Genomic DNA, 495,285 nt, shown 5'->3' on the forward strand with positions numbered 1-495,285 from the left:
GTTGAGATTCCCGGAGGACACGCCCCTATCGGCCCCGCCCCGTGCACCGCCTCCGTCGCCCCGCCCCGTCCCTCCCAGCCCCGCCCCGTCCCTCCCAGCCCCGCCCCTCCAGCGCTTCGAATGCGGACGCGAAGCCTGGCTGAGGCTGCGAAGGACGAGCGGCGCAGGGACCCCGCGGGCGTCTGGGGCTTCCGCGGCGCCCGCCTCTGCTCCCTCCCCTCGGGCGCTGGGTGCCGACCGGCCGGCTGGCCGGCGCCGCCTCCTGGGAAGATGGCGCTGCACTTCCAGGTCAGTGTGCTCTGCGCCGCGGGCCCGCGCTCCGCCACGCTGGGAACCCGGCGGGACGCGTCTGGAGACCGAGGGCCGAGGACAGCGGCGGAGGCCGCAGGGCCGTGGGCCGGTGTCCCCGGAGTCCCAGCCCCTGCCTCTGCCCCTAGCCGGGGACCGGGACACTGGTCTGGGCTGCACACCCCAGGCCCGGGCCGGAGCCCGAGAAAGGGGCGGCCGAGCCTGGGTTGGAGGCGGCGGGTGGAGGGGGCGGGGGACAGGCCCAGGGCTCGTCCCGGGGAAGGTGCGGACGCCGGCAGCACGCTCGCTGACCGCGGCTTTAGTGTTGCCAGGGCAGGTGGGAGTCCCAGCTGGGCCGGCTTTGGCGCGCCTCGCGCGGCTGCCGAGCGGTGGAGCAGCCTTCCCGCCTTCCCGCCGCGTCGCCGGCGCGGCTCTATCGTCAGCCTCCCTCCACACAGTTGAGCCCCAGCCGGAGCGGGGGCTTGGGATCCACCGAAGGAGCGGCGGCAGCGGTTGGACTTTAATTGGCCAGAGGAGACAGGGGCTGCGTCTGGGGGGAGTTGCGAGGGAGGGCTACGCGGCCGCCTCTTCGGAGGAGGAAACCCGGGCCGGGCGCGGGCGCGGGCGCGGACGCGAGGATCGCAGAGGCTACGAAGATGGGACGCGTGCTTGTATATCCTCGGGCTGCTCTGACATCCCCGTTCAGTTATTCAGCAAACATTTATTATCTCCCCACTGTGTCTCAAGCATTGTGGAAAGTTCTGGGGATAAAGGATGACATCTTACTATCCTCGCCCTCATACAGTTAACAGAGAATTACAGTACAAGTGAAAAATGTATGGTAGAAATAGTCACAGTATCATAGCACAGAAAAGGGGGTAGCCAGCCAAATGTGTATGTTGAGAAGGAGTGAAGCAGAGCTGCTATGCTCTTAGCTGAGAGATGCTTTAAGATTCTTTGAGCCTCCATTCTTCCATTTATTAATTATTGAGCGCCTACTATGCTAGGCGCTGAAGATACAACAGCTCTGAACAAAACTATGGTTTCTACTCTCAGGGAACTTGCAGTCTACTGGTCCTTGAAAGAGTCGTAGTTGTTTGCCAGGTGAAGAGGAAGGGAAGGATATGGAGGTAGAAGGACGTGTGAGCCAAGGCAAAGAATTGTGGAAGAACATGGTGTACTGCAGAAAGTTGAGTCTGGTTGGGACAAAGGGATGGGATCAGGGGAGGCAGTGGGTGGCAGGAGATGACCCCAGGGAGGGAAGGGAATTTCATAATATGGTGACAGTGTATCTAAGAATCTCATTCCCCTTGTAGACTCTTTTGAACCCCCTGTGATCACACTGATTTATAACTTGGCTGATTTATTGATTCTTCTAAAGGGTCTTTTTTTTAAAACCAGTTACTGTCTGATAATCGACAGTTCTAGAATGTTATGTAGTAAGCCCGACACATTACCTTTTGACTTCATGCCATTTCTAAGGGTCCTCAGGTCAAAATAATGTATTACCACTTTAGTAAATATGCCCTCTGGGAAATTTTCACAGGAAGAATCTTACAAGGAGGATTTATGGATTGTAAATAGGTAATCAGATGTTCACAGAGCCCGAGTAAATCTTGAGAGTAAATTAAAAGGTATGGTGGAACTTTGGAATTTTTTCATACATGGAAAGGTGATGTACAGTTAAATCACCAAGCCCTGGAAGACTTCTTCATATTTAGGCACAGTGTTGGAAAAGTTAGCTGCTGATGTCAAAACTACCCATATTGGTTTTGCAGGAATGTACTTCACAGTACATTCCAACATAAGTACTTCACAGTACATTCCTGTAGACAGCTTAAAAGCGGAGTTGGACAAATAAAAGATCAGACAGTTTTGTTGACTAGAAAAAAACTGAAATTTCTCCGTTTGAATTCTTTTTAGCATATAGGATCATATTGTTAATCAGTTAACTCAAGGAACATTTGTTAATAGTGATAACCAGTACCTAGCATTTTGAGTTTTCATATCCTCATTATAGAGGTGAGCCCTGCCACTAACTTAAAAAGTGTGCATATATACGTTTCATTCTGAAGACACTGAGTCTTAAAACAGTTGTGACTTGCCCAACGTTACAGAGTTAGAGTAGGCCTCATAACTCATAAGTTCCGTGTTCCCCATTACCTCTGTCTTACTGTCACCTACCCAAAAGGGCAGCTAGGCAAAAATTATACCATCAAGATGATGAGTAAAGAAGCAGATTTGTGTAGGGTGAGGTTAGGGTAGTGGTCAACATCTTTTTCACATCATGACATACATAAAAAATGTTAATTGTGTGTCTCATTAACATAAACCGCTCATTGCCAAAGGCCATCAGTGTGCACTTTCCCCAATGTCTCAAGCTCTGCTCCTAATGCTTGGAGGGCAGAGGGATCAATATCTCAGGCATACCTGTGAATCATTCAAAGCAGTTGCATTCTGGTTAGGAAGCTGTGAATTACGATACCCTGTCCCAAAGGAATTAATGGGTCTGGATTCCCTGACAGGCAATCCAGATAAGGGGGCAGAGTGAGGAAAAAGAATTGAGAAGAAGTAAGAGGTAGGCACTTTAGGTAGAACAGAGGTACCTTGGTAAGAATCGAGAGAATGTTAGGAAAAATTTAAGGGACTCAGTTGATCCAACTTTTTTGCTCAGGACTGTTTAAGAAGCAGGAAATATAGCCATGCTTCTTAATCTCCAGTCAAGCTACCTGATTTGATCTAGATGTGATTGAGAACTATTATTTTTAAATGCAATTATAACATGAGAAAAGGTATGTGGGAATGACCATTCTGGCAGTGTGGACTTGAATGGGAGAAACTATGGAAGATCCGTATGGTCTTTTATATTCACCAGTAACTGGAGAGATTATTTATGATTTATTGTGGATCTTCTGTATGGCAGGCACTGGATTAGGCTTTCCCCATCTTTTCTATCTTCATTCTACAATTAGTTTGGAAGGTAGATATTGCTGTTTGCAGGTTTGTTGTTGTTGTTGTTGTCGTTTGTTTTTTGAGACAGAATCTTGCTCGCCCAGGCTGGAGTGCAGTGGTGGAATCTCGGCTAACTGCAGCCTCTGCCTCCCGGGTTCCAGTGATTCTCTTGCCTCAGCCTCCTGGGTAGCTGGGATTACAGTTGCAAGCCACCATGCCCTGCTAATTTTTGTATTTTTAGTAGAGACAGGGTTTCTCCATGTTGGCCAGGCTGACCTCGAATTCCTGACCTCAGGTGATCCGCCCACTTCGGCCTCCCAAAGTGCTAGGATTACAGGAGTGAGCCACCGCGCCCGGCCCTGTTTGCAGTTTTAACAGCAAGGCTTAGAAAGGTTAAATTATTTGCCCGAGGTCACTTAATAAGTGAGTGGCAGATTCCAAAGGTTGTGTCCACTCTGTTGGACCAGTGGTTTTCAAATCGAACCATGACATTTCTAAGACCCCACTACTCTCTACTCGCATTCCCAGAGCAGCTTGAGAAATCCCTGGCCCTGGCAGCCACAGTTAGAAAATATTGCTTGATCTACTGTCTGTGAATATCAGGGGGAGGTGTTGAGTTGAGTCTTTATAGAAGAATAATTGGGAGGACTTTATGACAAATTAGGTATGTCCCTGGAATTAGCCATACTGAGATTAGAGGGCAGAGTCCACAAGACTGCCCTTTCTTCTCAGACCAAGTGCAAGTTTGGGGGTTTCCCAAAACCACCCTCAGGTTCAGTAGTTGACTCACAGAATTCACCGAAAGTTGTCATACTCAGTTGCAGTTTGTTACAGGGACAGGATACAGATTAAAATTGGTCAAAGGAAGGTGACACAGGGCAACATCTGTGCAGGTTTCAAAACTAAGCTTCTGTTGGCCTCAGGACATGTTGTGCTCCCTGCATCAATATATGGCAATATGCACTAATTATTGCAAACTGGGTGAGCTCACCTAGACTTCATTATACAGGGTTTTTACTGGGGCTTCAGTTCTTAGGTATGATTGATTGATTGTCCACGTGTTTGAAATCAGTCCTAGGTTGACTATTACCTTGTGACCCAAAGTCCTGATCCTAAACATGTAATTGGTGTTTCTGGTGTGGCCAGCCCCCAGCCTACCACTATTGGGTATGGCCAGCCCCTCCCCTAAATAAAAACATTCCTATCAGGTATGATATACATTACCTTTCAGAAGCAAAGGCCAGATGTCTCTTATGGCAAGACCAAATCTGTTACTATACAGGAGGTACAAAGGAGACTAAGGAGAGGGGGAAGCAAAAGATAACATTGAGCTTGTAAATCTACACTCTGGTCTAGAAATCTGAAACTACTGAGAAGAAGGGACACTTAGGCCGGGCATGGTGGCTCACGCCTGTAATCCCAGCACTTTTGGGAGGCTGAGGCAGGTGGGTCACGAGGTCACGAAATCGAGACCATCCTGGCTAACACAGTGAAACCCCATGTCTACTAAAAATACACAAAATTAGCTGGGCGTGGTGGCGGGTGCCTGTATTCCCAGCTAATTGGGAAGCTGAGGCAGAAGAATGGCGTTAACCCGGGAGGCGGAGCTTGCAGTGAGCCGAGATCGCACCACTGCACTCTTGCCTGGGCAACAGAGCGAGACTCCATCTCAACAAAAAAAAAAAAGAAGGGACACTTAAAGTGGAAAGCATGTTCAATTCTGTTTGTCACATTTTTGGGTGATTTTTTTATATCTTTCTAGATTTCCAAGAGAAAGAAATTTGTACACAAATGTAAAGATGGTGAACAGACAGGGCTGAAAGTATGGACTGCCAGGCATGGTGGTGTGTGCCTGTAGTCCCAGCTACTTAGGAGGCTGAGGTAGGGGGATCACTTGAGCTTAGGGGTTCTGGGCTGTATTGTAGTGTGCTCCACCGATCAAGTGTCTCCACTAAGTTCATCAGTAATATTGACCTCCCATCAATATGGGAATGGGGGACCACCAGGTTGCTTAAGGAACGATGAACTGGCCCAGGTCAGAGACAGAGCTGGTCAAAACTCTAGTGCTGATCTGTAGTGGGACCATGCCCTTGCATAGCTATTGCACACCAGCCTGGGCAACATGGCAAGACCCTGTCTCTTGAAGTATAGACTAGGACATCATCTCCAGGTCGATGATGATGGAAATAAAGAGTGGCAATTTGGGCAGGTTGGGGGAGACAACATGTATTTGGGGTCTGTAGACTTGTATTTGACTCAGAATTTGATTATTTATCATTAATCTTGAGGAATTTATGTATATTTGATCTCAGCTTTAGTTTTTTAAATCTGTAGAATAAATATACTGAAAATACATACTTCACAAGAGCCTATTTTTCAGGATTGGTTTGAAAAAAAGGTGGAAATACTTTTGTAAACTATAAAGCACTAAAATAAATATTATCTATTTTATTTTAAGAAGGAAGAATTCCAAGAGATCCAGATAAAAGCCTTCAGGGATACTCAGGAAAAGGTAGTAAGAGGAAGAAAAAAAGAGTTTGTGGGAAATGAGTAACTTCAAAATGAAGGCAGTTTCTGTTTATTGTAATCAAGAAGCTTAATTCCAGAAGGCAGGAAAGATACAGGAAAGTAATTGAAAAGATCTTTAAATTCAATTGAAGAGGATTTTTGTGGCTTATTAATGTTTTACTATTAGGGAACATTTATTTCCTGAAACAAAAACATTTATTCTCTTTTTTCAGCTTTACTGAAGTACAATTGATAATAAAATGTGTGTAAACTGTGCAATTGGATGGGTTTTGCCATATGTATACATCTGTGAAATTGTCACCAAAATCAAGAAAATGAACATATCCATCCCCCCAAAAGTTTCCTTGTGCTCTTGTGCCCCTTTGTAATCTCTGTTTTTCCCCCACTCCTCTGCTGTCTTCCCTCCCAGCCAGGAAATCACTGATTTGCTTTCTGTTAAGAACCATACAATATACACTCTCCAGCATTCACCTGTTGATAGTTGCATGCATGACTATCAACACGTGTGGCTTTTACTCAGCATTCACCTGTTGATAGTTACATGTGTGACTTTTTACTTGCTATATAAAAATAACTCATCATTTAGGGGCCAATTCTGTGTCAGGTACAAAGGCCAGAAATAAGTCCAGAATAATTTGGAAGATCCTTATTTAGACTATGGTCAAGTTTACATCATTGTCTCCTAGGGTATGAAAGTTGGATGCTGTCTGTTTTTGTGTGTGTGTGTGGTTTTTTAGACAGGGTCTTGCTCTGTCACCCAGGCTGGAGTGCAGTGGTGGGATCTTGGCTAGCTGCAACCTCTGCCTCCTGGGCTTAAGAAATCCTCCCACCTCAGCCTCCCAAGTAGCTGGGACTACAGGCATGTGCTACCACACCTGGCTGATTTTGTTGTTGTTGTTGTTGTTGTTGTTGTATTTTTTGAAGAGATGGCATTTTGCCACATTGGCCAGGCTGGTCTCAAACTCCTGAGCTCAAACAGTTCACCCACCTTGGCCCCTCAAAGTGCTGAGATTACAGGTGTGAGCCGCCATGCCTGGCCTGTCTGTTTGTATTTGATAGTTACTCTGTGGGAGGTGAATGATGTCCACTTCTCTTTGTTTTACCTCTTAGTTATTTATATGGGCTTCTAATGTTATCATTAAGACTTGTAGAAGCTTTAAGAACTCAAACCTGATTTGTCAACAAATTGAGAAGGGATCCATTTTTCTGAGACCATTCTCATATTAATCATATTCTCAGATATCAATGCATAAAACTAAGATGAAAATTTATCAGTTTACTATAAAAAATAAAGTTTCCTTAGAAAATGAAGTGCTAAACAGAAGATTGCTTGATTGGTTAGTAACCACCATATTGTGGGCTTAATTGCTTTATACGTCTAGATAATACCTTTCTACCAGGGGAAGGGTCTTTGTGTGTGTATCCCTTTCTCTAAAAAGGTTTTTAGTATACCAGGTATAAGTTTGTTACCTTTACAGTGAAAGAATAACTTGATTTTCCCTTTGAGTCTTTTGTAAAAGAAAATTCAAACCTTTCCCTTTTTATCTTGGATGGCCTTTTTCATTTGTTAATAATTTGAAATATCTTTGGAAAAAAAGAGTGATTGGTAACATTGTTGATTTAAATACTATGTAAATATACCCCAGGTCTGTTCTGTCTTGAGGTTCTTTATATCAGTAAAACAAAACAGACAAATAATTTCCAGACTTTTCCATAATCTTTCCAAATAGGTTTATTTAGGTGCCATTAAATTGATTACTATTCATATTACTTTTCTAGGGCTCACAACACTTTTTTTTTTTTTTTTTTGAGTTGGGAGTCTCGCTATGTTTCCCAGGCTGGCCTTGAACTCCTGGGCTCAAGCCTACTGCCTCAGCCTACTGAGTAGCTGGGATTACAGGCATGTGCCACCGTGCCTTAATACCAATATATTTTCATAGATCTGGTGGCCAGAAATCTGAAACATACACTGGTTTGGTCCCTTCTGGAGGCCCTGAAGGAGAAACCATTTCATGCCTTTCGCCCAGCTGCTTCTGATGGCTGCTGGCAATCTTCGTTGTTTCTTGGCTTGCAGAAACATCACTCTAGTCTCTGCCTACATCTTCATATGGTCTTCCCTGCTATGTCTCTGCATCTCAAATCTCCCTCCTTTCTCTTATAGGAATACCAGTCAGTGGATTTAGGGCGCACTGTAAATCCAGCATGATCTCATACCAAGATTCTTAATTAAGGATTTGTGAAGACCCTATTTCCAAATAAGGTCACATTTATAGGTACTGGAGTTGGGAGATGGACATATATTTTAAGGGGATATAATTAAAATCATTACAATATTATTAGGTAATGTTAAAAACAACTGTGTACCAGAAGTTACATGACACTAACTCTTAATCCTCCAAACCTATGAGATTGGCACTGTTACTAGTCTCATTTTTGCTGCCTTTTGTTAAACAGGTCTATTACTATTTCTTGGCCTAATTCTTTTTGCAGTCAAAGTCTACTTCAAAGAATCTTAGGCCTAGATGAATGCATGCCAGCAGGATCAGTTTATTAATTATACCGAGTATTATCAGTTCTAAAATTCAGTCCTCCAAATTTATTAGATGAAGGAAAAGACTTCTTAGGTTGATCATGAGAGGGAAAAAGGGACCCCTTTTTATTTTCATATATAAATACATATTTAATTTTACTTTAAGTTCTGAGATACACGTGCAGAACGTGCAGGTTTGTTACATAGGTATACATGTGCCGTGGTGGTTTGCCGCACCTGTTGACCCGTCACCTAGGTATTAAGCTCTGCAGGCATTAGCTATTTGTCCTCATGCTCTCTCTCCCTCCCCTCACCCCCACAACAGGCCCCCTGTATGTGTTGTTCCCCTCCCTGTGTCCATGTGTCTTCATTGTTTGGCTTCCACTTATGGGTGAGAACATTTGGTGTTTGGTTTTCTGTTCCTGCATTAGCTTGCTGAGGATAATGGCTTCCAGCTTCATCCATGTCCCAGCAAAGGACATGATCTCATTCCTTTTTAATGGCTGCATAGTATTCCATGGCTTATATGTACCACATTTTCTTTATCCAGTCTACCATCAATGGGCATTTGGGTTGTTTTCATGTCTTTGCTATTGTGAATAGTGCTGCAGTAAACATACATGTGCATGTATCTTTATAATAGAATGATTTATATTCCTTTGAGTATATACCCAGTAATGAGATTGCTTTGTCAAATGATATTTCTGGTTCTAGGTCCTTGAGGAATCACCACACTGTCTTCCACAATGGTTGAACTAATTTACATTCCCACCAACAGTATAAAAGCATTTCTATTTCTCCACAGCTTGGCCAGCATCTGTTGATTCTTGACTTTTTAATAATCACCATTCTGACTGGTGTGAAATGGTATCTGGTTGTGGTTTTGATTTGCATTTTTCTAATGATCAGTGATGCTGAACTTTTTTTCATGTGTTTCTTGGCCACATAAATGTCTTCTTTTGAGAAGTGTCTGTTCATGTCCTTTGCCCACTTTTTTTTCTTATGAGATGGAGTCTTGCACTGTTGTCTAGACTGGAGTGCAATGGCACAATCTTGGCTCATTGCAACCTCTGCCTCCCTGGTTCAAGCGATTCTCCTGCCTCAGCCTCCTGAGTAGCTGGGATTACAGGCGCCTGCCACCATGCCCAGCTAATTTTTGTATTTTTAGTAGAGACAGGGTTTCACTATGTTGGCCAGGATGGTCTCGAACTCCTGACCTCATGATCCGCCTGCCTCTGCCTCCCAAAGTTCTGGGATTACAGGTGTGAGCCACCACACCTGGCCACTACATTTGCCCACTTTTTGATGGGGTTGTTTTTTTCTTTAAATTTGTTTAAGGTTCTATGTAAATTCTGGATATTAGACCTTTGTCACATGGGTTGATTGCAAAAATGTTCTCCCATTCTGTAGATTGCCTGTTCCCTCTGATGATAGTTTATTTTGCTATGTAGAAGCTCTTTAATTAGATCCCATTTGTCAATTTTGGCTTTTGTTGCAACTGCTTTTGGCAATTTCGCCATAAAATCTTTGCCCATGCCTATGTTCTGAATGATATTGTCTAGATTTTCTTCTAGAGCTTTTATGGCTTTGGGTTTTGATTAAGTCTTTAATCCATCTTGAGTTAATTTTTGTATAAAATGTAAGAAAGGGGCCCAGTTACAGTTTTCTGCATATAGCTAACCAGTTTTCCCAGCACCATCTATTAAATAGGGAATTCTCTCCCCATTGCTTGTTTTTGTCAGGTTTGTCGAAGATCAGATGGTTGTAGATGTGTGGTCTTATTTCTGAGGTCTCTATTCTGTTCTATTGGTCTATGTGTTTGTTTTGGTACCAGTACCATACTGTTTTAGTTACTGTAGCCTTGCAGTATAGTCTGAAGTCAGGTAGTGTGATGCCTCCAGCTTTGTTCTTTTTGCTTAGGATTGTCTTGGCTATGTGGGCTCTTTTTTGGTTCCATATGAATTTTAAGGTAGTTTTTTCTAATTCTGTGAAGAATGTCAATGGTAGTTTGATGGGAATAGCATTGAATCTATAAATTACTTTGGGCAGTATATCCATTTTAACAATATTGATTCTCCTTATCCATGAGGATGGAATGTTTTTCCATTTTTTTGTGTCCTCTCATTTCCTCGAGCAGTGGTTTATACTTCTTCTTGAAGAAGTCCCTCACATCCCTTGCTGTATTCCTCAGTATTTTATTTTCTTTGTAGCAATTGTGAATGGGAGTTCATTCATGATTTGGCTGTCTGCTTGTCTATTGTTGGTGTATAGGAATGCTTGTGATTTTGCCCGTTGATTTTGTATTGTGAGACTTGGCTGAAATTGCTTATCAGCTTAAGGAGTTTTTGGGCTGAGATGATGGAGTTTTCTAGATTGTAGGATCATGTTGTCTGCAGAGATGATTTGACTTCGTCTCTTCCTATTTGAATACCCTTTATTTCTTTCTTTTGCCAGATTGCCCTGGCCAGAACTTCCCATACTGTGTTGAATAAGAGTGGTGAGAGAGGGTATCCTTGTCTTGTGCCAGTTTTCAAAGGGAATGCTTCTAGCTTTTGCCTATTCAGTATGACATTGGCTGTGGGTTTGTCATAAATAGCTCTTATTATTTTAAGATATATTCCATCAATACCTAGTTTATTAAGAATTTTTAACATGCAGGGTTGTTGAATTTTCTTGAAGGCATTTTCTGCATCATTCTATTTTTCTGCATCATTCTATTGAGATAATCATGTGATTTTTGTCATTGGCTCTGTTTATGTGATGGATTATGTTTACTGATTTGCATATGTTGAACCAGCTTTGCATCCCAGGGATGAAGTCGACTTGATTGTAGTAGATAAGCTTTTTTTTTCTTTTTTTCTTTTTTTAAGACGGAGTCTTACTCTGTCACCCAGACTGGAGTGCAGTGGTGCAATCTTGGCTCGCTGCAACCTCCACCTCCAGGGTTCATGAGATTCTTCTGCCTTAGCTTCCCAAGTAGCTGAGACTACAGGCACGTGAAACCGTGCCCGGCTGATTTTTGTATTTTAGTAGAGATGGGGTTTTGCCACGTTGGCCAGACTGGTCTTGAACTATTGACCTCAGGTGATCCACCCACCTTGGCCTCTCTAAGGGCTGGGATTACAGGCGTGAGCCATGGCACTGGGCTTGGATAAGCTTTTTGATGTGCTGCTGGATTTGGTTTGCCAGTATTTTATTGAGGATTTTCACATCGATGTTCATCAGGGATACTGGCCTGCAGTTTTCTTTTCTTGTTGTGTCTTTGCCAACTTTTGGTATCAGGTTGATGCTGGCCTCATAAAATGAGTTAGGGAGGAGTCCCTCCTTTTCAGTTGTTTGGAATAGTTTCAGAAAGAATGGTATCAGCTCCTCTTTGTACCTCTGGTAGAATTCGACTGTGAATCTGTCTGATCTTGGACTTTTTTGGTTGGTAGGCTATTTTTTTACTGCTTTAATTTTAGAACTATTGGTCTAATCAAGGATTCTACTTCTTCCTGGTTTAGTGTTGTGAGGGTGTATATGTCCAGGAATTTTTCCATTTCTTCTAGATTTTCTAGTTTATTTGCATAAAAGTGTTTATAGTATTCTCTGATGGTAGTTTGTATTTCTGTGGGGTCAGTAGTGATAATCCTTTATCATTTTTATTGTGTCTATTTGATTCTTCTCTCTTTTCTCCTTTATTAGTCTAGCTAGCAGTCTATCTATTTTATTAAGTTCTTATAAAAACCAGCTCCTGGATTTATTGACTTTTTTTGAAGGATTTTTCGTGTCTCTATCTCCTTCAGTTCTGTTCTGATCTTAGTTATTTCTTGTCTTGTGCTAGCTTTTGGATTTCTTTGCTCTTGCTTCTCTAGTACATTTAGTTGTGATGTTAGGGTGTTGATTTGAGATCTTTCTAACTTTCTGAAGTGGGCATTTAGTGCTATAAATTTCCCTCTTAATGCTGCTATAGGTACATCTCAGAGATTCTGGTATGTTGGCTCTTTGTTCTCATTGGTTTCATAGAATTTCTTGATTTCTGCGTTAATTTCATTATTTACCCAGGAGTCATTCGGGAGCAAGGTTAATTTCTGTGTAGTTGTGTGGTTTTGAGTGAGTTTCTTAATCTTGAGTTCTACTTTGCACTGTGGTCAGTGAGACTGTTATGATTTCAGTTCTTTTGTATTTGCTGAGGAGTGCTTTACTTCCAGTTATGTGTCTGATTTTAGAGTAAGTACCATGTGGCACTAGAAGAATGTATATTCTGTTTTGGGGTGGAGAGTTCTGTAGATATCTATCAGGTCCCCTTGATCCAGAGCTGAATTCAAGTCCTGAATATCTTTGTTAATTTTCTGTCTTGTTGATCTACCTAATTTTGACAGTGGGGTGTTAAATTTTCCCACTATTATTGTGTGGGAGTCTAAGTCCCTTTGTAGGTCTCTCGGAACTCATTTTATGAATCTGGATGCTCCTGCATCGGTTGCATATATATTTAGGATAGCTCATTATGTTGAATTGTTCCCTTTATCATTATGTAATGCCCTTCTTTGTCTTTTTTGATCTTTGTTGGTTTAAAGTCTGTTTTGTCAGAAACTAGGATTTTAACCCCTGCTTTTTTTTTTGCTTTCCATTTGCTTGGTAAATTTTCCTACATCCCTTTATTTTGAGCCTATGTATGTCTTTGCATGTGAGATGGGTCTCTTGAATACAGTACACTGATGGGACTTGACTCTTTGTCCAGTTTGCCAGTCTGTGTCTTTTTATTGGGGCATTTAGCCCATTTACATTTAAAGTTAATATTGTTATGTGTGAATTTGATCCTGTCATCATGATGCTAGCTGGTTATTTTGCCCGTTAGTTGATGCAGCTTCTTCATGGTGTCCTTGGTCTTTGTATTTTGGTGTGTTTTTGCAGTGGCTGGTACCAGTTTTTCCTTTCCATATTTAGTGCTTCCTTCAGGAGCTCTTGGAAGGCAGGCCTGGTGGTGACAAATTCCCTCAGCATTTGCTTGTCTGAAATGGATTTTATTTCTCCTTCTCTTACGAAGCTTAGTTTGGCCAGATATGACATTCTGGGTTGAAAATTCTTGACTTTAAGAATGTTGAATATTGGCCCCCACTCTCTTCTGGCTTGTAGGGTTTCTGCAGAGAGATCTGTTGTTAGTCTGATGGGCTTCCCTTTGTAGGTGACCTGGCCTTTCCCTCCTGCTGCTCTTTATGTTTTTTCCTTCATTTTGACATTGGAGGATCTAATGATTATGTGTCTTGGGGTTGATCGTCTTACTGAGGTTCTCTGTATTTCCTGAATTTGAATGTTGGCCTGTCTTGCTAGGTTGGGGAAGTTTTCCTGGATGATATCCTGAAGTGTGTTTTCCAACTTGGTTCCACTCTCTTTGTCTCTTTCAGGTACTTCAATCAGTCATAGGTTTGGTCTTTTTACGTAGTCCCATAGTTCTCAGAGGTTTGTTCATTTCTTCTCATTCTTTTTTCTCTCCTGCCTTATTTCAGCAAGGTAGTCTTCAAGCTCTGATACTTTTTCTTCTGCTGGATTGATTTGGCTATTGATACTTGTGTATGCTTCACAAAGTTCTCGTGCTGTGTTTTTCAGCTCCATCGGGTTATTTATGTTCCTCTCTCAACTGGTTATTCTAGTTAGCGCTCCTGTAGCCTTTTATTATGGTTCTGAGCTTCTGAAGCCTACTTCTGTCAGTTTGTCCATCTCATCCTCTGTCCAATTCTCTGCCCTTCCTGGAGAGGTGTTGCTATCATTTGGAGAAGAAGCACTCTGGCCTTTTGGGTTTTCAGCATTCTTTCATTGATTCTTTCTCATCTTCATGAGTTTGTCTAGTTTCGATCTTTGAGGCTGCTCACCCTTGGATGAGGTTTTTGTGGGGACTCTTTTTGTTGATGCTGCTGTTGTTGCTTTCTGTTTGTTTTTCTTTCAATAGTCAGGTCCCTCTTCTGTGGGGCTGCTGTGGTTTGCTGAGAGTTCACTTCAGGCCTTGTTAGTCTGGGTCACTCCTGCACCTGGAGATGTCACCTGAGGAGGCTGGAGAACGGCAGAGACAGGTGCCTGTTCCTTTCTCTGGGATCTCTGTCCTCGAGGGGCACCAACCGCTTCACTTGGCTGGGAGTAGGGGCTCCCCTGCCCTGTGTGGCTCTCAGGTGGGCCAATGTACCACCTTGCTCTTCCCTCCTCCCTGTGGGTTACCCCAACTGCCTAGTCAGTCCTGGTGACAGAACCTGGATACCTTGGTTATCAGTGTGGGATTTGCATGTTGTTTTGGTTCTTCTCAGTGGGAGCCTCCGATCGCCACTGCTTCTAGTTGGCCATCTTGACCCCCTATTTTTGTATTTCTTACCTGGATAAAACAATATAATTTTTACGTATTCATGAACTATAAAGATTGTATGCATTTTCCTGTTGTGAACAGTATGTAGTAGTAATCTGGGTTTGTTTGGGCTAATCTAGGTGGGGGAGATGTTTAAAATGTAGTTCATTTGAGGTTCTTTATCTTAATCAGCCTATTTGAAATCTTATTTTTGGACTTCTGTGTTTACTCTAGCAGGAAATTTCCAAATCTGGGATGCTGGGCTCTGATGTAGTTAGGGAAATGGAAAATGCTATAAAAGCGCTAAGAAGGAGAGAGGAAGAGAGAAGTAAAAGGAATAATGGAAGCTAGAGTAGGTCTCATTTTGGTGTTACTTGTGTATTCCTTTAATGAGAAGGTATATGCACATGAGGGAATGTGTGGGCTAGTGTAGCTATAAGGTTACCACATAAAATTCAGGCTAGAAAGGACAAAAAAATTGCATTTTTTTAAAAGGAATATCCCATTGTTTTCATATGCCTACCTGACATTGAAATCTGTGCCAATATTTTTTCTTTCAGAGACTGATTCTCTAATTCAAATTTAAAGTGAGGTAATTTGTTTTCAGAAGACCTCTTTAACAAAAAAATTTTTTGGAGAGGAGTGCTGAACTCATTTTTTAATTCTTTTTTTAGATGGTTTCCATGTGTCCCAGATCGTCATGAGATTAGATTTATATCATCAAGATAGGATGATGAACAGAATGCTTTAGTCTTTATGCTTGTAAAATAGGAGACTTTAACATAACTGGTTATTACATTGCTAGAAATACCATGGGATCAAGTCAAAGTTCCTGAAAATCCTGCAGCACTTTGAGTTGTTGGTTCAGAAGCCCGAAATCAACATATAATAAAAATAATATATATATATTTTTGAGACAGGGTCTTGCTCTGTCACCCGCTGAAGTACAATGATAGTATCAAGGCTCACTGCAGTCTCAAGCTCCAGGGCTCAAGCGATTCTCCCACTTCAGCCCTCTAATAGCTGGGACTACAGGTGTACCCTACTATACCCAGCTACTTTTGTTGTATTTGTAGAGGGGATTTTGCCATGTTGCCTGTGGTGGTCTTGAACTCCTGGGCTCAAGCGATCCTTCCGCCTTGGCCTCTGACAGTGCTGGGATTATAGGTATAAGTCACCATGCCCGGCCTTAAATTCTTAAAATTTGAGAAAGAATATAAATTTGGTTATCTGCAACTTGTGCATGATCATTTCCCCCATCCATCTCCCTAACCTCATCTGGTATCTCCTTGCTGTGTTTATCAGCCGCACTGACCTTTAATGCTTTGAGATGACTAAATTCCACTCTACTGAAGGACCCTGGTAAATGTTCTTTCTTTGCCTGGACTGCCTTCTAGTCTTTTTAAAATCTGATTCACTGTTGTAGGTCTCAGCATAAATATTATTTCTTGAGGCCTACCTTTCCAAATCCTTGTTGTAGACAAGTTCTCCCTTTCTTGTACTTTTCCATTGCAGAACTATCAATTTGTAAGTAAATAATTTGGGGAGTAGGAGATGGGCCTGTTTTGTTTGCAACTGTATCCCCTAGTAAGTAGTTGTATATCGATAAACATGTATTGAATTAATGAATACACATGTGATATTTGTATCCCTTGTTTTTTGTGGTTAAATATTTACCTCATTTTTTTCATTGAAGTAAAATGTTAATTTTTTTTTCTTTGAAGAGTTTGGCTGAATTGGAAGTGTTATGTACTCATCTCTACATAGGGACTGATCTTACACAAAGAATAGAGGCTGAGAAAGCACTCTTGGAACTTATTGACAGTCCAGAATGTCTCAGCAAGTGTCAACTTTTATTAGAACAAGGAACAGTAAGTATTTGGTAACAATGATTAACCATGAAAGATCAGTAGATGTATGTCATTGTTAATGAACTCGTGTGTTAGCAATGGTAACTGATAGATATTGCCACATGGTTTTTTTGTTTTTGTGAAACTATAGTTTCACTGTCAAAGGGGTTAATCAGGAAAAGAATTGGAAAACCTGGAAAGCAAACTTAGGGAAGAGCCAGGAAATGAAATAGGAATGAATTGAGATAGTTTCTTGATTACTATTGGTCTCTTTTTATGTCTCATATTAGTGGGCAAATTTACATTTTTAGGAAGTTGACTAACAACTTAAAAAAATCTAGATAGGGGAGGCAGATTGTAATTACCTCAGAAACATGAAAGGATGATTCGAAAGCATGCTGATTACCTCTTGCCTGCCTCCCATCTAGATATTCATAGTCTAGACATTCATATTCATTTAGTAAAATATTTAAATGTCAAATCAGATGCTGTACTGCTTACTTGATTTATGTACATGAATTAAAGTAGCAGTTTGTTTAGTTGGAGAGGTAGATACCTAAATAGCTATGAAACGATTGCAGTAAGAGACTGTGTGGTCTAGAGCAGAGTTGTCAAACTTTTTCTGTGAAGGGCCAGATAGCAAATATTGTAGACTTTCTGGGCCAGGAGACAAAATGGAAGATATTTTGTAAGAACATCTATAGAAAGAGAAAAAACAAATTTCTACAAAGTTTTATTGATGAGATTCAAAATATAATAATCTAATACAGACTTTTTAATAATACAGGTCTGTTAATGAAGAGAATAGAACTGTTTTTGGGCGGATAACATTTTTCTATTAATAACTGGAGTTCAGAGTTGTTTTCTATCATCATCATTGATTGCAGATGTTCATATGTTAATGCTGATCTATAATGAGATTTTACATATTTTATATTTGAAAGTATCTTTTCACATAGATAGGTACTGCTAAATACTAATATCAGTCCATGAGCATATGATTATAATTAAGCACATTCATCATTTACAAGGCATTTAAAAAATTCTGTTAAATGTTGATATTTGCCTTTTAGCATGTCATTATATGCAGATTGACCACTTCCAATTGAAGATTAAGTGGGAGCTCTTAATTGCACAGTTAAATGGATTTTATAATATGGAAATTTCCTTTACATTTGCATCAAGATCTGAAGCTGGAGCTGTAGTTGAAGCTCAGAAAATATATCTCTGAATAGAGAGCTCACTACTTGTTTTAACTTTTGACAATGTGGGAAGTATATAAAGCTGCCTGACATTACTTGCATTTCAAATGATGTTATCAAAATGGCTTTACTGCAGTATAAGTTCTGCATATAGGTTCTAAGCACTTTTTAGGCAATTTTGTATTTTTGGTTGAATTTATTGAGGAACATTATCAATTTTGCAACAAAAAGTAAGTTCCAAAGCCATTTCGTGTTGAACAATGGTGACTTGGTTGTTCTGAATGAGACATTCAGAAAAATTTTAGCCTTATCCCTGAGCTAAAAAAATAGCAGTAAAAACTTATCACTGATAAGCTATTAAACTATTGTGTGAGGAGACAAGTAAGGATATTGTTTCCAACACAGAATATTCAGATACTGCTTCTCTATCTTACAGAAATTAACAGAGCTAAAGTTCACAAAAGTGAATGAAGTCCACTGTTAACACTACTGATTTATTAACTTACAATAGATTCATATATTTACCACACAGTATCTGCTGATGAATAATATGGTGAATAACCATAGACTTTAAACATCTTACATTTTTCACAAGCTTTGTAAATTTGTTCAGCTAAGCCCTTTTCCGCTCCATATGTTTTACCACTAGTGTGACATATCGTAGCAGATTCTACTTCAGTTTATATTGAATTAATGTGTCCTCAACTTCTTTGGAAATATTCTGTCCTGTAGTTCTCCCACAGTCTTCATAGAGGCCAATTCTTTAGTTGCTTCACACTCAGCATTGACTTCTAGAATAAACAGATAGTAAGTATTGGTAACATTAATGGTATGAGCATTATAAGAAACATCTGTCCACTCATCAAGACTTAAGGAGAACCTTTCCAAATCATTTGTCTTGTTTTCAAATTGACTTTTGATGTTGTTCCAGTGTCTTCAGCTCTTTGAGAATTTGCTCCCACCAGAAACTAGTAATCTTATTTTCTCTGCACATATAACTTTGGCTGCTGTAATAAAACAATGTTGATTTAATTAACTCATCATCGGTAAATGGCTGTGTGATTGGCTAACAAATGAGCCACTTGGAAACTTTGGTTGCAGTCTCATTTTTTATATTTGTAAAGACAGTCTACTATGATGAGATATCCAATTTTCTATTTTTTCTGACTTTTGATTTCCTGAGTTGGGAATATTGTGATGGGAATATTGGGGATATTGCTTGGTCTGATATTGTCAGCATGTATTGTATTCTTTTAGGACAACCATAGTACCATTACATAAAAAGCACATTGTTTTGCTATGTAATCAATGAAAGAATAGTCCATACTCCATTGTGCCTTAAAAATTAGATATTTGAAGTCCATTTTTATCTTTTCTTATTTCGATATGATAGACATGTGCTGGTAATAATAAAAGGTATGTGTCATGTCATGACAACACCCATGGCTCTCTAGGCACTGTAGAGTTGTAGCTACCTCACTGTGGTTTATGATACGCTGAGCAGCAGTAGGAAGCACTGAGCGCCACATGTGGTCTCTGTTTTAGCTATTCAATTCTGCCATCGTGGCATGAAAGCAGCCATAGGCAGTGTGTAAATGAATGAGCATGGCTGTGTTTTAATAAACTTTATGGACACCAAAATACAGATTTCATATATTTTTCTGTCACAAAATATTGTTTTGATTTTTTTGAACAGCTGAAAAGCTGTTTAAAATTGCAAAAAACATTCTTAGGTCACAACCCATGTAAAAACAGGCAGGATTTGGTCAAGGGCCATAGTTTGCCAGCCTCTGGTCTAGAGAAAAAAAGAGGGAGTATCTTTGCAAGAATTTCTAGGAGGTGGAGTGAATACATGAACCAAATTTTCAAGGGTGAGCATGCGTTTAGACAGTTTGAGTATAGTATTAAGATAATTGGGGGCCAGAGAGAATATAGTCAGACATGGGTTTCAAGGAACACGGAGGTCAGGGTGGGGAAGATTTGGAAAGGAACCTAAAGGCTGTCATGGTCAGAGCAAAGTCAAGAATGGAATCAGATGAATTTGAAGAGATAATCAGAGGCCAGATGATGTAGGGCTGTAGACCATGGTAAAAGTACTGTATTTTATTTGAACTTGCTTTATTTCTCCTCTTTGCTTATTGTTATTTGAGATGGCTGTCTACATCTCCCTCAACTAATGATTTCTTTTAAGAGATTGTATGCCTGTGTATGTGTATCCTTTTCTGTATGTATGTATCTCAAGTTGACATATTTTATCTATTGTAAATTTGCCAGTTTGGAAAACCGGAAGAATTTCTGTTATTGCTTAGAAGAACATCTCTATCACAATGCTTTATTTTAATTTCATTTATGATAATAATAAATAAAATTATTCTTTACAGACATCCTATGCTCAGCTCCTTGCAGCAACATGTCTTTCAAAACTTGTCAGCCGAGTCAGTCCTTTACCTGTTGAGCAGAGGATGGACATCAGTAAGTGGCTTATTATGCTTTTTAACCAACTGCGCTTTAAAAATCTTTTTCTTTTAAATATACTAAACTGTTACTAGGATTGCAAATTTTTTATGTCTGTCATTTTTAAAAACATGAGTATCAAGTCTCATTTACTCATCTGTGATGAACAGTGATGTGTTACATAAAGCAACGTCTAATCAAAAAAGCATTTTTTTTCTTTTTTTGAGACAGAGTCTTGCTCTGTCACCAGGCTGGAGTGCAGTGGCGCGATCTCAGCTCACTGCAACCTACGCCTCCTGGCGTAGCAATTCTCCTGCCTCAGCCTCCCGAGTAGCTGGGACTACAGGTGCACGCTACCACACCCAGCTAATTTTTGTATTTTTAGTAGAGACAGGGTTTCACCATGTTGGCCAGGATAGTCTTGATCTCTTGACCTCGTGATCCGCCCTCCTTGGCCTCCCAAAGTGCCAGGATTACAGATGTGAACCATCATGCCCGGCCAAAAAAGCATTTATTTAATGATAAACAATAACTAGCATTTTGTGTACTATTTGTTAAGATTTGTACTATCTCATTTTATCCACCAAATAAGATTTTTGAGTTATCCTCATTTCACAAATGAGGAAGTTAGATTTGCAGACAGGCTCTGTCACGTGCCCGAGATCACACAACTAGAAAGTAGTAGGGTTATGATTCAAAGCTACTCTACCTGTTTAGAGTCCAGGCTTTTAGTCATTATCTTAACTTGGTATGCAACTGAATGACAGGACAGAATTCAGCTCTCTGGTGTTTTTCAGGATGCTATATCAAAATCATTTGGGGTATATGTAAAATAAAAGCAGGTTCTTATTAGGAAGATAATTTATATATGGATAAACAGTCTTGGAACTTTACTTGAAAAAATGATTTTATAAAGTAGCAGTATGTTTTTTGGAGTTAATGTATTTTAAGTTTTTGTGTGTATGTAAGTAGCTTGCATTTCATATGGACAAAATTGTAATAATTGAGGTGTGGGGTTTTTTGGGTCATCTTTGTTCATATTAGAAATAGATTGTTGACTCATTTCTGTTCTTCAGCCTCAAGGTTAACATAATTTATATTTATCAGAAAAGTTAAAATGTATTGTATGTGATGGATCTTTAAGTTTAAATTTGACTGGTCAAAATCTCACAATGATACCTTGTTTTCCTCTATATTGACTGTTATTTTTATAAGCACTCTGAGTCTTAGGTACTGCAGAAAGCCTTGAGAAGGATTTATCCACTGTTGGACTTGCATACTTAAGAAAGCAAAGGAAAGGAGTTTACAGTTTTAAAAATAAGGGTTCAAATAGTGTAAAGCTAAGTCATAAAACTTGTGATTTTGTTTATTATACTTTTCAATACACATCTTTTAAATAGACTTAATTTTTTTAGAGCAGTTTTGGGTTCACAGCAAAATTGAGCACAAAGTACAGAGGACTTCCGTATAGTCCCTTCTGCCACACACGCACAGCTTCCCATCTATCAACATCCTGCACCAAAGTCGTACATTTGTTACAATTGATGAACCTACATTGATACATCATCATTAACCAAAGTCTGTAATTTACATTAGGGTTCACTCTTGGTGTTGTATTTCTATGGATTTTGACAAATGTGTTAATACAATGACATGTATCCACCAATATAGTATTATACAGAATAGTTTTACTGCACTAAAAATTCGCTCTTCTCTGCCTATTCATCCCACCCTCCCCCAACCCTGATCTTTTTACTGTCTCCATAGCTTTGCCTTTTCCAGAATATGATATAGTTGGAATCATACAGCCTGAGGTATCAATCATACATGTAGGCTTTTCACATTGGCTTCTTTCACTTAGTAATATGCATTTAAGGTTCCTCCATGTTTTTTTCATGGCTTGATACCTCATTTCTTTTTAGCGCTGAATAATTCTTTGTTGTCTGGGTATACCGCAGTTTATCCATTCACTTACTGAAGGGCATCTTGGTTGCTTCCAAGTTTTGACAATTATGAATAAAGCTGCTATCAACATACATATGTGGGTTTTTGTGTGCCCAAACATTTTCAGCTCCCTTGGATAAATACCTTGGAGCACAATTGCTGGATTATATGTTAAGAGTGTGTTCAGTTTTGTAAGAAACCACCACACTGTCTTTCAAGGTGGCTGCACCACTTTGCATTCCCACCAGCCATGAGTGAGAGTTCCTGTTGCACCACATCCTTGCCAGCATTTGCCATTTTCTGGATTTTGGCTAGTTTGATAGATGTGTAGTGGTATCTCCTTGTTTTAATTTGTATTTCCCTGAGAACATATGATATACAGCACCTTTTTATGTGCTTATTTGACCTCTGTACAATTGACCCTTGAACAATGCGGATATTAGGGGCATTGACCCCCTGCGCAATCAAAAAGTCACAACTTTTGACTCCCCCAAAACTTAACTGCTTATAGTCTACTGTTGACTAGAAGCCTTACCAATAACATAAAAACAGGCTGATTAATCCATATTTTGTATGTTATATGTGTTATATACTATATTCTGTGAATAAGCTAGAGAAAAGAATATTATTTGGAAAATTAAAAGAAAGATAAAATGTATTTACTATTCATTAATGGAAGTGGATCATCATAAAGATCTTCATCCTCATCATTTTCACATTGAGTAGGCTGAGGAAGAGAAAGAGGAGAGGTTGGTCTTGCGGTCTCGGGGTGGCAGAGGCAGAGGAGGCAGGAAAGGCAGGAGCACTAGGTATAACCTTATGGAAATACATTGTAATTTCTGTCTGACTTTTTTGCTTTTTCATTTCTTTAAAAATGTTTCTATAAAGTACCAATCCTTCTGTGTTCACTTTAAATTCAGTGCCCTGTATCATAGAAAGGTCCATGTCCTGAAAGAAGTCTGGAATAATGGAAACATTTCTGCCAGATTGTCCAATGTTAATTTTTTTTTTTCTGGCACTGCTGTTTCTACTACATCTTCTCCCTCATCATGTGGCACTGGTTCAGAAGCACTCATCTCCATAAAATCATCTGTAAATTCTGATGTTTCTTTTGTTAGATTCCCTAGTAGGTGTAGGTTTCTCCCTTGTGTAAAACTTAGCAATTTGTAGGAAACTTTGATCTTTTTTTTCAAGTGAGTAATGTCTGACAGGCTTAGACCTTTTGTCGCCTTTACTTAGAGTTGACGTTAGTAAATCCTTAAAGGCTTTTTAGTAGCAGACTTCCAAAAGATTCAGGAATTTTAGCATACTTTTAATTTCAGATTTTCAGCTGACTTTAGCTATAGTATACAGTAGGTTAAGACTCATGTCTATGACTTTTACTCGAAGAACAGCAGTAAAGTACAGAAGTTTTCTATATTTAGCCAAGATTTATTTCAGTAGAAGATAATCTTCTCTGACTAATCTTTGAGATTGGAATAAGCCTTTAAAGATAAACCTCAGAATTCTCATTTTGGGGTAATATCATCCATTTCAGTTCCCTAGGTTTGGCATAGGAGATAGTGACTACACTGGTGTGTGACTCTTTTCCTGGAGATTTCTTCCTGAAAAATGCAAGAGCTGTTGGTGAGAGCAGGCTTGCAGTGATAATAGTTGAGTCTGGTCTACAAAGATTTTGTAACTCCTTGGAAAGCCTCTTATAATCATTCTTAACCTCTTTGTAGCTAAAAGTTTAGAGTAGTTGAAATCTGTAGGAATGCACTTCTGAGGGCCAAAAATGTGACTGACTTGGGAACAATTCTTAAACTGATTAACTAGCTGTAATATAGTTTTGTGAATTTATTGCACTGATCCTGTACCTTGTGGTGTATTTGTCCCTATTAAATAAGTGTTGTTTTGTCCTCTTTAATGTTGCTTGTAAACAGTAGTGCCCATTGAAACATATATTTGATTTTTAAAAAATGTTTCATATGAAAACTACCTATTAGGTTTATTAGATCTTGAATTTCTCCAAGATCCATATCTTGAAACCCTTCACTCTCCACCTTTTTTTTTTTTTTTGCCACATCCACAGTCTCTTTCATGATTTCCTTGACTGGCTCTGCTGTTGTATATCCTGTGAAGTCATGCACAACATCTGGACAGAGCTTCCTCCAGCAGGAATTTATTGTTTCAGGCTTGATGGCTCTCATGGCTTTTTCTATAACAACAATGGCATCCTCAGTGGTAAAATCCTTCCAGACTTTCATGAATGTTCTCTCTGTGGGGGTTCTCTTCCATAGTGTTGACAATCCTTTTTATACAGTACCGTGTGTACCGTGTATGACCCCTAATTCAGAGGCTAAATTAGAGATGTGTTTAGGGGCACATAGACCACTTTAATGTCCTCATTGAACTCATGGGGTTCTGAGTGGCCAGGGACATTGTCCAATATGAAAAGAACTTTAAAAGGTATTCCCTTACCGGCAAGGTACTTAGTAACTTCAGGGACAAAGCATCTATGAAACCAATCCAGAAAAAGGTTCTCTTCTAGGCCTTGTTATACAGCCAGAAGACTGGCAGCTGGTATTTATTTTTTCCCTTCAAGGCTAGGAGATTAGCAGCTTTGTAGATAAGGGCAGTCCTGATCATAAACCTGACTACATAAACCTTGACTGTGGTTGGAACATGTACAATCTAAGCGTGTGTGTAAGTTTTGATAAATTTTAACTTTTTATAATAGATTTGTGTATATTTTATGATAGTAAATGATAAAATAGAGTAGTATCTACATTTATACCTTCTTATTTTTAAAAATATTTCAACACTACACCATTCATTTGAGGTGCCTTTTTTTTTTTTTTTTTTTTTTTGAGACATAGAGTCTCACTTTGTCACTGAGGCTGGAGTGCAGTGTGTGATCTTGGCTCACTCCTCCCTTTGCCTCCCGGGCTCAAGTAGTGATCCTCCCACCTCAGCCTCCCAAGTAGTTGGGACTACAGATGTGACTACCATGCCTGGCTAAGTTTTTGTATTTTTTTTCTAGAGATGGGGTTTCACCATGTTGCTCAGGCTGGTCTTGAACTCCTGAGCTCAAGCGATCCGCCTGCCTCAGCCTCCCAAAGTGCTGGGATTATAGGTGTGAGCCACCATGCCCGGCTATGTCCGAGTTTTTAAAAATTGTCATAAGTCTCCAAAAATTTTTCCAATATATTTATTGAAAAAAATCCATGCATAAGTGGTTCTCTACAGTTCAAACTCATGTTGTTCAAGGGTGAACTGTTACCTTCTTTGGAAAGGTGTCTGTTAAGGTCATCGGCCCATATTTTAATCAGATTGTATTCTTATTTTTGAGTTTTAAGAGTTCTTTGTGCAGTTTGGAAAGCGGTTCCTTTGATATGTCTTGTGCAAATATTTTCTCCCGATCTGTGGCTTATCTTTTTATTCTCTTGACATTGTCTTTTGCAGAGCAGAAATTTTTCATTTTCATGACAAAGTTTACCTTATTCATTCTTTCTTTCGTGGATTATGCCTTTGGTGTTGCATCTAAAAAGTCATCACTGAACCAAGGTCACTTAGATTTTCTCTTATTTTATCTTCTAGGAGTTTTATAGCTTTATGTTTTACACTTAGGTCTGTGAACCATTTTAAGTTAATTTTTGTGAAGGGCATGTAGTCTATGTCAAGATTCCTTTTTTCCATGTGGATGTCCAGTTGTTCCAGCACTATTTGCTGAGAAGACTTTTCTCATATTTAAAAGATTCATAACATATTTTGTTACTCCCTTTGCTCCTTTGTCAGAGATCAATTGACTGTATTTATATGGGTCTATTTCTAGGTTTTTTTATTCTGTTCTGTTGATTGGCATCTTAGTTGGTTTTGTGCTGCTGTCACAGAATAGCTGAGACTGGGTAATTTATCAAAAAAGAAATGTATTTCTTACAGTTCTGGAGGATGGAAAGTTCAAGATCAAGGGGCTGGCATCTGGTGAGGGCCGTCTTGGTGCATTATCCCATGGTGGGAGGGCAAAGAGAAGGCAAAAGAGAGTGACAAAAGGGGGCTGAAATCGTCCTTTTTAAAGGACCTACTCCTGAAATAATGACATTAAACCATTCATATGGGCAAAGCACTCTTGGTGTACTCATCTCTTAAAGATCCTGCCTCTTAAGATGTTACAGTGGCAGTTAAGTTTCAGCATGAGTATGGGAGGGGACAGACATTCAAACTGTAGCTGTTGATGTGTCATTTCTTTTGCTGATACCAAACTGTCTTGATTACTGTAGCTTTATGGTATGCCTTGAAGTAGGGTAGTGTCAGTCTTCCAACTTTGTTCTTCTTCGGTATTGTGTTGGCTATTTTGGTATTGTGTTCGGTATGGTGTTCGGTATTGTGTTGGCTTTTGCCTCTCAATATAACTTTTAGAATCAGTTCATTCATATACACAAAATAAATTACTGGGGTTTTCATTGGGATTGCATTGAATCTTTAGATATAGTTGGAAAATACTGATATCTTGACAGTGTTGAGTTTCCTGTCTAGGAACATGTAATATGTATTCATTTATTTAGATCTTCTTTGGTTTATTTTATTATAGTTTTGTAATTTTCCTCATATGGGTCTTGTACCTACATATTTTGTTAGATTTAAATCTAAGTATTAATATTTCATTTTTGAGGGTACTAATGTAAGTTATTTTGTGTTTTATTTCAAGTTCCAGTTGCTGGTAAAGCAGAGTGATTGACTTTGGTATATTAACCCATATTGTGTAACCTTGCTGTAATCATTTATTAGTTCATAATTTTTTGTCAGTTCTTTCATATTTTCTACATATCATGCCATCTGTGAGCAAAGACACTTTTAGTTCTTCTTTCTTAATCTATATGCATTCTATTTCTTTTTCTTATTGCATTTTCTAGGACTTACAGTATTATGTTGCAAAGCAGTGGTGAGAGGGGACATCTTGCTTTTTTCCCAATCTTAGTGAGAAAGCTTCAAGTTTCTCACCATTAAATATGATTTTAGCTGTAGGTTTTTTGTAGATGTACTTTATCAAATTGAGAAAGTTGTCCTCTATTCCTAGTTTGCTGAGAGTTTTCATCTCATTCATCACCATTCAACATCAATGGATGTTGAATTTTGTCAAATACTTTTTCTGCATCTATTTATGTTATCATGTGATTTTTCTTTAGCTTATTGATGTGATGGATTACATTAATTAATTTTTGAATATTGAACTAGCCTCATATATCTTTTTTCTTTCTTTTTTTTTGTAGTTTCTTTTTGTTCCATGTTCTCTTTCTCTCCTTGCTTTCTTTTGCTTGCCCTTTCTTTCTCTCTCTCACACTCTCTCTCCAGATAGTTCATAAGTTAACTCTCTAGACATAGATTATAGTGTATACTTCTCACTATTAGAATTTAGGGTTGTTTCCATCAGAGGATTTTTAGTTAAATTTTGAGGTGTGTATCGTCTCTTTCCTTTCCCAAATGACATACTGGCTTTTGGGGCAGAGGTAGAAATTGAGTGTTTCCCCTTTCTTTTAATTATTTTTATATTTTGATAGCACACTCTAAAAGACTATCTACAAGTTTGGATTTAGAGTTTTGAATTATGAATTATTACTAAAATATATGATTTGTCCAATATTTGGAAACAGGAAGCAAACAAAAAATCGGAATGAACCACAATAACCTGATTCAGAGTCCCAGTCATTTTACATTTTTGACCTTCATATTTTTGGCCTATAAGACAGAATAATAGTAATACATAATAGCAGTATCTTCACATTGCTATGAGAGCCACATCAAGTATTTGATGGGAAGCACTTCACAATTTCTGACATGCTTCATAAACATGAAATATTATTGTTACTGTTATATAGGCTTTTGACACGCAAAGGACCTCTAGTGTGTAGCTTTCCAACTTTCTACTGACTTTTGTCTGGGGTTTTTCCCAGCTGTTTGTTGTGGTTGTTGTTCTCCCATGTATCTTCCCAAACATTTCCATTTCTTCTTAGTATGGCTTTTCTCTATTAATTGTACCAGTGAGGAGGAGATTGCTGATGTTTTAAATGATTGTAATTATTGGTGCTTACTAAATTGGAACATTCTTATAGTTTGTGTAAAAAGCATAACATGAGAATATTTTGTGTAAAACATTCAGCTAAAGTAACAGAAACATATTCTAGTGATTTTTTTTCCCTGCCTTAGATAATGAATTTATTAGCCCTAGGTACCTTTGTTTGGGCAATCTGGGAACATGTCCTTGTTGGTATCTAGCTTTAAATGTGAAACTTGGGTTGTCTCCTATTTGTTTGTTTTATTATTATTTTGAGATTACCCTCCTCCTAGTGGTCACTACTACCCACATAGGGTTTGCCTGTATCCACTGCAAGATGAACATTTTCAGGATATTAAAAATAAAAGTGTAATTGAAGTAAATACACTGGATTTTCTTTTATATTCAGGAAGCAGTGTCATCTTCTTATGTTTTGTTATTGAAATAAAAGATTACATGCAACAAAGCTTAGAACCATATTACTGTGATTCGTAGGAGAAACTTCTCTGATATTTGTCCTAATGCTAAGGAAATTATGCTTTTTTTCAAAATGTATTTTATCTTTTTTATTGTATAACTATTTTAATATTAATAAAAATTAAGGTTGAAGTATAATAGTTACAAGAACTTTTTTAAATATCAAGAATCTTACTACAATTATCAAGAATGCTTGTTGCATACATTCTTGGATTTTGGAGTTGTTTCCATCAAAGCTGTTTTTAATTAAATATTGAGGTATTTACCTTTTCTTTACTATTTTCCCAAATGGCATGCTGGCCTTTCAGGCCAAAGTGGAAATGGAGTTTTTTCTCTTTTAAAAATTCTTCTTGTAGTTTTCCGAGAGACTTCTTGGTGTATTTGTTATCTGACTTCATGAGTCAACTAGAAAGCTCATAACTGAATTTGCTATCCACTTTTAACAGTTTTGGTGTATTAACTTTATTACAAGCTTGACTTTACTATTCTACTTATGCTTTCTTGAATTTATATATTTATTTTATCATATTATACTGTTTATGTTTGTTTTTGGTGGGACGGGATCTCACTCTGTCACCCAGGCTGGAGTGCAGTGGCATAGTCATTCTCAGTGTCCCAAGTAGGTAGGACTGTAGGCGCATGTCACAATACCCAGCTAATGTTTTAACAATTTTTTGTAGAGATGGGGTTTATTTGTATTTTTAATGCTACCTCAAGAAGACAGTGTATAGTCACTTTTGCTATAACATGACATGTTCCTAAAAGTGACTGTGCTATGCAATGCTACATAATAAAAAGCACAGGGCTTATGAGAGAAATCAGATTATGAAAATAAAATTTAAAAGTTTTGTCAGTGACATATTTAGAAAAAGATACAAATCAAATCAAAGGTTAGTAGAGTTTTACACATTAAATGGTTAAGGAAAGCATAGTACAATAAATATGACACTTTACCTTGGGAAAGACCTGAAGTTTGTTCTTAGAAGTGGGACTCAGAAGGGTTGCAGCTTGTGAGTTATTGTAAAGTGGTGAAAGAAAGATGATCTGAAATAGTATGGAAAGATATAATACCAGATAAGGATGGGTGGGGTTGATGATACATAGTAGATGTTTGAGGTATATGCGTTTTGTTCAGTTGGCCTGTATATTAGTTGGTTCTCACACTGCTATAAAGAAATATCTGAGACTGGGTGATTTATAAAGAAAAGAGGTTTAATTGGCTCATGGTTCTGCAGGCTGTACGGTTAGCATGGCTGGGGAGGCCTCAGGAAACTTCCAATTATGGCAGTAGGTGAAGGGGAAGCTGGCATGGCTTACATGGCTGGAGCAGGAGAAAGAGAGAAGGGGGAGGTGCTTCACACTTTAAACAACCAGATCTAGTGAAAATTACTATCATGAGAACATCAAGATGGAAATCTGCACCTATAATCCAATCACCTCCCAACAGGTCCCTCCTCCAACATTGGGGACATGAGACTTGGTCAGGGACACAAATCCAAACCATATCAGCCTGGTTTCGGTTTTCTGCATTCACCTAGCATTTTTTGGTAGATAAAATCATGCAGAAACAAAAGTGACATATTCAACAAAAGTGTTCTATTCACGTTTTTCCCTAATATATCAAATGCATTGGAACAAATTTGCTTTTTCAAAAGAAGCCTAATAAAAGAACTGTATAAATAAACATATGTCTTGAGGAGAGCTATTAACTTTTTGTCACAGCATGTCATTGCCACCTCTTTTTCTGTTTTTTGTAACAAATACTGCAACTTTTTTGTTTAAAGTTCACAAAATTCTTTTTTTTTTTTTTTTTTTACATTAAGTTCTGGGATACATGTGCTGAACATGGAGGTTTGTTACATAGGTATACATGTGCCATGGTGTTTTGCTGTACCTATCAACCCGTCATCTAGGTTTTAAGCCCTGCATGCATTAGGTATTTGTCCTAATGCTCTCCCTCCCCTTCCCCCACCCCCACCTCTCTTTCTTCATATGATTCACACTATGTTGTTTCTGAAAAGTCCAGATGACCCATGGAGTGTTTTCTTTGTAGGAAACTACATTCTGAATTACGTGGCATCACAGCCCAAGCTGGCTCCCTTTGTCATCCAAGCTCTTATTCAAGTCATTGCTAAAATCACTAAGTTGGGGTGGTTTGAGGTTCAGAAAGACCAATTTGTCTTCAGAGAAATTATTGCTGATGTGAAGAAGTTTCTCCAGGTAAGAAGTCATTGCTACATGGTTAGAACATCACTACTTGCTTTTTTTGGTTTAGAATACTGCTCTTCTTAAAGCGATATAGTTTGTTTTGTGACTACCAGTACCATGTTAATTATGATTTATTATTTATCCTCTGGATCCTTTATCATTTATTGTTAGTAAATGAGGATCGTGCTGTTACATAATTTCCAAATCAGAAGAATGTAAATAATCATGTTTTCTAATTTCAAAATGTGTGTACATTTATGACACATATGTCTATGTACTGTATATATAAAACATGTATATAATGCTTTTCATAGATTATGTAATTAAATGTTCATCACAACCTAAAATGAAATAGATTTTATTTTGTAAACAAGAAAACAGGCTTAGAGGGGTTAAATAATTTCTGTAAGATTGCATAGTGACTGATTAACGCATACAGCTAGCATTTAATAAGCCTCCAACTTACGATAAATTTTTTAATTTTTTAATTTTTACACTATACCACATTGACTATATCAGTTTCTCAAGAATGTTTTCAATTTCATCATTACACATTGTATATAGGTATCAAATAGGTACAGCTATTATATATCAATAAAGAATAGTTATTTTAAAAACAATATTTTTAACCTAAGTGATTAAAATAAAGTCATAGTATATGCACATTTAACTTACATAAATTCAGATATATGGACAGCCAAAAAAAAAAACCAAACCAAACCAAAACAAAATAAACAGAGGCAAGAAAACATTAAACTAAATCATGCCAGTGATTCCATGTCCTGGGCTGATTTAGGGAAACCTGAATCTGCTCTTGTTTCCTGTTTACTCTTACTCAGGATGACTGTCATGCCTTGCTCAGTATGATTCAGATATTTGAAGATATATGTATATATTTTTTCATACAAACGTAATTCCCAAGTAGAAGAGAACTATTTTATCTGATGTCCAGCTAAAGAAACATGATCTGGACTGGGCGTGGTGGCTCATGCCTGTAATCCCAGCACTTTGGGAGGCCAAGGCGTGCGGATCATGAGGTCAGGAGATCGAGACCATCCTGGCTAACACGGTGAAACCCTGTCTCTACTAAAAACACAAAAAATTAGCTGGGCGTGGTGGCGGGCGCCTGTAGTCCCAGCTACTCGGGAGGCTGAGGCAGGAGAATGGCGTGAACCCGGTAGACGGAGCTTGCAGTGAGCGGAGATTGCGCCACTGCACTCCAGCCTGGGCAACAGAGCAAGACTCCGTCTCAAAAAAAAAAAAAAGAAAAATCCATGCTCTGTTAGTATTCTTGAGGAAAAATTGGCAGTTTTGATTAATAGATGGTTCAGTTTTGGTTCATGGTTGAGTATGGGCAATTTTGACTTTCGGAGATTTTACTTTTATGCAGTAACTTTAAAATTCAACCCCTGTCTAAGATATAACTTCATCATATAGTGCAGTGCTGGAAACCTCAGAATATGAAATGCTAGGTTATGCTGCTTCTGTCTTATCTATGTTGTTAAAACCTGGTTAACAAATATTTGATCATTTAGAACTCCACAGGAATAAGTGTTCTTAGCTCTGAGGAGATCAGTTTATACTAGGGCAGAAGGATAGTTTATTCAGGACAAGTATGAGCTTCACACTTCAGAGTTGCATTTGTAAGTTTGGCAAGCACAGTAGCATCCCCCTTTTGTCTTTTACTAAGATTGTTCATCAAGATTTATTTGAGTAGACAAGAGGCGACCATGCAGTTCTTTAAAAATAAAGTCAGGGTTGAAATTGAATGAAATTCTTGTTGGCTAACATTTCTCAAGCTCCCTCTTTAGTGGCCAGTAAGCTCAACTTAAGTTGGGATTCAATGTACCTTTACCAGTTCTGGAAGACCAAAAGAAACAACATGTTTTAGCTTGAAAGTTTATTATATAATAGTATCACCATAGAATAGTTAGTACGTGTTTTTTATATATATATATATATATATGGCTTGACCTAACCCTGCATCATGAGAAAGTCAATTTTGGCTTTAGTGTTTTAGTTTTCTAGAATATTATCATATGGTTCCTTTGAGTATTAGCAGCTTTTGTGAATTTTGTCCTAAAAGTTATTTTAAGTTTGTCACATCTTTAACAGCCTGAACTTTTGTGCATTCTCTTTTTTCTATTATTATGGCCCTCTTGCTGCCACACTCCAAACATACTTATGTGTCTCCTTTCTACTGATATACTCAGGAGATCCTACTGTCATTTAGGGCAGTGCTATTCAAATTACCGGTCTTCAGCAAGATAAGGAGCTTATGTAAGACTGTAAATGAACATAGTGCCTTCTTCATTGAGAAAGACTTGCTATGACAAAAAAGCCAGCTGACCTAGTGTACTTTGTGACTTAGCTGTTTTATAATCTGTTACATGCTCTTTATTTTGTCATGGACGAGTAACAAACTATTTTCAAATTAGAATTGAGTTTGTAGGTCATCAATCAGCTGGTTCTAGCAATTGGTCAGGGTACCACACTTTGGGGAACATTAACCTGGTGTACACATAGGATGGATGTTTCAGTGTGTAGGAAATCTGGAGCTCAGTTCAGACACTCAGACTGTCTTGAAAGGCCATAAATAATTAAAATGCAAAAATTGTGAGACCTTTTTTTGTTCTGAGATAATTTGAATTTAATTACATCCAGTGATAATGGAATTCTGTGATAGTTAAAAGGAATGACCAACTATAAAATTAAGATTTGAAAAGTGTATCTATCTTCTGTGTCAGTTTTTAAAAATGATTGCAATGTAATTGGATGCTGCATTTATGATTTTCATAATTCCAGTATGATTTCACACAAGGGTAGTTTGTTAGTAATGTGCATATAAAGTCTGAATTTTAATGATGGAAAATTTGAGATTAAATTGGAAGCTGATTAAATTAAAAACATTATATAGATAGTCATGTATTTATCTCATTGCATTGTGTACTTTACATGCCATCATTATAGGTATGTAACAATTTCATATACATGCACAATTAATGTTAAAAGAGCCTAAGTGATCCTATCTGATATTAGAACAAGAGATTTGAATTAGTGCCTAAGCTACTTATTATTTATTTATTGTTGAGTGTCTCTATCTCAATAGGCTTTAAGCAAATTATAGAGCTAAAAGCATTTTTTGCTTATTCTTATTCTTGGTCTTATAAAAGGTATTAAGCTAAATTCTTGTATTTTGAAACTTAGTTTATTATTTGTCCTATAAGTGCTGGAAACATTTTGTTGAGTATCATGCATTTATAAGGGAGGAGCTTTTTCCCATTTAGCTCTGTGTATCCAAATTTATCTTTCAAAAAATAGGTTTGAAATTCTTTTGTTTATAGAACTCATAGCGATTTTTCTTTATATTTTATAATTTTGTTTCCATTTTATTATTGAGTAAATGTGGTGTTTCAGTCTTTAATTGTTTGTAAATGTTACCTGGTATATACATTAAGAACCAATCACTTGTCTCCACTTAGGCTAAACTTTGTTATTTTCTCCAAAGGGTACTGTGGAACACTGCATAATAGGAGTAATAATCCTTTCTGAATTGACTCAGGAAATGAACCTGGTAAGCGAGCCTTTCCATCTAACAGGAGCCTGAGTTTGCTTAAGTAATGCTGTTTCTTTTCTGCTTTTATTTGTGGCAAAATAGACAGCCTTCATTTTGTGGCATAAAACTCTGAATAATCAAGTTTTTTGTGTGTGTATCTGTTTTATTGATGGGCTAATTAAGTGGTGGAATATTTTCATTGTTATTGAAGATATCTGCAATAGTACAGAGTATTACAAAGAACAGAGAATTAGACATGGTTCTTGCTCCCATGGGCACTTGGAGAATTGTTCTTTTACCTCATATATGTCATAATATGCTAACCATAAGAAATATATGCAAAAGAGAAACAAACCTTTATTCACTTACAAATAAAATATAGGTGGTTTGAGGAATTGATTCTCAACAATGGATACACAGCAGGACTCATAAAAAAACAGGCTTTTTTTTGACTGGGCCAGGTGGCTCACGCCTGTAATGCCAGCACTTTGGGAGACTGAGGCAGGGGGATCACCTGAGGTCAGGAATTCGAGACCAGCCTGGCCAACATGGAGAAACCCCATCTCTACTAAAAATACAACAATTAGATGGGCGTGGTGATGGGCGCCTGTAATCCCAGCTACTGGGGAAGCTGAGGCAGGAGAATTGCTTGAACCCGGGAGGCAGAGATTGCAGTGAGCTGAGATCGTGCCACTGCACTCCACCCTGGGTGACAGAGCAAGACTCTGTCTCAAACAACAATAACAAGAAACAATACAGGCCTTTTGGGTTGCAGGCCCAATGCAGAGGCCGGCGCGGCTCACAAGCGCCCCCAGCTGACTATGCACCAGAATGACCCAGTTGGTGGTCATACTGGTTGGCCAGTGCGAAAACCAGATTGGCTGCTGCTTCTGGGACCTGGCACTAAGGGAGCACGCCGCGGTCAGCCAGAAAGGAATCTATTATGAGGCAATAAGCAGCTTCCTTAGAAATGTGGATACCAGCTGTCTTGATTGACATGGTAGAAGGGATAGTGAATGAAATTCTGCAGGGACCACTGAGAGATGTATTTGATACCAAACAGCTCATCACTGATACTTATGGCTCCGGAAATAATTGGGCTGTGGATCACAAAGTTTTTGGCAGTCTGTATCAAGACCAGGTTTTAGAGAAACTCAGAAAGTTGGCAGAGCACTGTGATTGCTTGCAGTGTTTCTTTATAATACATTCCGTGGGAGGAGAATCAGGATCTGGGCTTGGCACATTTCTTCTTCTTCTTCTTCTTTTTTTTTTTTAAATATTCCATTGCGCGTATGTGTACGTACAACCATATTTTCTTCATTGTTATACTTTAAGTTCTTGGATACATGTGCAGAATGTACAGGTTTGTTACATAGGTATACATGTGCCATGGTGGTTTGCTGCACCCATCAACCAGCCATCTATCTACATTAGGTATTTCCCCTAATGCTATCCCTCCCCTAGCCCCCCAACCCCCAACAGGCCCCGGTGTGTGATGTTTCTCTCCCCGTGTCCATGTGATCTCATTGTTCAGCTCTCACTTATGAGTAAGAACATGCAGTGTTTGGTTTTCTGTTCCTGTGTTAGTTTGCTGAGAATGATGTTTCCAGCTTCATCCATGTCCCTGTGAAGGATATGAACTCGTCCTTTTTTATGGCTGCATCGTATTCCATGGTGTATATGTGGCACATTTTCTTTATCCAGTCTATCATTGATGGGCATTTGGGTTGGTTCCAAATCTTTGCTATTGTGAATAGTGATGCAGTAAACATATGTGTGCATGTGTCTTTATAGTAGAATTATTTATAATCCTTTGGGTATATACCCAGTAATGGGATTGTTGGGTCAAATGGTATTTCTGGTTCTAGATCCTTGAGGAATTGCCACACTGTCTTCCGTAATGGTTAAACTAATTTACACTCCCATCAACAATGTAAAAGCGTTCCTATTTCTCCACATCCTCTCTAGCATCTGTTGTTTCCTGACTTTTTAATGATCGCAATTCTAGCTGGCGTGAGTTGCAGTCTTGCTTTATGAATCTGGGTGCCTCTGTATTAGGTGCATATATATTTAGGATAGTTAGCTCTTCTTGTTGCATTGACCTTTTAACATTATGTAATGCCCTTCTTTGTCTCCTTTGATGGTATCTCATTGAGTTTTGATTTGCATTTCTCTAATGACTAGTGATGATGAGCTTTTTTTCATACGGTTGTTGGCCACATAAGTGTCGTCTTTTCAGAAGTGTCTGTTCATATCCTTTGCCCACTTTGTGATGGGGTTTTTTTTTCTTGTAAATGTGTTTAAGTTCCTTGTAGATTCTGGGTATTAGCCCTTTGTCAGATGGATAGATTGCAAAAATTTTCTCCCATTCTGTAGGTTGCCTGTTCACTCTGATGATAGTTTCTTTTGCTATGCAGAAGCTCTTTAGTTTAATTAGATCCCATTTGTCAATTTTGGCTTTTGTTGCCATTGCTTTTGGTGTTTTAGTCATGAATTCTTTGCCCATGCCTATGTCCTTAGTGGTACTGCCTAGGTTAGGGTTTTTATGATGTTAGGTCTTATATTTAAGTCTTTAATCCATCTTGAGTTAATTTTTGTATAAGGTGTCAGGTAGGGGCCCAGTTTCAGTTTTCTGTATATGGCTAGCCAGTTTTCCCAACACTATTTATTAAATAGGGAATCATTTCCCCATTTCTTGTTTTTGTCAGGTTTGTCAAAAATCAGATGGTTGTAGATGTAGAGCATTATTTCTGAGGCCTCTATTCTGTTCCATTAGTCTATACATCTGTTTTGGTACCAGTACCATGCTGGTTTGGTTACTGTAGCCTTGTAGTATACTCTGAAGTCAGGTAGCATGATGCCTCCAGCTTTGTTCTTTTTGCTTAGGATTGTCTTGGCTATATGGGCTCTTTTTTGGTTCCATATGAAATTTAAAGTAGTTTTTTCTAATTCTGTGAAGAAAGTCAGTGGTAGCTTGATGAGGATAGCTTTGAATCTATAAATTACTTTGGGCAATATGGCCATTTTCACAATATTGATTCTTCCTATCCATGAGCATGGAATGTTTTTCCATTTGTTTGTATCCTCTCTTATTTACTTGAGCAGTGGTTTGTAGTTCTCCTTGAAGAGGTCCTTTACATCCCTTGTAAATTGGATTCCTAGGTATTTTATTCTCTTTGTATCAATTGTGAATGGGAGTTCACTCATGATTTGGCTCTGTTCGTCTGTTATTGGTGTATAGGAATGCTTGTGATTTTTGCACATTGATTTTGTATCTGAGACTTTGCTGAAGTTGCTTATCAGCTTTAAGGAGATTTGGGGCTGAGATAATGGTATTTTCTAAATATACAATCATGTCATCTGCAAACAGAGACAGTTTGACTTCCTATCTTCCTATTTGAATACTCTTTATTTCTTTCTCTTGCCTGATTGTCCTGGCCAGAACTTCCAATACTACATTGAATAGGAGTGGTAAGAGAGAGCATCCTTGTCTTGTGCCGGTTTTCAAAGGGAATGCTTCCAGCTTTTGCCCATCCAGTATGATATTGGCTGTGGGTCTGTCATAAATAGCTCTTATTATTTTGAGATATGTTCCATCAATACCTAGTATATTGAGAGTGTTTAGCCTGAAGGGTTGAATTTTATTGAAGGCCTTTTCTGCCTCTATTGAGATAATCATGTGGTTTTTGTCATTGGTTCTGTTTATGTGATGGATTATGTTTATTGATTTGCATATGTTGAACCAGGTTTGCATCCCAGAGATAAAGCCGACTTGATCATGGTAGATAAGCTCTTTGATGTGCTGCTGGATTTGGCTTGCCAGTATTTTATTGAGGATTTTTGAGTTGATGTTCATCAGGTTTAATGGCCTGAAATTTTCTTTTTTTGTTGTGTCTCTGCCAGGATTTGGTATCAGGATGATGCTGGCCTCATAAAATGAATTAGGGAGGAGTCTCTCTTTTTCTGTTGATTGAAATAGTTTCAGAAGGAATGGTACCAGCTCCTCTTTGTAACTCTGGTAGAATTCAGTCGTGAATCCGTCTGGTCCAGGGCTTTTTTTTTGGTTGGTAGGCTACCAATTACTGCCTTAATTTCAGAACCTGTTATTGCTCTATTCAGGGATTCAACTTGGGTTTAGTCTTGGGAGGTATGTGTGTCCAGGAATTTATCCATTTCTTCTAGATTTTCTAGTTTATTTGCATAGAGGTGTTTATAGTATTCTCTGATGGTAGTTTGTATTTCCGTGGGGTCAGTGGTGATCTCCCCTTTATCGTTTTTTATTGTGTCTATTTGATTCTTCTCTCTTTTTTTCTTTGTTAGTCTGGCTAGTGGTCTATCTGTTTTGTTAATCTTTTCAAAAAACCAGCTCCTGGATTCATTGACTTTTTGAAGGGTTGTTCGTGTCTCTATCTCCTTCAGTTCTGCTCTGATCATAGTTATTTCTTGTCTTCAGCTAGCTTTTGAATTTGTTTGCTTTTGCTTTTCTAGTTCTTTTAATTGTGATGCTAGGGTGTCGATTTGAGGTCTTTCCAGCTTTCTGGTTGTGGGCATTTAGTGCTATAAATTTCCCTCTAAACACTGCTTTAGCTGTGTCCCAGAGATTCTGATACATTGGGTCTTTGTTCTCAATGGATTTAGATAACTTATTTATTTCTGCCTTAATTTTGTTATTTACCCAGTAGTCATTCAGGAGCAGGTTGTTCAGTTTCCATGTAGTTGTGCAGTTTTGAGTGAGTTTCTTAATCCTGAGTTTTAATTTGATTGCACTGTGGTCTGAGAGACTGTTATGATTTTGGTTCTTTTGCATTTGCTGAGGAGTGCTTTACTTCCAATTATGTGTCAATTTTAGAATAAGTGCGATGTGGTTGTGAGAAGAATGTATATTCTGTTGATTTGAGGTGGAGAGTTCTGTAGATGTCTATTAGGTCTGCATGTTCCAGAGCTGAGTTCAAGTCCTGAATATCCTTGTTAATTTTCTTTCTCGTTGATCTCTCTGATATTGACAGTGGGGTGTTAAAGTCTCCCACTATTATTGTGTGGGAGTCTAAGTCTCTTTGTAGGTCTCTAAGAACTTGCTTTATGAATCTGGGTGCTCCTGTATTGGATGCATGTATATTTAGGATAGTTAGCTCTTCTTGTTGTGTTGATCCCTTTAACATTATGTAATGCCCTTCTTTGTCTCCTTCGATCTTTGTTGGTTTAAAGTCTGTTTTATCAGAGACTAGAATTGCAACCCCTGCATTTTTTTGCTTTCCATTTGCTTGGTTAATCTTCCTCCATCCCTTTATTTTGAGCCTATGTGTGTAGGCTATTTACAAAGGCACATGAGATGGGTCTCCTGAATACAGCATACTGATGGGTCTTGACTCTTTATCCAATTTGCCAGTCTGTGTCTTTTAATTGGGGCATTTAGCCCATTTACATTTAAGGTTAGTATTGTTGTATGTGAATTTGATCCTGTCATTATGATTGTAGCTGGTTATTATGCCTGATAGTTGATGCAGTTTCTTCATAGTGTCGATGGTCTTTACAATTTGGTATGTTTTTGCAGTGGCTGGTACCAGTTTTTCCTTTCCATATTTCGTGCTTCCTTCAGGAGCTCTTGTAAGGCAGGCCTGGTGGTGACAAAATCTCTGAGCATTTGCTTGTCCGTAAAGGATTTTATTTCTCCTTCACTTACAAAGCTTAGTTTGGGTGGATATGAAATTCTGGGTTGAAGATTCTTTTCTTTACGAATGTTGAATATTGGCCCCCACTCTCTTCTGGCTTGTAGGGTTTCTGCAGAGAGATCTGCTGTTAGTCTGATGGGCTTCTCTTTGTGGGTAACCCAACCTTTCTCTCTGTCTGCCCTTAACATTTTTTCCTTCATTTCAACCTTGGTGAATCTGACGATTATGTGTCTTGGGGTTGCTCTTCTCTAGGAGTATCTTTGTGATGTTCTGTGTATTTCCTGAATTTGAACGTTAGCCTGTCTTGGCGGGTTGGGGAAGTTCTCCTGGATAATATCCTGAAGTGTGTTTTCCAACTTGGTTCCATTCTCCCCATCACTTTCAGGTACACCAATCAAACATAGGTTTGGCCTTTTCACATAGTCCCATATTTCTTGGAGGCTTTGTTGATTCCTTTTCATTTCTTTTTCTCTAATCTTGTCTTCACACTTTATTTCATTAAGTTGTTATTAATCTCTGATATCCTTTCTTCCTCTTGATTGATTTGGCCGTTGATGTTTGTGTATGCTTCACAAAGTTCTCTTGCTGTGTTTTTCAGCTCCATCAGGTCATTTATGTTCTTCTCTAAACTGGTTATTCTAGTTAGCAATTCCTCTAACCTTATTTCAAGGTTCTTAGCTTCCTTGCATTGGGTTAGAACATGCTCCTTTAGCTCAGAGGAGTTTATTACCCACCTTCTGAAGCCTCCTTCTGTCAGTTCGTCAAACTCATTCTCTGTCCAGTTTTGTTCCCTTGTTGGCGAGGAGTTGTGATCCTTTGGAGGAGAACAGGTGTTCCAGTTTTTGGAATTTTCAGCCTTTTTGCACTGGTTTTTCCTCATCTTCGTGGATTTATTTACCTTTGGTCTTTGATGTTGGTGATCTTCAGGTGGAGTTTTTGTGTGGATGTCCTTTTTGTTGGTGTTGATGCTATTGCTTTCTGTTTGTTAGTTTTCCTTCTAACAGTCAGGCCCCTCTGCTGCAGGTCTGCTGGAGTTTTCTGGAGGTTCACTCCAGACCCTGTTTGCCTCGGTATCACCAGCGGAGGCTGCAGAACAGCAAAGATTGCTGCCTGTTTCCTCTTCTGGAAGCTTTGTTCTAGAGGGGCACCTGCCAGATGCCAGCCAGTGCTCTCCTGTATGAGGTGTCTGTTGACGCCTGCTGGGAGATGTCTCCCGGTCAGGAGGCACGGAGATCTGTGCCTTAGCAGAGCTTGAGCACCATGCTGGGAGATCCCCTGCTCTCTTCAGAGCTGGCAAGGAGGAACATTTACATCTGCTGAAGCTGTGCCCACAGCCGCCCCTTCCCCCAGGTGCTCTGTTCCAGGGAGATGGGAGTTTTATATATAAGCCCCTGACTGGGTCTGCTGCCTTTCTTTCAGAAATGCCTTGCGCAGAGAAGAGGAATCTACAGAGGCAGTCTGGCTACCGTGGTGGGCTCCGCCCATTTTGAACTTCCAAGTGTCTTTGTTTACACTGTGAGGGCAAAACCGCCTACTCAAGCTTCAGTAATGGTGGACGCCCCTCCCCCCACCAAGCTGGAGCATCCAAGGTTGACTTCAGACTGCTGTGCTGGCAGCAAGAGTTTAAAGCCAGTTGATCTTAGCTTGCTGGGCTACGTGGGGGTGGGATCCTCTGCGCTAGACCACTTGGCTCCCTGGCTTAGCCCCCTTTCCAGGGGAGTGAACGCTTACGTCTTGCTGGCTGGCGTTCCAGGTGCCACTCGGCACATTTCTTTTAAAGGTGCTTGAAGATGAATTCCCAGAAGTATGTAGATTTATGACCTCCATTTATCCTTCCGGTGAGGAGGATGTCATAACTTGACCTCATAATGGCATCTTGGCAATGAAGGAACTTAATGAGCAAGCAGACTGTGTGTTGCCCATTGACAGTCTTTATTTGACATCATTAGCAAAGTCGACCTCATAGTGAATTCTGGAAAGTTGGGTACAACTGTAGACGACTTCAAGTGCTGTGGCTTTAAAAAGCAGAATAAGCCCTTTGTTGCAGTCAACAACATTGTGGCAAATTTGCTCAACCTAACAAGCTCCGCAAGATTTGAAGGGTCCCTTAATAAGGACCATAATGAAATCAGCATGAATTTAGTTCCTTTTCCTCAGCTTCATTATCTTGTATCAAGCCTAACACCTCTATACACACTGGCGGATGTTAACATTCCTACTAAAAGATTGGATCAGATGTTTTCAAATGCCTTTAGTAAAGATCACCAGCTGCTTCAGGCAGACCCTAAACATAGTCTTTACCTCACCTGTGTGCTCATGGTTAGAGGAAATGTACAGATTTTACATCTTTGCAGAAATATTGAAAGATTAAAACCATCTCTACAATTTGTCTCCTGAAATCAAGAAGGCTAGACCAGCCTGTCCCTCCTGTGGACCATTTTTATTCATTATTAGCTTTAGCAAATAACACATATGTGAAGCCCACATTCATGGAAATGAAAGAGAGATTCATGAGGCTCTACAAGAAAAAAGCTCACCTTCATCACTGTCTACAAGTTGAAGGCATGGAAGAAAGCTATTTCACAGAAGCTGTGTTGTTTTTATCAGCACTCATACAGGAGTGGCCACCACTGTATGAGTGGATGCCAGAAAAAACATACCTGTGCAAGATTTACCAAGCCTAAGCATAGCCGTGTATAAAAGAAACCCTCCAAAATATTTTCTTAATTTCACGTTTTTTCTCACCTTTCTGTTTCAGTATTTCTTTGAGATTCAGAAAGTCTAGTTTGTTTTTCATATTAGGAAATATTTTTGTCTAAAAGAGTGATTTCTGTTTAATCACAATTTGTCGATAATACCAGTGTGTGAAATTAGTGAAATCCTAGTACCTGAACTTCAGACATTTGTCTTCAGAAAAATCTCCCTTTCTAAAATTGAGAGAATGGAGTTCTTCAGTATTATGTTGTATTTATAACCTCATATTTAGGCATTTATACACTGATAATCATGTCTTCAATAAAAATCTTGTACAGATTTTTATCATTTATATTTTGATATTCTATTTAAATTCTCCTGATTCTGTAAAAGTAGGTACTGGGAATAGAAGAACATAATATAAATATTTCTGTGTAATACCACTAACTATTCAGGGATAGGTTTTATTCCAACCGTTAAGGAGGTTTTGTTTCTTCTTTAGATAAGAACTTGTTTTCTCAAAAGAATTCTAATTTGTACACTTAACATGTATTTGTATTAAATTTTTAAAATAATTGCTTTCTTATCAAACCAATTGATTTTATAATAATAAATGTTTATATTAAAAAACAAAACAGGCCTTTTTTCACTTTATGGCTCCTAGTTTGGATTTTTACCCTGTACAAGGGGAGTTTTCAGAAGCTGTACTTCTCCCCAACAGTGCTTTTATGATCTGAACCTATTATCACCTGTTCCGTTTGCACATAAAATGGTTCTAAACAGAATGAAAGCAGAAGTTGGGTTCTATGTGGAGTAATTTTATAATAAAGAGGAATGTAGTGTTTAAAAACTGTCATCTTGAGTGATATGTGTTTGCGTGTGGGCATGCATGTCCATGCACACATATAGATGTATATATGTAGAAGAGCTTGCATACCCAGGATCACTTGCCAACTCCCTTTGGAGTAACATTATAGCCATGTGCATAAAAAAATACAAAAGAACCATTTTCTACTTGTGTTCAATCAGGAATTAGAAAATATTTTTAGATTTATAGGATGGATTTCTAAAATTTAAAGTGATCTCTTAACTTATCACGGCCATCACCTTCCTGAGTCCTCCACCCCAGAGTATATGCTGTGTGTTTGTGTGTACATAGGTATCTGTTAATAATACTGTGTCAGCAGGGATATTATGACAGGGATAATCTTATTGAACTCTAAATATGTCTAAAGAACTGTAGCTTCCTTCTAAAAAAGTACATTTAAATATTTTCATAAAAGTGAAGAGAATAGTATGATAACCTCATGTACTTATCTTCATTTTACAACTTTTTGCTAATTTTGAAACTAGCAGTTTGATTCATTTCATGCTTCTCAGCATAATAGGAAAATAGTCTGCCCTGGAAATGAGAGTTTGTGCTGTGTTTAGATTATCACTGAAATAAGACTAGTTAATGTGAAGTTCTGGTAAATGTGCAGTTTAGAGAGCAACAGGATAACTTCTTTTTCTTAATTAGCAAACTTACAGAAAAGTTGTAAGTACAGTAAAGAGAAGTTTTTTCTCAACTGACGCTAAGTTGCTAACATAATTCTCCACCACCAGGGAATTTAGTGTATTTCCTACACACAAGGACGTTCTTGTACCTAACCACAATACAACCTTGCAATCAGAAAATGAACACTGGAATTATTCCCACTATCTAATCCTCATACCTCATTCAAGATTCACTGGTTATAAACACTCTTTCTAGCAGAAGAACCAGTTTAGGATTATATATCACATTTAGTTCTTATGTTTTATTAGTTTCCTTCAATCTGGAGAAAAATTTCTCAATCTTTTTCACTTTCATGGCCTTGACGTTTATGAAGATTATAGGCCAGTTTTGTAAAATGTCCCTCAATTTGGGATTGTCTGATATTTCCTCATTATTAGATTCAGCTTATGTGAATTTGTCAGAAATATCACAGAAATGATACTGTGCCCATCTCCTTGCCTCCTATCAGGAAGCATGTGATGATTTGTCACATTACTGATGATGTTCACTTTGATCTCTTAATTAAGATGGACTCCTCTGGGCTCACCCATTGTAGACTTACTCTTTTCCCTGTTGTAATTAATACATATTTTGTGAAAAGGTACTTAAGTCTCTGAAAATATCTTGTTCCTTATCAGACTTTCAGCTTTTTGATTTGTTAATTTATATTACTATGGATTCCTCGTTTCATTCTATTTAATAGGTTATAATTCATTGCTAACATTATTTGTTTTGTTGCTCAGATTTTCCAAGATTTGACCAATAGGACCTTTTTCAAGCTGATTTTTGTGTCCATTTGATATTTCCTCACCATTCTTTGGGTTCTTTCTTACCTTCTGGCACAAGACAGTCTAAGCTTTTCTTGCATTGAACCAAGCACCTTTTAAGAAAAGCTTTAAGGTCTGAAGTGTGATTTTGGCTTTATATGGTGAAAAATATAGATGGCTTCTGTGGAGACAGTTCATTCAGCCTAATTTTATGACATTTACAGTTTCAACTAGCATTTATTAAGCATTTCTGAACCAGGAAGTAGGGAGATCTATAATGCATGAGGGTAATTAAATATTCTAGTTATCAGATGTGAGCCAGATAAATTCATGTAGTATCCATAACAGGATGTGTCTCTTAAGAAAAAGAACTACACTTGAGTTTTCCTAAAAGTTAGGAGGATTATATAAGTTATCCTGCTGTTTTAGAAGCTAGAGTTTCTGTTCCTGGAGTATATTCACTATCCAGTCATTAAGAAGTAAAATATCCTGTGCCTCCAAGGTAGAGGCATATATATGCAATAGAAAATGGATGTGCAATCCTTCGTCTCAAAATATTGGATATCTAAATGAGTAACCCAAGTAAAATAAGCATGCAGTCCTTTAATATAACTCTGGAATAAAACATGGAGTTGTATTTTCGCTCTATTTTTACCTTTTACAAACTTCTTAGCTTCTTTAAAACTTACATATTGTTACCTGTAAAGTGAGAATGACAACTACTTATATGGATCTTAATAAGATTATATTAACTTGCACAGGACTTAGTGTGTAGAAAGTGCTCAGTACACCTAAGTTTCTTTCCATATTATGGATATGATGAGAGTGAGAAGTTAGTCTAAGATAGTGTGCATATAAACTTGAATTTCTCATCTTTTAAAATCATCCTTTATTTCAAAACTCATGTGTTTTAAAAAGATAAAATGTATCTCACAGATTAGTTTTAAGGAATAAGCGAAATAATATATGAAGAATACTTTATAAATTGCAATTATAATGCTGTTTGCTTTTAATTTGTATTAAGGAAAAAATATTTTTATATATTGAGGAAAGTGTTGAGATTTGATTTAAATTAATCAAGAGAGGCATTAAAAATAAGCAAAAGACATGAACAGACACTTCTCAAAAGAAGGCAAGTGGCCAAAAAACATGAAGAAATGTTCCACATTACTCATCATCTTAGAAATGCAAATCAAAACCACAATGAAATACCATTTCACACCAGTCAGAATGGCCATTATTAAATAGTGAAAAAACCACAGATGCTAGCAAGGCTGTGGAGAAAAGGGAACTCTTATATACGTTGGTGGGAATGTAAATTAGTTCAGCCACTGTGGAAAGTAGTTTGGAGATTTCTCAAAGAACTTAAAACAGAACTACTATTCAACCCAGCAATCCTATTACTGAGTATATATCCCCCCAAACCCAAATCTGTCAAAAAGGAACATGCACTTACATGTTCACTGCAGTGCTATTCAGAAAAGCAAAGACGTGGAATCAGCCTTGGTACCCATTGACGGTGGATTGGATAAAGAAAATACACGTATACCACAGAATATTATGCAGCTATAAAAAATAATGAAATCATGTCCTTTGCAGCAACATGGATGCAGCTGGAGGCCCTTATCTGAAGCAAATTAATGCAGGAGCAGAAAACCAAATACCACATGTTCTCACTTCCAGTAGGAGTTAAACACTAGATACTTGTGGACATAAAGATGGCAACAGTAGAAACTGGGGACTACTAGATAGGGGAGAGATAGAAAGGGGTAAAGGTTGAAAAACTGACTTTTGGGTGACAGGATCATTCATACCCCAAACCTCAGCAACAAGCAATATACCCCAGGCAACAAACACACACATGTACCCCCACAAGCTAAAATGAAAGTTGGGAAAAAAAAAAAAAGGAACACTGAAAATGCTAATTTAAATCTTACACATTGGGTATAGGTTCCATAACTACTTTGTGTAATCATTTGGCCTTCTGTTATGTTTCATGTTTTATAAGTAAATATGGCAATCGAGTATAATCTAAATTATATGTTGGAGCTTAGGAAGTATCACATAATCAATTTTAAGCCCATTGCTTCTTTCAGATCTATAAACACTAGCAAGGAAAATGGTTTATTTTCTTCTTCCAAATAGCAATAAGAATAAATAGTAATGCCATAGCAACTGTAGACCATAGTGTTAATGTTAGTATGAGTGTCAGACTTCAGCTTTGCCTGTTCCTATTGATAAATGGAAATACTAATGGTATGAATAGTATAATTTTGAATATACTACATTTTAGGTTAGAGGCCTAAGAGCTAGTCTTAGTTTATTCTTAAAAATTATTTGTCATTAGCTAATAAAATATTCAGAGGGAATATACTATTGCTTATATAAGAAATCAGATTTCTGATTATTTATAATTTCTGCCTTGGTTTCTTTTCGTAGTATCAAAGATATATGAACTAATGACATATATGGTACATATAGGAATATCACTTTCAACTAGAAGAATTTTTCTGTGGCTAATTCAGTTTTCTTATTCATAGACAAAGTTAGAATTTGGAGATTATCTTGGAGATTTCTCATTTTACAGGTGGAATGTGAGGAACAGGGAAGTTGTTACTGCATGATATAAAATATGGTACATGGTTTAGGAGTTAATAGTCTTAGTATCTATTTTTATTTTATAATCTGTGTTGTTTATACTGCCTCTGAAAGTGTGATGAACTTTGGTTTTTAGTATTGGGATCAGTACGGGTTGTAGGAAGAACATTAAATTGAAACAGTCTAGAAACTTGGGTTCTACTCAAGTTTATTTCCTTTTTTTTTTTTTTTTTTTTAGTAAATTTTGGTTTGCTTTTTCATAGGTCTGGTTAAACTAATTTCATCTTTATCTTTTTAGGTTGATTATTCTAGACCTTCAGCAAAACACAGGAAAATAGCTACCTCATTTCGTGATACTTCTCTCAAAGACGTTTTAGTGCTAGCATGCTCTCTTTTAAAAGAGGTAAGTTATTTGATAATTCAACTTCCTAGTTAGAATATTTGGGAAATTTTAAGAGTTTCAAAAGAATTTCAGTTGAATTTTCCCCCCAGTTTTGCCTTTTAAAGAATTATTGTGGACAGACTTAAGTATAGTAAATTTGCATAAGTCTGTAAGCAGTTCCAAAAAATTCACTTTTACTCACTGGGCATATGATAAGGTGAAATCCAAAGGGAATCTAATAACTTATCTTCAGGTAGTAGTTTCATTGCCTTCCCAGTGTAGATTCTTTAATTATAGAAGCTACTTGAGTATTAGTTTCTTTATCTGCTTGCTTATATTTTGATAGGATGCAGATGAAAAATGAAATGACAATATTTTCCTGATTCATCAACTATCAAAATTTATTCATAGTTTAGCCAAGATCGTTGACTTTAACAACTTCTTTGGGAAATAGTATTTCCCCATTTGCTACTTAGTGCCCTATTGAATATTAGTGATAGCATGATTCATAATGATACTGTATTCTCTTGTATAATATAGGGACTCCATCATGCTATTCAAGCCTGATAATTGGTGTAATATAGCATTGCTGAAAGTATGCTTCAATAAGCACTAGTTTCCATTTATTTCAATTCTTTGGTTTAGTAACATGACAACTGCCACACTATGTCAGACCCAAAGACCTTCTATTATCTTAAAATTTTTCTTTTAACACAGAAAATTTTAACATACACAAAAGTAGATAGAATAGTATAACCAGTTAACCTGTCAGCCAGTTAAACAGTAGCAACTCATGGCCAATCTTGTTTTCTCTCTATTCCTGCCTACCCACTTCTTTTTATATTATTCTTCAAGCAGAATCCCAAATTTCATATAATTTCCTCTATAAATATTTCACAATATATCTAAAAGGTATAATTGTTTTTGGTTTGTGTGAGAATGGGCATTATCTTGGAAATAGGATTGTTCTCCAGAAGCTTTGTGAGTGTCCTCCAACATTCAGAGTTCTGATTGCCTTTATTAGCTGAATGTGATTCTTTTATGCATGAAGTTAACCCAGTTTTTCTTGAAGAAGGTAACATTACTTCCTTATATATGGAACAGTATAACTTTGTAAACTCCTTTATTAGTTTTCATTTGACATTGAAAAATTATTTTAATTCATGAAGTGTAAATTTATTGATGTATTTCGCAGTGTTTTCTTTGATTTTGTACTTTTTTCAGGTGTTTGCCAAACCTTTAAATCTTCAGGATCAATGTCAGCAAAATCTGGTAATGCAGGTCTTGAAACTGGTCCTTAACTGCCTTAACTTTGACTTCATTGGCAGTTCAGCAGATGAATCTGCAGATGATCTTTGCACGGTGCAGATTCCAACAACTTGGAGAACAAGTAAGAAAAAACTTTGGTATGAAGGGTCATCAACATAAAGGCACAGTATTAAGCAATATAGTTTCTGTATGTATAGTTATCTTTTTGCCAGGAATTAAAAAAATAGCTCAAATGGATTTGTAACCTGAAGTAGCTGCTGATAGCTAATATTGAAATGTTTTCTGTAATTCATATTATAGTAACTTCTATATTTTGATTTAGGAAAAAAGAAAAAACAAGGACTGCACTAGAGCTAAATGGAGAGCAGATTTGGGAGGAAAGTCAAGAGCTATGATTTGAAACTTTCAGACTTTCAGATAAACAGAGTGGGACAGGATCCCACTCTGTTTATGATCATTTTCAGGTGCTGGTCAAACCTTTAAATCTTCAGGATCAGTGTTAGCAAAATCTGGTAATGAAGGTCTTGAAACTGGTCCTTAACTGCCTTAACTTTGACTTCATTGGCAGTTCAATAGGTGATTCTACAAATGATCTTTGCACAGTGCAGATTTCAACAGCTTGGAGATCAAGTAAGAAAAAAGTTCAGTATGAAGGGTCATCATGAGAAAGAAAAAAGTTTAATATGAAGAGTTGGCAAGAGATGTCAACATATCTTTCAGGGTTATAAAGAGAATGAATTAGATTAAGTGACCTAGAAGAGGAGAGTTGCAACTTGCTTATAGAAAGGGATACCAAGAAAAAGGAAGCTAATTTGTTCTCCCATGTTCCAGAAAAATGGTGGCACCTAAGGTACCTCTGAACTCAGAATTGGGAAATGGGGCTGACGGGGTTTGATAAAAAGTCTGTACTCTGAACAGTTAAACTCTCCAGGATCTTCTCTACCACCTGTGCAGCTAGGTGACTGCCTTTTCCTCCCTTTTCTCTACCTGTGCTACTTCTTTACTTTCCAAGACCAGAGTTTTTTTCCTCAAGAAATAAAATTGGAGAGGCCTCATATTCATGGATACCAGATATAATAGAGGAACAGTATTAATTTTGTGAAAAACTTCTAATATGGAGATCAGAGACTACAACAACAAAGGGGGACTTTGTGTTCTGTATCTTGACTGTGGTGATGGAAACATGAACCAATACATGTAATAAAAAATTTCACAGACTGAAAACACACATCTACACACACATGAGTACATGTAAAACTGGGAAATCTGAATAAGATTGTGGATTTTATCAATGTGAGTTTCCTCGTTGAGATATTATACTGTAGTTTTGCAAGAAATTACCATTGTAGGAAAATGGGTAGGAGTTCACGGGGTCTTTCTGTATTATTTTTTGCAACTGCATGTGAATCTACAATTATCTCAGAAAGTTTAATTTTAAAATGGAGGGTAGTTAATAGCAACAGAGACAAGGTGAAAGTAGAAATAAACTTCAGAAAGATATAAAGAATATGCCCAGAGAGATGTTGAGATAATGCATCCCTGAAACAAGGACAGGATATTGTTCAGAGAATGTTCCAAATTTACAGGACAGTTGTCAAAATAAAACATCCAGTGGAAAAGTTGTAAGACAAAGTTAACCCAATCTCCTAGAATGTAGAACAAAAAAGCAAGGAGATGTTTGATAGGAGGAAAAAAAAACCAAGAAAACTAGAAGATGAAATTAAGGAGGTGTGACGGTTAGGAGTTCTAGAAAGAGAGGATGGAGAAAGAAGGAAATTTGCAAACAGATAGTACCCCAAAATGTTCTGAGTTCTGAAGGGTATGCATTTTTGGATTGAAAGATCCCACCAAGTTCCCAGCATAATGAATGAAAAAAGATATTCACTAAGCTTTATAATCATGACATTTTAGAATAGTAAGGATAAAGAAAAAAATTCTAAAACTTACCAGAAAGAAAAAAGTAAGTCTCCTCCTACAGAGGATTGGGGTCAAGAAGGTATTAGACTTCTCAACAGCAGCACTGAAAGCTAGAAAACAATAGAGAAGTATCTTCAGGCTTCTGAGGGAAAATTGTTTCCAAACTAGACCAAACTTATCAAATCTAAGATAGAATAAAGACATTTTCAGATATGCGAGTCCTTCCAAAATTTATCCCTTATGTACTTGCTCTAAGGAAGCTACTTGATGTACAAGCAAAGAAAGTGGAAGATAATGGAATTTGGGAAATGGGCACTTCAACACAAGATGACAGTGAAAGACATAGAAAGGCTACAGTTGTATAACAAAGTTAAGGAGCAACCAGTTCAAGTTGAAGGCTCTGGGAGGTAGGGGTGGGTGAATGCAAATGATGGGTTATTTGATGCTATTGATGGTGTGGAACATGTTATGAAGAACATTGTGCCAGTCTCTCAGAGCATTTGGAGAGAATTAGTGACAGATACACAACTAAGCACAGAAAAGATGGTATGATTAAGTCCAGCGAGTATTAGAAATGTGATGTAATTACAGCTCAGCCGTTAATATTATTTACATAGTCATAATAAATGTAAACACATAGAATTGATTTAATCACAAATTGTGATAATAGTGGATGGGTTTTTGAGAGGATTGATTGTGGAGAGAGTGGTAGGGGTGGTAGGGTTGTGGCATTCGTGATTAGACAGCTAAAGCGTTACACACTGTAATAGGAATGCAGTTGATGTCTAAAGTAAAACAATCAAATGAAGAAATAGTATACGCTATTATTTGGAAACATGAATGTAACTATAGCTAAGTTGAAAAGCAGTTGGAATGGGATAGGGTACAGTTTTTTTTTTATTGTAAGCTTTTTAGTACTGTTTACTTTTTGATACTGTTTGAATTCTCAATGTTTATATTACTTGAATACAAATGAAAATAGTAAGAAGATTCTCCCAGTTCAAACTGTAGTGCTACATAGAGGAAGTGCTACATGAGGAAGAGCCTGGCTAGTTAATTTCTCTCTGTATTATTTCATCTTTCAAAGGAAAATAGCTAGGAATTAAAAATAGGCCTAACTGGAAGGAATGGCCACATGCAGAGGCCTTGGATTTCTCAGTTTGTGTGATATTGTCTTACTTTGTTAAGATCACTGAATTGAAAGTAATGGTGTTAGAAAATAATTTTTTTTCCCAGTTTTCCTGGAACCAGAAACATTGGATCTTTTCTTCAATTTGTATCATTCACTTCCACCACTACTATCTCAGTTAGTAAGTAAAAGTCATTCGTTATTTCGTTAAAAAATACCTGTGTAAATAAGGGGTGGTATATATTTACTTCAAAAATTCTGTTTATATATTCAATTGAGTTTACTTTTCACAGTAAGTTCTTATATTTTCTGGGATGTATACTGCTTAAACTATTTGTCAAATTTTGTTTGTTTTGTCAACGTTACATTTTATTTCATGGGTGAGCCTAGAACCAGTAACTGTTGATTTAGCTCTTGCCCAGAGCCAGGACAACCTACCAATCCCTAAATACATATTTTTTTCCTACTCAGTTCCCATAGGGCCTAAGTCCAGCAGCTGACCACCACACAAGGACTTTCCCTTCTACTACCCTTCTCTAACTCTTCCTCAACCTTGCCTGGCTCCATGTCTTAGGTTTGACAGGCTGTCCCCTTCAGATCTCTGAATAAGAAATGAAGGGGATCTACTCACTTGAATTGTGTTCATCAAGCCAGTTATTTATTTATTTTTTGAATCAGTGTAAATTCTATTGCATGCTTAAAAAGTTCTTGATACTCTGTAGTTGTATACAACTTTGAGACTCTTAGCTCCATCTTTGCGGAGCCTAAAACAAATCTGTCAAGGTTATTAAAAATTGTAAGTTTAAGTTTAAACTTGTAAAGCTGGGGAGTTCTAATATTGCCATTTTCTGAAAAACATATTGCATATTTAAAGTATATATCAGTGATGTGTTTGTTTAGGTATCTTATTGCCTAAAAGGGAGGAAAGCATTCACAGAAATGTCCTTTTTAAAAAAACATGTCTTCTCTTGAATCTAGAGTTTAAGGTAGTGCTTTTTAAACTGGGTTTCTCAGGGTACCTCATGTTTCCAGTTGGGGCCACAGCCTTCTGTCTTTTAGTCGCAACAGTCTTGCTTTTAGTTGTGTAAAAACCATGGTTTCATGTAATTATGTTTTGGGATAAAACAAAAAAGGTACTAGTGCTTAAAAAATAAAGTAGAAAACAACTGCTTTGAGAGATAGTAATGAACATTTATTGGACATGTCCTATTTATTGTATGATACTTATCTCACTTAATCCTCAAAGTGGCCCTGAAAGGTAAATGATAAAAATCCCTACTATGTAGACCCAGAAAAACAGAAAACAGACCCAGATTGACTAAGTGACTTCCCCCAGGGCAACAAAGAAAATATTGGCATTGAGATTGAAACACAGGTCTTTTTTGCCCCCAACCCCAGGTGTTTTTAGTACGCTAGTGGTTCCTATACTTGTACTTCTGAGTTTCCTAAGGAGTTTTTTGTTTTTGTTTTTGTTTTTAATTTGGGTTTTAGGTTCTCATGGTAGGGGCTGTGGCAAACTGGAGCACATCTAAAAAGGGCGTCATTTGATTTTTGTCTCTTTTCTCACCGTAAAGTACCTACCTTTTCCAGCACCATTTTCAGACCATTTTTTAAGATGCTAATAGATGGTGTAAAATATTCCTTGACCAATTAAATTTGGAATATGCTGGATTACATTACAGGTTCCCCCTGCCCCCCCCAACAGGATACCACGGTACATAATGTGCACTATTTCCCAAACATACTGTACCACAAAACCATATTTTCTTTTTGGTAGAAAACCTGATTCATTAGAAAATGGAACTAGATATCATAAGCAATTGAGAGCCTATTAAATGTATAGCATGTACAGGCCTTGAACTGGCTGATTTTGTTAATGAAAAAACATTAGAGGGGAATACATACAAATAGGAATTTTTATGATGGGGTAGAAGGATTGTGGGTGGTGGGAGTGGTTGATGATATTTAGCTTTTATTAATTTTATGTTCTATAATGCTTTTTATATTGCATTATAATGCATTATATTCTATATTGCATTATCATGCGTTATATTCTATATTGCATTATCATGCGTTATATTCTATATTGCATTATAATGCGTTATATTCTATATTGCATTATAATGCGTTATATTCTATATTGCATTATAATGCGTTATATTCTATATTGCATTATAATGCGTTATATTCTATATTGCATTATAATGCGTTATATTCTATATTGCATTATAATGCGTTATATTCTATATTGCATTATAATGCGTTATATTCTATATTGCATTATAATGCGTTATATTCTATAATGCATTAAAATTAAATTCATTTTAAATGTAAAGACTAGTATTCCTTACATGTGGCCACAGATACTTTGAAAATTGAAATGAAATTTTTTTGGTATTTTTTAGGCACTTTCATGTTTAGTTCAGTTTGCTTCGACAAGAAGGTCCTTATTTAACAGTCCTGAACGTGCCAAGTACCTTGGTAATTTAATTAAGGGAGTAAAAAGGATACTTGAAAACCCTCAGGTATTTATGAAGTAATTTAATACTTAGCATATAGAGATACAGTTTTTCAGCTAAAGGCACATAATAAACTCATCATGAATTTATTATGATTCTGGAAGAAAACATTTAGTATCATATATATCTTCCTTAGAGCTTTTTTTTTTTTTTTTGAGATCAAGTCTTGCTCTGTTGCCCAGGCTGGAGTGCAGTGGTGCAATCTTGGCTCACTGCAACCTCTACCTCCCGGGTTCGAGTGATTCTTCTGCCTCAGCCTCTTGAGTAGCTGGGATTACAGGCTTGCACCCACCACCTCTGCTAATTTTTGTATTTTTAGTGGAGATGGGGTTTCACCATGTTGGGCAGGCTGGTCTCCAACTCCTGACCTCAAATGATCCACCTGCCTCGGCCTCCCAAAGTGCTGGGATTACAGGCATGAGCCACCATGCTCAGCCCTTAGATCTCATTTGTGGTGGAGATGGGTAGTTTTTAAAAATGGATGTTTCCATGGCTGACTTCTGTGTTTCTCTTATTTTTTTCTTTTAGGCAAATATGACTAGAGATTATCTATCTTACTATGCTTCTGTCTTTTACCATTGTATTACATTTCTTTGCTTGCTCTTAAACTACTGAAGTGATTAATTCAGTATGTCCACCTTATGAACTAGAAGACATAATATAAATCTGAATGTTAATATTGGAGCAAGTGGCCTTAAATTATGAAATTATGTTTTCTTGCCCTCTTGTGGACAAGTAAGAGTTTGTAGATTTTAAAATTTTTTCTGCATTAACTTTAGAGCTTCATTGCCAATATTCATTTCAGAGAATTGCAAAGCTGCTATTGAGTAATTTGGGTGCTTACATAAAATATTTTGTTTTACTTTTTATTTTGATTTTGGTTTAAAATATCTGTAAAATACAGATTTTTAAAGGTTAAATGATTTAAGGAGGTTTACCTAATTCTCTTGGTTATTAATAAATTTTGGGGGGTGACATATATCTTCAGTAAGAATGTTCTACAAAAAGCAATTGTTTTTGCATATTCTCAGAAGTGTTTTATGGGTTATGCATTTATTTTATCTTTTCAATGTTAGTATAGTTGTGAAATTTTCTGTTTTGCTGATAAAGAGGATTTTACCAATATACTTTAAAATGTTTAGTTGTTTAACTCACTATCATCAACCAATAGGTGGAAGATAATATGCCGATTCCTGATAATTTCTCTTAAATGATTTTCCAACATCCTTACGTTAATGTTTCATGGCTGTAAAAGTTGGTATGAATATTAGATTGTTTTAGAATCACAAACATGTTTTAAAGATGTATGATTACAAAATTTTTTTGGTTATTTTTCTTTAATAGGTACTATTTTCTATATATTTCATGGAGCTCCTATGAATGAAATTGCTTAGAGACTTTCAGTTTTACAAAGATACTTTTTGAATTCTGTTTCATCCCAGCTACAGTGCATACTAAAACTGTTTTCAAGGAGCTTACAGACAACTGGGCAGACCTTTTTTGTTACTTCCTTTTAATCTATACTCCTCCAAAATTTACCTGGGTGAATTTTGTTTTTGCTCAACTTTAGTTATTTGCTCAACTTTATTCCTTACATTGCAGTAATTTGTTTGAATGACTGTCTAGAGACATGGAGAGACACGGAGTTGCTTGAGGGTACAGTGCCTGTAGATACTCAATAAATATTTGTTTAATTAAGAAAATTTCTGTTATTTGTGTGCTCATACATACCATTTCAGTCTGGTGAGTATTGTTCTTTCCTAGAGTTTACTTTTAATCTTAAGTATTTTCCAGGTCCTTTGTTGACTTCTGTTTAAACCACAGTACACACACACACACACACACACACAACTTTTGTGTACTATAATAGCTTCCCCAAAATTATAATTTAGTCATTGTGATGCAGATCTTCTTCCAAGGCCTCTACTTTGGATTCCTTGTTATTAATCATTGATGACAAAACTAGACCTAGCAAGAATCCCTCTATTTTTTTACATTGTTAACTACCCAATTGACACAGAGTATTTTAAGTACTCATGAAAATTGGGAGACTTAAGATGCTTTGGGGTTTTACTGATTTTATTGTCCATAGGTTGGCTTGTTTTTAAGCCTTTCTTTTTGTCTCATAATTTAGGGTTTGTCTGATCCAGGTAATTATCATGAATTTTGTCGATTTTTGGCTCGTTTAAAGACAAATTATCAGCTGGGAGAATTAGTTATGGTGAAGGAATATCCTGAAGTTATTAGATTGATTGCTAATTTTACCATTACTAGCCTACAGGTAGGTAAAAATATGTAATTATGTTAAACTGTAGCCAGTTTTAAAACAGCTTCTTGGTAAGGGTTGGTGGGGGTATTTGAAAAATATCTATTAATTTGATTACTTTGCTGGAAATGTTCATTACAGGGTTTTAGGTAAAAAAATTCATTGAAATGTATATAATAAAAATTGAGAAGCTATTTAAATATCTAATAATTGAATAATGGCTTGAGAAACTATAATAAAATCTATGTGAAGAAATAAAATTTTTACAGATTATATTATAGAAAAGTTTTTAAAATAATTTTAAGGGAGAGATTATAAAACCATGTTTTTCACAGGATGTCAACTCTGAAAAATATTCATGGAATGATTAGAGGGAAGTAGAGTAATATTTTAATGTTACTCTGGGTGGTAAAATAATAGAGATGTTGGTTTCTTTATACTTTTTTGCATTTATAAATTTGCTATATTATGTGTTCATTAGTTTTATAGTAAGAATAAAAGTTAATTTAAAAATGTATGTTTAGTAATTTTATTCTGTAATTCTTATTGTAGGAAGATGTAATATTTTAAATAACTTCTGCTTTATTTCTTTGTAGCACTGGGAATTTGCTCCTAACAGTGTTCATTATTTATTAACTCTGTGGCAAAGGATGGTAGCATCTGTTCCTTTTGTGAAATCAACTGAACCCCACCTATTAGACACTTATGCACCAGAAATCACGAAGGCCTTTATCACTTCTCGGTTGGACTCTGTTGCCATAGTTGTGAGGTATTCAAAAACTAAATGTTTTTGTTGTATTTCCTTTTGACACTTGGAATTTTTTAAGATAAAGTTATAAATTTAAAATTCACCCCTTTTAGCGTACAGTTGTATGATTTCTGACAAGTGCACACAATTGTATAACTACCATCACAATTGAGATATAGATTAGTTCCATCAATCCAGATAGTTCTTTTGGCTCCTTTTTCAGTCAGCCCCTCTCCTCACCCTCATCTCTGGCAGTTACTGATCTGTTTTGTGTACCTGTAATTTTTTTTTTGTCTTTTCCAGAATGTTGTATAAATGAAATTATACAGTATGCAGCTTTTTAGTCTGATTTTTTTCCACTTAGCATAATGCATTTGAGAGATTCCTCTGTGTTGTGTTAGTACTTTACTTTCATTGCTGAGTAGTATACCATTTTGTGGATATATCAGTTTGTTTACCAATTCACCTGTTGCTGGACTTTTGAGTTGTTTATGTTTTTGGCCATTGTAAATAAAACTGATGCAAATACTCCTGCACAGATTTTGTACAAACATAAGTTTTTGTTTCTCCTGGGTAAATAGCTAGGTGTGGGATTCCTGGGATGCATGTTAAATATAGTATATATTTTACTTCGTAAAAGCTGCCGAACTATTTTCCAAAGTGGCTGTACCATTTTGCATTCCCGCTCACAATGTATGAAAGACTCAATTGCTCTGTGTTCTCACTAGCACTTGATATTGTTAGTTTGAAAAAATTTTACTCATTCTAATAACTATGTAGTGGTACCTCATTGTGGTTTTCCCTTAATGACTAATAATGTTGAGCATATTTTCATGCACTTATTTACCATCTGTATGTATTCATTGCTAGTGTGCTAGTCAAATCCATTTCCCATTTTTTAATTGGGTTGTATATTTTCTTTTTTTTTTTTTATATTGAGATTTGAGCAGTCTGTGTATTTTCTTCACAAGTCTTTCTGTTATGTATTTGCAAATATTTTCTGTGTTGTTTGCCTTTTCATTTTCTTTCTTTTTATTATACTTTAAGTTCTAGGGTACATGTGCACAATGTCTTGCCACGTTGTCTTCTACAATGGTTGAACTAATTTACATTCCCACCAACAGTGTAAAAGCATTCCTGTTTCTCCACATCCTCTCCAGCATCTGTTGTTTCCTGACTTTTTAATGATCACCATTCTAACTGGCATGAGATGGTATCTCATTGTGGTCTTAATTTGCATTTCTCTGACCAGTGATGATGAGCATTTTTTCATATGTCTGTTGGCTGCATAAATGTCTTCTTTTGAGAAGTATCTGTTCATATCCTTTGCCCACTTTTTGATGGGGTTGTTTTTTTCTTGTAAATTTGTTTAAGTTCTTTGTAGATTCTGGGTATTAGCCTTTTGTCAGATGGATAGATTGCAAAGATTTTCTCCCATTCTGTAGGTTGCCTGTTCACTCTGATGATGGTTTCTTTTGCTGTGCAGAAGCTCTTTAGTTTAATTAGATCCCATTTGTCAATTTTGGCTTTGGTTGGCCTTGCTTTTGGTGTTTTAGTCATGAAGTCCTTGCCCATGCCTATGTCCTGAATGGTATTGACTAGGTTTTCTGCTAGGGTTTTTATGGTGTTAGGTCTTACATTTAAGTCTTTAATGTATCTTGAGTTAATTTTTGTGTAAGGTGTAAGGAAGGAATCCAGTTTCAGCTTTCTACATATGGCTAGTCAGTTTTCCCAGCACTGTTTATTAAATAGGAAATAATTTCCCCATTGCTTGTTTTTGTCAGGTTTGACAAAGATCAGATGGTTGTAGATGTGTGTTATTTCTGAGGCCTCTGTTCTGTTCCATTGGTCTATATATCTGTTTTGGTACCAGTACCATGCTGTTTTGGTTACTGTAGCCTTGTAGTATAGTTTGAAGTCAGGTAGCGTGATGCCTCCAGCTTTGTTCTTTTTGCTTAGGATTGTCTTGGCTATACGGGCTCTTTTTTGGTTCCATATGAACTTTAAAGTAGCTTTTTCCAATTCTGCGAAGAAAGTCAGTGGTAGCTTGATGGGGATAGCATTGAATCTATAAATTACCTTGGGCAGTATGGCCATTTTCATGATATTGATTCTTCCTATCCATGAGCATGGAATGTTTTATCAAGGTTCATAGCTTCCTTTCATTGGGTTAGAATATGCTCCTTTAGCTCGGAGAAGTTTGTTATTACCAACCTTCTGAAGCCTACTTCTGTCAACTCATCAAACTCAGTCTCCGTCCAGTTTTGTTCCCTTGCTGGTGAGGGGCTGCAGTCCTTTGGAGGAGAAGAAAGAGGTGCTCTGGTTTTTGGAATTTTCAGCTTTTCTGCTCTGGTTTCTCCCCATCTTTATGGTTTTATCTACCTTTGGTCTTTGATGTTGGTGACCTACAGATGGGGTTTCTGTGTAGATGTCCTTTTTGTTGATGTCGATGCTATTCCTTTCTGTTTGTTAGTTTTCCTTCTAACAGACCCCTCAGCTGCAGGTCTGTTGGAGTTTGCCGGAGGTCCACTCCAGACCCTGTTTGTCTTGGTATTAACAGCAGAGGCTGCATAACAGCAAATATTGCTGCCTGATCCTTCCTCTGGAAGCTTCATCCCAGAGGGTCACCTGCCTGTTTGAGGTGTCTGTCAGCCCCTACTGGGAGGTGTTTCCCAGTCAGGCTACACAGGGGTGAGGGACCCGCTTGAGGAGGTGGTCTGTTCGTTCTCGGAGTTTGAACGCTGTGCTGAGAGAACCACTGCTTTCTTCAGAGCTGTCAGACAGGGACGTTTAAGTCTGCAGAAGCTGTCTGCTGCCTTTTGTTCTGCTATGCCCTGCCCCAAGAGGTGGAATCTACAGAGGCTGAGCTGCGGTGGGCTCTGCCCAGTCTGTGCTTTGTTTACACTGTGAGCTATTCAAGCCTCAGCAATGGCGGACCCCCCTTCCCCCGTCAAGCTGCAGCATCGCAGTTTGATCTCAGACTGCTGCACTAGCAGTGAGTTACGGCTCCGTGGGCGTGGGACCCACTGAGCCAGGCACAGGAGGGTATCTCCTGGTCTGCAGGTTGCTAAGACTGTGGGAAAAGCACAGCATTTGGTCAGAAGTGTACTGTTTCTGCAGATACAGTCTGTCACGGCTTCCCTTGGCTAGGAAAGGGAAATCCCCTGACCCCTTGCGCTTCCTGGGTGAGGCGACGCCCTGCCCTGCTTCAGCTTGCCCTCCGTGGGCTGCACCCACTGTCGAACCAGTCCCAATGAGATGAACCATGTACCTCAGTTAGAAATGCAGAAATCACCCATCTTCTGCATTGATCTCACTGGGGGCTGCAGACCAGAGCTGTTCCTATTTGGCCATCTTGGAAGCCCTCCGCCTTTTCATTTTCTTAGCAGAGTCCTTAGAAGAGCAGAAGTTTTAAATTTTGACTAAGTCCAATGCTTTATTTTTTCTTTTATGTATTATGTTTTTGTTGTTATACCTATGGAAACTAATCCAGGGTCACAGAGATTTTTCTTTTATTTTCCCTTCTAGGAGTTTTATTGTCTTAGAATTTACATTTTAGTCTGTGATCTCTTTCAGGCTAATTTTTGTATATTACCTGGCATAAGGCTAGAGTTCTTCTTTTTGGCATATAGATGACCAGTTATTTCAACATCATTTGTGTAACAGACTATCCTTTCTCCATTGAATTGTTTTTACACTTTTGTCAAAAATTAATTTACTGCATACATGTAGTTCTATTTCTGGACTCTGTCTTCATTAATCTATGTGTCTGTTCTTTCACCAGTACCCTGTCTTGATTAGGTTTATAATAAGCTTTGAAATCAGATAGTATGAGTTCTTTAAGTGGCTTTTCTCTTTCAAAATTGTTTTGGCAATTCTACTTTCTTTGCTTTTCCATGTATATTTTTGAATCAGTTTCTTAGTTTCTACAAAGAAGTTCTGCTGGGATTTTGACTGGGATTGCATTGAAACTATAGATTAACTTGGGGAAAGAATTGACATCTCAACAATATTGAGTCTCTTAGTCTCTGAGCATGTCTATCTTTTAGTTTATTTAGCTCTTCTCTGATTTTTCTTTAATCAAACATTTTATGGTATTTAGCCTTCAGATCTTGCATACATTTAGGTAGATTTAATTGATATTTTATGTTTCCTACTGCCTTTGTATGATACTGTTTTTTAAATTTGAATTTCTAGTTGTTCACTGCCAATATCTACTAATACAGGTCATTTTGTATATTGACCTCGTATGCTATGACCTTAGTTAAACTTACCTATTAGTTTGAGTAGCATTTTTGTGTTTCTAAAAATATTTTCTGTTTACATAATCATGCCATCTTCAGATATAGACAGTTTTATTTTTTACCTTCTAATACATTTCTATTTTATTTTTTATTTCTTTTCTTTTTTCTTTTTTTTTTTAGAGACAGAGTCTCGCCCTGTCACCCCAGCTGGAGTGCAGTGGCGCAATCTTAGCTCACTGCAACCTCCGCCTCCCAAGTTCAAGCAATTCTCATGCCTCAGCCTCTTGCGTAACTGGGATTACAGGTGTGTGCCACCATGCCCAGCTAACTTTTGTATTTTTAGAGTCAGGATTTCGCTATGTTGGCCTGACTGGTCTCAAACTCCTGGCCCCAAGTGAACCTCCTGCCTCTGTCTTTTATTCCTTTATTATAGAATTTTTATTTAACATGAAGTTTATTTGTGGTGAATAAAAGTGCTTCACATTCTAATGTTGTCTGCAAACTTATTCTGTGTTTGCAGAGATCACTTAGATGATCCACTGGATGATACTGCCACTGTGTTTCAGCAGTTGGAGCAGTTGTGCACGGTCAGCAGATGTGAATATGAAAAGACATGTGCTCTTCTTGTGCAGTTATTCGACCAAAATGCACAGAATTACCAAAAACTTCTGCATCCATATTCTGGTGTAACTGTGGACATCACCATTCAGGAAGGTCAGTAAACTTTATATGACTACTGAGTATTATGTTGAATATTAAGTAACATCATTAATCACTTTAATAGTTTTACTGCAAGTTATTTTTATGTATTTTCCCCAATTCCTGGTCCCCTAATAAACCATTAATTTTATTAACCTCCTGGGTATATTGGTAATTTGTTGGTTGATTTTTTTTTTTTTCAGTTTTCCTCTATAAGATTGATAGGATATACTTCTCTCTGGAATCAATATGAAGAAAAATTGATAATGGCCCTTGAGCAGATAGTTTATGAACATAACTATCTTAACTGGTTGTGTTTTCTTCTTTGCTATACTTGATTGCAAACTCAGAACCCAATTTCAGCCAATAAAAAGTATATAATATATCATTGTGATTTTGCTTTTAGGTATTAGCCTTCGTTATGGCTTTACTATTATTTTTATTCCTCAATTTCTTTATTTTGTTTTTAACCCTTTATTGACGGAGGAGGTATTTATTTCTGTATATCCTTTTAGGTCCTTTCAGGAACATAGGGAGTAAAAATAAATGTATTTTTCCAATTTTCTTGTTAAGATGCACTACAGGAATGGAAATTTCTAGTAGAAAGCACTTTATAGTTCTGAAGTTGTTTTGCATATTTGTTTATCTTGTATTGGAAAGTGAGTTTAGTAAGAGATCATAATCAAATTTACTTCCAGTGATTTCCCATTTTAACTTAAAAAAATTTTTAGAAGATTATCCTTTACATTTGAATAATGTTTTTTAAAAATGCGTTTTATTATCTGTCCATCTTGCGTTAAGTCACACAGTACTGATGAGGGGCTAGTGTGAGATAATCTTCTCTACTTCAGTGTTTTTTTTCTTTTATGGGATCTTATTTGTAAATTAAATGGGGACAACTAACACTTTTGCAGCATTTAGTCTCTTCATTATTGATTTATTCTTCTAGAAGAGTTTTGAAAGTTATTAAATATCAAATTCATATAAAAGGATATTTATATATATTGAGACATACAGAATAGCAGTAACCACAAACACTATTACCTTGCTTAAAGAATAGGTCGTTTGCCAATACCTTTGCAGCATCTTTGTTCCTCTTTCCAAATCTGTCCTCTTTCCTATCAACAGAAAATACTTAACAATCTTGAATTTTGTGTTTATCAATTCATGCCTTTTCTTCATTATTACCACATGTGTATGCATTCCGAAAATAATACATGATATTGCATATTTCTCAACGTTATACAAATGGAATCATACTGCATTTATTCTTTGACAACTTTATTATCATTTCTCAGTATTTTATTTATGACAGCTCATACTGATGCATATAGCTATAGTTCCTTCATTTTCAGTACCATGCACTGTTACGTTGTTTGAATGTACCTCAGTTTATTTGTGCATTCTCTTGTTAATAGGTATTTGTTTTCTGTTTTTTGCTAATAAAATCAGTGCTCCTTAACAATTGTTGTGATATCCATTATATATTCAGCTTTAGTAGGTACTGTTAAACTATTTTACAAAGTGTTTGTACTATTTGACATCCTACCAATAGTGTTCAGGTGTTCCCATCAATCTCTATCAGGAAGTGGCAAACTTTTTCTTAAAGTGCCAAATAGTAAATGTTTCAGGTCTCCATCGCAACTACTCAAGTCTGCCTTTAGCCAGGAAGCAGCCGTAGACCATACTCGTGTCTGTGTTTCAGTAAAGTTTTATTTACAAAAACAGGAGGCTGTCTTATAGGCTGTAGTTTGCTGACCTGGACCTAGATTCTTGCCAGCAGCTCGTATTATTATACCTGCATTTTTGATGATCTAGTTGAGAATAATATACCTCCTAGGTATTTTACTTTTCACTCTGCTGATTAATAAGTTTAGTATTATTTCATGTTTATTGATTGTTGTATCATCATCAGTGAAATGTATGTGCATCTCTTTTGTTCATTTCCACCTCACCACTGGATTGCTTTCTTTCACTGATTTGTAGGAGTCTTTTATGTATTTTGACATTAATCATTTAGGTTTTTGAATTGTAAATATCACTCCAAGTTTGCGACCTGTCTGCTGCATATCATTTTAGTGTGTTATTCTTATTTTCATATCAAACTTGATTTTGATTAATTCACAAAAATTTTTTTGAAGAGGTAATGTATTTCATTGTGCAAAAATTAAAAAACTTAAAATGTGTTCTGTTCCAGTGCTATACTCTGTCCTCCCTTTCTTCACTCTAGCAAGTAGTTATTCTTAGTTTTGCATGTCTTTCCAAAGTTTCTATATGCATATACAAAGAGTTATGAATATATAAATTCTTACCTCCCTTATTTGCATAGAATACAGCATACCATACTCACTGCTCTACTTCTTGCTTGTTTTCATTTAGTGTTTTATAGCTATTTTCATAATATAGAGAGAACTCTTATTTTTTGTAGATACATACGTAATATTTTACTTTTTGAATATATCATAATTTAACCATTCCATCCACTGTTGACAATGATTTTAGTGATTTAGTCTTTTCCTGTTAAAAGTATTCCTGTACAGATAAACCTTGTATGTGTCATTTTATGTATATATGAATTTATAAATTTCTCCTAGTGAAATTGCCGTTGAGTGGAAGGTTAATGTATTTGTAATTCTGCAAATGTTGCCCAGTTGTTTTCTGTAAGGACTATACCATTTACTTGTCCACTAGAAATGTATGAGATTGTTTCCATGTATCCTTCATAGGACAATATATATATATTTTTATTATACTTTAAATTCTGGGATACATGTGCAGAATGTGCAGGTTTGTTACATAGGTATACACATGCCATGGTGGTTTGCTGCACCCATCAGCCTGTCATCTACATTAGGTATTTCTTGGAATTCTTGGCAATCCTGTGTGTGAAAAATGGTTTTTCAGTATAATTTAACTTTGCATTTTTCTTATCAGTGAGGTTGTGCATTGTTTAAATTTACATAAGAGCCATTTGGCCTTTTTTTTTGTAAATGAACAATTCATTTCCTTTGCCATTTTTCTATTGGGTTGTTGGTCCTTTTTTTCTCCTTGATTTTTAAGAGCTTTTTACAGTTAGGAAAGTGAGCTCCTTGGGTGTGATCAGAGTTGCAAATATCTTTTTCCTTTTTTTCTTTGCATATGTTTTAGAGATTCAAATATGGTGAGCATATTTTGTTTCTTTTTGTTGTTGCATAGTATTCCATAGTATTGCCTTACCATAGTTTATCCATTCACCAGCTGATGGACATTGAATTACACTTAGAGTTTTTGGCTATTGCAAATAATGATGTTATTAACATTTTTAGACAAGTCTTTGTATGTAGAAGAAATTTTCATTTCTTTTGGATAGGTACCTAAGATGAGTGCTGGGTCATATGGTAAATGTATGTTTAATGTTGTAAGATACTACTAAACAGTTTTATGAAGTGGATGTATCATTTTTCATTCCCATTAACATTGTATAAGAGTTTCACTTACTCTGCATCCCTGCCATCATTTGCCATCTGTTTAGGCACTCTACTGGGTGTCTAGTGTTATCTCACTGTGGTTATAATTTGCATTCCCTAATGATTAATGATGTTAAGCATCTTTTCTATTCTTTTTTGCCACTTGTATTTCTTATTTTGTGAAAAGTCTGTTGCCCATTTTTAAATTGGATTGTTGGCTCTTTTGTATGTGTTAGGGAATTGCAAGAGTGCTTTATATGCTCTGTATTCTGTATACAATCTCTTTTTCACATATATGTTTTACAAATATTTCCTCCCAGTCTGTGGTTTGTCTTAACTATTTTTCAAAGGTGAAAAGTTTTTAATTTTGATGGTCTACTTTTTCACTTTTTTCTTTATGGCTTGAGGTTTTTGTATTTATGAAATCTTTTCTAACCTAATGCTATGAAGAGTTCTATGATTTCTGTAAGTTTAATAGTTTCAGCTATTATATTGAGGCCTGTGATCCATTTGGTGTTCATTTTTGTGAATGTTGTGAGTTAAGGGTCAAGGCTTACAGTTATCCAGTTGTTCTAACACCATTTGTAGAAAAGAATATCTTTCTCCCCCATTGAATCACTATGACACCTTGGTCAAAAATCAGTTGACCATAAAATGCTAGAGTCTATTAGTGGACTTTTTGTTCTGTACCACTGATCTATATATGTTTATCCTTATGCTAATACTATATTGTCTTGATTACTGTAGCATTAATAATTCTTGAAATCAGGTAATACAAATTATTTAACCTTTTTTTTTTTTCAAAACCGTTTGGCTATTCTAGGTCTTTTGGCTTTACTAATTAATTTTAGCATCAGCATCTCAGTTTCTTCAAAGTAGGTGCTAGCATTTTGATAGGGTTTGCCTCAATCTATACATCAGTTTGGGCCAGGTTAACAACATTGAGGCCTGCAGTTCATGAACATTTAGTTTTCTTTGCAATATTTTATTGTTTTCAGTGTACAGTTAGTGAAATTGTTCACTGAGTTTATTCCTATGTATTTTTGATGCTATTGTAAATTTCCTGATTATTCTCTGCTACTCTATTAAACCAGAATTGAATTTTGTCTTTGTGTCTTATAACTTTGCTTAATTTATTAGTTCTAATAACTATTTCATAGATTCTTAGGATTGTCTATGTGATCATGTTGTCTGCAAATAAAGATAGTTTTATGTCATCTTTCCAGTCTCCATGCCTTTTGTTTATTTTTCTTGCCTTATTCTACTGAGGGCTTCCAGTACAGTGTTGAATAAAATGTTAAGAAGGGGACATTCTTGCCTTGTTTCTGTTTGTAAATAGAAAGCATTGAGCATTTTACTGTTGAGTATGATGTTATCTGTACGCTGTTTGAAGACGTTCATGAGTTTGAGGAAGTTCTCTTCAATTCTTCAGGGTGTTTATAATGAATAACGTATTATTTTGGGGTTTTAAAATAGACCTTTTATGCATCTATTCAAATGACTTTTTTCCTTTATTTTACGAATGTAGTGAATTATATTAATTGATTTTTCGATGTTAAACCAGCTTTGCATTCTCAGGATAAATCCTACTTGGTCATAATATAATGTTTCTTTAGAAATTGTTAAATTCAATTTGCAACACTTTTGTTATTTTATATCAGTGTTTATGAAGGATATTGGTTTGTAGTTTTCTTGTGGTGACTTTGCCTGGTTTGGGTAACATGGTAATACTGGCTTCATAAAATGAGTCCGGTAGTGTTTCCTCTTCCTCCTCTATCTTGTGAAAGAATTTGTGTAGTATTGCTATTATTTCTTCTTTAAGAGGGATAGAATTCGTCTGTGAAGCCAGCGGGCCAAGAGGGTTTATAATTGTGAATTCATTTTCTTTAATCAGCATAGAACTATTCAAATTTTCTGTTTCCCTTGGGGTCAAATTTAGTCATTTGTGTCTTTCAAGGAATTTACTCAATGTTTCAATGTATTGGAATAAAACTATTCTTAATATTCCATTGTTATTAATATCTCCAGAAGCTGAAGTTGAGATTGATAATTTTGTCATTTTTTTCTTTTGTTCTGAGTGACCCAACTAGATTTTCATCACTTTTGTTGATCTTTTTAGAGAACTATTTTTAGTTTCATTGATCTTTATTCTTTCTTCATTTTCTATTTCACTGATTTTTTTTCGCCTTTATTATTTTCTGCCTTATACTTACTTTGGATGTTATTTGATATTCCTTTTCTAATTCTGGGTGCAGACTGCAGATCTTTGAGTTTTAGATTTTTGGACTTTTCTAATAAAAACATTTAAAGCTATCAATTTTTCTTTAAACATTACTTTAGTTGTTTAAACATTACTTTAGTTGCATCCCACGAGTTTTGTAGTTTTATTATTACTTTTTTCTAATCTTTTTATTATTTTTTATTTTATTTATTTATTTATTTATTTTACTTTAAGTTCTAGGGTACATGTGCACAATGTTCAGTTTTGTTACATATGTATACATGTGCCATGTTGGTGTGCTGCACCTGTTAACTCGTCATTTACATTAGGTATATCTCCTAATGCTATCCCTCCCCGCTCCCCCCACTCCCCGGCAGGCCCTGATGTGTGATGTTCCCCGCCCTGTGTCCATGTGTTCTTATTGTTCAGTTCCCACCTATGAGTGAGAACATGCCGTGTTTGGTTTTCTGTCCTTGGGATAGTTTGCTCAGAATGATGGTTTCCAGCTTCATCCATGTCCCTATAAAGGACATGAACTTGTCCTTTTTTATGGCTGCATAGTATTCCATGGTGTATGTGTGTCACATTTTCTTAATCCAGTCTACCATCATTGGACATGTGGGTTGGTTCCAAGTCTTTGCTATTGTGAATAGTGCCACAATAAACATACATGTGCATGTGTCCTTATAGCGGTGTGATTTATAATCATTTGGGTATATGCCCAGTAATGGGATGACTGGGTCAAATGTTATTTCTAGTTCTAGATCCTTGAGGAATTGCCACACTGTCTTCCACAATGGTTGAACTAGTTTACAGTCCCACCAACAGTGTAAAAGCGTTCCTATTTCTCCACATCCTCTCCAGCACCTGTTGTTTCCTGACTTCTTAATGATTGCCATTCTAACTGGTGTGATATGGTATCTCATTGTGGTTTTGATTTGCATTTCTCTGATGGCCAGTGATGATGAGCATTTTTTCATATGTCTGTTGGCTGCATAAATGTCTTCTTTTGAGAAGTATCTGTTCATATCCTTTGCCCACTTTTTGATGGGGTTGTTTGATTTTTTCTTGTAAATTTGTTTAAGTTCTTTGTAGATTCTGGATATTAGCCTTTTGTCAGATGGGTAGATTGTAAAAATTTTTCTCCCATTCTGTAGGTTGCCTGTTCACTCTGATGGTAGTTTCTTTTGCTGTGCAGAAGCTCTTTAATTAGATCCAATTTGTCAATTTTGTCTTTTGTTGCCATTGCTTTTGGTGTTTTAGAAATGAAGTCCTTGCCCATGCCTATGTCCTGAATGGTATTGCTTAGGTTTTCTTCTAGGGTTTTTATGGTTTTAGGTCTAACATGTAAGTCTTTAATCCATCTTGAATTGATTTTTGTATAAGGTGTAAGGAAGGGATCCAGTTTCAGCTTTCTATATATGGCTAGCCAGTTTTCCCAGCACCGTTTATTAAGTAGGGAATCTTTCCCCATTTCTTGTTTTTGTCAGGTTATTCAAAGATCAGATGGTTGTAGATGTGTGGTGTTATTTCTGAGGGCTCTATTCTGTTCCATTGGTCTATATCTCTGTTTTGGTACCAGTACCATGCTGTTTTGGTTACTGTAGCCTTGTAGTATAGTTTGAAGTCAGGTAGCATGATGCCTCCAGCTTTGTTCTTTTTGCTTAGGATTGTCTTGGCAATGCGGGCTCTTTTTTGGTTCCATATGAACTTTAAAGTAGTTTTTTCCTATTCTGTGAAGAAAGTCAGTGGTAGCTTGATGGGGATAGCATTGAATCTATAAATTACCTTGGGCAGTATGGCCATTTTCATGATATTGATTCTTCCTATCCATGAGCATGGAATGTTCTTCCATTTGTTTGTATCCTCTTTTATTTCACTGAGCAGTGGTTTGTAGTTCTCCTTGAAGAGGTCCTTCACTTCCCTTGTAAGTTGGATTCCTAGGTATTTTATTCTCTTTGAAGCAATTGTGAATGAGAATTCACTCATGATTTGGCTATCTGTTTGTCTGTTATTGGTGTATAGGAATGCTTGTGATTTTTGCACACTGATTTTGTATCCTGAGACTTTGCTGAAGTTGCTTATCAGCTTAAGGAGATTTTGGGCTGAGACAGTGGGGTTTTCTAAATATACAATCATGTCATCTGCAAACAGGGACAATTTGACTTCCTCTTTTCCTAATTGAATACCCTTTATTTCTTTCTGCTGCCTGATTGCCCTGGTCAGAACATCCAACACTATGTTGAATAGGAGTGGTGAGAGAGGGCATCCCTGTCTTGTGCCAGTTTTCAAAGGGAATGCTACCAGTTTTTGTCCATTCAGTATGATACTGGCTGTGGGTTTGTCATAAATAGCTCTTATTTTTTTTGAGATATGTCCCATCAATACCTAGTTTATTGAGAGTTTTTAGCATGAAGGGCTGTTGAATTTTGTCAAAGGCCTTTTCTGCATCTATTGAGATAATCATGTGGTTTTTGTCTTTGGCTCTGTTTATATGCTGGATTACATTTATTGATTTGCATATGTTGAACCAGCCTTGCATCCCAGGGATGAAGCCAACTTGATCGTGGTGGATAAGCTTTTTGATGTGCTGCTGGATTTGGTTTGCCAGTATTTTATTGAGGATTTTTGCATCGATATTCATCAGGGATGTTGGTCTAAAATTCTCTTTTTTTTTGTTGTGTCTCTACCAGGCTTTGGTATCAGGATGATGTTGGCCTCATAAAATAAATTAGGGAGGATTCCCTCTTTTTCTGTTGATTGGAATAGTTTGAGAAGGAATGGAACCAGCTCCTCTTTGTACCTCTGGTAGAATTCGGCTGTGAATCCATCTGGTCCTGGACTTTTTTTGGTTGGTAGGCTATTAATTATTGCCTCAATTTCAGAACCTGTTATTGGTCTATTCAGGGATTCAGCTTCTTCCTGGTTTAGTCTTGGGAGGGTGTATGTGTCCAGGAATTTATCCATTTCTTCTAGATTTTCTAATTTATTTGTGTAGAGGTGTTTATAGTATTCTCTGATGGTAGTCTGCATTTCTGTGGGATCAGTTGTGATATCCCCTTTATCATTTTTTATTGTGTCTATTTGATTCCTCTCTCTTTTCTTCTTTATTAGTCTTACTAGCGGTCTATCAATTTTGTTGATCTTTTCAAAAAAACCAGCTCCTGGATTCATTGATTTTTTTGAAGGGTTTTTTGTGTCTCTATTTCCTTCAGTTCTGCTCTGATCTTAGTTATTTCTAGCCTTCTGCTAGCCTTTGAATGTGTTTGCTCTTCCTTCTCTAGTTCTTTTAATTGTGATGTTAGGGTGTCAATTTTAGATCTTTCTAGCTTTCTCCTGTGGGCAGTTAGTGCTATAAATTTCCCTCTACACAATGCTTTAAATGTGTCCCAGAGATTCTGATATGTTGTGTCTTTGTTCTCATTGGTTTCAAAGAACATCTTTATTTCTGCCTTGATTTCGTTATGTACCCAGTAGTCATTCAGGAGCAGGTTGTTCAGTTTCCATGTAGTTGAGCGGTTTTGAGTGAGTTTCTTAATCCTGAGTTCTAGTTTGATTGCACTGTGGTCTGAGAGACAGTTTGTTATAATTTCTGTTCTTTTACATTTGCTGAGGAGTGCTTTACTTCCAACTATGTGGTCAATTTTGGAATAAGTGCGATGTGGTGCTGAGAAGAATGTATATTCTGTTGATTTGGGGTGGAGCGTTCTGTAGATGTCTATTAGGTCTGCTTGGTGCAGAGCTGAGTTCAATTCCTGGATATCCTTGTTAACTTTCTGTCTCGTTGATCTGTGTAATGTTGACAGTGGGGTTTTAAAATCTCCCATTATTATTGTACGGGAGTCTAAGTCTCTTTTTAGGTCTCTCAGGACGTGCTTTATGAATCTGGGTGCTCCTGTATTGGGTGCATATATATTTAGGATAGTTAGCTCTTCTTGCTGAATTGATCCCTTTACCATTACGTAATGCCCTTCTTTGTCTCTTTTGATCTTTGTTGGTTTAAAGTCTGTTTTATCAGAGACTAGGATTGCAACCCCTGCTTTTTTTGTTTTCCATTTGCTTGGTAGATCTTCCTCCATCCCTTTATTTTGAGCCTATGTGTGTCTCTGCACATGAGATGGGTCTCCTGAATACAGCACACTGATGGGTCTTGAATTTGATCCTGTTTTTATGATGTTAGCTGGTTATTTTGCTCATTCGTTGTTGCAGTTTCTTCCTAGTATTGGTCTTATTTGGCATGTTTTTGCAGTGGCTGGTACCAGTTGTTCCTTTCCACGTTTAGTGTAAGGCAGGCCTGGTGGTGACAAAATCTCTCAGCTTTTGTTTGTCTGTAAAGGATTTTATTTCTCCATCACTTATGAAGCCTAGTTTGGCTGGATATGAAATTCTGGGTTGAAAATTCTTTTCTTGAAGAATGTTGAATATTGGCCCCCACTCTCTTCTGGCTTGTAGAGTTTCTGCCGAGAGATCTGCTGTTAGTCTCATGGGCTTCCCTTTGTGGGTAACCCGACCTTTCTCTCTAGCTGCCCTTAACATTTTTTCCTTCATTTCAACTTTGGTGAATCTGACAATTATGTGTCTTGGAGTTGCTCTTCTCAAGGAGTATCTTTGTGGCATTCTCTGTATTTCCTGAATCTGAATGTTGGCCTGCCTTGCTAGGTTGGGGAAGTTCTCCTGGATGATATCCTGAAGAGTGGTTTCCAACTTGGTTCCATTCTCCCTGTCACTTTCAGGTATACCAGTCAGACGTAGATTTGGTCTTTTCATGTAGTCCCATATTTCTTGTAGACTTTTGTTCATTTCTTTTTACTCTTTTTTCTCTAAACTTCTCTTCTAACTTCATTTCATTCATTTGATATTCAATCACTGATATCCTTTCTTCCATTTGATCAAATCTACTGAAGCTTGTGCATGCATCACGTAGTTCTCGTGCCATGGTTTTCAGCTCCATCAGGTCATTTAAGGACTTCTCTACACTGTTTATTCTAGTTAGCCATTCGTCTACTCTTTTTGCAAGGGTTTAGCTTCTTTGCAATGGGTTCGAACATCCTCCTTTAGCTTGGTGAAGTTCGTTATTACTGATCGTCTGAAGCCTTCTTCTCTCGAATCGTCAAAGTCATTCTCTGTCCAGCTTTGTTCCGTTGCTGGCGAGGAGCTGCGTTCCTTTGGAGGAGAAGAGACCCTCTGATTTTTAGAATTCTCAGCTTTTCTGCTCTGGTTTCTCCCCATCTTTGTGGTTTTATCTACCTTTGGTCTTTGATGATGGTGACGTATGGATGGGGTTTTGGTGTGGATGTCCTTTCTGTTTGTTAGTTTTCCTTCTAACAGTCAGGACCCTCAGCTGCAGGTCTGTTGGAGTTTGCTGGAGGTCCACTCCAGACCCTGTTTGCCTGGGTATCACCAGCTGAGGCTGCAGAACAGCAGATGTTGCTGCCTAATCCTTCCTCTGGAAGCTTAGTCTCAGAGGGGCACCGGGCCTTATGAGGTGTCAATCGCCCCCCTACTGGGAGGTGCCTCCCAGTTAGGCTACTCGGGACTCAGGGACCCACTTGAGGAGGCAGTCGGTCCGTTCTCAGATCTCACACTCCATGCTGGGAGAACTACTGCTCTCTTCAAAGCTGTCAGACAGGGACGTTTAAGTCTGCAGAAGTTTCTGCTGCCTTTTGTTCAGCTATGCCCTGCCCCTAGAGGTGGAGTCTACAGAGGCAGGCAGGCCTCCTTGAGCTGCCGTGGGCTCCACCCAGTTCGAGCTTTCTGGCTGCTTTGCTTACCTACTCAAGCCGCAGCAATGGCTCAAGCCCCTTCCCCAGCCTCGCTGCCGCCTTGCAGTTCCATCTCAGGCTCTTGTGCTAGCAGTGAGCGAGGCTCCGTGGGCATGGGACCCTCCGAGCTAGGTGCAGGTCATAATCTCCTGGTGTGCCGTCTGCTAAGGCCATTGGAAAAGCGCAGTATTAGGGTGAGAGTGTCCCGATTTTCCAGGTGCCGTCTGTCACAGCTTCCCTTTGCTAGGAAAGGGAATTCCTGGACCTCTTGCGCTTCCAGGGTGAGGCAATGCCCCGCCGTGCTAGGTGGGCTGCACCGACTTGTTTGGCAAGCCCTAGTGAGATGAATCCGGTACCTCAGTTGGAAATGCAGAAATCACCTGTCTTCTGCGTCAGTCTCTCTGGGAGCTGCAGACTGGAGCTGTTCCTATTCGGCCATCTTGGCGCCACCAAGCCGCTGTTTTATTTTTATTTTCATTTAAAGATAATTTCTAATTTAATTATTATTTCTTTGTTCTTTGTGATTTATGGATTATTTAGAAGTGTGCTTTTAAGTTACAAATATTTAGAGTTTTCCTAGTTATTGTTACTGATTTTTAAATTTTACCTACCTTGGTCAAGTATCATTTTGTGTGATTTCAGTCTTTCTAAATTTATTAAGACTTGTCATATGACCCAGAATATTGTCTGTCCTGGCAAACGTAGCATATACACTTGAAAAGAATATGTATTTTGCTATTTTTGGGTGTAATATAAATATAAATTAAGATAATGTTCATATATTCTTTGTCTTTATTGATTTCTTTTGTCTGTGTAATTATATTGTTTGCAGAGAGAGGGGTGTTAAATCTCCAGTTATGATTGTGGAATTGTTTATAATCTAATTCCTTAAATTTTTGTATCATGTAAACATTTGTGATTGTTATGTCTTCCTTATTGACCTTTACTCTTGAAATCTATCTTATCTGATATTACTGTAACCACTCCACTGTCTTCTTATGCTTACTATTTATGTAGTATATCTTTCTCCATCCATTTACTTCCTGCCTGCCTGTGTCTTTATATTTAAAGTGTGTCTTTTGTAGGTGGTAAATAGTTGTTCCCTTTTAAAAAATCCATTCTGACCATCTCTTTTTACTGGAATGTTTAGTTCATTTGCTAGGTGGAGGACACCAACTTAATTCCATTTAAATTATTTCCTTAGAATGGGAGTTTCATATCTCATTTTCATATCACACTGGTAGTCTGTATGTAGTCCACAAACCATGTGAGGTCTGACTTAAAGGTTTTTTCCTCCTCTTCAGTTAGCACTGAGGTCAAGTCAGACAGGTTTCTGTCTTGTCTTTCTGTTTAGGGCAGATTTTTTTTACCCAGTTTGTATTTTCATTTGGGGTGTAACTCTTTGCATCAGCTTTTTTGGACTTCTCACATTGGGCCTGTCCTAGGCTTTTTCCTTTGGCCATTAGAGGAGAAGCTCAAACTCTAGTTGTTTCTGTGCCTGTAACTCTAAATTTCAGCCTTCATATTATTTTTGGACATTGAGGATCATTTTACTCTTCTACCAGCTCAGTAGTACATTTGGTACCTTTGTGCAAATTAGAAAAATGTTCCATTTCATCCAGGCCATTGCAACAACATGCTAGAGTAAATAGATTGGTGGGCAGAATATAGGCTGGATTTCAGTCCTAACTTGTCCTTTCAGTTGAGTATCTTTACAGGTGACCCTGTAAGCTTGTGTTGTAGTGCTGTTTTTGTTTTGACTGATGACACATGACAATCTTTTGTCATTTCAGATTTGTGTTCTGTGTGCAGACATTAATTTGGATTATGTTATTTTATAATTTGGATTGTGTTTAGCCAGCTATCTATAAAATTACATTTAAAAAATATATAGCACAGACAATTAGTGTTTGGTTCTTCAAAAGTAAAGAGTTAGTAATAACTTAAGTGTGGTCAACTACATCCTCTGAAAGGCCTTTTAGCTGCAAAATAATCAGATCCTGGGCTTACAGTAAGTACGTGAAATTTCTTAGGTTTTTATTTTTCTTCCCACTCCTCTGCTCTCTGATTCTGTGTCTCTCCTTTCTCTGACCTCCTCCCTCCCAGCCTCTCCCATCATCCAGATCAAAAAGTGAACTTTAATCGGGGTGGGACGGGTCAAACAGCAAACAAGGGCAAAAAGCAGGGTTGCTCTCAAAGACAGATAATAAATATCAATGATGAAATTCGTGACAAAGCCTTAGGCCGGTAGCAAGATAGGTGTACCAACCTGAGACTCTTGTATTAAGTTGAACCCTCAAAAGGGTATAAAATGGTTTTAAATTGGTAGATACCCTGGCTTCCAGCAGAAGGGAATGAAAACCTCTTCCAAAGGATCAACCATAATTTAGGGCCTTGGAAATCCTGCAGATTAAGTTAAACAAGTGTTCATAGTAAACAAAAACAATAAAAGCCAGCACATAAACAATGAAGTAAGCTGCCATGAATGAGCACTAACAAAAATAAGTTATCTATTTGATTTAGAACCCCTATCTCCTAAAGACTCTTAAGATGTTGGAATTGGATAGGAATATAAAGCAATTATGTGCGAAATAGTTAAAGAAATAAAAAATAGAATCACAAATGAGCACATAACAGGAGTGTGAAAAACAACCAGGAGGATATGAAAAGGACCTGAAAAAACTTTTTTTATTGAAAACTTTGTGATCTAAAATTTCATGGATGTGTTAAACAGTAAATTGGACCCAACTGAGGAAAGAGTTGGCTAACTGGCAGTTAGAACTGAAGAAATTTTCAAGACTGCAGGAAAAAAGGAAAATGAAAATATTAAAAGAGACGTTAAAGGATGGAATGAGGTCAGGTATGTCAAAATGAGTCCCAGAAAGATAGAATAGAGGAAGGAGGAGAGGTGATAACTGAAGAAATTCTGAGAATTTTTTTGACTTAATAGAAGACATGAGTTCATCAATACAGCAAGCCCAACATATACCCATCAGAAACAGAAAAACAAAACTTTAGTCAAACTATATAACCCCAAAGACAAAATGTTAAAAGCAGCTGGAGAAGAAAGATCACTTAGAAAGTAGTGTAAACTGGACTGATAACTCAACTTCTCAACAGTAAAAATGGAAGCCAGAAGGTGTTAGAATATTATTCTCAAATAACTGAGCAAAAATAACTGCCAGGCTGTTATTGTATATCAGCAAAAATATCTTTCGAGAAAAACGATATACAATAGAGATTTCAGACAAGTGAAAGCAGAACGTTTTCTACTAGCCGATCTTTCATTAAAGGTTTTTATTAAACATTTTAAAGGTTATTTTCGAGGAAGAAGGGGCATGGTCCCAGAAGGAAGAAAAGGAGTACATGGAAATTGGTAAACTCAAAAATTTTATTTTATTTATTTATTTATTTATTTATTTATTTATTTATTTATTTAAGATGCAGTCTTGCCCTGTCAACCAGGCTGGAGTGCAGTGGCGTGATCTCAGTTCATTGCAACCTCTGCCTCCCAAATTCAAGCCATTCTCCTGCCTCAGCCTCCAGAGTAGCTGGGACTACAGTCATGCACCATGCCGGGCTAAATTTTTTGTATTGTTTTAGTAGAGACGGAGTTTCGCCATGTTGTCCAGGTTGGTCTCGAACTTCTGATCTCAAGTGATCTGCCCACCTCGGCCTCCCAAAATGCTAGGATTACAGGCATGAGCCACCGCACCTGGCTGTAAACACATTCATTTTAACATTCATAGTCTGTACAAAATAAGGATTATGTGTAATTTGTGGAATTAAGAACAGAATAAAAACATGAAAAGACAGAAGCATGTCAGAGAGAGAGTCGGGGGAGTGATGAGAATTAAAATTATTTTAAGTCCTTGTCTTATTTAGGAAGGGAATTAAAATGGCAGCACTTCAAGGGTAACAACTAAAAGAGTAGAAACTGTATGATTGTCTCCCATAACCCAGCAAAGAGAAAATAATGAAATAGAAAAATAAGCAAATTCAATTTTTTTAAAAGCCAAGAAAGGAAAATAACCAGAGACAATAGGACAATAGACAATAAAAAAATGGTAGGAGTGTTCCAGATATGTTATTAATCCAATAAACATAAATGAGTTAAATTTACAGTTAAACCAGATTATAAATTTGAATATTTTAAAAATAGCCAATTAATTATAAGTTACATACTCAAAACATTAAAACATGGAAAGTTGAAAGTAAAAGGATTTTTTAAAATGTGCTATGCAAATATGAACGTATAGGAGGCTAGGATCATTGTTAATATCAAACAAAAATGACTTGAAGAGAAAAAGCATTATTAAAACTAGAGCTAATAGTTTGTGTACCAGGAAGGTACAGGTTGAGCACACCAAATTCAAAAATCTGGAATCTGAAATGCTCCAAAATTTAAAACTTTTTGAGCACTGACATGATGCTCAGAGGAAATGCTCATTCAAGCATTAAGAATTTCGGATTTTTGGAATTGTCATTGTCACCCAGGCATGCAAATATTCCAAAATCTGAAAAAATTCAGAACTGAGAGCACTTCTGGTCCCAAGTATTTCAGATCAGGGGTACTCAACCTGTATAACAATTTTAGATATCTAGTACTTAGTGAAGTAGTATCAAAACATATCAAGCAAAAATTGATAGTCGTGCAGGGAGAAATGGACAGACTTGCCATCATAATGGAAGGCTGCAGTACACTTCTTAATTGTTGGCATATCAAATAAGTAGCAAGTTAGTAAATTTAGGAGGGATTTGAACAATGTGATTAACAGACTTTAATGAATTGATGTATATAAAACACTGGAACCAACAGTTTGAAAATACCAGTTTTCTCCAGGGCACATGGCGTGTTTTAAAAAAAATTGTCCAAGCATTAGCATATGAAGTGAGTCTCAGCAAATGTCAATGACTCAGTGTCATAGAGACCACTTTTTTTTTTTTGCAGTGTAGTTTTAATTGCTGATTGGTTAAAAAAAAACTAAATTGCAAAACAAAACAAAAACCCCACAAAACCCCATACACTTGGGAATTTAAAACATATACTTGTAAATATGAGGTAAAAGAAATCTTGAGGAAAATTTTAAAATAGAGTTAACACATAATACAGAAATACAACATTTTTGGAATATAGTGAAAGACTTAATTCAAAGGAGATTTATTGACCAAAAAGCTTATTTAGAAAAGAAAAAAGGCCAGAATGTTGGGACCTAAGAATCTAACTTGAGAAGTTAGAATGAGAGGAACAGATTAAACCCTGAGAATGGAGAAAGAAGGAAACGAAGCAGAAATTAATGAACTAAAAAATAAAGATACAGTAGAATTAAAAAATCAGAAGTTAGATCTTTAAAAAGACAAGAGTAACAAACCTCTTGTGATTAGGAAGAAAGAATTCACAAATATATACTATTAGGAACAAATAGAGGAAATTTAATAATGGATACAGCAAAGATTTAAAAGGTAAAATCATTCTTGCTATTTCCAGAGGTCAATAAATGAGGAAATGAATAAATTTCTAGAAAAAATACTAAAATTGACTTAAAAAAGAGACAAGAATTTAGAAGATGTTTGCAACACACACTAAGCAAGAATCACCATCTACAAGAATATGGGAAGAATTCTTACAAATCAGTAAAATAAACAGTTCTTTAGGAAAATGATCAATAGCAAATAGGCATCTGGCAGAAAAACATAAATGGTGCATATACAAAAAACCCAACTTCATTACCAATAAAAGAAGTAGACCACATGAAATATATTTTCCTGTCTACTGGGAATAAATCATAAGAAATCTTACAGAAAAATGTGAGTCAAAAGGAATTCTTATATACTTCTGGTGGGAGTATAAAGTGGAATCAGTTGGAAATGGAATAGAAATGAATTTGGTGTAGTCTTGTAAAGCAGAACATTTGAATACCCATTGACCTGACCCTTGAACCGTCACATGTGTCCTCTAGAACAGGGGTCCCCAAACCCCAGGCCATGAAGCGGTACTGGTTCATGGCTTGCCAGGAACTGGGTTGCACAGCAGGAGGCGAGCGGCAGGTGAACAAGCATTACTGCCTGAGCTCCACCTCCTGTCAGATCAGCAGCGGCATTAGATTCTCTCATAGGAGCGTGAACCCTATTGTGAAGTGCACATGCGAGGGATCTAAGTTGCACACTCCTTTTGAGAATCTAATGTGTATAATGCCTGATGACCCGAGGTGGAACAGTTTCATCCCAAAACCATCACCTCCCCTTCCTCCCCAGTCCGTGGAAAAATTGTATTCCATGCAACCTGTGCCTGGCACCAAAAAGGTAGGGGACTGCTGCTCTAGAAAATCTGTACACAAAATGTACAATAATATTCATAGCATTATTGTTTATAATGTCAAAAAGTGGAAACAGCTCAGATGCTCATCAATATGAAGATGAATAAATAGATCATAATGTAATTATACAATATTATATAAAAAAATGAATGAACTATACCTAGTGAGTGTCAGAGATAAGATGTTTAATGAAAAGCAACTCTCAGGAAGCTACATACAGCATGAAACGTAATAAAGTCTCCAAACAAATGAGACTTGAAGTGTCTTGTTTAGGAATATATGTATATGTGAGGAAGCTTTAAAAAATCAAAAGAATAATAAGCATTAAATATTGACTCATGCTTACTTCTAGGGTGGAAGGTAAGGGGACAAGCTCGGGAATGGTATGGAGGTAGATGTGACAGTATTGCTAATGCATTGATTGTTCTACTGGGTAGGTGTTTGTTTTGTTACACTTCATATGCGTTACATATATGTTTTCATATATATCAATTATTACATTAAAATGTAAACAGATTCAGTTGGAAAAGACCTATTTTCCTTCAAAAGGATATTGAATGAAGATATGAATGTTTTAAAATACATGAATCAGTTAGTTGAAATGTAATAATTTAGTGGTATTACATAGGACTATCTCTTGAATAAAATGCCAGACCTCATTCTTTGTTAATATAAACCGAAGGAGTTTTTATAGTTGGATACACTATGCAGTTTTAGTAAAATAACATTTCAGAGTCTGTAATATAATGCCTAGTACTTAGAAAATTTTTAATAGTATTAGTCAAAAGGTCAGTGGGAAAGAATCTGTCTGCCCTTTTAGAGATATCTGTGGTCTGCTCAAAATGATCATTTTATATTATGAAAAATGCCTAACATGGCCCTAGTTTGTATACACTGTGTGTAGTAGTATTAGTTTTTTTGCGTGTGTGAACACTTCAGTTAGTGTTGAACAAAGAAAATTATATGCTCTTGTTATGTGTGCTTTAATTTAGATGCTTAATGGCTTTTAATGTTACAAAATAAGTTTATTATTATATTATGATCTCATTTGTATTATATTGTCTCGCTCTTCTGTATTTGTGGTGATATGGTCATGGTTTACGAAAACAATAATCCGTAAGAAATAGGTCATTAACAGTAGTTAACGTTTACTTGTGATCTATGGTAATGACTGATTTCTTTGGGATTACTGCAGTTATAAACCATAATTACAGATTATTACAGCAATAATTATTTTGTTAAGGAAAAAATGTTCTATGTTTGAACAGCTGCTAAAACAAGCACCCTGAACATTTCAGGATAAATAGAAAAATGGAAAATTATAATGGAAATTTAGTATTATTATAAAATGAGATTTAAAAAAAATTATAGATATGAAACTTATGTAGCAGATTTTTTTCTCTAAATGCAATTTAGATACGTGTATTTACATGGTTCTTTAAATTTTGTGAATGTAATTATGTTACCAAAATAACATTTTTTGTATATATTTAAGGTGTACGGCATGATGTTTTGATAAATACGTAGCGAAATGACTACTACAGTCAGCCAAATTATCCTATCACCTTCCATAGTTACCATTTTTAAAATTTTTGTGGTAAGAGCACTTAAAATCTAATCTTTTAGCAAATAAAGTATTACTAACTATAGTCCTCATGCTGTACATTAGTAGACTTACTCCTCCTGTACAACTGCAAGTTTGTACCATTTGACCTAATTTCTAATTTCCTCCCTTTCCTTACCTCTAGTAACCACCATTTTACACTCTGTTCCTATGTATTCTACCTTTTTTTAAGGTTCTGCATATGAGTGAGACCGTATAGTATTTTTCTTTCTGTTAGTAGCTAATTTCCGAAAGTAGCTTCTTAACATTTACTGTTTTGAACACTGTGAGTCTAAAATTGTTCAGGGTTAGGAAATAGTTTAACGTTTATGAGAAATACTGTTTCTCTTTCATCTAAATATCAAAATTGTATTTGACAGCTTAATAAGAACGTCTTTTTTTGAGACAGGGTCTCACTGTCACCTAGGCTAGAGTGCAGTGGTGCGATCTCGGCTCACTGCAACCTTTGCCTCCCAGGTTCAAGCTATTCTCCCACCTCAGCCTCCTGAGTTGCTGAGATTACAGGCGCATGCCACCATGCCCAGCTAATTTTGATATTTTTTGGTAGAGACAGGGTTTTGCCATGTTGGCCAGGCTGGTCTCGAGCCCATGACCTGAAGTGATGTGCCTGCCTCAGCCTCCCAAAGTGCTGGTATTACAGGCGTGAGCCACTGCAACCAGCTCCAATAATAATGTCTTTATATTTCACTGTTCATCTCTAACATTAATTCTAACTCATTCAGTACTTGCTCGATTTTTAAGGTTTAAGAAATATCTTCTTTTCATTTCTCATACAATAGAAACCATTGCTTTCTAAAACAGAGTAAATATGTACTCTATTTTTCTCTAAGTAAACTTCCTTTCAAAATTTACTGTAATTTTAGAAGAAAATGCTCATAATTAATCACATGCTATCTTTGCACAGCATTCTTTGATCTAATAAGTTTAATTCCAAGGTCACAGAAATTAGTACAAATTTAAATTTTGAGAAATTCACATTTTATATTTAGATACTTTACTCATTCTGTTTTTAAACAATGGTGCTCATCATACTGCATTGCAAAAATTATTGATTTTTTCCTCTATCTTATCTGTCTCTCACTAGGCTCAGTTCCCTGAGCATGGAGTCTCTCTCTCCCCTGCCCCAGCCTTTCCCATACATTTGTGTATTTAGTTATATCCCTAGCACAGAACATGATACAAAGTAGATACTTACAGCAGATGTTTTTCTGGAATGTCTTTTACTTGGAATTTTTTTTTTTCCTGGTTGGAGGGTGTTTGTTTTACTAACAGCATTAGAAAGTGTATATGGCTAGTCGTAACTAGCTTTAATTGTAATAAGCCTCTTTGGTAGAGAGGAAAGAACTTAAAAATTCTTATTGTGTGACTTCATTTTCTTGAGCAGCATCTGACGTAAGGCACAGAAAGAACATGGATGTTACATATTGGTATGTCTTATGTTTTTTTGTAGGTATGATACAGAACCACGTTAAAAAGGGGATGACAATTTAATAATAGTTACACTAGCCAACATTTACTGAGCACTTATAGCACTTACTCATATATTTTACATGCAAAATACCAGTTGGTGCTTGTCACAACTCTATGGGCCAGGTATTATTATCCTTGTAAGATTAAGTAGCCTAGTGTAAATAAGTACTAGAGGCAGGATTTGAACCTAGGCTGTGTTCTTATTAGCTAAATTGTACTGCTTCCCTTTTTTTAAAACAAATATTTATCTTCCAGTAGAGAAATATAAAAAATTACATGCACGGTGAGGTCTTTGTCTGTTTTCAGGTAGGCATGTTTTATCAAGGGCTAATAGGCAGGTATTTCTATGTTTACATTATTGGTAAGCCCAAAAAATTAAGCTTGCTTATTTTAAATTCAGCTATATCAACAAGTATTCATTTTATGTGTCTTGTTTTGGGAATCAAAAAAAGTGTGAAATGTCTCCTTGGTAATGATCCCCAAAGCATATGCAGTCTCATCTGTGATAAAGACTCAGGAGACAGCTAAAGAACAGTTCAGGGTTAGGACTCATAATGTGTTAAACGCTTAAGAGATTGTTGGATTATAAGATACTGTTGGATCTTGAAGGTCTGTCTAGCTAATTGACAACTGTATTGCTGGAGCATTCCCTTTTACCAATCTTGAGAGGAAGTATAATAGTTTGAGAATGAACTTTTGGAAATTCATTGCCTAGATTTCAGTCACAGCTCTGCACTTTTAAATAGGGACTTGTAATATTAAATGAATATAGATACAGTACTTAGAACAGTGCCTAGTGCAGAGTAACTACTATATAAATGTTTGCTATTATTTTTAATAGTAATAAAGGCTTGTTTTAAGAAACCAGTATCTAAAAATCTAAATTGATAAAACATAACAGGAAGGTAATTATTTACATTTAAGTGTTTTTCATTTTGAGAAATAATTTACAATAGGAGATTTTAAAAAGAATGACTCCTACAGAGAGTCATTACATATGCATTCACCAAAAGTCATGCTTGCAATGTTTTAGATTCACATCCATTACATGAAGTGTATAACATATCCTACACACAATTGGAGCATAGTCTGTTAATAGCGACCTCTGTAAAATTCTAAGAAATACTACTAATTGTCATTGTTTGGTAGTTATGTTATATAAAGTCGCTGTGAACAATAAATTAGCAAATACCGAACCATTGCTCCTGTGGGCCTCTGACCACAACATTTTCATCAGCTAACCAACACATGACCTTTTTTTAAGTATGTTTCTGTAGAAAGACACCTTATTCAGTATATATTGTCGATTTATTGACACTGAACTCATAGCCAGCAGCACTATTTTTCATGCTGGAACAAAGCTTATCTAACATGTGTTTTCTATATAAGACACATAACAAGCTTTTTTTCTTTAGGAACACTGCATAGCATTTCAGCATTATGCTTAGATCATCTTAAACAGTGAAATCACTAACAAAAAACACAAAAATGTGGCAGTAGATAGACCATTAAAAACATACTTGTTTACATTATGAAGCTGAAACAAGAAGGTAGAGTTTCACTTTGTTTGCTCTGAGCTTGAAACATGTGTACTGGACAACTACAGATTTTCACTGCTTTGCACATTAGCAGGTGACTGAGAGTATTGATTTTGGGATTATAAATAAATTTTATCAAGTAGGCAAATTCACAAATAATGGAATCTGTGAATAATGAGGATCAACTATATCATATCTTATATTGAGTATTATTGGAGAAGTTGCTTTAATTTAAGCAATAGAAATATAATTACTATTACCATTCATTATTAATAATGGGTCTACATTTTAATACATTTATTAAATTGGTAATGTTAACCTTTCCTTTCCTTTTTCATGCCATGTTTTCTATATAATGATTTCTTAATTCAGTAACCCATATCTGTTGATAATGTATAATATACCCAGCGTTGTTTTAGGCTCTGGAGATACAATAGAGAACAAAACAGACAAAAATACCTGTTTTCATGCAGTTTACATTCTGTTGGAATACACAGGTAACATAAAAGATAAGTATGTAAAATATGTTAGAAAATGTTAAGTGCTAAGATTTAAAATAATGAAGCAAGGAAAGAAGATAGGAAATGCTGGGGGGGATTGTATTATCTATTACCAGAACTTAATGGCTTATCAGGTAACAATTGCATTATTATCTCTCAGTGTTCTGGGGGTTGATAAGTCTCAGATGGTTCTCTTCAGGGGTCTTTCAGTCATTGTAATCAGATGACAGCTGGGGCTGGAGTTGCCTGAATGCTTCTTTACTCACCTGTCTGGTGTGTGTGCTGGAATGCTTAGAGTGTATACTCTATCTAGTTGGGCATTTCTCTCTCTGTTCAATCTCTCCAGATGGCTAGTTCGGGCCTCCTAATAGTATAATGGTCTCAGGGTATATGGTCTTCTTAAATGGTGGCAGGCTTCCCCAGAGTGAACATTCTCTGAGAGACTGGAGGAATTTGCCAGTTCTTGTAAAGGTTAGGCACAGTACTAGGATGGCGTCACTTTCACCAAATTCTATTGGTCAAAGCAGTTACAAATTTCCAAAGATTGGAAGAATAAACTCCACCTCTTGATGGCATATACATACATGGAAGGAATTGGTGATGAGTATTTGAAGACAGACTACCATGCTAAGTATTGAAAATTGATAGGATATCTTGGTAAGGTCTGAGAAGGTGACATCAAGTAAGACTGGTCAGCATAGTTGTATCTTTCCCCAGTTATATTAAACTGTGTGAGTACTGGCAAAGAGTAGTGGTGTATCGGACATAAACAGTCATGGTTTTGTAAGATGAGTATATCATAGCAAAAGAGGAGCTAAATGTAAGTGCAAGGCAGAGATGATAATGATTGACCATATAATTAAAGCTAAGTACCTAGGATAGATAATATGTGAAGGGTATAAGAGAGAGTGAAAAAATGGCAGATTCCCAAAAACTAATAAAAGAGATCAGCAAACTTGCAGGATACGGGATCAATAAATAAAATCAATGGTATGTCTATTTTTTAACAATCAGCAATTGAATATGAAAGGAAGAAAGGAAGTCCATTTATAGTATTATCAAAAAGGATAAAATACTTAGGCATAAATTTTAAAAAGAAGTGTAAGAATTATATACCGACACTGTAACAGTGTTGAAAGAAATTAAAGATATAAATAAACAGAAAGACTTCTCATCGTCGTGGATCAGAAGACTTAATATTGTTAAGATGGCAGTACTCTTCAGATTGATCTCCAAATCCGGTGCAATCCACTTTAAAATCCCATGGGTTTTTTGCAGGGATTGACAAACTGTTCCTAAAGTTCATATGGAAATCCATGGGACCCAAAATAGCCAAGATAATCTTGTAAAATAATGAAATTGGAAGACTCATATTTTTTTTTATTTCAGAATTTACTAGAAAACAACAGTAATCAAGACTGTTTGGTACCAGCATACAGGTAGACAGACATATAGGACCTGGGTGCGGTGGCTCATGCCTGTAATCCCAGCAGTTTGGGAGGCCAAGGTAGGAGGATCACTTGAGCCCAGGATGTTCAGGAACAGCCTGGTCAACCTAGTGAGACACCTCATCTCTACAAAATATTTTAAAATTAGGTAGCTATGTTGATGTGGGCCTGTGATCCCAGCTGTTCGGGAGGATCACTTTTGCCTGGGATTTAGAGGCTGCAGTGAGCTATGATTTTGTCACTGCCCTCCAGCCTGGGTGACCGAGTAAATCTTAAGTGACTTTGGGTTGGGCAGCTATTTCTTAGATATGACACCTGAAGCAGACAACAGAAAACAAATTAGATAGACCAGAGTTTATCTAATTAATTAGACAAATTAGATAAAACAGAGTTGCAAATTTTGTGCATCAAAGCATGCCATCAAGAAAGTACAGCCCACAGAATGGGAGAAAATATTTGCATATCATATGACTGATAAGAGATTAGCATCTAGAATACATAAATAATTATTACAACCCAGTAATGAAAAAGACAACCCTTAAAAATGGGCAATGGATTTGAATAGACATTTCTCCAAAGAAGACACACAAATGACCACTAAACATATGAAAGGATGCTCAACATCCTTAGTTATTAAGGAAAGGCGTATCAAAATTATAATGAAATACCTCCTCACACCAACTAGGATGGATATAATAAAAAAGAAAACTACAAGTGTTGGCAAAGATTTGGATAAATTTGATCTTCATACATTGCTGGTGGGAATGTAGAATGGTGCAGCCGCTTTTGCAAACATTATGGCAGTTCCTCAAAATGTGAAAAGTAGAGGTGCCATGTAACTCAGCAATTCCACTTCTAAGTATACTCAAGAGAAATGAAAACATACATCCACATAAAATCTTGTACACAAATGTTCATAGCAGCATTATTTATAATAGTCAAAAGATGGAAACAATCCAAGCTTCCATCAACTGAATGGGTAAATGAAATGTGATATATCCATAGTAACCAAAACAGCATGGTATTGGTATAAAAACAGACACATAGACCAATGGAACAGAATAGAAAACCCATAAGTCGTATGTTTACAGCCAATTGGTTTTTGACAAAGGTGTCAAGAACATACATTGGGGAAAGGATACCCTCTTTAATAAAATGGTGCTGGGAAAATTGTATATCCAGATGTGGAAGAATAAAACTGGACTTCTACCTCTTACCGTATACAAAAATGAAATCTAGATGGATTAGACTTAAGACCTGAAACTATAAAACTACTAGAAGAAAACATGGGGAGACACTTCAGGACATTAATCTATGCAAATATTTTATGGCTAAGACCTCAAAAGCACAGGCAACAAACATAAAAATAGACAAATGGGATTATATTAAGCTAAAAAGCCCCTTCACAGCAAAGGAAACAGTCAACAGAGTGAAGAGAGCCTGTTGAATGGGAGAAAATATTTGCAAACTGACCAGGGAGGAATAGAATATGCAAGGATCACAAATAACAGTAAAAAAAACAAAAACAAAAAAAAAATAACTCAAATAAGTGGCAGTCAAATGACATGAATAGACATTTCTCAAAAGGAGAACATACAAATGGCCAATAGGTATATGAAGAAATACTTAACATCACTAATCATCAGGGAAATGCAAATCAAAACCGCAGTGAGATGCCATCTTACCCCAGTCAGAATGATTATTATTAAACAGAAAAAATAACAGAAGCTGGCAAAGATGTGGATAAAAGGGAACTCTTACACACTGGTGGTGGGAATGTAAATTAAAACAGCCATTATGGAAAATAGGGAGATTTCTCAAAAATGAAAAATAGAACTACCGTATTGTCCAGCAATCCCAATACTGGGCATTTATCCAAAGGGAAAGAGTTCAGTATGTTAAAAGAATACCTGTACTTCCATGTTTATTGCAGCACTGTTCACAATAGCAAAGATATGGAATCAACCTACATTCCCGTTGATGGATGGATAAAATAATGTGGTATATATACATAGTAGAATACCGTTAGGCCATAAGAAAGAATGAAATCGTGTCATTTGCAGCAACATAGGTGGAACTGGAGGTTAAGTGAAATAAGCCTGGCACGGAAAGACAAATACCATGTGTTCTTATACATATGTGGGACCTAAAAAATTCATTTCATTGAGGTAAAGAACAGAATGATAGGAGAAGCTGAGAATGGTGTGTGGGTGGACTGGGGAGTGGGGCAGGATGAAGAGAGGTTGGCTAATGAGTACAAACATACAGTTAGATAAAAGGTATAAGTTCTAATGTTTGATAGAGTAGGGTAACTATAACTATAGTTAACAGTGTATTCCATATTTCAAAATAGAAGGCAGGATTTGAATTATTCTCAACACAGAAATGGTGAATACTCGAGGCAATAGATATGCCAAATACCCTGACATGATCATTAAACATTCTTTGCATGTAACAAAGTATCACATGTACCCCACAAGTATGAACAAATATGGTGTATCAATAAAAATAAATAAGATCTATACAAACAATGGAATGTTATTCAGCTATAAAGAAAAATAAGTATTGATATGTGCTAAAACATGGGTGGTCCTTGAAAACATTATGCTGACTTGAAAGGAGATAGTCACAACACTCACTTATTGTATGATTCCATTTATATGAATTGCCCAGAATGGGAAAATCTAATGAGACATAAAGTAGCTTAGTGGTTGTTTAGAAGCTAGGGGCATGGGGGTAGGATGCAGAATGACAGCTAGTATGAAAATGTTCTAAAATTAGATTGTGGTGATGCTTGCATAACCCTGTTAATTTACTAAAAAACATTGAATTATATCCTTTAAGTGGGTTACTTGTATGGTATGTGAATTATATTTCAGTGAAGCTGTTCAAAAAGTGATAGGCTCATGGATTGAAGATTCCCAGTAAAACAAAGGATTATGGAGTTGTGAGATTCATCTTTGTAGATATTGAAATCACTAGTGATTATGATATAAATATTGTTGGAAAGACTGACAGCCAAGAACCAATACTTTCAAAAAACAGGGGGAAATAATCTGCAGGAGAGTAGATAATTGCAATAAGAAGGGATATTTGTTAGTGTTGTTGATGATGTAAGATGTAAAGGTGAATGCTTTCATGATGAAGAAAGAGAAAATATTAAGTAGAAATGAGGAACGTGAAGATCACCTACTCCATATTCAAGGCCCAAGATACACGAGAAGTGGAAGAAAAAGCAGCTACCACTTGATAGAGCCTACAGAGAAAGCAGGGTCATCAGAGTAGAGCTTCTATGATAGACTTTTATATTGACCCTAAAACACTGAAATTCATAAGGTAACTTTCTGGATACTTTCAGCTTCCTACATGAAGTTTTTGATCTGTTACGTTTTTCATGAATTGTATGTCATGAAACTTGAGTCTGTTTTTCAGTGGATTACTTGATCAAATTAGTGTTCTTACTCTCCTACTTAATCTATTTCACATTCCTAATGTATAAGGCTGTATAATTGGTCAGTTCTGGTTTATTTTTGTTTTGTGAGAGAATAAAGGATGTGAATACTTGCCAGGTTAGATTTCTAATTTACAGGAATCTTGTCACCCTAATAGGTTGATATGTCTCACCAAAAATTATAAAAGAGTTGTTGATTAATTGTAGTATAATAATGACTGCTAGTATCCATGGGAGAACAGAAAGAATTTGTTCTTTTTCTAACTTTTATTTGTCCTTTCTGAGTCTTCTAACAAGCAGATAGCCTCTTTTCTTCATTATTCAGTTCCATACCTTTTAAAAAAACATTTTTACTTGAAAGCGTTTCTTAATCAGAAACAATTGATTTCAGTATTATGAAATAGCCCTCTCATCTTTGAAAAATCAGTCTCCAAGAATAGCATAAAATTTGTTTTTAGCAAGATAATTTTATGTTGTTAATTATTTGTAAAGGTCTCAAAAGTACTGAAGGATCACCTAGATCAATGAATCCAGAGATATAAAATAATATACCTTAAGCAAAAATCATTGAATAAATACCTCCATTTCTAAATTAGTCAATTTCAGCTGCCCCCAAAGTAAGATTTATGAAAACTGTAGATGTTGCCATTTGTGCCACTGCCTTAAATCTATTTAATCCTCTACTACTATCAGCTGTGAAGTTAACTCTACCATCAAACAATGTGAAATCTTGGATTTTTTAATACATCATGCATAAAAATACAGAAGGAACAAATTTATTACTATCTATTATGTTCCAAGCAGGGGAAATATTTAAAATGATCACACTGGTACTATCATGACATTGACCATTCAGAAAAGATGCTGGTCCTTGGATCATGAGAGTACATCCTGACTGAATAACAGATCTGGTCCTAGACAGTTTAGTGTTTTGTACTCAAATTTATTTTCAGTCATGTCTTCATGGTAGACATTGTTTTTTCCATTTTACAAATGAAAACCCTAAGACTTAAAGAGATAAGTAACTTATGCAAGATCACATAGCAAATTAGTAGAGCTGGGATTCAAATTAGTTTTATTTGGCTCTAAATTCTATGCCATTTTCAGTGTTCTACTGCCTTGATAAACTTAAAACCGATCTGCTTTCTATCCAGAACTGAGTTCACAATAATTTATCACTCATTTGGAAGAACAGATCATTGTGCTGATTTTGGAATTTCCCCCAAGATAAGCTACGTTTCTATGAATACTTACTAAACTTTTTTCTTCCTTATTCTATATTAGGACGTCTTGCATGGCTGGTATACTTAGTTGGGACAGTTGTAGGAGGAAGATTAACATATACCAGTACAGATGAGCATGATGCTATGGATGGAGAATTATCCTGTCGGTAAGTAAGAGCTATGTAATTTACTGAAATTCACTAAATAGTTAAAAAAAATTAGTTATTGAACTAGTATTATGAGTGAAGACATTTTGTATGTGGCCTTTTGAGGAAGGTATTATTTCCCTTTTTATTGGTGAGAAAACCAAGGCTCAAAGGTTAAATGATTTGTAGAAGTCAAATCTCTAATAAGTGATAGACTCAAAATATTTTGTACATGTTTGTGCAAATAATGTGATAAAGATTTAGGTTGCTTTTTATTACTTAGGATGTGAGCAAGCACATACAGTTGGTGTGTATTGGAAAGGTGGCAAAATTGGGTGACATACATCCAATCAGAAAGTATTAGGTAGTCAGTTACCCATCGCAGGTTTTGTCACCTATTGGCCACAGTCTTAGGAAAAAGCAGTTGAATTATTCTCTTCAAGTTTCTATTCTAACCTGAGGAAAATTTCTATATATGAATAATACAAGTGAATTGATTTTCCATATATTTTAATTTATTTTTAATAACAAATCTCCTTATAACAGCGTCATACATGTTTTTATTGAAGACTTAAACATTCAAATGAAAATAAAAATTATATACTAATTTGGAGATAACCACTACTGTTATTTTGTAAAGTCCGTTTGAGTCTTTTTAATTAACGTGTATGGGTGTATGTTTACTGCATGTGTGTTTTTCAACTTTTCTTAAACATTACAAAACAATGTAAGATGGAGCTAATAATAATACCTAACTTATTTTGGGCTATTATAAGGAATTTATTTTTTTAAATGCTTAGAACAGTGCCTGGCAATTAGTGGTATATTTTACACACACACACACACACACACACACACACACACCCCAACCCCACCCACCCACCTCAACACCACTTTTTAAAATCAAATGCAATATCAACATTTTACCTGGACATTAAATTTTCTAAATTTAGAAAATTCCTTGTTTTTGGAATTTTAGGTTGTTCCTCAATTTTTTTTATTATAAATTACTTTTAGATATACTAAATTGTTTTTAGTTATATCTTTATGTAGACTGAAATAATTTCATTAGAGTTCGTTCCTAAATGCAGAATAGCTGGTCAAAAGTTATGTAGCATTTTAAAGACTTTCAATACTCAATACCACACGGTGTTCTGAAAAAGGACCAATGTATCCTCTGAACCAAGGGTCCCCAACCCCTGTACTGGTCCACAGCCTGTTAGGAACTGGGCTGCATAGCAGGAGGTGAGCTGCAGGTGAGCAAGGATTACTGCCTGAGCTCCGCCTCCTGTCAGATCAGCAGGGACATAGATTCTCATAGGAGGGTGAACCCTAAACTACACATGTGAGGGATCTAGGTTGCATGCTCCTTACGGGAATCTAATGCCTGGTGATCTGAGGTGGAACAGTTTCATCCTGAGACCGTCACCCCACACCACCCCAAACCCCATCCATGGAAACATTGTCTTCCAGGAAACTGGTCCCTGGTGCCAAAAAGGTTGGGGACCACTGTGCTGAACCCAAATTGTATGATAGTTAACATTTGTTAGTGGTTGAACTGCCAGATAGTAGGGTTCATATTGTTGCCAGTTTATAGGTAACAAATGTATTATTTCAATTGGTATTTATTTGGTTACTAGTAGAATCAAACATTCTTTTCCACTCCTAGCTTTGCCATTTTTTCTTTGTGATTTTTATATCTATATTGATTATATTATTTACCTGCTTTTCTTTTGTGATGATCTCTTCTAACTTATTTGAAAGAGCTCAGTATATATATATATCTATATATATATATATATATGCTCAGTGTGTATATATATATATGTATATATATGCTCAGTCTGTGTATATATATATATGCTCAGTCTGTGTATATATATATATGCTCAGTCTGTGTGTATATATATATATATATATATATATATGCTCAGTGTATATATATATATATATATATATGCTCAGTGTATATATATATATATATATATATATATATATATACACTGAATGAACTCTGTAGAGGAACGAACTCTAATGAAATTATTTCAATCTACATAAAGATATAATTAAAAATAATTTAGTTATATCTAAAAGTAATTTATAATAACAAAAATTGAGGAACAACCTAAAATTCCTGTATATATATATATATATATCTCAGAGATCTTAATATTTTGCTCCTCATTTTGAAAATGTTTTCTCTGTATTTTTACTTCAGAAATTTCTTCTTTACTGGCTTTAAATATTATGTATTCAGATCTATGGACTTTTTCCTTCATATTTCTCTGCTGCTTATATTTAGAAAGATTTTTTTTCCACTTCTGATTAATGAAAATATCCACCTGTATTTTCTCCCAGCTGTCTTTGGTATTAATAGCTTTTTATATTTATTTTTAATATATCTTGATATTTGGTTTCATATGTTTTTTCCAAATTTTCCAATTAATGCCAATCCTACCCTCTACTGATTTGAAGTGGCACTTATATCTTACACAAAATTATTTCATCTTTTTTCAGGCCTTTCATACTTTTCCATTGATCTTAGAAGTATATTGTTATATATTTTTACCCTATTAAAGACCTTAAAATTGTTATACCTACTTGTGATATTCTCCTTCATTTTTATTATTAAATATATTTCTAAGTGCTTAATGAATTTATTGTACTTTTGGATAAAAAATTTCATTTTGTTCCATTTCCTTTTCAACCTTTAAACTATTTCTTCAATAAAATGTGAATCTTCATGGACCATGAATATTTTTAGTTTTTCTAAGACTTATTATTTTCTATATCAAATTGAATTACTTGAAAATATGAATAACAGGTGTTTGGGGCCTCCTTAAAGTGCTTTAGTTACTTTTCAACCAAACAAAAAATTTGCTACTCAATCTCTCGAGTAGCTGGGATTATAGGCATATGCCACCACGCCTGGCTAATTTTGTATTTTTAGCAGAGATGGGGTTTCTCCATGTTGGTCAGGCTGGTCTCGAACTCTTGACCTCGGGTGATCTGCCTGCCTTGGCCTCCCAAAGTGCTGGGATTACAGGCGTGAGCAACTGTGCCCAGCTGATTTTTTTTTAAGTTTAATCATCAAGCAGGGAAATAAACGACTGGGCGCAGTGGCTCATGCCTGTAATCCCAGCACTTTGGGAGGCCAAGGTGGGCGGATCACGAGGTCAGGAGATCGAGACCATCCTGGCTAACACGGTGAAACCCCGTCTCTACTAAAAATACAAAAATTAGCCAGGTGTGGTGGCGGGCATCTGTAGTCCCAGCTACTCTGGAGGCTGAGGCGGGAGAATGGCGTGAACCCCGGAGGCAGAGCTTGCAGTGAGCCGAGATCGTGCCACTGCACCCCAGCCTGGGCAACAGAGCGAGACTCTGTCTCAAAACACACACACACACACACACACACACACACACACACGCGCACACTGCCACTATCTCGTGAGAAAACGTATATTAGGAAATAAAGTAGGTATATATTTGCCAATGAGAAACAAATATTAGTTTTTTATTTAAGCAGCAAACGTATTGAACATGTTGAACTAAGATTTGTGTTTTGGCCTGCATTCCCTGGAAAACAGAGCCTTGGGTGAAGTTCATGGGCCAATATTTTTCTGGAGGTTAGGGAGAAGAGTACATTTTTAGAGAAGAAAGAATAAGAGGAAAGGGAAAGTAAGTGAGACAATAAGAGAAAACAAATACAGTCAATCTTTATTATTCCTGGATTCCATTTTTTGTGAATTTGCCTACTTCATAAAATGTGTTTCTAATCCCAAAATCAGTACTCATGGTGCTTTTGTGGTCATTTGCAGACATGTGCTTAGGGATGAAAAAATTTGAGTTTTGTGTTGCACTTTCCCAACTGAGGTTGAACAAGGTGATACTCTGCCTTGTTTCAGCTCTTGTACTGCAAATAATTGCCCTTTTTATATTCTGTTTAGAGCCACATTTTTCATACTGTTGTGCTTTTTGTTGGTGCTTTCAGTGTTTAAAATCGCCCAGCTGTATTGTTAAAGTGCTATTTAGTGTTCTTAAATACAAGAAGGCTGTCATGTGCCATACATGGGTTAGATTAGCTTTGTTTGGGTACCAGTGGGAGTACTGTGAATACTGCAGTAGTCTGTGAGTTCAGTGTTAACAAGTCAACAACATATTTGAAAAAGCCTCTCTAAACAGAAATACACATGAAACAAGATTGCAATCCATTGACCAAAATGTTGTCACCAGAGGCTTGCAGGAACCTAATCCTGTATTTTACCTAGGAGCAATGGTTCATTATTCACTAATTCAGTGTTCACAGTGACTACAGAATATAACTACCATGAATAATGAGAACCAACTATGTAAGGTGGTGTATTACTGAGAAAATACAACTGGTTGCTTGCTTTTATAGGAATTTTCCCTGGAGGCCACACGAAACCACTTGTGCCTCAGAACAACTCATGACTGGGGGAGTAAGGACAAGCAGTATATCCATTGGCTTCTTTCTGTGTCTCGTTTCTTACTGGTTAATGTCTACTCCTGGGGTATTTCACTTTTCCACACTTCTTAGTTATGTTTCCTGGCCTCTTTGAGGAGCTGCTGGGAAGACAGAGCTTTAATTGGTCCTGTTAGAGTTATGAACAGGAATGGTGGTTTGTCTCTCTTTTCTGGGAAGATACATAACTCCAGAAACTGTGAGAGTCTTTTCTGGGGCTACAAGACAAGTGGCTGAAGCCAGGGGTGAGGTGAGAGGTGATAGTGTGGTTGGTGGGTGTGCAAGCAGGGCCAAGCAAATTCAAGGTGGGGCATATTCTAGGACTTACACAACAGTCTGGAAATAAATATGTATTTTAGAATATTGAGATTCTAAACTAAGAATGATGTCTTACGTAAAATTACAAAAAAAATCACTTTCATATGAAGATGTTCCAAATAATTGGAACTACAGTACTGTGACTTTCTATAAGTTATATATAATAGCATTCCAACTCCTCAGAGAACACTACCAAATTAGAAGATCATGAAGCTCCTGCCAAAACTTCATGTGCTATTTTGGCATGAAAAGTTGAAGAGTCATAAAAGCTCCTAACATTGTGATGATTTATAATTATGACTGAAACATGCTACTTTAAACATAGCAAATAAATATATTTACACTCAGGCCACATAATTCTAATTAAATAAAGACATTTATAGTCATTTTAGTTTCATTCATCATGACTAAAATGAAAACCTCTTGAGAGATTCTCCAGGGATTTTGTCTTATTCATCATGCATCCTGTTAACTCATTTATGTATGCAGTTGCAATTTTTAAAATTTTTGCTATCAGACCTTGGCGATGACCTTGAGCAGTAGGATATAAATAACTCCCACATGCTTAGCGTTCCAATAATGGAACACTAGGCATAAATGTAATCCACTAGTGCTAGTAGATTGAGTGCTAGCTTCTTTCAGACCTATTCTACTTAGCTGTGCCACCCTGTGTCTCTCATTGCTCTCACCTACCCATCTCCCAGTCATCCCTCATTATCAAGACTTTAATAACTAGCTCAGAGTTTTCCTCTCTCTCCCAAACCCTGCTATTATATAAATAACTTCAGCTGCTTTCTGATCAGATAATATTTCTCCCATTTTCTTACCCATAAGCCTCCAGTGGCTTCCTATCACACTTGAGACAAATTTCAAGGCCCTTGTGATGGCCCAGAGTATCCTGTGCTACTTCTGACCTCATTTCCTACCCTTTCCCATTTAACACTGGCCTCCTTGCTGTCCTTTGAGTATTACCAGTGTGTTTTCACTTTAGGGCCTTTGCACTTCTCTTTCTTCTGCTAAGAATACTTTCTTCCAGATGTTTGTATAGTACATTTGGCCCTTGAACAATGTGGGAGTTAGGGGCACCAACCTTCCACACAGTTGAAAATCTGCCTGTAACTTTAGACTCCCCCCAAATTTAACTACTAATAGCCCACTGCTGACTGTAAACCTTATTGATAACATAAACAGTCAATTAAAACATATTTTGTATGTTATATGTATTCTATGCTGTATTCTAACAAAGGAAGCTAGAGAAAAGAAAATGTTACTAAGAAAACCATAAGGAAGAAAAAGTAAATTTTCTGTTCATTAAGTGGATCTTCATAAAGGTCTTTATCCTCTTCATCTTAAACATTGGGTAGGCTTAAAAGCTGAGAAGGCGAAGTTGGTCTTACTCTCTCAGGGATGGCAGAGGCGCAAGAAAATTTGCATATAAGTGGACCTGCACAGTTCAAACCTGTCTTGTTCAAGGGCAAACTATTCTTCCTCACTTCAGTCAGGTCTGTACTCAGATGTCTTTTTCAAAGAGGGCTCCTCTGACCTCCCTATCCAAAATAGCATCCTTACCCCACTTTATTTTTCTTGATAGTACTTATTACCTCTTGATGTTGTTTGTTCTACTAGAGTAAGGGAAGGAGTAAGCTTTGTTTTGCTTACTGCTGTATTTTATCTCCTCTGTGTAGCAAAACCTTAACCCTGAGGGAATTTAGGGTTTTCTCTAATTTGTTGAGTGATAGTAACAGAAATTGCACACTTCTGTGGATAGGACCCATTGTCACTTGTTGTTTTTAACCTCAACTAGGCCCTCAGCATTGCTCAGTGATTCTATTTTGTTTCAGTAATTCTTGTCTTCTGACTTCTAAACACCTATTGGGCTGTTTCACTGGGATGTTGTATCCCACATGCACCTCTAATTCAGTGACTAAAATTAAACTCATCTTTTCCATCACCTAACCCTGGCTCTCTTCACATGTCTCTTCATCATACACTCAGTTTCCCAAGCCTGAATCGTGAGAGTTATCCTTAACTTTTTCCCTTTTTCTCTCTAGCATTCATATAGTCATCAAGTCCTGTCAGTTCTATCTTTTAGTTACCTCAGTTAGTCCACCTATCCTATCTCCTCTGCCAGTTTAGCTACTATCATCTTTCACCTGGATTAGTAGTAAGTTTTTAAACGGACTTCTTGCTTCCTTTTGCAGCCAGAGTAATCTTTCTAAAGTACAGATCTGATTATGTCAATGCTTGGCTTGAACTATGCAATGACGTCATTGTTTTTAAGATGAACAACATGGCTTATCAGGCTGTTCATTATCTGGCTCCTGCCTGTCCCATTAGCCTCATTTTCTGCCATTCACTACATTATAGCCATGTTGAACATTATACAGCTGAGTAGCTGGGATACAGGCTCCTGCCACCACACCTGGCTAATTTTTTTATTTTTAGTAGAGACAGGGTTTCACCGTGTTGGCCAGGATGATCTCAAACTCCTGACCTCAAGGGATCTGCCTGCCTTGGGCTCCCAAAGTGCTGGGATTACAGGCGTGAGCCACTGCACCCGGCCCCCTGCCCCTTTAGATGGCTACACATGCTTTCCTTTTTGTCGCAACACTATGGCTTTGCCTTGTTCGTCCTAGAATATTAGGAAATAGCATTTGTTATAGGACTTGTCATTCTTTATTCCAGCTGCTTCTTTTATCTTCCTCTTGATAGATTATAGATTTCTAGAGGACTGGGGATATATAGGTCTTGTACTTTGTTGTATTTTGAATGCCTGACACATATCTGACGTATAGTGGGCCCTCAAATTTGTTGACTGAATAAATGCTTATTTAGTTGGATACCTAGGAAAATTCAGCACAGTTATCCAAAATTCATTTCATTGTGTTTGAAATGGCATGCTTATACTTGGATCAAAAATTATTTATCTTTTTATTCTGTGCTTTTTACCAGAAATAATTTAAGATAAACGAATAATACATGTAGGACAATAAATTGAAACTGGGAATGGATATTATATACACATTGAACATCCCTAATCCAAAAATCTGAAATTTGAAATGCTTCAAAATCTGAAACAGTTTGAGCATCAACATGAATCTCAAAGGTCATGCTTAAAGGAAATGCTCATTGAAGCATTTCAGATTATGGATTTTTGGATTCGAGATGCTCAGATGGTAAGTATAATGCAGATATTCCAAATTTCAAAAAAATTAAAAATCTGAAACACTTCTGATCTGAAGCATTTCACAAAAGGAATACTTAACCTGTATATATTGGTATGTATAGGCATTAGTCTTATACACTTGTTAGAGGTGGCAGCACATCTTCAGAGGGCACTGTGGTAGAGACTGTCAATTGTCTTTCATCTCTTCTTCCTTTCCCTTCCCATAATAAAGTGCTTGATTGTTTTCTTGAGCAAATGGCCACTCTGAATAAAGACCAGATTTTCTAGGTTGTTTTGCAGCTAGGTATGGCAAAGTGATTATGTTCTTAGTGTAAATGAACGTGTTATGTGTAATATATGTAGATGTAATGGGTGGAGCTGAAAAAGCTACCTCAGACCACAGAGTGCTTGTGGAGGCAAGTGTAACAACAAGATGGAAGGAACCTGAGCCCCTGATACATCTTGGAGCACCAACTAGCTTTAGGGAACTACCCTGGATTTTTGCTTGAGAGAGAAATAAACATCTATATTATGTAAGCCATTGTTATTTTGGATTTCATACACTTGCAGCTGAACCAGTACAACTGCTAAAACTTCTTTGACAAATGGATTGTGTACCCTGCTGGGAACTCATTCCTACTCTCTTGCTGGTGGGGATGTCATTGCCTCTTAGGCAAATGCAGATCACCAGCTTAAAATGAGTTGTAAAGGCACCCCAACAAATTTTTGTTCCACATCTTCTTTGAATTTGGGAATGTGTGCTATAAAAAGGAAATAAAAGTAAACAAGAGAAAGTGCATAAAATCAACACAGAACTTGAGTAGGAGAAGGGAGATCCTATGCAATGAAGAATTTAAAAACAAGATACACCTTATTTAAGTCACTTGACAAATCACTTGGCTCCAGAGATGAAATTTGATGTATATATCTATTTATTTAACTAAAACTTACTCCAGTAATCTGCTAATTCACCAGTACACAGATTTTAAAATTTAGCTTTACTCCTCATCTCAAAATTAGAAGATAAACGTATCACACATCCTATTAGGAAAAAAACCTCAAAACCTGTTTATAATAATCTAATTCTTAAATCTAATTCCTCAGCAAGTTCTCCATAAATCTTAGCAGTACTGAGAATATTTGGTATGCAAAGGGTACTTTTAAATAAGTAGCTTTATTTATAAATATAGGAAATAATCACTATAAAAACGCTTGTCAAAATATTTTTTCTTAACATGTTGGCAATACGTAGCAAGTTTTTAAAAATTTTCGTATGCTGTGACCTAGACGTTTTGTTTCGAGAAGTCATTGAGGGTAAAGGAGGGGAAAGTAGTTATGTTTTACTTAGAAATATGAATTTTTATCCAAAATAAGATGATTAAATTTTGATGTAGCCTTAATTTTATGCAACCATTAAAAACAGTGCTTTGGAAAATTATTTAATAACATGGTAAAAATAATTGGTCAAGATATATTTAGTGTGATGGATTGTAGAAAAGAATAAAAGGTTCAGTAAGTGTTCTGAATGCATAAGTGAATCCTAGTATATATGATAAATACTTCATAATGGTGAACAAAAGATAGTCTGTACAGGAAATAAATGGTTTTGAAGCAACTGGGTAGGCATCTTTAAAAAATAATGTTAGCTCCTTGTCTCACACTGTATAATCAAGATGAATCTCAGTGTATCATAGAGGTAAATGTAGAAAACAAGAATCACAAAAATACCTGATTCAGGTAAGACCTTGCTATTATGCAAAATCCATGAAAGAAAAAATTGAACAAATTTTCTGCATGAGAAAAACAATAACAAAAACTTCTGCATGGCATTAAACATTATAAAGCAGTAGGCCCCAGGGACTGGTTTAGTAGAAGATGGTTTTTCCATGGACCGGGGCAGGGGATGGTTTCAGGATGAAACTGTTCCACCTCAGATCACCAGGCATTAGATTGTCATAAAGAGCACACAACCTAGATCCCTCGCATGCACAGTTCACAGTAGGGTTTGCACTCCTGTGAGAATCTAGTGCTGCAGCTGATCTGACAGGAGGCGGAGCTCAGGCGATAATGCTTGCTTGCTCATTGCCCACCTCCTGCTGTGCAGCCTGGTTCCTAACAGGCCACAGACTAGTACCGGTCTGCAGCCCAGGGTTTGGGGACCCTTGTCATAAAGTCAAGAGACAAATGAAACACAAAATTGTTTACAGTTCAATTATAGACAAAGGGGTCAACCCTCTGATATATAAATAATTTGTAAAACTCAGTAATTAAAAGACAGCCAAATAGAAAAAAAATCAGGAAAGGATATGAGCAAACGGGTCACAGAAAATGACATGGAAAATTTTTAACCTCGCCTAAATAAGAGGTGTACAAATTAAAATACACCGAGATGCCGTTTTTCAACTTTCCAGAAATTCTAATTTTCTGTCATCCTGAATTATCTTGTCTGTGTGTATATAGACACTCTTATGGAGTGATGGTAAGAGTATAAATTATTTCAATTTTTATGGAGTGCACTTTGGTAATAGCTATCAAAATTATAATAATTTATGCTGTTCGAGTGAGTAGCTTGACTTTTTGAAATGTGTGTTATAGATGGACATGTGTGAAATGACATATGCAAGATTGTTAATTGCAGCATTTTGTAACAGCAAAAAATTATAAACAACCTTAGTGTCCATCAATAGGGGAATGTTTGAAAATATTATGGTGTATTCATATAATGGAATGTTTTTTTGTTGTTGTTGTTAATTTTATTATTATTATACTTTAAGTTTTAGGGTACATGTGCACAATGTGCAGGTTAGTTACATATGTATACATGTACCATGCTGGTGTGCTGCACCCATCAACTCGTCATTTAGCATTAGGTGTATCTCCTAATGCTATCCCTTCCACCTCCCCCCACCCCACAACAGTCCACAGAGTGTGATGTTCCCCTTCCTGTGTCCATGTGTTCCCATTGTTCAATTCCCACCTATGAGTGAGAACATGCAGTGTTTGGTTTTTTGTCCTTGCGATAGTTTACTGAGAATGATGATTTCCAATTTCATCCATGTCCCTACAAAGGACATGAACTCATCATTTTTTAAGGCTGCCTAGTATACCATGGTGTATATGTGCCACATTTTCTTAATCCAGTCTATCATTGTTGGACATTTGGGTTGGTTCCAAGTCTTTGCTATTGTGAATAGTGCCACAATAAACATACGTGTGCATGTGTCTTTATAACAGCATGATTTATAGTCCTTTGGGTATATACCCAGTAATGGGATGGCTGGGTCAAATGGTATTTCTAGTTCTAGATCCCTGAGGAATCGCCACACTGACTTCCACAATGGTTGAACTAGTTTACAGTCCCACCAACTGTGTGAAAGTGTTCCTATTTCTCCACATCCTCTCCAGCACCTGTTGTTTCCTGACTTTTTAATGACTGCCATTCTAACTGGTGTGAGATGGTATCTCATTGTGGTTTTGATTTGCATTTCTCTGATGGCCAGTGATGGTGAGCATTTTTTCATGTGTCTTTTGGCTGCATAAATGTCTTCTTTTGAGAAGTATCTGTTCATGTCTTTTGCCCACTTTTTGATGGGGTTGTTTTTTTTTTTCTTGTAAATTTGTTTGAGTTCATTGTAGATTCTGGATATTAGCCCTTTGTCAGATGAGTAGGTTGCGAAAATTTTCTCCCATTTTGTAGGTTGCCTGTTCACTCTGATGGTGGTTTCTTTTGCTGTGCAGAAGCTCTTTAGTTTAATTAGATCCCATTTGTCAATTTTGGCTTTTGTTGCCATTGCTTTTGGTGTTTTAGAAATGAAGTCCTTGCCCATGCCTATGTTCTGAATGGTAATGCCTAGGTTTTCTTCTAGGGTTTTTATGGTTTTAGGTCTAACATGTAAGTCTTTAATCCATCTTGAATTAATTTTTGTATAAGGTGTAAGGAAGGGATCCAGTTTCAGCTTTCTATATATGGCTAGCCAGTTTTCCCAGCACCATTTATTAAATAGGGAATCCTTTCCCCATTTCTTGTTTTTCTCAGGTTTGTCAAAGATCAGATAGTTGTAGATATGCAGCGTTATTTCTGAGGGCTCTGTTCTGTTCCGTTGGTCTGTATCTCTGTTTTGGTACCAGTACCATGCTGTTTTGGTTACTGTAGCCTTGTAGTATAGTTTGAAGTCAGGTAGCATGATGCCTCCAGCTTTGTTCTTTTGGCTTAGGATTGACTTGGTGACACAGGCTCTTTTTTGGTTCCATATGAACTTTAAAGTAGTTTTTTCCAATTCTGTGAAGAAAGTCATTGGTAGCTTGATGGGGATGGCATTGAATCTATAAATTACCTTGGGCAGTATGGCCATTTTATCTCTGAATAGACCAATAACAGGCTCTGAAATTGTGGCAATAATCAATAGCTTACCAACCAAAAAGAGTCCAGGACCAGATGGATTCACAGCCGAATTCTACCAGAGGTACAAGGAGGAACTGGTACCATTCCTTCTGAAACTATTCCAATCAGTAGAAAAAGAGGGAATCCTCCCTAACTCATTTTATGAGGCCAGCATCATCCTGATACCAAAGCCGGGCAGAGACACAACCAAAAAAGAGAATTTTAGACCAATATCCTTGATGAACATTGATGCAAAAATCCTCAATAAAATACTGGCAAACGAAATCCAGTACCACATCAAAAAGCTTATCCACCATGATCAAGTGGGCTTCATCCCTGGAATGCAAGGCTGGTTCAATATACGCAAATCAATAAATGTAATCCAGCATATAAACAGAACCAAAGACAAAAACCACATGATTATCTCAATAGATGCAGAAAAGACCTTTGACAAAATTCAACAACCCTTCAAGCTAAAAACTCTCAATAAATTAGGTATTGATGGGACGTATCTCAAAATGATAAGAGCTATCTATGACAAACCCACAGCCAATATCATACTGAATGGGCAAAAACTGGAAGCATTCCCTTTGAAAACTGGCACAAGACAGGGATGCCCTCTCTCACCACTCCTATTCAACATAGTGTTGGAAGTTCTGGCCAGGGCAATTAGGCAGGAGAAGGAAGTAATGGGTATTCAATTAGGAAAAGAGGAAGTCAAATTGTCCCTGTTTGCAGATGACATGATTGTATATCTAGAAAACCCCATTGTCTCAGCCCAAAATCTCCTTAAGCTGATAAGCAACTTCAGCAAAGTCTCAGGATACAAAATCAATGTACAAAAATCACAAGCATTCTTACACACCAATAACAGACAAACAGAGATCCAAATCATGAGTGAACTCCCATTCACAATTGCTTCAAAGATAATAAAATACCTAGGGATCCAACTTACAAGGGACGTGAAGGACCTCTTCAAGGAGAACTACAAACCACTGCTCAATGAAATAAAAGAGGATACAAAGAAATGGAAGAACATTCCATGCTCATATAATGGAATGTTAAGCAGCTTCAGAAGAGAATGAGGAACCTCCTTATGTCTGATGTGTAAAGAGCTCTAAGATTCATTGTTCAATGGAAAAAGCTAAGCTTAGAACCATGTGGATAATATGTTCTATGTGTTCAGAAGGGTTGGGAGGAGAATCTGTAGTCATATTTGCCTGTACATACATAAAACATTCTCTGGAAGACATATAAACTATTAATAATGTGTGTATATATGTTCATGTGTGCATATATGGAAGAAACTGGGTGGGTCAGGCCTAGACAGAGCTTCCTTTGTGCAAATTAGAAAAGGATACTGCTTCCTCAACAACCTCTACTTCTGTCTCAAAAAATTATTATATTATATTCATTTTGTTAGCACAAGGTACTTGGCGGTCATCCACCAGAAAATTTTAATGAAAATAGATAATATTGAAGGATTTTTTTTGAGGTTCTGCACTAAGTTTTTCATTATATTGAATTAAGCTTTTTCTGTAGGAAATTTAACATAATCTTCAGTTCATTTATAATTTTCTAATAATAATAGTTTTGAATAATAATAGAAAAGTTGTGATTTTCTCTTAATAATAGTTTAACTGCTGTTAGGAATATTTGATTTTGTAAAGATCACCTTGTAGTTTATTTAAGGTAAAATTTTATTATTCATTAAGGGCAGGATATAACTTTTGTTAGATGTACCTCTTGATATTTTTTTGAACTTTGAGTCATGACCTCAAAATATTTAATTATTTAGAAATACAAGATTAAGTAAAAAGGTGAAATACAAGACTACATACTTAATATCCTTCTTCTTTTACTAAAAATTTATAGTAAATTTTTACTGTAGTATAGGGTTTTTTATGTGTATGCCATGCATTTATTTTATCAGTTTTTAGTAAAATAATATCTGTATATACATACAGAGTTTTGCATCTATATGCATGTATGTGTATGTCTTAGGAAAAAAAGGCTAGAATGAATTAGACCAAGTAGTAATATCTCTCAGTAGTAGGATTTCAGATGATTCAAAAAATATTTTCTTTATATTTTTTTATTTTCCCACTTTTTACAGTGATTATATGTTATATTACATTTATGGTAAATGTTTTAATGTTGTTTCTCTAAGGTTTTGTACTGAAGGTTTTTTTTTTATTTTCCCTTCATGAAGAGTTTTTCAGCTTATATCTTTAATGGATACCGGATTGCCTCGATGTTGTAATGAGAAAATAGAGCTTGCAATTCTGTGGTTCTTGGATCAGTTTCGTAAAACATATGTTGGTGATCAACTTCAAAGAACCTCAAAGGTAGGTTTCTACTAGAGAGTTTAAAACATGTTATTGGGGATGAAGAAAGATGTACATATATAACTGAATGATATATTTGGGAAATTTCTACATAAGACGTGTAATTGATTAATGAATTGATGAATTGGTGATGAAGTGCAATGTAAAATTAAGTTGCTTGTTTTATACCTAGTTTACCATTTTCTTTAAAGATTGAGTGGCAGAGAGGTAATGAATATGTTTTACATGGATGGTCATTAAACAGTTGAGATTATTTTAAACACTAATCAATTTTGCCTTATTGTATTTCAAGACTGAAAGCATAAGATTTGCTTTTTTAGTAGTTCCAGGGTTTTTTGGACACTTATTTATTTATGTGGCTTCTAGTATATTTCACTAATTTCTTGGCATTTGTACATGATTAAATAATGAGGACTAGGAAAATTAGATGTGTCCTTAGGAGACTGCATATAACCTTAATGTTAGGAATACTCATAGTATGATAATTGAATGTTTAGCATCAGTAAGTTAAGATGACTTGATCTTAAAGTATAATGAAAGATTATTAAGGGCATTTATGTGAAACCTAAGCAGATATTTAGTAGCATTAGATACTGACACTGAGTAAAATCTTCGCCATAAGAAGTTCTAAGGATATTCTCATTTCATTTGAACTTAGTTTGTTTTAGTGATGTTGTAGGATTTTTTATTTGAAAATTCTAAAATAAACTTTTTATACTCATTTTAGCTGTTTTATCTTAGGAAATGTAACCTTCAGTTTACTTAGGATTTTCTGATAATAATAATTGTGTAGTAGTGTGAAAAAATTTTTTGTTTGATTTTAAGATTATCCTTTAGTTTATTTCAGGTAAAATATTCTTTTTTAAGGAAATGATGCCATTTTATAATTTCTTTCTCAAATATATTATGATATTATCATTTAGGATTAATATCAATAAAATTCTCTTAGAATTTAGCTGCCACCAAATGAGACCATTTGGAAGAAAAAGAGTAGCTAGAAATAAATGTTTTAGGTTGTCAGTAAGACAACTTAGAATCAGACAATAATTACATACTATAAAATTTATATAACAGAGTGCCTTTTTAATAATCCCAGATGTGATACTTGAAGATTGAATATAAATCAAATGATGATAAATTTTCTTGTTTAATATGTCCAGAGAGTATCTTTGCTTTTGCAAAAGGGTTACTCTCAAAATATTGCTAATACAGTATCCATTTGGTGTAGGTCTTAAATCAAAACAGTATAATATGGAGTAGAAAATCCTTCTAAGTGTTGTTTTGAAGGCACCTGGAAGGAACTATGTAAAATGAGACTAGTTGTTTTAGGGCTATGGGATTTCGGATTTTGTTTCAAAACTTTTAATATAAGGTAATTGTGAAAAAAAGCGAATTACAGATTAGTTTTTCGTTTTTGAAAAAGCTTGCACTTTAGGAAAAAGTAAACACATCACCAGAATGGTATTGACTCCTTTATTGTAACTTTAACATTGTTGGTGTGTGTATCTTACCCTATTAAAGGAAGTTAGTCCTAAGGTGACAAAATTTCTAAGGCATTTCTATTGCATAACCCCAGAGTGAAACTAAATCTTCCTACTTTTTGGTTTCTCTGACTTACCTGCCAATCTGTCTTAATAGAAATCATTTTCAGAAGTCCTTAATTATGTGTCCCGTCACTCTCCTAGGTACTCTTCATGCTAGCTTTATTCCTTACAGTAGGCTTGCAAGGTTGGTATTAATGTCCTCATTTTACTAATGAAAGAACAGACTCTCTAAGACATTTCGTAAGTACTATATATACAATTTTTTTAGCAACCAACTACGTAAGGAAGAGTGAGTGGAACATATTTCTTGGTGGGTGTATTGTCTGATTCCAAATTGTGGCAAAAAGTGGGAGAATACTAGATAATAGCAAATGAATGTTTAACAATTAATGCGTGCTTATTTTGTACCAGGAACTGTGCTAAGCACTTTTGAGCAGTCTCATTTAATTGTATCATGTAGAGTATGACTTCAAGGTTCTTCCCAATCTCTTTTCGGCATATGTCACCAGCTTCATACTTCAGTACACCATACTTGCACTGCATACTTTATATGTGGTAAACTTATTTCAGGTTCTTCAGCAGTCTGTGCTCTCTGTTAATTCCAGGTATTAGAAGAAAATGTTTCCCCTGCTTAATTATGCCTAGTGTTCCATTATTGGAACGCTAAGCATGTGGGAGTTATTTATATCCTACTGCTCAAGGTCATCATCAAGGTCTGATTGCAAAAATTTAAAAAATTCCAACCTCAGGCATGAATGGGTTAAGACACTATTTTTTTTAAATCCATCTTTTACTTCTCTGCCTTATTCTGCCAACTACTTATTGTTATCAGAGACCCCATCCTTTAGTATCCCCTTTTTAACTCTCAAATTCTGAGAGTGTTCGTTTTGTCTGTGTTCTGTAGCACCCATTTGTTCCCTGTTTTAATATTTATTACACTGCTTTGTAATTACTTGTTAGTGAATAGACTGTAATTTTGGTTAGTACTATTTCTGCCTTGTTTATTGTTATCTGAAAGAGCCTGGCATGTATGTATTGTTTGTATGCTTTCAACTTACTGTTGAATGTGTGTATTTAATAGAATTCTATAGGAATTCGGCCTAGATCTCATGTATAATACTTTCAGGTAATAAAGGATATATTCTTGAGTTGGAAAATGATGCTGACTTGAGTGAAATTATTCAGCAGTTATAAATAAGGTGTAATATTAAGCATCTTGAACATTTTATAAAAGCCTGTATAGACAACAGAATATAATTTATAGAAGTAAGTTCTTCAGGAACCAAGGTGGAATTACTAAAGTGTCCTAAGTGATGTATGTGATAGAAGTCCTATATGTGAGAAAGAATGTTGTAAATAGTAGCCATAGGCATTTATTGAGCAACAAGTCTGTGTCAAATACTTTGCTCAGAACTTGAAAGGCATTATATAATTTCATTGTCACAAAAATGCTATGAAAATAGCGATTTTGTTAAAATCCTTCCTTTCTGTAGACATGGAAATTGAGGTTTAGAGGGGTTAACCAATGTGTTTAAGTGGTTCAACCTGGATTTGAACCCTAGGCACCTGACTGCAGAGCCTGAGCTGCTGACCACTTTGGTATATTGCCTCCTTTTTATTGGATCTTTCCACTGGGATGTTGAATGGGCCCTTGAAACTTATTTCCAAAAAGGAACTCACTATCTTTTAGAACTCTGTCTTCCTACTTCCCATATTTTAAAGAAGAATGACATTGAATTTCCCTTTTGTACCTCTTGTATCCAATCTGTCACCTAATCCTGTGAATTTTACTTTTGGAGTATCTCTCAGGTGTACTCCTTTCTTCTGCCCCTTTCTTTTTAGCCTCACTTTCACTGCTTGTTATTTCCTATGGAATTTCAAAAGTATTCTACTTGCCCTCTTTGTTTCCATTTTGCTTCTCCCCACTCCACTCTATTTTCCATACTGCCACTGGAGTATTTTTTTATTAGAAAACCAAAGAATAATGTAATAAACACTCATATGCCCATCATTCAGTTTTGTCAAGTCTTAATGCTTTGCTATATTTGCTTCAGATCTGTATATTTTTGAGTTAAACATGAATAATCCTGTTGCTGCTCTGATTTCACTTCTCTAGCTTCTTGCCCCACTGTCCTAAATTTAGTATTATTCTCATCCATGATTTTGTACTTTTTCTACATTTCTGTGTATATATAAACAAAACACAGCACTGTTAACTTTATATAAAAGTATTATGCAGTTTGGATCTTTAGGATTTTTTTTTTTTTTTTTTTTTTTGAGGTGGAGTTTCGCTCTTGCTGTCCAGGCTGGAGTGCAATGGCGCCATCTTGACTCACTGCAACCTCCGCTTCCCAGGTTCAAGTGATTTTCCTGCCTCAGCCTCCCAAGTAGCTGGGATTACAGGCATGCACCACCGCGCCTGGCTAATTTTTTTGTATTTTTAGTAGAGACGAGGTTTCACCATGTTGGCCAGGCTGGTTTCGAACTCCTGACCTCAGGTGATCCACCCACCTTAGCCTCCCTGAGTGTTGCAATTACAGGCGTGAGCCACCACATCTGACCAGAATTCATCTTTTTTTATTACCATTTTTGAGATTTATTCATAATGACACATATAGTTCTAATTATTTTAATTATTGAGTGGTATTAGAGTGTATCACTATGCCATTATACATTGATTTTATTATTGATATGTTAGATTGTTTCCAGATTTTCAATTTTTACAAACAATACTGCAGTAAATATTCTCATGTCTGCATCCTCATGCATATGTAAGAGTTTTGTGAAGATAAATAGTAGAATTGCTGGGCTGTAAAATGTACATATCTTAAGCTTTACTAGATATTATTAGGTTGCCTTCCTAAGTGTTATAACAGCTTATTTCCTCTCCCCCAGCCAGGGTAGGTGTCTGTTTCTATTGTCATTATATGTGCTTTTGTCAGACTTTAAGTTTTGCCAGTCTTTCAGAAAAATTTTTCCTGTGCAATTTTTCTGCTTAAATTTTTTTATTGGTTTCTCGTTACTTATAAAATGAATTCTTGCTTATGATGAAACTTTGCCTACCTTTGAAATCATTTCTTTTCATTCCACTTTATGACATGATTCATATGTGCTGCTGTCTTTTTTCCTTTGGTTTATTCCTGTTCATTACTCAGTGACTATTGATAAGTAACCACTATGTATTAATGCCAGGGATGCAAAAGTGAATAGGATCATCCATCTCCCCTGTAAGTTTTTAGTTAAAGGGAACATGGACAAGTAAGGAAAAAAAATTATAAAATTGATTCATATATGCATTTAAACAGCATATGATGAAATGAAGACCAGACAAACTATTAAATACATACTGCTGGGATTTTTGGTTATCTGTATGTGAAAATTTGGATTAAGACTTCATATCATGCAAAAATCAATTTCTAGTAGAAGACAGACTCTAAATATGAAAAGCAGAATACTATGATTTAGGGATAGGGAAGAATTTTTTAAGACATAAAAAAGCTAAGCTCTAAACTCAGAAGTTGGTAACTTCTACCTATATTAAAAGTAAAAACTCCTGTGAATCAGAAAACACAATAGACAAAGTAATAAAGAAAAGCTGTAGGAATACATTCATAATACATGTAACTTATAGAGAATCAACATTCGGTTATATAATTTCTGTGAATAAATAAGAGAAAAGCTACCTACTAGTAAAATGGCCAAAATACATGAATAAACACTTCACAGAAGAAGAAATCACAATGGCCAGTAAACATGGTCTTAGTCCTCTGGGCTGCTGTTAACAAATACCATAAACAACAAACATTTGTTTCTCACAGTTTGAGAGCCTGAGAAGTTCAAGATCAAGGCTAGCAGATTTTGTGTGTGGTAGGAGCCCTTTTCTGTTTTCATAGTTGGTGCCGTCTCTCTGTGTGTTCACATAGTGGAAAGGGCACACAAACTCTCTCAGACCACTTATGAGGACACTAGTCTCATCCATGAGAGCTCTGCCCTCATGACCTAATTGTCTCCAAAGGCCCTACCTCTTAATATCATCATGCTGGGAATTAGATTTCAACATACGATTTTGTCAGGGACACAAACATTCAGACCATAGCATTTCACATTTGCCCCACAAAGTGCATGTCCTTCTCATATGCAAAACACGCCATTCCATTCTAGTTTAGTCCCCAAAGTCTTAGTTTATCCTACAATCAGCTCCAAAGTCTGAAGCCTAGAGTCTCATGTAAATATCATCTAAATGAGATGTGGTTGAGACTCCACAGTGATTCATTCTGAGCCAAATTACCCCTCTAGCTGTCAGCCTGTTAAATCAGATAACATCATATGCTTCCAAAATACAATGGTGGGACAGACACAGGGTAGTCCTTGCCATTCCACAAGGGAGAAACAGGAATGAAGGAAGAAATGACAGGTCTTGAACACGTCCAAAACTTAATAAGGCAGCATTAAATCTTCAGGCTCCAGAATAATCTTCTTTGACTTAATGTCCTACTTTCTGAACACACTGGGGTAGGGATTAGGCTCCCAAGGCTCTAGGTGGTAGAGTTCTCATATACTGGAGTTGGGTGCTTGCTGCTCTCCCAGGATGGAATCACATGCCAGTGGCTCTTTTAGTCTAGAGTTCCAGAGATGAATGACTCTGCCCCCATGACTCCACTAGGCATTGCCATAGTGGGGACTTTCTCTGGTGGCCCTGTCCTTCCAGCAACCCTCTGAGTTGTACAGCTGAAGCTCCAGGCAGCTCTATTTTTGGAACTGGAGGTGGCCACACCCCCATGGCTTGAGCATTTTGCAAGCTGGAGGAAGTGGTACTGCATGTATGCCACCAGTGTTTACTCTCTATGCCCTCTGAAGGGGTAATCACTTTAGCCTAGGCTGCACTTGGGCCTATGGAACTGTACCTGGGGCAGCCAAGGAGCACTGCATGAGAATGTGGGGAGTGGAGTATTAAGGCAGGGCCAGGCAGCAAGTGCTAGGGTCCTGTGAGTACCCATGGCCCTTCCTTTGAAATCATTTTTTCTTCCAGGCCCTTGCGCTCTGGGCCTGGGAGACAGAATGAGAGACAGCCCCAAGGATCTGTGATACACTTTCAGGGTCATTTTTTCCTTGTCCCTGCCAGTCCAGGCACACCTTTTGTGTTCTCTCCTGAACATACTTTCTCATTTTTCACAATATGGAAAGGCTGATAATTTTTCAAACCTTTAAGTTCTCTTTCCTTTTGATTGACCATTTTGTCTTTAAATCATTTTTCTTCTCACATTTTATTATTATAAACATTCAAGGGAAACCAAGCCATTATTTTGCTTAGAAATTTATTCAGCCAGCTGGGCGTGGTGGCTCACACCTGTAATCCCAGCACTTTGGGAGGCCGAGGTGGGTAGATCACCTGAGGTCAGGAGTTCGAGACCAGCCTGACCAATATGGTGAAACACTGTCTCTACTAAAAATACAAAATTTAGCCAGGCGTGGTGGCACGTGCCTGTAATCTCAACTACTCTGGAGGCTGAGACAGAATTGCATGAACCTGGGAGGCAGAGGTTGCAGTGAGCCGAGATTGCGCCACTGCACTCCAGCCTGGGTGACAGAGTGAGACTCCTGTCTCAAAAAATAAAAGAAAGAAATGTATTCAGCCAAATATTCTATATCATTCCTTACAAATTCTTTTTTACAAAACAGTAGGACACAAACAATTCTTCTAGGTTCTTTGCCACTTTTATAAGGGCACCTTTTATAAGGGCACTAATCCCCCTTATAATTCTCTCCCAAAGGCCCTCTCTCTTAAAACCATCACATTGGAAATTAGATTTTAACATACGAATTTCCCGCATTTTTTCTGCAGCTCTGTTTGTTTTTTATTCTTTTTCTCTCTGTCCTTTGAATAGTACTAGGGTCTTAATATAGATGTAAAAGCTAAAAAACAAAAAAACAAACAAACAGAAACACCAAAATGGATTCCAGCATCTTATAAGTGCTTTCTCTTATGATCGAGAGTAAGACAAGCATGGCTACTCCCTTCTCTTCTATTAAATATTGTACTAGGGGTTCTATTGAGATAAATAGGCAAAAAACAAAACAAAACAAAACAAAAAGGCATCCAGATTTAAAAAAAAAAGGAATCTAGGAATAAAGGGATTACATCTCTACTTGCAGATGACATGATCTTATGTATAGGAAATCCTAAGGATCCACTGAAAAACTGTTAGAACTAATAACATCAGTAAGTTTGCAGGATTATAAGATTAATACAAAAACTCGACTGAATTTCTGTGCACTTGCAATAAACAACCCAAAAACAAAAGGAACAAAACATTCCATTATAATAGAATCAGAAAGAATTAAATAGGAATAAATTTAACAAAAGTGTAAAACTTATAATCTGAAAATCATAAAACATTGTTGAAACAAATTAAAGGGGATGTAATAACTGGAAAGATATCTTATGGTCATGGATTACAAGACTTAATATTGTTAAGATAGCAGTGCTCTTCAAATTGATCTACAGGTTTAACACAATCTCTACCAAAATCTTAGCTGTTGTCTTTGCAGGAATTGACAAGCTTATCCTTAAATTTGTGTGAAATTAAAAGAACGCAGAATAGCCAAAACAATCTTGGCCAAGAACAAAGTTGGAATACTCACACTTTCTAATTTCAAAACTTGCTACAAAGCAGCAATAAGTTGTTACTTACAATAATATTAAGTTATAGTAATTATAGTAAGACAGTGTGGTAAGCATATACATATAAACGAATGAAATAGAATGGAGAGTCCAGGTAAAAACCTTCACATTTGTAGTCAGGTGATTTTTTGACAAGGGCATCAACATAACTCAGTAGTGGAAGAATAGTTTTCAACAAATGATGCTGGTACAACTGGATATTCACATTCAAAAGAATGAAGTTAGTCCTCTCTCTCACACCATATGCAAAAGTTAACTCAAAATGAATCAGATCTAAATGTGAGAAAAATATAAAATGCTTAAAACATAGAAGTAAGTCTTTATGACTTTGGACAATGGTTTCTTAGCTATGACATCAAAAGCTCAAGCAGCTAAAGAAAAAGATACATTGGACTTCATCATTTAAAAACTTTTGTACTTCAGAGGACATCATCAAGAAATTGAAAGCGCAACCTACAAAAATGGGAGAAGATATTTGCATATCATATATTTCATAAAGGTCTCGCATCTAGAATCTATAAAGAATTCTTATAACTCAATAATAAAAAGATAAATAACCCAGTTTTTTAAATGGGCAAAAGATCTAAACAGACATTTCTCCAAAGAAAATCTATGAATGGCCAACAAGGACATGGAAAGATCTTCAGCATCATTATTTATGGTAGAAATTCATGTCAGTGCCAGAAATAGATACCACTTTACACTCACTAGGATGAATATGATTAAAAAAAAAAGATAATAACAATTGTGAGTGAGAATGTGGAGAAATAGGAATCTTCATACACTGTTGCAAGGAACGTAAAATATTGCAACCAATTTGAAAAACAGTCTGGCAGTTCTTCAAAAGGTTAAACATAGAGTTACCATGATTCAGTATTTCTACTCTTATGTATATATCCAAGAAAATGGAAACTACACTCTACATAAACATTTGCACACATGTTCACAGAAGCATTATTTCCAATAGCCACAAAGTGGAAAAAAATTTGCATGTCTATTAGCTGATGAATGGATAGATAAAATTTGGTATTTCCCCAAGTGGAATGTTATTCAGCCATAAAAAGGAATGAAGTACTGATAGATGCCGTAACAAGTATGATAATTGAAAACATTACGCTAAGTCAAATAAGCCAGCCACAAAAAAACAAATACCACATGATTCCAGTGGTTTGAAATGTCTGGAATAGGCAAATCTATAGAAATAGAAAGTAGATTATTGGGTGCCTAGGGCTGGGGTTATTGGAGATTGGGTAGTCATGGACAAAAGGTATGAAATACCTTTGTGGTGTTGAAATATTCTGAAATTGATTGTGGTGATGGCTGCACATATCCATAGAAAAAAACACTGAATTGTGCACGTTAAGTGTGTGAATTATATAGTAGGTGAATATGTCAACTTGTTACCAAAAAACAGACCAAAAAACTCACTTTTAAAATGGGCAGAAGATTTCAACAAGCACTGAAAAAAGGTATCTAAATGGCCAATATGCATATAAAAAGGTGTTCAGTATTATTAGTCATCATCAGAGAAATACTAATTAATACCTAAGTGAAATATCACTGCTCATCTGACAAAATGGCTAAAAATTTTAAAAACTGATCAAACCTTGATGATGGAGTGGAACACATGATAACATTTGTTGCTGGTGGCAGTGTAAATTAATAAAATCATTTTGGAAAACTATTTGGCGATGTACTAAAACTGGATATAGTCTACCTTATGACTCATCAGCTCTACTCTTATTTACCCAGAAGAAATGAATTTATATGTTTGCCAAATGCAGTGTACAAGAATATTTATAGCAACTTTATTTATAATATCCAAGAACTGGGAACAACCCAAGTGTCTGTCAGCAGTCAAATGGATAAATAAATTAATGTATACTCATACACTGTAATACTATACAACGATTTAAAAAAAGAAAAACTACATGCAAAAATTTGGATGAATTTATGATGATTTTACAATAATCACTTCAGCTATGATGAAGAATGAAAAAGATCAAAAGTGTACATATTTTATTATTCCACTTACCAATTTCTATAACAGTCAAAACTAATTTATGGTGATGGAAGTCAGAATGGTGGTTACCTTTGGGTAGGGAGAATATTTTGACTGGGAAAGTGAACTAAGGGAGCCTTCTGGGGACCTTGAAATGTTTTATTTTGATGGGGCTTAAATGAGTGTATACATATATAAAGACACTGAGCTCATATTATGATTTGTGCACTTCATATTTTGCCTCAATTAATTTTTTTTACAAAAGATTCATGGAAGCCTGGTGTGTAATTGTGTAAAAAAGTGGAAACTTGCCTATCAGTAGAAGAATGGATGAATTACGGTATTGTTACACAGTGGGATTATGTATAACAGTGAAAATGAATGATCTAAAACTACGTTTATTTTTGGGTAACTCTATAAAACCATCCACAATATGGTATGAAAAAAAGTCATACAAGGACACAAATGACATTCCTATGTCAAATATGTTAAGAAAATTGTATGCTCATGAATTCTACCTATGGTAAAAATAATATGTGCATGGGATTAGTAAACACTAAATTCAGGATAATGGTTATCTCTGGTTGAGAAGAGGAATGGATTAGAGCAAAAGGCATAGTTCAACCATATCTGTAATATTTTCTTAGTCTGCATGGTGGGTGTGCATGGGTGTTTATTAAATTTTATGCCTTTCTCTATATTTGAAATATTTAATTTGCAAAAGAAATAATTATAAGAACTCTAGTTAAATATAGCAAATTAAAATTTCACATTTACCCTCCTGTCCCCTTGCAACTGTATCATAATGAGAGTAGAGGAATAAAAAATACATTTGCAAGGAAGAAATTAGAGAATGATATGGTCTGGCTGTGTCCCCACCCAAATCTCACCTTGATTTCCCATGTGTTGTGGGAGGGACCCAGTGAGAGGTAATTGAATCATGGGACAGGTCTTTCCTATGCTGTTCTCATGGTAGTGACTAAATCTCACAAAATCTGATGGTTACTATAAAGGGGAGTTGTCCTGCATAAGCTATCTTAATTTGCCTGCTGCCATCCATGTAAGATGTGACTTGCTGCTCCTTGCCTTCTGCCATGATTGTGAGGCCTCCCCAACCATATGGAACTGTAAGTCCAGTAAACATCTTTCTTTTGTAAATTGCCCAGTTTCAGGTATGTCTTTATCAGCAGCATGAAAATGGACTAATAAAGTAAATTGGTACTGGGAGTGGGACATTGCTGAAAAGATAGCAGAAAATGTGGAAGCAACTTTGGAACTGGGTAACAGGCAGAGGTTGGAACAGTTTGGAGAGCTCAGAAGAAGACAGGAAAATGTGGGAAAGTTTGGATCTTCCAAGAGACTTATTGATTGGCTTTGACCAAAATGCTGATAATTATATGGACAGTGAAATCCAGGCTGATGTGATCTCAGATGGAGATGAGGAACTGGAGCAAAGGTGACTCTTACTATGTTTTAACAACAAAACTGGCGGAATTTTGACCCTACCCTAGAGATCTGTGGAACTTTGAACTTGAGGGAGATAATTTAGGGTATCTGGTGGAAGACATTTCTAAGCAGCAAAACATTCAAGAGGTGACTTGGGTGCTGTTAAAGGCATTCAGTTTTAAAAGGGAAACAGCATAAAAGTTTGGAAAATTTGTAGCCTGACAATGTGATAGAAAAGAAAATCTCATTTTCTGAGGAGAAATGCAAGCTGGCTGCAGAAATTTGTATAAGTAATGAGAAGCTGAATATTAATCCCCAAGACAATGGAGAAAATGTCCCCAGGGCATGTCAGAGACCTTTGTGGGAGCCCCTCCCATCACAGGCTCAGAGGCCTAGGAAGAAAAAATGGTTTCATGAGCTGGGCCCAGGGTCCCCATGCTGTGTGCAGCCTAGGAACTTGGTGCCCTGTGTCGCAGCTGCTCCAGCTGTGGCTGAAAGGGGCCAATGTAGAGCTCAGGCCACGGCTTCAGAGGGTGCAAGCCCCAAGCCTTGGCACCTTCCATGTGGTGTTGAGCCTGCAAATGCACAGAAGTCAAGAATTATAGTTGGGAACCTCCACCCAGATTTCAGAGGATGTATAGAAATGCTTGGATGTCCAGGCAGAAGTTTGCTACAGGAGCGGGGCCCTCATGGAGAACCTCTGCTAAGGCAGTGCGGAAGGGAAATGTGGGGTTGGAGCCCCCACACAGAGTCCCTACTGGGGCATCGTCTAGTGGAGCTGTGAGAAGAGGGCCACTGTTCTCCAGACCCCAGAATGGTAGATCCACTGACAGCTTGCACTGTTCACCTGGAAAAGCCATCGCCAGCCTGTGAAAGCAGTAGAGGGGAGTCTACCCTGCAGAGCCACAGGAGCGGAGCTACCCAAGACCATGGGAACCCACCTCTTGTATCATCATGACCTGGATGTGAGACATGGAGGCAAAGGAGATCATTTTGGAGCTTTAAGATTTGACTGCCCTGCTGGATTTCAAACTTGCATGGGGCATGTATCCCCCTTTGTTTTGGCCAATGTCTCCCATTTGGAATGGCTGTATTTATCCAATGCCTATACCCCCATTTTGTGTAGGAAATAACTAACTTGCTTTTGATTTTACAGGCTCATAGGCAGAAGGAACTTGCCTTATCTCAGATGAGACTATGGACTGTGGACTTTGAGTTAATGCTGAAATGAGTTAAGACTTTGAGGGACTGTTGGGAAGGCATGATTGGTTTTGAAATATAAGGACATGAGATTTGGAAGGGGCCAGGAGTGGAATGATAGGGTTTGGCTGTGTCCCCACCCAAATCTCATCTTGAATTCTCGTGTGTTGTGGGAGGGATCTGGTGGGAGGTAATTGAATTCTCACGTGTTGTGGGAGGGAAGCAGGTCTTTCCCCTGCTGTTCTTGTGATAGGAAGTCTCATGAGATCTGATGGTTATTAAAAGGGGGAGTTTTCCTGCACAGGCTCTCATTTTTTTTTTTGCCTGCCACTATCCATGTAAGACGTGACTTGCTGCTCCTTGCCTTGTGCCAGGATTGTGAAGCCTCCCCAGACATGTGAAACTGTAAGTCCGTAAACCTCTTTCATAAATTACCCAGTCTCAGGTATGTCTTTATCAGCAACATGAAAACGGACTAATACAGTATGTTAGGAGACTTGAAACTAGCAACCAGATGTATAAGCGGTATCTGTCTTAATGTACCTGAGAGATTCTAACCTTAAATTCCTGCAGTGAAGAAAGCTAGTAGTTAGGTGATTTGCACTAAGAACCCTGGAAAAGCCCAGAACTTGGAGACTCTAGATACCTTTGAATGCTGCAGTTCGGGGTGTGGCTAAAAATAGGATAACTGATTTAATTAGGATTAATTATATTCCCAGAACGCTTACCTGTCCCAGCACAACTGGAGATTGTCTCTCCGAAATTCTTGCAAGAGATAGGAAGTTTTTTATGGAAGTTTGAACAGGAGGTTCTAGGGGATAAGAATAAGACACTGGACTGAAAAATATTCCTAGACACTTTACAACTCTTAGTTGTCATGAACTGTTAGCCAGGGTTAAAACCCCAAAGCAGGAAATTAGTGAAATGCTTTTGTGATGAAGAAGCTTATTCAAGAGAGAGACCTACAGATATAGATATAGATATATAGGATCCTCAATTTTAAAATCAGCCTGCTTATGACCCTACAGTGAGGTTTACTGGATGAGAAGCCCTGTTGTGAACATAAAGCTCCTATTCTTTTTTGAGTAACTCATTCTGATAATACAATTGACAATAGCTAGCCTCTTGAAGAAAACCTCATATGAAAACCAAAGAGAAAAACAGAAAATAGGAAATTGGAGGAAAACAGAATTAATATTAAAACCATTAAAAGGATTTTGTTAAAAGATGATTCAGAGAAGAGCTCTTTGGAATTAAGACATGATAGAAGAAATTAAAACTTAGTAGGTTTGGAAGATAAAGTAGCCAATATCACCTAGAATGCAGAACAGAAAGTTAAAATAAAACTGGATAATAGGAGAGAAAATAGAGAATCCAGGAGGTCCAACATTGGATTAATGGGAGTTCCAGTAAGAGAAAAAGAAAGAATACTAGAAATTCTCCTGTAGTGAAAGATAACAGGTTCCATACTGAAAAGGACTATGCAGAGTTCCAGCAAAGTGAGTGAAAGAAGATCCATATTAAGGTATAGTATTGGAAATTCACAGCATCAGGATTGGAAAAAGAGGAGATCCTTAAAGCTTCCAGAGAGAAGAGGGGTTACATTCAAAGGACTAAGAATGAAAATTACATTGGTCTTCTCAATTGCAATACTAAAATAGAAGACAGTGAAACATTGTCTTGCCAATTTTGAGAAAGAAAATGAATTTCAACTTAAAATTGTATATCCAGTAAAACTTAAGTATGAAAATAGAATAAAGACCTTTTCACTCAGACAAAGCCTCAACTTTACTTCTCTTATATCTTTTACCAGGAAGTTGCTGGAGACTGTATACTACTCAATTAAAAAAGTAAACCAAGAAAAGAGGAAGAAGGGAGAGATGGGATCTGAGAATCAGAGGATCAAACACAGGAGAGAGGCTAAGGGAAGCTCTCGGATAACAGCTGTGCCTCAGGCCTTGAGAGCAACCAGTTCAAACTGGAGCAGATGGAAGGTCATAGGTGTTTTGTTTTGTTATTTTTCTTTAAAGAACTGATAGATTACTTGCTGTCTTGGACCAGGTTGAGAGGAATTGAGTTTTACAGATCTGGAATAGTGTTTGAGGGTCAACTAGTAATAAATAGAATCACATAAAACTTAGGTAAATGAAAAGGAAGTCAAACTAAACATTTGTGCACAAAAGGGAATTGAATCATAGTACCATGGAACTTAGTTATGAATGATGAATACAGTATCATAAATATGTTAGGGAGTCAAAAGATAATGTGAAAAATTCTTATATCAGGAAATAGCTCTGTCTGCCTGTTTATTTAGAAGAATGAATGAAAATAGTAAAAGAAATAGCCGAAAGAGTTGAAAATGGGTTGACTTGAGTATTGGAATCAGATATGGAGAGGAGTATGTCAGAGGATGGCAGTTTTTTATTACTGTTTTACTTTTTAAATCATGTATGTGTATAATTTTAGTAGAAATACAAATTTGGACAATTACAACATAGTTTTATGCATGAAAAAATAATGGTAAGCGTTTGGTGCCCTGAAAACACAGGGGACAGTGTATTTAACCCAGATTTTGGGAATCAGAAAGGCTTCTGGGAGAGAAGATTCCTGAATGAAATCCAGAAGAATTAGTTGAAGCTGCTGAAGAGGAAGGAAAATGGGATGCTTGTTCTAGGAGGTAGAAGCAGAATGTGCAAAGCCTTAAAGCTCTACATTGGAAGAAATCCAGATAGGTTAGTATAGCTAAGGCTTGTGGTATTCCCAGTGAGCATTACAGAGCCTAACATTAGATTTTCAGCAAATACTGAATAAATAAATAAATAACTGATGTAAGGGAAGGAGTTTTTTAAGAGTAGGAAGTCTGGGAAAGCAGACACATAGCAGTCACATGCAGCCTACCTTGTGTCTAGAGCACCAGAATTCTAGTCAAGAAGGTACAGCAAATTCAGGTCTCTACAGACTGACCAGTTTGTCATCCGGGTGTATGGTTTCTTTCTGAGGTACATAGATAACCCACCCAGGAGTTTAGTAACATATAATTAAAGTACTCCAGAATGTTCATGGAATAAAATATTCTAACCAAAAGTGTGTTTAGGCCAGGCACAGTGGCTCACCCCTGTAATCCTAGTGCTTTGGGAGATAAGGCGGGAGGATCACTTAAGGCCAGAAGTTTGAGACCAGCCTGTGCAATATAGCGAGACCCTGTCTCTACAAAAAATTCTAAAAATTAGCTGGGCATGGTGACACACGGCTGTAGTCCCAGATACTCATGAGGGTGAAATGGAAGATCACTTGAGTCCAGGAGTTTCAGGCTGCAGTGAGCTGTGATCACACCAGTGCATTCCAGCTTGGATGAGGCAGCAAGACCCTGTCTCAAAAAACAAAAACAAAAAAAAAGTGTAGCTAATAGTTAAATACATATGTAAATGATCACCTATTTATTAGGGTATAATTTAAAACGTTAAAACTCTTAGAATATTTCTTAGACTGTATCAGAATTTTACAGTATTTCCTGTTTATTTTTGTATCCATTAGTTGTTACCTGGTGTGTCACCATTTACTCTAATTATAAATTATCTTAGTTTATTGATAACAATTTTAAGTATTATTTTTTATATTAAATGTCTATTAGAAAAGGTCCATTTTAATTTTTAATCCAATTAAAATGTGATTTTTAAGTTTTAAAAATGGATAAGGAAGAGTCCTTTTAAAATACAGACACACACACAAAGACACACACATATACACAGACACACAGACACATACACATATACACACACAGACACACAGGCACACACAGACACACACAGACACATATACACACACAGGCACACACACACGCAGAACCACACATATACACACAAACACATACATACACAAACACAGACACACACAAATGCACACACAGACACACACACACACATCTTAGCTTCTGAATATCTACCAAAAGTTAGAAGTTTTGAACTTTGTTCTTAAATCCCTTTATTCAAGCTTACCCTACCATAAACATCAGTTTTGTCTTGGTTGGTTATGAAACCTTATCAGTGAGTGAAATTCCAAAAATTAATAAATACGTGTTGTTAAGGTCCTGGAATGTATTTTCCTTTAAAAATAGACCCATAAACAGTGATACTGATCAAGCATAGTATAATAGAATTTGCCTGAATTCTGTCCTCCCAAAACAGGATACCAGAAATTGAGCAAGAAGTAATTCCCTTTCTCTCTTCCATTTAAATTTTGAAATAGACAAGTTAATCTTCAAAATTTTTGCTCTCATTCTTCATTCCTTGTTTTGATATCCTATTCAATCTTTCACCACCAAAGGGTGAAATCCCTTGTATCTCTTTTGTTCATCACCATCTAGGTATACAGGAAAACACACACGTGTGTGCACTTGTGCAAATCTGCTTTCTTTCCAGTACCTTTCATCTGCCAGATGTCAACTGGAAAACATTCCAATTGAAGGATGTCATGCTATTGTATAAATGAATTCTCCTGGAAAGGATTGCCTTTCCTAAAGAAAATATTTATTAGTGCCAAATAATTCAAATGGTATAACAAAGTGAAGTGAAAAAATCAGTATGTGTTGTGGTAGCTGCTTGGATAGGGGTACCATCTTGTCTGGGAGTGTATACCTATGCTAGTTTCCTCCTTTTTATTTTTTGCCTTCATTCTTCTGAATTTACATATTTCCTAAAAATTTCCAAATTGCTTTTCAGGAAGATTTTCAAGGCATTGGGAAGGTTATGAAGCCAGAGGGAGTGAAAACAGAATAGTAATTTATAAATAAAGTTACCATACATCCAGATTTGCCTGAGATTTCCCCAGCTCACGCTTGTTGTCTTGGCAGATTGTTAGTTAATAGCTTCATCTTTCATTCTCAAAAATGTCTCTGTTTGGATGATAAATTATATGATCTCCTTGCATATAAACCACAAGTTTCTAAAGAGGATAATATAGTAATTCATAAATAAGTTTGTAAAGGCCAGGAAGTGAACCTTTCCTTTTGACTCTGTGGCTCTCAGTACCTGAGTAAAAGCCTTGTTTATAAGTGTCATGAACTAGTGATATATAAGCATGTTTAGATCTTTTTTGTGGAATAACTTGAAATTTGCATTAAGCCGATAAGTGCTCCAGTAGTGTAACTATAGTGAACAATAATTTATTGTATATTTTAAAATCACTAAACAAGTAGAATTGGAATGCTCCTAACACAAATGGCAAATGCTTGAGGTAATGGATACCCCAATTACCCTGATGTTTATTACACACTGTATGCCTTTATCAAAACATCAAATGAACCCCATAAACATATATATATATATACCTGTGATGTACCCATAATAATTGCAAATCTAGAAATTTTTTAAAAGATAAGTTCTCATTGATGTATTTTCAAATTGTCCAAAATAAAAACGGGGAATTATCTAAACTTTCAAGCTTTATCTGTGTATATGGATTTCTAAATTGTTTTGTGTAATTACTTATTATTCAACCTTTTTCCTACTGTTGAGTACACATATGAAGCAGCAGATGGCATTCTTTCCCTGCAATTGTTATGTCTTCCTGTATGGTATGTTACTGTAATAACAGTTACTGTTAAATTGAGTAGGAAAACACTTGAATAAGGAAATAGAAAAACATTTCATGATAGTATCTTCAATGGACTACTACAACTTTAAGTGCAATCCAATGTTAAAATAATGTACTAGCTGCTGTTTCATGGTACTTGGATATATTCTGATTACTGGCAACTTGTATGTTTGTATTTGATACACAATTTGGGGGAAAAGTGTTTAGAAAGTTCATCCTAAACAAATTGTTTCATACATAGAATTTTCACTTTGGTGAAAAATAGGTAGCAGCTTTAATACCTTTTAAACACTAAACATTGAAACATTTTAAATATTTCAGCATGCCAAATATATCATGTAGATTATAGGGGAAAGGCACCTGTGACCTTTAAGATTATATGTTGAAGCTTGATTGTTACAGAATAATGCTTAGTGACTTTAGGGATTTTTTTCTGTTAAGTGTTTTAAAGCTTTTCAGACTATTTCTGGGCTGCTTTTTGACTACCATATACTGAATAAATATATCATAATCAGTTTTTGTAATAGATAACAATTTGACCTAGTTAGGTTTTCCTTCTTGGTGAGTGGTTAGTGCTTATATTTCAAGTTAATGTACATACTGCTAGATAGTTTTATTGTTCAGGGATTTGTTATTTTAATAGTCATGTCATATGCTCAATACATATATAATACATTAGTATTCAGATAGGCCTTTTTAAAAAAAAAATAATTTCTCTATACCGCTTCCCACTTTTTTATCCTACATGGTAATATATATTAACTGTTTTTAAAAACACACATTTTATACCTGCTTAACAGAAAGTTGAGCAAATAATTAGACTAAAGGCCTAATTATTTTATTTAAAAACGTCTTTGCTGTATAAATAGATTTGCCAAATTCTACTTTTGAGAATGAATTCCATAAGTGCATTTAAGTGTTGGTGCAAGAGCATTAAGCACTAGACGAGGATGTTTGGGGCAGAAAAATCTAGTTAAAATCTTTGCAGCCACTGGTAATTAAAATTATGGTGTAAGTTAGAGAAATACAGGAAGTAAATTGGAAAAATATGGGCTTAGTTTTTTTTTAATAAGCTGACTTTTACTATTTATTTATCATACCAAATATACCATTATTTGACATCAAATCTTGTGAGAATTATATTTTGTTATGTAATTATATATACATTAAACACTTACTCTCTCCCTTGTGCTATGCTAGATCCTGGAAGAATTCAAAGATGATGATTTTTTGTGATTACTTAATAAAATATATGCTTACCCACAGAATATTTTTACTCTATTTTTTCCTCTCTTTTTTTCTACTTACTTTTAATGATTATAAATTCTCAATCATTATAAAATTCGGTATCTGTGGATAAATGCACAAAGTAAAACTCCACGTGCATTCTGATGTGAATGGCACTTTTTGGATTGTTCTCGAGTAATTATAGTTTGATGATTGATTTTTTTTTTTTAAGTAAGGGAGAGGGTGATAATTTCATCTGGTAGAGAAAAGTTTTCTGTATTCCACCTATCTTTTAGTGTTTGATTTTTTTTTTTGGTGATTCTAGGAATAAGAATAATAAATGAAATACCATGTAGTATGTGACTAAATACCCAAATACCAAGTAGATGTACTTTGAAGAGTTGTCAGCACTAAAGAAGACTTTCAATTTGAAAGAGGTTTTAGTTACTAAATTTTACGACTTGAAAACCCAGTCCCTCCATCAGTCTGTAATTTTTTTTAATAGTCATTGGATCTTGTGGAAATCATCAACAAGGCAATCTTCGTCCACAAATCAGAAGGCTAGGGCCACAAATATGCATATTTTCCCTGATAAAAGATTTTCATAATTAAAATTTTATGTCTACAGTTCATTATATATGTATTATACATACATGATCTTTGCACTTATGTGATAGTTCTTGCTTCTGGAATAAGGATGGATGTTGTTGAACATTCAGAGACTCTGCCAGATACCTCTTACTGTTTATTATTTTTGTACCAAATTAAATATGCCATTATTTGACTGGAAAAAAATTAGCCAGGCATGGTGGCAATGCACCTATAGTCCTAGCTACTGGCAACCAGTTTGTAAGATGAAGATGGGAAGCCTTCCTTACCGGAGTCTTGGGTAGAATTTGCTATCTTAAAAATATTCAAGTTGCTTAAAGTAAGATCATGTGTGAATACACGTCAGTAACTTTGGTATTTCAGTAATAAAGTCATAGGCAAACCCTCTACTAAGTTTTTACTAGAAATATGTTCACCTGTAATGGTGGTGCTAAAATTATTATTTGTCAAAAATAGTTGTCAGTGAGAATCTCATACTACATACTTGGAAGTATTTTCTAATGCTTATAATTGACTTAAGTATCTTGCTTGAAGGGAATCAGGATGAGATATAATCTATCCTACTTGTGCTGCAGAAACGCTGAAGCTATTCAGTCTGTGTAAATAATCCATCCCACATCTTTGCTTCCTCTTCAGTGAATGCTTAACATCCATATATTATGATGGCTTGAGTATCATTTGGAAACATAAGTCATAATAGCTACAAGTTTGTAATCGAAATATTGCGAAAAGAATTTTAGGTTTCAAGATAGTGATCCTTTAATGTCAAATGTTTCCTGCAAAACTGAATGAGGAATATTGTGGATTATTTAATTTTTAATCATTTATTTCATGATTATTTAAAAGTTCCCTATATTAATTAATCACTTCTATACTAATATGTTATACTGTTTTGGTAGGATAAGTGTAAGAAGATAATCATTGGATATTATTCCCAAGGCAAATTAGTATTTGGAGAATAGATACGTTTAGCCTGAGAGCTTGGTATTAAGTAGTTTAAACATCTTAATAATGTATTGGAGTATGTGTGTTTTTATATTTTTTCCTCAGATGTATACTGGTCTTTGCTAACTCATGTTCTTATCTAATATCCAGGAAGGAAAGTTAAGAAGTTAGGCTTACTGAAAAATATATATGACTGTTAAGCCAGAATTTCAGACTATCAACTTTCATGTATACAGTATGATTACAAAGATGTAAAACAAACAATGAAAGCTAAAGTATTAGCAAAAGGACAGAGGAAATATGACAAAATATTTATTGTCTTTAGTACTAAAACAATGAGCATGTATTTTCTTGTTTTTTATATTTTCACATTTTCCCTACTTGTTATATACATTTGGGAAAATCAGCAAAGTCCAAGTTAAAGTGCTTAACTATAATTGTCTAAGTTTGAATGGTATTGCCATTGTTCAGATGATACTTTTAAGCAACAATTTAATTCATAGCATAGTTTGCAATTTATTGAATAAAAATTTAAAAATATGGTATCAATAATTATTCTCCAATTATACTATATTGTCTTATAACTTTAGATTCTACTACACATAAATGAATGCAATGTGTATTTATTAGATTCCCACTGATTTCAGCGAAAGTTGTGGCTTACTATATTTCTGCTTATTTTATCAAAGTAGCTACCTCTTGGTTATGTAATGTTAAGCGTCTTGCCAGCATGTGACAGTAAACCAGATAAATATAAACTTTAGTAGTGTGGAATATAATAGTTTATTTTTATATTCCATCTGGTACATTTATTTTTTTCCTTCCTCTGAAAAGGCCAACAAATTTTTTCAGTTTAAACAAAGGATAAATGAGCATTCTGAATAAGGCTTCTTTAGTGTCCTAATGATTAATGATCACTGAACACTTTTGAAAGATTAGCATTTTTCAGGGCTGGTAAAAAAATATACTGTTTTATTTAATTATAAGAAAGTAAAGGCGCTTCACACTGACAGGTGGTGGAAATTAGCAGGCAGTTTTGAAATTGTGCTGTGCACGAGAAATTAGATCTCATTTTAATTCTGCTTTTCTCAACTAGCAAATGAGGTTAATGCCATACATATTCAGCTGATATGGATGAAGAAATTGATATAAAGTAGATCAACATAGCTACAGGGCTAGATTAATTTATAGGTAAAGAGGCAGTGATAAATGAAAGTAATGTAGTAGTGGTCACTAAACTCCTCTGCCATGAGGGATACAATAGCGTTAGTTGCTCATTAAAGGCATTGTCGGGGTGCATCAAATAGGAATTTGAAAAGGAATAGCCAACTAACCCCTAATTATCAAAATACAGAAAATACTAATTATGCCTTAATTAGCTTTTCTTTTAATGTACTGAAATTTGTTACTTTTTGTGTGGCACAAATGGATAGTTATATCAACAATAAATAGGTTGTTTTAATAACTTTCTTTTACCTCTGGGAAAACTACACTCCAATTTTTAATATGCAATAATGCTTCTCTCTAGCCTGTAGGAGATGAAAATTATTAAGTAGCTTTATTTTTTTGAAGATTTTACAGCAGCTTTGGGAAGAATTATTTCACCATGCATCAATTATTTTTAATTGAACTGAATATTTTTCAGATTGTACCAAATGCCTCTCATTTAAGTTTATCAGTTAGGATTTAAGAAAACATCATAATGAGAACTGCATATAGTCTCTGTTATTTGTTATAATAAGACAATGATGATTATTTATTTTGAATTTTTAAAAAGCAACCCAATTGTTGCTTGTAAAGGTAGTCACCGTATTCGGGTAGTCAGGATGGAGAATTAGAGGCTATATATTCTAGAAACTTGGCTTGTGATTCCTTTTCTTTCCTCAAATAAGGTAGTTATCAACAATCCAGTTAAGAAAGGGTTCATCTGTTCAGAATAAAGATGCGGGAAGCAGCTTGGCCTTTTCATCAGATAGATCTCCAGCCAGCTCTGGGCTTCAACTAGCTCTCACTACCCCTGGGAAATCTCATTACTTTTTCTGCGTATCAGTTTCCTAACCTGTCAACAGAAGTGATACCTTTTACAGAAATTTGGGATGATTAAGTAAAATATGGCAAATACCAAGCACAGAATTTAGTACAGTACAGATGTTCAAAAAAACATAGCTGCTGTTATTGGTAAGAATAAGAAGAACTATTTTTAAAATTTTACCACTATTTAAATTTAATGGGAAAATTCTCTTTGAAAGAATTATGTGTAATCTTTAGAACATCTAATGTAATTCTAAATTTGTGTTGGAAACCAACCAATTTATCACAGATTGATTTTTGGAGAAGAATTTGGAAACAGTTGGTCTTTGGGGCATGTATTTATGGTGATTATACATGTTGTTTCCTAATACCAGGCAGAACTTGGAATTAAAACCAGACAGTTTGATTCTAAAGTCAAGACTCTAGAAAAAGACAAAAGTGTGACTTCTGGCCTGATGAAATCTGTAATGAGTTCAAAAGCTCTGCTTCTCCCCTCAGTTGCTTTTGATGCTTGTGTTGCATTTGTGTTTCCATCCATTCCTCCTCTTTTGCTCTCCTCTGCTATCCTTTTCGGGGGTAGTAGTCATGAAATAAACTGGCTATTAACTCTATCTGTGACACTAATTCTCTCTTTTGTTTTCCTTGCCAGTAAAATAAAATAATAATATTCATTGCTCTTTTTGGTAATTGAATCAGTGTAATCAGTGTGTTATGCCAACATCCCTTCATTAGTTATGTTGCCTCTTTTGTCAGAAAATAATTTGAATAGGAAAGAGGAGAGAGCAGGAAAGACATTTCATAATTAATCAAGATATGAATACTGTACTACCTTAAAAAATAAGCATTGCCCAGTCTACTTAACAGAATTATGAATGCTAAATAAATATACTGTATGTGAAAGTAAGTTGTAAACTATAAAGCATTGTGCATATCTCCATGGTACATGTCAAATCAGCATACTACCTTTCACCTGCTTACAAACTGACCAAAAAGAAAATTAAAGTGGTGATTCTGAAGAGAAGGAAAATGAATGGGTTTGTTTCTGTGGAGGGTATAGGAGAGTGGGAGAGAATGTCAGAGAGGAAGAAAGGAGGTAAGATTTTTATGTATATCAAAGGGGATGGGGTTTTAAAAGGTTAGAAATGTTGAATTAGAGTAGTGGCCTCAAACTGAGGTCCCAGATTAGCAGTGTCAGTCCACCTGGAAACGTTAAAAATGCAAATTCTCGAGCCCTGCTCCACATCTTCTGAATTAGAAGCTCTGAGGTAGGCCCAGCAAGCCCTTCACGTAATTCTGATGCTCACAAAAATTTGAGAACTACTGAATTGTTATTTGAAGGCAGATGCTCTGCCTTGTTTCTTTTTTATCATCACAAGGAACTAGGTTTGTTTGTTTGGTAATATCCCCTGCCCCTTTTTAACCTGACTGCCAGATCCTTTCTTTTATCTTACTTAACCTGTGATCTAGAGAAGGGAAGGGGGAAAAAGCCACTTGTCCATTATATGTTAAACATTGTGCTAAAATACTCTAGGGGAAGTTATAAGTCAATAGGATCTGTGTTCTCCTGTTCCAATAACTAAAATTTGTATGGTTATACACAGTTTTTATTTAAATTGTTTTAAATTTTCTCCTAATGACTTTTCAGAAAACTGCAATCAGACCAATGCCTTAGTTCTCAAATGTAACTATTCCCTGTTCCTGGCATTTTACATGTATTATATTGCTGGTTATCTGTAGACTGTAACTTTCTAAAATACATATTTTTAAAGAAAAGTACTTGAGACACTGTACCAAGATTAGGTCAGCAGTCACACTTTGTTTCTAGGATTTTGGCTTCAGAATCAGATTGTTTGGATTTAACTGCCAGTTCTGTCTTAGACAAATATGTAATATCTCTAAGCCATTCTTTCTTCATCTAGACAATGAGAATAATGGTACCTATGTTTTAGGAAAGTTTTGACATTAAATGAGAGTGTATATGAAATAGTTGGCACAGTGCCTGACATGTAAGTGCTTAATAAATATTAACTGTTGTAATGATGATGATAATGATGACCATTGCATGGCTGTCACTTTTCTGGTTCAATTTAACCAATATACACTGTTTTTAGAGTTACAAAATGTTAGAGCCCTGAAGAGGCTACAGATGTAGTTTAAATGAGCACTCTCCCAGCTGTTTTCTACATATCACAAGACTCTTGCAAACAGAATTTAACAAGTTAACAGCAATTATTTTAAAAAAGGATTTTTTTTCCAAAATAAACTTGGAAAAGCCAGTCTATTGTATCTCTCTTGGAAATTTATAATGCATATTGGCATGTTAAACGCTTTAAGGAGCTCCTACCTTAAACGATCCTTAGCAGCTATCAAAATTACTTAACCATAGAAACCTTTTCTGTGGGAAATACCTACTTATGTTTTGCAAAATACAGTCTGGGAAATGCTATCTAGACCAGGCACTTTCTTTTATTAAGAAGCATCTCCCCCACCCCACTCCATAGAAATTGATGACTTGCCTTAGGTCATACAGCTGTAGACTCAGTTTGGAACTCAAAGCTTTTCCTAGTCTTGTTTCACCTGTTTATCTAATCAAGTTCGGATATAGAAAGGAAAATTATTTGAATTGGTAGAAAATTAGAGGTGGTTCTATTATGTAGAAGGAAAGAGGAATGAAAGATAATTCTAATATAGTGCTGCTTATTTTTGCCTGATTGTAGGAGAATCCAAGATACTTGTTTAAAACACAGATTCTTAGACTTCTGTAAATTTTAATTTGTAGGGATGAGGTAAGATTATCATTGCTGGATCATACGTGAAAAGGTCCAAGATTTTCAGAGTTTGATCTTTATAAATTGTGTCTTATGATTCTGAGTAACTAGATAATTGGTGTTAACTTTCTGTATTGGGAGAAAGATGATTAAATATGGACCAGATTCTATCCCAAGAAATGCTGATAAACCTCATTTCATGTACATTTAGATCTTAAAGAATTTGGTTTACTTGCTTATTTGTTGTCTTTCTTTTCAATACCCTCTAGTAGATAGTGCCTAATGCAATTATAGAAATCTGTCTATTAAGGTAGCTGTAAGGTCATTTAGAGCTATACATTTTAATCAGCCTAACAAATTATCAACGAGTTTAAGCTCTCTTTTCATAAATGACTCATTATATTCACTTTTTACTTTTTGACCATGACGTTGTTGGATTTATTCTAAAGGGATAGTATACCTATAATTTAAACTTAAATCTAGATCTTATGTCAGAAAACATCTAAGAATTTGTAACTGGTAAATGTTGATAATATTTAGAATAATAACATTGCCTTTATAACTGATACCTATTCAAGGCCTATAAAGACAGTAAGAATTCCCTATGAAATGAGAATTAGTTCTGGTGTATATTCAGATGTCTGCTTTCAAATATTCCTAGTTAAATCAGCCAGTTGAAGAAAGTCAAACTGTATATTGCATTAATTAAATTATTAAGATTTTTATGATCTTACGTGGTGATTTTATGTGTTACAGTTGAAACATTTCCGAGACATGTTGTATGCATATCTTTTCTTTAAGATCTTGACATTTATGGCCAAGCTACGTACCCATTTTTGCATTTACCATGTTGTCTTTTACAAGGTGTCAATTAGCATGTATTTTCTATGTATTAGGTTAAAGATGGGTTTGTGTGGTTTTTACTTTCAAAGTAAATTGTTCTCCAATTTATTTTGTAACCTACTTTTATTTTGTAACCTACTTTTCTTTCCTGTTTTGACTTCAGAGAAACCAAACCAAATAAAATTATAGTATGAAGGTCCTTAAAAATATTCCTATCTGTTGACACAGTGTTTCATGTCTGGAAGTGCAGTCTGAATAAATAATTTGAAATACAGACAAAGCTTTGTATACCAAGGTATTAATCCCAGTGATATTTGATAGAGTCGATGGTTGATTAAATAGGTTGTACAGCCATATGATGAAATATGAGGCAGATAATGAAACTTGTTTACTGAATGTAAAAAGTTTTGTTCTTTACCCCATTGTACTCCCTCTTTCTAGGCATAACCACTGTATCACTCTAGACATTTTCCTTTATGAAAAATGTTTTACATGATTGATGTTTTGCATATAATCTTACATTTAAAAGGGAGGGGGTGAACAAATTATAAACATATAAATGTTTTTAAACATCACTAAAACGATTGGAAGAAAATACATTTAAATGTTAATGCTGTTCACAGTAGCATGTGCCTTGTAGTTCCAGATACTTGGGGAACTGATGCAGGAGGATCCCATGGGGCCAGGATTTTCAGGCTGCAGTGTGCTATGATCACACCTGAGAATAGCCACTGCACTTCAGCCTGGCAACATAGGAGAAATTGTCTCTTAAAAAAAAAAAGTTATTGCTCATCTCAGGGCCTGTTATATACCTTCAGTTACCCTCCATAGCCCCTCAAATAATTTTATTTTTAAGAAAAGCTCATGGAAAAATGATAATCTTTCTACATCAAAAGGGCTAGAAATCTAAAAGTCTGAGAAAGAGAATGCTTGAGGGACCCTCTCCTTCCTCACGGTTATTAAGTGTTAGTTAAAGCTGTTTTTTTCCCTAAAAAGCAAGGCAATGAATGAAAAGATAAGGATAATAGTAGACAATAATGTCAATGAAATAAAATGAGGAATGGAAAATTTTTTAATGGAAATTTGACTTGGAGTGATTGTCATAATACCTGTAATGGAGTTCAGAGGAAGCAAAAATAGTCTTCATGAGATTGGTTGTCTTGATCATTTGAAATTGGGATTTGTTTTATCCGTACTGTGTAAAATAGCTTTTCAGCCACTATACTAGGTGAATATGAAGAAAGTTTTCTGTTCTGGAGCATTCTGATTTCATAGTTATGCCAAAAAGTTTTTGCAGATAAAAAGTCATGAAGACAGCATTCAGACCTAGGATGGTTGTACTCAAAAGCACTTGCCGTAGGTGTACATAATGTTTAGCATTTTACTTTCTGGGTAAGATGTACTGCTTCAGTTTGGAAATAAAAAATGTATCTTAGGTTACATTGTCATCATTACTACTTTTCCTTTTAGAAAAGAATAATTTATCTTTCTCAACTATATGAAAGGGATGAACATTTCTCTGTGTTCCTACTCATTTTGCATTAGTTTCTATAAAATTGAAGTGGATTGCTAGCAAAAGGGGGGGAACCCAATTACAGTTAAGTCCCCAAAACTGCATTTTGACTCCAAATCTTCAGTGTGATGTGTCTAGAAAGGTGATTAAACACATAAGAATCCTGAATGATACGGTTAAGCTTTGTGTCCCCACCCAAATCTCATTTTGAATCATAATCGTCATGTGTCAAAAGAGAGACCAGATGGAGGTAATTGGATCATGGGGGCAGTTTCCCCCCATGCTGTTCTCGTGATAGTGAGTGAGTTCTCACGAGATCTGATGGTTTTATGTGTTTGGTAGTTCCTGCTGCATTCATTCTCCCTCCTGCCGCCTTGTGAAGAACTTGCATTGTTTCCCCTTCGCCTTCTGCCGTGATTGTAAGTTTCTTGAGGCTTCCCCAGCCATGCAGAACTGGGAGTCAATTAAACCTCTCTCCTTTCTAAATTACCCAGTCTTGGGCTGTTCTTTATAGCAGTGTAAGAATGGACTAATACACGGAGTGGAGGGCGGAGAGTTTGTTCAATCCAGCGTCCTGTATCCCTCAGAGATTCATATGCAGTAAATCTGAGGTAGGACCCAGAAATCTGTATTTTAACAAGCACTTCTGGTAATTTTGAGATAGATGATCCCTCAACTACTCTTGAAGAAACTGGTCCAAAAGTTCTTCCTCCCAGTCCACATAGTAAATGTACTACCAAGGTTTGAGAGATTTCTTTATAAGTCCTCTCAGAAAGTCTTTCTAGCATGCTTGACATAGGTTGCTGTTTGCCTATTTGGCTTAGTTAAATACTACATACCCATTCTTGTGTAATTCCAAACTGTTAGAAAAGCGTATACTAATCCAGTATTTCTGTTTAAATTCAGTATGAACAGACTCACATCTATCATTAGGGAAATTCTGAAATCACTTGAGAAAAAAGTTTCCTTTATGTTGTGAATGGAAAACAATACACAGTATTAAATAATATAATAAGATCTCAACTGTATGACAATAGGAGGAACAAAAGCACCATAAGGAAATGAACCAAAATGTTCATTTTCTTTAGTTCTCATGACACAGAGAATTTATTTTCCTCTGCTTTTCTGTATTTTCCAGTATTATTTCTTATAAAAAGAAACATATTAATTTTAAAAATGCCCTTCTTTGGCCTGGTGCAGTGGCTCACACCTGTAATCCCAGCACTTTGGGAGGCTGAGGCGGGCGGATCACATGAGGCCAGGGATTTGAGACCAGCCTGGCTAACATGGAGAAACCCCATCTCTACTGGAGAAAAAAAAAAAAAACCCTTTTTCTGTCTTCACAGTTAACTTGATTATATAGATGAAAGTCTAACAATTTCATATTACTTTTCTTTTATACTTAGTTGCACAGTATGCTATGAGGTCTGTGAAATGCATGTACATTTCTCATTGGAATATTTTATTGTTATGTGTGTAGATTTTTGAATATAGCATTTTGAACATAATGGTCACGTTGGAGCAATTGCCATTTCAAATCATTAGGAACACTCAGGTCACTTTGGCATGGAGCTATTTTGTAAAAGACGTAGAAGCCATTTATAAACTTTGGTTTGCTTTTTAAAAATTTATTTCATTCTGAGGCTTATCCGTGTAAAATTACCAAAATGATTGTGGTTAGACTCTACATTGTCACAGTATTTAAATGTGCACAATATTCCACTTAGAAATAATGTCAGTACTAAAAGTAGTAGAGGGCTTTGATAGCAATATTAATACATCGTTAAGCCCTTCTCATTAAACAGTGTAATAGTCTTGTTGAAGTTTGTTAGGCATTTTAACCACTACTAATTAAAAATAGACCTACTGACTAGTCTGTTTTACTGTGCTTTATTGTGTCTTGGATGTTCATTCAGATACTTTTGCTGTTGAGAAATCAAATCGTCTCTTATGGTTTTAATTACAAAATACATATTAGAGGGATACAGTTCTTAGGGCTGTGATTTTTAATTTGTGTAACCTTTTTTTATTTTGGAAAGGAAATTTCAGATTTTTTCTAGTAATTTTTCATTTGTGAGTGTTGTTTTCTAGATACAGAAAATGTACCTAGATAGATGATCACATTTTAGGATATTTTGCTTACGTGTTATTTTATATTTATATACTATAATACCATTGTATAGTTCAGAACAAGAAAATATCTTGATAAATCATCTGCTACTGTGAGGCAGTTAAAAAAATTTGAGGCTCACTGAAAATGTGTGACTTGCCCACTGTCTCATATTGCTAGTATTGGAGAGAAAACTAGAATCTAGGCCTTTATTTTCCTGATGTAATGATTTTAGCTAATTATTATTTATTTTCTTAAATCATTGCATTAATTGATTTTTCACAAGTAGAGCCTATATCAGTGTTTGCAATAATTAAATTTTAAGTATATTTCTATAATTGTAAATAAAATCCTGACATTTGTTACAGGATGGGGTTTTCTTTCATCATATTTTTATAATAAAAATTAAGCAGTTATAAAAATAAATAGCCTAGTTTTTCAATTGGTATAAGCTGGCTTTATTTTATACTGCTAATAAAGGCACATTATGTTCAAGCATTGCAATTATCGCTGAAATGCATGTCCATTAACTGAAACATTAGGCTGAGTATATAATTACTGTCTAGAGCCAATATCTTTGTGAAGCTGTACCTATAATGCTATTAAACTATAAACAATATTTGTAAACTAATATTTAAATAATTCAGAATTGATATAATCTTTTTGTAAACTTAAAAATGAATGCTATATACATTTAGTTTGATTGTTTTTACGTGCTTAGAAAAATATGGGAATTCTCAAAGATAATTGAAATATGTGTCTTGAGATAGATGAATTTTTAATATAGTTGCTATAACCTAATACCTATTATTCTTTCTGAAGTCTTTTGTTCCATATTTTTTATTGTGGTAAGAAATATACAACATAAAATTTACTATCTTAACCATTTTAAAGTATGCAGTTCAGTGATATTAAATACATTCATATTGTTGTGCAACCATCACCACCATTCATCTCCAGAAGTCTTTTCATCTGCACAACTGAAACACTATACCCATTAAACAATAATTTGCATCCTCCCACCAGTCCTTGGCAACTACCATTCTAGTTATTGTCTCAGTGATTGTGACAACCCTAGGTACTTCATGTAAGTGGAATCACATGGTATTAGTGTGCTTGTGACTGGCTTATTTTACTTCACATAATGTCCTTAAGGGTAGCTTATATTGTAGCAGACATCAGAATTTTTTTCTATTTTAAGACTATTATTCCCTTGTATATGTATATCACATTTTGCTTATCCATTCATTCATCAGTAGACACTTGGGTTGCTTCCATGTTTTAGCTATCATGAATAATGCTGCTATGAATATGGATATACAAATATCTCTTCGAGACCCTGCTTTCAATTCTTTTGGAGTAGAATTGCTGCATCATGGGTAATTTTGTGTTTATTTTTTTGAGGAACCTCCATGCTCTTTTCTACAGCAGTTGTACCACTTAATATTTCCACCAGCATTGCACAAGGATTCGAGTTTCTCCACATCCTCACCAACACTTATTTTCTACTTTGTTTTACTGAAGTCTTTTATTCATACAAAATATGTATAAATTCTGTTTACAAAAAAAATGATGTAGCTATAGTCAAGCTTTTTAACTTGAAAGGTCTTTTGGGGCCTATCAATGCAAAATTGCTTTTAAATCTGAATATATTGACTATTGAAATCTACTGTGTCACACGCATCCGTGTCATGCGCGTCCGTGTGAAGAGACCACCAAACAGCCTTTGTGTGAGCAACAAGTCTGTTTATTTCATCTGGGTGCAGGCGGGCTGAGTCTGAAAAGAGAGTCAGCAAAGCTTGGTGGGATTATCATTAGTTCTTATAGGTTTTGGGATAGGCAGTGAGTTAGGAGCAATGTTTTACGGGCAGGGGGTGGATCTCACAAAGTACATTCTCAAGGGTGGGGAGAATTACAAAGAACCTTCTTAAGGATGGGGAGAATTACAAAGAACCTTTTTAAGGGTGGGGAAGATTACAAAGTACATTCATCAGTTAGGGTGGGGCAGAAACAAATCAGTGGTGGAATGTCATCAGTTAAGGCTGTTTTCACTTCTTTTGTGGATCTTCAGTTGCTTCAGGCCGTCCGGATGTATATGTGCAGGTCACGGGATATGATGGCTTAGCTTGGGCTCAGAGGCCTGACATTCCTGTCTTCTTATATTAATAAGAAAAGCAAAGCAAAATAGTGGTGAAGTGTTGGAGCAGTGAAATATTTTGGGGGTGGTATGGAGAGAGAATGGGCAATGTTTCTCAGGGCTGCTTCGAGGGGATTAGGGGCAGCATGAGAACCTGCAATGGGAGAGATTCAACTGAAGAAAGATTTTGGGGTAAGGGGTGATATTGTGGGGTTGTTAGAAGGAGCGTTTGTCATATCGAATTATTGGTGTTGGCCTGAATGCGGTTTTGTATGAATTGAGAAACTAAATGAAAGACACAAGGTCCGAATAAAAGAAGGAGAAAAATAGGTGTTAAAGGACTAAGAATTGGGAGTACCCAGGACGTCCAATTAGAGAGCGTCCAAGGGGGTTCAATGTTATTGTTTGCTTGGTTGGCGACTTTCAAGGCTCTATCCAAGTTTTTGGGGTACACTTCAAGTTGGGCTGGTGTCTGGAATGAGACTGGAGCCTAATAAAAAGGAGTGTCCATGCAGGAGCTTAAATGGGCTGTACTCTGTAGCATCTCGAGGACAGGATCTAATTCTGAGAAGGGCAAGAGGTAAAAGTACTGTCCAGTCCTTTTTAAGTTGGAGGCTGAGCTTGGTGAGGTGTGTCTTTAAAAGACCATTAGCCCATTTTACCTTTCCTGAAGATTGAGGATGGTAAGGGGTACAAAGTTTCCACTGAATACCAAGAGCCTGAGAAACTGCTTGGGTGATTTGACTAATCATGGCCAGTCCGTTATTGGACTGTATAGAGGTGGGAAGGCAAAACCGAGGAATTACGTCTGACAAAAGGGAAGAAATGACCGCAGTGACCTTCTCAGACCCTATGGGAAAGGCCTCTACCCATCCAGTGAAAGCATCTACCGAGACCAAGAGGTATTTTAGTTTCCTGACTCGAGCCATGTGAGTAAAGTCAATTTGCTGGTCCTGGGCAGGGGCAAATCCCCGAGTTTGACGTGTAGGGAAGGGAGGGGGCCTGAACAATCCCTGAGGAGTAGTAGAATAGCAGATGGAACACTGAGAAGTGATTTCCTTAGGGATAGACCTCCACAATGGAAAGGAAATGAGAGGTTCTAAGAGGCGGGCTAGTGGCTTGTAACCTACATGGAAGAGGTTATGAAATGACGATAGAATAGAATGGGCCTGTGAGGCTGGAAGGAGATATTTTCCTTGGTCCAAGAACCATTTGCCTTGTGTGGGAAGAGATTGATAGGTGGAGGTTTCGGTGGGAGAGTAGGTGGGAGTGACTGATGAGAAGGAGGAAAACTGGCCGTGAGGGACAGAAGTTGGAATGCTAGCTGCTTCTTTAGCTACCTTATCAGCATAAGCGTTGCCCTGAGTGATGGGATCTGATGCCTTTTGATGGCCCTTGCAGTGTATGACTCCAGCTTCCTTTGGAAGTAAAGCGGCCTTGAGAAGAGTTTTTATTAAAGAGGCATTAATGTTGGAGGACCCTTGTGTAGTGAGGAAACCTTTTTCAGCCTATATAACAGCATGGTGGTGCAGGATATGGAAGGCATATTTAGAGTCAGTATAAATATTGACACATAGTCCCTTTGCAAGAGTGAAGGCCTGAGTTAAGGCAATGAGTTTGGCTTGCTGAGAGGTAGTGGAAGGGGGCAGAATGGTAGCCTCAGTGATAGATGTGGAAGATACTATAGCATAGCCTGCCTTTGCTGGTGAGTGGCGATTAGGCCTGGTAGAACTATCATCAGTAAACCAAGTGTGATCAGATTGAGGAACAGGAAAGAAGGAAATATGGGGAAATGGAGTGAATGTCAGGTGTATCAGAGATACAGTCATGGGGGTCAGGTGTGGTTTCGGGAATAATGTGGGAGGCCGGATTGAAGTCTGGGTCAGGAACAATGGTAACTGTGGGAGACTCAACAAAGAGTGAGTACAACTGAAGGAGCCAGGGAGCAGAAAGTATATGTGTCATGTGTGAGGCAGAAAATAGATTTTGGAAGTTATGAGAACTGTAGAGAGTGAGTTGAGCATAGTTTGTGATTTTGAGGGCCTCTGAAAGTATTAGGGCAATGGCGGCCGCTGCACGGAGACATGATGGCCAGCCTAAAACAGTAAGGTCAATTGTTTGGTTAAAAAGGCTACAGAGTGCGGTCCTGGTCCTTGTGTAAGAATTCCAAATGCACAGCCCTGCAATTCAGCTGTATGTAATGAAAACAGTTAGGATGAGTCAGGGAAAGCTATTGTGGGAGCAGTCTCTACAGCTGTCTTCAAGGAACAGAAAGAGGAGTGGGGAAAGGATTTAGGATCTATAGGGTCAGCTAGGTTTCCTTTTGTGAGTTTATGTATTGGTTTTGTTAGGATGGCAAAACCAGGTATCCAAAGGCAAAAGTATCCAACCATGCCCAGGAAGGAAAGGAGTTGTTGTTTTGTAGAAGGGGTTGGGGTTTGAGAGATCAGTCAGACACTATCGGCAGGGAGAGCACGTGTGTTTTTATGAAGAATTATGCCGAGGTAGGTAACGGATGGAGAAGAAATTTGAGCTTTGGAGGGGGATACCCCATATCCCTTGGAGAATTAGTGTTGAAGGAGCAGGAGGGTGTCCTGTTGAGAAGATTGAAAGGAGGGGCTACAAAGTAGAAGGTCATCAGTATATTGAATAAGGTGAGAAGTGGAGGGGTGGAAAGAAAGTAAATCATGAGAAAGAGCTTGGCTGAAGTAATGAGGGCTGTCCCTGAAGCCTTGCGGCAGTACAGCCCAGGTAAGCTACTGGGACTGATGGGTGTCAGCGTCAGGCCAGGTAAAAGCAAAGAGAGGCTGGGACGAGGGGTGTAGGGGAATAGTGCAAAAAGCATCTTTAAGATCAAGAATGGAATAGTGAGTTGTGGAGGAAGATATTGAGGACAAAAGAGTGTATGGGTTGGGCACCACAGGGTGGATAGGCAAAACAATTTGGTTGATAAGGCACAGATATTGAACTAACCTGTAAGAGTTGTCCGGTTTTTGAATAGGTAAAATGGCAGAATTGTAAGGAGAGTTTATAGGTTTTAGAAGCCCATGCTGTAGCAGGCAAGTGATAACAGGCTTTAATCCCCTTAAAGCCTGTTGTGGGATGGGATACTGGCATTGTGTGGGGTAAGGGTGATTAGGTTTCAATGGGATAGTAATGGGCGTGTGATCGGTTGCCAGGGAGGGAGTGGAGATGTCCCATACTTGCGGGTTAAGGTAGGAGGATATGAGAGGAAGACACGAAGGAGGCTTTGGGTTGGGAAGAAGGGTGGCAATGAGATGTGGCTGCAGTCCAGGAATAATCAGGGAAGCAGATAATTCGGTTAAAATGTCTCAGTCTAATAAGGGAACTGGGCAGGTGGGGATAAAAAAGAGTGCATAAAAGAATGTTGTCCAAGATGGCACCAGACTGGGGGAGTTTTAAGGGGTTTTGAAGCTTGGCCATCAATACCCACAACAGTTATGGGGGCAAGGGAAACAGGCCCTTGAAAAGAAGGTAATGTGGAGTGGGTAGCCCCCGTATCGATTAAACAGGGGACGGACTTACTCTTCTCTGTAAGAGTTACCTGAAGCTCAGCATCCATGATAGTCCAGGGGGCTTCCAAGGCGATGGGCAGCATCAGTCTTCAGCTGCTAAGCCAAGGAGATCTGGGAAGGAGTCAGTCAAGGAATGTTGGGTTTGGGCTTCAGGGGTTTTAGGAGCAGCAGTGATGTGAGTCGGACAGTCTGACCTCCAGCGGGGGCCCACACAGACAGGGCACGGCTTAGGAGGAATCCCAGGCTGAGGACATTCTGAGGCCCAGTGGCCAGGCTTTTGGCATTTGAAGCAAGGTCCATGAGGATGTTTTGAAGGAGCCCCTGCGAGCTGTGGCTTGGATGTTCTAAAGTTCTTGCATGCTAGAGATGTGGTTGTGGGTTTTCCTACAGCGGAGGCAAGTAGCTGTAACTCAGAAATACGTTGCTGTCTGGCTACCCCCTCTCTATTATTGTGTACCTTGAAGGTGAGGTTGATTAATTCCTATTGTGGGGTTTGAGGGCCGGATTCCAATTTTTGAAGCTTTTTTCTAATGTCAGGAGCTGACTGGGTGATAAAATGCATATTAAGAATAAGGCGGCCTTTATCGTGAAAATGGCCATACTGCCCAAGGTAATTTATAGATTCAATGCCATCCCCATGAAGCTGCCAGTGACTTTCTTCACAGAATTGGAAAAAACTACTTTAAAGTTCATATGGAACCAAAAAAGAGCCTGCATTGCCAAGTCAATCCTAAGCCAAAAGAACAAAGCTGGAGGCATCATGGTACCTGACTTCAAACTGTACTACAAGGCTACAGTAACCAAAACAGCATGGTACTGGTATCAAAACAGAGATATAGACCAATGGAACAGAACAGAGCCCTCAGAAATAATGCCGCATATCTACAACTATCTGATCTTTGACAAACCTGACAAAAACAAGAAATGGGAAAAGGATTCTCTATTTAATAAATGGTGCTGGGAAAACTGGCTAGCCATATGTAGAAAGCTGAAACTGGATCCCTTCCTTACACCTTATACAAAAATTAATTCAAGATGGATTAAAGACTTACATGTTAGACCTAAAACCATAAAAACCCTAGAAGAAAACCTAGGAAATACCATTCAGGATATAGGCATGGGCAAGGACTTCATGTCTAAAACACCAAAAGCAATGGCAACAAAAGCCAGAATTGACAAATGGGATCTAATTAAACTAAAGAGCTTCTGCACAGCAAAAGAAACTACCATCAGAGTGAACAGGCAACCTACAGAATGGGGGAAAATTTTTGCAATCTACTCATCTGACAAAGGGCTAATATCCAGAATCTACAATGAACTCAAACAAATTTACAAGAAAAAAAACAAACAACCCCATCAAAAAGTAGGCAAAGGATATGAACAGACACTTGTCAGAAGAAGACATTTATGCAGCCAAAAGACACATGAAAAAATGCTCATCATCACTGGCCATCAGAGAAATGCAAATCAAAACCACAATGAGATACCATCTCACACCAGTTAGAATGGCAATCATTAAAAAGTCAGGAAACAACAGGTGCTGGAGAGGATGTGGAGAAATAGGAACAGTTTTACACTGTTGGTGGGACTGTAAATTAGTTCAACCATTGTGGAAGTCAGTATGGCGATTCCTTCGGGATCTAGAACTAGAAATACCATTTGACCCAGCCATCCCATTACTGGGTATATACCCAAAGAATTATAAAACATGCTGCTATAAAAACACATGCACACGTATGTTCATTGTGGCACTATTCACAATAGCAAAGACTTGGAACCAAGCCAAATGTCCAGCAATGATAGACTGGATTAAGAAAATGTGGCACATATACACCATGGAATACTATGCAGCCATAAAAAATTATGAGTTGATGTCCTTTGTAGGGATATGGATGAAGCTGGAAACCATCATTCTCAGCAAACTATCGCAAGGACAAAAAACCAAACACTCCACGTTCTCACTCATAGGTGGGAATTGAACAATGAGAACACATGGACACAGGAAGGGGAACATCACACACCGGGGCCTATTGTGGGGTGGGGGAAGCGGGAGGGATAGTATTAGGAGATATACCTAATGTTACATGACGAGTTAATGGGTGCAGCACACCAACATGGCACATGTATACATATGTAACAAATCTGCACATTGTGCACATGTACTCTAAAACTTAAAGTATTAAAAAAAAAAAAAAAGAATAGGTCGGCCTTCTGGCCCCTCTGGGTCTAGGGTGGTAAAGCATCTAAGGGTTGCTGCTAAGCGGGCCATGAACTGGGCTGGGTTTTCGTCTTTACGTTGGGTATTTTCTTTAAGTTTGTCATAATTAACAGCTTTGTAAGCTGCCGTTTTAAGCCCTTCAACTAGGCAGGAAACCACGTAATCTCGCTTAGCTATACCTGGGGAATCTGCCTGATAGTTCCATTGGGGATCTTCTCGGGGAACTGCTCTCATGCCTTCCGGGAGGTCTGGCTCATGAAGCCGGTGGTTATCAGTGTGAGATTGGGCTAGAGAAAAAAGTCTTTCCCGTTCATCTGGGGAAAGGGTAGAAGTTAGGATGACATTTAAGTCACTCCAGGTTGAATTGTAGGACAGAGTTAGATATCAGAATTCCTGTGTATATTTAGTGGGGTCTGATGAGAAAGAGCCTAAACGCTGGCTGATTTGGGAAAGGTCTGATAGAGAAAAAGGCACACGTACCCTGACTGTTCCTTCAGCTCCAGCCAACTCTCTAAGAGGAAATTGTCGGGCAGTGGGGGAGAGCTAGTTGCAGAAAGAAACTGTAAACCAGACCAGGTGTGGAGAGGGAGGTAATAGAAGGGTTATAGGGTAGGGGAGCAGAGGCTGAAGAAGAGTTGGAGCCTGATTCAGCCTGGCAGGGAGCGACTTGAGGAGGAGCAGTCTGGGAAGGAAGTGAGAGGTCAGATGGGTCAGTAGAAAAGGAAGATTCACAAGACTCAGCGATGCTTGGGGTTGGGACTGAAGGGACAGGTGGGAGGGAAAGAAGGAGGATTTGGGACAAGTTGCATTGGGAACAGAGACTAGGGAGGGAACGAAGTGTGAAAAATGCCTGGACGTAGGGCATCTCAGACTATTTGCCCATTTTTCGACAAAAATTATCTAGGTCTCGTAGGATGGAGAAATCAAAAGTGCCGTTTTCTGGCCATTTAGAACCATTGTCGAGTTTGTACTGGGGCCAAGCAGTGATGCAGAAGAAAATAAGATGCTTAGATTTTAGGTCAGGCAAGAGTTGAAGAGGTTTTAAGTTCTTGAGAACACAGGCTAAGGAGAAGAAGGAGGAATGGAGGGTGGAAGTTTGCCCATAGTGAAGGAGGCAAGTTTAAAGAGAAGGGTAGATATGGCGAAGCCGGTGGGGAGCAACCCTGGGCTGCAATGTGGGTGAGCAGCCAAAGCAGGCATCCCTGCAATTGACTTGCCACCAAGGGAATATGGGTAAATGACCAAGGCAGGAGTCCCTGTGGTGATCAGACACCAGTGGAATATGGGTGAATAATCAGGCAGGCATCCCTGCAATGATTAAACACCAAGGGAAGACTGTCTTCCTGAATCTGTGACCGGTGCCGGAGTTTTGGGTACACAGATAAAATGTGTCTCCTTTGTCTGTACTAGAGAGGGAAAAGATCTGGAATTGGAAGGACAGGGAGATTGAAGGGTAGCGAGAGAGGCTGGAGAAGAGAGTGAAAAGACCGCTTACTCGAAATTGGTGAGATGTTCCTTGGGCTGGTTGGTCTGAGGACCCGAGGTCATAGGTGGATCTCTTCACGGAGTGAGGGTGAGGACAGGGGACTGGTCTCCCAAAGGAGTCCCTCTGACCCGGGTCTTTGGCACCAAATGTCACGGACGTCCGTGTGAAGAGATCACCAAACAGGCTTTGTGTGAGCAACAAGACTGTTTATTTCACCTGGGTGCAGGCAGGCTGAGTCTGAAAAGAGAGTCAGCAAAGCATGGTGGGATTATCATTAGTTCTTACAGGTTTTGGGATAGGCAGTGGAGTTAGGAGCAATGTTTTGCGGGTAGGGGGTGAATCTCACAAAGTACATTCTCAAGGGTGGGGAGAATTACAAAGAACCTTCTTAAGGGTGGGGAAGATTACAAAGTACATTCATCAGTTACGGTGGGGCAAAAACAAATCACAAGGGTGGAATGTCATCAGTTAAGGCTATTTTCATTTCTTTTGTGGATCTTCAGTTGCTTCAGGCCATCTGGATGTATACAGGCAGGTCACAGGGGATATGATGGCTTAGATTGGGCTCAGAGGCCTGACATACTGACCTTATGTTTTCAATTAAATGTACCACCTTTCTTTACTGTTACCACATTTGTAAGCGTGTTTTGATGACTATTAAATATAGATGCTTCCCAATTTTCTATAGTGCTCCTTTTCAATTTGTATAATTTACAGGTTATTAAATGGCATTACTTATTTATTTGGCACTGCTAAATGTTCATTTCAATGCCATGGCTTGGGCATGTTATCTCCAAGCTATTTAATGAGGAAGACAGAGTCAAGAGACTTCCTGCCTCATTTTGTCCCTGCCACTAAGGCTGCACCTTGTAGTGGAAATCATTTTGGCTTTGAAATCTGAACTTGATTTCAGTGCCAATCTTTATCACTTAGTAGGTTTGTGACAGTTAAGCAATTTACCTAACTTTTCTGCATGTCAGTTTCCCTAAATAAAACACTGCTGGACTGTTTGAGGGTTAGAGATAATAAATATAAAGAGTGTCAAACAAGATTGGTGTTCTCTAAATCATAGCTATTAACATTGCTTTACTTGTAACTTTGGGTAAGTTGCTTATAATCTAAATCTTAGATTTACTTCATGTAAAATGAAAGGATTGAATTGGATTGGTATAAATGGGTCTTAGGACCCTTGAGGTAATATACAGATATTTTTATTTTGTACACTTTTGTGAGGTTTGTAGTGTTCATCAGATTCATAAAGTGATTTGTAAATCCCCTGAATAAAAGGGTAAATTCTAAACTAGGTGATCTCCAAGTTCTTTTCTTATGATAAAATTTTCTACCTATAGGCTACATAGTCAACTTCAGTGTGACTGAGGTTAGGGAAATTATTTTTGAAAAATTTTTTGAATCAGGACCTCAGAATGTAAATGTTTGTTGCTGTTAAAAGTAATTATTATAGTCTTCTAGCTTTTGGTAACTGATGGAAACACTTGTATCAAGTAACCATCTTGCTGATAACAATTATAACCTCTGGACAAAACATTAAAGAAAAAGAAACACTGTTTGAAGGCACTGGAGAGTGATCAAAAGTAGGTAGGAATTGGAGGTAAGATGCACCTTTATGGAAAGGAACCAAACTGGTTGAGGTCTACATTTATCTGACTTATTCTTTAAATAAATGCACAAGTTTATGCAGTATATGGGAATACAGCTCAAGCAGAAATCAGCCCTCTTTTTGATGAGTTAGAGGATGATATTTAGGGCAATGAAAGCAGGTGAAAAATTGAGAGTGATCCCAGAAAGGAAGGAGCCACAAAGTGAGGGAACCCCCAAATTTGTATGCAGGTTTCCCCCACAACCATGCGGGACAAGATTCCAGGAAACCCAGAGGCAATGAAGGAACAATAGGCAGAAAGCTTAAAGAATTAAAGAGAGATCTTAGCAGTTGCTGGAGATGGACTTTAGAGTTCCCACCCTGCTAAAATAGAGGAACTTGGTAAATGCCTCAGGCTTGCTACGGAAAACCTGAAATGGCCACACACAGTATGGATCTTATCCTATGATTAAGATCTTCACGATAAAACCAAAGCCAAACTGAAATAGCTATCAATATGTTCTAACCTTTAAGCAAGCCCTTACAGGTTAAGGTGATCCTCCATTAATTCAGTTGTCTGTAAGAATAAAATTCATTATTTTCTGGAGGAAGCTAATACAATACAGAGTTCCAAGATTATATGAAGTGCCCAGCCAGAAATTAATAGACAAGTGAGGAAATAAGGAAAGGCAACTCATTGGAAAAAAATCTGCAGAAAGAGACCAGCAGTTCACTCAGATGCTGGATTACTAGACAGGTACCTTAACTATAATAAATATGCTAAAAAATCTAAGGGGGAAAAATGAGGAAATTCCCCTATCCCCCACAAAAAACCAGTATCAGGAATGAAAGAGGGTACATCAGTATAGATCCTATAGATGTTAAAAGGATTATTAGGGAGTCTTATGAATAAGTTTATACCAGTAAATTTGACAACTTAGAGAAAAATGACAAAATCTTTTAAAAACAGAACTTATCAAAACTAGTAAGAGAAGAAATGGAAACTTGTAAGTGGGTTTACATTTTAATAAAAGGAATTGTAATACGTAATTTAAAATCTTCATACAAAGGAAATTGCAGGCCCACAGGATTTCACTGACGAATTCTATCAAACATTGGAGGAAAAAATAATACCACTCTTACATAAACATTCAGAAAAAAGAGGAAGAGAAGAACTTCCCAGTTTCTTTTATGAGTCTAATCTAACTAATACAAAAACCTGACAAGGGCATTTCCAAAAAAGATTGCAGACTAACATCTCTCATGAGCACAAATACAAAAATTCCCAATAATTTTAAACTTTACCCAAATTACTAGGTTTCAAAAAGAATTCATTAGTTTTTAAGATTAATTCAACTAACAGTAGATATTGTACTGCTTGTATTTGCTTAGTTTGCCATCACATAAGAATGTGAATAAATATTGATGTTATTATCCAATTTATTATCAGAAATGACCAGGTATCATATGAGGATAACCAACTAGTATGTTTTTTGGCCTATATAGTCTCCCTTAGTACTTGTATAATGGGTAGTTATTCGTTCTGTTCTTTTTTTTAATATGTGTTTAAAAGGAATTGAATTTTAACCCATTTTTCATGATAATTATGGAAAATTATTTTTTCCAATGACATATTTTGGAAACTTTCAAACCCACAGAAAACTTAATAATTTAACAAATGCCTTCATACTGTGCATTTTGCCACATTTGTTTTACCTCTCTCTTTCTACATCTATATATACATTTATGCATACATATGATATATAACCTTTTTTTGGTAAACCATTTGAAAATAAGTTACATAACATCATGAGAGTTAACCCCTAGTATTTTTTATATACCTCCTGAGAACAAGAATATTCTCATACACAAACGCAATACTATGATTACACTCAAATGTTGTAATGATATAGGAATATTATTTAATACATAGTTCCTAGTTGTTTCTCGTTTGTCCCAGTAATGTCCTATATAACTTTAAAAAAAATATCTGAACCGGACATGCATTGGATTTAATGTCTCTTTAATCTAACATCGTTTTGCTACCTTTTATGTTTTTTCATGATTTTAACATTTTTGAAAAGTCCAAGCCACTGTTTTGTAGAAAGTCGTACTATTTGAGCTATTCTGGTTATTGCCTCAGTAATATATTTGTTTAAACAAATAATATATTTGTTTAAACAAATTATATTATTTGTTTAAACGAATATATTGTTTGTTTATTTGTTTAAACAAATAATACATTTGTTTAAACAAATAATATAATTTGTTTAAACAAATATATTTGCCAAGAATACTGTGTGGCTGAGGAAAGATAATTCTTAATAAATTGTTTTGCAAAAAGAGCACTTCAGAGCAATGAACTATGGAGCAAAAGGCAAAATGACGGAAACAGCAACCTTAAGTTCATATGGTTATCCTGGAGATACTGATTCTGCATTGCATTGTCGTTGCTTGCTTTTCATTTAGCTGGTCTTACATGAAGGAAATGAACTGATATTTAGTATTTATCCAAGGTAAAATTCTATAGCTGTTTTTGAATTGCCAGTCTTTTTGGTTTACATAAGCCCTTGCTGAAAACGAAAAATCTGCTGCCTGGAATCTATATATTATAGTTATTGTACATTTCCTAGGATTCTTTTGAGAAAACTAATTTTGATCAAGATTCTCACTCTTTACTGAGAAGAATCATTGGGCAAAGTATCTCTTCATCTTTTAAGAAGTTTGCTTCTCATAAGTTAAAGTAGAAATTGTTAAATAGTCAATTGAAACATTTTCAGTGGTCATACCCAAAGAGAAAGTAATAACAGTATTATTTCTTGTTTAAGTCATTATTTGCTGTTCCTTTTTCAGTTACCTCATAATTTTCATGACAGTTTTAATAGGTAGAAATAATTACTTTCTAACTTGGACTTTTTCTACAAGTTGAATATTTTCTTTTAGTTGAGAAGTTTAAAGTATACTTTTAAAAACAAATGTATATGGTTGCTTGCAGATACGATCAAATCACAGAATAGTTACATTTTAATTCCTTCTATCATACATTTTAATTTCTCCTGTCGTGTTAAGATAGTCTGTATAGCTTCATTGTTCATCTGTCAGCTTTTCAGTTAACCCAAATGAGGAAACAGTCACTTTTTGAAAGATATTTAGAAGCTTTGAATGTCTAGTTTGACTTTAGAGTTAAATCTCAGAAGACATATTGCATTGAGTGTATGTGTACGTTCAGCTTAGAACTGCCTTACACTGCTGCAATAATACTGATGCACATTTAGTTGATACTGCTTACAGTTCCTTATGAACTTGTTCAGAGCAGTTCCCAGAACTCAAGGATAATCTCAACATTCATCACCCACCATATGGCCCAAACTGCTGCTTTCAGCCCAACTTCCAGCCTTCGTGGAGCATCAGACTGAAGCAGAGCTCTCAACTATTGGACTTCTAACTGTGATCCAGCCGACTTTCCTATTGAGAAACCACATAGCCCCTTTATTGGTTACTACCTCATCTTTTTTTCTTGTTCATAACCAGTCTTCTTAGAAATGTTGTCTGTACCACTTGTCTCCATGCCCTCATCAACTGCTCATTTCTCAGCCTGTTCTAGATATTTTTTTAACATACTAGTATCAGGTTGTTGCAGCACTATTAGTTGAAAAGGCTATCCTTTCTTCCATTTAATTATCTTGGCCTTTTTTGAGGAAATCAATTAACTATATATGTGTAGATCTTTTTCTGAACTCTCTATTTTGTCCCATTGATCTTTAAGCCTATCCTATCCCAATATTTGGATTACTGTAGCTTCTAATAAGTCTTGAAGTCAGATAGTGTTTAAACCTCCAAATTCGATATTCTTTTTTAAAAATGGCTTTGGCTATTTTAGTTTTGTGCCTCTCCATGCAAATTTTAGAATTAACACATGCATTTCTACAAAAAATAGAAGAGTATGGTGTTTATTGGAATTGCACTGAAGTTACAGATCAATTTGTCTTAAAATTTGACATTTTAAGAATATTGAGGGTTTTTGTATTCTTCCTGATTCTCTTTGTACTTGGTTCTCTCAGTTGTTGAGGGAGAAGTCTTAAAGTGTCTCTTACTATGGATTTATCTTCTCACACTTCTATACAGTTTCACTTTATATATTTTGAAACTCTGTTGTTAAGTCCACAAATTTTTATATCCTTGATGAATTGACCTCTTTATTATTTTGAAAAGACCCTCTTTATTCATGCTAATATTCTTTGCTCCAAAATCTACTTTGTTTGATATTAATATAGCAACTTCTATTTTCTTTTGATTAATGTTGGCATGGTATATCTTTTTTTCATTTTTTTATCTTTAACCTATCTATGTCTTTATATAAATAGGGTGGTAGGCAGCATATGATTCAGCCTTCTTTCTTTCTTTATCCTAGATGAAAATCTCTACCTTTTAATTGAGCTGTATAGACCATTTACATGTACTGCAATTATTAGTATGCTTGGATTTAATCTACTGTTTTCCCTTTTTATCTGTTTTATTCAATGGATTTTTGCCTTTCTTTGGATCGAACATTTAGTATTTATCTCCCTTTTTGAACTTACTAGCTATAACTATTTTATTATTTTGTTAGTTATGCTTTAGGGTTTATAGTATACATCCTTAATTATCACTGTCCCCTTTAAAATGATATTATACCATTTTACTTATCAAAAAAGAACTTTCCAGCAGAGTACTTCCATTTCCTCCCTGGCTGACCTTGTTCTATTGTTGTCATATATTTTACTTATATATACATTATAAGCCTCATAATACTGTGGTATTACTTTTGCTTTAAGAAGTTAATTATCTTCTGAAGAGATTTAAATAATAAGAAAATCAGTATTTTACTCAGATAGTTACCATTTCCAGTTTTCATTCCTTTTGTGCAGATCCAGAGTTTCATGTGGTATCATTTTCTTTCTTTCTGAAGGGTTTCTTGTAAAATTTCATGTATTAGAGAAATCTTAATGACAGATTCTTTCAGCTTTCATATGTCTGGAAAAACATTTATTTTTGCCTACTGTTTTGGAAGATGTTAACAATGGTATATAATTCTAGGTTGATAGTTTTTTTCCCCTTTCAATACATTAAAGAAGTTGTGTCATTGTCTTCTCACTTGTATTTTTTATGATGAGAAATCTGCTGTAATCCTTTTCTCCATTTCACTGTATGTAATTTGCCTTTTTACTCTGTCTGCTTTCAAAATTTTTTCCTTCTTACTGGATTTAAGCAATTTGATTATTGTGTGCCTTGGTTGTTTTCTTATATTTCTTGTGCTTGGAGTTGAGCTTCTTGAATCTGTAAATTTTGAGTTTCATTTGTAAAATTTGGAAAACTTTTAGCTTTTATTTCTTCAAATATTTTTTCTGTTCCTCCCCCTTCACTTTCTTGAAGACTGCAGTTACGCATTTATTAGACCACTTGATGTTGCCCAACAGCTTGCTGATGTCTTTGTTTCTGTATGTACTTTACTTTGGATAATTTCTGTTGCTGTTGATAAGTTTACTAATACCTTCCTCCACAATGTCTGATCTCTTATTAATCATATCCAGTCTATTTTTTAAAATCTCAGACATTGTGTTTTCTTCTCAGGCAGTCTGGTTTGGGCTGTTTTTATATTTTCTATGTCTCTAAATATATTTTCTAACTTTTTGAACATATGAAATACATATTATATTGGTTTTAATGTCTTTGTCTAATAATTTAATAATCTGTAAATTTTTCTTCTCTTTGCATGCCTAGTAATTTTTATATTGGATTGCAGACATATTTTTTTGTATTCCTATAAATATTTTTGAGATTTGTTCTGGGAAACAAATTACTTGGAAACAGTGTGTTTCTTTCAGATCTTGCTTTTAAACTTTATTATGCGAAACTAGAAAAGCACGTAGTCTAGGACTAATTTTTCTCCTATGCTGAAACAAAATCTTTCTTAGTACTTGATGCACCATGAATTAGAAGGTTTTCTGTATCTGTTGATATAGAGATTATTTCTGGCCTTGTATGAACCCTAGATACTATTCTGTCTAATCCTTCTGATGGTTTTCTTTCCCTCTGTAACATTGGATGCATGATATCTCACATGCATGTGTTGATTGATCCCCTTCACATCTCTAGACTTCTCATTGGAGTTCTCTCCTCTCCAGGACTTTTGCAAACTCTAGCTACTTTGACCTCTGGATTTCGCTTTCCATCTCCTCAACTTAAAAAGAGTCTGCTGGATTCCACTAAGGTTCTGCTTTTCTGGGGCAATCCCAGGGCTCACCCTTGTGTCCTGTTTCTTAGGGATCACTGCTTTTTTTTTTTTTTTTTGCTTGACTCCAATGTCTTGAAGGTTGTTGTTTCATATATTTAAAGTGTCTAGGTTTTTTTAGTTGTTTTAGGCAAGAGGGTCAATACTCCCTGTTACTCTATATTGGCACAAGTTTTAAATTTTTTTGGAAAATTTTTCAAAATTTCTATAAGTGACAAAGCTATTCTTAGCTTACATACCATAAAGACATAAGTGAGAGGCTGAGTTTTGCCTGTAATCTGTAGTTTGCTGACTTCTCTTTAGACCATTTTTCTTTAATATGATTATCAATATGGCTACCACCTTGCCATTTGTTTTCTATTTATCCCATCTGGTTTTTGTTCTTTTTTCCTTTATATATATTTTTGTTGTTGTTATACTTTAAGTTCTAGGGTACATGTGCACAATGTGCAGGTTTTTTACATATGTATACGTGTGCCATGTTGGTGTGCTGCACCCATTAACTCGTCATTTACATTAGGTATTGTTTTTTGTTCTTTTTGAGTATTTTTTACTATTCCATTTTATCTTCACTATTGACTTATTAGTTGTACCTCTGTTTTATTTGTTATTTGTTTCCCTGTGATTTATAATATGCATTTTTTTATGTCTTCTTTAAAAAAAAAAGCGGGATACACGTGCAGAACGTGCAGTTTTGTTACATAGGTATACATGTGCCATGGTGGTTTGCTGCACCTATTGACCCGTCCTCTTAAGTTCCCTCCCCTTGCCCCCCCACCCCCCAACAGGCCCTGGCATGTGTTGTTCCCCTCTATGTGTCCATGTTTTCTCATTGTTCAACTCCCACTTACGTGTGAGAGCATTCGGTGTTTGGTTTTCTGTTCCTGTGTTAGTTTGCTGGAGGATGATGGCTTCCAGCTTCATCCCATGTCCCAGAAAAGGACATTATCTCATTCCTTATTATGTCTGCATAGTATTCCATGGTATATATGTACCACATTTTCTTTATCCAGTCTATCATTGATGGGCATTTAAGTTGGTTCTATGTCTTTGCTATTGTAAATAGTGCTGCAATAAACATGTGTGCATGTGTCTTTATAGTAGAATGATTTATATTCCTTTGGATATATACCCAGTAATGGGATTGCTGGGTTAAATGGTATTTCTGGTTCTAGATCCTTGAGAAATTGCCATACTGTCTTCCACAACGGTTAAACTCATTTACATTCCCACCAACAGCGTAAAAGCATTCCTGTTTCTCCACACCCTCGCCAGCATCTATTGTTTCTTGACTTTTTAATAATCACCATTCTGGCTGGTGTGTTATGGTATCTCATTGTAGATTTGATGTGCATTTCTCTGATGATCAGTGATGTTAAGTTTTTTTCCATATGTTTGCTGGCTGGATAAATGTCTTCTTTTGAGAAGTGTCTGTTCATATCCTATGCCTACTTTTTGATGGGGTTGTATGTTGTTTTCTTGTAAATTTGTTTAAGTTCCTTATAAATTCTGAATATTAGACCTTTGTTAGATGGATAGAACACAAAAATTTTCTCCCATCTATAGGTTGCCTGTTGACTCTGATGATCGTTTCTTTTGCTGTGCAGAAGCTCTTTAGTTTAATTAGATCCCATTTGTCAATTTTGGTTTTTGTTGCAATTGCTTTTGGCGTTTTCATCATGAAGTCTTTGCCCATGCCTATATCCTGAATGGTGTTGGTTAGGTTTTCTTCTAGGGGTTTTATGGTTCTGGTTTTTACATTTAAGTCTTTAATCCATCTTGAGTTAATTTTTGTATAAGGTGTAAGGAAGGGGTCCGATTTCAGTTTTCTGCATATGGCTAGCCAGTTTTCCCAGCACCATTTATTGAATAGGAGATCCTTTCCCCATTGCTTGTTTTTTTTCAGGTTTGTTGAAGATCAGATGGTTGTAGATTTATGGTGGTATTTCTGAGGTCTCTTTTCTGTTCCATTGGTCTGTATGTCTGTTTTGGTACCAGTACCATGTTGTTTTGGTTACTGTAGCCGTGTAGTGTAGTTTGAAGTCAGGTCGTGTGATGCCTCCAGCTTTGTTCTTTTTGCTTAAGATTGTCTTGGCTATATGGGCTCTTTTTTGGTTCTATATGAAATTTAAAGTAGTTTTTTTTCTAATTCTGTGAAAAATGTCAATGGTAGTTTGATGGGAATAGCATTGAATCTATGAATTACTTTGAGCAGTATGGCCATTTTCACAATATTGATTCTTCCTATCCGTGAGGATGGAATGTTTTTCCATTTGTTTGTGTCCTTTCTTATTTCCTTGAGCAGTTGTTTGTAGTTCTCCTTGGAGAGGTCCTTACATCCCTTGTTAGCTGTATTCGTAGGTATTTTATTTTCTTTGTAGCAGTTGTGAATGGGAGTTCATTCATGATTTGGCTCTCTGCTAGTCTATTGTAGGTGTAAAGGAATGCCTGTGATTTTTGCACATTGATTTTGTATTGTGAGACTTTGCTGAAGTTCCTTATCAGTTTAAGGAGTTTCGGGGCTGAGATGATGGGGTTTTCTAAATATAAAATCATGTCATCTGCAAACAGAGACAATTTGACTTCCTTTCTTCCTATTTGAATACCCTTTATTTCTTTCCCTTGCCTGGTTGCCCTGGCCAGAACTTCCAATACTACATTGAATAGGAGTGGTGAGAGAGGATATCCTTGTCTTGTGCCAGTCTTCAAAGGGAATGCTTCCAGCTTTTGCCCATTCAGTATGACATCGACTGTGGGTTTGTCATAAATAGCTCTTATTATTTTGAGATATGTTCCATCAGTGCCTAGTTTATTGAGAGTTTTTAACATGAAGGGATGTTGAATTTTATCAAAGTTCTTTTCTGCATCTATTGAGATAATCCTGTGGTTTTTGTCTTTGTTTCTGTTTATGTGGTAGATTACATTTATTGATTTGTATATGTGGAACCAGCCTTGTATCCGAGGGATGAAGCTGACTTGATCGTGGTGGATAAGTTTTTTGATGTGCTGCTGGATTCAGTTTGCCAGTAATTAATTGAGAATTTTCACATCAATGTTCATCAGAGATATTGGCCTGAAATTTTCTTTTTATGTCATGTGTCTTCCCGGCTTTGGTATCAGGATGGTGCTGGCTGTATAAAATAAGTTAGGAAGGAGTCCCTCCTTTTCAATTGTTTGGAATAGTTTCAGAAGGAATGGTGCCAACTCCTTTTTGTACCTCTGGTAGAATTCAACTGTGAATCCGTCTGGTTCTGGGCTTTTTTTTTGTTGGTAGGCTATGAATTACTGCCTAAATTTTGGAGCTTGTTATTGGTCTATTCAGGGATTGGAGTTATTCCTGGTTTAGTCTTGGGAGGGTGTATGTGTCCAGGAATTTATCCATTTCTTCTAGATTTTCTAGTTTATTTGCATAGCGGTGTTTATAGTATTCTCTGATGGTAGTTTGAATTTCTGTGAGGTCAGTGGTGATATCCCCTTTATCATTTTTTATTGTGTCTATTTGATTCTTCTCTCTTTTCTTCTTTATTAGTCTAGCTAGAGGCATATCTATTTTGTTAATTTTTTTTTTTAAACCAGGTCCTGGATTCATTGATTTTTTTGGAGGGGTTTCCATGTCTTGATCTCCTTAAGTTCTTCAATTCAGTTCTTCTCTGGTCTTAGTTATTTCTTGTCTTCTGCTAGCTTTCAGATTAGTTTGCTCTTTCCTCTCTAGCTGTTTTAATTATGATGTTAGGATACTGATTTGAGATATTTCTAGCTTTCTGATATGGGCATTTAGTGCTATAAATTTCCCTCTCAACATTGCTTTAGCTGCGTCCCAGAGATTCTAGTACGTTGTCTCTTTGTTCTCATTGGTTTCAAAGAACTTGATTCCTGCCTTCATTTCACTGTTTACTGAGGAGTTATTCAGGAGCAGGTTGTTCAGTTTCCATGTAATTGTGTGGTTTTGAGGGAATTTCATAATCCTGAATTCTAATTTGATTGCACTGTGGCCTGAGAGACTGTTATGATTTCCGTTCTTTTGCATTTGCTGAGGAGTGTTTCACTTCCAATTATGTGATTGATTTCAGAGTAAGTGCCTTGTGTCACTGAGAAGAATGTATATCCTGTTGATTTGGGGTGGAGAGTTCTGTGGATGTCTATTAGGTCCACTTGATCCTGAGCTGAGTTCAAGTCCTGAATATCCCTGTTAATTTTCTGTCTTGTTGATCTGTCTAAAATTGACAGTGGGGTGTTAAAGTCTCCCATTATTATTGTGTGGGAGTCTAAGTCTCTTTGTAGGTCTCTAAGAACTCATTTTGTGAATCTCAGTGCTCCTGTTTGGATGCATATATGTTTAGAATAGTTAGCTCTTCTTGTTGAATTGTTCCCTTTGCCATTACGTAATGCCCTTCCTTGTCTCTTTTTGGTCTTTGTTGTTTTAAAACCTGTTTTGTCTGAGACTAGGATTGTAACCCCTGCTTTTTTTTTTTTCTTGCTTTCCATTTGCTTGGTAAATTTTCCTCCATCCCTTTATCTTGAGCCTATGTGTGTCTTTGCATGTGAGACGGGTCTCCTGAATACAGCACACCAGTGGGTCTTGACTCTATCCAGTTTGCCGGTCTGTGTCTTTTAATTGGGGCATTTAGCCCATTTACATTTAAGGTTAATATTGTTATGTGTGAATTTGATCCTGTCATAATAATCCTAGCTGGTTATTTTGCACATTAGTTGATGCAGTTTCTTCATAGTGTCATTGGTCTTTATATGTTGGTGTGTTTTTGCAGTGGCTGGTACCAGTTTTTCCTTTCCATATTTAGTGCTTCCTTCAAGAGCTCTTGTAAGGCAGGCCTGGTGGTGACAAAATCCCTCAGTATTTGCTTGTCTGAAATGGATTTTATTTCTCCTTCACTTATGAAGCTTAGTTTGGCTGGATATGAAATTCTGGGTTGAAAATTCTTTTCTTGAAGAATGTTGAATATTGGCCCCCACTCTTCTGGCTTATAGGGTTTCTGCAGAGAGATTCGCTGTTGGTTTGGTGGGCTTCCCTTTGTAAGTAACGTGACCTTTCTCTCTGGCTGCCCTTAACATTTTTTTCTGCATTTCAACCTTGGAGGATGTGACAATTATGTGTCTTGGGGCTGCTCTTCTCAAGGAGTGTGTTAGTGGTGTTCTCTGTATTTCCTGAATTTGAATATTGGCCTTTCTTGCTAGATTGGGGGAGTTCTCCTGGATAATATCCTGAAGTGTGTTTTCCAACTTGGTTCCATTCTCTCTGTCACTTTCAGGTACACCAATCAAACGTAGGTTTGGTCTTTTCTCATAGTCCCATATTTCTTGGAGGCTTTGTTCATTCCTTTTCATTCTTTTTTCTCTACTCTTGTCTTTGTGACTTATTTCAGTAAGTTGATCTTCAATCTCTGATATCTTTTCTTCCACCTGATCCATTCAGCTATTGATTGTATATGCTTCACGAAGTTCTCCTGCTGTGTTATTCAGCTCCATCAGGTCATTTATGTTCCTGTCTAAACTGGTTATTCTAGTTAGCAGCTCCTCTAACCTTTTATCATGTTTCTTAACTTCTTTGCATTGAGTTGGAACATGCTCTTTTAGCTCAGCATAGTTTTCTGTTACCCATCTTTTGAAGGCTACTTCTGTCAATTCATCCATGTCATCCTTCATCCAGTTCTGCACCCTTGCTGGTGAGATGTTGCGATAATTTGGAGAAGAGTCACTCTGGCCTTTTAGATTTTCAGTGTTTTTTCATTGATTCTGTCTCATCTTCGTGAGTTTGTCTACTTTTGATCTTTGAGGCTGCTAACCCTTGAATGGGGTTTTTCTGTGGACTTTTTTGTTGTTGTTGTTGATGCTCCTGTTGTTGCATTGTTTGTTTGTTTGTTTCAATATTCAGGTCCCTCCTCTGTAGGGTTTGCTGGGGCTTCTGTAAGGTTTGCTGGGTTTGCTGGGGGTTCACTTCAGGCCCTCTTCATCCGGTTCACTCCCATACCTGGAGATGTCACTCAACAAGGCTGGAGAACAGGAAAGATGGGTCCCTGCTCCTTCTCAGATCTTTGACTTTGAGGGGCGCCAACCTGATGCCCGTAGGATTGTTCCTGTATTGGGTATCTGCCAACCCCTGTTGGAGGGACTCACCCAGTTGGGTGGCACAGGGATGTGGACCCATTTAATGAAGCACTTTGTCCCTTGGTGGTGGGGTGTGCTTCACTGGGGGAAACCCGCTCATCTGGGCTGCCTGGATTCCTCAGAACTACGAGGAGGAAAGGCTAAGTCTGCTGGTCCGCAAAGACTGTGGCCATCCTTCCCGCTAGGGGCTCAGGCCCAGGGAGATCTAGGTTCTGTCCCTGACCCTCTGGCTGGAGTTACAGAGTTCCTGCAGGGGAACCCCACCCAGTGAGGAAGGATGGGTCAGAGTCAAGCCTGAAAAGGCACTCTGACCACAGTCTGCCACAGCCGGTGTGTTGGGCTGTGGGAGACATGTCTTCGTACCAAGCCTTCCAGCCTCCCTGGTCCCAGGAGGGGAAAAGTGCAGCCTGGAGCTATACAGAGGGATGCTGCCTTCTCCTGCCCAGGGAACTTAGCGTGTTAGGCAGTTGTGAGTCCCAGTGTTGTTTCATACGCCTCCCACAAGGAGCTCAAATGGCTTAGACAGCAGGCAACCGCAGCTATGGTGCTGGTTGCCCCTCCCCCTGGGAGCTTGGTAGGCTTAAGCAGATTCCAGCTGAGAGGCGGTTGACAATCTGTAGGGCTCTGGGGTTGGGATGCTAGCCCCAGTGGTGTGGTTTTGTGAGTGAGATCATCCAATCCATGGGTTGCACAGTTCTGTGGAAAAAGCACAGTTTCCCTTGCTGGGTAGCATGCTCATTCACTGCCTCCCTTCACTGGTGGGAGGGGGCTCCCCTGCCCCATGTGGCTCAGATGGGCCACTACACCACATTGTTCTTCCTTCCTCTCTGGATCACACTAGTCTCCTAGTCAGTTCTGATGAGAGAACCTGGATACCTTGGTTGCCAGTGAAGGATTCACATGCCTATTATAGTTCTTTTTAATGGGACCCTCTGAACGCCGCTGTTCTGTTTCTAGTCGGCCATCTTGGCCCTGCCCCCAATATGCATCTTTATCTACTTCCTCAATGGTATTACAGTACTTCACTTCTAATGTAAGACTTTTATAACTTTTATATTTCTGTCCTTTGTACTATTGTTCTTATAGATTTTACATCTACATCAAACCTGTCAAAACATTATTATTTTTTAATTGCCTATTAAGAAATTGAACAGTGAGAGGAAAATTTTTGTCACATGTGTGCTATTTACACTTCTTTTCTTTGTATAGATCTAAATTTTGATGTGATATCCTTTTTATTTTCTATTTGAAAAACTCTTTAACATATAGTACAGATTTGATGAAAATGGATTCTCTCATCTACTTTTTTTCTAGGTGAAAAATTTATTTTCTCCTTAATTTTGAAAGACATTTTCACTGGGTATAAAATTCCAGTTTGGCATTTTGTTTTTCTTTCAGCTATTTAAAAGTGTATTCCACTGTCATCTGGCTTTCATAGTTTCTGACAAGAAGTCTGTGACAATTCCAGAACTCTACCCTGAAAGAACAAGTTACCTTAGACTCTGAACTCTTATCTCTGTCTTCTCAACTCAGTGAAATTTCTGTACTTTACTTAGGATCCTGCCTTTTTCTCTGTAGTTTGGAATGCTCACCTTATTTTCTGTCTCATACATTCTAGTCCTTCACTGGCTGTTTGCTCTTGGATCAAAAGTGTTACTTCATATATTTAATCCAGTTTTTTGTTGTTGCAAAAATCAAGAGAGTAAATCTGGACCCTGTTACTGTATCATAGCTAGAATAACATGTTCTTTATTTCAGAAAGTTAAAAAATAAATATTCATTGAATCCACTAGGAACGACATTCCTTCTTTAGATGCTAGAATTATAAAAACATTAACTGTATAGGCTTGGTCTCTAGTGTCATGAAATTTGCATTCCATTGGAATCAGAAACATTTAATAACTGCAAATCAAAAAGGTAATTTAAGATAATAGAGAATCTGTGAAGACAGTACTGCAGGGTGGTATGATAGAGTAATGGGGGAAAGAGTATACTTTAAATAGGAAAAACATGAAATTGCTGAGGTGGTAATATTTGACTTTAGCCTTGTAATAAAAAACAGGAATTGACAGACTGTGGTCTGAGGGCCAGTGTCTGTTTTGTAAATAAGGTTTTATGGGAATACAGCCACAGTCATTCTTTTACATATTGTCTATAGCTGCTTTGTAACAATAATGGGAAAGTTGAGTAGTTGGACCATAAGCCTAAAATATTTACTATCTGGTCTTTTCAGAAAAAAATTGCCAATCCTTAACATAAAAGAAGCACACCACTTGCTGATTGAGCTGAGATCACCACTGACTACATTACTTATAAACCTGGTATATACTTTCTATCCTTATTCAACATAATCAACCACTTACTCCTTCTAGAAATCGTTTCTTCTTTTTCTTAGCTTGTCTGATACCATGTTCTTTTGTTTTATTTTCTAATCTCTGTAGCAACTTCTTCCTCAGCTTCTTTAGTCTAATAATTTTCCTGAATCTGATCTTTAGTGTTACAGTATATTAGGGCTAGGTTTCATGTCTGTCTTCTCCCTTTTTTTTTTCTTAAATAGCATCATGCACTCCTGTGTCTTCAATTACTGTCTATTTCCTCATGACTTCCAAATACATATCTCTAGCTAGGCCTGTCTTCTGAATTTTAAACCTATGTCTCCAACTATCTACATGACATTCATCAATCTAAATTCAATAGGTTATAAACAGAATTCATGATATCCTCTGAAAAAGCTGCTTTACCTTTATATTTCTCTCTTTCAGTAAATGGCATCTATTGCTTATGTCAGTACTCTGGAATTCATCAGTGTAACCAATCAGTCATTAAGACCTTTCAAAATTCCCCCTTCTATGTATTTGATTGTTTATAGTTCTTTCTGTGCTTCTATATTCCTAGTCCAAGCTGCCTTTCCATGACCTCTGTGGTAACTTCCTGTTTGTCTCCACATATCCATTCTCAAAGTGGTTCATTGGACACCATAGCCAGAGTTACTGTAAATGAAAATCAGTGGCTTCCCAGTGTTTTTAGGATAAAGATCAAAGTCTTTTCCATGGTTTATAGAGTCCACTGAAGAAACTGTCCTCCCTAGCTTTATGCTATACCATTTTCCTTTTTCTAGGTAATCTGGCATTCTTTTACTTCCTCAATTCTCCAAATGTTTTATTAGGGTCTTTGCATGTATTGTTTCTTTCTTGCATGGAATGGCTGTTTTCTTTCTTCTTTGCTTACTTAATTCCTGTTTTCTCTAGGCAGCCTTCCCTCACCCTCACTCCCTCCTCTTAGGTTCTCATATTATTTTGTCCTTAGTCCTTTTTTTTTTCTTTTTTTCTTTTTTTTTTGAGACAGAATATCACTGTTACCCAGGCTGGAGTGCAGTGATGTGATCGTAGCTCACTGCAGCCCTGAATTCCTGAGTTTAAGCAATTCTCTGTGCCAAAGCCTCCCAAGTAGCTGGGACTACAGGTACATGCCCAAGTAATTGTTGTTGTTGTTGTTTTCAGTACATTTTTTTGTAAAGACAAGATCTTGCTATGTTGTCCAGCCATGTCTTGAACTCCTAGCCTCAAGTGATCCTCCTGCCTCGGTCTCCCAATGTTCTGGGATTGCAGACATGAGCCACTGTGCCCAGCCTATCCTTAGTCTTAAGTGCACTTATTACATCTGTGATTAATCACAACTATAATTAATGTAATTATTTGTCTTCCTCACAAAACTGTAAACTCCATAACAGAAGGCTTTGTGTCTGTGTTGTTCGCCATTGCATCGACAGCACCAAGCACATTTTCTGATACTAAATATTTGTGAAATGAAATAATAAAGGAGTATATTATGTCTTTTAATTATCACAAAACCCCTGTAATTTATTATTTCTCTTTGGGAGGCTTTTAAATTGCTTGGGAGAAATTTGGTAAAGAATAATTGTAATAGCTGCCATTTATTGAGAAACTCCCATGTGCTTGCTGTTCACTAGGCTACATACACAATCTTATTTTAACCCTTACAACACCCTTACAATGTAGTTAATTTTATTCCCATTTTTATGTGGGGAAACAGGCTCAGAGAAGGTATTTCACTTGCTCAGTGTACACAGTTAGTGACAGAGCCGTGATTCAAACCTAATTGATCTTTCTCTATATGCTCTTATACTCTACCACTGTATGTTGCGCCTTCTAACCAGATAGTTACTGCGAAAACTCCTGCAATTTCTAATTTTATCACAAGGCTCCCACTATATTTTCCCCCTTTTCATTCCTTTAACAGAAGAGTTTAAAGTTAGTATCTAGACATACCAGCTTATATATTCATTAATTAATAATTTATATTCACACAATGATTGTAGAAATGTGAGTGTTTCTTAGATTACCAAACATCTGTGAAATCGTGAAGGAGTATTGAAATTTAGTAATTTGGTTTGGATCTTTGAAGATATTCTGTAGAATTGTTTTCCAAAAGTTACAACTGGTTTACAATTTTTTTCTTAATTGCCATTAACAAGTTTTGACCCTGAGATGAGAAATTATTCACAAATTTCAATTAAATACTGGAATGCTTCATATTTTCTGTACTTTAGGACAGGGATCCCCAACCCCCAGGCCACAGGTTGGTACTGGTTTGTGACCTGTTAGGACCTGGACTACATGGCAGGAGGTGAGCGGTGCGTGAGAAACATTACTGCCTGAGCTCCACCTCCTGTCAGCGACAGCATTAGATTCTCATAGGAGGACGGACCTTATTGGGAACACACACAAGAGATCTAGGTTGCGGACTCCTCATGAGACTCTAATGCCTATGATCTGAGGTGGGACAGTTTTATCCTGAAGCTCCCCCACTATCCGTCCAGGGAAAAATTTGGTCCCTTGTGCCAAAAACACTGGGGACCTCTGCTTTAGAACATGCAGTAAAACTTGAATGGATTGTTTAACAGATTGTTTCTTTAATGAATTTATCACATAAAATCAGGCATTGCTTTGAAAAAGTGCAGTTTATTTCACTCTGTTATTACTGCGTGGTTCCAGATTGTTAAAGATTCAGCTACTTTAAAGCAGTGTCTTAAAGAATTAATTTTTGTCCTTTCAGCATTGGCAGATTCATTTTTGTCATGGAACATCTTATCTCCTTATGATGCTTTTGAAGTATTAATATAGGTGGAATTACCTATGATAGTTTGGTGGAACTAAACTCTTTGTCACTTTTTCTATTTGTGAGATTTGCATATAGTATTGTAGCTTTTTTCTGAAATTTTTTGTTTTGCAACGTGCCTTCATAAGAAACTCATCGATTTGTATATTTAAAAAGAGGCTGTAAAGCATTTGAACTAGCCCCAGTAGGATCATATTATAATTAATAATAATAATAATATTAATGTCACCAGGGCTTGCATAACAATTCATAATAATTGTCTTTACACTTAAGTTTAACTACTAAACTTTGTAGCCTAATATAGTGATTTTTATCACAATGATAAACTTTTTTATTTACCTCTTGAACTGTATGTAAGAACAGAGACCAGTAGACCTAGTTTTTCCTGGTTATTTTGTAGAACGGGAATTGGGAACTGGAATTGAGGAAGTGATTTCAATTTCATGTAAATTTTTCTGCTATTAATTAGTTGGCCTATTAAATTTTTAGAGTAGCTATTGAACTTTTGCAACCAGTTTTATTTTGAGTACTTTATTAAAGTATCATCTGTTAGCTTTTCATATCATCTCACCATATTATCTTACTGAGGTAAAATGGAATTTTTTGCTTACTGATTTTTTACATAAGAATTAAGTGATACCCATACATACCAATAACATTGAAATTCCAGGCTTTCCCATGAAGGAAAACAGTTAAATTAATGCTAGATTTATAAGGCACTACAAAAAAAAGCACTAAATAAATTTTTAATTTAAAAATAAAAAATTAATAGTGTTGATGGGGGGTGGAATAGACATTGTAGAATCCTAATACTATTTAATGTTGTTCATATGTGTAAGAAAGACACATTATATTTTAAAATATAGATTCTAATATTGAAAGAAAAAAATCATCAGTTTTGGAGATGAAACGCATTTTTAGGAATCTTATATGGAAACTTCAATAAGGACATTTTTATACCAGTGGAAAACCTGATTGGAACACCTTAGAGACATATTAGGCACTGTTGTTTGGAATGCCAGATAAGTTAACCTCTGTAAGATATATATTCTTATAAATCACTGCTAGCATAGCTGTAATATGTGAAGATAATTTATTAATTTGGACTGATGCTGAATGTAGACATCTTCCATATCTAACCTTAAGCATTTAAAAAAATATTTTAGGACTAATTATTTTGTCCAAAAAAGCAATCTTTTGATTATTGATCTTCACAGAATTGATTTGTAAGATGTCATGATCAATTGTGGTTAGCATCTTTATTATTATATCCATTCCAAGATAATTTTAGGCTTTTGATACCTTGATACCTTTGTCTCTTCCAACTTTTGCAGAGACTTTCCTTGCTTGCATACAGAGAAGAGCTAGTAGCTAATGAAGAATGTGCAAACCTGCCTTTTTTCCCTCTCCTAAGAAAGGAGAATTCATCCACTGCCACTGTACCTTTTTTTTCTTTTCTTTTTTGTCTTGCACAGAAGACAGACATCTTCCTGTGAAGGGCTTGTGGCAAACCTATCCAACTCGGGTTTCTTCTTCCTTGAGAACGATCTGATTCATCATCATCTGAACCAGGGATCACAGTCTAAGGTCCAGGTGAGGGCAAGTCAGTCTATATGTTAAGCCAGTTCTTTTCTGGTCAGGTAAGTCATACTCAGGCATGAACTCACTCAGCATCAGTCAGCCTTAGTTTTTTAAAAGTTTCCTAGTCCCCAGAGAGATAATACAATTTATCTATTCATTTATTCTAGGATGCACCTAAACTATTGATGATTAATCACCTTATTAAATGATTCCATTCTGTGTATAATGTGATCATTTTCAACACACTTGTTCATCTTAAATTCCAGAACTCTTAAAAGGAGTATATGTGTGGGGTGAGAGGGAGAAAAATACTGAAACAGATAGGTATTTCTAGCTGCAATTTTAATACTTATCCTTATCTTCATTTTTATTTTATGCGTAAGAGTTTAGAACAACTTAAAATCAGCCTAGAATATATGATCTTATACCTTCGTAATTTTAATAACGTTTGATTATGTTTGTAGATGGCTTGGAACCAGAAGCTGATTGAGAATATTAGAGCTAACATTTGCACTCATGGTCATCACGGAGGTCTTTGTTGGCTTGCCATGAATTCTTTCCTTTAATGTCAAAATGACTAAGACAGAGACAAGAATTTTCCTGTTCTGTATCCCACTTCTATATGCTAGTAATAAGAAACTTCTGATTGTGCCTCAGGCAAGTGGTCATAGCTAATTGAAATCCAGTTTTGTACCTTGATGCTATCTTACAACTTGGGAAGTAAATTAGGTCTGTGGCTATGAGGCTATTTTCTGGACAAAATAGCCTCTTATTTTTCAAAAAAATTTTTTTATTTGAGGAAAAAAATCTACATGTATTCTGACATTTATAATCCTTCAAAATGCACTTGGGCATTATGTGAAATTTGTTTTATAGGTGGACATTTTAAGTAAATTAGTTTAAGTCTTACAAAACATTAATTTGTTTCATCATGATAATGACATTGTGTGCATTTGGTTGTGAAAAAAACAGAAGTAGTACTTTAATATACCTTGTCTCTGACTTTCACCCACACATAGCAGATATGAATAAATTGGGCATTTATTTCTCCTATTGGCTAATTTTCCAAGTGACTCTTAAGTTATGAACTGAAGTTAATATACTTCAGTGAGTTTGCTACAGTAATGACTCCTGGTCACTAGGAAGAAGAGAGATTGTCTTCCTCTGAAATTTTTCCAACCATTAAGGTAAATGGGTTGTAAGAATACTGTTGGCTTCTTGAGATACATTGTTTTGTGTTTATTATTCAAAAACATCTATACTAGTTTTGAGCAAGAGAACATTTCTTTGGCTGGAAAGGCAACTTTTTAAAGCATTCATTATTTGGAACCATGTTACTGTTGGAACCTAAATAAAGTAGTTATTTACTTGAGTCTATATTAGGACAACTAAGTTAGTATGGACTTAGAAATTGTTGGGTACAAACCCTGTGTTTCTATCTCGTTATGTTTGTGTAATATGTGCAGAAGAATCAAAATATTTATTGGGTGTTTTAAAATGTCTCCAGTGGTATCTCTCTTGAACAGAAAAGCCATTTATTTAATTCTGCTTCAGATTCTAGTAGAAAATTATTTCCCACTAGATCATAAGTGTTTTAAGATGATTAGGTTCCTGTATGTGCATTGTATGAGTATGTGAACATATCCTAACCCAATTTTATAAATATATAAAGTAATTTAAATATTTAGAAATCTCAACATTAAACCAAGAATGTCATCCACATTAAAGTGTGTATTAAATATTTGAATCTGTATTGTAATGAACTCAGTAGGCATGTTTCAAAGACTTAGGAAGTAGCACAGATTTCCATTATGCTCTTGGGCTGGGCAAGTCAATTACATCCTCAAAGGGTTGTAATTTTGTAGAAATTAGCAGACTACAAAGGATGCTTGATGGTTGTATCTGACTGGCTTTGGAAATGCTTACATTTCTAAGACTGTGAATTTTTAAATAATCTTTCCTACTTTTTTTCCTACTTTTATCCTTCTTGTATGTTTTTGTAACCAGTAGTTTTTTAGGTAGACACATATGTGAACTTTAAACATTTCCATATTTATAGTTAGTGTAATTATTACAACATCTGTTTCAATATATGAATGAACTAAAATTTGGAAACTTAAAAGATCAGTTTTTAGTCTTTAAAACATTAGAGCAGGATGAGCTCTTAATCATCTACACAAAGATTTACAGGCTTTAAATATGTAGATTTAGATTATCTGTGATAGCATTTTCATTCTATACCAGTTAATGCATTTCAGAGACATGTGGTGTGTGTATTAAGGGACATGCTAGCTGATTGTACCTTACTGTAAGCAAAACAAAATTATAAAAGCAGATTTGTTATGAAAAATAAGAAATCGATGATTTCCAAAATCAAAAATGTGACTTTCGGACTATTCTATGTGTTGTTGGATTGATCTGCCTTTTCTTACACAAGAGCATACTGCTGACCCCACCACAAGCTTTACCTGTTAAGTAAAATATGTTGTGTTTGGAATATAGCATAGCCTAGAGCCAGGCATTATGGAGATGATATGCTGAAATTGGGGTTTCTTTTCTTCATTCTCCCTTTCCAGTTAGGATTTGATTGCATTACTGTAATAAACATTAACATTGAAATCATGTTTTAAATTTCTTCATGTTCATTTTCTGGCCTCTGTAGGACACACACAGAAAAGACCAGTGAATGCCATTTCATCTAAGAAGCTCTTTAAATGCATCCAAGATGCCAGAAATAACCCTTTCATACCTCCTGAGTAGTAGCAACATGTAATGGTATAGGAAGAAATATTCCACCTAGCTTTTCTTTTGGTGGTGTCTTGCCATTAACTCATAAAAACGTATATCCTACTATTATCTCTACCATACCTTCATGTCATTGGTTAGATTGCCTGATGGCTACTAATGTCTCAAGTTAATAGCCACAGAATATTTCAGAAAGGTGGCGTCCACTTTATAAAATGTGTCTATGATTGCCAAAGTCTTATTTGGCTAGAAACAACTAAATTTAGTTGACCGAGTAAAATTGTATATTCTTAGAATATGTCACTTAAAACAAACAAATAGTGATTTACTTTCAGTTCTGAAAATATTTAGAAGGATTTGTTATCTCTTGCAGACCTTCCTGCAGACTACTAATGGGATGAACACAATATATCACTTTTATAATAGTGAGCTATTAAAGGCAAGCATAAAGCAGTCTGAAGCCCATAAGTGCTGCCAACAGCTCCTGCTTTAATGAATTCCCTTTTAGATGTCCATTAAATGCTCATGGCAAATGTACTCATAATGGAAATGGCAAATCTAAATGGGTAGATATGAATAATCCATGGAGTTTAAATTCTGTTTATGATCATCTTCACATTTAGTTTTCAAGACAACGCAGTTTAGTTTTCATTACAGTTTGGAATAAAGAGGACAGGGAGTAATTGATTGCTTCAAGCAGATTAAAATCAATGGTTTTCTTTTCAAAGAACCAGTTCAATGCAGTAATTCCAACTTTAAACATTGATTTAGAGGACTCAACACAAAATGTTTTGTGCTGTGTGAACTTTTATATAGGAAGACTAATATTAATTTTATTCCCCTGTATATCTGTATAGTGAAATATAGAGGTTGTTAGTAACATGTGCATGACTTAATAGTGATCTATATTAAGTCATTTTGATATTATTGCAGTCATATAATGAATCAGTGAGATTCCCGTCATCACTGTAATACTGTTTGTAACCCATTAGCACAGAGAAATTACAGCCCATCATACATCATTACTGTGATTGAGGCTTTATTACCATATTCTCAAATTGCTTGCTTGCTATAAAACTAAATAGACACAAGACAACTATAGGTAGAGTAGAGACTGCGCATTATTGTGCTACAGTAATGAGGGATTATTGTACCATAATGGGTTGAAACTTATGAGGAAAATAAACTTGGCAGTAATAGAAAACTGGAGACTCTTTTTACATTTGTTTTTATTACTTTAAAGGTCAAATATATTTGTTATGCTCAGGTTATTGTTTATGTATTACATGAATCATAGCCTTTTAATATTTTCTAAAGATTTTTTTCACCCCCACCCCCACCCCCAATTGTATCCTTTCAAAGTCTGTGGCCTGATGCACTTTGAATGCTTAGGACTGGACTTGGAATCTGTGTTTTTCCTGTTGTGAGATGAGACGTTTTACTGCTACTAAGCCTACCATTTCTGAGGGTAGGTAGAAAGCTTTAAACTTTAGGCTATTTTCAGCATACTATACATTTTGTTTACAGTGTGGATAGGCCAGTGGTCTTCACGCTCTTCAGTTGAAATAAATGTATTAATGCAGCAATATTCTAAGCAATGAATACAGATTTAAAATATGGAACTGTCTAGGGCCTGATTGTAAAAGACTTTTGATGTTTCAAAGATGAAAATAGAAAAAATATACTGCGTCCATATTAAAGAAGAAAATCCTACGACAGTAGAACTTACTGTAGTTATAACCTGGGACCATGCTGTCCTCTTTGGAAGAATATGTTGCCTATGTTGCCTTTTCTAACTTTAGAGGTTATTGTTGCTTTGGCTAAAAATTTATATGTAAAGTGTTTTATAATCATGAACATATGCTAATTTCTGGGTTTTGTTTTATATTATTATTTTTATTTATTTATTTAGTGTTATTTTTTAGAGACAGATCTCACTGTTGCCCAGGCTGGAGGGTAGTGGCACTATAATTAGAACTTATTAAATTGTGCATATGTTCATTCACTCTCTGTTGAGTCTTGTTTATGAGTTATAACATTGAGAGCATAATATGAACAGTGTAAAGCCCAGGGTACTGACTTTGGAGATAAGATTGCATGGATTTAAAGTTCTCAGTGCAGAGTGGTTTTCTGATCTCAATCTCATTGTGATTTGATACCACGACAATTTAAATATCAAACAATGACCCATCTGGGCAACATAGTGAGGCTCTGTCTCTGCTAAAAATAAAAATAAAATAAGAGCTGGGCATGGTGGCGCATTCCTGTAGTCTCAGCTTCTCAGGAGACTGAAACAGGAGGATCATTTGAGCCCAGGAGTTTGAGGCTCTAGTGAACCCTGATGGGGCCACTGCAGCCCAGCCTGGGCAAGAGTGAGACCTGTCTCTAAAAAATAATAATAAATGAATGAATAAATATCAAATAATATAAAATGAAAGCCAGAAATTAGCATATGTTCATGATTATGAAACACTTTATGTATAAATACTTTGCCAAAGCAATAGTAACCTCTTGTTAACTTAGAAAAGGCAACATATTCTTCCAAAGAGGACAGCTTGGTCCCAGGTTGTAATTACAAGCCACTTACACATTACTCTTAGGGTTATCATATGTAATTACCACCCCCTTTGTAAAGCATATATTTTATTTATAACACATACTGTAGTTGTAGTGGTATAAAACCTGAATGCTTGCTTACCAAAGAACTGCAATGAGACATGCTGCATAAAAGGAAAGCTTAGAATTGGCTGAGGGGACTATGCCTAAATGATGCCCCAGCCAACTCTACCTGGTATATTCTTCAATGAAGAAAACTGTAAAACATCCTAATCAACCAACTTCTTTCCATGCTTGCCAGAGTATATAGCCACTTTGAATTACATGAATGTTTTTGTGACTCGGTTCATTTCATCACTTCATGGGAGCACCTTCCATGTTAAAAACAGATGCAGTGCAAAAGCAGAAAGCCAGAAATAATAGTGAGAGGCAAAGTTAGAGAAATGTGCATATTAAATCTTTAAAATACTCTATGACTTTTTCCTGCCCAGCATCTTTTGGGGGAAAAAGAGAGAAGATGAATAAATTAAAGGTTTTTTTCTTTCTTTGTTTTTTTGAGACAAGGTCTCACTCTGTTTCCCAGGCTGGAGTGCAGTGTTGCCATCATGGCTCACGGCTCCTGGCAGCTTCAACCTCCAGGCTCAAGTGACCCTCCTGCCTCAGCCTCCTGAGAACTGGGACCATAGGCATGAGCCACCACAGGTTTGGTTTTTTTTTCTTAATAGGTTGGACATATGGCTATAAATAAAAAATAAGAAAATTAAAAAAGAGTAAGTGCTAAGAAGAAAAATAAAATGAAATTATAAGTATAAGAAATGCTAGATGGGGTTGTTATATATATGATTTTTTGTAGAAGGCCTTTCTGATAAGATGGCATTTAAGGAAAAATCTAAATAAAGTGCAGGACAAGCCAAGATATTTATCTATGGTAAAAAAATATCCCAGGAACAGTGAATGTAAGTGTTCTGAGAGAGAAGCATATTTGATATGTATGCAGAACAGCAAGACTGCTATGGCTCAGCAGATAAAGGGGGAAACATAAGAAATTAAACATGATACCTTAGTAATTTTTTAAATGAATTTAATAACATTAAAGTCTTTCTGTGTAGTTAGGTTTTTGCTATTAGAGAGGTGGTTCTAAGTCAAATGATGCTTCTAATATCTTTCTTAATATATTGGATATGACCTTGTTTTTTAAGTATTTAAATATGCTTGAACATGTTAACCCGATCATGTATCTTTTGTGGAGGTCTAGAGTTTTTTTTTGTTTTGTTTTTTAGGGTTTTTTTTTTTAATGATACAGGCTTTATTATCTTCCCCATTTTGCAGATGAGAACACTGAGGCATTTACCCAGTGGCTTATAAGCTGATAGGTGCTAAAGCCAGGAATCAAATTCAGAAAGTGTAGCCCAGATTCTGAACTTTTAGCCATTGTTTGCACTGTTTGTTTCTTTTTTTGTTTTTTTTTTTTTTTTTTTAAGTAATTTCAACTTTTATTTTAGATTCAGGATATGTGTGCAGGTTTGTTCCATGGGTATACTGTATAATGCTGAGGTTTGGGATACACTACAACCCGTTACCAAGGTAGAGAGCATAGTACCCAGTAGGTTTTCTTTTCTTTCTTTCTTTCTTTGAGACAGAGTCTTGCCCTCTTGCCAAGGCTGAAGTGCAGTGTTGTGATCTCAGCTTACTAAATCTCCACCTCCCAGTCTTAAGCAGTTCTTGTGCCTCAGCCTCCCAAGTAGCTGGGACTGTAGGTGTGTTCTTCCATGCCCAGCTAATTTTTGTATTTTTACAAAATACAACAAAATATTCAAGCTATTTTATTGGCCAAGCTGGTGTCGAACTCCTGGCCTCAAGTGGTCCAGCCACCTTGGCCTCCCAAAGTGCTAGGATTACAGGTGTGAGCCACCTCTGTGCCTCTCCCCAGTGTCTCTTGTTGCTGTCTTTATGTCCATGAGTACTCAATTTTTAGCTCCCACTTATAAGTGATAACATGCGATATTTGGTTTTCTTTTCCTGTGTTAATTCACTTAAGATAATGGCCTCCATCTGCATCCATGTTGCTGCAGAGGTCACAATTTCCTTCTTTTTTATGGTTGCATAGTAGTCTATGGTGTATATATGCTACTTTTTCCTTTTGTTCTTACAATTTTCTATCTTTTTCTTTATAATTTCAGCATTTATTTTTAGATGTCAGGGGTACATATGCAGGTTTATTACATGGGTATATTGCATGATGCTGAGGTTTGGAGTATGACTGAACCCATCACCCTGGAAGTGAGCATACTACCCATAGTTAGTTTTTCAACCCTTTCTCCCTCTAGCAGTCCGCTGTGTCTCTTGTTGCCATCTGTATGTCCGTGGGTACCCACTATTTAGCTACCACTTGCAAGTAATAACATGTGGTATTTGTTTTTCTGTTCCTGTGTTGATTTGTTTAGGATAATGGCCTCCAGCTGCATCCATGTTACTGCAGAGGACATGATTTCATTCTTTTTTATGGCTGTGTGGTATTCCATGGTGTATATGTACTATATTTTCTTTACCCAGTCCATCATTGATGAACATCTAGATTGATTCCACATCATTGCTATTGTGGATAGTGCTGCAGTGAACATATGAGTACATGTGTTTTTTTGATAGAACAATTCATTTTCTTTTGGATATATGCCCAGTAATAGGATTGCTGGGCCAAATGGTAGTTCTATTTCAAGTTCTTTGAGAAATCCCAAGGTACTTTCCACAGTAGCTGAATTAATACATGTTCCCCCCCAACAGTGTATAAGCGTTCCCTTATCTCTGCAGCTTTGCCAGCATCTATTGTTTTTTTTTCTTTTTTGACTTTTTAATAATAGCCATCCTGACTGGTATGCAATGGTATCTTACTGTAATTTTGATTTTCATTTCTCTGATGGTTAGTGATGTGGAGTATTGTTTCATGTGTTTGTTGGCTGCTTATATGTCTTCTTTTGAGAAGTGTTGATTCATGTCCTTTGCCCGCATTTTAATGGAGCTGTTTTTTGCTTGCTGAATTGTTTACATTTGTCATAAAGTTTGGATATTAGACTTCTGTTGTATGTATAGGTTTTTCTCTCATTCTGTAGATTGTCTATTTATTCTGTTGATAGTTTCTTTTGCTGTGCAGAAGCTCTATAGTTTCATTAGGTTCCATTTGTCAGTTGTTGTTTCTGTTACAATTGCTTATGAGGACATAAACATAAATTCTTTCCCATGACTGATGTCCAGAATGATGTTTCCTAGGTTTTCTTCTAGGATTCTTATAGTTTGAGGTCTTATATTAAAATCTGTTAATCGGTCGAGTTAATTTTTGTATATGGTATATACAGCTACATATAGCTAGCCAACTATCCCAGAACCACTTATTCAATAGGAAGTCCTTTCCCGATTGCTTAGTTTTGTTGACCTTGTTGAAGATCAGATGTCTGTAGGTGTGTAGCTTTACTTCTGGCTCCTCTATTCTGTTCCATTGGTCTATGCATCTGTTTTTGTACCATTAACATGCTGTTTTGGTTACTGTAGCCTTATAGTGTAGTTTGAAGTTGGGTAATGTGATGAATGCCTCCAGATTTGTTCTTTTTGTTCAGGATTGCTTTGGCTATTCAGGCTCTTTCTGTTCTGTATGAATTTTAGAATAGTTTTTTTTTACTTCTGTGAAAAAATGGCATGGTAGTTTGATAGGAATAGTGTTGAATCTATAGATTGCTTTGGACAGTGTGGCCATTTTAACAATATTGATTCCTCCAATCCATGAGCATGCAATGTTTCTCCATTTGTTTGTGTCATCTGATTTCTTTCAACAGTGTTTTGGAATTCTCCTTGTAGAAATCTTTACCTTTTTGTTTAGATGTATTCTTAGGTATTGTGTGTGTGTGTGTGTGTGTGTGTGTGTGTGTGCACGTGCACAGCAATTATAAATGTGATTTTATTCTTGATTTGTCTCTCAGCTTCAATATTATTGGTATATAGAAATGCTAGTAACTTTTTGTACATTAATTTTTGTATCCTGAAACTTTACTGAAGTTGTTTATCAGTTCTAGGAGCCTTTTGACAGACTTAAGGGTTTTTTTCAGGTATACAATCATATTGTTGGCCAAGAGAGATAGTTTGACTTCTTTTCCTATTTGCATGCCTTTTATTTCATTCTCTTGCCTGAATGCTGTGGCGAGGGCTTCCAGTACTATGTTGAATAGGGTGGTGAAAGTGGGCATCCTTGTCTTGTTCCAGTTCTCAAGGGGAATGCTTCCAGCTTTTGCCCATTCTGTATCATGTCGGGTATGGGTTTGTCATAGATGGCTTTTATTATTTTGAGGTATGATCCTTTGATGCCTAGTTTATTGAGGGTTTTTATCATAATGGTAAGTTGGATTTTATTGAAAGTTTTTTCCACATCTATTGAGATGGTTTTATTGAAAGTTTTTTCCACATCTATTGAGATGATTTGTTTACATGGTGAATCATATTTATTGATTTGCATATGTTGAACCAACTTTGCTTCCCAGGAATGAAGCTTACTTGTTCCTGGTGAATTAATTGTTGATGTGCTGCTGGATTCAGTTTGCTTGTATATTGTCGAGGATTTTTGTGTCTATGTTCATCATGGGTATTGACTTGTAGTTTTCTTTTTTCATTGTGTCTTTGCCAGGATGTACCACATTTTCTTTATCCATTCCACCATTTATGGGCACCTAGATTAATTCTATGTCTTTGCTTTTGTGAATAGTGCTGTGATGAACATGCAAGTGTATGTGTCTTTTTAGTAAAATGATTTCTTTTCTTTTGGTTATATACCCAGTAATGGGATTGCTAGGTCCAATGGTAGTTCTGATTTAAGTTCCTTGAGAAATCTCCAGACTGTGGAGACAGTGCCTGAACTAATTTATCTTCCTACCAACAGTGTGTAAGAGTTCCTTTTTCTCTATAGCCTTGCTAGCTTCTGTTGTTGGTTTTTTTTTTTTTTTTTTGCTTTTTAATAATAACTATTCTGACTGGTGTGACATGGTTTTGATTTGCTTCTCTCTGATGATTAGTGATGTTGAACATTTTTTTCATATCCTTGTTGCCACCTGTATGTCTTCTTCTGAAAAGTGTCTGTTCATGTCTTTTGTCTATTTTTTTTAATGAGATGTATTTGTTTTTGTTTTTTTGCTTATTGAATTAAGTTCCTAATAGATTCTGGATATTAGACCTTTGTTGGATGCATAGTTTACAAATATTTCCTCCCGGTTTATAGATTGTCTGTTTGTTGATGGTTACTTTTGCTGTGTAGAAACTCTTTAATTAGTTCCCATTTGTCAATATTTGTTTTGTTGATTTGATAGACTGCTAGCTAGACTAAGAAAGAAAAAAGAGAGAAGATCCAAATAAGTACAATCAGAAATGACAAAGGTGACATTACATCTGATCCCGGAAAAATACAAAGGATTCTCAGAGACTATTATGAACACCCCTGTTCACACAAACTTAGAAAATCTAGAGGAAATGGACTAATTCCTGGAAACAAAACCTTCCAAGTTTGAATCAGGAAGAAATTGAAGCCCCGAACAGACCAATATTGACATTTGAAATTGAATCAGTAATAAAAACCTACCAACCAATAAAAGCCGCAGATCAGATGGATTCACAGCCAAATTCTACCACATGTACATAGAAGAGCTGGTACAAACTCTACCGAAACTATTCCAAAAAATCGAGGAGGAAGTGCTCCTCCCTAACTCATTCCGTGAAGCCAGCATCAGCCTGGTACCAAAATCTGGCAAGGACACGACAAAAAAAACTACAGGCCAGTATCTCTGATGAACGTGGACAAAAAAAATCCCCCCAAAAATACTAGCAATCCACATCTAGCATCATATCAAAACGTTAGTTCACCATAATCAAGTAGACTTCATTCCTGGGATGCAAGGTTGTTTCAACATAATGCAAATCAATAAATGTGATTCACCACTTAAACAGAATGAAAAACCATATAATCATTTCAATAGATGGGGAAAAAGCTTTTGATTTTTGTTCTTGATAAGATATGACAGAAAGTCTCAGAGTCAGAGCCAGGGACTTTCTTAAATAATTTTAGAGCTTTTAGTTGCAAAATGTCTTTGTTTTTACTGCTGGCATAAATAGGTTTTCCATTTATTTCTAGCACTCAGTAAAAACATATTATTTAATTTACTGGCTCTTCCAATGTAGTATATGAGTCTGCTAAAGTTTGTGAAGTCTTGTTCGTTTATTTATTTAGGTTGCTGACAAGTGGAAATAGGTGAGATATGAAGTTTTGGGGATTTTAATCCTGTAGAAGGGGTCCTTGAATTGAAAAAAAGTTTTGAGAACCAGTTGCCTTCTTCCCAGGGAGAAGATGGAGCAGAGGTCCCAAACATGGTAAAACTGAGGTAGAAAAGAAGACCTTAGGAGAAGCTTGAGGTTCAAAGAGAGGGAATAAGTTAAAAATGTAAAAAGTTAACTTTTGAAACAGAGAAGAGGAAACTAGTGAAGAAGGAATTCTTCCTCGCTGCATTCTGCATTAGTTATCTATTGCCGCAGAACAAATTACCCCTAAACTTAGAAGTTTTAGGAAAAATCATATTCTATTTCACAGACTTCCTGAGGCACAGGAATTTCGGAATGGCTTAGCTGAGTAATTCTCACTTAAGGTCTTTTATGAGGTTTCAGTCGAAATGTTGATCCAGGGCTGAAAATTCTGAAAACTTGACTGGGGTTGGAAGGTCAGCTTGCAGAATGGCTTGCTCACGTAACTGTTAACAGAAGGCCTCATCAGTTCTAGCCTGTTGTTGACAGGAGGCCTCACCTCCTTGCCACATGAAGCCCTCCATAGGGCTGCTTGATTGTCCCCATGATATGGCAGCTAATTTCCCCAAAGTGAGTGATGCAAGAGAGAGGGTGGGAAAGCTACTGTAAAAATTGGGGGTCATGTTATTAATTATTTGTTATTTATTTATTATTACTATTAAGCAGTAATTGATAGCACTCATTTTCTTCATTTATATTGTGATTCCTCATTGTTTTTGATCATCTCAGGGCACAAAATAACAATCTCCCAAAACAAAGAAACCAAGCTACCACCACCAACTTGTGATAAATACAAAATATACATAATTTATGTATTTTGAAGGAAGTCCTGTAATATCCTAGTTGAAATTATTTCTTGAAGTACAGTCACACATCACTTAACAACAAGAGTATGTTCTAAGAAATGTCCTTTTAGGCAATTTTGTTGTTGTGGAAACGTCAGGAACTGTTCTTACACAAACCTGGATGGTATAGCCTACTACACACCTAGGCTGCGTGGTATAGCCTATTGCTCCTAGGCTACAAACCTGTACAGCATGTTACTATACTGAATACTGTAAACAATTGTAACACAATGGTAAGTACTTATGTATCTAATCATAGAAAAGGCACAGTAAAAAATACACTTTTTTTTAAATTTAATATTATTTTAAGTTCTGGGATACATGTGCAAGATGTACAGGTTTGTTACAGAGGTAAATGTGTGCGATGGTGGTTTGCTGCACCTATCAACCCATCACCTAGGTATTAAGTCCCACATGCATTAGCTATTTATCCTGATGCTCTCCCTCCCACTGCACCCCCGACAGGCCCTGGTATGCATCGTTCTCCTCCCTGTGTCCATGTGTTCTCATTATTCTGCTCCCACTTATAAGTGAGAATATGTGGTGTTTAGTCTTCTGTACCTGTGTTAGTTTGCTGAGGATAATGGCTTCCAGCTCTATCCATGTCCCTGCAAAGGACATGATCTCATTCTTTTTCATGGCTACATAGTATTCTATGATATATATGTACCACATTTTCTTTATCCAGTCTATCATTGATGGGCATTAGGGTTGATTCCATGTCTTTGCTATTGAAAAATACACTTATATTTTTCATAGATCCTAGGCCTATACAGGGTCAGGATCAGCAAGACACAACTAACTATAAAAATTCCTATCATGTAGTTAGGATAGGACCTAACTATATAGTTATATATAGTTAACTATATAGGAACTAACAATATAATTAGGTCCTATCCTAACCATATGATAGGAATTTTTCAACTCCATGTAATCCTAAGGGATCACCATCTTAGATGCAGCCAATTGTTGACCAACATGTCATTATATAGTGCATGGCTTTTGTACGTCATGGCTACATTTAAATATGCTTGTTTTCAGTGTTAGGGAAATATATGTGGTGAAAGAGATGATTAATTAATGCTGGTGTGTTGTTTGCATCAAAGAGGAAATTTTCCTTTTACTTATATTTTGAGGATGATTGGGAACATCAAGAATAGATTTATATTACAGTAGCACTCACATTTGAATCATCTTTGGATTAAAAGGTTCTAACTAGTGTCCTTTTTGCATTGCTTTTCTTAATTATAACTATAAATCAAAAACATGTAAAACTATAGTGTGCCAAATGTTTTCTAAGACCCATTTAATGATTGTAATAACCCACTCTAGGGGGGGTCATCATCTTTTTGTCAGGACAATCAGGTTTACGGATAGGCTCCTACTCTTAAATTTGTGCTTTGTACAGAGGGAGTATATATTACAGACACTTGGATAAATCATTTCATAAAGTATTTTCTGCAGTATCTTCTAAAATATAAAGTAATTTGATTAAAAATAAATAAGATTGTACTTAGTGGGCACAAAAGTGGATGAATATGGGATAACTTCAGAAAAAAGAGATATAGCTGATGGTGTGTATTGATTGATGACTACTTTCCTGTACTTAAACAGTTTATACTGTGCAAATATTGACCTGTATCAAGTGACTGACTACAGTATTTTCATGCAGATATTCCTTGAATTACTTTTGTAATCAGTAATTCTTTTTGAGACAAATATGTAAAATGAAGTATTCTTCTTTAAGAAAACCTAGGATCTTTTTATTTTTATTTAAAATATTTTATTCCGAAGATTCCAGGAACATACATAGGATAAAATAGTGGTTTCAAACTGGTTTACAATCAGTGGAACTGTTTCTTCAAATGAAATTTTACATAGAAGCAAATGGCTCAGACTGAAATGAGGATGTGGGGTTGCAAGAAGCCAGATGTTCCAATGGTTCAGTTCTTACTCTCTCTGTGGTGCCCTTGGGGTGTCTCTCTGGCATCCTAAGCCTCTAAGGAGTGCATTTTGAGAACTGTGGACATATGTAGGAATTTGTAATTCATAGGCCATATGCCATTCATTTGGGTGTTAGATGACACTGCCTCAGTGTCATTGTTAGATCACATAGGCTAGCCAACAGTAAACAGGAATATATTTATTGCATATAAAAGTTATTATTAGTGAACATGTTTGTCTAATTGACACTGATAATTAGATGTGTGATGTGGGGTCAGACACTTCCAATTCTCAATTTCTTTATATGTATGTAACTAGAGGGAGTTGGACTAGGGTAAGCAGAAGCTCCTGGCACCTGCCATTCTATGGTTCTGATAATATTTATTGACCTTCAATGAAGAGTCTAGAACTTTTCTGCTATGAGATAAAGAAAAAGTCTTAAGCCATGGTTTGGAACTCTAAGAGATTTAAACTCAGATTGGTGAGATAAAACTAGCCAACATGAAACTATTAGAGACAATCTATCAAAGTATTAATAAATTGTTTTGCACTATAAGATCTAAACTTATACAGAGGCAAATAGAAAGGATCTATTTTAAAATCCTTACATTTAAAATAAAAGTGCCTGTTTGACATTTCATCTAATTTGGTGAACTGGCAAATTACACACACATGTATTTCCTACTAAGAACTAGAAATCAATCCTGTTGCACTATTATGATCTTAAATATGATCTCCTAAACGTGTAGAAAGGTATTAGTTGCTTTCTTTCCCCTGGTGCCTATGAGTATTAATATATATTACATTTTAATTTTAATGCCCCCGGTGAAATCTGTATTCTTAAAGAACTAGAAATCTGAATTTTTCAGCTTTAACAGATTGTATTGTTTATGAGTACAAATTAATTTTTTTTCACAAGGCTTTTCTTAAAATGAATTTTAATATAACATTAAAGTCATATATATTTCAGCATATTAAAGAATAAGGAAGAATTTTTTATGTTGGAAACTTATTTTACCTTATTAGCAATTTTAATTCATTAAGCCTTATTTTTGCTTTTGTAATAATAACATTTTTTCAAACCATCTTAAATTTTGTAGAGAATTTTAATTTATTTGATCTTTGACTATAATATTCAAATTGGTTTTGCTTTGCTCACAAAGGTAAAGAGAATTCCAAATTTACTCATAATAAAAATATTAGAGAAACTGTCAATAAATTTACTGTTATAATTGAATCACATGATATCTAAATTGTTGATAATATGATCTGCTCGTTAAACAATAGTGTCTGGAGAAAATGATGGATTAATTGACTGATGGCTAAAGTTTCCCTCAAATATAATGGTTTACCCAGTTTGATTTGATTTGTGTAAAATAACTTTCTCTAATAAACAATTTGCTCAGAGGCAATAGAAGAAATGAATGGTTATCAAACCAAACTTAATTAGTCTATCCTAGATTGATATTACTTGGGGAGTCTTTGTTTTAATTGTGGAGTGCTGGATACAAAGAGTTTGGTTCATTATTTTTTCCTGTATAAACACTATTGTGTAACTACCTATGGAATAATAACATGTGAATTCATTTTAATAAATGCTTGTAAAGTGAATTAGCTAATTATACCAGGCTAAAAATGATTCCTTTAATTATTTTGGATATTTAACTGGTACTTCAGTTTTATTATTGTTTGTCTGTAAATGTGATTTGTATTAGCTCTGCCAAACTAATTATAATGTATAACTTAACAAACAATTTGAGCAGTTTTGTAATGCTTATATTGTTCTCTTCTCTTATGCAAAAGAAAACATTATTTCTAGTTTGCATGAAAATAAAGGTTTGATACAAATTCACATGGAAATATATGTGTAAATAGAGAAGAAAAACCTCTCAATATGCAAGGTAGTACTTGATATAACTATATGAATGAGAAGAATGAACAGATTTCCTTCAGGAGAAGATAAGCCAGTGACTCATTAGTTTAACTTAAAATATGATATAGCATAAGAGATTTGATTGTTATTTTAAAGCTGGAAAGATGAGTTTTCTTCATGCCCTATCTAGAGAGTGAAAAACTCGATCCTCATTCTCAAAAAGAAAGATTTATAGTAATAATGTATTGTGGATGTCAAAAACAATATGCTTCTTAATCACTTTTACTTAACAGACTAATTGTCTTTAAATCAGAAATAAATGAGAACAAAGGCTTTAGTAATAAAAAATACAGATTCCAAGTTTAGGCTTTCTAGGGGAAAAGCAAAATAGCCTCTAAAACAGTATGCAATGTAAATCATTCTTCTTTTAAAAATTAATATACAGTAAAATTCACATTTCCATCTTTTCTGGTGTACAGTTCTGTTTTAACCCAAGTATATATTCATGTAACCACTATCACAGTCAGGATACAGAGTAGTTCTGTCCCCTGAGATAAATAAATAAACAAACAAATAAATAAATAAAGCCTCCCTCATGGTGTCACATCTTCCCTCTGTCCCTAACACTTGGGATCCACTGATCTGTTCCCATTCACTACTGTTTTGCCTTATTCCAGAATGTTATGTAAATGGAATCCTATAAAACTTGACCTTTTAAAACTGGTTTCTTTCACTCAGCACAATTCCTTTGAGAATCCTCCATGTTTTTACAATACAGTTTGTTTTCTGTCTCCTTCTTCCCAAATTATAGCAACACTAATATCAGTTTTTGAAGTAAATATAAATTATCTGCCCCATATGGAAACTTATTTTCTCCATCATAGGATCCCTAAAAGAACTGGAACTTGATTTTTTACCCTATTCATGCCTATAGTTCTGCCTTTTTTTTTTTTTTTTTTGAGCTGGAGTCTCACTCTGTCACCAGGCTGGAATGAGTGCAGTGGCATGATCTCGGCTGACTGCAACCTCTGCCTCCTGGGTTCAAGCGATTCTCCTGCCTCAGCCTCCCGAGTAGCTGGGACTACAGGCACGCTCCACCACGTCCAGCTAATTTTTTGTGTTTTTAGTAGAGACACGGTTTCACCATGTTGGGCAGGATGGTCTTGATGTCTTGACCTCGTGATCTGCCTGCCTCAGCCTCCCAAAGTGCTGGGATTACAGGATGAGCCACCGTGCCCGGCCAGTTCTGCCTTTTTAATGGCTGCATTGTAATTTTATGAATGTACCATACTTGGTTTAAGCTGTCTCCAACATAGATACTTAGATATATTTTTTTAAATTATCTTCAGTGCTACAGTAAACATGCTTATACAGCATATGATATGTAAGAATAGCTGCCTTCAATTTCTAGAAAAGCAGTTGCTGGATGAAAAAAAAATACACAAAATTATATGGTTGGATGGATTGCAATTTGCCTTCCAAGAAGATTGAAGCAGTTTGAACCTCACTCCATTATCTTGCCATCAATGTCATTTGTAATCTTTGCAAGTCTAGTAGATAGAAACTGTCTTACTCTAATTTATATTTCATTAAATATTAGGACATTTAAACTCAGTATTCTGAATATATTATTTCTGTCCAATTTGAGCAGTTTCAGCACAATCTTAATTTTTATAAATCTCAAGTTTGTCATTTTATTTTTGCCATTTTAATGGGATTGTAGGGCATCTCATTGTAGTTTTATTTTGCCTTTTTTTTTTTTTTTTTTTTGAGATGGAGTTTTGCTCTTGTTGCCCAGGCTGGAGTGCAATGGCACAGTCTCAACTCACTGCATCCTCTGCCTCCAGGGTTCAGGTGATTCTCCTGCTTCACTTCCCGAGTAGCTGGAATTACAGGTGCCCACCACCACACCCAGCTAATTATTTGTATTTTTAGTAAAGATGGGGTTTCACCATGTTGGCCAGACTGGTCTTGAACTCCTGACCTCATGTGATCCACCCACCTCGGCACCCCAAAGTGTTGGGATTACAGGTGTGAGCCACTGCACTTGGCCTTATTTTGCATTTTCTTAATGGGTAATGATGTTGAACGGTTTTTTTTTCCACAAACTTAATTGCCTCCATATATCCTCTTTGGAAAAGTATCTTTTCAAGTCTTAACCCTTTTTTTTTTGTTTTGTTTTTTTTTTTTGAGATGGAGTCTCACTCTGTCGCCCAGGCTGGAGTGCAGTGGTGCGATCTCAGCTCACTGCAACCTCCCTCCACCTCCCGGGTTCAAGAGATTGTTCTGCCTCAGCCTCCTGAGTAGCTGGGATTACAGGCGCATGCCACCACATCAGCTAATTTTTGTATTTTTAGTAGAGACAGGGTTTCACCATGTTGGGCAGGCTGGTCTTCAACTCCTGACCTCATGATCCGCCTGCCTCAGCCTCCCAAGTCTTACCCATTTTTTAAGTTAGCTCATTTGTTTTCTTGCTATTGAGTTTTGAGAATACTTTATATATAGATTTTGACTACAAGTTCTTTGTTGGATATGTGATTTGCACATTTTTTTCCTCTAAGTATGTAGCTTGTTTTTTTCATTCTGAAGTATCCATTAAATAGCAAAAGTTTTTATTTTGGCAGAGTCTAATTATTACATTTTTATGGATCACGCTTTTGATATCATATCTGAGAAATCTTTGACTAATTCTGGTTCACAAATATTTTCTCCTAAAAGTGATAGAATTTTATACAAGTCTTTTGGGCTATCTTTTTTCCTTTTGCTTTAACTGACTTGCATCTTTACATTTAATGTGAGTTTCTGATAGATTTTTTTGTTTTTTAATTGAGATAGAGTCTCATCCTGGAGTGCGATGACACAATCATGGTTCACTGCAGCCTTGATCTCTTGGGTTCAAGTGATCTTCTCACCTCAGCTTCCCACGTAGCTGGGACCACAGGTGCACTACACACCCAACTAACTTTTTTATTTTTTGTAGAGACATCTTCTTTCTCTGTTGCCCTGGCTGGTCTCAAACTCCTGGACTCAAGTGATCCTCCTATCTCAGTCTTTCAAAGTGCTGGAATTATAGGTGTGACCCAGGATGCCTAGCCCAAAAGCATATCTTTAGGTCTTGTTTTTAATCTGTTCACACAATCTGTCTTTCAACTGCTGTGTTTATATCATTTGCAGTTAATTATTACTGATGCTTGGATGTAGATCTACCCTTTTCTTTTTTTTTTAACTTTTAGGTTCAGGGGTACATGTGCAGGTTTGTTACATAGGTAAATTGTGTGTCACATGGGTTTGGTGTACAGATTATTTTGTCACCCAGGTAATAACCATAGTACTCGATAGGTAGTCTTTCAGTCCTCTCCTTTCTCCCATCCCCTACCCTCCAGTAGACTGTGCTGTCTGTTGTTCTCTTCTCTCTGTCCCTGTGTACTCAATGTTTAGCTTCCACTTATAAGTGAGAACATGTGGCATTTGATTTTCTGTTCCTGTGTTAGTTTGCTTAGGATAATGGCCTCAAGATCCATTCATGTTGCTGCAGAGGGCATAATCTCATTTTTTTAATGGCTGCATAGTAGTGCACAGTGTGTATGTGCCACATTTTTTTATCCAGTCTACCATTGGTGGGCATTTAGGTTGATATGCTTGTCTTTGTTACTGTGAATATTGCTGCAGTGAACATACTTGTGCATGTGTCTTTATGGTAGAACACTTTATATTCCTTTGGGTGTGTATCCAATAATGGGATTGCTGGGTGGAATGGTAATTCTATTTTAAGTTCTTCGAGAAATCGCCACACTGCTTTCCACAATGGCTGAACTAATTTACATTCCCAAGAGCAGTTTATAAGCATTCCCTTTTCTCTGCAACTTCACCAGCATGTATTATTTTTTGACTTTTTAATAATAGTTACTCTGACTGGTGTGAGGAGGTATCCCATTGTAATTTTGATTTGCATTTCTCTAATGATTAGTGATGCTGAATATTTTTTATATGCTTGTTGGCTGCATGTATGTCTTCTTTTGAAAAGTGTCAGTTCATGTCATTTGCCCACTTTTCAGTGAGGTTCTTGTAAATTTGTTTAAGTTCCTTATAGATGCTGGATATTAGACCTTTGTTGGATGCATAGTTTGCATATGTGTTCTCCCATTCTGTAGGTTGTCTGTTTACTCTGTTGATGGTTTATTTTTGCTGTGCAGAAGCTCTTTAGTTTAATTAGGTCTCATTTGACAATTTTTGATTTTGTTGCATTTGCTTTTGATATCTTTGTCATGAAATCTTTGCCAAGGCCTATGTACAGAATGGCATTTTCTAGGTTAGTTTCCAGGGTTTTTATAATTTTAGGTTTTACATTTAAGCTTTAATCAATCTTGAATTGATTTTTGTATATGGTGAAGGCTAGGGGTCCAGTTTCAATCCTCTGCATGTGACTAGCTAGTGATCCCAACACCATTTATTGAATATGAAGTTTTTTCCTCATTGCTTGTTTTTGTTCACTTTGTCAAAGAGCACATGGCTGTAGGCATGCAGAATTATTTCTGCACACTCTTTTTTGTTCCATTGGTGTATGTGTCTGTTTTTGTACCAGTACCATGCTGTTTCAGTTACTGTAGCCTTGTATTATAGTTTGAAGTCTGGTAATGTGATGCCTCCAGCTTTGTTTCTTTTGCTTAGGATTGCTTTGGGTATTTGGGCTCATTTTTGTTCCATGTGAGTTTTAGAATAGTTTTTTCTAATTCTGTGAAGAATCACATTGGTAGTTGATAGGAATAGCATTGAATCTGTAAGTTGCTTTGGGCAGTATGGCCATTTTAACAATATTAATTCTTCCTATCCGTGAACATGGAATGTTTTTCCTTTGTGTCACTCTGATTTCTCTGAGCAGTTCCCTCTCTGATTTTTCCTTCTTGCTACCTTTAGATTACTTAACATTTTAGTTTTCCATTTTATCTATTGAGTTTATTACTATAAACTATAAACTACTATTAGTATCTTCAAATGGATTTTTCATGATTGTTCTAGAAATTATACATATTCAACTTTTCACAATCTACTTAGAATTAATATTTTACCATTTAAAGTAGAATGTAAGTCCCCTTATTCTTCACTCTTTGTATATAACATATTACATACATTGAAAACCTACCAGATAATGTTGTAACTTTTGCTTTTAACTGTAATACATATGTTATGTGGCTCACATCTTTAATCCCAGCACTTTGGAGACCAGTGCGGGCAGATGGCTTGAGCTCAGGAGTTCAAGACCAGCAAAGCCCCGTCTCTACAAAAAATTCAAAAATTAGCTAGGCATTGTGACGTGTGCCTGTGGTCCCAGCTCTTCAGGAGGCTGAGGCAGAAGGATGGCTTGATTGCAGGAGTGAGATCGTGCCACTGCACTTCAGCCTGAGTGACAGAGTGAGACCCTATCTTAAAAAAAAAATGTAAGAAGAAAGTAATATTGTTACATTTATTTAAATATCTACCCTTTCTGTTTTCTTTCACTCCAGATAGTCCAAGTTTTCCCCTCACATACTTTCCCTTTTGTCTGAAGAAATTCCCTTACTTCTTATAGAGCAGATCCACAGACAATGAATTTTCTTAGTTTTCTTTTATCTGAGAATGTCATTATTTCATCTTTATTCATGAAGGATGTATTCTCTAATAGAATTAGAATTAGAGAATGTAATTCTGTAATAGAATTTTGATTTGATGGTTCTTTCCCTTTCAGCATTTTAAAAATGTTCTACTTATATCTGACTGGGTGGTTTCTGATAAAAATTCCATGTTCATTTGGATTGTTATTCCCCTCTATGTTATGTGCTGTTTTTCTTGGGCTGCTTTCAGGATTTCTTTTTTCTTGGCCTTAGTTTTCAGCAATATGTCAAAATTGTCTGGGTTTGGATTTCTTTGTGTTTATCTTTCATGAGACTGTAAGTTTATGTATTTTGCTGAACTTGAGAATTTATTATTCCTTTTTTCTTTATTTATTGTTGTGAAATTCACATGCTATATTGAGTGTTTTTGAATATACACATTCAGTGACCTTTAGTGCATTCGCCACCTCTCTCTAGTTTTAAAACTTTTCACCACTCCAGAGAAATACTTTGTACCTATTAAGTAATCACTCTCTATTCTTTATTTCCCCTGCCCCTTGAAGATAATACTAATCTACTTTCTGTCTGTATAGATTTGCCAATTCTGTATATTTTATATTAAATAAATCATACAATATTTGAGCTTTTCTGTCTTGCTGTTTTTACCTAGCATTATGTTTTCAAGGTTCATCCAAATTGTAACATTCACTTAACTTCTTTTTATGGCTGAATACTATTTAATATTTCACTTTATGGCTATTACACATTTTGATCATCTTTTCATCAGCTGGTTTGGATTTGAGATGATTTCACCTTTTGGCTCTTACAAGTAATGTTGCTGTAAACATTTTTTTACAAGTTACCATGTGGACATATATTTTCATTTCTCTTGGGTATATACATAAAAGTAGAGTTGCTAAATCATATGGTAATTCTTTAACTGAATTGCTGTCAAACTATTTTCCATGATGGCCACACCATTTTACATTCCCACCAGCAATGTAAAAGAGTTTATCTTTCTCCACATCCTTGTTAACATTTGTTATTTTTAGGGTCGCTTTCTTGTTGTTGTTTTATGTTATTGTAGCCATCTTGGTAGGTGTGAGATTATAGCTTATTGTGGTTTTGATTTGCATTTTCCTAACGTCAGCTGAGGTTTAGCATCATTTGTTTGTTGGCTATTTGTATATATTCTTTGAAGGAGGATCTGGATTTTTAAATCCTTTGCTTATTTTTAAATTGGGTCGTTTGACTTTTTCTTGTTGAATTGTTAGTGTTGTTTATACATTCTGGATATGAAATCCCTTATCAAATACATGATTTGCAAATATGTTCTCCCTTTTTGTAGGTTATCTTTTCACTTTTTTGACGATATTCTTTGAAGCTCAAGATTCTTTAATTTTGAGGATGTCTAATTTATCTATTCTTTGGTTGCTTGTGGTTTTTGAGTCAAATCTAAGAATTTAATAACAGTTACAAGGTCATGAAGATTCATCCCTATGTTTTTTTCTAATATTTTATACTTTTAGCTCTTGTATTTTGTATAGGGTGTGAGATTATAGGATCCAACTTCATTCCTTTGCATGTGGTCATCCAGTTGTCCCAGCACCATTTGTTGAAGATACTATTCTTTCCCCATAAAAGTATCTTAGCACCATAGTCAAAAAATCATTTATCCATAGATTATAGGGTTTACTTCTGGATTCTCAATTTTGTTCCTTTGTTCTGTATGTCTGTTCTTACGCTATTATCACACGGTTTTGGTTACTGTAGCTTTGCAGTAAGTTGTAAAATCAGGAAGTATGAGATCTCCAACTTTGTTTTTCAGTATTGTTTTGGCTATTCAGGACTCTTTCCAATTGCAAATGAATTTGAACATCAGATTTTCTGTTTCTACAAAAATGCCATTGAATTTTGATAGGTATTGTGTTTAATCTGTAGATTATTTTCATAAGTATTGCCATCTTAATAATATTAAGTCTTCTAACCCATGAACATGAAATGTCTTTCTTTTTTTGAGATGGAGTTTCACTGTTGTTGCCCAGGCTGGGGTACAATGGCACGATCTCAGCTCACAGCAACCTCTGCCTCCTGGGTTCAAGCGATTATCCTGCCTCAGCCTCCCAAGTAGCTACTTTCATATTTTTATTAGAGATGGGGTTTCATCCTGTTGGCCAGGCTGGTCTCAAAATCTTAACCTCAGGTGATCCACCTGCCTCAGCATCCCAAAGTCCTGGGATTACAGGCGTGAGCCACCGTGCCCGGCCATGTCTTTCTATTTAGTTAAGCCTTCTTTAATTTCTTTCAACAATGCCTTAGAATTTTTTTTTTTTAATTAGGCAAGTTCTCTTTTTTCTCAACTTTTATTTTAGGTTCAGGTAGTACATGTGCAGATTCGTTACATGGGTAAATTGTGTGTTGCTGAGGTTCAGTGTACGAATGATCCCATCACTCAGGTACTGAACATAAAATCTAAGAGATAGCTTTTCAACTCTTGCTCCCTTACTTCCCTTCTAATAGTCCCCAGTGTGTCTTGTTTTCATTTTTCTGCCCATGTAGAATTTTCATTGTACAAATCTTTCACCTCCCTTGTTAAATTCATTCCTAGATATTGTATCCTTTTGAATGCTATTATAAATGGAATTTTTAAAATTTTCCTTTTGGATTGTTGATTGCTAGTATATAGGAACTTAACAGAATTTTTGTTTGTTGATCATGTTCCCTGCAACTTTGCTGAATTCATTTATTAGCTGTAGTAGATTTTTTGTAGACTTTTGTAGATTTTCTATATATAGAATTATGTCATCTGTAAAGAGGTAGTTTTGTTTTTTTTCCCCACTCTGCAATTTGTAAGCCATTTATTTATTTGGCCTAATTGCTCTAGCCAGGACTTCCAGTACAATGTTGAATAGCAGTGGTGAAAGTGGTCATCCTCTTGTTACTCATCTTGGGGGAAAGCTTTCAGTCTTTCACCATTGAATGTGATGTTAGCTTTTTTTCCTTCAAATCCTGTCAGTGTTTAGTTCATATATATATATATATATATATATATATATATATATATATATATATAATTGCTGTATTTGATGCATATATGCTTATCATTGTTATATATTCTTACTGAAATGACTATTTTATCAATATGTCTTTCTTTGTCTCATGATAATTCTCTACTTAAAATCTATGTATTCTGATATTTGAATAGCCATTCTAGCTATCTTTTAGTTACTGTTTGCATAGAATATCCTTTTTTATCCTTTCACTTTCAATTTGTTTGTGTCTTTGGATCTAAAGTGAGTCTCCTGTAAGCAGCATATAGTTGACTGGTGTGGTTTGGTTTTGTTTTCGGGGGTTTTTTGTTCACTTGTTCATTTTTAAAGTGAAAGCAAGTTTATTAAGAAAGTAAAGGAATAAAGAATGACTACTCCATTGGCAGAGCCAGTGTCTTGGGCTGCTCACTGCGATTACACTTATAGTTATTTCTTTATTATATGCTAAACAAGGGATTGATTATTCATTAGTTTTCTGGAAAAGGGGTGGGCAGTTCTTGGAACTGAGGGTTCCTCCCCCATTTTAGACCATATAGGGTATCTTGCTAACATTGCCATGGCATTTGTAAATTGTCATGGCACTAGTGGGAGTGTTTTTTAGCATGCTAGTGCATTATAATTAGCATATAAAGAGCAGTGAGGATAAGCAGGGGTCACTTTTATCACCATCTTGGTTTTGGTGCATTTTGGCCAGCTTCTTTACCACATCCTTTTGTCAGCAAGGACTTTGTGACCTGTACCTTTTGCCGACCTTCTGTCTCATCCTGTGACTTAGAATGCCTAGCCTCCTGGGAATGCAGCCCAGTAGGCCTCAACCTTATTTTACCCAGCCCCTATTCAAGATGGAATTGCTCTGGTTCAGACACCTGTGACGTGTTTCCCCCCTCCCTTTTACAAGGGAATCCTTAATCTTAAGGGTTGTAGAGGGACAATGATGCATCTTCTATAACTTCTTCAGGCTGAAAACAGGTGATGATATACATGTCTAACTATTAGGGTCTCTTGTATTCAGGGTGGAGAGGCGCACATTTAGAAAGCATCCATATGCTGAGGGCCATTCATAACTCTTGAGATCCGACAGAAGGTGGTATCTGGAAGACTAATAAGTGTTCAACTTAAGAAAACATTGAGTGAGTTTATCCTGCATATCTACACAAAGAGTACAATATCAGTGTATTCCACAACAGTAAAGAAAAATAAGCAAAATTATCCCAAGTAAAGAGAGCTTTCCATGAACTGGGCCACTGTCGGAACCAAACTGATATGGGGTTGCTAGCTGATTCCTGTTTGTCCAGAATTAGAATACTGATCCAGATTTTTACATTACTCATCCCTCTTGTTTCTTGTGAGCAGCAGCTAGAAATCACTGGTTGGTTTACAGGAATAGACAGGGTTAGTCTGAATTGCAGGAAAAAAACATCAGAAACAACTGATGAAACTAGCATGTACTAACAGGTGTACCATATTTCTTGAAACATAATTTTTCTCTCTCCAGTCTCCCATTTTTATTAAAGACAAATCATGGTACGAATGATTTGTTCTCAAAATAAGATGTATTCTTATACTTGGCCTGATTATTTGTATAAAGTTCAGCAAGAATAATTAATTTTCACATATGCTTTTTAAATTGGCTTTGATGGAACTTTGTTCCAAAAAGGAATCTCAAACAAGACTTTTTTTCATAAAGCTGAGCCTAACCATGGGTTTGTACCATCAAATACCTATGAGTTGAGCAAATTCCTCTTATCTTGAGGTTCCAAGATAACTTGGGGCTTCTGGACCTGTTAGAAAGTGACATTCTGTACTTAGCACAGATCAGGAACCCTCTATAGGGACAGTATAGACAAGGTATGAGGCCAGTTTTCCCAAGGGGCTTTTATTGGCTCTGTAAGTCAAGTTTGATACCTTTAAGAAAAGCATGCTATTCGAGTCAAAGCCTTGGCAAAACAACCAGTTTCTCCAGTTGTGTCCTGTTGCCAAAAAAAAAAAAAAAACAAAAAAAAAAACATTCTTATTACACTTGTGCAAGTAAAACTATGTTGCCGTAAATTAAGATTACTCACAAATAGTTTCGAAATTCTGGAGAAATCAGCTAGAGAGAAACAAATATGTTCCAAATTTTGTTTACAGGAAAATACTTTATTCAATTGTTTAAAGTTGTAAATAGCTCAAAAGAAAATCTTCTTAACTCTGAAAACCAAAACAAAGAATTGGTAACATTTTAAGCAAAAAGCCAAAAAAGATTACTTCAGTTTTCTATTAGTTCAGTCCATGCAGTTAACTCCTGTCCTGACTTATCATCACCAACATTTCAGCTCTCCATGAGTCCTGAAAGTTTTTTCCTGTATTCTAATGCCACAGTCTCCAAAGTTACCAGAAACCTGCATTCAGGAGCACCTGTCAAAGTTCTATAGCTGACTTATAAACCACCTTTTAAAGAGGATCAAAACAAGATAACAATCGTTTGTGAATGACAACATGTCTTAGGGCAGCCACAGTCAAAAACATGATTGACAAAGAAATTTTGTTATCTTGGTGGCATATAATGATTTTATGTAACAATTATAATTATTACTGATAACATGCACTAAATCATATCAGAATTACAGGAGTTTCCCGTAATTTTGGAACAGATACCAATAACACCAATAACATATTCAAACAAATACATCCCCAGGAAAGCCAAACACCATTTTATATTTGACAGTGTTTCTTGTGATTTTTATACCAGATAAGCCCTATATGTCACTTTTGGACTTTAGGGGACCTAATATCTAAAAGATGAATTAGGTTAGAAAAGACATCATTTATAATTTTACTTTGGAAAGTTTGTCATATATTAAAGGTTTAAAACACTTGATATTGTAAAATCAAATCCCAGGTCACCAGAAGTCATTGATTTAGCCAAATTATACCTCAAAAATTTTTTAAAGCCAAAAACCTTTACTCATTAAGGGGAAGACAGCTTTCCAACCAATCGGTCTCTTTTCTTTTCCTCCTTTTTCCTACAGTTTATTCAGAAGGCAAACAAAAATATTTCATTTTTTAATATAACATGAAAATCTTGTTCAAGAAAGGAAGCTAACTTTCACCTTTGCGTTAGTGCACTATTGATGTCAAACCTTAACAAAACCCTATAGACAAATCCATCTAGTCTCAATCAGTATGACCTTAAGGTAAGATTCATATAAACCTTTTATAGCCTTTTACAGCTTTTGTGAAAGAGCAGATCCATGCTCTAAGAAAATTCTGGTGTGCTTTTATTCTAATGTTCAATTTATGGAAAAACTGAGTACCACTTTAACTTTAGCCAATATGTTCACACACAGAATTTCTTTTACAAGATTATTTTTTCACAAATCCTCCACAACTTGATTGTTTTCTGGTTTGTGGTTCCTGTGTTCCTTTTTATAGTGACAAACCATTTTATATATTTTAAATGTTTTCATTTTGTACAATAAAGTTAGCATATTTTATACATATTTATATAATTATGTTTATATATGTGTTTATTGCATTTTGCTTTTTTCACTTAATTATATCTCCTGGAAATCATTCCATTTCAATACATAGAGTTCCTCTTCATTCTGTCTTATAGCTTCATAGTACTCCATTTTGTGTGGATATCATAGGGTATTTTACCCCCCAGTCTCCATTGCTTTACAATCACAAATGATACTGTACGAATAACTTTGTGATTATGTATTTATTAGTCTGTTCTCAACTGTGAAGAAATACCCAAGACTTGATAATTTATAAAGCTTCATTGATTTACAGTTTTCTGTTGCTGGGGAGGCCTCAGGAAACTTACAGTCATAGCAGAAAGGAAAAGAGAAGGCACCTTCTTCATAGGGTAGCATGATGGAGGGAGTGCAAGCAGGGGTAATGCCAGATGCTTACAAAACCATCAGATCTTCTGAGAACTCACTATCACAAGAACAGCATGGGGGAAACTGCCCCCATGATCCAATTACCTACACCTGGTCTCGGCCTTGACACATGGAGATTATGGGGATTACAATTGGAGGTGAGATTTGGGTGGGGACACAGAGCCAAACCATATCATATATTTTCATATTGTTGGAGATACATATTTTAGATAAATTCATACAGGGATTTCTAGCTTGAGATTTGGTTATATGTAGCTGGTTAGATATTGACAAATTCTCCTTCATAGGGATTATGACATTTTCTGTATCCATCAAAAATATATGGCATTACCTATTTCTCTCTTACCTCACTAATAAAATGTATTTTTTTATTTTATTATTATTATACTTTAAGTTTTAGGGTACATGTGCACAATTTGCAGGTTAGTTACATATGTATACATATGCCATGCTGGTGTGCTGCACCCATTAACTCATCATTTAGCATTAGGTATATCTCCTAATGCTATCCCTCCCCCCTCCCCCCACCCCACAACAGTCCCCAGAGTGTGATGTTCCTCTTCCTGTGTCCATGTGTTCTCATTGTTCAATTCCCGCCCATGAGTGAGAACATGCGGTGTTTGGTTTTTTGTCCTTGTGATAGTTTGCTGAGAATGATGATTTCCAATTTCATCCATGTCCCTACAAAGGACATGAACTCATCATTTTTTATGGCTGCATAGTATTCCACAGTGTATATGTGCCACATTTTCTTAATCCAGTCTATCATTGTTGGACATTTGGGTTGGTTCCAAGTCTTTGCTATTTTGAATAGTGCCACAATAAACATATGTGTGCATGTGTCTTTATAGCAGCATGATTTATAGTCCTTTGGGTATATACCCAGTAATGGGATGGCTGGGTCAAATGATATTTCTAGTTCTAGATCCCTGAGGAATCGCCACACTGACTTGCACAATGGTTGAACTAGTTCACAGTCCCACCAACAGTGTAAAAGTGTTCCTATTTCTCCACATCCTCTCCAGCACCTGTTGTTTCCTGACTTTTTAATGATTGCCATTCTAACTGGTGTGAGATGGTATCTCATTGTGGTTTTGATTTGCATTTCTCTGATGGCCAGTGATGATGAGCATTTTTTCATGTGTCTTTTGGCTGCATAAATGTCTTCTTTTGAGAAGTGTCTGTTCATGTCCTTCACCCACTTTTTGATGGAGTTGTTTTTTTTTTTTCTTGTAAATTTGTTTGAGTTCATTGTAGATTCTGGATATTAGCCCTTTGTCAGATGAGTAGGTTGCGAAAATTTTCTCCCATTTTGTAGGTTGCCTGTTCACTCTGATGGTAGTTTCTTTCACTGTGCAGAAGCTCTTTAGTTTAATTAGATCCCATTTGTCAATTTTTGCTTTTGTTGCCATTGCTTTTGGTGTTTTAGACATGAAGTCCTTGCCCATGCCTATGTCCTGAATGGTAATGCCTAGGTTTTCTTCTAGGGTTTTTATGGTTTTAGGTCTAACATTTAAGTCTTGAATCCATCTTGAATTAATTTTTGTTTAAGGTATAAGGAAGGGATCCAGTTTCAGCTTTCTACATATGGCTAGCCAGTTTTCCCAGCACCATTTATTAAACAGGAAATCCTTTCCCCATTGCTTGTTTTTCTCAGGTTTGTCAAAGATCAGATAGTTGTAGATATGCAGCGTTATTTCTGAGGGCTCTGTTCTGTTCCATTGATCTATATCTCTGTTTTGGTACCAGTACCATGCTGTTTTGGTTACTGTAGCCTTGTAGTGTAGTTTGAAGTCAGGTAGCGTGATGCCTCCAGCTTTGTTCTTTTGGCTTAGGATTGACTTGGCAATGCGGGCTCTTTTTTGGTTCCATATGAACTTTAAAGTAGTTTTTTCCAATTCTGTGAAGAAAGTCATTGGTAGCTTGATGGGGATGGCATTGAATCTGTAAATTACCTTGGGCAGTATGGCCATTTTCACGATATTGATTCTTCCTACCCATGAGCATGGAATGTTCTTCCATTTGTTTGTATCCTCTTTTATTTCATTGAGCAGTGGTTTGTAGTTCTCCTTGAAGAGGTCCTTCACGTCCCTTGTAAGTTGGATTCCTAGGTATTTTATTCTCTTTGAAGCAATTGTGAATGGGAGTTCACTCATGATTTGGCTCTCTGTTTGTCTGTTATTGGTGTATAAGAATGCTTGTGATTTTTGTACATTGATTTTGTATCCTGAGACTTTGCTGAAGTTGCTTATCAGCTTAAGGAGATTTTGGGCTGAGACAATGGGGTTTTCTAGATATACAATCATGTCATCTGCAAACAGGGACAATTTGACTTCCTCTTTTCCTAATTGAATACCCTTTATTTCCTTCTCCTGCCTAATTGCCCTGGCCAGAACTTCCAACACTATGTTGAATAGGAGTGGTGAGAGAGGGCATCCCTGTCTTGTGCCAGTTTTCAAAGGGAATGCTCCCAGTTTTTGCCCATTCAGTATGATATTGGCTGTGGGTTTGTCATAGATAGCTCTTATTATTTTGAGATACGTCCCATCAATACCTAATTTATTGAGAGTTTTTAGCATGAAGGTGTTGAATTTTGTCAAAGGCCTTTTTTGCATCTATTGAGATAATCATGTGGTTTTTGTCTTTGGTTCTGTTTATATGCTGGATTACATTTATTGATTTGCATATATTGAACCAGCCTTGCATCCCAGGGATGAAGCCCACTTGATCATGGTGGATAAGCTTTTTGATGTGGTGCTGGATTCGGTTTGTCAGTATTTTATTGAGGATTTTTGTATCAATGTTCATCAAGGATATTGGTCTAAAATTCTCTTTTTTGGTTGTGTCTCTGCCAGGCTTTGGTATCAGGATGATGCTGGCCTCATAAAATGAGTTAGGGAGGATTCCCTCTTTTTCTATTGATTGGAATAGTTTCAGGAGGAATGGTACCAGTTCCTCCTTGTACCTCTGGTAGAATTCGGCTGTGAATCCATCTGGTCCTGGACTCTTTTTGGTTGGTAAGCTATTGATTATTGCCACAATTTCAGAGCCTGTTATTAGTCTATTCAGAGATTCAGCTTCTTCCTGGTTTAGTCTTGGGAGGGTGTATGTGTCGAGGAATTTATCCATTTCTTCTAGATTTTCTAGTTTATTTGCGTAGAGGTGTTTAGTATTCTCTGATGGTAGTTTGTATTTCTGTGGGATCGGTGGTGATATCCCCTTTATCATTTTTTATTGTGTCTATTTGATTCTTCTCTCTTTTTTTCTTCATTAGTCTTGCTAGCGGTCTATCAATTTTGTTGATCCTTTCAAAAAACCAGCTCCTGGATTCATTGATTTTTGGAAGGGTTTTTTGTGTCTCTGTTTCCTTCAGTTCTGCTCTGATTTTAGTTATTTCTTGCCTTCTGCTAGCTTTTGAATGTGTTTGCTCTTGCTTTTCTAGTTCTTTTAATTGTGATGTTAGGGTGTCAATTTTGGATCTTTCCTGCTTTCTCTTGTGGGCATTTAGTACTATAAATTTCCCTCTACACACTGCTTTGAATGTGTCCCAGAGATTCTGGTATGTTGTGTCTTTGTTCTCATTGGTTTCAAAGAACATCTTTATTTCTGCCTTCATTTCGTTATGTACCCAGTAGTCATTCAGGAGCAGGTTGTTCAGTTTCCATGTAGTTGAGCGGTTTTGAGTGAGTTTCTTAATCCTGAGTTCTAGTTTGATTGCACTGTGGTCTGAGAGACAGTTTGTTATAATTTCTGATCTTTTACATTTGCTGAGGAGAGCTTTACTTCCAACTATGTGGTGAATTTTGGAATAGGTGTGGTGTGGTGCTGAAAAAAAATGTATATTCTGTTGATTTGGGGTGGAGAGTTCTGTAGGTGTCTATTAGGTCCGCTTGGTGCAGAGCTCAGTTCAAATCCTGGGTTTCCTTGTTAACTTTCTCTCTCATTGATCTGTCTAATGTTGACAGTGGGGTGTTAAAATCTCCCATTATTAATGTGTGGGAGTCTAAGTCTCTTTGTAGGTCACTCAGGACTTGCTTTATGAATCTGGGTGCTCCTGTATTGGGTGCATATATATTTAGGATAGCTCTTCTTTTTGAATTGATCCCTTTACCATTATGTAATGGCCTTCTTTGTCTCTTTTGATCTTTGTTGGTTTAACGTCTGTTTTATCAGAGACTAGGATTGCAACCCCTGCCTTTTTTTGTTTTCCATTTGCTTGGTAGATCTTCCTCCATCCTTTTATTTTGAGCCTATGTGTGTCTCTGCATGTGAGATGGGTTTCCTGAATACAGCACACTGATGGGTCTTGACTCTTTATCCAATTTGCCAGTCTGTGTCTTTTAATTGGAGCATTTAGTCCATTTACATTTAAAGTTAATATTGTTATGTGTGAATTTGATCCTGTCATTATGATGTTAGCTGGTGATTTTGCTCGTTAGTTGATGGAGTTTCTTCCTAGCCTTGATGGTCTTTACAATTTGGCATAATTTTGCGGCGGCTGGTACCGGTTGTTCCTTTCCATGTTTAGTGCTTCCTTCAGGAGCTCTTGTAGGGCAGGCCTAGTGGTGACAAAATCTCTCAGCATTTGCTTGTCTGTAAAGTATTTTATTTCTCCTTCACTTATGAAGCTTAGTTTGGCTGGATATGAAATTCTGGGTTGAAAATTTGTTTCTTTAATATGGTTGAATATTGGCCCCCACTCTCTTCTGGCTTGTAGAGTTTCTGCCGAGAGATCCGCTGTTAGTCTGATGGGCTTCCCTTTGAGGGTAACCCAACCTTTCTCTCTGGCTGCCCTTAAAATTTTTTCCTTCATTTCAACTTTGGTGAATCTGACAATTATGTGTCTTGGAGTTGCTCTTCTCGAGGGGTATCTTTGTAGCGTTCTCTGTATTTCCTGAATCTGAATGTTGGCCTGCCTTTCTAGATTGGGGAAGTTCTCCTGGATAATATCCTGCAGAGTGTTTTCCAACTTGTTTCCATTCTCCCCGTCACTTTCAGGTACACCAATCAGACGTAGATTTGGTCTTTTCACATAGTCCCATATTTCTTGGAGGCTTTGTTCGTTTCTTTTTATTCTTTTTTCTCTAAACTTCCCTTCTCACTTCATTTCATTCATTTCATCTTCCATCACTGATACCCTTTCTTCCAGTTGATCGCATCGGCTCCTGAGGCTTCTGCATTCTTCACGTAGTTCTCGAGCCTTGGCTTTCAGCTCCATCAGCTCCTTTAAGCACTTCTCTGTATTGGTTATTCTAGTTATACATTCATCTAAATTTTTTTCAAAGTTTTTAACTTCTTTGCCTTTGGTTTGAATTTCCTCTTATAGCTCGGAGTAGTTTGATCGTCTGAAGCCTTCTTCTCTCAACTCGTCAAACTCATTCTCTGTCCAGCTTTGTTCTGTTGCTGGTGAGGAACTGCTTTCCTTTGGAGGAGGAGAGGCGCTCTGCTTTTTAGAGTTTCCAGTTTTTCTGCTCTGTTTTTTCCCCATCTTTGTGGTTTTATCTACTTTTGGTCTTTGATGATGGTAATGTACAGATGGGTTTTTGGTGTGGATGTCCTTTCTGTTTGTTAGCTTTCCTTCTAACAGACAGGACCCTCAGCTGCAGGTCTGTTGGAGTTTGCAAGAGGTCCACTCTGGACCCTGCTTGCCTGGGTATCAGCAGCAGTGGCTGCAGAACAGCAGATTTTCGTGAACCGCGAATGCTGCTGTCTGATCGTTCCTCTGGAATTTTTGTCTCAGAGGAGTACCCAGCCGTGTGAGGTGTCAGTCTGCCCCTACTAGGGGGTGCCTCCCAGTTAGGCTGCTCGGGGGTCAGGGGTCAGGGACCGACTTGAGGAGGCAGTCTGCCCGTTCTCAGATCTCAAACTGCATGCTGGGAGAACCACTGCTCTCTTCAAAGCTCTCAGACAGGGACATTTAAGTCTGCAGAGGTTACTGCTGTCTTTTTGTTTGTCTGTGCCCTGCCCCCAGAGGTGGAGCCTACAGAGGCAGGCAGGCTTCCTTGAGCTGTGGTGGGCTCCACCCAGTTCGAGCTTCCCGGCTGCTTTGTTTACCTAGCGAGCCTGGGCAATGGCGGGCGCCCCTCCCCCAGCCTCGCTGCTGCCTTGCAGTTTGATCTCAGACTGCTGTGCTAGCAGTCAGCGAGACTCCGTGGGCGTAGGACCCTCCAAGCCAGGTGCGGGATATAATCTCCTGGTGCACTGTTTGTTAAGCCCATCGGAAAAGCGCAGTATTAGTGTGGGAGTGACCCGATTTTCCAGGTGCTGTTTGTCACCCCTTTCTTTGACTAGGAAAGGGAACTCCCTGACCCCTTGCACTTCTGGAGTGAGGCAATGCCTCGCCCTGCTTCGGCTCACACACGGTGCGCTGCACCCACTGTCCTGCGCCCACTGTCTGGCACTCCTTAGTGAGATGAACCCAGTACCTCAGATGGAAATGCAGAAATCACCCGTCTTCTGCGTCACTCACGCTGGGAGCTGTAGATGGGAGCTGTTCCTATTCGGCCATCTTGGCTGCCAGTCCTAGAATGTATTTTTAAGCTTTTGAATTTGTTGCTAATTTGATGGGTGAAAAAATTGACTTTTATTGTAATTTTAATTTGCATTTCTCTTTTATATGAATGAAATTACATATGTTTTTACATAATTAACAAGCATTTTTATATCTCCTTTGAGTTGTTTATTCAAATCTTTGCCCATTTGTTTGTTTTTTTGTTTGTTTTCAGACAGGGTTTCACTCTGTTGCCCAGGCTGTAGTACAGTGGCATGATCTTGGCTCACTGCAACCTTCTCCTTCCAGGCTCAAGTGATCCTCCCACTTTAGCCTTCCAAGGAGCTGGGACTACAGACACATGCCACTGTGCCCAGGCACATGCCACCATGCCCAGCTAATTTTTGTATTTTTTTTTCATAGACATGGGGTTTCTCCATGTTGCGTAGGCTGGTGTCGAACTCTTGAGCTCACATGATCTGCCTGCTTCTGCCTCCCAAAGTACTGGGATTACAGACATGAGTGACCATGCCCAGCCTCCCTGCCCATTTTTCTATAGGATTTCTATAGGTTGATTTTCCTCAATTTAAAAAAAAAAAATCCTTGATTTATTAAGAATGTAACTATTTATCTGCGATATATGCTGTGAATGTTTTTCCCAATTTTGTCAGTTACCTTTGATTTTGTTAATGAGTTTTCTTTGGCTATGCACATTTTCCAACGTATCATCTTATTTTGTTTTTAATTGCATCTAGGATTTTAGTCATAGTTAGGAACCCTTTCCTTACAGATGGGTTTTAGAGGAATTCACTGATTATTTCTTTTGGTGCATATATAGATTTACTTTTTATATTTATATCTCTGATCCATTTGGAGTTTATTCTTGGGTGTAGTGGAAGGAATGAATCTACTTTTACCTTTTTTCAAATGGCTATCCGGTATTCCCTACACCAACCATCCTCAACCTTTTTGGCACTAGGGACCAGGTTCATGGAAGACAGATTTTCCACAGAATGGGGGGGTGGGGTGAAGGGGACGGTTTTGGCATGAAACTGTTCCACCTCAGACCATCAGGCATCACTTAGATTCTCATAAGGAGCACACAACCTAGATCCCTCCCATGCACAGTTTACAGTAGGTTTCCTGCTCCTGTGATAATCTAATGCTGCTGCTGACCTGAGAGGAGACGGAGCTGTCAGGTGATAATGCTGGCTTGCCCTCCGCTCATCTCCTGCTTTGTGACTCCCAGTTCCTAACAGGCTATGGACTGGTACCAGTCCATGGCCCAGGGCTTTGGGATCCCTCCCCGCCCTACACTGTGTATTAACCAGAGCATCTTTGACCCAATGATTTGAGATACCAGTTTTATCATATACTAGATGTTTATATGTAATTGGATCTAATTCTAGAAATTATATTTTATTCCATTGATTTGATAGCTTATTCTTGTGCCAGTACCATACTGTTTAATGAAAGAGGTTTGTAGCATGTTTTTATACCTTGGAGTAGTTCTACCCTGCCTCCTTTCCCACCTTTCACAGATCTTTATATTCATTAATTTCCTAGCTATTCTTGTGTTTATTTTTATTATTTTTTGAGACGGAGTCTCACTCTGTCGCCCAGATTGAAGTGCAGTGGTATGGTCTCGGTGCACTGCAGCCTCTGCCTCCCGGGTTCAAGTGATTTTCCTGCCCCAGCCTCCTAAGTAGCTGAGATTACAGACGCCCACCACCATGCCCAGCTAATTTTTTGTATTTTTAGTAGAGACAGGATTTCACCATGTTGATCAGTCTGGTCTCAGACTCCTGACCTCAAGTGATCTGCCCACCTCGGCCTCCCAAGGTGCTGGGATTACAGTCATGAGCAACTGCACCCGGCTGTGTTTATTTTTTATTTTCAGTTTGAAATAAAACTAAATTTGTTCCAAGCATGCAATACATGGTTATTAATCATAGTTACCATATTGTACAATAGTCTTCTTGAACTTATTTCTCCTATCCCACTGGAATTTTGTATCCTTTGACCAATCTGTCCCCAACTTCACCTTCCTCCAGTCCCTGGTAACCACTATTCTGCTCTCTACTTTTATGAGGAGTTCAGGTTTTTTTGATTCCACATATAAGTTAGATTATGCAATATTTACCTTTCTGTGGATAGCTTATTTCACTTAACATAATGTCTTCCAAGTTCACTCATGTTGTTGCAAATGACGGGATATCCTTCTTTTTTAAGGCTGAATAGCATTCCACTGTATGTATATACCACATTTTCTTTATCCATTCATCTGTTGTTGGACACTTAGGTTGATTCCATATCTTGTCTGTTCCAAATAATGCTGCAGTGAACGTGGGAGTGGAGATATTTCTTCAACATACCTATTTCATTTCCTTTGGATTTATACCCAGTAGTGAAATTGCTTGATCATATGGTAATTCTGTTTTTAACTTTTTGAGGAGCCTCCATATTGTTTTCCATAATGGCTGTACTAAGTTACATTCCCACCAACAGTGTGCAAACGTTCCCAGATCTTTTTTAAAAAAAGTTCAAAAGAGAGAAGTTAAGGGTGTCCATCACTAGTAGACCTGTCTGACAACAAATGCTAATGGAAGTCCTTCAGACTGAAATGAAAGAACCCTACACTGTAATTCAAAGCCATATGAAGAAAGTTTTTTGTTTTCCCCATTGCCTTTTAATTGGTGAGTTTAATCTATTTACATTAAAAATATAGGTTATTTTAAGTTATTATCAATAATGAACCACTTAGTTGTGCTATTTTGCTGTTTTTCTATATGCTTTTGTTCCTCAGTTCCTCCTATACTGCCTTCTTCTTTGATTGATATTTTTTCTAGTGCCAGTTTTAATTCCTTCTCCAATTCATTTTGTATAATTTTAAAATTATTTTCTTAGTGGTGTCCATGGGGTTTACACTAAACATCCTGAATTTACTTTGACTTGATATTAAGATTACTTGAATAGCATACATTAACTCTCCTCATATCTAGCTCTGTCCCCTCCCCTTTGCATTATTATTATTGCCACAAATTACATCTGTATACATTGTGTTCTTGTTAACATATATTTACAGTTAATGCCTTTTAAATCATATTGGAAGCAGAAAGAAGGGTTACAAACCAAAAATACAATAATATTGGCATTTATTTATCTGTGTACTTACTTTTATCAGAGATCTCTATTTCTCTGTACGCCTTCGAGTTACAGTATAATGTTTTCTTTCATTTCAACCTGAAGATCTTCCTTCAGCATTTCTTAATGGGGCTAGTCTGTTAGTAATGGGCTTCTTTAGCTTCTTAAAAATTTTTTTAAATCTAGGAACGTCTTAATTTTTCCTTTATTTTTGAAGGAGAGTGTTACTAGATATCAAATGCTTAGTCAACAGTTTTTTTCTTCTTTCAGCAGTTAGATGATCCCACTGCCTTCTGACCTCCATGTTTTCTGATGAGAAACCTGCTGTTAGTCTTATTGAGAATCTTTGTATGTGATAACTCAATTCTTACTCACTACTTTGAAGATTTTCTTTTTATTTCAGCAGTTTCTTTATAATGTGTCTTTGTGTGGATCTCTTTTAATTTATTCTGCTTCAATTCACTGAGCTTCTGGGATTTATAGAGTCATATCTTTCAGCAAATTTGGTGTGTTTTTCATTTCGTTATTTCTTCTCTTCCTTACTGCTCCTTTCTCCCTCTCTTTTCCTTCTTTAATTCTCATAATGTGTAAGTTGGTATGCTTGATCATTTCTCCCAAGTTCCTTCTGGACTGTTTATTTTTCTTCATCCTTTTTCTTTCTGATACTCAGACTGAGTAAATTTCCCTGTTTCCAAGTTCACTGATTCTTTCTTCTGGATGCTGAGATGTGCTCTTGAACTCCTATATTGATTTTTTTAATTTCAGCTCTTATAATTTTATTTTCTTTCAGCTATTGTGCTTTTCAACTCCAGAATTCCTGCTTGGTTAATTTTATAACTTCTATTTTTTGTTAATATTACCTACTTGTTCACACATTGTTCTCCTGGTTTCCTTTCATTCCTGTTCCATGCTTTTCTTTAGCTCTTTGAACATATTTAAAGTCTTTGTCTAGTAAATCCAATGTATGGGCTTCCCTCAGAAATTGTTTTTGTCAATTTTCTTCCTGTGCATAGCTTATACTTTCCTGGTTTCTCTGTATGCTTTGTCATTTCTAGTTGAGAAGTAGACATTTTGAGTATTGTAATGTGGTAACTCTGAAAATTATATTTTTCCTCCCCAGGGAACACTGCTGTTACTTTCCTTTTGTTGTTGTTGTTGTTGTTGTTGTTGTTGTTGTTGAGACAGAGTCTCACTCTGTTGCCCAGGTTGGAGTGCAGGGATGTGATCTCAGCTCATTGCAACTTCTGCCTCCCATATTCAAGTGATTGTCCTGCCTCAGCCACCCAAGTAGCTGGGATTACAGGCATACACCACCACGCCCGGCTAATTTTTGTTTGTATTTTTAGTAGAGACAGGATTTCACCATGTCGGCCAAGGTCAAACTCTTGACCTCAAGTGATCTACTCGCCTCGGCCTCCCAAACTCCTGGGATTATAGGCAGTGAGCCACCACACCCAGCTGGTGCTGATACTTCTCAAAGGCTGCAGTTACTCGTTTATTTAGTAACTTTCCAAACTATTTTTGCGAAAACTATCCTTGTCATGTTTTTGCGATATTTTGCGAAAACTATCCTTGTCATGTGTGGTCACTGAGGTCTCTATTTCATATTCTCTACAGCCAGCTGGTGACCTGACAGCAGTTTACCTGAATGCCTGGAACCAATAAGTAAAGGAGAAAAAAAATAGGTGTTCTGTTTCTTTAAATTATTTCAACAGAGGCCTCCAGGAAATCTACTTCTACTTGAGGGGATTGAAACATTGCTGGCCAGTCATTGAACCACTAGGCAGATTCAAATATACAACTCTGATTTTTGTTAGACAGGGTCCTTATTTTCTGCCCTAGCAGCAGGAAGCTGCACCAGGAACTTGGGCCTTTCTCCCCTCACTGCCTTCTGCAGGTCTGGAAGTGATAGTTGCTGTGCAAAATGCTGAAATTTACCAGCTTCTTTATTCATCAAGCAGTCACCTGGATGCCACAAGTCTTCAGCTAGAGTCTAGAGTTCTGAAATCATTGATTCTGAGAGTTCTTGCTAGCTCAATGGTTTCAGTGGAGGAATTGATTACTAGAGTTTCTTACCCTGCCATTGTTGTGTCATCATTTAGCCATTATTTCTGAAAATACTATTTCTGCATCATAAATTAAAACCATACTTAGTATCCACATTCTGTTTTTCATTTTCAGTACAGTGTTCAATAAATTAATGAGGTATTCAACACTGTGTTATAAAATAGAGTTTGTGTTAGGTGCTTTTGCCCAACTTTAGACTAATTTAAGTGTTCTGATCACATTTAAGGTAGGCTAGGCTAAGCTATGACGTTTAGTAGTAGATATTTTCAACTCATGATGGGTTTGTCAGGATGTAACCCCATCATAAGTCAAAGAGCATCTGTAAAGACAAAGTACTTTAGAAAAAAATACAGTGATAGGATGACAAGATCAGAAAAGAGATTAAGCATAGGTAGGTTTGCTGTAGTGCTGTTGAAATCTAACCTTCTAAAAACGGTCTGCCAAACCTGCATCTGCTCCTCCTTGTAAAAGAAGTGAAAGGTAATATAATATTATCAAGAATATAAAATTAAACAGACGGGAACTCTTGTAACTCAGTACACAAAATTTCTAAAACATGGCCTTAAAGGCTAAGCATGTCTGTATTTTTCCTTTCTGTCTTGACAGAAAAAAATCTAACCTTTCTATAGGTCAGACTAAGCAAGTTCTATTAATTAGCCCAAACTTCAATAGGACAGATTATCTGAGAATGTTCTTACTTGTAGGGCACTTTAATTGAAATAAGACTAATTCTGACTCCTGATTTTACGGGTGAGAAAGTTGAGATCCAACAAAATTAATTACCATAAAGAACAAAAATCTGATTGCCATTTTTGTTCCTTTTTCAATATACTTAGTAGCCCTTCCTCAAAGAAAGTTTTAGCACAAAATGTATTCTCTTACTTGGAATTACTTCTGCTGTTTGTTTCTGTATATAATCTGAATAAATATAATGTTAACACTGGAAAAGTTCCTAGAAATTAGCTGTTCTTCATCTTTTTTGGATCAAAGATCATTTTGAGAATTGGATAAAATGTGTTTGCTATGCCCTGTCCATAGACTACTGACTTAGATATGTAATAATTTCTGACATAGATGGAAAAACCCAAGACCAGGAGATGGTAATTGTTTGAAGATTCAAAAGCAGGTCAATGTTAGAAGAAATTAGAATGGTCTACTCATGCATTACCCATAATAGTTAAGTTCTTCATATTATAATAATGAGATAGTTTTCTTTCCTGTTTGCCTTCCCCTCCTCTACACTTTACAATACTAGTATCAGTTTTCTGAGTTAATCTGCATGTTCTCTGCTATATGGAGACTTCTTCAGTGTATCCTCATCATAGTTAGAACTTGATTTTTACTCTTATTTACACATTTAGTTTTGCCTTAATGACTGCATTGTTTTCCATTTTATGAAAGTCCCATTTGTTTAACCTGTCTCCAATATAGAAGCTTAAATTTAAAATATATATGTATGTTACATTCAGTACTATGGTAAACATTCTGGTACATAACTGTTCTGCAAGTATATGTGCCAGAAATTCCTAGAAATAAAATTGCTGGGTGAAAGAGGAAGCACAAAAAAAAATTTGTATGAATTACTGTTTGCCTTCCAAAAAGATTGAACCAATTTGTACCTAACCAGCAAAACATACAGTTCATGTTTCTGTGTAACCTCGCCATTTTTAACCCTTCTTTTGTGATCTTTGCAAGTCTGGTAACTGGAGGTATCTTACTTTTATTTAATGTGTATGTCATTAAGTATTAGTGCAATTGAGCTCAATATTGTTAAGATGTCAGTTTGCCCCAGTGTGACATATATATTCAGTGTAATCATGATCAAAATCCCAGCATATTTTTTGTAGATATTGACAAGCTAATTCTAAAACTTATGTGGAAAGGCAAGTGAACTAGAAGAGCCCCCAAAATTTGAAATGGAAAAAGAGGAACAAAGTTGAGAATTCACACTACCCAATTTTAATATAAGGCTACATAAGTCAAGCCAGTGGGGTCCTGGCCAAAGGATAAACATATAATTCAGTGAGACAGAATAGAGAGCTCAGAAATAGACCCACACAAATATTATCAACTGACTGTTGGCAGAAGCTAAAAAGAAATTCCACAGGAAAAGGGTAGTTTTTTCAATAAATGGTACTGGAACAATGAACAGCTTTATGCAAAAAAAAAAAAAAAAAAAAAGACCCTCAATACGTCAACATGTACCACACAACTTGTACAAAAATTAACTCAGAATGCATCATAGAACTAAAATGTATAACATAAAACTATAAAACTTCTAGAAGAAAACATTTAAGAAAATCTCCATAATTTTGACTTAGGTGATGAGTACTTAAAATTGACACCAAAAACACAACTCATTAAAACTTTTTTGAGAAATTGGACTTTATTATCAAAAGTTTAAACTTTTAAACTTTCACTCTAAGAAAGGCACTGTTAACAAGAATGAAAAGTCAAGTGCTGAATGGGAGAAAACATTTGGAAATTCCAAGTCCAGCAAGTGACTTGGATTATCCAAAATATACAAAGGACTCTGAAGAACTTGCCAGTAAGTGTGATAGGAAGAATAATGCCCCCACACCCCCATCACCCAAAGATGCCTACATCCTAATCCAAAAGGGAGTGATGATGTAGAAGAGGAAGTCAGAGATACGATGTGAAAAAGACTCAATCCAATGATGTTGGCTTGGAAAATGAAGAAAGAGAAATATGAGCCAAGGGGCAGGCGTGATTTCTAGAAGCTAGAAAAAGCATGGAAATGGACTTTCCCCTAGAACCTCAAGAAAGGAACACAGTCCTACTGACACCTTAATTTTAGGCCAGGGAGATGTCTGACAAATTTCTAACATGCAGAACTGTAAGATAGTAAATTTGTATTGTTTTAAGACACCATATTTGTGACAATTTGTTACAGCAGTAATAAGAAACTAATATAGGAAGAAAACAAAAAAGCTAATTGAAAAAAAAAAAGACAAAAGATCTGAATAGGTACTTCTCCAAAGAAGATATATGGATGGCAAACAAGGATATGAAAAGATACTTAACATCATTTATCATTACAGAATGGAAATTAAAATCACAATTAGATGCTATGTCATAGTTGTTAGAATTGTTACAAACAGACAATAAATAAATAATGGCAAGGATCTGGAGCAGCAGGCATTCTCATTTATTGCCAGTGGGAATGCAGAATGGCATAGCCACTTTGGAAGTCAGTTTGATAGTTTCTTAAATATCACTTCTGGGTATTTACCTAAATGTATTGAAAACTTTTGTTCACACAGAAACCTATATGCAAATGTTTATAGCAGCTTTATTTATAAATTGACAAAAACTAGGAACAACCAAGATGTCTTTCAGTAAGTGGTACAGTGGAATACTACTCAACCATGAAGTGGAGTGAGTTGGTTATTCCTGCAACAACATGAATAAATATCACATGCATTTTGCTGAGCAAAGCTAGAACTAAAAGGCAGTGTATAGTATTATTCCATTTACATGACATACCGGAAAAGGCAGCTAATAAGAACAGAAAACAGATAGGTGGTTACCAGGAGGTGGGGGAGGGGTCAGCTGCAAAAGGGGTGTGATAGAACTGTTGTTCTGTGTGGTAATGGGATGGTAGATGGATTCTATCCATTCATTTGTAGAATGAACTTTCCTGGTGTAAATTAAAAAATCAACCAAAATGTCAGGGGATCCCAGGATGAAATGGAAACTATAACTGATGAATCTAACTATATTATAAATGCATGACATATCTTAATGAAAGTGGTAGGGGGGAAAGGAACTGACCTAAGTAACTTTGGAAAACAGGTAATGTTTTGACTGGATAATGTAAGACTAAAGACAAAAACATTGAACTCTAGTTGGTAAATTTGTTTCTTACAGGTACAGATTAGCAGTCCTAAAACTACTCTACCTCTATTCTAGGAATGAACAATAAGTGAACATATTGTGGGTGTTTAGAGCCAAGTTTCTCTCTGTCAGAGTAAGAAGTTACAAGTAAACAACAGGGAAACTAGAATGAACTCTGGCTCTGGAGAGATGTATGAGCAGAGATTCATGTTTATTTTAATATGTATATGGATAAATATATATAGAACTAACCTCAGATATGAGTGGATACATGGCTTAGTGTACATGTGTGTAAAGGCCTAGAAGCAGTGTCACCCCGGTAGCTACAGACTCATTCAGCGTCTACCCTAATCTTGGTTTCTGCATACCATTTTTCAATAAAAGGAAGCAGGGCTTCCTGGAGAAATGGCTAATGCTGCATCTGGGACAGGTAAAATACAAGATGAGCCTGGAGTATCTTATGGGGTCAGAAAGTAAGGAGGTACTTTTTTTTTTTTTTTAAAGCACGGAACAGTTTCAGCAACAAAATGGGATGTTATATTTTACTCAGAAAACATCCTTCAATCCATACTGATATAAACAAATGAATTGATGAATTCTTCGGAGAAAACAGACAAATCTTCCTTAAGGAATAATTTTTAATAATTATATAAATACTATCCCCTTCTGGAGGTGAGCTTTTCTCTCTCCTTGTGGACTGGACTTAGTGATTTGTTTCCAAAGAGGACAATATGGAAAAGAAAAAAGGAATAACTTTATAGTTAGGAAATCAGTCAGACTCCACCTTAGTCAAGTGTTAAGTGTTAAAATCACCAGTGATAACTCATGTGGTAGCACATCTGTGGTATTAGTCCCATAACCCACAATCCCAGCCTGATCATGAGAACATATTAAAACTCAGATTGAAGGAAATTTTACAAAATATGAAATACCTGATTACTACTCTTCACAAGTGTCAAAGCCATAAAAAACAAGGAAAAGTCTGAAAAGCTATCAGATTGGAGAGACCAAGGAAACACGACGATTAAATGCAAATGGAATCCTAGATTGGATCTTAGAATCAAAAAAAGATATTAGTGGGAAAACTGGTGAAATACACATAAAGTCTGTAATTCAGTTAATAATATTATTGTACCAGTATTAATCATTTAATTTTGACAAATGTACCTTGATTATGGAAGATGCTAACGTTAGGAGAAGCTCAATAGAGGATATCTGGGAACTCTCTGTACTCTCTTTGCAACTTTCCCGTAACTTTAAAATTGTTTCAAGACAAAATGTTTATTTAATAAAGGTACATTCTGTCAACAAATATTTATGCAAATGAATGAGCATCTCTTCGTTGATCATCCTTTTATTAATTGCCTATTATAATCTTTGTCCATTTTTTAGGTTAAGTGCACTATTACATGTTATTGCTATCTGTGGCTTGTTTTGGGCTCTTTATAAATTATATCAATACCTGAAAAAGCTTGTTTATATTATTTACACACTATTTTTGAGACTTTGTGTTCTAAAAGGAAGGCTTATTTTAAAAGTTGGTTGTTGTCTTCTCTGCTTTAGATGCTGGGAGCTTTTGCACATGCTGTCTCAATCCATGTTAGGTATGTGATGTTTACCCACTTTGCAGATAAGAAAACTGAAACTCGGGGGTTAACCCATTTATGCCGGCGGCTGCAAAATTTTTTTTTGTGAAAAATCAGACCTTGGCGATGACCTTGAGCAGCAGGATATAAATAACTCCCACAAGCTTAGCGTTCCAATAATGGAACATTGGGCATAAATGTTAATAACTTGCCAAAAATGAAATTTAGCAGGGACAGGATTTAAATGCAGTTCTTGCTTTAGTCTCCTTTCTTTCTAATATGATAATTTGCCTTTCCTGCAATATAATAGGAAAAACTCAGAGAAATTATTTTAGATGATTTAGAATTAAATGACATAGATTTACAAAATGTAATATAAAAGACCATATCTTCTTTTCTGCTTGTAAGTGTGCCAACTTGATTAAAGAAATGATAAAAGTAAAGTATTGGCACATGCTACAACATGGGTGAAACTTCAAAAAATGATAAATGAAATAAGTCACAATAACCCATGTGTTATATAGATTTCATTTATATGAAATGTCCAGAGTAGGCAATTCTAAGGAACAGAAAGTACATTATTGATTGCCAAGGGCTGGATACAGGGAGGCTTGGAGAATGATGGCTAAGGAGAGTGGTGTTTCTTTTGGGGGTGAAAACTGTTCTAAAATTGATTGTGGTGACAGTTGCACAACTCTGTGAATATACTAAAAGTCACTGAATAAACACTTTAGGCCAGGCGTGGTGGCTCAAGCCTGTAATCCCAGCACTTTGGGAGGCCAAGGTGGGCAGATTGCTTGAGTCCAGCAGTTTGAGACCAGACTGGCCACGATGGCGAAACCCTGTCTCTGCTAAAAATACAAAAATTAGCTGGGCATGGTGACACACACCTGTAATCCCAGCTACTTGGGAGGCTGAGGCATGAGAATCGCTTGAACCTAGGAGGCGGAGGTTGCAGTGAGCCGAGATCATGCCACTGCACTGCAGCCTGGGCGTCAGAGTGAGACTTGTGAAAAAAAAGAAAAAATTAAAAAAACACACTTTAAATGGGGACTTATATGGTATGTGGATTATATCTCAATAAGTTGTTAAAAAATAATTAAATTGCATCAGAAGACAAAAAGATGTACATATGACTATATTTACTGCAGCACTGCTTGTAATGACAAAATACTTGAAACAGTTAATTTGACTCTTGTGTGATATGTAACCTAAGGATGAAAACAACCTTTAAAACTGTAAACTGCTTTCTGTAGTGACACTGTGGATAGTAAAAAAGCTGACTTATTCTAAGATTACAAGATTTGTGTTTTGTGATAAGATAATAAGTAATTTTGTTGGTATAGCAAAACTGGGATTTTGGGTTCTGGAGAAAGAAGAAACAATGAAAGATATCTGAGTTTCAGTCAATATCCTGAAGCGCTAAATTTCTACTGGAAATATCACTATAATCTTATGTTGACTTTGCCTTCAAAACAAGTGCATATATCCTAGCTCCATCCACTGAATAGGCCTAGAAATAAGAACCACTTCAGCAATAATGAAATGTGACTACAAAAGTATTTATTTTCCACTTAAATGAACAAGGGCTCCTGGGAGAAATGTCTGATTCAAGATCTATGGCAGGAAATAGATAAGTCTGGAATACCTTGTTATACCAAATAGCAAAAAAGATGTCGAAAACTACTAGGTTTGGGTCAAAAAGATTCAGGATAAGCTGAATCCAACTTGAAGAGACTTCCAAAGGCCAAAGAGGGGGATGCAGATGATATCATCTTGTATGTAGAAAAGTCTCTGTTGATATTAGAGAGTATCAGTACTAATATCAAACATGTTTAAATCCATGTGTTCATGATCTTACTAAAGAAAAACTCCCTTGAAAGATATTAGGGAAAAAAATCCAACATTTATATCCAATTTGACTATACCAGTTGTAACTTGAGGTAAGCAAGTAATTGAGTAGAGGAATGTTTTCTCTATGGACATATCTAACAAATAAATGAAGGAGGAAGGAATGAGAATTAGAGTATTACCATTTTTGTAATCTTTAATGAAATAATGATCATTGGCAATGTAGAGACAACCAGCCATTATATGGCTCCTAAAAAAGGTGTACAACATGCCGGGCGCATTGACTCACCCCTGTAATCCCAGCACTTTGGGAGGCCGAGGCAGGTGGATCATGAGGTCAGAAGATAGAGACCATCCTGGCAAACACGGTGAAACCCCGTCTCTACTAAAACTACAAAAAAATTAGCCGGGTGTGGTGGCGGGCGCCTGTAGTCCCAGCTACTCGGGAAGCTGAGGCAGGAGAATGGCGTGAACCCGGTAGGCCGAGCTTGAAGTGAGCCGAGATCACGCCACTGCACTCCAGCCTGAGCAACAGAGCGAGACTCCATCTCAAAAAAAAAAAGAAGTGTACAAGGTAAGTTATGAAGTAATCTTGCCATAAAACAAAAAGGCAAGCCTGAAGTCTCTGTCTTACTAATAAAATACAGGAAATACAGTGCCAAAGGAACGTGTTTAAATTTACAGAACAAGACAGGTTGTTCAATATATACAAATTTAAAATCGCCCTAAAAGAGAAGACACCATAAGCTAAGTTAGAGACAACATGAACATGCATAGAACAGTTCTATAAAAAAACACAACAAACTAATAACTGTGGTTTCTAAGGGTTAGAATTTGAGGCTGATGGGCAGAAAGGAAAGGGTAATTGCTTTTTAATACACATTTCTCTCTGCATTTTGCATTTTGTGCTGTATTACTTTTTTAAAAAACATGAATTTTTAAGTCACAGGAAAAGCACCAAGATATTAAAAGTGCTACTTCAGTGAACATACAAATGATAAGTGAAGTAGCCTTATTGCTGGTATGGAGAAAATTGTACTTGTCTGGATAGAAGATCAAACCAGCCATAACATTCCCTCAAGACAAAGCCTAATCCAGAGCAAAATCCTAACTCTATTCACTTCTATGAAGACTGAGAGAGGTGAGGAAGCTACAGAAGAAAAGTTGGAAGCTAGCAGAGGTTGGTTCATGAGGTTTAAGGAAAGAAGCCATCTCCGTAACATAAAGGTGCAAGGTGGAGCAGCAAGTGCTGGTGGAGAAGTTGCGGCAGGTTGTCCAAAAGAGCTAGCTAAGATGATTGGTGAATGTGGCTTCACTAAACAACAGATTTTCTTTTCTTTTCTTTCTTTTTTTTTTTTTTTTTGAGACTGAGTCTCACTGTACCGCACAGGCTAGAGTGAAGTGACACAATCTGGTTCACTGCAACCTCTGCCTCCTGGGTTCAAGTGATTTTCGAGTCTCACTCAGCCTCCCAAGTGATTCTCATGCCTCAGCCACCTGAGTAGCTGGGATTACAGGCACCTGCCACCACGCCCAGCTAATTTTTTGGTAGAGACGGAGTTTCACCATGTTGGCAAGGCTGGTCTCAAACTCCTGACATCAAGTAATCCACCTGCCTTGGCCTCCCAAAGTGCTGGGATTACGGGCATGAGCCACCATGCCTGACTCAAAACAACAGATTTTCAATGTAGATGAAACAGTCTTCTGTTGAAGAAAATGCCATCTAGAACTTTCCTAGCTAGAGAAGAGAAGTCAATGCCTGGCTTGAAAGCTTCAAAAGACAGGCTGATTCTCTTAGTACAGGCTAATCCAGCTGGTGGCTTTAAGTTGAAGCCAGTGCTCACTTACCACCTGAAAATCCTAGAGCCATTAAGAATTATGCTAAATCTATCAGTGCTCTAGAAATGGAACAGCAAAGTCTGGATGACAGGACATCTTTTTACAGCATTGAACGTTTTAAGCCCACTGTTGAGACCTACTGGTAAGAAAAAAAGATTAATTTTCAAAAGATTATTGCTCATTGACCACACACTTGGTCATGCAAGAGCTCTGGTGGAGATGTACAAGAATATTGTTGTTTTCATGTCTGCTAACAACATCCATTCTGCAGTTTGTGGATCAAGGAGTGGTTTTGACTTTCAGGTCTTATCATTTGATAAATACATTTCATAAGACTGCAGCTGCCATAGATAGTGATTTCTCTGATGGATCTGGGCAAAGTAAATTGAAAACCTTCTGGAAAGGTTTCACCATTCTGGATACCACTAAGAACATTTGTGATTCATGGAAGTAGGTCAGTATATTAACATTAATATATTGACTCTGAAAGGAGTTGATTCTAACCCTCATGGATGACTCTGAGGGGTTCAAGACTTCAGGATCGGAAATAACTGCAGATGTGGTTGAAACAGCAAGAGACCTGTGAGATTAGAAGTGGAGCCTGAAGATGTGACTGAATTACTTTAATCTCATGATAAAAATCAAACAGATGAGTTTCTTCTTATGAATAAACAAATAAAATGGTATCTTGAGATGGAATCTACTTGTGGTGAAGATGCCGTGAACGTTGTTGAAATGACAAAAGATTTAGAAAATTACATAACATTAGTTGATAAAGTGATGGCAAGGTTTGAGAGCATTGACTCCAGTTTTGAAAGTCGTTCTCCTGTGGGTCAAATGCTATCAAACAGCATTGTATGTTGCAGAGGAATTTTTTGTGAAAAGAAGTCAATCAGTGCAGCAAATTTCAATGTTGTTTTATTTTAAGAAATTGCCATAAGCCAACTAACCTTCAGCCACTACCACCCTTATCGGTCAGAAGACACCAACATCGAGGCCAGACCCTCTGCCAGCAAAAAAATTACAGTTCACTGAAGGCTCAGGTGATTGTTAGCATTTTTTTAGCAATAAAGTATGTTTTAATTAAGGTGTATACATTATTTTTTAGACATAGTGTGATTGCACAGGTAATAGACTATAGTATCATGTAAACATGTAAATGCAACAATTTTTTTTGCAGACACAAGTATTTGTATGACTTGCTTGATTGCAGTGGTGTGGAACAGAAACTGCATTATCTTTAAGGTGTGTCGGTATTTGGGAAGAGAAGTTCTCATTTCACTGAATTTGTAGCTTGGAAAATATAAGTCTTGACTGGTATTTAGGGGCTACCATATTCAAATAGCTAGCTTGAGAGTGAATGAAAAAGGTCAAAAGAAACACTGAGAGATGGAGATAAACTGATCCTGATAACATTTTTTTTACCCTTCGGATCCACTCATGCCTGGAAGAAAACCTGTCAGTGTTTTGTTTTGTTTTCTTTTTAAGCAAATACTCCCTCTGCCCACACACTTTATGCTTTAAAACAAAAGGCCATGTTGAACTTGTAGAACCAAATGATTGCTAATTACTTGGGGCGATACTAGTGATATATTATCTTACATACACACACACAAAACACACACACACACACACACACACACACACACGGCTTGAGTCCAGCATGGCCTACTGATTTTAAAATAGGAAATGACAGTGTAAATGCCAGGATAAAGGACAAAGTGCTCTGACCTGTTGCCAAACCTTTTTTTCCACAGCTACAGTGCACCTATATTCTATAATAGTCAGTGCAACTCTTTTTTGTGAATTGTTTACATGTCTGACTTCTTGTTTGGATTTTACTTGGTGATTTGATATGAATTTTTAATGTGAAAGCACTTAGCGTTAGGAGTTTGACATTTTGTCTGACCTGAATCACCAAGAGGATCATGTGAGGTTTATTCAGTGGGAAGAGAACTGTTACAGCTCTGACAGAAATGATGGGAAATAAGTAAACAGCCTTTTAAATCTTCACCAGAAATCAATAGGGTTTAAAGATGATGGACGTTGGTGTTTTTTGCTGCTTAAGGACTTCAACCTTTTACGGGAAAATATCTTCTCTACGTGTCAGCAGTTTTTTCCATGCACACAATGAATCGCTGCTGCAAATAGAACATTCTGCATAGAACACTCTTCATCATTATTATAAGAAAGAAGCTGTGTAAGACTGGCCTTGGTAATGTAGAGCCTTTTGGGGCATTTTTGTATGAAAAGAGAGGACCATATCTTACAATTTTGTTTTCATCATAAGTGTAATTTATGTGCCAAACTTTTTCCTCAACTAAATAATAACAGTTTTTATATACTGAGAACCTCCTTTGTACTGGGCATTGACTGTGTGATGTTTTAAGGTAGATTATTTGACCCCACTTTATAGATGACAAAATTGGAGCCCAGAGGCTCTAAGTTCGTCTGACTAGTGATAGAACTGATACTTAAAACCCTAGTCCATCTGAGTTTAAAGCTTATCCTTTTACTACTTTCCAGCTGTGTCTCTGAGGACAGGCACTCAATAGGTGTTCTTGCCCTTGGTTCTATTTCTTCGGTAGTGGTATCTCTTATTTTCTTTCTCCTTTTCCCCCTAGTCAGTAAAACTAATATAAGTGATGGCCTTCACATCATTTAATAAGAGGATAAGAGCTACATCATGGTCATTGAATAAAAGAATATGGGTTAAGAACTGCTTCCCAGTATACTCTGCAGATTTGATTTATTATGAATGATTTATGAGATATTAGATTGCTGTATAGTAGTTAGCAGTGTATTCACAATCAGCTGCACTCTAATGCCAAGTGTTGAAATATTAACTGAACGTATCATGTAGTGTCCTTTGTTTATAACATAATAATCTTGACTTTACAAAATAGTTAACTTTCCAGCTGTTTAATTTGTACATATCATTGTACAACTGTTATCTTTGAGAAAGCAGCTTATTTATTTTGTGATTTGGAAATAGTCTTTGTAATTCAAACTAAGAAAATCAACTTAGTTTTGTAATAATAAATATCATGGAACATACACTGCTAAATAAAAATTTTCACATAAAACCTCCTGATTTGATGTTATTTTACATTTAAAGGCACATTACTTAATTGGAATTTTTATAAAGGAAATAAGATAGCTTCTTACCAGTTTATTGTAATACATGTAATATGTTAGATATGTCGAATGCAATTACTATCAGATGAACAGTTCTTTTCCTACTCTTTCATGAATCTGTTTTAGAGCAGTCACTTAATGTTTGTCGTTTTTCATTTCCTTATTAAAACTGAAATAAATGAAATGACCTGAGAATCCTTCTAACTCTAAAATTGTGTAACTTTTTAGGCTTAGAATTTTGACTTGAAGTCATTTTTTCCTTCACATACTTCTAATTAATAAAACCTTAAAAATAATTTTTGTTACAGCATTTCTAAATGTTCTTCTTCCTAGCCCTTAAAGCAGATATTTTTCTAATATCCAGTTGCCTTCTTTGAATTGGCAATACTGTGTTACACACCTGACTTGCGCTCATCTCAAATAGAATATCTTACCTTTGTTTTTCATTAAAATACACACACACATATAGAATATATGTGGCATTGTGACTCCAGGCACCTTCAGGTGTCAGTAAAGGAATGATGATTAATCAGCCATTTTCTTGTGTTTCTGGGAGCCTGAAGTTTTCAGGTACATGAGGATTAATTCTATATTTGATAAAAGAGCCAGTTGATCAGTTCGAATAGGTAATTAACTGCTAAGCTTGTAAGAAACATTTCAACTTGTGATGAGAGGATGATCCTTAGGCAATCTCAGTGTGGCAGAAGCTATAATCAATGTATGCATCTCAGATAAAATTATAGTCTCATCTACCCTTTGCTCAACATTTTTACACTGACCCAGTACCTCTAAAAAGAGAATGTAGTAGAAATCAGGAATCCTCTGTTCTAGTGTGACTCTGCCCCTAATTTTCTGGTCACATAAATTGGAAGGTCACATAACCTTTTAAGGCCTGAGCTTTCTTGTCTGCAAAATGAGGGTGATAGAACCTATTAAACAGTTATTGTGGGAATTATTTTAGTTAACATATGTGAAAGAATTTGAATTCTTAAATAACTTCTGCTTTGCCAGACAATTTAGGTATCTTATTTGCTAGTACAAGTTTTTGTAACCTGGATTTGGTGTGTAACCTTAGATAGACTGTAGCATTTTGGGTATGATCAGATGTAACCTCTTTAAAGAAAAAAAAAAAAGGAACAGCTGAATTTATTTACTTCTTGTTTCAAGGAAGAAAATCGTAGTTGCCTCTCCTATCAAGTAAACATGTCCATTTTTAAAAGACAGTCAGCTCCCCAACAGGGATTATAAATTGAACAAATGAAAGACGGCTTTTCAGAATAAAGTATTCAATTTAATTCATTTTCTTTTCTTGTTTGACTTTGAACTTTTAATCTTCTTGGTAAATATCAAAGGAATTCCCTAGTTACTTTGCATTTACATTTTGCATTGGTTACTGTCATGGACTGCATATTTGTGTGCCCTCAACATTCATATGTTGAAATCTAATCCCAATATGATGGTATTTGGAGGTGGGACCTTTAAGAGGTAATTAAGACATGAGAGTGGAACCTTCATGAAAGACATAAGTGCCCTTATAAAAAGATGCCAAAAAGCTAGCCCACTCCTTCCACCATGTAAGGAGAGAATGAAAAATTGGTAGTCTGCAACCCAGAAGAGGGCCCTCACCAGACCTGACTATGCTGGCATCCTTATATTGGACTTCCAATCTTCAGAGCTGTGAGAAATAAATTTCTGTTGTTTCTAAGCCACCTGGTCTATGGTATTCTGTTACAGCAGCCTGAACTAAGACAATTACAGTTGACCCTTGAACAACACAAGTTTGAACTGTGCATGTCAACTTCTACATTATTTTTTCTCTGTTCAGTCAAGGATGGAAAAATACATTATTAATGTAATGCAAAACCTATATATGTGGAGGGCCAGCTGATATGGTGTGGCTGTGTCCCCATCCAAATCTCATCTTGAATTCCCACATGTTGTGGGAGGAACCCAGTGGGAGGTAAGTGAATCATGGGGCAGGTCTTTCCCATGCTGTTCTCATGATAGCAAATAAGTCTCACAACATCTGATGATATTATAAGGGGGAGTTTCCTTACATAAGCTCCTCTCTTGCCTGCTGCCATGTGAGACGTGCCTTTCACCTTTTGCCATGATCGTAAGGCCTCCCCAGCCACTTGGAACTGTAAGTCCAATAAACCTCATTCTTTTGTAAATTGCCCAGTTGTGGTTATGTCTTTTTTTTTTTTAATTATACTTTAAGTTTTAGGGTACATGTGCACATTGTGCAGGTTAGTTACATATGTATACATGTGCCATGCTGGTGCGCTGCACCCACTAACTCGTCATCTAGCATTAGGTATATCTCCCAATGCTATCCCTCCCCCCTCCCCCGACCCCACCACAGTCCCCAGAGTGTGATATTCCCCTTCCTGTGTCCATGTGTTCTCATAGTTCAATTCCCACCTATGAGTGAGAATATGCAGTGTTTGTTTTTTTGTTCTTGCGATAGTTTACTGAGAATGATGATTTCCAATTCCATCCATGTCCCTACAAAGGACATGAACTCATCATTTTTTATGGCTGCATAGTATTCCATGGTGTATATGTGCCACATTTTCTTAATCCAGTCTATCATTGTTGGACATTTGGGTTGGTTCCAAGTCTTTGCTATTTTGAATAGTGCCACAATAAACATATGTGTGCATGTGTCTTTATAGCAGCATGATTTATAGTCCTTTGGGTATATACCCAGTAATGGGATGGCTGGGTCAAATGATATTTCTAGTTCTAGATCCCTGAGGAATCGCCACACTGACTTGCACAATGGTTGAACTAGTTCACAGTCCCACCAACAGTGTAAAAGTGTTCCTATTTCTCCACATCCTCTCCAGCACCTGTTGTTTCCTGACTTTTTAATGATTGCCATTCTAACTGGTGTGAGATGGTATCTCATTGTGGTTTTGATTTGCATTTCTCTGATGGCCAGTGATGATGAGCATTTTTTCATGTGTTTTTTGGCTGCATAAATGTCTTCTTTTGAGAAGTGTCTGTTCATGTCCTTCGCCCACTTTTTGATGGGGTTGTTTGTTTTTTTCTTGTAAATTTGTTTGAGTTCATTGTAGATTCTGGATATTAGCCCTTTGTCAGATGAGTAGGTTGCGAAAATTTTCTCCCATTTTGTAGGTTGCCTGTTCACTCTGATGGTGGTTTCTTTTGCTGTGCAGAAGCTCTTTAGTTTAATTAGATCCCATTTGTCAATTTTGGCTTTTGTTGCCATTGCTTTTGGTGTTTTGGACATGAAGTCCTTGCCCATGCCTATGTCCTGAATGGTAATGCCTAGGTTTTCTTCTAGGGTTTTTATGGTTTTAGGTCTAACGTTTAAATCTTTAATCCATCTTGAATTGATTTTTGTATAAGGTGTAAGGAAGGGATCCAGTTTCAGCTTCCTACATATGGCTAGCCAGTTTTCCCAGCACCATTTATTAAATAGGGAATCCTTTCCCCATTTCTTGTTTTTCTCAGGTTTGTCAAAGATCAGATAGTTGTAGATATGCAGCGTTATTTCTGAGGGCTCTGTTCTGTTCCATTGATCTATATCTCTGTTTTGGTACCAGTACCATGCTGTTTTGGTTACTGTAGCCTTGTAGTGTAGTTTGAAGTCAGGGAGTGTGATGCCTCTAGCTTTGTTCTTTTGGCTTAGGATTGACTTGGCAATGCAGGCTCTTTTTTGGTTCCATATGAACTTTAAAGTAGTTTTTTCCAATTCTGTGAAGAAAGTCATTGGTAGCTTGATGGGGATGGCATTGAATCTGTAAATTACCTTGGGCAGTATGGCCATTTTCACGATATTGATTCTTCCTACCCATGAGCATGGAATGTTCTTCCATTTGTTTGTATCCTCTTTTATTTCCTTGAGCAGTGGTTTGTAGTTCTCCTTGAAGAGGTCCTTCACATCCCTTGTAAGTTGGATTCCTAGGTATTTTATTCTCTTTGAAGCAATTGTGAATGGGAGTTCACTCATGATTTGGCTCTCTGTTTGTCTGTTGTTGGTGTATAAGAATGCTTGTGATTTTTGTACATTGATTTTGTATCCTGAGACTTTGCTGAAGTTGCTTATCAGCTTAAGGAGATTTTGGGCTGAGACAATGGGGTTTTCTAGATATACAATCATGTCATCTGCAAACAGGGACAATTTGACTTCCTCTTTTCCTAATTGAATACCCTTTATTTCCTTCTCCTGCCTAATTGCCCTGGCCAGAACTTCCAACACTATGTTGAATAGGAGTGGTGAGAGAGGGCATCCCTGTCTTGTGCCAGTTTTCAAAGGGAATGCTTCCAGTTTTTGCCCATTCAGTATGATATTGGCTGTGGGTTTGTCATAGATAGCTCTTACTATTTTGAGATACGTCCCATCAATACCTAATTTATTGAGAGTTTTTAGCATGAAGGGTTGTTGAATTTTGTCAAAGGCTTTTTCTACATCTGTTGAGATAATCATGTGGTTTTTGTCTTTGGCTCTGTTTATATGCTGGATTACATTTATTGATTTGCGTATATTGAACCAGCCTTGCATCCCAGGGATGAAGCCCACTTGATCATGGTGGATAAGCGTTTTGATGTGCTGCTGGATTCGGTTTGCCAGTATTTTATTGAGGATTTTTGTATCAATGTTCATCAAGGATATTGGTCTAAAATTCTCTTTTTGGTTGTGTCTCTGCCAGGCTTTGGTATCAGAATGATGCTGGCCTCATAAAATGAGTTAGGGAGGATTCCCTCTTTTTCTATTGATTGGAATAGTTTCAGAAGGAATGGTACCAGTTCCTCCTTGTACCTCTGGTAGAATTCGGCTGTGAATCCATCTGGTCCTGGACTCTTTTTGGTTGGTAAACTATTGATTATTGCCACAATTTCAGCTCCTGTTATTGGTCTATTCACAGATTCAACTTCTTCCTGGTTTAGTCTTGGGAGAGTGTATGTGTCGAGGAATTTATCCATTTCTTCTAGATTTTCTAGTTTATTTGCGTAGAGGTGTTTGTAGTATTCCCTGATGGTAGTTTGTATTTCTGTGGGATCGGTGGTGATATCCCCTTTATCATTTTTTATTGTGTCTATTTGATTCTTCTCTCTTTTTTTCTTCATTAGTCTTGCTAGCGGTCTATCAATTTTGTTGATCCTTTCAAAAAACCAGCTCCTGGATTCATTGATTTTTTGAAGGGTTTTTTGTGTCTCTATTTCCTTCAGTTCTGCTCTGATTTTAGTTATTTCTTGCCTTCTGCTAGCTTTTGAATGTGTTTGCTCTTGCTTTTCTAGTTCTTTTAATTGTGATGTTAGGGTGTCAATTTTGGATCTTTCCTGCTTTCTCTTGTGGGCATTTAGTGCTATAAATTTCCCTCTACACACTGCTTTGAATGCGTCCCAGAGATTCTGGTATGTTGTGTCTTTGTTCTCATTGGTTTCAAAGAACATCTTTATTTCTGCCTTCATTTCGTTATGTACCCAGTAGTCATTCAGGAGCAGGTTGTTCAGTTTCCATGTAGTTGTGCAGCTTTGAGTGGGATTCTTAATCCTGAGTTCTAGTTTGATTGCACTGTGGTCTGAGAGATAGTTTGTTATAATTTCTGTTCTTTTACATTTGCTGAGGAGAGCTTTACTTCCAGCTATGTGGTCAATTTTGGAATAGGTGTGGTGTGGTGCTGAAAAAAATGTATATTCTGTTGATTTGGGGTGGAGAGTAGTGTAGATGTCTATTAGGTCTGCTTGGTGCAGAGCTGAGTTCAATTCCTGGATATCCTTGTTGACTTTCTGTCTTGTTGATCTGTCTAATGTTGACAGTGGGGTGTTAAAGTCTCCCATTATTAATGTGTGGGAGTCTAAGTCTCTTTGTAGGTCACTCAGGACTTGCTTTATGAATCTGGGTGCTCCCGTATTGGGTGCATATATATTTAGGATAGTTAGCTCTTCTTGTTGAATTGATCCCTTTACCATTATGTAATGGCCTTCTTTGTCTCTTTTGATCTTTGTTGGTTTAAAGTCTGTTTTATCAGAGACTAGGATTGCAACCCCTGCCTTTTTTTGTTTTCCATTTGCTTGGTAGATCTTCCTCCATCCTTTTATTTTGAGCCTATGTGTGTCTCTGCATGTGAGATGGGTTTCCTGAATACAGCACACTGATGGATCTTGACTCTTTATCCAATTTGCCAGTCTGTGTCTTTTAATTGGAGAATTTAGTCCATTTATATTTAAAGTTAATATTGTTATGTGTGAATTTGATCCTGTCATTATGATGTTAGCTGGTGATTTTGCTCGTTAGTTGATGCAGTTTCTTCCTAGTCTCGATGGTCTTGACATTTTGGCATGATTTTGCAGCGGCTGGTACCGGTTGTTCCTTTCCATGTTTAGTGCTTCCTTCAGGAGCTCTTTTAGGGCAGGCCTGGTGGTGACAAAATCGGTCAGCATTTGCTTGTCTGTAAAGTATTTTATTTCTCCTTCACTTATGAAGCTTAGTTTGGCTGGATATGAAATTCTGGGTTGAAAATTCTTTTCTTTAAGAATGTTGAATATTGGCCCCCACTCTTCTGGCTTATAGGGTTTCTGCAGAGAGATTCGCTGTTGGTTTGGTGGGCTTCCCTTTGTAAGTAACATGACCTTTCTCTCTGGCTGCCCTTAACATTTTTTTCTGCATTTCAACCTTGGAGGATGTGACAATTATGTGTCTTGGAGTTGCTCTTCTCGAGGAGTATCTTTGTGGCATTCTCTGTATTTCCTGAATCTGAATGTTGGCCTGCCTTGCTAGATTGGGGAAGTTCTCCTGGATAATATCCTGCAGAGTGTTTTCCAACTTGTTTCCATTCTCCCCGTCACTTTCAGGTACACCAATCAGACGTAGATTTGGTCTTTTCACATAGTCCCATATTTCTTGGAGGCTTTGCTCCTTTCTTTTTATTCTTTTTTCTCTAAACTTCCCTTCTCGCTTGATTTCGTTCATTTCATCTTCCATCACTGATACCCTTTCTTCCAGTTGATCGCATCGGCTCCTGAGGCTTCTGCATTCTTCACGTAGTTCTCGAGCCTTGGTTTTCAGCTCCATCAGCTCCTTTAAGTACTTCTCTTTATTGGTTATTCTAGTTATACATTCATCTAAATTTTTTTCAAAGTTTTCAACTTCTTTGCCTTTGGTTTGAATGTCCTCCTGTAGCTCAGAGTAATTTGATCGTCTGAAGCCTTCTTCTCTCAGCTCGTCAAAGTCATTCTCCATCCAGCTTTGTTCCGTTGCTGGTGAGGAACTGCGTTCCTTTGGAGGAGGAGAGGTGCTCTGCGTTTTAGAGTTTCCAGTTTTTCTGCTCTGTTTTTTCCCCATCTTTGTGGTTTTATCTACTTTTGGTCTTTGATGATGGTGATGTACAGATGGGTTTTCGGTGTGGATGTCCTTTCTGTTTGTTTTCCTTCTAACAGACAGGACCCTCAGCTGCAGGTCTGTTGGAATACCCTGCAGTGTGAGGTGTCAGTGTGCCCCTGCTGGGGGGGGCCTCCCAGTTAGGCTGCTCGGGGGTCACGGGTCAGGGACCCACTTGAGGAGGCAGTCTGCCCGTTCTCAGATCTCCAGCTGCGTGCTGGGAGAACCACTGCTCTCTTCAAAGCTGTCAGACAGGGACATTTAAGTTTGCAGAGGTTACTGCTGTCTTTTTGTTTGTCTGTGCCCTGCCCCCAGAGGTGGAGCCTACAGAGGCAGGCAGGCCTCCTTGAGCTGTGGTGGGCTCCACCCAGCTCGAGCTTCCCGGCTGCTTTGTTTACCTAAGCAAGCCTGGGCAATGGCGGGCGCCCCTCCCCCGGCCTCGCTGCTGCCTTGCAGTTTGATCTCAGACTGCTGTGCTAGCAATCAGTGAGATTCCGTGGGCGTAGGACCCTCCGAGCCAGGTGTGGGATATAATCTCGTGGTGCGCCGTTTTTTAAGCCGGTCTGAAAAGCGCAATATTCGGGTGGGAGTGACCCGATTTTCCAGGTGCGTTCGTCACCCCTTTCTTTGACTCGGAAAGGGAACTCCCTGACCCCTTGCACTTCCCAGGTGAGGCAATGCCTCGCCCTGCTTAGGCTCGCGCACGGTGCGTGCACCCACTGGCCTGCGCCCACTGTCTGGCACTCCCTAGTGAGATGCACCCGGTACCTCAGATGGAAATGCAGAAATCACCCGTCTTCTGCGTCGCTCACACTGGGAGCTGTAGACCGGAGCTGTTCCTGTTCGGCCATCTTCGTGGTTATGTCTTTATCAGCAATGTGAAAATGGACCAGTATAGTAAATGGGTACCAGGAGAGTGGGGCACTGCTGAAAAGAGACCCGAAAATATGGAAGCAACTTTGCAACTGGGTAACAGGCAGAGACTGAAACAGTTTTGAGGGCTCAGAAGAAGATAGGAAAATGTGGAAGAGTTTGGAACTCCCTAGAGACTTGTTGAATGGCTTTGACCAAAATGCTGATAATGATATGGACAGTGAAATCCAGGCTGAGGTGGTCTCAGATGGAGATGAGGAACTTGTTGGGAACTGGAGCAAAGGTGACTCTTGTTATGTTTTAGCAAAGAGACTGCCAGCATTTTGACCCTGCCCTAGAGATTTGTGGAATTTGAATTCGAGAGAGATGATTTAGGCTATCTGGCAGAATAAATTTCTAAACAGCAAAGCATTCAAGAGGTGACTTGGGTGCTGTTAAAGGCATTCAGTTTTAAAAGGGAAACAGAGCATAAAAGTTTGGAAAATTTGCAGCCTGACAATGTGTTAGAAAAGAATATCCCATTTTCTGAGAAGAAATTCAAGCTGGCTGCAGAAGTAAGGAGGAGCCGAATGTTAACCACTAAGACAATGGGGAAAATGTCTCCAGGTCATGTCAGAGAACTTTGCAGCAGCTGCTCTCATCAAGCCCAGAGGTTTAGGAGAAAAAAAAAAATGGTTTCATGGGCAGGGCCCAGGGTCCCTCTGCTCTGTGCAGTCTAGGGACTTGGTGCCCTGTGTCCCAGTCACTCCAGCTGTGATTAAAAGGGCCCAAGGTACAGCCCGGGCTGTTGCTTCAGAGGGTGGAAGCCCCAAGCCTTGGCGACTTCCACATAGTGTTGAGCCTGCGGGTGCACAGAAGTCAAGAATTGAAGTTTGAGTACCTCTGCCTAGACCTCAAAAGATGTACGGAAACATCTGGATGCCCAGGTAAAATTTTGCTGCAGGGGCGAGGCCCTCATGGAGAACCTCTGCTAGGGCAGTGCAGAAGGGAAATGTGGGGTCAGAGCTCCCTCACAGAGTCCCTTCTGGAACATTGCCTAGTGGAGCTGTGAGAAGAGGGCCACCATCCTCCATACCCTAGAATGGTAGAACCACCAACAGCTTGCACTGTGCATCTGGAAAATCTGCAGACATTCAATGCCAGCCCATGAAAGCAGCCAGGAGGGAGTCTGTACCCTGCAAAGCCACAGAGGTGGAGCTGCCCGAGACCATGGGAACCCACTTCTTGCATCATCATGGCCTGGATGTGAGACATGAAGTCAAAGGAGATCATTTTGGAGCTCTAAGATTTTACTTCCTCACTGGATTTCAGATTTGCATGGGGCGTTTAGCCCGTTTGTTTTGTCCAGTTTCCCCCATTTGGAACGGCTGTATTTATCCAATGCCTGTACCCCCATTGTGTCTAGGAAATAACTAACTTGCTTTTGATTTTACAGGCTCATAGGCAGAAGGGTCTTGTCTCCTCTTGGATGAGACTTTGGACTGTGGGCTTTTGAGTTAATGTTGAAATGAGTTAAGACTTTGGGGGACTGTTGGGAAGGCATGATTGGTTTTGAAATGTAAGGACATGAGATTTGGGAGGGGCCAGGAGTGGAATGATATGGTTTGGCTGTGTCCCCACCCAAATCTCATCTTGAATTCCCATGTGTTGTGGGAGGGACCTGGTGGGAGGTAACTGAATCATTGGGCAGATCTTTCCCATGCTGTTCTCATGATAGCGAATAAGTCTCATGAGATCTGATGGTATTATAAGGGGAGTTTCCTTACACAAGTTCCTCTCTTGCCTGCTACCATGTGAGGCTTGCCTTTCACCTTTCACCATGATTGTGAGGCCTCCTCAGCCACATGGAACTGTAAGTCCAGTAAACTTCTTTCTTTTGTAAATCGCCCAGTCTTGGGTATGTCTTTATCAATAGCATGAAAACAGACTAATACACCAGCTTTTCATATATGCAGGTTCCACAGGGCCAACTGCAGGACTGGAATATGCACGGATTTTGGTATATGTGAGGGATCCTGGAACCAATCCCCAGAATACACTGAGGGACAACTGTACTATAGGTTTTTATGTTTAAATATTTTATTTTGATGAAGTGATCTTTAATGGTTCATTCTAGTAACCCAAGGATATGCTTTAAATTTATTGAAGTCAATAGGAAAATGTGATTTAATACTTAAGAAATTGCAGTAAAACAAAGGAAAAAAATTTCCTTTCTGAGAATTCTTATTTGCCTTTGATATCTAATTCTTATGGTTACCATTTGGCATTTAGTGAACCCCTAATAATATATTGAATGATACTTCAAGTTATGTTACAGATCTAAGAATACTTGGCCAAACTGATCTATGACTACAAAAAGAAATTCTGTTGCAGTGACTCATACAACAAAAATGTTCCCAGTTTGTGAGTGACGCTCTGTGTTATATTTACTTCCCTAATATATAGTCACCTTTCATAATAGTGTCAGCATAATATACTAAGACAAAGAGGATCTACTGAAACTTCTCTTGCAACCATTAGGACAAACCCGGTATAAGACTATGCCTCCAGTTACCTGGGTGACCTTACCCTGTTAAAGTCTTATTTATAAAATGAGGGCTGACACTGGATTATTGCTAAGGTTCTATCTATCTGGAGAAATTATCAACCAGGAGAGCTTAATGGTATTTGTCACCTATTCTTATTTTTCCTAAGAGATCTTTTTCATATGATAGTGACATGATCATTCTGATGAAGTCCTTCCAGCTTCTAATAAAATCTAGGAAACACAGTTGTTATTCACCCCATAGTAATGAAGAAACCTGTCCTGTGCACTACAAGGAGCTTCTTATGTTCTGAGAAGAATTGTTATTCACCTTTGATCTCTAGTCCTTAAACTCTGTAGTCGGCATTTAATGGATGTCCACTAATATTTAGTTTGGTTTGTGTTGCATATTATGGAAAGCACTCATCTATATTTAATGTCTATGCCACTGCCTGTGAATTTGTGGGAAGACAAGTGTATTGTAAAGTCAAATTCCTGCCACTCCAATTTTCTACCAGCATCTAAGTCCTCACAGCTGTGCTTTAGTGCCCCAAATTTGTTATTAAGCCCATAATCCCAGCTACTTGGGAGGCTAAGGCCGGAGAATTGCTTGAACCCAGGAGGTAGAGGTTCCAGTGAGCCAGGATCACACCGTTGCACTCCAGACTGGACAATAGCAGTGGAACTCAGTCTCCCCCCAAAAAAAAAAAATAGACATTTTTATACATATCACGGACAGGTTTTATATATGATCTTGTTTCTTGTGGACTGTAAGCTACTTGAGGTTAAAAGCTCTACTTTATTTATTTATGTCCCTCCACTGTTTACTACTACTTAGCACATATACGACAATCAGTTACATTTACTAAGTTGATGATTATAAGGAATCACACACGATATAATAGCTGAGTTGTTAATGAAAAAAAAATCAGTTTCTTTGTAATGATTCCTCTCTACCAGAAAAACAATCAAGAACCCGTTGTATGTGGTAGCTTATGTAAGAGGGAAGCTTCTGGAAAAGCACCTGCCAATTGTCACTGTTATATTTTCAGAGACAAAAGACAAATATAGTCACAATCACTGGTATAATTTTCATGACCTCTAAACAGTTCTGTATTTTTTAATGACTACAGAAATTTATTGGTTATTTTCAGTTTAGTTTTATGCAGTCTGGCAAAGTAATCAGATTAAGTATGTATGTATCACACACTTTTTCACTTATAGCAGTAATCCTTTATCTGCATCAGTCTAATTTAGTGCTTTGGGCAATAGAGTAATGCAGACTAAATCAAAGCTGGATATGAGCCAAGATGATGAGTTGGAAAGATCCCTGGCTTTGTAATTAGATAGACCTGGATTCCCATTAATTGAGGTAATGAATGTAAAATACTGAACACAGTGCCTGGCTCCTGGTAAGTTGCCCCATAAATGGTAGCTAATGTTATTTTACTTTAAAGAGTGCATAGTTTTTAAAATAATCATTAGGTAGGAAGAGCTGTGGTAAAGGAGTGAAGTTTGTTTCCTTGAAAGTACAGTTTACCAGCATGCAGTATATCTTGTTATTTGTTAGCTCTGTGGAAACATGCCTACCTAAAAAGGAGACTCAGGTTCTGAAACAGACCAAGAATGAAAGCACCAACTAACTCTTTTGTGAGGCCTTGTGCTTTTTTATTCAATGGAAGATAACAGTCATCAGATTGGGGTAGGGTCTAATGGTGGCAGCCAACTAGTGTGTGTTTTAATTGTGTGTGTTGCATGATGAGAGGTTTAATGCCTTAGGCAAGTCACTAGATGAGCTCAACTCTAAGAGTACATTTTCTTTAGTAAAAATAAGGCCAATACTATTTGTGTTGCAAAGTTATGAAGATTGATGATTATGTCAGTAAAATGCCCAGTGCCTGGCATTTTGAAAATGCTCCTATAAATTGAACCTTAATTTTTCTCATTATTATCATTGTTATTTTTATATAATGATCTGTGTATTTAAGGTGGGTTTGTCCTTTGAGGATCCTCTTCGCAATATTTTCCTGTTGCTTAGAAACACATCCTTTAAATAACAATAGAAGCTCTCTATGCATCTGAAAGTAGAAATGCTCTTAACTTTTTACTATTCCCACCTAAGCTTGTCTTCTAACATTACTTCTGATCTTTCAGAAGTACGTTCTCTTCGTGTAAAGGAATTATGGAAGAGTTTGCTGTCTGGCTAATCTTGCTATATGGTAGTATCTGCAGTTTTCCCAAGAGGAATGCGTTCATTTTGTGCTATCTAATTGCCAGTCTTAATGTATTCATATTGGCAAGTTTTCAGTATTCTGTCCCTACTTTTTTCCTTTTCCCTGTTGGCTGTGGTTTGACTTTGTTCCCCCAAAGTTTGTGTGTTTGAAACTTCATCCCAATGCAATAGTGTTAGGAGGTGGGATCTAATAAGAGGTGATTGGGTTGAATAAAGTAAGTCCAATCCCTGGTGCCTCTCTCTTGGTCCCTCTGTGTTTGCTTGCTATTCCAACATGTTATAACATAGCACAGAGGCCCTTGTCAGATGCTGGTACCATATTCTTGGACTTGCCAGCCTCCAGAACTGTGAGCCAAATAAATTTCTTTTCTTTATAACTTAACTAGTCTGTGATATTCTGTTATAGCAACAGAAAACGGACTAAGAGACTTGTGATGATTTGATTTAATTTTACTTTTTCCTGATAGTTTTAAGATTTTATTCTAAATACACTCTCACTGAAGAGTTCGTAATGCCATCTTATATTATTTTACTCTATATTTTTGTCTTTACTCTCTATCCTTTGATGTACTTGTTGTGACAACTTTAATCATGTTTAGACTGGTTTGTGGAGAAGAGAGGATCACAACAGGTACAGAAATAGGCTATAGACTTTATATGGCTGTTGTCAGTCTTTTCTATTTTATTATCTTGGAGTTGAACTTATGTAGGACATTACTGGCTACGGTAAAGAAATCAAATAAAAAGAAAGGACAGTTCTTTCAATCTTGTATTAGATTTATAGCCTACCAAAGGAACTCCATTGTTGATGCTGATAAACAAATGAATGGAAATTCAGAATGGTTATAGTAGTCCAGTGAGCTTTGGAAGGTTGTAAGCTTTCTGGGCCTTAGTTTTCTTCAGTACAAAATGGACATATTAACTGAGCTTTCTATTTCCGTGGATTGTATAAAGATCAGATGAAATATAGTTCACCCTTGAACAACACAGGAGTTAGGGGAACTGACACCCCCCCGACACACCCACACAGTCAAAAATCTGAGCGTAACTTTAGACTCCCCAAAAACTTACCTGCTAATAACCTACTGTTGACTGAAAGCCTTACCAGTAAAATGAACAATTAACACACATTTTAGTGTTGTATGTATTTGTACTATGTATGCCCTTAAAATAAAGGAAGGTAGGGGAAAAATCATGAAGAGAAAATATATTTACTATTCATTTAGAGGAAGTGGGTCATCACAAAGGTCTTTATTCTCATCATCTTCATGTCAAGGATGCTGGAGGAGGGGAAGGGGCTGGTCTTAGTGTCTCAGAGGTGACAGAGGCAGAAGGAGTAAGCCGAGAAGGTGGAAGGGGAGGAAGAAGTGGCAGGCACATTTGATGTAACTTTTATTGACAAATATCTGCATATAAGTGGACCCGCACAGTTCAAACCTGCATTATTGAAAGGTCAACTGTAATGTGAAACACATATAAAAATAATGTGTCTATCATCAAAGCATTATATACTTCATGATTTTAAAGTGTTAGTGACCAAGTAATCCTTTAAGGAAAGAGACTGTGTTGCCATATCATACTTATTAACTTATTGTTGTCTGTCTTCCAAAAAGGATTTGAAGCAAAAGTCACTAATGAAGTCATTGAATTGAATATGTTATTGGTGATAGAAGTGAAGTGAGAGGAAATCCGAGGAGAAATGCTTTGTAAGAATGTTGAATTCATTTGCTACATAGGCAGTAAATATTTAGGTAGCACATCTTCATAGAAGGAATAAAATGTGCAAATTTGATTGTTGTTGGCAAAGACTGATTTTTAAAACAACTGTAATACACAGTAGATCTAAAGAGATACTGCCTACCAAAGGGTAAGAGAAAAAGATTAGGATAATAAATTACAAATTAGCTTGACTTTGAGAATTTGGGGGAAATGTTGAAACTTACAGAGAAAGAATAAATTTAGGGAAATAATAATGTAACCAGGATAGGGCCTGAATTTTTTATATCTGTATGTAAAGAAGGAGCTGGTTCTTATTAACTTTTCTGAAGATCTGGTATGTACTTTAAAGCCTACTTTATCAACAACAACAACAAAACTCTGTGAAGAAGGGGTGGAGGGATGTTTCTAAGATCTTAGAGAAAATTGTAAGTATATGGTAGAACTTTAAGAAAATCATCTTTAGTACAAGAAGGATTATAATGGTTTTGGTTGAAGTTATTCAGTGTTGATTGTGACCATGTAACTAAAGTTTGTGATTCTTGAATTTGTGTTTTTTATACTTATGTTTTACAAAAAGATTTTATTTCTTCTTCAAGGAGGTTGTAAGAATTTTCCCTCGATTTTCTAAATCTAATGCAGAAATTGTTCCAGGCTATGAGTAAGTAGTGGAGGGAAGAAATTTGAGTCATGTTACCTCCATTTTTAGTGTCTCTCTTTAGCTTGTCCCTTCCTTTAGTCAAGGTATCTGTTAGATTTATAAAAATTTAGAATACCATATCCCTATAATTTTTCATCTAATAATCTCATTGAGAAAACACAGGAGAAGTTGGAAAGCAAATAGTGGTCACTGAGTGCTTCTTATGTATCAAATTCTAGATGTTAATATGTAATTTAATCTTCAGAAAGGGCTGTTAGACCATAAGCTCCTTGGAGCACAGCTTTGGGTCTTCATCTATGTAATCTCTCTAATTAACTGTACGTTTAATAAGTGTATACAGTTAGATACACAGTGAATGAGTAAACAAGTCTGTAAATTATTGTCCTCATTTTAGAGAAAATGAAATGGGTGTCTAAGAAATTAAGTCTATCAATAGTCCCATAGCTACTAAGCGGCAAAACCTTAACCTGTATGTAGTCTTTTTATTATTATTATTATTATTATTATTATTATTATTATTATTATTATACTTTAAGTTCTGGGATACATGTGCAGAACATGTAGGTTTATTACATAGGTATACATGTGCCATGGTGGTTTGCTGCACCCATCAACCAGTCATCTACATTAGGTATTTCTTCTAATGCTATCCCTCCCCTTGCCCCACACTCCCCAACAGGCCCCAGTGTGTGATGTTCCCCTCCCTGTGTCCATGTGTTCTCATTTTTCACCTCCCACTTATGAGTGAGAACATGTGGTGTTTGGTTTTCTGTTTCTGTGTTAGTTTGCTGAGAATGATGGTTTCCAGCTTCATCCATGTCCCTGCAAAGGATATGAACTCATCCTTTTTTATGGCTGAATAGTATTCCATGGTGTATATGTGCCACATTTGCTTTATCCAGTCTATCATTGATGGGCATTTGGGTTGGTTCCAAGTCTCTGCTATTGTGAATAGTGCTGCAATAAACATACGTATGCATGTGTCCTTATACTAGAATGATTTATAATCCTTTGGGTATATACCCAGTAATAGGATTGCTGGGTCAAATGGTATTTCTGATTCTAGATCCTTGAGGAATTGCCACACTGTCTTCCACAATGGTTGAATTAATTTACACTCTCACTAACATTATAAAAGCGTTTCTATTTTTTCACATCCTCTCCAGCATCTGTTGTTTCATGACTTTGTAATGATGGCCATTCTAACTGGCATGAGATGGTATCTCATTGTGGTTTTGATTTGAATTTCTCTAATGACCAGCAATGATGAGCTGTTTTTCATATATTTGTTGGCCACATAAATTTCTTCTTTTGAGAAGTGTCTGTTCATATCCTTTGCCCATTTTTTGATAGCGTTGTTCATTTTTTTCTTGTAAATTTGTTTAAGTTCTTTGTAGATTCTGGATATTAGCCCTTTGTCAGATGGATAGATTGCAAAAATTTTCTCCCATTCTGTAGGTTGCCTGTTCACTCTGATGATAGTTTCTTTTGCTGTGCAGAAGCTCTTTAGTTTAATTAAATCCCATTTGTCAATTTTGGCTTTTGTTGCAATTGCTTTTGGTGTTTTAGTCATGAAGTTATCACCCATGCCTGTGTCCTGAATGGTATTGCCTAGGTTTTCTTCTAGGGTTTTTATGCTTTTAGGTCTTATGTTTAAATCTTTAATCCATCTTGAGTTAATTTTTGTATAAGGTGTAAGGAAGGGGTCCAGTTTCAGTTTTCTGCAACCCCGTTTCTTAAATAGGGAATTCTTTCCCCATTGCTTGTTTTTGGCAGGTTTGTTAAAAATCAGATGGTTGTAGATGTGTTATTTCTGAGGGCTCTGTTCTGTTCCATTTGGTCTATATATCTGTTTTGGTACCAGTACCATCCTGTTTTGGTTACAGTAGCCTTGCAGTATAGTTTGAAGTCAGGTAGCATGATGCCTCCAGCTTTGTTCTTTTTGCTTAGGATTGTCATGGCTATACGGGCTCTTTTTTGGTTCCATATGAAATTTAAAGTAGTTGTTTCCTAATTCTGTGAAGAAAGTCAATGGTAGTTTGATGGGAATAACATTGAATCTATAAATTACTTTGGGCAGTATGGTCATTTTCACAATATTGGTTCTTCCTATCCATGAGCATGGGATGTTTTTCCATTTTTTTGTGTTGTCTCTTATTTCCTTGAGCAGTGGTTTGTAGTTCTCCTTGAAGAGGTCCTTCACATCCCTTGTAAGTTGTATTCCTAGGTATTTTATTCTCTTTGGAGCAATTGTGAATGGGAGTTTGCTCATGATTTGGCTGATATTGGTGTATAGGAATGCTCGTGATTTTCGCACGTTGATTTTATATCCTGAGACTTTGTTGACGTTGCTTTTTGGCTTAAGGAGATTTTGGGCTGAGATGTTGGGGTTTTCTAAATATACAATCATGTCATCTGCAAACAAAGATAATTTAACTTCCTCTCTTCCTATTTGAATACCCCTTATTTCTTTCTCTTGCCTGGTTGCCCTGGCCAGAACTTCCAACACTGTGTTGAGTAGGAGTGGTGAGAGAGGGCATCCTTTTCTTGTGCCAGTTTTCAAAGGGAATGCTTCCAGTTTTTGCCCATTCAGTATGATATTGGCTGTGGGTTTGTCATAAATAGCTCTTACTATTTTGAGATATGTTCCGTCAGTTCCTAATTTATTGAGTGTTTTTAGCATGAAGGGGTGTTGAATTTTATCAAAGGCTTTTTCTGCGTCTATTGAGATAATCATGTGGTTTTTGTCATTGGTTCTGTTTATGTGATGGATTACGTTTACTGATTTGCATATGTTGAACCAGCCTTGCTTCCCATGGATGAAGCTGACTTGATCGTGGTAGATAAGCTTTTTAATGTTTTGCTGGATTCAGTTTGCCAGTATTCTATTGAGGATTTTTCGCATCGATGTTCATCAGGGTTATTGGCCTGAAATTTTATTTTTTTGTTGTGTCTCTGCCAGGTTTTGGTATCAGGATGATGCTGGCCTCATAAAATGAGTTAGGGAGCAGTCCCTCTTTTTCTATTGTTTGGAATCGTTTCAGAAGGAATGGTACCAGCTCCTTTTTGTACCTCTGGTAGAATTTGGCTGTGAATTTGTCTGGTCCTGGGCTTTTTTTGGTTGATAGGCTATTACTGCCTCAATTTCAGAACTTGTTACTGGTCTATTCAGGGATTTGACTTATTCCTGGTTTAGTCTTGGGAAGTTGTATGTGTCCAGGAATTTATCCATTTCTTCTAGATTTTCTAGTTTATTTGCATACAGGTGTTTATAGTATTATCTGATGGTTGATTGTATTTCTGTGGGATCAGTGGTGATATCCCCTTTATCATTTTTTATTGTGTCTATTTGATTCTTCTTTCTTTTCTTCATTAATCTGGCTAGCAGTCTATCTATTTTGTCAATCTTTTCCAAAAACCAGCTCCTGGATTCATTGATTTCTTTTGAAGTGTTTTTTGTGTCTCTATCTCCTTCAGTTCTGCTCTGATCTTAGTTATTTCTTGTCTTCTGCTAGCTTTTGAATTTGTTTGCTCTTGCTTCTCTAGTTCTTTTAATTGTGATGTTAGGGTATCAATTTTAGATCTTTCTAGGTTTCTCCTGTGGGCATTTAGTGCTATAAATTTCCCTCTAAACACTGCGTTAGCTGTGTCCCAGAGATTCTGGGACGTTGCGTCTTTGTTCTCACTGGTTTCAAAGAACTTACTTATTTCTGCCTTAATTTCGTTATTTACCCAGTAGTCATTCAGGAGCAGGTTGTTCAGTTTCCATGTAGTTGTGCAGTTTTGAGTGAGTTTCTTAATCCTGAGTTTTAATTTGATTGCACTGTGTTCAGAGAGACCATTTGTTATGATTTCTGTTCTTTTGCATTTGCTGAGGAGTGTTTTACTTCCAATTATGTGATCAATTTTAGAATAAGTGTGATGTGATGCTGAGAAGAATGTATATTCTGTTGATTTGGGGTGGAGAGTTCTGTAGCTATCTATTAGGTCTGCATGGTCCAGAGCTGAGTTCAAGTCCTGAATATCCTTGCTAATTTTCTGTCTCGATCTGTCTAATATTGACAGTGGAGTGTTAAAGTCTCCCATTATTATTGTGTGGGAGTCTAAGTCTCTTTTTAGGCCTTTCAGAACTTGCTTTATGAATCTGGGTGCTCCTGTATTGGGTGCATATATATTTAAGATAGTTAGCTCTCCTTGTTGCATTGATGCCTTTATTATTATGTGATGCACTTCTTTGTCTTTGTTGATCTTTGTTGATTTAAAGTCTGTTTTATCAAGGGCGAAGATTGCAACCCCTGCTCTTTTTTTGCTTTCCATTTGCTTGGTAAAGCTTCTCCCATCCCTTTATTTTGAGCCTATGTGTGTCTTTGCATGTGAGATGGGTCTCCTGAATACAGCACACTGATGGGTCTTGACTCTATCCAGTTTTCCGTCTGTGACTTTTAATTTGGGCATTTAACCCATTTACATTTAAGGTTAATATTGTTATGTGTGAATATGATCCTGTCATTATGATGCTAGCTGGTTATTTTGCCCATTAGTTGATGCAGTTTCTTCAATGTCAGTGGTCTTTACATTTTGATTTGTTTTTGCAGTGGCTAGTACTGGTTGTTCCTTTCCATATTTAGTGTTTCCTTCAGGAGTTCTTGTAAGGCAGGCCTAGTGGTGACAGAATCCCTCAATATTTGCTTGTCTGTAAAGAATTTTATTTCTCCTTTACTTATGAAGCTTAGTTTGGCTGGATATGAAATTCTGGCTTGAAAATTCTTTTCTTGAAGAATGTTGAATGTTGGCCCCCACTCTCTTCTGGCTTGTAGGGTTTCTGCAGAGATCCACTGTTAGCCTGATGGGCTTCCCTTTGTGGGTAACCCAACCTTTCTCTCTGTCTGCCCTTAACATTTTTTCCTTCATTTCAACCTTGGAGAATCTGATGATTATGTGTCTTGGGGTTGCTCTTCTCAAGGAGTATCTTTGTGGTTTTCTCTGTATTTTCTGAACTTGAACGTTGGCCTGTCTTGCTAGGTTGGGGAAGTTCTCCTGGATAATATCCTGAAGTGTGTTTTCCAACTTGGTTCCATTCTTCCCGTCACTTTCCAGTACCCCAAGCAAATGTAGGTTTGGTCTTTTCACATAGTCCCATATTTCTTGGAGGCTTTGTTCATTCTTTTTCATTCTGTTTTCTCTAATCTTGTCTTTACACTTTACTTGATTAAGTTGATCTTCAGTCTCTGATATCCTTTCTTCCGCTTGATTGATTTGGCTATTGATACTTGTGTATGCTTCACAAACTTCTCGTGCTGTTTTTTTCAGCTCCATCAGGTCATTTATGTTCTTCTCTAATCTAGTTATTCTAGTTAGCAATTCCTCTAACCTTTTATTGAAGTTCTTAGCTTCCTTGCATTGGGTTAGAACATGCTTCTTGAGCTCAGAGGAGTTTGTTATTACGCACTTTCTGAAGCCTCCTTCTATCAATTCGTCAAACTAATTCTCTGTCCAATTTAGTTCCTTTGCTGGCAAGGAGTTGTGATCCTTTGGAAGAGAAGAGGCATTCAGGTTTTTGGCATTTTCAGCCTTTTTGTGCTGTTTTTTTCCTCATCTTCGTGGATTTGTCTACCTTTGGTCTTCGATGTTGGTGACCTTCGGATGGAGTTTTTGCTTCGTTGTCCTTTTTTTTTTATGTTGATGCTATTGCTTTCTGTTTGTTAGTTTTCCTTCTAACAGTCAGACCCCTCTGCTGCAGGTCTGCTGGAGTTTGCTGGGGGCCCACACCAGACCCTGTTTGCCTGGGTATCACCAGCAGAGGCTACACAACAGCAAAGATTGCTGCCTGTTTGTTCCTCTGGAAGCTTCATCCCAGAGGGGTACCGGCCAGATGCGAGCCGGAGCTCTCCTGCATGAGGTGTCTGTCGACCCCTGCTGGGAGGTGTCTCTCAGTCTGGAGGCTCAGGGGTCAGGGACCCACTTGAGGAGACAGTCTGTCCCTTATCAGAGCTCTAGCGCTGTGCTGAGAGATCTGCTGCTCTCTTCCAAGCCGGCAGGCGGGCACATTTAAGTCTGCTGAAGCTGCACCCACAGCCACCCCTTCCCCCAGGTGCTCTGTCCCAGGGAGATGGGAACTTTATCTATAAGCCCCTGACTGGGGCTGCTGCCCTTCTTTTAGAGATGCCCTGCCCAGAGAGGAGGAATCTGGAGAGGCAGTCTGGCTACAGCGACTTTGCCTAGCTGCAGTGGATTCCACCCAGTTCAAAATTCCTGGCAGCTTTGTTTACACTGTAAGGGGAAAACTGCCTACTCAAGCCTTGGTAATGGTGGATTCCCCTCCCCCCACAAAGCTCAAGCATCCCAGGTCGACTTCAGACTGCTGTGCTGGCAGCGAGATTTTCAAGCCAGGGGATCTTAGCTTGCTAGGCTCCGTGGGGGTGAGATCTGCTAAGCTACACTACTTGGCTCTCTCACTTCAGCCCCCTTTCCAGGGGAGTGAATGATTCTGTCTCACTGGCGTTCCAGGTGCCAGTGGGGTATGAAAAAAAAAACCCTGCAGCTAGCTAGGTGTCTGCTCAAATGGCCACCCAGTTTTGTGCTTGAAACGCAGGGCCCTGGTGGTGTAGGCACCCGAGAGAATCTCCTGGTCTGTGGGTTGCAAAGACTGGAAAATCGTAGTATCTGGGCTGGAGTGCACCGTTCCTCAAGGCACAGTTCCTCAGGGCTTCCCTTGGCTAGGCGACGGAGGTCCCCAACCCCTTGCACTTCCTGGGTGAGGTGGTGCCCCACCCACCCTTCTTCGGCTCGCCCTCTGTGGACTGTACCCACTGTCTAACCAGTCCCAATGAGATGAGCCAGGTACCTCAGCCGGAAATGCAGAAATCACCTGCATTCTGTGTTGGCCTCGCTGGGAGCTTTTTGTTTGTTTGTTTGTTGTGTTCTTAATGAGTTGGAGTTTTGCTGTTTTTGCCCAGGCTGAAGTGCAATGGCACAATCTCGGCTCACTGAAACCTCCACCTCCTGGGTTCAAGTGATTCTGCTGCCTCAGCCTTTCGAGTAGCTGGGGTTACAGGCATGCACCACCAGGCCCGGCTAATTTTGTATTTTCAGTAGAGACAGGATTTCTCCATGTTGGTCAGGCTGGTCTCGAACACCCAACCTCAGGTGATCCGCCCGCCTCAGCTTCCCAAAGTGCTGGGATTACAGGGGTGAGCCACCGCGCCTGGCCTGTCCTCTTTAATTATCTTACATATGTCAGTTATGAACTTGATTTTTCAGCACCCTGCAATTCATTCACTCAGAAAGAGAACATAAATGCAATAGTCAAAATAGTTTTCATGTAGAGGGTGAAATATAAGACTATCCAGAATGTTGCCTTTTTACTTCTGCTTCATTGCCACATTACATCAATGGTTGAGTAACAGTTATACCTCTGAACTATTTTCCACAGAACAGAAATGACCTGTTAGGAGCATTATCTTTGCTTTTGAATAATGATAGTGGTCAAGAGCTTGAACTAAGTAGTTAGACAAACTTAGTCTCAGTCATGCTACTAACTGGCTCTTTTTCTTTAGGCAAATTTCTTTTGTCTAAAGAACCTCTCTAAGCTTCACTTTTGCCATAAAATGGGAATAATAATACTTACCTTATAGGTCTAATGTGAGGATAGAGATAATATGCTTAGCTCAATAACTCGCATATAGAAGATGCTTGTTAAGAGTTAGTTAAAATTGGATGTTTCTGTTGATGATGTTGTCATTGCTATTACAAATATTATTATCAACTTTGAATATAGTGATTTAATTTTTCCATTGGTCCCCTACACCAAGGAAAAGTCATTGGGAAATAATCACAGGGAGTGTATTTATATAAATGATGGCCTTTATTACATATTGTACGTTGATAAAATTTGCTTCTTAGCATGTTGTGAGTACCTTTAAATTAAAACTTTTGGAGAGGATAAAACAATTTTCTTTATTTAAAAAATTTTCCAGCCGGGCGCGGTGGCTCACGCCTGTAATCCCAGCACTTTGGGAGGCCAAGGCGGGCAGATCACGAGGTCAGGAGATCGAGACCATCCCGGCTAAAACGGTGAAACCCCGTCTCTACTAAAAATACAAAAAATTAGCCGGGCGTAGTGGCGGGCGCCTGTAGTCCCAGCTACTTGGGAGGCTGAGGCAGGAGAATGGCGTGAACCCGGGAGGCGGAGCTTGCAGTGAGCCGAGATCCCGCCACTGCACTCCAGCCTGGGCGACAGAGCGAGACTCCGTCTCAAAAAAAAAAAAAAAAAAAAAAAAATTTTCCTGGGACTGGCATGGTGGCTCACACCTGTAATCCCCAACACTTTGGGAGGCTGTGGCAGGAGGATCACTTAAGCCCAGAGTTCAAGACCAGCCCAGGGAACATAGCAAAAACCTGTCTTTACAAAAATATATATACATATATTTTTAAAAGATTAGCTGAGTGGGTATGGTGGCACACACCCTGTAGTACTGGCTACTTAAGAGGCTGAAATAAGAGAATCACTTGAGCCCAGGAGTTTGAAGTTCCAGTGAACTGTGATCACACCACTGTACTCCAGCCTGGGTGACAGAGTGAGAACTTGTCTCAAAAAGAAAAAAAAAAATTTATTCTATCTTATATCTTTGACTTGCAAAAGCCTATATTTTTAGAATCAGTTTTTTTAGACATTAGTCTGATACAGAAACCAAGGTTCTCTGCAGCAGACCATTCTGAGGTTGTGGGGATATTGTTGGAAAAAAATATGATTAGGATTTATTATACATTCTTACCTTTATTTGTTTTTTGTCAGAGAAGCAGTCACCCCTGATTGTTGCTTTAGGCCATCAATTGATGTGCACTGCAAGGGGTAAATTGTTCTACACATTAGTAAGCTGGGTAAGCAAATTGTTGTGCAAACCTAATTTGTTTCCTAGAGAAAGTGACTGACATACAATTTTGAAAATGGAAATATTCATAAATTGGGTGACCATGGTGGAATAGATCCATTGTGAAATAACCACTACGTTTAAGAATCCTGTACTCATTGGTGAGACTGACAAAAAACAGTACTGTGACTGAGGTAAACACAAGGTTACAGCAGCCCTTAAGAGGAGTACTTTCCTCAGGCTTGGGGAAGGTAGGACAGACAGGAGAGAGGAATCAGAAGTCTTCACAATATTGATATCTATTCTGGGCCTTGAAGATGAAGTGGGAGTTGGCTAGGTAGATGGAAGGTAGGAGGGGAAGGGGGTAAATTTTTCCAGGTTGTGAGAGCAACATGTTTGAGGAACTATAAGATAGGGGAATAGAATGAGAATACTGGGTGTTAGAGAAGAATGAGATTTTTCTAGATGTAACTTTTTTGCACTATATAGCCCACCAGTTAGAGGGTCTGTTTTGTGAAGAAACTAGTCAGTTCAGAGGAGGAAAATGATGGAAGTAGTATTCATTAAACTAAATATTTTATTCTGTTGACTTGGTCAATCAAGTCAGACTTGGAGCCTGATAATCCATTTGGGCATCGATTTGTCTTTATTGTTAACTTTGTAACTTGGAAAAATTTTTTCAAAATCTTCACATGGTTCTCAATACTGGTTTTACAATATAATCACACGAGGAAGTTTTGTAAAAATAACACTGTGGATTTGCTGTAAAATGTCCCAATGGAAATTTTTTTTAATGTTTGGGGGTGGGGAAATAGATGATGTAAGATTTGCAAAATATTGCTAATCACTGACACTTGGTAATATATTTCCATTATGTTTGTATATGTTTGAGCATTTACATAACTAAAAGTTTAAAAAGTAAAATTAGAATTTTTTCTGAACAGCCATCAAAAGATACTCATACTTGGGCCCCATCCTAAACCAATTAGGTCAAAATTTCTTGGGGTTTAGGACCCACGTATCTTTTGTTTGTTTGTTGTTGTTGTTGTTGTTTTGGAGTTCAACATGTTTATGGTGTGTAGCCATGGTTGAAAGCTTTTATTTTATAAGATAGACAAAGCAGGAATTATTATTCTCATTTTACAGGAGAAAAACAGAAGGGCTATGTGGTTTGTTAAAAGGCCACACAGACAGTAAAGAACACAGCCTTTACATGGTCAGCCTCACATTCTAGTACTCATTTTATTACACTGCTCTTCTTCTCTGTTGCCTGGTATCAAAGGAATTAGTTTGTTGCTAGTTAGTATCACATGATATGTTCAGAACTATACTATATTGAAGATCTTAGTCCCTACGACTCTGTTCTAGAGCATCCCTAGTTCCTGTTCTTCCTCAGACTGGCAGTGAGTATTGAGTGCAAGCAACAAAGTTTGTTAAATTGCTCTTATTTGTGAGTGGATGCTTATAGTTCAGCCTGCCATTTTTTTTTTCTTGGCCTGTGAGTAAGAAAGCAAGCAGTGTAAGTGCCTCTAAGAAGGAAAAGATGCTGATACTTTTCTCATGCCCTCTGTGCTAGGGCAGTAAATCTACATGCAAATTAAAGATTTTGGTGACAAATGAGAACACCCATCATGACTCTAGTCTCTTCTTAACTTTCCTGGGTGTTGTTAATTCATAACATAGTTTGAATTCACTTACTATTATTGATTTCTATATTTATTAGAATGAAAAGGGAAATCTTGCCTTACAAGGGAAATATGGTTATCAGACGCTTTCTTTGTCATGGAATAAAAAGACCTTCTAGGATATAAACTGTGAGAATGACAGTTAAATTGATATGGTGAAGGTTAATGCGTGCTTGCTGCATTGATGTTGGAGGTCCCAATCATTTACCACTATGCTCCTATAATACATGCCGTACATCTTCATTAGGAAGGCACAGAGCAATCAGTTTCAGGTTTCTGGATGAGCCTGTGGCCAGGCCATAATTAACCTTTTGAACTTGGAATTGTAGCAGAATGTTCTATTGGCTTAGGTTATCAATTATGGTTAGAGTCGATTGATATTCAAAGAAGGCTTATTGGTGATAGATATTATAATTTACTCATCTGCCTGTTGTGTGCTTGACAAATAGAAATGTCATAACAAATAATTTTGTTTTTTGCTTTTGGAAAGAGATTATTTGCCAAACAGTTCTATAAGCAACAGCTGTTGTTCAGGTTTTTTCTTGAGGTGGGGGAGGGTCTTAATTTTCAGTATTGTTTTTCAGTTTCCTATGTATGAAGCAGTGCAACTAATAAGGGGACTTTTAGAGTTACATATGTCAAATTTTACTAGAAAAAAACTCACACATAGCATATCAACATACTTTAAAAATAAGTCTAAAAAATTAAAGTTCAAGTGAAATCATGTATTTTATTTATTTATTTATTTTGAGACGAGGTCTCACTCTGTCACCCAGGCTGGAGTGCAGTGGTACAAACACAGCTCACTGCAGCCTCAAACTCCTCGGTTCAAGCCGTCCTCCTACCTTACCCTCCCAAACAGCTGGGACCACAGCCGTGCATCACCACGCCCTGATGATTTTTTTATATTTTGTAAAGATGGAGACTCCGTATGATGTCCAGCTGGTCTCAAACTCCTGAACTCAAGTGATCCACCCACCTCTGCTTCCAAAAATGCTGGAATTACATGCATGAGCCACCACCCCCAGATGTTAAAATTTTTGTGTCTTCTTTTTCTATACAGTATTTCACTCAAATAAAATAGTATCAGAAAAATGGCTGACTGAATTTTGCTTTTTTGGAAAAACTTGCTAGAATGTTTGTTAATCAGGTAAAACTGAAAATATTAATTGCCAGTCCAAATGAAGGGAAGTTTGCCTTTTTTGTTGTTGTTGTTCTGGCAAACTTTATTAAAAAACAAAAACAATATACCAATGGACAGAATTTTCTCTGCCACTTGAGGAGCCCCTATCCCAAACCAAAACTACTGAAGCTGATCACACAGGTATACACATCACTGGTAACTCTATAAGAAATAAAAGGAAAAATGAATATGTCTGGTTACCACAAGCCCATGTGATAATGCATGGCTGTGTGACACAGAAAACGGTATACAGGTCAAAAATGCCTTGGAAAAATACAAATTTTTAAAATATGGAATATGTAGACCTTAATCCACTCGGCCACATTTTTATATTAACACATCAATGTATTATATTTGCGGTTAAGTAGGAAATTTGCCTTTTTTATGAATTTCAAATTATCTATTATAGTTTAAAGATAACTGCTCAAACTAAGCAGCTGTTTGTTTTTAAGCTATAGTTGTTTATTCTGTTAACTTACCCTATTAGTTTTAGAAATAATGTTTTATTAAAATCAAATATGCCTTAGAAGTTATTTCTAGAAAAAAGTTGCACTGAGGTTTTATTTATTGAAGTTTTAATTGTAATTTGACTATGCATATTGTTTTGAAATGACAGTCGTCCCTCAGTATCTGTGTAGGATTGGTTCCAAGACACCCCACAGATACCAAAATCCATGGATGCTTTGGTCACTTATATAGAATGGTGTAGTATTTACATTTAACTAGTGCACATCCTCTCACATACTTTAAATCATCTCTAAATTATTTATAATAACTAATACAATGTAAATGCTACGTAAATACTTGTTATACTATATTGTTTAGGGAATCATGACAAAGAGAAAGTCCATATATGTTCAGTACGGTTGCAACCATCCATTTTTCCCCATATTTTCAATCTGCGATTGGTTGAATCTATAGAAGGTCCAACTGTATAGTGAGAAATTGAGAACATGAATATCCAACACTAAGGCATTGGTTGAGTATATTGTGTACATCACTTTGAAGAAATATTATAGGTATTAACATGATGATAGGATAGAGTTTTAATAACTTGGGAAACTGTTACCTTAAAAGTTAAAAAGCAGGTTAGAAAATTGCATATTTAGGGGTGAGATGAGGGTTATTGAGAAAGACTGGAAGGAAGTATACTAAAATGTAAACAGTGGTCACTTAGAAGTGGTAGTATTATGTCTTTTTTCTTATTTATATATTTTATCATATAAAATTTTTTTTTCTGATATGTTTATCAGTATCATCATAGCATAGTGTGTAAGGCCTGACTGCCTGGTTCAGATTCCAACTCTGTTACTTCCTGGCTCTGTGGCTCTGTGACATTGGACAAATATTTATACTCTTAGGCTTCGGTTTCCTCATTTGTAGAATGGGTACAAGAACCTATCTTATAGGATTGATATGAAGATTAATTATATATTAATAATAATATATTTGGAGTTTAAGTAAACACATAATCACATAATGCTGTGAGTGCTGTAACCTTGTCCGCTCTCTTCTGAGCATAGCCCTTCTAGTGTTGTAGCATAGTGCACAGCCTGTTGGTTTACTGCTCACCGTTCACTAGCCCTTTAGCCGTCATATCTATCTTCCTTCTCTGTGTCTCCATCTGTATGTCTCATGAGCTTTATAGGGGAGGCAAAAACTTTTCCCTCTACTCCTTCTACATTTTCCAACTGTGGCCCTGTACATTATACTACCAAAAGACAGATTACCAAGGGAAAAGCATACAAATTTTACTTAATAACTTTTACATGTATACAGGAGCCTTGACAAGAAAAATGAAGATCAAAAAGAACAGGGCCAAAAGGTTATATACTAGGTTAGATATAGAGTATTAAATTGTAGAAACGTGATGAGACAGGGAAGTTCATTTTGGAAAAGTCACTAGGAAGATAAAGGTTAGTTTAACAGAGTCTCTTTATAGATTTTTCTCTACCTGGACTCCCCTCTCTGGTAATAAGAATGTCTTTTTTTTTTTTAATTTTTTTTTTATTATACTTTAAGTTTTAGGGTACATGTGCACATTGTGCAGGTTAGTTACATATGTATACATGTGCCATGCTGGTGCACTGCACCCACTAACTCGTCATCTAGCATTAGGTATATCTCCCAATGCTATCCCTCCCCTCTCCCCCCACCCCACCACAGTCCCCAGAGTGTGATATTCCCCTTCCTTTGTCCATGTGTTTTCTTCCTACTGGTACAGGGAGAGTTTCTTTCACTTGAGAGTTTGATCTGCTTTCAGGAAGAAAAAGAAAGGTCAGAGTATTCTTCTTGTATCTGCTGTTTTTTCAGTGCCGTTAACTCAAAATATTCTTTATGCCAAAGTAGCATATTTTGGAGTAGCATATTCTGCTACTCATCTTTCTTACTCAGTCATTTCTAAGATATAACCATTCAGCTTCTCCCCAGACTTCTCTCCCTTTTGCTAAGTGAATGTCATTCTTACCTCAGTCACAAAATGAAAGATGTGGAAGTCATCTGGATGCTTTATCTTCCTATGTTCTTTTGAAAACCTTTGCTTTTTTCTTTTCCCTTCTGCCACAATTCAGACCTTTATTTCCCATCTACCTCTTAATGGGTTCCCCTAATTCTAGTCTTGGCTTTCCCCTTCCCAGACATCCTAGACAGAGCTGTTAGTGCAGTCTCTCTGAAGTGTCAGTCTTTCAGTGAGCCCCATTTCTTTCAAAGTGAAACCCAGACCTCCAAGACCTAGCCCAAAACAGGGGTTCTGAGCTATATTCATTCCACCTCTCACTGGCTTTGCTGAATTATTTGTAACTCTTTGATGTGCTCCTTCACTACTTTTGGGCCCTCCTACATGCTCTTCCTTTTCTCTGGAATGCTCTCTAACTTTCTGTGATTTCTTCTCTGCATTAGGTATTCCTCCAAATTGGCTTAACACATAGAACAAAGCAATCAAAGAATTTATCATACTTTATGGTAATTGTCTATTTCCTTGTCTCTGGTCCCCTTTAGGTTATGAGCCACTTATACTTAGGGATCATGCCTTATTTATCTCTGTGCCTCTAGTGCCCAGAAAAATGGCAGACACCCAGGAAACACTGAATGAAAAAGTAAACTTGATGGAAAAATAGCAAATTACAGGTGATGGGTAATGTTTTTATAAAATAATATGTATGGCTAGTTATTCTTCTGTTCTTATTATACATAGCAAAGTCATCTTGTCCTCACCATCACAACTATCATTATTCTCCTAATAACTTGTTTTTTTATTTATTGTTCTTACTTCTGTTCATGATTGTGAGCCATGGTGGATACATGGAGTCAGAAGAGTTAGTTAATGCTTGGTGAGCAGGGATAACAGTTGTCCTCAATATAACTTTGCTTGTGGGCATAGAGTTAATACTTGACAAAGCCAAGAAGGGCCTGGATTTTTCCTACTTTGTTTCTTGCACTATCTGTAAAATTTTTTTCAGTGTAAAATTTTACACTATCTGTAAAATATTGTTTAATTCCTTGAAAATTTTATATCTTCAATAAATGTTTGTAGGATAAAAATGGCATATTGTGTCCAAACAAACAAAAAAAAGGTAAATACTTGAAAGTAAGATTATACCATGGAAACAAAGGATATTATGCAGCAAGCAGGTCATTGTCACCACAGACAGACAATACTATTTTGGCTATATGAACTCTTTAAAAGGAGGTTTATAGACTGTCACCAGACTCATGAAAAAGGAAACACTGATTGACGGATCTGGTAAAGGAACAGCAGAACAAGAGGTGATTTTGTCTTAACTTCTCTTAAAGAGTTCTTATAACCAAATAGTATTGTCTGCTTGTGGTAACAATGACCTGCTTGCAGCATAATATCCTTTGTTTCCATGGTATAATCTTACTTTCCTTTTAAGTATCTGCCTTTTTTGTTGGGACACAATCTGCCATTTTTATCCTGTAAACATTTATTAAGATATATAATTTGTGAGGAATTAAACAAAGCTCTATAAAAAAATTTTAGAGATAGTGCAAGAAACAAAGTAGGAAAAATCCAGGGCCTTCTTGGCTTTGTCAAGTATTAGCTCTATGCCCACAAGCAAAGTTATATAAGTTGCCAGAGTCTTGGCTTCCCCTTTAAAACTTGGGGATAAAAATCCCTACTTCAGAATCATGTCTGGCATAGAGTAGATACTTAATAAAAGCTGGTTTTCTTTCTTTCTTCCTGCTTCCCCATATAGCATGTGTACAGCATAATTGTAATCAGGGAACCCACCCAAACTGCAGGTTGCAAATCTATCTGAAGATGTATCACTAAACAATCTCCTGCTGAAATAGTCACTGTCACATCATCTGCCCTTCATGTGATCACACATCTTTTCCCTGCCTACTAAACTACCAATGGTTAATTTGTTTAGATTTGAGCATTCTTGGCAATTATTACCCGTGCTACTACAACTTACAAATAGAGAAAAATTATATTACTCTTGGGATGGGAATGCAGTCATTGTGTGTGAACAGCCATTCATCCATTAACTCATTCATTTACTGACAAAAATTTTAGTACCTCCTATGTTCCAGACATGGAACAGACATGCTCCAGACAAATACCATTAACTCTTATAATGTAATAGATATTTTAATCTTAGCTGTCGTATTATTATCCAATATCATTATATACCAAGCCAAGCTCTTGAAATAAATTATTTAATTTATACAGTGGTTCCTCCAAGGTAGGTGCTATAATTAACCCTCATTTTACAGATAAGGAAATTGAGTCCTAGAGAAGTTAAGTGATATCCTGAAGTTCACATAGCTAATAAAAAAAGGAGCTAGGATTCAGACCTAGGCACTTTGAGTCTAGAATGTGTGATTTTAACTTCTGTGCCAGGAGGTCTCAAAGTGAGTTTCAGGGACTTATTAGAGATCCCCAAGACCCTTTCAGGGAGTCAGTGAGATCAAAACTACTTTTAAAATAATGCTAGAATAATATTTACCTTTTTCACTCTCATGAATGTACAGTGAAGTTTTCTAGAAGCTCTATGTCATTATATCACAACAGATTGAATGCAGAAGCAGATATGAAAGAAACTTATAAAATGTAAAACAGCACCACTCTAATTTAAAAAGGCTTTGTTTCAGAAAATACAGCTTTTTCACAAAAATGTATTATTTATATTAACATGCCATACATTTATTATTTTAAAATAAATTAATATTTTTTAATTCTCAGTTTTAATTTCTAATATGGTAAATATCAATTGATAGAACTTACATAAATAAAAGCTTCCTGGGTTCTTCAGGAATTTTTTTAAATTACCAAAGCGTCCATGTACAAAAAGTTTGAGAACTGCTACTCTACAGTGTTAGAACCTTCCTCATATTTCAGAACCTCATATTTCAGAACCTTTCTTTTGGCATACATTTTGTATTTTTTAAGTTAACCTCCCAATTTCAGACAGTCCAGCCATTCTGTTAAGAAAAGCCTTCCTTACAAGTTGTCAGAATTGTTAGCAGTAATACTTGAGACCTTTGTATATTCTTTGACCCTGTTTACCTGCTCCAGGAGCTTACAGTACATACCAGAATATCATGATTCTGGTGTACTTGAGTCACTTTTAAAGTTAATTTTTATGAAATACATAGAATGATTTTATAATTAAAGCAGATTGGGTATAAATGTTTATATTTCAGTATATCACTGGTATGACAACTGGTATATCACTACCTCCAAAAGTTTATCCAGCCACAAAGAGGGAATATTCTGTTTTCTTTCTTAGATAATGAAAAGGCTGAATGTTTTAATACAGTTTATTGAATAATATATTTGCCAGCATTTTAGAAGCATTATAGAGTATGGCACACTAGATGGTTTCTAACAGAACTGTTTATTTCATTTAACAAACAGTTGTTAATCATATGCCAGACCCTTTGCTTAAGTACTAGGGACACAGACTAAATGTGGTCTTGGTTCTTAAAAATCTTATGAGTGGCCAAGTATGGTAGCTCAAGCCTGTAATCCTATCGCTTTGGGAAGCCAAGGCAGGAGGATCACTTGAAGCCAGGAGTTTGAAACCAGCCATGGCAATTTAGTGAAACCCTGTCTCTACAAAAAATTTAAAAAATGGTTGGACATGGTGGTGTGCGCCTATAGGCCCAACTGCTTGGGAGGATGATTGCAGCCCGGGAGTTCAAGAATGCAGTTAGCTGTGATTATGCCACTGCACTCCAACCTCGGTGACAGAGCAAGACCCTGTCTCTAAAACAAAAAAAAACAAAAACTTTATGTTAGGGGAGATAAAAAAAGAAAACAAATGAAAGAGATTTTTGCCAAGCTACTACTAAACTTCTTAAAAATAGCATCTTTTTTGTTCTTGATGAATGATGATTATCATTGATTCTACGTGAATAAAAGGTAGCCTATTTGATATGAGTATAGTATATTAGCAAATTCTACTCCCATTATGAAATGGAAATTATTGAGATCTAATACAATGATAAAGTATTTCATAAAACAATGACTATTCTATTTCTAATCTCTCTCAAGATAAAAGATAATATTGTCTATGTATATAGTGGACACAGAGACTGTTCACTCTAAGATAAAGTTAATTGCCATGAGTTTGTACATGTGATCATCAAAAAGAACAGTATCCTAAATTTCCCAGAAAGTTGTGAAACATGTAGGTATAGATTTTAAATAACTAGACTACATATCCAAATATTACAGTGGATGTATACCCCTTTTTATGCCGAATGAACTGATCGCAGTTTAAATTTTTGCAGCTAGGAATGCTTTGTAGGTCTGCCTTACTTATATACTTAGTGCACAATCTAACGGGATTCCAACAAGTATCACATTACTGGTATTTCACAGGAAAGGGGAAGTGGGACTCCCGTGTGGTAAATATCGTTAGCTTAGAATTCATAGATGACAGTTTGTCCAGAAACAAAGTTAAAAATCTAAAACTTGCTAGCAAAATTTTTACTACTAAAAGTTTTATTCTAATGAAGTATGAACTTGGTATTACCTAAAACTTAATAACATCTTTTGAGATGCACAGTGTCATGCTAACCTAGAACGGTATCTGAGTCCTAGCCCAGCCATTTAGATTATGTGGAGTTTCTAGGGCCCAGTAAAAATGGACATGAATAAAGAGGTACATTTTAATGAAATTGTGACTTTGTTTTGAATTTATAAATGTTGTATAGAATAATGATGAGTTTTACTAACTTCTTGTAGAGAGAATTAAAGACAGGTAAATTTAAGATTTCTTGGCTTGGTATTACTTCCTGTTAGAGGAGGAGGGAGTTGTAGTTAGAAAAGTATACAATGTATTGCTAATTTTTGGAAAATAAAAAATGTATTTTTATAACACCAGCTATTACTGAAATAAAACTCAATGAAATATTCCTGACTGGTAAAGATACTGTGATTTTTTTTTTTTCTGGGGAAGGGGCAAGTTGCCCCTGCCCTCCCATCTTCTACAAAGAGGGACTCAGAATCTCTGGGGTGATTTGAAAACTTTATGTTTATCAAAATGATGATGGATGGTGGAAGGACGGGGAGAAGTATTCAAAGAATGGGAATTAAAATATTAATAACACTGGTGTAATGGCCAGAGTCCTGAGCACTGTCTTACTAGCCTGTTGATTTCTTTTTTTAAAATTCGTTTTTCTCATTTTAATGTTTTAAAACATTTTCTAATTGACACATAATAATTGTGCATATTTATGGGGCACATAGAGATGTTGTGATACATATAATGTGTAGTGATCAGATCAGGATTATTAGCATATCCATCATCTCAAACATTTATCATTTCTTGGTAATATACAATATCTTCTATTTAAAATTGTATAATATATTATTGTTAACTATAGCCATTCTACTATAGTTAGAATTTATTCCTCCTATCTAGCTGTAATTTTGCGTGTGTGTGTTTTTAAACAAATCTCTCCTTATCTTCCTATTCTCCCTAGCCTTTCCCAGACTTTAATATTCTCTATTCTACTTTTTACTTCTATGAGACCAACTCTTTCTTAGCCTCCACATGTGAGTGAGAACATGCAGTGTTTCACTTTCTGTTTGGGCTTATTCCACTTAACATAATGCCTGCAGTTGCATCCATGATTCTGTGAATGATAGGATTTCCTTCTGTTTTATGGATGAATAGTGTTCCCTTGTGTATGTGTACCACATTTTCTTTATCCATTTATCCACGAATGGACATATAGGCTGATTCCATATCTTGGCTATTATGAATAGTGCTGCAACAAACATGGCAGCGGGGGTGGTGGTACAGATGTCCCTTTGATATACTGATATCTTTCCTTTGGATAAAGTACCAGTAATAGGACTGTCAAATCATAAGGTAGTTCTATTTGTAGTATTTTGAGGAACCTCCGTATTTTCTCCATAGTGGCTATACTGTCACATTCCCACCAACAGTATATAAACAGTATTTTGTCCACATTCCCACCAGCATTTTTTTTGCTCTTTTTGATAATAGCCATCCTAATGGGATGAAATGATGATATTTCATTGTGGTTTTGATTTGCATTTCCCTGATGATTAGTGATTAAATATGTTTGTTGGCCATTTCTATGTCTTCTTTTGAGAAATGTCTGTTCAGATTATTTGCTCATTTTCTTTTTTTATTATTATTATTTTTGGAGGATGGAGTCTTGCTCTGTCGCCCAGGCTGGAGTGCAATGGTTTGGCTTACTGCAGCCTCCGCCTCCCAGGTTCAAGCGATTCTCTTGCCTCAGCCTCCCGAGTAGCTAGGATTACAGATGCACGCCATGACGTCCAGCTAATTTTTGTATTTTTAGTAGAGATGGGGTTTCACCATGTTGACCATGCTAGTCTCGAACTCCTGACCTTGTTGATCCACCCGCCTCAGCCTCCCAGAGTGCTGGGATTACAGACGTGAGCCACTGCACCTGGCCTCTTTGCCCATTTTCTAATTGGATTATATGTGGGGTTTTGTTGTTGTTGTTGTTGTTGTTGTTGTTGTTGTTTTGCTGTTGTGACGTTAGAGTTCCTTGTATATTCTAGATATTAATCCCTTGCCAATTAATAGTTTGCCAGTATTTTCTCCCATCCTGTAGGTTGTTCACTCTGATGATTGTTTCCTTTGCTGTGCAGAAGGTATTTAATTTGATATAATCCCATTTATTTACTTTTGTTTCTGTTGCCTGTGATTTTGAGGTCTTATGCATAAAATATTTTCCAGACCAATGTCCTGAAGTGTTTTCTTCTGGTAGTTTTATTGTTTTAGGTCTTACATTTAGGTCTTTGATCTATTTTGAGTTGATTGTCATATAAAGTGAGAGTTGGAGGTCTAGTTTCGTACTTCAGCATTAATTTGGATTAATTTGGGAGTTCTCTATTCAGTTTTATTGGTCCATCTTTCTGTTTGTATGCCAGTACCATACCGTTTAGCTTACTACAGCTTTGTATTACATTTTGAAGTCTAGTAGTCTAATGCCTGCAGCTTTATTCTTTTTACTCGATGTCATTTTGGCTATATTTGGGGTCTTTGTGCTTCTATACGACTTTTAGGATTTTTTTTTCTATTTCTGTGAAGAATGTCATTGGCATTTTCATAAAGAGTGCACTGACTATAAATTGCTTTGGGTACTATTGTCAGTTTTACAATATTAAGTCTTCTGATCCATGAGCATAGGATGTTTTTTTCTTTGTATGTATCCTCTTCAGTTTCTTTCATTTGTGTTTTGTAGTTTTCCTTGTAGAGGATTTTCAACTCCTTGGTTAAATTTATTTCTTGGTATTTTTGTAGCTAGTATTGTAAATTTGCATTGTAAATATTATAAATAGTAGCTACAAAAAATGGATTGCCTTCTTGATTTCTTTTTCAGCTATTTCATTGTGTATAGAAATGCTACTGATTTTTGTATGTTGAGGGTGTATCCTGCAACTTTACTGAATTCATTGATCAGTTCTAAATGTTTTTTGGTAGAGTCTTTAGGTTTATCTGTATATAGGATCATGTCATCTGCAAACAGGGACAATTTGGCTTTCTCCTTTCCAATTTATATGCCCTTTATTTCTCTCTCTTGTCTAATTGCTCTGGATACGACTTCAGTGCTATGTTGAATAAGAGTGAGAGTGGAAACCCTTGTCTTGTTCCAGTTTATAAAGGAAAAGCTTTGAGATTTTCTTCACTCAGTATAATGTTAGCTGTGAGTTTGACATATATGGCCTTTATTGTGTTAAGGTAGTTTCCTTCTATACCAGATTTATTGAGAATTTTTATCATGAAGGGATGCTGAATTTTTTTATCCTTCATTCTATTGATGTGACATATCTCATTTGTTGATTTACATATGTTGAACTATCCTTGCATACCTGTGATAAATCCCACTTGATTATGGTGTATTATCTTTTTCATGTGCTATTTGATTCAGTTTGCTAGCATTTGTTGGTTTTTGCATCTGTGTCCATGAGGGATATTGGCCTGTAGCTTTGATTTTTTGTTGTCCTGATTTTGATATCGGGGTTATACTGACCTTATAAAATGAGTTGGGAAAAATTTCCTTCACATCATTTTTTTAATAGCTTGAGAAGACTTGGTATTCATTCTTCCTTAAAGATTTGGTAGAATTAAGCAGTGAAGCCATCTGCTCCTGGACTTTTCTTTGTTGGGACTTCAGTACTATTTTGAATAACAGTGGTGAAAGTGAACATCCTTGTCATGGCTCAGATCTTAGAGGAAAGTCTTTTGATTTTTCCCCATTCCAGATGATACTAGCTGTGGGTCTGTCATATATGGCTTTTATTATGTTGAGGTATGTTCTCCTTGGTAAGGCTTTTTAGGTATTCAAAGGGACTTGGAGCACAAGCCCAGTAATGCTGTGGTTTTTGCAGATGCTTAAAAAGAGGTGCCACCTGGCTGGGCATGGTGGCTTACACCTGTAATCCCAGCACTGTGGGAGGCCAAGACAGGAGGATCACCTGAGGTCAGGAGTTCGAGACCAGCCTGACCAACATGGAGAAACCCCGTCTCTACTAAAAATACAAAATTAGCCGGGCATGGTGACACATGCCTGTAATCCCAGCTACTCGGGAGGCTGAGACGGGAATTGCTTGAACCCAGGAGGTGGAGGTTGCGGTGAGCCGAGATCGAGCCATTGCACTCTGGCCTGGGCAACAAGAGCGAAACTTAGTCTCAAAAAAAAAAAAAAAAAAAATGAGAGAGAGGTACCACCTTGATGGTCTTGGATAAGATCCCAAAGAATTTTCTGTTTATCAGACAGAGCGGCTCCTGTTCTTTTCCCTTACTTTCTTCCAAACAAATGGAGTCTCTCTCTCTACGTGCTGAGCCACCTGGAACTGGGAGTGTGGTGATTCAAGGCCCTCTTGGTCACCACCACTGGAACTGCTCTGGGTCAGACTTGAAGCCAGCACAGCATTGTGCCTTGCCCAAGGCCCTTCTTTTCAGGGCAGAGAGTTTCCCTGCACATGTCCAGAGATGCTGTCTGGGAGCCAGGAATTGGAGTAAAAAACCTTAGCAGTTTACCTGCTATTCTATTCTACTGTGGCTAAGCTGGCACTCAAGTCATGATACAAAGTCCTTCCCTCTCTTTGCCTGTCTCCAAGTTTAGAAATTCTTTCTTCTCCTTGGTCTAGACTGTGAAGCTGTCAATTGTATTTTTCATTTCACTCATTGACTTCTTTAGCTGTAGTCTGTTCTTTTTATGCTCTCTGTCTCTTAATTGCATTTCTCATTCAAATTGGGAATTGTTTTCTTGATTTTCTTGAATTGTCTAGCTGTATTCTCTTGTATCTCACTGAGTTTTCTTAGGAATATTGCTGTGAATTATTTTTCTGGCATTTCATATATTTCCTTGTGATTGGAGTCTGTTACTGGTGAATTATTGTATTCCTTTAGACATGTTATGTTTCCTTACTTTTTCATGTTTGGTGTGTCCCTAGGTTGATTTCTATACATCTGGTTTCAAAATTGCCTCTTCCAATTTTATTAAGTCGGTTTGACAGACAATGATTTACTTGTATGAATTAGTTTTTCATTGATAGACAAAGATTTATTCATATGAATGGGTTTGTTATGGTTTGGTGGCTTTGGTTTTATGTGGATGCAGCAGTGAATTCTGTGTAGCTTCTTTAGCTGTAATCCACGCTAGTCGTGTATGCAAGTGTCTCAATGGCCTAGAATGAGAGACTTTATGGTGGCGGTGGTCCAGCTTTGCTGAGGGTGGGCTCACAAGGCTGTTTCTTATGTTAGGAGCATATGTGTGCCACAGTGGGTCTGCCAACTTGGAGCTGGTGTTGGGGCTATGGGTTGTTACTCTGACCAGGAGCATGTGTACGCAGTTGCTCGGCTGTCCTGGGGGTGTGCTTGCCAGGGGTGGCCCTTGGGGCTATTTCTCAGGCTTGGGACATGGGTGCATAACTGCTCCACCAGTCTGAGGGCATGTGTGCCAGGGGCAGCCTGTGGGGCTGCTATTCAGGCCTGGAACGCAAGTGCGAGGCTGCTCTGCCAGACAGGGTTGTATCTTCCAAGAGCGCCTGCGGAGCTGTTTCTCAGGACCTGTTGCAGGCACAGGGCCGTCGCGCAGGTCAGGAACTTATCTGCAGAGCTTGGGGTGCTACAGGGCTGCTTCTCAGGTTCTGAGTTGGCTGATTCGCTGTTCTGCTGGCCCAGTAGCATGTTGGCTGTTCAGAGGCTTGAGATCTCCCACTCAGGGCAGAACATGCAGCAGTTTGTTAGGCTGAAGGGCGGGTTCACACCGGGTGAGACTGCCAGACTGTTGTTCTGGGTAGAAGTGAGGACAGTGGGAGGTGGTTTTCCTACTGCGCAGGACCAGAGTCACTGCCACTCCTGGGACCAGGCTCCATGCAACTAGGTTTGTGGTGTTCAGCCACCGGTGTGGGCTTGCTGAAATGAAGATGGGAGCTGCAGTGCTGGATAAGTGCAATAGTTACTCACCCCCACCACACCCCCACCCCTGCCAAGAAGGGCACACTCCAGAGGTGCCTCTGATCTCAAGATGGCACTGTGCTACAGCAGCGTGGGGTGAGTAGAGGGTGGGAGAGTTGTATTCCTTACTCAGGGCAGTGCAGCTGCATGAATTTCCAGCAATACTTTAAACTGGGCTCAGGGATTGAGAGGACTGTTGCATTCTCCTGTAGTAAGGACTGCCATTGTTTTTGGTGGCATTGGGGGCTGGTGGGGTTCTTCTGCTTACTTTTTCCCTGCAATAGGACCTCCCTCATGGCTCTACGCAGATCCAGTCCACACAGGGACAATAGAGTGCGGAGGTCACTGGTGCCTCAATGCTGCCCTCCTGGACTTCCAGTCACCACAGGTCTGTCTGCACTCCCCTGCTGTACTCTAGTGCTCTCCTTTCATCACTCCAGTCAAATCATATCTGTTTATTTGTTGCCTTGTTTTTTTTCTTTTGGAGTCAACGAGCATCAGGTGTCTCTAGTCAGCTATCTTGCTGACATCTTGCCTGTGTATTTCAAGGAAGTTTGAAAGTGTGCTTTGGGTGTGACTTCAAGATGGCTGACTACAGGTGCCCTACACTCGCCTCCTCCACAAATAAGAGACCAAAATAGTAAAGTATAAATACACATTGAATAGAGCTTCTAGGAAAAAACACTGGAATTTAGCACAGAAGTGACAGGGAACCTCTGAGGCACAGCAGGAGGAAGTGAAGCAGCCAGCCTGGCCAGGATTGGCTCAGAGCCAGGAGGAGCACCACACTGCAAATAAAAGGCAAGCAAGAGATCCCTAACAGTCCATGTTCCCACTGCAGACTCCTGCAGTCCTAGCCATTGGAGTGCCCCTTGGCCTTTGGAGGCCCTGAGAGTAGTATAGGAAGCTACTTGTAGTCCACGCAGTGGCATTGTTCTAGAGAGGGAGTTTGTACTGTTTCTCACACCCCTCCCTGCAAACAGCTGCAGCATAGTGCCATTTTGGGAGCCCAGCCACTGCCAGATTACATTCTGCCCTGGAGCCCAGCAGCCTTTGTATCCCCACATACCTGGAGCCCTACTGGCATCCTCCCATGTCCACTCAGAGGGCTTCAGTGCTGTGATGCTGACTGGACCCAGTGGTGCAGCCAGGTTCCCAAAACTCTAGCTAATGCAGTCCTCTGCACCATATGAAACAGGCAGTGCAGCACACCAGGAGTAGGAGAGTGGCCCTGGGACAAAGGGAGCCAAAGCATGCACTCCCCAGAGCCTGAGAACTGCCTCCCTGGTGTTGCTGCCATATACAGTAACCCTGACCCTTCCACTGGTAGGGTTGCTGACATACCTGCATGTGCCTTCAGAGGCCCTGGAGATTGACCCACCAGAGCTAGCACCCATGTGCACCACCAAGGTACCTGAATACAGGCACATGCCACCTGCTGGTACCCACACATGTCATCCAGGGACCCAAGGACGTACCTGCCCTGCTCACCATCACTGCTTCCTATGTGTACCATCCAGGGATTGGCCTCACTTGTACACCAGATGCCAGCACCCACACACAGCTACCAAGACCCAGCTCACCCAAACTGCCAATGCCAATGCTGGCACACATGTATGTCATTTGGGGGGTCAAGGGTTTAAGTTAGGTGGTTGCCCTTCCACTGCTACTGCCACTGCTCATGTCATAGACATTGCCTAGAGGGTTGATAAACTGCCCACCCCACTGCCACTGCCACTTCTAAACACACCACCTGGAGGCCCAAGGACTGGCCTGTCAGTACCTGCCCACCATTGGCACCCACGTGCATTCCCTGGGGGCTCAAGGACTGGCGAACATGGCCTGCTACTGCATGGTTGCCTAAGGACCAACCCACCTGGTGTCCCCATCTTAAGCAAAGCCTCACCACAGCCTCCGCTAACAACTGTGGCCTAAACCATGGAGGAACTTACAGGCACCACTGTAAGGAACAGCCAAAGGAATTGGCTACTGCACCCACGCAGGGAGCACATTACTGCACCTCCCCAGAATCAAAAGCCAAAGCACTCTACTTAACCAACACTACAGAAACTATTTCCCTGTGGAAGGTAGTCTATATAATTAAAAGAAGCAACTTACCAAGATGCAGAGATATCAACATAAGGACATGAGAAACATGAAAAAGCAGGGAAACATGGCAATTCCAAAGGAGCACATTAATTCTCTAAAGTAACAGATCCCCAAAAAAAGAAAATCTGTAAAATGCCTTAAAAAGAGTTCAAAATAATGATAAGATACAAGAAAACACAGGTAAACAATAACAAGAAATCAGGAAAACAATTCATGATCTCAATGAGAAATTTATCAAAAAGATAGATGGCACAACATCGTGAAACCAAAGAATTCAGTGAATGAAATTTAAAAAAATGCAGTCAAGAGCTTCAGCAATACACTAGATCAAGCAGAAGAAAGAATATCTGAACTTGAAGACAGGTTGCTTGAAATTATACAGGCAGAGAAAGAAAAGATAAAAGAATAAAAATTAATGAAGAAACCCAGTATACCATATGAGATGCCATAAAGTAACCAGATACCCTAATTTTGTTAATTTTTAGAAGGGGAAGAGATGGAAAAGTCATAGAAAACCTATTTAACGAAATACTAGCTGAAAACTAATCTTGCAAAATATATAGTCTTGCAAAAGATACAGACTTCCAGATACAGGAAACTCAAAGATCCCCTAATATATTCAACCCAAAAGGTCTTCTCCAGATCACATCATAGTCAAACTGTCAAAAGTCAAAAATGTAAAGATAATTACAAAAAACAACAAAAGTGTTCAGTTAACATATAAGGGAATGTTTATATGGGACAGTATCTACTGTTATGAAAACACATGAAAGTATAAAACTCACTGGTAGAGCAGATACACGCAAAAAAGAAGGGAGTCAAACATCATCACAACAAAAAAAAACCACCAAATCATAAATGTAAACAACAAAAGAGGAAGACCAGAACAAACGATATACAAAACAATCAGAAACTAATAAAGTGGCAGGAGGAAGTCATCACCTGTCAGTTACAACCTTGAATGTAAACTGTTTAAATTCCTCCAATTAAAAGATATAGATTGGCTGAATGGACATAAAAAGTAGGACCCAACTATATGCTGCCTACAAGTAACTCACTTTGCCTGTAGACACGTAGATTGAAAGTAAAGGGATGGGCTGGGGGCGGTGGCTCACGCCTGTAATCCCAACACTTTGGGAGGCCGAGGCGGGCAGATCACCTGAGGTCAGGAGTTCAAAACCAGCCTGGTCAACATGGCAAAACCCCATCTCTATTGAAAAAATACAAAAATTAGCCAGGCGTGGTGGCAGATGCCTATAATCCCACCTACTCGGGAGGCTGAGGCATGAGAATCACTTGAACCCAGTAGGTGGAGGTTGCAGTGAGCTGAGATCACACCAATGTGCTCCAGCGTGGGTGACAGAGTGAGACTATGTATCAAAAAAAAAAAAAAAAAAAGAAAGTGAAGGGATGGAAAAAGATATTCCACACACACAGTAACCAAAAGCTGCCAGAAGGAACTGTATATCAAACAAAGGGTAAAAAAAAAAAAAAGAGAGACAAAGAAGGTCATTATAAAATGATAAAGAGATGAGTGCAACAAAAGGATATAATAGTTGTAAATATATATGCACTCAACAGTGGAGCACTGAGATATATACAGCAAATACCATTAAGGCTAAAGAGAATGATGAAGTCCCCAGCTATTATTGTATTGGTGTTTAACGCTGTGCTTTCAGCATTCAACAGATCATTTAGGCAAAAAATCCACAAAGAAACATTGGACTTGATCTGCACTGTAGACCAAATGGACCTAACAGACATTTACAGAACATTTAGCCCAATACCTGCAAAGTATATGTTCTTTTTATCAGCACTTGGAACACTCTCCCAGGATTGCCACATGTTAAGACACACAAAAACAATCTCAGTAAATTTTTTTTTTTTTTTTGAGACGGAGTCTTGCTCTGTCGCCCAGGCTAGAGTGCAATGGCACAATCTCGGCTCAGTGCAACCTCTGCCTCCTGGGTTCAAGCAATTCTGCCTCAGCCTCCAGAGTAGCTAGGGTTACAGGCGCGCACCACCACACCTGGCTATTTTTTGTATTTTTAGTAGAGATGGAGTTTCACCATGTTGGCCAGGCTGGTCTCAAACTCCTGACCTCGTGATCCGCCCGCCTTGGCCTCCCAAAGTGCTGGGATTGCAGGTGTGAGCCACTACGCCCAGCCGTAAATTTTTAAAAATTGAAATTATGCCACATATTATATCTGACCACAATGGGATAAAACTAGAAATTAGTAATGAGAAGAACTTTGCAAACTGTACAAATACATGCAGTGTAAACATTATGCTCCTGAATAACCACTGGGTCAGTGGATAAATAAAGAAGGAAATTTTTAAAAACTCTTGAGACGAGTGAAAATGGAAACAAAACATACCAAAACCTATGTGATACTATAGCAGCAGTCTGAGAAGGAATTTTATAGCAATAACCTCCTACATCAAAAAAGTAGAAAGATTTCAAATAAACAACCAAATGATGCACATCAAGGAACTAGAAAAATAAGAACAAACCAAACCCCAAATTAGTTGAAGGACAGAAATAATTCAGATCAGAGCAGAATTAAACATAATAGAAACTAAAATAAAAATACAAAATATCAATGAAATAAAAAGTTGGTTTTCTGAAAATATAAATAAAATTGATAAGCTGCTAGCTAAACTAACCAGGGACCAAAGAGAGAAAACCCAAATAAATAAATCCAGAAACAAAAGAGGAGACATTACACTGATAGCACAGAAATACCAAGGATCATTTGAGACCATTATGAACAAAAATACGCTAACAAAATTGGAAAGCCTAGACAAAATTGGATAAATTTCTGTACACATACAACTTACCAAAATTGACCCAAGAAAAAGTAGAAAACCTGAACAGACCAATAACAAGTAACAAGACTGAATCAGTAATAAAAAGTCTCCCAAAAAAGAAGAGCCCAGGACTGCATGGCTTTAGTACTGAATTTTACCAAACTTATAAAGATGATCTAATATCTCACACCAATGCTTTTCAGACTATTTCAGAAAATTGAAATGGAGAGAATTCTTTCTAAGACATTCTATAAGGTCGGCAATACCTTGATACCAAAACCAGACAAGAACACAAGAAAACATAAAAACTATAGGCCAATATTTCTGATGAACATAGATGCAAAAACCCTCAACAAAATACTTGCAAACCAAATAGCACATCAGAAGATAATAGACCATAATCAAGCAGGATTTATCCCAGGGATGCAAGGATGGTTCATCATATGTAAATAAATGAACGTGATACATCACATCAACAGAATGAAGGGCAAAAGCCATATGAACCTCTCAATAGATGCAGAAAAACATTTGATAAAATTCAACATGCCTTCATGATAAAAATTCTCAATAAATTTGTTACAGAAGGAATATATCTCAACATAAGAAAAGCTATGTATGACAAACCCACAGCTAACAAACTGAACTGGGAAAAGTTGAATGTCTTTTCTCTAATAACTGGAACAAGACAAAGAAGAGACGACCTGCAGAATGGGAGAAAATATTTGCAAACTATTCATCTGACAAGTTACTTATATCCAGAATATGCAAGGAATGTAAACAACAGGAAAAAAAATAGTTTTATTAAAACATGGGCAAAGGATTTGAATAGACATTTCTCAAAGAAGACATACAAATAGCCAAAAAGTATATGAAAAAAATCTTCACTATTACTAATCATCCATGAAATGCAAATCAAAACCACAATGAAGTGTCTTCTCATCGCAGTTAGAATGGTTATTATCAAAAAGACAATAAATAACAAATGCTGAAAAAGATGAGGTGAAAAGGGAACTGTCATACACTCTGGGGATGTTAATTAGTACAACCATTGTAGAAAAATAGTATAGAGGTTTCTTGATAAACAAAAATAGAACTACCATGTGATTCAGCAATCTCATTACTGGGAATTTATCTAAAGGAAAGAATATCAGGCCGGGCACGGTGGCTCACGCCTGTAATCCCAGCACTTTGGGAGGCCGAGGCGGGCAGATCATGAGCAGGAGATTGAGACCATCCTGGCTAGCACGGTGAAACCCCGTCTCTACTAAAAATACAAAAAATTAGCCAGTTGTGGTGGCGGGCACCTGTAGTCCCAGCTACTTGGGAGGCTGAGGCAGGAGAATGGTGGGAACCTGGGAGGCAGAGCTTGCAGTGAGCCGAGATCACACCACTGCACTCCAGCCTGGGTGACAGAGTGAGACTCCGTCTCAAAAAAAAAGAATATCAGTATATCAAAGAGACATCTGTACATTCATGTTTACTGCGGCACTATTAGCAATAGCCAAGATATGGAATCAACCTAAGTATCCATCAATGAATGAATGGATAAAGAAAATGTTGTATATATACACAATGGAATGCCATTCAGCTATGAAAAAAAGCGTGAAATCATGTCATCGAAGCATCCATTCATTCCATTAGATGAAACTGGAGGTCATTATATTAAGTCAAACAAGCAGGCACAGAAAGACAGTTATCTCATGTTCTTTCTCATATGAGAGAGCTAAAAAAAATGATCTCATGGAGATCTAAAGTAGAATGATGGCTACCAGAGGCTGCAAAGGGAAGGGATGGGATGAACCCTCAGAGGGGTTAATGGGTACAAACTTAGTTATATAAAGGCATAAGTTCTAGTGTTTGATAGTACAGTAAGGTGACTATAACTACCAACAATGTGTCATATATTTCAAGATAGCTACAGGAGAGGATTTGAAATATTCCCATCACAAAGAAGTGACAAGTGTTTGAGGTGCTGGATATCCTAAACATCTTGATTTTATCATTACACATTTTATTCATGTATCAAAATATCATGTGTACCTCATAAATATATACAATGATTATTTATTAATAAAAAAATAAAATAGTCAAGACCCCCCCCAAAAAAAATTTGGACATGAATTGCAATAATGAAAACTCTGCCCTCTACACTTACATAAATGGCAACTAATATATTTGCCTATTTATTCTTTCAATAGATATTAATGAGTGCTTATAAAGAATACCAGTATAAATAAATTAGTTCTGGCCCTGCCCTTAATGAGCATATAATACAGTTGAAGAGATTAAGTTCCTACTTTAGTTGTGAACTCCTCAAGGATAGGCACTCTATCCTGTCTCTCTCCCCAACCCCCATCACCATTCTCTATTACAGAGCCTGCCTGGTGTCTTAAAGGTTTTTAAAATCCTTAACCTCAACGTTGAAAGGGAAAGAGGGAAGAATGGGTAGAGAGACATGAAGCAACAAGTCTAGCTGTCATTGTTTCTGAAAATTAATCAAAATGAAAATACAGTTGTATCAGTTCATGAAATTACAGTGTAGATCAGTAGGAAACAATTTATAGCAATTCTTTTACCACACATTTGTTGCAAAAATGCAATCTGTTTCTACTACCTGACTCGGGTGATATTTCAGATAGCTAAGTTATAATTAATTAAAGCTGTGTGGACTTTTAGCTTAGAAAACGGCTTCCTCTTCCTTCTGCTCACCCCGTGACCCAACCCATCCCTGTATTGCCACCACTCGCTTCAATCTGGCACTGTAGTCAAGCCCAGAGCAACTTCTGTGGGTCAGGGGAGGTGACAGGCATTCTGTGCCTAGCTGTTTGGCTAGGCATTGCAGCTTCAGAACTCTTCTCTCCATTTCTAAATCATGTCTAATGGGACTGTTAACCAGTGGCCACCAAAGCTACCATTTCCAATGAGCAATTCTGCGAAATTATGTCACAGAAATAAATTAGTATGAAATTTATAGAGAATTTTCTCTTCATGACAATCTAAGAAATCACAGTCACACCTTACCATGCATAGTTATCATACTGACTTTGTCCTAGACTGACCCAGGTCCAGTTCCACCCTCTGGGCTTGTAGAGTTTCTCTGTTACGATGTGCAGAATGCTTAGAACAGGATAGGCCCCCAGAAGTGAGTCCTGTTGTTATCTTTCACAATCATATGAATAGTATTAGATGGAGCCAGAAAACAATAAAAATTCTACAAAAATAATGAAACTAATTTGTGCAACGTGAGAAAAGAAAATGGACATTTTGCAAATCTATTTGGTGTCAGGGCTCTACTTTTTAAAAGGAAAATCAATCATGGTCTGTGGTGTACATGTTAAGGGAAGGACTTAAATTCACAGTAATAGGTATTCTGGTTACAGCATGGAAGAACTATATCATTGTTGAAGTAAAACTCACCGAGGCTTCAGCATACAACTAAATTGTACTTTGCATAAGAACATTAAAACAATTCTTGGAACACTCTCCTCCCCCATCACTAACCACCCACCGAAATACAAGAAATTATAGTAAGAAATATCACTCTCTTGGAATAAGCACAGGAGAAGAAATTGCAAACAGATTATTAGAAAATGTCATTCATCATTTTCATTTTCTTTGGAAATTTAGCTTTTCTCCCTGAATATAATGTTTTCTTTTTTCTCACATTTTTAAAATATGCTCAATCAGAATACTTTAAAAAGACTTTTTTTTTTTTTTTTTTTTTTGAGACGGAGTTTCGCTCTTCTTGCTCAGGCTGGAGTGCAATGGCATGATCTCGGCTCACTACAACCTCCTCCTCTGGGGTTCAGGCGATTCTCCTGCCTCAGCCTCCCAAGTAGCTGGGACTACAGGCATGCGCCACCATGCCTGGCTAATTTTGTATTTTTAGTAGAGACGGGGTTTCTGCATGTTGGCCAGACTGGCCTCAAAATCCCGACCTCAGGTGATCGGCCCCACACCCAACCAAAAAAATACTTTTTTATATATATGTAGAAACACCGTTTTATTTGTAAAATATGTCAGGTGCTTTTTATTAAGAAGTATTTTGAGAATACAGATACATCATCAAATTGACTGTTATCTTTGTATAATTGTATTACAAGTTATGTTGTGAAGATGAAAAGCTAGTTTCCCTTCTAGCTACTTTTGGTGAATAGAAATTAGGAGTGTTACAGCATTTTATTTATAATAAAACTATAGTATACATGTTTATGATTATTTAAAGAAATTTGTTATGTTTCACATGTTCAGAGACTTTTGTCTTTGGAATTCCTTTGCTAACTCTAGCAATAATAAGGGCATGAACTTTTCAGTTACACAGAATTGGGTTCACATATGGTTCTGTCACTTAGTAGCCTTTGGGCGAATTTTTCAAACTCAGATCCTCAGCTTTCTTGTCTACAAATTTACAATAGTAATATTTAACTCACAAGGCTGTTATAAGGATTAGAGGAGATTACCTGTAGTAAGCTCTCAAAATATTAGTTCTTTTTCCATATAAAATATAAAATTCTCCTTAAAAATATTAAGATTATGTCATAAAGGTTTCTAAGCATTGCAAGTGGTTCCTATTTATATCTGCTACTATTGCTTTCCAGATCCAGAAATAGCTTGCAAATAATGGGATTCCTGTAGATGGAATAATGTTAATTTACCTAGCTCACTGCTACTGTATTGTACAGCTTGGGAAAATGTGCTGTTTTTGCAGTCTGTTCATTCAGATGGCTTATGAATTAAAAGCAGAGGCCCATCATGTTCTAAGATCCAGTAGTTCATTATTGCAAAATAAAATATCCATTTATTAGGCAAGGATTGTCTACAGTGCAAGTGTAAAGAGACCCACTCATAAGAATAAGTGTTGCCTTCAAATTTGTACTGAAGTATGCTGAAAAACATGTATACTATAGCTGTGATAATGAGCAGTACAGTAGAAAGAGGTGATTTATGATACCTGTTTCTGACAGCTATAGTGCAGAGATTCCCAGGGTAGCTGATCATGGCATTAGCATGCTGACAGCTCAGCATTTAGAACATTATGGTAATTTATCCTGCCTATGCTGTCACCTGCACTGTCAGAGTTTCTTTTTAATGATGGTATAACTATTTTGTTTGTTTGTACTGCATTCTTTTCATTTGGCTAATGCTTTCTCATTAGATTGAACCTAGTAAATGAGAGTAATTAAGTGCTTCCTATAGCTCAGATGCAATGATTAAGTTGCAGAGCTGCTACTGATTATGTTTTGTCATTTATCTCTATTAATCTGAGAATAATCCAGATGATAAACACATGTAATTTTTTGCTAATGTTCAATAGATGAAATTTATAGTTTCTCCATGGAGCCAAGCAGTAAATGTATATTTATATATAAATAATAGATTCTTACATGTGAACTTGCTTTAAATAAACATGTAAGTTACAACTAAAGTTTTTATAAAGGGAAAGACACTTTTAATTGTCCTACTAAATTTATTCTATCCTGAAATAGCCTTCTTTACTCTTCCAAGCCCTACCCCCCACCCAAGGGAAGGAAGGAGGGAAGGAAGGAAAGAAAGGAGAGAAAAGAAGGAAGGAGGTAAGGGAAGGAACAAAGGAAGGAAGGCTGGCTTAAATTATTATTATGGAGCAAGTTGTTTTTCTGACTTTAGTTGTTTTTTTTTTTTTAATTGTCTGCAGGGACAAGACTAAAATTTGTTTTGATAATAGTTTATTTGGGCTGAGCAGGGTAGCTCATGCATGTAATCCAAACACTTTGGGAGGCCGAGATGGGAGGATCACTCAAGCCCAGGAGTTCAAGACCAGTCTAGGGACATAGGGGGACCCCATCTCTACAAAAAATTTAAAAATTAACCAGGTATGGTGGTGCATGCCTGTCGTCCCAGCTATTCAGGAGGCTGAGGCAGGAGAATCCTTTTAGCCTTAGAGTTTGAGGCTACAGTGAACCCTGATCACACCACTGCACTCTAGCCTGGGCAACAGAGCAAGACCCTATCTCAAGAAAAAAAAAAGACTTCATTTGAAGTCCTTTCATTCACTCTGTACTGACAGTTTTTCAACTCTTTTCGTTTACTCTGATTTTCTAAGCTATAGTAATTTATTATTCCAGAAGAAAATGTGTTTCAACTAAACTGTTAAATAATTCTTGAGATTAGTCAGAATGTTTGTCTTTTTTTTTTGAGACGGAGTTTCGCTCTTGTTGCCCAGGCTGGAGTGCAGTGGCGCGATCTCAGCTCACTGCAACCTCCGCCTTCTGGTTTCAAGTGATTCTTCTGCCTCAGCCTCCCGAGTAGCTGGGACTACAGGGGCCCGCCATCACGCTTGGCTAATTTTTGTATTTTTAGTAGAGACAGGGTTTCACCTTTTTGGCCAGGCTGGTCTCGAACTCCTGACCTTTTGATCCACCCACCTCAGCCTCCCAAAGTGCTGGGATTACAGGCTTGAGCCACCGCGCCCGGCTGAATGTTTGTCTTTTAATAAATTAAGCTAACATGTTAAAATAATGTGGAGTTATGTTTTTTGAAAAATAATACATTTACACATATTATTTGCTTATATCTGACATAATTTGCTGTAAGGAGATACACAGTTTTCAGAACTCTGATGTGACTATTATAGTTAATAGTTAATTAGCTTTTTAAAGTTTCTATAAAAAATGCCAAATAACTTGATACATTTTGTTTGCAATTAGTGACAAGACAGTATTTGCCAACTTCATGCATTTCAAGTATCATTATGTAAAGATTGTTTCCTAATTCTTTATGTGTAAAGATTTATTCCTAATTCTTTATAATTTATTTATAAAATTATAGTTTCAACAATCTTTCATATATACTAAGAGAAAATAAAAGATTGTTTTTAGGAAATTACATTTTTGCAGAATTTTCATAAATGCTTGAAAAGATCATAGAATTGCTAAACCCATGTGGGCATAGGCTACCCGGAATTTTCAGCTCATATTTAGATGGTAGGAAAATTGACAGAAACTTAGTTACTGTATTTCTTTGTGCTTAAATGTATGACCAGGAGTCTGGTGAATGTGATTTCCCAAACATTGGAGTAGGAACACTAGCAGTTCTTATTTTGAAAAAGAACATTGTACTTGAGCTTTCAGGTTGTGGCTGTGCATTGTAATGCATCAGGAGCTGCTTTTACATTTTATTTAAGAGAAAGGTCTTTTAAGTATCTATACATGTACTGCCTTTATTTGCACATTTGGATCATTTAATGAATTTTGTTCTATGAACAAATGGTACCATCTAAGATAAATACTTGAAACATTGATGTTAACCCTACCTCAGTTAATTTTCATGAAATATTATTTTTTGAAAATGAATACTTATTGCATAAGTCCTAAAGTCCTAAATGGAATATGCTGTTTTTAATGGTTATTCATATATTCTTTGGATTCCTTTCTAAAATAAGCCATTGTTAAAAGATGGATATACATTACCCAGTGGGCTCTTCTTCCCCTTTAGGTGTAGAAATGCCTTCCATGAAGACTAACTGGGAATTGAGATGATCATAAATATTGGGATTTTATTAAGTTTGCTAGTAGTTTGTTCACATTGTTTTTCCAGCAATTTTAGAAGATACAATATTTAGCCTAATAAGGATTATCATCTTTCAGAGGGATCAAATATCTATCCTGTACTTATGGCTAGATTGAAGAAATTTTTCATTGAAATAATCAGATTATATATGAAGTGATGATTTGTTAATGGTTGGCATAGTCAAAGAATCTGTTTTTGAAGTTGTGGGAAATGTCTCTGACAGGCATTATCAGTTAAGTAAGGGACTAAAAGTAGAAAGCCCTAAGTTCTAACCCAAACATTTTTCCCTAATAGTTATTTTGTCAAATAAATATTGCTCTTGCACACTGAGGTATTAGGGTGAGTAATAGTGAGCATTAGGCCAGTGTAATACTCTTTTGAATATTAAATTATAAAATAAGCCCAGGTCGAGGCAGGTGGATTGCTTTGAGCTCAGGAGTTCAAGACCAGCCTGGGCAACATGGCAAAACCCTATCTCTACAAAAAATACAAAAATTGACTGGGCGTTGGTGGCTCACGCCTGTAGTCCCGGCTACAGGGGAGGCTGAGGCTGGAGAACCATTTGACCCTGGGAAGCAGAGGTTATAGTGAGCTGAGATTGTGCCACTGCACTCCAGCCAGGGTGACGGGGTGAGATCCTGTCTCAAATAAAATAAAAATAAATTAAATTCCCAAAACAGAAAAGTAAGTAAGTAAAGAGAAAAGTTTAAGGCTGGGCATGGTGGCTCACGCCTGTAATCCCAGCACTTTGGGAGGCTGAGATGGGTGGATAACTTGAGATGAGGAGTTCAAGACCAGCCTGGCCAACATGGTGAAATCTGTCTCTACTAAAAATAAAAAAAAAATAATAATAATTAGCCAGGCATGGTGGTTCACACCTGTAATCCCAGCTACCCGGGAGGCTGAGGTAGGAGAATCAGTTGAACCCAGGAGGTGCAGGTTGCAGTGAGCTGAGATCAAGCCACTGCACTCCAGCCTGGGCAACAGAGTGAGACTCCATCTCAAAAAAAAAAAAAAAAAAGAATAATTTTAAAAAGTTATGATTTCTTATCATTGTTTACTGACTTTTTTAAAAAGCAAAAATTGGATAATGCTTTAGGATGGAATATTCACTAATCTAGAAAATATTTCTTCCGTATTTTAAAAGGTGGAGACAATGGTTTTAATTAACTGGAGCACTTTGGTACCTGAACCTATGGGAATATTTTCAGTATGGAATATTTATTTGCTATTTCTGTATTCCTGCGTAGTCAATTCCTAAATACGCTTTCTTAAGATAGCAGTTTTAAAAATTATAATTACTCTCCACCCTGACCCCTTGCCCCACAACAAACAAAAATCACTTTGAGTTGTTAATGTTGAAATCACAAGTTACAAGTCTTCCTTTGTCCTTGGTTAAAAAATAATTATAAAAATAGAGTAAAGAGAAAATTCTTTTTCTCTTTACTGGTCAGTTCTATAGAAGTAATTTAAAATACCGTATATTGAATTCTTTGATCATTTCTCCTGGGTGGATTGGGAAAGAAGTCCTAGCTGAGGCAATTGCTTCTGGGCTCTCTTTCTGTGTGCCTGGTAAATGAAACACAAGGAACCTCACCAAACTACATGACTAATGGCAACCTCCAGTGCCGCCTGCAATCAAAGATTAATTTGCTTTATCAAGTTTAAAGAATACTGGGTGATAAATCATGTCAAAAAGAAATAATCAGTCAAAGGCTGATGTTCTTTTCTACATGTGAGGACAGGTGCTATGAGGCATGCACTTGTCATATACAGTTAATTTTCTTTTCATGCATTTATGTTCATCTTAATTACTATTTAGTTGATGCTTGAATCAAATAATTTCTCTCATTAAGATCAACCAGCATCCCAACTGCAAGGCTGCAGTATTATAGATTCAAAATAACATTTTTTTCCTTTTAATTTGTATAAGGGTATTTTCACATGAGTATTAATCACAAATTTTTTTATTCAAACATGAGAATGCCAAGTGGGAAGCGAAATTATTTTCTCCATTTCAAGATACCCAAGAATATCAACTGGATGTTCATGTTTATAATATATGTCTGTGTGTGTGTTATATCTACGTATTTTATATAAAATTTTCATTTTACTCGGATTTTCTCACCTTTTTTTTTCTTTTCTTTTCTTTTCTTGAAAGAGAGAAAGCTAGAGTCTCTAATTCTGTCTCCTGGGTTCATAATGCAGGACTCACTTTAGGTAAGATTATATTATAAAGAGGTCATCTTTCAGGACTTTTAGCAGCAAACACATTTGAGCAGGATCAAAAATGAATCTTGTGTCTTTTCAGACACCGTGCTATCAGGACTCTTTAAAAGCAAGACTCAGATTATTGTCTTAGGAGAGTCTCTTATTTCTAATTATAGTCTTATGAACTGGAGCCTCTTTAAATGTTTTTGGTATATGTAGATATGTATTACTTCCTAGCTTAGGTCTTTTCTAGCTCACTCTGCCTTTGGTGGCTAATTAGAGATTTAGAAATTAATTTTCCGCTTGATGTACACAATTAAATAAAAATTCATCATAGACTTGAAACTTGGAACTGTGAAGCTGTATCGTTTGAGTGGTTGTAGGAAATCTTATCCCTAGAGTAACTCTTCATTTTCTTTTTCTTCATGGTTTCTCTCAGTTTTTGTCTAGATCTTGACCTTTTTCACTCCAGTAAATTGTCAGTAGTGCAGGAAGACTTGTGGCTGGCTTTTGTTTACCTTTTATTCTGCTTCTGATTCCTGAGAATTATTTTAAAATATTTATAAAGTTCTATTTTTGACATCAGTAGCATCCTAAAGAGAGAATATCTTATATTGGCTGGGTTTTAAGACTTCTTTTTAAACTGGATAGGAATTTAACTTGCCTATACTTAATATATATTTTTCCACATGAAAGTATTTATTGTGTTCTATTTCATTTCCAAAATGAGATGATGGGACAAGTTGATGAGGTCTCTTACAATTTGAAAGTTTTGTAACTCCAGACATACCTATTTTGATAGTAACTGAGTCACCAGTGCTCATTAGCAGTTTGCATAATAGACATCTATTCTAGGGAATTGCTGTAGTATAGACTGCATGGTGGGGTAAATAGATTTAGATTTGAAGACTGAACACTTCCATCCAGGGTCTAACTCCAGCATTTGTATAAACTTGGACAATACTTTTGCTACAGGGTTGTCATTGAAAGTATTGCCTCATTATATTTCTTAGTGGTCCCTGTATGAAGCCATATAAGAGAAACTTCTTAATTTAGCACTAGGAAATGCTTCTGTTGACTTGAGATGTGTGTGTGTGTGTGTGTGTGTGTGTGTGTGTCTGTGTGTGTGTGTGTGTGTCTGTGTGTGTGTGTATTCCCCTAATTGATAAACTATAAAATAATCTTTCTCTTTTCACTTTGGCCATCTGGAAATTTGCCACCAATTTATGGTTCAACTGTATAATTGCATGTAACATTTATAATCTGCTTTCATGAATTTTTATCCTTGTATTCCTCCCACTCTGATTCAATTTTATATTATAACTGGTCCTTGTGTCTCATTTTATTTTATCTCTACTTTTTTAATGTCCGGGATTTCCTATATGTCACCCCAAATACTGAGTCACTGTGTAAATAAGTAAATATATATCTACTCTATATCTATAAGTAGTGTGATATATGAGATATATATATATATATATATACACACACACTGAATCACTTTGTAAATAAGTAGAATTGCCCTGACTCCATCACTAAGTATTCAAAAGTCAGTTATTTCTTTTAGAGCTTTAGTATTCTCACTTGTAAAATAAAGAATGAACTAGATTGCCCTTGAGAACTTTTTAGACCCAAATTCTAGGATTAAAAACAACATAGGACTTCCAGTTTCCATTTGGAGCCTAGAAAGCTGGAAAGAGCATCACTTTCACCTCTGAAACAACAATAAAGCTGGGAAAACTGCAAGCTTATGACTTTTCTTGAATCTGCCAGAGAACTGAAGTGGAAAGACAACCAAATAGCCAGAAATGTAAGCAGAGATAGATGCTTGCTAGGAAAAAAGGAACATGAGCACTTGCTTACATAAGGTTGACTCATGAATGCCATAAGAATAACTGGGCTAGATAGTTAATAAGTTGGTAGAGGCTGAGTGTGGGCTGGCAAGAGAAAGTGAAGCCCCAGATGGCCTTAGATATATGGAGATTTTATACCCTCTTGCAGGCTCTTTTATCACAGTCCCACCAGGCAGTTTCTCCTACCCTTCCCTACTGCAAAAAAAAAAAAAAAAAGTCCTGAGAAAGCATCCTTCATAGTGCAGGCTTAGAGAACGAAAGCAACAGTGAAAGGGACACAAAACTCCACCTGAATGCTTCTTCCTATTTCCCCAACTGGAAATATTTTGATTTTTGACAAATATGCCATGGTTATATAGGATGTTAACCTTAGGGAAAACTAAATGGATGGTATATAGGAATTCTTTGTACTATATTTGCAACTTTTCTGTATATCTAAAATTATGCCAGGCCAGGTGCAATGGTTCACACTAGTAATCCCAACACTTCGGAAGGCTGAGGCACTCAGGAGGATCACTTGAGGCCAGGAATTCAAGACTATCCCGGACAACATAATGAGTCGTCATCTCTGCAAAAAATGGAAAAATTGGCTGAGAAATGGTGGCATGCACCTGTAGTGCCAGCTACTTGAGAGACTGAAACAGGAGAATCACTCGAGCCCAAGAGTTCACAGCTACGATGAGCTGTGATCATGCCACTTGCACTTCAGCCTGGGCAACATACTGAGACCCTGTCTCTTTAAAACAAAAAAAGAAAAAAGAAAAATAATAAATTTTAAATTTAAAAAAATTGTAAATAACAATTTACAAGTAAAATTATTTCAAATGCAAAGTTTAAAAAAATAGGCAGCAACTGTAGCCCCACCCGCTTTTCGGGTAGCATTCCTTTGAAGTAGAGATAGTTCCCTCATTTGGCAGATTAGAATTCTTTTCTTATTAAAATAATTTTATATAGTTAGAAAATCCTGAAAGTCTTCTCCATCCATCTCTTCCCTACTCTACCCCATTGTTGGCATGAGCATCTTTTCTTTCAGTGCTTAACCTTGTTATGGTTTTTATCCCATTATATGAGACTTATCTACATACTTATCTTTCTTTCAGAATCCTCAGTGCTTGGCCCATGGTAGGCATTCAGTGGTATTTATTGTAATAAACCTGGTCTTCTTTAATTGTCACTTGTCTTGATGAATGGCACCATTCTAGTATAAACCAGAAACCTAGGAATCATTTTTATTTCATTTCTTCCTTACTCTCTACCAAGTTCTACTATATATTTTTTGCCTCATAAATATGTCACCAATCTATCTGTTTCTGTCTCCTCTATAGCCCAACTCCAAGCGACCGTCTCTTTTACTTGGGATATTACATTATACTCCTAACTTGAATCCTGACTCTTTTCTCACCTTCGCCCACTTTCAGCCTACTATTGTGCATTGTACAATTGTAGCCAGGGTAGTCTTCAAAAATATAAACCTGATTTTGCCTTTCTGCCTGTTTAAATAACTTTCTATTGTTTTTAGGATAAAACCCAACTTTACATAGGTATGTGGCCCTTACTGGCCTAGCCTCAATTTTCCCCTTTAACTTACATGTAAACCCCACTCGTCTAGCCAGCCCACTGGTCTTCTTTAAGACCCTCAGCAGCATAAACTCTCTTATAACTCCAGGACTTTACATACATCACTTCTTCAGTCAGGAACATTCTCTTCTGTTTCTCCCAACCTTCCCCTTTCACCGTTATTTCCTGCTTACCCCTCAGCTCTCTGCTTAAATTTCATCTCCTCATGGAAGCCCTCCCTGATCTCCCAGGCTAGGTTATGTTATCTTTTTCTATACTTTCACAGCACCCTCTACTTTTCCATTATAGCAACTCGCACAGTTTGTAATAATGTTTGTGTGATTATTAAATTAATATCTGTCTCTTTCACTAGAACTGTAACTTCCATGAGGATAGGGATCATGTTTGATTTTGTCCATTCCAGCATCTGGCACAGTACTCAACACATATTGGAATATTTATCAAGCTCACATTAATCAAATTCAGTTCAATGTTTATTAAAGGAATAAAAGAATAAGCTATACTGTGCTAAGTGATGGAGCTGGAACTACAACTGAGTACATATACCCAACACTAGATTAGCCACCTCTTCTGTTAGCAGAGTTTGGGCTATAAAGAGCAGATATCATGTCATACTCCAGTTTATAAAACCTCACCCCAAGTCCTTTTGATGCTCAGTCTTTTTCTGTTTGAGAACAGGTCCTGCCAAACTTAAGAATCCCTGAGTACAGGGATGGGAGTGGGCTGAGAGATTTGTACAAGGCACAATGGAGCATTTTGCAGTAATGGAAACTTTTATTGTGGTGGTAGTTACACATCCATATGCATTTGTCAAAACTCATAAACCTCTATGCTTTTGAGAAGGTTGAATTAAAAAATTCCTATTTTGAGGTAGACATCTGCTTTGTATCCAAGGACCTCTTCATCCTACTCTTACATTACTGTGAAGGGTAGATCCATGTGTCATGAAGACATGAAAAGCTATTCCAAGTCCAGAATATTCCACACTACCTGTGTCTTACTCCCACCCTTTAATCTAATCAAGTTTTATGAAAATTGAATGAATTAATGAAAAGCAGAAACTATCTTTGGCTGTTTGATCATATCAGGACAGCTCTGAGGCCATTCTGTTCCCATGATAGGCTGTACTTACTCATCTCTACCTGATTCTTCCTCACAACATTCATTTAAGAAACATTTGCAGAATCCCTAAAAATGTTTCTTTTTTCCTTTCCCTACTCTTTACTAAAAATAAATGTGTCAGAGAGGACCTTTCACTATAACATGATTTCCTAAATCCAGGCCAAGATAAGATCTCTTTCTCAGTGGAAACAAAGTATACTCAGACTTACAAGTTCAATTGAGTTAGTATTTAAAGTTGGTTTATTAAGGATGGGAAGTTAAAAATGTAAAGATAGGCTGGGCGCAGTGCCTCACACCTGTAATCCCAGCACTTTGGGAGGCCGAGGTGGGCGGATCACAAGGTCAGGAGATCAAGACCATCCTGGCTAGCATGGTGAAACCCCATCTCTACTAAAAAAAAAAAAAAAATACAAAAAATTAGCCAGGCGTGGTGGTGGGCACCTGTAGCGCCAGCTTCTGGGGAGGCGGAGGGAGGAGAATGGCGTGAACCTGGGAGGTGGAGTTTGCAGTGAGCCGAGATCTCACCACTACACTCCAGCCTGGGATGGAGTGTAGACTGAGATGGAGCGAGACTCCATCTCAAAAAAAAAAAAAAAAAAAAAGTGAAGATATATACTTTGATCAAGCAAAAAGCCTAAACTGGAGAATTGGTTAAATTAATTAAGAGGAGGCTGAAATCACAGTGCTTATTTGACGGGAGTGTCTATTCTGACTTTTGCTACTGCCAACATTCAACTAAGTCACTCAATTTTTTTATGATTGCATCCTTATTCAAGAGTTCATTTTAAACATTATGGTTGATGACCTAACGCTGAATAATACCTGTAGCACAGAATACCTGGCATATCCATCTTGGGTTTTATATACTTTCATTTTTTGGTTAACTCTTTGTTTTCTTTTATACCTATTTAGTATGTCATATAAAATGCGTAATTTGCATGCCTTCAAAGTAAAATCAAGACTAAGAAATTCAAACTTATTGGTGAAATACCAGCAGATACAGATTGCTTGAAATATACAAGGTCCTATCATTAGTTTCAAATCTTTTTCATATGCTGTATTGGAAATAGAGGTGTTAAATTTCTACCTGTTACGGGCATGAGTTTACTTTTGGTTTTTAATGATAATAGAGCTTCCATTTTTTTGTCTTCTGTGCTCTATATTTTTAGTAGAATGTTTGTGGAGCCCCTCTCTCAAGATGATAGGTGATTCTTAAAAGTAAGACTGGTCTCTTTTTCATAGAATTTTCTGCCAAAATGTAGTTTCAAATATTTAAACAGTAATTGAAGAAAAAAATATTGTTAGAGTACAACTATACAGCTCTAGATCCCTAACTGGATGTTCAGTAAATAAATGCTCTTGTTAGACAGTGAGGCCTTGGAACCCAGGCTATTATTGCTGTTGGTGATACAGTCTGAACCAAGTGTTCTGCCCTATCCTTTATAGATAAGATTTTATACCCATCACAAATATTAATTATTGCAAATTTGCTTTTTCAGTTATAATTCAAGTTTGGGATATATTCAAGCATGGTCTTCTCATCTTAGTAAATTGCCAGTAGTAAGATGGCTAGTTGTGAATGCTATCTGTCCAAAACATGACTTTTTTTCCTTAGAAGAAGAAGCCTGTCTCTGTATTTGTTAGCATTCAATAAGGAATGAAGTATAGACTGTCTCAAAGGCCTACCATGTACCAGTATGCTGGATACTTTATTTACTTTGGTCATTATAACAACTACATAAAGCAAGTATCATACCAGTTTTAGGGATGAGGAAATGAAACCTCAGAATAAATGACTGTCAATAATAGCTAATGAATTATAGACCAGTGTTTCAGACCTTGAGCTCTTAAGTACAGAGGCACATGAAAATTGAATTATAGGCATTTACATTATTTTTCTAGGCATAAGTAATAAAGACCTGGTTTCTTAAAAGATTAATAAACAGTTTGTTTTTTATTTTTAAAATCTATTTTATCCATTGCAGTATTTTGTACCTAAAATTAATGATTGTCACAAATCACCTGCTCTTATCTGGTAAGCTAGTGGGATAAACAGCTCCATGATCACTCACTGTTGTGTAGCACAGCTAGTCCAGATTTGATACCTCCACAAAATAATCCACTGTGGGAAAACAGAGTTCCAAATGGAAGTTTTTGTTCCTAAAGGATGACAGAACAAAGGAATTTTCCACTTAATAATTCTTGTATGTGTTGCTATGAAACACTATTGAATAACATCATGGAATCAGAATACTTGAACTGGAAGAGATCATATAATATATAGTCTAGTAGTTTTTCTGTTTGCTCCGTGGTTGGGGCAGGGAGGGGAGGAGGAGGAGCTTGGCAAGTTATCTTCTCCTTCCGTGAAACAGAGCACTTTAAAGTGCTTACTTTCTTTATCACTTACTTTCTCATATTGGCCTTCCAGGTAAGCCCTTATTTAAAGAAATGGTTCCACATCTTTAAAAAAATTTTTTTCACCATTTCCTGATTTTACAGATGGCAGTTTAAGGCCTAGAGATACGAATTACCTTTCCAAGGTCATTCCACTTGCTGGAGTAGGTCTCTCAGTGTTGTAGTTTATTCATTTCTTCGGTAAACATCTATTGAATATCTGCTGTATCCCAGTCCCTATGCTTAGAGCTCACAGATGAGTGGAAGAGACAGATGGATGAACAAATAATTGACAGCACAGAATGACAATGGAAATGTATGAAGTTCCATATGAAAGAGGTCAAGAGAAGCATCCTAAGAGAAATTATATTTGAACGAGGTCTTAAAGATGGAGATGATTTTGCCAGGTTGAAAAGGAGAGGATAATTATTCTCAGCTGAGGGAACAGTAGACAGAAAGCCATGCGAGTATTACAGAGCATGACATGATTAGTCCCTGTCAGAGGGACTGGGGGTGTAAAATACTGGGAAGATAAAACAGCAATTAGGGGAAGGGTTATTACTATAGTTGGGAAGGGCCAGAACAGGAAAGATCCTCCACAGCAAGCTAAGGAAGGAAGGTTTTACCCTGTAAGAAATAGGCTGCCGTCTGGGCGTGGTGGCTCATACCTGTAATTTCAACACTTCGGGAGGCCAAAGCAGGTGAATCACTTGAGCGCAGGTGTTTGAGACCAGCCTGGGCAACATGATGAAACCCTGTCTCTACCAAAAATACAAAAAATTAGCTAGGAATGGTGGTGTGCACTACTCCCAGTTACTCAGGAGGCCGAGGTGAGGTAAGAGGATCGCTTGAGCCCAGGAGGTGGAGGTTACAGTGAACCAAAATCATGCCGCTGCCCTTACAGCCTGGGTGACAGAGCAAGACCCTATCTCAAAAAAAAAGAAAGAAAGAAAAAGAAATAAGGTAAGAAATAGGGTGCCATTGAATATTTTTAACTAGGTAAGAGATGTGATTGATCATTTATTTATTTCAAAAAAAGAATTATTCTGGTGGCAGTGGCCTAGTCCTAGAGGGAAAAAAATACAAACTGCAGGTTGCCCTTCAGCCATCTTGCCTCTTTCACTTATTGATGGCTGCGAATGGTGCCCCCATTGCCTTCCCCAATGGCAATAAGTGTTCATTATGTCTTGTTTTGTTAAAGGTGTTTTGTCCTTTATGGTCTCTGCCTGCCACAACAGCATAGATCAGATTTGGAGGACCTTTTAAAACTGAGTGTTTGACTATCTGTGAAATCCCTTTTTGTGTTTTCTTCACTTGAAATGACATTATGACTTACTGTGAGACAGGATAATTTGTAGTTTCTTTTGTCATGATCTTCTTTGGATGTCATAGACCATGGAGCGCTCTGCATTGGTTCAGAGGAACTGAGAATGGGAAGGACACAAGATTTTTATATTACTATTTCTCTTGAGTATTCTCGCTTGTGATGGATTTTGGCTCCAGGCATAAAGATATATGGAGAAGCAGCCTGTTGGGAGAGAATTTTATATTTCGCTTGGCTATTTTGTGACTAAATACAGTGTTAAATTATTTGTGTGATGCTTGCATGATATTAAATTGAAAGAGCTATTGTTTTATCAAAAAGTGCTTTAGCATATACTATGAAGGCTAGATATTAAATACCAGGGCTTCTGTATATAAAGAAAAGTCAAGCCAGATTTCTTATCTTAAATTACTTTAGTAAGTAAGCTTAGCAGTGGTTCCTAAGAAACCTAAAGCTCTCTTTCTCATCAAAAGCCCCAAACAGTTGGTCTTTGGGGGCCATTTTTCTTGACATTATGCTCCAGACTCAATCAGAATTCTGGGTAAGCTAGTATCTTAGCATTCTCTGTCTCCAAACCTTAGATCACCTGTGCTTTAAAATAAAATCTGTATTACACTTTCTCCTAAGCAAGATTTGTCTTTTTTTTTAAATGAAATACAGAAGAGAAGCAGAAACTTTTCTTTAGTATAAATTCTTAGAAACAATGCATATTCTAAAGGCCATAGGAGTAGACTTGCCCTTACTTCGTTCCAAGGTTCCTCTGCTCCCTGGTCCTCCATACTTTTATCAACAGCTGTTTTGGAGATTTCTGAATGTTTTGATACTAGCAAAAATAATGAAATATTTTTATCAGCGCAATAGAGAAAGATTGCATAACAAGCGAGAACCAATTACACAACTTCAAGAAGGCTCAAACCAAAAGTTGCTCATAACAGTAATGAAATTGTTAATTGAAATAGGCCCAAAGTATATGTCATGTCTCGTCTCCTGGAAGCCGCATAATGGGATCCATATTTCATTCCCAAAAAATAGTGTTTCTATGAAGTCGTGTAGTGGATTAACTCTTCTTTAAAAACTAATCCCCCCAAAAGTAAGGGAAAACATATTACTTTAATTAATAATGTGGGTTTTTAGATACTCAAAGGATAACATCTTAGAGGAAACTCCATATTGTGTGTAATAGGCCCCAGGAAGAAGAAAAAACATTTGTTAATCACCTGTAATAGGCAATCTCAAACATTTTACATAAATTTTTTCTATTCCTTGCAACAATCCCATAAAATTCTACTTCTAACATTGGTAAGGAAACACAGCCAAGGAGGAATGCCTTCTTTTCCTTCTTTTTTACCTTAAGCCTTGGGCATTGGGGTGAGGTGACCAAATAATATCCTCTAAGGTAACAAATAAGGATAAAGACCTAATTTATCTTCTATGCGTATAAGAGTTGAAGGAAGACATGGATGATAAGCAGTGTGCCCAAAAATCTCGGAGCATATTGAAAAGTGGATAAGGCTTTCTTTGTAGAAAGGGCAGAACAAGAAAATGTAATTATCAAGAGGAGGAATGCTGTTTATTGTGTGACTTCTACGTGCCAGTATTCTGCTAGGTGTTTCACACATGTAATCATTTTAAGCTTCACAACAATCATGTAGGGTAAATGCACTTTTCTTCATTTCACAGAGGAGACCTTAGGGGTCAACATAGTTAAGTAACTTTTTCAAAGTCATACAGTTGGTAATTGTTGGGACAGAAATTAAACTCAGGTTCTGCAGGTAATATCCTCTAAGACCAAAAAAAAACGGTATGTAATGTGTTGTATATTTTTCTGGGAGAGGGTAAATATCTTTGATCATATTCACAAAGAAGTTCTTAACCCCCCAAAATAGAACAACTTCTATATTATGCCATCTTAAGATAAGCAGTACAGAGCAGGGAACTTGGAGCTATGTGAGCTCAGTCTTTATATCCCCCTTAACTTCTACCCAGGTAATAGTAGCAAGTTAAACCAGAAAATATATACATATATCCTTCATAATCCTTTAGGGCTAAGAAGTCTACTTTTTATTTTGTTGGAGAAGAGGTATAGTGTGCTAGGTGAATGTACAGTTGCTAGAGTTGAATTGCTTAAATTTAAATTCTAACTCTACCACTTATTCTCTTACATCAAATTGTACTATCACAGTTTCCTCATTTATAAAAGTAGAATAGTAATAGTACTATCTTATGGTATATGTGAGCGTTAAATTAGTAAATATGTGTAAATTACTTAGTGCAGACAGCAGTTTCCAAAGGACATTTGATGATATTTAAAGATATTTTTGGTTGTCACAATTTGGGAGAGGGGTGCCACTGTCATCTAGTGATAGAATCCAGGTGCATTTTGCAGTGCACAAGACAGCCCCACAACAAAGAATTATCTGACCTTCAGTGTCAGTAGTATTGAAGTTGAGAAGCCCCTGGTTAGCACAATGAGTGGCATATACATTTTTATAAACATTTGCTATTATTTTGTGCTGAAGTCTAAAAAAAAACATGGAAGAAAAAGTAGAATTATTATGTAATCATCTTTTCTTGGTTGTTTTGTGTGTGTGTGTGTGTGTGTGTGTGTGTGTGTGTGTGTGTGGTTGTTTGTTTTTTTGTGTGTTTTTTTTTTTTTTGGTTTTGTTTTTTGTTTTGAGACAGAGTCTTGCTCTGTCACCCAGGCTGGAGTGCAGTGGCGGTATCTCTGCTCACTGCAACCTCCACCTCCCAGGTTCAAGCAATTCTCCTGCCTCAGCCTTCCGAGTAGCTGGGATTACAGGCACCCGCCACCAAGCCCAGCTAATTTTTGTATTTTTGGTAGAGATGGGGTTTCACCATTTTGGCCAGGCTAGTCTTGAACTCCTGACTTCATGATCCACCCACTTCAGCCTCCCAAAGTACTGAGATTACAGGCATGAGCCACCGCACCTGGCCATAATCATCTTTTCTAAGCAGCTAAAGAAAGGTAAAATTTTTAATCTCAGGTGGGGGGGTCAGCCCCCCGCCCGGCCAGCCGCCCCGTCCGGGACGTGAGGGGTGCCTCTGCCCGGCCGCCCTTACTGGGAAGTGAGGAGCCCCTCTGCCCGGCCACCACCCCGTCTGGGAGGTGTGCCCAACAGCTCATTGAGAACGGGCCATGATGACAATGGCGGTTTTGTGGAATAGAAAGGCGGGAAAGGTGGGCAAAAGATTGAGAAATCGGATGGTTGCCGTGTCTGTGTAGAAAGAAGTAGACATGGGAGACTTTTCATTTTGTTCTGCACTAAGAAAAATTCTTCTGCCTTGGGATCCTGTTGATCTGTGACCTTACCCCCAACCCTGTGCTCTCTGAAACATGTGCTGTGTCCACTCAGGGTTAAATGGATTAAGGGCGGTGCAAGATGTGCTTTGTTAAACAGATGCTTGAAGGCAGCATGCTCGTTAAGAGTCATCACCAATCCCTAATCTCAAGTAATCAGGACACAAACACTGCGGAAGGCCGCAGGTTCCTCTGCCTAGGAAAACCAGAGACCTTTGTTCACTTGTTTGTCTGCTGACCTTCCCTCCACTATTGTCCCATGACCCTGCCAAATCCCCCTCTGTGAGAAACACCCAAGAATTATCAATAAAAAAATAAATTTAAAAAAAAAATTTTTAATCTCAGATATTAAATGACTTTAATTAATAGAACCTCAATATTATATGGAAAACCCCATTTAAAGTACGAATTTTTGATAGTATAAATGAATATGAAACCACATTTGATGCTATCAGATACTTGTAAATAGTGTATAGTTTAATCCTGTCTAGTATTGAGGTACTTGTCTATATATCTGTATTGATATATATATATATATAGAGAGAGAGAGAGAACATTTCATGATCATATATATAAAGTAATTGGTTAAGAGTATGGGCTTTGACATTATTCTGACTTGGGTTTAAGTCCCAGCCCTGTCACGTACAGATATGTGACTCAATAGACACATAACTTCTCTGGGTCTCAATTTCTTTTGTGGTAAATTGTGATGTTAATGTGATTGGTGTGATATTAATGTGATTTCTTCAGTGGTAAAATTGTGATATTAATGTCTACCTGCTTCATAGACTTACCATGTTGATTAAATGAGATAAAGTATATAAAGTGCTTAGCATAGTGCTTGCCCATAATGAGCACTCAGTAAACGATAGCTGTTCATATTATCGTCATCATCCCTGTCCCTGAAACTTCAGTACAAGTGATGTGGTAAAAACTAGAATAGTCAACCAAGAGGCTGATTGCTGGTAAAGTAAACCTAACCATAGGTTCTGTAGCTACCACGTACAAGCTATCTAACTTTACCTACTGTCTTCACCCATTCTATAAAATCACCTCAACTTCCCTGGCCACTGTACAAAGGCCCCTTTCCTCATTTGATATCTACCAACATCCACTGTTAGCATCCCTAACCTCTTTTGGAGATACCATGGATCTTTTTTACTGTTCCATTTTTTACTGAGCTCTGAGCTATGCTCATTTTTCATGTGTCCACTGAAGTCCACATAGTTATATATATTTTCTCCCCAAAATCCCATATCACACAAATAAAAATATCTAAACAGGAGAACTGTTTCCTATCTTGGGTTCTCTCAACACATGACTGTTAATTTTATTCTTTTCACTTACCGTATTTCACTTACTGTATCAGCCTCCTTCTAAATTATATCATAATCTCCCTTAAGTCCCTAGATTAGTTTGTTCAGAGGCAAAACAAAAGTGAAAGATTTTGTGAGAAATGCATAGTTTCATTACACATCTGGTAAAGACACGCTATGATTGCTTTCTTACAGTGTCCAGAAGCTAATTTATGGTACTTTCTTTGTTTATTGTACTTGAGCAATATAGAGTATACTCTGCAGACATGGTTTACACTTTGAATTAGTTTGCATCTATCTATATTAATGTGTTTTGTAAGCCAGGCCTTAATATCTCTTTATTGTGCTCTTTTGAAAATAATTCTCTTAAATCTATGGAACGTGTCTTACTTGTGAAGAAAGACACATTTTTCCACCTTTCTAAGATTAAAATAGTGAGAGAAACCTCAAAGAAGAGGAAATCCTATTTTAAAATAACAGCGATCTCCTCTGTAGACTCTTGGTTTGCAGGTTGTTAGTCTTCATCCTCTGTGTCAATTTAATGTATCACGTAAGTACTAGTGAACAGATGTGGGGGTAGGGGGAGGCAAGCAGAGTGTTGAAGCAGGAACCAGCAGCATTGGCAAACTGGCAAATGCTTCTGTTTTGCTAAACACCTGCTTTTCTTGTATTCAGATTGTCTGAACCATCTGTTTTTATATTCTGTTTACCTACTGTCAGCCATTTTGGAGTTGTTAAAATCTTTGAAAGTAGTTGGGAATTTTTCACAGTAAGCTGGGAATCTATACCACTCTTTAAAAACTTTGTGTTTTTAGGGTATTCCCATTTAATCCTCCAGAGAATAATTACTTTTTAATTTAGGTGCAATGTGTTAAATATTATATAATTAAAATGTTTTTCTCCCTTCCCAATTACTTATTCTTAGAAATCAAAGTTTAAATTGTCTAAATAGGTACTTGGCCATAGTGTGATAACACTAATAACAGATTCGTAATGATAGAATGTAAATATTAATTTATATGTCCCCTCTCATTAAAAAAAGAAAGAAAAAAGCATTACACAATTTGATGAAAGGTACTAATTTTTTATAAGCTTACCTACTAGATGATATGCAAGTGATATTCTCAATAAAAATATATAGTATTTATAAATACCTTTTTGCACCAGATACTATGCTAGGCATTTTGTCCACATTATCACAACTCTTCTCTACAGCCTTGCAAGGTAGATATTATTGTCCTCATTTTATAGATGAAGAAAATGATTCTTTAAGAAGTTGAGGAAATTGTTCATGCTCACATTTGTGACTGGAGATTTGAACTCTGGTTTTTACATTGCTTTTCAAAAATTCTGTCATACCCAAGAGATGATTCTGTGATCCAAAGTTTCTGCATAAGGAGTCAGAGGTGGTGCATTTTGTTTAGTTAGAAGTGAACACACTTCATTTGGTTTGTTAAATTCCTAGCTCTTTTCTAATTGTCTGCAGACGTTTTGTTCCTTTTGTCATTGAGGAACACTGTTGGAACTTGGTCCGCTGCTTTTGTGTTTTGCAAGGTTTTTCAAAAATGCTTTTACTTTAAAAAGAAAATGAACTAGTTGAGGTCTCTGTAAAAAATTCCAGCAGAGAATTTGCTTTTTCCTTAAAGTTTATATCTGTCTACTGGGGCCTCTAGTAACCTTTCAAGATAATAGTCAGAATAGAATGGCTATGTTAACATTTTTTTGACCTTTGTCACTACCCAGAAATGTGATCTGTGCAAAATAGACCTTAAAGATGCTATAAGTGGAGGTTCAGTTCAAATGATTTAAAGGCATGGTGTTAATAGATATAATCCATATTTATATTTCACTTTTCTAGAGCAAAGCTCACATAAAGACCACCGAAATCAATATTATGAAAGAGTCAGGCCTCTTTGGCCTAGGAATTTAAACACTTGAAAGGCAAGATCAGGTTTTTGGTTTTTTAGTTAGGATATTGGCAGGACTTGAAAATTTCTGAAATATTTAAATTCAAGAGTCGCCTTAAATATATGTTAATTTCAGGGAAAATAAGAAGCAATTCCACTTTCTCTGGTCAATAATAAAATTTACAGAACTTCTCCCAAGCAATGGCACAAATTAAAAATATAAATAGGCTTAATAAGTTCATGAATTAAAGATTCTCAACAAGTTATTATGAAAAGATATAAATATCTGGGCTACATTTCTAACCCTGTGAGGTTAATGGTCATTGGTGGAAGGTAGTTCATTGAAGCCTTAATGAGAGACAGTTATGAACTAGGTGAGCCATTGAGCTGATGGATGGCATTCTTATATAATTAACCTAGCAGTGGTAATCGCCTCCTTCAAGTTCCTAGCCTTTCTCGAACCAAGGAAAAAGAGCCAAAATTGTTGCCATTTTGCCACCTTGACATTTCTTTTCAATTGCCAAACCTAACTACCTTTCTTCAGTAATACAACTAAACCAGAGAGGGCTGGTTTTTCTGCATTCAGAACTGTGGATTTAGGGTCATTTTGGTATATATTTAATTGAACTCTTGGGAGCAGATGAACTCCCCCAAGGAACTGGGTATATGAGGGCGGAGGGCAGTTTCAATTCAAGAATGTGAAGAATAGAAATTTCTAACTGAAAATAAATAATTAGAAAGTGAGAAACCAGAGTAAGATGTCCATGAAACTCAGAATATCGAGGAGAAAGAACACATGGTAACAGAGGCAATAAAGGGCCCCAGAAGCTGGGCACAGTAGCTCACTCACGCCTGTAATCCCAGCACTTTGGGAGTCCGAGGCAGGAGGATCACTTGAGGTCAGGAGTTCGAGACCAGCCTGGCCAACATGGTGAAACTTCATCTCTACTAAAAAAAAAAAAGTAAAAAATTAGCCAGGCATGGTGGCACATGCCTGCAATCCCAGCTACTCGGGAGGCTGAGGTAGAGAATCGCTTGAACCCGGGAGGCGGAGGTTGCAGTGAGCTGAGATCGCTATTGCACTCCAGTCTGGGCGACAGAACGAGACTCTATCTCAAAAAAAAAAAAAAGGGCCCCAAAAAGATACAAGCTTTACCCCTCTGACTCTGAACTATCATGCACAATGTAGTCAGACAAATCTTAAACGTCACTCTTGTCCTAGGGTTCTTCCCACTTAGAAATCTCCCTGTTGCTCATGACATCAAGCCAGTACTCTGGCTTTTAAGGTTCTCCATAATCTAGCTCCATCTACTGTCCAGTTTTTGGTTTCCACAGCTCCCTTCTGTCATGCTGACTCCCATTTTTAACTTGGATCATACTGTTCTCTTCCTCCTTCTGCCCACACTCATACAAACTCATACCTGGATCATATTTGCTGTTAAAACTTAATAATGGCAATGCTCGCACTCATTTATTGTTTATTATACACCAGTCACTATGATGATAAACCTTCTATGTGCATTATATCTTAATAAGTCTCAAAATAATCTTATGACGAAGGTGTCATTAACCTCATTTCTATAGTAGAGTAACTCAACTAAGAGTACATAGGTAGGAAGTGGCATTCACAAGATTTGACCTTAGGTCCTTCTAACTCTAAATCCATTAAATGATGAAGTGTAATTCCTGATCTTGCTCCTAAAGCATTTTATGCTCTGTGTCCTTATTTTCTTAGCAAGGTTTGAGATTCTTGAGGAAAGGGGCAGTGTCTATACATATCTTGTATCTGTCATACAACTAGGACAGTGCTAGATTATCACCTATTTTCTCATTGATTGATTGGATATTGATTAGAGTGAGATGGTCAGACTTTATGGTGACAGAAGGAGAGAAATTTTATTCTGATCCTAGTCATATTTCTGAAGTAGGTGTTGTTAATTAGAGCAGCATCTTATTAAGAAACAGTGGGTTGGAACCAGCCAGTGTTTAGTTTTCAAGAATTGTACATTAGAAAAAGATTTATACAGAGTCTGTAAGAATGTTATTTTTGGCTAGATTAGTGGCACTCTTTTTTTTGTTTCATTTATTATACAAATACTTATCATTACAAATCTGTTTATTATATGCTAAACAGTGGGACACACTATTGCCTAGGGAAAGATATTCCTGCCATCACAGACTGGTGGAGAACACAAAGTTAATAGGTAATCATTGTTCAATGTAATGAGGCCCATGACTGATATGCAGAATACTGGGAACATATTGGAAGATAACTGATGAAATCTTGGGGAAGACAGGGGAAGACTGACACCCAGGGGGTGCTTGGGTTTCTTTTAGTGTCATTCACTTCTGCATATAACATACACAGGGAAGTAAGATAGGACCAAGAGTTGCATATTAGTGCAAAAAGAGAACAGAAGTGTTCAGCTTCATGTTTTCCACTTTTCCATTCAAGATTGCAAACAGGCTGAGTGCAGTGGCTCATGCCTGTAATCTTCAGGCGGATCACCTGAGGTCGGGAGTTCAAGACCAGCCTGACCAACTTGGAGAAACCCCATCTCTACTAAAAATACAAAATTAGCCAGGCATGGTGGCACATACCTGTAATCCCAGCTACTCGGGAGGGTGAGGCAGGAGAATCTCTTGAACCAAGGAGGCGGAGGTTGCAGTGAGCCAAGATCACGCCACTGCACTCCAGCCTGGGCAACAAGAGCAAAACTCCATCTCAAAAAAATAAATAAATAAATAAATAAAAATTGCAAACAAGACCAAGAAATCTAAATAACAGTTCACTTTAGTTTTTTTTTTTTTTTTTTTTTAACCAAATTAAGGGGGTTGAGGACAAAGTGAATATTCCATCTTTTCTAAGAAGATAATTAGTAAAACAAATGAATTTAACCTACTCCTCTTAGTTGGCACCAAGAACTACCTGCTATTTCCACTGTCTGATAGGTGCCAAGATTATTTTATGTGCAAGTCAAGGTGTTTTTTTCTGAGACGGAGTCTTGCTTTGTCACCCAGGCTGGAGTGCGGTGGCACGATCTCGGCTCACTGCAAGCTCCGCCTCCCGAGTCCACACCATTCTCCTGCGTCAGCCTCCTGAGTAGCTGAGATTACAGGCATGCGCCACCATGCCCAGCTAATTTTTTTTGTATTTTTAGCAGAGACGGGGTTTCCCCATGTTGGCCAAGCTGGTCTTGAACTCCTGACCTCAAATGATCTGCCCACCTTGGCCTCCCAAAATGCTGGGATTACAGGTGTGAGCTACTATGCCCAGCCAAGATTATTTTATGTATATTGAATGAAATAGCATTTAATATAGTGTTTACTTTGGATTTACTAGAACAAATGTCAGTGAATACATATTTTTCCCTAGCAGCTAAGAAACAGCATTGTCAAACAGTGAAAACAGGAAGTTGGGGAAACCATTTAACTGTATAACCTCAAGAAATCTAACCACTATTTGATTTTGCCATCTAAAGTATTGTGTTAGGCTGGGCTCAGTGGCTCACGCCTGTAATCCCTACACTTTGGGAGGCCGAGGCACGTGGAGCACCTGAGGTCAGGCGTTTTGAGACTAGCCTGGCCAACATAATGAAACCCTGTCTCTACTAAAAATACGAAAAATTAGCCGGGCATGGTGGCGGGGCACCTGTAATCCCAGCTACTCGGGAGGCTGAGACAGGAGAATGGCTTGAACCCGGGAGGCAGAGGTTGCAGTGAGCTGAAATCACGCCACTGCACTCCAGCCTGGGCGACAGAGTGATACTCCATCTAGAAAAAAAAAAAAAAAAATATATATATATATATATATATATATGTACACACACACACACACACATATACACATATATGTATATATATGGAGTTAATGATACCTAGCTGTGCCTATTTTGATTGTACATTCTTAGCGATGCAAGAGGGAGAATACAATTAGCCTTCCCCCAGCCAAAAAGAGGATAATCCAAGTAATTAAAGATTTAAAATAAAATTTTATGAATGAGATGTAGGAGGTAGAGAAAGTAGCCATAGAGAAAGTGGATATTTTGTCAGTTATTTTTCTTGATCACTATTTGAGAATAATATCATTTAATATCAACTACAGTGTGGGAAAAGGCAATGATGATTTCAGCAAATGAGCATTTACTATTAAAAAAGAAGCAAAAATAAGTTATGAAATATAGCAGAGTTCTCCACATACATTGATGTTATACAATTATGATTTATGATGATAATAATTCCCCTAATTCCATAATCTGTGAAAATGAAATAAACTTATTTCCGTGAACCCTTCAAAAAAGATAACTCCCACAAATTCCTAATCAAACTGATTTTAAAAGAAAAGAGAAAAAGTAGATTTGAATGGAGAAATCGAGTGCTACAGAATATAAAATTTTCATTCATTTGTATAGTGGATTGTCATCTTGAAGTAAAGATGAAATGAAACAAAGTTGTTTGTGCTTTGAACATTGAAGCATTGTTCATCATGCATAATTAACAAAGTTGAAATTTTGTAAGTATGAATCATGCACAAAAGAGCCACAGCTATGATAGCTATTACAGGAAATGGAGGAAATTAATAATAAAAGGCAATACACTACCTCATAAATACATTCTCATCATAAGATTGGAGCATGAAAGCATTAAGAAAATGCCCTGATTAATTTAACAACTTAATCCTGTAAATTGGAGTATAGTTATTTCAGAATTCATTTGTACATAGACAAAGCAGAGACACAAAATAGCTTACTTTCATTAAGATTTTAAAAGCAATTCTTATGGATATGTGAAGATAATATTCTTTCAAAAGAAAGATTATAAGCGGATGTTCCTTAATGTTTCCGAAATTACCTAGTTTCTATATCTTTCTACAAGTACTATATTATATTCATTAAGAATCAGAATTGGCACATTCTGGGTTACATTCCAGTGATCTTACCTTCTATATAATTTATTTTAAGTAACTGCTAAAATTATGATTTTTAAAAGACTATGTGATACTAGGAACATAAATTAGAAGAAAAAGGTACTTTCTTAGTTCTCAGTAATTGAGTAAAGTTTAATCCTGATTAGAAGATCCTTGAGTACCATTTTGATGTGTGAAATAATTTATTTAGATGTTTTTAAAATAAATTTTGGAGTATTTTTGTAAAGTGCAAATACATGAGTAGTTTTCTAGAACGGCTTTTATGTCATGTGAACATGTGTGGATCACTATATTTTTTTTCCTATTAGCTATTTGGTAAAAGTCCACAATTTGCCAAGATGGTTAATAGGACACAAATATAGACATTTCATATGATGTACCATGTAAATGTAAACCTTTGTAGTTACATGTTTTTGTAGCAAGAGAATTGTTTTAAAAGGCATGTAATTTATTAGCTATCGGTAGCTTCTTTATTGCCTTGCCGCACTGCAGTAATAAATAAAAGAAAGTGAACTGATTTTACAAATGGCACACAAGGTGCACATTTTGTGGGAAAAAAAGTCTTTTTTTAAAGAATTGGCATTAAATCCTTTTTTTGTGATGACAAAGAGGCTAAGAGTGCAAACTGTATTTTCTGTTTATCGAAAACAGTCTTTTTTTCTCCGGGGCATTTTTCCCTATGATCATCAAGGGATTTCAAAAGCAATAAAGTGTGGAATCATTGTTCGACTTGAACAGTATTAAAACTTAGGTTTTAATTTCAGTGAAGTAATAAGATTTGAACCTGTCTCACATTACAGCACTGTAAGGCATTTAGCAATTGTATTTTAAAGGAGGTTTTTAAAATGCAGCTCACTTGTAAGCTAACTGTCTGTCAGTAATTAATAGTTTTTCTTCAGCATTGGCTGTTGTGATCAGACCAAGAAATATCTGGGTTTTTAGTAACACATTATGATAATTGTGAATGTTTATTCCTAATTAGTCTAAATGTCTAATAATTTTCAGCTTGCTTCTCTGGCTGTTTAAAAGAAAACAGAGGGTGATGTTTAAAGCTACAGTGTGTCTTATAAAAAATATGAATGTACATCTGCATGTATATTTCAGTAAGTTTTACACCCGGCAAGATTATGTCAGTTGACTCATTCATTAACTAAGTATTTTATTCTTCAGTACCATTTCCTAGTTTTTGATATTACATCATTTATATAGGGATTGCCAAATAAGGTACTGTATGTAAAGCTAAACCCACACTGATGATCTGGACTCTTCAGTGATGAACATTGAAACTTGTCTTTACTTCTTAAAAAGGGCTTTAAAATATGAGCATTTCTACTAAAACAATGTGGCAACATATTTGCTGATGAAAGATTGTATTTACCATATTGAATTGCCTTAGAAAATAATTGCCTCTACAAAAGGAAACATCTGTATGATAGCGCATGGTTAAAGCTGCCATCAATTTTTAACATTTGAGGGTTGAGCTATGACCTTTTATGATGACTGTGAACAGTAACTGCATCCATTAGCCATAAGTTTTGTTTCTTTATTTTAGTAGATGGTCTAGACTGTAAATATTAGAGAATCTAAAATAAATCAACATATTATCCTAAGGATACAAAATGTAAGAGCTATTTGTGGTTGGGAACCTTTGACAGATAGTTTGGATGAAGCAGATGATTGCCTGCCTAGCGTATCTGGTCTCCATTGCTATGCCTGCAGGCAGTTTAGTGCTATGGTTGTATATTGATGTCAGGGTTAGTACTGAGTGGCTAGCAGTGACAGATGTCTATAATTACAGGCAATGCTTCCAGTATTTCTGAAAAGCCAGCCTATGTTGAACAATTATCTTATTTCTGCCTTGCCAAAGAGCATGTTCCAATTGCTAGTATTAGCAATGGTGAATATAGTGCTTTATCTGCTGCCTTGGGACAAATGTGAGAAAAGCACTTGGTTATAAAACATAAATGCAAAATATTTTTTCAACATTTTAAATTAGTTAAGTTCAGTGTTTTCCTAATTTTTATCTCCCCATAATGTTTCTTTTGAAGGAGTCTTGAAATATAAAAGCACATTTGGCATACTTATTGGAATTTTGTTTTCCCCTAGGCCTTGCGTGGCTCCCCAGCGCCAGTATCCCTTGCTTTACTGAATAGATGTGTTTAAGCAAGTTGGCTTTGAAACAAGTTTCTCCTATGTGAATTGCATTTTCTGGTTGACACCCATTACAAAATTGGAAATGCATTTCCATGGAAAATCTCCTATGCCCAGTAAGTTTAGTTGGAAACTTTTAACAAGAAAAATTATAACATAATAGAAAATTTTGAAATGTGCTAAACACCTTAGTACTGGTGGCTTTCCATTTGCTGAGAATTGCAATTCTCAAGTTTTGTTGTAACCTTTTTTTTTTTTCTTAAGCCTTTGACCATTTATTGTCCATTTCTGTCTCTCAATTTTCATGGTCACTTCCTTCCTTGCTCCCTCTTGGCCCACTTTTCTGACTCATTAGAAATGTTTTCATGCTTGTTGGTGCCAGTTCTCACCTGCCCTTTTTATCTGGTCATTTGCATTCATGAGCTATGGGCTGTCATACCACACTTTCCAGCAGGTGCGGCTGCCTAACACATGATACTCTCTAACCTTCCTAAAGATTAAGGTGTTGGGGGTTAAAACATTATCCATGTTGTAAGTTATGAATCCTGTATTTTCAGGTAATGTAGAATGAGAAATATCTAGGAAATATCACTTGAGAATGCAGTTTATCTTCAACCTTAATCTAACCTGCAATGGGTTTCTGCTTTGCATTTAACCACTTTGCTGAATTATTCATTACATTTTCTCATTTAGTCTTCTCAACAATGTTCTGTTTAATATACATGAATATCATTTTGCAGAAATATGAAACAATTTCAGAATTAAAAGCTTGTTTAGTGGCAGGCCCTTGGTTTCAACCAGATCATCTTACTCTGAACCCAGTTTGCTTTTCGCTGTATCACATTGGCTATGTATGTATTTAGGCATGAGTCCAGGAATGATCAGTTTCAGAGTGTGTTGACTGATAATGCCAATATCATAAGTTTCATCTCCATACTAGCTGTTTTACTTCCCAAGGAAAAGACTCATTTCTTTAACTGAAGATTGGATGTCTAGTCCTGGCTCGCCATCAGTCACAAAAGAACTAAGCTAGATCCTTGATATTTTATGTCCTACAATAGGAGAAGCAACCTAGAACCAATAGTCTAGTGTCAGAGATCAGTAATATTATATTTATTTCTGAAAGGTAGCCCCTTTCTGTTCCCACTGTGAGAGAATGCCCCTTGGGAGCCCATCACCTAAAAACTCTTAATAATTTTAAACTAATGATAGTGTTCTGGACCCCCGTGTCTGTGTACATTAATTTAGTAAAGAAAATTTGGGCCGGGCACAGTGGCTCACGCCTATAATCCCAGCACTTTGGGAGGCTGAGGCAGGTGGATCACGAGGTCAGGAGATCAAGACCATCCTGGCTAACACGGTGAATCCTCGTCTCTACTAAAAAAATACAAAAACTTAGCTGGGCGTGGTGGCAGTCGCCTGTGGTCCCAGCTACTCGGGAGGCTGAGGCGGGAGAATGATGTGAACCCGGGAGGCAGAGCTTGCGGTGAGCCAGGATCATGCCACTCCAGCCTGGGCGACAGAGTGAGACTCCATCTCAAAAAAAAAAAAAAAAAAAAAAAAGAAAAAAGAAGAAAATTTGGACAATTGGATGGACCTATTGATCTGAATGGGGAAAACTTTGATAACTTATTGGACACAGTGATCATCTACTTACTCAGTGAGTTGAAAACTTACCTTGGAGATAGGAAGCAGGAACTTGTATTGACTCAAAAAATGAGGATGAAAGCTTTGAATCTGGCAATATAGGTGATGCAGATAAGTTCTTGAGATAAAATAACACCAAATACCACAGATCATTCTGTTTTTCTCCTGACTTTTTTTCTATCACTTTTCTTACTACTTTATTTCTTTGCAAGACTCAAAGACTAGACCCATTATTTAATATTAGAAGTTATGTTACCTTTCATTAAGACCCTCTCCCCTCTAACTACTACTAAAGCTACTCACATACCCACTTAGAACATATATCTGTTTTCTAGTATCTAGTCCAGATAAAGCACAAAGAAAAGAGACATTCCAATAAAAATAATAGGTAATACTTATGAAAATTTTACTGTATACCAGGACTGTTATAGGTCCTTCACATAAATTAACCATTTTAATCTCAAAAATTCCACAGATTAGGTACTACTCTCATCCTTTTTATATTTGAGGAAACTAAGGTTTAAAGGGTAAGCAACTTGCTCAAAATTACTTAGTAAGTGGCAGAATCTCACTAGTCTTGGGCTTCAGAATCTATTCCTAACCACTTCACTAGATTACCTCCTATTTTGTGATATTATACTTTGTAACCCTAGTTAAAAGATGTACTTTTGCCAATCAGAAGGTTACTTTGCCTGCTTAAGTCATTAGCCTCAGTTGCCACACTTCTATAATGAAAGTGCTTCATGGGAAACAGTACTAAGAGATTCTTTTTGGTTTTTTTTTTGAGATGAAGTCTCACTCTTGTCGCCCAGGCTAGAATGCAATGGAGCAGTCTCAGCTCACTGCAACCTCTGCCTCCTGGGTTCAAGTGATTCTCCTGCCTCAGCCTCCCAAGTTGCTGAGATTACAGGCGCGTGCCACCACGCCCTGCTAATTTTTTGTATTTTTAGTAGAAGTAGAAGCAGGGTTTCACCTTGTTGGCCAGGCTAGTCTGGAACTCAGGTGATCCACCCATCTCGGCCTCCTAAAGTGCTGGGATTACAGGCGTGAGCCACCGCGCCCGGCTGAGATTCTTAAAAATCATTCTGTCAAATATTATTTATGATTTATTCTTTTTTAGGGCTAGCTTTTAGTAACTGGTTTCTGGAATTATCTCACTGAAGCAATCCCATTGTCATTCATATAACCACATCCAGAATTTGAACAGGACTTCACCATGTCTCTGCTCATGGGCTCCAGAATAAAATCAAAGTCCCAAGAATATCATAAGTAACAACCACAAAGATTGTCAGCCACTTTCTCCTTTTATTTGAGATTGGGGAGGCCTTTTGCTCTTATTTCTGGTGCCAGGTGGCAGGTCCCTAAACTTTGTGCTTTTTAGGTTGTACGCCTGAGGAGTGATGTACCCAGAGTTCCAGAGAAGGCTTGGAAAATAGTTAAGGTGAGTTGGGTTGCTGGTTATGATGGTGGACCAGCAATCTTTATGCTTGTCTCACTACAGCCTCAGATTCTAATTAGTAAAACAGGCATATGCATACAATGATTAAGTGTAGGCATGCATTGTCTTCATTCCCTTTTTATGCATTATATAATTCTACAATGTTCATATTTTATAGCCAAAGGTTTAGTAGTCCACTAATAAGCAGTATTAGCTGCAAAGCCTATATTTAATGTGGTTGCATAGTACAAAAGCATCCTAGATTTCTTGATGCTAACATTGCTGAGTAACCAATTATAATCAGTTATTAATACTTAAGAAAGTTTTATTTGGCTACATTGAATAGCATCTGTTATTGAACAGTGTCTAGAGCACATGTATCCCTTGTGTCAGAATGTGTTTCTGGCTGACACCTTTAGGAGGTACGGGGGATTAAACAAAATATTTTACTTCCCAGTTCCCCACCTCTGCTATCACCCTCTCACAAACTTCATCCAGCATCAGCTTCTTTGCCCTAAAATTTAATCGTCATCTTATAAACTTGCTATTGCAAAGAATTATAAATATTCCTTTAACTGTCTGAAATGCTCTTTCAAACCATGGTCCCAAAATCCTCTACTAAAATTAAGCCTTCTTCCCAAGCATCTGGTGCCATAGCCATAGTTAGCTTCTTTTTGAATGGGCTTGGGGAGATAATATATTTACCCAGGGCTTTACCATGGCTTTATCCATAGAAGACTAGTTTAACAGAAGCTTGGCCCCAGACATGGAGTGAATTGGCAGCCAACAGGAGCAAAGCTGTGTCAGGACAAATGTACACTCTCCATTTTCTCTGGTTGGCTTTCAGCTGGTTGCACCACAGGAGTCTTTCTGTGGACTGCATATCCTGTGACCAGTAACTGGTGCACTCAACCCAGGTCCCTCTTGGCTAGGGAAGGCCTGTCGGGAGGCATTAGGTTCATGCTGGTGGAGATCCTTAGTCAGTGGCTCCCTGAAGGAAAGTAAGGCAAACAGCCAGCTTCTGTTGAACAGGTGGTAGTTAGACCCTAGATCTGCTTGGGGGTGGGAGGAAAAGAATCTCTCCAAAATTACCAGCCTTGCTGGTTTTCACATTATACCTGTACTCTTTCTAATAAATTATTGTTTAGAAACTGACTCAGAAATATCTCTGACAGCATCTGGAGCTTTCTGACTTTTCCACCTTCCTTAGCAGTCTGGATTTGGGCCCAAGTTAGAAATGGAAACCCCACTGGGGTGCAAGCAAAAGAGGAAGCATGTTCTTAGCCATGCATCAGTGGAGGCCCCTACTGGGAGAGGGGATTATCACAAGGCAGCAGGCAGCCCTGCACCCCAGCCTGCTGAGTTCATGCTTTGTGCCACAGGATGTGGAGCGAAGGAAATGTGAGGCCAAAGTGGTCACTCCAAGTTTTCTTATACAATAGCTTATTCAAGCAGACTGGGAATGCCTCTTAAGAGATTTGTTAGGTACATGTGCCCTTAGCAAGATGGCCACCACAGATGGTGGGTTCAGATATTCTAATTGAAATAAATGTTTAACATTCAGATGTATTTTATACTTCCATAACCAGTTTTTCTTTATCAGATGCTGTTCCTTATTCAACTGAATGAGGCAAGCAGGATTATTCACCTTTTACCACTTGATTTCCAACATAAATTATGGTTTTAAAATCAAATTCTGGCAAAAGATTTTTCTGTCTAATTTCAGGCTTATATTTAGTGATGTTATTTGAAACGATATGGAAAAATTAGTCACCCAGGATTAATGTGGATCTATTCAGTGTCACTAAGTTTGTGTATTTAATATACAGCAATGATGTTTGTACCATTAATTCTCTTGTTATGGTGATAAGTTAATTGTGATTATCATATTTTATCCTGCTTCAAATGTTAATGAAAGAGCTAAGTACCTTTAGTTCCAAATGGTTTAGATCCAAGTCATTAAATGCTCTATTCTTTCTTACACCTCTCCTCCTCCCTCCTCTACTAATGCCTTTCACATTGATGAGGTCTTTCTTATAGAAAGCACTGAATTGACCTCAAAGGCACTTGAAGCCTAAAACAAAAATATGAAAATTGATTTCTTATTCATAGTAAGTGATTTCATACTGTGTTCCTAAATTCTCTTCCTAAGGAACACTAATGCTTTCATTATATTGGATCCTTTCCAGTGACAGGTTTTGTTTTACCAATTTAGAACCAGTTAAAAACCTTCATTAATAAGTCATTCCAATAGATTGAAACAATACTTGAAAATTCACAGTAATATTTGGGGGATCTTTTGTGGTATCACTTTTGTATTACCTGATATGTTTTTGAGAATAAATTGGTTCAGAGAAGGTTTGTCATCCAATGGCAAAATACTTTGTTGTTGACTTCTACTGCACTGTTAATTTTCTGCATTGAGCCTGCTTAAACAATGCACTAAAGCTCTTTGAGAAGTTATAGCATCTTAAACACTTATAGAAGGCCTAAGGGTATTAACTTACTATAATTTTCTGAAGATTCATTATCCAAAATCTTAATTCATTATAAAAACTCTTTTGAAAACCTATAGAACCAGTGTTTTCTCTTATTTTCTTATTTGCACAGAATGAGAGATTCGTTGTTCTTTTTAATTTGTTTCATGTGGTGCTTTTGAGTACATTTCATAAAGGACTGTTATTGAATTTCTGTGACTGTCATTATATATCCATACAATCTTTAGGAACTAATATTCTGGGTTTCCCAGTTCTGTAATCTACTCCAAATTTAAAGATTGACATAATTAGTTTCCTCAGAGTTATAACCAGAATGTTAGAGACAGTGCTCCAGATACCTAAGACTAAGGATTAGGATTGGTAAAAGAAATTTTAAAAATTATTTCGGCACATGCTTTTTTTATTCTTTATTAAATGTACAACTCAAAATTATGTTGCTATTTGTAGTTTATGTCCGCATCTGTTTTTCTTACCTAGTTCCCTTTTTAAAACCATATGTAACATCTTTTAAGCTACTTGCAAATTCTACAGGCAATATTTGTCATTTGATGAGTTGAGAATTTGGAGAATGTATTGGCTCATTGAAGCATTATGTACTATCCAAATGCTCTTTTCTTAAATTTATAAGAACCTTTGCAGTAAAATAAATACGGCTAAGAAAACAAATATATTAAAACAGTTTTTTAAGAGCATGCCTTCTCAAATCTGTAATAATGATAATTCCTTACATTTCTAATCACTTTCCATATTTCAGGAGCAAGAGAGATGGGTAACTGGTTAAAATGGGTAATTTTTCTAGTTTCTAAGACAATACACATTGAGAAGTAGAAAGAATTTGATTTTGTATCATGAAATTTTGAAGCAGTTCCTTTATGCCTTTAACAAATGCAATTTCTGAGTGTTACTAGAAGGTGTTAATTGAACATATTTGTAAAGATTTAAGAGTTATGGATACAGATTATAAGATTTTGTTTATTTGTTTTAACCGTCTTTATGCTGTGTGAAAATCTTCAAAGCACCTTCTGATTTTTTCTGTTATTTTTCATGTGAAGAGCCTTCTCTTCAAAAGGTGTTACCTGACCACTTCAGCACCTACTGTGCAGAAGGGTCAATGAAAGGTTGTACAGGGAAACAGCATTTGTTGAGTAACTATTAAATGTCAAGCTCTGAGTTCGGGATCATCATTTAATCTAATCAAAAGCCCATAAAGTAGGTTTTTTTGTTTTTTTGTTTTTTTTGAGATGGAGTCTCGCTCTGTCACCCAGGCTGGAGTGCAATGGCACAATCTTGGCTCACTGCAACCTCCGCCTTCTAGGTTCAAACAATTCTCCTGTCTCAGCCTCCCAAGTAGCTGGGATTACAGGTACACGCCACGACGCTCGGCTAATTTTTTGTATTTTAGTTTGGGGTTTCACCGTGTTGCCCAGGCTGGTCTCGAACTCCTGAGCTCAAGCAATCCTCCCACCTCGGCCTCCCAAAGTGCTGGGATTATAGGCATGAGCCACCGCGCCCAGCCTAAAGTAGGTATTATTATTATTATTACTATTTTATGGGTAAGAAACCAAGATTCAGAGACCTTAAGAAACACCTAGTTAGTGGCAGATATAGAATTCAAATGCAGTATCTTTGGGACCAAAGTCTGTGCTTTTTCTACTTGCTAAGTTTATCACGACAGTGTTCTAAGACAATATACCACTGGAGATGTAAAGAGAAATAGACATTTCCCCTGCATTCCAGGAGTACATGCTGAAAATAGTGGAGGAAACGTATTCGTGTGGAAATTAATACTACAAAAATATCATATTCTATTATATGTTTTGAGAAGTGCCCGTAACAGGCTGGCAAGGTTTCAAATTAAGACTCTTCTTACTGAATTTATAGGGAGAGCTTCTTCCAGAAATATTATTTAAGCATTAAAACCACACCTTTTAAAATGACAACATTTTACCAGTGTTCATCCCAGATGGGTAGGATTTGGGGTATATTATTTCACAGGGGGAAGAATACATGCCTTTTATGCGTTTTCCTTTGTTAAAGAATCATATATGAAATGGGATTGACCAAAATGTACATTTTAACCATATATTCTTTTTATTCATTTAAGAAACATTATTGAGTAGTAGGCACGTGAGATTTTAAAAAAACAGAGCATCATTTCTGCTCTCAGGGAGCTTACAGTCTATTATGCAGGCATATTATGAAATGCAGAAGAAGGAAAGAAGGGAGGAGGGCTCAGACAGGCAAAACCTTGGTTACAGAATGTGCATCTCTGACTATATAAAACTCATAACCAAAGGCATAACCATATATTCAGTGTCATTGTATTGGCCATCCTTCTCTGAAGGATGACCACACAGATAGGTTTAGTCTCTTATTTCTTAGATTTTGACTCATTTTTCATTGTGATGAGATTATCTTAATACATTCTGAAATAAGAGACAAGGAATCTGTGGACTGAAAGTGAGTTTTTTTTTTTTCCTTTTCTTGCATTCCTATGTAACTCCTATATACTTCCTTAAAATAGATACTGCAATATGGTTTCTTCTTGGTGTCATAAAAATTATTTCGGTTGAAATAATACAAGTTGTAGAAAGTGTTAAAAACTCTAAATACTGTGTTAGAAGATTTTTCTGTAGAAGACTTTCATTGACCTGTGCTTGATGATAAACGATTTTGTAGGTATTTCCTAACTGAACAAATTACTTCTCACTCCCAAATTATCCATGTTTAAAAGGGATAATTAAATTTCAAATGTTTGGAGACATTTTCATGTTTTCTGCATGTTATCTGAATGATAAGGTACCTTGAAAAATGAGAAACAGTCTTTTAAAAGAAACACTGTAATCATACATTGATTTTAAATGACCCTGTCACACATGAAAACAAATCAGATTGTTGCTCTTAATGAGCTTTTCAATTTACTATTCAGTAGATCAGATAAGTGGATTTAAGAGGTAATGATCCTGTTTAGTACTCAAGCTTGACTGTCAGATCCTAGTAGTGGAGAGAAATCCCCAAGGACAAAAGCATTGACACAGTTCTAGATGGGATAATGGGAATCAAAGCTAATGGATGATAAAAGGAATGGTGCAAGTTACAAGGATAATTGTGGATTAAAGCACTGCCATGTGTCAATGTTGACTGTTTTTCTAGTATATTATTGGGTCAGATCTGATGCTTTGAGAAACTGTTTTGACAGCAGAACACAACAGACCTGCCTGCCTAGCTTCCTCCTCTTTTGAATGCCAGGGACACGGTAGGAAAACTTCCTTGTAGGACCCATTGAATTAGAAAGCACATTTTTTAATGTTAAAATGTTTGAAATGTTTAAAATCACATTTTAAAATGCATAATAAAATGATTAAAACAAAAATTATGTCTGAGTTTTGCCATAAAAAAGGCATTTATAATGTCTTGAAAATGTAAAATTTGATTTTACGAAAGTCCACTGTAGTTATTTATCGAAAACAAGAAAATTAACCAGTAAAGATGTAAATACAATAAGAAGAAAATAAGTAATTTGAGATAATGCCATGGACACATCCTTTCCAAAACCAGGATGTCATGGAATTTATTATTAATTTCATTTATCTATATAAATGATCCTGTGTACCATCAAAGAATTTGTGCTTTGAGTTGTGGTAAAGCTAGTTTAAACATACTCATTCATATTTTCATCTTTGTTAAACAAACGTGCCTTTTAAATTCCAGTCAGAGTTAAGGGCACACAGTCTCTGGCCCTGGAACTGAGCAAGTGGGTAAAGCAGGGCACACAGTAGGGTGTCTGATCCCTACTGTTAGTTGATTTTATAAAACTGGGCTTATTTTAAGGATCTCTTGACAGGGGTGCCACTAAAATAAAATTAAAGACAATTGCTATAATCAGTTACTAAATATTCAAGCTGTTCTCTCTAGCTACTTTTCTTTTTCTGTTGTAATTTACGATTCTATGTATTTTGTCTGTAGAATCCAATATGTGCTTAATGGGAAAAGTCGTTTCTCTCTCTTTGTGTAAAAACTATTCACATTATAATATAGTCCTAGTAGATCCAGACCGTGTCCTTCCACTGCACATTAAAGCCACGTAGTATTCACTTGACACATATTGCCCTAGGTGCAATAGTAGGGACACAAAGAATAAGGCATAGTGTCACCCCTCAAGAAGCACTCAGTGTCATGAGGGAGATTCACATCCAAACAGTTACAGTGTGAAAAGCGCCATGACAGAGGAATGGACTGGACGTTGTGGGAACATAAAGGAGAGTTCAACTCACTGTGCCTAGGAAGCCTTCAGAGGAGATGACTTTTGAATGAGTATGAGGGGAAAAAGAGGAAGAAGACTGATTGAGGCAAAATGACCAGCACATGAACACATAAAAATCTGAAATTGCATGAGATGTCTCAGTGATCCATCAGCATTTTATTGTGGCTTGAGGTTGAGGGAAATGTGGAAGTTGAGGTAGGCTGAGGCCAAGTTGTGAAATGCTTTGTGTGCCATTAATCATGTCGATGCTAGGTTTTCCAAGGGACCCAATTTGTATACTTCTATATACGAGAGAGGTTTGGCATCATGGTGAGCTTAGGGAAACTTTCTGTTCTACATATCATTCTTCATTAGAGCCCTCTTTGTGCTTAAAGGTTTGTGATTATTGAGGATTGTTGGTAACTGACTTCTTTAGATTCTCTCTCCTCCTTAGCTCCCTCTTTCCCCCAAACATCTTACAAGCAACAATGGTCACTTTAATCTTGTTAGAGATGAAGGCCTACTCTCATGGGCAAAGTCACAGATATATAATCACTGAAATGCTTTTCTGTAGGGCTCAGAAGTTAGTAGGTAAGGCAGCAGGAATTTGAATCTCAGTCTTCCTTTCTCTCTCTCTGTTTCTCTCTCTCTCTCTCTCTTTCTTCCCCAGCTTCTGCTCTCCACCGTTCAGCCCTTCCTGCCTTCTGTCACCCTCTACACCTAACCCTTCCTCCTCTCCCTCTTTTTCTCTCCCTCTGATTCACTCCATCAGCCTGAGGAGAAGGCTTCCAGACACAGGACTCAGGTTGAAAGCCTGGAACACAACCTGCTGGTTCAAATGGTATTTAAAATCCAGAAAAGAAATTTCTACAATGGCAGCTTTCCTCCCCTCTATGACCCTATACCTCTGGGTGATTTGTGTTGCCCCTGTGATACCTTCATGACCTATGGTGGTGTATCAAGCTCGTGTTCAGATATAAAAAACAAAAGACAGAGGGAATAGAAGCTATGTTGCTGTACATAAGAAATAGGCAGATTAGGAGAAAGTGAGAGAACACAATCACAGAGGATCAAATCACAGAAGAGAAATCCCATACAGCTGGTGACTGGCAGGGATAACCTGGAATCACACCAGAGCATCAGGGAGTATGGAGGTGTCAACCCACCTCTCAGCTTTGCCAGGCTAGTAAGGGGTATAAGTGGCATTTTCCCACTTGAAGTGGGATATGTGTTTATAAGCTTAATGTGGCTTGGATTGAGACTGAAATGTTGCACCCCAAACTCTGCAACCAACACTCCCTAATTGGAAGCTTAGTGGATTCCCAGGCCCTGATGTTTTCAACAGGGAATCCCTGAGCTTGGGATTTCAGTGTCAACATGAAAAGTAAGACGTACCTGTATATTTGGGGAAGCTTAATTAGGTAATATTTGAGGAGAATTTCTATAAGTTAACTTCCTTTGATTTTTTTAAATCCTTATTTTTATAACTGCCTTAAATAATCCTGAAATGGTTAATATTTTGCTGAAATCTAGAATAGGTGGAAAATTTTTAAGTGTTGGAACCTTTTGTTGAAGTACTCTACTTTCCAGCCCTTTGCATACCTACTCCCGTCTTCCAGAAAGGGGTGGTCTACCACTTTGAGAAAAAAAAAAAATGTGTGTGGTGTGGTGGGAGTAAAATGGATATATGAGTGTGTTTGTGTGTAAGCGTTTATATATTTCAAAATAGGAGCGATCTGGAGGAAAAAGTTAGCAAATTTTAAAATTATAAGATTCTTTTTAAAAAATTCCTTTGCTCTCCCACCCACTCCCTACTTCAGTGTGGATACCACAGTGCATTAAATCTTATGTTTGTTCAATTCGAATAGTCTTTTGAAAATATATGTTAATAGTAAAACTTTTAACAATGAAATGTTTTAATGCAGGTATATGCTCGTATGTCAGAAGTCTTAGGAATAACAGATGACAACCACGTTCTAGAGACGTTCATGACAAAAATGTGAGTTCTTGTTTTGGTCTTTAATTTTTCTTTTGTTGTTGTTTTAAATGTAATAGATCTTTTTATTGTATTTAAACCTTTTTATATATTAATTTTTAAATAAAAGACTTAAAATTATGCTTTGTTAGAATGTTAGCATTGTTCTTAATTGAAACTTAATTTCACATATTGAAAAGTCACCATCCAAAGGACATTGTAATTTGTCAAGTTTCCATACAACGGCAGCGTGCAGCATCAGATGATGATTTTAAAAGATTTACAGACCTTGACTCTTCAGATCAATTGGGCAGCATTTTTTTTTATTTAAAAAGAAAAGCACGCGATTTGAAAGACCACGTGAAGAGATTATTGCAAATTGAAATCATTGAGAGAGGTCTGATAGGGCATTCATTAGTTCTAAGAGAAACCTATGGCTGGCAGAGACATATTCATGGAAACTGTCCTTATATTGGACTTATAACATTAGCAGAATAAACTAGTTTCTAGTCATAACTTTGTACACGTAGCCAAACTTGTATGCCTCCACCTGGCACCCCGCTTTATCTGTGTAACAGACAAACAACACTGTCTTGATTGCAGACAGCAAAGTTAGATAAACAGTCGTGATCATAAGAAGTGAGTTTTGGAGCCACAGATTGATGGTTCATTATTTGGCAGTAACAGTGAGCCTCTATTTGGCTTTCTTTGTAACTCCTGCTTCTCCTCCCTAATATGTTTTGGGTACAAACTTGATGTTTTCCAGTGAAACACTTAGACAACTTTTTAATTTACAAAACTAAATATGTAGAATTATACACCATTTGGAGAGCAATATTCATTGCAGATTGCATATAATTTTGAATATGCTATTGAAAGAATAGACAATGTTTTTGAGCCTGTTTTTCACTTTCAAAATATTTGTGATTTAGGTCATCAAACTTACATAAATTTATGTGTATTCTCTGGTTCTCCTTAGACAAGCAAATATCTTACTTATAATTAAAGACTTTTTTTCATATTTAGTGTTACAAACCTTAAATACTGGGGAAGATATGAGCCTGTAATTTCAAGGACTCTTCAGTTCCTAAATGACCTTTCTGTTGGATATCCTTTTCACTGTATATCTGACATTATGTGTAAACAACCTAGCAGATGCATTTAATTAACCAGGTATTCTCCTTGTTTATAATTTTTGCAATTTTTTAAAAAAATAAAAAGACCTTTCATTTAGCCTTATCTGTAAATGCATGTTTTTGAAAGGTTTTAATTAGCTGTATACTATGAAGCATTTAGTCGGAATCACTGTTGAATTTATATGGACATATAGATTCCTAAGTAGTTACAGTTATATTTATACTCACCCAGGCTAATAAATGGTTATATAAGAAAGTCCACATGTATTTTAGTTCATGCTTTTTTGTAATTGTCAGAAATTCGTGTCCTAAAAGAAAGTATGTAACTTAATTTTAAGGAGGTCAAAATGTTCTAAAAATATTACCTTATAAAAACTGCATTCCTGTGAGTAAATATATCTCTAATATTCTTCAGTTGAAAAGAACATCATTTTCATTAGTTGAAAGGCACAATGGAGTAATACAAAGAAAATAAGTTTTTTGACCATTTCTTTGATTATTGCCCCCACCAAATCAACATCTAATCTAATCTAAAATAAGATTCCCCATTATACATTAAATGTTTAGATTTCTCTGTCTAGCAGATTTTTAAAATTCTAAAACCAAGAATCTTCTTACTAAAGTCTAGTTGACAGTATTGTCATATTTCTAACAACTAGAGAGAATCATGTAGATTTTCTTTTCTACATTAGCTATCAAATATATAGGACTTGTGAAAGATAAGTGTTGGATTAATCACTAAGATTAGCTGATCTTTTAATATGAGGACAAATTCTGAAAATGGTGGCATTGAATGGAAACCTTTAATGTAGGTTCATTCCAGGAATATGTTTATGTTAGTTAAGTTTAAAATTGTATTCCTTGGTAAACCATAAAAGATTTCCAAAGTATTAGACACCCACTTTTGTGCTGGAATTTAATATGCAACTTTTTATTGGAAAATAATCGTCCTTGTCTGGCAAAATCCACCATGCAATATTTCTGTTAGTAGGTATAATGCAATAAAGCCAGGGAGGGCTATTTATCACTACAAATTTTGAGGATTTCAGGATTCTTTTTATTATTTTAATATATTTCTTTGATATTAAATCAGAAAAATGATAAATTACACCTGTCTAGGCTGTTTTTCCTTTTTACTGGAAAGTGATGTACAACCCAATTCCAATGGTCATTTGGCTTTTTAAGATATGTATTTTTTCTTATTAAAAAAAAAACTCAACCCATATTTTTTTCTAATAATAATGCTGAAATACTCTTTATTTCTAACATATGAAGTGGTTTATAAGTACTTCCTAGTATTGCAAACTCTGGCCTTTTCACAATGAATTACTTTGAAAGCATATTATCTGCAAAGAAGCCTCAGTTATTTTATAGCATATATCTATTGTTTAGATTTACCCTATTTTTTTAGGTTGAAATTGATATTTAGTATAAAATTAATTTGATTTGTATTCTTTTAGTATAATTTGCATAATGCCTAATTTATTTGTATCTGCTATTTAAGATCTTTTTCTATCCTATTAAGCCTATTATATATTCTTTAATTCAAATATTATAGCCTTTTATTTTACATGCTGTTTATTGCTTTTGAGTACTTCTCAAAGTGAATTAAAAAATCATATTTTCAGAAAACTTACTAGATAAAAGTTTAAAAGCTATAATATTTTAAGCCAGGGGATAGGAATGATTTCAACATGGGTACATTGATTTATATTTTTTAGCAATTATTTCAGGTTTGCATATTTAGAAATATATATTAGTTCAATTTGATTTCAGTGCTCAGTTATTTGAATTATAAATCATTATGTCCCTTCTAGCTGATCAGTCATGAAATATCTTTGAATTCATTTACATAATGGAATATGTGAGTGGTGTATCTGTTTTAGTGCAGTTACTGGTTACCTAATGCATGTTTTGTTTTTCCAATGGATTTCTTTATTATAATGTGTTTTTCAGTCTTGATTTTAAAGCAATACATTATTTCTATATTAGGAATAAGATGACATTCTTCAGCAATAGAAACACGCAAGATCAAAACCATCACCTATAGGCCCTTGTTATTGGAAATCTGTTTATATATTAATATTCAAAATATTTTTATTTAAAATATTAGAAGTAAATGAAAAGCATGTTTCTCACTATGAAGTTTTTTAATGTTCTTTATTTATAGTACATGTCTTCAGATACTTTCTGTTTTATTTTTTCTATTTTATCTGCTTCAGATGAACCTTACTCAGTGTTTATGGTGCTCAAAGCCAGTCTCTGAACTTTGGTGGTCTTTTATCTGACCACTTGTTAGAAATTGAAATCACACAAGACCCCCATTTTTAGGAAGTATTAAAAAGCCTTTGGTTGCCTTAAAGCAGTAGTCTCAGACTTTAGTGAGCATCGGAATGTGAGTGCTTTTTAAAACACAAATTGTTAGGCCCCACTCCCCAGAGTTTCTCTTTCAGGAGGTGTTAGGCCTAGGCCTGAGAATTGCAGTTTTCACAAGCCTCATGTTAAGTTGGTGGCTCCAGGACCATACTTTGAGAACTTCTGTCTTTAGGTAGTTAGAAAATAGAGCTGCATTGTATGTCCTGAGCAGAAAAGTCTGGTACTTCCCTCACAGACACTTTTTCATAGGACTTCATAAAACTCACTAGACTTACAGTTTTAGAGATAGTCTAGTTCCTAAATAATGATGTGGGGACGTAAGTCCCCAGATTGTAACTGGATGACTGTTGCATTTTACCCCAGAATTGCTGTTTGCCAAATTTGAAACTTTTCAAATTGGTAAGATTATTGTTATTTTAAAATCCAGTGACCTTTTTGACAGAAAGTTAATGTTTTCCCATCAGATTCATTACATGGGTATTTATAATAAATTTAGCAAATACATTTGAGTAACTGTTTAACATACTCTTTATATTTTCAAGACCAAATTCCAAGAATTTCTGAAGTAGCTTTTTTGAACAGGCACAGAGCTGAAATGACTCTGTACAGAGCCAGCCCGCTGTGTTCAAGTTCAGTACTTGGGGATCTTTCCCTTCTTTGAAATGTTTCCTGGTCAGAAATTTTAGTTTCTGTCTAAATGGGAAAAGGAGAGATTGTTCAAATGATTGAATCAAGGAAGCTCCTGGGAAAACTGGAGAGAGAATAAGGGTCATACAGAGCAATCAAGTAAACTTACTTATTTTAAATGCTGAAAACGGAGAAGAGTATCACATTTTATCCAAAATTCTGTTTGTTCGGTAATCATTATTTCAAGTTTTTATTCTTTTGAAAGATAATTGATCAGTATTTCTACTGCAATTTATTCTTTACTCAAATTTGTAGCAGTTAACATGCTCCACTTGGGTTTCAGAAAGGAAATTTCATTCTCTATCAGGCCCTCTGTTGGTGGTTGGCCTTTATTACATAATCATCAAACATGAGAAAACTAAAAATATCTAGAGTGTGTGTGTGTGTGTGTGTGTGTGTGTGTGTGTGTGTGTGTATTTTGAGGTCCTTTTTTTAAATATACTTTAAGTTCTGGGATACATGTGCAGAACGTGGAGGTTTGTTACATAGGTACACGCGTGCCATGGTGGTTTGCTGCACCCATCAACCCATCATCTACATCAGGTATTTCTCCTAATGCTATCCCTCCCCTAGCCCTTCACCCCCCTACAGGCCCTGGTGTGTGATATTCCCCTCCCTGTGTCCATGTGTTGTCATTGTTCACCTCCCACTTATGAGTGAGAACATGTGGTGTTTGGTTTTCTGTCCCGTGTTAGTTTGCTGAGAATGATGGTTTCCTGCTTCATCCATGTCCCTGCAAAGAACATGAACTCATCCTTTTTTATGGCTGCATAGTATTCCATGGTGTATATGTGGCACATTTTCTTTATCCAGTCTATCATTGATGGGCATTTGGGTTGGTTCCAAGTCTTCACCATTGTGAATAGTGCTGCAGTAAACATACGTGTGCATGTGTCTTTACAGTAGAATGATTTATCATCCTTTGGGTATATACCCAGTAATGGGATTTGCTGGGTCAAATGGTATTTCTGGTTCTAGATCCTTGAGGAATTGCCACAGTGGTTGAACTAACTTATGCTCCCACCAACAGTGTAAAAGCGTTCCTGTTTCTCCACATCCTCTCCAGCATCTGTTGTTTCCTGTCTTTTTAATGATCACCGATCATCAGAGTGAACAGGCAGCCTACAGAATGGGAGAAAATTTTTTTAATCTCTCCATCTGACAAGGCTAATATCCAGAATCTACAAGGAACTTAAACAAATTTACAAGAAAAAAACAACCCCATCAAAAAGTGGGCGAAGGATAGGAACAGACACTTCTCAAAAGAAGACATTTATCTAGCCAACAAACATATGAAAAAAAGCTCATCATCACTGGTCATTAGAGAAATGCAAATCAGAACCACAATGAGATACCAATATCTAGCTTTTTAAAATCAGACTCTATAAGAGAGTTCCACATTCGTTTTTGAGTTTATCCAAACTTTTTTTTTTTTTTACCTTATGGATACTGTTAACCGCAACAGTTCTCAAGATTAATGACTTCTCCATGTTATTGCAAGGCTAGCTACATAATTTGCAGGGCCCACCTCAAAAAGAAGAATGTGGAGTTACTTGGTCAAAAAATGTTAAGAATTTCAAGACCTCAACAGCAAAGCATTAAACCATGAAGAGGCTCTTCTAGGCACAGGGTCCACTATGCAAGTATACAGCCCGCATGCCTGTGGAGCTGGCTCTGGTTTGGTTTGATATAAAGAAATAATTCCTTCCATTTGGCCTCAGACTGACTCTCTAAGATTATCCCCTTAAGTTCCTGTACACCTGAATTTGGTGAATGTAAGTCCCATCCATATGCATGATAAATCTATTTATCTACTAGTTTATTTCAGTCATTTTCGTTTCTACAAGCCAAAGAATCTATTTTCTATCAAAGTCACTTGATGACCATGAAAATTTTATTTTTTACCCCTACCTTTCCCAGCTCCATTTGTCTTTCTTTTGCTTGCTTGTTTTAAGTACAATAATTAGAACTTCATCCTTATCTAGAGTTAACATTTAGTAAGACTAAAATAGTGATTTTTAAATTTAATTCCATACTCATCTTGAATCTTATTGACCTCTTTCAATTCAGCAAATATTTATTAAGCATTTGCTAAGTACACGGCAAAAGAACAAATAAAACACAGACCCTGCCCTCGTGGATTTTAAATTCTAACAGAATTGACACTGATTGCAAACTTCCTTTTCTATATTTCTCCAAAGAGCTTAAAGTCAGTTGTTTTATTAATATAGTTTCTATTTCTTCTGTTTAAATTTAACTCAGATAAATTACATACGAATTTTCTGAAAATCTACACATTAAAAATAATGTGGGTATGTGACATTGTGATATGGCTGATTTGAGGGAGCCCCTTTTATTCGAGGTCATTTAGACATAAGCTTATAGATAAACCATTAAGTATGCAGCTTTTAAACTTACCAAGTAATGTGCAAACCAGACATCCTCACATCTGTTTCTGACCTTCCCACCATTTGGGTGTGAATCCTGAATGTGGTAGGTGTCAGGAAAGAGTAGAGGATGAGAGATGAAGCAAAGGGCAAGAATGAAACAAGGGTGATGGATGAAATTAAAATTGTTTATGTCTGTTACAGGAACTATTTAGCAATAAACAGTAATATTTCTGCTTTTGTGAAACAGTATTAAAATGCATTGCTTTATTTTACTGAATACCACCATCTCCAGATGGTTTGTGAGAATGTTAAATAAAACTAGTTTCAGCTTACATCCCTCAGGCATACTTCTATTAGCATTTTTTATCAGAGGAAATGTTGATTTATTTCATTGTTTTCTGTCTTTATCAGCTACAGAAAAGTCATCCCATAATTTATCTCCTCTGTTTGTTTGAATACTAGAATCAGGTGTAGAATCCTCCCTATTCCTCTTCTGTAGCCCCCTTATTTAGACCTTCACCAAGTTCTTTAGATTTTTGTTTCACAAAATTACGTACCTTGAGTATTGTTTTGATCTGATCATTTCTCTTCCCAAAAGCCCACAATCTCTTCCACCTGCTTCTTAGGTCAAGCAAAAGTATTGACTTAAATTTGAGTCCTTTGACCGTACTTGACTTACTGAGTTCCCATAGCTAACTTCCTGATACTCCATTAGACCACAATTTGTACTTTATACTTGGGCCAAGGAAATTTATTTTACCTACCCCTTGATAACCTTCATTATCTTTCACTGAATCACCACATTTGCCACTCTCCCTCATTTGACACACTGTAACTCAACTAGGTTTATTCAATTTTTCAGTCTTGGCTAAAGACTTAGTAAAGCCATCATGAAATAGCTTAATCCTTAGTCCTTTAATACTAAATGTTAATTCCCTTCATTTTCTTTCAAGTCGTGGTTTATTTTTCTTAATGTTTGTGAACACCTTGTTTTCAATCTACATATCTGGGTATGAATGTAATATAGTTTAGTATTTGCTGGTCCTGTCTCCTATTAGATTGTAAATTATTAGAGATTAAGACTTGTTTTCCCTTCCTTTATAGTTTCAAAACTTCATACAGTGGGCATTTAGAACTTACTGTTGCCCCTTCTGTTGAGTGATTATGACTTAACTCCTGTTCCTTGTAAATAATTATTAGTATCCCTTAAGATGCTTCATCGTTGTTATACCTATTTGGATTTTTTATGTGGTTTTTTTTTTTTTGTTATACTTTAAGTTCTGGGATACATGTGCAGAATATGGAGGTTTGTTACATAGGTATACACATGCCATGGTGGTTTGCTGCACCCATCAATGCATCGTCTACATTAGGTATTTCTCCTAATGCTATCCCTCCCCTACCCCCCCACCCCCCGACAGGCCCCTGACGTGTGATGTTCCCCTCCCTGTGTCCATGTGTTGTCATTGTTCACCTCCCACTTATGAGTGAGAACATGTGGTGTTTGGTTTTCTGTTCCTGTGTTAGTTCGCAGAGAATGATGGTTTCCAGCTTCATCCATGTCCCTGCAAAGAACATGAACTCATCCTTTTTTATGGCTGCATAGTATTCCATGGTGTATATGTGCACATTTTCTTTATCCGGTCTATCATTGATGGGCATTTGGGTTGGTTCCAAGTCTTTGCTATTGTGAATAGTGCTGCAATAAACATACGCGTGCATGTGTCTTCATAGTAGAATGATTTATCATCCTTTGGGTTTATACCCAGTAATGGGATTGCTGGGTCAAATGGTATTTCTGGTTCTAGATCCTTGAGGAATTGCCACACTGTCTTCCACAATGGTTGAACTAGTTTACACTCCCACCAACAGTGTAAAGGCATTCCTATTTCTCCACAGCCTTGCCAGCATCTGTTGTTTCCTGACTTTTTAATGATCACCATTCTAACTGGCATGAGATGGTATCTCATTGTGGTTTTGATTTGCATTTCTCTAATGACCAGTAATGATAAGCTTTTTTTCATATGGTTGTTGGCCACATAAATGTCTTCTTTTGAGAAGTGTCTGTTCCTATCCGTCGCCCACTTTTTGATGGGGTTGTTTGTTTTTTTCTTGTAAATTTGTTTAAGTTCCTTGTAGATTCTGGATATTAGCCCTTCATCAGATGGATAGATTGCAAACATTTTTCTCTCATTCTGTAGGTTGCCTGTTCACTCTGATGATAGTTTCTTTGGCTGTGCAGAAGCTCTTTCATTTAGTTAGATCCCATTTGTCAATTTTGGCTTTTGTTGCCATTACTTTTGATGTTTTAGTCATGAAGTCTTTGCCCATGCCTATGTCCTGAATGGTATTGCCTAGGTTTTCTTCTAGGGTTTTTATGGTTTTAGGTCTTATGTTTAAGTCTTTAGTCCATCTTGTGAATAAATATTGATGTTATTACCCAAATTATCAGAAATGGCCAGGTATCATATGAGGATAACTAATTAGTATAGTTTTTGGCCTATATAGTCTCCCTTAGTACTTTTATAATGGGTAGTTCTTCCTCCTATTCTTTTCTTTATATTTGCTTAAAAGGAATTTTGTCTGTTTGTGTGTGTGTATATGTGTGTCTGTGTGTGTGTCTAGTAGGGTTCATGAGCAAAATTCCACTTTTGAGATAACTAAACTTACATTTCAGTTACTCTACTTTGTGCATATAACCTAAGTACAGCAATTTCTGACATGTAATATTGTCATCTGTGAACTTTCTTCTTTCATCAGGATCTAACTCTGTCTGCAAAAAGTGTCTATGAACATGTATGACTTTTAAATATTTGCCCAGATTCAGTATGATTACCCACTCTCTTGTACTTAGTGAATATCATGTATCTAGTACACTAATATAATTCTAAATGAAATTTTTTCACGTCTTTACACTTTTGTAAATAGGATATATCTTATAATTGATGGTATTTTTAAGTACTTTTTCTTAGTAGTACATATTATAGTGGTTTTTTTGTTTTACAATCAGTGGTGTTTTAGATTTGATTAAATGGGGTAAATACTCAGAAAAGGCCTGGTACTGTGAATTGAAGTCATACTTGGTGTTACTGTGTCAAGCAGCTACTGAATTGTGTAGTACTCCTGTAACCTAAGAAAGCAGTTCATTCTCAATTTAGTATCCTCCTTTTCAAAAGATATAGATTTTCAGAATTTTCAGCCATCTATGAGATTCTTTTCTTGTTTTTCTTCATGTGTCATCCTAGCTATCAATAAGACTGTCTTCACCCTCTTCGATGTTTTCATAACCACATGGCTAGAGACAGGGATTTTCTGAGAATTTAGTTTAATGGGTTACTGCCAGCCAGACTATAGAGTTTGCTCAATCCTGGATGTGATGCTGGCTCGTTAATGAATTGGTCCCTCCTAAAATAAAATGTTTCCCTGTCCCTTCTGGGACCTGATTCCGATTTCAATTGTATTTCAAGAAGCAAATGATCTCTGGAGGAGAACTAGCCTCTTTAAAATCAAATGGATCTGATATAGCCTAGTGAAAAGACCCTATGTTTTAGAGTCAGACAGATCTGGATTTGAATCGTGACTCTTCTGTTGACATGTTCCATGTGTGACATTTCCTATATTAATGTTACTCTCAAGACTTCTAGTACTGTTGCTACTGTTACTGTTACCACCATTACCAGATTTACTGCTAAGAGGTGTTTTGAATAGACCTCTGAAGTCTAACCTAGTGTTGCCATAATTTATCTAGTGCTCCACCCAGCCAAAATGGCACAACTCAGAAGAACCCTAGTCTCTTAGAGAAGAATAAGATCAGAGTGTAAAGATCATAAAGATGATGGGTTCATTTGCCTTTTTTAACATTACAGACCCACTTAAGAGCCAGAACTAGCTTTGAATTGGATTTCTATAAGATAACATAAATATTCAGATGAACTCTCATTTTTTTCTTTATTGAAAAATATAAAAATTCTTAATCATTTTTTTCTTTAGAATGTAATTAAAAGGCAGTGAGGCTGGCCTTGGTACAAAGTGCACAGATGCCGTTCTGCAGAAAATGTGTCTTTGACAGATGAGATTCTTCCTGTGAATGTTCTGTTTATTGCTTTCATAAATATTCTATTGTCAAAACATGACTTGCTGTTTATTAACAGCACTGACAGGAAGATTCCTATTAATGGCAGCATTCTTATTACCCATAGACCCTGTCACTTTTAACTTCGCAATTTTAAGAGAATTCTATTTGGTAATTACTTAAGATATTTCTAAGTTTATTGATCCCACCCCAGTTTAACTGAGTGAAGTTTGAGTGGCAGGTCTTCAGCCCAGTGACTGACACTAGGAATAATCATCAAATCTGCATCTTTGGAGGCAAGGAAAAACTTGCTACCTGACAGCCTTGATCTTGTTGCCCTGCAGCCTGCCAGAAAAACCCAGTGCTTTGTGGCCAGGCACGGTGGATCACTTGAGGTCAGGAGTTCAAGACCAGCATGACCAACGTAGTGAAACCCCATCCCTACTAAAAATACAAAAAATTAGCCGGGCGTGGTGGCCCATGATTGTAGTCCTGGCTACTCGGGAGGCTGAGGCAGGAGAATCACTTGAACCTGGGCGGGAAGAGGTTGCAGTGAGCTGAGATCACGCCACTGCACTCCAGCCTGGGCGACAGAGCGAAGAGTCTGTCTCAGAAAAAAAAAAAAAGAAAAACACAGTGCACTGAGCACCTGCTGAGAGCAGTGCAATAGGGAAAATCCATGGATGTAGTCCCTGCCCTTAGAAAGTTTACTGTCTAATACAGATACATGCTGAAATGTAGATGTATATTTTAAATAAGCAGGTATATGGCTAAGCCAAACATACATGCTTCATATGCAACTGGAATGGTTGCTTTGGAATCAGAGGAACTTGAGTATAAATCATACTAATTGTTTATCTTTTGAAAAATTATTTAATTTTTTTTAGTTTATTTCCTTACCTGAAAAATATAAGTGATGTGCTACCTATCTCATGGAATTGTGAAAATTAGCCTTGCAAGTTGCACACGTTGTGTGAATTCTCTGCATCTTTCTTTTTCCGTGATTGATAATTGGCAAAGACATTTGCATTATCTGATCCTCAAAACAATCCTGTAAGGTAGCTTGGGCATAGGTTTCATCCTCATTTCTTGGAGAGGGAAACTAAGGCTGAGACAGGCTAGGTTTATTACTTGGATTCATTGACTGGTATAGTCAAGCCTAGGTCTCCTGACTCATGTTCCAATGTGTTTTCCACTCTTTGATACCCATGCCTGAGTGACTAACATTTAGAATTATGCTTTTCAGTGCCCCTGTGCAGAGGCAATAGACTGAGGCATGTATTTGGAGATGATGTGAAGGAAAAAGAAAGCCAGTATTTTCCTTGTAACATCAATGGAGCCATATAAGATTATTACAGCCTTCAAGAAAGGCGTGAGTAGGTATTAGGGAATGGCCGAGAGATGCTCTAGCTGTGGTAGAAAACACATGACTATGGTAGAGTAAGAGAAGAGGGTATTTGCATACTGACTAGATGTGTTTAGAATCCACATCATACCTGAAATTATTTAGTCCTTGTATTCATGTTTCCGATTTCTTAACTTTATGCTCCTTCTAAGTTGAACTGTTCAGATGATAATGTGGTACAGCAGAAAGAACATGGCCTTTGGAACCAAACTACAGTTCAAATCTCAGCACTGTCAATCCATGGCTGTATAATCTTGGGCAAGCAACTTAATTTCTCTTAGCTCCTGTTTCATTATTTATGGACTAAAAATAATAAATAATACTTAACAGTGTAATTGTGAAGATTAGGTGAATTAACATATGGAAATGCCTTTTACGTACTAGGCACTTGAGAAATATTAGTTCCTTTAAGCTGTCCTTCTATACTTGATGACATGCAGTCTGCTATATCCTCCTAATTATATTCTGATCTTAGGTTTCTACCAAGAGAGCTCACTATTTCTTAGAATTGAATAATTTTCTCTTTTTTGATAGCCTATTATGGGTCTTTTATAAAATTATTTCATTATGAAATAACATTAAGTAAGTAGAAGTTCGTAAGTTACACCCAAAATATAAAAAGGGATCAGTTTTAATTTTCCACTATCAAGACTTTAATAGTAAAGGAGTTCTTGTCTTAATTATAAAATTCATTCTTTCTTTCCATAACTAGAATATGTATAAGATAGAAAAAGTAATTGCATTGGTTAATAATAGATTATCATTCTTAACAGAAGGAAAGACGTTTCTATAGGAATGCTCTTTAGAAATTATATTTTTTTATAAGTAGAAATTGATGCCACTACAGTTCACTGTTACTTTGTGATTTATTACATACTGATATTACAAATATATTTCCTTAGATTCCTTAACTTCTATTACTTATATCCTTTTAAAAAAACTTGTGAAGATAGATGCTGTGAAATTCATGCTAAAAAACCACACGGTAAGTCTTATTTCTTTAATTAATGAATAACATTTTACGAATAGTTGAGGTAAAGTGTTAGTAACTTGGATTACTCTTTTGCTTTCATTAGAGTGAACACTTCCCTTTTCTTGGCATCAGTGACAATCATAGTCTCAGCGACTTCAGGTGTCGAACAACCTTCTACACAGCGCTCACTCGCCTTCTGATGGTAGATCTGGGTAAGGTTAAGAATTTAAACTCAATTAATAAGGGATCAGCAATACACTTGTGTGAATAAAGAAGTGGAGTACTAGTGGGTACAACATTTAACTTATTAGAATTAGCGTCTTCTGACAGTTTTCTACAACCTTCTAAGATTTGAGTGTTCACTTGTTAGCATTAGAGCCAAAAGACAAATATTTGTACTTAAGGTGGCATTTTTCACTTCACATAACACTTGCACTGATTTTTTACCTCACAGCTTACTTTCTGCCTATCCTTTGACACATTAATTTTACTGCTATGAATCTAGGAATAATCTTAAACAGAGAAAAACTTTACACACAAAGATTTTCGTCATAGTGATGTCTAAACTAGAGAAAAAGTAGAAATGATGTAACTGTCCAACAGTAGGGAATTGTAAAATTATGGCACGCCTACTTACTTGTAGAATGATTGGCACGCAATAAAAATGAAGATTTAAAGACAAGGCAATACATGAAATTTTATATTATAACATTAAGTGAAAAGGCAAAGTGTTACACTGGTGCAAATGGTATGATCATGTATGTTGGGGATGGGGGGACAATACTTCAGAAAAGGCTTAAGTGAAATTCTTCAAAAATGGTTAGTACAGCCATTGTGAATAACAGTGTAGAGGATCCTCAGAAAATTCAAAATAAAATGACTGTACAATCCAGCAATCCTACTACTGGGTGTATAGGTATCCAAAGGAAATGAAATGAGTATATCAAATAGTTGCATTCCCATATGTTTATTGCATCGTTATTCACAATAGCCAGGATATACGGAATCAACCTAAGTGTCCATCCACAGATGAATGGATAAAGAAAATGTGGTATATATACACAGTGGGATACTATTCAGCCATAAAAAAGGAAAAATGTCTGCCATTTGCCACAGTGTGGATGAACCTGGAGGGTACTATGTTAAGTGAAATAAGCCAGGCACAGAGGACAAATACTATATGATATCACTCATATGTGAAATCTAAAAAAGTTGATCTCATAGAACTAGAGAGTAGAATGGTGGTTACTAAGAGCTGAGGACTTTGAGGTGATGCTGGTCAAAAGATACAAAGTTTCAGGTAGAAAGAATAAGAGATCTGTTGTACGTAGATGGTGACTATAGTTAATAACAATATATTGTATTCTTGAAAAATGCTAAGAGAATGGATGTTAAGGGTTCTCACCACAAAAATGGTAACTATAGAGGTAATGCATTTGTCAATTAGTTAGATTTAGTTACTCTACATCATACATATGTACCTCAAATATATTGCAGGTTTAGTTCCAGACCATCATGATAAAGTGATACAGTAAAGCAAGTCACACCGTTTTTGTTTTCTAGTGTATATAAAAGTTAAACTTACTGTACTGTAGTCTATTAAGTGTGTAATGTCATGATGTAGATACAATGTACATATCTTAATTTAAAATACTTTATTGCGGCCAGGTGCGGTGGCTCACACCTGTAATCCCAGCACTTTGGGAGGCTGAGGCGGGTGGATCACCTGAGGTCAGGAGTTCGAGACCAGCCTGACCAACATGGTGAAACCCTGTCTCTACGAAAAATACAAAATTAGCCAGGCATGGTGGCAAATACCTTGTAATCCCAGCTACTTGGGAGGCTAAGGCAGGAGAATTGCTTGAACCCAGGAGGTAGAGGTTGCAGTGAGTCGACATCGTGCCACTGCACTCCAGCCTGGGCAACAAGAACAGAACTCCATCTCAAAAAACAATAAAAATAAATAAAATATTTTATTGCTAAAAAATTCTAGCAAACATCTGAGCTTTCAGTGTGTTGTAATCTTTTTCCTGGTGGAAGGTCTGGCCTCGATATTGATGGCTGCTGACTGATCAAAGTAGTTGCCAAAGGTTGAGGTGGCTGTGGCAATTTCTTAAAAGAAGACGACAATGAAATTTGCTGCATCAATTGACTTCCTTTCACAAAAGATTTTTCTGTAGCATACAATGCTGTTTGTTAGCATTTGACCCACAGGAGAACTTCTTTAAAAACTGGAGTCAATCCTCTCAAACTCTGCTGCCACTTTATCAACTAAGGTTATGTCATATTCTAAATCTTTTGTTACTTCAACAATGTTCACAGCGTCTTTACCACAAGTAGATTCCATCTGAAGACACCACTTTTGGTCATCCAGAAGAAGCAACTCCTCATCCATTCAAGTTTTTTCATGAGACTGGAGCAATTCAGTCACATCTTCAGGCTCCACTTCTAATTATAGGTCTCTTGCTATTTAAATCACATCTGCAGTTACTTCCTGCCCTGAAGTCTTGAACCCCTCAGAGTCGTCCATGAGAGTTGGAATCAACTTCTTCCAAATTCCTGTTAATGTTGATATTATGACCTCCCCACTGAATAACAAATGTTCTTAGTGGTATCCAGAATGGTGAGTCCTTTCCAGAAGGTTTTCAATTTACTTTTCTCAGATTCATCAGAGGAATCACTATCTGTGGCAGCCTAGAGCCTTACAAAATCTTTTTTTCTGAGCAGTAGGCTTCAACAGTGGGCTTAAAATTTTCAGTAAACCATGCTGTAAACAGATGTGCTGTCATCCAGGCTTTGTTGCTCTATTTCTAGAGCACAGGCAGAGTAGATTTTAGCATAATTCTTAAGGACCCTAGGATTTTCAAAATGGCAAATGGGCACTGGCATCAACTTCAAGTCACCATCAGCATTAGCCCCTAATGAGAGAGTCAGCCTGGTGTTTGAAGCTTTGAAGCCAGACATTGACCTCTCCTCTGTAGCTATGAAAGTCCTAGATGGCATCTTCTTCCAATGAAAGGCTGTTTCATCTACATTGAAAATCTGTTTAGTGCAGCCACTTTCATCAATGGTCTTAGCTAGATCTTCAGTATAACTCACTGCAGCTTCTCCATCAGCACTTGGCTGCTTCACCTTGCACTCTTAGGTTATGGAGGCATCATCTTTCCTTAAACCTCATGAACCAACCTCTGCTAGCTTCCAACTTTTCTTCTGCAACTTCCTCACCTCTCAGCTTTCATAGAATAGAGTTAGGGCCTTGCTTCACATTAGGCTTTGGCTTAGGAAATGTTATCACTGGTATGATTTTCTTTTTTTTTTTTTTTTTTTTTTTTTTTTGAGACGGAGTCTCGCTCTGTCGCCCAGGCTGGAGTGCAGTGGTGCGATCTCGGCTCACTGCAAGCTCCGCCTCCCGGGTTCACGCCATTCTCCTGCCTCAGCCTCCCAAGTAGCTGGGACTACAGGCGCCCGCCACTACGCCCGGCTAATTTTTTGTATTTTTAGTAGAGACGGGGTTTCACCGTTTTAGCCGGGATGGTCTCGATCTCCTGACCTCGTGATCCGCCCGCCTCGGCCTCCCAACACTGGTATGATTTTCTATACAGACCAGTGAAACTTTCTTTATATCAGCAATAGGGTTGTTTCACTTTCTCATTGTGTGTTTTTGCTGGCATTTTAATTTAATCGCTTTAATTTTCTTCAATAATTTTTCCTTTGCATTCATCACCTGGCTAACTGGTGCAGGAGACCCAGCGTTTGACCTATTAAAGCTTTTGACATGTCTTTCTCACTAAGGTTAATCATTTCCAGCTTTTGATTTAAAGTGAGAGACGTGTAACTCTTCCTTTCACGTGAATACTTGGAGGCCATCACAGGGTTATTAATTGGCCTAATATCAATATTGTTGTGTCTCAGAAAATAGAGAGGCCTGAGAAGATGGAGAGATACAAAGGAATGGCCGGTTTGTGGAGCAGTCAGCATACATAATATTTATCAATTAAGTTGGCTACCCTGTAAGGGCACAATTTGTGGTGCCCCACAACAGTTACAATAATAACATCAAAGGGCACAGATTACCATAACAGATATAATAATAATGAAAAAAGTTTGAAATATTAGGAAAATTATCAAAATGTGGCCCAGAAACACGAAGTAGGTTCATGATGTTGGCAGAATGATGCCAATAGAATTGTTCGACTCAGGTTTGCCACAAATCTTTAATTTGTTTAAAAAAAAAAAAAGTGTGGTATCTGTGAAGCACAATAAAACAAGGTATGCCTGTCTATATACTTCAAAACATGTTGTATACAATAAATAACATAAAATTTTATCTGTAAATTTAAAAAATAATTAAAAATGCTAAATGTCGACTTTGGGTTGTAGCATGTAGGTAATTTTTTCTATTTCTGATCATTTGAATTTTTTTAGTGTATTACTTTTATAATGGTAAAAATTAACTTATTTTTAAAATTTGTTACTAAAAAGCTAAAGTTAGTGAGAAGTATTTACAGATAGGCAGTACCTTAGGATGGGTACTTAAGCTTCTTTGTAGTGACCATGTTACTCTAGACTCCCATTTCTCATATTTGAATACTGCAGGTTAGACCAGTTATACATGAGAGGGTTCAGTCAGTGGCAATATCATCCTTAGACAATACCAATAATACTTTTTTCTTTGTTTCTCTTGAAGTCTATTACTACATCAACTTAAATATGAATTTTTAAAAATGTGTTCATACAAACAGAAGAAAAATAATTTTTTTGCCCATAAAAGGCATTGAATTTTTAAATGGAAAGGGGACTACACCCCTCTATGTTTCTTGCTTTTTTTTCATGCTTTTCCACAGACTAAATCACCAGAAAGACAAACTGCCAAAAAGTTGAGAGACATGCAACTAGAATGATTAAAGAGCTTAGTGGGATTGATTTCTAAGGAAAGATTAAAAGAACCATGTATGTATAACTTGGCTAAGTGACAACTAGGGCTGGAGGCAAAGAGAACTATCTATAAATATTTGAAGAGCGTAAACCAGGCATGCAAAACCCAATCATCTGCTACCTTAGGCAAGTCGGAGATGTAACTGAGTGACAGCTTTTCGTACTGCATCCTGGCCTATTTTACCTCTTGGCTGCTGTGTTGGTGAGAAGAGGCGCAGCCCCAGACTGTGTCATTGCCCTTGACAATCATTTAGAAAGCACAGTGTGCTAAACTCTGAGGGCAAGACAAAGATGAATCAGGCATACTGGGTCCTGGCCTCAAGGAGCTTGTCTTCTTGCTTTCCCAGTTGTCCAAGCATTAAAGAGACCTTGAAACATTTGTCTGGACTTAATTTATTTCCCAGGCCTTAAAAATGCTCTTTTAATAACACGGTCACACAGAGTGAAAGAAGTGGGGAGACCAAAAAGAGAAGTATCTGGAGGAGAGTTTTTAAAACTAGGTCCGTGTCACTCACATTTTCAGAACCTGGAAATGGAATGGGTTAACATTTCCTTTTTGATATGGTCATCACAGATAGGGAACCCACTATGTATCTGTGGTAGGTTAAACAACAGGATAGCACTATCGGAGCCTGCACACAGCCCCAACTCTGTATTCTCAGTACTACTGTACTTATTACTGCATTGATAATTGATATTCATGATGATGCCCAGAAAGACATTGCACACTTTTTGGAAAGCAAATTTGCTCTTATTTAGTATTGCTTAATGTAAACTATGAGGTATGAGAAACTGAAATAAACACATATAATTTGAATAATTGGATTTTATTAGTTTACCCAGGATTCTATTCCTTTGAAATACTTAACCCATAACAGTATAAAGAATAAATTCACATTTTTAGTTCAAAGTTTTTTTTTAAATGTAAATATCTGTTGCATTACAAGCACTTTTTAGACACCTTGAGAGAAACAGAAAGAGGCTATGGTGGAAGTGCTTGGTGCATGGTAGGTGCTCAATATAAGTCAGTTGAATCTGGATATAAATAAAATTTAAAATCATAGTAGCTACCCTCATAGAACTTCCACATGTTTGAAAAGAAACTCCTTCCTTATTTATCAGTAATTTTTACTTTTTAAAATAATGAAATGTATGTGATAAGCATCAAGTTATGATTAAAAGCATCAAGTATGATTTGTTGTGTAAACTACCAGAGCTGCTTTCTGTTGTTAAAAACTGGAGTTATTCTTCTTCCCAAAATTATGTTGGGCACCTTCAAGGTATGGACTATCTTTTTTATATTTTTCTAGCACCAGTCAGGGTCTTTACATTGCAGATGCTCAGTAAATGCTTGTTGAATGAATGACAAACAAGTATACAGTAACCAAGACACCGTCATTGTGGCTCCTGGAATCAGCTCTGGCTGCCAGGTTCTTTCTGGAAGTAGCTCTGATCATTGGCCTCTCCCAAGACAAAACAAATCAAGTGGCTGATTACTTTCACAAGTGATTAGCTACACTTGGCCACTCTTGTGCCCGATTAGTCTCTTGTTGCTCTCTGTTCAGAGTGTTATTACTTTATAGACGATGATTTGTTGAGCGTTGTTGAACACAGTTTTTATTATTTGAAGCCTTGTCTCACAAACTAGGTTGACTGGAACATGGCTGTCAGAATTTCTGTATATATGGCTTGATAGTTTTCTATTGTGTGTTCATTGTCATGGAAACAAGGAAGAAAAAGATAGTGCTGTTGTCAAGAGCAGCATAGATTCATATATTAAATGAAAAAAATAAAAACATTAGATAATGAGGATCCTCCTCAAATTAAAAAAAAAAGACAAACTTTTTATATCACTGATTTTGGAGAGTGGGAGTGGGGATAAGAATCACAGAAAAAAAAACACCTACTTTCTTGCAAAAGTGTTGGATGTGATTCTTGGATGGAAATACAAAACATTCTAATTGAATCCTACAAAAATAAATTGAAAATGTCTTGTGTATAAGCCATGCACATTGGAGTGATTAGAAAGGGGGAAAGAAATTGGGTGTCACATTAATTGGTATTTACTTTGAAATGCATTTTGGTTTCTACTCAGTGATTTGCACTTTGTATGAATTTAATTAGATGCTATGTGCCCCAGGTTGTATTTCAGATGAAAATGGCGGCGGGGCAGGGGGTGGTTGGCAATAAACAGTTGTACCATTTTATCGGATTGCTTTAGCTAAACTAGACAAAATGTTCACTTGCATAAAGAACAGAATTGAAAGCATTTCATCATTAGAATAGTGGTGTTTCAAAACATGTGAGAGATGTTGGCAGGTTTTTTTGGTGTTCGAAGAAATGATCAAAATGAATGCAGAAAATCCCTTCACGTGCAGAAAAAAATGGATGACCAACCAGATGTGCATGTGTGTTAGCCCTTCCAAGAATCACTTCAAGTTCCCTAGGTTATTTAAAATTAACTTGGTCGATCTAATAAACTAAAGGAAAGATAGTATTACCCGAGCCAGTAAATGGAGACCCTCCAGGGAGCTATTCAGTATAAAATACTTGAATAAATAAAAATCTTCTATTTTGTTTCATTTGAATGCAGGTGAATTTAGTTGACAAATACTGAAGAGGGTAGGTGTGGCAAGGCACTATAACAACGCTTTTCATTTGGTGAAGAACCAAAATTATTATTTGCAAATTAAGTTTTTACCAGCCACAAATTTGGAAGTGCTCAGTGTCACCAATGGTTGATTTTTCCTTGGACATTTCATGATTGCATCTTATGTTGTACTACTTAGATGAGAAGCACGTGGATAGGATTTGAGTGAGCAATGCATTCCTCGGGTATTTAAACTCTAAGAAACAGTCATATTTTTAATTACTAGGGGGATACTAATATTAAAATGATGTTTATGGATGTAAAGAGATAGTTCTATCTTTAGGGGTGAGGGTAGCACAGTATCCATATACTTTGGCTTATAAGAGGTAATTGGCATCTGAAGATATCACTAGCTTAAATTTAAGAAATCTTGAATGACGAATGACTTGAATAACAAGGGAAGAGTATTCTAGAAATAGCTACTAAAGATAGAAATAAAAACACAGAGGAAGGAATTTTTTTCTTTATTAATAATAGTTAACATTTGTTTAAAAATATATAGTTTATAAACCACTTTCATAGGCATTTATCCTTTTTGATCCGCCTGCCCACATTAAATAGGTATTATTCCATTGTTTATCTGTTAGAAAACTGAGGTTCAGAGGCCGGGCGCAGTGGCTCACGCCTGTAATCCCAGGACTTTGGGAGGCCGAGGCAGGCGGATCACGAGGTAGGAGATCGAGACCATCCTGGCTAACATGGTGAAACCCTGTCTCTACTAAAAATACAAAAAATTAGCCAGGCGTCATGGCGGGTCTCTGTAGTCCCAGCTACTCGGGAGGCTGAGGCAGGAGAATGGCGTGAACCCCGGAGGCGGAGCTTGCAGTGAGCCGAGGTCGCGTCACTGCACTCCAACCTGGGCAACAGAGCGAGACTCCGTCTCAAAAAAAAAAAAAGAAAAGAAAACTGAGGTTCATAGAGATTAAATGACCTGCCCAAGGTCAGCCATGTATGTAGTGGCCCTCTGACCACATATTTTCATCCACTTTTACTAAACTATTACTTCATCTTTCACCTTATCAACCAGTGGAGAAATACAACTTTTTTCCTTCATTTTTATTTGAACTATTTGGTCCAAATGATTGATTTGGGGCTTGGGGGCAGTGAAAGAAAATGAGAAATGATTACTTTCTAAGCGTCTATGAAATAAACAGATAGATGCATGTTTATTGTTTGTTCTGTATAGGTATATTATAGTTTGATGGTGAGTGAAAGTCAAATGTAGTTTTTAAAATTTGTTCTTATGCCTAATAATTGGCCAAAGCGTATTTCTTCTCATGGATAAAGGAACACAGAGGTGGATATCTCAGGAAGGTTTAGCAAGTGAGGGGCTTGATCAGAAATAGCTGATAGATAGGAAGAATACATCAATGTATCAACTGTGTCCATGACTTGGCAGAGATTATCTGAAAAATAGACATGGGGGGATGGGGGAGTGGGCAGTAAGGGGTAAAGAAGCAGCTGGAAATACTTAAAATCTGTAATGAGATAATTAAGACTAATTAGCTGGCCCTGTAGGCAGAAAGCAGCCCATTAAGTCCAGATCCAGTTTTAATAACTTACCTGGTTTTGAGGCTAGACAGTCCAGAGCACCCCAGGGAATGAGATGTTTCATGGATGAGACTTTTAGGGTGGGATTCTTTGAAAATGGGTAGCTATAGTCTGCAGTGGGCAGTGTATTTTTTTTCCGGGAACTAAAATAAACACTCTGGTTCCCTAGGGAGAAGAATTAAAGGGCACCTCAGTTTTCTCTTCTGTTAAATGGAGAAAACTACGTAGAAGAGTTGTCATGTGGTTTAAATAAGATAAAGATACATAAAAAGGCCTAGAGCAATTCCTATCACAAAGCAAGTTCTTAGAAAATATTAAGAAACGTTTATTGAGTGCACTATTAGAAGAAGCATTGACTACTGCTGGGACCTCAAAATGAGGCAAGTTTGGCTCTCTTAATGCCATCTACTCTGCCTTCAATATTTAGGGCTATTATTTTCCTGTGGAAGTAAGATCTGATGACACTTCCCAACACATACTAAAATATCCTGACCTGCCTGAAGCCACAGGTCATTTCAAAACTAGCTAGCACTCCTAAGCAATTTAGAGGGAAACTGAAATGAAAAACAAATTGTGGCCCAAGTTTCAGGGGCCAGTTAAGCACATTTCTCAAAGTTTTACTGTAATATAACTTAGAAGTGGTATCTTAATGAAGCATTGGGAAATAGCAGATGATCTGGGCCTAGACCTGCAGAAGTCATCAGCTCTTCTGAGATTGCCCATTGTTACTTGGTTTTGAATGGTTTATTTTCTTCGCCCAGTGCCTATGTCTCCTTGTTTATCTCTCCTCTTAATTTTCCTTAGTTTGGACCAGAGCTTCATTACACCTACTTTCTTGCAAAAGTGTTGGATGTGATTCTTGGATGGAAATATAAAACATTCTAATTGCATCCTACAGAAATAAATTGAATATGTCTTGTATATAAGCCATGCACATTGCAGTGATTAGAAAGGGGGAAAGAAATTGGGTGTCACATTAATTGGTATTTACTTTGAAATGCATTTTGGTTTCTACTCAGTGATTTGCACTTTGTATGAATTTAATTAGATGCCATGTGCCCCAGGTTGTATTTCAGATGAAAATGGGGGGTGGGGGTGGTTGGCAATAAAGCTGACCTTTACTGACTATATTGGTTTTCTGTTATTATTGCTGTAACAAATTACCACAAGGTAGTAGCTTAAACGATACTAATGTATTATTTTATAATCCTGGAGGTCAGATGTCCAAATGGGTCTCAGGGAGCTAAAATCAAGGTGTCAGCAGGGCTCTAAGGAAGAATCTGTTCCTTTGCCTTTTGCGGCTTCTAGAGACCACCTGCTTTCCTTGGCTCATGGCCTCCCTTTCTCCAGCAGCGTCAGGCCAAATCCTTCCCATGCTGCCATCTTTGTGGTTCTTTGACTTCTGCTTCCCTCTTGCACTTTTAAGGACCCTTGTGATTACATTGGACCCACCTGGATAATCCAGAATACTTTTCTGTTTTAAAGTCAGTTGATTAGCAACTTTAATTTCCCTTTATCACATAACCTAATATACTTACAGGTTCCAAGAATTAGAACGGATATCTTTGAGAGGGTAATTATTCGTATTCTACCTGCCATATTGATTTATCACAATTGCCAAAGTGTTTCACACAGTACTTATACAGTAAATCCTCAGTAACTGTTGGCTACCATCATTTACAGTTATCATATCATTTCTATTACTTGCTTCTCCTTGCCCACTTCCCCCAACTCCCCAGTAATCCAGCTGCTATTTGCATTCAAATTTAAGGAAATTAGAAGTTTCACTGTTTTGTGTACATTTCGGAGGGGGAGCAAACCCAGATTTTTGTTGTTGGTATTATTGTTTTAGATTCACATGCCATAAAATTCACTTTTGTAAAGTACGTAATTCATTGGTATTTAGTATATTCAGAATATTCATAAAATTGTGCAGCCATCACCATTATCTAATTCTATAACATTTTCATCACCCCCCTCAAAAACCCTGTACCATTAAGTAATTGCTTCTCTTCTCCCCTCCCCCAAACCCTGGAAACCACTAATCTGTTTTCTGTCTGTATGGATTTGTCTATTCTGGACATTAATATAAATGGAATCATACAATTTGTGGCCTCTGTATCTGGCCTCTTCCACTTAGCATGTTTTCAAGGCACATTCATGTTTTGGCATGTATTAATACTTTGTTCCTTTTTATGGCTGAATAATATTCCGTAGTTTGGATGTGCCATATTTTGTTTAGCCATTCATTAGTTGATGAACATTTGAGTTTTTTCTACCTTTGGTTATTATGAAATAATACAGCTGTGAGCATTTGCATACAACTTTTTGTGTGGACAAATATTTACAGTTTTCTTGGGTAGATACCTAGGAGTAAAATTGTTGGGTCAACTGGCAACTCTAATTTTTTAAGCAACTGCCAAACTGTTTTCCACAGTGACTACACCATATTAACAATGGTTGTAGCATTTTACATTTCCACCCCTGGAGGTTTTAAATTGTACAAAATAATAAATGAAATGTCCTACAAACAAAATATCTGCCAGCCAACATACTAAAACAGTTACTCTTATATTTTAATGTGATGTCTCTGAAGGAAAAAAAATGTTTAGAACTTACAAAATGAATAACTTTCTGTTTAAACATATTCTCAGAGACACAGCGGAGGTGATTAGCTTTGGGTTTTACCTAAAAGCTAAGGAATTTATAATTTTTATCTATACATGACTGAGAACTTACAATGTTATGTTCACATTTACTTTTCCTGATGGCAATGAAAATATTAGTCTATAAATTGGCACTTTACCTTCAAATCATATTGGTTTCTGTACCTTTGTCTTATTAAGAAAAAAACTAACAGCTTCAATTATTATTCATAAAATAATCATATATACATTTGGAACACTAAATATATGACTACATACTTGAATATGAAGTTGTAAGAAAGTGAGCTCATGTTTTCTCCTTTTGCACCAGAAATAGTAAATGATACCTGTATGGTAATACAGATTAGAAAAATCTCTAATAGTAATGTTGTAAAAGTTGTTTGCATGATATAAACAACAATATCCAGTTCTCCAGCTTTGGTGGCACAACATTTCACGTTGCAATCACAGGAACAGTGCTGACTAAAAACGTAAACATTTCTATAGTATAATGCACCAATGTCTTATATTTGCCTACTTTAAACCCAAGTGATTGTCTAGGAATTCCATTTTCCTCACCAGAACCAAGCTGGCTGATCTTCACTCTCTTCTGACTTCATGCAGCTCCAAATTTAGGATTCTGTGACAATAACATTAGTCCCCATCTCTGATGCCTTCCACCTTATCAGAGACCTGGAAAAGCATGAGCTTGGGAGTAAAGCAGACCTGATTGGGAATCCTGGCTCGCTGACATTTACCAGCTGGAGGATGTTGGGCAGGCTATCTAATTCCTTTGAGTCTCTCTGCTCACATGTAAAATGAAGAAAATCGTACAACTTCATGAGATTGTTCTGAACAGTAATGACTTGCAACAGTACTTTGAAAACAGTAAGAGCCACATAAGTGTTTTTTAAGCAAATAAAGTACCAAATCCATTGCCTGCGTAAGCACTCAAGGAATAACAGCTGTTATTTAGTCAATCCACAAACATTTCTTGAGTGTCAGACCTTATTCAAGGCACTGGGGATACTCTGTGATGGAAATAGAACAATTTCCTTCCCAGGGAACTTACGTCCTAATAGGATAAACAACAAATGAATAAATATGTCAATGAATGGCCAGTATAGTAAGTCCCATAAGAAAAGTAAAGCAGGTTATGGGGTTGGAAAGTGATGTGGCGGGAGGGGAACTGTGATTACCATTTTAGATAGAGTGGTCAGGGAAGGCCTCTCTGAGGAAGTGACAGTTAAGTAGAATTGCTGTTCACATTACTGTATTTATAGTATTTGCTCCTTGACTTCTCCCTGCACATTTTGGTGGCTTGTCTCTTGTGCTCCTGCTATCCTTGTTTGCCTTAAAATTTGAATGGAGAAAGAGACGGAATCAGAAAGTTTTTTTATCTGTCGCTCAGAATATTAAGTTAGGAGTTGAAATGTTAAAAGTCTGAATTTGTCTTTGTTCTGAACAAGCATCCTTACCTTGGAAAACTTTGTTCCCAAAGGAAGGGCACTGGGCTGGCAATCTTGCAGTTATACTTTTTTTGATCACCGTAATCACCTCTCTAAGTCCATGTTAGACTCAAGACAACAATAGTGCTAATGGCTGTCATTTATTAAGTACCAGACACTGAGCAGGGGGATGGGGCGAGGGGGTGGTTACAGATGTTTTGTCATTTACTTAATTCTCATGGCTAACTTTATGAAGTAAATATTATGTCTCTTAATTACAGGTGAGCACACTAAGGCTTTGATGACTAAAGTGACTTTATCCAAAACCAGACAGCTAACAGTGGCAGAGCCAGGATTCAAGCATAGATAAACTTTTTTTTCTTTTTTTTAAGAGACGAGATCTCACTATGTTGCCCAGGTTGGTCTCAAACTCCTGGGCCCAGGGGATCCTCCTACCCCAGCTTCCAAGTAGGTAGGATTATAAGCATTCACCACTGCTCCCAGCTAAGCTTAGATAAACTTTGTAATTTCAAAGCATCCATTCTTTCTAGCACCATTACATGCCTGCAGTGGTAGTTACCACTGTTCTCATTAATAATTCCACATTTAGAAAATACTTTATCTTAGAAGAGTAAGATTACATGGCTTAAGTATAATGAGCATATATTTTATGTATTTAGGATTTGATAATGTATATTTCAATTATTTATTGTATTATTCTATGTCAAGTGTTAAGAAAATAAAGATGTTCTAAAATTCACCTTAATTGAGAAATTACTTTTTATCTAAACACAGTATTTCCCTAATAATGCCAGGCTCTATTCTGTGCTAATACTATAGTGCTAGTATCACCACTAATATTTATTGAGCATCTTCTGTTTTCCATGTATTATAACATTTAATCTTCACAGTGACCCTCAATGATAAGTATTTTTATACTTATTTTATAGATGAGGAAACTGAGACTCAGAGTAATTAGTAAAATATCCAAAGGTAAATAATATACGGTAAAGTCAGACACCTGGACCTGTTTACTGCCGAGCCCTACATAATTCTCCTTCACTGAGAAACTCAAAGATACACAGTCTCAGTGCCATAGAAGCTAATCCGAAGATACTATCAGCGTAAGCTAGTAGAGCTAGTAATTTACATGTATACTTTATAAATTTTATCTCATTTAGTTCCCGCAGTAACCCTGATCAGATGGTAGTTGTGGTATAATGTAAGTGGTATTATTGTTGCTATTATTAGATGTATGCTTAAATATCTGCAATTCAAGGCAGACCGGTACAATAGTTAAGAGCCAGGCGGCCGGGCGCTGTGGCTCACATCTGTAATCCCAGCAATTTGGGAGGCCGAGGCGGGCGGATCACGAGGTCAGGAGATCAAGACCATCCTGGCTAACACGGTGAAACCCCATCTCTACTAAAAATACAAAAAAATTAGCCGGGCGTTGTGGCAGGCGCCTGTAGTCCTAGCAACTCAGGAGGCTGAGGCAGGAGAATGGCGTGAACCTGAGAGGCAGAGCTTGCAGTGAGCCAAGATCGTGCCACTGCACTCCAGCCTGGATGACAGAGCAAGACTCCGTCTCAAAACAAGCCAGGCAAAATGCTATGGGAATCCAAAGGGAGAAGGGAGATAACTTGATTGGGATTTAGGAAAGCTTAGCTTAGACATTGGGAAAGATATTATTTCACCTGGGCCTTGAAAAATAACATCTGTATAGGTCTATGTTATCACCAGTTAACAGAGAAGAGTGTATCTAAGAGGAGTCACTTGGTCACACAGCCAGTTGACAGAGAAGAGATTATAATTTGGTCTGCCTTACTCTTTACTCAGGATACTGACCTTCGTTTAGAACGGCACACCAGTAAAGATTTGTTGGCCCTTTGGCATCTGTTTGTAACAAAGCTAAGTCCCCAATTCTGTTGTACTCCTGAAACAATGTGAAATTGAAGGAAAGAGATAAATCACAGAAGATTAGAGTCAGCCAGATCAGCCACTCCTTAAGAGTCAAAAGATCTTGATCCTGCCAGGACCTCCGTTACTTTGTCTGAAAAATGACTATAGATGCCAGTGTTTTTCGAACATTCACAGGCATCTGAATCATCTGGAGGGCCTATTAAAACAAAATTGCTGGGACCCACCCCCAGAGTTTCTGATTCAATAGATATGGGATGGAACCTGGGCATTTACATCTCACAAGTTCACAAGTGATGTTGATGCTCCCAGGTCAAGGACCAAACTTTGAGGACCTTCTCTGAGCTCATTTCCTCTCTAATACTCTATTGAAAAACTCTACTGTTAGAATAGAAATTAGGAGGTCTGAACCATGTCGTTCCACCTCCAACTAAGTATTCCACCTTAAGCAAGACACTTAACCTTTCTCTGCCTGTTTCTTCAGTAGAGTGCAGCTCGTAGCTCCCTGTGACTTAGGATGAATGAGTGAATTCAATCTCTCATTTAAAAGAAACCCCTTTTGAAAAAGAATACTATATAAATTATCAATTGTGCATATCCATGTGTGAAGTGAAGATTCTGCTTTGACAGAATCCTTGAGGAAACTGCAGTCTACCTTTAAAGTAAAAAGTTAATAGGAAATGTCTCTTTTCCCTCTTCTCTATTTAAAAAAAAAGAGAAAAAAAAGGAAGCTTAGTGTAAGAAGTGTACCCATGGAGAATGTATTTAAAATCCAAATGACCCATAAGGGACCCCATCCTTTTTGGCAGATAAAAGTTTCCCTGCCATTTATTTGATAAATTAATTAAAAAGAACATAAATAAAAGAGAATAATAACTTAGAGCTATCTGGGCACCTGAGTCTTTGAGCCCTTTAGGGCCTTGGCACCCAAAGAGAAGGGGGAAAAAAAAAACACTGCGTCTCTGAGGCTTTGAAAGTGGTCTTCCTTGAGGCATTAGAGAAGCTCTAGGGGCCCTAGGAGCTAAAGGACTGAGATGCCTGGGGCATGAGTCTATTAGATCCACTAAAGAACCAGGAAAAAAAAAATGGCTGGTAAGTAATTTTGCTATTTCATTTGATGCAAAAGAGAAGGCACAACACCAGAATATTCAGTGAGCAAAAGTACAAAATGTGGCATGGATGTGAATGCAGGCTGACCCCTTCTCGGGAATATTTCTAAGCCTAAATGAAGCACTCAATGCTGAGGACAATGTACAATTCTATGCATTTTAAACCGTAGTGACCCTTTTGTTTCTCTGATAGGTGAAGATGAGGATGAATTTGAGAATTTCATGCTGCCTCTTACAGTTGCTTTTGAAACAGTATTACAAATATTCAACAACAACTTTAAACAAGAAGATGTAAAGGTGGGTTTGTTTCCAAATATGAGGAATGACAGTTTTGTTTTTTCTAGGATATCTAGATCCAGAAAAGGGCTTTGCATATCTGTGTGTACTCTTTGCCTCCTCAGACCTGCTTTCCCAATTGCATGTCTTTAATTTTTACTTTTATTTAAGCATTTTTCTAGTTTCTTAGACAAATGGACTTTGAGGTCAGCAAATAGTTTTGGACAGTCAGTTCATGATAAGATGACATAGATTTGTTTCCTCTGGCAGTTACTATCTTTAATAGGATATTTCTTGTGGGTACACCACTTTAAACACCCCTATTCCCTCATCTATCCTGCACTGTTATGTTACAACAGATCTATATGGAGGAATGCACAAACATACACATACTAAAACACTACATCTCTAAATATTTTTTTAAACAAGAATTTATATAAATCAAGACTTTATTAAATGGCTAGGCATATATGTATAAATAGGAACTGGTCTTGAAGTATTGCATTCTTAAACGGAACAAAGTGATTAGGATAACTGATAGCTAAATAAGGTTTTTATGTGCCTGTGGGAGCCATATTAGGATTGATTTGACAAGTCAGTTCAGCTGTGGCAACAGTCATAATATCTAAGACAACATTATGTTTTATTAGTAAAATCCTTAAGTGTAGCAAGCTGTCTGTGACAAAACAGCCCCGTATTTTAAGGAGGGGGATGGGAAGCACAAGCACTGCTAAATAGAAATAGTATCTTCTGAAATTATAATGTATCAGGGAAATATTAAATAAATTGACACTGATTATTATTTTTAACAGACTAATAAATGCACTCCAGAGAATGTAGACACCTTTGTTGGTGATAATTGAGTCATATATTTCATAGTTATTTGAAGTATGTTGGAAATATTAACCATCTTTTGCATAGTGTCTCTTCACCAAAAAAAAGAAAACAAAAACAAAAAAACTAACAGTAAGAAGCCAAATAGAAAAATGACACCCTTTGATAATTATCTTTATGTAATTCTTCTACCAAAAAATAATCAGCCAAATGCTATACCTCTTAATTTAAAAGAATTTTTGAAATTAATGTTTATCAGCATGCTATAGTTATAGAATTTTAAAACCAAAAGAAGGATCTTACAGATTCTGTTTGTGTTTATAGTCTTCCTGAAATTCTTCACCAGAGTTTCCACTCAGGTTAGCTGTATCTTTTAGATGTCTTCCAAATATTTTCAGTGACCAACAAAATCTTTGCAGCTTTTAGGTTGCTATTTCTGCCCTTTATCAAAAAGGAGCAGTGAAGTTGAAAAACATCATCTTTATGAAAATTACATCTGTCTCATCTGAAGATTTCATTATATTCCAAGACCATTTTGTTGTAATCCCATCTAGTTTGATAGAAACCATCTTCCTAGAGTCATTTTTAATGGAGTTCCAGTGATATATCCCTAAACCAGCAAGTTCTTAACGACCCTGGAAAGTGACTGCTTGATTACACTTTAACGGTATTTGCAAATAAAATCACAAGTAATTAAGGGGAAATCTCCAGGCTTTTGAGCAAGTTTGATGCATGATAACTGCCTGATTCAGCTTCATCTAGAGTAATGCTGTGTAGGCAACAGCTACTGAGATCAATAGCAACGTAATGATAGTGGCAGAATTAAGTGAGTAACCTGAGAACTGTGCCTCAGAATGCATGCAGCTGCCACGAACCAAGGCCACACAGTGCACTCCGTGCTTCCGTCCTAAATGTTCATCAAAAGACGCCCTGCAGGAAAATGGAGTTAGATGCTCTTTATTGCTGATCGTGTCTCTTGCCACATTTATCAGGGAAATTGGATTAGCAGTTGGCAGCTGCAGGTAGACAAGATTCTGCAGTGATTAAATATGCAGCTTGGCTGCATTTGTTGTGACAGACCTTTAGTAAATTCTACTGTAAGCACCATCTGTCTAATTTGTATAAAGAAAACTTGGTGCTTTAAGCTACCGATAAAAAACTAAATCTGTTGCTTTATCATAAACAAAACTTTTGCACTAAATGCTTTTAAATGTAATTTATTAGGTTAAGGCTATTTTTCTATCACGATGAATAAATAATACATGCAAAAGTGCTTTCAGGTACTTCATTTTGCAAGTACTAGAGATAAAAACATTTCTGTTTTGTTCTTCAATAAAGTATTTAGTATTCCAATCCACAGGAGGTGATGCTGTTAAAATATCTCTATGAAAATGCCGCAGGACTGCCAAATTCATTTAATTTGCACCTCTTACCAGCATTTTCTAACTCCCTATTTATAGATAGTTTCAAATGCAGATTTCAGGATAAACTTAAACATTAAGGACCTGTGTTGCCAAATTGAAATACAGTTGTTAGAGGAGGAAATGCAGCAAAAGTGTTAAATTTATAGCTTTATTTTCTTACTTATTCTTAATAAAATTGAAGAAAACATTGAAATTTTGTCTTGGGTTTTTCTCTTCAAAGTAAAGGGGAAAAGGAAAAAATACTCTGACAAATCCTAGCTTTAGAGTACTCTTTCAAAACGTATGTTTCCCCCTATAATTATGTCCATGGTAAAATATAGTCCAGTACTCCCCTGACTCGTGCATCGTTTTTGATTTGGTCATGACATCATCAGTTTCAAGGAAAATGAATGAAAACTTCTCAGAGAAAGAGAAGCAGTTAAATAGGAACCTGCTATCTTTAGTCCTTTTGTAAAAACTCCACAATGTTAAATTATTTAAAATCCTTGATTTTCAGCATGCGCACATTAAAAGTTTTCGCACTAAGTGCCAAATGTTGCAAACAGCACTTTAACAGAATGATTTTGCTTTGATCCCTGTAGCAGTTCCTGAATAATTTATCACAGGTTATTGCCTTAATTCTGGAGAGGGATAGAGCAATAAAGGCAGATGAAAACACTCCAGTTGAAACACCTTGGGGCCTGCTCATTCCTCTGACACGGCTCTTTTGTTGGAACTATTTAGAGGTTATTAAGATGTGTCTTCAGAATTAAGAGTATGCTGTAAGGATGAAGACAGCCATCTTAATTCTAAAGACAAAGCACAATGACCCTTCACCTTCTTTTTCTTTGTTGTTATTATATAGTAGAATTATGAGGATAATATTATAGCTGCCCCCAGTAGTGCCACTACAGTAAAGGGTCTGTGAGACTTTCCATTAGAAACCCTGTTTTGGGGGTCAGGGTGGAAGGAGCCTCGTTTCAGCTGTTTCCCAGCCCATTCGTCTCACACTTGGCACACAGACAACTGTTCACCATGCAGCAGACTGAAGAACTCAGCAGTTTCTCCCTAACTACCCAAAAAGGAATCCATAGGGTTAGATCTCCAGACATATCCCACTCCCCAAAACAGCCTCACTAAAAATACAAGAGCCTGTCACTCTTCAGACCAATCTTGTGTTGACCAACTATAGGAGAGAGGCAACTTTTAAAATAAAACTCTTTGCACTATTTTAAATGAGATGGTAAACTGTAGCTCCTCCTTTCCTCAAATTCAATAAGATCACCTCTTACGCTCAAATTACTTAGTAGGCTGGTTGAGCTCTTAGTTAACAGCTTTCCTTTTTCATATGGGGGCTGGATATGTTTTGGCTATTGAGAAAACACTCTCTTTAGTGTTGTTTGTGTATCCATGTAGATTATTGCAGTATTATCTGCTGCTTTGAGATAAAAGATATTGTTTGAGCATAAGAAATCTATTTCTTATTCACATTAACACTGAATTTTTCTGTTCAGTTGAATTCATTTAAAACATTATTATATGCTTCCTCTGTAGTAACATTTTCTAGAATGAAACATTGATATAATTTCATAGCCACATTTTGCCACTTTAAAAAAAAAGCCAATAGATTTGAGTCCTATAGACCACTTCTATTAATTTGATATCGTTTAAGGAATGAAAAAATTGTGATAAAATAAAAATTAATATTTTTGTATAACGAGGATAGTCTAAAATATTTTTAGAGCCCTTTGTACTAGACACAAAGAAAGTAAAACTCATGGTTCTTGTTGACTAATTTAGACTTAAATGGTAGATATCTCATGTGTATGTGGAAGCTTAAAATTATTTGAAGCATAGCCTGAAACTTGTAAGTGTACCTAATAAAAATAGAACAAAAAGCCTACTTTAATAGAAACACTGCAAAGCCAAGGAGTCAGAATAGAATAGTTTGAAGAAGGCTTCTTAGAAGATGTATTTTGTTCTGGAGGCTTCCAGGAGTGTGAAAAGCTGAGAAAGAGAGGAACAGGCTTCAGGTGGTGAAAAAAGGCTATATAAAAAGGCAAAATGTTTAAAAACAAGCAGCAGGTTACATGAGGGAACTACAAGGAGGCCAGCTGGTTATAGAAAAATAAGAACTGGTGAGAGTATGAGAAAAAAAGGAGTAAGTAATTTAAAGGAGCAGAAACAAAAATTCAGAGTTTTCAAGATTCAGAAATTCAGATAACCATCATTCTGTGAACTGTTAGACAGTGCAGAAACTGAATATTCCTATAAATAACATCCAGTTATATTGAGTCATCTCTTAGGCAGAAAGAATGGAGAAGATGAGAAATTCTAGATACTTCTGAGAGTTAAACTATTATTTGCTACTTTGAAATTAAATTAATTGAATCAGCCATTAAGAGGAGGGTCAGGATTCACTGTTTGCTTAATAATAATTTGAACTCCTTCCTAAAGAGGTTTTCATTTATTACCAAAGTGTGAGAAAGGAGAAAATCTGGTAGAAAAAAAAGTTCAGAGACCATTTTCTAGCTGAGTATTTGCAATGAAACAGTATCTTTAGAAGTCACAGTTGTATATCTCAATTATCGCACCCCCTTGTTTTGTAATTATGTTTATTTGTGCTCTTTGTTCCGACATTCTAGCATCTGTTCATGGGTTTTCTTTTTCTCTTCCCAAGCATCAACCTAAGGACAGCTTAATTAAGAGTCCAGAGTACAAGTCAGATCTCTTCTATTCAAGAGTCAAGTTTTTGTTTTTTTTCTCTAAAACTAAATACTTATGGAACATTTACTGTGTATCAAGCTCTGCTAGGCATTTTCACATAAATTTATCACATTTATTTGGCACAGTGCCTCTGTGAGAAATGCATTATTAGCCCCTTTTATAGATGACAAAAGTAAGCCTGATAAATTGCCTTGCCTTAAGTTTTAAAGCTGGGATTCAAATTCGAGTCTTATGACATCAAATATAGAACTCTTTTCCTTACATCTTCCTCACTTGGGGAATGTGACTGCCATTCTGCGTATATCATAGTACATGTAGGTCACTTGGCCAGTTTTATTTTGTCCTGAAGTTATTAAGGATATTCATTAGGAATTTTTAAATGCCAGTGCCTTTCTAGGATAGACTCTAAATTATGTTGTGGGGCCGCTTGCATGCAAGCCGATGTTCAAGATTTGCTGTTATTAAATAATGTCTAGACCCTGTACATATCTGTTTTGTGTAATTATCAATCCTCATCTTTTTTTTCAGATTTGGCATTATTCAGAAACAAAGTATATTAAGACTCTAAATGCTTAGCTACACTACTGGAATTATGACTTAGCTAAATTTATAAGAAGTAAAGTGGAGTTGATCAGCAGATTTGATGGTCTGTTTAAAGAGTCTGTGCTTTTCTGTAGAAAGAGGTCTGAACGAGACATTTTAGCTAATGAATCAAAATCAGATATGTGGTCATTATTGCCTGATTATTACTCCATCTGCTCTGCGCTAACGTGAAAATCAATTACTGTGTCTCTTTCCCACTGACAGCGTATGTTGATCGGGCTGGCAAGAGATCTTCGAGGGATTGCCTTTGCACTGAACACAAAGACCAGCTACACCATGCTGTTTGACTGGATGTATCCTTATTACACTGTGACAATACCAGCTCTGTGCACAGAGGGATGCCAGGCCCCTCGCTTTCGTTTAATAGTATGGCACAGTAGGGAAGAGGAAACAAAGCTAAATGAACTAATGTGTAATCAGCTAAAAATTACAGCACAGTGGCAGCAGAGCAGATAACTGAGCACAGTATTTGGAGACCCAGCTCAGAGAAGTCACTTTTTTGGTGCCGTTAAATATTGATAACTTAAAAATGACTTCCCCCAAATGATTGTTTATGTTGGAGTTGAAGGGATAATCTGGCTAACATCTTTAGGGATCAATGAATCCTACCATTTGACATTTTTGAGGGGAGATTTGAATCTCCATCTCAATTAGCAAGGCTGGGAAGATCATTTTATCTCTTCAAGGCCTAACCCATCATGCCACAGTTTTTCATTATCATGAAGATAATGAATGGACATGGAAAGGGAAAAATAAATAAGTCAAGGTTTGTCATTTGGTGTAAAATTTGAATTGACCTTTGCCAAGGGTTAGTACAGACAGGAAAAAAAAAAAAAACCCCCCACAGAAATGCCTTATCATGTAAGAGTTAAAAGAGCATAGACTTTGGTGATAGACAGACCCGGCTTAAAATCCCAGCTCTTCATTTACTGTGTTGTGAACCTTGGCAAGTCATTTCACCTGTCTGAGTCTTGGTTTTCTCATTTGAAAACAGATACAATTCAGTATCATGGTATATTGTAACCATTAAAATAGGTAAAGTGTACTCTGTATAATGTCTGGCACATTTTTGGTAGTTGTAAATGGTCGTTAATATTGTTCTAATAGTGTTGTATGACTTATGTTTGATCCCAGCAGGAAGTGATATTGTATGCAAGTCATCTAAGTGTTATATAATGCTTTCATGTCTTTTATGCATGAAACCATCAGAGCATGTGAAAAAAATTATATAATCTGAAAGCTAATTTACTTTTTAATCTAAACTATTTCTCAGTTACTTTTTTTAAACCCTCCTTATCCAAAGTTTCCTGTAAATTAAATTGCAATAGAAACTTCTTAAAGGTAACTGTCAACTACTATGCCACAGTTATGGCCAAAAATATAACTAATAGGGGATCTAGGCATGTTTTAGGGAGAACTCTACATATTATAAAAATTTTTAAACATTAATTTGATACTGACATATCTTTAATTATTATTAAAATATACTTCATCAGATTTATGTACCCAGAGAAGGGTTACAGATAAAATTTTTATGTCATTGAGTAATCATGCACATGGTTTTTATCTACATATAATATGTACAGAGATTATGAAATTTCAACATGGAAAGTCTTAAAATTCTCTTAACAGTGACAGTTAAACTGGAATTATATATGACCCTTTTATTTCTGCCTTTTTTTTAATTTTTAAGATACGGGGTCTTGTATGTTGCTCAGGCTGGACTCAAACTCCTGGGCTCAAGCGATCCTCCCACCTCAGCCTCCTGACTAGCTGGGACTGTGGTGCTACAGGTGTGCTCCACTGCACCCAGCTTGACTCTTTTATTTCTCTAAACATAAAGAGCAACTCTCAAAATCAAAATTTTCATTATTTGAAAAATAATAAAAGTCTACTTTGGGCACTGTAATATCGATGGTGATCTTGAAACCAGTCTACAACTCTAGGCTATCTAGTGATTAACATTTCATGTTTTTCTCTTCAACAGTTTCAACCAAGAGTCAAGGTCAGAAACCTTCCCCTCAGTGTCAAAGAAGAACTATCTGCCGTAATTGATACTGCCCAAAATTTAGAGAAGATACTGTATTGTTTTCCATTTCCTTATTTAGCTCCTTTGGGGGTAGCGGGGGAACCTTTCTGAAATGAAACTTTTGTCCAGCAGATGGCAGAAAATAGCAAACGGAAAATCTTGGGACTTAATGTTTTCTTGTGAACTAGAAACCTTTGTCTCCTCCATTTGACCATAGATGTTGAAGTTATCAGGGTCAGGGGCGGAGAGAAGTGTCAGTTATGCCAGAAGCTGTGTTAGATTGCCAAATGGGGTGGTTTGGTACTGGCGTTGCTTATAATAATTGAGTTTCAGTAGCAAATCAGCTTCCTTGGGAAAAGGCCAAGGGCTTTTCATAATTGTATTGACAACAAAATGAATATGATAAATGGTGTTCATTCAGTTGAGACAAGATTTATAGTTTTCCTTTGGGCGAGGGATGAAGAGCAAATATTTATAATAATAGTAAAATTTGTTTAAAAGTTATATTATTTGATAATTCAAAAAGCTTTATTAAAATATTTTGAAATACTTTAAGCAGTTTCAGGTGATAAAGTACAGATTCTTTTCAAAGTATTCAAGTAATGCAAAAATGAATAAGTATGATAAAAAAATGCCATGGATATGAAAGTCATTTATTTTTCCTGAAATATTGATATGTCAAACCGTCAGTGATGATTTCCACATTACTGCTGGGGAAAGTTTATTTGCCTTTTATCCACATAAATGTGTGTTCTTTAATTTGTTATACAATCCTTAGCATGCAGAAGAAACATCCTGTAAGAGCACATGTCATCTTAAAGTCAAAATGCATTTTATTTATGGCGATTATTTGATAAAATGCTATTTTAGTGGTTAGCTATTTAATTCAAAAACATTTCTATAAACACTGACTGCATTAACTGCCACACAAACTACATTGCTTTTCACTCTGTCCTTCCAAAACTAAATTGCCTGAAACTACACAGCAACCATCTTGATAAATGGTTTCCAGGGCTGGAGAATTGAAGGAAGATCATTGACATACTTCTTTGCCCCTATGATGGGAATGCAACAATAAGAAAACACCTTAGCTTGCAGTGCATCTGATCTCCTTGTTTAAAATTTTCCTAGATCATACTTAAACTGAAGTATCAAAAATCCAGAGGGAAGTTGGGAAAAAAATTAAGAATTTGTATGACATTATTTCCTCATATGCAGTCTTTTAACTGTTAAAATCTGATCATTGAACTCACTGATTTTTAATCAGGAAGTCAGTGCTGTTATACAGTGGCAAGGCAAGATAACAAGATACATAGAGGAGCACAAACTTTGGAATAGGACAGTCCTAGATTCCAGTCCTGGATTCACCACTTAAACTGTGGGTCTTGAGTAAGCTACTTAATATCCCAGAATCACAATTTCGCTTTCCATAAAACAAGACTAATAAAACCTATCTCACAGGTATGTTGTAAGAAGTGTCATGATTCTGTGATTATGTAAAGGGCCCAGTACAGTGGCTGACATAAAGTAAATACTCTACAGCTGTTGTTAGTTCTGTTCCCTGATACATAATGAGACAAAGGAATCCCATTTGCTCACTTATTCAGCAAAGTGGGCTAAGGGCTGTGCTAGGTTCATGAGGAGTATAGATACTACCCCAAACAAAGTCAGTTTCTTATTTACATAAATTACTATAATCAAATATAGAAAGTGCTAAGAACCATAACAAAGATACAAACAGGACAGTGAGTGCATTTAGCTGGGGAATCAGGAAGGGCTCTCTGGAAAGGTGAAGGTGTTTCCTTGGGTCTTAACCAAATAAGTAGGATTGGACCATATGGAAATAGGAAGAAATACAGGTTTTCGGTTGGCCTAGGCATCAGGTTTAGGGAGTCAGTAGTGAAGATGTTTTGTTACATATACCACTCATTTCATGGTTGGAAATGTAGTTTGTTTGGGACTCTTGAATATCAGTCTAAGGAATTTAGACCCTTATTCCATAGGTAGTATAAAGAAACTAATGGTTTTGATTGACTAAGAAAATCAGAATTGTTTTCAAGAAGAAAGTAATTGGCAGTATCATTTTGGGCAAACTGAAATAGAGAAGAAAGTAAAGCTGAAAATTCACTGTTCAGCAAGCTATTTTTTTTTAGTTTTATTTCTGTGCCAGACAAAAGGAATGAAAGAATGAATAAAATGATTGCTCTTTAGAAGCCCACTCTCTAGTTGATCACACATGACTAATAAACAATAAAATGTCAGTGCGTTATAACAGAGATGCATGCAAAGGGCTATATGAGCATGTATGGGAAAAAGAGCAGTGCTTTTTGCAAGATATAGAAAGCTTCTCAAGAGAAGTGAAAGTTGAGCAAAGCCTTGAAAGATGGATAGGCATTTGCCAGACATAAGAGGAAAGGCTTCCAGCAGCAGTCCCCTTGTGAACAAAGGTCCAGATGTTTACATATTCATGGAGTACCTTTAAGCTCTGAACTGGCAAGCTATTTCTATTCTGGAACCACATCCCCAAACCCTTGTCTCCTAACACTTTTAATGAAAATTCTTTTGCCTTCTGGTATTAACAACTGATGAATAGATGGACGGACGGACAGACGGACGGATGGATGGATGGATAGATATTGTAAAGAAGCAAACTTGATACTTTTCACATTTTCATATTTGGTATCCTGTAAGGCAGTGTCACATCATTAATGCCTTTGATTTTTAATTTATCTGATGTGGACCTTAGAAATTCATAGAGAAGATCTCAGTGAAAGCAATTAGATCTGTGCTTCTTCTACCTAAGGGCTCCCATTCTCTTCTTCCTACTCATATGTACATAGTCCTCACAAGGCCATTGGAAAATTAAACTCCTAGAGTGGGTTCTGGTTCTCACCCTGTAATTGAGCCTGGCACTCTCACTCTGCAGCCCTTTTAACCTCTCTATTGTGCTTTCCAATAATCCCTCATTTTCTCTGTGGCAGTCACCTCTGTCAGAAGCATATTAGAATTGGCACCACTCTCATTCCACACAGAAAAAGGAGCATCCCCTTATATCTCCCTGCCTTATCCCGTAGTGAATACTGTGTGCTCTGAAAAATATCCTGGTCCTAATGCCATTATAGGATGCCTTGCAGAGGCCTATGTGTGCCTCTGATATTCTTAGGTTCTGAGATTTGGGTTGAATCCATTTTCTCATGAGCCTTCCAGATGCATTCCCACTAATGAGTTTGTGCTCAGGAGGTCCCTTGGTGGAATATTTTCTCACCTGTACCCCTGTGGCATTGGTTCAGAATTTCTGTACTCAAAGCATCCCTATTATATGTTGGTCACCCTAATTTGAGCATGTGTTCCCCAAGATTAAAAGCTATATCTTCCTGGCCGGGCATGGTGGCTCATGCTTGTAATCCCAGCACTTTGGGAGGCCAAGGTGGGTGGATCATGAGGTCAAGAGATCGAGACCATCCTGGCCAACATGGTGAAACCCCGTCTCTACTAAAAATAGAAATATTAGCCGGGCATGGTGGTGCTCACCTGTAGTCTCAGCTACTTGGGAGGCTGAGGCAGGAAAATCGCTTGAACCCAGGAGGCAGAAGTTGCAATGAGCCAAGATTGCGCCACTGCACCCCAGCCTGGCAACAGAACAAGACCCCGTCAAAAAAAAAAAAAAAAAAGGCTATACCTTTCTTAACTCTGGATCCCCAGCCCTTAGCATAGTACATAGCACATGGTATCTACATCTATCAAAAATAACAGCTTTTCTGGTCCATAGAAACAAAACAGTAAGTTGTCTGATAACAGTCAAAATAAAGTTAATCAAGTGGATTGACTTTATTTTTGTTATTTTCATCCAACTGAAACCTTATTCTCACATATACACTCTCTTCTTATCCCCCTTCCCTGCCTTATTTTCCTTTGTAGTACTTTTTTTTTTGAGACAGAGTCTCACTCTGTCACTCAGGCTGGAGTGCAGTGGTGCAGTCTTGGCTCACTGCAACCTCCGCCTCCCGGGTTCAAGCAATTCTTGTGCCTCAGCCTCCCAAGTAGCTGGGATTACAGGCGAGCGCCACTATGCCTGGCTAATTTTTGTGTTTTTAGTAGAGACAGGGTTTCACCATGTTGCCCAGGCTGGTCTCGAACCCTTGGCCTCAAGTGATCCACCCACCTCAGCCTCCCAAAGTGCTAGGATTATAGGTGTGAGCCACCATGCCCGACTTTCTTTGAAGTACTTTCTAATGTGTATTTATTTTGTTTACTAGAATATAAATTCCATGAGGGCAGGGTTTTTTTTTTTTTTTTTTTTTTACTGGTGTCTCTGGAAAGTGTCAAACAATGCTTGTTATAGAATAGGACTTCAGAAAATAGTTGATAAGAAAACTGTTTCAGTATATACAAATGCAGCCTTAACATGGTATGTCTGTCTAATAGGAGAAAGTGTTGCTTTTTGCACTTTTAGGAAGCATACCACTCTTAAAGTTATAGATGCCTTATTTTCATTGAACATCATGTGAACTGTTTTCTAAAGCTCCCAAGTGAAATACACAATTAAATAGTTCTAATCAAATAAGCTACACTTCATTTTTAGGTTGCAAGTTTATAGCAACAAGTATGTATTGAAATCTATTTTGTGTCAGGCCATGCATTCAATAAGTACTTAGTATATGCCCTCAAAAAGCTTATAATAGGAGAGATATACAAGTACTATGATTGTGCTAGCACCGGGTTCCACCACCATACACAGGAGACACTCCTAACCCATTAGGGAGAGGTAGGAGGCAAGTGCATGTGATGTCAGAGAAGGCCTCCTGGGATAATTGACACCTATATTGAAATCTGACATTCAAATAGAAATTAGCAGGAAGATGATAGGGTCTCTGCTCTTTAGAAATGCACTATCTAATGGGGCAGACAAATAACACAAGCAACCAACCCTAACATACTGTGTTGTAAGAGAGATATGGTCATGAGTGCTCATTGAACATAGATGAGGAAGAGACTGATGCCTTTGGATAAAATAGAGAAAACATCCCATGGGAGGTAAAACTTGAGCTAGGTATTGAAAGACAGGGATATGTTAGAGAGAAGAAGTGGTTTATAAGGGAATGGAGATAAGAGCTGGCATTAGTGGTTTTGCAGGGAGTTATGAAAAGCTAAATCATAGAGCAGAAATGCTAAGAGATGAAGCTGGAGGTAGCCAAGAACCAAATCTTAAAGGACCTTGAACACCGTGCTACGGAGTTTGAAATTTATTCTAAGAGCAAGGAAGAAAATTGTGATGACCTCACCATGGAGATTTCTACCCGGACCACACTGAAAAGAAACACCATTAAGTGATTTAGTTGAGCATTTTGATCTGAAACAAAAGACAAGTATGTTGGAAAACATCGGAAAGAGACTTGAGGATTGGGAAAAGAAAAGAGAAATTAAGGCAGTGACATAGAGTTTTTCTGCTACAGTTTGGGACCTTAATCCTATATTCATATGTCTACTTGGCAAGGAGATACCCAGTGTAAATTAAAGGGCCAGTGGAGCTGGGTCAGTTTTCCAGGTTCTGATGGCCTTCAGCATAGATTTATCAGAGGCATATACTCCTTAGCATTAATAAGGATGTTAGAGAATGTCTCCTTGTGTGTACATGGGACTATCTTTAGTGACACTGATGTTGAGTAGATTAATAGTTACTCAAAGCTTTTCGTCAAGCCAACATCCCAGATATTCCTTGGAGCTACAGTGAGACCAAAAAGAGCAATTCAACAATATTTTTTTAAAAAGAATAATGTAATTTTGAAACTGAGAGATATGTGAGGTTTATTACTAGTTCCTTCTACTTTTACATATTTATTAATTTCATAATAAAAATATTTTTCTAAGTAGTATAGTACCCAAGAAACTGATAATAATAACTCAAATATATTTTTATCCTCATTCACTAAATTTATTTTCCTTTCCTACAACATTAGGCATAAATCTTTAAATGTACTGCTTATATGATACTTTAAAAATGTGTATTTTATTTATACAGTATTCTAAGAACAAAGTAATATAACGTGTAGGACATGTTACAAATAAGAACAAATTGCCAGCAACCCCAAAAATGTATGTATATCTGTGCAGGTTAGGGAGCGCAATTTATAAAATGCCATTGTATAGTATAGACATAGAACAAATTAGTATAAATATAGAACAAATGTGGATTCCCTTTTGTGTGTGTGTATGTGTGTGGCACTAATTTTCAGAAACAGTATTTCTTTAGACCCTTAAATTCTTTAACAGGCTTTATAAAAGGTACCCAACGTACCTTCCCCTTCTTCAGAATGCTGTTGAACGGTGGTATGGAGAGCCAACATGTACAACTCCCATCTTGAAACTTATGGCAGAACTTATGCAAAACAGGTAAGCAGTGTGACAGGCAGTGAGAAAAACAGTCTACTATTAGCGGAAATCTCCAACAGTCAGACTTTCTTTTTTGGTTTGTGTCTTTCCAAGGTAGTTAGCAAGAGCCCAGGAACCAAGACTTAAGATGATTAGTGAAAACAGAATTAGAGACATACGATTGAGGCCTTTTGAGAGAAAAAAGTACAGTATACTTGGCTGTCTATGGGGACTAGGGAAATGGAAAATAAATTGGAAGACTGCAGCCACCATTATTTAAAAATTCAAAGGTACGAAATGAAGGGAGGGCAGCTATTTTAACTATTTCAGTGCTTAAATGCAATTCTATAGAATTTTAAAGCAGGAAAGAAGTTTAGAGGTCTCTGAGTTGAGATGCTTTATTTGATGGATAAGGAAACTGGTTCTCACAGCAATTCAATTCATGGGAACATAGTTTGCCTCAGAAGCTCTGGGAATTATTCCTGCTTTCACTTCTAAGCTATACTTCTTCCTTTATGCCAAGATGCATGTATTTGGATGATTTATACACTCACAGTTTTCATTGAGAGAGCAACTATAATACTTCTCTGAAATTGCCCAGTTGACCTTATAATTTGCATAGACTGGCAGAAATTCAAATATTCTCCATATAAATATTAACAAAGATGTAGCTAAAAGAGAAAATCTGGCAATAAGCTAATTGGGCTTAAAATATGTCATTGTGGATATGGCTTAGCACCAAATTACATGTCACTTAGCCATCCTGTTTCATGAGTTGCCCTTTGTAAACTATGTGTTTAGAAGGGAGGTATCCAGACAGGGAAGGGTATGGGTTGCAGCTCTAATGTTATCTCTGGTGCTGAGTTTTTCACAGCAATAATTTAAAGTTTTTACCCTAAAACAAGAGATGAAGAAAGACCTTGCAAATAAAGAAATGTGTGTATCATTTTTTTTAAAGCTTTTCATTTTTAAAAGCCACTCTCATAGGTGCCTTAAAGGAAGGGTGGCTTTGTATTTTATATTAAAAATTTAGTTTGCTTTTTAATTATATTTCCATTTTTTTAACCAGAAAATTAATATTATGTATTACTGATAGAACATTTAATACTAAAGGGAAAAAATCATTGCATTGTATATTATAAAGTATTTTATGTCAGCCACAGGCAGATGATTTTTTTTTTAAATTTAAGTTCTGGGATACATGTGCAGAACATGCAGGTTTGTTACATAGGTATACATGTGCCATGGTGGTTTGCTGCACCTATCAACCCAACCCATCACCTAGGTTTTAAGCCCCACATGCATTAGGTATTTGTCCTAATGCTTTCCATCCCCTTGCCCCCCATCCCCCAACAGGCCCCGGTGTGTGATGTTCCCCTACCTGTGTCCATGTGATCTCATTGTTCAACTACCACTTATGAGTGAGAACATGTGGTGTTTGGTTTTATGTTCCTGTGTTAGTTTGCTGAGAATGATGGCTTCCAGCTTCATCCATGTCCCTGCAAAGGACATGAACTCATTCTTTTTTTATGGCTGCATAGTGTTCCGTGGTGTATATGTGCCACATTTTCTTTATCCAGTCTATCATTGATGGGCATTTGGGTTGGTTCCAATCTTCGCTATTGCAAATAGTGCTGCAGTAAACATACATGTGCATGTATGTTTACAGTAGAATGATTTATAATCCTTTGGTATATACCCAGTAATGGGATTGCTGGGTCAAATGATATTTCTGGTTCTAGATCCTTGAGGAATCACCACACTGTCTTCCACAATGGTTGAACTAGTTTACACTCCCACCAACAGTGTAAAAGCATTCCTGTTTCTCCACAGCCTGACCAGCATCTGTTGTTTCCTGACTCTTTAATGATCGCCATTCTAATGGGCATGAGATGGTATCTCATTGTGGTTTTGATTTGCATTTCTCTAATGACTAGTGATGATGAGCTTTTTTTTCACATACTTGTTGGCCACATAAATATCTTCTTTTGAGAAGTGTCTGTTTATATCCTGTGCCCACTTTTTGATGGAGTTGTTTGTTTTTTTCTTGTAAATTTGTTTAAGTTCCTTGTAGATTCTGGATATTAGACCATTGTCAGATGAGTAGCTTGCAAAAATTTTCTCCCATTCTGTAGGTTGCCTGTTCACTCTGATGATAGTTTCTTTTGCTGTGCAGAAGCTCTTTAGTTTGATTAGATCCCGTTTGTCAATGTTGGCTTTTGTTGCAATTGCTTTTGGTGTTTTCATCATGAAGTCTTTGCCCATGCCTATGTCCTGAATGGTATTGCCTAGGTTTTCTTCTAGGATTTTTATGGTTTTGGTTTTTACGTTTAAGTCTTTTATCCATCTTGAGTTAATTTTTGCATAAGGTGTAAGGGGTCCAGTTTCAGTTTTCTTCATATGGCTAGCCAGTTTTCCCAGCACCATTTATTAAATAGGAGATTTTTTCTCCATTGGTTGTTATTGTCAGGTTTGTCAAAGATCAGATGGTTGTAGATGTGTGGTGTTATTTCTGAGGCCTCTATTCTGTTCCATTGGTCTGTATATCTGTTTTGGTACCAGTATCATGCTATTTTGGTTACTGTAGCCTTGTAGTATAGTATGAAGCCAGGTAGCATGATCCCTCCAGCTTTGTTCTTTTTGCTAAGGATTGTCTTGGCTATACGTGCCCTTTTTTGGTTCCATATGAAATTTAAAGTAGTTTTTTCTAGTTCTGCGAAGAAAGATACTGGTAGCTTGATGGGAATAGCATTTAATCTATAATCTATAAATTACTTTGAGCAGGATGGCCATTTTCATGATACTGATTTCTTCCTATCCATGAACATCAAATGTTTTTCCATTTGTTTGTGTCCTCTCTTATTTCCTTGAGTACTGGTTTGTAGTTCTCCTTAAAGAGGTCCTTCACATCCCTTATAAGTTCTGTTCCTAAGTATTGTATTCTCTTTGTAGCAATTACAAATGGGAGTTCACTCATGATTTGGCTCTCTGCCTGTCTATTGTTGGTATATAGGAATGCTTGTGATTTTTGCACATTGATTTTGTATCCTGAGACTTTGCTGAAATTGCTTATCAGTTTAAGGAGTTTTTGGGCTGAGACGATGAGGTTTTCTAAATATACAATCATGTCATCGGCAAACAGAGACAATTTGACTTCCTGTCTTCCTATCTGAATAACCTTTATTTCTTTCTCTTGCCTGATTGCCCTGGTCAGAACTTCCAGTACTTCATTGAATAGGAGTAGTAAGAGAAGGCATCGTTGTCTTGTGCTGGTTTTCAAAGGGAATGCTTCCAGTTTTTGCCCATTCAGTATGATATTGGCTGTGGGTTTGTCATTAATAGCTCTTATTATTTTGAGATATGTTCCGTCAATACCTAGTTTATTGAGAGTTTTTAGCATGGAGGGATGTTGAATTTTATCGAAGGCCTTTTATGCGTCTGTTGAGATAATCATGTGACTTTGTTATTGGTTCTGTTTATGTGATGGATTATGTTTATTGATTTGCATATGTTGAACCAGCTTTGCATCCCAGGGATAAAGCCAACTTCATCGTAGTGGATAAGCTTTTTAATGTGCTGCTGGATTCTGTTTGCCAGTATTTTATTGAGGATTTTCACGTCGATGTTCATCAGGGATATTGGCCTGAAATTTTATTTTTTTGTTGTGTCTCTGCCAGGTTTTGGTATCAGGATGATGGTGGCCTCATAAAATGAGTTAAGGAGGGGTCTGTCTTTTTCTATTGTTTGGAATAGCTTCAGAAGGAATGGTACCAGCTCCTCTTTGTACCTCTGGTAGAATTTGGCTGTGAATCTGTCTGGGCTTTTTTTGGTTGATAGGCTATTAATTACTGCCTCAATTTCAGAACTTGTTATTGGTCTTTTCAGGGATTTGACTTGCTCCTGGTTTAGTCTTGGGAAGGTGTATGTATCCAGGAGTTTATCCATTTCTTCTAGATTTTCTAGTTTATTTGTGTAGAGGTGTTTATAGTATTCTCTGATGGTATTTGTATTTCTGTGGGATCAGTGGTGATATCCCCTTTATCATTTTTATTGCATCTATTTGATTCTTCTTCTTTATTAGTCTAGCTAGTGGTCCATCTATTTTGTTAATTTTTTCAAAAAAACAGCTCCTGGATTCATTGATTTTTCAAAGGGTTTTTCATGTATCTCCTTCAGTTCTGCTCTGATCTTAGTTATTTCTTGTCTTCAGCTAGCTTTTGAATTTGTTTGCTTTTGGTTTTCTATTTCTTTTAATTGTGATATTAGGGTGTCTATTTTAGAGCTTTCCAGCTTTCTCTTGTGGGCATTTAGTGCTATAAATTTCCCACCTAACACTGCTTTAGCTGTGTCCCAGAGATTCTAGTACGTTGTCTCTTTGTTCTCATTGGTTTTAAGGAACTAATTTTTTTCTGCCTTAATTTTGTTATTTACCCAGTAGTCATTCAGGAGCAGGTTGTTCAGTTTCCATGTAGTTGTGTGGTTTTGAGTGAGTCTCTTAATCCTGAGTTCTAATTTGATTGCACTGTGGTCTGAGAGACAGTTTGTTATGATTTCTGTTCATTTGCATTTGCTGAGGAGTGTTTTACTTCCAATTATGTGGTCGATTTTAGAATACATGCTTTGTGACACTGAGAAGAATGTATATTCTGTCGATTTGGGGTGGAGAGTTCTGTAGATGTCTATTAGGTTTACTTGGTCCAGAGCTGAGTTCAAGTCCTAAATCTCCTTGCTAATTTTCTGTCTCATCAATCTGTCTAATATTGACAGTGGGCTGTTGAAGTCTCCCACTATTAGTGTGTGGGAGTCTAAATCTCTTTATATGTCTCTAAGAACTTGTTTCATGAATCTAGGTGCTCCTGTATTGGGTGCTCCTGTATTGGGTGCATGTATATTTACGTTAGCTCTTCACGTTGCATTGATCCCTTTAGCATTATATAACGCCCTTCGTTGTCTTTTTTGATCTTTGTGGGTTTAAAGTCTGTTTTATCAGAGACTAGATTGCCACCCTTTTTTTTTTTTCCTTTCCATTTGCTTGGTAAGTATTCCTCCATCCCTTTATTTCGAGCCTGTCTGTGTTTTTGCATGTGAGATGGGTCTCCTGAATACAGCACACCGATGGGTCTTGACTCTTTATCCAAGTTGCCTTCTGTGTCCTTTAATTGGGGCATTCAGCTCATTTACATTTAAGGTTAATATTATGTTTCAATTTGATCATGTCATCATGATGCTAGCTGGTTATTTTGCACATTAGTTGATGCAGTTTCTTCATAGTGTCATTGGTCTTTGTATTTTGGTGCGTTTTTGCAGTGGCTGGTTTTTCCTTTCCATATTTAGCACTTACTTTAGGAGCTCTTGTAAGGCAGACCTGGTGGTGACAAAATCCCTCAGCATTTGCTTGTCTGTAAAAGATTTTATTTCTTCTTTGCTTATGAAGCTTAGTTTGGCTGGATATGAAATTCTGGGTTGAGAATTCTTTTCTTTAAGAATGTTGAATATTGGCCCCCACTCTCTTCTGGCGTATACAGTTTCTGCAGAGAGATTTGCCATTAGTCTGATGCACTTCCCTTTGTAGGTAACCTGACCTCTCTCTCTGGCTGCCCTTAACATTTTTTCCTTCGTTTCAACCTTGGAGAATCTGACGATTATGTGTCTCAGGTTGCTCTTCTCAAGGAGTGTGTTAGTGGTGTTCTCTGTATTTCCTGAATTTGAATGTTGGCCTGTCTTGCTAGGTTGGGGAAGTTCTTTTGGATAATATCCTGAAATGTGTTTTCCAACTTGGTTCCATTCTCCTCATCACTTTCAGGTACAGCAGTCAATGGCAGGTTTGGTCTTTTCACATAGTCCCATTTTTCTTGGAGGCTTTGTTCTTTCCTTTTCATTCTTTTTTCTCCAATCTTGTCTTCATACTTTATTTCATTAAGTTGATCTTCAGTCTCTGATATCCTTTCTTCTGCTTGATCGATTTGGCTATTGATACTTGTGTATGCTTCACAAAGTTCTCATGCTGTGTTTTTCAGCTCCATCAGGTCATTTATGTTCTTCTCTAAACAGATTATTCTAGTTAGCAGCTCCTCTAACCTTTTATCAGTGTTCATAGCTTCCTTGCATTGGGTTAGAACATGCTCCTTTAGCTTGGAGGAGTTTGTTATTACCCACCTTCTGAAGCCTACTTCTGTCAATTCATCAAACTCATTCTCCGTCCAGTTTTGTGCCCTTGCTGGAGAGGAGCTGTGATCATTTGGAGGAGAAGAGGCATTCTGGTTTTTGGAATTTTCAGTGTTTTTTGTGCTGGTTTTTCCTCATCTTCGTGTATTTATCTACCTTCAATCTTTGAGGCTGATGACCTTTAAATGGAGTTTTTGTATGGGGGTCCTTTATGTTGATGTTGATGTTGTTGCTTTCTGTTTGTTAGTTTTTCTTCTAACAGGCCCTTCTGCAGGTCTGCTGCAGTTTGCTGGAGGTCCACTCCAGATCCTGTTTGCCTGGGTATCACCAGTGGAGGCTGCAGAACAGCAAATGTTGCTGCCTAATCTTTCCTCTGGGAAGCTTTGTCTCAGAGGGGCACCCGGCCTTATGAGGTGTCAGTCACCCCCCTACTGGGAGGTGCCTCCCGGTTAGGCTACTCGGGAGTCAGAGACCCACCCGCCTTCTGCATTGGTCTCGCTGGGAGCTGCAGACCGTAGCTGTTCCTATTTGGCCATCTTGGTCCCTCCCCAGATGATTCTTTTTTTTTTTTTTTTTTTTTTTTTGAGACAGAGTCTCACCTTGTTGCCCAGGCTGGAGCGCAGTGGCCCTATCTCGACTCATTGCAACCTCCACCTCCCAGGTTCAAGTGATTCTCCTGCCTCAGCCTCCTGAATAACTGGGATACAGGCACATGCCACCACACCTGGCTAATTTTTGTGTTTTCAGGAGAGACAGGGTTTCGCCATATTGGCCAGGCTGGTCTTGAACTCCTGACCTCAGGTGATCCACCCATCTCGGCTTCCCAAAGTGCTGGGATTACAAACATGAGCCACCGCGCCTGGTCCAAATGATTCTTATCTAGCACAATTGTCCTAAGAATTACCTTGTGAAATTTTGTTATTTTGGAAAATGTTATCTTTTCTATATTTCTCTAGAATTTAATGCAAATTATGTATATGCATTTCTTTAATCAGAACTTGTATGCCAGCAATCATGTTCATAATAATATTTCTAATAGGTAATCATTGTACTTAATACTAAAGCATTTTTAAAAAGCATGGAAAAGCAAAAATTTGTTTTATTCTTGGTAAACAGGTCTTTAGCAATGTCTTGCTTTTTGGTAGTTTTTGTTTTGCTAATCCTTTTTTCAAAATGCCACTTCTTCTTAAAAGCCAAAGCAATTGTTTAAAAATCAAATATGTCAGGAGGTCATGTTAGTTCTTTACCCTGTTCACACTTGCCCAACCCCAGTAGGAACCAGGAAAGTAGAATTGCTACTCATAGGTGAACTTATGAGATTTGTTTCTCTTTACTGAAGTTGTATGCAGTGGAAACTGTAATGTGTTTGAAATATGCCTGAAGTGTCAGGTAATTCTTTACACATATGTGCAGTATTTTAAAAGTACCAGATTTCCTACTCATCACTTTAGAATTTGTTTTAAAAATGTGTATCAGGCACTGTAGGAAATCTCAAATGGAAATATATATCATTATCCAAGTATTTGTCTAAACTTAGACACCTGGGGTGTTTTATTATTATCCATCATCCAGTTGGCATGAAAGAAGGGGCAAGAAATCTGTGATAAAGAATGTCAGGATATTGTTTTGACAGATAAAAAATGAACTCTTTGAATTAGCAAATAAATGAAAATAATTCTTCTTAATTGTCCTACTATCTTTAGAGTGAAGAAATTAGCATACGTATTTTATCAACAGTTGTTTATAAAATGGAGTGGAACTTTAAGAGACAATTGTACTGCTGCTACTTCTTATAAATGAAAATCCTAGGCATTTTAAATCTGTGTTTGGTTTCTTTATCTTCACATATAGGCAATTTTTTTCTATATTTCTTAGATCCCAGCGTTTGAATTTTGATGTATCATCTCCTAATGGAATTCTTCTCTTCAGAGAAGCTAGTAAAATGGTTTGCACTTATGGTGAGTGTCCTTTTCCATATGTGCCTCTGCAATATAGTTTTATCTCTTTAGAGGAAAGAAAGATGTTAGTTATTTTGTTCTTTTGAACTTTCATATCTTTATGAATTTGTGAAGTCGGTAATACAAGTGCAAAAAGCCAGTTAGCTATCATATTGGCATCAGGAGAAGTAAGCAGCATGCCTTTGACTAAATCATGCCTGACCAACTTGATGAATTTCTTTTGGATAAAATTGCAGTGTCAGTAGATGAGGGAATACACTAGGTAGAATATTGAAAAGTTACAGCATATTCAAAATTGCTCAAAGTTACATCAGGGAGTTTGCTATGTTGAACCAAGGAATGCTTAAAGCAGAATGTCACTGAATTGTGGGAAAATATCCTTGTAAAGAGCAGTAAATATTTCATTATGAAGAACTTTTGGGTACTGCGCCTCTAGAAGCAGAGTTCTACAGGAAAGATTGTCCTATTCAATTAAAGTCCAAAATAGTATTTGGTTAGCAGTTTGGGCCTTAAAACTATAATAAACTCTAATAATTGCCAATTCTGACACTGTCATCAATGAAATTCTCTACTCTCTGAGACCTTTATGTAGATAAGGAATGGAGATGGGATGGATAAAAATCCTCTGTAATCTAATTTGGCACACAGTGACTGAATGGCAACTGAGCTGGGCTCTGTGCAATGCACTTCTCCTTGAGGAATGTTTCCCTGTGTCCTTTTTTTCCCTCTCTGTTCTTTCCCAAATCTACAGCAAACTGTTAAGTAAATTTAGTCTGTAAAGTTGCCTGTTATTCTTTTTTTTTTGAGACGGAGTCTCACTCTGACACCCAGACTGGACAGTGCAGTGGCACGATCTCAGAGCTCACTGCAACATCCACATCCCAGGCTCAGGTGATCCTCCCACCTCAGCTTCCCGAGTAGCTGTGGTTATAGGCACGCCACCACGCCTGGCTAATTGTTGTATTTTTAGTAGAGATGGGGTTTCACCTTGTTGGCCAGGCTGGTCTTGAACTCCTGACCTCAAGTGATCCACCCACCTCAGCCTCCCAAAGTAATGGGATTACAGGCATGAGCCACTGCACCCAGCCGTGATTCTAATATTTGGGTACCCAGAAACAAATTGTACAAAATTTTGTAAAATCTCTTTATTTTAATTCTGTATGTGTTTGTGTATGTATGTAAGAACAACCAATAGAAGCCTTGTCACTTTTTTTAAAGTAAAAGCCTATTTTAAAAAGAAAAAAATGGGTGTTTTAAGTTGTTTTTACCTCATTTCAGAACACATTCTGGGGATCTGAGCTGTATACATTGTAGGCCTCCATTAAAAATACTTCATTTTAATTGCACATCTGATTTGTAGAATTTGAGATTTTTTCATGTGTAAAAACTAGAGAAAGCACCTGTATAGGACAGTAAACTTGTACTCTCTTATTTTCATCTGTACCAGTAACTACATTGCCACAACTTTTGTATCCTGTTTGAAAATAGACACATTAAAATCATATAAAGTGGGCTGGGCACAGTGGTTTATGCCTGTAATCCCAGCACTTTGGGAGGCCAGGGCGGGCGGATCACTTGAGGCCAGGAGTTCGAGACCATCCTGGCTAACATGGTGAAACCCCGTCTCTACCAAAAATACAAAAAATTAGCCAGGCGTGGTGGCGGGCACCTGTAATCCCAGCTACTCAGGAGGCTGAGGCAGGAGGATCGTTTGAACCCGGGAGGCAGAGGTTGCAGTGAGCCAATATTGCACCATTGCACTCCAGCCTGGGCAACAAGAGTGAAACTCTGTCTCAAAAAATAAAATAAAAATAAAATCATATAAAGTGGAAATGCTTTGCCTCCTAGAGGTAAAAATGAACCCCTTTAAAAAATTTTCTAAATACAATTTGCCATACTTTTTGTATATATCTAATTCCATTCTATGTTTTATCATATAAGATGTGTGTCTGGACCTTTTTTCAAAAACAGCATGGTATATTAGAAAAAGCACAGTTTTCAGATTTGCAAGATCTCAGTACTAATCCTGTTACCAATACTTACCGACTTCATGACCTTCAGCTAAAATACTATATATACCTCTTTGTGGCTAGTTTTCTTTTGTATAAAATTAGGACTACTAAATACCTACTGACTTATCTGCCTAGTTGGGATTAAGAAGGCTAATTGAGCTATTCTGGTAAAAGGCCTGGCACAGGAGGTAACATGGAAGAGTTACTCGCTGTTTATGCCTCTCCTTCCAAAGCCTTTCTCTTATACTCACCAACCCAGCCTTCTTTGGACAGGGGTTCAACAACCCACATCATTGTTTTGCTCAGCAGTGTTTCCTGTTTGGACCACACTGCCCTGCTTCCTCTGCCTGTAGCCAGTGATTAGTTTTTATTTCCTCTCTTATTTAAAGGAAATAAACAGCATATATGTATAAGAATCTCTTAGTAATCAGTAGAACTTTAACTATGCATATGTTAGATTCCTGTTACCAGTCACAGTTGTGTCATTCCTACCCCTTTTTCTGGATCTTTCTTTTCACTAAATATATTTTTTCCTTTAGGGTTTATTTACTGTTGCACTAGGGCTGTTAAGGGAAGTGAGCTTCCTCTTCCAGTGTCACTGACTTTCTAGGACAGAATGTATGTCCAGTAAGTGACACCAAAAGGATTCTCACAGAATAATGCCAAATCTATGGGCTTCAAAGGTTGTTCTGTTCTCTGTTGGGTTGTCTGACATAGAAAAAGGCATTGCAGCAAAAGTTGAGAAAAATAACTATGTGAGGATTATGTCGGAGGAGGAGGAAGAGGAGACAGAAGAGAAAGGAAATGAAGGGATAGGAGAAGTGAAGTGGAGTGGGGGAAGAGACAAAACGTCCAGAGCATTCTTGCAAAGAAAAGCCAGTAAGGAGTTTTCTTACACGGAAGAAAGATGAGATTAGAGTAAGGCTCTGCTCCTCAATTTAGACTAATAGTATTGGTAGCTTTCACTTTGTTATAAGCTTTTATAGTCCTATATTAGACCATTTACCATACATTACCCTGTTGAATCCTCAAGGTAGGTATTATATGCTACTCACTAGTTAATATGACCTTGGTTAAGTTGTAAGCCTCTCTTGCTTCAGTTTCTTGTTAGAGAAAATACTTCATGCCTCAAAGACATGGTTGTGAGAATTCAGTTAGGTAATGTATGGAAAGCCCTTAGACTAGTTAACGACTGTGATTACTGTTGTGAAGAAATTGAAGCTCACAGAGGTTAAAAAAAATTGCCAAATATTACATAGCTAGCAAGTAGCTGAATTGGAATTTCATTCAGTCATACTGACAGTGGTCTTTTCATATTCTTTACTGCCTCTTGGGAGTTGCCAAAGTAAGATTTTACCATGGATATTTATGATGAAGCACTGTTCTTTAAAGTATGGTGATTTCTATCTCAAAACTTAAAGGAAATCAAAGTTTCAATGAAAAAAATGTCCTTCAACTGGGTCACCAGTGACTTTGACAGTGACTTTGATACATGCACTTTACATAGAATAATAGAAAAATGTTTCTTAACCTCTACTGATTCTCTTGCTGGTCCACATCAGCCATCTGATTTGTCTGTCTTTACCTTCTGTAATGTTTTATTACCCAGGCTTTTACCTCTGGAAATTCTAATATACACATTGGAGGAAGATCATGTAGTTGCCATTCAGGAGTCTAGAAGATGAGGGAAAGAGTGACTGGGAGGGCACAGAAGAGCCAGCACTGTTTATCTCTTTGGTAAGCCCAGGTGAAGGAAAGGGAAGCCAGTGGAGGAAAGAGGCCAGAACATTCTGTGATCCCTTCTGTTTCCATCCTCACTGGGTTCTTCTCTGATCACCTCTCCTGAGCAGTTTTTGGTTATGATCAGGGCGGTGCAGAGAGGGAAGGAAGCATTTCCAAATGCAACTGACTTGTTATGTATTTTGTGAAATACCTCCGCCTCACTGCTCTGTGAGACTGGCAGAAAAATAATACTTTTGATATGCTGTTTTATTTATCTACAGTCTGTCATGATATACTTTGATGTAAGTTTTTAATTTTGCTTCAGCTCTCAGCTCCTCTTGCCGTTACAGCTCAGGGTCAGCAATGAGGTTAGCCACAGTAGCACAAAACAATTTCCTGTTTGTACAGCCCAGGTAACATTTGGATGAGGATTAAATTTTACCACATTTTCTACTAGCCCAAGCCTATTATTTCTAATGAGTTTTAAATTGCTTCAAGAACATGTATTTCAAAACTTAGTGCTACGATCCGTTCAGCCTGAGCAACTTAATAAAAGAAATTTCTTTCTTAAATTTTTGGTTAAAATGTTGCATGCAGTGTAATAAATGTTATTACTTTGGAAACCTACTTCTCAGTTTTAAGAACTGGATGATTTTTATGTTCAATTTCCATTTGTCTAATCTTTCCTTCTCTTTGCCTCTGGGTCCTGGTATCTTTAGTGACATCTGTTGGTTGAAGAGTGCACAGAAGGGAGAAATAATGATTGTTTTCATAAGACTGGCCAAAATAGAACTGCCTTCATTCTTTCCTTAGGTACCTGATTTAAGAACGCAATATATAAAGATTCTAAACTTTAAAAATGGATAGTACAAGCTATGATTATTCACTGTCATAAGAATTTACATCAGGATCCTTTTAAGCAGTGTATGCTCTGGGTGTATGTAAGGTATAACTTAATATGCATAAATTGAATTTGTAAAGTGTTATACAAGCCACTGTTATTCGTCACCACCTAGATAATAGGCCATTGGTTTTCACCCTTGGTTTTGCAGAGCTGTAGAGGCCTGTGAAAGTGCCACAGCAGCCCTCCAGAAAAAGGGGGAAAGAGGACCACTTTGCCACCTTGACCAGAACCACCCAGCTATGTAGTTACACTAGACTTGTTCGTAAAAGCTATCACCTGTTAGGACTTTTTTTAAAAAAGAGGCTGAAAATCACTTGCATGTACTATTAGAAGTGTTGTAAGAATGGAAGATTAAGATTGTATACAGGCATACTTCTTTTTGTTGTACTTTGCAGATACTGTGTTTTTTATAAATTGAAGGTTTGGAGCAACCCTGCATGGAGCAAGTATATCAGTGCCAGCATATGATTTCTTTGTGTCTCTGAGTCATATTAATAAATGTGTATTCTGACTGCTCTGCTTTGGCCATTCCCCATCTCTTCCCTTCTCCTCCCCACTCCCTATTCTCTGACACAGCAATATTGAAATCAGGCCAATGAATAACCCTACAATGGCCTACAAGTATTCAAGTGAAAGTAAGAGTTGTACATGTCTCACTTTAAATCAAAAGCTAGAAATGATTAAGCTTAGCGAAGAAGGCATGTCAAATGCTGAGACAGGTCAAAAGCTAGGCCTCTTGCACCAAACAGCCAAGTGGTGAATGCAAAGGAAAAGCTCTTGAAAGAAATTAAAAATTCTACACTAGCAAACACACAAATGATAAAAAAGTGAAACAACCTTATTGCTGACATGGAGAAGGTTTTAGTAGTCTGAGATCAAACCAGTCATAATATTCCCTTAAGGCAAAGCCTAATCCAGAGCAAGGCTCTAACTCTCTTCACTTCTGTGAAGGCTAAGAGAGGTGAGGAGGCTACAGAAGAAAAGTTGGAAGCTAGCAGAGGTTGGTTCATGAGGTTTACAGAAAAAGGCCACCTCCATAACATCAAAGTGCAAGGTGAAGCAGCAAGTGCTGATGGAGAAGCTGCAGCGAGTTATCATGAAGATCTAGCTAAGATTCATTTTGATGAAGGTGGCTACACTAAACAACATTTTTCACGGAGACAAAATGCTATTGGAAGAAGATGCCATCTAGGACTTTCACAGCTAGCGAGGTGTAAAGTCAATGCTTGGCTTCAAAGGACAGACTGAGTCTCTTGTTAGGGGTTAATGCTGACGGTGACTTGAAGTTGAAGCCAATGCTCAATTTACCATTTTGAAAATCCTAGGGCCCTTAAGAATTATGCTAAATCTACTCTGCATGTGCTCTAGAAGTATAGCAACAAAGACTGGATGACGGCACATCTGTTTACAGCATGCTTTACTGACCACTTTAAGCCCACTGTTGAAGCCTACTGCTCAGAAAAAGATCCCTTTCAAAAGGTTACTGCTCACTGACAGTGCACCTCGTCACCCAGGAGCTCTGATGGAGATGTACAAGGAGATTAATGTTGTTTTCATGTCTGCTAACACAACATGCATTCTGCAGCCCATGGATCAAGGAGTAATTTTGACTTTCAAGTCGTATTATATCAGAAATACATTCTGTAAGGCTGTAGCTGCCATAGATAGTGATTCCTCTGATGGATCTGGGCAAAGTAAATTGAAAGCCTTCCAGAAAGGATTCACTATTCTAGATGCCATCAAGAACATTTGTGATTCACAGGAGGAGGTGAAAATCAATATTTAGCGGGAGTTTGGAAGAAGTTGATTCCAACCCTCATGGGTGACTTTGAAGAGTTCAAGACTTCAGGGGAGAAATTAACTGCAGATGTGGTTGAAACAGCAAGAGACCTATAATTAGAAGTGGAGACTGAAGATGTGACTGAACTGCTGCAGTCTCATGATAAAACTTGAATGGATGAGGAGTTGCTTCTTCTGGATGACCAAAGAAAGTGGTGTCTTGAGATGGAATCTACTTGTGGCAAAAAGCTTTAAAATATGACATAACCTTAGTTGATAAAGTGGCAGCAGAGTTTGAGAGGATTGACTCCAATTTTTAAAGAAGTTCTCCTGTGGGTCAAATGCTAACAAACAGCATTGTATGCTACAGAGAAATCTTTTGTGAAAGGAAGTCAATTGATGCAGCAGATTTCATTGTTGTCTTATTTTAAGAAATTGCCACAGCCACCTCAACCTTTGGCCACTACCCTGATCAGTCAGCAGCTATCAACATCAAGACCAGCCTTCCACCAGGAAAACGATTACAACTCACTGAAGGCTCAGATGATTGCTAGCAATTTTTAGCAATAAAACATTTTTAATTATGATATATACATTATTATTTTAGAAACAAGGTTGTTGCACACTTAACAGACTACAGTACAGTGTAAACTTTTATATGCACTGAGAAACCAGAAAAAAAAAAGTGTGACTAACTTTATTGGGATATTTGCTTTATTGTAGTGGTCTGGAACTGAACTCACAATATTTCCAAAGTGTGCCTATAGTTATGTATAAATGATACTTATGTATAAATGATTACAAGAAGATAGCTAAATAATTCATTGGTCTTGAAATAACTAGAGAGTTAATAAAATATCACCAAAAAATAACAGTTCTCGAGAGAATAGATTGTCCAGGAACTATGGATATGGTCTTCGATCTTGTCAGTTGGTTAAGGCATATAATAACAAAGTAGCAGAGTAAGGTTCACAGAAGTCTTGTGGACACAGTGGAATGATCAACACCTTGGGATCCCAAAATCAGGATCAGGTGGCTTACAAAGCAAGGCCTTCAGGATGATAGCTGAACACATGCTTAGATTTCAGTGGATTCCTTCATCCATGCACCTAACATTTGTTGAGCATTTACTTTTTTGTTGTTTTTTTTGTTTGTTTTTTTCAGTCTTGCTCTGTCGCCCAGGCTGGAGTGCAATGGCACGATCTTAGCTCATTGCAACCTCTGCCTCCTGGGTTCAAGCAATTCTCCTGCCTCAGCCTCCCGAGTAACTGGGATTATAGGTGCCCGCCACCATGCCTTGCTAATTTTTGTATTTTTAGTAGAGATGGGGTTTCACCATGTTGGCCAGGCTGGTCTCAAACTCCTGACCTCAAGTGATCTGCCCACCTCGGCCTCCCAAAGTGCCAGGATTACAGGCGTGAGCCACTGCGCCTGGCTGAGCATTTGCTGTTAATACGTTTCTGATGCTGTGAGAGATAGGAAGATAAATAAGATGCAAAAGGAAAAAAAAAAAAAAAAAAGAATCCACCTGGGCGCAGTGGCTCACACCTGTAATCCCAGCACTTTGGGAGGCCAGGGCGAGTGGGTCACCTGAGGTTGGGAGTTCAAGACCAGCCTGACCAACATGGAGAAACCCCATCTCTACTAAAAATACAAAATTAGCCGGGCGTGGTGGTGCATGCCTATAACCCCAGCTACTCAGGAGGCTGAGGCAGGAGAATCGCTTGAACCCGGAAGGCAAAGGTTGCAGTGAGCCGAGATCGTGCCATTGCACTCCAGCCTGGGCAACAACAGCGAAACTCCGTCTCAAAAAAAAGAAAAAAAAGAATCTTATAGATTCTTCCCTTAAGGAACTTAAGTCCAGCAGGGGAGTCGGACAAATCAAGAAAGAATTATGATGTGTTGTGCTATGTGTTATCCTTGAGAAGTATTTAGAGTGCCATAGGAGCCCAGAAGAGATTTCTAGCTGAAACTGGGGGTTTAGAGAAGGCAATATTTCTTGAAGGGAAAAGAATAAGGCTCAGAAGTTTTAGAAGGGCATTTAAAGAAGAGAATAGATTTTACAAAGCACATAAATATAGAACAGCCTGGTTGGTTAGGAAACTTAAGGAATTTCAAAATTGCTGAAGACTAAAGCTAATGTTAAGGAGCTTTAGGCAGTGAGAGACGCCCAGTTAGTTATGTAGTAACTTTTGGGTCAAAGTAAAGAATTACAACTTTAGGCTGGGCACAGTGACTCATGCCTGTAATCCCAGCACTTTGGAAGGCCGAGGCGTGTGGATCACCTGAGGTCAGGAGTTCGAGACCAGCCTGGCCAACATGGCGAAACCCCATCTCTACTGAAAATACAAAAAATTAGTCAGGTGTGGTGGCGGGCACCTGTAATCCCAGCTACCTGGAAGGCTGAGGCAGGAGAATTGCTTGAACCTGGGAGGCAGAGGTTGCAGTGAGCTGAGATCGCACCTTTGCATTCCAGCCTGGGCGACAGAGCAAGACTCTGTTAAAAAATATATATATATATTACAACTTTATCCTTAAAGATATACATTCTTTAAGGAAAATACTGGATGGTATGACCATATTTACATTTTTGAGAAACCACTTTGATAGCGTTGTGGTAGGTGAATTATTTGGTGTAAAGCTAGAAGAGAGAGGAACAGAATTAGGCTTTTTTTGGTTTTGTTTTGTTTTTTTGTTGAGACAAGATCTCACTCTGTCACCCAGGCTGGAGTGCAGTGTCATGATCATAATTCACTGAACCCTCGAAGTCCTGGGCTCAGGTTATCCTCCTGCCTCAACTTCCTGAGTAGCTGGGACTACAGGCACGTACCACCATGCCTGGCTTTTTTTTTTTTTTTTTTGTAATTTTAAGTCGAGATAGGGCCTCACTATGTTGCCCAGGCTTTTCTCAAAACTCCTTACCTCAAGCAATCCTCCGCACTCAGCCTCCCAAAGTCCTTGGATCACAGGCTTGAGCCACCACGCCTGGCCAGAATTGTTATTTAAATTAGCATACAATCTTAGTAGACATAAAATTATGTCTACCTTTCCTATCTCAACATGATTCCCTCCTATATGATAATGTGATTTTACAAAATTTATATTATCACACAAAGAAAAGTATACCAGTTCTTGGGAATTTATAGAATCTTGTGTACTGTTTTGTACCAAATACTACTCTAAGACTATACGTAGGATCCTTGCCATCTTCAATATAGTTTTCTTTTTGTTAATATTCAGTCTAGGACAAGACATTCCCCAATACCTAATTCTATTGTTTGCACATGAGATCACTCAAGAAGTGGTTGCATCTGACTGAGAGACTAGAAGTAGGTTTTGCTGGTAGCTACCAGTTAACAATTGTGCGTCTAGTTGAAATTCCTTTCAACAAATAAGAAAAAATACATAATTATTTCAAAATAAACTCTGTAAGCTTTAAATACGGGGAATTTATTTTTTTTCTTTTTCGGTTACTTGGTATGGCTCCATGGAAAAGCAAGAATTATAAAAATGTCCCTAACCTTTATAAACTCATTTCTATTTTTCTTCTAATGTTGGAAATGATCTAATAATGGAAATAATCTAATGATAGAGGACAGCTAACTACAGCTAAAGATCCTTGATGTTACATTATTCATAATAGTGAAAAATGGGAAAACAAACAAAATGCTACAAATAGCAAAATGCTTGAAATAACATAGAAGGATATATCAGTTCAATGGAATAAATTGCAACCATTAAAAATTATCTTTTAAGATTACCTAGCTTATGGGAAATACAAATAATACCATGTAAAGGTAGAATTCAAATTTCACCTATGCTCTAGGTAATGTTAGACTTCTATATATGTGGCAACAGTTGAAAGAAAACAGAAACTTCAAAATAGTTTGAAATATTGAGGTTAAAAGTTAATGTTTTTAAGATTTTTATATCTACTAATATGCTTATAAAATAACCTATACAAAATCTTTTATTCAAAAAAGGTAGTGAATCATACTTAAATTTGTAATTAAATTATTGGACAACATTACTCTTGAGAGTTCAGAAACAAAATTACATCAGTGCTGAAATTCCATCTTCTATGTCAGCAACTTATGCTGTAAAGTTAAGGAAGGTATGGAACCACCATAAGCATACAGCCTGGGGTCCACTTGTACTACCATGTCTTTTTCTATCATGTTTTTCTGTACCTATCACTTTCTTTCTCATCTTTTTTCATGCAAAATAATTTCTTTTCTTTTTTTTCTTTTCTCTAACTATAAAATAATATACCCATGGGGGGGAAAAATCCAGCAATGTTATTTCAAAATAAATTCTGTAAGCTTTAAATTTTCCATTTTTCACTTGGTACAGGAAAAGAAAACCCCCCCATTCATCACCCAAAGTTAACCATTATTAACAGTTTAGTGTATGTGCCCTTCTATGCTTTTTATGTGTACATATACACATATTTTCCCAAAAGTGATATCATAATATACTTGCTAGTCTGTAATTTGTTGGTTTTTATTTATATTATGGTCATTGTTCTATGTTAACATATATAAATCTACCTCATCTTTTTAAATAGCTGCAAAATATTCCATTTTATAGTCATACTATAATTTATTAATCGCCTTTAGCTGAACATCTGCTTTTCCATTATCATACATAGTGCTTCAGTCAATAACTTTGTACATTCAGCTTTGTGAGTTTCAGTCATTCATTCAACAAATGTGTAATAAGAACAGCAGTTGCTGTTCCAGGTTCTTTGGATACCTCAGTGGGCAAACCAAAAAAGAAATTAACTAGTAATTAGAAGGTAGACTGGGCGCAGCTGCTCATGCCTGTAGTCCTAGCACTTTGGGAGGCTGATGCAGGATTGCTTGAGCCCAGGAGTTTGAGACTAACCTGGGCATCACTGTGAGACCCCGTCTCTATAAAAAAAATTAGAAAAGTAAAAGAAGGTAATAAGTGCTATTAAAAAAGAAAGAAAGAAAATAGATTAGGATAAGGGGGCATCTAAGTCCCAGAGAGTGAAACAACAGAAACTCTTAATTCACTGCTGGTAGAATGCAGAATGGCGCAGCCACTTTAGAAGACAGTTTGGCAGCTTCTTATGAAACTAAACACAGTCATTGTACGATCCAGTAATCATGCCCCTTGGTATTTATCCAAAGGCATCGAAAACTTACGGTCACACAAAAACATGCACACTGATACTTATAGCAGCTTTATTCTCAATTGCTAAAACTGATTTTTTTCAATAGGTGAGTGGATAAATAAACAACAGTACACCCAGACAATGGAATGTTATTCAGCACTAAAAAAAAATAAATAAAGCTAGAAAACTACAAAAAGATATGTAGGAACTGCAGTCCTCTTACTGAGTGAAAGAAGCCAATCTGAAAAGCCTTACATACTGTATAATCCCAACTACGTGACATTCTGGAAAAGGGAAAACTATGAAGACAGTAAAAGCTCAGTGGCTGCCAGTGGTTAGGGGACAGTGAAGGATGAATAGGCAGAGCAGAGGATTTGGAGGCATTGAAACTCTGTGTGATACTATAATGGTGGATGCATATTCATTATACATTTGTCCAAACCCATAAAAGGTACACCACCAACAGTGAACGCTGATGTAAACTATGACATTGACTGATAATGATATGTCAATATAGGTCCAGATTGTAACAAATGCACCACTCTAGTGGGGGATGTTGATAGTAGGGAAGCTGTGCATGTGTGGGGGCAGGAGATGTATGGTAATCGCTGTACCTCTCTCTCAGCTTTGCTGTGATCCTTAAACTCCTTATTGTAAAAAAAAAAAAAAAATACACACACACATCTTAAGTACCAGGGATTTAGGGACATGTTGCATTATTAGAGTGGTCAAGGTAGGTCTCATTGAAAATATGACATTTGAGTAAAGACTTCCAGTAAATGAGGGAGTTAGTCACGTGGATTCCTTGAAGACCAGTCTAGGCTGAGGAAACAGCAAGTGGTAGAGTCTTAAGGCGGGAGTGTATCTAGCTTGTCTGAAGGGCAGCAAGGAGGTCAGTAGCTGAAGCAGATTGAACAAAAGGGAGAGTAGTAACAAGAACAGTATCATATAAGGCCTGTAGCCCACTAACATCACTTTGACTTTAACTCTAAATAAAATAGAGGGCCTCTAGAACATATTGAGCACAGGAATGACATGACCTGACCTAAGTTTTTAAAAAATTACTCACGCTGCTATATTAAGGATAGACTATAGAGGATTAAAGTTATAAGCAGGGAAGTCAGATAGGACAATATTGCAGTAATTCAGGCAAAGTTTGATACTGGCTTTGAACAAAGTAATAGCAGTGGGAGTGGTCAGATTCTGGATATATTATGAAAGTAAGACAAATCAAATTTCTTGATTCATTGGGCAAATGGTAGGACAGAAAAAATGTAGTCAAGAGATTTGAGCACAAGCAACTAGAAAGAAGTAGTTGCCATCAACTGAGATGGAGAAGGCTAAGATGGGTGTGGGGGACCAAAGTTCCCTTTTGGTTATGTTGAATTTGAGATGTCCATTAATACCCAAGTAGAGATGTTGAATGCCAATATGGATTTTTGATTCTGGAGTTTGGAAAATAGGTCTAGGGAGTCCTTTGACTCATAGATGATATTTAAAGCGCAGAACTAGGTAAGAACTAGGAATGAGTGTGCATGCTTCAGCACACCTACTACAACTAGGGGTGAGTGTAAATATAGAGGAAGACTTAGGTTTGAGCTCTGGTGCACTCCAATGTTGGAAGGTAAGAAAGAAGGAACTGGCAAAGAAGAGTGAGAAGGAGCAAACACTGAAGAAAATCGAGAGAATGTGTCTTGGAAGACGAGGTAGTCACCTATGACCTATCGAAAGCTGCCAGTCAATCAAGTAAGATGAAGGCTAAGAGTCAGCCATTACATTTAGCAACCAGAAGTCACTAGTAACCTTGAAAAGAGCACTTTGAGTGGAGCGGGCATAAAAGAGAATGAGAAGAGAAGAAATGGAAACAATGAATTGAGCAATATCTAGCAGGGGAAGTAAGGCCAAGAGAAGTTTTTGCATGTGTCTTTTTTTTTTTTTTTTCATGGAAGAGACAGTAGTGTGACTTGTATGCTGATGAGAATGAGCCAATAGCAAACAAACAAACAAACAAGATTGCATATAGAGAAGGGCAAAAATTGTTGGTGCCTTGTCTTTAAGCACATAAGAGAGAGGAGATGGGAACTAGTTGGACATGTTGAGGGATTGACTTTTACTAAAGACAGTATATGTGAGTGCAAATGCTAGTAGAAAGGTATAAATGGTAGGGAATATTAGTATTAGAAAATAGAAATTGATGTACACACACACACACATATATTTTTTCAAGATGGGGTCTCACTCTCATCCAGGCTGGAGTGCAGTGGTGTGATCATGGCTCACTGCAGCTTCAGCCTCCTGGGCTCAAGTGATCCTCCCACCTCGGCCTCCCAAGTAGCTGGGACTGATGATGCATGCCACTACACCTGGCTAATTTTTTGTAGAGATGGAATTTTGCCATGTTGCCCAGGCTGATCTCAAGCTACTGGACTCAAGTGATCCATCCGCTTCAGCCTCCCAAAGTGCTGGGATTACAGATGCAAGCCATTTCACCCAGCCTTTTTAAAATATTTTTAATAAGTGTCACCAAATTGCCTTCTAGAATAGTTATACTAATTTTATATTCCCAACAATTTTTTATTTTTCTAAATCCTTATCAACACTGCATTGTGTTATCTTTTTTAATCTGAAAGGGAAATATTATATTCCCTCCAGTCTTTGCAGCTTCAATTCTGTCCCACACCATTTATGTCCAGAGACCTTGCTGGTTTGCAGAGAGACAAGAGTGGGTTGAGTGGCCTGAAGTAAAGGAATGTCAGCAAGTTGCAGTTCTCTTCGCATAACTGCTCCTTCCAATGATAAGTGAAGACATTCAGCCTGTACAGTTGTCAGCTAGCTATCAAATTCACTTTAAAATTTTAGAGATTAAAAGAGAAAAAGAAAAGGTAAATCAATGTGATTGATTGCTTTGTAAGCCAAGAAATAACATTGTTTATACTGTTAGTTTCTCCTGGTATAAGATACTACGGTGGTATATCTTATCCCTTGCATCACTTTTCTAAGTATTTTGAGGCGTAGCAAATTGGTGGAATGGGAAGCAAATAGCAAAACTGTAATCCCCTGCAGCTAATTCTCTATTGAAGAAACACAAGAGGCTGTCAAATGATAGAGTATTGACCTTACTTTGAATTGTGTAAATGAAAAGGACTAGAGGGAAGTGACATTATTTTATACCGCACACACTCAGCTTCACCTCCTCCTCTTTTTGAGGCTATAGTTCCTCCAAATGTGAACTTACAGGAAAAAAAAAACTGAGCCCCAAGTACTGTGTATTGTCATAGTTTACATTTATAGAGCACTGTGCCAGCTACTTTACATATGCTGTCTCCTTTACTCCACGTAAGAGCCTTGTGAATTATAGGTGTTATTATCCTCATTTTGTAGATGAGGAAACTGTGAAGTACACAAGTTAATAATCTGCTCAGATACCTAGATAGTAAGGAAAGATCTAGGATTCAGGCCAGGTCAGTATGAGTCAAAAGCCCACACTGTAAATCAGTACCTTCTGTACTATATGTTTATCTTCTGTTACAATATTATCTTATTATGTAGTTCTCCAGCTGAGGCCTGTGAAAGAAAGCCATTCTTCTTTGGGTAATGGGAGTCTCTTCTGAAGAGGAAGACATCCTGGAGTCAGTCACTCAGCAAAAAGGATGGGTCTCAGGAGAAAAAATAATTTTAAAAAAATACACCTGAGAGTCGGTCGCAGATGAGCAGGAGATGTGACATCTTCCTATGTGTATCCCTCTTTAAAAGTACATCTTGCAAGTTGTCTAGAAGGGTACTTCTGAGTGTTGGAAGCTAATAACAACAACAAAGTCCTCTCCATGAAGGACAGAGAGTGGAGGTGAAGAAGGAGAACCCCAAGCAGTTCTCTTAAGCTATTAATGAGGAAAATATTTCTAATAAGCCAAATTATGTAGATCAGGAATTATCTGTGCTCATTTCCTAGTTGTTTTCCCTCATTATTTAATGAGATTTCTTATACTGCTACAGCAAGTACAAGAGTAAGAATGGGAATTCCATAGTACTTGTGCCTCCATTCCCCGTTATTGCCTTTGGCCAGGTTAATCATTCAATTCACAGTATTCTTTTCCCCTGAGCCCCAACATAGCCTCAGCATCTATCTTACCCAGCTTACGGATGTTACAGTATCTTTTTCCCCTCCCCAAATTATGGCAAATGTACTCAGTGGGAAACAATTAGAGTTTTTCCTTTTAGTTCTAGCCTTTGAAAGTCTGTTTTATTTCAGTAAAGTATGATTTATTTGTGTGCTGCTACAGTAGTACCAAAGTAGCAGCTGTTACTGGTTTTAGTAGCTGCTAACCTGGCAATGCCATCATCTCCTAGCTGTCCATCAGTGCAATGTAGATCTCCCTCTTAGGAAGGAAATGCTGACAAGGAAGGAATAGAACTTTCTAGGTGTGGAGTGGAGCAGGGAGGACAAGGAGGGATATCATACCTAGAGAGGAAGATCAAAAGCAAACCTAAGCCCTGTCACTTTTGTTTATACTAATGTGAGTCTAACTCCTAGATTTTCAGCTTTTTGAGGGCAGGATCAACAATTTCAGTAAGTATTGCTGAATAATACATATTGAATAAAGCTGCATTCCAGTAAATAAATGGATAACATGGCCAAGCCTTCTTTTCCATGGTCTTTTATTATCGCCATGGAATGCTGAGGCACTTGAGCAAAATGAGGTAGTTTCCTATTTCAGAAGTATTCATCATTCTGTTGCAAGGTCAAAATAGTATATTAATTACTGTCTTAACCCATTTATGCCTAGTCTTCCATTATTAAGACGCTAAGCTTGTGGGAGTTATTTGTATCCTACTGCTCAAGGTCATCACCAAGGTCTGATTTTTCACACAAAAAAATTTGCAACCTTCGGCATAAATGGGTTAATACAGATGTATCTGACATAGTCCAAAAGGCAGGACATATATGCCAAATTGCAATATTAACATAGAGATAACAGTTATGATTCTAAATATTTCTTGATGATAGATTATGCAGTCCTTTACAGATTTTTTTTCCCAATCAGGCAGTTCTTGGCCTGCCTATTTCATCTGTTGCTACAGAATATAGGACCTTTCCTTTCCCTCTAAGGATATCAACATAAAAAGGCCCCAAAAGTTTTCTCACTTTTACCCTGGCCTTCCCAACAAACACAAAACCAGTGAAAATTACCAAAATTACCCTAGCTCTTTTCATCACATGGGTATACAGTGCTGTTCTTTCTTGGGAAGGGGAAGGAGGGAAAATGTCTAACCTTGGTTTAAATTGAATTTGAGGCAAAGGTAGAAAAACAGTGGTGTAGAACTGTTCTTTTCTGAAGTACCTGGCTTTCTTAGACCTTCATGCCTTTGCACTTCATCTACCCAGAGTACAGTCCTCTGTTTACAAGTCCATGTGGCAACTTCAATTATCCTTCAAACTTAGCCTGTTCTGTGAAGCCTTTCCCCCTGCCCTCCTGCCAAAGGAAAGTTAGTCTCTTTTTCTGTTCACATAACATCTTGACATACCTCTCTGATGGCATTTGTCACATTGTATGGAATTATTTATTTACAGATCGATTTCCCCCAACGGACTGAACTCCCTCAGGGCAGAGATTTTATTTTATTCATTTGTTTATACTAACACCTCACACATAGTAGCTGTTAAATAAATGCTGTCATATTGAGTTGAATCTTTATGCAACTATTGTTATCTCTCTAAGGTAAGTTACATTGAGATCATGAAAGAGGGTACAGAATTTGGTATTGAGTAAATTACCAGATATGCTTCAGCCTTCTAGACAGTGGTTTTGTCATTCAGATATATAAATTATAAGCAAAGTTATATGGACTTCTAAGGCTACACAGAAGAGAATATGCATATGGAAATGCTCCACATACATGGAACAGATCAAGGCAGATCAAGAAGAGGGAACCTTTACCCTGTGCTGGTCCTGTGTTTCATGCTCTGCTAGAAGTATTGGTCCTTCTTAACCTCTTAGTACACATGTGATTACCATAATATATATATGTCAGTCAAGCTTCAAACCAGGAAAAACAAGCATGATAATACTTTTGGAATGGATAACTTATTTTAGAAATTAGACCTTATACAATCTTAGGCAAAGATGGGGAAATAGGGCCAAAGTGGGGAGTTGGAGGTTCAGGGGAAAAATATCACTGATCAGCCCTCCTGAAATAATGGCATAGACAAGTTGGAATTTGCAGGGAAATCTAGAAACCAGGCACATTTAGGTGCTAGAGTGGAACTATGAAAGGATTAGGGGTGAGAAGGTAGCTGGTGTTATGGTATAGAAGTCAGTAGAAGGCTGTTGCGTCTGCATAGCTATTGCTTCTGTAAGTGTGCTACCACCTGTTTGGTGGTGGGCTTGGAGATATTGGTCAGCAGGGCTGGTAGTTCTAGACACAAACAGGACAAGGAAGAACAAGGACAAAGTGAAACCGAGCAGCATTTCTACCTGTTACTCTTACCACCTCTAACCACAGCAACCTTTAAAAAGTCATGGCAGCTACTCCACTCCCAGCATCCAAATCTCACACAAATGTCTCTTTTGGCCAATTCTAGCCCACAACCATAAAGGGAAGTGGATTCTAAGAAACTTAATTCTTGTTAGCTAAGTTGACACAGTGTAAGCCACTATATTATACTTCTAAATTTTGTAAATTGAATTTAGTTTCAATTTTAGAAGCAATACTCATTTGACCAGGAAAAAGCAGAGGTAAGAAACATATATTACTTTATATTTTTTTAAAACATTATCAAGTATTGCCTAGTAACATACTTACTAGCACACATTTCAGAAACAGAAATCATTGATTGTAAATGCTAACTGTACTACAGAAGATTTTAGGGTGATCATACAAACATTTCTTTGTCTTCTGATGGTCAACGCAGAATTTAAGTACAATTTTTAAAACAATCATCTCTTGAGATCTTCTGAAGAAGGATCTAAGAAGAAAAAGGAAGTAATATTTACTGTACACTGCACCAAGAACTTCTGTGTGTGTTATTTCATTGAATTCGTATACCAAACCTGTGAGGCTCCTAAAAATGAAGTAACTCAAGATCAAATTCATATAAAAGGTCAAAAATTTGCCGAGAATTTAGGGTAATTTACATCTCAGTCAGGTTATCTTTTTCTCTTGACTTAGTTTTATCCTACTTTTTAAAATTTTTTACTGACAGGATAACACATAGAGTAAAATGAATAGTCTTAAGAGTACAACTTAATGAAATTTTACATATCTATGTATACATCTGTGTAATCACCATGCAGATAAAAATATAGAGCTTTTCCAATATAAGGATATTGATTTTTCCTTGGGCCTTTTGTACTTCCAGGTAAACTGCCATATGTATTTATATTTTTTATTACAATGAATAAAAAAAAATTCTTAAAAATATGCTGGGAGGAAGTGAACATTAGCAGTAAAGTAAAAATGTTAAATAGTGTGTCCCATAACTACTTTGAATGACATCTACTTATGTCACTTTCTGCTTTTATCCTGAAACAGGTAATCAGATCCTGTCCCTTGGGAGCCTCTCAAAAGATCAGATTTATCCAATGAAACTCAAGGGCATCTCCATCTGCTATTCAGCTCTCAAGTCTGCCTTGTGTGGAAATTATGTCAGCTTTGGCGTCTTCAAGTTGTATGGGGACAACCATTTTGACAATGTACTCCAGGCTTTTGTCAAAATGCTGCTGTCAGTGTCCCACAGTGACTTGCTAGTAAGCAATCATGCATCATGGGAGTGTTTGTATGAAATGTGAAGTAACACCACCACAGGCCTGGAAGTGTTATAATGAAGCCCAGGGAGTTAGCCTAGAACATTTTATGTTTTAAGACAGCATACTTGATCTAACTTACAGAATTTGGAAAACTATAGTGGCTTTTTTTTTTTTTTAGCATCTCTGCCTGATTATATAGAAACCAATATGTGCCCAATGTAGTAGCAGTAATTACTTGAGTAACATAGCCAAATCATGCTTAGGCTTAGTTCAGGCTTTCCCACCTGCTCCCACTCAAGGTTACAAGTAAAATCTGGAAGGCCTTTGTTAGTCAACCTGTGTAAGAAATGCTTCTTGATCTCCTAGTGGACTAGTGCATCATCTTCCACCTTTATAAACTAATCTTGGAATGGCTGCATCTCAAGCCAAAGAGAGGACTTCCTTGTAGTAGAATGGAATGATCATTGAAGGATATGTCTGTTAGACAGAAATTACAAAGTAGAAACTTGAGTCAAATCAGCCATATGTTAAAATCACCTCATCAAAGAGTTACTTCACTACAGTTAAAGTCCACCAAGACAACTGGTATGGTTCCAAGAATTTTTCTCTAATTTTTTTATTCTAATAGTCAAACAAACCTTCAACTCAGTAATTCTCCAACTTGAAGGTGCATAAGACTCTCTTAACGTGTGTTAAAAATATACATTTCAGAGCCTACACTAGAGCTTGTCATTTAGCGAGTCTGAAGTGGGGATCAGGAAACTGCGTTTTTAACAAGCACCCCAAGTGATTCCTATTGAGTTGGTCTTAACATCACTTTAAGAAATGCTCCTCTGGTTTCTCTTTTTTTCTTTTTTTTTTTTTAGAGGCAGGGTCTTGCTGTGTTGCCCAGCCTGTTCTTAGACTCCTGGGCTTAAGCAATTCTCCTGCCTCAGCCTCCCAAGTAGCTGGAATTACCAGCATGAACCTCCATGCCCAGCTTCTCTAATTTATCTTACAAGTGTGTTTCTTTGATACTGGTTTGGATTGCATTTGAGATTTTTCAGGTATCTTTCTCATGCACTTATCTTTTGCCTGTAGTGTATGGTAAATATTAAGCCCTTTACCAAATTATTATTTAGTTAGATGGATTAGCATTATATTAATACAACAGACTATGGTGCCAAATCCCATTATAACAGCAAATGTCTTTGTGTTTAAAAAACCAACAAAAAAAAGGTTTCCTAGCGACTGTTAAGCACTGTTCAGTGTTACAGTATTCCAATCCAGAAAAATAATTCACACAGTCTTCTAAATATCGTACTGCAGGGATTTTACTTTTAAGTGCTAACCATATAAGGTAAAGAGATCAAGCGATTCCTATCAGAACCCCTTTAAATGCTGGATTGGGACTCATTATGTCATTTGCTCTATATATTTATTGACCTTGTGTTTAAATAAGTTTACAATTTCCAGTATTATAAATGACAATTTTCACTGGACTGTAACATGTATTTTTCTTCTCTGTGGCTTGACATTTAGTATATCTCTGTGTTGTAGCAATACCGGAAACTGAGCCAGTCTTATTATCCACTCCTGGAATGTCTCACTCAGGACCATATGAGCTTCATCATCAACTTAGAGCCTCCTGTACTCATGTATGTTCTCACATCTATCTCAGAGGGACTCACTACTCTTGGTAAGGATCATAGAGGACATTGTTTCCATAGGAAAAACTTGATTATGGGCTTTTAATGTATGTGATTATTGAGACTATCATCCTACAAAGGGGGAAAAGATATTGTGAACCCAAACTGAAAGATTATAATTATTACTTGCAAGTGGGAAAAATGTATTTCTTCATATTTTGATACATAGTCAGTTATGTTTTAATCAGCTTTACTGAGGTATAATTTACATACAATAAAATTCAGTGACTTTAAGTGGATAGTTCAGTGAGTCCTTGTACAAATGTGTACATGTACACAAACATAACCACCACGACCAATATGTAGCACATTTTTATCACCACAAAAAGCTCCTTTTTTTCCTCCTTCTAATCAATCCCTTCCCCCTACCTCTCACCCCAGGAAACTAATGCTTTCTCTCACAATAGTTTTCTTTTCCAGAATTACATTCAAGTGGAATTGTATAATATGAAGTTATTTGCATCTGGCTTCTTTCATTTAGCATAGTGACTTTGAGATTCATTCATGTTATTTTGAAAATCAATTAGTTTATTCCTTTCTATTGCTGAGTATTATTCCATTGTATGTATTATTAGTTTGTTTATTCACCAGCTGATGGACATTTGGGTTACTTTCATTATTTGACTATTTTGAATACAGCTATTATGAACATTCCTATACAAGTATTTATGTAGGTAAATTTTTTTTATTTCTCTTGGGTACATACCTAGAAGTGGGATTTCTAGGTTATATGCTAAGTGTATTTTTAACATTATAAGAAACTAACAAACTGTTTCCCAGAGTGACAGTGACAGCATTTTGCTGTCACCAACAGTATATGAGGATTCCAGTTGCTCTGTATACTCACTAACATTATTAACATCTTTTTCATCTTAGCCATGATAGTGGGTGTGAAGTAGAATCTTCAAGTTGACTAATCTTTTCTTCTGTGATACCTAATATTCTATTAATACTGTATTTGGGGCTGGGCGCGGTGGCTCAGCCTGTAATCCCAGCACTTTGGGAGGCTGAGGCGGGTGGATCACCTGAGATCAGGAGTTCAAGACCAGCCTGGCCAACATGGTGAAGCCCCATCTCTATTAAAAATACAAAAAAAAATTAGCCAGGCATGATGGTGGGCGCATATAATCCCAACTACTCAGGAGGCTGAGGCAGGAGAATCACATGCACCCAGATGCACCCAGGAGGCAGAGGTTGCAGTGAGCCGAGACTGCACCATTGCACTCAGCCTGGGCAACAAGAATGAAATTCTGTCTCAAAAAAAATATTAAAAGATTTTAGCTGGGCACGGTGGCTCATGCCTGTAATTCTAGCATTTGGGGAGGCCAAGGCAGGTGGATCACCTGAGGTCAGGAGTTCAAGCCTAGGTTGGCCAACATGGTGAAACCCTGTCTCTACTGAAAATACAAAAAATTAGCCAGGTGTGGTGGTGTGCGCCTGTAGTCCCAGCTACTCGGGAGGCCAAGGCAGGAGAATCACTGAGGATGCAATAAGCCAAGATCGCACCACTGCACTCCAGCCTGGGCAACGAACGAAACTCCATCTCAAAAACAAAAAAAGGAACTGTATTTGTTTTCATTTTAGACATTATATTTTTATTCTCTAGAATTATTTTTTATTTATTTATTTATTTTTAGACAGAGTCTGACTCTGTTGCCCAGGCTGGAGTGCAGTGATGCAATCTCATCTTACTGCAACCTCCACCTCCCAGGTTCAAGCAATTATTGTGCCTCAGCCTCCCAAGTAGCTGAGATTACAGGCTTGCGCCATCATACCCAGCTAATTTTTATATTTTTAGTAGAGATAGGGTTTTGCCATGTTGGCCAGGCTGGTCTTGAACTCCTGACCTCAAGCGATACACCCACCTCGGCCTCCCAAATCACTGGGATTACAAGCATGAACCCCCATGCCTGGACTTCAATATTTTAATATTGAATTTTTAAATATTTTCCATTTTCCCCTCATCAGGTTTATGTTTTTTTAACATTGATCATATGTATAAGATTTATAATAGGCCAGGCGCGGTGGCTCACGCCTGTAATCCCAGCACTTTGGGAGGCCGAGCTGGGCGGATCACGAGGTCAGGAGATTGAGACCATCCTGGCTAACACAGTGAAACCCCGTCTGTACTAAAAATACAAAAACAAAATTAGCCGGGCTTGGTAGCGGGCACCTGTAGTCCCAGCTACCCAGGAGGCTGAAGCAGGAGAATGGCGTGCACCTGGGAGGCGGAGCTTGCAGTGAGTCAAGATCATGCCACTGCACTCCAGCCTGGGCAACAGAGCAAGACTCTGTCTCCAAAAAAAAAAGATTTTTAATAGCTGTTTTAAGGTCCTTGTCTACTGATGTGATTTCTGGATCTGTTCCTATGGATTTTTCTCCTTATGGGTCATGTTTTTTTCATTCTTAATATAACTTGTTATTTTTGAATGTGTGCCAGACATCATGAATTTTACATGTTGAATTTTATTTCTGTGCTAGATTTTGGTTTTTATTTTTTGGAGACAGAGCTTCGCTCTTGTTGCCCAGGCTGGAGTGCAACAGCACAATCTCAGCCCACTGCAACCTCCGTCTCCCGGGTTCAAGTGTTTCTCCTGCCTCAGCCTCCTGAGTAGCTGGGATTACAGGCATGCACCACCACACCCAGCTAATTTTGTTTTTTTAGTAGAGACGGGGTTTCTCCATGTTGGTCAGGCTGGTCTCGAACTCCCGACCTTGGATGATCCTCTTGCCTCAGCCTCCCAAAGTGCTGGGATTATAGGCATGAGCCACTGCACCCAGCCAATTTTGATTTTTTTAATGTGGATTTTATTCTATCCTGCAGTTGAATAACTTTTGGATCAGTTTGACTCATTTGAGATCGGATGGCAACTCTTATTTTGGAGTAACTGGGCCCCACCACTAAAGTGTTAACCTTATGACATTCCAGTGCTCCATGTGTTATGAAGTTCCTCCACAAATGACTTCCAGCTTGTAATCTTCAGGAATTATTTGGCCTATTGCTTTTCAGTGGTTCTTTACCCAGCCTTGGGAGTTTCTTCTCATACTTTTTTTTTTTTTTTTTTTGAGATGGAGTCTCGCTCCATCGCCCAGGCTGGAGTGCAGTGGCATGATCTCGGCTCACTGCAACCTCCGCCTCCTGGGTTCAAACAATTCTTCTACCTCAGCCTCCCAAGTACCTGGGATTACAGGCATGTGCCACCACGCCTAGCTAATTTTTTTGTATTTTTAGTAGAGACAGGGTTTCACCTTGTTGGTCAGGCTGGTCTCAAACTCCTGACCTCAAGTGATCCACCCACCTCAGCCTCCGAAAGTGCTGGGATTACAGGTGTGAGCCACCGCACCCGGCCTTTTCTCATACTTTTATAAGTCACTGTTCAGACAAACACTGGAGAGGACTCCCTTGGAGAGCTGTAGAACTCTCTTACGTAGGTCCCACACTCTGGTACTCTGTACTACAAGTTTTAGCTGCTTTAGCCTTCCCAGATTTCAACCTTTTATTCTCCAACTCAGTGAGCCTGTTTGGCTTTGTTTGGGTTTTCCCTTTACTAGCCTGCAATCTGGAAACTGCTCTGGGCAGTAAACTTGAGCAATTGTTTTCCTCCTCTCTGGTTTAATGATCCTGTACTGCTTGTTGTACAATAATTGAAAACCATTGTTTCGTATAATTTGTCCTGTTTTCTAGTTGTTTGGCAGGAGGGCAAATTCTCATAGCAGTTAATTCTTCATGGAATAAGAAGAAATTCTGTCTTCTATTATTACAGTTTGGCTGGACATTCTTTTATCTTACATCATAGTAATACTTGAAGATTTTGAATTAGTTTCAGTTAGCTATGTTATTTTCAACATGTGATCTTGTTAAGACTTAGAATCTGCATTTTAACAGACTTTCAAGGGCATCTTGACAAAGTGGCATTACGAAGGGAATACTGAACTTGGATTTAAGTCCCAGCACTACCACTTACTACTTGTGTGACCATGGGCACATGTGGTGTGCCTGCTGCTGTCATAGGTGTTTCATGTGGATACTTGACTCTCTTCATTCTCAGAACCATTTGTATACCAAAAGCAGGTTAGGTACTCTAAGAGCACTCTTTATTCTTATATTCTACTTGGTTGTAAGCTTCTGAAGGGCAGAAACAGTGTCTTACTCACTATTTCCAGCTCCTAGCATTATAGTAAGTGTTCGATAAATATTTACTGAATGCATTAATTAGATAATATTATTTTCATTATACAGATGAGGTAAGCTGTGGCTCAGAGAGGTGAAACAATTTGCCTAAGATCATAAAACTAATAAGTGAATGACCTAGGAATCATTCAAACTCTAAAACCCCTTCTTCCTCACCACACTACCCTGCTAGATCTACCTGATAAAGGTCACAGCTTTGACAGCTAGAGGCCTGGTAGAGATTATTTTCTTTGTACATATTGGTGGTTTATCTTCAGCCTCTTGTATTGTTGCAGATTCACATTGTAACCACTGGATAACTCTAGCAGGTGAATTTGGGCCCTGTGTCATCAAGAAAGGGGACTATTTAGAATGTTGAAAGTAACTACTTGAATTTTTCCTTTCCCAACAATGATATATTTTAAAAAGAGGAATTTATTGGTATTGTTTGGACTACAGGCAGGTTTAATTTCTATTGTTGCCTTGATGGAAAAAATAAGGAGGTACAGAAAAGTTGAATCAGTGATAGAGTGATGACTTGCCGAATATTCCAAAAATGATACAAAAAATTTTAGTTAATTTCATTCATTAGCATTTTTAATTTCATGCTATCTTTTTAATCATCCATCCATTCTCTGCCCACCCCAACCCGCAACTCTTATGCACAGACACCAAGCACAGTGTCTTCAAAAAGCTGCTCTTACTAATGGCTCTGAACTCCTTCATTCAGTAATTATCAGTTGTGCATATACTATGTACCAAGTACCTTTCTAAACCTTGGCAGTACTGAAGGGAACAAGACAGATAAGATTCCTGCCCACATGAAAGCTTGCATTCTAGTGGGAAGAGATAAGCAATAATTGAACAAACAAATACACATGCCAAAAAAATCAAATCATTATATGCGCTAAACAAAGAATTAAAATGGGGTGGTGGAAAAAGAATAAGTCAAGATGGCTGACTGAAGACATCAGACATCTGCCCTCTCCCAAAAGAAGAACCAAAATTATGAATAGATAATCTTATACCTCGAATAGAACATCTAGAAGAGAAGACTAGAGTCCTATAAAGAACTCACAGGAAGGCTGGGCGCGTTGGCTAACGCCTGTAATCTCAGCACTTTGGGAGGCAGAGGCGGGCAGATCACGAGGTCAGGAGATTGAGACCATCCTGGCTAACACGGTGAAACCTCGTCTCTACTAAAAATACAAAAAAATTAGCTGGGCGTGGTGGCGGGCGCCTGTAGTCTCAGCTACTCGGGAGACTGAGGCAGGAGAATGGCATGAACCCGGGAGGTGGAGCTTGCAGTGAGCCGAGATCATGCCACTGCACTCCAGCCTGGGCAACAGAGCGAGACTCCATCTCAAAAAAAAAAAAAAAAAGAACTCACAGGAAACATTTAAGGCACAGAAAGAGAAGGAAGCAAGCAGCCAGCTCGGCCAAGATTGGCCAGAAAGCCCAGAGGGGCTCAGTATTGCAGAGAAAAGGGTAAATGAGAGAACTTAGGCAGTCCACGTGCCTGCCACAGACTACTGCAATCTAAACCACATGAAAGCTTTTCTACCCTTATGAACTCAACATTAACATGAGCAGTGATTTGAAGACCCTGTAAAGGCATTGCACCAGCCAGGGAACTGGTGCTGGGTCACTCACCCTTCCAGACCTGAAAAGGTGCAGCAGGGTACCATTTGAAGAGTGCAGCCATCACAGGACTGCATCTGCCCCTGGAAACCACAGCCCTTGTATCTCCACATCCTGAGAATTCCTGCTGACATTCCCCAGTGTCCACCCAGAGAGCTGCACTCACCCAGCCTGCACCACTCAAGACCCAAAGGGTCATCCTACCACTGCTACTTCCATCACCCATGCCACGTGGGCCACCCAAGGACCCTAGAATCTGCTCGCCCACCCAGCCCACCGCTGCTACTACCAGCATATGTGCAAGCCACCTGGAGGCCCAAGAATCAGCTTGCCCATAACTGCCAACACAAGTGCCAGCCTATACTACCCTGGGGCACAAAGACAGGCACGTTCATCCCACCATTGCCACCACTGGGCCTGAAGACTGAGACCTGCCTGGTTTCCCAGCTCCCAGCACAAAATTTGCCACAGCTTCCACTAATAACTGCACCCTAACCCTCCAAGAAAGTTACAGAAAGCACTAATGCTACTTACAACCAAAGAAATAATACTACACTACTATACTACTGCATACATCCACAATCAAAGCCAAAGTGCCCTACCCAACCAATACCACAGATACTTCTTCAGGAAAAATGCCTCCCCTATGAAAGTAAATTCAAAAACAAGAAAAAGTGACTGTTAAACTGGATGTACAGATATCAACATAAGGCCACAGGAAACATGAAAACAAGAAAATATGACACCTCCCAAGGAACACAGTAATTCTCCAGCAATAGATCTTACTCAAAAAGAAATTTTCAAAATCCCAGATAAAGAATTCAAAATACTGATTTTAAAGCAGCTCAGTGTGTTATAAGAGAAATCTGAAAAACAATACAAATACAATTCAGGATATGAATGGGAACATTACCAAAGAGATTTAAATAAATAAATAAATAGAAATTCTGGAACTGAAGAATTCATTGAGGGAAATACAAAATACATTTGAAAGCTTCAATAGTTGGCTAGATCAGGCAGAAGAAAGAATCTCAGAACTTGAAGACAGGACTTTTTCAAATAATCCAGTCAGACAAAAAAAATTTGAAAGAAAAAGAATGAACCAAGCCTTCATGACATATGAAACAACATAAAGTGATTGAATATTCAAATTGCCAGCATCCATGAGAACAGAGACAAAGGATTAGAAAGCCCATTTACAGAAATAATAGATGAAAATTTCCCATTTATTACAAGAAATGTAGACATTCACATACAGGAAACTCAGTGATCCCTAGGAAGATACAATGCAGAAGGGTCTTTTCCATGGTACATTATAGTCAGAATATCTATAGTAAAACTTAAAGAGCAAATCCTTAAAACTGCAAAAGAAAAGCATCTAGTTACCTATAAAAGGAACCCCATCAGGCTAACAGTGGATTTCTCAGGAGAAGCTTTACAGGCCAGAAGACAATGGAATGATACATTCAAAGTACAGAAAGAAAAACTGGCCAAGAATACTACATCCAGTAAAATTAACCTTTGTAAATGAAGGAGATATAAAGTCTTTCCAAGAGAAGCAAATGCTAAGGGAATTTGTTTGTTACCACTAGACTGCAGCCACAAGAAATGCTCAAGGGAGTCCTAAACCTGAAAACAAAGGATGACATTTACCATCATGAAAACACACAAGAGTTTAAAATTCACTAGTAAAGCAATCACACAAAGAGAAGAAAGGACTAAAATGGTACCACGACAGAAATTCACCAAACCACAATTAGTAAGAGAAAAAGATGGGAAAAAAGAATATGTAAAACAACCAGAAAACAATTAACAATATGACAGGAACAAACCTTCACATATCAGTAATAGCCTTGAACATAAATGGATTTAAATTATCCAGTTAAAAAGATATAGAATGGCTGAACTGATTTAAAAAAAAAATTTGATCCAACTATATACTGCTTACAAGAAACTCACCTTGGCAGTAAACACATATAGAGTGAAAGTAAAGAGAAGGAAAAAGATAATCCACACAAACAAAAAACAAAAGCGAACAGGAATAGCTACCCTTGTATCAGATAAAACCGACTTTATATCAAGAAAAGGGGAAAAAAGACAAAGAAGGTCATTATATAATGATAAAGGGATCAATCCAGCAAGAGACTATAGCAGTTCTAAATATGTATGTACCCAACACTGGAACACCTGGATTCCTAAAATGACTAAATTTGAAGAGACACACTACAATATAATAATAGTGGAGGACTTCAACATGCCACTGTCAGCATTAAACAGATCATCTAGACAGGAAGTCAACAAAGACACTTTGCATTTAAACTGGACTTTAGACCACATGGAATTAACAGAGCTACAGAATCTACTCAACTACAGAATATACATTCTTTTCATCGGAACATGGAACATTCTCTAGGATAGACCATATGTTAAGCCACAAAACAGGTCTCAACAAAAATTTTTTTTAGAGACAGGGTCTCACTCTGTCACCCAGGCTGGAGCACAGTGGCGTGGTCATGGCTCAGTGCAGCCTTGTGTTCCCAAGCTCAAGCAATTCTCCTGCCTTAGCCTCCCAAGTAGCTGGGACTACAGGCATGTGCCACCATGCCCAGCTTTTTTTTTTAGAGACAGGTTTTTGCTATGTTGTCCAGGCTGGTCTCAAACTCCTGGGCTCAAGCAATCTGCTCACCTTGGCCTCCTAAAGTGCTGGAATTACAGGCATGAGCCACCGCACCTGGCCCAACAAATTTTTAAAAATTGAAATCATATCAGGTATCTTCTCAGACCACAGTGGAATAAAACCAGAAATCAATACCAAGAGGAACTTGGAAACTATACAAATAAATGGAAATTAAAGAACACGCTCCCGGATAATCATTGGGTCAATGTAAAATTATAGTGGAAAAAAAAAAAAAAAACTTCTTGAAACAAATGAGAATGGAAACACAACATACCAAAACCTGTGGGATATAGTAAAAGCAGTGCTAAGAAGGAAGTTTATAGGCTTGAGCGCCGGTGGCGACGAAGGCAGTGGCGGCCCAGCGGGCTCAGTGTGTGGGTCCGTGGCGGCTCGGGGTCCACCCGCGGGCTGCGGTGCGAGCAGGTGGCCCCGTTCCCCTCCTCCCGCGCCCGCCCCCGCCTCTGTGATTGGGTGGAAGATGGTGCTGGCCGGATGTAAATCCTAATGACAGTCTCCAAATTCGCTTCCATCTGTACCATGAGTGCCAATGCTTCGGCATTAGAGAAGGAGATTGGTCCAGAACAGTTTCCAGTGAATGAGCACTATTTTGGATTAGTCAGTTTTGGGAATACCTGCTACTGCAATTCAGTTCTTCAAGCACTTTATTTTTGTCGTCCATTTCGGGAAACAGTTCTTGCATAGAAGAGTCAACCTAGGAAAAAGGAGAGCCTTCTTACATGCTTAGCAGATCTCTTCCATAGCATAGCCACTCAGAAGAAAAAGTTGGAGTAATACCTCCCAAGAAGTTCATCACAAGATTACAGAAAGAAGATGAGCTTTTTGACAACTACATGCAACAAGATCCCCCATGAATTCTTAAATTACCTACTAAATACAATTGCTGATATTTTACAAGAAGAGAGAAAGCAAGAAAAACAAAATGGCCGCTTACCTAATGGTAATATTAATAATGAAAATAATAACAGCACCCCAGACCCAATGCGGGTTCATGAGATTTTTCAGGGAACATTAACTAATGAAACCAGATGTCTTACTTGTGAAACTATGAGCAGCAAAGATGAAGATTTTTTAGACCTGTCTGTTGACGTGGAACAAAATACATCAATTACTCACTGCTTAAGGGCTTTCAGCAACACAGAAACCCTATGCAGTGAGTACAAGTATTACTGTGAAGAGTGTCGCAGCAAACAGGAAGCACACAAACGGAGGAAAGTTTAAAAACTGCCCATGATTCTAGCTCCACACCTGAAGAGATTTAAATATAAGGATCAACTTCATCGATTTACAAAACTCTCTTACCAGGTAGTTTTTCCTTTAAAACTTAGTCTATTTAACACTTCAGGTGATGCCACCAATCCAGACAGAATGTACAGCCTTGTTGCTGTTGTGGTTCACTGTGGAAGACTTATTTGTAGACTTGCTTCATATGAAAGTGTGGAGGGTGTGTGCAGCCTCATTGTCAGCATTGGTCCCAGTCGAGGCCATTGTATTGTAATAGTTAAGAGTCATGATTTTTGGTTGTTGTTTGATGACGACATTGTAGAAAAAATAGATGCACAAGCTATTGAAGAAGTCTACGGGCTGACATCAGATATCTCAAAGAACTCTGAGTCTGGTTACATCCTTTTCTATCAGTCTCGGGATTGAGGGGGAACCGTGATGAAGAGATACTTTCTGCCGCATTTCTTCTCTGGTTATTTTGGAAAGGATCAAGCACTGATTTTTCAAGAAAAGAGAAAATGCAGGAAGCTCTGGGGGCAGTAGCACACTTTGCACACGATAAAGCAAAGACGATGGATTGACAAGCCCTTCCGATCACAGTAGTTGATTTATTTGCTCAGGTATCATGCTGTCTGTACAGTTCCATTCAACAAGGAGGTGAAATCAGAGATACCAGTTCCTCTTGTAAAACAGCCTTCCAGTATTAACATGCATTTTCTCTTTATTAATTGCACCAATAATGCCATGAATTCCTTGGGGGTGCAGTAGAAAGAATCGGAATCTGTGCTGTACTGATAAGGAGATGATGTTGAACACACTGCATAAATTTGCCTGGTTCAGTATGTATAGAAGCATATTCAGTGGTCTTTTCAAGAGTAAACCAGAAACACTTTTGGGCCCAACACTTGCAGTTGCCTTCCTGATGTAAAAACTAACATGCTAGATAATCCAGTGTCAGGAAGACAAAGATGTTTTGGTTCTCTGAAGAAGCTTATAATAATACATGTAGGGAGCAATTGGTCAAAAGTGGCTTTTTGTTTCCCCAAGGGGAAAGACTGGCTTTGTAATCATAATTTTTTCCTTATTTATTTTACTTAAAACTGGTAGAGTCTAAGTATTGTATGAAGTGCCCATGATTCTGTCAGTAAATTTGAGCATATTTTTATTAGTTAATGTCAGTTTAAGTAGTCCTTTTGTTTGTTTCTATTTTTAAGGTGAATTTTAAATTATATCTGAAATCAGTAAGATACCTTGAGAAAAACTGCAATGAGAGGAGGTAAATATCCTTTTTCAGGAGGAACTGATATCTCTGGCCAAATATTTGTCCTTTTATTATGGTTTCTAAATCAGTTATTTTCTTCAGCTTTAATTTCATAAAATTAAAAAACTATAAAAAATATTCCTGGCTAGGCGCGGTGGCTCACGCCTATAATCCCAACACTTTAGGAGGCCGAGGCGGGTGGATCACGAGGTCAGGAGATCGAGACCATCCTGGCTAACACGGTGAAACCCAGTCTCTACTAAAAATACAAAAAATTAGCCGGGTGTGGTGGCATGCGCCTGTAGTCCCAGCTACTTGGGAGGCTGAGGCAGGAGAATCACTGGAACCTGGGGGGCGGAGGTTGCAGTGAGACGAGATCATGTCACTGAACTCCAGCCTGGGCAACAGAGCGAGACTCTGTCTCAAAAAAAAAAAAAAAAAAATTCCTGTAGTTGTTGGAATAATTAAAAATTCTAGTGCAGTGGTGGTATACCAATCTTTAGAATTCTTAAGTATTCTAATGTTCCAAGTTGAGGTCATGCTTGGGAAAATCATGTCATAGCATTTATGTTATTTTCAGATGTCATTTTTTTACCCTGGAAAGAAGTAATAATGTTCATCATAACCCTAGCAGCCTGGATAGTGAGCTAAACAAACCCTTTGAAGATTACATTTTAATCAAGTAGACTAGGAATACAAAAAATAAGTCTTTACTCCCCTTCCACCCACCTTTACAAATCTTACTGGAAGGGTGTTCAGAAATTAAAATTTGTGTTTGCTAAGACTTTATTCTGTTGGGGGTTTTAAGAAGTAATATATGTACATAATATATGTAAACCATTGCAGTTTTTTTGGACACTTTTCCATGCATTAGTAAGTTGTCTGACAGTAGCCGAATGTAACTTGCAGAAAATTATTGAAAGTTATATTCAGGATAATAGCAATCAGGCGTTGGATGTTCTTTATTAAACTCTTTTCAGGCAGTAAATTTTTAAAAAAATCTGTCATTTTCTAAAATTCTTTTGCTAAAACTGTTGACTATGGAAAAACAAACAACAAAAAGGAATGTTTTTAGTCTGCTGCTATTATTAACATTTATTATCTGTATCTTTTGGCTCAGTAAATGACTTCACCTATTTCTTCCATAAGCAGATCTTTAACAGGGTCACTTAGGTAATTGGGCTGCTTAAACAGATGTGCTGGAAGAAAATTATAATATTTAGTATTTGTACTAAATATCAAAAGTATTTTGACAAGTTTCTCTTTAAGATAGTTTCTAAAGCCTTACCCTGGCTAGAGATGTTTTGTACAAATTATATATAGCCTGCCTGATCTACCAACATGCCACAGAGAATCACAGTCAACAATGTGGGGAAAGTCAGGGCAGTGGAAGTGGATGCACACTTTGTATTTTGAGGGCTTAAATCAAATTGTCTTGAAATTAAAGCTGTATTTCTGCAGCTTTCAGTACAGAGAAAAAGAGGAAAGTGAAGCTGTGTCAGTTTTAACATTAGCTATATCACAACATGTTTAAGAAAGATAGATGAAGTCATTTGCATTAAAGTACAGCATTGAAATACTACATTGTGTTTATTTTTACATTTTTGCATTAAAAAAAAACATGCAGTAAAAGCCAAGTTAAATTTCATATTAAAGCAAGTTCTAGTATATGTATTGAGTTCCTGGTAGTCACATACCTTGTTCACATCTACACCATACTTCATAGTATGATTTGTAAGGGGAGGGACTGTGGGGTGACAGTTTTACATTTACTTTTTCTTCTTAATGCAGCTGGATCTAAGTAAAATGTTTTGAAGTTTATCAAAAATTCAATATACTTTTAAAACATATAGGGTCAGGGTTGGGGGAGAAAATACAGGTATAGTAAGTAAGAAGTGACCTATGAAGAAAGCGTTGTGAGGTTATATGTTGGTTGACTGTGATTAAAATGTGGGGCTGGTTTAAGTTGTAAATGGTGGCTGATTGCTGTGTAACTATGTACATGATTGTTAGGATGGCTGTCCTATATTTTGTATATTGGAATAAAAATTTCTATAAATTATTGTAACTAAAAAAGTAAATATTCTAAATTAAATCCCACTTCTTAAATCACATGGCTTCTGTCTTGGAAATTTTACCTTTAAAAGATTATTTAAGACAGGAACCAGGAGGCTTGGGAATAGGGAAAAAAGGAAATGTTGTATTATATGGGTCTTGTGGTAACCATCGGTATAGGGTTTTTTCTTTCCTTGATGGCAGTAGAAAGACCACATTTTCATAACATAACTACTCTTGATACTTTCTTTAAAAACACTTTTTATCAAAGATTCTATCATGAGGTATTTGACTGGGAGCTGAGAGGCTAAAGCGCTCATGTCCTGGCTCTTCAGTGAATTTAACTGTGTGACCTTGGGCAAGTCACTTAACCTCTCTGTGCTTCAGTCTCACTGTCTTTTAAAATGGGAGTAATACCTACCTTACAGGGTTGTTGTGGGGATTAATTAGAGATAATGTCTGTAAAGCATTTAAGGTTCTTGAAGAAGGCGCTATATAGATACAAAATAATATCTATTAAAGTTGGTTTATTTGTGGAAAAAAAGAAGGAAGTTTATAGCAATAAATGCTAATATCCAAAAAAGTGGAAAGATTACAAATTAACAATCTGACAGTGCACCTCAGGGAGCTAGAAAAGCAAGGAAAAACCAAACCCAAAATTAGCAGTAGAAAAGAAATAGTAAGGATCAGAGCAGAGCTAAATGAAGTAGAGACTAAGAAATAAAAAATACAAAGGATCAACAAAACAAAAAGTTGGTTCTTCTTCAAAAAGGTAAACAAAATAGGTAAACCACTAGCTAGACTAACCAAGAAAAGACCCAAATAAAACCAGAAATGAAAAAGGAGGTGTTACAACTGATCACAGAAATATGAAAGATCATCAGAGACTATTATGAACAATGATATGCCCACCAACTAGAAAGCCTAGAAAAAAATGGATAAGTTCCTGGAAACATACAAGGTTCTGAGATTGAACCAGGAAGAAATAGAAGTCCTGAACAGACCAATAACAACTAGTGAGATCAAATCAGTAATTTAAAAAAAAAAAATCCCAGCAAAAAAACTCAAGACCAGATGGATTCAAATCCAGACGTACAAACATACAAAACCAAATATACAAAGAAGAGCTAATACCAGTCCTCCTGAAACTGTTCCAAAAAATTGAGGAGGAGGGAACTCTCCCTAACCCATTCTATGAGGTCACTATCACCCTGGTACCAATATCAGACAAGGACACAACAAAAAAACTACAGGCCATTATGAACATAGGTGCAGAAATCCTTAACAAATGCTAGCAAATCAAATCCAACAGCATATCCGAAAGATAGTACACGATGATCAATTGGGATTTATCCCAGGAATGCAGCGTTAATTCAGTGTACACAAATCATTAAATGTGATACATCACATCAACAAAATTAAGGACAAAAACCCATATCGTCATCTGAATAGATGCAGAAAAACCATTTGATAAAATCCAGCATCCTTCCTGACAAAAACCCTCAACAAACTAGGCTTAGAAGGAACATACCTCAAAGCAATAAAGGCACGTATGACAAACCCACAGCCAAAATCATACTGAATGGGGAAAAGTTGAAAGCATTCCCTCTAAGAACTAAAACAAGACAAGGATTCCCATTTCCACCACTCTTATTCTACACAGTACGAAAAGTCCTAGCCAGAGCAGTGAGGCAAGAGAAGAAATAAAAGGCATCCAGATCGGAAAAGTGAAAGTCAAATTGTCCTTCTTTGCTGATGATAGATCTTATATCCAGAAAAACCTAAAAATTTCAAAAAACTGAGATTTGATAAATAAATGCACTAAAGTTGCAGGATAGAAAATCATTGTACAAAAATCAATAGTATTTCTATATACCAATAATGATCTATCCGAGAATGAAATCAAGTAGGCAGTGCCATTTATAATAGCTATAAAATACCTAGGAAGCCAGGCACGGTGGCTCACGCCTGTAATCCCAGCATTTTGGGAGGCTGAGGTGGGCGGATCACCTGAGGTCGGGAGTTCAAGACCAGCCTGACCAACATGGAGAAACCCCGCCTCTACTAAAAATACAAAATTAGCCGGAGATGGTGGCACATGCCTGTTAATCCCAGCTACTCAGGAGGCTGAGGCAGGAGAATCGCTTGAACCCAGGAGACAGAGGTTGCAGTGAGCCGAGATCGCTTCATTGCACTCCAGCCTTGGCAACAAGAGCAAAACTCCATCTAAAAAAAAAAAATACACACACACACACACACACACACACACACACACACACACACCCCTAGGAATGCATTTAACCAAGAAGGTGAAAGATCTCTACAAGGAAAACTGCAAAACACTGATGAAAGAAGTTGAAGATGACACAAATAAATGGAAAAACATCCTATGCTCATGGATCGGAAGAATATTGTTAAAATGTCCATATTGCCCAGAGTAATGTATAGATTCAGTGTAATCCCTATCAAAATACCATCCTTCTTCACAGAATTTTTTTTTAAATCCTAAAATTCATGTGGAACCATAAAAGAGCCTGAATAGCCAAAGTAATCTTGACCAACCAGAACTCAGCTGTAGGCATTGCATTACCTGACTTCAAAATATATTACAAGGCTATAGTAACCAAAGCAAAATGATATTGGTATGAAAACAGACACATAAACCAATGGAACAGAATAGAGAGCCCAGAAATAAAGTCACATACTTACAGCCAACCGATCTTCAACAAAGCTGACAAGAATACACAATGGGGAAAGGACAGTCTCTCCAATAAAATGGTGCTGGAAAAATTGGGCAGCCACATGCAGAAGAATGAAACTGGACCCCTATCTCACCATGTAAAAAAATCAACTCAAAATGGATTAAAGACTTAAAGCCCAAAACTGTTAAAAAAATACTAGAAGAAAACCTAGGGAAAACTCTTCTGAACATTGATCTAGGCAAAAAAATTATGACAAAGACCTCCAAAACACAGCAACAAAAACAAAAATTAGACAAATGGGGCTTAATTAAACTAAAAACTGAATCACAAAAGAAATAACCAACAGAGTAAACAGACAACCTGTTGAATGGGAGAGAATATTTATAAACTATTCATCTAACAGGAGACCAATATCCAGAATATATAAGGAACTCAATTAATAGGAAAAAACAAATAATTCCCTTTAAAACTGGGCAAATGACATGAATAGACATTTCTCAAAAGAAGATATACAAACAGCCAAGATGTATGTGAAAAAATGTTCAACATCACTAATCATCAGAGAAATGCAAATCAAAACCACAGTGAGATACCATCTTACCCCTGTCAGAATGGCTATTATTAAAAAGGCAAAAAAGAGCAGATGTTGTCAAGGATGCAGAGAAAAGGAAACTCGTACACTGTTGGTGGGAATGTAAACTAATACAGCCACTATGGAAAACAGTATGGAGATTTCTCAAAAAACTAAAAATAGAATTACTGTTCAATCCAGCAGTCCTACTACTGGGAGTATATCCAAAAGAAAATAAGATAGTATATCACAGGACTGCCTCACTCAAATGTTTATTACATCAGTATTCACAGTAGCAAAGACATAGAATCAATCTAAGTATCTTATCAACAGATGAATGGATAAAGAAAATGTGGTATACATACACAATGGAATACTGTTCAGCCATAAAAAAAGAATGAAATAATGTCTTCTGTAGCGACATGGATGGAACTGGAGAAGTGAAATAAACCAGGCAAAGAAAGACAGATACCACATGTTCTCATTCATATGTGGGAGCTCAAAAATTTAATCACGTGGAGGTAGAGAATGGAAAGATAGATAACAAGGGTCAGACATGGTGGCTCACGCCCGTAATCCCAGCACTTTGGGAGGCTGAGGTCAGTGGATCACTTGAGGTCAGGAGTTTGAGACCAGCCTGGCCAACATGGTGAAACCCCATCTCTACTAAAAGTACAGAAATTAACTGGGTGTGATGGCAGGCGCCTGTAATCCCAGCTACTCAGGAGGCTGCAGCAGGAGAATGGCTTGAACCTGGGAGGTAGAGGTTGCGACAAACCGAGATTGCGCCACTGCACTGCAACCTGGGCAACAGAGCGAGACTGTCTCAAAAATCAATAAATAAATATAAAATAAAAATAAAAATTAGGTCGGGCGCAGTGGCTCACACCTGTAATCCCAGCACTTTGGAAGGCCCAAGTGGGCAGATCACTTGAGGTCAGGAGTTTGAGACCAGCCTGGCCAACATACTGAAACCCTGTCTCTACTAAAAATACAAAAATTAGCCGGGCGTGGTGGCAGGCACCTGTAATCCCAGCTAGTCGGGGAGGCTGAGGCAGGAGAATCGCTTGAACCCGGGAGGTAGAGGTTGCAGTGAGCCGAGATCACGCCACTGCGCTCCAGCCTGGGTGACAGAGTGAGACTCCATCTCAAAAAAAAAAAAAAAAAATTATCTGGGCATGGTGGCACACACACCTGTGGTGGCGGCTACTCAGGAGGCTGAAGTAAGAATAGCTTGAACCCAGGAGGCGGAGATTGCAGTGAGCCGAGATCACTGCACTTCACCCTGGGCAACAGAGCAAGACTCCGTCTCAAAAAAAAAAAAAAAAAAGAGATAGATAACAGAGACGAAAAGGTGAGTGGGGGCAAGGGAGAGGATGAAGAGAAGTAGGTTAAAAGGTACAAACATGGTAAGATGGAAGGAAAAAATTGAATGTTTGATAGCAGAGTAGGGTGACTATAGTTAACAAAAAGGTATTGTAGTCAGGTGACAGAAACCCTAAGTATCATATATTGATCAGAAAGCATTATATACTTATAACAAAACTTCACATGTACACTATAAATTTGTACAAATTTAAAAAACAAAGTGGGGTGTTGGATAGAGAGTGTCTAAATGTAGGCTGATGGAGGAAGGCCTCTAAGATTAGTCATAGCAGGGATGGATGCATTTCAAGCAGAAATGAAGGGTAGCCTAAAAGCCTAAACAAGGAAAGGTAAGAGCAAGCAAAAAGTTGAACCAACTAGGAACTACTAGATCATTTCCCATGAAGTTCATTATTAATAAAACGTATATAAAGAACAAAAGAGGATATGTTGTTATTTTGGACACATTATTGAATTGGATGTCATGTGGTATGAATGTAATATGCGAGTGACACATTTAGGAAATATTTAGAACTTAGAGATTTTACACATTAGCTTCACCCCCCACCCCCCCCAAAAAAAAAAACCAAAAGAAAAAAAAAAAACCCTAAAGAGAGAAGAATGCTTTGGTGTTTAATGGATTGAAACAGCCAGGAAAACAAATGGGAAGGGAAAACCTTGTATGTGTTGGGTGCTGTATTACAGTTTTTGCCCACTTAATCTTAATGCCAAACCTTACAAAGCAGGTAATATTAATCACATTTTACAGAGGTGCACCTGAACCTCAAGAAGTCAAGCATCTAGGAAATAATAGATTCAAACCTAGACTCACCTATTTCCAAAACCACTGCCCCACCCAAATAGGCCTTTTGTCTCTGGAATTGCCCTTCAGACTATATTTTTCTAAGACCTTCATTCTCCTTTGTGTTGTGGTGACAAGTTTTGAGCTTAAGGCAGATTTCGGTTCAGCCTCATTCTTCCTGATTCTCAGTTAAGCAATTCTTTCCTATACAGTTAACTTTTCAGCACAGCTTTCAATGATGGGTCTTAGTGAGCAGTAGGCTATTAATGATGCATGTGCTTCCTGTGGAGACTGGTTCCAGAAGAGAAGCACTTGATTGTTTTCAATGCCAAACAACAAGTTGCTACAGAGGACAAAATGCCTATTAGGCTTAAAAATTATTTCCAAAATTGCAGATGTAATCCCTTTTAAAATATTTTAAACACCAAGAACTAGGACAAAATATGAAAATTCATGACCTCTGCCTGTGTTTTATGTCTGGAAAATATCATGATTTGAATCTCACATAGTAGCTTGAGCTGCAAATAAAGAAAACCAATAGTTAACACATAGTCTTCAGCACCATTCATTCTGTTTTTGACCAAATGCCCTGTGATCCTTATGATTCCACACTTTAAAATCTACCTTGAAAATAACATTTATCTTTTTCAAAGTCCTCAACCATAAATCAACCATAATGGAAGCTCTTCTTGCTTTTATTGCGAGGATATATGCTCCAATCTTCGTGGCTAAAGTGTTTACCTGGCTTTTTCACAGCTGACTCAGTAGATGGGAACCTTTTAATGCAACCTGCATGGCATGTGGTCACCAAATCTATGTGAAGTCTTTATAATTTTTATATGATTGATAGCATATTGCTTTTCACTGGTGAGGGGAACCATATCTGCTTCCTGCTTATCTTTGTAGATGTCGAGTTACATAATCCATTTACTTTCGTGACTGGGACTTGAAATGTAGAAATATGAAGGAAAAGAGAAAAGCAACCAGGCTCAACAAGTCTGTATTTGACTTTTAGGCCTAGACATTTTCCATTTATACTATGCTACATCCCAGAGTTGTAAAACCAAAGCTCCCTTTTCTACAAAGTAACCCAGTTAATACGGAGAGATGCAGAAGAAATTAACTAATTAATCAGTTATTGATTAATCAATCAAATGCCATGTCTTTAGGAGGGAAAGCTCTATTTTTGGCTTTTATTATTTTTAATTGACACTTGATAATTTTTTATATTTATGGAGTACCATGTGATATTTGATATAGGTATACACTGTGTAATGACCATTTAGGGTATCCATCACTGCAAACATTTATCATTTGTTTGTGTTGGGAACATTCAAAATCTGCTCTTTTAGCTACTCAAAAATATATAACAAATTGCTCATTATAGTCACCTTATTAGTGCTACAGAACACTGCAACTTATTCCTCTTATCTGGCTATACTTTTGTATCCATTAACCAACCTTTGGAAAAGCTCCTTTCTTAAAAGCTTTGTAGTTCCACAGTTTTCCAAAACTATGGTCCACGGCTGTCTTCTAGACCTCCATTCAACCCCTCATCCCTCATGATCCTGTATTAGCTACCATTTTCCTCTGTGTTAAATGCATACGACTGTATTTCAAAACTTGCCCCAAAACTTCCCTCTTTCTGTTTTCCATGACATTTCTCTCTAAAATGATAAATGTGAGCTTTTAAACTGTAGTGTTTTATCAATGCTGGGTTTTACTACTAAACACAACTTAAGACTTCTAAGAAAACTTTCTGGGGTTAGCTTTAGCTACTCATTCTTTAATTAATTCTGCTGATATTTCACCTGTAATCTACGTCAGGCATACATATGTCTCAGAACCTCAGAGATGAATAAGATGAATGAGAAACTACTCCCTTAGGAAGTTTATAATCTGCTTCCCAACCCTACTCTTTTAGTCTCCTTCTCCTCTTCTGAGTCTACCTGCTCACCATTTTAACTGTTGCTCTTGTTAACTGTTTCTCTTACTAATCATAAACTCCCAGGGATCATGTGCAAATGTTGTCAGCCAAAAAATGTGGGTGGTGTCATGCTGATTCAAAACCATGGACTTCTGATAAGCAACTTAATCTCTAAGCTTCAGTTTTCTCATTTAAAATGCAAATTATACTTACTATACCAAGTAGTTGTTAGAAGTAAATGAGATAATAATTTTAGTGTACAAAGGAGATAATAAATGGTTGCTCTATCACTTACTTGTCAGTAACACCTCCATTAACCTTTCATATTAAATGTAAATGTCGCACTCCACTATTGGATGCCCTCAAGTAAGATCCTCAACCTGCTCTGTTGGCCTTCTCTTACATCTCCTCTACACATTCACTCTCTGAAACCAAAAGTTCTACTTCTTGAATATACCCTTCTCTTTTTACCATGAGGCAAACCAGTAGTTACTGCCATGTTTTGAGTGCCCATTGTGATTCAAGAAGGTGTTTTAGCCTGGGCATGGTAGCACACATCTATAATCCCAGCACTTTGGGAGGCTGAGGCTGGCAGATCGCTTGAGCTCAGGAGTTCAAGGCCAGCCTGAGCAACATGCAAAACCCTGTCTCTACAAAAAATACAAAAAGTAGCCAGGCATGGTAGTGCACAGCTACAGTCCTAGCTACTTGGGAGGCTGAGGTGGGAGGATCACTTGAGCTCAGGAGGTCAAGGCTGCAGTGAGCCAAGATCACACCACTGCACTTCAGCCTTGGTGACAGAGTGAGAACCTATCTCAACAACAACAAAAAGGTGTTTGGTGCTTACATATATTTTTGCTTATTACCTAGTTTTAATGTAGTGGTTAAGAATACAGATCCAGAAAAAACAAATGTCGTATGTTCCCATTGATAAGTGGGAGCTAAGCTATGAGGACGCAAAGGCATGAGAATGATACAGTGGACTCTGGGGACTCAGGTAGAAGGAAGGTAGGTGGGGTGAAGGATAAAAGACTACACAATGGGTAGAGTGTACACTGCTTGGGTGATGGGTGCACCAGAATCTCAGAAACTGCCACTAAGGAACTTATTCATGTAACCAAAAACCACCTATTCCCCAAAAATTATTGGAAAAAAAAATACAATAAAATTTTCAAAAAGAGTACAGATCCAGAGTTCAACTCCTTGTTTATTTTCATACCTTGGCTGTGCAGTCTTCTAGCTGTGTGACAATGGACAAGTCACCTAAGCTCCCTAAAACTCAGTGTCCTCACCTGTAAATGGAGATAATAACAGTAACTATTATAGTGCTGTATGAGAATTAAAAATAATAACATGTAAAGCAGTTAACACAGTAACTCATAGTAAGCTCTTAATAAATGTCAGCTTTTTTATTACCAATGAACTTCTTGTCATTTTCTTCTCATTCAACTCTGCAAGGTCTTTTATAAATGGTGAAAAAACGTGAAGTAGCTCTTTCAGATCAGCAACTCAGAAAGTAATTGGCAAAGATAGGACTTGAAACCAGAACTGTCTGGCTCCAAAATCCATATCTTTCCCACCACACTGTTGCCTTGTGCTAATCCCTCTACCTGAAAAGTGTCCTTCCTTATGTCTAATTGGAATAATCTTTTGAAACCCTATCAGGTGCTGCCTCCTTCACCAAACTCTCCTTGATCCCCATCTAAATGTGATCCGTCCCTCAAAATCCTCAATTTGTCATTTTTACACAGCATTATGCTACAGTGACTTGCACACTAAACCATGAGTTCTTTGACACCAGGATGAGGTTAGACCACTGTTTCCTGTAAAACAGAGCACTTTGCACTAAGTAGATACTTAATAAACAGTCACTTGAACTGAAAAGAGGTTGTTAAGGTCGCAGATGGAAAAATCTGCCTAATCTATCCAGGAATTATTTATTTATGTGTCTCTAGGCCAGGACCTATAATAGACACTGGGTTCAAAGAGTTATATAAGACAAATTCCTGGCTGGATACGGTGGCTCATGCCTATAATCCCAGCACCTTGGGAGGCCAAGGCGGGTGAATCACCTCAGGTCAGGAGTTTGTGATCAGCCTGACCAACATGGAGAAACCCCATCTCTACTAGAAATACAAAAATTACCCAGGTGTGGTGGCAGGCACCTGTTAGCTACTCAGGAGGCTGAAGCAGGAGAATCGCTTGAACCCAGGAGGCAGAGGTTGCAGTGAGCCAAGATCACGCCATTGCACTCTAGCCTGGGTGACAATAATGAAACTCTGTCTCAAAAAAACAAATTCCTGCCCTCAAAGAACTTGCAATTTGATAAAAGCACTTTGAAACCAGAAAGTAATTATTTTTAATGGAGCCGTTAGAAAATCAAATGGAGCAAAAACTTAAGTAATGCAAATGAATTCTTATTTACTATTTGTACAGATACAGTTGTCTCCTCCAGCTGCTGTACCAGTTTAGACTACATCGTCACCTACCTCTTCAAGCACATAGCAAAAGAGGGCAAGAAGCCACTTCGATGCAGAGAGGCTACCCAGGCTGGTCAGAGACTATTACATTTTATGCAGCAAAACCCAGATGTCCTGCAGCAGGTAACTGGTGGTTGATCACCTGGCTTAAGAAACAAGTGTTCCCAGAAGCCATACCTGGCCCCGAATTTATCTTAGAGCAGCTGGTCTTGCCAAGACTTTTTATACTGGTAAAAAATATATATATATATTGTCTGGGAGTATTTTCCCTGAACGTGGAGGGAAAACACAGGCCTTAGGATTACCCACCCTCAAGAAATACCTGGGTTGTTCATCTCACCTCAGTGGAGCTAGAATTCAAAAAGAGGATAGTTTTTCCAGAGGCCTGAGAAAAATTAGACAAAACCGGAACTGGAAACAGTCAGCCTCTGATTTCTCTCCTGGTGACTCTGATAATGTCATCTTAAGTTTGCCTTATGAATACTCCGGTATATTGGGAAACTACAATTTGCTGGGCTCCTAGTGTATGCCAGGCAGCTTGCTAGGAATTTCTCATTCATCATATCATAGTTGCTATTTTTCCCATTTTAAAATGAGAAATCTTGGTTCAGATAGGTTAGGTAATATGTTCAATAACATCTAACTAATAAGTAATAAAACCACTATTTGTTTATTTTCTAGTGTATGTTCTAACTAGCTAATGGGTTAGGTCCAAGTTTAATACCATTTTTTAAAAACTCACTTGTGCAAATAATAGTAACGGCATGCATAAGAAATGAATATTGCAAGGTGCAGTACCTGTAGTACCAGCTGCTCCAGAGGCAGAGGCAGGAGGATTGCTTGAGCCCAGAAGTTCAAGACCAGCCTGGGCAACATAGCAAGACCCCATCTCTAAAAAAGAAGATTTAGGCCAGGCACGGTGGTCATGCCTGTAATCCCAGCACTTTGGGAGGCCAAGGCAGGCAGATCACCAGGTCAGGAGTTCAAGACCAGCCTGACCAATATGGTCAAACCCCATCTCTACTAAAAATACAAAAATTAGCCAGGCGTGGTGGTGCTCACCTGTAGTCCCAGCTAGTCGGGATGCTGAGGCAGAAGAATCGTGTGAACCTGGGGAGGCAGAGGTTGCAGTGAGCTGAGATCACACCACTGCACTACAGCCTGGATGACAGAGCAAGACTCCATCTCAAAAAAAAAGAAAAAAGAAAATTTAAAAATTTTTAAAAAAACATACATGCCAAAAATATTTCAAAAAGAACAATACCATTTTTTATGGCTATACCATCACTATATTTTCTTTTCTTTTTTTTTTTTTTTTTTTTGAGACAGGGTCTCACTCTGTTGCCTTTGCTGTAGTGCAGTGGCACAATCTGGGCTCACTGCAACCTCTGTCTCTCAAGGTCTCAAGCGATCCTCACACTTCAGCCTCTTCCTGAGTAGCTGGGACTACAGGTGCACACCACCACATCCAGCTAATTTTTTTTTTTTTTTTTGGAGAGAAGGAGTTTTGCCACGTTGCCAGGCTAGTAGGCTAGTTTTGAACTCCTGAGCACAAACAGTCCTCCCACCTCAGCCTCCCAAGGTGCTGGGATTACAGGTGTGAGCCACTGCACCTAGCCCTATCACTGTGTTTTCTAATTCCACTAAATTTGGAAAGTATCTTCATCCTGTTTTCAGTTGTTTTCTTTTGCCAAATTACATCCATAATAGTTTGTAATTTGCAAATGTAAACACATCAATAGTGTGTTGCTATATGACCGTTAGGGAGCAAATAAGTTGCCTGCAATCATCAGAAAATGTTGGCCGGGCGCAGTGACTCACGCCTGTAATCTCAGCACCTTTGGGAGGCCAAGGCAGGTGGATCATGAGGTCAGGAGTTCGAGACCAGCCTGGCCAATATGGCGAAACCCTGTCTCTACTAAAAATACAAAAATTAGCTGGGCATGGTGGTGTGTGCCTGTATTCCCAGCTATGTGGGAGGCTGAGGCAGGAGAATTGCTTGAACCTGGGAAGCAGAGGTTGCAGTGAGCGAGATCACACCACTGCACTCCAGCTTGGCGACAGAGCTCCATCTCAAAAAAAAAAGAAAAAGAAAAAGAAAATGTCACTCTATATCAGTAAATGATGAAAATAGAATGAGACAGCTATGAAAGAAGGTTCCTTCCTGGCTGCCATTTTTTGCTAATATTTAAATGAAATTATGTAAACTTTATTTGTGGTAATGTTTCAGTTAACCAATTATTTTCCAGGGATAATGGATGTCATTCATATTTTGTGTAACTAGGCAAAGGGCTGTAGACTTATAATTATTTGGTGTGACCCTGGAACTGTTACAACATGTTGGTAATATAAAGGAAAAAGGAAGGTATCTCACATTTAGTGAGAACTTATTATGTGTCAGGTGCAAGAGCTATTAAGATTCACGAGATATAATTTCTCTCCTTACAAAATTTCTTGCCATGGGACAAAGAGACAAGTAACTCACCAGTTATTTGATCATTTCATTAATATAGTGATGACAAAGAAAGTAAAATTCAAGGGGAGGGAGTATTGTCAAAGAGTTCTCCTCATTTAGACCCCACAACAACCCTGAAAAATGGATATCAGCATCCCCATTTTACAGATGAATAAATTGAGGTACAGAGAGATCAACTGGAAAGTGGTAGAGTTGGAATTTGAAGCAAGGTCTGTTTGACTGAAAAGCGCAAGTTCTTACTACTCACACCATTGGTATTCAAGGTGAGGATAATATCTCAGCTTCACCTGGAATGGCTTTTCAAAATATACATGCTATCAAAATGTCAGCGCGTCTCTCCTCCCTCCCCACCCCACCCAAATGCAGTAACCACTGGTACTGGTGGGAGTGTGTCACAGCCCTCATGTGTTTTGCATGAAGAAGGTTGAGGATCACTGACTTAAAGCATGTCCACACTGAAGAAAAAAAAAAAATTCATGGATTGGCTAGGAATCAGACCCAGCCTTTACCCCACCATGGCAAGGGACAAGTCTGCCACCAAATCACTCCTTCCAGCACTCAACCATAATCACAGTATTGTCCCATAAACTTTGGCAGAAACTTTTAAGTTGGTAGAAAATTTTAGCACAAATCAACAGGCTATGGCCCTAGACAAAATACCATATCATGTTTTGCAAAGGAAGTAATGTGGTTGGGCAGGAGACAAATCAAGTTTGTCTTTACTCAGAATTAGCGTGCATTTGTTGGTTTAAGTAATTTCTGTGTGTTAATAATACTTGTTAATCCTTCACTTTATAGCATATGACTAAGTAGTGATATATCTTTATTAACAGTGGAATACTTTCTATTTATTTGGAATGTAGGCTTTCAGATAGCATTTTAAATATTAATGACTGGGCTCTGGTAGTCAGCATAAATATGATTTGCATTAGCACTAGGTTATATCATCTTGAGTGCCTCTGATGTCAGCTATTAGGTATAGTAATATCTGACATCATCTCCTTAGGTTACTGACAACTTTGACCTCTATTCTTATGCACAGTTTCTGTCGTCTCAAAAGCTCTTTTGAATTGATTTGAAATTTTGACTCTTCCCTTTATGAGGCAGTAAAATTGATAATTATTCAGATGGGAACAGAGTGCTGAGTGAAAAATCAATTCCACCCGCTCTCTGCTGCGTATAAAATTACTTCTGAGTCGGCTGGACTGAACGGATGGCCAGAGTAAAAGCGGCAGGCAGGAGTAGTGGGAAGAATTAGCTGGACAGAACTAATAGCCTGAAGGGATGGACTTGAAAAAGAGGGAGTGGGCCAGTTGGGGGTTATTATTAGCAGGGATGGGTCCCATTGATCATCTGTTTACATCAGCTTTCCAAGACCTTATAAATCAGCCCTGAAGAGGAGCAGAACCCAAGATTCAGCCTGTTACCAGTGGGATTTTGTATTGGATTATTTTCATTTTCACACTCAGATGAAAAGTGAGCCATTGATTATTCATTGGTTGCCCATTAAATGCTGTTTTTAATAGATGATTTGCCTATTGCAGAAGGTAATGAACAAGGTTGCTGCTTTATAACTTGAGGTTTCAGTTTTCAAGGCATCTGTGTCGGTTAAGTAATGCCTAACCCTATTAAAAGGAATGGATTACAAATTGCTTAACAGTGCTGAAAAACTAGACCCTAATGACTAATTGTGCTTGGAGTTTAGAGAGGGTTTGTCAGCTCTTTAAACTAAACTGATGCAATGATACTGCAATTATTTACTAGTTTGAACTGTTTTTCCCCCCAACCTGGTCCTATTTTGCTGGAAGCATAATTGCATGAGGAATGTTAATTCCAAATTGCAAAAGTTATCTCCTCAAGCTTCCGTAGTAAAGGAAGCATGAACCCCCACATAAAGGTTTTCCAACATCCTTACAGGCCTTTCCATTTGTGTATAGCAGCCTGGGAAAGATATTTTATGTGCCTCCCACCTGGAATTGTGTTTATTATTCTCTTCTATGTGGCTTTAGAGCTTCAAAATTTTTAAAAATGTTCTCCAAATAATCCATTTTTCATATTTTGCAAACAACTCTAACTTTGCAAGCATTAAAATTTAGTCCATATGAAGATCCATTGTAAGTAAGTGAATCTATTTGAAGTAAAAACAATTGCGTCACCAGCGTTGCTTTGACCTAACAGTTGAGAAAAACCCAGTTTACAGAAATGAAGGTGGAAAATTCTCCAAGCATTTTTATGTTATTAGAAGGATAAACTAAAAATTTAAGGAGAGCCCAACCGTAACAGTGATCAGATTACTAATTACTACTGATTAGTAGCAGATAAGACACTGATCTGCTACAATAATTCGGAAGACAACATTTCTATGTGAAATTTTTTCAGTTTCGTCACTGATCAGTAAGTATTTGTATCTATAATACATAGTTATAGATACATAGCATTCATTTCGTTATATCACAGTGAAAGATTTTGCCCAAATTAGGTAATGAAAGGGTGTGTTTTATAGAATTAGAGGGGCATCTCAGAGATATGAGTAATTCCTTATAAGATTATTAGAATAAGACACTGATCCTGAAAGCTTCTCTAAATCAGAATTCCAGTTAAAACTAATTGCTCTAGAAAGAGTAACACCTTCCACAGAAATTAGCAAGAACTATTACGCAATTAATTTGTTAAGAGTGTATTTTTAGCAATTATCGTCTTGAAAACCTTAATATATTGCATAGAGGAATTAGAGCAGTTAGGGTTGAATTCATCTTACTCTTGTCTATTTATCTATTTTGCTCAAATCAACTGTACTGAAATCCAAAAGAAATTCTAATTGTGATTTTCTTTCTCTCCCTTTTCTCCCTTTTCTCCCTCCTTTTTATGTTATTTCTTTTTTTTTTTTTTTTTTTTTTTTTTTTTTTTTTTTTTTTTTTGCTAACATGGCATTTAACTACAAATTGTGAAGAGCTGTCAGGAGCTATAAAAATCATACTTCAGTAGGGACTTAAGCTGAAAGAACATTCACCCTTTTCCTCAATCAGTCAGTCAGTCAATGAAAATTGCTTTTGTATAGTGCTCTTCATGACATGCATCCCAAAGTGAATTACAGCAAAAGGGAAATCATCTGCTCTTTTTTCATTTCTGTGTTTAGACTGAAATGATATTGCTCAACATTTTGACATACTAACCAAGACATCTTTCATACTTAAGATTCCATTCCATAATACTGAGTAGGAGAAAATGCAGTCGCATATTTAACTGATGTTGAGATTTTGGCCTACAGGAACCTTAGCAAGACTATTACAGTCAAAAACACTTAAGCAGATGAAATACAGTCATATCTCTTGTCCTCTTAAAAAGAATAGTCAGATTTTCTAATGTTAATAAAGACATTTCCAGTGATCCTTAAATAAAAAATATGCTCTTTATGTAACCCATTAGCTCTCTCTGGTTGATTTACAACTTTATTCTCAATAATACAGTAGTATATTGATATCAAAAACAAACTGAAAGAACATTCACAACTGGATCAGGTAATAACGGATTTAAAAAGTTTAAAGGAAGCCAGGGATATGTCATTAGACACTGAAATTGGAAAATAGGAACTCAAATTTCATAACAGAATTTTTGCACATGGTGCTACAATCTTGGTTTTAACAGCAATCAATGCATATATTATGCATATACATAGTGGGAAGAAAAATAATATTGGCAAAATGTAAGTGCTTCTATTCACAATAGCACATGGAATCAACCTAAATGCCCATCAGTGGTTGATGGGATAGAAAATGTGGTACATATATACACCATGGAGTACTACACAGCCATCAAAAAGAAAGAGATCATGTCCTTTGCAGCAACATGGATGGAGCTGGAGGCTATTATCCTAAGCGAACTAACGCAGAAGCAGAAAACTAAATACAGCATGTTCTCACTTACAAGTGGGAGCTAAACATTGAGTACACATGGACATGAAGGGAACAACAGATACCGGGGCCTACTTGAGAGTGGAGAGTTGGAGGAGGGTGAAGATCAAACAACTACCTATTGGGGGTACTGTGCTTATTACCTGCGTGACAAAGTAATCTGTACACCAGACCCCTGTGACATGTGGTTTACCTATATAACAAACCTGTACATGTACCCCGAACCTAAAATAAAAGCTTTAAAATTTAGAAATTTAAGAAATAAAATTTTTCAAATGTAAGTGCTTACTATCTGCAAGCACTAGCTTAACTTACTTACATATGCATTATCTGGTTTAATCATGACAGTATCTTTGTGAAGGTGTAGTATTATCATTACCATTTTACAGATATAGAAACTGAGGCACAAAAAAAAATAGGAAACATTCCCAAGGTCACAAAGTCAGTAACTGGAAGAACTAAAATTTTAGCTGAAATCTGTTTAACTGTGGGGTTCACATGCTTAAACACAAAGCTATCTCTGTTCCTTTGTTTAGTGGCTTCTAATCTAAAGTATGTATGTTTTGAGCACATAAAATGAGGCAAGTTGAGCTTCCAGTAAGTCCCACTGGGGCCATCCTTAAGGTAGAATGGTTTAAAGCAGTCATTCTATACCCCAGCATTATACTACAGCCAGGACAAAACAGATGGGCAGTGACCCAAAGAGGCAGCGGGCAAGAGAGAAGGAAGTGGCTTTGCAGTTGCTGCAGAAAAAGCCCTGTGGCTCCCACCACCACCAAGACAGACCTAACCAAGCTTCCACTTTCTTACGCTACACCCACACCCATTCATTAATTTTATAGCCAGATGTTGAAGGTATATAATTTAGTAGGACACGTAGTCTTGAGAAGGTCAGAATCTAGTTGTACAGCTGTGTTATAATGCCCTTTGTGACTTTTCTTTAATGCCTCCGAGGTAGCTCTTGAGGTTTAACCTGATTTTTCCAGGACAGAATCAATATGGCAGCTGTGAAATGATGATAGGGAAGCACCATGTGCTTTGCATCTCTCTCCCGTATCCAGCACATCTCTCTTCATTGTCCTGACTTTCACCACTGATTCATCAGCATAGAATGCCATTTTTAACCTCTTTCTGGTTGTAAACTGCTTCTGTTTTCTAAAGGAAATTTCTGCTGTTGAGTACCATTAACTCTATCAGTGGTCATTCTTAAGGTCTGAATCTACACCTGAGTTCCTTTGACCCTCCTTCTCACTTTCCTACCCATTATAACTATACCAGGTGTCACAAACTAAGATGCCTGTAGGGCCAAGAAGCAGAAAACCTGAATGAGGTAGACATGAAGGAATCCTCAAGTTGAGTGCACATCTCTGTCTAAAGGGGGCAGCCTCAGCACACCTCCAGCTAATTGTTGCCTTATAAGAAGGTCAGACCCAGTGTTGCCAGATACATTGAAATTTCTCCCTTGAAAAACAGCCAGAAATTCAGATTTTAAATGTAGCCACTGATTGAAAATTAAAAAACAAAAAATTGAAACATTTGGCAGGCCAACACTGTATGCCTGGATACCAGCTTTCCACTTCTGTAGTATACAATCTTAAGGAATTTCAGAACTAAGATCTCCCAGTGCATGTTACCTTGTATTTCTCACAGCCAACCCAAACAGCACTGCTACAGTGATATTTTTATTTCCATCTGGTTCTTTTTAAACTTCTGAAGCATACTTTTTTGGTTAGTTTTAAAAGGATGTAGTTATTTTGATTTTACTTAATCTGGGGCTTTGGGGGTTATTTCTTAATTTATTTTGCTCTTGCTTTTACTTTTACTATACTTGTCTACTGGAACTTAAAGGGGCCATTTTATCACTTTTGGGTTACATCTTTGCACACAAGGAATACAATAAACAGGCGATGAAGTGAAACTGACCTAATACTTTTCAAACTTTCTTTTTCTTCAAAATAGCCAGGTTTGTTTGAGATAAAAATAAAGTTTAGTTTGATCAAGTGTGTGTGTGTGTGTGTGTGTGTGTGTGTGTGTGTGTGCGCGCGCGCGCGCGTGCGCAAAATCTAACTACTGAGGATCAAAATAAAATAAGAGGTCTGGGACTGGACAAAAGTATCTAGGTAACAACCAGGTAATAAAAGTCCAAAAGAGAGTAAACCTCTTAAGAATGAAAAATTTGTGACCATTGCCTCAAGAGATCCGTTTAGAAAGTTAATGCTTATAATTTAAAAATAGAGAAACACTAGTTTTTTTAATATTAAGATGACATTTTACCTATGATGTTATGAAAGTACTTATCTATCTTTTCAAGAATGATCTAGTCCAGATCCTTTGTTATTAACCATATCTTTGCTATTTTAATTTAATTTTTATTATAGAAATATTTGATGAATGACTATTTCAATGGTAACAAAATTGGTATTTTAAAACAGAAAAAGCAATTAAAAAATATATTTGTTATTGATTTATAAGTCATCAAATTAACATTGTAGCCATAAGAATACATATTTATAGAGTGATTTTTTTCTCCCTCAGAGATCACCTACATCCTGATACTTGTCCCAGCACCTACCAGAGCCTGACACTTCATGATAGTCAATAAGTGTTTGCAAAGTAAACCCCCAAAATATTAGTTTTCAGAAGTATGATCTGCAGGCAATGATTTTAAGTATCAAACCTAGTGTAGTCATAGACTGCTACATAATAAACCAAATGGAAATGCTAAGAGAAGATTATATCATAATATACTATAGAATAACCCTGCTGAACTTCTACAAGAAAATTTTATTCTAAACATGGGTGAAGAAAGAAAAAAGTACTTCAAATATTGTTCCAAATGGTTAACAGAACAGAGAGGAACCCCCTTCCCAACCCCCACTAGGACATGTGTTTTTCTACCTCTAAGCACAGTTTAAGGATGTAACCCATTGATAGCATAACTTGCCTTATTAATTGAAAGGGATGGAATCCACCAGATGTACCCAAACCAGCAGAGAGTTGGGTGACTAAGCAACAGCAAAGACACCATATTGAGTGAGCCAGAATCCAGTCTCCAAGTCATTTATTTCAGCCAGTGACAATACATTTAAACTCCTGTGCCTCAGCAGTGATTGATGGTTTAATATCATATATAATTTTTTTAATGAAGGAAAACCATTTAAATATGTTACCATTTGCACTGGTATTCTCCTATGTACATAACTGCATTTAATCATTATGGGGATTGTTTTTATACTTGTGTAATTTGTATCCAAGAAATAACTGTCAAAGTCATCTCATGCTGTTGCTGGAAATGGTACAGTGTGCTTCATACTTGAATAGATTCATTCTTCCTGTACATAATTAAGAGTATTGGAGCTTTCACTATTACCACATAGGAATTCCATGTTTACATTTCGGAGAATGAAAAATTAGCCACAATGTGCTTTTTCAGGTTCCCATTTTCTGAGGCTATGATATTTAAGCACCTTAGTTTTGTGCCAGTGTATGATTTGAAGAGTTTGATTTTAAGACTTTTAATATTAAAATACATAATAAAATTTTATTGTCTAATTACAAGAGGGTTTAGCCTCTTATTAAAGTTGCTAAATCAGGCCTAGATTAGCATTATAATGGCACAGTTTGACATGGAATACTCAAAAGTCAAGTTCGAGGGAGCAGAGGGTTTTTTTGTTGTTGTTTTTGGTGGGGAGGTTCCCCTACCCCCACCCCTCACACAAAATAACATGGATGAAATGCACGTATGGAAACAAACAAGGAGCAATTTGGAACGCTGAAGAAGGAGTGGAGGTGTCAGTCTAGGATGGTACCCTTAGGCAAGGCAGCTGGTATATGTAGCCTTTTGTTTATCTGCTACTGGTTTATGTAGCCTTTAGGCCGGCACCAGAAACAATCACTCCTACAGGGTCAGCTGCTGGTCAGAAGCAAAGTAAGAAAAGATTTTGCGTCCAAACACAGCAGCCATAATTTCTGTACAGCTGGCACCTGCTACTGGTGCACAGCATGAAGGTGAAAGGTCAAAGAGGCAGTTGTTCAAAACTCAAGAATGGCTTAAAGGGACTTGTAGATTAATCTGCTTTATTAACTTCTGTATATTAGATAACTATTGCTGTGAATGACAGTACATCTTTTTGAATAAGTCACATCTCTTTCTCTTTTAAATTAGCTTTTGAGTAATGAATATTAAATAGAAAGCATTTCAGGGGTAATTAAATGAAAACAGAATGATGTCATTTTACAATTATATTTGTATGTTTATAGAATAGGGGAATTATAATGTTTTACAAGGAGCTAAAAGAAAAAAAGAAGCCAGCTCTTTGTGAAGAAGAATTTGGAATACATAAGCCACGTATCCATTTGGCTTTGTCTTTAAACTAAAAAATATGATGTGGTTTGGAACTTAGTGTGAAGTCATTGGGTGCCAGTGGCCTGATTTGGTATTCTCAGGGGCTCCAAATGCTTTCCTTATAAATTAAAGGGGACTGTAATCTGTCATCTCTCTTTTATCTACAGTTTAGCTATTAGTCTGCAACAAATGTTCTCAGGATAGCAAAGGAGTGGTAAAAAAATAAACAACAGCCATACCTTTTTGCTCACATTCATGTAAAGCAGATAGAGAATATTTCATAAGGGAAGAAAGGACAGCTACACAGGGTTAGCCCAATAATAATTAGGCATGCTTTATAACAGTCACTCACAAGTATGGCAAATGGCAACCAAAATGGTTTTTAACCTCTTCATTAATAGTGGTTGGCATAATTGCTATTATTTTAAATCAAGAATAAAAAGAATTCACTAAATGTATCTTAAAAAAAAAAAAAAAAAAAAAAAAAACCTCTGCAAGGAAAATTTCTAACCCATAGATTAAATACTAACCCCAACTCTGGGAAGCGTTTTAACAATATGTATTCAAAAGGAATTGCTTTTATCTGTTGACATTCAGTGATTTTTGGTTTGTCTTTTTTTTTTTTTCTTAAGAATTCTCAGAAAAAGAAGCACTGCAGAGAACATCTGTGTCTTTATGCTAACATAACACAGATAGCAGCATTTATGTCTATTTCACACATAGAAGTTATTTAGGATTTCACTTGCACTCCCAAGTTTTGATACAAGTGCAGCCTTTCTACTCTTATTGTTTTTATGACATAAGAAAATGACACCTAGGATCGTCTCCCTGCATCACACGAAGCTAGCCTAAGACTTACCAGACAGATCCTAAATCTGTATGACTACCACAAAAAGGATGGCTACCTTGGCCAGAAAATAATGATTCAGTAATGTTTTCTTACCATACTATTCCAAAGAACCTTCATACATCCTTCTTGAAGACCTAAGCATTTCCTTCATTCTGTAACAGAAGCCTTATTTCCTGCAGGGTTTCTGGGACATAAGATGTCGCTATAGAAGGAAAACCTCAGGCTCGAACAGAGAATTTTAATAAGAATGATTATGATGAAAAAAAAAACCACTAGAATCAATTATATGCTAGGCTGTGTGCTAAGTGCCTTACGTATACATATATGTATGTATATATATATATATATATATATATATATATTTATGTCTTACAGCTCTGTGAGGTAGGTATTTTATCTCCATTTTGTAATCAAAATATTGTAATTATAGCTCTGAGAAGTTAAAAAACTCACCCAGTATCATACAGCTAATAAGTAGCAGAACCTGTGCTCTTAACCACTGTACAGTACTATTAACTAACTGGCCTAGAAACAGGATTGGCAGTGATGGAAGAGTGGCAGGAAGAGCCATACAGCATTCTTCAATCAAGAACTGAATTGAGTCTTCAGTCCTTGAGCCTAGGACTTCTTTCTTTTTTTTTTTTTTTTTTTTTTTTTTTTTTTGATTTTTTAGAACTGATTGGACAGGAGGTAGACATTTGACCCAAGCTGGCTCAGTTTGAGTCGTTCCTCCCTAGATTTAGAAACTGGCACTTAACAGATGCTGGTTGCCAGGCACAGTGGCTCATGCCTGTAATCTCAGCAATTTGAGAAGCTGAAGCTATTTAGGATTTCACTAAAAGCTGAAGCAGGAGGATTGCTTGAGGCCAAGGGTTCCTGACCAGCCTGGGCAACATAGCAAGACTCTGTCTCTACAAAAAAAATTAAATTGGCCGGGTGTGGTGGCTCACGCCTGTAATCTCAGCACTTTGGGAGGCCAAAGCGGGTGGATCATGAGGTCAGGAGTTCGAGACCAGCCAGACCAACATGGTGAAACCCCGTCTCTACTAAAAATATTCAAAAATTAGCTGGGTGTGATGGGGCATGCCTGTAATCCCAGCTACTTGGGAGGCTGAGGCAGGAGAATTGCTTGAACCCAGGAGGCAGAGGTTGCAGTGAGGCGCCATTGCACTCCAGCCTGAGACTCCATCTCAAAAAAAAAATTTATAAAGATGCTGGTCAGCCACTAGTCCTCACCTAAATTGAAGACGTGAAAACTCAAGAGCCATGAGGCAGCCATTCCCTGCCATATGCTCAGAGAAATAGCCAGTCCTAGAGGAGAGAAAAAAGAAGCAGACATGCCGAGGATCTCAAATGAGAGGCCAAGCAGCCCCAGAGAAAGAAAAAGACTGAGAAATACCCTGCCAGCTGCCTTGTCCATGGTTCCAAGCCCTTGAGAGACTTAACTGCACTGCCTTGTCTGGGGGTGAAACTACCCCTTATAGACTTAAGTTTTATCAGAGACCACTCTTGACTCGGGAGAGTTGTGAGGACAAAATGAACCAATGAGTATAGACTTACCTAACACAAAGAAAGTATTCGATAAACACGTAAAATTCGCCTTCACTTTGAAAAACGATATGCAGGTACCACTTTTTTGTGTCCTTGAGGGGAAAATATCCCTGCTATTTATACTATAAATGTGAAAAATACCCTTTCAGGAGATTCCAAGCCCAAGACTTCTTTTCAAAGATAATTTGATTTTGAAGCCATATCACTGAGATCTTTCCTGGTCCCATCCCTGTGTTTTGCCTTTCTTAATGTTCTTTCTGTGATAAGCATTCTCAAAATCACACTCACTGGACTGGGTGAGGGCATGGTGTGGTGTGAGTTTGAAATTCTTGGCCCCAAACTGACTTTTTTCTTACCTGTTCCTCCTGCATACTTCAGGCATTGCCTTGCAGTGGCCAAAATGAAATAAATCTAATTTCTTAGTCCATTATGTGCTATTATAGCAGAATACCGTAGATTGAGTAATATGTAATGAACAGAAATGTATTTGCCTCACAGTCTTGGAGACTAGGAAACCCAACGTCAAGGGTCTGCATCTGGCAAGGGCCTTCTTGCTGTGTCATCTAATGGAGGTGGGTGGAAGGGCAAGAAAGAGCACCAGGAGGCCAAACTCAACCTTTTTATAAAGAACCAATCCCAGAATAATGGCATTAATCCAAGCATGAAGGCAGAGCCCTCATGCCTAATCACCTCTTAACGCTGTTGCATTGGGGATTAGTTTCTAACATATTCTTTTTGGGGGACACATTCAAACCATAGTACCTCATAATTCTTCCCATTCATATAATGTCTTCATACCTAATGTCTCTGATTCTCACAATAACCCTAACAGGGAGATAAGGCCAACACGGATTTTTTTTTTCTAACTGAGGAGTCTAGGTACATCAACAAATTTAATCCTGCAGTGACTGTATGAGAGACCTATGCAGAGATTCAGAGATGTGTGAAAGAACTTGCCCAAGTCACACAGCTAGGAAATAGTAGCATCTAGATTATAATTAAGGCTTCTTATCACTAGATCTCACACAGTTTTTATAATACCACACTAAGTTTTCGCAGGGCCTTAACCTACTATTTCTCTGTGGCATTTCTTCTTACCTTTTCATCCCTGTCTAAGAGAGACAGCAGAGTAAATGAGAAGGTTTCCCCTGCCTTCATTTCTCTGCATGGAATTGTGAGTGGTGTGAGAAGCTCTTTGAATTTCTTCAAAGAATGGCACAGTATAAAGTAAGAGTGGGCTTAATAAATCACATGACTTATTTATTTTACAGTTATTACTGGTTTTTCACATACTTGCAGGTTAGATTATGTGATTCCCAAAGTGTAGTGTGCTGTAGTGTGCTGGAAATGTGAATCCAACCTTTACATTCATTTCTCTCTTAACTCATGGAAAGTTGTTTTTTGGGCTTTTTGGGGGTTTTGTTTTTGTTTTTGTTTTTAAATAGGATATCACCTTGTCGCCCAGGCTGGAGTGCAGTGGCACAATCTCAGCTCACTGTGACCTCTGCCTCCCAGGCTCAAACGATCCTCTCACCTCAGCCTCGCAAGTAGCTGGGATTACAGTTGTGCATCACCACACCCAGCTAATTTTTTTGTATTTTTGGTGGAGACGGGGTTTCACCATAGTGCCCAGGCTGGTCCCAAACTCCTGAGCTGAAGTGATCCACCCACCTCCCAAAGTGCTGAAATTACAGGTGTGCACCACCATACCTGGCCTTAACTCATGGAAAGTTTAACCAGCAGTAGCCACTGATGGAGCTGTGAGTTTATATAGTGTGTTGAGGAAGACTCCTTGTTTGTCTGTAATCTTATCACTATTTGAAGAACAAGGTAAAAAGAGGTTCCCTCATCCTCTGGCCTTTCATGAATTAATGCTGCCTCTTATGCTTTGCAACCTAGAAGAGTTCTTGCTTATTCTCTGTCCCTTGGCACGCTTAGAAGAATATAGACTGAGTGCTTTCAAATGACTGAAATTTCATCCTCCTTTCTAAGTTTTTAAATTGCAAATTCTCCATATTTGTTGGGACTTTCTATTTTACAGCAATCAGGGCAGACAGGTTTTACAGTCGGTATACCTGGTTTTGAATACCAGTTATACTATTTGCTAACTGTATGTCCTTGGAATAGTTACTCCACCTCTTGGAGGATAACACCACCTCACCCAAGGGAATTCTATAGCTTACCTGAACTGGCCTCCAGGATCAGATAACTGAACCACTCCCTCCTGTGGTGTCATTCCCAGACTTTAGTTAAGACTCACTGTCTTAGATTCTCTCCCAGTCCATCACTCCCTCAGCCTAGTCTGTAGTCTGGAACATTGGTACCATGGAAAAGGAGAACATTTGAGTATATGCTTCGTTGAGATCCTGTAAACAAAAAATGTCAAGTAAACTCCCAAGAAAGACAGTGATGGAAAGTGCAAGGTCTGAAGAGAAATCTCTTAGGCACCAAGGCAACCTACCAGAAAGAAAACCCTAAAAAAGAGCTCAGTGTGCATGCCCATATTTAATGTGGCTTCTTATTTTACATGGGGCAAACAAGTTCCACTAAGGTCAGGGAACTAAAAGCATCAATTAGAGATAAGTGCATTTAGGGATCTCTCTGAACCCCTTAAGACTGGAAGGAAACAACTTGATGGGTGGGCAGTAGAAGATTAATAAATACTAAGGCTACATGAGCCCTGAAGGCCGCAGAGACCACACTTGATCCAATTCCGTACCAATGGTGCTTGACACACAGTAGGAGGTCAGAAATTCCTTGAGCAGTGAGTAAGTGTGAGAAATGAAGAGGGAGGGGAAAAGACAGAAGGAAAAGTCCCTAGCACAGTACCAGACACACTGTAGGTCCTCAATAAGTATGAAGTTACATGTGTGCACCTAGCACATAAAAAGAGCTAATAATAGAATATTATTGACTTGAAATATACACAGGTGAAAGAAACCTTGTAGATAACGAGAGGCATTCATAGTCCCTCCTGAGGCTTAGCCTGTTTTGGAGACTGCACCTTAAGGGCAGAAGTTCCACGCTAGGCCATTTAGTACACTTACCCCTCAAGAGAGTAAGCCCTCCCTCCCCAACTTCATCTTTTTCCTTGGCCCCTTGCATTGCAGAGAGCCTGAAAACAAATTGACAGAAATCTGGAGGAAAGAAACTCAAGTGATTTAGGAGAATGGAAGGGCTGGCTTATCGGGGCAGATTAAAGAAGCTAAATATGTATAGCTTACCTAAGTGACAACTAAATGGGGCATTTGATAAGTCTATAAATACTTGGAAGTTGTAAATGCCAAGAAGGAAAGGGAATTACTTAGCATGGCACGATGGACTATTGGCATAATGGAATAATATTAAGAAAGGGAAAATGAAGGTTGAACATCAATAAAAAGCTTCCTGACAAACAGAACTATTCCTGACAGGGTACACTATTAAGTTATGTGCTATAGGCCAAGGGAAGTAATGTCAGTGCCATTTCTCAGAGTACTGGCAACAGAGCCAGTAAGATAGGACCCAAGAAGTGTCCTCTTGACGAAGGCACAGGAGCCAAGCAGGAAACCTTCTGTGTCTGTGGCTTCCCAATCCTAGAAAAGGAAGAAAGCTGCATGTTGTTGTTGTTGTTGTTGTTGTTGTTGTTGTTGTTGTTGTTGTTAGATGGAGTTTTCTGTCGCCCAGGCTGGAGTGCAGTCACATGATCTCAGCTCACTGCAGCCTCTGCCTCCCTGGTTCAAGCAATTCTCCAGTCTCAGCCTCCCAAGTAGCTGGGATTACAGGTGCGCACCACCACTCCAGGCTAATTTTTTGTATTTTTAGTAGAGACGGGGTTTCACGATGTTGGCCAGGCTGGTCTTGAACTCCTGACCTCAGGTGACCCACCTGCCTCGGCCTCCCAAAGTGCTGGGATTACAGGCGTGAGCCACCGCACCTGGCTGAAAGCTGCATCTTCTTGGGAAAAATCAGATGGCCCAGACCTCCTAAAGGCTCAGACCCTGTGGAGAATGGTTAAACCAGCAGTTCACTACCACATCACTGCCAGAAAGATTTATTCAGCTTTAATGGCACCCCATTTCCTGCACACAAGATCTGCGCCCAACCTATGTAATCACCCTCATCTGCCACCAGTACTCCCCATCCACCCTTTCCATTCCCACAGAACTGCTCCTCATTCCCCCAGACTCCTCTCCAAACCTTTGCACCTGCTTGCCCTTCTTCCTACCTGACTGTCAAACTTCTCTTATTCTCAACAACAGATCCAAATGTCACCTTCTCTATGAAGCCATCCCTGGCTGCTTCCAGCCCTAGGCAGGGTTAGCCTCCTCTGGTTTCTAAAAGCCCCTTGTGTAAGCTTCTGTTTATGGCCACTTAAACTGTATCTTCTGCCATTGTTTCTATACTGTGTATCTCCTCCCCTACTCAACTGTAAGCTCTTTGAGGGCTGGGACTGTGACTTGTTCATCTGTATATTCCCAGGGTTTGACACAGAGCCTTGCCCAAATTAGGTGGTCAGTAAATGTTTAAATGAGGAATGAGGTTCTATTCCCAACGCTTTCAGTCACTAGCATTCCTTGGGCTATGTAATTATTAGGGAAAAAGAGCTTCCAAATCTCAGTAGCGTCTTTGAATCATCTCCCTGGCCTCTTGGCCAGCACTTTCTGTGCCATTAGATAACTATAAATAAAAACTCTCAAATCTGAAAATTCTGCATGGTTTAAATATAAACTCTAATACTTAATGGAAAATATTTCTGAAGGGTCCCATGAATTGTCCACAAGAATAATTTTCCCCCATATGAAAAATGAAAACATTTTGGATCCTTTCGTAGTTCATGAGCATGATGATTGGGTGTTCACGTGCATATGTGAACCCTAAGCAGTGTGCATATCCATGACAGAGATAACTATAAGCACATGTTTGTATTATTCAGTAATAAACTCTAACTGAGGCCATTCAAAAGAAAGAGACTGGGGAAACACTGTCTCTTACTCACAGCTCTTTCTCCGCATCTCTGTTTTTATGTCTGACTCTGTCTCTGAGAGTTTCTGTTTCTTGGTCTCTCTCACAGTCTCTTTCTTCTTGGTACATTACAATATTCATTGCACTCTCCTTTGATGACTGCATGAGACGCCCTCGTGCCATTATGCTTATGCTGTTCTGTTGTGAAGTACGATAATAATTGGGAAATGTTTGGTGACTGTTTAGTAACGTGGAGTGCTGTTTCCCCGCTCCCTTCCTTGCTTTTGAATGGCCTCAGTTAGAGTTTACTTTCTCACTGAATATTTACTATAAACGTGTGCTTGTAGCCATCTCTGTGATGCATATGCACGCTGCTTAGGGTTCCATTCATTGCCATAGCCACCTAAACAGCAGCCACCTCTACACTACCTGTAGCATTTCTGGAACAGTCTGGCATCCTTCTCTTCATTGGAAGTCTTGACTTTGAGGCCATGTTCTTTTTATTTCATTTTATTTTATTTTATTTTGTTTATTTATTTTGGAGACAGAGTTTCACTCAGTCACCCAGGCTGGAGTGCAGTGGCATGATCATGGCTCACTGCAGCCTTAGCCTCCAGGGGTCAAGCAATCCTCCCACCTCAGCCTCCTAAGTAGCTAGGACTACAGGCACACACCACCACACCTGGCTAATTTTTGTATTTTTTTGTAAAGGTGGAGTTTCACCATGTTTCCCAGGCTGGTCTCGAACTCCTGAACTCAAGCAATCTGCCCACCTTGGCCTCCAAAGTGCTGGGATTACAGACGTGAGCCACGCGCCCAGCCTGAGGCCATGTTCCTAAAGCTCTGAATTTATCCACAGCTTCAGTATGTTTCTAAGGTTATGCTTCTTAGAAGTATTTCACTGGGAAGAAAATGGGGTATGCAGTCAAGGATTCTGGCCATTTCTGTCTGTCTCTGCTACCCTACCCCTCAACTCCCCTCATTTTGAATTTCTTGCAGTATCTAAACTTCTTACCTTGCCTCTGGTACTTACCCGTAATTGCTGTTCTCCAGAACCTAATCAGTATTGTTCTAAATGGCAGACCTCATCATGTCACCTTCTCCTGGAAAATTCTTTGAAGGCTACCCTTCATGTATTAGCCCAAACTCGTTTCTATATTCAGCATGGCATAAAAGCCCTTTTATAGCCTGGACCAAGCCCAGTCTTCTACTCCTTGCCCCTTAAATCTACTCCCTGCCACTCAAAAGGTCTTTTTCAAAAACCTCCTGTGCATGGGCTGTTCGTTCCTCAAACATGCCAAGCTCTGTCTCCAGTGTCTTTTCTCATTTTATTTCCTCTTCCAAATATATACTTCTTCCCAGGTAATGCTATATGCATCTTTTAAGATTCAACTTAAAATCACCTATCCTATGAAGATAGGCTGGTCTTTTTAGATAGAATCAGAGCACATGTGCCTGTGTTAGTCTCTCTTAAGCTTGCACACATTGTTTGCTAGTTGGGGGACCCCCAGAGGCTGGTATAGGCCATTAGAGGTTCTAGAACCTATGTGGTAGTCATTCAGGAAGTACCATGAACCAAAAATAAGTGTCACTTGAATAAAAATTAGGGGAAAGTGGCTTTGGAGTTGAAAGTTGTTCCTCAAAAATACAGATCTTCCCTCATTCCTACCCAGAGGAAATTTAGATGGTATTTTTGACAAGTAATCCTTAATTTTTACATCAAATCGAAAAGTGTTCTGTTTGATATTGGCAAGAGTGAGAGTTTCCCAAATAGTGCTGAGTGGCAAACCCTGCAGCCTTCCAATGCCCCAGGTTTTCTGGTTTTATTTTAATGCAGCAAGCTGCTTTATGAGATCTGCAGCCACTTGAAATATGATTTACTACTCGTAAAAAGTTTCAAATGGATAATGAAGATTCAGGAATGAGACTCACAGTGGTGTAGTGTAGTCAATTTTGTTGCTGTTGCTCCACAGTACATCTCTGCCATTGAAATGAATTATTTATCATAATTTATTTCAACCATGGAAAATAAAACTGCTTTCATTGTGATGTGTGCAGTAACATTCAGAATAGACACATTACATGCAGTACTCTCAATTAATTAATCCTGAAGTTTCATTCTAACTTTATCTTCTTTCTTACAAGCTAGGAGACTGACAGGTAATTCTTTCCCCAGTAAACTGTGATTAAAATGGATGTTTTGAGAACTAGGGGTAATGTTGGTAATAGAGTAAATTGAAACAGCAAAACTAGGTTGTGTTTTTCCTTAGATGTAACAATGGTTGGAAGAGTTTCTTAATTTTTGAAGCAATTAATCACTTTGAGCAAAAGCATCCCTTAGCTTTCCGTAAGGAGGGGATGGCAGAGTGGGGGATGCTTTTAGTTGAGATGTGGAAGCATGCAGTGCTAATATATGACCAAAACCAGCTGAGTTTCCTGGTCCTGAGGTGCTTTTGAGGTAAAAAGCTTCTTTTTTTAACAGCAAGACTAGCATTGTGCAAAGAACAAGTTGGCAGGGATCCCCAGTGATTCCAGGGGAGAGCAGGTCATCTGTAATTGATTGCAGTCTTGTTTTTTTAAAAGAGAGGTGCACCTCATCCTGCATTTCATTTGACTTTTTTTTAATTTAAAATGCTAAATACTTTTATTATAAGGCTACAAAAACACTATAAGCAGTTAGTAATGTTATTTTTATATATAGATAATTTTAAAATTTAATGTAACTTAGATGGTAGAACTTAGTTAATCCAGGCAGGAAAATATAACTAATTATATGCTTATTTATCCATTATGTTCATTTTTCATAGCATTCCACTAATATCACATAGGCGAATAGCAGACAGAGAGAACAATTGATTTCTTTTCCCTAAAGATAACTATTATCTAATTTGAGCAGGATCACATTTCAATATCCGCTGTACACATGGCCTCAGGAACAGCATTTCAAAATGACAGAAACCCCCTTACTTCCACAAACCCTGAAAATCTGGAAGCTTTTTCTCTTTCAGTAGCACTCAGATTTTGCCTAATCCTGGGTCTCCAACCAGGGCATGGGGCTTAGGTGAAATTGCTGTGGAGATGGGTAGGTTTCTCTGCTTTTTCAAATCCTACTCTACTGTAAGCAATCATGTTTTTTGTTTGTTTGTTTTTGTTTTATTGTTTTTGTTGGGGCCAGCCTTCCCCTTCTCTTTTACTGACCTTCTGAAAGGCCAATGACAAGTGCCAGAAAATTCCTGAGACTCAGAAGCAGCTCTTGAAACTTAGATGCATTTATTATTGGTTGTTCCTCAAAACATGACCAACTTACTGAATCAGAATGAAGGACAATCTAGCTTGGTCAGAAGTACAGATAATTTTGTATCCTATTCCTCTTCCCATTAAGGCTGACAAATTAAGATTAACAGATTGGCCGGGTGCAGTGGCTCACGCCTGTAATCCCAGCACTTTGGGAGGCCAAGGTGGGCGAGTCACCTGAGGTCAGGAGTTCAAGACCAGCCTGGCCAACATGGTGAAACCCCATGTATACTAAAAATAGAAAAAAAGCTGGGTGTGGTGGCCCGTGCCTATAGCCCCAGCTGTTTGGGAGGCTGAGGCAGGAGAATTGCTTGAACCCCGGAGGCGGAGGTTGCAGCAAGCCGAGATCACAACATTGCACTCCAGCCTGGGCGACAGGAGCGAAACTCCATCTCAAAAAAAAAAAAAAAATGATTAACAGATTAAGTTATCCTATTCTATGGTGCATACCCTATTGGGCACAGCTCTGATCATCCTTTTTTTTTTTTGTCCTCTGCCCTCCCCAGTCCCCACCCCCTATCCAGGTCCAGATACAGGGATGCTTTGTCATTGGTCTCTCACCTTTTCTTTGGTCTGTCTTTTTGGTCTGTCCTTCCTTCGCCTAAACCAGAGCCTTCTTTTTTGTTGTTGCTGTTGTTTTTTGTTTTTTGAGATGGAGTCTCACTCTGTCACGCAGACTGGAGTACAGTGGCATGATCTCAGCTCACTGCAACCTCCACCTCCTGGGTTCAGCCAGGCTGGACCAGGGTTCATATCATCACTTTAGCTTCAGTTTTGTCTTTATGGTACCAATGGGGAGCAGGAGGGAATAGTCTGAATTTTTTTCTCCTGTTTCTTAGAACTTTATGGAATTTTTTTTAGTTATATTATTCAGTATGCTTAACATTAACAATAAAAAGTGTTCATTTTACTCAAGGGAAATTGGCTTAATTTACTAATGCTTCCTATTTTGTTAATTTAAATTGCTGTGTACATTACTTTTGGTGGGAGGAAAGTCATTATTTTTATCAAAATGTTCAGTGGACCATTTTCCAGAGACAGCCTGTTAAGGCTGCCATTGTTCATCATGAGAGTCTGAAAATGTTGACCAACTCTGCTATAAAAGCCTTAGGTGGGAGGCAGGAAGGTCTGCTGAGAACTCTCCAGGAATCACTACCCTGGATTCTAACCACAAGAATTTCAGTGGTGGCCTCACTCATCAGTAGGCGCCAAGGGTGTCTGAATGGAGGAGGTACACATGGACCACATACCTAAGAGATTCACTGAAGGTGGAAGAATGAGCCATGGCCAGAAATGAGCCTTTTTTGTCACACCATCAGTCCTCCAGATGTGTAAAGTAGGTCGTACAGCCTCAGCCACTATGCTGGTGGTCTTGGTCCTCACTCAGACAACAAGACAGTGGCAGCCAGCAGACTGGCATGATGGACTTAGGCAGACCTATGCACATATCCCGGTTCAGCTTCACATCCTGGTAGCTGCAGTACCTTGAACAAGTTATTTATTTGCCCAGAACCTCAGATCCTTAGTCTATAAAACGGGAATAATATCTACTTCCCATGGTTAGTTGAGAATTAGAGATGATGTATGCAAGTGCCCAGCAGAGCACTGAGCACCCAGAAGATGCTCCATAAATGAGGGCTATTATTGTTGTTGGATGGTGGGAATACTTGTCAGGCACAGCCTACTGTTAGGTGAAAGTTCTTGTCATTAGAAATGATGGTGCCCTGGCCTTTGACCTTTGCAACCTGCAAGCCCCTACAAAGGCACTCTCTGGAGCTGGCTATAGGACAGCAGTGGCATGGAAGAGTTCTCAGGCTGTACACACAAAAACAAGATCCTTGCAAATGAACAATGTATTAATTCCAGTATGTAACCATTTTAAGTTTTAGTCATAGATTAAGACAAGAACTTCCCTGTTTTCTGTACAGTGCCCTTTCAACTCTTTAGCTCTTTATACTTTACCTTATGATACTTCATTCATCCTTTTGCATTTATTCATTTATGTATTTACTCTTTCAGTTGCTCTTTCCTAAATCTCTGATGTGTGCCAGTGCCTAACCCTAGGCCCTGGGGATACAGTACCACAGGAGTTTGCAATCCAGTCTCCTCACCCCACTGCCATTGCAATCATCACCCTGTACTCATTCAAGTTGGCTTTTTCCATTTTCTCAGCCTTTGCTCCTATTTCTCCAACCATCCTGCTCTTTGATAAGGTCCAGCCATCAGATTCTAGACCCACTGAGCCTTCAACTTTCTTAGAAAAAAATACAGTTCACTCTCTAGCAGTAAAGCATCCAACACAAACCACATCTTTGTCTATTCTATTTCAGCAGGAGACAGAACAGACGGGGTTTAAATTGGGCATTTCGGCCAGGCACAGTGGCTCACTCCCAGCACTTCGGGAGGCTGAGGGGGGAGGATTGCTTGAGGCCAAGAATTGGAGACCAGCCTGGGCAACAAAAAGAGATCTGGTCTCTACAAAAAAATCAAACCATTAGCCAAGTATGGTGGCACCTGCCTGTAGTCCCAGCCACACAGGAGGCTGAGGTGGAGTTGCTTGAGACCAGGAGTTCGAGGCTGCAGTGAGCCATGATCACACCACTGCACTCCAGCATGAGCATCAGAGTAAGACCCCATCTCTAAAAATGAACAGGCTAGGTGCAGTGGCTCACGCCTGTAATCCCAGCACCTCGGGAGGCCAAGGCAGGCAGATCACTTGAGGTTAGGAGTTTGAGACCAGCCAGGCCAACATGGTGAAACCCCATCTCTACTAAAAATACAAAAATTAGCCAGGTGTGGTGGCACATGCCTATAGTCCCAGTTACTTGGGAGGCTGAGAGAGTAGGATCACTTGAGCCCAGGAGGCAGAGGTTGTAGTGAGCTGAGAGCGTACCACTGCACTCTAGCCTTGGTGATAGTGACAGGTGAAATCCTGTCTCAATAAATAGTGAGCATTTAGTTACCGCCTTGCCATAGAGAAAGTATGACTCGGGCCAGACGCAGTGGCTCATGCCTGTAATCCCAGCACTTTGGGAGGCGGAGGCAGGTGGATCACGAGGTCAGGAGTTCGAGACCAGCCTGACCAACATGGTGAAACCCTGTCTCTACTAAAAAAATACAAAAATTAGCCGGGCGTGGTGGCACGTGCCTGTAATCCCAGCTACTCAGGAGGCTGATGCAGGAGACTCACTTGAACCCGGGAGGCGGAGGTGCAGTGAGCTGAGATTGTGCTATTGCACTCCAGCCTGGGCAACAGAGTAAGACTCCGTCTCAAAAAAAAAAAAAAGAAAGAAAGAAAAAGAAAGTATGACACAGCGTATTTGGGTAGGAAAGTCCAATTTGCTTTATGCTTGTGCTTTACATCCCATGTTAGGGTAGAAGAATAAGAGAAGAGTTGGGGAATGAACAGAGATACAGATCACACAACATTGCTTTGTTTTACTTTTCCAGGTCAGATATTTGTAGAGTAATTTTGTGTTTTATTTAGAATTACAGGTTTTCAGAACAACAGAAACATTGTCATTCAAAATCCTTACAAATAACATGTGCCAGATCAAATAAGGATGCTTTCTGAACTGTTTCCTATTTTGGTTGTATATGTGTCTGTGTTTTACCTTAACCCTCAACAAAGTTAGATAGTTGTGAAGAGACTATAATCTCATTTATCTGTATCTAATCAGGACATGAATTGGGGCCCTTCATTGAGCGATGAAATTCCACTGGGCTAGACCTGAGAGAGTAGCTGCAGTAGCAGTGAAGGAGCAGTAGATTGAATGCCTACTATGTGGCAAGCACAGTATCAAATGCTTGATATATATCAGAGAAGTTATTCCTCACAGCAGCCCTTTGAAGTAGCTGTTATTGTCCTCCATTTTATATGTAAAGAAAGAAAGGCTCAAATAAGTGAAATGACTCGCCCAATGTCTCAAGTTAAGTGGCAGGGCCAGATTGGGGCTCCATTCTGATTGGCTCCAAAGCCTGGCTTTACCATACCACGTTGGTTTCTCTTCATTGAGAGAAATTTCCTAAAACTCCTGCCAAATCCTGTGGGAAGAATGGAGGAGAATGAGGAAGCAGCTGAGGCGGTGTGGGGCATGCTTTTCCTAAGTGGACCAAGTCATACAACTCTGCCTCAGAAATGGGCCCTTTCCTGGTATGGCAGAATAGCTGCTCAGGGTAATGCAGTAGATATCGTATGTGTTTTCAGACATAGGCCCTAGAAAATGTAGCCTAGGTTGGGCACATTTGTTTAATTTTATTTTATTTAGATATAGACCTCCAGAAGCTGGGCAGATTTGAAACAGCCATTCCAGCCATCCCTGTAGCAGTATTGGAAGTGAGCAGAAGTTGAAGGATTGGAGCCCCAGCTCACGCAGCCATTCCTTGTACCAAATACTGATGGTACCTTGTGACTCACCGTGGGCCGGGTGGTGCAGAATTGCCAAGAGCTGTCTCCTTTTAGTATTCCTGTATTTGTGTCGTTAACCACAGAAAGCCTCCCACCAGAGATTTCATATGACCTGGGAAGTGATTCTGTGCTTAAGCATTTCATCCAGTATTCTTCCACATGCCCCTTCTCCAGAGGAATTTGCCCCCATTGGTTGGCTGTTTCCCCCATACCCTACTGTAAGATATTACAAAAAATAATTCTGGATATGGGTTGCCATGTCAGTACCATTTAAGCTGATTTGCTCACTAATTTTCGTATTTCCAAAAGAATAAAAAAGAAAAAAAAATCACCCATTTTAGCACAGTTTATTTTTAGAAAAGTGTTTTATTCAAACATATCCTTACTTATTACAGACATAAATACATGCATTCAGACAAATGAATACACAGGAGAACCATATAAAGTAATTGGCACATCACTTCAAGATGCTTTTTCAGTTACTGGAGGAATTTGATGCCTCTAACTTTAATCTTTTCCATTAAAATATCCGTTCTGCCTTCAGATTGTGAAGCCCATAATATTTTAGACTGTCTAGATGGATCTGTTAGTTTTGCTTGTCAGTTTAATTTGTGGCTCTATGACTTTGGGTGGCTTGTTAGATTGTACATGGAAACTCGTGATCTGCAAATGATGTTCAACATCCCAAGCTTAAGTCCTCTCCCCAGAGAGACTGGACATACCATAAATATGCAATTGGCAGATTTCATTTGCAACCAGCCTAATTGATATGATGATGTATAGAATGGCAGACGTTTAGAACGGCAAAGAAGCTCATTGCTGTTACTATATCCCTTAAATGTTTATAGCACTTTTTACTCTTTGCAATGCATTTTATGTACACTATCTCATTTGATTCTCAGAGCTTCCTTGTGCTGGATTATTATTTCCCTCCTTATAGTTAATGAAACTGAGACACAGAGAGAAGTTCAGTAACTTGCCTGAGATCACAGGATAAATTGGATTTCAAAAAATACCAGAGGACAAAACCAACTGTGTTCCAAACAAGCCAGGCCACCAAAGCCCAGTAAGGGATGGTGTGTGCAGTGGTCTTTGCCACGTAATTGCCGTTTCCCCTGCCCTCTTTTGGGGAAAGGAGTTCTGGAGCTGTGGGAACAGAAGAGCTTAGAGGTAGGAGGTAAAGAGTCCAAGAAGCAGAAACTATCATCAGCTCCACATGAATGACAGAAACCTGTTTCACAGCCACTTGCCTGGACTATCGCAGCAGCCTCATCCCTGGTCTTTCTCCTTTAGTTTCACCTGCACAGTACACATTCTACATGTCCCCAAAGAGATCTTTCTTAAATGCAAATCAGAGCATGTCTCATCTGTGCTGCAAACATATCACTAGCTCCCCACTACCATCAGGATGAAATCCAGATTCCTCAGCAGGGTCTTCCAGTCTGGCACTGGCGTCTCACCTCTGGCCCACCTCTCTTCTCTCCTGTCATGCTAAGTTTCTTACCATGGCAGAACCCTTTGTGTGCATCCCCACCCTCCTTTTTTGATGCCTTCTTTGCTTAGAACACATTTATAATGAACTCTTTAAATGTTACCTTCTCCGTGCAGTCTTCCCTGACTTCTCCTCAAGGACCCAGAGTCATCCCTGCCTCCTCGCATGCCCACTGCACTTTGCCCAGCCCTATTTCCTGTTATTTCTCTCCTAAGTAGTCTCCCCCAGGAGGTTTCAAACTACTTAATGTCAGAGGTTGTGGTAAATGCCTGTATAATCTTATCTCCCCTATGGATCTTACAGGCTGAATTTAAGAGAACGGATGAGTAATGTACATGTAGGAATGAATGAGTGAGTGAGGGAATTAGTGAACGAAGAGTGAAGAGAAACCTCGAACAGCCTAAGCCAGCAGGAAACATGATGTTCCAGGATCACATGGAATGTGTCCCATTCCCCTCCCTCTCTCCAAGAGGGGCCATGGAGAGATTTCATCTCTCTATAACATAACCTCTTAGGTGAAATAGGAGGCAGACAGGAAGGTGAGCTGAGCTTTTGCCTGGTGCCCTAGCATAGAGGAAAGCATATCAGGGTTGAGAGGCAGGGACTGATCATCTTGGCCCAGTGACCTCTTGACTTATGCCCATCTGGAATGTTCTCACCAAGGCTTTCAGAGGTAGAAGCTCTTCCACAGGGAGCTAGCTGGGGGTCTTTGCCAACAGTTTCTACAGGCAGCCTTATAAGCTTCCAGAGTCTAGTCCGTTTGTCCAGAAAGAGCTTTCATAGCTGTTAGCAAGATGGAGGGGTGGAATCTGAGCACATGAAAGGCCTGGGATTAGGGGGAACTCTGAGACAAGGCATCTCAATCTTTATGTGATTCTATCTTCTAGATGATGTCTGTCCTCATGAACACCATTGTCTTTGAAGACTGTCGGAACCAGTGGTCAGTATCCAGGCCTCTCCTGGGGCTCATCCTGCTCAATGAGAAGGTGAGTGTGATTGCAGGAAGTCACGGGAGGTGGTCCCTGGGAGAAGAGAGCAGCTATAAGCTAGGGTGAGCTGTGATGACGAAGGACAGAGGAGCAGAGCCAATTGAATTTGAACTGGGACCTTGCGAACTCTGTGAGGCTGTATTCCCCTACAAGGCCCTTCCCCAAAGGCCTCAGATCTTCTTCAGGTAAGCAGAGGCCTCAAAACGAGTGCTTCTGGAGCCCAGAGCCCCCACTCACCAGGTGGGTGGTTTGCTCAGTAGTATTTCCAGCTTGCCCTCACTCCACTCCCCTGATTCCAGGAGAATTCTGAGCAACAACCCTTTTTGCCTTCCTTGGCCACCCTTTATATCTGAGATCCCCACTGCCCTAGGTGGTGACAGCAGCAGCCCATCAGGCATTCCTCACAGAACCAGCACCCTTCATCTGGGGAGCACACATCTCCAGCTTCTTTGGAGGACTCACCACCTGGGCTACCTCCCAAGCCTCTCCAGCTTCCTCTTGAACCCACACATCTCCCTAGTAGTAGGAACAGTGCATTACAGCTTGGGAGAATGAATTGTCTATACAATAAGATAGTACTGGGGAAAAAGACAGTGAGATTAGAGGCAGGTGCATGCATTAAAATTCAAACTAAAATCCCAGCCTTGGAAGGAAACTAATAGAAGAAGAAAATATATCAAAAAGAGAAGAGCTGTCTCATCATTCACCTGTGCTGAAGTATCCAATTTTAGCCACATTCAGTAGCACTGTCATTCATCTTCCCTCGGTGTTATTGTGATTTAAATCCAAGCTCTATAAAAGAGAGCAGTTCTTTTAAAATGATTGAGAGGGAATAAGGGCAAATTCAGTGTTTAGAAAAAGCTTATGACATCACAATATTATACTTTACTGATGGAGGCAATATTTCACAGTTTAGGATGAAAAACTAATAATTTTCTATTTGGTGTGAGTCACTGCATCATTATAAAAGGGAAAAATAAGTAGTTTTGTGCATTCCCAATCTTGTTCAGTAAGACATTGTGGTTTAAGTATAATGCCTCTGATATATAGTATTTAAGTATTAGTCTGACTACATATTAATTATGTGTGTTTTTTGATGTAAGCTGTTTTAATGTATGATGGAAATTAAATATCATGCTTTTGGGGCTGGGAAGAATAAATGCATGACTGGCAAAATGTTGTCTTTGTGCTGAAATTAGGCTGTTTCCAATGATTAGGAGCTGTGTTTAGTATCAGAACTTGTGTGTGTATAAAAGCCCACAGTCCTCAGCAGAGAAGAAAAGGCTGTGCAGGTGTTTGTGAGCAGGCCTGACAGACATTTTCCTTAGTGCCACAAAGCTCTCCCCAAACTAAAGCACGCCCCTCTAGTACCCCACCTCAGAGGAGTAAACCCATTCTAACCCCCAAGGACAGAGACTTGGAAAAAAGCCCAAAGTCATTTAAGGAGTGACTCACTGAAGCCAGGAAAGATGATAAGGCCTGAGGAAAGACCCTTGGCCTTGCCTTCAGTCACTTAAAATGCTCCCTGGGCATTTTTAGTTATTTTCTTCAGTCTGGGGGCCCCTCCCATTTCAGTCTTTCTGTGGTTAGTAGAGATGAGAGTCAGGAAAAGCATGCATTCAGTCCCCCACAGAGGAGGCAAGGACTTCATCAGCCTAAGCAGTGACACTAGAACAATTACAGCAAGACATTTTATGGAAGGCATCATAGAATTGATAACTAGGAGTGTCTCTATGGCATGGATTTTCTCTAAGGGCTTAAAGTTCAAAGTGGACCTAGACAAAAACTCCTCTGAGCATTAGTGAGCCCTGAGTAGATGAGAGCTGCTCTATCCATCCCCTGCCAGCTGTCTTCAGGCGGGACTTGGAGTCGGAGCTCTGACACTATTCTGTCTCCCATCAGTATTTCAGTGAACTGAGAGCAAGTTTGATAAACAGCCAGCCCCTCCCCAAGCAGGAGGTCCTTGCCCAGTGCTTCAGAAACCTAATGGAAGGAGTGGAGCAGAACCTGTCCGTCAAGAACAGAGACAGGTGAGCATTGCCCAGTAGTGTGTCACTGGGGGAAGTAGACATTCCAGGTTTGTTGAAAATAACTCTCTCGTGCTTGACACAGCTCACACATGGATGTCCCTTTTCTGTTACACCTTGTGATCCTAGACTCAGTTCCATTCCATTCAGTAAATATTGTTGGTTATTTGCTTTCCTCCAGGCGTCATACTAGGCATTATACAGGGATGCAGAGATTAATAAAATGTAGTCTCTGCCCTTAAGCAGTTTACAATTCAACAGGAGAGATATGAAAAAATAACTGTAATTGAAAGATCAAAAGAAGGAAAGTGCAAATCCACTATGGAAAATGAAGAAAGACTTCTTGGCATTTGAACAAACATAGGCCTTGAGGTCAGACAGACCCGAGATACAGCTGAGTTAGGATCCTGACTATAGCTAACAATAATGTATTGTATATTTCAAAATAGCTAAAAGAGAGGATTTGAAATGTCCCCAGCATATAGAAATGATAAATACTCCAGGTGATGGATACCCTAAATCCTCTGACTTGATCATTACACATTCTGTGCATATAACAAAATATTGCATGTACCCCATAATGATGTAAAAATATTATGTATCAATTAAAAAACAAATTGGCTGGGCACAGTGGCTCACGCCTGTAATCTCAGCACTTTGGGAAGCCGAGGTGGGTGGATCACCTGAGGTCAGGAGTTTGAGACCAGCCTGGCCAACAGGGTGAAACCCTGTCTCTACTAAAAACACAAAAATTAGCTGGGCATGGTGGCACGTGCCTGTAGTCCCAGCTACTCAGGAGGCTGAGCTAGGAGAATCACTTGAACCTGGGAGGCAGAAATTGCAGTGAGCTGAGATCACACCACTGCACTCCAGCCTGGGCAACAGAGTGAGACTCTGTCTCAAAAATAATAAAATTAAATTAAAATTAAAAGTTTTTAAAGATATTTTATATCTGGCCTTTTTAGGTTGTGTGGCAGTAGGCAGTTAACTTCTCTACTCCTCAGGTTCTTTACCAGTAAAATGGAGATGATGATAATCAGTTGTGATGTTTAAATGACAGAACGCAGTGAAACATGGCACCTGGGACCTATGACCTACAGTATTAGTTTCTCCCTCTGCCTGTTCTTTAAGAATGGCTGGTATCTCAGTTGCCAATGAGATCTAAATGAAAGGAGATAGGTTCAGGCTTATCAGCTAGGTCTGACTTCATTCATTCATTCATTTAGTTCACAAAACTTTATTCAGAATCTACTGTGTAGGCATTGGGGTTACCAGTGGTAAACCAATTATTTAAGGTTCCTCCCCCTCATGGATCTTACATTCTAGTAGAAAAGACAGACAGTAATGAATGATGGAGAAAAAGCATGTGTTCAGGGGGCGAAAAAAAAGGCCTGCACCATCCTTTTATAAATGTGGTAGCATTCAAATGCTGCTCCATTTGAAATGCAAATCATCAGTCATCCCAGTAGCCACAGTGTATTCTGGAGTTACCAGCCTGGGCTTTGGTAATACATGACCAAGTCAGTTGGGGTATGCAGACATATTCCCTTGACTGCTCACTTCAAGATCCTCTATCACGCAGAAAGGGACAACCTCAGAAGCCAGCAGATGAGAGTTGAATGGGGAAGCCCTAGGTGTCTCGGTGGAAATTACTTCACCTAAGGCTTGGAAATTTGTGTACTGCGTCCTGAGCTGCTCTGTGAAATGATGGCAGGTGGCCCTCGTAGTTTAATGAGAGTAATAGGCAGTGAAGACTGACTTTTTTCCGTGTACCAGGCACTGTGTTGAGTACTTACAGGCATACAGGCATTGCCTCAAACTGACCCAATAAATTCTTTTTTTTTTTTTTTTTTTTTTTTTTTGAGACAGAGTCTCGCTCTGTTTCCCAGGCTGGAGTGCAGTGGCGTGATCTCAGCTCACTGCAACCTCCACCTCCCAGATTCAAGTGATTCTTCCCACCTCAGCCTCCTGAGTGGCTGGGATTACAGGTGCCCACCACCACACCTGGCTAATTTTTTATATTTTTAGTAGAGACGGGGTTTCACAATGTTGGCCAGGCTGGTGTCAAACTCCTGACGTCAGGTGATCCACCCGCCTTGGCCTCACAACGTGCTGGAATTACAGGCATGAGCCACCGCACCCAGCCTAAATTCTCACTTTCTGCAATCCCTTGAGGTAACTACTCATATTAGGTACCAAGACAAGAGGTTAAGTATTCATCCAATATCACCGGACTCATAAGTGGTAGAGCTAGGATTTGAACCCAGGTAGTCTAACCCAGTGCCCCCTCTTTTTCAGCTACTAAATTCAGTTTTCTCTCTGTAAAATGAGGATACTCATACCTACCTCAGGGAAGACTTGTGATGACTAAATGAGTTGATCAGTAAACTCAATCCAATGCCTGGCATATAAACTTTTGTTCTTTTTTTTATAATCCTTACTATCTATGTGTAATTTAACTTTTCTAAAATTGTTTTTTAAAAGTAGAACCACAAAATGTACACCTCAAGATGGTCAGAGTGAATTTAGTGGCAACCCTGTTTTCCAGGAAGAGATGAGGGGTTGGCAGTACTGGTGGCAGAACAGCAATGGCGGTGAAAGTGGAGAGAAAGGAGCTCAGCTGAAATCTAGAGCCGTCCTCCAGGAGGGGGCTCCCCAAAGTCCTGAACTCCAAAATGGCCTTATCGTCCAGAAATTCATGGAGGCTTTGCCTCATTACTACCCTTGACCCTTTCTTCCTCTTTCTGCAGGTTCACCCAAAATCTGTCTGTATTCAGAAGAGATGTGGCAGAGGCGTTGCGCAGTGATGGCAACACTGAACCATGCAGTCTCGACATGATGAGCTGACCCGACTTTTCTGACCATGTGCGGAGCAGCCTTTATCAAGAGACTCCTGAAGGTCTGGGTCTCAGGACAGTGATGTTGGCTAGCCCAGGGGAATGTATTTTTCAAAACATACAAGCAACAGCAAAAGCCCTAACTTCTTATACGTCTAGCCTAATTATAAGAATTTCTAACAGTACCAGTGTAAATTCAGTCTTTTCTCTGAAAAGCAAAGGATGTGTTTTCAGTCTTTCTATCAAATATTATCTTTGTTCTCCTAATGCTCTGAAAGGATGTAGAAACAATATTTAACCAAAGAACGTAATAAACCAGGTTTGCACCTAAGTGTGTACTAGTTTATGGTTCTGCAGTCAAGGTTGTCAATTTGTTGGAGATGCAGCCTTCACCATGGATCCTGGATTGAGACGAATGCCATTGGAACCTGTTAAATGAGTAGTTTGTTATGTGTCTGGAAGAAGCAGCGTTAGGGACTTTGGGCTGTGAGCATTTAGAACGAGCCTGGAAGCACTACAGAGCATCCCACAGGACCACACGCAGGCCTCCCTGCCTCAGCTGCATCTGATAAAGTTGAGAGACAGTAACACAATTAAATGACTTAGAAACAATGTTTGCTTTTCACTGGCATAAATCTGAAGTGGTTCAGTCTAGAAGAATTAAGCTGTGCAATTACTGCCTGCAGAGATATTTCTTCAGGAGGAGTCATGTAGCCCCAGTCAGAAGTTCTGGGTGGTGCCAGCACCCAGTCCTCTGCCTCCATTTAATTTTTAAGAGAAGGTGAAGGTAACTATTAGAATATAATATTTGAAGCAGCTCTGCCTTCTTAGGGCTACCCAAAACAGTTCTAGGTGCTAAAATTCAGATTTTCAGAGGATGAGAAATAGCTGGTTTCCAACTCTCCACAAAAACTCTTATTACTGTTGGGACTTGGGATTCTGACTCACCCCAAACCCAGAACATGAAGAAGACCTTTACAGTTTGTGCTCTACTGTTACTAGGCTATTAATTTGAGATCGTCCACTGTCAAGTGTTTTACTATCTCACTGCTGTTTTTATGATTCAGGCTTATAACAAATATTGTATCCTTTATTTCTGATAAGACATGAAAGGTTGGCCTTACTGTTGAACAATAAGTAAATCCACAGGCTCCTGTTGTAATCTCATTTCTCAGACTCATGTTTCTTGAAACCTTTCTTGAGAGTTGAGTTTTGCAATAGGCTTGTCATATAAGAGCAGAGTCATCAAGCTTATCTCAAAATGCTTGTCTTCTGTGTATGAAGGAACTCAGGGGAAAATACGTTACCTATGGGGTTACTTCTAGTATTTAATGGATAAATAAGCTTGGGCCTTACACTGTGTTTCATTAGAAATGGGAAATATAATTTTCCTTGAGAAGGCAAATTCTGAATTCTGTAAAAACATCAGCTGTTCAGAGAAGTTTGACATGAATTTCTGTTTCTTGAAGGCTTATAACTGCACACTCACCTCACAGAAATGTGTTAAGGCAAGTTTGTCCCATTCTGGCACTGTTTTCTTTACAAATGTCTAGTATCTAAAAGCACCATATTGTTTGCATTAAAGTGTTCACCAGAAAATGACCATGGGCACTCGCTTCTGCTTGCCACACTGCCAGAGGTCACCTGGTGGTTTCATAGCAGACAAGAATGGCTCCATCAGAGTTGGCCTTGGAGAGCTAGCTGTTCTCAGAGGACCGGTCAGGCCTGCCCCACTGCTGACGTCTACAGGACCTGCTAGTAGAGCTGGCCTCGCAGAGCACACTGCAGGCAGCATGCGTCAGCTGGAGAAGACTCGGCAGACGGTTACTGAACATCTCTCTTGCCCTTTACATACATGATCTCTTCCAGTCCTCACAACAGCCCTCTAAAGTTTAGACAGCATTAGCTCCACTTTGCAGATAAGGAAACCGAGGCCCAAAGATGGTGTCTATAGCTTACATGGGTCACACAGGCAAGATTTGAACCCAGATCTGTTTCACCTCAAAGGAATTCCTGGCCCCTTGTAAGGAAGACCTGTATTTCAGAATGGTGAGTTGAAACCAGTTAATATTTAGGTCCATTATCATCTGTTTCTCAGAACTCTATTGTTACATAACACATTACCCCAAAACTTAGTGCCTTACAGCAACATTTATTAACTGACAATTCCTGTAGGTCAGGAATTTGCAGCTGGGTTTCAGGCTGTCTCTCTCTCACAGGCTGTGATCATCTCAAGGCTTGACTGGGTAAGGCTCTGCATCCAGACTCACTCGTGATGGTTAGCAGGAGTCAGTTTCTCACTGGTTGTTACCTCAGTTTCTTCCCAAATGGGCCTCTTCACAGGACAGACAGCCCACAGCATGGAACCTTGTTTCATCAGAGAAGAGCCAGAGAGATTGCAGCAATCTGGAAGTCACTGTCTTTTATAACCTAATCTCAGAAGAGCCATCCCATCACTTTTGCTGTATTCTGTTCATTAGAAGTAAATCACTAAGGCGGGGATCATTGGGAGCCATTTTCTTTTTTTTTTTTTTTTTTTTGAAACGGAGTCTCACTCTGTCGCCCAGGCTGGAGTGCAGTAGCACGATCTCCGCTCACTGCAAGCTCTGCCTCCCGGGTTCAAGCCATTCTCCTGCCTCAGCCTCCCAAGTAGCTGGGACTACAGGCGCCCACCACACCTGGCTAATTTTTTGTATTTTTAGTAGAGACGGGGTTTCACCGTGTTAGCCAGGATGGTCTCGATCTCCTGGCCTCGTGATCCGCCCGCCTCGGCCTCCCAAAGTGCTGGGATTACCGGCGTGAGCCACTGCGCCCGGCCACTGGGAGCCATTTTCAAAGCTGTCTGCCACAACTCTTGTCTGGCCATTGCTAGAGAGGTTGAGTTTTAGCTGTAAATTTCTTTCTTAGAACCTGGAAAGGAACCCTTCTTTTCCTTTAGAGGGTCAGGTTCCATTCTGAGCCCTTACTGAGGGAGGAAGAGGAAGTGGGGAAGCTGGGATGTTTAAGGATCACACATACTGCACACTCATCCCACAGTGGATGAGAACCAGATTTGGGACTCTGCCTCCAAGACTGCCGGAGTCTGCCTTGGTGAGGGACAGTGGGATTCTTGAGAACAGACCTGGAGTTCCACGTGGGAGTGGACCCTGTAGGGACATCCTGTCTCAAGGAGAAAGCATGCACAGACACACAAACCTATGGAGGCCATGTGAAAGACGACTAATGGGGCTGCTGGGTCTAATCAGATCACACGTGGATCCAACTTAACTCAGAGTGAACAGCAGGAAAAAATAGTGCTGGCAGTTCCAAGGGGCCTACCACTTCACAAATGTGCTCCAAGAGGATGAGATGGGCTGCTGTTTGCACACCCGCCCTTCTGATGGGATTCTAGTGTACAGATAGATGGATGGTTCATGCAATGTGGGTGCCAAGTCAAGCCAGCTGCTTCAGGGATGCTCAAGCAAGAAACAGTCGGAAGGGATTTTTACTTTGCTCAATTTTTGCCTTCCACACTGACTTCAGAACCTGGCCCCTGAGAAAGATGTATTCTGCCTGTATTCCGGATGTTTCTGTTATTCTGTTTTCCAATCAGGCTTCTTTAGGATGGGGGACAAAGGAGTGTAGAGTCCCTGCACTGAGTGTGATTATCCGAACTGCGCAGAAAAACCCTCCTAGCCTTCTGGACTCCCTTCTATTGGCCCTGACAACCTAGAAGTACCTACGGATTATGGTAGTGGGGGCCCCTTTCAAAATGCAAAAGTGGCTTGCCATGTAGCTGTTAGCTGAGATTAGTGACCAGATTAGCTGACTACCAACAGCTGCACATGAGAACCAAAAACAGAGTGGATTTGGTGAGAAAAATTGAAGAAACTGAAAGATCTGGCATATGGGAAACCCGATCTAGATGTTCAGCAGTTTTGGGGAAGTCCTATTTGAGAGAACTCAGCTCCTTATGATGAGGAGGGAAAGGAGTGCCTGAAGAGAAAAGCAGGGCAGAGTAAAAAGGGAGAAAGTAAATGTTTGTTTTTTTTGTTTTTTTTTTTTTGTTTTAAGACAGGATCTCACTCTTGTCTAGGATGGAATGCAGTAGCATGCTCACAGCTCACTGCCGCCTCAACCTCCTGGGCTCAAACAGTCCTCCCACCTCTGCCTCCTGAGTAGCTGAGACTACAGGCCCATGCCACTGCACCCAGCTAATTTTTGTATTTTTTGTAAAGACGGTTTTGCCATGTTGGCCAGGCTGGTCTTGAACTTCTGGGCTCAAGCGATCCACCTGCCACAGCCTCCCAAAGTGCTGCGATTACAGATGTGAGCCACCACTCCTGGTCTTAAAAGTTTTAAGATGAACATAAAATAATTAGAACAGCTATAATTTACTGAGCACCCACTAAGCATTGCAAATTGCTATCTCATTTTATGCTTCCCAGGAAGAATGTGAAGAATTATTCTCCCCATGTTAGAGATGAGAAAACTGAGACTAAAAGACTGACCCAAAGCCACATAGCTAGAAAATGGACAAGCCAGGATTCAAAGTCAGATTTGCCTGACCTCAAAATTCATGTTTCTTTTTCACTATAATTCCTTGAACTAGGTCCTTCACAGCTGGGCCTAGGGGACAGTTGGGTGGGAAAGCTCGATGTGAACCACTTTGACACCCACAGTGGGACTAGGCACTCCCAGAGAAAGGCCAGTCCAGGACCTGGGCCCGTTGTGTGCTGTGTCTGTGGGTCCTGCCACCGATTCATCCTCCTCCCTGAACTTTCTAAAATCATTCTTGAGACTTTTAAATGTTTTATTGAGGTGCAAGTTTACAATGACAGCAAACCTTTCAAACCACAGCAAGAGTAACCTGCCTCCTTGGCATATTAAAAAATAATGTTAGTGTCGGTTTTTACATCCCATAGTTTGGATTGCTGATAAGAGTGCTTCCTTGACAAGATTCTTTTTGAGGTTTACAGAAAGCGTAATAAAATATGTAAGTTACATTTCCACAAACAAAAGCTATAACATAAGTTATTTATAAGCGTGAGATACAAACAGTATCATAATAAATAAACCATAAAGGGTACCTGCAACATTCATCTTAATGTAATTTGCCCAACGAAAGTGTTGAAACGAAGTCAAATTTAGTAGAGAAATCTGTCAGGAAAGGAGGAAAGTTGCGGAGCACAAATGGGAAAAATGGCTAAGGTGTAGGGGAAGGAAACAAGGGCATGAGATCAGGTTTGGAGGTCCCTGAGAAGGCCACCCCATGTATTTGCCCACCCTGCCTGCCCTTGCTCCCCCGAGTCTGCGCACACTGACCGATTCCTGCCACCCTGCGCATGCTGCCATCTGCACAGTCCCTGTTCACATGCCCTTTATAACCTCCACCAGCCCCCCACCCCATGGAGAAAGGAATCTCGCCCTGCTTCCCTCTCCTCTAACCTCCAGCCCTAGGGTCAGCTTCCTCAGGCTGCTGCCAGCCTCCCCGCCAGGTCCTGGGTCTGACACAGCCCAAGCGCCTTGGAAATCATTCTTTCCCTCATTCATTCACCTGCCACAGATAAAGCTAGTGAGCAGGATAAGTAAGATCGGTTCCGAGGGGAATGACGAAAATCAATGGGTAGAGAGGATGATGGGGTGAGGGTGCTGCTCTGGAGGATGGGCAGAGAGGTGAGGGCTGGCCTGGGTTGTAAAGGATGCAAGGAACCAGCCATAAGCAGGGCTGGGGGAGGTGAATGACGAACTGAGTGCACGCAAATGCCTGCGCCCAATTCTGACCCCTTTTTCTTATCCCTTTGCCTGACCTTGCTTTGTGCTATTGAGTTTAATACCACAAACTCTTGATAATGTCCTCCAGTCCTCCACGCCCTGGACCCAGCCCTGGGACATGGGATCAAATGCCACTAACAGCATTTTGCCCAAAAGGAACTCCCAAGCCAGTAGGGGAGACAAGTGAGCCCCACTATGGCCAGCCCTCACCGCCACTCTTGGGCTCATTCACCCGGACCCTGCACTGCTTCCCCTCCCCACTCAGTCCTGTGACTTAAGAGTCTTTACCACCTACCCCCAAAGAGGGGTGTGAGGTAAAGGGGAATATGTGGGCTTTGTAGTCTAAACAGTCCTGGGTTCAAATCCCAGCTCCACCCCTGTCTACTACATGCCCTTGGACAAGAGACTGTTTCCCTAAGTCAACTGTCCTTGAAGCCTCGTGACCTGCAGTGGGGGGTCCCAAGCAACAGCCGACATCTGAAGGCCTTTTCCTTCCACTGGCTGGCAGAGTCTTGAGACTGATCAGACCTCCTCAGGAAGGTTCTTCCCTAGGTCCTGCCCACTGGGGGAAGCAGTGATGAAGAGCTCAGACTGCTTTGTGCCCACTGTTAGATGGGGAAAGCAAGCCCCTGCACTGGGGAATGGTCCAGGAAATGTGAGTAGGTGCTCAGTAAATATTCGTTGAATAAATAAATGAATGGGCGAATAAATTTCGGCAAGTGTCTTTAGAGCCTCCCATCAGGAAAACTGGAAGGGCCCCTAGGGACTCCTAACTAGGGTGTGTAAGCCAAGAACAGCATGGCAGGTCAGCAACCTGTGACATGGTGTGTGTGCCAAATTATGTGTTTCTGTCTTTTTCTATGGAAGCAGACCACAATATTTTCATCCGTGTTTCAAATAGGGTAGCTGACCCAAATACATTTAAAGTCCTGATTCAGTCTCTACCCCATTTCACAGACAGGGAAATGGAGTCTCATTTCCCTCAGGAAGTCAATGGCAGAATGATCCTGGAGGAACCTGGCCTCCCACAGCTGGGCTCATGGGCCAGCTGGAAATCCCAGCATCTTGCCTGTCATCCCTGAAGCCCCACCCTCTTCTAGATGACTCTCGGCAAAGCCTCCACCAGCTGTACCCCTTTCTTCCAGCTTCTTCTTGGGGAAGAGGAGAGGATGTGCTCCATTCTGAAAGTCTCTCTAGCCCCGGGAATCCTCATCCCCAGTTCTTACAATTCTCATTTCCTAATCTCTTTCAGTGTGTATGCCTCACTGATCAAGTGACAGCAGGTAAATTACAAGGGCAGCAAGAAATTACAACCTCAGGAACACCAAATACATATCAGAACATACCTGGCCAAAACAGTGCTTAGAGGAAAACGTATGCCCTTGAGTGCATTTATTTAAAAAGAAAGAAAATTGACAAATTAAATTTTCAACTCAGCAAAGAAGGAATAAATCTTTTTTTAAACCGCAACATTCACGAAAGAGGTGGCATCTTAAAAGGGGATAATGACATCAAAGGCTTTTTTAAAAACCAACAAAATAACAAACCTTTGGCAAGTATGATCAGGAGAAGGCATGAATGAGCGACACGGGGAATGAGAAGTGGAAGGCATTAGTACAGATTCGTATGAGAGTTGCAAATTCTGAGAGAATCTTCCCACAATGTTACAACAACACATTTGAAAACTCAGATGGAATGGACCATATTCTGGGCACTGGCTTCCAGAGTTGAGCAGGCATCAGAATCACCTGGAGGGCTTGTTAAGCACAGACTGCCGAGTCCTACCCCAGAGTGTCTGATGCCGTAGGTCTGGCGAGGGTCCAATAATTTGCATTTCTAACAAATTCTCCAGTGATGCTGATGCTGCTGCTCTGGAAACACACTCTGAGAACCACTGTCCTAGGGACTAACCAAGTTCCCCCCATTCCTGAGCTGCCTAAGAGCTATCTGGATAGGAAGTGAAAGGAGGCTTATAATTAGTGGCCCAAAGCTCCTTCATCTGTATGACAGGGCTGGACGATGAGGGACCGTGGATCTCAGGAAGCCGGAAGCCAAGCAGTGAAGCAGAGCCCTGACCCGTGCCAGGCTTTACCTGGGGCGCTTATTTAATCCCATGAGGTTTATTTACCAGATGAGAAAACTGAGGCATAAAGAGGATGAATAATTCCCTGAGTCCACAGCTGGTAAACTGAGGTGGGAATCCCATTCTTAAGCACACAAGCTGGGAGCAGCGCTGTGCCACCCACGCCTTAATTCTGTGCCACAAACCTCTGTGCGGTGGGCCTTGTTGTCCTGATTTAACAGTGTCTGAAGTGACAAGGGCAGCCCTGAGTCCCGGGCACTGGAAGCCAGAAGGGAAGTGGAGCTGGTGAGGTGCCAACTCCAGCCCCCAAGTGGGGAGCTGTGCTTCCCTTGAACTCTCAAAGCCTCAATTCCCTCATTAGTGAGAAATTGGGGCCACTAACAGCCCTTTCCTCACAGGGTCATTGTGAAGAATAAATAAGTGTCCACCTCCCTGCCTGGCACAGGCTAGGGTCTCAGCTACAGTAGCTTTATAGTTGTCATTAAAGTTATTATGATATAACCGCCAGAGTTTCACACAGGCACTGCCACAGATGTTATCTCATTTTGTTCTCACAGCCACCCTGGGGGTAGCTGGTGCCCTTTTTGTTTTACAAATAAGGAAAATGCGGTTCTGGGAGGGGCGGTTAGGGACCCACACTGCCAGTGGCAGAGCCTGAATTAGAAGCAGGAGGCCCCCTGGAGCCAGGGCAATGGCATCTACCCCATCTGAGGGTCGTTGTCGCTGGAAGGGAGTGAGGGAGCACTTGCCCAGACCCCAGACATCCTGCAGCTCTCACTCCTCACTGTTGGGCCTCCCTCTCCACACCCACCAGGAAGGCTTAGCAAGGGCCAGGAATTTGCCCAAGGTCACACAGCGGGCAAGTGACCTAACTCCAGACCCAGGCCTGGAGGCCCTGCAAATCCTGACGCCTTTGGATTGTTGGGAGAAGAGAGAAAGAATCCCCAACCTGCACCTCCTGTCTTTCCCCGTCCTCTGAAACTGACCCTACTGGTAGACAAATACACCTTTCTCTCCAACGTACTGAGCCCCTGCAAATAAAATTAAACTGCCAACAAAATAAACAAGAGTCACAACAATAATACATCAGCCATTACTCTGGGGGGATAGAGTGGGAGGTGAGCCACGCTGCCCAGTGCCTACTACGTGCCAGGCCCAGTGCTCTGCGCTCCCTCAATATCTCACTCGCGGCTCACGAACAACCCGCATGCATGCATTATTTTCCTTTTTTGCAAACGAGAAAACCGAAATCTAAATATATAGAGTCAATTTCTCAAGGTCACTCAGCGAGGAAATGGCCAGTCCAAATTTGAACACACTTCTGGCCAACAACAGCACATCCGAGCTCTCACCACTGTCCACACCACAAGGAGCGGGAGGAAGAACCCAGGCCAGGGGTGCGACACTCAAAGAGTTTGCACCTAACGATTTTAGAATTCGCTGGAAGAAAATGATTCCGCTTGTCTCCCCAAAGCTGCAGCGGAAGGTGACTACTTCGTGTGCGGTCCTGTCCACGGTGCCCTGGGCCGGGTAGACAGTCACTGAGGCGCGAGCAGAACGGGGAGTGGTTCCAGCGCCCAAAGTGGACTGGAGCCGGGAAGGGCTCACCAGTCGCGTTTCCCAAAGAAATCCCGCAATTTGCTCTAGGAGCTGCCCGCGCCTTTGACATTCAGGAACCCGAAGTCCCTAGACCCGCCGAGCCGCGAGCGGGTTCCCACGCGCGACCACAGCCCCCTTCCATCCTGCAACGAATTACGAGAGTCAGGTCCCCGCTCCCCACCGGGCGACCCCGCGTCCCTAGCCCAGCCGCAGCTGGCACGCGTGGGCACCTGCGAGTCACGCCTCGGTCCGCCTGGCCGGAGCCAGGGAGTGTCTCCAAAGTGGCCGCGAGGCCGCGGCCGAAACCCGGGCGGGGGCGAATTCTCCCCACGCGGGTCGGCGTCATCCGGGGCGCGGAGAACGCTACGGTGCTCCCCTCGCCCCGCGCGCAGGCAGCGCGAAGCCTGCCCCGGGTAGTGCGCCCCTTTCGTTCCTCCGGCGGCGGTAGCGTCCAAGGGGCTTCTGCGGATTCCGCCGGGTCGTCCCGGGGTTGCAACTCCATTGTACCTGAAAGGATGCATTTGGTTTGGCTTTTGCTCAGATGAAAAAAAAAAAAAATTGGAAGAAAACGAAAACCCACTCAGCAAAAGACAATTTCACAAGCGGAGCGCTCTACCCACCCAGCGCGGTGTCTGGGAAGCGGCCCGGCCCGGAGGAGCGGGGAGCGTCTGCTAATTGCAGCTTCGTTAGATTTCGGGTTTGGGAGGCTGTGGTTCGGGCTCTAATATCCGCCGCCCATTATCCCTGCTAATAAATTTGACCTATTGTTCGTTTGTTAAAATGATGTCACCTTGGAACAGTCCCTAAGCTCCTATTTCCATGAATTAGGCCTTTATTGAAAGCCGGGAGCCAATGAGAGGAGAGAGGCTTGTTGATCGCAGCCAATGGCTGCGGCAGGAGAGGAATTAGCAGCGGAAACTCCAGGTTCGGTTCAAGAAAGATGACACAGAGCCTGTCGGGCCCGCGCACTCTTGGCAAAGTTTCAGTGCGACGAGAGGCGCCGGGCGCTCCATGGCCGCGCCGTAACGGGGACCCAGCCGCCTCCCCGCCCAGCCCAGCCCAGCCCTTCCGCCCGCCCAGGATGGAGGCGCCCGCCAGCGCGCAGACCCCGCACCCGCACGAGCCCATCAGCTTCGGCATCGACCAGATCCTTAACAGCCCGGACCAGGACAGCGCACCCGCCCCGCGGGGCCCCGACGGCGCCAGCTACCTGGGAGGGCCCCCCGGGGGCCGTCCGGGCGCCACATACCCGTCTCTGCCCGCCTCCTTTGCGGGCCTCGGCGCGCCCTTCGAGGACGCGGGATCTTACAGTGTGAACCTGAGCCTAGCGCCCGCAGGCGTGATCCGGGTGCCGGCGCACAGGCCGCTGCCCGGGGCCGTGCCACCGCCTCTGCCAAGCGCGCTACCCGCCATGCCCTCCGTGCCCACGGTCTCCAGCCTTGGCGGTCTCAATTTCCCCTGGATGGAGAGCAGCCGCCGCTTCGTGAAAGACCGCTTCACAGGTGAGCAGAGCTGGCGACCAGGCTCCAGGCCTCCGCCCTCTCGGGGCCAGAGGCGCCGCGCCCTGTGCGCTCCACTCCCGGAAACCATTTCAGAGGCCCAAGCGCGGCGGAGGCCTCGGCCCCAGGGCCCCGGGCAGCCGTGGTGGGGAGGGTAATCGGAGAGTTGCAGGAAAATAAGCCCGTGCCCGGGGGAAGGGACAGGGGGCGAGGGGGTCTCCCGACCGGCTTGGTGTCTCTGGAAACGCGCGCGACCAGCGAAATAGCGGAGCTCTCCGTGTCCCACGGGGCGCCACGGGGTCCGCATGGGGCCTGAACGGTGGCGGAGCCGGGCTGGGCTTCAGGGGCCCTCCTGTGTCTCCGCAGCGGCGGCCGCACTCACGCCCTTCACCGTGACCCGGCGCATCGGCCACCCCTACCAGAACCGGACGCCGCCCAAGCGTAAGAAGCCGCGCACGTCCTTTTCCCGGGTGCAGATCTGCGAGCTGGAAAAGCGCTTCCATCGCCAGAAGTACCTGGCCTCTGCCGAGAGGGCGGCGCTCGCCAAGTCCCTCAAAATGACGGACGCGCAGGTCAAGACCTGGTTCCAAAACCGGAGGACCAAGTGGCGGTGAGAGAGGCCTGACCCGGCCCACCTTACACCTGCCCTTCACCTGTCCCGCCCCGAGCCGCAGCCTCGCACTAGCCCTATTTTAAGGCTATCCACTACCCCCGCCCCCCTCTGCCTCCCCCAAACACACCCCCACCCCGCCTTCGCAGATTGTACCTCTTCCTTTCACCCTTCTCGCTGGCCTGTGCTTCTCTCTCCATCGTGGTCTCCCACGCCTTGGTTTCTCCTCCATCCCCATCCCCATCTTTCGTGAGCCCCTCCAACTCTCTCCCCGTGTTTTGTACGGTCTCCTGCGTTCACTTGATTTCCTCTCACCCACCCCCGCCCCAAACACACAGGCACACACACACACACACACACGCGCACACACACGGGCCTCTCGCACTCTCCTTCTCCTCCTTCTTCCAGCCCGCCCTCTCGGATTTTCAACAATCCTCGTGGACGCCGGTTTCCTCTCCCCCCATCTCCGCGTCTCCATTCCAGCCGCGTTTTTATCCGATCTCTGTTTTGATTCAACCCGTAAACGGCGAAGCGATCGCGTCTGGAAAGGGGTTCAAGACAGGCCCTGGGCGAACTGGATGAGACTGACCCAGCCCCCGGGCGTCGTGCGGGTGGTGCAGAGCCAGCCTGCTCACCCGCGGACCCCAGCGACCCCGGTTCCCGCAGGGCCAAGTCAGTTACACATAGGCCCTGCCCTTGCTATCTGGCGAAAGGAACAATCTTTATTGTTGGTGAAGCCACAATACCCGGGCGTGCAGGTGGGCGGCGGGCAGAGTCCCCTCCTGGAGACCCTCTGGCACACAACAAAAACAAATGATCCTAACCGGCTCCCTGGATATAAGAGCCTCGGGCGTAAAGCGCGGGCTGGGAGGCAGACGGGTTCTGCGCCTCGAGGCTCCCGGATGGCCTCGGCTCCCGGGAGGGCCGGGGCCCCGCCGGCGGCCCCGCGGTGCCGGGTGCATGACGGTACTGTCCCTCTCCCTCCCCCGGTGCAGGCGGCAGACGGCGGAGGAGCGGGAGGCGGAGCGGCAGCAGGCGAGCCGGCTCATGCTGCAGCTGCAACACGACGCCTTCCAAAAGAGCCTCAACGACTCCATCCAGCCTGACCCGCTCTGTCTGCACAACTCGTCACTCTTTGCTCTGCAGAATCTGCAGCCCTGGGAGGAGGATAGTTCCAAGGTTCCCGCTGTCACCTCCCTGGTGTGAGCCCACCAGCGCGCACCGTCGCCACGGATCGCCGCCCCCACCCAGCCGGGCGCCCCGGACCCCCCAGGCGGGCTGCGGGGGAACCGGCGCCGAGAGGGGAAGGGGCCGCCTAGCCCGAGTAGGCCCCAGGGCGCGGCCACAGACTGGCGGGCCGCGGAAGGGGGTAGGGCCCGAGCTCCGCGCGGCCGCACAATCCGAGCCCCCGCCCCGCGCCCCGTCCCGCCCCAGGCCCGGGCCTGACAAGAAAGCGCCTTACGTTTCTCCGCCCCCCGCCCGCACCCCCCGGGCCGGGCGCCTGTATTATACTTTGTACTTTTGCCCAAACGTGTAAATAATAAAAAAGTTTTGGCTTTTTTCTTTAGAAACCGGCCACCTGCTTCCCCCGCGGGGGCCGCTGGAGGAAGGGCAGCCGACCCGGCCGCTGGGGGAAGTGCCAGGGGCCCGGGGCACCCTGCGTTTAGGCTGGGTCCACTCTTCTTCTTTTCCGTTCCTTTTATTTAAGTCTTTTTATTTAATAAAAAAGTTAGCTATTTCACTTAACGCCGCTTTTATTTCGTTTTCGTTCCAATAATGCTCGGCGACCCCCGGCCCTGCGCCCCACCCCTGCGGCGGTAGAAGCCGAGCGGCGGCGCGCAGGGCGCGTCCACTTCCGCAACGTTCGTCTGCATTCGCCTCGGCTGCAACCCCGGCCCGGGCCCCCGAGGAGGATGCGCGGTGCAGGTCAGTTGGTGCCGGCCACCCGCAGCCTGGGTGCGCACGGGATGGGGACTGGACATGGGAAAGGTGCTCCAGGCCCGAAGGCCGCGGGCCAGCGCCGGGGCGGGCTGGGGAGTGAAAGGCTGGGCCTGGGCAGATGCCTAGGCCGTCCCCAGGTCAAATCCACCTGGGGGGTGGGAGGCAGGGTGGCCTCGAACTTCTTAGAGCTCAAGTCGGAACTCGGAGCCCCACTTCACCCCGCAACTCGCTTTCCGCCCTCTTTTTCCCGCGGAGCCTCAGAGAGGACCTGGCTCTGGCCAGTCTGCGCGCGCTGTGGGCAGGCTTTGCGCGCAGAGCCGCTGCAAATCCTCGGTCTCCAAACGCCTGGGGAGCAAATGCAGCGCACAACCCTAGGGGCCCTCTCCTTGTCGGGTTTGCGTGGGACCCCAGGTGGAGCGTGACGTCATGTGACGTCACCGCAGCCCCCGCGGTGTCACTGGGCTGGAGTGGGCGGGGCGCCCGGAACTCAGAACTCTAAGCGCTGGTGTGGTAGCGTCGTGGCCGGGGTCCACCCAGCTCCACCGTGGCTCAAGAGCTGGAAGTTTCAGAATTGCGAGGTTTGGAGCGGCTGACCCCTTCCAGTCACATCTAACACACAAAGCCCGTGAACACTTCCTCTAGTTCTTTGATTTTTCCCCCTCTTTTATCATTCTCGCTTTCAGTCTTCTGAAAACTTACTTTCTGGCCTCTCCGTTTCTTTCTCTACAATGTTCCCTGTTTTCTCCTCTGTATGTTACTCTGGGTCTCTGTTTTACTATATCTTTCTCCTTTTCTTTACAGATTTATGATGTTTCCCAGTATAGTTCGTCCTCTATTGCTTTTCATTGCCCTCAGCCTTTTCTTGTTCCGTCGTCTCCTCCTTCTTCTCTCCCCAGTTCTGACTCTTGGCCTCTGTGTGTCTCTGGGTTTCTTTGTCTCCCTCCTCTCCACGGTCCTCTTGTCCTTTTGTCTTCCCTTTCTTGTTTCTTGAATCTCTTTGCCTTTATGTATCTGTCTTTCTCTCTCTCTCTCTCTCTCTCTCTCTCTCTCTCTCTCTTCTTTCCTTTCTCCCTGACTCCCTCTCTCCCTCTTCCAGGCCCAGCTCCCAGTAGCTCCTAAGGCAAAACACTTTCGGGGCCGCGTCCCAGAGCACCCCTCCCACTCCACGAGCACCCCCACCCGCCTCATCCCACTGCCTCCCTCGGAGCCGGAGCCGTGCGCCACCCTGCAGGTTCCCGTGCTCCGAGCCTTCGTTCTATGCGGGCTGCGGGACTGTATTCACCTGCAGGGCTGGAGGAAGGGGAGGGCGCCTGAGAAACACCTTGAACCCCCAGCGCTCCCGCCGTCACCTCCACCTCCAAGCCCAGCTAGCCTGGGATCTGCGCCTTTCAGGACATAAAGACACCCAGGGAGGGACTAGGGTGACTCAGAACTTCGGGTCTCTTCCGTGAGTGTTTTCCTGAAATGCTTTTATTTTCTCCAATAAAAAGCCTGATGAACGCCGTCATCGGGTTGGGAAAGGTTGGCCCTTCGGCTGAGGACTAGAGGGACCCTTGACTTTGCTGGCGGAGAAGCGCTTTCCTCAGAGACGGGTGTCGCGGTCCAGCTCCCTTCCGTTCCGTTTTATTCTGTTGCTCCATAATAAGGCCTAGCGGGGTTTTTTTTCTTAATTGTTTTTATTTCAACGCGCTTTTGGGGAACAGATGGTCAGGTGGCGTTTGGTTACATGAATAAGTTCTTTAGTGGTGATTTCTGAGATTTTGGGGCGTCCATCACCCGAGCAGTGTACACTCTACTCAATGTGTAGTCTTTTATCCCTCGCCCCTCCACCCTCCCCCACAGGCCCCAAAATCCAACGTATCATTCTTTCTTTCTTTTTTTCTGAGACGGAGTCTCCCTTTGTCGCCAGGCTAGAGTGCAGTGGCGCGATCTCGGCTCACTGCAACCTCCGCCTCCTGGGTTCAAGCGATTCTCCTGCCTCAGCCTCCGGAGTACCTGGGACTACAGGCGCGAGTCACCACGCCTGGCTAATTTTTTATATTTTTAGTAGAGACGGGGTTTCACCATGTTGGCCAAGATGGTCTCCATCTCTTGACCTCGTGATCCGCTCGCCTCGGCCTCCCAAAGTGCTGGGATTACAGGCGTGAGCCCCCGCCCCCGGCCCAACGTATCATTCTTATAAGGCCTAGTATTTTTGTTTTTCAAAATTACTTCTGTTGTTTTGCCAGGGTGACACTCAATTCTTTGGGCCTCTTTGGAGACACACGCACGTTGTTTTTTTTTCTTTCTGTTGGGCGCCTCGCTTTGCGCAGAAGGCCTCTGGCCCGGAGGCCCGTCCGGGGTAGGCGTCCAGGCAGGCCGGGGGTGGGGGGCCGGTCTGGCTTCGGCCCTCGGGGGGCGCCTGGCTTTCCCGCACCTAGTGCCTTCGCGGCGTTTGGCGTCTTCCAGCGCTTTGCCCTCACCCAGCCTTGCCCAGCCAGAGACGGGCTACGGGTCTTTTCCTGTTACAGAGCTGAGCCCACTCATGTGGTGCCAAGTAGCGACTATCTCTCGGCCACCTCCACCCAGAGCAATGTGGGCGCCCCCAGCGGGTGGGAGCGATTGCCGAGCGGCGCAAGGGCGTTTAACGCCTAACCCCCTCCTCCTGGGTTGCCAAGCCGCTAGGTCGCCGTTTCCAACGTGGCTGCGCGGGACTGAAGTCCGACGACTCCTCGTCCTCAGTAGGAGACACACCTCCCACTGCCCCCAGCCACGCGAGCTATGGGCAGAATCGGGGCAACGGTAATATCTGGATGGGGCAGGCTCCCCTGAGGCTGTGCTTAAGAAAAAAGGAATCTGGAGTAGCCTGAGGGGCCCCACGAGGGGGCCTCCTTTGCGATCGTCTCCCAGCCTTAGGCCAAGGCTACGGAGGCAGGCGGCCGAGTGTTGGCGCCCAGCCCGGCCGAGGACTGGATGGAGGACGAGAAGCAGCCTGCCTCTGGGCGACAGCTGCGGACGCAGCCTCGCCGCCTCGCCGCCTCAGCCTCGGTCCCAGCGTCTCTAAAGCCGCGCCCATTTTACAGATGCAGGGCAGGGAGACAAGAGGCATCTCCGGGGGCCGAGTAGAATGATGGCGCGGGTTCTCCCGGCGCCCTGATTTCGAGGCTGCGCCCGGGGCCCTACATGCAGGCGGGGAGGCCTGGGCCGAAGGCGTCTGCAAGGAGGGGCGAGTCTGCCCGGTCCGGGCAGGGAGTGAGGCCACAGTCAGTTCTCCCTAGGAGGCCGCGCAGCGGGTAGGGTATGGGACTGGGGGACGCAACGGGGACCTGGCCGAATCAGAGCCCTCAGCAGAGAACGCCGAAAACTCTGGGGCCGGCCGCTCGCTTCCCGCTAGTGGGAATGGTTTCCGGTCATCCGTTCCCAGTCCAGCCCCGGGTAGGGAGCTCTGATTTGCAATGCACAGCACTTGCGAGGTTCGAATGCCCCCGCAATTTGCAGATGGAAATACTAAGCCTAGGCCGGGCGTGGTGGCTCAAGCCTATCATCTCAGCCCTTTGGGAGGCCAAGCCGGGAGGATTGTTTGAGCCCAAGAATTCAAAACCAGCCTGAGCAACATAGCGACCCCGTCTCTACAAAATAAAATAAAATAAATTATCCGGGCGTGGTGGCACGCGCCTGTGGTTCCAGCTACTCCGGAGGCTGAGGTGGGAGGATCGCTTGAGTCCGGGAGGTCGAGGCTACAGTGAGCCGTGATCGCACCACTGCACTCCAGCCTGGGCGACAGAGTGAGACCTTGTCTCAAAAAAGGAAAAAAAGAAAAAGAAAGTAAGCTTCAAAGAAGCTCTGATAATAGTTCTGGGTCGTGCAGCGGTGGCGGCCCCGCGCTCTCGCCCCTAAAGCAAGCGCTCTTTGTACTGGGTGGAGGAGCTTTGAGTAGTGAGGGTGGAGATGCAGCTTCGGGGTGGCGCAGCCACCCTGACACTAGGCCCGGGGTCGCAGTGGGACAGAAGAGTCTGCCGCTCTGACTTGGGCTCTGAGTTCCAAGGGCGCCCGGCACTTCTAGCCTCCCAGGCTTGCGCGCTGGCGCCTTTGCCATCCGTGCCGAAGTGGGGAGACCTAGCCGCGACCACCACGAGCGCAGCGGTGACACCCAGAGGTCCCACCGGGCCCCTGGGCAGGGTAACCTTAGCCTGTCCGCTTCGGCAGCTTTGCGAAGAGTGGCGCGCAGCTAGGGCTGAGGCTCTTGCGGACCTGCGGTCGAAGCAGGCGGCTGAGCCAGTTCGATCGCCAAGGCCTGGGCTGCCGACAGTGGTGCGCGCTCTGTTCCGCCGCGGCCGGGCCAGGCGCTCTGGAATAGCGATGGGGGGACACGGCCTCCAACTTTCTGCAGAGACCATCGGGCAGCTCCGGGCCTAAGCAGCGACCTCACCGAAGGTTCCTGGGAACCTTTGCCAAAATCCCAGCCTCTGCCTCGGTCCAGCTAAACCGTGTGTAAACAAGTGCACCAAGGCCGCAGAGCGGCTGGTGTGGTGCAGGCGCCTGCGTTCTGGAGTAGTGAAGGTTCCTCCACAGGGAAGGCGGTTTTCCTTCCGTGAAATTCGAAATTCAGCCCCCCAGTTCCAAGCGCCTGCTCCGTTAATAGCATCTACTCTCAGCGACGCCCAGACCCAGGCTGTGCACTGTCTTGGCTCAGACACTGGCAAAGTCCTCGAGAAATTGCCTTGGTGATCGGTGCCTTCCCTCGGGCCACCCAGCCGCCGGTGGCACGGAGTCTTCCGCGCAGTTGTGCGGACCCTCGCTGTGTGGCCCTGAGCAAATGGTTTCGATTATCTGCAGCTTGGTTTCTGAAACTGTAAAAATAGTCATTAAAGACTCTTCTAGAAAAAGCAAAAAAACAAAAACCATGGCATATGGTACAGCTGATGATCAGTTTTTTATGAAAACAAAAGTATTTTAGAAGTATTTTTCGGATCAAAATCTAAGTGCGGGGTTTAATCAGAGGTGTTGCTATTTTGGAGGAAAAGACAGGAATGGAACAGCGTCCTCCACTGCCATGAATTGTCCTCTGGTCACCGGTAGTAGAGACAGTCGCACAGTCATCTGGGAAACTTGGCCTGGCTCCATCTGCCTAGACTTATCAGTGTCCTGGTATTACCCTGAGGTTAGTGGCCATCACACCAGTTGAAACGAATGTCGTTGCTCTGTCAGACCCGCTGCCAATTAATGAGTTCGTTATTCAACCCCTTTACTATGCTCTCACTTTGTGTAGGACAGGTGGGATGGGAGAAGAAAAAACGTGCGAACAGAATATTTGAGCAGGTTTTCTCCTACACCTTCCACCATCCCATTGATCCCCTAAAACAGTTCTGTGTTCCCATTAAGTAGGAAGTTGAGAAGCAGAGAAGGCAGGCGACCCACCCAAGTTCACCCCCAGGTGCCTTAACCACCTCTGGCCTCAAAGGCCCTGGGGTGCCTGGCTGGCTGGCTGCGAGGCCCAAGCCAGGCCATGTCCCCACTGGACCACGGATCACAGCCTGGAAAAGCCCCATTGGCCGCAGGTTCATTAGAGAGATTTGTGCTGACCCAGGCTCCGTGATTTTAAGAAGCCAAATCTTTGAGTGGAGTGAGAGTCCTAGATTGTCTTTAAAAGCCTCCAGACCTCGCACAGCCCATGCGCTGGCTGCTACCGGGGATGTACTGGCTTTACTATCAAGCACTGTTGGTCGATGGATTTATCCCAGCTGTGCTGAAACTCTCCAGGGCTGAGAGCCTGCGATGGCAGAGCACCCTTTGCCTCCGTCCCCCATCCAGGAAAAATCCACTTCTTCCTCCAGCCAGCAGAGACTCAGCCAACAAGAGGAATGCAGAGCACTCCAGAGAAGAACAGAGAACTGCCCTTCCCCCCGCCCCCACCACCCCCAGTCAGGGAGGTAGCCCTCCATTGGTCCTAGGGGGCGAGGTCCGCCCTGAGGCAGGAGAAGTTGGTGTTGAGCTCAGGGGCCGATGGTGATTATCCAGCATGCGAAGCTGCCTTGCATTTGCATCCACTGTTCAGGTGCTACAGCTGGGGCACTTTTGTTCCTGGGACGTAGTGAGACTAAGAAGAAGGGGAGGGGAGAGCAGAGAGGGAACGCAACCCCGGGGAAGACGCCAAGAGAGGGTGCTGGGCCGGGGTGAACTTTATTAATGCCTGCCGTTTCCAGCTCGTTTGTTGGAGGGGGCGGGCAGGGCTCCTCTGGGCAGGGATGGGGCCATGCCTTTATTAATAGTTCCCAGCTCCCCGAGGCCCTCAGAGCTGTGGCCACCTGTATCCTCCTGAGCCCAGGCTTCCAGCACCCAGCTACCATTTGGTGAGGGCATCTGCACCACCCCATGTAATCCTCAAAGGACCCCAAGAGATAGATACTATTGTAATCTCCACTTTAGAGATGAGTAAACTGAGGCTCTGAGGAGTGACACCACATTCCCAAGGCTCCTCTGGTGCCAGGACTTTAAGGGAAGCCGCCTGAATCCAGCTCGTTGGTTTTCTCCAGTGAGGCACCTCAAACCTTCTTGTTACTAAAGCCAAGGTCTTTATGTGACTGCCGAAGGGTTGAATATTACCATCCCCAAACAACACCACGTATAAACCAGAAAGTCCTGGGTGGGTTTTTGTTTGTTTTGTTTTGTTTTGTTTTTTGAGATGGAGTCTCACTCTCACCCAGGCTGGAGCGCAGTGGCACAATCTCGGCTCACTGCAACCTCCACTTCCCAGGTTCAAGCAATTCTTCTGCCTCAGCCTCCCAAATAGCTGGGATTACAGGCACCTGCTACCACGCCTGGCTAATTTTTGTATTTGTGATAGAAACGGGGTTTCACCATATTGGCCAGGCTGGTCTCAAACTCAGACCTCAAATGATCTCCTGGTCTCAGCCTCCGAAAATGCTGGGGTTACAGGCATGAGCCACTGCACCCAGCCTTGTTTTTTGTTTTTGTTTTTAGCATTGTGATTGCTGCTGCTACCATTAGAATCCCTTGTTATTTCTCTTTTGTTCCTCCTGAAGATGGTTGGAAGCTAATAGCTCTTGTGCTTTATCTAAGGGATTCAGGAAGGCTCTACTGCCCACCCGCACACCTCTGACTCCCAGCTCAGGCAGAAGAACAGGCTCTGGTGAACCCCTGTGGCGGTGAGGCGCCCTGGTGTAGCCCACAGCTGCTGGGGCTGAGGACTTTCAGCCCTAGGGAAGGAAGATGACAGGCACATTAATGCATTCTGCCTCCTGCACCAAAATGCCCACAACTTATATGAAGCTTTAACAGGCCTGGGTTAAAATCTCAGCTTTGTCACTCACAAGCTGTGTGGTCCTAGACAAGTCAGTTTGCATCTCTGTGCCTCAGTGTGTTCATCTGGATATTGCAAAAAATAGATCTTCCTCATGGGGTGGTTTGAAAGATTAAACCTGGAGCCCAGTGCACAGTAAACACTACAATGTTATTATAAATAGTAGGTGAATTTCCACATGGTAAATATTGTTCTTGTTTTCCTCATAGAGAGAAGGAAGCAAACCTAGTAACTCAAGTAGTGAGTAACTTGATCACCGGCAGACATTTAAGTAACGGAGCTGGAATTCAAACCTAGTTACGCCTGAGTTTATAGCCCTGACTTGCCTCAGTCTGCACCATGTCTCCCCTGAAGAAGACCTTCAGAAAAGGTTGTTGATTGATTGTTGAAAATCCAGATTATTCTAAGTAAGAGTAACCAGGGACTCTGCTGCCTTCTGGGGCTTCAGTTTCCTTTGGTTGCTGATGTTTGGCACATTGCAGGTGCTCAGTACATGTTCATAAAATAATCATACTAACGGGTAAGTAGCAATTCTAGAACCGCTACTGTGGGCCAGGCAGTGAACTGGGCATTTATGCAAGCATCTTACACATTTACCCTTAAAGTAAGCCTAGGAAGTACAGTTGCTTTTAAACCACGTGGGTTTAAACTGCTTAGGTCCATGTATATGCAGATTCTCTTGTGCCTCTGCCACCCCTGAGACAGCAATACCAACCCCCACCTCGCCCACTTCCTCCTCCTTAGCCTACGCAACATGAAGTCGATGAAGATGAAGACCGTTATGATGATCCACTTTCACTTAATGTACAGTAAATATATTTTTTCTCCTCTCTATGATTTTTGGTAGTATTTTCTTTTGCCTAGCTTTATTATAGGAATACAGTACATAATACATATAACATACTAAATATACGTTCAGCAACTGTTTGTCAGTAAGGCTTCCAGTCAACAGTAGGCTATGAGTAGTTAAGTTTGGGGGAGTCAAAAATTACACATAGGCTGAGCACAGTGGCTCACACCTGCAATCCCAGCACTACGGGGGGCCAGGGTGGGCAGATCACGAGGTCAGGAGTTCGAGACCAGCTTGGCCAATATGGTGAAAGCCCGTCTCTACTAAAAATACAAAAATTAGCCGGACATGGTGGTGCACGCCTGTAGTCCCAGCTACTCAGGGGGCTGAGGCAGAAGAATCGCTTGAACATGGGAGGCGGAGGTTGCAGTGAGCTGAGATTGCACCACTGCACTCCAGCCTGGGCAACAGAGCAAGACTTCCTCCCCCCACCAAAAAATAATAATAATAATTGCACATGGATTTTTGACTGCACAGAGGTTGGTTCTCCTAACCCCCACATTGTTCAAGGGTCAACTATGGATAGTGATATTCCATCTTGAAGATAAGAAAGTTGAGATTTGGGGATGTTAAGTAACTTATCAATGTCCCATAGAGTATGAAATGGGATGCAGGTGTTCTGACTCAAGAGAGAGAAGAAACCTGATAAATGCCGGGTGTCTACTATGTGTCGAGCACTGTATTCTGGGTCATGATGTGCATTTTCTCACTCAGTCCTCACAATCACTTTAGAAAACAGTTTTGAAGCCCTATTTTACAGATGAGAAAACTTAAGGCTCAGCAACTTGAAAGTGTATTTGCCCATAGCTAAATACAACAGTTCTCTACCTACTAGCTCAGGATGCTTCAATCCATTTCAAAAGTTGACCTCAAAGTCTTCAACCAAAGCTGAGGTGCTCTCTGCAGGTGGAGCAGACACTGTTATGGGAGGGATCATTCTCACATAAAACGCAGCCTCTCCCGTGAGGGGGCTAGGCAAATGATATTCCTTGGGCTCTCAGGGAAGGAATGTCACTGACAGGGACCAGACAATGATGAAGTGTCCAGAAGCAAGAGGAACGCAGAGTGTTCCATCAGCGGCGAGGTGGGCAGAGGGCTTGAAGGCCTGTTCTCTGGCTGCATTGCTAGGAGCCGCCCCTCCTTGTTGACTTCTTCCCCTCCCCCGGCCTCCCTCTCCCTGCACCACTGACTCTGTTCCTACAGCCTCCAGAAGGAGCTGCCTTGGACAAAGGCCCCAGGCCTTTTGCACAGTTCCTGTTGAAAAGCATAGGAGGGAAGGGCATCTGTGTCTCTCAATTGCGTCTAAGATTTAAAGATCAAGAAAGGTGAATTGTTTGGTTTGTCCTTAAATTCACGTGGGGGGAAAGCAAAAGACCTTGAACCTGGAGTAACTAAGTCCTGAAGAGCAGGGTCCAGACTGACAATTCTTGGATCTGTTTCTTCCACATAAGCCAGGTTTTGCCAACACAGCCATGCACTGTTCTATACAAGCTTCTCCTGAGGCCTCATGATGCTCAGCAGAGCACTGAGCGCTTAGTAGGTGGCTCATTGAGTCCAGGCAGCTGCCTGACCCACAGTCTGAGCTCTGCACTTGAGCTGCAAGGCTGTCTCTGCTTGGTGAGAAGAGGTCAGGGTCTGAGGCTTCCTGCCAGAAGGTTGCTTGGGTGCCCTGAAGACAAAATTGAACCTGCCCTTTATGTATTTTAAAAACAATTTGTCAATGGCAACAATTTACAAAAATATATTCCTGTTGCAGTATCTCCCAATAGCTGGGATTTATGGCTTCATCTCCTGGATCTGAAAGTATACCGGCATGCTCTAGCAAATGGGAAAATGTATGAACAATTTGTTGGCTTTTTTTTTTAATCAAGTTTTCCCAAATATGTAAACTCTGAGAGTGCCTTATTCTTTTTAAATGATCATTCATTTGTCTCCAGACTCTATCTTTTGGCACAATTTATTATTCTCTATTTCAAAAAACTTAAATGCATTTTGCATATTAGCACGTAACTCTTGTTCCTGTCTCCTCAGTTGTGGAAAGGGCTGGATTGCTTTTATAAAGAAAAAAATGGCTAATAAAATCAGCCTCAGCACCATTGCTCTGCAATTCTTATGAACAGTAAAGTGGTACTTACCGTCATTGATGTTAAAAGCTATTTCTAAATTATGGTGCCATTTATTATCTCTAGTGTCCAAAGTAAGTTTAAATGAAGCTTATAATTCATGTTTTACCAAATTTCCTTTTCCCCCCGAGGATACCTCTGATTAACTTACGCACATTAAAGCGCTCTTTAAATTCTTCTTTTATTGCCATTATGCTCTGAAAATCTCAGCGATTCTCAAAAATGGGTAATAAACTTGAGATAAAATGCTGCAGTTTTAGATCAATGCTGACATATCACTGTGGTGATTTCTACAGAGCTAAAGTGATAATGCTTCATATTTACGGAATATATACTAGGTTATTACTACAGTATTACCATTTTGTTCTAAGATGAAATGAGTAATTTACCAATTTATTAAACAGTTACATTTAAGTATTGCTTAGGACATTACCACCCCAATCTGTTTACTTAGCTTGAAGAGTTACCATTAAGATACCCTGTTTATTTAGGTAAAATTTGTAATCATCAAGCCTTCCATTAACCAACTTATTTTTCTGCAAGGCTAATTGTCTGGAAATGACTTTCTTCTTATTTACTGTGCTATATTCTGCTTAGCTGGCTAAAAACGCCACCCCAGCAAACAGTGCTAGGGAAATTAATAATACATACAGAGAACAGTTTTAATTAGTATAATACCAAATGTTAATAAAAGATTTATGACACCGTTAGAAAGTTCTAATGGAAGAGATCTTTACAGCTTCAGGCTCAATTTGTCAGCACAGCCACGGCTGCCTTTCATGGGAGGCCAGATTTGGCTGATTTTGAGAGGCTGCTGGGGTGCAGAGGCCAGACCGGGGACCTCTACCTTTAAAAGAGGTTCGCTTGGAGCTACATAGAGAGTTCACACTAGAGGAGGGGAATTTGAGGCATGGATAGGAATGCTAATTTTAACTTGAACGAAGCCAAGTTATCTGCAAAGAGGAAGGCAGGCCAGCCTGAGTCCCTCTGGAGACATTTTCTGGGGTACCAGTGGTTTTTTGTCCGAACTAGAACAGGACTTTGAGAAGCTGGGCTGCTATTAATTCAAAAGCCATGGGAAACCGTATGCAGCGAACCCAGGAAAAGGACACGCGTAATATTTATTATCTCTTTTGCGTCATTTGCTTACACACATCTACAGTATTTAAATCTTCACAGCAGAAAGGTAGCATTAGCCTCGCTTTGCGGGTAAGCAAGTAAAGCTCTGGAGGGTAAGATCCTGGCCTGAGGTTTTATAGCTCGTGCATGGAGCAGGATTTGAACCCAGGTGTGAGAAAACCTCAGTGCCCTGACTCCTGCAAGGCAGCCCCAACGTGAGGAGCGGCTGACCCCATTCTTCCGCCGCGTGTTTTGTCCACATGATGTCAGCCACATGAGGGTCCAGACTGCAGGGGGCGCATCCAGGCAAGCAACTGGGGGCTTGCATTTTCACGTGGGTGGGCTGGCGCATTTCCACCTCTTACTGTCCTTGCCCCTTTATATGTCCACCTTCCCTACTGTGGTATGAGCTCACAAGAGCAGGGGCTGTTTCTTACCTCCTGGGGGTTCTCAGTGCCTGGTACATAGTAGGCATTAAAAAAAAAAAAAAAAAAGAATAAGTCCAAGGAAAAAAAGGAAGTGAAAAGGAGAATCAAATACAGCTTCAGTTTTCGGTGTTAACGGGAGAAATACTGACCTTGCATAAATATATTGTGTTGTGTTGCAGAAACTCACCCGCCTCCCGGCCACCAAGCCCATGCAACACTGGCTCAAGTATAAGGGGTTATTATTGTTGCCATTTTTTCCAGCCCCCAAGGGTCAGGTCTTGGGAGCAGCGGGAATCCTTCCTACGGTAAGCTGATTCTTTCTTAGCTCCCGTAATAAAAACTGACCAAACCAGTTACTTTCCTAACATTCTCTCCAATTTGAGAAGCTCCGTATCATGAGGCACTTGAGGGCTGATGGCTCATTTATCCAGCCCTGGATTAAAAGAGAAAAAAAACAAAAACAGCGAAAGTTCTTGGACAGAAATTTTCCAGGATATGTGGTAAAATAGCATGGGCTGTTTCTAGAAAAAGAAGCACAGTGTCTGAGACCCGGCCCGCCCTGGGAGGGACCCGAGAGGCTAGTCAGAGCACATTGCTCTGCAGAGCTGTTCCCTCTGAGAAGGAATCTTAGTCCTTCAGTGGGTGAAGGGTTAAACAGATTGTGGAATTTTTTTTTTTTTTTTTTTTTTTTTGAGACGGAGTCTTGCTCTGTCACCCAGGCTGGAGTGTAGTGGCACGATCTTGGCTCACTGCAAGCTCTGCCTCCCGGGTTCACACCATTCTCCTGCCTCAGCCTCCCAAGTAGCTGGGACCACAGGGGCCCGCCACCATGCCTGGCTAATTTTTTGTAGTTTTAGTAGAGACGGGGTTTCACCGTGTTAGCCAGGATGGTCTCGATCTCCTGACCTTGTGATCCGCCTGCCTCAGCCTCCCAAAGTGCTGGGATTACAGGCGTGAGCCACCGTGCCCAGCCCAAATTGTGGAATATTACTCAGCCATAAAGAGGAAGGAAATATTGATACATGCTGCAATGTGAATGTGGATGAACCTCAAAACCACGTTGCTATGTGAAAGAAGTCAGACTCACACTTGTACTCCCAGCACTTTGGGAGGCTGAGGCAGGGGGATTACTTGAGGTCAGGAGTTCGAGACCAACCTGGCCAACATGGTGAAACCCCATCTCTACTAAAAATACAACAAAATTAGCTGGGCGTGGTGACGGGTGCCAGTAATCCCAGCTACTCAGGAGTCTGAGGCAGGAGAGTTGCTTGAACCCGAGAGGCTGAGGTTGCAGTGAGCCGAGAACGTGCCATTGCACTCCAGCCTGGGCAACAAGAGTGAAACTCCGTCTCAAAAAAAAAAAAAAAGAAATCAGATACAAAAGCCACAGATTGTATGACTTCATTGATATGAATTGTTCTGTCCTGGAACAGGTAATTCCATAGAGATAGAAAGGAGATTAGTGTTTACCAGATGACAGGGGAACTGGGAGTGATTACTTAATGGGGCGATGAAAAAGTTTTGAAACTTAGATAAAAGTGGTGATTGCCTAACTTTGCAAGTGTACTAAATGTCACTGACTTGTACTCCTTAAAACGATTATATGTTATGTGAATTTAATCTAATTTTTAGAAGTCATTTAAAGAATATTAGCATTAAGTGTCCAGAGATACATTTTCCTGGGTGTTCATCACAGCAGTGGCTGTAAGAGGGGGAATTTGGAAATAACCATACGTCCATCATTTAAAAGTTAGCCACATAAAATCAATTGTGCTATGGAATAAGAAGAGGTAGCCATCAAAAAATGTGGGAAGTGGGGGTGAATTGGTAGGTACCAACATGGAAATAATATCCACAATGCATTATAAAGTGAAAGAACTTAATTTCAAAATAATATGTATATCATACCACCTTAAAACACATACACAGGGCTGGGCGTGGTGGCTCACAGCTGTAGTCAAGCACTTTGGGAGGCTGAGGCAGGTGGATTGCTTGAGCCGAGGAGTTCAAGATCAGCCTACTCAATATGGCAAAACCCCATCTCTATAAAATACACAAAAACTAGCTGGGCATGGTGGCTCATGCCTGTAGTCCCAGCTACTTGGGAGGCTGAGGTGGGAGACTCACTTGAGCCTGGGGAGGTAAAGGCTGAAGTCAGCCATGATCATGCCACTGCACTCCAGCCTGGGTGACAGAGTGAGCCCATGTCTCAAACACAACAACAACAAAAATGCATACACTGGCCAGGCATGTTGGCTCACACTGGTAATCCCAAAACTTGGGGAGGCTGAGGTGGGAGGATCGCTTGAGGCCATGAGTTCAAGACCAGCCTGGACCACAAAGTGAGATCTGGTTTCTATTTAGGTATATAAAACACACACACACTCACACACGCACACACACGTGTCCCTCAGATAGGCATAGGACAAAATCTGGAAGGACAGACAGAAAACTAATGATTTCCCAAGTTACTGCTAAGGAGAGAAGGCTGGAGGGAATGAGAGGGGACTCCTACTTTAATGTGTCACATTGTGATTTGCAGAAAATTAAAGACTTTTTGAAAATAAAAACATATTTTGAATTAAGTCAAAGGATTTACTAATGTATCAACTGCAGAAGCGTGGTGAGGAAAAAAGAAAACGGCTCATCATCTAGCCACCCAAACACTTTTTTAGTGTGTATGGCTCCAGCATTTTGTGGGTTTGTTTTTTTTTTAACACATAGGACACAAACTTTTGTTTTTTTTCAGTATCACTAAAAAAATCCTATAAGATATCAAAAGAGGCTGGGCGAGCTGGCTCACACCTGTAATCCCAGCACTTTGAGAGGCCAAGGCAGGTGGATCTCCTGAGGTCAGGAGTTTGAGACCAGCCTGACTAGCCTGGCCAACATGGTGAAACCCTGTCTCTATTAAAAATACAAAAATTAGCCAGATGTGTGGCTGTGCCTGTCATCCCAGCTGCTTGGGAGGCAGAGGCAGGAGAATTGCTTGAACTCAGGAGGTGGAGGTTGCAGTGAGCTGCACTCCAGCCTGGGCGACAGAGCAGACAATATCTCAAAAAAGAAGAAAAAAAAAAGAATCAAAAGAAACTTTTGACTAAGCAGGGCCTTCCTTATCCTGCCTGACTGCATTGTGCTTCAAAGCACCATGCATCAAGAATCATAGGAGCTCATGAGGGCCTCAACCCCCCAATTTTTAAAAGATTTTTAAAGTATTGCATTTTCCTACAATTTTCAGGATCCAGAATAAAGACATTGAACATAAAATGTTTATGAGACAAAGTGGCTGTGCTCCGTGTGTAAAGTGCAAGAGGAAGACTTGGCTAAGCAGCTCTAGACCACGACTACCCAGGGAAACATTTTTATCTTCGTTATTGGAAGGCTTCAGAAGGGATTTTTACTCAGAATGATTTGGATAATTATCTCAATCTTTGACTTTGTTTTGACTAGCTCTGCAGACTGATTTGAGTTCAGGAAGGGTATCAGTTACTCAACTAAATATTCTTTCAGATTCATGATGCCAAGTTGTAAAATTTTTATTTGTTTTTCAGTGTCTTTTCTCAAACACAGCCAACATTTTAAAGTATGCTGTCTTATCTCTTTTCAAAAGGTAGCATTTTTTAAATCTGCAAGAATTGAATCAAAATGATGTGTGGACTTTGGTGTTTCTGTGTGTGCATATGCGCACGTGTGTACATGTACCGTGGCGACCCCATGTCAGATATTCCAGGCAGAAGAGAGAGCTAACTTTCTCTTGTATTTCCAGTGTATTCTTTTCTATGGGTTGTAAATAATTGATAAGGAGGTCCCTTTCCATAATTAAAATGGATGTCCCTACATGTCAACACCGATAGCTTTTCCGGTAATGAGTGAATTTAGATCCATGTTAAGTACAGGCTATATTTACTCACCCTGGATGGGCTGCAATGCAGAATGTGCTGGCTGAGGACTGGGGGTGGGGGGACACAAGGCTGATTTCAGTGGAGATGACAAGAGAACAGAAAGGACATAAGCCTGGGAGATCACTTGGAGAAAAGACTCACCTGGTCCCAAGACCTACTTTGGACTAGCTGGTGAGCCAGGCACAAAAAGGCAGTATAGGAGAAGGAGGTTTGAGGACTTGGTTCCATTTGGAATCTGTTGAGTTTTCTTTGTCTTTTCTTCCAACCCCTAATGTCTTTCTAGTCAACGTCTTAATGACAGCTCCTGATTGCCCCCTTCCTTCATGGAAACCTGCTATCTAAACCTTTCCCTACAAGGAGAGGGGCATCAGTTGGAAGCCTCCCAGTGATCATGCCACTGCACTCCAGCCTGAGTGACAGAGTGAGACTCTGTCTCACCCATCTCTGGATTCAACAAACCCTTCCTCATCTCCACCATGTGCCCTACTCAGTGGCTGGTGCTGGAGACGCTGCAGTGAAAAAGCCTATGTTCATCACAACATTGTTCACAATAGCCAAGATACGGAAGCCACCTAAGTGTCCACCGGTGGATGAATGGATGAAGAAAATGTGGTACATATACACAATGGAATACTGTTTGGCCTTTAAAAAGAAGGAAATCCTATCATTTGCAACAACATGGATGAACCTGGAGGACATGATGCTAATTCAAATAAGCGAGGCATGAAAAGACAAATGCTGCATGATCTCACCCATATATGGAATCTAAAAATGTCCAACTCAAAGAAGCAGAGAATACAATGGTGGTTACCAAGGGCTCAAGGGTGGAGAGATAGGGAAAGAGGGGATGTTGGGCAAAGGGTACAACGTTTGGTTATGCGGAGGAATAAGATTCGGTGATCTATTGCCCAGCACATTGTTAATAGATGACTATAGGTAATAATAATGTACTGCGTATTTTAAAGTTGCTAAAGGAGTAGATTTTAAATGTTCTCACCAGAAAAAAAAATGTTAAGTGAGGTGATAGATATGTTAATTCGCCTAATTTAATCATTCCGTAATGTATACATGTATCAAAACTTCACATTGTACTCCATACCATAATTATATACAATTATTATTTGTTAATTTAAAAGAAAAGCAGCTGGGTACAGTGGCTCACACTTGTAATCCCAGCCACTTGGGAGGCTGAGGCAGGAGACTCGCTTGAACCCAGGAGGTGGAGGTTGCAGTAAGCCGAGATCATGCCACTGTACTCCACCCTGGGCAACAGAGTGAGACTCTGTCTCAAAAAAAAAAAAAAAAAAAGAAAAAAATCTCCCCACCCTGGAGGGACCCACAGTAGGGGGTTGGACAGAGAGATGTTTATCATCAGGGCGCTATGTGCAGTGATTGGGTGCAGAGGAAACAGGAACCAGAGAAGGGTCATCTCAGCTGCCTGGCCAATGGCGCAGGTAACACCAAGCATAGGGAGTGGGACAGGCACTCAGGGTTGGGGCTGGGGGGATAGCATCCAAAAGACAGAGATGGCAGAGTAATTTGGTGGGTGAGGGAGGGCTTACTCATTGGGAGTTGAATTCTATGTCTGGGAGCTGGGACGTCACCTTGCACATGATGCTGGTTACACAAGGGTTTTATATGGGTGGGGAGGTGTTAAATTCTAGAGAAGTCTTTCTGGTGGCCTTGAGGGGGCAGGGTCTAGAAGTGAGACTGGAAGCAGGACTAAAGCGTTCGGGCTGTAAAAGAAAGTTCCCAAAAACGTGAGGGAGAAGAGCGCAGGCTCCAGAAACCTTCTCCAAAGTGAGGCAGCTCCATGGAGTGAGTGGGAGGTGTTGAGGCCCAAGTGACAGACACAAGGGACCTTGAAGAGGGCGATTTGCAACCCAGACCTCCCTGAACACTCAAGTCACCTGAGACAGGGAGGCAGAGATGAGAATGAGACAGGAAGGTTCATATCTCGGTGCCACCACGTGGTAGCTCTGTGACCTTGGGCAAGTTACTTTCCCTCTCTGAAGTATGCTCTTCTCCCCTGTCATTTGTGCATAATGACACCTGCTTTGCTTGTGTCTGTCAGCACATCCCAACTGCTCAATAGATAGTAGGGATGATTATGATGTCACGGTGGAATTGGCCATTCCACAAACACACTTACAGAGGAACTGACACGGAGGCCTGCACTTGGGAGCTGACGACAGCTGTGGCCCGGGGGAGCGAATCACGGAAGCCTTCCTGAATGAGGAAACCTTTGAACAAGGGAAAGAGAGAGCTGCAGACTAGTCCAGATGCATTTCCAAGCAGACTGTTGTCAAAGGAAAAAAAAAAAAAAGGTGGCAGCGTGTCAGTTCTGGCAGAAATACTGGAGACCACAGATGCATTTTCCCGCCTGCCCCCGCTGTTCTCTCTGTCTCCCTCCCTCTGGCCTCCTTCATAGGGTCTTGGCTTTGATAACACCAGCTGACTCCAGAGAGAGGGCAGGCAGCTCAGAGTCGGTGGACATCAAGGAAAGAGCCGGAGGATAACTTTAGAAAATGGTGCCCATTCTCGAATAGTACCAAGTCCTTCAGCTCCTAAGAACAAACTGCGCCGACACTGATCTAGACTTTTAGCAGTTTTTTAAAAGCAGCCTTGCCAACATGCTAAAGGTCCATATTTATTTATTTTCTTTACAGTATTTTTAAAGTGTTCAATGCTCAAAGACCCCCCAGGAACTTTTTTTTTTCTCTTGAGACGGAGTCTTACTCTGTTGCCCAGGCTGGAGTGCAGTGGCGCAATCTCACCTCGCTGTAACCTCTGCTTCCCAGGTTCAAGCAATTCTCCTCCCTCTGCCTCCCGAGCAGCTGGGATTACAGGAGTGTGCCACCATGCCAAGCTAATTTTTTTGTATTTTTAGTAGAGACAGGGTTTCACCATGTTGGCCAGGTTGGTCGCAAACTCGTGGTCTCAAGGTATCCACCCGCCTCGGCCTCACAGAGTGCTGGGATTATAGGCGTGAGCCACCATGCCCAGCCCCCAGGAACATTTTTTCCAATTAAAAAAAAAATCATTAGAAGAAGCCTGATATCAGGCCAGGCATGGTGGCTCACACACCATTGCACTCCAGCCTGGGCAACAAGAGCGGGTCCTGTGGAGGGGATGGATGAAAAAGTCGTTATTACAGACTGATTACACATGGAGAAGCCCATTGGCTAACTCAGAGATGGGTGCTTTGAGGTAGTAGGACACTACCAGTGTTTTGTCTCATCAGAGAAACTATAATAGAGGGGAAATCCTGGTGGCTGCGCCCCCAAAGTTGTATGACCTGCTTGCAAAATATTGTAGGAGAAATCTGGCAAGGACTCCTGGATCTCCCAAGTCCTCAAGCCACTCCATCCCTCCTGAATGCAGGCTCCCCTGGCATGGGTGTCTGCTGTCAGCCCAGCAGGTGCACATTCCATGAGTCCTCCATTCTTAGGTGGGGTGCCTGCCACATTTACCACAAAACTCAGCTTTGGGAGCAAAACAAGCTACAGGACATTTATTCCCATGATTTGTGATACTGCAGTTCTGTCCCTGTTCAGTGCTAAAGCAGGTGCTGCTGTCTGTGTGAGCTTATTTGTACCCGTTGTGGCTGACCCTTTCTTTTTCTTTTTTTTTTATTTTGAGACAGAGAGTCTTGAACTGTCGCCCAGGCTGGAGTGTAGTGGCACGATCTCCACTCACTGCAACCTCCTCCTCCTGGGTTCAAGCAATTCTCCTGCTTCAGCCTCCCGAGTAGTTGGGATTACAGGTGCCCGCCACCAAGCCCAGCTAATTTTTTCTTTTTTTAGTGGAGACGTGGTTTCACTATGTTGGCCAGGCTGGTCTTGAACTCCTGATCTCGTGATCTGCCCACCTCGGCCTCCCAAAATGCTGTGATTACAGGTGTGAGCCACCACACCTGGCTGTGGCTGACCCTTTCAAGTGACCACAGTGTGGACTCAGGGAGATGAGTTCCAAGAGGGCTGGACATGGGCTTAAGTGGGATGCCACGGCTCTGACACAACAAACTCCTCCTTAGGGTCCATCCCTGTGCCTCTCAGGCCCTCAGGTCTTCTTTCCTGGTCATGGAGCACATGATCTCTTGCCCTACAAGCAGGGCATACTGGAAGGGCCAGAAAGTTGCTGCTTACAGCTCTCAACCAATAATGGTCAAGGAGTTGATGGATTCATGTCCCAGCAACCTGGCCCTGCGTTGAGAGGCATGTTCTCACATCTCCTAGACATCTCCAGTGAGAATGAGCTCCCGTTGCCCACAGTGGGAACTCGCTTGAAAGCACACCCTTTTTTGTTTTTTTGTTGCTGTTGTGGTTTTGTTTGTTTGTTTGTTTTTGTTTTTTGAGACGGAGTCTCACTCTGCCGCCATGTTGCCTAGGCTGGTCTCAAACTCCTGGGCTCAAGTGATCCGCCCACCTCAGCCTCCCAAAGTGCTGGGATTACAGATGTAAGCCACTGTGCCTGGCTGGAAGGACACCTTTTATTGATCATCTTCCCTTCCCTGCCTCGCCTCTCTACTCTCTCGCCATTGACTGCTGGGATCACTGCCAAATAAGCTGCTTGCACCCAAATACTCATCTTAGAGTCTGCTTTTGGGGAAAACCCAAACAAAACAAAATGGAGTTAGCTACATAGAACCTATGAAATTGCCACCTATTACCACAGCAAGTTCATATGGTGTAACTAATCATTCTTGGTGCATAAGCTGTATGTATGGAGATGCCAAAGCAACATGTCTGATCTCTGTGAACTCAAACATATCTGTGTTTGTGAGCTACAGACTATGTGCAGGAACAATTCTATATTTGCTTTTTCGTCTGTTTTCCTGTCCTAATGGCAGTGTCCAGCTTGTCATTTTTAATGCTTACTGTACTTGATATTCAATTGTTCTGCTCTACCTTCTATGTAGAGCCAGTTTCATGAATTTGCAACCTGTGCAATCTACAGAGCCCCGGCCTCAAAGAGAGTCCAGAGCTTGATTCAATGCTCTCCTGTTGACATCTTGAAATTCTTAAGAATTTCTGAAGGGGCTCCACATTTTTTTTTTTTTTTTTGAGATGGAGTCTCACTCTATCACCCAGGCTGGAGTGCAGTGGCATGGTCTCAGCTCACTGCAACCTCCGCCTCCTGAGTTCAGGTGATTCTCCTGCCTCAGCCTCCCAAGTAGCTGGGACTACAGGTGCCCGTCACCATGCCCGGCTAATTTTTGTATTTTTAGTAGAGACAGGGTTTCACCATTTGGCCAGGCTGGTCTCAAACTCCTGACCTCAAGTGATCCACGCACCTCGGCCTCCCAAAGTGCTGGGATTACAGGCATGAGCCACCACCCCTGGCCTCACATTTTCATTTTGCAGTAGGCCTGCAAGTTATGTCCATGGTCTTGCCTGCATAATTCAGATGTCCTTTACTTTTGAGCATTTCCCTCACCCATCTTTCCTCTGCTATAAATACAACAGTCAACAATTGAGAAAAAGATTATCTAATTGCAAGATTAAAAATTTTTGATGATATACTATGTTAGTGAGAATGGAGGAAACAGGCACTCTCATACACTATTGTCAGGAGTGTTAATAGTTCAGCCCTTTTGTAGTACAATTTGACAATATTTTTCCTAACTGAAAATGCCCATTCCCTTTAATTGAATGATTCCACGAACAGGTTTTTATTGAACACATATACTTCTATGTTTGTTCAAAGAAGTACATGAGGCTGGGTGTGGTGTCTCATGCCTGTAATCCCAGCACTTTGAGAGGCTGAGGCAGGTGGATTGCTTGAGCCTAGGAGTTCAAGACCAGCCATGGCCAACATGGCAAAACCGTGTCTCTAAAAAAAACACAAAAAATTAGCCGGGTGTGCTGGTGCACAACTGTGGTCCCAGCTAGTCGGGAGGCTGAGGTGGGAGGATCACTTGAGCCTAGGAGGCAGAGGTTGCAGTGGGCCAAGACCATGCCATTGCACTCCAGCCTGGGAGACAGAGTGGGAGCCTGTCCCCCCTGCCCCCACCAAAAAAAAAAAAGAAAAAGGAAAGAAAGAACGAAAGAACAAGGCAATTTGTTGCAGCACCATTTTAAAAAGCAGTTGATTGAAAATGACCTAAATGAATGTCAACAGGAAACTGATTCAATAGCATATAGAATACCCATGTCATGGAATACTGTGCAACCACTTTAAAAAATGGACTAATGGCCAGGCGCGGTGGCTCAGTCCCAGCACTTTGGGAGGCCGAGGCGGGTGGATCACGAGGTCAGGAGATCGAGACTATCCTGGCTAATACGGTGAAATCCTGTCTCTACTAAAAATACAAAAAAAAATAGCCGGGCATGGTGGCGGGTGCCTGTAGTCCCAGCTATGTGGGAGGCTGAGGCAGGAGAATGGCGTGAACCCGGGAGGTGGAGCTTGGAGTGAGCGGAGATTACGCCACTGCACTCCAGCCTGGGCGACAGAGCAAGACTCCGTCTCAGAAAAAAAAAAAAAAGACTAATATGTAACTATCTCCAGATATACTGCAAAGTGAAAGAGCAAGGTACAGAATGGGAGTTTAGTAACTTACATTTGTATAAAAAGATGAGGAGAGCTAAAAGCCCTTAACATACGCATGGATCAGCTCTGGAAGAATGGATGAGAAGCTGGTATTCCCACTGTTCAGGGGAGGGGAGTTGGGGAATGGGAAACAAAGATACGAGGGCAAAAGACTTTTTTTTTCCTATTTATTCTCCTTTTGGGTGTCTGAAATTTCTCTTTTTTTTTTTTCCTGTGAACGTTTAAAAAATCAGTTTTAAGCATTTAATACTTAAAAATGTAAAGAAAAAAAAGCAAGCAAGCTAATAGGATGCCAAGCAGCCCTTCTGCTCTGACTCCGAGCTTCTGGTCTGGAATGGCCAGGACTAAAGAGCTATTTGAACTCATTTCTGGATTGTGTCACATTGTCTTCTCTCCCCTGGGGCTGTCATCATAAGGCCCCAATGCTTTGAAATTTAGAGTGAAAGAAAAGTTCTTTATTTCTCTTGATGAACTTGTATATTTTCTCTGTTTTGAAAATAAGAAGTATGCATTGGGAAAAGGGACTTTGGAAACAACAACGACAACAACAAAATAAGAACATAAAGTAACAGTGTCTTCTTTCCCTGCTTTGGCTACCAGGAAGCTCACAGACCAAACTCAATTATATGTTAGCTGCCTGGGCTATATGTTAAATGCTTTTATTTCTGTAGAAAAATTTGATTTTCTATGTCTATTTCATGGTCTTTGAATTTGCTTCTCTATTCATATTTAAATTATGATTGATTTTATTGCATATGGGCTAAAAAAAAAAATTTGGATTTTCAACTGATGTTTTGTGCTCTCCCTACATTTCTTTGTCCCCCTTCCCCATCCTGCCCTCATTCATTCAAGACCAGGTGGCATCTTTGCCTCAGGGAAGGGATGTCACAGTAGAAGGATGAAAAAAATCTTTTGAGTTTCAAAGCCCAAACCCTGAGGGACTTTGGGCCTAAGCAACAGATTTGGGAGAGGAGGGATGGAGTCAGATGGAGAAAAGCAGGCTAAAGCTTCCCAGACCGGAGGAGAAGGGAGCAAAAGGAAATCGAGAGTGAGGGAACAGCAGAAAACCAGCACTGCGGAGAGACATCTGTCCCAGAGGGAGCCTGTGCCCTGCTTCCCACTCAGTGCACAAGGACAACACCAGACCCGTGGCAGAACGGCTGCATGGTTAGACAGATGGGCCTGAGACCACCTCCCAGAGCTTCCTGCACCCCAGAGGGCACAGGGACTATGCAAAATGACTCCCATATGCCCGGGGAGGGGGGAGTCTGGAGGCGCTTGGAGAGCATATCCGGAGGGCCCTTCTGCTTGAGAAAGGAAGCTGTGTGGCAGCCTCCTTCATGAACCCAGATCAAGGCCAGATGATGGTCTTCACCCCAGATGCCAGGATACATGGACAGTGGCTGAAGATGAGGACAGGTGTCTGGCTTGCCTTGATGCCTTGTAGCCCTGCAGAATGGAGATCAATCCAGGAAAACCCAAAGGTCAACTTTCTGTCATTTGTCAGTATGTTGCTCTTAAAAGAAACTGAGTCTCCTTATAGAGAAATCGTTATACATCTTGTAAACCTGAGTTTGCAAATGTTGATACTTGGAGGCCCTCAATGGAATGAAATGGAGAAGCAAAATTTTTTAAGTAGCAAAGTGCCTTGTCCAAACATTAGTCTTTTCCAGAGACTTCTATAAGAGGGAACCCCAGGACAGACTGCCCCCTTAGGACCCCGGGGACGGTTTTTCTGATAAGGATACGATTTCTCTGCTAGGGACACAACTACATCTCCCTCCCACATTCTGAAGGGCCAGGAAGCCTTTGCCACGCTTGGTGCTTCTTCCTCCATCAAATGCTTTCTGAATCAACTGGATCTGCCGCTGAGCACGGTAAGGCGGATGATCTGGAAGCTTTCCAGGTGCTTTAGGAAAGAAGCGGCATTTCAGCCACGGTTTTTGGCCTTCATAATCAATGTCAGCCTCTAATGCTGTCTGGAATAGCAGATGAGTGCCTGTCTGACCCGGAAACCTTTTGTTCGCCGCGCCCCCCAGCTTTGTTACTCGCTGATGGAGGCTGGTTTTGTCATCTGCCGTAGCTGTCTTACCGGTCTGACCGTTCCTTTACCTATCCTTCAAATGAGCAGAAGAATAATTTCTTCGTGGGGGACTGATGCTGAGCAGATGTTCACAGAGCCCCAGAGGATCACCGTGACAGGTCCCTCAGTAGGACTGAGATTGTGGTTATGTAATAATTTTCCCTTCTCATTTTGATTAAAAAAATGATGCATGCGCATCTCTGAGCGCAAATGTGTCAATGCTAATTGGACATGCGCATTCGAGACGGCTCCATACGGAACGGAATGGGACCGTGGCCCCGAAGCAACACTCCCTCCCAGCACCATATTACGCAAACAAAATGATTCAGGGGAAGAATTCCTCCATTAAAAAGAATTTGAGGTGTCCCTGATCTTTGGGTGCCAAACATTGTGGCGAAGGGCTCCGCCGGCCCCTACAGACGCGAACTTGGTGCCGTAGTCTCGAGTGCCCTCTGCCGTAACTTGGGAAACCAGCGCTTCTTTAGGGAGCCAGCCATGTCTCCTGCAAGGAAGGAAAATGAACTACGCTTTATTTCTCAAAAGTTTCCGTCAGAATCTGGCCTTCCTGCTGTTTCGAGTTATTTGGGTTGGGGGCCAGGCTCCCTCAAAGCCTGGAGTGTCCCGTTAAGTCAGCCTCAATGTTCACCCCAAAGATGGAACTGGGGCGTCTTGGAACAAAAAAAGGAAACTGACCAAAATACGATGACTCTCGGGATTGAAATAGAGCGCCACGATATTTTGGAGACATCTTCTGAGAGTATAATCTGGGTCTGATTTTATACAACCTCAAGCTGTTGTGTTCTGAGCATTATTTATTCATTTTAACGTTCACTCGAATTTTGTTTTTTTGCCCATCAAGCAATGAAAAGCTTAGATTTGGCCCAAAATGTGGAGGTCTTCACTGGGTTTGTCTGTGCCTTTCTTTCATACCTCAGTATGGCTTAAAGACCAAATGTTCATTTACTCTGTAAGTGAAAAGGATATTTGCCCATTAATTTCAACTCCAGTGCTCAAGCCCCATATAAGACACAGTTAATATGATCTCACTTTGGATGACACTCGGAGGAGCAGGAAGACAATTTGTGGGGGGAAAGGAATAAGAGGCAGCGCACATTTAACAGGAATGTTAATATTTACTGGTCGTTGTGCTCGATATCTGGAAGGCGGCACAGTCACTAAGTAGGGATTACATCTTCAATTAAGTAGTGGTGGCAGGGGACTTAGCGATGTTTCACAGAGGGAAACTGCCGGAATCATACTTTAAGGAGAATAATTTTTTTAAAAGCTACAAAAAAAATTGAAAGAAAAGCCCGAGGGAAAAAAATAGAGGGAACATTTCTGTTTAGGGAATCCTAATATTTTGGCTGAACACATTATGTAAAATTAAATACTATTTTAAACCAAGGAGATATAATATCTAATTAAGTTTTTGTGGTTGATGGGCTTAGAGAGGATTGTGAATGTTACATCCATTGAACTGAAAGAAGTAGAAAAATTAAATAACACTGTTCTATAGTGACTTTCACCCAGACATACAAGCAGACTTCCATATTCCACTATTACTCTGCCCTACCTACAGCTCACTGAAGACATGAAAGAGAAAATGAGAATGAGCACAGTGATCTCGTTAAGGCTTGTAACAACCCCAAGGAGCAGAGACCAAGAGTTGTCAGCCCCATTTCCAAGCAGCAGCCATGGGCTCCAAGTGAACAAGGGACTTGCATCTGGGGTTATCCAGTGAGTCAGGGTGGAGAGAGAACAGAACCACCACCTTCCCGCTGCATCTGGAACTTCTGTCCCAGCATGCCCTGTGCTCCCCAGCAAGAAGAATGTCACACTGGGGAAGTAGAGGCTTCGGTTCCTGACCAGAGTTATCAGGGAGCACCAACATTTTAAGACTTTTTGGAGTTTTAGGAGAATTTCAATGTAACGTATGTGGTGACAGGAGATGGAAGATAGTTTTAAAAGAATATTGACTTCTAAGATTAATTATTACATGACGGCATTTTCAAGTAACTCTATACAATAATTTTTTTTTTTTTGAGATGGAGTCTCGCTCTGTCGCCAGGCTGGAGTGCTGTGGTGCAATCTCAGCTCACTGCAACCTCCGCCTCCTGGGTTCAAGTGATTCTCCTGCCTCAGCCTCCCGAGTAGCTGGGACTACAGGTGCGCACCACCACACCCAGCTAATTTTTTGTATTTTTAATAGAGATGGGGTTTCGCCACGTTGGCCAGGCTGGTCTTGAACTCTTGGCTGCAAGTGATCTGCCCACCTTGGCCTCCCAAAGTACTGGGATTACAGACGTGAGCCACCACGCCCGGCTACAGTAATTTTTAAAGGTAGAAAATCAAGCCTGGGTGTGGTGGCTCACATCTGTAATCCCAGCACTTTGGGAGGCAAGGCAGGCGGATCACTTGAGGCCAGGAGTTCGAGACCGGCCTGGCCAACATGAGGAAACCCCATCTCTACTAAAAATACAGAAATTAGCCAGGCACAGTGGCACACACTTGTAGTCCCAGCTACTCAGGAGGCTGAGGCAGGAGAATAGCTTGAACCCAGGAGGTGAAGGTTGCAGTGAGCCAAGATCTGCTACTGCACTCCAGCCTGGGCCACAGAGCAAGACTCTGTCCCAAAAGAAAGAAAAGAAAATCAATCCCAGCACTTTGGGAGGCCAAGGTGGGCGAATCACGAGGTCAGGAGATCGAGACCATCCTGGCTAACACGGTGAGACCCCGTCTCTACTAAAAATAAAAAAAAATTAGCCAGGTGCGGTAGCATGCGCCTGTAATCCCAGCTATTCGGGAGGCCGAGGCAGGAGAATCACTTGAACCCGGGAGGCAGAGGTTGCAGTGAGCCCAGATCGTGCCACTGCACTCCAGCCTGGGTGACAGAGCAAGACTCTGTCTCAAAAAAAAAAAAAAAAGACAAGAGATAGCTACGCGATTTTTGGTGGGCAATTTTTAAAAACTTAGCTTGAATAGGGAGCCTTCTCAAACTGCATAAAACTGAAATACGGTACCCACAGATACCAAAAGGCAACATATACAAAGGCAATCTTCCAAGCACAAAGACTGAATGTTTCAATCATATTTCATTGTTTTCTCCCTTTAAAATTTTATTGTTAGAGATATACAATAAAAGAACTAAAGACCACTTTAAAAAGTTTAATAATATCTATTCTGTCTATAGTTCCCCACATAAATTAAGCAGGGTCATATTTCATATTTGAAGGGAATAAAAGAACTTCCAGGACATCTTCATATAGAGCTGAGAGAAATTTGGTGAGAAGGCTCTTTGAAATTAGAATATTCAAATTATAATTTGATAATAAGAAAGTATTTTAAATAATTAAAAATGAGAAATGAGCTTCAAGAAGTTGCTCTATGGTGGTCATTTTTGTTTCAATTGCTACAAGCAAGAAGTAGTTTTAAAAATAAATCACCAGGGCACAGCAAGTATTTCTGACAGGCACTTGCAGGCAGGATTTTATAAATTCCAATCATTTAACAAATTGCACCATTAAAAGTCATAATAGGTCTAAAAGCCATTCTTAAAAGAACTTACTAAGTAATTTGACCTACATAATCATCTTGTTAAATTCATTTGACATCATGAGACAGTTAGTGAAATATGCATAGTACATTATATTAAAGAAAAAAGTACCCTTCAATTGGTATCTGATTGCACTTTTCAATTGCAGCTATTAGTTGTCTATAAAACTCCTAGACATGATTTGATTTGATTTTATTACTGTTATATCATTTTACTTTGTAACATATAGGGGTGGAGATTACAGGTCTTCGATTGCTTACTAGGAAATATTTAACGAAGGATGTTTTATTTATTAGCATAAAGAGACACAGTGGATTATTGGGTGATTAAAGTGACGATACGGCTGCTGTACTTGTCAAAAATATAGCCCTAATTCAATAGCAAGGCGACAGAGAGTCTATGAGCTGATCTATGCCTAAGCAAACTGACTCTGAAAGCAGGACATTGCCCTCTTAAAAGGATCTTTGTAAATTTCTATAATTGCACATTATCAAAAACAAACAGCAGCGATAACAAACCCACAGAGTGAGTTCTCAATTGGAAGTTTACTTTCTATCTGCCAAGAGCCCCTACTTTTTATCTTTTGCATTCCTAACATCTCAAATCAATAATAGAGAATGATACTTAATGTTACTAATCTTTGTGGCAAACACTTTTTTTTTTTTTTTTGAGACGGAGTTTCACTGTTGTTGCCCAGGCTGGAGTGCAATGGTGTGGTCTCAGCTCACTGCAACCTCCACCTCCCGGGTTCAAGCAATTCTCCTGCCTCAGCCTCCCGAGTAGCTGGGATTACAGGTGTTGGCCACCACGCCCGGCTAATTTTTGTATTTTTAGTAGAGACGGGGTTTCACCATGTTTGTTGGCCAGGCTGGTCTCGAGCTCCTGACCTCAGGTGATACGCCTGCCTTGGCCTCCCAGAGTGCTGGGATTACAGACATGAGCCACCGTGCCCAGCCGGAAACATAATATTTTTATTAGAAGTAAATTGAAAAGAAAATGAAATAAATGGAGCAAAGGAAGAAAGGAACTAGCATTTATTGAGTGCCTTCTGTGTACCAGGCACTGTTCTAAGTGTTTCATCAGTACTATCAGGCTATCTTTTCCTTTTTTTTTTTTTTTTTTTTTTTTAGACAGAGTATCACTCTGTCATTCAGGCTGGAGTACAGTGGCATGATCTCAGCAGCTCACCACAGCCTTGACCCTCTGGGCTCAAGTGATCCTCCCACCTCAGTCTCCCAAGTAGCTGGGACCACATGCATGAGCCACCACACCTGGCTAATTTTTTTTAACGTTTGTAGAGATGGGGTTCTCCTTGTGTTGCCCAGGCTGGTCTCAAACTCCAGGGCTCAAGCAATCCTCCTACCTCCCAGCTTCCCAAAGTGCTGGGATTACAAGCATGAGCCACCACGCCTGGTCATAAAAAAAAAATTATTTTTAAATCTTGAATTGGCACCTATTCACTATTTGTCCTTTGTTTTCCTTCGGTTCATGCCATTTAAGTCCTACAAGTAGCTTGTATCACCAGGACTACTTTGCTTCGCCTGATAGTGAGGAAAAACTTGCTATCACTTGTCAATTAACATGTTTACTGCAATCACAATGTCTATATTTCATCTATTCTTAACTCTTAAAAAGGATCAGAATTGGGCAGGGTGCGGTGGCTCATGCCTGTAATCCCAGCACTTTGGGAGGCCGAGGCGGGCGGATCACAAGGTCAGGAAATCGAGACCATCCTGGCTAACACGGTGAAACCCCGTCTCTACTGAAAATACAAAAATTAGCCGGGCGTGGTGGCGGGCGCCTGTAGTCCCAGCTACTCGGGAGGCTGAGGCAGGAGAATGGCATGAACCCGGGAGGCAGAGCTTGCAGTGAGCCGAGATCGCGCCACTGCACTCCAGCGTGGGCTACAGAGCGAGACTCTGTCTCAAAAAAAAAAAAAAAAAAAAAAAAAAATCAGAATTGTACTCTGTGTGTATGTGTATAATGTGGCATACAATATGTTTTCCCTAAAATATCAGCTCTGTGCTGACTCCTGTGAATTTAAAGAACTCTTATAAGATTATAAACTACAATCACATGGTCATGTAAATCATTAATTTGTTCTTTAATATGTGTTATTTGTCTTATTTGCATTTCAGGACACAGTGATATTTCAAGGTAAAATATTACAGATTCTGTTTTATTTCAGGTTATAAGCCAAGATATGGTGTAGACCCTTTCTCAATTATTTTACTATGTTTTAAGCTGAAATCCACCCAGCATATCACAAACCTTTCCTGCGCTTTAGGACTTTAGATTGACAGCGCCCTCTGCTGTAACTCTGAGTTTGTCACACTATTCTAAACCTCACTAAGAGTCAGCACGGAGACAGACACATCCCTGCTGAAACGGATCTCCAGGTCAGGATCAGCTCCTCAGCTTTTAGGGTTTGAACCCAAATACTGACAGTAACTCAAATCCGGGCAGGCTCTGGGGACCAGTGTTCACTGACTGACTGCCAGGATTTTTCTTTCCATCCCACCCTCTCCCCTGAGTTCCTGGGCGCCTGCATTCAGACCCTTAGACGATATATAATGGGCATTTTAAATTTAGCACTTCCCAACCCGACCTCTTGACTCCACCACTCTCAGCCCAAGTGTGACTTAACTCCTGGCCTTCCTGTACCCATTAATGGCTCGCCACTCACTCAGTGGCTCAGGCCCCAGCGCTGGGAGTTCTCTGACTTACCTCACCTGGCACATAGGAGGCCCTTTATAAATATCTACTGCATGGGCCAGGCGCGGTGGCTCACGCCTGCAATCCAGCACTTTGGGAGGCCGAGGCGGGCGGATCACCTGAGGTCAGGAGTTCGAGACATGGAGAAACCCCGTCTCTGCTAAAAATACAAAATTAGCCAGGCGTGGTGGCGCATGCCTGTAATCTCAGCTACTCGGGAGGCTGAGGCATGAGAATCACTTGAACCCAGAATGTGGAGGTTGCAGTGAGCCGCGATTGCACCCTGCACTCCAGCCTGGGCAACAGAGTGAGACTCTGTCTCGGGAAAAAAAAAAAGTTGGTCCTGCATTCGCTTAGGAGAAAATAGTTGGTTTAAGCAAAATCCTAAATTAATTCTAAATTTCTAGCCAGGCATAGTGGTTAACGTTTGTAATCCCAGCACTCTGGGAGGCCAAGTGGGAGGATAGCTTGAGCCTGGGAGTTTGAGGCTGCAATGAGCCATGATTGTACCACTGCACTCCAGCCTGGTTGACAGAGAGAGAGCCTGTCAAAATAATAAATAAATAAACAAATAAATAAATAAGGCTGGGAGCTCATGCCTGTAATCCCAGCACTTTGGGAGGCCGAGGCAGGGGGATCACTTGAGGTCAGGAGTTTGAGACCAGCCTGGTCAACATGGCGAAACCCCGTTTCTACCAAAAATACAAAAATTAGCCAGGCGTGGTGGCAGGTGCCGGTAATCCCAGCTACTTGGGAGGCTGAGGCAGGAGAATTGCTTGAACCCAGGAGGTGGAGGTTGCAGTGAGCTGGGATCACACCTCTGCACTCCAGCCTGAGTGACAGAGTGAGACTCTCTCTCAAAAAAACAAATAAATAAAAATTTAAAATGAAATAAATAAATTTCTAATTAATTCTAAATTTCTAAATTATATTGGCTAGTTCAATAGTTCAATTTAGGGCTGGGCACAGTGGCTCACAGTACTGTAATCTCAGTACTTTGGGAGGCTGAGGCAGGTGGATCGCTTGAGCCCAGGAGTTTGAGACCAGCCTGGACAACAAAGGGAAACCCTGTCTCTACAATAAATACAAAAATTAGCTGGGCATGGTGCACGCCTGTAGTCCCAGCTACATGAGAGACTGAGGTGGGAGAATTGCCTGAGCTTGGGAGGTTGAGGCTGCAGTGAGCCATAAGCCATGTCACTGCACTCCAGCATGGGTGTCAGAGTGAGACCCTGTCTCAAAAAAAAAAAAAAGAATTTAATTTAAACAGACACTCTTTGGACTGGGCATGGTGGGTCACGTCTGTAATCCCAGCACTTTGGGGGGCCGAGGAAGGTGGATCACTTGAGGTCAAGAGTTCCAGATCAGCCTGACCAACATGGTGAAACCCCGACTCTACTAAAAATACAAAATTAGCCGGGCTTGGTGGCGCATGCTTGTAATCCCAGCTACTTGGGAAGCTCAGGCAGGAGGATCGCTTGAACCCAGGAGGCAGAGGTTGTAGCAAGCTGAGATCACACCATTAGACTCCAGCCTGGGCAACAAGAATGAGACTCCATCTCAAAAAAAAAAAAATACATAAACAGATACTCTTTGATTTAAAATATACACCAATAATACACATTTTACATTTTGACATGTATAATTCAAAAAATTAACAGGCTAATCCCACTACTCAGAGATAACTTTTATTTATTGATTTATTTATTTTGAGACAGAGTTTTGTTCTTGTTGCCCAGGCTGGAGTGCAATGGTGTGGTCTCGCCACTGCAACCTCTGCCTCCTGGGTTCAAGCGATTCTCGTGCCTCAGCTTCCTGAGTAGCTGGGATTACAGGTGCCCGCTACCACGCCCAGCTATTTTTTTTTTTGCATTTTTAGTAGAGACAGGGTTTCACCATGTTGGCCAGGCTGGTCTCAAACTCCTGACCTCAGGTGATCCGCCCACCTCGGCCTCCCAAAGTGCTGGTATTACAGGCATAAGCCATCGCACCCATCCTTTTTTTTTTTTAAGACTTGTTTTATTTTAATGGCTGATCTATGTAATCACAAAGGCCAGTATGTACAGACAAAGGGGGAGCTTTTGTTTCTTCATCTCTTCGTCCTTCGACAAAGTGTTGATGATCCCCTCCTTCTTGGCCTGGAGGCACTCTTCACGTTGCTTTCGTGCTTCCTTGGTCTTAGGCCTGCAGGCCTCAGCCTGGTCAGCCAGGAGCTTCTTGCCGGCCTTGTCTGCCTTCAGCTTGTGGATATGTTCCATGAGAATCTGCTTGTCTTTGAACACACTCTCCTTCACCTTCAGGTACAGGCTATGATACATGTGGTGATTGATCTTCTTAGAGTCACGGTATCTTCTGAGCAGCGGGCGCAGAATCCTCATTCTGCTCACCACGTGACCTTCTCTGGCATTGGGGCATTGGCTGTACCCTTTCGCTTACCCGTGCCCATGTGCCTGCCCTTCCGGTGGGCCAAGGTGTTTTTCCGGCATTGAGCCTGGGAATGGACAGTCACAGGCTTACAGATAATCAGCCCATCTTTGATCAGCTTCCGGATCTGCTGTCGGGAGTTGGCACTGGCGATTTCATTGGCCTCATTGGGGTCCAACCAGACCTTCTTCTTGCCATAGCGGAGGACACTAGCGGCAGGCCTCTTCTGAAGCCCGAGCATGCTCATGGCTGCAGCCACAGCAGAGAAGAGAGATAACTTTTAGTAACATTTTGGTGTTTTCTTAAACATAGACTTTATTCTTTACTTGTTTGTGTGTGTGTTCCTCGCATAAGAACCCGGGCTGGCTCACACTGCGGCCTTCTCTCTGGCCTCTTCCCTCTTGTCACCATCTTCTTCTAGCTTTATTGAGGTATAACTGACAAATAAAAAGTTGTTGGTATTTGAGGTATGCAACCTGATGTTTCAGATGCTTGATATTCACAATGGTATCATTGTGAATGGTACCACAGTCAAACTAATTCACATACCGTGTGTGTGTGTGTATTGAGAGCATAAGTATACCATACAGCATTGTTAACTATCATCACCATGCTGTACATCACGACTTATTCCAGAATTATTCATCCTGCAGAACTGAAGCTTTGTACCTTTGACCAGCGTCACTCGGTTACTACCATCTCCCCAAACCCTGACAACCACCTCTACCACCTCTACTCCATGCCTCTATGAATTCCACTGCTTTAGAGCCCACATGTAAGTGAGGCCATGCGCTTTGTCTTTTTGTGCCTGGCTTATTTCACTTAGCATAATGTCCTCTAGGTTCATCCATGTTGCTGCAAATGGCAGAATTTTCTTCTTTTTAAAGGGTGAATAATATTCCATTATATGAATACACACACATATGTACACTGCATATATGTATACATATATTAATACATATATACACATACATATCTACACACACACACACACACACATCTATCACATTTTATCTGTCCATCCTTCCGTGGACATCTAGGCTGTTTTCGCATCTTGGATATTGTGAATAATGCTGCAATGAACATGGCAGTGCAGACATTTCTTCAAGATACTGATTTCAGCTAGGCGTGGTGGCTCACACCTGAAATCCCAGCACTTTGGGAGGCCGAGGCAAGCAGAACAGTTGAGCCTATGAGTTTGAGACCAGTCTGGGCAACATGATGAAACCCCATCTCTACGAAAAATACAAAAATTAGCCAGGCGTGGTGGTACATGCCTGTGGTCCCAGCTACTCAGGAGGTGAGAATGAAGGATCGCTTGAGCCTGGAGGCAGAGGTTGCAGTGAGCTGAGATCACACCACTGCACTCTGGCCTGACAGAGTGAGACCCTGTCTCTAAAAAAAAAAGAAAGAAAGCAAAATGTCTATTCAAGTCCTTTACCCATTTGTAAATAAATTGTTTTTTCTCTTTCTTTTTTGTTCTTTTTGCTACTGAGTTGTTTGAGCTCCTTATATGTTTTGGATATTAACACCTTCTGGCCAGGCATGGTGGCTCACGCCTGTAATCCCAGCACTTTGGGAGGCTGAGGTGGGTGGATCACCTGAGGTCAGGAAGTCGAGACCAGCCTGGCCAACATGACAAAACCCCATCTCTACTAAAAATACAAAAAATCAGCCAGGTGTAATGGTGCATGCCTGTAATCCCAGCTGCTTGGGAGGCTGAGGCAGGAGAATTGCTTGAACCTGGGAGGCGGAGGTTGCAGTGAGTCCAGATTGTGCCATTGCACTCCAGCCTGGTCAACAGAGTGAGACTCTATCTCAAAAAACAAAAACAAACAAACAAAAAAAACAAAACAACCACAACAACAAAAACCACCTTCTTGGATATATGGTTTGCAAATATTTTCTCCCATTCCATAGGTTGTGGCTTCACTCTGTTCATTGTTTCCTGCTCTGCAGAAGCTTTTCAGCTTGATGCAATCCTAGTTGTCTTTCTTTGCTTTTGTCGCCTGTGCCTTTGGTGTCGTATCCAAAAAATCCTTGCCCAGACTAATGTCAAGAAGCTTTTCCTCTGTGTTTTCTTCTAGTAGTTTTACTGTTTCAGGTCTTACATTTATATCTTTAATCCATTTTGAGTCCATTTTTGTGACAAGTGTGAGATCCAATTTCAGTCTTCTGCATGTGCCAGTTTTATTGAAGAGACTCTCCTTTCCCCCACTGTGTGTTTTTGGCATCTTTGTTGAAAATCATTTGGCTATAGGGCGGGCGCGGTGGCTCATGCCTGTAATCCCAGCTCTCAGGGAGGCAGAGGCAGGAGGATAGCTTGAGCCTGGGAGTTCGAGACCTGCCTGGGCAATATAGCGAGACCCCATTCTCCACAAAAAGGAAAAAAAAGAAAAAACAACAACAAAAACAAAATAAGTGAAAATCAGTTGGCTATAAATCCGTGAATGTATTTTGGAGACCATTGGAATTTTGATAGGAATTGCACTGAATCTGTAGGTCACTTTGGGTAGTACAGACATTTTAACAACGTTAATTCCTCCAATCCATGAACATGGATGTCTTTCCATTTATCTGTGTCTTCTTAAATTTCTTTTTCTTTCTCTTTTTTCTTTTTCTTTTTTTGAGACAGAGTCTTGCTCTGTCACCCAGGCTGGAGTGCAATGGTGCGATTTCAGCTCACTGCAACCTCTGCCTGCCAGGTTCAAGCAATTTTCCTGCCTCAGCTTCCCAAGTAGCTGGGACTCTAGGCACGCACCACCATGCCTGGCCAATTTTTGTGTTTTTAGTAGAGATGACGTTTTGCCTTGTTGGCCAGGCTGGTCTCCAACTCCTGACCTCAGGTGATCCCCGCACCTCGGCCTCCCAAAGTGCCGGGATTACAGGCGTGAGCCACCACTCCTGGCCTTAAATTTCTTTCATCAATGTTTTATAATTTTCAGTGTACAAGTCATTCACCTCTTTAAGTTTATTCCTAATTATTTTATTCCTTTTGTTGCTATTTTAAATGGGATTGTTTTCTTTTTTTCTTTTTTTTTTTCGAGACAGTGTTTCCCCCGTCACCCAGGCTGGAGGGCAGTGGCGCAATCTCGATCTCGGCTCACTGCAACCTCCGCCTCCTGGGTTCAAGCGATTCTCCTGCCTCAACTTCCCGAGTAGCTGGAACTACAGGCGCGTGCCACCACGCCCAGCTAATTTTTTGTGTTTTTAGTAGAGATGGGTTTCACCGTGTTAGCCAGGATGGTCTCCATCTCCTGACCTCGTGATCTGCCCACCTCGGCTTCCCAAAGTGTTGGGATTACAGGTGTAAGCCACCGCACCTGGCCCATATATGGGTCTTTATTGTGTTAAGGTAACTTCCTTTTATACCTTCTTTTTTTATTTTTATTTTTATTTTTTGAGACAGAGTCTTGCTCTGTCACCCAGGCTGGAGTGCAGTGGCGTGACCTCAGCTCACTGCTACCTCTGCTTTCCAGGTTCAAGCGATTATTCTGCTTCAGCCTCCCGAGCAGCTGGGACTGCAGGTGTCCCACCGTGCCCGGCTAATTTGTGTATTTTTAGTAGAGACAGGGTTTCACTGTGTTAGCTAGGATGGTCTCAATCTCCTGACCTCGTGATCTGCCCGCCTTGGCCTCCCAAAGTGTTGGGATTACAGGTGTGAACCACCGCACCCTGGCCCATATATAGGTCTTTATTGTGTTAAGGTAGCTTCCTTTTATACCCTCTTTTTTAATTTTAATTTTTTGAGACAGTCTCGCTGTGTTGCCCAGGCTGGAGTGCAGTGGTGTGACCTCAGCTCACTGCTACCTCTGTTTCCCAGGTTAAAGCGATTATTCTGCCTCAGCCTCCTGAGCAGCTGGGACTACAGGTGTGCCACCACGCCTGGCTAATTTGTGTATTTTTAGTAGAGATGGGGTTTCACCATGTTGGCCAGGCTGGTCTCGAACTCCTAACCTCAGGTGATCCACCTGCCTTGGCCTCCCAAAGTGCTGGGATTACAGGCGTGAGCCACCACTCCTGGATTTTTTTTTTAATTTTTATTTATTTATTTATTTTTTGATACAGGGTCTTGCTCTGTCACTCAGGCTGGAGTGCCGTAGTATGATTATAGTTCACTGCAGCCTCAACCTCCCAGGCTCAAGCAATCCTCCTATCTCAGCCTCCTGAGTAGCTGGGACTGTAGGCACATGCCACTATACCCAGCTAAGTTTCGTATTTTTTGTAGAGATTGGGGTTTTGCCATGTTGTCTAGGCTGGTCTCGAACTTCTGGACTCAGGCAGTCCTCCTGCCTCAGCCTCCCAAAGTGCTGAGATTACAAGGGTAAGCCACCACACCCTGGCCTATACCTATTTTTTTAAAAATAATTTCAACTTTTATTTTAGATTTAGGGGTACATGTGCTGGTTCCTTTCTTCGTTCCTTCTCTCTCTCTTTCTTCCTTCCTTTCTTTCTTTTTTGTTTTTCGTTTTTTTTGTCTCACTTTGTCACCCAGGCTGGAGTGCAGTGGCGCCATCTTGGCTCACTGCAGCCTCAACTTCTCGGGTTCAAGCAATCCTCCTGCCTTAGCCCCCAAAGTAGCTGGGACTACAGTCGCATGCCACCATACCCAACCAATTTTTTTGTATTTTTTATAGATATGGGGCTTCACTGTGTTGTCCAGGCTGGCCTCAAACTCCTGAGCTCAAATGATCCACCTGCCTCAGCCTCCCAAAGTGCTGGGATTACAGGCATGAGCCACCATGCCCGGCCCATGTGCTGGTTTCTTACATGGGTATATTGTGTGATGCTGAGGACTGAGATGTGAATGATCTTGTTACCCCGATAGTGAGCATAGTACTCAATGGTTATTTTTTCAACCTTTAACTCCCTCCCTCCCCCATCTAGTAGTCCTCAGTATTTATTGTTGCCATCTTTATATCCATGAGTATCCAATGTTTAACTCTCACTTATTAAGTGAGAACATGCAGTATGTTTTGTGTACCTGCATTAATTCACTTAGGATTATGCCCTGGAGCTGCATCCATGTTACTGCAGAGGACATGATTTCATTCTTTTTATGGCTGCATAGTATTCCAGGGTGTATATGTACCACGTTTTCTTTATCTGCTCCACTGCTGATGGGCACCTATGTTGATTCCATGTCTTTGCTACTGTGAACAGTGCTGTGATGAACATATGAGTGCATCTATCTTTTTGGTAAAACAGTTTATTTTCTTTTGGATATATACCTAATAATGGGATTGCTGGGTCGAGTGGTAATTCTGTTTTAAGTTATTTAATTACAGGTGCGCACTACCATGCCTGGCTAATTTTTGCATTTTTAGTAGAGACAGGGTTTCACCATTCTGGCCAGGATGGTCTCAAACTCCTGACCTTGTGATCCCACTGCCTCAGCAGTGGGATTACAGGCGTGAGCCACCACCTGGAAACATTATTTTTAATCACTGCCAAACATTGTCATTGTCTGAATGTATGGCAAACCTTTCAATGCATCTTTGACTATTTCTTTAGGATACACCTCTAGAAGTGAATTACAGAATCAAAGGGTAAGAATTTTAAAGATAACACGCTACATCATCTTAAAGTTGTACCAATTCATATTCCAATCAGGAAGATGTGAAAGGGCCTGTTTTCTTGAACCCTCCCCAACTCTGCATATTAGCAATTGTGTTGGTCAGAGTTGCACTGCAGATAACAGAATCCACTCTAGCTGAAAGCAGAGTTATCGCCAGTTATTAGGAAATCATTAGGACATTGGGAGAGGCTGGTCCAAGCTCCCAGGAATAAACCCAGAACCATATTGCAAAACTGGTTCACTAAGGGAGCTATCTCTGCCACTGTCTGGAAGCCTGGGAATAAGAAAGTTGTGGCTGGAGGCAGTGGCTCAAGCCTGTAATCGCAGCACTTTGGAGGCCACGACGGGTGGATCGCTTGAGGTCAGGGGTTCGAGACCAGCCTGGCCAACATGGCAAAACCCTGTCTCTACTAAAAATACTAAAATTAGCTGGGCATGGTGCCTGTGCCTATAATACCAGCTACTTGGGATGCTGAGGTGGAAGAATTGCTCAAACCTGAGAGGCAGAGGTTGCAGTGAGCCGAGATCAGGCCACTGCACTCCAGCCTGGGTGACACAGCGAGACTCTGTCTCAAAAAAAAAAAAAAAAAGAAAGTTGCCATAATGACTGCAGTCTCTAGGCTCACAGTGCCCCTGTCATGATTCACACTATCAAAATGGATGCATCTTAACTCTCGTTAAACTAGGAATTGGATCCTGGGTCTTCTACTACAAGTGCCACAGCAGCTCCAAATGCCTCCGTAACCTGGGTTACTGGCCAAAACAGCATAACTGACAGAATGATGGCTTCTGCTTCATAAATCCAATTTTTATTTTTCAAATTTCGTATGAGCACATTGGGGAGTCTGAGCAATGTAGTGTTTTGCTTTCCAGCTTTCAGCAGGCAGTAAGACATGATACACAGTGGCTGGAATGGAGCTGAATGAGCCAGTCTGTAGTATCTGCCACAGCCAATTCCTTTGGCAGCATTCACACATTGCTGTCTTTTTTTTTTTTTTTTTTTTTTTTTTTTTTGAGGCAGAGCCTCACTGTCGCTCAGGATGTAGTGCAGTGGTGCGATCTCGGCTCACTGCAGCCTACACCTCCTGGGTTTGAGCGATTCTCCTACCTCAGCCTCCCGAGTAGCTGGGATTACAGGTGCCTGCCACCATGCCCAGCTAATTTTTTTGTATTTTTAGTAGAGATGAAGTTTCACCAGGTTGGGCAGGCTGATCAATAACCCCTGACCTCAAGTGATCCGCCTGCCTTGGCCTCCCAAAGTGCTGGGGTTACAGGCATAAGCCACTGTGCCAGGCTCATATACAGCCTTCTGCCAGTAAATCTCCCAAACAAAAATAATAGCAAAACCCAACATACTCTCCTAAGGGACCCATACTTCATACAATTAAAAATGAGCTTATCTCAAAAAGGAGACCCAAGTCTCATTGCATCCATCTCTACATGATGTTCATTCCTCTTCTAGTATAATCACATACCCTGTAATCTATAGACTCAATGATAAAGTTTACTACCCCTCTATATTAAATATCCTGACTTACTCCATATAATGTAGTAGGTGGGCTAGGCACGGTAGCTCATGCCTCTAATCCCAGCACTTTGGGAGGCCGAGGCAGGCGGATCACCTGAGGTCAGGAGTTCGAGAACAGCCTGACCAATATGGTGAAACCCTGTCTCTACTAAAAATACAAAAATTAGCTGGGTGTGGTGGCACATGCCTGTAGTCCCACCTACTCAGGAGGCTGAGACAGGAGAATCGCTTGAACCCAGGAGGCAGAGATTGCAGTGAGCCAAGATCGTGCCACTGCACTCCAGCCTGGGTGGCAGAGCAAGACTCTGTCAAATAAATAAATAAATAAATGTGTTTGAAATTTTCAGGGTTAGGGCCAGGGTCAGGGTCAGGGTCAGGGTTAGCTGAGCCAGTGAAAGTCAAGAAGAAGACAGTTAGAGGATCAGAGAGAAGCCGTTAACCAGGGACCACGAAAAGAAGCCAACGACGTCTATAGAAGGCTTTGTGTCTGGTGACTGGGCTGAAGTTGCTGTAGGTCAACAGAGCTGGAAGCTGGGAATCAAAGCTGAATGTGAAACAGGGGAGAGTGAGGAAAAATTAGAACTGGAACCCATGAAGGTATATTGGAACCCACATCTTTTTTTCAGCACCTCCAACCTTGATGCCGTGGGTTACTGCAGAAAAAGCCAGTGCCCTCTGCCACAGAGCTGCACATACACCTGGCCCAGGCCCCAGAGGGCCTGAAAGAGAACATTCGGAGAGGCGAAGCCAGCAAGAGGTGGCACAAGTGAGTCACGGTGGCACCCGGAGACCTTAGAGACCAAGGTAGGAGGATTGCTTGATGCCATAGTGTTGGGCTATGTCACCCAGGCTGGTCTCAAACACCTGGTCCTCACTCCTCAGTGATCCTCCTACCTCAGCCCCACAAGAAGCTGGGATTGCAGATGTCTGCAGAGGGGATTTATTGTGGGAATTGGCTCACATGATTATGGAGGCTGAAAAGTCCCACGATAGGCCATCAGCAAGCTAAAGAACTAGGGAAGGCAGTAGTGAGGCTCAGTTCAAGTGCAAAGGCCTCAGAATCAGGGAAGCGGATGCTGTACCTCTGTGTTCAAGGCCAAAAGCCTGAGAACCTGGGGGCTGCTGGTACAAGTCCCAGATTCCAAAGGTTATAGAACCTGGGCCAGGCAGGGTGGCTCCTGCCTGTAATCCCAGCACTTTGGGAGGCCAAGGCAGGCAGATCACTGGAGATCAGGAGTTCAAGCCTGGCCAACATGGCAAAACCCCATTTCTACTAAAAATACAAAAATTAGCCAGGCATGGTGCTGCGTACTTGCAGTCCCAGCTACTTGGGAGGCTGAGGCAAGAGAATCACTTGAACCTAGGAGGCGGAGGTTGCAGTGAGCCAAGATCACACCACTATACTCCAGCCTGGGCAACAGAGCAAGACTCCATCTGAAAAAAAAAAAAAAAAAAAAAAAAAAGTCAGAGAACCTGGAGTTCTGATGCCCAGGGGCAGGAGAAGTTGGATGTCTCAGCTCCAGAAGAGAAAGAACAAATTCACTTTTTTTTTGGTTTTTTTATTCAATCTGGGGTTCATTTTTGCTTTTTTATTCAATCTAGGTTTATTCAATCTAGGGGTTCGCTGATCTGGGACCCTCCAGCAAGATGGTATTGGTTTTGGTTTCAGATTTGGTGGAGGTGGTGATGGTGGTTTCCACTTGGCCTTTTCTACCCTAACAGCGCTCATTCCACAAGTCAGGGAGCCAATGTGGGGATTCAGCTGATTGGATGGTGTTCATCTACTTTGGTGAGAATAGATCTTCCACACTCAGTCGACGATTCCAATGCCAATGTATTCTGGAAACACTCTCACAGATACACACAGATGTAACGCTTTACCAGCTCTCTGGGCATCCTTAATCCAGTCAATTAACCATCACAAACACCACTGGATCTTCTGGGTCATATGGCCCAATGTGGGAGCAGCATGGTAGCCTGGACTTGCTGCAGAGCTTTCACTTGTTCCAGACTCTACCGAAACCTGGCAGCCTTTGGGTTACTCAGTACACACAATGCAACAGCATGGCCTAGAAAGATACATGTTGCCTTCAGAATCCAAAGAGGCTCACAAAGCATTGTGCTACTTTCTTGGTGGCAGAAGGGACCAGACAGAGAAACTTGCCCTTCATCTTGGAAGGAATATCTCAAAATGTCCCAGAACAGTGAACCCACAGAAAGTTTACTGAGGTGGCAGATGCTTGCAATTTTGTGGGATTTACTTCCTATGCTTTGGGATGTAAGTGTCTCACCAAAATAGCTGGAGTAGTTGCTACTTCCTGCTCACCAGGTCCAACCAACATGATGTGATAAAAGGAGTGAACCAACCTAATGTCTTATAGAATGGAAATGCAATCCAGTTCCTTCCAGACTGAAGCAGGACAGAGGGCCTGAGGGGTGATTACCCCTGAGTCAGGACATTGAAGGTGTATTGGTGGCCGTGGCAGCTGAAAGTAAACTGTCTGATGGCGTTAATTAACGCGTATGGGCTGAGCGTGGTGGCTCATGCCTGTAATCCCAGGACTTTGGGAGGCTGAGGCAGGCAGATCACCTGAGGTCATGAATTAAAGACCAGCCTGGCCAACATGGTGAAAACCGATCTCTACTAAAAGTACAAAAATTAGCCAGGCATGGTGGTGCTTACCTGTAATCCCAGCTACTCAGGAGGCTGAGGCAGGAGAATTGCTTGAACCCGGGAGGCAGAGATTGCAGTGATCCAAGATCATGCCACTGCACTCCAGCCTGGGCGACAGAGCAAGACTCTGTCTTAAAAAAAAAATAATAAAATAACAGATATGGAGGGGAAAAGTGTTCTCCAATAGCTGAACAGCAGGGCCTGGGGGATGTGGTGACTTATTTCAGAAATGAAACCATATCTAGGACAGCAATGCAGTGGCAGTCCCTACTGATTAAGTTTACAAAATCCACTGTCATTCTCCAGGGTTCACCTGTCTTCTGCACAGACTGAAAAGGTGAGTTAAATGAGGATAGGGTAGGAATCACCACCTCTTCAGATTCTACCAAGTCCTTGATGGCGACATTAGTCTCTGCAATCCCTCCAGCACGATAGTATTGGTTTTGGTTTCAGATTTGGTGGGGGCGGTGATGGTGGTTTCCACTTGGCCTTTTCTACCCTAATAGCGCTCATTCCACACGTCAGGGAGCCAATGTGGGGATTCTGCTACTTGCTGAATATATCTATGCCAATGATCCATGCTGAAGAAGAAAATTTTTTTTTAATTATTATTATACGTTAAGTTTTAGGGTACATGTGCACAATGTGCAGGTTAGTTACATATGTATACATGTGCCATGCTGGTGCACTGCACCCACTAACTCGTCATCTAGCATTAGGCAAATCTCCCACTGCTCTCCCTCCCCCCTCCCCCCACCCCACAACAGTACCCAGAGTGTGATGTTCCCCTTCCTGTGTCCATGTGTTCTCATTGTTCAATTCCCACCTATGAGTGAGAACATGCGGTGTTTGGTTTTTTGTTCTTGTGATAGTTTACTGAGAATGATGATTTCCAATTTCATCCATGTCCCTACAAAGGACATGAACTCATCATTTTTTATGGCTGCATAGTATTCCACGGTGTATATGTGCCACATTTTCTTAATCCAGTCTATCATTGTTGGACATTTGGCTTGGTTCCAAGTCTTTGCTATTGTGAATAGTGCCGCAATAAACATACGTGTGCATGTGTCTTTATAGCAGCATGATTTATAGTCCTTTGGGTATATACCCAGTAATGGGATGGCTGGGTCAAATGATATTTCTAGTTCTAGATCCCTGAGGAATCGCCACACTGACTTCCACAATGGTTGAACTAGCTTACAGTCCCACCAACAGTGTAAAAGTGTTCCTATTTCTCCACATCCTCTCCAGCACCTGTTGTTTCCTGACTTTTTAATGATCGCCATTCTAACTAGTGTGAGATGGTATCTCATTGTGGTTTTGATTTGCATTTCTCTGATGGCCAGTGATGGTGAGCATTTTTTCATGTGTCTTTTGGCTGCATAAATGTCTTCTTTTGAGAAGTGTCTCTTCATGTCCTTCGCCCACTTTTTGACTGAAGAAGAAAATTACAAGCTCAGGTTGGCCAATTACCAATTCAGGACCTGGTATGAGTCAGAAGGCCTCTATGGTAACACTTAAGGCACCTTCATCAAGAGAGCACACCATGCTGAAGATCACACCCAAGACGTGATAGCAACAGAACTACAAAGAAGCCTGAATCTGCAGCCTTTGCTACTCTCCTATGCCACCAGAAGGAAGAAAGGGCCCCTTAGACCCGGAATGCTGATATCTAGATAGACCTTATGTGATCTCATTGAAACTCCAGATTCCCCTGAACCCGTGGGCCTGCGAGAGTGGCCCATTATCCCCTACTGGTATACAGCAGCATCCCCTTTCTTGAAAAATGTATGTGTTTCAACCAAAGTGGATGCCTTTCAAAATGATATTTGCCCTCCTCGAGATGGGTTACCACCTCCCCTATGGCTATGAGACCAATAAT

The 495,285-nt window shown here is 38.7% G+C and overlaps 2 protein-coding genes, 1 long non-coding RNA gene and 5 pseudogenes across 24 annotated transcripts, besides 18 other annotated features; 6 read left to right on the forward strand and 2 right to left on the reverse strand.

The window, feature by feature from the left end:
* Window positions 1–254: 254 nt before the first annotated feature.
* RANBP17 (RAN binding protein 17) lies at window positions 255–438,252 on the forward strand. Of its 22 annotated transcripts, none has more exons than XM_011534627.2 (28): window positions 255–288; window positions 16,334–16,480; window positions 20,043–20,133; window positions 30,624–30,790; window positions 34,287–34,352; window positions 47,898–48,002; window positions 49,206–49,371; window positions 52,404–52,477; window positions 54,702–54,821; window positions 56,950–57,096; window positions 57,678–57,850; window positions 62,594–62,787; window positions 91,834–91,939; window positions 106,479–106,614; window positions 308,367–308,440; window positions 309,443–309,523; window positions 321,404–321,467; window positions 321,559–321,667; window positions 337,907–338,010; window positions 343,761–343,849; window positions 351,856–351,975; window positions 359,995–360,077; window positions 379,165–379,379; window positions 380,919–381,057; window positions 403,918–404,084; window positions 432,120–432,218; window positions 434,124–434,251; window positions 436,999–438,252. In XM_011534627.2, exons 1-28 carry the CDS (start codon window positions 271–273, stop codon window positions 437,093–437,095), a joined length of 3,279 nt encoding a protein of 1,092 aa, XP_011532929.1. In that variant the 5' UTR covers window positions 255–270; the 3' UTR covers window positions 437,096–438,252. The 22 variants fall into 22 exon arrangements, 18 of the variants coding, with proteins under 18 accessions (XP_011532929.1, NP_075048.1, XP_016865227.1 ...); NM_022897.5 differs by having other exon boundaries at window positions 351,868–351,975; XM_017009738.2 differs by lacking the exon at window positions 56,950–57,096.
* On the forward strand, window positions 5,072–5,381 carry RN7SL623P (RNA, 7SL, cytoplasmic 623, pseudogene; annotated as a pseudogene).
* Window positions 35,119–42,993, forward strand: LOC100419059 (tubulin epsilon 1 pseudogene; annotated as a pseudogene).
* Window positions 41,050–41,551: an enhancer, noted in NCBI's record as "H3K4me1 hESC enhancer chr5:170329817-170330318 (GRCh37/hg19 assembly coordinates)". NCBI's record gives its function as "activates a minimal SCP1, AML or CMV promoter by ChIP-STARR-seq in primed H9 embryonic stem cells {active_cell/tissue: H9 hESC(primed)}" and the evidence as "EXISTENCE:reporter gene assay evidence [ECO:0000049][PMID:30033119]".
* Window positions 41,552–42,051: an enhancer, noted in NCBI's record as "H3K4me1 hESC enhancer chr5:170330319-170330818 (GRCh37/hg19 assembly coordinates)". NCBI's record gives its function as "activates a minimal SCP1, AML or CMV promoter by ChIP-STARR-seq in primed H9 embryonic stem cells {active_cell/tissue: H9 hESC(primed)}" and the evidence as "EXISTENCE:reporter gene assay evidence [ECO:0000049][PMID:30033119]".
* Window positions 170,025–171,330: an enhancer, noted in NCBI's record as "VISTA enhancer hs608". NCBI's record gives its function as "enhancer in: neural tube[7/9] | dorsal root ganglion[7/9]" and the evidence as "EXISTENCE:transgenic organism evidence [ECO:0001131][PMID:17130149]".
* Window positions 182,486–183,603: an enhancer, noted in NCBI's record as "VISTA enhancer hs693". NCBI's record gives its function as "enhancer in: dorsal root ganglion[5/8] | trigeminal V (ganglion, cranial)[5/8]" and the evidence as "EXISTENCE:transgenic organism evidence [ECO:0001131][PMID:17130149]".
* Window positions 227,386–227,953: an enhancer, noted in NCBI's record as "H3K27ac-H3K4me1 hESC enhancer chr5:170516153-170516720 (GRCh37/hg19 assembly coordinates)". NCBI's record gives its function as "activates a minimal SCP1, AML or CMV promoter by ChIP-STARR-seq in primed H9 embryonic stem cells {active_cell/tissue: H9 hESC(primed)}" and the evidence as "EXISTENCE:reporter gene assay evidence [ECO:0000049][PMID:30033119]".
* Window positions 241,657–242,485: an enhancer, noted in NCBI's record as "NANOG-H3K27ac-H3K4me1 hESC enhancer chr5:170530424-170531252 (GRCh37/hg19 assembly coordinates)". NCBI's record gives its function as "activates a minimal SCP1, AML or CMV promoter by ChIP-STARR-seq in primed H9 embryonic stem cells {active_cell/tissue: H9 hESC(primed)}" and the evidence as "EXISTENCE:reporter gene assay evidence [ECO:0000049][PMID:30033119]".
* On the reverse strand, window positions 277,689–281,889 carry LOC124901133 (uncharacterized). Its single transcript, XR_007059046.1, has 3 exons — window positions 281,809–281,889; window positions 281,300–281,437; window positions 277,689–277,775 (listed from the first exon to the last, which is right to left on the reverse strand). It is a non-coding gene; the product is annotated as an uncharacterized LOC124901133 (long non-coding RNA).
* Window positions 339,223–341,251: an enhancer, noted in NCBI's record as "VISTA enhancer hs278". NCBI's record gives its function as "enhancer in: hindbrain (rhombencephalon)[6/11] | melanocytes[10/11]" and the evidence as "EXISTENCE:transgenic organism evidence [ECO:0001131][PMID:17130149]".
* Window positions 377,823–379,022: an enhancer, noted in NCBI's record as "BRD4-independent group 4 enhancer chr5:170666590-170667789 (GRCh37/hg19 assembly coordinates)". NCBI's record gives its function as "activates an origin of replication core promoter dependent on BRD2, P300/CBP, MED14 and CDK7 cofactors, and independent of BRD4, by STARR-seq in HCT116 cells {active_cell/tissue: HCT116}" and the evidence as "EXISTENCE:reporter gene assay evidence [ECO:0000049][PMID:35650434]".
* On the forward strand, window positions 389,880–392,203 carry USP12P1 (USP12 pseudogene 1; annotated as a pseudogene).
* LOC124901217 (uncharacterized) lies at window positions 421,896–421,949 on the forward strand (annotated as a pseudogene).
* Window positions 431,774–432,973: an enhancer, noted in NCBI's record as "BRD4-independent group 4 enhancer chr5:170720541-170721740 (GRCh37/hg19 assembly coordinates)". NCBI's record gives its function as "activates an origin of replication core promoter dependent on BRD2, P300/CBP, MED14 and CDK7 cofactors, and independent of BRD4, by STARR-seq in HCT116 cells {active_cell/tissue: HCT116}" and the evidence as "EXISTENCE:reporter gene assay evidence [ECO:0000049][PMID:35650434]".
* Window positions 446,092–446,976: an enhancer, noted in NCBI's record as "H3K27ac-H3K4me1 hESC enhancer chr5:170734859-170735743 (GRCh37/hg19 assembly coordinates)". NCBI's record gives its function as "activates a minimal SCP1, AML or CMV promoter by ChIP-STARR-seq in naive H9 embryonic stem cells {active_cell/tissue: H9 hESC(naive)}" and the evidence as "EXISTENCE:reporter gene assay evidence [ECO:0000049][PMID:30033119]".
* Window positions 446,977–447,862: an enhancer, noted in NCBI's record as "H3K27ac-H3K4me1 hESC enhancer chr5:170735744-170736629 (GRCh37/hg19 assembly coordinates)". NCBI's record gives its function as "activates a minimal SCP1, AML or CMV promoter by ChIP-STARR-seq in naive H9 embryonic stem cells {active_cell/tissue: H9 hESC(naive)}" and the evidence as "EXISTENCE:reporter gene assay evidence [ECO:0000049][PMID:30033119]".
* Window positions 447,485–450,376, forward strand: TLX3 (T cell leukemia homeobox 3). Its single transcript, NM_021025.4, has 3 exons — window positions 447,485–448,023; window positions 448,387–448,630; window positions 449,626–450,376. Exons 1-3 carry the CDS (start codon window positions 447,603–447,605, stop codon window positions 449,834–449,836), a joined length of 876 nt encoding a protein of 291 aa, NP_066305.2. The 5' UTR covers window positions 447,485–447,602; the 3' UTR covers window positions 449,837–450,376.
* Window positions 447,863–448,747: an enhancer, noted in NCBI's record as "H3K27ac-H3K4me1 hESC enhancer chr5:170736630-170737514 (GRCh37/hg19 assembly coordinates)". NCBI's record gives its function as "activates a minimal SCP1, AML or CMV promoter by ChIP-STARR-seq in naive H9 embryonic stem cells {active_cell/tissue: H9 hESC(naive)}" and the evidence as "EXISTENCE:reporter gene assay evidence [ECO:0000049][PMID:30033119]".
* Window positions 448,748–449,633: an enhancer, noted in NCBI's record as "H3K27ac-H3K4me1 hESC enhancer chr5:170737515-170738400 (GRCh37/hg19 assembly coordinates)". NCBI's record gives its function as "activates a minimal SCP1, AML or CMV promoter by ChIP-STARR-seq in naive H9 embryonic stem cells {active_cell/tissue: H9 hESC(naive)}" and the evidence as "EXISTENCE:reporter gene assay evidence [ECO:0000049][PMID:30033119]".
* Window positions 451,404–452,288: an enhancer, noted in NCBI's record as "H3K4me1 hESC enhancer chr5:170740171-170741055 (GRCh37/hg19 assembly coordinates)". NCBI's record gives its function as "activates a minimal SCP1, AML or CMV promoter by ChIP-STARR-seq in naive H9 embryonic stem cells {active_cell/tissue: H9 hESC(naive)}" and the evidence as "EXISTENCE:reporter gene assay evidence [ECO:0000049][PMID:30033119]".
* Window positions 454,902–455,477: an enhancer, noted in NCBI's record as "H3K27ac-H3K4me1 hESC enhancer chr5:170743669-170744244 (GRCh37/hg19 assembly coordinates)". NCBI's record gives its function as "activates a minimal SCP1, AML or CMV promoter by ChIP-STARR-seq in naive H9 embryonic stem cells {active_cell/tissue: H9 hESC(naive)}" and the evidence as "EXISTENCE:reporter gene assay evidence [ECO:0000049][PMID:30033119]".
* Window positions 455,478–456,052: an enhancer, noted in NCBI's record as "H3K4me1 hESC enhancer chr5:170744245-170744819 (GRCh37/hg19 assembly coordinates)". NCBI's record gives its function as "activates a minimal SCP1, AML or CMV promoter by ChIP-STARR-seq in naive H9 embryonic stem cells {active_cell/tissue: H9 hESC(naive)}" and the evidence as "EXISTENCE:reporter gene assay evidence [ECO:0000049][PMID:30033119]".
* Window positions 456,053–456,627: an enhancer, noted in NCBI's record as "H3K4me1 hESC enhancer chr5:170744820-170745394 (GRCh37/hg19 assembly coordinates)". NCBI's record gives its function as "activates a minimal SCP1, AML or CMV promoter by ChIP-STARR-seq in naive H9 embryonic stem cells {active_cell/tissue: H9 hESC(naive)}" and the evidence as "EXISTENCE:reporter gene assay evidence [ECO:0000049][PMID:30033119]".
* Window positions 456,628–457,202: an enhancer, noted in NCBI's record as "H3K4me1 hESC enhancer chr5:170745395-170745969 (GRCh37/hg19 assembly coordinates)". NCBI's record gives its function as "activates a minimal SCP1, AML or CMV promoter by ChIP-STARR-seq in naive H9 embryonic stem cells {active_cell/tissue: H9 hESC(naive)}" and the evidence as "EXISTENCE:reporter gene assay evidence [ECO:0000049][PMID:30033119]".
* Window positions 483,204–483,899, reverse strand: RPL19P10 (ribosomal protein L19 pseudogene 10; annotated as a pseudogene).

Source organism: Homo sapiens, chromosome 5 (genome assembly GCF_000001405.40).
Source record: "Homo sapiens chromosome 5, GRCh38.p14 Primary Assembly".
In the NCBI taxonomy this organism is placed as follows: domain Eukaryota; kingdom Metazoa; phylum Chordata; class Mammalia; order Primates; family Hominidae; genus Homo; species Homo sapiens.

Bases quoted from the DNA above. Each gene is read 5' to 3' on its own strand.
- RANBP17 (XM_011534627.2), top strand. The intron at 52,478-54,701 runs GTAAGTAAAAGT...GGTATTTTTTAG, and splicing joins CACCACTACTATCTCAGTTA to GCACTTTCATGTTTAGTTCA. The intron at 360,078-379,164 runs GTGAGTGTCCTT...ATCCTGAAACAG, and splicing joins TAAAATGGTTTGCACTTATG to GTAATCAGATCCTGTCCCTT.
- TLX3 (NM_021025.4), top strand. From the start codon at position 447,603: ATGGAGGCGCCCGCCAGCGCGCAGACCCCGCACCCGCACGAGCCCATC. The intron at 448,024-448,386 runs GTGAGCAGAGCT...GTGTCTCCGCAG, and splicing joins CGTGAAAGACCGCTTCACAG to CGGCGGCCGCACTCACGCCC. The intron at 448,631-449,625 runs GTGAGAGAGGCC...CCCCCGGTGCAG, and splicing joins AACCGGAGGACCAAGTGGCG to GCGGCAGACGGCGGAGGAGC.